Source organism: Lagenorhynchus albirostris, chromosome 8 (assembly GCF_949774975.1).
Source record: "Lagenorhynchus albirostris chromosome 8, mLagAlb1.1, whole genome shotgun sequence".
Taxonomy (NCBI): domain Eukaryota; kingdom Metazoa; phylum Chordata; class Mammalia; order Artiodactyla; family Delphinidae; genus Lagenorhynchus; species Lagenorhynchus albirostris.
In genome coordinates this window covers 44,231,495-44,808,210 of record NC_083102.1, presented here as the reverse complement: position 1 = coordinate 44,808,210, position 576,716 = coordinate 44,231,495, and the positions used below count along the sequence as shown (strand labels likewise).

At 40.2% G+C, this 576,716-nt stretch overlaps 3 protein-coding genes across 6 annotated transcripts; 2 read left to right on the top strand and 1 right to left on the bottom strand.

Moving 5' to 3' along the window:
• The first annotated feature begins 74,990 nt into the window (after positions 1–74,990).
• On the top strand, positions 74,991–142,726 carry ITPRID1 (ITPR interacting domain containing 1). The gene is given in 16 exon segments (XM_060156172.1): positions 74,991–75,102; positions 76,402–76,450; positions 77,002–77,045; positions 89,140–89,191; positions 91,335–91,421; positions 92,836–93,038; positions 96,212–96,384; positions 96,386–96,497; positions 96,500–96,780; positions 101,361–101,418; positions 133,875–133,977; positions 136,764–136,905; positions 140,954–141,102; positions 141,848–141,959; positions 142,428–142,461; positions 142,464–142,726. Coding segments are annotated over 16 exon segments (1,869 nt in total). The 5' UTR covers positions 74,991–75,095.
• Positions 142,727–183,738: 41,012 nt separating this feature from the next.
• Positions 183,739–200,903, top strand: PPP1R17 (protein phosphatase 1 regulatory subunit 17). The gene is made up of 5 exons (XM_060156034.1): positions 183,739–183,817; positions 189,042–189,148; positions 193,049–193,201; positions 194,507–194,659; positions 200,833–200,903. The coding sequence occupies exons 2-5, from the start codon at positions 189,067–189,069 to the stop codon at positions 200,901–200,903; spliced, it is 459 nt and encodes a 152-aa protein (XP_060012017.1). The 5' UTR covers positions 183,739–183,817; positions 189,042–189,066.
• A 20,661-nt stretch (positions 200,904–221,564) lies between these two features.
• On the bottom strand, positions 221,565–573,151 carry PDE1C (phosphodiesterase 1C). Of its 4 annotated transcripts, none has more exons than XM_060156872.1 (18): positions 489,849–490,241; positions 471,425–471,451; positions 331,555–331,668; positions 329,565–329,747; positions 328,566–328,632; positions 323,521–323,637; positions 321,439–321,579; positions 311,182–311,282; positions 308,545–308,673; positions 300,877–300,978; positions 299,053–299,173; positions 289,982–290,063; positions 286,385–286,505; positions 284,150–284,325; positions 275,914–276,144; positions 269,067–269,144; positions 241,049–241,117; positions 221,565–221,826 (listed from the first exon to the last, which is right to left on the bottom strand). In XM_060156872.1, exons 1-18 carry the CDS (start codon positions 489,947–489,949, stop codon positions 221,657–221,659), a joined length of 2,130 nt encoding a protein of 709 aa, XP_060012855.1. In that variant the 5' UTR covers positions 489,950–490,241; the 3' UTR covers positions 221,565–221,656. The 4 variants fall into 4 exon arrangements, with proteins under 4 accessions (XP_060012855.1, XP_060012858.1, XP_060012856.1 ...); XM_060156873.1 differs by lacking the exon at positions 221,565–221,826 and adding an exon at positions 229,610–231,750; XM_060156875.1 differs by lacking the exons at positions 471,425–471,451; positions 489,849–490,241 and adding an exon at positions 573,109–573,151.
• Between the last annotated feature and the right edge of the window lie 3,565 nt (positions 573,152–576,716).

The window sequence follows — 576,716 nt, the reverse complement described above, 5'->3', positions numbered from 1 at the left end:
GGTGTGGTTGAAAGGGGCTTGTTATGAATAATGAGATGCTCCTTTTACCTTCACAACTCTGGAGGTATTTCAGGAGCAAAGGACAAAAGACCGAATATAGCAAAAGATTCTCTCATTGCTCTTAATGGTTAGGAAATGCCCAGTGTTTTAGGAGTTGTGCCAGAAAGCGGGAGACTAAGACCAAATATATATATTTCTTATTATAAGTCACATTACAGACATTTATCCCCTTTGCTTATCCCAGTGAGTATCCCCAGAACTGTGACTTTATAAAATGTCCTCACTTCTATTTCTACCTTACTCTTCTAGTGATGGGGTAGAAAGGGGGCAGAATGGAGCCAAGAGGAGCCTTGAACCTCTATAGTTGATAACATTTCTCCACTTTTTATTCTTTCCTCACTCTCAATGATCTTATTGTTCAGACCTATGGCCAAACAGGGATGCAGCCATCCTCCTAAGGAGAGGAAATCCATCAAGCATCCTTAGAAAATCTGCTTCCCTTCTTCCAAATCCTCACCTTTATTCCCAGTATCCACTGGGGCCTATAGGGTACACAGTTCAACTCCCAAAGCCTTTACCAATATTTTTTAAATGCTTCTTCCAGCATTGAAATTGATTTGTACTGGAAGTTAATAAAATTTACCCCGAATCAGAAGATTTACAATTAATCAGATCTTCTTAAAATTCAACTGCATTTTTCCCAATTTTGAATTATAATCAGTTACATTTTTCTTTTGAATTCAATACAAAATATATTATGCATCAAAGAGCAATGTGGTCCAACAAAGCAATATCAGCACTGTTGAGCCCCATCCTCTCTGTCCATGACACAGCCTCTAATTCTAATGGGTGAGCAGAGCACAGAGGAAGAAGACATTATGTCCTTTGTCATTTGCCCCATCCCCAAACATCTCTTGAGCCATGTTTAAGTTCCTTTGCCTGTATAACCCGCATTATTCTAATTGCAACAGAAGCATCCCTTTTTAACCTACAGAGGCACATCAGCCTCAACAATGGCTGAGGGACAGAAGAAAGGAAAAATAGCCTATTCTAGCTAGCACCAGGCCACCCACTCTGTCTGACTCTTTCAACCCAAAAGGTCCAAACCTGCATGTCAGAACTCTGGTGGTAGGAGGGTAGCCTGCTCTGATGCTAGAAATAAGCCCCCACACTAGCTGTGTTCCCTGCTGTGGGAAGTTACCCACCAAGAATGCAACTGTAGAGCTGCTCAAGGTTCCTGGGCAAGCTCTTCTCAGCGTCCCTACAAATTCCTATTCTTGCTAACACCAGATTCTGCTTACAATACATGGGATGTTGCTTGCAAGATCTGGAGCTGTATTTTGTGTTTTAAGGGTAGCTGGGATTTATTTCAGTCAAGTATGATAAGACATGTAGGCACAGAAATGACTGTCATGAAGTTAAGAAGTTTATACAGTTCCCTAGAAACAGGAAGCTTGGTGTGCCATGCAGGGCCGCATGGAGAAGCACAGGGCTGGACAGGAAGTGAGAGGTGGGGAAATGTGGGCAAGAGCTTTTCTTGTGGTTTCTGTGGGAAGGAAGAGGCAAGGCAGGGTAAGCAAGTTTGGGATTGGCTTGTTTGAATAATTTCAGTAGGCTCTGAGACATAGGGGCTGTACCTAGTGGTTTGGTACCTGTCCCTGAGGTGATTAGGGCAGGGGAATGGTAGTAGCCTGGAATGTGAAAACCTAGTAAAGACTCCAATTGGAGGTATTGGTTGGCTTGCATATGAAAGGCATGCCACTGGCTCACTTGTTTCCTGTCTCTGTCTCTAGGAATTGGCTAACCCTGTGTGGTACAGTCTATCCAGGGTCAACAAGGCCTTAGATGGCAAAGCATCAGAATACAGAAAATAAAAAGATATGGTTGATGCAGTTTGCCATTGCGGGTATAAAAATTAAAGTGGTGGTTTGCAGACCTTTTGTTTGTTTTATGCCCCTGAATCGTTTTTTCAAATGAAATCTTATTTACGTGGACAACAGTGTATAAAGTTGTTAATGGAGAGCTATTCTGGTTGGAATAAGGATCATCAGCCCACAGCCTTGAATACACAGCTTCCCTGCCCTCTTCCTGAGTGGTTCTTGAGGGGATTCTAGAGATCTAGGGATGATGGCTTAGAAACAGGGCACTGGAGGTCTCTCCTAATGCCAGTTGTACCTGCCACAACGTGGGAGCCTGCTGCCCACATTCTAGTCTCCTGTACATATACTGCCTTGGTCTGTTGGAGGTTCATAAGAGGTCCCATGAACCCATCACCCAGGTCTGTTCTGCCAGAGCACTGCTCCCAAGTATACCATCTGCACCAAGGACAAGGCCAGGAAAGGAGACACCCCAATGCAAGCTGGGATTTGTATTGGGTATTAATTATATTGTTTAGAGACTTATTAGGAACTGAAATCACAATGTATTCCTCTGGGGAGTTAGACTGGGCCATGCAGAAGACTCTGGCCTAGAATAAAGAGACCTGCACGATTTCCTTTGCCCCCTTTCTCCTAAGCTTCTGAATCTCAAGTCCTGTATATCTTTCCCTTCAAATGGCTAGGAAAGCCCAGTCTGAAGATAAGCCAGTTAGCCATGGAAGAATAAGAGCAAGGATTTGTCCTGTTGTCTCGGCCAGATTAATTGTGATGATCTTCCCTAGACCTTCTCCCTCAGGCCTGTCTTAGTTCACTAACTGCAAGTAAGCAAAACAAAGAAAGTAAATCAGCATTTCACTGTCATTGGTGTCATCATCATCATCACCATTTATATTGTTAATTTTATTATAATGATCATTTTTTTCTTAATGTCCCTTTCTTGCTTCAAGGCAATTATCATTAATGTAAGTTTAGTGTCCGTCTTTGCCCTGAGATGGTGGGAGAAGTTATAGCTCTCTATCTCATTAAACTGAATTTTCTAAGTCCATGTTCCCTCAAATGACTGTGGCAATGAGATGACATTGTTGTTGTTATTTCTCTGTTGACTTATTGTATCACATATTTGTGGGTATGCTGAAAGCCTGGGCTCCTCACTAATAGGCTCACCCCACAACCCTTGGTGAACCTCATTTCATCCTGTTCCTTGTGCTCATCGAGGACCATTTGTTGTCCTTGATTGCACTTCTGTGCCCTGTTCCTTCCCATGTTTTTGTGGGTTTTTTGGTTTTTTCGTTTGTTTTTCTTGTGGGAAAAGCATCCATTGGGAGGAAGGAGCGACCTTCTTATTTGGAATCTGAGTTAGAAAATGATTCCCTGTTTTGCACGATGGAAATTTCAAGTAACATCTCCTTGGAAACAGTGGCAACTGACAACCCAATTAATCACCTATTACTCAGTATCAAGTAATGGAATAATTTTGGTTTATTTATTCTTGATTTTGAATTCAGAACTGTGTTCTAGAGAGTTGGAGAAACTTGCTAGAAGCCTGACATCTGAAAAAGCAGAATAATATCCTACTTTTCTATGAGGCTGCTCTGTGAATGGTAGAACATCCTGAACACCTAAGAAAAGTGCCTAAGTTGGAGGTTTATTATATGTACTGAGTGCAATTAGTGTCATGTTAGCTCCAGCAGAAACCTGATATGGGAGATTCAAAATGATGTGTTAGAAGAGCACTCGACTAAGACTTAGAACACTATTTTTGTAATACAGGTGTTTCTATGTATTGGCTGCATGATTTTAAATTCCTCTTTTCCTTTCATTCATATTGACATGCATGTTGACTGTTCAAGTGAGCTTATTTATATAAAAATTTTTGAAATCTATAGAGTATGATCCATATGTAGAATGTTATTGCCTGCAGTTATCTAAAATGAAGGAAGCGCACACGCAGTTCTCAACTTACTTCCTTGGCTTCCTAGATAATATAGAAAATTAGAAGTTAACTTTAACTCATATGGACAGGTAGGTGAAGTAGAAAACAAGCTCATGTGGAGATGGAAAGGAATCATCCTTGAGCAGATGAATAATGATAGAGGGAAGCAGTTGGCGGTGGGTTGTGTTATGTTCCCAGGCCTTACTGCGTCTGGCACGGCCACCCTGAAGACTTCCAAAAATTTAGGAGCAAACACTTAAATATATAACAAAAAAAGCAAAGGCATTTGAAGAATATGATAGTATAGCTTCAAGGTTAATTTAGCAAATTAAAAAAAAATTGTGGGGTCTATTCACTTACAATTAGCATACTAAGGTTTGAAATACCCTCAGAAATGTCTAAAACTCCTAGATGTGGAAATCAGCCCAGAAATTGTTCAAGGATGTGAAGTGAAGATTCTGAGGTGCTCCGTAATTCTGTTTTTTATTTCATTTTGAATTACTAAGTGATAGAACCCCAAGTGACATAAGAAATAAACTAGTCCAATCATTTCATGATCCACATGGCAAATCTGATTTTCAAGGTGGTAGCTGGCTTCTCTAAGGTTACACTCCAAATCTGTGCTGTCCTATCTGGTCAACATTAGCCACACATCGCTATTGGGCACTTGAAATGTGACTAGAGAAACTAAAGTAATCGAATACTAAATCTTGTTTTATTTTAATTAATTTAAATTTAAAAACTGCTGTTTGGTTCAGTTATTGGAACATTTTCATTATGTCAAAGCAACTTGGCTATGTTAATCTACTTTTTAACTGTGAACTTCATGGAATCTAAATACAGATCAATTATTTCTGAGGAAAATTTAACATCTAAATCAAGAGGTGCTGTAAGTGTAACATACACATCAGATTTCAGAGACTTTGTTATTAAAAAATACAAATATTTCTTCAATATATTTTATATTGATTTTATGTTAAATAATGTTTTGGATATATTGAATTAAGTAAAATCTATTAAAATTAATTTTACCTGTCTCTTTGTACTTTGTTTTAATGTGGCTGCTAAAAATGTAATTACATACGTGGCTCACATTATATTTCTGTTGGATAGTGCTGCTTTAGAGGATAAAACAAGCAAGACTACAAATCTAGTTTTTTATTCTTGGTCTCTTGTTCTTTCCACTGAACTTTGATGCCTCTTTAGCACATTTGCTTATCTCCTCCACTATTTTTTCAAAAGCTGGTATGTGGGCTTTCATCAAAAGTTAAAAAAAATTAAAAAAGGTATCTGGCTGGAGAGAGCATTCTGGGAAGATGGCAGAGTAGGAAGTACTGGGAATCTGTCTCTCCACCTAAACAACAATTTCACTGGCAGAATCCATCAGATATAACTCTTTCAGAACTCTGGAGTCTATTGAAGGTTTGCAACTTCCAGGGGAAGCCTTGGTAGGTAAATTGCAGTTAATTCCAGTCAACTTCAGCTCTTAGTACAGTAGCAGCTATGCACCCCCCACCCTCACCCCCATGGCAGGCTGCTGTGCATATGTTCCTGAAGCAGCCTACACACAGTTTGCAGGAGCCAGGGTGGGGAAAAAGGACCATGTTCTCCAAGTATCAGGGATCTGTATTCTGATCACTGATTGCTGCTTCTGATCACACGGGCTTAGGCTGAGAGATAGGCAGCCTCTTTTGTTGCAGTAACATGACTGTCCTCATTGTTGTGAGCCCCTCCTCCTCTGACTGAAGTGATTTTTTTAGGGGGTTTAAAGGGCTAGTGCCCTTTCCTCCCTCCCCTTTATTTTTCCTCATTTCCCCTTCTAGAAGTCAGACATTAAAGACTAGGATATTTAAAACAAATACACATATGTGGAAAATTAGAAAGTGACCACACATGTCCAGGGAGAGCCTAAGCCTCAGAAAAAACCTGAGACGACATTAAGTTTACAGCTCAGGCTAATCCTTGATCCTTGGTACAGAGACAGCCTACAACAATTTACAAAAACAATAAACAAATACAGTTACAAGAAACAGCAAACTCTGGAGAAGGGGAAGAATCTAATTTCCAGAGTTACCACATTATTAGATTCAAATGTCCATTTCTCAACTAAAACAACAGATCTCAAGGCCTAGGAAGAAAGGGGAAAGTATGGCTTATTCAAAGGAAGAAAAAAATCAGCAGAAATTGTCCCTGAAAAAGACCTGATGGTTGATCTAACAGACAAAGACTTTAAAGCAGCTGTCTTAAAGATGCTCAAAGAACCAAGAAAGACGTGGATAAAGCAAGAAAATTATGAATGAACAGAATGGAAATATCAATAAAGAGATAGAAAACTTAAGAGCAAATAAAATTGAAATTCTGAATTGAATTGAAAAAGTACAATAACTAAAATGATAAGTTCACTAGAGGGATTCAAAGACAGACAAGAGGGCAGAATAAAGAATCAGTGAGCTTGAAGAGGGGAAAATGGAAATTATCAAGTCTAAGGAACAAAAAATTAAAAAGATTGGAAAAAGTGAACAAAGCCCAAGGTGCCTGTGGGACACCATTAAGCAGACAAACATATGCATTGTGGGAGTCTAAGAAGTAAGAACAAGAGAAAGAAGAAGAGAGCATGTTTGAAGAAATAATGGATCAAAACTCCCCAAATTTGATAAAATACATGAATATAAACATCCAAATAGCTCAATGAACTCCAAATAAGGTGAACTCAAAGAGACTCACACTAAGACACAGTACAATCAAATTTTCAAAAGTCAAAGAGAGAGAATCTTGAAAGCAGCAAGAGAGAAAAAACTCATCACACACGGGATCCTTAATAAGGATATCAGCAGATTTCTCATCATTAACTTTGGAAGCAAAAAGGCAATGGGCATATATATTCAAAGTACTAAAAGTAAAAAGAAACCCAAACCAAACCAAAACAAAACAAAAATCCCCACCGTATCACCTAGAATCCTACATCCAGCAAAACTGTCCTACAGAAGTGTGGGAGAAATTAAGACTCCCCATAAAAACAAAAGCTGAGGAAGTCTGTTACTGAAAGAATGCTCAAGAGACTCCTGCAGGGTAAAATGAAAGGACATTAGACAATATCTCAAAGCTGTATGAAGAAATAGAGATATCAATAAAGGTAAAAATATGGACAATTATAGAAGCTAGTATTATTGTAACAATGGTTTGTAACTCCACTTTTTGTTTCCTATGTGATTTAAGAGATCAATGAACTTAAAATAATTATCAGTTTATGTTTTAGGGCACACAGTGTATAAAGGTATAATTTTGTGATATCAGAAATTAAAAAAGATGGAGATAGGGCTGTAAAAGAGAAGAGTTTTTATATGTTATTGAAATTAGGTTGGTATAAATTCAAATTAGAATGTTATAACTTTAGGATGTTAAATATAATACCCACGGTAACAGCAAAGAAAATAGATATAGAATATACAAAAAGCAAATGAAGAAGAAATGTAAACATTTCACTACAGAAAGTCAACTATACACAAAAGAAGATGACATGCAGGAAATGCGGGACGGAAAACTAAAAGGCACATAGAAAACAAACAGCAAAATGACAGAAGTCTCTTCTTATCAGTAATTACTTTAAATGTAAATGGATTAAACTGTTCAGTCAAAAGACAATGATCCGGGCTTCCATGGTGGTGCAGTGGTTGAGAGTCCGCCTGCCGATGCAGGGGACACAGGTTCGTGCCCCGGTCCAGGAAGATCCTACATGCTGCGGAGCAGCTAGGCCCGTGAGCCATGGCTGCTGAGCCTGCACGTCCGGAGCCTGTGCTCCGCAACGGGAGAGGCCACAACAGTGAGAGGCCCGCGTACTGCAAAAAAAAAAAAAAAGACAATGATCCAACTAAATATATTTATAAGAGACACAAATAGATTGAACGTGAGCACATGGAAAAAGATATTCTATGCAAGTAGTAATCAAAAGAGAGCTTAGGTGGCTATACTAATATTGGATAAAGTAGACTTTAAAAAGTTTACAAGAAACAAAGAAGGACATTATATACTAATAAAAGGGTCAATACAGCAAGAAGATATACCAATTATGAACATTTATGTACCTAATAAAAGACCATCAAAATAGATGAAGCAAAAAATGACAGAATTGAAGGGAAAAATACAGGCCTACAATAATAGCTGTAGACTTCAATATACATTCTGAATAATAGCTAGAATAACCAAACAGAAGATAAATAAGGAAATAGTGGACATATACAACATAATAAATCAGCTAGATCTAACAGACACATACAGAACATTGTACCCAATGACATAATACACATTCTTCTCAAGTGATGGGTGTATGACCTATGCCCCATGCCTGGAAGGGCCCCAAACTTCATTTAATGCATGGCTTTCATCATCTTGAAATTCTTAAGTTTTTAACAAAGGACTCTGCATTTTCCTTTTGCAGTGGGCCTCACAAATTACGTAGCTGGTCCTGGGTACAGGTGGTGGAAGTAGACGGGATATAATATTTTTAAAATATTTGGAAAGATGAAGTTGCACTTGAGGCTTACATCTGGATGAAAGTGAGAAGTGGAGCCTTTGGAGACACTTTATCACATGCTTATCCCTAAACTGAAATAAACCAGTATATACAGTTCCTTCCAATCTTTGTTTTTAGATTAAGAAATAGACCAATAGCTGACCTGTGGCAGCAGTGAAATTATGGGTATGATTCCACCAGAAAAACATCAATGTAAATAGCTGTCCACTGAGTGGGGAAACAAGAAATAGAAAAAAAGACTCAACCAGTCGTTTGCAACTGCAGATTACAATTTAGGCTGTAATTACAATAACTACAATGGAAAGAATTGTAATGTGCGCTGAGTTAAATATTTTACTTGTGCAGAATTTAACACCAAGTTTATTCTTTTTCTGATAAGTGATTTTTACTTCCTTCAGTACATAAATGAAAATGGTCAAGACTGAAATTTAGCAAGTGATAAAATGGTTCATTTTTACATATTTGCCAGTTTGTGTACATGCATACATGTGTTTATGCATGCGTCAATATGTATCTATATAATATACGTTCATGTGGAAGAGGGAGAATCATGTGCCAAGCACCTTGAAAAAGGAAGGAACATGGTAAATTCTGGACATTCACTGACCAAGAAAACACTGAAAAAGGACTAGATTCATGGTGGGAAGATCATAAGTTTGATTTCAAAAGCACATGAAAAGTTTAATCCAAAGTGCCTCTGAGATATTTAAAGGAGCTTAATAAGTAATTGTTTTGGATACATGCATTTGGAAATCAAAGGAAATACCTGATCTGGAGAGGTGAATTTGAAAGTCACCTGTTTATAGCTAGTGATTGAAGTCTTGGGCATTAATTAAGCAAAGAAAAATAGGAGAAGGAAGAAGAGGCCAGTGGCTAATCCTTGCAGAATGGATAAGCCCGCTTGTGTGACTGAGAATGAGGGGGCCGCAGAGGTGGGAGGAAAACCTGCACTGAATTGAGACGAAGAGACTCCAAGAGAAGAGATGATCTTATGAAGATGAAATGGTCAGCAGTGCCAAAAAGTACTAGCAGGTGTAATAAAGAAGAGAACAGAACAGTACCTGTTAGATTAAGTAAGATAGAGGCCACCAGTACCACTGAAAGAGCTGCCCAGGGGACAGAAGACAGACTAGGGTGGATTGGGAAGTGGATGGGATAATGATAGTGAAAATGCACACTTTGCTGATGCCCTGTCTCTCACTCTCTCACTCCTTCTCTTCTTCAAAGACATAAAGAATCAAGCCATCTGAGCCTCCATCTGCTCATTCACTCTGCTGAGAATGCTTGAGATGTAGTGGAGGTATCCAGGAAGAGCCCATTCTCTCCAGGGGCTGAGAACAAAGCCAGGGCAGCAAAGGTGATGGCCCTGCACTTCTGGCCCTGCTCCAAGTCTCAGTCTGGGAGTGATACATGAAACTAGGGAAATCGCTGAGCCAGTGGGCTTCATTCCTCCTTTAAGAAGACAAGAGATTCGGGGAGTATTCATTGCCTTCCAGAGGAAGACTAACCCTGGGTCTAAGCTGAGACTCAGCCAGAAGGAAGTGTTTAGTCAGAGTACGACCCCTGTGAGGCCATGCCTGGTGAGCGCTTGCCGAGGTCCCGCAGTTAGTGCGACATGTCCTCCTGATTACTGCAAGTGACTAGAGGTCTCACATTCACAAAGTTCTCAAATTTAGACTTCCATCCCTGAGTCTAACTGAGGCAACACACACAATCTCAGAAGTACGTTAGCAGGATTGGAAAGAAGATATCCAAAAACTGTAAATGTCTCTATTCCCTTTCACCTCGGGCAAGCTACTGAACATTCCTGTGCCCCAATTTCTTTGTCTTTGAAATAACCATAATGGAACATACCTCATAAGGTTGTTGGAAAATTAAATGATGTAAGATATGAAAAGTGCTTTGAGCAGCATATAGTAAGCACTCAATAAATGTAAGCTGTTATTATTTTTCTTACTACCAGGCGCTTGTGAACAGCATGATTGCATTACATTGTAAATATTTCTTGTATAAAACATTAATTTGTTAAAAGTAAATATTTTAAAAATAGCATCATTTTGGTGACCCTGTTTTGACATTTCTTTATCTTTTTTTTGTATACTAGAGCCTTAAAACAATCTAAGTGTTTTGGGTTATTCTCCACTTCTGAGTGGACTTGACAATGATTGCGAAAGAGGAATTACCTATAGAAACTGAATGTGGGAGAAAGTGGTGATGGGGAGTCTAACTCTGTCTTCATAATAGCAAGAGATTTCTTGAATGCTCAGCCTCTATTGTTCTTGTTGTATTGGGTTGGACAAAAAGTGCTTTCATCTTTTAAGTAAAAATAAAAGACACATTTTTCATTTTCACCAAGAACTTTATTGAACAACGTATTCATTCTTTTGTTCCACTACTTTCTGCCATTTTTCAGGCAACTTCATAATTCCATCTTCCCAAAACTTTTTGAGCAAAGAACTGTTCCAAGTGCCTTTTACAGTCTTTCAAGGAATTGAAATTTTTTCCATTAAGAGAATTTTGTAAAGACCGAAATAAATGGAAATCCAAAGGTGCAATTTCTGGTGAATACGGCAGATGAATCAGAGCTTCCCAGCCAAGCTGTAACAGTTTTTGCCTGGTCACCAAGGAAACATGCAGTCTTGCGTTATCCTGATGGAAGATTATGCATTTTCTGTTGACTGATTCTGGACGCTTTTCATCGGATGCTGCTTTCAGTTGGTCTAACTGGGAGCGGTACTTGTTGGAATTAATCGTTTGGTTTTCCAGAAGGAGCTCATAATTGAGGCCTCCCTTCCATTCCCACCATATACACAACATCACCTCCTTTGGATGAAGACCTGACTTTGGTGTGGTTGGTGGTAGTTTATTTCACTTGCCCCCACGATCTCTTCTATTCCACATTATTGTACAGTATCCACTTTTCATCCCCCATCACAATTTGTTGAAAAAACAGAACGTTTTCATTACATTTATGTAGAGAATTGCATGTGGAAATACGGTCAAGGTTTTTTTCGCTTAACTTATGTGGAACGCAAACATCAAAGTGATTAACATAACCAAAGTGGTGCAAATGATTTTCAACGCTTGATTTGGATATTTTGAGTATGTCGGCTATCTCCCACGTGGTATAACATTGATTGTTCTCAATTAATGTCTCGATTTGATCGCTATCAACTTCAACTGGTCTACCCAACTGTGTAGCATCGTCCAGTGAGAAATCTCCAGCACGAAACTTTGCAAACCACTTTTGACATGTTCTGTCATTCACAGCACCTTCTCCGTACACTGCACAAATCTTTTTTTTGTGTTTCAGTTGCATTTTTACCTTTCTTGAAATAATATAGCATAATAGGCTGAAAATGTTGCTTTTTTTCCTTCCATCTTCAATATTAAAATGGCTACACAAAAATTCACCAACTTTGATGTCTTTTGTTAAATGCACGCTGATATGACAGCAGTCACATACAATCTAACAAAATTATTTTAAATGAAGTTAAAGACAACTAGGTGCTACTAGAGCCGTCTTACGGAAACGAATGAACGTTTTGGCCAACCCAATATTTGATCTGGTGATAAAATGCCTGTTGCTGCACTGCTGTTATCAATGTCATCGTTATTAAAATGGCCAGTTCTAGTTGGAAAACTGTCTTCACAGGTTGTGACCAGTAGGTAAGGCCAGCTCTTAGCATGTCTGTAGGCAAATGGAACTGCCAAGGGTTGCTTTGTGAATTGTTATACCAAACATTAATTTAGAGAACTGTAGCTCATAGGGACATTAAAGTTTCAGGTGCTTATCAAATAGATTTAGAACATTCTAGAGGCTGAAGGTTCTGGGGAAAAAAGGGAATTGAAAAAGCTTGTCTGATCTAGCTTGATGCTTAGGCAGAAAATTCTCATTTTTCATAGAAAAAAAAGTTGCTAAAAGACTAGTTATTGGGCATTGTTATTCAAACCAGACAAATTAATCTTTGGAAATTCAGAGTTCATGGAACATATATATTTAAGAGAAACAGTAGCTTCACTACTTTTTACTATTGTCAAATACAGAAAATATTCACATTAAGTCATGGTATTTCTGAGCTCCAATTAATTTCTTCTAAAATGCACTCCAAATTTCTGAAAGATATGCCTGTCTTGGCATCCACCCTGGGCTAATAAAGGAACAGATATGATACTTACCAAAGCTAAAACTTCAGGCTGGGAACGGGGAGACTAATTCACAGTGAATTCCATGGAGAAAAATCTAGACTTAGGAGCAGGTAGAGGCCATGAAGGAGGGCAAGAATGGCTCACATTTCAAGCCTCTGCGCTAGGGATCTCCACTTGGACAGAGAGCATCTTCTTAGGAATAATCTTAACTGGTTTGGGGGTTGAGAAGATATGGTGGGTAGCGGGGGCAGAAAATGGCAGCCCTCTTCTTGATGCTGGGTCCTCTAGCACTTGTTTTGTATAAATTTTACTAACCTGGTGGATAGGTATTACATTGCCATTTAACAGATGAGAAAACTGAGGCTCAGAGAGTGTACATGACTTACCCCAGGTCACATAGCTGACAATTTGGCAAGGATGGTTGGGTGCTAGGACCAAACCCCATATCATTCATTCCTCATCATACGTGATCTTTACTGCTCCATCCTAGCTGCCTCTCATCACACAGTTGGGTGCCCCCAGTTTCAATATCTCTTTCTAATGATATTTGGAGGTGTTTTTAAACTAGTGAATTACAAACACAGGTTACATGAACATGGCTGAATCTGTATCATGGCATAAGAACTATTCACAGTTTACTTTTCAATTAACCTAAGTATAATCATTATATTCCTGCTGGCATTTTTTGCTATACCTGTCTCATTGTAATCAACTAGTTGACTGACAGCTACCTTGCTTATGAAAGGGCACAGACAGTTGAACAAGTTAAAAATATAGAAGAAAGCAGATGAAGCAAAAATAGGAAATGAGGGAAAGCTGCATTTTGGCTAAGGATGCGACTTTGCTTCGCACGGTGCCCTCTTCTTTCATTTCCTGAATCCCACTAACACTTCTGCCTGGGCTCTACCTGGTTCTTATCACAGGCTGGAGGGTAGTAGAGGAATGGCTGCTTCTTGCTTTCTTAAACTGGAGACTTATAATCAATGACAGAGAACGACCAATATAAGCTGATAAAGTAGATTGAAGTCCAACATTTCCCCCATATTGTCAAAATATTGCTTTATTTCATTCTAACACCTTTTCTGTGTAAATGTATAAACATTTTTGCTGCATTGAAATTATACCATAGACAATTTTATTTTCTGCTTTCTTTTTACTTTATATTGTTACAGCATGCAAAATTCTTCGAAAAGAATTTGGAAAACAGATTTAATTAGTTTTTCTTTTAATCATGAAACAAATATATTCGTATGGTAGACAAGTCAGGAGTATACAACAGTATGGTCTCTCCCTACCCACACCCAGCCCTATCTCATCCCTGGCACACAGGCCTCTTGCTATTAGGGCAAACCTCTGACTCTCTGTGGTCATCCTGCAGCCAGTTGTAGAGTAGCTGAGCTGCAGAAATGGGATGGAGGTGTTTGCACACAGCTCCTCTGCATCCCTAGCCAGGGACACTTCTTCCTTAATAGTTTTTGCCTAAATCTGTGAAATACTCACCCCCTCCACCCTGGCTGCCAAAGCTCAGTTCTGCTGCTTGGCCATTTAATAATGACCATAAACATTGTGCACTTGGAAGATCTGGCTGTATCTGCCAGGTTGTTCTGCCCTTGGACCTCAGGGCAGAGGGCTTGTGAGTTTGTATGCATGGAGGCTGCATGTTATCCATCCAAGCGCCATGACCATGTGGGGTGGTAAAAACAAACTGGAAGCAGCAAGACACCCAAGACTGTGCCCAGGCCCTCCAACCACCTGTCCTTGCTCCTGGCCTTGTGGCTTTAGGTTCTGGACTCTGTATCCAACTTGGATTGCTGTATCCTTTGGCAACTTTCCTACCTCTTTTTACTTCTTGGTCTTTGGCTAATTCACACCTATGACTTTCGATGTTAAGTGTTATCATGTGGGTTTCTTCCATCCTAACTTCATGGCCGCATAGAATTTTAACTCTGGCCATGGCAAGGCTATTCACCCTCTCACTCCTTCTGGGATGGAGCAGATTCCAATATTTTGCCTGTGGATGTTGTTGGGTCACCTACCCTGGGGCAAAGCATGAAGTCCCAGCCATTCTCCCACTCCCCATATCCGGGAAACTCAGTGTGATAGGAAGAAAAGACAGCCACTATTATTGTCCAAAAGAACGAGAGAAGATTAGTGGAACTGACACTGAATTTACGTTAGCCACTCCATGCAGTGTCACCACCACCTTGCCCGTATTTCTTCTCTTGCACTAATTCTAAGGTAGTTTCAGTAAATTTCCGGCTCCCAAGCCCAAGAGGTAAGGGTGGAGAGGATGAGCAGGCTTCCCATCCGGACTGCTCTGTTGGAATGAGGCAGAATGAACAGCCTGTCTGTGAAGGTGTTCTACAGCCCCATTCTCTGCCTCCCAGGAATAAAGGGCTGGTAAGCTAATTTATCACCAAATTCTGCCAAACTAACAGCAGGACAAATTGTCAAAGACTTTAGAGTATCCCTTCAGAAGTCCCTCTGCTCCCTTTCATTCACTGGCGGTGTGAGTAAAATGGGTACTTTTCCAGAAAGCAGCCAGAAGTGCAAACTGTAATTATGTATCCTTTGTCCCAGATATTCTATTTCGGAATTTATACTTTAGGAAATTATTGGACAAGCATCTGAAGAGGCAACTGGGTAACTGTAAAATTCTGATGGCAGAGTTGGTCATAAAAGCCAGAAAAGGGAAAGTGGAAGGGAAGGATGGAATAAGGAAAGAGAGAGAGAGAAGCTTTATTGTCTCACAGTATGGAATTGGTTAAATAAACCATGGTCCATCTATAAATGAAATACTATAATACTGGGCAACTTTTAAAAATAGTTTAAATGTAGTTACTAGCCTGGAAAATGTTCTTCTTATATGTTAAGTTAGAAAAAGCAGGTTACCAAACAGTATCCTTTTAAGGATATGAACTAAACGTTAACAGTGGTTATTTGTGGGTGCTGTGATTTCAGGTGACTTTTAAAAATTATTTTTGTTTACACGCTTTTTTTGAAGTCATCTACAAAAACATGCATTACCTCTGTAATTAAAACTCACAGTGAAGGAGAAAAGTATCTGGTGAAGTAACTGAAGCCCCCAGCCATTCTGAGCTCATTGCTTTTTGTGAGAAGTGACAAGCACCACCGGGACCCAAAGACATCTTCCTGTCTTGGAAACAATGCTCTCTCCCCAAGTCAGGATGAGCAGAGAAATCTGGATGAGAACCTCATACTTGCCCGACATCACCGCATATAAATTCCTGGCGTTGGCAATCCTGAGCCAACAAGCAGAAGCCCCACTTGGGGGCCAGCCCTGAAGAATGAGTTTTCAAGAGCTTCATCTCGCTGAAGCTTCTGCACAGCGCCACCCAGAGGACAATCAAGGAAATACAGTGGTTCCTCAGCTCTTCAGACCTGTTTCTGATCTCAGGAAAAGAGGCTGCAGTTATCTCTCAGTCCACTAATGTCCGGTCCCCAGCTACCCTGACGAACCAAGCCTCGCTGGACCGCCCGGCTGCACTACTTTCAGGTACTCCATCCCAAATGGGCTCGGAATATTTGCGGGCGGTGCCTAGAAATCTGTATTTTAAATAAGCCACTCTTTGGACACTGAAAGCTGGAAGGCAGTTAGGTTGTCTACACACCCTACCGTCTATGCCCTTGGAAACTCAGGCCAGCAGAGCTAATTTCTCCTTTCTCTCTATGCAAGGAGGTGGAGTGTGTGGGAGTTCAAACAAGCTGAATCTCACAACAACTTTATGAATTCCTTACTTCATTCCCACTGCCTGACACTGGTGGTAAATGAATAGCAGGGCTACCCCTCCCCAGGATGATGCAGACAGAGGGGATGCTGGCATGTAAGTAGGTAGTTATTGTACAGTGTGATAGGAGAATGGCTGGAGGTCAGAAGTACAGAAACCAAGATGTGACAAGGTGTGGAGTATTCAGAACTGGTAGAAAATCTGTGTGCCTGGAGCAGCAGAGGCAGGGACAAGAAGAGGCTATGGAGTCAGTGAGAGATTCATTGAGTCCATTGTACAGCTGAGAAAACAGAAGAATTTGGAGCTAAAGTAATTTGCTTGTGGTAATGTAGGTAATTTGGATTAGAAATAACTCTTTTCTCCACAGGTAGAACACTGGCTATGTGTGGCCCTGTAACCCCAGGCAAAGGGGTATTTTACTGCATTAGGTCTTAATTATTTTGATGTCATGGATTCCTTTGAGAATCTGATGGAATGTACATATATATACACACTTTTGAAAAATTGCAAGGGGTTTATTGACATGCTGAAGCACTTCTACAGTTTATAAGATAAAAACTCCTAACCCCCAATAAAGGACAGAAAGAGGTGGGAAGGGTAAGAGTGCATGGAACTGAAATCTAAGAAAACAATTTTCGTCATTACTGGGAGAAAATGTCTTTGCAAAGGGCAGGAGGAAAACAAGAAGATGAGTAGTCCACGTGACATGCTGCCCGCAAAACATCCAAAGTGATGACAGCTGACGTGCTAGCAGTATTTTAGGATCCCTCCGCCACTTGCACATTTGTTACTTCGATACACTGACAAAGGCCCACATTACGGATTATCGACTCTCTTTCCATTGAGGCTTTCCCACTGAGGCATAACAATATCAAAGCTATGGGCCTGGAAGAAGCATCACGCTACTGGTGTGAAGAAAACTAGGCAATGTGTATTAATGAAATCATTCATTGCCTTTCCCACAGGATGCCAGAACATTCTCACTTGCCTCTTGGTGGCCGGGTTTCCTCTGCAATGTCTCTCCCAGGCATTGCCTCAATGCTACCAACAGTGTTTGCCCAGCCTGGCCTCTGCTGTTAGGGCCTTGTTCTGTTAAAATAAATATGATAAACTCACTCTCTATAAGTTGGCTGTTCATAATGTAATGAGTAGCCCTATTGAAATGACTACCGAACTGAAGCATCAGTTTCAAGGCCTCAGCTAGGAATACAATTCTTGTATTTGCAAGAATACAAAGGAAGAAGATAATTTGGTTCCATGGCCCTAAGATCACTTAGCTTCTCCCTGACAGTGCCATCCTTAATGTCTAATCTGAAGTCAAGTTAAAAAACACTTAGACCAGCACGAAGAATGCTTGCTCAGTGGAACTTGTCCTTTTAAAACCTTCCACAGATGGAACCTCAATTGACACTTTTCCTCATCCCCATTATAGGAGCCCTGGAAGAGATCTTTAGAGAATCTATTCATCAACTTCTGTTTCATATCTTACAAGGTATAGATTATTATCATTCCTGCTTAATAGATAAAGAAAGTGAGTCATCTGTAGTGAAAAGAGTGGGGTTTGGTACCATGGAGTTCTGGATTCACTGGATCTGAGCATCAACATCCTTGTCTATAAAATGGGGCTAAAACCTATACTATCCAACATTATTATAGAAATTAATCAGCTACTTTATCAAAAGTGCCTATCATCAAGTCAGGTAGACAGTAGGTGCTCAAAAAACAGTTTGTTCTTTTAACCAGTTGGACCAAAGTCACTCTTGTGGAAAACGGCAGAGCCAGGTGTTCTGACAGCAAATCCAAGAATCAGTCCATGCATGCTTTCCTGCCCTGCCTACTTCTTCTGTCTTCTCAAAGCCGGTGTGGAAAGAGCTTCACATTCCCATCTGGAGACTTGGAGATTCACCTTTCATGACAAAGATTCCTGCAGAATTAATTCACAGCATTGGTAAGGTGGGGTGGTGGTGGATGTGAGTGATTTTTTTTTATAGCGTTACAATAATTTATCATCTTCTCTCCAGCAGCCGTACTCTGGCTGGCAGCTCTAAAAACCCTGCAGTCCACGAGAGAGCAGTGAGCAGAAATATTTTCAAGAGCAGATGGGACGTACCTTCAAAATGCAGGATTGTCCCACTGAAACTGGGACATCTGGCAACCCTAAAAAAGCCCAAACTAGATGAAATAAAAATTATGAGATGGAGAAGCAGAAAATATGTCTTTGCATTGATTAGCAGGGAATGTAATTAATCTCCTTCAACTCCCTTTTCAGTCCTGTGGTGTAAAACAAGAAGAAATCGCAGTCTTACTGCGTTCCCCTGTGACAATTCTTACGCGATAATTTCAAAGTAGTATGAGTTTTAAAACTTTGTAGTAATGCCTCCCCTTCTATTGTTCAGAACTGTTCAGGGAGTGATAAAATTCATGCCCAAACTTCCTCAATACAGTGCTTGTCTTATTAGCCTGGCCAACATGGGGTAAGGGAGAGGGTGGAAAATGTTCAGCTGACTAGAATCAGGCTAAACTTTTAGTTTTAATAGAAAATTATACAAACAAATATTTCTTTGCCTGTTAAGAGGTTTTATTCTGGATTTTTCTTTTTGTGGGTGCAGAAGCAAGAAGGGGAGAGCTGACCAGCCCCAAGGAAAGCGGGAAGATTTTCAGCTTTTCTTCTCAACTATACTTCCTTCCTCCTCATTCTGTTTTGTCTCCTAGCATCCTATGCTATTTTGGCCACATATTTCTTATCAAACCTGTGTTCCATTTAAACAAAACACCATTGGACTAGACAGCAGTCTTAGTGTGTGGCTGTGCACCTCTGTCTCCTTTTCCTGCCCTGCTTGGGTCCAGCCCAGTACCCAAAATACTGTAGGTACTGAAATGTAAAACGTGTGTGGGTTTGAACAGACTGGACCCCTTGTATTGACCGATGATTCTGCATTTGATCTGGAAGAGGACCAGATGAGGAGTCAGTACCAGAGTTCAGTTACCTGCTAAGCCACAGAAACAGGAACAAAGACAAAATCTAAGCATCTAAACCTTTTAAAGCCAAATATCCTGTCTTTATGAAGGTAGCATATATATATATATATATATATATATATAATTTCTTATTGAATTGTAGTTTATTCTCCCAAGTATTCTATTATGCCCACTTCTTGGATTAGAAAAACATTATGGACTGAATCGTGTCCCCTCAAAATTCATATGTTGAAACCCTACCCCTCCAATGTGAGGGTATTTGAAGATGGGACATTTGGGAGATAATTAGGATTAGATGAGGTCATGATAGCAGAGCCTTCATGATGGATTAGTGGCCTTATAAGAAGAGGAAGAGGTAAACCTCTCGCTCTGTGTGCAGTGCTCAGAGAAAGACCGTGTGAATGCGCTTCAAGATGGCAGCCATCTGCAAGCTAGAAAGAGAGCTCTCATCAGGAACTAAATTGGTTGATACCTTGATACAGGACTTCCAGCCTCCAGAACTATGAGAAATTAATTTCTGTTGTTTAAGCCATCCAGTCTGTGGTGTCTTGATATGGCAGCCTGAGCTGACTAATACAAGAATTGATTCTCAGAGTGATTAAATACCATGCCCAAGGGCACATGATTAGGAAATGGTGAAGCCGAGACAAGAACCCATATGTCTAACTCCAAGCCCAGGACAATTTCTACTATACCATGTGGCCAGCTCCAAGTTCATGACCTATCGTACATAACTATTTAAGCCATACATGGATATAAGCCTCTCTTTTACCCCGGGGGTTATTTCCTGGAACACACCACTAATGTGAGCAGTGCATGGGAGTTAGAAGACTTAGGTTTGCCTCACCCTCCACCATGTATGAGCTGTGAAGCCAGGCAGCCTGCTGCCCTCAGCCTCAGTTTCCTTATATGAATTTGTGGAATCAAATTGGATGATAAACTTGAAGTATACTTCTGGGCTGTTAAACACCTCAAAACAACAGATAGCACATTAATTTTTAGTCAGAAGGGCCCTCAGAGATGATAGAGACTATTTGTCTCACTTTGCAAATAAGGAAATTGATAATAAACAATGATCTTTGAGAACTAACCCTGTCAGAGTCATCCTCCATTCATCGCTGAGAGAACATTTGAGGGTTGTTGATTTAAACAATTAAGAGAGAAGTCAGGGCCAATTTACTCATTAGGCACAGAAGGTATGGTATGTAAAGTACATAGGACTTCAGGGCCTAATTTTTATTTTTAACATCTTTATTGGAGTATAATTGCTGTACAGTGTTGTGTTAGTTTCTGCTGAAACAAAGTGAATCAGCTATATGTATACATATATCCCCATATCCCCTCCCTTTTGTGTCTCCCTCCCACCATCCCTATCCCACCCCTCTAGGTGGTCACAAAGCACCCAGCTGATCTCCCTGTGCTATGCAGCTGCTTCCTACTAGCTATCTATTTTACGTTTGGTACTGTATATATGTCCATTCCACTCTCTCACTTTGTCCCAGCTTCCCCTTCCCCCTCCCCGTGTCCTCAAGTCCATTCTCTACGTCTGCGTCTTTATTCCTGTCCTGCCCCTAGGTTCTTCAGAACCATTTTTTATTTTTTTTTTTAGATTCCGTATATATGTGTTAGCATACAGTATTTGTTTTCCTCTTTCTGACTTACTTCACTCTGTATGACAGACTCTAGGTCCATCCACCTCACTACAAATAACTCAATTTCGTTTCTTTTTATGGCTGAGTACCATTCCATTGCATATATGTGCCACATCTTCTTTACCCATTCATCTGTCAGTGGACACTTAGGTTTCTTTCATGTCCTGGCTATTGTAAATAGAGCTGCAATGAACATTGTGGTACGTGTCTCTTTTTGAATTACGGTTTTCTCAGGGTATATGCCCAGTAGTGGCATTGCGGGTCATATGGTAGTTCTATTTTTAGTTTTTTAAGGAACCTCCATACTGTTCTCCATAGTGGCTGTATCAATTCACATTCCCACCAACAGTGCAAGAGGGTTCCCTTTTCTCCACACCCTCTCCAGCATTTATTGTTTCTAGATGTTTTGATGATGGCCATTCTCAGTGGTGTGAGGTGATACCTCATTGTAGTTTTGATTTGCATTTGTCTAATGATTAGTGATGTTGAGCATCCTTTCATGTGTTTGTTGGCAATCTGTATATCTTCTTTGGAGAAATGTCTATTTAGGTCTTCTGCCCATTTTTGGATTAGGTTGTTTGTTTTTTTGATATTGAGCTGCATGAGCTGCTTGTAAATTTTGGAGATTAATCCTTTTTCAGTTGCTTCATTTGCAAATATTTTCTCCCATTCTGAGGGTTGTCTTTTCATCTTGTTTATGTTTTCCTTTGCTGTGCAAAAGCTTCTGAGTTTCATTAGGGCCCATTTGTTTATTTTTGTTTTTATTTCCATTTCTCTAGGAGGTGGGTCAAAAAGGATCTTGCTGTGATTTATGTCATAGACTGTTCTGCCTATGTTTTCCTCTAACAGTTTGATAGTGTCTGGCCTTACATTTAGGTCTTTAATCCATTTGGAGTTTATTTTCATGTATGGTGTTAGGGAGTGCTCTAATTTCATTCTTTTACATGCAACTGTCTAGTTTTCCCAGCACCACTTATTGAAGAGGCTGTCTTTTCTCCACTGTATATTCTTGCCTCCTTTATCAAAAATAAGGTGACCATATGTGCTTGGGTTTATCTCTGGGCTTTCTAGCCTGTTCCATTGATCTATATTTCTGTTTTTGTGCCAGTACCATACTGTCTTGATTACTGTAGCTTTGTAGTATAGTCTGAAGTCAGGAAGCCTGATTCCTCCAGCTCTGTTTTTCTTTCTCAAGATTGCTTTGGCTATTCGGGGTCTTTTGTGTTTCCATACAAAATGTGAAATTTTTTGTTCTAGTTCTTTGAAAAATGCCATTGGTAGTTTGATAGGGATTGCACTGAATCTGTAGATTGCTTCAGGGAGTATAGTCATTTTCACAATGTTGATTCTTCCAATCCAAGAACATGGTATATCTCTCCATCTGTTTGTATCATCTTTAATTTCTTTCATCAGTGTCTTACAGTTTTCTGTATACAGGTTTTTTGTCTCCTTAGGTAGGTTTATTCCTAAGTATTTTATTCTTTTTGTTGCAATGGTAAATGGGAGTGTTTCCTTAATTTCTCTTTCAGATTTTTCATAGGGCCTATTTTTAATTTATTTTAACATCCAAAGATAAAAGTAAACTTTTAGATCAAATGAAATATTTTAATATATAATATTAACAAGTTCATCTTTACACCAATGTAGTTGTAAATTACAATTTTTAATACAGTTTATGAAGGAGGGGGCCCACAAAGGCAAAAGTGCCTCAGGCCCAGAACATCCTGTGCAGGCCTGAGAAAAGTACCACATAATGAAAATACTTTTATTTCCCAGGGAAACATTTCATTTACTTGGTTTCAATATTGCTCTGGAGTTCTGCAGCCACTCTTGGCTCTGCACTGTTCTCCTAAAAGCACTGCAATCTTTCCAGAGTCTTGTCTGCTTATGCTGTTCCCTCTGTCTACAGCATGCCCTCTGTCCTCACCATCGTCCCCACAAGGCAAACACTGTAGTGTCACCTGCCTCCGTGCCTTTGTTAGATTGCATCATAGGTCTTGGTCTCTTGGTTTTAACCATTCTTATCATTCTCACCACCTTTTGCCTCGTGTTTTAATCATTCATTCAGTCAGCCAGCCCTATCCAAAATGTGCAGAATGCCCTGTGAGAGGCAGTAAAGCTTAGTGGTAATGACCAAGGACTCTGGTCCTGAGTTCGAACTCAGTTTTGCCACATACTAGCTGTGTGATATTTGCCTAGTCAGTTAACACACTTGCCTCAGTCTCTTCATCTGTAAAATGGAACTAATGATAGCATTAGTTCAAAGTTTCTTTTGAAGGTTATTTGAATATACATGCATAGGTGTGCATATATCCACATACACAGATTTGCTGCTGGGAACACAGTAAGCACTATGTAATGATAGATATTATCATTATTTATTGTTATTTTATTAATATAATTATTATAATATTATTATGTATCAATTTCTAGGCCCTAAGAATACAAAGAGCTCTTTAAGGGGTTCACTTTCTAGTGGAAAATTAGGCATATAAAGAAGACATATTAAGATAAATCTTTCTAAGTGTTTTGAGAGCCCAGACTGTCTCTAGCTAGGGGAAGTTGGGAAGAGGCCTGAGGCTGGGTCTCGGTAGAGGGTTGGGGTTCTGCAGGTTGATGAGAGGAACGGCATTCTAGGAAGGGTTTGCAGATTTAAATAGTCTCAAGATGGCAAGTTATGTTTGGAAATTGGTGAGAAATTTAGTGTGGCCAGAGCATAGGCCATTTCCAGGGAAAGAAGTCAAAGGGGGTGGGGTGGGGGGGAGGTGGGAGAGAAAGAGCCAAGCCGACTTGGAATTTTGGTCCTTTCCCTACAAGCTTTCGGAAATTGGAGAGTAATCTGCTTAAATGTCTACTCTAGGAAGATCACAGTGGTGCAGGGTTGACAGAGTTCTAGGCGGAAGGGTAATTGCAGGAGAGAACCAGTCAACAGACTGTTGTGAGCATGAGCTCAGACTTTAGAGTGGAACCTAAGTCAGAGAGGGTGTGAGGAGAGAGATTAAGAGGCCAGAAATGCAAGACTTGACAGGGCATGGTGACAGATTGGTTGTAGGAAGAAAGGGTGAGGGAAAGATTGAGACTGATTGATTCTTAGCCTGGGCGGCAGGATCAGTGAAGACTGAAAATGGAGAAGGAGGAGGTGTGCAGCACCTCTGGCGTGCATGTGGAGACGTCAGGGAAGCAGCTGAAAGGAAGAGTCTGGTACTCAGAAGAGAGACCTAAGCTGGGGATAAAGGTCTAGGGGATGACAGTTGAAGCCACAAGAGTAGTTGTGGATGATGGTCGAAGCCACAAGAGTAGCTGAGAGCACCCAGGGGAGTGTATCAGCCGTAGTTGGCTGAGAGCCATAGATCGCCTGCAGGGATTCAAACCTGAGCAGTTATGGTAAAGTTGGATGGAGCCAATGACAGAGTATTATCTTATTTAATTGTTCATTGTCTGTCTTGTCCACAGGAATGTTAGCTTCTTGAGAATAGAATTTTTGTGTTCTGCAAAAAAGGCTTTGGCACACATGCCACTATTATCGTGTGATATAAATATAGACTGGAGCATTTGGGGAAAATATTACCAGCAGATGGGGAGTAGAGTGTACATGATCTTCCAAAGTTTATTATTCCAGAGAAGGGTATCCAGGTCAGGCACACCATCAAAACAGCTCTGGTAGAGAGAAATCTTCCACTCCTCTGAAATTCTACATATTTATAACGGTGGGAAGGGGGCGACCATGTAACAGTAGAAACTTCCTGGTAGATGTGTCCTCATTAGAAAGGCGGAACCTCAGAGCTCCATGAATGTCTGCTTTGGTCCCTGTCCCAGGGAGCTAACTCTCTTTGCTGGACCACTAGAGGAGAGGAGGTAAGCCTCTAGGACCATGCAATCTGTCTGTGAGCACCTATAACAGTGCTCAGCTCATAGTAAGTGGTCAAAACCAGTCATTGAATAAATGATATACTCCAAAGTGTCTAGCAGTGCTTGGCACACAGCAGGTACTCAAGGAGTGAGCTTTCTTCTGTCTTCCAGATGCTTACAGGACTCGTGCTAATTTCTAATTTATTTCTGTATGTCCTCTTCTCCACTCGTATGTCCTTGCCGGGTCTGCTTCTCCTTATGGACCCTAAATACCCTGGGGTTCTTCCTCCTTTTTTCCTCCAATCTCATTTGCTCGACCTGTGTGCCAACCCTTTACCACTCTCTTTTCTACTGGACATAACGCTTTACAACAATCTAGTAAAATAGGGACTACGGCAGCCATTTTTCAGCTAAGGAAACTGAGACTTTCAGGGCTTAATGTCTTGCCCAAGGTCATAGGGGTGGTAAGTTGCAGTGTGGGAGTGTCTAAACCTTTTGACTCCAGGCCCAAGTCTCTGCAGTTGCCTCCTTTAGGAAGTATGTGATCCTCTTTCACAATTGTCCTTCAGTAGATCTTTGGGAGAAGATGATGGAATGATCATCATGTTGCACTTCCAGAAAAGCCACACAACATAGGCTGTTTAAAGTGGAATGATAGAAATGAGTAGAGAGAGTTCTGTTAGTCAAGAGAGCTGGGTTACAGGGTCAGCTCTAACACCTGGCATATGTGTGACGTTGGGCAAATCTCTGCACCACTCTGGGCCTCAGTCTTCACTTCTGCAAAATAGGAATAATAATTTCTGCCCTTTATACTTTATAGAATTGTTGAAAGAATCAACAATTGCATAATGAATGTGCAAAGCAAATGCAAATGCAAAAATGAATGCATAATTTGAGTGAAAAAGCATAGAGGATTGTAAAGTTGTCCACAGTATCAAGGGTCTCTCTTTTTCATTATAAAAATGGTCAATAATGAAAAGAGTGCTCTTTAGAGTCTCTAAAGATTAAATCACAGTATCAATTGTGTATTAATTTAAATGTTAAATTAATTTTTCCTAAAAGGCATCGTGCATGTTTGAACTATGCTTTATAAACTTTCTTTTAATCAGCCAGACTAAATTTCTTATAGTTCATTCTGGCAGAAATAATTCATTGTCATTGCCATCACTTCGATAAACAGTGCTTTGAGGGCTTAAAACATCCCCAAGGATAGAACCAATATTTGCCAAGGGATCTTTTGGTCCATGAATCTCACTAATTTGCTCCTTGTGTTATATGAATGAGGAAAAGGCCCTGGCTCTTGGATCTGGGACATCTGAACTGACTCCTGCCAAGTGGCAGGGACAATTTTAGTGCTGCTGAGAATCTGACTGCTGTTTCCGCCTACTCCCGCCTTCCCCCTTCCTCCTGTCCTTGAGCACGCAGATGCTGCCTGCCTTCTGCTCTCTCCTTTACCAGTTTCTTGTATTTCCATGTCTCCTTGCACCCGTTTGCCTCTCTCCAGATTCTCACTTATCCCTGTGTTTTCTTCCTTATCCCTCCCCATCCCCCATGCACAGTTTTATATTGGTTGGTTTCTCCAATAGACCTATGTTATGTCTTTCCTTACCCCAGGGAGCATGATAGAGCATAGCCTGGTGGTAGCAGGGGTGATTTTGTTTTTTCCTTGAACCCTCAAAATGCCAATGGTAAGAGTCTTTCCAAATGTGACCAGCATCTTTACCTTCTTTTTCTTCTTTTCCCTGGATTGTTGTATCCTTCCATTAACTGGATACCTCTCTCCAGTTCTGCTCACTCCTGTCTACCAAGTCACCCCACTGCATTCAGAGTGAACCTTCTAAATATTTAATCTGACCATGTCACTTCTAGAATGTCCCAGTAACTCCAGATAAAATCCATACTTCACATTCAAGGTCATGTATTACCTGGCCTCTGCTTACTGCTGGGAACTTACTCATTTCCAGCTACACATGTAGCACACACTTAATCTCTGTTGGCATTGCTATTGAATAAATGAATGAGTGAATGAATTAGTGAATGGTAGATGCTCAGCATGGGCAGTAGTGTAGTGCAATGGAAAGGTTAGACCTGTGTTCAGGTCTCAGCCACTTATTCACATAGATTAATTCATAGTAATTAATCTATGATAGTAAATTAATAGCAAATATTATGCCCTTCCTCAGGGCCAGGACTAGGGAGAGGTGAATGAGGGCATTCACTTTGGATGCAAAATTTAAGGGGACACCAAAAAACTCAGGAATCAAGAAAATATTATTTTAATATAATATTTTTAAAAATCAAAATTAATGCAAAAAATCCATGATGAATGCAATTTCAGAATCTAATAAAAATGGTATCTTCCCTGCACTTACACAACTCACCTCACTCTCTTCATCCTGCCCTTCTTACAGGATAGCTGTGAGGACTCAATGCAGGGTGTTAACAGCCACCTAGCCTGGTGGCTGGTCTTTCACTCTGACTTGAGTTTTCTCTAAAGCAGCGATGCCCTGAGTGTGGCTCACAGACCAGTGTTGATCTGTAAACCATTGTTTTGTCTACAGTGAGATAAGTACAGAAGTTAAAAGCGTTTATATATTTTTATGGTAATTGGACCATGATTTTATGCTCAATCTGTTTACAAATTTGGGCTTTTATTTTGCATGTCTTCTAGGTTTTTTAATTTTCTTTTTTAGCAATTCATTTTTATTGTAGTTTACAAAAGTTTCGAAATAATTTTACAAAACTGGTCCTTCATCACAGATAATTTAAGAATCACAGACCTCAAGTCTGAGACAGCTGAAAAGGTCTGTGGTTTTCTAGAATTGGTTTATTTGTTCCTAACAAGGAGATGTACCAAACTGGGTAGATGTGGTCTAGAAACCACTAACTCCGGGGGGCGGGGGTGGGGGGTGGGGGTGGGGAGTCCAGCATCATTGTAGTCTATGCAAATGGCGCCCCCTAGTGTTCTGAGAATAGCACCCCTGTGTGGGTCCTGCACAGCCGACCAGGATCCATGCTTTGTATCCCTTCCTACCTTTCAGATTGTATTTCATTTTCCCTTTTTATTCCTCACTTGCTGCTGCATTCATCTGGGCAGTGTATCCATCCATCTATCCATTCATTCAACAAGTACTTATGAGCCCCTACTATGGGTGGAGCACATTTACAGATGTGGGAATATAGTGATGATAGAATCAGACATGGTACCTACCTTTACCTAGCTTACAGTCTAGAACAGAGACCAGATGAACGATTACACAGACAAATAAATATATCAGTTACAAGCAGGTGACGTACCATAAAAGCTAAACAAAGTGCTCTGATGAATTAGAGAGCAAAGCTTCCTTAAACAGGGTGTTCAGTGAAGCCCTCTCTGAGGACAGGAGCTCTGAAGTATGATGAAATCTTAACCGTGCAAATAGCAAGGGAAAAACATTTATAGGAAGAAGGAATAAAATGCACTAAATCCAAAGGAGGGAAAGAGCCCTCTTTCCCTGAAAGTAGAGCAGGACCTGAAAGTAGAGCAGTGTGATTAGACAGAGGGACATGAGGTGAGGTTGAGAGGTGGCATGCCACATCATATAGCATCTGTCAGCCATGGTGAACTGTTTGCACTCCGCTCTAAATGCAATAAGTCTGTCCCCAATTTTAAAACTTGTACCCCATCTTTGAATTGTATATTATTTGGGATATTAAGTGTGAGTAACACAAGCCTGGTAACCTGGTAAGCTTCCGTTCGCTGCTGTGGGGGACATTGTTTTCCAACTGTGTAGGGCACTTCCACCATCATCTTCCCTGACTGCTCCTCCCTGCACTGTTGCTTATTTTTGTACAGACTCTGATCCTGGGGAATCAGGCTGGGCAGGCATAACCTGCTTGGACTCAGTGATTGGTCAAGAGAAGAATGTGTGACAAAAGCCGAACTCATCAGGTTACCTTTCTGAGGTTTACTCTATCTAGAACCAAGAGGAAACAGTATGTGTCTTTTGTGACTGGACTCCAACTGCCTGTGACTACATTCTCCACCTCAAGGAGAAAACTTGTGTGCATTGGAGTGAATAGGGTCAGAAAGAGGCAGTCTGACATGATAGATGGACAGAAAGTTGGAATAGTATCAGTCACAGGTCCCAGTCTCTGACCCTTTACGCTGCCCTGGTTCCTTCATTACCCGAGAAACCTTCTAATAAATCCTTTTTATTTATTGTTTTGCCTAAGCTTGTTTGAGTACAGTCTCTGTGACCTGTAACTAAAAAGACGTTACAACTGCAGCCTCCCAGACTCTTGACCTCCTCCAGGGCCCGTCCCTTTCCACACTCCCTCCTTGCGCAGGACTTCATCTCCCTTCACGTATGTTAAATACAGTGAGGGAAAGTCCATGTTTCCCAAAGTGGGTTTGTCAGAAACTTCCTACCATTGGGAAACTGAATTTGACCATTTCTCAATTTTTTGGAGATGTCCTTTATCATAGCAGCTGTTAGAGAATTGGAAGTTCATAAGTGAATATTCCCCATAGCTTCTATGAGTCTCTAGTTTGGACATATACATACCGTATCCTCATAGATATGCACACAGATGCACACACAGACACACAAAGGCGCACATGCTGGAGTGCATTCCTGTGGATGCTCAGGGCATGTTCAGTTGTTGCTTTTATGACCAAATAAAAGGAATATCATTTTCCTCAATGTTCTATAAATGAAAGGCCTTTTCTTGGGCTCTGGGTCAGTTTAGAGCTCTTCAAAACCATCTGGAGCATGATTTCCTTTCTTCTTAACAATTTCTTTGTGCTGTTTTTCTTTAAGCTCAACTGTAGTAAGAGGAAAAAAAGCCTCTAAAACCAAGCCAAAAATCGGTGTGAATCCTGACAGCAGGCTCCAAAATGCCAAGCGGGAGAGAAAGAAATGGAAACACTGACTTTTTCCAAAGCCATGTAACAATTCATCCTTCAGCAGATATCCATGTGGTCTTAGTGTGTCTAAGCTTTCCGAGCTGGCCTGGGCCAGCAGGAGCAGTTTGTCGTGGTGGCTGCCTACTGTCATGTGCCCATCTATCCATCTCCTTCTACCACACTGAATCTGGTGATCTTTAGGATTCGCTGCAAATCCAGATGTTCAATCTGACTTAGAAACCCCCAGAGGACTAACTATGGGTGTGTCACAGAGGTGCATGTAGATATTTTCAACTGCAAATGATAAGTTAATGAGGAAGGTGGCTTGTAGGAGTCTTGGAACAAATGATCTACTGCTGGAAATTGGATTTTTCTGTGGCTTGCTCTACTTTTAAGAATAAATTCTACCGTTACTCCTAGATCTATACTATATTGCTCATACAGGGGGTGTTATGACTATGAATGTGCCCATTTTGAGAACCATGTATACAAAATTCTCAACTTCAAGACACATTAGGTATACACTAGTTATTATTGATCTTCAAAATAATTCTATTAATATTTTTCCGTCGAATGATTCTAATAAACCATCTTCTTCAGTTCCTTCTGTTCCTAAATATACTTACATATATTTAGGGGAAAGTAATGTTTTGAGTAAGGTGGAGAATATATATTCTCTGAAACAAAAGTATCAACTTGTAAGATTTAATCACATGGCTTTCCCTTTAATAAGATTTGATGGTTATCTTTGTCACTTTTTATCTTGGGGGGATTTTTGCACTTCATGGGACTCTATGGCTGAATTAAAGATTCTAGTTGGCTATTTGCTGAGTGTGACGGATTTTGTGAGCTGCTACTGAAACTGGTAAGCTGGTCCCTGGGAAATGTCCCTGGATTCTCTTTTCCACCTGCCTGCTAGGTGACAGGGGTGGAAGTGGAGAAGCCTAGACTTGGAGCCAGAAACCTCGTTTGAGGTTAGACTCTAGTAATGACCATTCGTGTCGCCCTTTGGCAAGTCATTTACTTCTTACCGTTCCTTGTTTGTAAAATGGGAGTAATAGCTGCCCAAACTGTCTACGTCATCATGGGATTTAAATGAGATTATACATGGGAAAACACTTCCTAATCTGTAAAACAAATCACAGAAAGGTTTATTATTGATAACATCCTCTTCATTCTGTCCATAAAATAATGGCGTTCCCTCTGCCTGGAATGCTCTGTCCTTGCATCTTCGCAAGGTGTGTTGTTTCAGATTCCAGCAAGAAACAGAGTCCATCCCAAATTTTTTGGTTGAGGGACTGTACTGTGGGTTGAGTTAAGGAGACAGCCAGGAAAGGTGGGAAACCTAGACAGTACCAGTACTGAGAAGCCATTGCTACCTCTAAGGCCAGAAGAACTGGGGCTGGGGTAGGAGGAACCATGTTACTGGGGCCCTGCTGGAACTGGAACCAGGGAGGGGGGCACCCCAGGAGAGCTGCCATTGTAGAGGACCACAGTCTCCACCTGTCTGATAAGGCTCAGGTTCTAAGCAAGGAAAGATTTACTTACTCTCCCTCCTCCTGCCCTCTGGTGTCTCATTGGCTAAATCCCATTGGAAATAAGCTGGAAAGGGAGTCAGAATAGAGAAAAGCAGAGCATGGATGGGGGCAAATGGAGAACCACCAGTTCACCTGGCTTCTTGTTATGTCATTTCCATCCCCTCAGAATGGCTTTCCTTACCCCCCAGTCTAAAGGAACTTTCACCAATCCTTTTCAACTCCATCACCTTGCATTTTCTTTATAACACTTATCACCACCTAGAATTATCTTACCATTTATTTGCTTGGTTATTTATTGTTCCTCTTCCCCCTACTGGAAGGTCCGTTCCATGAGGTGAGGTTCCTTGTTGGTTTTGTCCACTGCTCTATCTCGAGGGCTTAGAGCATAATAAATCATTGTTTAATACCTGCAGAATGGATAATGATGGTAGAGTAATTGAGGAAGAGGTGATATGATTAAAGATGCCATCAAAAGAATGCCTGAGCTTTAACTCTATTGGCAGAAATATCTTTGCTCCTGACCTCTGGCTGAATTGCTAGTCAAATTTTCCCCTTCTGAAGAACTCAGGCTGCCCACTCCTGCCAGGGGTTGGGGAATGTTCATTAATGACATTGCCTCAAAGATTCTTTGCCCCCTCACTGTTCTTTGCACACTGCAACAGAAATAGCTTTTATATGACAAAGTGTCAGGAAGAACCAAGACCACTCATTTTCTGTTCACATCTGGAAGTGGGGACTCTACCATTTCCTCTACGCATTCCTTATCATTTTGGCGAAAGGGGAGCACACGTGGACGCACAGAAACCCCTGCCCTCAGAGTCCTGGATGCGTCACGGCAATGACGACAATGCTAGAAATCCCTTACACTTACATAAAGTGCTTTAGGGATTGAAAAGTACTTTCATAGTCATCACCTTTTAATCGTGACACTAACACATAAGACAGGTACTACTTTCTTGTTTCTTTAATAAGAAAGTTGAGGCTCAAAGAGTTTATCTGAGTTGAGGCAAAATGGAGGTTTGTCTCGAACTCAGTCCCCTTGGGAGCTGTTTCCTCTATCAGCATCACTGAAAAGAGCAAACAACTCTACAGGCAAAACCTGTCCCTGTCAAGGGAAATCCATGAATGCGAAATCTGGCATAGTCTTTATCTAGCAACTGGCATGGATGCGTTCAGCATCTTTTAGTGGATCAGGGAGCTCGAGCAAGTAACAAGGACATGGATCTTGGACTCAGCCTTAAGTTTAAGACATTGCCTTAGAACACATTTATCTTTTGATTTTAGATTAAGTCACTTCACTCTGAGTCACAGTTTCCTCTTCTCCTAAATAATTTATTTAACACGTCTTCTAGAGTCGTTTGAGAACTAACTTGCCCCAAATCGCACCATTAGCAAAGGGCAAAACCAGAATTTGAGCCCAGTCACTAACGCTAGAGTTTGCCCTGTGAGATAATAACATTGAAAATGAGACCGGAAATTCTCCAATCCTCCTAAATCTCATTTGCTCACTCAGCCAACCCCAGTGGTTTGCCCTCTCATTGTTAGAAAAAATGAAGAGGAATGCGGGGGGGAAAAGGGACTTGATGAAGTGAGTCCTTGACTTTCAGCAGGCGTTGAGTCTGAGAGTAGAGAAGCAGAAGATAGGGGCTGGGTGACTTCCTTGGTGGCTCAGTGGTTGGGAGTCCGCCTGCCAACGCAGGGGACACGGGTTCGGGCCCTGGTCCGGGAGGATCCCACATGCCGCGGAGCAGCTAAGCCCGTGCGCCACAGCTACTGAGCCTGCGCTCTAGAGCCTGCGAGCCACAACTACCGAGCCCACGTGCCTAAAGCCCGTGCATCGCAACAAAGACCCAACGCAGCCAAAAATAAAAAATAAATAAAAATAAATTTTAAAAAGAAGATAGGAGCTGAAGCAGAGCATTGACTCACATTTGTCTTGACATAAAATTTATCTTGAATAAGTGAGGACTTGAATCTGTCCCTTCCAAGTATAAAAAAAGAATAATCCAATATCTTTAGCATGGGATCATCTCCCCTACCTTCACTTTCCAGGGCTCTCACTAAGCGGGAAATAGAAATTCTGTGGCTCCTTCAGATGTAGGCCATGGGGACCCAGATGAAGCCAAGGACAAACAGCTCTCCTTCTGCTCCACAGCAATAAACAGCCACCTGTCCCCAGGGGAGGTGGACCTCACCGCTGATGTGAGCATAAACTGCCCGGTCTGCCAGGGCTGCATCCCGTGGCGACAATGGAAAGGGAGTCCTTGCTGCTCAGGAGGGCAAGTGGACTTTGCAGTTAATCAAGCCTTCGAGGAGACATCGTAGTTAATCATGTCAGATATTGTAGCATCAGCTCTATTTGAAACAAAAGAAGGGCAGGGGTCACTAGCAGTACCAGGTAAAACGAATGGCAGGTAAAGAGGAATGTTTTAGCTATGACTTACTGTTTCTAAAAGAAAGGGGGAAAAGATGCTGGCTATGATTTTAATGTGGGTCAAGGTTATTTGAAATGTGCATGGAAGTTATTCTTGTGAAGTAAAATGGGCAGTGTGGGAGACCTGGATTCACTGAGAGAGGTGATCCACTACCAGAGACTCTGAAATTGGAATCAGCTGCCTTGGAAAACAGAGAGCTCCCCATTTCCATTCACGTGTCCAGCAGAACCCAGGTGACTGTTAGGTGAATATTTGGAGTGGATTTAACTACTGGATGGTAGGGAGTGGATTAAAGTGGCTTGGATGATTTAATGTTATTTAAACTGTGCATGGTCTTCTCAGTGAACACATCCATATAATGAGAGCAAGAATTGTATCCCCAGTGCCTGGCACAGAGAAACTCAATTAATGAGTGAGGTAATAATAATACATACATACATGCATGCTTTTCCAATCAAGTTCCCGCAATGTACTAGGTATTATGCTAAGAGATTCACACATCATTCAGTCTTATCCCCACCCAGTGAGTTGTAGATCAGGTATTCAAAACCTGTCCCCCTAATGTTGGTCCTTGCACATAGTATCTCTCAGCCACTGCTCTTTTTAGGGGCCTAGTTGGTTAGTAAATGTTAATCTGAGAAGCTGACTCACACAGTAGTTCTAAATGCTGTTATTGGCTTCCCAGGGGCGGCTATATTTTAGCAGTGTCTTCAGTGCTTTAACACAAACGTATAGTATGTGAAGTGTTTGGGCACCTTGGCAACCTCATAGAGGTTTGAGGGAGCATGGGAGATTTTCCTCAGTGACTAGCCACTTGTTGGAGATCTATGCATTTTGGGTGGGGTCTAACCATGTTCATTACCATACTTGAAAATGTTTTATGAGCAATGCATCTTCAGGAAAAAGGAGACAGACCCTCTGCTAGGCATTTGAGTGGAATTATTATTTAATCCTCTAAATGATGCAGTGAAACACATATTATTATTTAAATTCCTATAGAAGATGAAACCAAAGCTCAGAATGGTTTACCAACTTAACAGAGGCCACATAGCAAGTAGCAGAATATGTTTGGGGTTTTTTTGTTTGTTTGTTTTATAAATTTACTTTATTTATTTTTGGCTGCGTTAGGTCTTCCTTGCTGCACACAGGCTTTCTCTAGTTGTGGTGAGAGGGGGCTACTCTTCGTTGCAGTGCTCAGGCTTCTCATTGCGGTGGCTTCTCTTGTTGCGGAGCATGGGCTCTAAGTGCGTGGGCTTCGGTAGTTGTGGCTCGCAGGCTCAGTAGTTGTGGCACAGGGGCTTAGTTGCCCTGCGTCATATGGGATCTTCCCGGACCAGGGCTCGAACCCGTGTCCCCTGTACTGGCAGGCAGATTCTTAACCACTGCACCACCAGGGAAGTCCTAGAATCTGGTTTTAAATACAGGTCTTTGTAATTCCAGAGCCCCCATATCTGGAAGGTTTGGGGAAGACTGGGGAAGGTATTTAGCTTATTACTCCTAAAACTTTCTCTGGGTAAAAGCTTTGATCCCCGTGAGATAATCATGATTCAGTAAGGTGGGAAACACTGCTTATTCCACACTGAATTTGGATATTCTCAGCGAGCACATGAACTCAGTAGAGATCCTAAGAATTCCTGCTACGAGGACTGTTTGTGCCTAATCAGCATTTCCCAAAGGTATTTGACCACCAAGCCGCTCTCTACCACCATTCATTGTTGTTGTTGCTGTTCAGGTGGTTTTCTTTGTTTCCATGTAATATATGTTAACATTCCATGGACCTTGGATTATGATTTGTGAAACCCTGGTTTATTCTGCTCTTAGGATGAAATCAAAGTCATGGCAGGGACAGACAATCATTAATACTCTCTTTGTGTGTATATGTGTGTGTATGTGTGTTGCACACATGTGTGTGTTGTATGTGTGTGTGTGTGCATAAGAGAACCAGAGAGAGAGAGCCTGAGTCCTATCACCATGCCTAATTGGGAAGAGGGAGCAGGTGAATACAGATAAGTTCTGTCACTTCACTTGCTTTTCCCTACAAGTAGGCTCAACAATTGCCCCAAATTTTCTTCTTACCCATTGTCATATGAATATTGCAAATGGGAATTTAATGGGAAGTAATTTTGTCAGGGATTAGCATGTTTTGCTGGGAGTGGTGGGAATAGGCAAGGGTGGGAGGAAGAAAGGAAGGTAAAGATGAATCCATTTCCTGGTGTGGACAGATGATGCTAAAGTCTGGGAAATGACAGAATGTACCAGCTTCTCTTAGGAAAGTTGGCAGGGCAATTAGGGCCCAGCTTTTCTGAGCCACTGCATATATACCCCTGACCTACAGGTAGAGAGAGAGGCTGATAGGAAAATTTTAGGATCTCCTCTGATGGAATTGCAGACTTTGAAGAGTCTGCTTGGGTGTAAGTTCTTCTACCACGGTTCCATATCTCAGATAGATAAGACTATACTGGATGATATTTAAGGTTGCTAACAGAATAATGCCCCATGACTTGATGATTTTAACCATCTTTACATAAGTGTTACTAAAGATTGATCATTATGGCATTCTTGCTCAGAATGCTGCTTGGCAAGTAGCCCCCAGTATAGGCTCTCCAAGAGTCTTCTAAAATACTCATGAAGAAGTAGAATAAGAGGAAATCCAAAGCATTAGAAACTGAAATTTATAGACAACATATCAGGATTTGGAATGCCTTGTCAATAAAACACAAATGCAATTATTTTAGGAAAAAAACTATCAGTTTGTGTCATGACCTGGTTCAATGTCATGAAACAGTATCATTAAAGAAATAATAGATGTTGTCTTCCTTCTATATAATCTCCTGTAGACTTAAGAACCAGGACCTGTACCCACCAGATTGGGAATGTGTTTATCCCCCAGTCCTTCCCTCCCACTTTTTAAAACCTCAAGCAGAGACTATAAATCTTAGAACTCAACTAGGAGATGTAGAGGGCAGGGTTGGGTAGAGTGCATTCTGGAAAATTCCATCCTATGAAGAAAACAGTGAAGCCCAAGGCTGAGAAGGACGAACTTACAGAGCACAGCAAGCTTGGCATGGTCAATTTTCACCTATTGTTCGGGTTCATAGCATGAGAGACCCAAGGCAGGAAAATTAGACACTAGTTAAAAGCTTCCTAGAGACTGGTCATGGATCTGGAAGATGTGCCCATTAACCTGCCCTCACATTTTAGATTTGAGAAGGGAAATCTGAACAAGAAAAAGCCTATCCTTTCATCCTGTCTGAAAATAAATATGGGGAATTACTAGATCTCACCTTACTTTAAGGGTAGACAATAATAGTAAGGAAACAACATGGGGACTATGATAGAAAATAACCTCCAAATAGGACATTTGGTGTACTGCTGGAGAAAACAAGAAAAGGAAGGTATTTCTACAAATCATCTATTCATGATCCCAAAGAAAATTGGGAGAAGAGATTTGGAATATTCAGTACAGAACAAAAAGACATATACTGTGTGAAACACAAGCAGACGCAGCCATTAAGAGAGCAGATTGAGATTAAAAGTCTGGAGTGTGGGATGAAAATAGACTTAAATGAAATAATATAGAATTTCAAGGAATCTTAAAAGACAATAGCAGCATTAAAGCTTACATTGGAAGAGAGTAGAACTGATGTGTAAAAGAATTATCAGTGGTATGAATGACAAGTTTGTAAAATTCTTCCAGAATGAAGAGACAATATACAAAAAGAAGAGTACAGTGCTGGGGAAAAAAGATTATAACTGCTAAGGGCAAACGTAGGTGGCCAACTTGCAAATAAGTATTATTTCTGAATGAAACCTTGGACAAAGTAGAAAAGACATAAATTTATAATAATAGAACATTTTCTGCAAATTCCATGTGAAGTCAAAGAAATGACACATACATCTAGACATTTGGATAAAGACAAACAACTAGGATAAAGATAAAAATCAATTGTGATCCAAATAAGAAAAACAGATTTTCTGCAAAGAAACAAACATTAATTTAGCTCAGTTCCTCATTTATAACCTTAAATGTCAGTATACAATAAAGCAATGTTTTTTCTCTCTCAATGAAGAGTTTTTAGACCCAAGAATTTTAGACTCAGACAATTGTGAGAAGGCAATGTAAATGTATTTTCTGATAAACAGAAGCTCATAAAATATACCAATGATGTACCTACCCTACCTAATAAAATTATTTGCAGATCCACTCCAATTAGCCAGGAAGTAAAGCAAACTTCAGAGCTCAAGGGCTCAAGAATGAAGAAGTCATAATATAAAAGGAGTGATTCTGAGTACTTGCTGGCCTGTTTACACAATTCTTCGTCAGAACAAATGCACAATATACATATATGTATATATATTATATATATTTATATACTTAACTGAGATACTATAGCATTCCAAGGAATCTTAAAAGACAATAGGGGCTTCCCTGGTGGCGCAGTGGTTTAGAGTCCGCCTGCCAATGCAGGGGACACGGGTTCGTGCCCCGGTCCAGGAAGATCCCACATGCCGCGGAGCGGCTGGGCCCCTGAGCCATGGCCGCTGAGCCTGCGCGTCCGGAGCCTGTGCTCCGCAATGGGAGACGCCACAACAGTGAGAGGCCCGCGTACCGCAAAAAAATAAATAAATAAAAATAAAAAAAGGCAATAGTACCATTAAACTTTACACTGGAAGAGAGTAGAACTGACATGCAAAATATTTTATATATTGTAGATATATAATTTAATATTTTATATATATAAAATGATTAGCAAGGTTATATATGAAGTGAATAATATAATTAATGGATGATTTTATATGTATATATAATCTCACACTTACATTCTTACAAAACTGAGGATCTAAAATATCAGTGCCCATAAAACATGTACACAAATCAATCTATATGAGCTAATTCGTATAGACAGCATCAAAAATTCCAAAAAAGCAGTAGTACAGGCCGTAATGTCTTGATCTCTGGCCTAATGCAATACTAGAATTTAATAACAAATGGTTAATCTATGAAAGCATTAGCAAATTAAGAGCAAAATTTCCAAATAAACCAGGTTGAGTTTTTGGATTTTAGCTTCCAGCTAAAGTGCTAAATGTTGGAAGTCTTTGGAAGATGACCATTTTTGTTTGTTCTAGTGTCAGATATGGGTAGGTATTAAAGAGGATGTCATATTACCAGCTTAAGGAAAGGTCAGTTATGAAATTTAAAGAAGATTGAATTTTTTTCTTAGGAGCTTTTATTACCAAGTGGTACCTCACCCTTCAGATCAAATTGCTTTTGTAAGAAATGTAAACTATTTCACAAACCTGAGAGGAAATTTGACTCCAAACAAGCCTAAAGTGTCCTATAGAGAATGAGAGAAACAGAAAATATTTGCCAGGTTGTATATGTGCTCCGTCACCTACCATCGCTCTTATGAACATTCCGCCTGCCCCCAGAGGGTGAGCCTTCACTAATAAGGGATATACATATTACCAGTCTCCTTTGTTCCCCCTCCTTGGCCTACCTGTAACAAGCTTATCTGAATTATTTATTGTTCTTTGCTTTATTTGAAAAACCAGTCCTATGAAGACTGTAGAATTTCCCCAGAAGTTCAGGCCCTGATTCCTGACTTTTCTCCAAGCCCTGCACAGTGAAGATGCCAGCCATGTGGGTCACAGGCCTGTGGGACCTGACAGTGCCACTGAGGACCACTTTGCTGTGCTCAGGCCCACTGGTTTGGGATGACTTTGCTTCCTTCCATGGCTCAGGTGTCCATCAGCTTTGTGCTGTGGTCTTGGTGTGTTGCTCCATAGCTTTAGAAGCCTAAAGGGAATAATTCCACTGAGTTTTTCAAAACAAAAATGTATTTGATTCTTAAACTTCTCTTGAACACAATGCTGATACATCCCTGCTCTTGAAAGTTCTAGAGATTTGGCTTTGTTGAACCGTAATACTTAGTGACTCATAGAGTGAAAAAGAATACCTTAAGTTGGGTTTGAATTATAGTGCAGGTCCTGTTTCTGGGCCCCTATGCTAGGACTTGGTAAGATGGGTGCTGGAACTCCTAAAGCAGGAAGTGAAAACCACAATTTTGGCCTATGGCTGGCTCTAATTGCTCATGTTTTGAACTTACTTATCTTCTAACAGAGACTAAGGAAGAGAGCAGACATTTAGTAAATATTTACAGAAAATGTCGGAGCCCAAGAGCAAGGAGTGTGGTGACCATGCTTACTAGATTTTTCCAGAACCTTCTTTGTTTTAAACGTTCTATCTCATTATGCATAGAGGTGTAATTTTGCCTTGATTATTGATTGAAGAATTATGGTCCCTTTAGTCTGGGCTTCAGATAGTTAAAGGAAGATAAGCTGTGGGCCTGGTGTGGACCTGTGTGAAGCAACACATGTTAAACACCTAACACATCATGGAAAGTCTCTCAGCTTTGGAGTAATAAAGACCTAGGTTTGCACTCCACCTTCACCACGTATCACTTGTTTGGTCATGGGAAACATTGTCATAAAATTAGGTTACGTATTGTGCTAGGGAGAGTTGATGTTCCCATAGCCATAGTCATGGGAAAAAAATTTGCAGAGTGGAGAGGGAGAGTACTATGAGGTCGTATTTCCTGGGACTGAAGGTCAGAAAGCCTTCATTTCCCTAATCCTGCATACATGATCTTCATAGTCAGCTCTGTGCCTCCAGCCCTACTTCCATGAAAGGGTCAGGTTGCCAAAAGTTTTGTTCCTAAAACAATTAGAAGGGGGAAGGGAATCCAGAAATGTCTTAATACGTTTTAGCTAGGAGGTTTACTGCCACTCCTGCTAGGTCAACAGACCCAGGAGGATATTTGCAGAGTGGTTTACATTTCTTAAGTTGTAAAGAAATATTTTACTCAACACCACTGTTCTGTGCAAAGGTTGCAAATTCATTCCAGTTTGGTAGGAGCAGGAAAGGAGAGAAAGAAAGCCTGTTGCGTACGGGAAAACCTTTCACAAGTAAAATTCTGTGATAATGAAAGCCCTGGAACAGCCTCTTTTTACAGCGCTCTTCCCAAAATATCACAATGTGTTATCCTCAGGCCCAACATCAGTGAAACTTTGAGTGTCCATCGGGCTCTCTGGCCCTGCATTTCCTTGAGACTGATGTCCATGACTGTGTCTCTGCCAAACATAGTAAGAGCTATTGGAAAACTCACAGGGATTTTATAAGTTCTTTCCTTTCTGAGGCTCTATGAACACCCTCTCTCTCCCATGTGGACAAGGGCCCCCCTTGCTGTGCACATTGAAAATACTCAGTAGTTTGTGTCACCTACAGAGCAAGGTCTGTGTGGAATACATTTTATAGCTTTTCATCCAGAATGGAGTCTAAGGTGTAGAAGAGGCTTAATATATACTTATGAGAATATTTATTATGATGAGAAATGAAAAAGTTATAATTAATGATAGCAAAATAATCATATAATAATCCTAGTGTGGTGACATTTACCGGTGACATACTGTCCTCCTGATGCTTTTGTATAGTTATTTCATTTAATCCTCATAAAAACACTAGACAAGATGAAAAGCTAACATGGCCTGTGGCCCCCTTTCTGAGGTCCAACCCTGGAGCTACCACAGATGATAAAGGAAAACAAAGATAGCCCCAACCAACCTACATAAAACACAAGACATTCCTAGACAGCAGAAGGACAAGCACCACAGATGAGTGACTGGGTAGGGAAGGGATTTTACATGTGCTCTTTTTTTCTCCCCACATTACCCTGAGCAGACTGCTACCCACCCTATTATTTCTGAAAGTCAAGATTAGCAGCCAGCCCAGGGAGGCTAGGGGATACCTAGTCAGGGCAGGGCTAGAGGAGACCACAGTCAGAGCCAGTACCAACAGATACATGACAGCTGGATCATTCCGTAATTGGACTTTTATTCCTTAATAACCAAGCTCCCCCACCCCAAGAGGTTGGTTAGGTGATGACAAATGAGTGAAAGAGCTATTGTAAAAGAGTCTGTTTCTGTTTTGTAAATAAGTTCATTTGTATCATTTTTTTTTTAGATTCTGCATATAAGCAATATCATGTGATATTTGTCTTTCTCAGCCTGACTTACTTCACTTAGTATGATAATCTCCATGTCCATCCATTTTGCTGCAAGTGGCATTATTTCATTCTTTTTAGTGGCTGAGTAATATTCCATTGTATATATGTACCACATCTTCTTTATCCATTCCTCTGTCAATGGACATTTAGGTTGCTTCCATGTCTTGGCCATTGTAAACAGTGCTGCAGTGAACATTAGGGTGCCTGTATACTTTCAAACCAAGTTTTTCTCTGGATATATGCCCAGGAGTGGGATTGCTGGATCATATGGTAGCTCTATTTTCAGTTTTTTAAGGAACCTCCCTGTTCTCCACAGTGGCTGTACCAATTTACATTCCCACCAACAGTATAAGAGAATTCCCTTTTTTCCATACCCTCTCCAGCTTTTATTGTTTGTAAAGTTTTTTGATGATGGCCATTCTGACTGGTATGAGTTGATATCTCATTATAGTTTTGATTTTCAATTCTCTAATAATTAGCGATGTTGAACATCTTTTCATGTGCCTCTTGACCACGTGTATGTCTTCTTTGGAGAAATGTCTATTTAGGTTTTCTGCCCATTTTTTTATGTTTTTTTGTTTTTATGGTATTGAGCCACATGAGCTCTTTGTAAATTTTGGACACTAATCCTTTGTCAGTTGCATCACTTGCAAATATTTTCTCCCATTCTGTGGGCTGTCTTTTCATTTTGTTTATGGTTTCCTTTGCTGTGCAAAAGCTTTTGAGTTTAATTAGGTCCCATTTGCTTATTTTTGTTTTCCATAAGAAAGCACATAATTTAATTGTAGGTGATTAGGTAGCATTGGAGCTCAATTGAGGTTCTATCAATGGTGGAATGGATAAGTAAAATAAATTGATTGTATTGTGTCTTATATGATGAGTTGGAACTGTATAGGCAAAGAAGTAGGGGAAGTTTATGCCAAAAGAGGAAGCAGCTTCTACTTGGGTCTGAGCTATTTGTAGTGAGGTGGATGGACCTAAAGTCTGTCATATAGAGTGAAGTAAGTCATAAAGAGGAAATACCATATGCTAACACATATATATGGAATCAAAAAAAAAATGGTACTGATGAGCCTAGTTGCAGGGCAGGAATTAAGAGGTAGACATAGATAATGGACTTGAGGACATGGGGTGGGGGGGCTAAGCTGGAGCGAAGTGAGAATAGCATCAGCATATATACACTACCAAATGTAAAATAGCTGGCTGGTGGGAAGCAGCTGCATAGCACAGGGAGATCAGCTCCAGCTTGGTGCTTTGCGATGACCTAGAGGGGTGGGCTAGGGAGGATGGGAGGGAGGCTCAAGAGGGAGGGGATATGGGGACACGTGTGTGCATATGGCTGATTCGCTTTGTTGTGCAGCAGAAACTAACACAGTATTGTGAAGCAATTATGCTCCAATAAAGATCTATCTTTTTAAAAAAAGAAATACAGAGGAATATTTTCTGGAGTTAACAAGTGCGAGGCTATGAACAAAGATAAGTCATTGGCTCAGCTGTACAGAATCTTCAAGTTTAGTGGGTAAGAAAGCCACATAGACAAGGATATTATAGTAATATATTCAAGGTACAGTAATGGCATCAGAAAGGGGAGATTAGCAGCCTTGGAGAGGCGTATCAATAGTAGTTAACAGTACAGACTCTGGAACCCACTACCACCAGGGTTTGACTCCTAATTCTTCCTTTGAGATAATGTGTTCCTTAACCTTTTCATGTCAGGTTTCTCATCTGCAAAATGGGAATAACATTAGCATCTATGCCATAGGGTTAATTGTGAGGTTTTCATTAGAACAATGTTGGGAACACAAACAGTGCTTAAATAAATTGGTGAGTAAGGCATCAGGGAGAGGTTTATAAAGGAGGTCATCTGTAAGTCAAGCCCTGATAAGTGCTTAGGTGTTTTTCAAGTGGACTAACCAGGAGGATGTCAGGGAGAAGGGAAAGCATATGCAAAGTCATGGAGGCAAGATAAAGTTGAGGGTCTGGGGAGATTTGACTAGCTCCATGTAGTTTCTATTTATGTCTCGTATTAGAGGTAGACAGTGCTGGAAAGGGACTGGAGCCCTATGAAGCTCTGGTTTATTAAATCAGACTCTGTTACTCTTCGTCATCCTTCTTTCCACTGCCTATCACCTTTTCTCTCTTGCAAGTCCTTTCCTTTTTCTGCTTGCTGTCTTTATCTTGCTGATGGCTATTCATGGATCTGTGTATTTTGTTAAGACTTTGCCCCTCTGTATTCATGCCTGCATCCTGTAACTAATCCCAAAGGCAAAATCAAGTTAATCCTTGTTGCTTAAACATCTCCTATCCAACATACCTTGTAGTAGCAAATCTCACCTCTACCATAGGACTCCCTCATTCCTCAGAATCTTAGTCTTGAAAACTCATTGATCCTCAGACTTGAACTTCTGCATTATATTTCTAGACATGGCCTTGGTTTCCTCTTGACCAAATTTATATTCTTACGCCATCCACCCAATCTATCTTGAGTAAGTAACCCTTTTGGACTGACCTGTCCCAGAACGCCTATTTTGGTTCCGCTGAGGAATGGAGGAGGCTTTCACCCGCCCTTGTTCTCTGGGGGCAGTTAATTTCGTGCCTATACCCCTCAGTGACTCATCCTCCCTGACAGGTAATTGGAAGTCTGAGATGCTGAGCATGGAACTGGGACAGACATAAAATTGAGACAGTACTTGTTTTATCATCTGCAGCCCTGCATCCTCATAGAAACAATAAAAGAGCAGTATTGATAAAAGAAATAAATTGAGGACAGTCAGGCATTCAAAAGAGATGTGAAACTCTAAGATGCTAGACAGAGAGAGAGAGTCCAAGTAGAGGCAGGAGACAGAACCTGGGAAAACCATGTGAGTACAAGAGTGGTCAAAGACAAGGTGGAAGGAAACAAGTGAATTTTTATGAGGCGATGTCCTGGTCAGGACATTGAAGGCGGCTAGGGAAGATGGACACTGTGCCATGTAAAATCACTTGGGAGCTCTGGAAAATGGTCGGGAGTCCTGGCGACCATCCAAGCAGTAGAAGTTACTAACCGTGCGCAACTCCCTTTTAAGGAAATGTCCTCGAGGCAGTATGATTGCAAAAGGGTATTCAGACTTGGAGACAGAAGCAAGCATTGTGGTTCAGGTCATGTGACCTTGAACAAAGCAGGTCACCTTTCTGAGTCTTAGCTTCTTACATGTTAAATGTAGGAGGGGAAAAAAAAAACAATAAAAAACAACAACTTTCCTGCCCTGGGTATCCAACAAATCTTTAGAAACAAAGTAAAATAATGCATGTGAAAGCACTTAATGAAGCTGTAAAGCCAATATTAATGGAGCAAATTATAATCATTAATTCGATTTCACAGAGGAAGAAATGTTAACAATAGAATGTGCTTGCTATTTCAGGGGTTTGCCGTTCTGTGGGAACAGGGAAATATCAAGAACGGAGGTCTGACCTAGGGATAAAATTGCCAATTCATTCCACCTTCCTTTCAGGGTTCTTATGACAATTAACTTGCCAAGTTTCAACCACAAGACTATATGTTTGTTAGATCATGTGGGTAAATGTGGTTTATTCTGATTATTTGTTTGTATTAACATTATTAGTGCAGTGCTTCATTTATTATGCTGACCCAAATTCAATCTGTCAGGAGGCTTCACAGAACACAAAAGTGTAAAAATACTCTAAATGCAAGTGATTTTTAGAATAGGAGAACACTAAGCTCACCTCCTCCCCAGCAGATCTTGGGGGCGATCACCTTGGCCCTCGCACAGAGTGGTACTCATCCTGATCACAGGCCCGGCCCTTTCTAAAGCCTTGAAGAACCTTCTGAAATGTCAAAGGAATATTCCTATGAACTAATGACAGCTTTAATATTTAATGTACTTTAATTATTCTAATTAATTGGAAGTTGGTATTCAGTGCCCTAATTCAAACTACATCATTTGCCCAAACAAATCACTCATTTTCTGAGTATACTGAGTAACTAAATATATATTGAACTCTTGCCTTCAATGCTTCTCTCTCACAATTACAAATCATATGCTAAGTTCAGACACTAAAGTGTAGAATCATTATAATTAGCTACATTCACAGTTTTCTAAGTCATAAGTCAGCCCACCAGGTGAGGCTTCCTTCTTCTTCAGCCTCATTTCTCCCCTTTGCCACCACATACTCTGTGCTTCAGCCATGCAGACGATTTGCAGTTCCCCAAAGGTATCATCCGTTCAATAATTTTGTGCCTTTGTATATGCATCCTCCCCACAGCTTCAAGCCTAGTTCAATCTTTGTTCATCAGGGAAGCTCCTACTCATGCTTCAAAACTCATGGCATGCATTATGTCCTTGGTGAAGCCTTCCCAAATTTCCATTAGATAGTACATGCCCTCTCCCTCTCTGCCCTCACTGTTCCTCCCTGGGAGTTACTGGCTGTGGCCCTCAAATGGCTACAAGCTTCTGGGGGGAGAGAAGAATGATTTGTTCACGTTCACATTTCCTTCTCCTAGCCCGTGGTCTGGCACAAAGTAGACCTCGAAAAACCTTGTGGGACCAAGGAATGCAAGAAGTCTCCTCTAGTCTGGTTCATTTGCGTGAAGGAGCCTCACTGTCTCAGTCCCCTGTTTCAAATGCTTCCTGATATAAAATATCAGGAAAACAGGTTTTTTCTTAAGACAAATGGGCATGGATTATGAAAATGTTATGCAATATTAGGCAAATGCTACGCTGTTTCCTGCAGGAACTGTCCACGTATACAACTTTCAGACAGTTCAGCAGTGAAGCTTTTGTTGCAGGTGGATGGGGCTGGTGGATGGGACTATGACAGTCAGCTTCTTTAGGGGATGAACTTTGCTCGTCCCTGAGCTTCACTCCAACTGGAGGAGGTAAGACTGTTTATCAGGACCTTTTCTTTGTGCCATAGCAACCTAATTGCTCTCCCTGATCCTTAAAAGGAGAGACACAGGAAATCAGCTTCCTTTCTCCTTCCTATTTGTAAGAATCTTTTGATTGAAACTAAGCTAACAGACTTGAGTTGAATGCAGGTGAAATTGAGGGGACTTCAGCTGTTAGAAACAAATAGAATGATGTTAAATGCCATTGATGATGAGGGGATTGAAGAGTTCACTGGGAAAGAGACAGAAGGAGAAGTAATTCTCTGTGGATGGGTGTAAATCAAAATGATAATCTAGAGTTGCAGCTGAGAATTGACACATAAATGTGTGGTCATGAGAGATAGCTAATTCCAGGGAAGGAGAGGGGTGTGTGTGGCGGGGGGGGGAGAGAGAGAGAGAGAGAGAGAGAGAGAGGGAGAGAGAGCGAGAGAGCGAAAATCCAGGAGGTGAGAACTGCTTATAAGCATGATGTTCCATTTGTGGTTTCCAGATAGTGATATTTCTGTGTGAGGATGTCATTCAGAAGAATGTTCAAAATGCCATAATCAGAATGGTATTTTAGTACCTCATCTTTAATATAAGTTGTTAATTAATGAAACATACTAAATACTGATGAAATTGAATGTTCCAGTCAGACAGTAGAACATATTTAAAGATATATATTTGTATATCAACATATATAAATATAATTGCTATATCTGTGTTTATATATACACACACATATATGTGTCTGTCTGTCTGCCCCCCTGTAGAATAAAAACAATTGTATTTTCGGCAGATACGTTTATTAAGTCAGCACAGGACTCCCTCTCACTTCTGGTTCTGACATGAGAATGGCCCATTTCAATCACTATCACTAAGGAACTGGCAAGAGAGGGGGAATTGGGCTCTAGTAATTGTCTATTCATGTTTAATAATGTGCAGCTAAATAATAACTTTACCAGACCACTCCCCAAACTCCTCCAAGGCCAAAGATCCAGAAGTGAGAAATTTCAGGGGGAAAGATATTTTTAAGGATGGCTTTTTTCATTATTTTTTGGTATTTCTCCACTGAAAATTACATGCAGTGATAAATGCAACAAGGGACACATCCTGCTTTCTGCAGCAGCAATAAAGAGAGCATTAGAGAGAAACAAATCATGGTATGTCCATTCAATGACTGCTATGTGGCCACCAAAAATAAGTCAGATCTATGCACTTGGACGTGGTGTGATGTCCAGCAGGTGTTCATAAGTGAAAAATTATGGAGGACAATGATTGGCAACACTTTTTATAATAATTACCTCACAAGATTGAGAAGGTGGGAAACATTTCTTACTTCATTTTATACACATTATATTGTTTAATATGTATTGTTTAAAATGTTTGCAATGAGCCAGACTGATACATTTTTAAAGAAAGAATGACTGAAGGTGGGAATGTAAATGAGAGAATGAGAAAAGAGAATGAAGGAAGCAGGACACAGATCCCAAGAATATGATCAAGGTGTGACACCCTTTACAGGTAGGACTAATGATTTTCTCTGTCATGTTTGAAGATGCCATTGATATTGTGCTAGGGAAATAAATAGTCTATATATTTTGAGTCATCCTGAATAAGTTATGTTGCTAATAATATACTAGGTTTCTAGTTAAACATTGAACTTTTAGCAGGTTTAATATAATTTTATTAAAGAGGGGCACTGGGGAAGGAAGGAGGGTACATTTGGGAACTTAGTTTAATTTTTTAAAAAGGAAAAAAGAGCTGGACTCGCAGAACCATAGGGCATGCAGAGAAACTTGGACAAGTTTCAGAGAATCACAGAGACACAAGGGTTGGGCTAGGAGAGGAAGGGACCAGGAGATTAAAAATAAAACTCTTTTTATAAACATCATATCTTATAATCTGCATAATACTTCATCACCTGGGTGTCTTGTTAGACACTTAGGTGGTTTTTCTAAGATTTTTTGGCATGTGTTTATAGGTTCTAGAGTATAGATATTGAAAACATTTTCAGAGAAGAGAATGAATATATCAAACCTTAGATGTTTCAAGTAAAAAGCCCACCCAAATTATAAGATCTTACTTATTTTCTACTCATTTATTTCTAATAAGTCTATGAAGCTCAATTATGACTGTTACTGTATAATTTAAGACACCCTGAATATCCTTCAAATCTCACATCAAAGAAAAAATCTCAGGGATGGTGGGGTCTTTAATTGGGTGGTAGAAAATGTGGCTGAATTAGAGATGGCAAACTCAGAAAAAGAAAGCAGTTTATTCTTAGTGACACAGATAATTGATGATATAGCCCAGATTTAAATCTGAGTCTATCTCACCAAAGCTATACTCTTAAGAAAAAACAAATTTTATCTGAATAGAAAAGTATTGCATGCTTTAATTAGAGCCTCACATATCCATTTACACTTTCTAAAAGGGTCACCTTATAGAACTGACAAAGTAGTGACTTCTCTGTGACAAGATGTGACTGGTACCAAAAAGTGCCTAACTCAGAGATTGCCACGAAAATAGAGGTGTCCACTCTGTTGGATATTGAGAGAAAGACAGATACATGGTAGACAGAAACATGGCCCCCATACCAAAGATGTCGATATGCTACCTTACATATCAAAAGGGACTTTGTAGATATGAATAAATTAAGGATCTTGAGATGGGGAGACTATCCTGGATTATCTGGGTGGGCCCAACGTGACTGTAAGTGTCCTTATTGGAGGGAAGGAGGAGAATCAGAGTCGGAAAAGGAGATGTGATAGCAGGAGTAGAATATCAATGTCCAAGAGATTGGACTATGCTGTACTGCTGGTATTGAAGCTGGAGGAGGGGCCAGGATCTGAAGAATGTGGGCAGCCTCTAGAAGCTGGAAAAGGCAGGAAATGGATTCTTCCCAAGAGCCCTCAGAAAGGAGTGCAGACTTGCTAACTCCTTAATTTAGTCCAGTGAGACGAATTTTGGATTTCTGACCTCTAGAACTATAATATAGTTTGTGTTGTCTTAAGCTACTAAATTTGTAGCAACTTTGTTGCAGCTTGATAGAAAACTAAAACAAATTGTAATAGGCTCTTCTAGGTGAACTTGATGTTTCAAGGGATCAGTGTCAGTGGAGAATAGGAGTAGGAAAACTGGAAAATGTTGCTGATTAAGAGATGGCAGAACCACTGATGGTGGAAGGGTCTCAGAGTTTGACTTCAAGATGTATGGATGGTGACTTGTCCTTTTTCATCATTCTTCCTTAATCTCAGGCCCAAGGAAAAAGCAGTGTAATCAGAATGACACACATGTAGCAATATGTTCACTTTATCACACAGAGTATTTTCTGCATATTGCAGAAATTTTTTAAAGAATAATTTCAGTAAGGCCTTAATGAAATTATTATCCTTGTATTTAATCCTTCCGTATTTTAAGCACTCTGATTTGCTCAAACCTTTGTAAATTTTCAAGGACAGATTTAACTGCAAATAATAAATTATTTAAAACCTACAGAAAAAGGCTTTCTGAACAAATTCCCACGGAGCAGACATTTCCTGAATCTCAATCTTCCATCATCTTCCAGAAGATGCAAAAGAAGAAGTTGGGCAAGTCACATAATTTCCCTGGAGTTCTTATTTTGTGAAATTATGCCTAATTCATTGAGACAGGCAGAGAATGTTGAATCTTAAATCTGGAAGGAACCCCAGAGATGGAAGTAGCCCAGATTTCTCATTTTATGTATGAGAAAACTGGATTAGTTACTTCAGTTGCTTGCCCAAGATTTCACATTGCATTGCCCTCTGCCTGTGCCCCTAAATGCACAACATACTGGGCTCTGGACTAGACAGTAGTGGTGCAGAAGTGACAGATTTTTTTGTCCTTAAGAATTTTATAATCTAGGAAGAAAGACAGACAAATAACGTACATATATAATTTATTTTGTAAATACAATGATAGAAGTAAGCATGAAGAATTGGTTAGGCTTGGAGGAGGGGCACATAGTCCAGACGGGCAACACCCATCATGGATACTCATCGATTTGTAAAACAAAACCTTTTACTGACTTGTTTTTATTTTACAAAAGTAATTGTGTCCTTAGTCAGTTGTTTTTAAAATACTGTCAATAAAATGAAGAAAGTAAAAATTGTCCATAATCATATCATCCAGAGATAACTATTCTTAACATTGTCTTATGTATCCTAATATAGTAATATTACATCTACATAGATATATACACACAATCATACATATATGTATATATTTCTAGTCTCTCTCAATACGTGTATAATTTTAATGTATATATATATGCATGCTGCTGCTATTTGTCACTTAGCAAATCACAAATATCTTATTTTAAAATCATTGAATATCAGAGTTAGAATAGATATACTAAATACCATCTTGTCCAACTGCCAAATAAATAATTTTTAGAAATTTTTGAATAGTTTAAGATTTACAGAAAAATTGCAAAGATAGTACAGAGTTCCCCATATCCACTTTCCTCTATTATTAACATCTTACATTAGTATGGTAATTTATTACAATTAATAAATCAATATTGATACATCATTATTAACTACAGTCTGTACCTTTGTTTCCTTAGTTTTTACTTACTGTTCTTTTTCTGTTCCATGATCCCATCCAAGATACCACACTGCATTTAGTTTTCACATCTTCTTAGGGTTCCTCTTAACTGTTATAGTTTCTGAGACTTTCCTTGTTTTTGGTAACCTTGACATTTTTGAAGAATATTGATCAAATATTTTGTAGAGTGTCCTTCAGCTGGGATTTGTCTGGTATTTTTCTTATAATCAGACTGGAGTTATGGGCGTGAGGGAGGAAGGTCACAGAGGTAAAATAGCATTCTCATCGCATTGTATCAAGGGTGCAAACTATCAACATGACATGACTGTTGATGTTAGCCTCGATCACCTGGTTCAGGTATTGTTTGTCAGGTTTCTTATCTGTAAAGTTACTCCCTCCCACCTTTCCATACTTTATTATTTGGAAGAGAGTCACTATGCTAAGCCCACACTCAAGGAGTAAGAAGTTAGAAAGTGTAGTATCTAAATAAATTATTTGGAATTCTTCTGCACAGGAGATTTGTCTATTCTCCCACAGTTATTTATTTATATAAATCACTTATTTATATGAGTATGGACTCGTGGATATTTATTTTAAATTTTGGGTTATAATCCAATACTGCTTTGTGTATTGTGTGCTCAAATTGTACCAGCTTGGGCCGTTAGGAGCTTTTTCAGCTGGCTTTTGTATCTCTTTGACATACCACATCATTGTGTGTGTGTGTGTGTGTGTGCGCGTGCGTGCGTGTGTGTGTGTGTGTGTGTGTGCATGTTTAGCACTTCATTACTTTAAGATGTTACGAGATTATCATTTATAGTTCAACAATCTCTCAAGGTGCATTGGTTCCTTTTACAGGAGAATGATATATTAGAAACCAAGATCTGGGAACTATACATGCTTATTACTACTGGGTGTTTTGCTTCTAGGCCCTCTCAGCTGACAGAGGGAGGAAATATATATGTGTATGCTAACTCATCTATATAAACATATGTATAAATATTTCCATATGTAACTATCTGTATGTATATTAAGCTAACCATGAGTTAATACTGTTGTCCTCAACTCTAATCCATTACCACCTGGGTTGTTCTAGCCTCTTCCCCTTGTTTATTTGTAAATTTCCACTCCAACTGTGAGAAACCTGGCTCTCACATTGTTTGTTTCTTTTCCCTTTTATTTTCACTTAGCCTGGCTAAAAAGTTATCCCTTTTATTGATCTTTTCAAATAACCAGTTTTTGGTTTCATTGATTTTTCTCTATTGTTTTCCTGTTTTTCAATTTCATTGATTTTTGCTCTTATTTTTATTATTTCTTTTCTTCTGCTTGCTTTAAGCTTACGTTGCTTAGATTATAGATCTTTATTATTTTCTAAAATATGTATTTAATACTATAAATTTCCTTCTAAGCACTGCTTTTGCTACGTCTTACAAATTTTGATAATTGTGGTAAGTTGTATTTTCATTTTCATTTAGTTCAAAATATTTTTAAATCTAAGATTTCTTCTTTAACCCAGGTGTTATTTAGAATTATGTTGTTTAATCTTCAAATATTTTGAGATTTTATAGTTATGTTTCTGTTACTGATTTCTAGTTTGATTCTATTGTGGCGTGAAAACACACTTCATGTGATTTCTAGTCTTATAAATTTATTAAGGTACATTTTATGACCCGGAATGTGGTCAACTTTGTTGAATGTTCTATGTGAGCTTGAGAAGAATATGTATTCTCCTATAGTTGAATGAAATTTTCTGTACATTTCAACAGGATCAAGTTGGTTAATAGTGCTGTTCAGGTCATCAGTACCCTCACTGATTTTCTGCCTGCTTTGTGTATCAATTACTGAAAGAGGGGTGGTGAAATCTCCAACTATAATAGTGGATTTGCCTATTTCTCCTTTGAGTTATATCAGTTTTCACCTCGTGTATGTTTATGCTCTTGTGTTAAGGGCATATGTTACCTGGTCCAAGCTCTACTGCTCACTGCATGACAGGCCAATAAATCAAGAGACAAGTTGTTGGGGCAAAGGATAGCGATTTTATTTAGGACGGCAGCAGACCAAGAAAGTGGTGGACTAGTGAACCATCTCACCTGAGTTAGAAGTGAGGCTTCTTTTATACTAAAAGAGGAGAGGGTGTGGCTGGTTGTTTCAGATATCTTGGTGCCAGCCAGACTCTGGAGGGGATGTGATAATTCTTTGTTCTTACAGCTGCCCACATAGGTCTGATCACAATGTTCCTAAAAACCTTCAAAAAGACAAATGTTATTTTCTGTTCTGCAACTTTTTATCTCTATATGAATGAAAAGTGTTACGCCTTTAAAGGTCAAGCCTGGGAGGCAGAGCCTTGAGAAAGGGTTATTATGTATATTCCAGGCTATAGGCAACATTTTTTTACTGTTTGAAGAGAGAAAGGTGCAGAGCCATCATGACTAAGCACAGGCAACAGAGCACAAAGGTTAGAACTAAAGGAATTGAGCCAATATGGAGTCAGATTTGTTCTCTGTTACACATACACATTTAGAATTGTTATGTCTTCTGGAGAATTTATACCTTTATCATTACATGATGCCGGTATTTACCCCTGATAATCTTCCTTGTTCTAAAGTCTGCTTTGTTTGAAGTGAATACAGCTAATCCAGCTTTCTTTTGATTAGTGTGGTGTATCTTTCTCCATCCCTTTTACTTTTAATCTATCTGAGTGTTTATATTTAAAATGGATTTCTTGTAGATAACATCAAATTGGGGGTTGTTGTTTTTTAACCCACTCTGACAATCTCTATCTTTTTTTTTTTTTTTTTTGCGGTACGCGGGCCTCTCACTGTTGTGGCCTCTCCCGTTGCGGAGCACAGGCTCCGGATACACAGCCTCAGTGGCCATGGCTCACGGGCCCAGCCGCTCCGTGGCATGTGGGAACTTCCCGAACAGGGGCACGAACCCGTGTCCCCTGCATCGGCAGGCGGACTCTCAACCACTGCGCCACCAGGGAAGCCCAATCTCTGTCTTTTAATTGCTGTATTTTGAACATTCACATTTAAAGTGATTATTGATATAATTGGCATAATGTGTCTATGTTATGCCTACTATGTAATTGTTTTCTATTTGTTGCATTTGTTCTTTGTTAATTTTTTCCCCTCTTTTTTTCTGCTTCCTCTGGTTTTATTGAGCATTTTATATGACTATTCTATTTTCTCTTTTAGCGTGTTGTATACTTATTTTAAAACATACTTAGTGGTTTCCTTAGAGTTTACACTACTCATGTTTAACTAATCTAAAGTCACCTTTAAATAACATTATGCCACCTCTCATGCAATGCAGGTAACTTATAATGGGGTATTCCCACTTCCTCTCTCCCATCCTTTGATATTATATTTTATTTCACTTATTCATATACTTGAATCATCCAATACATTGCTACTGCTATTACTGCAAGCAGTTATAGTTTACATAAATTACAAATAGGGAAAATAAAAAATTTTATTTTACATGTATATATTCCTTCTTCAATGTTTCTCCTTTCTTTTGTAGATCTAAATTTCTGACCTGTTGCATTTTCCTTCTACCTGAAGAAAAATTTTTAACATATCTTGTAGGGTGGTCCTGCTAGTGATTCTCTTAATTTTTGTGTTTCTGAGAATACGTTTATTTCTTCTTCACATTTGAAGGATAATTTCATTGGTTATAAAATTCTAATTTGATGGGAGGTTTTCATTCAATATTTGAAATATTTTACTTCACTCTCTTCTTGCTTTTATGGCTGGTGAGAAGTCCACTGTAATTCTTATCCTTGTTTCTTTATAAGTACATCTCCCCAAGCCCCCCAGCTTCTTGCAAACTTTTCTCTTTGTTTTTGGTTTTCTATAATTTGAAAATAATATGCCTAGTTATGGTTTTCTAGTATTTATCCTACTTAGTGCTTTCTAAATGTCGTAAATCTGTGGAGTCTGTCATTATTTCATTTGATTTTCAGTTTGGGAAGTTTCTACTGACCTTTTTTTTTTTTTGCGGTACACGGGCGTCTCACTGTTGTGGCCTCTCCCATTGCGGAGCACAGGCTCGAGACACGCAGGCCCAGTGGCCATGGCTCACAGGCCCAGCCACTCCACGGCATGTGGGATCTTCCCAGACCGGGGCACGAACCCGTGTCCCCTGCATCAGCAGGCGGACTCTCAACCACTGAGCCACCAGGGAAGCCCCACTACTGACCTATTTTTAAGGTCACTGATTCTTTTCATGGCTGTGTGAGTCTTCTTCATTTTTGTTATAGCATTTTTGATTTCTAGACTTTCCTTTAGATTTTTTTCTTAGAGTTTCCATCTCTCTGCTTATATTACCCATCTTTCCTTGCATGCTATATACTTTTTCCATTAGACCCTTAACATATTAATCATAGTTATTTTACATTTCTTGTCTGATAATTCCAACATTTGTATCATTGATTTTGGTTCTGATAATTGTTTTACCTCTTTAGACCGTGTTTTTTCTTCCCTTGTAATTTTTTGTTGAAAGTAATACATGTTGTATCAGGTAATAAGAACTGAAGTAAATAGCCTTTAGTGTAAGAATTTATGTTATTTGACCAGAGATTGGGCTGTATTTAATGTTAGCTATGGCTATAGATGCCAGAGACTTTCAAATTCCTCTAGTGTCTTGGTTTTTTGTCTCCCATCTTGACTTTGATTTTCCCCAAGTACTCCTCAGAGAGAGAGAAAGAGAGGAGAGGGAGAAAGAGAGAGAGAGATTGTAGATTTTTAAGTTGTAATCCACTATGATTATATCAGAACTCTGTTGGTATGTTAGTAGAATGTGGGGGAGAGGATGCATTCTGCAATCTTCTGATTAGATCTCAGTGTTTTAGTGGGTCTCTGTGTTGGGGCTGAGACTTTCACAAGTGTTTCTCCAATAGTATAGCTTCTTCCTTCCTGCTCCTATTGCCATACCTGGCAGCAGCATTCCCAATCTATTTCCTTGAAGCCCTGACCCCTATTGACTATGTTTTTTCTTAGGTGAGACAAGAAATCTAAAGTGGTCTAGAGTAGGAGGAATGCTTTTCCACAACTGGGGTGAGGTTCTGGCAAAATATTTTCTCTTGGAGAACAGGCCTTTGTTATGGAGAAGGATCTGAGCATATTTCACAATGATTACTCTTCCCCTACTGCTCCCAGAGCCATGAGAGTCTCTTTCTTGCATCCTCACTGTGAGAACCTGTTGGGTTTCCTGAAGGTAAAGTTCACAAAAATGGGAGAGATTCTCTTGGACCGCATCCCTTAGAGATCTTAGGTGCTGTCCAACTGTGCCATATTCACTGTGCTCATGGTGTGGAATAGTAGGGTTTTTTACTTACTAACTCTATAAGGTTTGTTGATGTAAATGGTAGTTGTAAGGGTGTTGGTTCTTCTTGAGCCACTGAGTAGCCCTTTGGATTAAAATGGCTTGGAGCTATTAGCCTAGGCAATACTGAGTACATTCTAGGTTAGGAGATCCACGAAGGGAATATGACAATGGACAGTGTAGGAAGTACATGTTAGTAATATATCAACTATTCAGTTATGCTGAAATTGTTGAGTACCCAAGACAGTGTAGAGACAAGATGAGTCCACTCACTCTTTTCAATGAGATATCCCTGGGTATTTGGTACTCTCCCTTACAACCAAACATTGTGGGGCTTTGTAGAGAAAGGAGCAAAATCAGTGCCCACTTCCTCTATTACTGTCAAGTAATCCTGTTCAGTTTTTTGGACATTTACTGAGCAGTTATTTATTTCCTGTGAGCAAGATAACTGGGAATAGTGTCCAGCTGCCTGGTGTGTTCTCGAAAACTTCAAGTATACCATTAGTTTGCATTCCCCAAATACCATTAGTTTGCATTCTGAGGGCATTTCATGCCTCAGTTAGAGCAATGAGCAATGCACAGCATACACCACTGTTTTGAGTCATGACTAGTGGTCCCATTTTAGGATTAAAGACTAGAGAGCTGCCTCCATTTTGTTACTTTTCTATATGGTCAGATTTAACATATTCATTGTTAAAAAGCAATTTCAGTTCCTCACTGACTTTCATCTACTCTGAAGAGTGGGTAATCTAAGTCATTAGAATGTATATTTTTCCCCGTGGGGATCAGTAAAGAGAGGTAGTAAAGAAAGTTTTTTTTTGCCAGTAATAATGCAACCCATAAACTTTTAAAATATATCTTGAATTGCTATTTTTCTAAAAAAACTTCATTCATCTATTCTCTGTTATCTTAGGCTATTTTACATGATATTTTAATTTTTGTTTATATCTCTATCTCCATCCTAAAAAAGAGCCCTTAATTCAAGGGGAATGTCTCATTTTTATATCTATAGTACCTAGAAGAATGCCAGCCCAGAGAGCCTGCTCAATAAACACTCACTGAGATGAAATTAAAATGAGTAAGATTCTAGTTTAATTTGAAATCCGGCCTAGATTTCATTACTGAGTTCTAGACCTATATATCCAAACTCCCTGCATAATTATTATCATTATAGTCATCATTATACATACAATCTCAAAGCATCCAATGATGATTGTATTACGTTTACAGGCCACTTTTATGCATTATTGCCATGAACCCTACAATATTTCTGTGAAAGGAGCATCTGTAAAATAAGTATCTACATTTTACTGATGAGAATTCTCAGATTCAGAAATTGAGACCTGCCCATTGTCTCACAGGTAGTAAACATTGGAGCCAGAGCTGGAACTAAGCACCTGTGGCTCTAAGTCCTAAGCAATTTATGTCTTTCCTTTGTCTAATACAGAGTTCTTTTTCAATCTCAATGCTCTTGATATTTGGGACTGAAAAGTTCTTTGTGACGGGGGGAGTGCTCTGTGTATTATAGCATGCTTAACACTATCCTTGGCCTCTACCCATAAGACACTAGTAACATCATGCATCCCACTGTGACAACCAAAAATGTCTTCGGACATTGGCAAAGGTCCCCTTGGGGGCAAAATAAATTCCATTTAAGAATCAGTGGTCTAATAGCAGGCACAATGTGGTAAGTGCTCCGTGACAAGCATAAGGAAAATGAGAGTAAAATAGGGGAGTCCCATTCCCGGTGGAGACAGCATTTGATTTGGATCTTTACTGTAGAAAGATTAAATTGACCTAGCAGGACTTATTGTGATAAGAATGAATACCCAATAGCATGCATGATATGACAAATCTAACTCAAAGGGGTAAAAAACAGTAATAAGCATCATTAAAGGTTTTACTAAAGTGAAACACCATCTTAATGTCCATCTATTGGACATTAAGAGCTATTTGGAAAACACTTCAATTGATCTTACTAAAGAATGTGGGTCTGATGAGATTCTAGGGAGGCTGAAGGTCTGTCTCCCTCCCCCAGGCTCTGCCTCTGATCATTAAAAACCACCACCACCATCATCATTCACATGTTCTCTGTAAGTGAAGTTTTCACAGGGTAAAAGTGAGAAGAGTAAAAGTGGGAACATTCCCAATGAGCTGGAAATGTACTAGAAACCACAAGCTCCATGTATAGCTCAACAATCAATATATCTTTTAAATGCTTAAGAGTAGAAGGTGAGTATTTGTGTGTAGAAGAACAATGTCAAGAAGCAAAACTGGCCAATCAGGAGAAAGGATGCACTAACCAGAAACAATGATTCTGAAATTCTTCCCTTGGGACACGCTACATCAGAGTTGCTTTGGAGAACTTATCAATAACAATGCATATTTTCTCATCCCACCCCAGACCTACTGACTAAAATCTCTAGCACTAGGGACTTCCATGCACATTTAGGTTTGAGAAACTTTGAATCAAAAGTTTCAACTGTCTGTTGTGTCTCCTTCTGATAGTTTGAACCCATTAGACATTTCAGCAATACAATTGACTCTATTGTAGATTCATCAAGCTGCCTGATGATTGTAACTTGGCTTCTCATGTAGATCAAAGGTTTCAGTTCTCCCGAGCTTACAAGCCCGCTTCTGATTTTGGCACTCTTAATTCTTCCCTTCATCTTGTTCTCCATGTTGGTCTAGGACCTACTTTTACTCCACAGTCCTTCCTGTAGTGAACTCACCTGTCACCTTGGCTTCAATTAGAAGCTATTTTGTTACTGGACATGCATGTAAACCCAGACTTCATTACTGAACACACTCATGTATCCAAACTGCATACTGATACTTCCCCTTGGTGTTTCCATGGGAACCCCAAACTCTATATTTGTAAACAAAACACACTAGATCCCTTTATAAACCTATACTTGAGAAGAATCTTTGACCACTGTCTTTCCCCACAGAGTGGATCAGTTAATAAGACCTGCTGATTTTTTCTCACACAGGTTCTAAAGTAACTCATGTCTTTAACCGTGGGGCTATGGCTGCAGCCAGTATTGCATCTCACCTGGTCCCCAGCCTCCTGTCTTTAGTCATGTTCCTTCCACTCATTGAATTCTCCATATTAAAGCAAGAGGATCTTTTTTAGCATATAAATCTGATAATGTCACTTCTCACTACCCTCAGAATAAAGTTCAAATCTCTTAATGGAATGCAAAGCCTTTATGATCTGCTTACTCCTTTTCTCACCAGCTATATCACTTGACATTGACTCTTCATATATTATGCAGTAGCCATACTTAGACTCTTGCAATTCTTCAAGTGCACCATTCTCTCTCTGGCCCCCAGACCTTTGCACATGCTGTTCCCTCTGCCTGGATCGCCCTCCTTCTCCCCACCCCATGCAGAGGATAGGAACTTATGTTTACTTACTGGCATTCTTAAGAAGGCTGCCCCAGACAAATGGAACCACAAGTAAACTCAGTTAATTGGAAAGACATTAAACTTGTGCCTCTTCTTTTAGCCTGTTTTCCCAGGACGACCCATTAATGGTAGAAGCATTAGGAAAGGGATTCCTGAGACCTTAATTCCAGGGCGTAATATACCAAAAATTCATTTTGTGATATTCTCAAATCACTTAGCTTTTCTGGGTCTCACTTTCCTTATCCCTGCCATTGTATTACAGAATTTCCAAAGAGATCAAGGTTATGAGAATGATACACTTATTGAAAATATGGAAAATATATGGGTTTTCCAGTCGCATGTTTGCCCTACCCTCATCTCCCTACTAATTGGAGCACCCCCTTTAGCTTATTTCCCTTCTTCTTCACCTCCTTGACTAACTTCTGATCTCCCTTAGGATCAAGCTTAGACTCCATGTTTTCCAGGATGCTTTTTCCAAACCCTCAAACCTGGGCTGAGGACTCTAACTATGAGATTCCATAGAACCCTCTCCTTTTACCCCCCAAAATTTAGCAACTCTATTGTCACTTTGATTTACTTTATTACCTCTCCCATAGGGAGTGAACTCATTCAACTTTAAGTATTTCTTTATTACTAAGGAAGAAATTATTCTGCATGCTAGGGCACAGAACTAGAAGGAAGGTGTTTTATTTGGAAGACTGTTCATAGAATAACAATGTATTGGCTATCAATTTCCCTTGTTTCACAGACTTTGATACAATATGATATCTTTAATTTTCATGCAGAGAGCTTTTTTAAAAATTCAGCAATGTACACATTATTTTTCCAAATTAGCTATGTCTCTGAAGAGGAATTTATTTTCCCAAGACCATTCTAGTAGGAACTGAGTTAAGATAGGGTCCTATTCTCCTAATTTCTAATGCAGATTTCAATCCATCGTGTACTGCAACTTCCCAATAAGTGATCTACATAAATAATACATGTATAACTAATAGGCAACTAAAATATGGCTAGTTGAGGATTTCTTTGTGGGTGCAATTGAATGTCTATTTGCATTAAAAAAATCACTTTTATTAAAATGAAAACTGTTAAACTATGGACTCCATTTTCCAAGTGTAGTTCTGCACGTGATACTTCAGTTAAAGTATGCTTTGCCAGTTAGTCTTTGTCCAAGACAAAAGTTCTGCTCTTCCTAGGGCTGAGTGGGTTGTGGATGCCACAGGAGGATAAGGTGGCTGTGGTCTTATCTCAGGCCTCGAGAGACTCCTGGGCTTCCGAGAGTAAGGGTCTTAGAACCTGGTGGTGAAGAGGTGAGAGAAGCCTAAAAGACAAGAGTTTCTCCCAGGATAGGTTTCAGGCCAGTTTATAGGGCCATTAGCATTCTACCCACTAATATTAGGAGCTCTGAAGAGGAACCTCACTAGCTGTCATAGAGGGAGAGGGAAGATTTGATGAGGCCCTTTCCACTCATTCCTCTTGAAGACAACCTCAGCACTCTCCTTTTATATATTGGGGTTCCTGTTTGTTTGAAGTTAAATATAAGTTGAAATGCACACGATCTTTTCCATCATTTCAAACTCTGCTAATGAAGCTTTTCAAAATGAAGGCTATTTGTTGGCATGAATGACTCAGGATAGAATAATTTTTAGGGAGTGCTTTAGCATTATGTCTTTCACGAGAATGCATGCTGAATGTGACTGTGAAATTTAATTTTTTTTAATGAGTCCAATAATGTGCTTATTTACCTTTCTAAAATGAAATTGTCTGATCTTTCAACTAAAATACTTCATAGATACTGAAATTCCATGGAGGATAAGACTGACTGTTAGCCCTTACAGTTTGGTCCTCTTCTTTTTTTTTTTTTTTTTTTTTTTTTTTTTGCGGTACGCGGGCCTTTCACTGCTGTGGCCTCTCCCGCTGCGGAGCACAGGCTCCGGATGCGCAGGCCCAGCAGCCATGGCTCACGGACCCAGCCGCTCCGCGGCACGTGGGATCTTCCCGGAACCGGGCACGAACCCGTGTCCCCTGCATCGGCAGGCGGACTCTCAACCACTGCGCCACCAGGGAAGCCCTGGTCCTCTTCTTCATGGGTTTGGGAGTATGTGTGTATATTTATGTTCTCTTTGCTCTGAACTTTCCAGTAGAAGTTCCTGTGAATTGAACCTCTCCACCTGGAATATCAAGTTCCACTGTCCTCATTTCCAGTGATGGTTTGCAATGCAAATCATCAGGTTGGTAACACACAGTACCATAACCATGGTAACCAAATGAAGACAGGTTTGCTTTACTTCCTCAGTGAAGTGCTTCCCAGTCTTGCATTCAGACCTGTTGCTACTGCCAACAGGTCAGAGGGCATTAAAGGGACAGCAAGAGGATTCATAGAAATAAAAACACAACTGGGACCATTGTATCCATTCTCTACGCATTCCTCTGAGTCCAGGACTTCGTACTAATAACTTCTGCTATTTCTAACTAGTACTTTCTTGCTGCTTTCTTTCCTTAAAAGGGAGGGTAAAGGGAATCACTACATATCTTTATCCCCAACTTGACCACGGATCTTTGCAAGCAGACTGTCCTGGCTTTCTATGACTAACTTTTAAATAGGCACAAATAAAAACCTAGATCACAGTTCTGTCACAAAGGCTTTTTAATGTTAGCAGCTGTGATGCTCAAGGAGACAGGAAAGCATCCAAGACCACTACAAACACTTTTTGAGAACAACTACAGCAAACTAACTACAAGGGCCACTTCTCTGCTGAGATTCCTTTCTTCTGGTAGAGTAACTTTTATCATTTGTTTGTTTGTTTGTTGTGGGGGAGGGGATATTAGTTCTCTGTTCTCATTTTCTCTCAGTTGGAATGAAAGGGCAGCTGTGGCATGTTCTGAAACTTTTTTTTTTACCTGCAGCTGTGTGACGGAGTGATTCCTAGGAAGAGAGACTATTAGCAGTAAGGTAAGAAATCTAATCGTCATGGGTTCTGGCCTGGATGATTTCAGCATCCCTGTGACTGCCTGGGTGGCTGCCATTAACACAGAGAGGTCTAAAACACAGGGAATGGGAATGCTCTAGGCTCCAAATGGTTAGCTTATTTCTTCTATGTTGTGAATATTATTTCAAGCAATGTTTCTGAGATGCAGAAATTATATTTCCATCCTTTTGTATCTATTGTTTGTATCTTGGATCATTTGTGTCACTTTTCCCTTACTATCTGAAGGAAGTCTAATTTATTAAGATGAAGTAAAAGAGTTACACTCTTTGGCTTTTAACTAATCAGTTAATTCACTAAATATGAAAACTGAGCTTGATGTGCTCAGGCCATGTGGGCTTTCCGGTACAAGTGGAAACTGCTGTAGAAGTGAAAACTTCTTTTGCAAGAGTAGAGAAAGCTGATTCAAGGATAGGCTTGCCAGATAAATACAAGACACCCAGTTACATTTGAATTTTAAACAGACAGCAAAATTTTTTGGTATGAATAGGTCCCAAATAATGTATGACCCATACTTATGCTAAACTCTTTATTTTTTACCTGAAATTTAAATGTAACAGAACACCCTGTATTTTTTAGTTGACAAGCCAGGCAATTTGATCCAGGGATGAAAAGTGAAGAATTGTAAGGGAAAAAAAAAAGAGTATGCATTTTTCTCACTATAAACCTTTCACGGGGCTTCCCTGGTGACGCAGTGGTTGAGAATCTGCCTGCCAATGCAGGGCACACGGGTTCGAGCCCTGGTCTGGGAAGATCCCACATGCTGTGGAGCAGCTGGGCCCGTGAGCCATGGCCGCTGAGGCTGTGCATCCGGAGCCTGTGCTCCGCAACAACAGAGGCCGCGATAGTGAGAGGCCCGCGCACCACGATGAAGAGTGGCCCCCGCTTGCCACAACTAGAGAAAGCCCACGCACAGAAACAAAGACCCAACACAGCCATAAGTAAATAAATTAATTAATTGAAATAAAAAACAACCTTTCATTATAAAGTTCCGTCAAAAGATCACCTACTTATCAGTCTTATTATGTTAGGAAATGATTTAATAGTGGGACTCAAACCTTAAAAGGAGGAAGCAATGGTCAAAAATAATCATAATGAGTCAGCTGTTCTCACGCTAATGAATTTCTATCTGAAAATCTAATATGATAACTCATTCTCTTTTCAGTTTTCCTGTTCTTAAATAATAATGACATTACATTTACATTTTTTAGTCATTCATAGATTTTCTATTTTTGGATTGCCTGATCATTACACTGCTTCTACTTCCATGTATCTTTTTCTTTTTGATTTGTAATTGCATGTCATACATTAAGGATATGAAAACTTTTAATGTCACATATACTGCAAATATTTTTACTTTTTTTAAAACATTTTGACATGTTTACTATTTTTGCCACAGTAAATTTAAAAATTTTATCTGGTGAAATCCATCGTGATTTCCCTTCATTGCCTTTGGTGTCATTTCTCTGCAGGCTTTTACAACCTCAAGATTAGAAAAAATACTCACAATATTTTATTCTAGGACTATTTGTATTTCATTTTTTCACATTAAATCATTAACACTATTGAAATTTATTCTGATGAATTGTTTAGGACTCTTTTTCTTTTGTTTTATTTTTTGTTTTTTAATTAACATTTAATTTAGAAATAATTGTAAATTCACATACTGTTGGTTGTAAGAAATAGTACAAAGTCTTCCTGCCTTAATGCAGGAATCTTTTTCACAATGCATACATAACTTATTTCTGCATATGCAGATTTTATCCGGGAAGAGTTTGTCTTCCCAACACAGTCAGTGGGTACGAAGCTGTAATATCATGACAGTTTCTTAAGATCATTTATAATGAATAAGATCTGTTCCCTTTGCTACATTCCCTGAGATTTTATGGTTATGATCACAGTGGGAAGGGAACAATGATGGCATCTCTGATACCAAAGGAGTAAAGAATACTGCTAGAATTTGCCTCTGTAAGAAGTCTAGGAGGAAAGCGTGTTTAGGGACAAGAGTTGGCTTAAATCTTGATCTCTTCTCTTCACTATCAGCTATTTCTTTGTGAATACTTTCTCATTTATATAATTAAGATCTTTACCGTCGTGTTAGTTTCCTATTGAACTGAAATATGATGCAGTTTTTATTGTGTAACAGTATACTTTTAAACTTGAGGTGTATGCACCTAAAGATCTTAAAGCAAATTGCTGGGCCAGTCATTTGCAAAGGTTATTAGGAAAGGTAGATGGAAGGAAAGTGTGATAGAGCCCAACTATATGGCTGATTCACTTTGTTGTACAATAGAAACTAACACAGTATTGTGAAGCAATTATACTCCAATAAAGATCTATTAAAAAATCTTTTTTAATAAATAAAAGATGTTTTTAAAAAGAGAGAGAAATAAACATCTGCATTGGTCAGCTTTCTCCAGAGAAATGAAACAGAACATAGATACATAGGTATGTAGATAGATACAGACATAGATATATGCAGAGAAAAAATATCTCTACCTACCTATCTATGTGTCTGTCTATTTGTCGAGAGATTTATTATAAGGAATTGCCTCACACAATAACGGAACTTGAGAAGTTCCATGATATGTCATCTGCCAGCTGGAGACCCAGGAAAGCTGGTGGTGAGGTTCCCATCTGAGTCCAAAACTCGAGAACCAGGAGCGTCAATAGTATAAATCCGACTTCCAAGCAGGAGGAGACTCATGTCCCAACTCAATCAATCAGGCAGAGAAAAAGAACTTTCCTTCACGTTTTTCTTCTATTCAGGCCCTCAGCAGATTGAATGATACTCATCCACAGTGGGGAGAACAATCTGCATTACTCAATCTACTGAGTCAAATGCTAATCTCTTCCGGAAACACCCTCACAGACACGCCCAGAAATAATAATTAGCCAGCTGTTTGGGCACCCTGTGGCCCAGTGAAGTGAACACATAAAATTAATCATCACACCATCATATAAGATGACGCAAGATTTCAGTAAGTTAACACTGAAGAACATCTGTTTAATTGTTGCAAAGTCACCGGTTAATAGCCCTTTGGTAAAATTTATGCTATCACTGCTTACATGTATTTTGAACCCCTTGTCTCGAATGCTTGCCTACCCATTATCCCATCTTCAGGAGCCAGAATGAATACTTTCGCTTCCAAGAAGCCTTTTCTTATGCCCCTAAAAGAACGTTTTCCTCTCTTAATTTTTGAGAACAGTTGTACTTCTTTTAAAATGCATATTCTGCTTCACAATATGTAGTTAATAAATGCTATTTCTTATACTGTAAGCTCCTCAAAGTTTCTCTGTACACAGTAGACAGTAAAATACTGAACTGAATTGAATTAGTAGATATCATTATTGAATTTATTTAACTTATAGTTCATTTATACCATGTGCTTTTATGAGCAACTACAGGTATACAGTACCTTGCCTAAAATGATGAAGACTACAAAGATGAGTAACTCACAATTCCCACAATTTTAAGCAAAGACAGAGTCCAGGGTCAGAAGTAATTATACATTCATTAAGCAGTTATTGCTAATCACCTATCATTATCCATGTCCTAGACTAAGTATCATGGATACAAAAATGAGAAGTCATGGTCCTTGTCCCCAACAAGTCCATTTAGATGAGTGAGAAAGGCAGAAGTGTAAAAAAACTACTTAACTTGAGTGTGAAGAGTGCTACAATAAGGGGTCACACAGTTTGCTGTGAGTTCCAGAAGGAGGCTGGGGCAGGAGTGGAGAGTGATAAGGAGAAAAAGTTCTACAGAGTAAGTTCTGTTTGAACTCAGTGAGATGGTATCCAGTGAGGAGAAGGGGCAGCACTATAGAAGGATCTGTACCCAGTGGGCTCAGAGAGGAGGGCACATTTGGGAACAAGTAGTTCTGTGTATCCAGAATATGATGTACATGAAGGAACCTAGGCTGCAATTATGTTGAAATGGGAGACCAGAAGTAGTGCGTAGATGCCCCCACATCCTTTCATCCTCCCCCCCCAGCATGAAGCAAAGCAAATGTTTAGAAGACAAGAGTAGAAATGATGACAAAGGAGGGGATCATTGAGAAATAAAAATCTTTTTAAAGCTGGAAAGGGATTGGAACAGAGCTAGCAGTAGATGGATCATTCGATCCAACTTTACCAGCCTCAGAGTCATTTCAAGTTTCCAGGAAGCTGTATATAAGGTTCTTGAAATAATAATCTTTTGCATATTTTCCCCAGCAAAAGAGGAAAACTCCAAGTCCAAGAGAACTGACTTTGGGTTCCAACTTGGGCACAACTGCCTTGTCTTTAGATCCAGCTTGCTCCTAAATGGCAGGAGTGAGCACCCTTCACATATTTCCTGGTGGGAGGAAACCACCCACAGAACAAGTCATCACAGACTGCTTGTTCCTCCCAGCAGAGTGATGACAGAACACTCTATTCCCTCTACTTCACTGAATCATTTGGGAACATTTACAAGTATTTGTGGGACTTTGATACTTGGATAGGTAGGAAGAGCAGAAGGGCATTCCTGGCTTGGGTTTGTTGCTTGAGTTTTTGAGTGGTCTTCCAAACTTGTGAGTAATAGGAACAATGTTTTATTCTTCTCACTTTTATAGTTTTGATGAATATAGCTTTAAAATATTTTTTAAATATGAGCTCCATTGGTCAAATATTAAACAGTTTGTGTGGAGGCTAGAAATTGAATAATCAACTGATGGAATTATCTCATCTCATCCAATTCTCTCATATCATGCAAGAAGAAATTACATCCCAAGACAACTTGAAACTACATGCCCAATGTCATATACCAATTAACTATTTGTTGATTAATTTCCCTGGTGATGAATTAATATCTTTCATCTGCTTGTTAGCTGTTGGAAGGCTCATAAGAGAAGAGTAGAAAAAGTTATCTACTTAGATAGTTTTGGTCAAAATGGCAGAAGTGGGCATCAAGTGATGACAGAAAATTCTGCTTCAAAATGGTGATGTTATATATATATATATGCATGTGTGTGTGTATATATGAATATATATATAAAATCTTATCACTTTTAAAATTCAGATCCACAGTGCACTATTCCCTGATTCTGTATACCTATTCCTGGCAAGTTGCACCTTCTGATAAGTTGTTTAACTGCTAAATACCAAACCATTCTTAATCATTTCATAACCAGATTTTCTTTGATATTCTCAATCCCTTGTTGGCATTCATTCATTCAGTCAACAAACATACATTATCTTTTCCACATAATTATGATATGAGAGCTAAGATCTCTGTCCTGAAAAACAGAGATAGTTAAGCAGAGTTGTTAAACAGACATTAAGCAGACTTATAAAACAATGTAAAAATACTTTAATAGTGATTTACACTGAACTATGGAATTAGAGAGCAGTTAAAGCCGCACTCATGTAGGGAGAGCAAGTAGATAGAGAGGATAAGAGACGGCTGAGGACTGTGGTATAGACCATTCATAATTTAGAGGTTGGAAAGGAGAAAAGCAGCAAAAGAGCTTGAAACAAAAAACAGCTTTGAGTGAGATAGGAGGAAACCTGGGAAATTGTGGTATTAAGAAACAAATGAAAAGACTGTTTCCATTAAGAGGAAGGGGTCAGCTATATCAAATGCTGCTGAAAATTCTAAAATGATAAGAACTGATAGTTGACCATTATTATGCTGATTTGAGTGGGTTATAAAGAGAATGGGAGGTGTGGATGGGAATCTTTGCTATGATCCACGTGAAACTACAAGTTCTGATTCACATCAGGTTGATACCAGTGAAGGTGGTTGGTCTAAGATATACTGCAAGGGCTCCTTTGTCTGTCTGTCTGTCTGCCTCTCTCTCTCAATTTAATGGCTTGATGTGCGATGTGAAAGGAACAGAGGAATCAAGGAAGACTCACAAGTTCTTGGCCTGAGCAACTACTTGAGTAGCGGTGCTATTTATTGAGACAGACACTGTAATAGATGCAGGTACGTGGGAGGGTCATGTAGAAGTCAAGGAAAGAATGAAGAATTCAGTGCGGTACATATTAAATTAAAGCTGTCTATAAGTATCTAAGTGGAGATGTCACGTAACTGGGAATACCCCATTCTGAGTCTCAGGGACCTTATTCTGAAGCTGTGGACCAGATTTGGAAATGTGAATTTGGGAATCATAATCGGTTGAATTGAAAGGGTCAATGGAGGATTATTTTAAGATGGGAAACATTATACCATATTGTAAGCTGAAGGGAATGACCCGGTGATTGTGCCCAGGCAAAGATGTGAGCAGAATAGTGGTGACAGGGGATGCTTGAAACTGGGATTTAAAAGGATGTTCATTTACAATGTTGAAGTATGAGAATCAAGTAGAGTGAAGGATTGTTGAGATTGGGCAGATTTTTTTTAATTGGAGTATAGTTGATTTACAATATTGTTAGTCAGGTGTACTGCAAAGTGATTGTTATACATGCATATATATATAATATATATATGTATTTTTTTCAGATTCTTTTCCCTTATAGTTTATTATAAAATAGTGAATATAGTTCCCTATGCTATACAGTAGGTCCTTGTTGGTTATCTATTCTATATATAGTAGTGTATATGTTTAATCCCAAACTCCTAATTTATCCCTCCCCTCCTTTCCCCTTTGGTAACCATAAGTTTGTTTTCTGTGTCTGTGGGTCTGTTTCTGTGTTGCATATAAGTTTACTTCTATCTTTTTTTTTTTTTGGATTCCACATATAAGTGATATCATATGATGTTTGTCTTTGTCTGGCTTACTTCACTTAGTATGATAATCCCTAGGTCCATCCATGTTGCTGCAAATGGCATTATTTCATTCTTTTTTATGGCTGAGTAGTATTCCATTGTATGTATATACACCACATCTTCTTTAGCCATTCATCTGTCAATGAACATTTAGGTTGCTTCCATGTCTTGGCTATTGTAAATAGTGCTGCAGTGAACATTGGGGTGCATTCTCTTTTCAAATTGTGGTTTTCTCCAGATATGAAAAGTGGACAGATTATTAAACTGAGTGCTCAGTTGTTGATAAGTCATCTAGATTGATAATGAAATCTTCCAGAAAGATGACAGAAATACCATCTTAAAAGTTTCAGTAAATGGGGCAAATGTCCTAGATGTTGATGTCCTACATAGTCTGATAGCATGCTCTTCAGAGGACAGAGGAAACAAGAACTGAAAGCAGCAATGAAGAACATGAAGGAAATTTACACCATCTTCAAGACTATGTTCCTAATTCAATGGGCAAAAAAGAAAAAGCCACAACTTGAGACAGTGAGAAAGGAAGCTGTGTCCAGGTTTCAATTAGAGAAAGAATTGAAGGGACATTCATTGAAGAGCTTCAGATAAAGGGGATTTGGTGGGTTCTAATCCATGAATTCCAGAGGGCACAAGGGTTAGGAGAGTCCTGAAAGGGTGGGAGATTGGACCAGATGAGGCAACATTCACTGCCATATGAACATGGCTCTAGGGCATGATGGGATTAATCCTGTGGTCTCCTAGGGCAAGAAGTGTAAATCAGTTCTCTTTGAGTGTCAGCCTCTGAGTACTGATCTCTTAGTTTGTGAAGAGAGGTGAGTGGTACTGAGGCTCATGGTAATTATCTTTTTGAGAATATAAGGAGCTCTGGGGGCTTCCTTTTCAAATGTCTGTGAATGGCATCACAGCTGGAAAAGGGACAGGTCTTCCTGGAGCCCATGGCTCTATGTAGACTTCTCTTAAATCCTGCTACTAGGGAAGGCATTACACATGGAAGATGGAGGGGAGAAAGGCAAGCCTGGATACTATGTGAGATCTTACGAAGGCTTGAACAAAGGCTGTGATAACAAGAATCCAGAGGGAGACATAGAGATCGTGAGATCCCTTGTGGACCCAGAATGCCTTGGAGCTGTTCTTTCATTATGAAGTTCTCTTCTTGACCACAGGGCTCATTCAGAAGTGGTAGCCAAGGCTAGAGCTACAGCCTGTAGTTATAACCTTGAAATTAAGTCCATAGTTAAGGGAATTTCCAAACTCTGATATGAACCTCTAACTAGTCTCAGGGAAACCTGCATTCTCATGGTCACAGAATTATTTTATTCTCATACTCCCCAAATATATCTACTTCTCAATTACCCAGACTAAGTAATCTCAAGATGACATGGGTTATCTACAAAATAAGTGTCAAATTTATCTCCTATGAGAAAAACTATTGCATTGGTTGTTGATTCATCTTCTTTACTTGACAGTTCTTGCCAGAACAATCAGAGGCAACATAAAGAAGAGAAGAAAAAAGAAAAAAAAAAACTGACCAATATGGGTATTGATTGTTCTATATACATTTTTCATTAAATTTTCCCAACAACCCTATGAAGTTACTATTTCATACTCGTTACAGAGATGAGGAGACAGATTATCAGAGGAATTTGAAATTTTCCCCAAGGAGATGTCAGAAAAGCAGCAGAGCTGATTAAAACCTGGAGTTATCTGATCTGAAAACACTTGCTCTTTTAACCACATACCAACCAAGAATACTAGCTAAGCCAACTGCACGTTCCTTTCCCAAATAACCAAGCAAGCAACTAATAGTTAAAGATTATTTACTCTGGGTAAAATGCTGTGCTGGGATCTATGAGAAATACAGAGGTAAATAAAGCACAATCTCTATTCCGCAGTACGAACTACCAATTTGGCAAGACAACCTGTTTGCGTAGAGGTGCAAAAAGTTAAATAATTCCAGAGGACAAAGGTGGAATCATTACCATTGCTCTGAGTATCATGTATGGTTGAATTTGCTCAAGTGAAAGAAAATGTGATGTAATATTAATGTAACAAAGCCAATTTTTTCTCGTTTTGACTATTTAAAAAATTTTGAAACTCTGGTAACATTTCAGTACGTTACTTTTTGTCTCTTCAATACATTGGTTTCAGTCTCGTTTTGTTTTGTTCTTGCAAAATTGAGTTCTTGATGCGTATATAGTTTCACATCCTCTTGTTTTTTTCAGTTAAACTAGATAATATAAGAAATTTCCCGTGTTAATGGCAGTTCTTTATACACATAACGATTAATGACATAGTAATCATAATACAAGGGAACTGAAGAGAGAGGAGGGCCTCTCAGGCACAGGAGGCAACGCAATCCAGAATGAGGATTCACTTTGGGCCAAGTCAGAGCTGGCAAGACTTAGGTTCCAAGCGGTCCTGGGGAGGGGTTAACTAGATGAGTCAGCAGAGGCCACTTGACATAACTTCTGCCCTGTCAGTCCACTGGACTATTTGGGCCTGCCACCTGATTTGTGTCCCTTTCCAAAGGACTCTCTGTGGGTCAAGCCAGTGGATGCCAAAGCAAGGTCATTCAAGCATCAGAGAATACATTTCCAGAAGCAGATTTGTTTACTAACTGGGAAGGCATCCACTATAACAGAGGGAACAAATGAGTTTTTCTTTACAAACCTGTCCCTGACCCTTGCTTTTAGCAAGGGTTCCCACTTTCCTTGGCAAGCTTTTTCCTGCTCTAAAGCCAAGTACAGCTGAGCAGGCAGGGAGCGTATCCTCACTGGCTGTGCAAGGCTGGTGGCTGAGGTCACACATGCCATTGTAGAATGGAAGTTTGGGGATATATGAATAAAGCAGCACCATTATCTAAAATCTGGATGACTTTTACAGTGTTGTGTTTGAGAAAGTGGTAGCTAGGTGAAAATTCAACATTATAGTACAGAAGCAGCAATTTGAGGACTGAACTGCTTGACAGTCCTTGCTGCCACTACAAAGCAAAATCTTCGTGCTAAACAGAAACTGACTTTCAGCTGAGGTCAGTGGAGGAGCAAGATTACTGGGGGAATCTTATTTTTTTGTAATACATTATTCTTTCCTTCAAGCCCTGATCCTTTATGGAGTCTGATATTTCATGAATGTTGTTGAGCATTTTGGAGGTTTCCTCCTTGTGAGATTTTGTACTGTCAGAGTTGATGCTTTTATTATAATTCACACATAAAGATACAAGGCATTACCAAAGAGACTATTTTTTTACTCAAAAATTAAACAACTAAAAATTAAATGTAGTTTCTAAACTTTATTTTGCCATGTTATGAATTCTAGCATATGAAATAATTCTGTAAATTTTAGAAATATAATCATCTCTGTATGATTTTTGTCTTATGTTATCATAGAAATTTTTATAAACATTTATTTGCTCCCAGAAGATATTCCTAAAGTTAACTTTCTAAAGTTAGCTGGCTAAAAGACCTACCATTAGTATAGATATTAACTATCCACCCTTTGCCTTAAATTTTAATTAATTGAGATTTCTTAATAATTGCTGTTTTAAACATAAAATTAACAGTCATTACAATTAATTTTTGCAGTAATTTATTATTGCAACAGTAATTGTATATTTATAGTTCAACTGAATGACAGAATTTTAATATATAAATCATATAGGAAGACCCTTATTGACAATTGCACCTGGAATGCTCATCTGTAATTAAATGAAAATATTCAAATGTTTATAATAAATCTGAACAACTTGACTTGTTAAAATGCTGATTAGAAATGAGTGTCTACATGTCATGTGATCAGTGATTATGCATAAGTTTAGGGATGCAAGACATGCTGCTGAAGTAGGTATTTGACTATTTGGTCATTTCTCTAAACTTGAAGAATAAACTAATGCAATTTCAAGTAGATGCCATGGAAGGAATTCAGTCACGGTTTAGTGGTTTTGAACTCTAGCTTTGCTACTTTAGTTTTGTACATATTTATTTAGCACCTACTCTATGCTGAGAATTCAATCAAATACTGACACATCAACCAGTAAGAAAGAGGCCTTTGTTCTCTATGTGCTGATAGTCTGGGGAGTTTACACAATTTACACAGCTTCTCTAAACTTCTGTCTCCTTTCCTACTCTGTGAGCCTCACAACTATATTAATAAATGTCAAATGAGATGATGGGGACAGCCTGTATTTCTTGTGCCATGTAAATAACGTATTTATTAACATCCCAATTGTCCCAACCATCATACAGGGCAGGTAGTGCAGCTTAATTGTCATGGGAACATGCTTAGAGTCCAGAGCCTGGGTTTGAATCCTGGTTGTTGTGTGACTTTGGGTAAGCAATTTAACCCCACTGCTCTTAGATTTACTACAAAATTGTGACAATTAGATTACTTCCGGACTTCCCTGGTGGTGCAGTGGTTAAGAATCCGCCTGCCAATGCAGGGGACACGGGTTTGAGCCCTGGTCCGGGAAGATCCCACATGCTGCAGCACAACTAACCCCGTGCGCCACAACTACTGAGCCTGTGCTCTAGGGTCCGTGAGCCACAACTACTGAGCCCACGCGCCGCAACTACTGAAGTCTGCACACCTAGAGCCCATGCTCCACAACAAGAGAAGCCACCACAATGAGAAGCCCACGCACTGCAACGAAGAGTAGCCCCTGCTCGCGGCAATTAGAGAAAGCCCGCGCGCAGCAACAAAGACCCAATGCAGCCAAAAATAAATAAATAAATTCATTAAAAAAAGCAATTAGATTACTTCCTTCATTGACAATTAAATTAAATAACGGATTATAGAATTCAGCATAGAATCTAGCACATAATAAGTATTCTGCTGAGGTTAACAGTTATTAAAATTCAGTGCAATTGATCCCCAATTAAAAATAAGGGAGTGCAGAGAGGTTATATAATTTATTCAGGGCCACACAATAAATTGCAGAGATGAGACTCAGCCAAAGCCCTTATTTTTTACATTTTGGGTCTCTAAACATATTGTCATAGATGTAACTGTTGGATGAATTTGAAAGATACTTATATTATGTTAATCAATGCTTTTAAACTTTCTCCTTGGCTGGGTAGGTCCTCCAGTCCAGTTTCTTTGCTTGCCATCCACATCCCAGACCACCAGATTGAATCCTCCAGAGTGTGGATGTGGCCTGGTGAAGGGTGAGACCACGTTAGTCCTTAGTCTCCAGCTGCCTCTCCATTGAGAAAGAAACAGTTATCTCATTGAGACAGGGACCTTGCTTGGGTAGGTGAGCCAGGCTCCCAAAAATTGTAAAGCTGGGTCCACTCATTGAATTGTGAATCCTGTCGTCCTCTCCCTCTCACTGAGCTAAACCTGAAAGCTGAGCTCTTTGTGTCTAATCTGTTTGTGTGTGTGTTTTTAATTAGCTTGTTGAATTACTCTCTTAAAGATGGCGGAGAAGTCTCAAGGAGACCAGGAAAAGAGCAGGAGAGACATCCTGAGGTCCACCAAGAGGACATGGGCTCCCCTGGATGAGCAGCCGCCCCCTGGCTCTGAGGAGGAGAGCCGCAGTCTCACCTCCCCCATGCTGGGTGAGAACGGGCCCCCAGGGATATTTGAATCCAACCTACTGTGAGTGGTGAGGGATATGGGGGTTTTGGGCTGGGGGCAAATGATTTTGGAACAAAGATTTGACTTTGAAGATACCAGTATTCCTGGCATGATACCAGAAACTTCTATGAAATGGGCACATCTGACTTCCCCTACAGACACCTAAGACACAGACCTTCTTGATGGAAACAGACCAACTAACGAATGAACTCTGCTTCCTTTCCACTCCAAGATCCCCTCATCCTAAGTCCCCAGGATCATAAAGCTATGTGGAGTCCATGCCAGAGACATGAAGCTTCATAGGACATCAAACATTTTATTGAAAGGCTTTTATTTGCTGGGTCTTGCACAAGGTGTTGATAATAATTTTAATTGTTTAAAGAGTAATAAGTAAGAAAACACTTCTCCCTTCACTGTGATTTTTTTGTTTGTTTGATTTTTTATGATGTAACTGATGGCTTTTCTTCTTTGCCCACCACCAATTTATTCTATCCCTTCACAGTATCTCAGTTGAAAACTAAGCACCTCCCATGTCCACTTGGCCTTTTTGGTTCACCAGACACCTTGTGAGGGGGTAATTCAGGTACCTCACTGCTTCGTAGGATAAAGTCAAAGAAAATAAGCCCAGAGGAACCTGTAACCAACTAGAATGGAAACAAATATTTACAGGAAAACTGCTTTTTTATCCTTTCCTTTTTGCCTGTTGACTATTTGTTGAGCTAGTGGTAAAGATCCACCTTTAAAGACTGGATGCCTTTTTAACACAGGGTGCCTGTGGCAATTCTGGGACTGTAGTGCAATTTGCCCCTGGAATGAATGCAAATTTGGTTCCTAACCTGGCAGAGAACTCCTTGCAAATGAACATCACTGGCTAGCTGCCTTATGGAAATGTGATTCAGTAAGGAGAGGCTCCATGTGATTTATGTCCAACTAGAGAAAGGCAAAAGTCTCCTATGCTTTTTCACCCTTTGTATTCACACCAGGTAATTTAATAATTATTCTAACATCTCTTGCTCTTTGGTGATTTTTTTTTTTTCCTTTTCACATTTTTTTCTTTCTCTCTTTTTTTTAAGTTAGTCCTTTGGCAAGTTTACACTTCATTTTCAGGAAAAGCTGATTAGGGAAAACCGGAAGTTTTGCCTTGGGGAAAAAATGAATATGCTTATAGAAACATGTGACTAAATACTAGGAACCAGACCTATTAGGTGGTGGCTGAATAACAGGGTGGGATCACTTTAGCTGGTTATGCTTTGACTAACTGGTCTGTTTCTCATTAGTAGAAGATTCCAAACAAGAAAGTATTCAGCACTGGCTGGACTCTGGATTCTTGTAAGTGTTTCTTTATGCCCTTACACATCCTTCTTGCAAAGATCCATGAAAACAGTATGGGTAATCCTTCTGGGACAGGTGTGACATGTAGGGATTTTCATTTTAACTGGGTGTTTGAAGGATAACTCTGTTATTGCAAAAGTTATATATCGGTTTAAAACTACAAAATAGAGGGGCTTCCCTGGTGGCACAGTGGTTGGGAGTCCACCTGCCGATGCAGGGGACACGGGTTGGTGCACCGGTCTGAGAGAATCCCACATGCCACGGGGCGGCTGGGCACGTGAGCCATGGCCGCTGGGCCTGCGCGTCCGGAGCCTGTGCTCCGCAGCAGGAGGGGCCGCAGCGGTGAGAGACCTGCGTACCGCAAAAAAAAAAAAAAAAAAAAAAAATACAAAATAGAATAATATTATTTCAGCCCCCAGCTGTTCATTGGTTTCCAAAAGTCCTCTTATAATAAAGCCTAACTGCATAACTCTGTTTAATTAAGGAGCAATTTAGCATAATTTATTTATACACATTGTTTGACTCACAATACTTTCGTTTCTTTATAGTGTCTCTGTAAATGAAAACCTTCAGCCAGCCATCGACCACATTGGTAAGACCAGAGAACCCAGAGCAGTTATGCTTGTGGACCTGAGTAGGAGATGTATTAAAATGTTTGTGTGAATAAATCTAAAAATGAGAATTATCAGAGGTTCCTAGAAATGGAAAAAAAATCTCAGAAACCATTCAGCTCAGTCACTTTCTTTAATACTTAAGGCAAGCTCAGAACAGATAGGTGTTATCCAGCAGCAGGTTGGGGGCTAGAAACAAGGACTCTTGCCATATCATTAGCTCAGACTCTAACAGAAAACTCACTGGGTCTGTGAAGACATTTTGCAAGGATGTAATGATGGAAATGAAAATGAAATTGTTTAATTTTTCCTGACACTGTATTGTACTTTTATTTCTAAATCTAGTTTCTTTCTATTCTTCAGTCTTAAAATTATATCCTCTCTTTCTAATGATGCACTTGTTCTCAAAAACAACAAATGACTGAATTCTATAGCAAACAGTACAAATATGTATTTCCGAGGCAGAAAATGTATCACACTTGTTACACTGAGATTTGATAAGAACATTACAAGAAGAAAAAGAAATTTAACTACAGGTCTCACAGTTTACATCTTCATTAAGTCAAATACGGTATTTCATAGAATGTAAGACTCCTCAATCATAAAATGCACCCACATTTTAAGTACCACTCCAATAGGAAAATAAAACAACCATCCTTGTCATCCCTGTCAATTATAACTAGGCATTATAGTAGGCAACTGACTACTAGACACATCCTGATTTCATAGATGTTAAAATGTGAAAACAGTGTGTTTTAAAATTGATGTAATGCCCTAAATAATGCATGTAAAAAATGACATAAATAGGAGTTTAATGATTAGAGGGAAAATTATTAGTCTAATTGCTACTTACTTGGCTGGTTTTAATTATTTCACTTCCTTCACTGCCACTTAAATTAAGATTGACCATTGGCTACAAACCAGTTTAAATTTAGGAATTTTTACTTTAAAAATTTAGGTATATTGTTCAAATTTCCTCCTTTGCCAAGCTTCTTTATTTTTTTTAAATATAAAAGTTCCATGATGCCAAAAATCTCTGAAGATGTTTGCCAATAAATTGAATTTAAGTACCTTTGTTCCTGACAGTTTATTCTCATGAAAAGGCAGGAAGTTAAGAAATATAGCCAGCATTTCATATCCCTCTGATACTTCATCTTGCCCAGATTATAGTAGGAGGCCTGGCACCAGTTCTGGGGTTGTCAGTAACTATATTAAAAGCTTCACTTCCCAGAAATTAAGACAAATCATGGCCCTTCCTCCTTTGAATCAAGCCAATGAAGTAAAAGCATGAGGTGAAGAGTTGGAGGAAAGAAGGGTAACAAGATGACTCTGAGATCAGACATGCGCAGTTTCTATTTGCCAGGTCCTTTGTCTTTACTGAAGTTTTTAATAGTAATGGAATAGCTTCTTACAAGTTCAATTGAGCCTTCACTTTTACAAGGCCCTTCCTCATCTATCATATTTTAAACTCAGTAACCTGTATGGTAGCAAGGCTGGTGTTCATCTGTGTTTGCAGGTGGAGAATCTGGGTGGTCAAGTGCCACGATTTTTAGTTACAGCTGGTTGGAGGTGGGTGGAGGGACCTGTGGCTGGGCATGCTCTCAGCCCCTCTGTGTGCTGGTTTTGCTGCAATGAGCTCAAGGCACCCTGAATTTAGGGAAGCCCGCACCAGGAAGTGGAAACTATAACAGTAGTAGCAGAAACCGGAGACCTGAAGGTCATGAGGGGTGTGTCAGAGAGAAAATTGTGGTGAAACAAAAAGGAACTGAAGGAGAGAAAGAAAAGTATTCTCTGCTGGAGGGAAAATCCTGTGAAAGCTCCCACAATCTCAGTATGATGTAGAGTGGTGCATTCGTTCCTAGGTAAGCCATAGCCAATTACCACAAACTTGGTGGCTTAAAACGGAAATTTGTTGTCTCACAGTTGTGAAAGCTGAAAGTCTGAAATCAAAGTGTCAGCAAGGTTCTCTTTTAGGGAAACATTTTAAAGTTCTTTAAATCCTGCAACCTTTTGGGGGCACTATATAGTTCAATCATTGTATCTTCTAAGGGAAGAAAAATAATACAGTGTCAGGTGGGAAATTATTATATATAAGTACGTTTCACTGTAGTGATTTTTCTTTTATTTCAAGTATATTTTCTTAGAGTTTCAGGTTTGATTCTCTTGTATGTGCTTTAATATCAGTAACTATGGCAACAAGATTTTAAATGCTGTCTGTAGTATAAGTAAAGGGGAAAATGGAGAGAATAAAACCTTAAAAGAACAACAACAAAAAAAAGTGACAGCAAGGTTATTCTCTCTCTGAAAGTTCTAAGGGAAGAATCTTTCCTGGCCTCTTTCTTGTGGTTCCCTTCAAACCCTAGCATTCCTTGACTGGTAGCTACATCATTGCATGCTCTGCTTCTGTTTTCACATGGCTGTCTTTTCCCTGTGAGTCTTCTCTATTCTCTTAAGGACCCCAGTCATTGGCTTTAGGATTTATGGCTCACCCTTATCCAGTATGACCTCACCTTTACTAATTATATCTGCAGAGACCCTATTTCCAGATAAAGGATACATTCTGATATGAAATTTCAGATACTGAAATGAAATTGGAGGGGGATACTATTCAACTGACGACAAGTAGAAACCACTCTGAGGCTGGTTTCCCTCAGTGATCATTCTGAGGCTTTATACATTAAAGTGTAACAATATCCAAGTGCCTGCTCATCTTCCAGGGGACCCAGTACCTCCCATGGAAAGCATTCTAGTGGACCTCAACTAAAATGAAGAGGTGGAATAAGGCTTCAGTGGCCCTATTGCTGATTTCCTCCTATGTCTTGAGATGGCCAAGGTCAGGTCTTGGCTTCTAATGGCGATTTTTTGGCTTTCATGCTGCTCTGCAGCTACCTAAAGTCTAATTTTTTTTTAAGTCTAATTTTTATTAAACTGGAATCTGGTTGGCCTATCTTGTTCACCACCATTATGCCAGGTAGAGCTCCCAGAGGGGAATGAAATTAGTACATGTGGAGGGCACACAGTCTAGGTACTTTTTGTGTATATTATCTCATTTACCAGAACCATCTTCTGTGGTGGATATTATCATTAGTAACTTTTGCAAAGAGGAAAATGAGACTCAGAAACGTTAAGTAACTTGCCCAAAGTAACCCAGTTAGTAGATAAGTGAGTTGAGATTTGAACACGGGTCTGTCTGACTCTGCAGCCACGTTTCCTCTCTAGAGGACTATAGTATAATTTACCATCCGTGTTATGCATGGACACTCCTGGAAGTATCCTGGGAGGAAAGCTCTGCATCAGTGTCCCTGCTAGAAAAGTCAAAGCATGAACAATGTGGGTCAGTTCACTGGCATCTACTTCTCCCTCCAGGTCTTCTGACTCTTGTGTACCAGCTTTTACAGCCACAACTCAGTCCTCATGAATTTAAATGTTTTGAAGTAGGACAATGCTAATTTTTTAAATGTCAGTCAAGTATGCGTAGAAATGAAAAATGGCCACATCTGGATCTTAAAATAAAAAAGATGCATCAAATTAGTTTTCTAGAAAGTCATAAGAAGCCCATTCCACCTTAACTCCAGAAATTTTAAATTATAAGAAACTAAACTCTTGGAAAATCGACATGAGTGAGGTACTAGCCCTTAAGAGTTGGAAAATTCCATGGTTATTGTTTTTTTTTCCTGAGGTTCACTCAGGTTTTTCCTGAGGTTTCTGATCCCTATACATTTCAGTCTCAAACTTATAATTAGTAATAATTCGTAATTATCATATATTGAGTGCCTGTTGCATATTTTAAAAATATCGTGAAGTATTTCTCAAACAAGGTGATTGATTAACCTCATTAAATATTGAAGAAACAGAGACTCGGTAAAGTTAAGAGATGTACCTAAAACCACATAAAGCCAAAGAGGTGGACACATGATTTGAATTCTGTTTGATTTCAAAGTTCATGCTCTTTTTACCAGAAACCAGTATACTGCATACTGGTGTAAATCCATGGCCATTAATTTTATCCCTAGCTTTTCCTTATTTCTGTGAGCCAAGCTTGGATGGCAAAAAGGGACACTTCCATTTAAGGGCGTTCTTGTATTGATAAAACCTTATTTCATTTACACTTGAGGTACATAATGAAGATTTAAATATTATTAATTAAAAATAATTGTAGAGAGGGAAGAAAGCAGAAGCAAGAAGTACTACAATCCTGCAGCCTGTGGAACAAAAACCACATTCACAGAAAGACAGACAAGATGAAAAAGCAAAGGGCTACGTACCAGATGAAAGAACAAGATAAATCCCCCGAAAAACAACTAAATGAAATGGAGATGAGCAATCTTCCAGAAAGAGAATTCAGAACAACGATAGGGAAGATTCTCCAGGACCTCAGAAAAAGAATGGAGGCAAAGATCGAGACGATGCAAGAAATGTTTAACAAAGATCTACAAGAATTAAAGAACAAACAAACAGAGATGAACAATACAATAACTGAAATGAAAAATACACTAGAAGGAATCAATAGCAGAATAACTGAGGCAGAAGAACGGATAAGTGAACTGAAAGACAGAATGATGGAATTTACTGCTGCGGAACAGGATAAAGAAAAAAGAACGAAAAGAAAGGAAGACAGCCTAAGAGACCTCTGGGACAACATTAAACGCAACAACATTCATGTTATAGGGGTCCCAGAACAAGAAGAGAGAGAGAAAGGACCCAAGAAAATGTTTGAAGAAATTGTAGTCTTACAATTTCTTAACTAACATGGAAAAGGAAATAGCCACCCAAGTCCAGGAAGCGCAGAGAGTCCCATACAGGATAAACCCAAGGAGAAACATGCCGAGACACATAGTAATCAAATTGGCAAAAATTAAAGACAAAGAAAAATTATTCAAAGCAGCAAGGGAAAAACGACAAATAACATACAAGGGAACACCCATAAGGTTAACAGCTGATTTCTCAGCAGAAACTCTACAATCCAGAAGGGAGTGGCATGATAAAGTGATGAAAGGGAAGAACCTACAACCAAGATTACTCTACCCAGCAAGGATCTCATTCAGATTCGATGGAGAAATCAAAAGCTTTACGGACAAGCAAAAGCTAAGAGAATTCAGCACCACCAAACCAGCTCTACAACAAATGCTAAAGGAACTTCTCTAGGCAGGAAACACAAGAGAGGAAAAGAACCTACAATAATAAACCCAAAACAATTAATAAAATGATCATAGGAACATACATATCAATAATTACCTTAAACGTGAATGGATTAAATGCTCCAAACAAAAGACACAGGCTTGCTGAATGGATACTAAAACAAGACCCATATATATGCTGTCTACAAGAGACCCACTTCAGACCTAGGGACACATACAGACTGAAAGTGCCTGCCAATGCAGGGGACATAGGTTCAAGTCCTGGTCCGGGAAGATCCCACATGCCACGGAGCAACTAAGCCAGTGCGTCACAACTACTGAGCCTGTGCTCTAGAGCCCGTGAGCCACAACTACTTAGCCCACATGCCACAACTACTGAAGCCCACGCATCTAGAGCCCGTGCTCCACAACAAGAGAAGCCACCGCAACGAGAAGCCCGAGTACCACAACCAAGAGTAGTCCCCGCTCGCCACAATTAGAGAATGCCCACGCACAACAACAAAGACCCAACGCAGCCAAAAATCAATCAATCAATAAATTAATTTTTAAAAAAACTATTAAATAATAAGAACTTACAAGATCAATTTCTAAATTTGTTGTCTATATTATAAGAATGTGTATAATATGAAAGCGTAATGTTTATCAAATGAAAACATTCAAAGCAGAGAACTATGCAAGGTGGAGGATGCAAAGATGTAGAATATATGACTCCTGCCCTCAAGTGTGTCACTCTGACTTTCCAGGACCATTACAATGTGAATATAACCTGTTCCAGTTTTCTACAAGACTGTCTAGTCTCATCTCCTCTCATTATACCTAGTTCTTTCTCTTTCTTCATCCAGTTCCTCCTGTCTTAAAGTCTTTCCTGTTCCGTTTACCTCTTGCCCTTCTTTTGAGACTTTACCCAAGTCCCATATTCTCTGTAAGGCCCTTCCTGACATCTGCACTAAGAGACTCAGTCTCTCTTCTGAACATCAGTGACATCCATCATGGGTTCTACCCATATGACACTTGGTCTGTGCTGCCTCAAATTATTAGTATATGATCAGCCTCATTAACAAAATTGTAAAGGCCACTGAGGCAAGAATTCTCTCTCACACATCTGGTTTCCCTAAAACTAGTCAACAAAAAGATCTTAGTAAAACTGGTCCATAATAAACATGATTTAGTCAGATTGGGCAATCTTCAAAAAAAGGTGAGACCTGAGCTAGTCAATCAAAGAGAGACATGGTTTTGAAAAAACAAAGAGACAAAGCAAGTCGATGTCATTTCCTGGAAGCAATAGGAGCTTGAATAAAGGCACAGAGTGAGAAGCAAACTGAATGTGTGCAGGAAAGCATATAGGGTGATAAGACTAGAGAAAAGGTTTCACGCTAAGGAGCAAAGGGAGACATGTTTCTGTTAAATAGGGTGTGGTCAGGTTATAAATGCCTTAAAATTCAGAAAGAGGGAATCACGCTTGACGTCTTAGGACAGGGATGGCAAAGAAGTGTCATCTCAAGTACCAGCCAAAGGATGGGTAGTTACAGCTGGGGTCTGTGTTGAGTAGAACTGTGAAGCCATATCTTTGTTCACCTGGATAGAGGGTCATGAATAATAAGTAATAACTCCACAGGTGCAGCGTTGGGGAATTGAAGCAGGTGTGTTTCACATTTGCCATCTCTATTGTAATGAGTTATGAATGGTTTCTAAGAAGAGAGATGACAGATTCCAGTGTTTATCCTGGCAATGGGAAGAAGGTGCACCCTTTGGGAAGAAGCTATTATGACCTCAGGCTTGGGGTGATGAGAGCTTGGGCTGGGTGTCAGCAGAGGAATAGAGAAGAGTCCACAGCATCTGGAAAATAAACAGCTATCTGGGTTAAGAAGAGCAAAGCATCACAACTGGCTTTAAAGTTCTGAGCATGAGGGTCAGGGAGAATGTCAGAGTCTCTTTTTCTTGTAAGAATATAGTTTAATAAGTTGCCAACTGAGACAAACAAACCCTGATGACTGCCTCTACTAAGTGTCTTGGTCATGCAGGAGTTAAATATACAGAAAGCTGCAGAATGCTATTATTTTAGAGGCCTGTGAAAATGCAATTTGATTAGTCTATTGGACGATATTCCAAAGAACCAAATGTCTTCCATGAATCAGTCAGAAATGCTTAGGAAAACCAAAATAAAAAATGCTTTCCAAGCCAATAAAGGTGCTAATTAGTGCCTTCTGCATATCTCACTACATCTTCTCCAGTAATACATTTTGCAGGGTTAAGTGCAGTGTCTGCTGCTTCAGATGGCAGAAGTCCACCTAACAGTAGGGAGGGTGGCTGGAGACTCAAGTATCTAAAAGGGAATCAGAGCTGGCGTTTTAACCCATGCAATGGGATGTATTGAGTAGAGCAGGGAATTTTTTTTTTCTCACTTTAATTTTCCTTCAGACCAACCCTTAGGAATCTTGAGGATAGGAGAACTTGAATTTTTTCTTTCTTCCTTTGTTCTCTCAATGCTTTTAGAGAGTAAAATCTGGCTCTAAAAACCTAATAAGAGTGCTATCTTGGGAGGACAAAGAAATGGAGAAAATATCAGAGTCAAGCACCCAGAGAAGCCAGTGTGGATTTGAGCAGGCTTAGCAGGCAGGCTTATGTGGTGAACACAGGTGCATCTGTAAGGGTCCCACCTTCTACCTGAAGAAGCTTGGGGAAATCTGGGGTAACAGGAGCAGCTTGTTTGTCCCATGATGGCATTCCCTAGGTGTCAAATTTGTGCTCTGATCAGAGGTCACAGACTTAAATGCTTCTGTGAGCCAGGCAGGTGAATGCTAATGAACCAGGCAGGCGGGGAGACTGCAGAGAATTGCAGGGCGCATCACCTCCAGCAGATGTTGCCCTGAAGAGACCTGAGCCAGGGCTGCTGGATCTTCTGGGTTTTAACAAAAGCCTAGGAATACCAATGCTGAGAACTGGGCTACCAGCTTCAGGTTCATTATTGAAAGCAGGCAAAGAAGCAAGGGCCTGACCCTGACTAGGTTGTCCTCAGGTTCCAGGAAGTTTACCTTACAAATTAACAAAGTGGAAAAAAAAAAAAGCTAAAGTAAAACCAAAGAAAACTCAAACAGGCAAGGAATAATAGTTTCACACTGTCCTGTGCAAGACTGAACTGTCAGCGTCCAACACTGGGAAGGCCAGTTCCTGTTTCCACAGTCATCAGGAAGTAAACACGTAGTAATGCTAAAAATGCCCCTTGGTCTCCCAGGACTCAGGGTGTCCAGGGAGTGAAAAATGGAAATGAAGCAGTGAAGCTAATTGATTTTTGATAATTATGTTACAATTTTAAAAATCAGGCTTGTCTTGTGAGTTTCAAAAATTATATCGATTTTCCCTGGCTTCATTTTCTCCAGAATCTAAGCTTGGCAGCAGAGAAGGCTATGTGTCTGAATATATTGGATAGAGATAGACATTTGTGTCATTTTAAACAAGATCAAAAAGAAAGAGTATAGAGTCTAACAAAAGATGTAAAAGCTATATCTGTATATCAGTAAGTGCGAGATTCAGGTGAGGGGGGTCAAACATCCTGCCCAGCCCCTAGCTGTCAGCGACGGCTGGGCCTTACAGGGCCCGCTGATGCTAAAACTGTGTAAGGCTTTCATGTGTGTCATCAGACCAGAAAACAACACTTCGGTGAACTAGCCAGGTCCACTTTGCACGTTCCTTAGAAAATATGTTTCTTTCAGGGGCTTCCTTCCCCTTTGGGGCTGCCCTTGGTTTCTTGGCGACCAGATTGCTCCTGAACCTGGACTGCAGAGCTGCAGTGTGTGTGATCCGTGGAATATGGCTCCTAGATCTGTGTGGGCACTAGAATCTCATGAAGAAGCCCTGACTGAAGGGATGTGGAATTTTATGGATGACTTGGATGTTCTGTGGGGCTAGGGTTTTTGAAAACTCAACAAGGCTGAGCTAACTCTTTTCATCAGTATCTGAAAATGGTTCATTTCCTGTCTGACAGTTTGAGCAATTCACTGTGGCCACAATGCCAGACCCCTGGCCTGGACGTACACATCCGTTCACATGTTCTAGGAAATCCAGAGCAATAGCAGACAACCAGAAAAGACTGAGGCAGTGGCAAGAGTGGCGGTACTGGCAGAATATGAAGCCAAATGTCCTAGAACCCCAGAGTATTTTATGCAAGAGCTGCTCAGAAATTCCAGAATTCTCTGGATGAGCTAACTAGGCACAAATGGAGCCCGCCTTTGTGAGATACATGCAGAGCAATAGATGGAGATGGTGGGGGCAGGGAGAAATAGACAAAAGGTTGCTGAAAATGATAAATATTTATTTTAACCTTCCATTTTGGGCAACCTATTATTTAATTCATCAAGTCATTACAACGTGACTGCCAAAATATTATACCGTGCTGGCATCTATAACATGATTAATAAGGTGGCAAATAGGCTTTCTCCCATGTGACAACTTTAATCAGTTGGCATTGGCTTTATGATTTGAGAAGGTTTGAGACTGAGTTCAGTGAGCAAGAGTGCTGCAGTGGATTAGCAATGCCTGCCTAAGTGAGCGATTTGGTGTTGAATAGATGAGTTTTTCAAACTCTGGATTGTGGAGGTGACTGACAGAGTGAAGGAAGAGCTAAATGGGAGACCACTCTGCCCAGAACAGCACTCCTTTTATCTATTTAAATTACTAGAAATTTGCAAAAGAATTCCACACTAAAACCCATAGTTTTAAAACTACTGAGGTAATGGGCAAAAGACTGGAGTTTGGATTCTAAGCTAACTTCTAAATTGGTGCGTAAGTTTGAGTCAGATATTTTAACTTACATGAATGACTGTCACCAGATATCACATAGCACATTTAGTAAATGTCACATTTGTATCATAATAATGATCATTCACCTTGATACTCCATCCTTGGTAGTGGCTCCTATAATGTTCTATGAAGCAGTTTATTCTAAACTCATAGTTTATTCTAAACAAAGGGTGAAGTTTGTTTATTCAAAAAAAAAAAAAAACCACTCATGAAGTTTACTCTACACAAAGAATGGCATAAAAGCTTCATCTCATTCAATTCCTGACAATTTTGAGAGCCTACCTAGGCTCTATGAGAAAGTGGTGTCATTGATTAATGATGTCTGCTATGAGAGTGAGATTGAGAGTGGTAGCATGGAGATATATATACTTTATTTTTAAACCTTTATCATAGATTAATATTTTTCACCCTATATAGCTCTTGTGGTGACAGAATTCCATTTGTTTTCTAGGGCAGAACTTACTGTATCTGTTTTCTCATTACCTTTTAAAATTGTAGTTATGTATTTCGGACTTAATTAAGAATCCACTATTTGCTCACACCTCAGTAATATATCTCTAGTCTTTATCTTTCTAGACCAGTTGCCCTTTTCCATTCGGCAGGGTCACTGAACCTTAAAAAAAAATGGCTGAAAACTATGAGTATTCTTATCTTCACCCTCAAAATTTGGTATTCAGAGACAAGTTCCCAGATACCTTGAGATCTATTCGGAGACCCCCTACCCAGAGAGGAACTCTGGCTCCAGACTGAAGAGCCTTTTATTATTTTCCTTTTTTATGTAGGTTTCAATCATTTAAGCTTGTTTTTCCAAAATCTCTCCCAACCTGTGTTATATTTCTTATGGTGAAGAACTTTACATTCTCATAGAAGTGCTGGGTGGTAATACTTCCAGTTTGATACATGTCACACATTTGCGCCCAGGAGAGCCACAGTGAGAGGAAATTGGAAGCCCTGGGGATGGAGTGGGGGACTTCTGAGGAACTGCCTGTCTTCTGAACACTTCCTTCTGCAGATGTCTACCGCAGTGTTACCTCACAACACAGGTTCTGAGTACCGCTTCGGTCCCTGAATAGGCCTCTCTGACATCCAATATGTAGCTCTTCTATTCTGTCCTCAGCACCACTAACCAGGCAAATGGACTTTCAGCATCGTCCTTCTCACATTTACTTGTTTGCTCAAAAACTTTTTATTGTTTTCCATGTCCTAACACGTACATAATAAACTCTCCTTTCCAGCTTTCGAATAAGCAACAAGACAATCTGTTGACAGCGTAGTGTCTTGAAAAGAAACAACAGCAACAAATAAAAATAAGCTGTGGCACCCTACTGGCCATGGGAAATTTATTTACTCTGAGCCTCAATTTATTTCTCTTAAGTGGGCATGAATGATACCTATTTCACGGATAAACAGATTGTGCATGTAACATGCTTAGCACATTGCCTCACACAAACTTAATGTTAAATAAATAGTAACTATTATTGTTATAATCAATAATAAATGTAATGATAAATTCCTGGATCTGCTACTTCTGACTGTGTGGTCATGGGCTCATTACTCAACTTCTGTGAGCCTCAGTTTCCTTATCTGAAAAATAAGAATAGGTCCTAAATTATAAGACTGTTGTAAGGATTAGGTGATACAAATTAATGGAAACTGCTCCGTGAATGCTGGGTTCTTCATGTATTCTTTTGCCTGTCCCCATCCTTGCTCCTCAACCTTTTGTACCAGGAGAGAGTATTCCAAAATGCCTTGTGATCTAATCAGCCTATAGCCCTATCACTGTGCTTGGCACTTGCTTTAGACACTCTTCTTTCATAATGACACCTCTTTTCCATTTATCAAATTCTCCCCATTCTTAAAAATCCAAGACAAGTACTATTTCCTCCATGAAATCTTTGCTGACTACGTCATTTGCCACTGACTTCCCCCTTCACTGAGCAAGCACCACATTTCTTCAAGTGCTTGTCACACAATTTAGCCATTAATTACATTCTGTCTTGTTCACTACAGAGATGCCTTTTATCTCAGGCTGATACAGTCTTGGATATGGAAATCAATGCCATGTTGGTTTGTTGGAAGGTGAGAAAACCTTCCTTTAGAAAAAAAGGAAATTAAGCTCATCTCCTCTTTTTTGTTGCAGTTCCTTTTCATGAACAAGGAATGGTTCAAATGCCTATGAAAGACTACAGGAGGTGGGTGACAGAGTCACTGTTATGTCACTGCAGGATGTTACAGCCACGTCTTTCATAAATGAAGTGGAAGTGAGGAGGTCTCTTTATAATGCCATGGATCTTGGGATCTTGTCCCTGTTTTAGCCACAGTGCCTAAACCATTTGTACCAGCCTCGAGAGAGATAGAGGTTCTTTAATTGTCATAAAGGAGTGTGCAGATTAACTCAGCAAATGCTGGCTTGGGGGGAGTTTAATTAAAGCATCCACGTAAATGGTATTCTACTAAAATTCAGCTATTCATGAGGACCTGTGCATGAAGTAGTTACATTCATTATTTTCATATTGTCCGTTATTATCACGCTGTTTGCTGGACAAGAATGCCTACAGTTTCCAATGTTAGGAGTTTAATTAAAGCATCTGTGTAAATGGTATTCTACTAAAATTCAGCTATTCATGAGGACCTGTTCATAAAGTAGTTACATCTGTGTTTCCATATTGTCCATTATTATCACCATATTTGCTGGACAAGAATGCCTACGGTTTCCACTGTTAGGTAGAAAGCATTTTGAGTGTCCCTAATATGAGGAGAGAGACTAGGTCCCAAAGGGGTCTCAACAGCAGCAGGAACATCACCTGGCAACTTAGTAGAACTGCAAGTTTCCAAGCCTCACCCCAGTTACATCACATCAGAAAATCTGGACGTAGGGATCAGAAATCTATGTTTTTGCAAGCCCTCCAAATATTCTGAGGCCCACTCTAGTATAAGAACCACCGGAACAGACAGTGTGCTTTTGGGGCTTGGGAACTCTGCTTCCCATGCTCTAGTCACTCTTGCCTTCTCCGGATAATTCGAACTTGTCGAAAACCAAACGTTCAACACTGTATCCCTCTACCTCCTACCGATTCACACCTAAAATGCTACTTTGGCATAGTTTTTCCCTCTTAGAAGATTAGATGTTTTTGCTACTCACAGAATCATAGAGGCGTGGGGACCACAGAAATCTCTCAGGCAACTCGTTTTGTTGAAGAGGAAAATGACAAGTTAAGGTCAGTGACTCACCCATGCTCCTACAGCTTGATTGGAATTGTGACTGTACGTGGACTCTCCTGGATCCAAGGTCAGGGCAGTTTCTGGGTAGCTCTGCTGAACATTATAAAATAAAGTGTGAATCTCAAACACAGAGTGAAACAAAAATTATGGCAAACCTAATGCAAACGGAGGGGAGGCAGTAAGTGAAAGGTATCTTCTTCCTGCCTTCCAAGGCTCTCAGCCAGCTCAGTCATCTGCTAAAACAGAATCTTTATTATTGAGAAACATGCATTTTCTTAGCCTTAATACAGAGAAGCAATTAAACAAAGAAGAGGCGGGGCCCAGCTCTTCTTACCAAATGTGGACCAGGCTAAGGCAAATTCAGGAGCCCATGTAAAATAACTTGGTCTCCTTGGGAGAATTGATATCAACATTGTATTCTTTGATAAATTCCAATTTTGTGCCCACTTGCTGTTATATTTGACGAGGCTAGATATGTTATGGTATATCTGAGCCATATAAAACTGAACTATATTATAACAGGGTTCCATTCTGTTTGGAAACCCTTTCAGATGACTTGCATTGCAGGCCTATTTGCAGGGAGAGATGCTCGTGTTTTTTTTTGCCTTTGCCATAAGAAAGGAGTTTGTTAGTGTTGCATATGGATGACCACAGGAGACAGCACTTAGAGAGTGGTAACCATGCAGTATGAAACCCTCCAGCACTACGAGAATTCATGCAGAGTTGCTTCAGTGGTTGCTTGCTCTACCTCTTTCATCACATAATTTTAACTTGTTCCTGAAAGTTGGTGCCTAGCAAAGCTGTATTCCTGAAAGGTTCCCCAATGATTTGCCATCTGTCCAAAGTGAGACATTCTGTCACCTTTATAATGAGTACTTGTGGGCACCTAACACTTAAATTCCTACACCTTCTGTAACACAACGCTCTTGAAGAGAGGAGCAGTTCTTCTGCTGCACACTCTCTCTTCTTCAAAGGTGCGGCCATTACGAGATTATTAGAAATAAAGAGGAAATGCAAATGTTTGCTCTGGAAGGGAGTCACAGTGACCTCCCAGGGCACTATCTAAATCAACACATCTCATCGTTGGTATTTCCCCCCCTCCCCCGACTGCAGATCTCTGCATCAGTGTTTAGAAACTCCCACTCTCTCCAGAGGGACCAGTTTCAACTCTGGCCATTCTGCTGCAAGTATACCACAAAGGTACGTGATTTCCGGGCACTTTTCATCCAGAAAAATCATTCTCTTCAATGATGGATTTCATGAAATTACAAATAGGCACTTGAGAAATACTTGTTGAATGGATGGATGAGAGAATGAATAAAGGATTTCAGAACCCCAACTTGCAAGAACGATGTAAAAGATTCAGTGAAGGTGGACTAAATATCTGTCAATGGGGAAATGGCCAGTTAAACTATTGGCCCACCCACTTTATGGAATTCTATACAGTGATAAAAGGAATAGGCAGAGATAACTATACTAACTTGCAATGATCTTTAAGTCATATTTTAAGAGGAAAAAAATCAAGATGCAGAAAGATACATAGAATGTGTTACTGCTTATAAAGCCAACAAGTGAAAACTATAAAGCATATATGTAACTACATAAAAAAAAAATGTCTGGAAGGATACACATAAATTCAGTAGGAAGGCAGTCAGGATTTGCAGGGGTAATGGCCAAGGGGAGAGAGACCCTTATGTAGGACATTACAATTTTTAACAAAGTGAGTGTATTTTGTCTTTCTTACCTGATTAAATATAGATTTAAAAAAGTAAATAATATTGAAAGTATTTTTAATGACAAATCAATCAGTAATTATATTCTTGGCCGTGAGAATGTGAGCCATTAGAAAGCAGGACTATATTATTTTTGTTCTTTTTTGTGCCTTAGGTGCCTACCAGAGAGCCTAGAACATGACAGACGTTCAATAAATATTTGTGTAAATGGGTCGTCAGTGAGGGGAAGTGAGCTGGTATATATAAATATAATTTCCACATAACTGCAGGGTATCATTTTAAGTGCCAGCACTGAATAAAACAAGTTGAAAAAAGTACTTCTTGTTTCTCAGCCAAGTCCAAAAAAATACAGAACATATTTTAACCTCACCTAGGGGCTTAAAGTCATTATTTGTGAACATTAGTCCTGTAGTCTCCATTTAGTGATATCCTCAACAAATCTGCGTGACCGGGGATGCCCCAGACTGATACTCTTTTTAAATATTCTTTTTTTTAGTCTACTGTTTTCAGGGTTGATTTTTTTTTTCTTCTGTTTCATATTGCCATCAACTACCATTTTTTGTGGTTATCACTTCACTGCCTCTGGTTTTTGTCCCACAATCTCCCTGCCATATCTAATTTAACACCTGCTTGTTGTGAAATGGAAAACCTGTTAAGTAAACTCATTTTAAAGTACAGACAAGCGGTCCCTGAGCGGGGGTGAAGGACTGTCCTTTTAGGAAGTATATATGAGCTCTAGGAAATGCACCATCTGTTTGTCTATTCAGATTCCTCCTTTACTCAATTTCTGGAAGATTGGGTGGGTGAGGTGACTAGGAAAAAAAATGGCTTTTGGTTAAGTGAACTGTTACTGGATAAAGATATTCATATTTTTACTGCAGCATTCCTGAATGGCTGGAATTTTGGGAAAAAGATCCAGTGGAGATTCTCTTGGATCTGGGGTTTGGTGCTGACGAGCCAGACATCTACACACGAATCCCAGCCAGATTCCTGGGTTGTGACTCAGCAGCCAGAGGAATCAACATCCGTGTTTTCCTCGAAGCTCAAAAGCAGCGAATGGACATTGAGAACCCTGACTCGTACAGTAAGTGAGGACCACGTGGCGTCAGAACCTCAGCAATGGCAATGAACAGTCAGATGAGCCACAGTATTAGGAGGGATGGGCCAGGAGATCTGTACAATAGCAGTCAACCCCAATATCTCAGTGGCTTCAAACAGAAACAAGTTTATGTCATGATCACTCTCCATGCCCACTGCAGATTGGTGTATATTTTGGGAGGAAGAAAGATCTGTTCCATGATGTTTTCCTTATCCATGGACTTGGCTCAACTATCTGGAACATCACTGGTTGTAATGACAGGGAAAAGGTGGAAATAGAGAACGATACTTGGGTCTTAAAGCCTCCTGCTCAGAACTTACACATATCGAGTGTGCTCATTTCATTGTCCAAAATAAATCATGTGGCCACATTTAACTCCAAAGGGGTGACAATGTGCAATCGTACCGCATGCCCAGAAGGAAGACAATACTGGTGAACAGCACTGATACATACCATAGCCACAGACCCAGAGGTCAGAGCAACCAGGATCTGGCTCATGAGTCACTAAGTGACACCTTAACTTTCTCATCTGTGAGGCTTAGAACACTGCTTATTTCCACCCCAAGCTGTAATTGGTAGTTATAAATCTGTCATATCTTCAGATTTGTGGATTAACTGTGCTTAAATCTTATAGTTATCATGCATGCTGCAATTTTTCTCCAACTGATGGTCAATGGAATACTTTTCTCTAGGACACTACTGAGGATATTCTTCGAGTATGTGTACTGTGCTCAAATAATTTGAGAGAAAGATGGCTTACAGTTAAACAGGTTTATTTACTGCAGGATTTGTTTAATATGCTGAGGTGCACTCTCAGTCTTCTAGAGGGGATGCAGTGCAGCGTTTTCAAAATCATTTCAGTACAGAACCTCTCTTAGAGGAGCATTAAAGAACATCTCCTCCGTGGAATAGAGTTTGCAGAATTCTGGACTGCGGAACATGCCAAAATTCTGTTAAATAAATTCTTCTAAATAAATAAATTCCCTGAAAGGAAGGTCAAGTGAGATGAAGTGTTTCTCTCAAACAAATATCAGGAACAGAGGTTTTACTTAGATTTTTCATTTCAGTTTCTGTTTCCCCTGCTTTCATATGGGTGAAATGGGTCTCAGAAATCTCAGCAATGACATTTTTTAAAAAGAGTATGCAAAACGGAAGGTGTTGCAATGTAATGTTTCTTTACCTTTAGAAGAAATTAATACCGTTCTTTGTGGTCTCCTCCTCCAGGCCCCACAGAGATGCAAAATCTTTGATCAGTTATTTATTTGGGGAGAATAATAACACTTACCAATATTTGAGGAGTGATTGAGCAGATCTGTGAAGTAAACATTTCACAGATGAAATTGACACATGGATTATAGGGAAACCAGGAGTTGGCCCCTGATCCAGTGACTGCTGGCTCCCTCTAATTTCCACCACTTAGACCTGTGCTAATAGAGCACGGTAACTATTCTGACTCAACACTTACAGTACACCTTCAACTCGAGAAAACTGAGAAAGTCAAATGTAAAAGAAGCAATAGTAAAATTAGTTGGTTGTCCCATAGACAGAATGGAAAAGTATGTCTCCTTCAAAGTCAGTACAAAACGTTCCAACTTGAAGGGATGAGAATCAGTTGGTTCATTGTTCAGTGTACCTCAAAGCAAAACAAACAGACAAAACCCCCCATCCAACACTTCACACTATTATATTCTCTGAATTGCCTGAACCAATTAAATTGATAGGTTTTATGTTAGTCTAAGTATAAAAATCTGCTATAGAAAGGATACTAAGACAATCGTAAAAGTGGAATTACGATTCAATCATGCTCTTGAGCTTACAACTAAATTTAAGGGAGAAGCGTAATCAGAATATTTCTGAAAACATCTGGAACCCAAGAGTTCCTCTAGGTCTTGACAGAATATCACAGTCCTCCATAAGACACCCATCACATTTTTTTGGAGTAGAATTATGAATGGTTAATATCTTCCACTTTCAGGTGAAGAAAACAGGTAGGCATAATGATTTGCTCATGGAGGAGTCTGTAGCATTGCTATGATGGTGCAAACAACAGAACAGAGGACAGCATCCTTCCTTCCACACCAATGGGCCTTTGGCCGTTGATGAGCTATGCAACCCTTCATGCTATCACTGGGGTTGAAAGAAGGCTGTGTAATAAAAACAAAATGTTCTGTTTCCATTACTGTGGTTATACTGTCTGGAGATACCAAAAATATTTTTTACAATTTTTTCAAAGTGGCAATGCATCCCCAAAATAGCCCTTACTACATTAGATCTCTCCCACATACTAATTAAGCCAATTCTTGCATATTGCCCGAATGAGTGAGGCCAGGTGGTTCAGAAAGACTTACTTACAAGTTGAGGAGCTGGTTTGTTTGGAAAGGTAAATGGGTTTTCACATTAATGACTATCACCTCTTGGAAGACTGAAGACAATACCTTCCCTTCCTGAGCTGTGCACATTTATTTTAACTGATATGTATGTAGCATTGTGTTTTTCACAACAGATGTGAGAGATATGTAAGACTGGTATTATTATCTTATTCTCCAGATGAAGAAACGGGCCATTTACTATGTGCCAGGCACAAGATTAAGCACCATGAATCTATCAATTCATTTACTTTGTGGTCACACTTTCAGTGACTGGTTGACCTGGGATTTGGATCCAGGCCTTCTGATTCCATATGTCATGATCTTTCCACACTCTCAGGTGAAGGGTATAGATGGATATGATGGAGGTGATGATGAGGACGATGACTGCCTCAAGCTATGGAAGAATGGAAGAATCTCCAAGCTCACTTCATATGAAAGAGCTGGGTTCACTCTTTGACATTTACTTTAACACATGACATTAATCTCAAGATTCAGCCTTGCCTATAGTTTTTATAGATTAACACATAAAGACTATATGAATCTATATAGTCATGCATATTCAACTAAATATAAAAGGCATTCTCTTTCCCTATGATACAGTGATACCTTGTTATGTAGGGGAATCTCCTCCTTGATAATCAATGGCACACACTAAGGAAAACTTGAGTTTCAGAAACTTAAAGTCCTTCCCATCTTGAAAATCACATGAGTTAACAAATCTCTTCAGTTTTTACCACATGCATGCAGTTTCGTTGAAACTAAAAATTGTGTGTTGCTTGTATTGTTCAGGCTGTTTCTAACAGCTGGAAATATTGGATCATGTGGCCAGTGCTTTCTCATCTTTGCTGAATGATGTCAACATCCTGCAGAACAAAGCTAAAGAGGAAGATGAAGGGAAAAGCATGCAAAGAACCTCAGTGAGTGAAGCCAAAGAGCATCGAAGAAGAATGGGTGAACTTCTTTCGGATAGGTTCAGAGCAGAACACTAGAAGGGATTGTAGCCTGGGAGTACCACAGTCATTGAAGATGAGAAACAAATTTTCCATCGTCTCTGCAGAAGCAGGGTGTGGAGCAGAGTTGCCGTGACAAACAAACATGACCAAAGTCATTTGTCTCTTTCAGCAGAGCACTGGTCTCTTCAGGCCTGTGATGACTTGACAGCTTGTGATCCTCCCCAAGCTCTTCTGAGCAAGCAGTGTCCTCACTCATCCATGCGGGCCAAGCAGGCTCCTCCTTCCTGTGTGTCTGAGGGGTTAGTCAAGGACAGAACTCAAAAGGAGAACTCACTTCAGACTAACAAACTCAAGAGCTTGTCTTGTCTTGCAGGCAAAGCACCAGACTCCTTCGAAATGGAAGAGGTCAGTGTACTCAACTTCTAAGGGAAGTATCTCCCACCAAGGCGTCTTTTGCCTTCCACCCCTCATTTAACCCCTTCATGTTTCAGCCCTTCAGCATTACATCTTATTCCAAACTTCTGTTTAATCTAGGACATTTAAGGTCATTCTAGTTACTTCAGTCAGAACTAAACTAGTATGAAGCCAGCCTTTGCTTTCTCCCTTTTCTTTTCCTTTTTTTGCTCACAACTGAATCCACAGGTTATTTTTCTTTGCTTTTCCTCAATGTTTTATTATGCATCTCAGTATACTTTCATCTACTCTCTAACTTTTCATGTTTCACCTTCTTTGAGGGTCAGTTCAGCTACTTCCCACTAAGTGAAGCTAGCGCACCACTCTTCCTCTGTATTCTCATAGCCTTGGCATGGAGAGCTTGTTACAGTAAAGATTGTGTGTGTGTGTTGATTACACCTCCCCCGCTGGACTCTCAGCTCCTTGAGGATTAGATTTTATCCTCAAGGGAATATGTCTTGGGAATATTTCCCTTGCAACACCTAATGCAGGGCCTTGGACAAAAAAAGTAGGGACTTGGGTTTGATAGCATTTTATTTGCCTGCTTGCTTTGGGATTTAGTGATACTCACATAGCTTGACCTCCATTTCACACATACTCTTTGCCTCTTCATCCCACCTTCATTCACACGTGCTAATTTTCATTGTCATTTAGATGGCATACCCAACTGTACTTCAAAGTCTTTAAAAATATATACACATTTCCACTCATCTCTTTATTCTTTAATTACAGAGAAAGTATAGAAGAGCAAGGCTTTTTCCCCCTTTTCATGTAAATTGTTTAGAAGTCGGGTAGGATATTTATATGCCAGTCCCAAGGTCAGGCCACTCTTTCGAGCCCTCTACAGGTGAGACACTCTACATGTGAGCCCACTACATGTGAGACACTCTACACGTGAGCCCACTACATGTGAGGCTCTGGGACACAGACTCTGCCCTCAAGGTAACCACAGTGTAGTGGCAGGGATAAGCACAAAAACCAATAACATGGTAGGGAGAGTGACAGCTATGCTGATAAACTTTCATGTCACTAAAGAGACAAGTTTGGATATCTGGGGAGTAAGAAAAGGGGCTCTTAATCAGCCAGGGGGCTGAGACAATCAAGGAAATCGTAGGATGTTAAAGCTTAACAATAACTTGAAAAGAAGTCTAAGAATGCCTATTGGTAGGTCTCCCCATCCCACAAAGAGATAAAAATTGCCTCAAAATATATAGCTGTTAATGATCCTAATAGCTATGTGTATATGTTTTTGTATGCATATGTATTATGTCAAAAATTATTTTAAGAACCTTAAAATATTAATCTGACTTTAAAACAGTAGCATAAAAATGAATAAGAATTATAAATGGAGAAAAAACAGAGCTTTGGTCAAGTGCCGTGATTTGAATACAATCGCAGGTGGCACTAAAAAAGAGTATTTTCTTTTATTCAATCTTGTAAAAATTATTTAATTACCAAACTAATAGTTAAATTACTGTAAAGACTATAAAGACAATCTGCAAGTCATTCTTCAGTCTGTGTCTATTTCCTAGGATCCAAACAGGAAATTCACCCAACTCCAGCCTGTTGACAAGCCTCATTAGACTCCACGGTCCCCTTGCTAAGCTTCTTCTGCATCAAACTATACTGACTTAGAGGAGAGCAAAGTTCCTTGTATGTCATCTATATGTAAGAGTACAGGGAGAGATAAATATCATCATATTCAACATAAAGAGCTAAGAAAAGAATGTTAGTCCTTGCATGGCAAACTTTCAAATATTCTTATATGACAATTATTCAAGGAAAAGCAATACGTATTAGTATATATAGGTGTGGTAAGGGAGAACACACTCAGACACCAAAAATAAAATAAAAATAAAAATAAAAACCTCACGTTTTGTGGCATATAGTGGGAACTTGGTAAATATTCATAAACGAGTAAATTAATATTAGAAGTATTTGATAATTTAATCTGTGAGTGGCTTCCATATAAAAACAAAATATTCTGTTGAACTTTGAAGCCAACTTTCTTTGTGGTGTTTCTTTAATATTTGCCCAGATTTGTGTAAGAGGCTATATGTATATATAAGGCAGAGAGAGCCTTCAAAATGATATTTAAAAACTCACTATTTGAATTTTGTTTTCTTTTTTTTTAAATGAATTTATTTACTTATGTATTTATTTTTGGCTGCATTGGGTCTTTGTTGCTGCACGTGGGCTTTCTCTAATTGTAGCGAGCGGGGGCTGCTCTTCATTGTGGGCGCGGGCTTCTCATTGTGGTGGCTTCTCTTGTTGCAGAGCACGGGCTCTAGGCGCGGGGGCCTCAGTAGTTGTGGCGCACGGGCTTAGTTGCTCCGCGGCATGTGGGATCTTCCCAGACGAGATCTCGTTAAATTCTTAACCACTGTACCACCAGGGAAGTCCCGAACTTTGTTTTCTTAAAAATGTATATTTAAAATATTAAATCTTCATCACACAGACTGGGAGAAAAATATTTCTTTCACTCAATACCAATGTATGAGTAAATGAAACTTGGGTAGGTTGTAGCTTAAACAGGAGCTAATGCCAGATTTAATAGTCATTTTTTAATGGCAAATTTAAAAATATAAGAAATGAAAACTATGTGTGAAATTGGCAGATTTTCATGGCAGTTAAAACATAAACCAATGTACTTAAATATCTACCTATCAGAATTTCAACTCTGATTGGCCAAATTCTGCCTCCAGATCACTCTATGATGTTTTCCCTAAAGTCCTACTAAAGGCTGAATATGGTAATATTTGGCTCACTTCTCAAAATTATGATTCCAACCAAGTTGTACATAGATTTTTAATGCAAAAATCAACATTTTTGTGTTTAATTTTACTGAGTTAAACTGAGTCTGTTCCTTTCTTTTTTTAATTCCCAAATATATTATGAGAATTTAATACTTATGAAACTTCTGTAACTGTAGACTCTCTTAGGATGCTTCTTTGTATCTACAATATAACATCTTTAACCTTCCCTCTGGCTTACATACAAGGACCCTGCTCTCTGGAACTCCTATGTAAGAATGTTACCCATAGTATTAAACAATGCCAGTCAGCATCTTGTTTAGGTGAGAAATGTTTCAAACATTATAATTATTTTTTTTTTTTTAATAACTTGGGCCCAGGTAGAATAACCCAGGAATACACCTGGTTTCCATTTTACATTATTGGGAATTTTTTGTTTTTCTTTTTTTTAATAGATGAATAGGTACTTCACATTGCACTAAGTGGATTTTTCTCCAGGATAACAGTCACAGAGAAAAAATTTACTTATTATACTGAAAAATTTATATGGTGCACACTGGTTTGAGTTACAAAACCAGTAAAAATAATGTTAAGAAGTATGTCTAATCAATTACAAGTATAACGTACCTTCTGTGAAAAAAGAGATGAAGGATTAAAAAGAGGGAATAAATATTTCTTCTTACATTGCTGAGCTATATCCTCATAGTCCTCTGTTTATTCCTGGGTTAAAGGTAATTTTTGGCCGTATGTACCACAATGCTTAAAATGTTTTCATCCTTTGATTCAGCCTTCAATATTCAGACATGAATCCCAAATAAATAATATGACATGTAGAAATAGATTTATGTACAAAGATACTCATCTCAGCATCATTTCTATTTGCAAAATTTAGAAAACTTCCCAACATTAGGAGAATCATTAAGTAAATTAATGTACCTTCAAAATATAGCCTATTGTGCACTCATTGAAGATGGTGTTTTCAAAGAAATTTTATGATATGGGGAAAAAAGGTCCCTCCAAATTTTGAGATGAAAATTTGACTACGTTACTATATCCAGAATTAATGTATTAAAAGAAAACCTGCAAAGACATGCTCCAAAATAATAACAGTAACCATTTTCCTACCTTCTTTAACTTTTTATATTTATCAAGTTTCTATAGAAAGCTGTTATCATTTTTAAAGAAATAATCATTATTTTGTTTTAACAATTTTATTCTCATTAATAGGGTAATATTAATTCCTTAAAAGAATTTTTTAAATAAATTCTACTCTCTCAATTTGAAAATCAAATTTTCTTTGAGCTTTCTAAACTTTATATAGCAACTGAGTTATGAAATTTCCTGAATTGCTCTCCACAAATTTACCAAGTTGTAAATAAATCCCTTAGAGAGCTAAAATTAAATATGGGAAATAACTTGCTTGCTCCAAATATAGTTAAAGCTCTTTAGGAACAAAAGAAATATTTCTAGGTTAATAGTAATAATATTATTTAAGTTTAGTTCAAATGCCACATTTTCCAGGCAGGGCCTCTATTCCTTCCACCCAGAAGTGATATTTCCCTTTCCCTCTTCTTAACTCCCTTAGTTCTTTGAATCTTTGTTATGAGTGCCTTGTACATACCACCTGCCTGCCACAGACTGTTAGCTCTCTGAGTTCAGAAATCATGTTTAATCCTCTTGGCAGTAGCCAGTAGGTATTCATTATATGTTGATTAAATAAATGAAGTGAATTTATTATGAAAGCGTTTCTAATGAGACTGATGCACTTTGGTGTCTCAGGTCCAGAGCTTTGAAGAAGAGGCTGGTAATCCTCTCGACATGACCTCAGGAACTGTAGGTAAGAATTCATCAAGGTGTACAATTTCATCAATGGTCTTTCACAAAGAAAATGTCAATAACTAGTGCTCAATTTTCTTAATATGTAGAACTTAAATTATCTTCAAGAGATGCTATACCTACTATTACTATTACTTCGACCTACTATTATTAAACACCTGCTAGCAATGCATATGTACATGTAAATTTCAAAATACTTACTACAGAAATGTCCAGTATCCCTGGGGCTAATGTAGTATGTGTTATTGTCTAACAAAAACTCTATATGGGGCTTCCCTGGTGGCGCAGTGGTTGACAGTCTGCCTGCCGGTGCAGGGGACACAGGTTTGTGCCCCGGTCCGGGAAGATCCCACATGCCGCGGAGCGGCTGGGCCCGTGAGCCACGGCCGCTGAGCCTGCGCGTCCGGAGCCTGTGCTCCGCAACGGGAGAGGCCACAACGGTGAGAGGCCCGCGTACCGCAAAAAAAAAAAAAAAACTCTATATGGCCCAAATAGGCTAATGAAATGGATTTTACACAGACCTGGGACTAACTGAGTGAATACTTTCTTACTCCTACTGCCAACTGCTTGCTGTTTCACAAGTCATATTTTACTGGACCTCAGTTTTTCCGTCTGTAATAAAGAGATAAGTACAGATAATTTTTAAGTTCTCTGCTGGCACTTATAGTCTACATTAAGTGATTCTATGACCATCATATTAATCTCACAGTGGAAACAAGTTGCTTAGATGTAACATTCCAAATCATCTCTTAGACTGGTGTTATATTACCCTAGAAAACAGAGAAGGAAGTCTTTCTCCACTACTGGTTCTTAGGCTGCCATTCAGCCATCATTGTGATTCAGCATTTCCATGATGCTATAAAAGAGCTAGAAGTAGACAGGGGTTAGTGAAGCAAAATAAAGCAGATGAAGCTCGCGTGCTTCCTAGAAGAAAATATGCAAATTTAAAATTTAATTTAGTGTGGTGTCAAACACATTTTTTTCATTACAAAGTGTATGTACGGGCCTCATTTTGCTAAACGCTGTTTAAAAATTATGCATTAGTAATTATAGGGTCCTGCTGATTACATAAATTGTTATCCTGCTCTTCGAAGTAATTACCACTAACCTGCACTGAGGTTTATAAGACAAAAATAAGCATCTGTTTTCCATCTAATTGAACGCTTCTCAGTGAAGCTGGAGGTCCCCTTGCCAATAGGAATTGCCTTCCTTGACATTCAATTAAGAGGTCTGCTGATACCATGTAAGTCTCCCCAGTCATTCCAAAAATGATTTGGGAAGTTAGGCAAAAGCACTAATTTACATTTAATCTCAAATTCATAGAACAAATTAAGATGGGTGAAGGTTGGCCTAATGGAGAAAATCTGAATTATAGTAAAGCAAATGCGATTTTATTACTTTCAAAAACAGTGTTGTTAACCCAAGAAAAAATAGGACTGAGAAAAAATAAGTAAAACTAGTTTGACTAATAGGGAAAGGGAAAATTATTACTTTGATTGATATATATGAATGGATTATATATGAATTATATATGTACATATTAAATATATACACATATGAATGAATGTTTACACAAAGTTCAAAAGATGACTTTACTCAAAAGATGAAAGCACATGGACTGTTTGACCAATAGGATATGGCAGAAATGATGTTGTGCCACTTTCAAACTTATCCTTTAACCCACCTGGCTGCTTCCTGTTTCTTGAGATACCTGCTCTTGGAACATTCCTTCTGGGAACCTAGCCCTAGCTCATTCTGTGTGAAAAGTGCACCATGTGGGTATGCCACATGTGATCACTCTGGTGGGACAGCCTTGAATGAGCTCACCTGTGAATCTTAGTTACCCAGTTCGGTCAAACTTTCAAATGACTCCAGCCCAGATGCCATCAGACTGCAACTGCCTGAGAGAATCCAAGCGACAACCACATAGCTGAGCTGAATCAATCCACAGAACCATGGAAGTAATAATGAATTGTAGTTTTAAGCCACATATATACATACAAATAGATGAAGGCATGTGATGAACACTTCAAATACCTCTAAAACTTGAAGATATTCTAAAGACTATTTCATCTACTCAAGCACAATACTCTGAATATTAGCAGAAAAAGTGTATTTAAGCATTTCCCTAAGTGAATTTGAGCAAAATATCTTCTTATGAAAGATGGGGACCCAAGGCCACAAATGTACCATCCTCCCTTTATCACTGAAAAATTATCACTGGAATGACGAGGGAATATAAATATAAGAAGGAAACATATAACAATTCTCATCTCACTGAAAATATTCATTTCTGAGGATTCCAAATGATTCTTTGTAGTCATTCTTTTATTGGTGGGCATTTTTGGAATAGCCTCTAATTGTGAACTGCTAGATACTGTGGTAATTTTTCTGTGTTTGCTGATATTACAGTGACAGGAAAGGTATGCCTTGACTAATCTGAGAGTTAACTTAGATTCATTTGGAAATTATGACCATAACTCATTAGTATAGTTCTACAGTGCGCTGACAATGCTAAAGGAAGCTCTTCAGACTAATGATAGACAGTGAACTGTGATGTTTATACCATACATAAATGTAATACATATGACATTTTCAGCATGGAGGAAGGGGAGGTTGGTAAATGGATCAATATAGCTCAAAGTTTTTACATCTTATGTGAAATGGTACAATATTAAAGTACACCACGAGGGACTTCCCTGGTGGCACAGTGGTTAAAAATCCACCTGCCAATGCAGGGGACACAGGTTCGATCCCTGGTCCAGGAAGATCCCACATGCGTGGAGCAACTAAGCCCGTGAGCCACAACTACTGAGCTTGCACTCTAGAGCCCGCGAGCCACAACTACTAGCATGCGTGCCACAACTACTGAAACCCACGCACCTAGAGCCTGTGCTCCACAACAAGAGAAGCCCCCGCTCGCCGCAACTAGAGAAAGCCCATGTGCAGCAACGAAGACCCAATGCAGCCAAAAAATAAAAATAAAAATAAATAAATAAAATTTAATAAAAGAAAATAAAGTACACTGTGAAATTTTGAGGATTTAAAGCAACCATTAACAAATCAATAGATAGCTAGTAGGAAGCAGCCGCATAGCACAGGGAGATCAGCTCAGTGCTTTGTGATCACCTAGAGAGGTGGGATAGGGAGGGTGGGAGGGACATGCAAGAGGGAGGAGATATGGGGATATATGTATATGTATAGCTGATTCACTTTGTTATAAAGCAGAAACTAACACACAATTGTAAAGCAATTATACTCCAATAAAGATGTTAAAAAAAAAATGGGCAGAAGACCTAAATAGACATTTCTCCAAAGAAGACATACAGATGGCCAAGAGGCACATGAAAAGCTGCTCAACATCATTAATTAGTAGAGAAATGCAAATCAAAACTACAATGAGGTATCACCTCACACCAATTAGGATGGGCATCATTAGAAAATCTACAAACAACAAATGCTGGAGAGGAAGTGGAGAAAAGGGAACCCTCTTGCACTGTTCGTGGGAATGTAAATTGATACAGCCACTATGGAGAACAGTATGGAGGTTCCTTAAAAAACTGAAAATAGAATTACATATGATCCAATAATCCCACTACTGGGCATATATCCAGAGAAAACCATAATTCAAAAAGACACATGCGCCCCAATGTTCACTGTAGCGCTGTTTACAATAGCCAGGTCATGGAAACAACCTCAATGCCCATCAACAGACAAATGGATAAAGAAGATGTGGTACATATATACAATGGAATATTACTCAGCCATAAAAAGGAATGAAACTGGGTCATTTGTAGAGATGTGGATGGATCTAGAGACTGTCATACTGAGTGAAGTAAGTCAGAAAGAGAAAAATAAAAATCAGATATTAATGCATATATGTGGAATCTAGAAAAATAGTACAGATGAACCAGTTTGCAAGGTAGGAATAGATACATAGATGTAGAGAACAAACGTATGGACACCAAGGGGGGAAAGCGGGGTGGGGGGGTGGGATGACTTGGGAGATAGGGATTGACATGTATACACTGATGTGTATAAAATAGATAACTAATAAGAACCTGCTGTATAAAAAAAAAGTTTAAAAAAATCACAGAGGTATAGCAAAAAGCTGATAGAAAAATTAAATTATAATTTAAAAAAGTACAATGAAGGCAGTAAGTGACAGATTGAATACTGCAGAAAAATAACTGAATTTAAAAAGTAGGAGACATGTGTGAGAAATTATTTAAGAATCAAGTAGAAAAATGAAATGGATATAATAAAATGTCAAGGAAGACAGATCCAAGGAGTATATTACATAGTCCTAACAGGTGGTTAGAGTTGGACTCTTCCCGTCTTAGTTTTGACTGAGGTTCTAAAAAAGATATCAGATACAAAGTCAACATGTGACAAATCCGTATATGCAACTTTTCTAAGGAAATTGTAGGACTCAGTTCCACAACTCTTGAGCTCATTGTGGATTTAAAGAGGGGACAAGTTGCAGAGAGAAAGAAAAGACTGGTGAAGATATTTAATTGGGGAAAAGTAATGCCCTGTTGTGTGCCTTTCTACCATTTGGAGGAGGACTGGGGTTGCTACTTTGGGGCCCAAGCAGTAAGGGGCATTTAAAGGAGACCACTCACAGAGCAATTTCATTATATTTAACAAGGACAGTCACAGTGTAACCGGTACTTCACATGTTCTGGGTACTTCACATGCATTACACCTTTTAATCCTCAAAATAAACCATTAAGTTAGGCACTATTATTATTTCTCATTATTAGATGAAGAAACTGAAGCACAGAGAGGTTAAGTAACTTTCCATGGCCTCACAGATAGTAGAAAGTGGTTCCAGGTTTCAAATTCAGGTCATCTAGCACCAGAGTCTGTACTCTTAAATACTACACCATACAACTTTGAAATGACTCCTCTGCAGTTGGAAGACATGTGGTTGGTGAATGAGAAAAATAATGCAGGCTGTGAAATCGATTGTGACTCCAGGCTGAGAACTGCTCAAGGACAAGTCAAGAGGGCAAGGGAAGAGTTGACCACTGTATTTCATCAATTATAAGATGAACCGTTTTTCCTTGAAATCAAGATACATCTTACAATTGATGGCAGGTCATAATTTAATTGGCAGAGGGTTTTTTCCTTTTTTAGTGGTACATAAATAATAGAAATCTTTAAATTAATGGTATCTAATACCAATTGATGGCAATGGGCATAAAGAAAAGGGAATGCCACCTGACCAAACTACAGACTCTGCATTGAATCATATTTACACAGCTATAACAATGTGAACGCTGTTGATTGGTTTTCAGCTTCGAGAATCAACAAATAGGCAAACACAGAGACTTAATTCTGGTCACATAAACATTTTGAAGGTAGAATTATAGCTGTTGGGAAGTGGTAGATGAAACGTTGGAAGAAAGGTGGAGGAAAGAACAGGGACTTTCATCCAAGAAGAAAACAGATAGCACCCAACCTGGGCGACTGAGAAGTAGTCTCCATAAACGTATGAACAAGCTTAAACCCAGCAATGAATGGTGCCAAATCCTAGGTTTGGAAATATTAGGGAGAAATTACCACTCTTAGGACTGCAGGCGCAGGGGAAGGAGTAGTGGCTGAAACCGGGGGGTAAACAGCTGTACGGAAAGCTGTGGCTTTTTGTAGAGTGAGGCAGCCAAGCTGTGGATGACCCAGCAAGGAGGCAGGTGGGAAAATAAATACTCCAAACTCCCTCTCTCGCTATCCTCCAATCTCCAATGGCCAAACCCAAGATGATGCCAGAGATCAAGGAAGCTCATTGACATGGTCAATAAGGGACACATAGAGTAGAGAAGAAAGGAGATCTGGAGGAGCAAACAGAAAACATTCAGTACAGTACACTAATGTCTTTACCTTAGATAGAAGGTTGGCAAGATAATGATTAAAGCTGATAGACTGCGAAAGTAAGAAATGTTCAGATAGATGATAGATAATGATAGATAGATGATAGAAATACAAGGACAAAGGGAGTACAGTAGCAGTGTAAATTAGCTAAATCTTACCTTTGATAAATAAATATTGCAACAAAAATAGTTTTTATTAAGTCTAGGTACCTGAAGGAAATGAGAACACCTAAATATCACAGTAAAATGTATGAGATACAATGATAAGGTGGGGAAAGGGGTAATCCACAAATTTCCAGACAGAAAAGTACAGATTACTTACAAGTGAAAACGTTCCAACATGTCATTAGGAACACTAAATGGCAGATGGGAGTAAACTGATGTACACATAATTTAGAAGTGGGAAAATGTGAACCAATGATTTTATACCCATTCATATTTTTTCTATATGCAAGGGCAGCTTAAAGTCATTCTCAAAGGAAGATTCATGAAGTATTCCCTTCACTACCCTTCTAGGACAATGTCCTGACTGATTAAGATGTTACTCAAAATAACATAGTCCTGGGAATTCCCTGGCAGTCCAGTGGTAGGACTCCAAGCTGTCACTGCCTAGGTTCAATCCCTGGTCAGGGAACTAAGATCCTGCAAGAAAAAAAAAAAAAAAAAAAAAGTACTCTAGGGGCTTCCCTGGTGGCGCAGTGGTTGAGAGTCTGCCTGCCGATGCAGGGTACACGGGTTCGTGCCCCGGTCCGGGAAGATCCCACATGCCGCGGAGAGGCTGGGCCCGTGAGCCATGGCCGCTGAGCCTGCGCGTCCGGAGCCTGTGCTCCGCAACGGGAGAGGCCACAACAGTGAGAGGCCCGCGTACCGCAAAAAAAAAAAAAAAAAAAAAAGTACTCTAGAATAATTCAAATAGGGTATGGAAAAAGTGAATTCAAGTAAAAACCAACTAAACATACAAAGTTAATTATTGTCAAATTTTTTGAAACAAAATATTACAAAGTAACTTGGGATAAAAATAAAATTTACAATAATAATTTGTTTAAATTCTATTTTATTATAACAAACTACTGTGAAAGATTGGAAATAGGATAAAAGAGAAATAAAGACAAAAACTAATTAGGGTTTATCATATTAAAATCTAATAAAATATACTTCAAAGTAAAAAAACTTAAAAAGAAGACTTTAAAAATTTAATCAAAATTATAAACCACATTTAAGATTTAAAAATTATGAATCATTACATACCAAATAATTAACATCTAATATATAAAGACTGATTTTATGAATTTGTAAAAAGCCTCTAGAAATCAATTAGAACAACAACAAAACCTTATTAGATTAATGAGGAAAGGAAATAGATACAAAGTCCAGGGAAGAAATATACAAGCTCCATAAAAATGGTAAAACATGATCAATGTCTCCTGTAACTAAAGAAATACAAACTTAAACAATAATGATAACATGTGTTTCACCTACCATATTAGCAAATATTTAAAGATTTATATAATACCCAGTGATAATAAAAATTTAAAACAAACACCCAATGTTGGTTGGAAGCTAAATTGTCATAATTATTTGGAGTATAATCTGTTGATGTTGCACAATTTTAAATGTATGTAACTTTAGTGCAACTATTATAGTTCTGAAACTTGACCTACCAATAGACTCAAATGTACACGCAAGGAGTTTTTACTATAAAAATGTTTGTAATAACAAGCAACTAGAGGCAGCCTAAGTGCCAAAAATATGTTTGCTTCAAATAATTATTGTACATTCTGACATTAAAATCTATTTTTTTAAATGAGGCAGATATTTATATGTTGATACGGAAAGGTCTCTAAGATATACACCTGCTAAAGGAGGGGGAAAAAGATACGTGCAAAAGAGTCTATATACATACCTCTTTGTGTTGAAAGAGTATATTGAGAGAGGAAAGTATGTGCAGGATGCTTCTGAAAGAATGTATAAGGGACTGTTAATGGCAGTACCTTAACAGAAGGGAAACTCACATGTTTTAAATTAATTGGCATCTTTTTATTATGTAACCATGTGTATATGTTATTTTCATAACACTACTTAGCAAAATAAACTCTGTGATACTATAGGAAATTGACACAATGAAAACGGGAGATTTTGTTTTAATAAAAATTATGTATGTTAAGGTGTACAATGTGATAATTTGATGTACATATACACAGTGAAATAATTACTATGATGATGACTACTCAAGCTAATTAACATGCCGTCTCTTCACATAGTTAACTTTTTGTGTGTGTGTAACGAATGAACCCGAAATCTCTCAGCAAATTTCTAATATTCAATACAGTATTACCAACTATAGTCATCATGCAGTACCTTAGATCTCTAGACTTACTCATCCTGAATAACTGCAACTTTGTACCCTTTGACCAACATCTCCACTCAAATTGAGAGATTTTATTATTCCTCTCATCTTTTACAGGTCAAACATGAAATAATAAAATATGATAGAAAAGATATTAATATTATAATTGATAATATGTCTTTAATAGAAGAATATTGAAATAAGTATTCCTTGCTGGTGTTCTTGGAATATTTATTAAAATATCTAACAAACTGTAATGCAAAGATTATTTCATTTATATCTTATACACATACACACACTCACACATAATGTATAGGCTACTTTGCCATAGATATAAATGCAGTAATGTTTGAATTCAATAAAAAAGTATAAGTATAAGTGACACTTTCCTCCTCCAAACAAAGCAAAATACCAAATCCAAGACCTGGGGACTGAGTCCTCCACCTTATAGAAAAGTGCAGAAAATGCAAAGTTAACACTATAAATTCAAAATAATGTAAATGAAGCAAATTTCAACCTCAGTAGTAATCTAAGAAATATAAATTTAAATTACACTAAAATAGACAAATGAGTTACCAAAGTGATGGAGGGTTAAGAAATCATATAATCTAATGTTGTCAAGTATACACATTGTTTTCCAAAGGCAATATAACAACATGTATCAGAAATATTGCAAATGGTTTACCTTCTGAGCTGTGCGCACCCTCTAGAAAGTTATCCTAAAACAGTTATAAAAGAGGTGTGAAAACTAAAAATAATCCAAAAAAATTAAATTAAAAAAAAATCAGAACTAGCCTAGATATCCAACGTAAAAGGTTGTTTAAATAAATAATGCTGCATATCACTCAGTGATTAATGAGAACACAACTGGTATTTTACACCACAGTGGTTAAAGACTTAGAGTTAGGAGATAAAAACAAGTCAAAATAAAACTCATGTTCCTACAGAAAAACATCTCAATTTGCTTATATAAAATTACATATTTAATCTATATAATACACATAAAAATTACATATGAGATAAACTACAGATAATAGTTTGGTGACCATCTCATGGTGATGAGTTTCAGGTAATATTTTGTCTTTCCCCTTCTTACATTTTATACAGTACAAATGAAAATGTTTGAAACAAGTTTCAAACATTTTCAACAACAACAACAAAAATCAATCCTTTGATCAATCAATCAAGAGAGAGAAAGAGGGAGAGGTCACAGTATTAACAATGGCAATCTCCAGATGATAGGATTACATCTGGTTTTTCCTCCTTTTGCTTATCTGTATTTTCTAATTTGTCTACACAGAATAATCATTCAATGAAGATAATCCTAAATGTTAATTTTTACAATTTGAGTATATTTGGGGACCTAGAGAACTTTGAAGAGATAACTTTTATATCCTGTCTCCTGGTTGGTCTTCTTCCTCATCAGTTACCACTAAACTAGAATTGTTTATTCTCTCTCAATTTTTCCCTTCCCTTCCTTTCTCTTCCCTCCCCTCCCCTCCCCTCCTCTTTCTCTCCCTCTCCCTCTCCCTCTTCCTCTCTCTTCTTCTTTCTTTGTTATTTCAGAGAGGCTGGTATTCGAATTTAGAAAACACCAAAAATGGCCTATTTCCTTTGTTAGGCAGACAAATTCCGTAGTCCCTGCTATTCTTCCTCCTTTATTTTCTCTACCTATACCCGCTTCCTTTTGCTATTATTGCCCTTGGTGAATGACATCTCCACAGGACTTACTGGAGAAACTGTAACCTGGCTCTCTTGTGCCAAACAGTGCTCCTTTTAGGGGTAGGAATCTTGTCCTATTTACCCAGTAAGCCTAGCACAGTGCCTGACCCATCAGGCAATCCCATACATACATGTTGCCTCCCCACATTGGTCATGTCGCCTTCTGGGCTTCTCTTGTCTTAACCAAAAGAGTTCCCAATTCTAATTCATCAGTAGTGATTTCATGTTGCAACAGTGCATTATGGGCAGAGTATAATGACTAGCTTAAGATGTAGTACATGTTTTTTTTTAATGGTTTTACTGTCATAGATTTCAATATATGTAAATTAGGAATTTATCCAATTTGTACATACCTTTCAAATCTGTGAATTGCTCCTTCATTTTATTCATGTTGCATTTAGTACTAAGTAATGTAGACAATTTACTTCACTTTTATACACATTTCAGCAACATCTCTCAGAAAGCTGGCTTATCAGAATATATGTGAAATCTGTTGCTGAACTTTATACTCCAATCAATTACAATTATTATGAAGGAGCATTTCCTTGTCAATTAACAATTTACATCAATACACAGATCTGTAGTGTCCCAAGCAATTTTAATTATATTACTTAATGTAATGATCACACTATTCTTTCCTCTTTAGAGATAAGACATCAATAAATTAACTTGACTAAGTTTACACAGCTGGCCAAGGGAAGGACCAAAATTCAAGCCAGGATCTTGTCCTCCTTCCATACTGAATTAATTCATTCAACAAATATTCAGTGAGCACTTATACATACAAGAACCTGTTCTAGGTGCTGGGGTTACAGATGGAAGCCAAACAGAGCCTAGTCTCATGGAGCTTACAAGATTTAGGAGAAACTAATTAATTATTAATGTACAATTGTGATAAGGCTCAAGAGGAAAAAGCAAAAGATGAATTGAAAGCTGCTAACATCCCGGAAAGAGCCAAGTACAGAATTAAGTGCCTTGATAAAGCATCATTTTAACTTCCTGGCAACATCTGAGTGCTCACTCTGTGTCAGGCACACTTCCAGACACTTTCCATCTATTAATTCATTGAATCCTCCCTTGGAGGTGGATTCTATCATTATCATTCCCAGTGCACAGATGAGGAAACTGATGTACAGAGATTGTGTGGTTGCCCATGGCCACACATCTCAGAGCCCCTCACTGTCTTTTGTTTCTGGTTGCCTTCTAAATTGGCATTGACAGAATCCCTGTGGTGACGAGCTCTTAGCGCTTGCCTTAAACCCTAGTGCAGAAAGTCTATTGAAACAACAACATTGCTCAAATATAAAACAAACATAGATCATGAGACTCAGAAGATACTGATTTCTATAATAACCTCCTACACATGAATCTACTTTGGTGTTTATGGCTTCATACCTGGATTATTACCACCGACCTCCCCGATGGTGTGATTTGCTAACTTGAAGGTAAAAATGGACTCCATTGGCAATGAGAAGAGGGGCAGAAGTGCCCACCTCTTCGGTTGTTTGCTCGGCCTAGGTAGTGTTACTTGTTTGGGGGGAATTAGTGCACAGGGAAAAGGATAGCCAGAATGAGGGGAACTGATCACTTGAGACTGCCTGTTCACAAGACAGATTAGGACCAGTACACTGGTGGAGCACAAGTCTCAGTGGCTCTGTCCCTTGTCTAAGTCGCCTGGCCTCAATTTGAGTCCAATTGCTTAATTTTCTGCACACCCCACGAAAGCCAATTCCCATGCTGCTCTGCGTCTTCTTTATATTTCTCCATAATACCATCTCTGGCTGTTTAACTGCAGCGGGCTTTATGATAAGGGTTACTGTTTGTTGTTTTCTTCGTTGGCAGTAGGCAAAGACTTCATTATAAAAGACACACTCCAACTCAAACAGCCCTGAACGACTTACAGAAAGCAGGGTGTTTTCTAGGCTTGTTTTTGAAATATTACAATTTTTATTAGGCAATTTTATCATTGTTATAAATAAGTAATTGTACTGGGGAGAAGGGATAATCCTTATTTAATTAAATTCATCTATACTCCCAGGTTGGCAGCAACAAGACATATGTGAGACTAATACCCACAGCCTGCCTCTTTGCATGTGCAATTAAAAATTCACTCTACAGTAGCACTGCCAGTTTCATGTTGCTTTTGGCATTTACAAATTCTTTTATTTTGTGACTTTTTTTTTTACCATACACATATGCTGGAGCAGATGTTGCTTATTTGTTGTTTATTCAAATCTGTAGGCCCTGGCAGCTAACTCCATTGTTCTGTAATGAAGCTTTATTCACTGTCCTGTATTAGGACCCAGCGCCTGCACGAGAGGCTGCGTTAGCTCCCAGTAGGATGCCACAGTTATTGCCCTTGTAGTTGGCTGTTTATAGTCGGAAGCTTGCGTTGGGGAGAAAACTCAACAACAACAAAGGTCTGGGTGGTTATAGTTGGGGTGAATGGAAAGGAACGGAACAGGCGGGAAGGTCACCCAGCATTACTCTGCTCTGTAGTTCTGCCTGGTGGCCTCAGCCTGGCATCTGGGTTCATCTGCTGTGGGGATTTGGTGTCTGGGGCTGGGAAGCATTTCCTCCCCGTTCTTTCTCTTCTTTTTCTTTCCTTTCCTCTCTCTAGTTATTTAATTCGTTCACGGGCGGGGTGTCTAGTGCATCTCCTCACCCCCACGCCACCCCCTTATTTCCAGTGCATACATAGATTCACTAACAGCCACGCTTAGTCCAGCGCAAAACTTTCTTCCATATATCACACCCTCATCACATCTTTCCTCATCCACGTACTGTTTCTGGCTGCCTGTGTCCTGGGGAAGCCACACTTCATAAAGTCAAGAATGTCAGGTCCACGTTGACCAAAATAAAGACCTGCTGATCCCTAGAGCTCCAACACCAATTTGGAGACGTTCGCCTTCTGGAAAACCCCTGTCTTGGCCAGGAGGCAATCAATCAGAGATGTAACCACCTCCATCTGGCACATTATGACATGGAACCTCACTATTAACACATTTGTGATTCATCTTGTCCCAAGGAGTGGTGCCAGGGATCAAACCACATCCTCCCTCCCCGTGGCAGCTGGGAGCAGTCTAGCTTCCAGCATGCAGAGTTAACACATTGGCTCCTGTGACATTGCAAGTAACAATTCTTTTAATTATCACACCTTCCCTCCCCCTCCCCACCCACTCCACAGACATTTTGGCACCATGGGGATGTTTTGCAGCCGGCAATCAGTACTTTTCTTAATTGACTGAGTATGTTCCATTAGCATGAAGGCTGGTATTATCCACTATCGAATAAAAGGGGCAGTTGCTTGATGCTAAGTTCTATAGCTACAACCCTACACTTGTTTGGGAGCTTTTGCTTCCATAAGAATGCTCTACTGTTCGTTCATGATTGTTTTTTGAATTTCATTTCTCCTAATTGTCTATACTTGGATATATCCTTAGGATTGAATTCAAGGTCTTTCCCATTCTGGCCTCAGTACATCCTGACGGTCTCACTTCCTTTCCCACAGCCCAAACTGCATGTATTTGGGTTGCTTTGCATCCCTCAGCACTTCCCACTTTTACATCTTTGTAGTTGCCTTGCTGCCTTTTCATGGAATCCACTTCCAATTTCTTTCTCTACATGCCAAAAGTCATCCATCCTCAAGGTCTCAGTTCAGCTATTGCCTCTTCTATCATCTCCTCCAAGAACCCTCTTCCCTGGAGTACCCCTTCTTCAGTGCTCCCATAAATTTTGATATGCCTTTACTATAGGCCTGAACACAGTTTGCCTTGAATTATAATTAGCTGGTGCAAAACATATGTCTCTAACTAAATTGGTATTTCTTTTACGGATTCTTTGCATACGTCTTTGTAGCCATGTCTTGATTAGGGGTTGGCATCACATCCGTGGAGCACTTAGCATGGAAAATGGGCTTAAAGAATGGGGATAAACCTGTACTGAGTATTCTATAGGCCAGGCATCACACACAGCACTTTACATTCTTAACTCATCCTTAAAACAACCACAGGAATTAGTGAATTTTACCCCCATTTTACAGAAGAGGACACTGAGGCTGAGAGAGGATAAATAATTGGATCCAGGTAACCCAGCTATTGAGTGACTGAGCTAGGATTCACAGATCTGTCTGATGCAAAAACTTCTATTCTTGCCAAAACATTCCTCTATTTCCCTAACAAAAATGTTAATGTTATGTTAGAATAGTCAAGATACCACCCTAATGTTAAAATGTAGGTAGAATTAGATTTATAATTCAACAGAGAAAACACTGTTGTACTTCTAAGGGAATATTAAAATCAAAGTATATTAATATGGTTGAAATAAACCACACCAAAAAAGGGGGAGCAAACCAAAGTTTATGATTTAACTAGGGGTTCAGTTTATTTAAATTCAGGCTTAATAATAACAGTTATTATTATTATTATATAAATCCCCACAGAACTATGCTAGATGGAAATGAACAAGAGCATGCTCTTCTATGCCCCTTAGAAAAATTAACTTTTTGTTTAACGAGATGTGTTTCAGGGTTTGTTCAGAGGATAGCTTATATCAGATATGAAACCAGGAATCCCTTATTTTGTTTTAGCCTAACAGGTTGTTTTGGAAGAGGATTAGAAAATCGGTCTCTCACAGGCCCTTTTTTGAGCCTGGAGAGGTGATTATGGAAGGAATGAAGGGTGTGGCCAAGGGTGGTTGATAGAAGCCACCAAAGAAGAAGAAAGGGGGGCTTCCCTGGTGGCGCAGTGGTTGAGAGTTCGCCTGCCGATGCAGGGGACACGGGTTCGTGCTCTGGTCCGGGAAGATCCCACATGCTGCGGAGCGGCTGGGCCCGTGAGCCATGGCCGCTGAGTCTGCGCGTCCGGAGCCTGTGCTCCGCAACGGGAGAGGCCACAACAGTGAGAGGCCAGCGTACGGCAAGAAAAGAGGAAGAAAGGGAAGGTAAAGAGGACAGGAGGTGTTTCAGATGTTTTTAATCATACAGTTTATCCCCTATTCTTGCCCCAGCTCAGCCCCACCACTTTTCCCCCACTGCTTTCTAGGTTCCTTTAATTACTGGCCAAGTGCTAGTATAAAACCATTCAAGGTGAATATTGCATCAAGAAACTAGGCCATTCATAAGGGAGTTTGTGTTTTGCCAAAAGTCCCAGGCAGTATGAAATCGATGTGAAGATCGATGGCTTAGGGGAGTGCAAGGGGAAAATCATAGCTTCCCACCTTCTTTTCAGGAATCTGTTGGAAGAAAGATCCCAGTACTTGTCTTGTGTAGCAAACATTATCCTGTATGGTAAGCACAAGGCTCTAGAAAAGTTTGAGCAAATGAGAAGGAAACTGGTACTAGAAGAGGCTTTGAATATTAGGGCTTTTCCTTCCATATCTGATCTTATTCTGGCTGTTCTCCTCACTTTGGAAAGAGAGTTGGCATTTCCCCCTCTTAGGCTTCCCTGGGAAAGTTGAAACCAGAGGTGAGGCTGGTTCTTCTCCCTGGGAAGAGAGGTTAGAGAGTGGCTCAGAGCTAGAGCAGCTGAGAATTTGATTGGTTTCTTCTGCTGCCAACTGTAGTCTGCTTCTGGTGCCCACACAGACTTCAAGGATGATATCTGACATGGTCTGTTTCCTTCAGCAGGTGCAGTTTGCCCACCTGCATGGCAATTGCACAGGTTTCACCTTGGTCATGGTCTGATGCACTAACCAATAGGATATAAAATTTATTTAATAAAATATAACATGATATGAACTTGTAAATATTCTATTTTCATTAAATGACCTTCTTTTAAAAATATGCAGTCTACAGGGAAATTCAAAGTTCTGTTTCTATCATTATTGTTCCTATTGTATTAATAGGCAATATTATTAGTATAAATTCTTGCCTCCTGAGAAATATGACTATTTCAAAAACCAGTATTTGCTCTTTGTTAATGATAACGTGAATAAATTGTGATTTCCTAGCAGTCCAAAGACACTGACATGCATACCTTGGTAATCTAGTGGGAGATCTGACACCTATTCAAAGCTCAGAAAGTATTCTTCAATGGATGAATGAGACAACAAAGATTTCTCAGGAGCTGTATCCCTGCCTTTGATAAAAAGGCAAAATCAAGCCCCTATCTAAATGTTTTCATAGAGCAATGATATGAGAGAGAAAGAGAGAGCTAGAGAAAGAGAGAGATGGAGAAACTTATGATGGCCAGGCTCTAAAGGCTTAAATAAAATCAATGTCACTTAAATGAATTTTTGCAAAGATAATGTAGTGCAGTAGTATGGACTTCTGTTGACTTGATAATGATAAAAAAGCTTTGAATTTAGAAGAATAAAAAAATTTTATGCCCATCAGACTATTATTTTCAAGCATTAATATCAAATAATATATCAACTGGGATTTTATCAGAGAAATTGAAAGTTTACATGGAGATATTGAATAGAAGAATGGACCAAGATATTTTGGGCAAGGTATTTTTGTTTATTTTCTTTTATGTACCTTACCAGCTCTTCCTACACTTTCCAATACCTTCTCAATATATTTTTTCATAAAATAAATTTTTACGCCAGGTAAACTAACAAATCTAATCATTTAAATTTACTCTTGGCATATACTCTTATGGTAATTTCCATCCTTTTTTTTTTTCTCTAGATAGAATGATTTCTAAGCCTGCTATGAAACTGTCATCCTCAGGGATTTTCCTTCACCTTCTTTTTCCTACATCTTTTTGGGTTGGATTATCCTTTTCCTAGAACTCATTTATTTCTTTGGGTACCCCTTTTTTTTTTTCAGAAAACATCCTCCAGTGATTTCATTAGATTAAAAAGATATATAATCAGAAAACAAAACTCTGTTCTTAGTGTGCCTTTCTAATCAACAAGATGGTGGTGCTTAATGCCTGATGCACAGTTGTCACTTTAGGATATCTTAGCATCACCAACCCTCTAGTGTTTTTTCACTTCAACTTGAAGGACTTCCATTAGTTTTTTTCATTGGGCAGGTCTGCTAGTGATAAATTCTCTCAATTTTGTTTATCTGGGAATGTCTTAAACTGTCTTTTATTTTTGAAGGACAGTTTTGCTGAATATAGAATTTCTCGGTTGGCATTCTTTTCTCTTTCAGTGCTTTGCAATGTCATCCCACAGCCTCTGGTCTTCATGGTCTCTGATGGGAAGTTAACTGTTAATCTTATTGAGTTTCCCTATGGTTTATTGTTATGATAGTTTGTTGTTGTTTCTGGTTGCTTGGTTTGTTTTAAAGTGACTTCCCTGGATTAATTCTGTGACGTCTGTCTTCTTTGTCATGTGCAGTCACTGAAGTCTCTACTCAGCTTAGTGGTCAGTTAATGATTGGGCAGATTTTTTTTTTAAGTGCCTTGAACAAATAAATCTCCCACGCACTGCTGATGGTTTCTGTGCATATGTTGGAGCACAGCTTCAATGCTCCAACTATATACAACTCAGCCTAGTCTTCACTTCCTCCTTGTTCAGAGTCTCAAGGTCAGCCCGAGGTGAAAGATTGGGGTCTCCTCAGATCTTTCCTGTCATGCACACAACCTTGCACATGTGTACAACCTTCTAGATCCATAGGAATATATTGGAGCTTTTCAGAGTCTTCTGTGGGCATTAGTCCGCTTCATGTTTGCCCCAAGTGGTATCGCCATCTCAGGTAGCTGCAATGTTAAACAATTATCTTTGGTTGCTTTTGACAAATGCCCTGAAGATGTGGCTTTCCTCACTTAAGGACCTGTGAGTCAAATCAAATAAAGACAAGCTTAGTGAATGGGGTTTTGTCAGAGAGCTGCCAGCCAGGTCAACTAGTGACAGTTCTCCAGGGATGGGCTTTTCTGGGAGGTTCACCCTTTTTCTGCTTCTACCACTCACTGCTAAGTCTTCTGATTTTCACAGCTATTGTTGTTCCAAGGTTGCTGGTTTTCAAGGCTCATGCAGAGCTGGGGAAAGGATGATGGGATTAGGGTAAGTTAAAATGCCACAGAGTTCACTGTTCTTATTTATATCCAGCTTTTTTTTTTTCCTTGAATAAATGCTCCTTAGGTTGTTGCAAGCCTTGAGTTAATTTCTAGAGTTCTGAAAAAGTTAATATTGACCATTTTTGCCAGTGTTCTTGTTGCTTTTATGTAGAAATGGGGTTTGGCAGGCTATTTTTCCATTATTCCAGAAGTACTTCTCTCCTTTTATGTCTTTGTAATAAAACAAATTTCTTTTTTTTTTAAAGAGGATTCATTATCTGATCTAAACTATTAAAGTATTAGCAAGGAGGTATGTTTCCCTTGAATTACTTAACAATATATTCCTATAGTACAGCTAAGAGATGCACACACATCAATGGTTATCATCAAAATATAAATAGGGGGCTTCCCTGGTGGCGCAGTGGTTGAGAATCTGCCTGCTAATGCGGGGGACATGGGTTCGAGCCCTGGTCTGGGAGGATCCCACATGGCGCAGAGCAACTAGGCCCGTGAGCCACAACTACTGAACCTGCGCGTCTGGAGCCTGTGCTCAGCAACAAGAGAGACCGCGACAGTGAGAGGCCCGCGCATCGCGATGAAGAGTGGCCCCTACTTGCCACAACTAGAGACAACCCTCGCACAGAAACGAAGAACCAACACAGCCAAAAATAAAAATAAATAAATTAAAAGAAGGCTCAACATTTAAATATATATATATTTATAAATAGGAACACATCCACATACTTCCCTCCCCTTTATACTTCCTTCTGCCCCTCTGCTGCCAACCTAATGAACAAGTCCTGGTGTACATTTCTCAAAGATGGTTTAACAATTCCATGTCCGAGATGCTACTATATGAACAAATTTCTTCACTACAGTTTTAGCAAGATATTTGCAAAGAAAAAAATTATATGTGTTCATTCTACCATTTTAGTCCAGAGTCTACATTTGTTTTATTATTCAGTAACAATGGATTGAAACATTTCTACTAGTAGAATATCAGGTAGTAAGACACACCAGAAGCAAAGATATTCTTGGTTAAGGCCATCCTTCTTTTAAATCCCCATATGATCAGCAGTCTGTTTTGTTTCCATGTAAAGCTAGATTCAGTGGTTATGTTTATATTTATGTTGTATGCCAGACAGCATTCTCAACCTTCCTGAATTTGAGAGTTGGCTTCTTATGACATTAAGTTACATTTGTGTTACTCTTGCCATTAATAAGAGCTTCATATTTTTCTAGCTCATAAGTTTTTTCCTTACAGTCACCAGTATAGTAGTTTAAGCAGTCAGGCTTATCCCCATTTTTCAGATGCTAAACTTTGGCTCAGAGGAGTTAAGTGATTTGCCACAAAACAACCAATTAGTATGCACCAAGGTTGGAAGTTGAATTCAGGTCATCTGTATTAAAATTTAGAGACCTCTTCGTTATAACCATCCAGTGTCCTCGACTCCAGGTACCATGGACTTTCAGATTGTTATTTAGTCCAAACCATCAAATGCTTAAAATACCTACATAACCTCCAATATTTTCTTAAGCATCTAAAGTAAGGGGGATGGAGAGGTCAGTTCATAAATATTTCCAATAAAATTATGCTTTATAAGAGAAGAGCAGGGCTAGTTGTTTTTGGTGGGGAGCAGGGTATGGAAGGGAAGAGAGACTCAACTTTAGCTCAATAGCTTATTTTAAAAAATAACTGCATGCAAGTTTGCAGATTTATACTTTTTCTAGTAATTTAACAAATATTTATTGAGTACCTATTATGTGTCCAGAGCTATAAATAACAAAGTCTCCACAAAAGGAAGAGATGACATACAATTAATAGGTGTACACATCTCATGCATAGAGTTATTTTCTCTGTTTTGCACAATACTGTATGCCCAGTTCCTTAGGACATACCCAGATCCTGATACATAATGGGTGTTCAATAAATATACATTTATGTAATTAATTAATTAACTAATAAGGTAATCTTAGATGTTTTTAAAGGTTATGAAAAAATAAAATGGAGCAATGGAGTATAGAATGTCCTGGCACAGGGAGTTATATTTGGTTAGATGGGTAGGAAAGATTCTCTGAGGAGAAGGGATTGGACACCCTTGTCATCTGATTTTAGAATATTCATTGCTCGTTTTTTTTGAAACCTATTTCAGAAACAACCACTGAGAAAACTCCTGACTCAGAAATTCCATTTATACTTTCAAATCACAAGGAACCCTGGAATGTCGTTTCTTATTCCCTGAAGTAGAATGGCAGGAATAAACACTGGACCTCACTTCAGGTCCACTGCTGACGTTTTGTATCACCATCAGCCAAGTGACTAAACAGCTATTTCTTTTTAAACTCTAAGCTGTAAGCTTGAGAATGTTACTTAGTTCAGCTTGATTTTATATTAATTTCCTTAAGGAGCATAAGAGTGGCTTCTGGAAAGTATATATTGATTAGCAAAACTCTAGAAATCACCATAATCCAGAATTTAGCCCTTAGAAAATAAATGCCAATATTTTCTCCTTCCTTCTTTGGACATGGATACAGGACTGACTGGTGAAATACCAAAGATTTGATATGTGTGCTTTAATGGAAAAAGCACGAACATAAGGGCAGGTCACATTGTTTGTGTGACCTATGGTAAGTTATTTGAGGCCTGCAAACCCCAATGTTTCCATTTTTATGATGGGCCTGATGAAACCTACCCAACTGGGCAGTTGTAAGGATCAGAAACAATGTGTACAGAATATCACAAACAGTAGTGGTGAGCAATAAATAGTGGCTATTAGTACTGTAGTTATTACTGTGGATTCATCTTGAAAATCATTTGTAAATCCTCTTCTGTCATCTCTATGGAAAGATATGAAGACATGATAAGTGATTATCAATAGATAGTCCTTAGTACTCTCTTAAGAAAAATGAGACATTAACTGATTAAAAAAATGGAAGTCTTTTCTTTGATTCTTAAAAGGAAAGTATGTGTAATTACACAGACTTTCATTTTCAGATATGATCCAGACTGTTACTAGTAACATACTAAGTGACTAATTAGGGGCTCATACAAGTGGTACATTCGAGTTTACTGAGAATTCTAATTCAGTTTTCTGTAAAGAGGCCTGGATGCTACACAATGCTTTGACAACGTTATAAGATGCCTACTGTACATACAAACATGTAAATTTTTGGAATTTTTACAATTTTCAAGAATTATGGTTTGTTATCAACATATTAGTAACATTACCTTTAATCGATCATGGTTTTCAATTGTGGCTCTTTCTTGGTTTCTTTAATGTAAATTATTGTTAATTTACTTCTTTTTCATTTATTCTATTTACGATAAGCCCTTCAGGGCCTGTGATGAATATTTACATATACTGGACTTTCAATAATTAGATTTTTTTAACATTATGTTCGAGAGTTCACTTATGAATCATCCCTACCATTTATCTTAGACTGTGTTCCCCAGAAACAGTCCTTGGTAAAAGGTTCATGTTAAAGTGATTTATTAGGAAGTGTTCCAAGGAAAAACAGCAGGGGAATGTGGAGTGGGTCTAGGAACTGAAGGAGGTAATACACTTTTTAACATACCCCTTCCACACACTGACAAAGGTCCAATTTTTCATCTTCTCTGATTCCACAGGCACTATCTGTTATTTTAGCTTTGAAAATAGCTAGTGCCTTAAATCACATAGTAGATTCCCTAGATAGCTGGGAGAGTAGTTTTCAATGGGCTTTTTTCTGATTTCCTCTGTGCCCAAAGCAAGAAACAGCGTGAGGATTAGTACAAGTGAATAAGACAAAAAACACAAGACCAAAAAGGTTTCTAAAATGCATACGTTGGCAGTGTAAAAACACTAGCTTGTCTTTCAAACAACTGTCGGACTCCCAGACCTCTCCTGCCTACTTTTTGCCTTTCCAAATCTGATTACTCCATCAATAAAAGGAATTATTTTAAGCTTAGTAGTTTGCATATATGGTGTGGTTGTCCTGGTCACATTCCAATCTAGATAATTATATTTCCTCTCCCTCAAACCCCCTGTTGCTTATATTCCAAGTGGCATTCTTCTTTCCTTTTTAATCAACTGCTCCTAGGCACCACTGTGAGGTAGTAAACAGCTACAGGGAGCTACCCTGGAGATGGTTGCACATCCTTGGTAGGTGTGCTCATCCCAGTATAATTTGTCTATCAACTTATTCAATTTTTAAAGCACTTGGCATCCTTCAGGAAGAAAAACCTAGAGAAGGGAAAATCCTATTATTACTCCTATAACCACAGTAGATTTGAAGCACTGCTCTAATTAGAATGGAGACAACACCAACAATTAAAAAGTGATAGACCCGTGCAGAGAGGATGATTTACGTAAAGGAGTTTCTCAATAGCAAGTATTTCATTGATAACCTATAATAAAATTAGCCTTAAGTTTCAGAGTGCCAAGGTATCATACCTCCATGCAATATTAAGCATTTCTAAGTTACACAAGAGGGGGCATTGAGATATAACCAAATATCTCCAACAGTTTACTTAAAAGAAAATGTGTATCAGTATAAAATCTAAATCGTCTTGCTTTTTGTGAAGAAAACTTCACTGTAAGTGGAAAGAACAGAGTTTAGACAAACTTATTTCAGAGGAAACATATTCTGATTGGACTCCATTAACAGTCACTCTTTAGACAAGTCCCTTACCTTACAAATAATTCAATGTCCCATCTTCTAAGGAAAACAATCACCATATTCTCTTGTAATTTTCTGGTTTATGTTTGTGCCCTATTCCTGCTCCCACAGTACTTTAGGGACCTAAAATAAATTCAGTAAACTTGGTTGACAGAGCGAAGATAAAATATTTGAATTTCAGAAAAGAATATTTAACTTCAGAAGAAAGGTGCTTAAATTTATTTCTAGCACAAATCACTGTAGGGAAAGAAAATAAAGTTCCTTTTCTATTTGTAGCAAGGGAAATGGTAGGGAAATAATTTCAGAAACACCATATTTACTGTTGCTAGAGAAATTGTACACGCTCTTCTGACAGTTGCTGTACTTGTGGCCTCCCTGGGATCCTAAGGAAGCCTGGAGAAGACAGAAGACATCTGGCTCGCAGACCCTTAGGACTCATATGCCTTTTTGGTACCCATTAGTGTTATGGAAGCAAGGACGCTGAAGTCTGTATCCAGACCAAAGGTGTAACCATTTCCTCAAACGTAAGAACTTTTCTGTTTTATGTGTATCTCTCCAATCACCACCCAATTTGCCCCTCTCCCCAGTATGACCAGTATCCCATAACAAATAATAGGGCCGTTTATGGGGAAATGGAAAGAAGGCAAGTTTACATTATTCTTTGGGGGATCCCTCTCGTGCCTTTTGCTTCTGATACACAACACTGCTAGAGGCATCTGGGTCTTGCCAACTCTTTGTACCCAAGTTTCACAAATATTTGTTTCTTCGCTGTTCCATAGCCTAATTCCGAGACAAAATGCTTCTAAGTGGGGTCCTCCTTTTTCCTTGGAGAAGGTAGAGATGATGTTAGAAAAGGCTTTGAGGCAAGAAAGTAAAAGGGAGTCAAGAAAGGCCAAAGGCAGATTTCAGAAACTTCCCTTCCTTAATTTGGTTACAACGTAGTACCCCATAATTATAGTTGAGTATAAAGACTTATCTACAATTATTTCTAATTTGTGAATGAGGAAACCAAGACTCATAAAAGTTAAGTCACTTGCTCAAGTTCACCCAACTGGCAAGTGTTGGCCTCAGGACGAAACCCAGATTTCTCTGACTCCGGTTGGAATGTCCTGTCCAAATTCTGTGCTGCAAATAACCTATTGGGATGTAACTTTATTACAAAATGAGTTTTGCTAGTGCAGATTGCATTTCATTAGAAGCCAAAGCAGATAAAATGTTTTATCACACGTGTCATAAGGGAGTGGGTAACACAAAGCCTTTCAGGATTCACTCTGTGAAACCTGATTGCTCACCACCTTGTAGTATGTCTGAGAGAGGAAATCCTCTCTGCTCTCCTCTCTGACTCCCTGTTCACCTTCATCTTCTTATCATTTCTAAAATATGCCCATGTTACCTGTAATCTGTATATATTAACCATAATAACCTATTTATTTTTAAAAATAGATTTAGTCTTCCCTCCTTTTCTTTGTCTATAAATACATGCAAGTTACCCTCTCCATGTCTTGGTAGGCTTTGGTGGACCGTGTTGAGCCAATATGCATGCTCAGACATTCAGGGGTGGGCGTGAGGTTATGGTTATTTCAGGCAATCAAATTGTTGTCATTATAAAATGGAAGGCTTAATAACTCCATTTCTAGGCCAATCCTCATACTTTACATATGAGGAAAGAAAGGCCCACGAGGTTAGTGACTTGTTCCAATGCCAGTGATGATTAGTGACAAATCCAGACCCAAGACTCTCAGTTCTGAATCTTCAATTCTGATTATTTTATGATTAACCAGTTCTCTGTGTAACATGTTCCCAAATTATTCTTTGTTTAAACGATATGTGTAAATGTAAATTTAAGCAGGTAATAGCATTTTGATGGCATGAATAATGTCTGATTTCTTTTCAATCCCCAGAATTTACCTCAGTGCCTAGCACAGAGCAAACACTCATGTTTGCTGGGGAAACAAATGATCAAGTAGTTTTTTAAATAAAGCAAGCTCTTCTTCAAACCGTTAAAAATTAGAGTAAGCTTTTCTTAGAATATCTTTTAAAAAATATTTCCTTTACAAAGTTATTTTATGAATGCTTAATTGAAAATAAAATGGTTTCACCTTAAATTAAGACACTATATTTCAGATTCAGCTACAATGATTGTATTAAGAAGGTTCTTTACGTACAGATACTTGGTGATGATAAAAATCTTGAGTAAACTTTGTTAGACTTCTTTATCTATGGCAAAATCTGTAATTTTCCCAATGTTAAAAGGAACCCAAGTTTATTCTAAAATCAAAGAACAAACAGAAGTTCAAGTGGGTTGCAAACTTGGCAAAAACATGTCCTTCTAAGAAAAAAAGAATTCAGCCTCAAAATCTGTTACTGCTGTGCATCTTCTGGTTTTCCTTTTGTAAGAGCAAAGACCAGAAAAAAGAATGATAACATCACATAAAGCAATGGAATATACTTTGTGTGACAAAAGATATTAAAATTGCTTGCTTGAAATTAAGCCAGATATATAATTCCTTTAGAAAAGTCAATTTGAAATAGGCCACCTTGTGACCACAATCATGCTTTAAGTTTGGGTGTGTAACCTCGTTCTGAGCACCACCATTAATCATACTTCAGTTGCCGTCACTAATCTGGTGATACTAGGTAGAAATAAGTTTTGCTAATATACTTGTGTTTGCATTTCACTATTTATAGATCCATGATTATATTTCTCATTTGTTATCATGCTTCCCTTTGCTATCATGAATATCACAAAACTGCATACAGCATCTTCACTTGATTTTTCCCCCTGTAGTAGGTATTCAGGATTTCTCTTCTGAATAGTTTTTAGCATTTGAATCCAAATAGTTTACACGTGTCAGTGAAACCATGCTTTAAAGAGGAGCCAGTGCTGCTGGAGCCGCAGATAAAAGGACTTAGTCTTTAAAGTGCACAAAGACTGTTATAAGGCCATTTTACTCTCTGTAAGCGCTACCAACGTCCTCAGAGTTCATTCTCAGAACATTTGACTGAACTTCTGCCGAGGAGAGACACAATCTTATTCACCACTGTATCCCCTGAATCTAGAACACTGCCTAACTCACAGTAAGCACTCAACAGATAAATATTTCTGGAAATGAATAAATAAATATAGCAAGCTATTTTCTAGATGGTGGCTAGTCATCAGCTTTCAAATTATTTTATTTCATTGCTTAGGAGGCACGTCTTATAAATTATGTGTTTCTAAAACATATGTTGAAAAAGATCTTCTGGGGGTATTTTTTATTGCTATCAAATTAAATTAAAAGGCACTTTTAGCATTTTTTTTTACCATCTATTTTACCCATAATCTGTGCCTTGTCGACTAGACAAGTTCCTCAAAGCCTGGTCTGTGTCTTTCAGGTCTCTCCATTATTCATCCAATGCCTGGCACAGAGTAGCCAACTAGTAATATAGTTGTCAAGTAAATGAATGAGAATATATAAAATAATTTTTACCAGAATTTAAAATGATTTTGAAGTAGTAAAAAATACATTGGTAGTGCAAAAAACAAAGAGTGACATGAAAGACATTCTTTAGAGAAAAATCAAAATGAGCAAGGCAAAGAGGTGAAAGGGATTAAATATGACAGATACGGAGGGCAGGGTCTCAATCCTCTGTCCATCTTTCCAACAAGCTTCAGTGGGTTAAGGTCCCTAAAAACACAAACCTCCTTTTTTTAAAAAAAATAAATAAATAAAGATTAATTAGGATTAAAATTTAAAGATACTGGGAATTCCCTGGTGGCCCAGTGGTTAGGGCTCTGTGCTCTCACTGCCGAGGGCCCAGGTTTGATATCTGGTCAGGGAACTAAGATTGCACACACAGTATGGCCAGATAAATATATAAATAATTTTTTTAATTTTAAATAAAATAAAAAGATTCAATGCTATGAGAATACTAGATTAGCCATGGCAAAGCATTTTTAGTTATCTGGGTGATTGTCCTGGATGTTTCACTCAGAAAAGCAATACCATATTCAAAAATGTTTAACTGAAGAGAGGTTTGAAAAGGAACTATTTACTGAGGTGGGCTGAATTCAAGGAACAAATAAGAGGTGGGGAAGCACCCCTAGGCTAGGAAGAGAAGAAAGCCATTACCACTCCTAAGTCTGAAAAAACAGTGGGAAAGAATCATGTTACTGGAGCCTGGTAAAAGTGGAAGCTTTAGAAGGAAAACACTTTACCTGGAGATCTCACCATAAAGGAGTGCAGCTATTTTCAAATAGTACCCCGAAGGAAGTGGTGGTAAGTAAGTACTCAGTGTTCTTTCTCCTGCCCTTCAATCTCTACCAGTTCCTCCCATTGACTGAACACAAGTGAAAACGTGGAGGAAAGACAGGGCAAAAAATGACTGGAGTAGCAGCAGTGAAAGTAAGGAAGGGCAAATGGAGACTAACCAACACACAAGTGGCTTCCCAGAGAGCTTCCCCTTTGCCCCCGATGTAGCCACCACTCCTACATCTGTCCCCTAGAATGTACGTAGATGAAAATCATAAGCCTGATTCTTGATGAAAATTTTAGTTCTCCAGCTTGGTGTCTCCAAACTTTTTTTCCTTTTTCATCCTGGATTATTACATTTTTAAGAATTGTATTTTTAAGAAACAGTTTTTACTTATAATTGTAAGAAAAATAGATGCAGTTTGGATACTTAAATTGTTACTTTTGATGAAGTAGGCTACCGTGTAAACGGACTGTTGCCTCTTGCTGTCTGAGCAGTTGGGATAATCAGCCGCCCATCAGCTGGTTAAGTCAAGCAAGGATAATGTTGCTCCCAGACAGCTTCGCAAGAGAAAAAACATTTGGACCAGTGGTCTTCACAACTATGGTAGTTGAATCAGTACAGAAATTAAAAGCTTCATATAAATTGGTATCACAAAATTTGTAATCCACCTATTGTCTCAAATGGTCATGGCAACGTTGTTCATTTAGCCCTGGAAACTTCTATTCTCCTATTTTCAAATATGAGACAAGCACCGGTTCCGAATGAAAAATTTTCATTACATTCTTCCCGAATGATGAATGCAGGTTTACAATTCAAAACTGCCTCTGTGCCCCTTCCTTTTTTCTCAAGAATATCTAATAAACAAGTATCTATGTAGACAAAGAAGATATGTGTATTGAAACAATATAATCTTTATAGATTCATATAAATGTTCTGTTTCAGAAATAATTTAATTGATTAAAATTACTTTGTTTCATTCCAAGATTCTTCATGATCAATCCCCTGATTACTTTATGCCACTTAGCTCCAGGCACACTGGCCTCTTCTCCTTATGGGTAGAAACATAGCTTGTAGGGGGAGGAGGGAGCGCAGAAACATAAGTCACTCCCTCTGATTATTCACTCTAAAATGTCCTTTTCAACTATTGTTTAGGTGGTGTGTTACATGACAGCTTCTAAAAAAATGGTATGAAAAGATGCCAGAGGAAGCAATGTATATTTTAAAATATGGTCAGACCATGAGACCAACAGAGGTTTTTCACACTCACCTCTCAGCAGAAACCAGAGGATAAGAGCACATCATTTTCATTTTAAAGTAGATATTTTGCAACTCAAGAATTTTATACCTTTTTAAGTTGTCATATAATTGTGAAGCAACATTTCAGATAAGCAAACTCTCAGGAAGTAGAGCACTCACATTTTCTTTCTCAAAGATGTACACCAGCCTACCGAATGAGGAAATCCTGTTTAAGAGGACGAGCAAGGCAAAGTAGAAGGAAGTGTAAATTATACAGACGGAATCCAAATGTCATGAAAATTCTTAAAAAGAAGGCACATGAAAAAAATAATTTAACAACAACATTCTAGATCTAAAATCCTAGATCATATCAAAGAAAGCTGAATGCAGAAGAAAATAAAATTATCAACAAATACTGATTAATTGGGCAGTCAATAGACATGTATAATTCTTGATGTTGAAAATCGCAGTGTGAAATATGTTTGAACTTTTTAAGTTACCACTAATTAAATTTAAAAACACACTATATGCCTTATGAATTACCAGAGTAAAAAAGCAACCTAAGAAAATATAGTCCACCTGGCAAAAGAATAATCATTGGAAATTAATCATACTAATGATACTAACAAATATTGAGTGCCAGGCACTAGGCTAAGTGTTTTACATTATCTCTTTTAATCCTCGATTAAGTCTCTGAGATAGCTATTTATGATGCAGTTTGAAATCAGGTCAGCTTAAATGTGAAGTTATGGTCTTTATTAATACAATAAGAATAGCAAATAGATTATAACTTATGTCCCAATTCTCATTGATTAGTATTAACCTTTAGTAATGTTGAACTGATAAATATTCTGAGGCTGAATCCCAGCTCAGCAGAAAAGACCAGCATGGACTATTAGTGAGCCTATTTTTAAAAAAAGAGAGAGGGCTTCCCTGGTGGCGCAGTGGTTGGGAGTCTGCCTGCCGATGCAGGGGACACGGGTTCGTGCCCCAGTCCGGGAAGATCCCACATGCCGCAGAGCGGCTGGGCCCGTGAGCCATGGCCACTGAGCCTGCGCGTCCAGAGCCTGTGCTCCGCAACGGGAGAGGCCACATCAGGGAGAGGCCCGCATACCGTGAAAAAAAAAAAAAAAGAGAGAGAAGATTTGCATCAAGTATGCCATATGCTTACTACATCAATCACAATTATAAAAGTAGATAACATAAAATTACGAACAATAAGACCAAGATCATATTTTATGAAAATGGTTATAGATATAATAAATGGATCTAACAAAGGAAAAGACTCAAACGTTTTAAATAAAATAAAACCTTTTAAAATATTTTAAAATATTTAAAATAAAGAATCACAGAAAAGTTAAAAGAAAAATGAATGGGCAAAATATACCAAAAAGTATGCTAAAGTAAACAAAAAGAAAACAAGAATTCCAACATTATTATTATTAGATAGAGTAGAATTCAAGAAAAGAAAGTACATACAAAAATTTATGAAATAAAGCCAAAGCTATGACAAGAGGCAGAAACTTAGTCTTTGTTCTTTTTAGAGACTGTAGGATGAAAACAAATGATTTATTTGACTGACAACGTTAGAAAATAAGTAAGAAAAGAAAGTATTTCCATTAATTCAAGAAGTAGGAATCCAAAAATGTCAATAACTATTGTAGAAATTAAAAGTTGTCAAAGAATTTCATCTTTTAAGATGCACCACAATCAGTGGTTTTATGGCTGAGCACTTTAAAAAGTTCAAGGACAGGCTTCCCTGGTGGCGCAGTGGTTGAGAGTCTGCCTGCTAATGCAGGGGACACGGGTTCGATCCCTGGTCTGGGAGGATCCCACATGGCACGGAACAACTGGGCCCGTGAGCCACAGCTGCTGAGCCTGCGCGTCTGGAGCCTGTGCTCCGCAACAAGAGAGGCCGCGATAGTGAGAGGCCCGCGCACTGCGATGAAGAGTGGCCCCCACTTGCCACAACTAGAGAAAGCCCTCGCACAGAAACGAAGACCCAACACAGCAAAAATAATTAATTAATTAATAAACTCCTACCCCCAACATCTTCTTAAAAAAAAAAAAAAGTTTAAGGACGTGATACTACCTAAGCTTTCTACATTGCTTGAGAGCATAGGGAAAAAAAAAGAGAAACCTATCTACTTATTTTTTTATACAAGTAGCACAATCATTATATCAAAATCTGAAAAAGAAATTCATGTGCTTACAAATACACACATATGAACACACACACAAATTATAAGGAATTTTTGATAGAGAAAAATTCACAATATATTATGTGAAAAGAAGCAGAATATACACTATGTATGTTAGGATGATTATTTTATAAAACATACATATACATGTGCACAAAGAAAATGTACTGGATTGAAGTAGATATATATTATAGTAACTTTCCTGTATGGTTAGATTATACGTATTTTTTCTTTTCTTTTTTATGTTTTTTCACTTTCCAAATTTTTTTCACTGCTATATATTACTTCTATAATGCTAAAAAATAACTAATGGTATTAAGCCAAAAAGAAGCTGATTTTAGAGATGCAGCTATTTTATTTTTGGAATGATGAAGGAAGATTATTCTGACTAAAGAACAAAGGAGAAATTGCTAAACCTGGACTAATAAACAAAAAACAAAAGAGGGAGGAGGTGAGGGAGAGGGAGGGGAGTAGGAGGAAAAAGGAAAAAGGAAAAGTAAGGATTCCCAGGCTGTAAGAAAGAGATTGAAACAAAAATGTCAGCAGGGTGCTAATGGAAGTTATCAAACCCTTATGTAGAAATCTTTATGGGATAGAAACTCCTCTGCTTCCAGCCTGCTGGCATAGAAGGAAAAATTAAATCTCTTCAGGTGTACCTGCCACAGTCACAAATATTGTCAGCCTTTCTTGAGTTATAGAATTCAGTCAAGATAAAATATAAGCTGCACCACCCTGGTGGTGCAGTGGTTGAGAGTCCGCCTGCCTTTGCAGGGGACACGGGTTCGTGCCCCGGTCCGGGAAGATCCCACATGCCGCGGAGAGGCTGGGCCCGTGAGCCATGGCCCCTGAGCCTGCGCGTCCCGAGCCTGTGCTCCGCAACGGGAGAGGCCACAACAGTGAGAGGCCCGCGTACTGCAAAAAAAAAAAAAATATATATATATATATAAGCTGTGTGAGGCCAGGTACTTTTGTTGCTGTGTCCATGGAGTTTCTGGAGCAGCACAGGGCCCTGCAGGGCCAGTGAACATGCATTCAATGGAAGAAGGGGGCTTTGCAGTAGAGCACCCTGCCTGGCTCTGTCTCATGGCCTGTTCTCTTCAGAATATTAACTGTGACTTGGCCCACAGCAAGAATGTGTTTCAAAGCCATAGATAACACAAATAGCTTTCAGAATGAAGGTCAGAATCATCCTTGACTGGATGAAAACATGATCCCAAGCTAGCTAGGTCAATCTGTGAGAATACAAAATAGAGACTGATCTCAGTACAACCCAACACTGCAAACACAGCCTCTGACTAGACTAACCTTAGGCTGTGTGTACAGAAGAGAAATATCGAGAAGAAGGAAGAAGGCAGTCCTGCTCCACTCCATGCTGGTCAGACCATGTCTCAATCACGGAATCGAATTCTGGGCGCCCAGTTTTACAGCAAACATTATTAAGTGCTTATTCCAAAATACAAAACAGAAATGGCCTGGAGACCCTGCCCTCTGAGGGCTGATTTAAGGGGATCTGGGGAGATTTAAGGTGAGGAGAAAGGGCCTGGAGAGTACAAGAGAGCTGTCTGGGGGAAAATGGGTTAGACATGTCCAGTATTACTCCACGGAGTGAAGTATGAGCAACAGATGGAAAGTGCTAAAGTAGATTTGGCTCAATACGAAAAGGCATTTTCTACAAGGTATGATACCCTCTGAGTACACAAGAGTAGGTCTGTGTCACCACAAGTGGGCAAACACCAGCTAGATGACCATCTATAAGGAATGTTCTGGAAGGTACTCCTGCACTGGATGGTAGGATGCACCATGCAGGCTTCCAACATGAGGGACTGACTGGCCCATAGAGAGGTTTTGTTTGTTCTACAAATTAATTTTTTTTTTTTTTTTTGCCTTACGCGGGCTTCTCACTGTTGTGGCCTCTCCCATTGCGGAGCACAGGATCCGGACGCGCAGGCTCAGGGGCCATGGCTCACAGGCCCAGCCACTCCGTGGCATGTGGGATCTTCCCGGACCGGGGCACGAACCCACGTCCCCTGCATCGGCAGGCGGACTCCCAACCACTGTGCCACCAGGGAAGCCCTACAAATGAATTTTTTTTAAATGCCTTTAGGGGAACACACACTCTGGAGTCCAAACTATTCACACGGCTCCCTATCGTCTTGAATCTTGCTGCTTCACATAACTATGTGACCTGCCCAGCTCCTAAAGGCATTCGAGTTGGCATAATCTGTAATGTCCAGTCCAATTCGAAGATAATTTGCCCCTGAGATGTAACTTCACCACGGAGCTGTCACAGAATTTTCTGCCATTGGAGGATGGAAGAGAGAAGAACTTGGCAAAGAGGTAGAGTAGAATAGCTCAGGGAAGATGGGAACCCCAAACAGCCTAAGGTTGAACCATTTCTTTTGTTCTGCACAACTCCAGCATACATCACACCCTTAAAGATTCCTTTTCTTTTTCTCCCTCCCCTCATTTATGTTTCAATTCCACAGGCTTTTTTTTTTTCCTGAGCCTCTAGGAACTCAGACTACATTAAGTAAAAACTTTCCACTTAGGATTCAGAGCTTTTATCACTAACTCAGCTTAGAAGAGCAACCCTTCAGGTTGACTTCTCTTACTGCTTTCAGCCATTCCAGAGACTCTTGTCAGGGCCCTGACTCCTCTGTGCTGTGGTTGGTGTAATGCTGCCACCTGGTGACTGTTTGGACAAAGTGCCCGCAGCATCACTCTCCTCCCAGGCAGAAATGTTTCACACCCGTGAGACGGTGAAGCAAACCTCCCCGGGGCAGGGTCTACCTAATTGGGAGGGTAAAATCTTAACTCTGTGAGGACAGTCCTGTGCTAGGAAAGGTAATTTCTAGTAAATATTAATATTAATAATGATACTCATTAATGATATTTAATAACATTAGTAATGATTGAATTCTGAAAGATAATATAATATTAAGATGATGTTCTGCAGTAAAAATGTATATATAATTACATCATCTTTTCCATGTACATAAATTCTTCACGTATGTATTATTGGATATTATCCTCTTCGCAACCCCACAAACAATATCATCAGCATATTTATTCTTTTCCCCATGAGGAAACAGACACAGAGAGTGTAAGTGGCATGCCCAAGACCACACAACTAGTAAGTAGGAGAGTCAGAATCTTAACCCAGTAGTCTTGGCTCCAGATTTTCTAGATGACTCAGCTATGGGAGCAAACTGGATCTTAGTAGCATACATTCTAGAGAGATTAACCCCCCACCCCGAGCTACAGGATTGGCAAAATGAGGGAATCAGCAGTCTAAGGGGCATGACAAACTCACGAGGGGATTCATGGTGGTTTGGTACAGGAGCCACCCAGTAGGCAAGGGTTTGAATAATAAGATATAGCTAGGGGAAAGGGACTGGTAGGGGTAAGGGGTAAGGTAGGGGTAAGCCAAGGCCCCAATCTAGTGGAGTAAGGAAGAGCTATGGCTCCTTGTGCATATTAAGTGCATAGGGAAGATCCTATTGGAGGTGATGAGGCTTCTGAAGTTCTACCTGTCTTGGCCTCGATAGTTTCAGGAACTGGGTTGGGTTGGCCTGGGGGTGCAGGTACTAAGTCCATTACTCTTGCCAGAGGCCATATTGTCTTCCCCTAAGTCATGCCAACCTTCATATTACATATTAGGTGTGAGGGTGTGGGAGTGCTAAACGATGCACCTTTGTATTTGTCTATTTGCTTAATCATCTATCATAGCCATCCTGGACTAGGCAATGTCTCATCCTTTGTATCATGTAATTCCTACAACCCTAAGAGAATGGTTAGAATGTGCAAACCCGGGACTTCCCTGGTGGCGCAGTGATTAAGAATCTGCCTGCCAATGCAGGGGCCACGGATTCGAGCCCTGGTCTGGGAAGATCCCACATACCATGGAGCAACTAAGCCCGTGTGCCACAACTGCTGAGCCTGAGCTCTAGAGCCCGTGCTCTGAAACAAGAGAAGCCACCGCAATAAGTCTGTGCACCACAAAGAAAACTAGCCCCTGCTCACCGCAACTAGAGAAAGCCTGCGCACAGCAACGAAGACCCAACGCAGCCCAAAATTAATTAATTAATTAATTATTTTAAAAAGAGAATTTGCAAACTCAATTTTGAGAGTCTATTATCGAGTTGTCAAAAAGGTGGTTTATAGGCAGGAAAGATTTTTAGCCTCCTGAAGAAACGAAACCATCTGTAAATTGGACCACATTTTCTTGGCGACTCGCTCAAAATGATTCAGATGCATGTATTTGGCTTTTAAAACACTAGATAAATAAGGCTCTACTCCTGAGAGAAATATGCCCAATTCCACCATTTGATCTCACCATCAAAGAGAAGTTTTCATAATCTGGTTTCTTCACAAATTCATTTAAATGAGTTTCAGAGGTTATTTTTGTTTATTTTTGGTTTTTTTGTACTTTACAAAGTACAGTTAACTAAAGGTAACAGTTATAATACAACTATATCCCTTTTAGAGGAAATCACTCTCTCTACTTTTTAGGGACCCTTTATGTTGGTGGTTGTTTATTTTCATTTGAACCTACCAGCATACGAATAAATGGGCTTTAACCGATAATTTTGTTCTAGTGCTCTAACGTATAATTTCATTCCAGAGTTATAAGAAAGGGAATAGCAACCATTTTATATGAAGCTTACATTCCAGAATAGTAATTGCTTAGACATTATCTGGAAATTGTAAAGAATAATGATGTACTGGGAGTCCTTCACAGCTTGTGGCACAAATCTTGCACCAAAACAAATATAGAAAAAGTGAGAGGTTGCAAAGTCTGTTTTGTCCATCTTCAGCGAGTTTCAACCCTTCTGTTGAATCTTTGGGTCTCCTAATGTTTACATAGCATGGTGGAAGGGGAATGTAACATTCTGTCCATTGCAGTACATATACACAGATGTATAAATTGTGGTGTTTATTGTTTTCTTAGTGTGGCATTTAAGGCATATGCATTCCCTTCTGGATTTTCTTCCCCTTAGTGAAGATGCATCTCACAATCAGATTGTTATTTCGTTTTAAGAGATGTTCATTCCTCTTCCTTTGTTTCATGTTTTACTCCTTGTAACAGGAAACCAGTGACTCAATTTTACTCCTTGTAACAGGAAACCAGTGACTCAATTTTACACTGATTGCCCTCTGGGTCTTATGGTGATGCACATCACAGAAGTGAAGGATGGGTTCCTGAGGCCTGAGCGAGCTGGGGCAGTATATGTACAAAGCCACCACTGTGAGTCTCAGCTCCTGGTAAATCAACAAGCATTTAGTGAGTCCTTCCAATGAACGCTCTTCAGCAGTTCTCAAGGTCAGAAATAATCTAGGCTATCAAGGCTAGCCATTGCTTTAAAAAATTAAAGAGTATCAAACATGAAACTACGTGTATAGACAGGGTGGAAAAACAAGGTAGCACATATAACGTAGGACTATAGCTGTTCAAAGGAGAATGAAAGGCAACTACGATTTCCTGGGTGCCTACTATATGGTGCCTTCTGTGTTACCTTCCCATTCTGTTAATTCCACAAATATTTACTGAGTGCTATACCAAGCGCTTTATTTATGCTGTGTCAAATACCCCCCATTTTCATCCATGCCATAAATGTGCCAAGTCCTCCCTCTTTCACAGATGAGGAAACAAGAACTGAGAGAGTTTAATTTTCCAACTTCCCACAACTCCTAAGTCCAGAGTCACATTCAAGCTTAGCTGACACCAAATCCTTGGACAATCCACCCCAAAGATGTGTCCACCTTTAAAATATCTACATCTATGTAAGTGTAATAGTAACATGAGAAAGTGATTCCTTGAAAGATAAGGCAAATTACTACATGGTCCTTCAAGATATAGAAATCTATACAAATGTAATATGAATATAGAAAGTGATTATATGAAAGATAAAATAAGGGTTGAACTAGTAAAAGAAGGTGTTGAGATCAATTCTAGGTATAATATTATGCTAAGTTTCAGTGAGAGAAAAGAACAAAAGCTAATGTATAGCTGGGGTCCTTTGGAGTAAAAAGACCGAGGTTCAAATCCTGGAGAATGGTAGGAGTCATCATCATCATTGATGTTAGTAGAGAGATTGTAAATGCAGTGGTTTTCAATTGGGGGTAATTCTACCCCAGCCATGGCGACATTCGGCAATGTTTGGAGACATGTTCGGCTGTCATAACTGGGGTAGGTGCTGTTGGCATTTAGCGGGTGGAGGTCAGGGATGGTGCTAAACATCCTACAATACATAGGACATCCCTCACAACAAAGGATTCTCGGACCTAAAATGTCAACAATGTCAAAGTTGAAAAACTCAGCTCTAAGGGAATAAACATCTACTTGACCATATCGTTCATGTAGGCAGATGTTAGGGATGAAAGACAGCTGGAGAAGGTGACATTTTAAGAGGCTATAAGGGGAAAAATATTAAATCCTACAGTTAGGTACTCCAGTTTCCATGAAGAAAACCAGATTATTGATCTAACATATCCTGAAAAAATATTATTTTTCTAATTTACATTTTTAAGATAAATTTCATACGGAAATATAAATTAAACCATAGTTGGTTTTATATTTTGTTTAAAATAATAAAGTATAAAAAACCAAAACTGTGTTTAAAACTTCAGAAGAAAGTCACACAGAGGGTGTGCTCTCGTGGGTTATCTATGATAATGGTTTGCTGATATGATTAATTTCTTATAAATAAGTGATTTCTTCACAATAATTTGTTAATTCGAAATAAAATCTTTCCAGAAAAGAAAATGAGTTGTATATGAAATAAGAGTTTTGGATATTAGAAGATCCATCTATAATGTTTATTATTTAGATTTAAAGAAAAAGAAAATCATACAAATTTTAAAAAGTAATATGAGCCGGGCTTCCCTGGTGGTGCAGTGGTTGAGAGTCCGCCTGCCGATGCAGGGGACACGGGTTCGTGCCCTGGTCCAGGAAGATCCCACATGCCGCGGAGCGGCTGGGCCCGTGAGCTATGGCCACTGAAAAGTAATATGAACCAATTCAAAAGTGAAGGGTCAATATTGTTGCTCTCACTATTGAAGATAAAGTTTGTTTTAAGGCCCAGGTTGGGTCAGTAGAGTAGACCTTGCATTGTATTTGAGTTATAACCTAGCCCTTATATTGGAAAAAAAAGAGTTCAAAACAGCCTCTTTTTTTGTTTGCTTGACTAAGGTTTCCTTTTTTCTGAAACTTCTGTATCTGTTCTAAAGCAGAAATGTATTGATAGTTTCAGTGTTTCCAAGTGACCGGGAGATGGCAGCATTTCAGAATCTTCCACATCGCTCCCTTCACAGGGAGCTATACACCGTCAGTTATTCCTAAATCCCAGCCCTCATGCCTTCCAATCACAAAGGGTTATCCCAAAATATCTAGATGAAGCATAAATTTCAACGTTTGTAACGTTCAGCCTACTTGAGCACCATATTTCCATGGCCCTGGCCTCACAGTCCCTAGAACTTGGTCACCTTGTAAGAACCTACTAAGACCAATCGGCTCATTCCTTAGGGACAAATAACTTCTCCGTATGACTAGCTACACTGTAGTCCCTGCTGTGACTCAGCTAGATCTTGAGAAGAAAAGAAATGAATCAGGAGAATTGGGTCTGAAATCTACCATGTTTTGACCTGGGACAAGTTAGTTAACTCTTTGTGTCAGAACACTTATCTATAAAAAGAAGTCCTCCATGGTCTGTATGATCTTTTCTAGTTTTAAGAACCGTAACTGTAGTCACCTTTCAAGCACTCTTGCCGACATCAATAACCTTCAAATACTCCTCTAACTGGTTCAAATGGACTCACACCGAAGCAACAATAATTGGAGAGTTTTGCTCTGTAAAATGTTGTTCATGTATAAAAATGAGGATAGAATCAAAACCGAACTCTCAAAGCAAAATGATGGAGAGTTTCAATATCAGAATATCACTCAGGACAGTATTTCCATTATGACAATACCAGTAAAAATAGCCATCTGGTTGCTAAGAGCATGGCCATGTGGTTTGGGGGTGAAAGGTAAGAAATCTGGGACTTCCTAGAAAAAGGGGTGGGAGGAATTAACATAGCTGAAAGGCTGGTCTCCACTGAAGGAGGAAGAAGAAGAAAAGGTTAAAAGCATCCTGCCATTGAAATTTTTCCTTTAAAGAGTTTCCCAAAAAAAAAAAAAAAAGAGTTTCCCAGAAGCCCCACTCCACCATCTCCACTTCCATCTCATTGCCATCCTATCTGCAAGGGATACTGGGAAATGTAGGTTTTTAGTTAAATGCTCAGTGCCCCTAAGATATTAGAATTCTGTAATTATGAATACAGGAGGGAGAGATGGTGAGTAGGCAACGACCAGACACTACACACTAATCAGGGAGGAGTTTAAAATGGAGGACCTGGTAGATCTAGCATTAGGGTCCAGCTAGCATTAATATTACTCAAAGTCAGATGGGTAGAGATTCTGGGGTTCTGGATCATGGATCTATTCAAAGCATGATCCAACCAGGGCTAGAAAACAAAGAGGATAGCTGGTAAGAACTCAGCAAATCAGCAGAGTGCCTGACAAATAGACCAGGCTTGGTGGCTGCAAGAAGATATTTAAATAAGGAAACCAAGGCAACAGCATCGTCGTACAGAGAAAGTAAGATTTAAAGATTGATTCACATCAGGAACAATGGGAAGCAGGATTGGAAGGACAGAGTTCAATTTTCAATTCCAGTCCATGGAGGATGGGATGCCTAATCTATGCCTACCTCACTCTGAATGGGCTTGTCAGCTGGGTGGGGCTGATCCTACAGATTTCAACCACCAGAGACTGTGGTTAAGCAAAGCTAAGGCTAATAAAAATTATTCTAAGCAGACTTTCTCTAATCAAATACGTACCATCCGAACAAACATGTTCAGTGTTACTGAGATTCAGAGTGAGGCAGTACTCAGCACCAAAGTGAAACAAGATTAAACAAAACTCAACAATTCTAAGCACAGGCTCGCACTATTCTGGCCCTTCCCTCCTCCTCTCCTGTCTACATCCTCGCACCCTACCTCCCCCTAGTCTTCCAGAGCGCCTTCTTGTCTCTGGGACATAATGTCTCCAAGGGCCATCCAACAATGGCTGCCCTCCTGTCCCAGCCACATACTGCCTCTACTTGCTTGACGAAGCCAAAGGCTGGGCCTTCTCTATTCTCTTTCTGACACATTAGCAGCAGGGCTTCGTCGCGAACAGGTAAGCCCAGGTGGGAAGGCAGGTGCCACTGTGGTGAACTCTTGCAGTGATTCAGAAAGACCTTCCTTCTCAGCTCTTTCTAATTGTTCTCAGTGCACAGTCCCTGAGATGGAAACAATGAGGACGGTCTGCCAGAGTTTCCGGAAGCATTTAGAAGAAATTGAGCAGCACCTTAGAAAACAACAGGCACTCTTTTCCAGGGGCATGTCAGAGGAGAAAAGATAATTAAGGGAGCCATAAAAGTAAGTACCAGCCCACACATCTGGAGCAAGAAAAGGTATTCAGGGAGGGACAGATGAGCACCACGGAGTAGGGCTAACGAGAAATTGACCAGCTTTCCCTTTGCTTTCCAGTTCCCATTCTTACTTTCTCAGTGGGAGTCTGTGAGAGCCATTTGCCGGATAGCAACACTTTAACTCTTCAAGGCCAGGGCTATTTGAGGTCAGGAAATAGGCAGCAGCAGGGAAGAGGGGGCTACCCAGCAGGATATCTTTAATCAATGTGAACGGGGCTCAGCAAATGCGAATATTGGCGGTTGTTAGAGTTTTGGAAATCTGCACTATTTTCACATAGATTAAAAGTATTTGTCCCAAAAGTGGATTAGTCATTGCCTGGAGCTGGGAGTAGGAATAGGGATTAATTTATAAAGGAGTACAAGGTTTCATACTGGTGAGATGGAAGTGTTCCAAAATTGAATGGTGGTGGTAGTTACACACTTGGCAGATTTACTAACAATCATTGAATTGTACTCTTAGAATAGGTAAACTTTATGGTATGTAAATTATTCTGCCACAGAGTTGTTTAAAAAAAAGAAAAAAGGAAACCTGCCCTCCTAATAAACCTATGCCTGCAACTGATACAAATAAAGATGGTGACTGTCTCTTTTAAGACCTGTCAAAGGAGTGACCTACATTTTGAGAGGGACAATGGAAGATTGCACCTGGAGGTGCTTGTGAAATTTGGTTGTTTTCTATTATTTACCTGCAGGGAGGAGACTGAACAACTGCAAACTTTACTGGAAGCCCTGCAGCAGTAGTTGGAGGAGCTAGAGTTTCAACTGGGAGACCAGGCTCAGCAAATTCAAGAAGGGATGCTGTCGGTACTGGCGATGGGGTGTGGGGTTTCACTAGATCCTGCCCATCGTAGCAGGGGTGCGTTAAGTGAGAAACCTGATTGTACAGTCATTCCAGATTCTAAGATTAGGTGCCAACACGTTCATTTTAAGTATAAAGAAATTGAAGCCCAGAAAAGCACATTGGTTTGCTAAGGCCACACAGCTAGCTGATAGTGATTCAGGACTAGAACTTGGGTCACCTCACCCTCATGCCAATCTTTTCCTCTGCCCTGTAAACAAGAGATAAGTATTAGTAGCCGATTTTCCAAATGAGAACAAGAAACACGGCTTTTGACCTAATATGGGCTAAGTCACTGCCAGGATCTGTTGCCATCGCACAGAGCCCAGTCTAGAGAATTCACACCCATCAGTGCCTTTCCCACCAGTCTGAGTTTGCTGCTTGGTGTAAATACGGGAAGTTGTCCACACTTTTTGTTCCTGTTTTCCTTTTAGTAGCTTGAGCTTCTCACAGGGAAACCACCTGAACACCACTGCATCAGTATAAGTGGACCGAAGAAAAGAATAGCCAGACTTCATGTGCTAAGATCCACCCCTCCATGGCCCCTGGGGCTGCCTTTCCTCCCAGTGATGGCCAGCGGGCTCCATGCTGCAGTGTGACCCATTTAGCTGCCTTTCCTCCATCCACCTTCGGGAGAAGCACCAGGATGTCTCCTCCAGCTTGGGCAGAATCAGATCCAGCCTCTCTGTCAAATTGTCCAGTTGGAGAAAAGGATACAGATGTCTTCCTCTAGATCAGGGCAGGTTTGTTGACCTTTCTACAAGATGTAAAAGCACATTCTAGCCAGAGCAAGAATATCTAGGGCTTCCCTGGTGGCGCAGTGGTTGAGAGTCCGCCTGCCGATGCAGGGGACACGGGTTCGTGCCCCGGCCTGGGAAGATCCCACGTGCCACGGAGCGGCTGGGCCCGTGAGCCATGGCCACTGAGCCTGCACGTCCGGAGCCTGTGCACCGCAACAGGAGAGGCCACAACAGTGAGAGGCCCGCGTACCGCAAAAAAAAAAAAAAAAAGAATATCTAAATTTTCCCCAAGGAGAAGTATGTATCAATCCTTCCTCAGCTATTTTTTAATATTCTACTCTATGGTTAAACCTGGGAGGAATATTTTAATACTCAGTCGATACAGAATAAGTGAGCACCTACTATGTGCCAGGCATAGGGTGCAGTGGCCAAGATGTATATAATATATATCTCTCAAGGTATATATGGTGTACAGTCTTTGCCCTGCTGAAACTTACAGTCTGTTGGGGGAGACAGAATGTAAACACATAAATAGGTATGAATTTGAAAACTGTGAAAGGGCTTCGAAGGAAATAACAGGGTTTTATGAAAGAGAGAATAACAGGGAGGCTGATTTAGGTCAGGGTATCAGAAGGGCCTGGTTGAAGGAGTGACAACAGAAGGAGGAAGGAAGATCCAGGCTTGAGAGGTAGCAGACTGTCCAAAAGCCTTGAGTGGGTCGGCAAGCCAGACTTATTGAAGAAGCACCCACTAGGTGTCAGCAGCTCCTCTTGTGCTGGAGACAGAGCTGTGAACGAGACAGAGCTCCTACTCAACAAAGCATCGGACGAAGAGTGAGAAACAACCACCGCACCAACAAACAAGTATATAAGATCACGTCAGTTCCTCACCATGGCGAAGACCGTGTGATAATACTGTAGAGAGTGACGTGGGGTGAAAAGCTCACCACATTCATCAGAGTGGTTGGCCTTGCGAAAGGGAAGCTATTTGGGCAAGACACGAATGGTGAGGAAGAGGGAGCCATGTGAAATTCTGGGGAAAGAACATTTAAAGCAGAAGGGGGCTTCCCTGGTGGCACAGTGGTTAAGAACCCGCCTGCCAATGCAAGGGACACGGGTTCGAGCCCTGGCCTGGGAAGATGCCACATGCCGCAGAGCAACCAAGCCCGAGCGCCACAACTACCGAACCTGCGCTCTAGAGCCCTCAAGCCACAACTACTGAGTCCACGTGCCACAACTACTGAAGCCTGCATGCCTAGAGCCCGTGCTCCACAACAAGAGAAGCCATGACAATGAGGAGCCTGCGCACTGCAACGAAGAGCAGCCCCTGCTCACCGTAGCTAAAGAAAGCCCGCACACAGCAACGAAGACCCAACACAGCCAAAAATTAATTAATTAATTAATTATTTAAAAAAAAAGAGCCCGTCTCTAAAAAAATAATAAAATAAAATAAAAATAAAGCAGAAGGAATGAGAAGTTTAAAGGCTCTGAGACAGAAACAGCCAGCATTGCTGAGTGGGTGAGTGATAGGGGAGTGGAGGGAGTGGAAGTCTGAGAGGTGGGGCTTTGAGATAACTGTAGGCTGGAGTCCGAGAGCCTGAGTTTTTCCCAAGTGTGATGGAAAGTCATTGTAGGTTTTAAGCAGGGTTGTCCTGTGATCTGCTTTACATTTAAAAGTCACGCTGACTGCCTTGTGGAAAAGGTACCACTGGGGACTGACAGCTGTGCAGGAGCTCAGAAGGCAGTTGGTGTAATCCCTGAAGGGAGAAGCAAAACTGTCAAGTTGCTTCCACCCAGCTGGGGAGGCTTGTGAGCCCTCCACCCGCCTTTGCCAGTGAAATGCGGGGTCGTGTACACCAGGGCTGAGTGCACTGGCGGTCTCTAAGTGCTACAGGAATTCTCAGGAGCGGGGGATGCATGAAGAATGGAACAGTCAGAAAAACTTCATGGAAAAGTAACTCCTTGAGGGAAGTGCATAATTTATGTAAGATGGGCCAGTGGTGGTTACTTTCCAGCAAGGAAACTAAGAAGCTATTTCTTTTGAAGCTACCCATTACTAGAACCCATCTCATAGCCTATTTCCGTTCTTCATCCTCCTTGCTTTGCGGAAACCCTTTGACTTCATGGGAGCCCTCCTACCTTTCAGACCACCCTGCAGTTCCCTCTGTTGACTATACTTCCTTAGAGTGTGGACATCCCTCTTCTGTCCTCAATTCTCTTCTTTTTCTCTCCCCACACCATCTTTCTCAATATACACACTCACTCTAGAAGCCCAGTTCCCAGCTCTCTCCAGAATTCCCATCCAGCATTTTCTACTCTCCACAAGATAGTTTCAGCTGGAAGACTTGCTTCCAAATCTCACTCAGTATCTATCTTTTTATTTCTGTGTGATACACAGTGCCCCATGCCAAGTACTTATATGACAATCTCTTATTCTCAAAAGCAGCCCACAGCAAAACTGTTCATTAGACATGGAAAACTTTTTTCTTTCTGAGAACCTAGCTTAAAGCTAAATAAGTTCCATTTTGGAGTTTGGAGTGTGGATAAAGTTCAAACCTGTTTTTGACCTGAGTTGCTTCCACACAAAACAGATGCAAATGAAGATTTGATGGTTGTTATTTCATATAATCAAACTGCATAAAAAGAACTGACCATGTAAGTTGCCATATAAAAATAGAAGTCTTTTGCATGTGACACGACAGACTTTCCCTCATTTGAGCCTCTCAGTGCTAAGGGAAGTAATTCCCCATTTGAATAGGAGGAAGCTAAGATGGAGAGAATGATCTCCACAGGTAGACACTGAGTCCTGTGCTGTATTATTAATGAGAAGCAACTGTACAGTGGGGTTAAGGACTCAAGCTCTAGAGTTAAATCCAGAAGCTTAAATCCAACTGCACCATCTGTGTCGGATAAACTACTTAACCTTTCTAAGCCTCGGTGTCATCATCTGTACATTACAAGGGTTAATGCGTATATAGCCCTTTAGAGCAAGCCTGGAACATGGTTCCTGTATGATTTCATATGGAGTACAGCTCATTATGATTATGATGATGATGATAATAAGAGTATGGGCCTTTTTGAATATCTACTTACATGCAAGGTACTGGGCTAAGCACTTTATATGCATTATCACATCTTCACAACAATCCTGAGAGGCAAAAATCAATACACACACACATGCATGCATGTGCACACACATGCTCAAAAAGACTATAAATTGTCTAAGTTCCAACAACTAGTCAGGGATTGAGTTGACTCTCTGATTCCATGTTTTGCCAGTGGTTCACCATTATGGCTCTGCCAAGCCTTGGGGCTTATGTGCGGCCCACTGATAGGTCCAAATCAACCAAAGTAACCCTGCTTCTGTCTGCATTATCTAGTTAGCTTTAGCAGAGATTTTCCTTTAAAAAAATCTCACTCTATATAAAAGTTTGAAAAGCACTGTACTATGTTAATGACAAATGACTCTTGCAGTCAAAGGCAGGTTCTGCGTTGCTTTCATGTAAAGAGATGACTTCTCCCGCAAAGACTCCTCAGGAACCTACCATCCTAGCAACTCTTAGCTTACTACTGCTTGTCCCATTGCCCAAGAATAATGGCAAGAGTTCCTTTGCAGTCCCTGAATGATTTTCTGGGGAATCTCTTTGTTCTATCTTCAGGTTCCAAGATCCTGCATTCTCTTTTTTTCAAAGTTAACTTATCCAAGTTGACTTTATTCAGGAAAATCCAGACTACATATCTGAAATCAGAGATCATTGCAATAAATATTTGTACAAAGTTAATAACATAGAAAACCTTTTAATTGTGAAACCCAGCTCGGGGTTAGAGTCATTCCATTTCAATGAAAAAGAAGAAAAAAAATAAAAATCACACCACCTGATCATTTTCAAATTTACAAGTTGGCAAGGGAACAATTTAACCTCTTTTACATCGAAGGACAGGGGTCCCTTCCTGTATTAATTTTATTCCATCCAGATTTCATTTCAATATTCAAAGCCAAAGGTGTGAATAGAGAAAACTGAGTTGAGAAACAACACTTGGAAACTCGGGTTATATATTTTCCTTGGTTTCATTATGCATGAGTGAAGACCCAGGTTTCACTCACGATGGAGACAAAAGGATAAAACCTTGAAGGTTGCTCTGAACCACAGCATATGCATAGGCTATGTAGATTTATATAAGGATATCCATCTTTCAGTCCACAGGAAAACATTTCCACAGAATCCCATTAGATTTTGTTTAACAGATATTCCCTTATATATGCATTTTTGTCTGCAGGTCCAGAATCATCTTTTCTTCAAAAGAAAATAATTTTGCTAAAGTAGAAAAAATAAAGTCACAATATGTTCTAATGACTTGAAAATCTGGTCTAATATAACTGTTTCTTCTTGTTGAGAAATAATTTCTGTGGTATAACAGAGGTCATAAAATAGGACATTTGTGCAGAGATTAAAGGTTAAAGGTTTTTTGAGAAGAAAAGTTTCAAAATGTTTAATTGTGTGATAGTGGGTTGCATATCTAATTTCAAATTTTAATTTGAACAACAAAGAACAGCCATAATTTGTAGGGACTGTAGATTATTTGAAATGATGTCAAATTGTCTTTCTTGAAAATGAGAGAATGTGAACAGAAGCCAAAATATTGGTAGCACCTTTCTCTAACCCAAGACGCAGGTTCTAATAGTCTAATTTTCAAACATTAGTAGACCCCAAGTTTAGTATGAGATGCTCCCTCTCTGAGTCAACCTAATTATGTAAAGAAAGAGACTTCCATGTCACGAATGATTTCTAATCATTAGAATCAAATTGAAGACTTTTCCCATTTGGGTACTTCAAGAGTCCAGTGCTATCCAATGTTGGTAATCCACTCTAACAGTCAGAGCCAGTCCTTCTCTGAATTCATTCACCAGGAAAATAGAAGTGAAAGAAATCACCTACTTCCTAAATGCACCTACATTTTCTTCATTCCCATTATCACTCAATAATTGCTTATTTGCTAATGACAGTGTACCAGAGTCATAGAACATCTATATTTTTCTTTTTTAAAATAAATATTTTGGGATATTTTATAAGTATATAATTTCTAAGACTTAAGGAATATAATAGGTGTCCAGCATTTTCTTTCCCAAAAGCCAAGTATTTACCCATTCAAAAAAAGTTACACATTTCTGCTTTGGACCATCTATATTCTTCTATGGAAATGGGTAGGCATTTGTCAACTGCATTGCTCTGTTGGCAATTCCTATGAATAAAATAAAACTTACTTTTATTTTTTATTATCCACTGACACAGTTTTCTTGAACTGTTGAAAACTGTTGAATCTTGTGAACTTCCCATTGCTTTAATGAGGCATAACATTGATGCGTTACAGGGGGAGGTTCCCTGCCCTGTTCAACTCTCATTCCTGCCCAGTCTTACCACTTATCTGTTCTCTACAGCCTCAACCTCCAGAAACCCCTCTGCTTCTTCTTCAGTCCACAGTGGAGGCTCCAAAGCTGGGTATACAAGTGGTAGAGTAGGATATCTGTCTGGCACTTGGTCACTTTATGTGTATGTATTTTGTTTCAGAAAACAACTCTCTACTATTCATTTAATCTGAATAACTGTAGAGCAATGAATGATACATTTGCTTCCCCTGAAAACTCTTTATTTAAATAGGGATGCTCTTTGAAATTTAGAAAAGTAATAGGTTCCCTTTCTTCTGGTTGAGTGGTCTGCTTTCTGAAAAGCTTTAGTTTGCAAGAATATTTTGTGTGTCCTTTTGTAAAATATCCAAGACATTTAAAATTACAGTAAGAACTTCTAACATAATCTTATTCACTTTTGTATCTTTCACATCTGATAACAGTGTCTTGCTCATAGTCACTTCTCTATAAATGCTTACCGAAATAAATTAAGGAGCACTGCCTTGCTTTGTATAAAACAAGGTTTAGGGATTTCTCTTCACTTATGCTCAAGGTGAGGCATACTTATACATATGTCTATGTAAAGTCACAGTCCACTACATCATATAACACTCTCTTCATAAAGACACACATTATAAGATGAATTGTATCCCCCAAAATTCATATCTTGAAGCCCTAACCTGCAGTGTGACTGTATTTGGAGATAGGATGTTACAGGAGGTAATTAAGGTTAAACGTGCATCTAATGACTGGTTGAAATGAAGGAATGTAAGCCAAGCCCCCTCACCTCAACTTGGGACAACTCTCAAGAGTCACTCCATGGGCTTCCCTGGTGGCGCAGTGGTTGCGAGTCCGCCTGCCGATGCAGGGGACACAGGTTCGTGCCCCGGTCCGGGAAGATCCCACATGCCGCGGAGCGGCTGGGCCCGTGAGCCATGGCCGCTGAGCCTGCGCGTCCGGAGCCTGTGCTCCGCAACGGGAGAGGCCACAACAGTGAGAGGCCCGCGTACCGCAAAAAAAAAAAAAAAAAAAGAGTCACTCCAGCTTCAGAGCTCTCCATGGGGTTACTTGAGACTTTTGTTGTAACTACAGCCCAACTCCTCCCTCTGTCCAATCCTGCTTTCTTATCTCACAGATGTTAATTACAAGAGTACCTCTTAATAAATTCTAAATCTCCATTTCAGAATCTGCTTCCTTGGAAACCTAATCTGTGAAACTCTTTTAGTTTGAGTTATCTCAGAGTTAGATCCTGAAACAAGGATACAAGTTCAAAGAGTTTCTTTGAGAAGTTATCCCTAAAAACACTACTAAGGCAAGTGGGGAAGTAGGAGAGGGAATGGATGAAAATCAATAATGTATGCATTGTCAAGCAAGTTAACAAGAGTGGGCAAACAGGACTAAATTCCACTGGGAAATCTGAGACCCCCCAGTGCTTCAGAATTATCCTGTCCAAGGGATATGGGAGCTGGGGTATTTATTCATCAACTCCCATCAGTCATCGGTTGAAAGCTGCCCCTGGAGCATTAATTCCCCAGTATAGTCAGATTGCTCTGTGTGCAAGAAGAATTGGATCCAGCCCTCAATCAACGTGCTGTAGGAACTGGAAGTTGGAAATTTGGTGAAAGTGAAAAATAAGTGTTCAGAGATATATGTGCTATAACAACTAAAAAACTTAAAGTTGCCCAAATATACCAACAAACCACTGCAGGGTGTATTCATGTTTCTCCCTGTTACAGAGTACCTACTATACTGCACTAATTTCTCTACCCATTGGGATATACCTTTGAATATTCAAGTCAAATATAATCTCCTCTTGAAACTATGCCTGGTTCCTTTTTTTATTATTATTATTTTTTTATTATTATTTTGTGTGTGTGTGTGTGGTACACGGGCCTCTCACTGTTATGGACTCTCCCGTTGCGGAGCACAGGCTTCGGACGCGCAGGCTCAGCGGCCATGGCTCACGGGCCCAGCCTCTCCGCGGCATGTGGGATCTTCCCGGACCGGGGCACGAACCCGTGTCCCCTGCATCGGCAGGCGGACTCTCAACCACTGCGCCACCAGGGAAGCCCCTGGTTCCTTCTTTTTACCTGAATAGAAACAACTACCTCCTCCTTTGTGTCACCAGAGTAAATTATATGGACTTCATCCTTAACTCCAGTGTTTACACAGCACTTAACTGCTCACATTTCCACCTTATCTTGGACTTCAGAGTAAGTTTCTTGATGGCGTAGCTGAGTGTTGATCTTTCTGAAATCACTTGTACTGAGCACTATACCTAGAACATAGTAGGAATATTTGGTGAAAAAAAATTATTTTAAGTACCAGACCTGTTCTCAGACCTAAATTACTGAGTGCTATTTGCACTGGGCATGAAAATCTGCATTGACAGTATTTTTCTTTCAGCACTTAAAAAATGTTATTCCACTGGTGTTTTGTTATTGTTTTTTGTTTTGCCTCCATGGTTTCTGATGAGAAATCTGCCATCATTTGAGTCACTGATCCCTTTTTAATGTATTGTTTTTCTATGGTCTTTTTAAGATTTCTTGCTTTGTTTTGGTTTTTTGCCCTTTGATTATGATGAGTAAGAGCAGGTTTTCTTTGAGTTTATTCTTTTTGAAGTTTGCTGAACTTGCATCTGCAAATATATGGCCTTTACCAAATTTGGAAATTTTTTAGCCATTATTTCTTCACATATGTTTCTGCACCAATTTATTTCTCCTCTCCTTCCAGGACTGTAATCACAGTATATAAGAACTTATGATATTGCACCACAGTTCTTTGAGGATCCGTTCATTTTTTATCAAACATTTTTTTTTCTTCTGTGTTTTCCAGATTGGATAATTCTTATTGATCGAACTTCAAGCTCATTGGTTCTTTTTTTTTCTCATCTCTATTCTGCTTTTGAGGTGCTCCAGTGGACTTTCTAGTTCTGTTATTGTATCTATCAGTTCAAAAGTTTCCATTTGGTTCTTTGGCATACCTTCTATTTCTTTTTGTTCATTTTGAGAATGTTCACCCTTACTGCATGAATCTTCGCTATAAGAGGTGTTTTGAAATATTTGATAATTCCTACATCTGGGTCATTTTGGAGTTTGCATTTGTTGATCACTTTTTCCCTTGAAGATTGTTAACATTTTCCTGGTGTTTTGTGTGTCAAATAATTTTGGACTGTATCCTGGACATTTTAATATTATGCTATGAGAATATAGGATATGTTAAAAAATTTCTGAGGAGTGTTATTTTTTTGTTTGTTTTCTTTAGTAGGCAATTAACCTAGTTAGATTCAGACCACAGTCCTGACCCACCTGCAGGCTGTAGCTCTATTGTGAATTCGGTTTTCATAGCCTTTCTGTACTATCCGGTCTACCTGTGCATGCACCATCCAGGTTCAGTCTGAGACCAGGGTGGTGGTCTACACTGTAGTTCAGTTCTCAAAGACTTTGCTATGTTGCTTATGATCAAGTTCTATACATGCACAACTCATGATGAGCCCAAACGTTATACACAGATTTAAAGGATCCCTTTCTCCTGCTACCTCCTCCTTATGAATCCCCCCCACATTCTCTGACTCCTATGGACTCCTTTTCATGGCTCTGCCTAGAAAACCATGGTTTTAGCATCCATGTACTATAATGAACTTCCTGAAACTGGATCTACCTCAGGGCAAAGGACCCTGCAGAAATCCTGCTGCTGTAGCTGCTACCCATGATGCCACCTCCACTGCGGCTGCAATTCCCACTCCCATGGGAATGCCACCTCATTACTGAAGTAGGGCTTAGAGAGGTAAAAAATCTTTCTTTCCCATGGGCCCCATTCCCAGCCCTCTGGCCCAAGAGAGACGAATTTTCATGCAACTTTTTCTGTTAGTACCTGTTGTACAGTCTCAAGATTCAAGCAGTCCTTGAATCTATGCCTGGAAGTATGGGAGGAAAGAAGAAGCAGGAACTCATCTTAATAGCTGTTGTTCTTCGTGGCTTTTTTCTCCTCCCCAGTTAACTTGCTGTTGTATACTTTTCAGAGTCCTCAGATAGTTGCTTCATATATTCTGTCCAGGACTTTTAGTTGTAATCAGTGGAAAAGAGAAGGTGGCATGCATTTACCCTATCTTAACCAGAACTGAAAATTTTCAACCTAATTTCTTTTAATATTATCTTATTATAGTAAAAAATGCTAACACTTGCTTTCTATGTGCTAAATACTGTGCTAAACCTTTTACTTGCATGACTTACGTATAGAAAAACGACAAACATTTGTGATAAACGTCATTAACCCCATTTTAAAGATGAGGAAATAGAGACTTAACAGGGGTTAACTGAATCGCTCAGTGTCACACAACTGGAAAACCAGGTATGATCCTAGGCTGGTCTGATTCCAGAATCACTCCGCAAAGTAGTTATGAGTGGGGCCAGAGCTGCAGATGCTCTGATTACATGTGAGGATCAGGCAGCAGTCTTCTCTGAGACCCATGTTTTCCTAGCTTTCAGCATTGATTAGGTCAAGTTGAAAGATGTACTTATGCACAAGGCAGGTTGAGATTTAATATTGCTTTGTGTTGGTTATTGGACAGGTGTTTGTTTAAAGGAAGTGGAAACAGGTGTGTGGGCCCTGATTCAATTACATGATGGAGGGGAACACGCTGATCCATGGCCCTTTTCAAGGAGAGATGCTGATTGTGCTAATTAATCATTTGTCTGTCAGAACAAAATAGAACATAATAGAAAATGATGTTCCAGTTACCATAGGTATGGAACACAGACTCATGTGTCTGCCTCTGCAGCAACCAGATGCAACTGTTTATGATGACATCAATTAAGATGCAGTACCTGAATCCTCCTGGATTACCATGTCTGAGATGGTTTGAAGGAAAGATGTTTTATAAACTCTTGCCAATAACATGGGACATCATCCAACAGGAATTGTCTCTCAAAGGAACCTTTCCTTTCAAAGAGACTAATTGAGTCCTTTTAGATCATGATGGTATCCCAGAGCTACAGTTGAATGGAATATTTTTCCATTCTGGGTCTTGGAACACTCAATTTACCTCACCTAACCAAGACATTTATTCTCATAATGGAACATCATAATAATATCTAATTCCTTCTTGAAGTTATCCACTTACCACCCAATAACCAGAGTCGTCTTTTAAAAACATAAATCAGATGGATTGCTTCTCTGCATAAGAATCCCCAATGGCTTTCAGTATATTTATAATTAAATCCCTAACTCCTTACCAATATATACAAAGCTCTACACGACCCAGCCCTGCATACCTTTATGACCTCATTTCATACCACTCTCTGCCTCTCTCACTATGATCCAACTTCATGGATCTTTTTGCTAATTCCTGAACACATTAAGGTCATTCTCACTTCAAGGGCATTTCCCTTGCTGTTCCCCCTTTGCATTTTCTAGTCCACTTTCCCCAGATATTCATATGGCTGGTGCCTTCCCATTTAAATCTCTGTTCAAATGCAAACTCTACAGAAAGGTTTCCCATGACAACCCTATCCAAAATAGAGCTTCTTCCTACACACATCTCTGTATATTCTCTATCCACTTATCCTCTTTGTTTTCTTCATGGCATTTATTACCTGGATTTTTATTACTTTATTTGTTTAGTGGCTATCTCCCTTATTAGAATGTAAGCTTCATAAGGAAGAGACTTGTCTGTCACCTTTCCATATCCTATCTCCAGGTCTAAAACACTGCCTGGTGTGATATCAGTTCATAAAAGAAGTTGATGAGTGAATAGACAAGAAAGTTGATTAGCTAATTAACTAATCAATATATCAACACTAATAAACATTGGATAAACAAAGACGAGACACAGTCTAATCCGTCAAGGAATTTTTGGTTTGGGGAGGAAAAAACATATAGCTAACAACCTGTCTATGTTATTTATTTATACTTTTCAAAAATTCCCTATTAACAGCAGGGTTTCTGGGCCTGGGATCATCATTTGTACCAGACAGTGGGGAAATTGAGAAAAAAATATTAGGACAACAAGGCAAGTCTTTAATGCAACCCAAGTAACAGTGTTCTTCCTCTTACTTCAGTGTTACATCTCCTTTTAAATTAGAGGAGTTGCCTCTTGGTTGGAGAATCACAAACCTGGATCCAAATTATATAATCCGCCTCAAAGATTTCTCCTCGGGCTCCCTTGGTGGCGCAGTGGTTGAGAGTCCGCCTGCTGATGCAGGGGACACAGGTTTGTGCCCCGGTCCGGGAAGATCCCACATGCCGCGGAGCAGCTGGGCCCGTGAGCCATGGCCGCTGAGCCTTCACGGCCTGAGCCTGTGCTCCGCAACGGGAGAGGCCACAACAGTGAGAGGCCCGCGTACCGCAAAAAAAAAAAAAAAAAAAAAGATTTCTCCTCCACCCCAAGCCCCTGCTTGCTTCACCAGCACATGGAATTCATTACCTTATTGTAAAGCTACTTCCTCCCAAGGGCCTCCTTTGAATCAGGATTTCGTATGGACAGGTTTCCTTTACTTTTGAATCCCATGCCTGTATGAGATTTTCAGATTATAGTAAATCATCTAGTTCAGTGATTCTCAAATCTGGAGGCCCATTAAAATAACCTAAGAATTTTCGAAAAGTTGCCATTGCCTAGGAAAAAACACAGAATTTTTTTTTTTTTTTGGCCACACCACTCAGCATGTGGGATCTTAGTTCCCTGACCAGGGATCGAACACGCATCCCCTACAGTGGAAGTGCAGAGTCTTAACCACTGGACTGCCAGAGAAGTCCCCACCAAAATTTTTATATAATTGGTATAGGATGGGGCCTGGGCACTGACATTTTATAAAAGTGCTTCAAGTAATTTTAATAGGCACACAGGGTTGGGAACTACTAGTATAAGTAATCTATAGAGAATTATATTTGTAGGAAAATAATTATAACATGCATGCTGAATTTAACTTTTCTTCTAGCCCAGAGGAGAAGCACCTCATAAGTTAGGCACTTCTTAGAAGGTCCCTTCATCGGATGCCTTCCAGGTGGTATCCTTGCCCACCTGCCCATAGGCTTTGATTTTTTTCTCACGTAGAGCCTCATTCAAACCTTCTTCATGAGAATTTGCAGTACCTTTTTCCAAGAAATCACATATCTTACTTACAGATGTTGATATCACCTAAGGATCCTCTCTCCCCTCCAAGTCTGCATTATTCAGTCTTGACCTGTACCCTGGTGTTCCCCCAAATCCTGCAGACCTCTGCTCTAGTCTTGTGGATGCAGTAGAGAATGGGATGTGGAGGAATTTATTCCCTGGCTTGTAACTCATTTTCCTATGAAATGTCTGAATTCAAAAATAACTAACTACATTATAGATTAACTTTTGAGAGATCCCTTTCTTCTTAGACTGTATAAAGTTGGACCACTCTTAATGAACAATGAGGAAAGCTAGATAAAAATCATAATTTTTGTAAATCTATCATACAGCTGAGATCACAGGGCAACCAGGTAACTTGAAATTTGAGGAGAGAGAACCTCTCACCTCACCCCAAGGAGAGACAGGAATGTCTCCCTGTGACAGAGCTTGGGAGAAAAATTATTTTTGTTTATATATATTGAAGGCTATTAATGTTTATGTATTGACTTTATAACCTGATATCAAAATTTTTAAAAGATATTCCAAGAGAAAAACTACCAATTAATATACCTTACAAATGTACATGAAAATATACATATTTTCTTTCCCTATCAGCTGAACAGACTTAGAAGTAAGGACACTGCAGTAGCATCAATCACACCTAGCACTTAGACCTTAGTTTCTAACATCACCCTCAAATAAAAGAAAATAGGACTGCTTGGAAAAATGGCTGATTCTAGGACTGGGGTAGGAAATATACAAGCTTAGCCTGGCTTAACTTGTAATGCCAGAAAGGAAGTTCAAAAACAATCCAGTAGGGATTATGACAAAGGGACACAGGAGCCAAGTGTAAGAGCTCTCAATGGCAAAAGATGGAACGATTTAAGCAACAAAATAAAGTCATCTTGGATTATTATTCAAGGTATGAACTAAATTTCCATGAGTCCTCATTGATATAAGTGGATGATTAAAACGTAAGTACATGGGGAGAAGAGACAAATCTCCCATGTAGAAGAGTTTCAAATAATGTCTGTAGATACTCCATCCTCAGAGAAGTGGACTGTAATTCCCCCATGCTCAAGTATGGACTGTGCATAATAAAATCTTTCCAAATAGCACAGTACAGAAAGGAGGGAAAATACATAACTCTACAGTGGAAAAATCAGACAAACTCTGCCCCAGCCAAGTGATCAAGATCAACTTCAACAGTGATAAGGCAAGTTGGTATTGTATAGCCTTAAATGATGTGATGGAAATGACAGTTTACTTCTGTGGTCTTCCTTCCACCTATAAACCCAATCTAATCATGAGGAAAACATCAGAAAAATGCTAGTTTAAGGAGATTCTACAAAATGTATGATCAGTGTTTCTCAAAACTGTCAAGAATATCAAAACAAAGTCTCAGAAACTATCACAGCCAAAAGGAGCCTATGGAAATATGATGACTGTGTAAACATGGTATACTGGATGAGATGCTGGAACAGAAAAGGAACATCAGGTAAACATTAAGGAAATTTGAATAAAGTATGGACTTCAGTTAATAATCATGTATCAACTTTGGTTCATTAATTTTAAGAAGTATACCATGTTAACGTAAGCTGTTAATAATAGGGGAAACTGGGTTCTGGCATATAGGAACTTTCTGTACTATCTTCACAATTTTTCTATAAATCTAAAATGTTTCTTAAAAATAAAGTTTATTTTTTTTAAAAAAAGAATAATACTAGCACCCAACCAGAATAAAATTTTAAAATAAACAAATAAAAATAAGAGGAATAAGAAGAAAAAGAAAGAAAATGAAAAGACATGCCATAGACTGGGAGAAAATACTTAGAAAACACATATCTGATAAAGAACCGGCATCCAGAATATATAAAGCACTGTCATCACTCAATAATAAGAAAACAAACAGCCTAATTTTTCAAAAAGATGTAATATTTAGACAGATACCTCAGTGAAATAACATATGAATGCAAATAAGCACATGAAAAAAAAGTATTGAGAAAGACAAATTCAAACTGCAATGAAAAAATTAAAACCACATGACATACTATAACACACCTATTAGGATGGTGTTAATAATAATAACAATGATACTAATAATAAACTGACTCTACCAAGTACTGGAAAGGATGCAGAGCGACTGAAAATCTCATGCATTCCTGATGGGAATGCAAACTAGTACAGCCACTTTGAAAACAGTGTAGCAGTTTTTTGAACATTAAACATACACTTATGATACAACCCAGAAATTACTACTTTTAGGTATTTACCCAAGAGAAATGAAAACAAATATACAAACAAAAGCCTACACATTAATGTTTATAGCAGCTTTATTAATAATCTCTCAAAACCAGAAAAAAAAAGCCACATGTCCATCAGTCGGTAAATGGAAAAGCAAATTACTATAAATATATACAATGGAATATCACTCAGTGATAAAAAGGAACAGGAGTGAATCTCAAACACATTATGCTTCTGAAAGAAGCCAGACTGAAAAAGTTATATACTCTTATGACTCCAGTCATATAACATTATAGAAAAGGCAAAACTATAGGGAGAGAAAACTGACCAGTGGTTATCAGGGGCTAGATTGAAAGCTGGGCATTGACTACCAAAAAGGCTAAGTGGGGAATTTGGGGGTGATGGAAATGTTCTATTATCTTGACTTGTAGTGATGGAATATGACGATGTATTTTTCAAAATTTATAGAATTGCACACCACACTATGGTGAATTTACTGTATGTAAATTATACCTTAATAACCGTACTTTAAAAAGCAGTTAGTGTCCTTCCAAAGAACAAAATCAGGTCTGTATGCCAAACTGGATTTTCTCTTAGTGCAATCAAACGTATCCATACAAACTACAGTCTTAAGTTAATTGTGTCATTTTCCAAAAGATTATAGAAAAAAGACATTACATTCAAATACATAATGAAAATTTGTGGAAGTTTTGTTGAACTCATTAAGGAGGGAACTAGGAAGATGACAGAGTTTATTTAAAGGACGACACGAGGATTTCCCTGGTGGTCCAGTGGTTAAGAATCCGTGCTTCCACTGCAGGGGGTGTGGGTGTGATACCTGGTCCGGGAACTAAGATCCCGCATGCCACCCAGTGCCGCCAAAAAAAACAAAAAACAATAAATAGTAACACGAGAAAGGTTTGTTTATATAATGAGTGTAAGACAAATAAATACTTGATAAAATTTCTACTTTAAGTAAAAGACTGGTAATGTCTTACAGAGCAATAAATCATATTTTGGGGGGTTATTTTCTCTACTGGATAATTTTTTTTTTTTTGATGTGGACCATTTTTAAAGTGTTTATTGAATTTCTTACAATATTGCTCCTGCTTTATGTTTTGGTTTTTTGGCCCCGAGGCATGTGGGATCTTAGCTCCCTGACCAGGGATTGAACCTCCACCCGCTGCATTGGAAGGCGAAGTCTTAACCACTGGACCACCAGGGAAGTCCCTCTACTGGATAAGTATTATTTGAATTTGTTATCGGATATAAAATAATTTGTATTTTATCAGATTCTGATAAACTTACATCTAACTGAGAGAGTTGTTAAATCCCATGGCCCTAATCGATATAAGTCCAACAAGCATACTTTCTATGTACTTTCTACCAAAGAGTCAAATGACCCTCACCTGGGTTGGGTGAGCAACCCCCCCCCCCACAGCATGACAAAGAAGGTCCTAACAACTACAAACAAGGGGCACCCTATCCAAGTGTTTGTTTTTCCCTAACCTTCAGGTTTTTTCCCTAGATATAATAGTGGAGGAGGTGGGGAAGGCTTCTCATCTGAGTTTGCTCACATATGCCTGAGTCCTCCACAGAGATAAATTATTTGTCAAATTTTCACTTCTCCACCTACTCACCCCCCTGGGATTGCTGAGTATGTTTATCTATATACATCAAATGAAAGGGTTTCTTGAGTGGGAGTATGTGCCCTTTAAATAGACAGTGGACTAGTAAACAAATATGTAGAAACAATGAAATTTCAAATAAGTGCATTTATGTAATCAATCAATAAAACAATATGAGAATGAAGTACTGATACCTGCTGCAACAAGGATAAACCTCCAAAACATCGCACTAAGGGAAAGAGGCCAGTCACAAGAGACCATATATTTTACAATATGATCTTGTATATATAAAATGCCCAGAATTGTCAAATCTATAGAGACAGAACGTAGATTAGTGGTCGTCTAGAGCTGGAGAATGAGGTGGCAGGGGAGGGGAATGAAAGTGACTGCCAATGCGAACGAAATTTCTTTTGGGGTGACGAAACTATTCTGAAATTATGGTGATGGTTGCACAATTCTGTAAATATACTAACAACCATTAAATTGTTCACTTTAACTGTATGTAAATTATTACTCAATGAAGTGTTAAAAAGGTAGCAAAGCAAAATAAATAAATAAAAACAAAGTAATCATGAACACCTGAGGCAGTGTTTCCAGGGAGGCAACAGCAAGTACACCACGGTGGCTGGGAATGAATTTGCGCTGTTTAGGGGACAGAGAGAAAGTAAGGTTGGAGCCAGTCCAGGAGGGAGAAGCAGGGATCAGGTCAGAAGGGTCTCAAGCCATGGTAGGATCTTTCTAAATTTTGTTTTGAATGTAATGAAAAGCCATCAAAGGGTTTAAAGTAGGATAGTGACAGGATGCAAAACATACTAAGAAGATTAGTCTGGCTATCTTGTGGGTTATTGACTCAGGGGGAGCGAAAGGAAGCAGGTAGACCTGCCAGGACCTATCATAGCAGTTTGAGCAACACTCAGAAACGTCAGATTCCTTCCCTTCCCTTCCCTTCCCCACCTTCCCTTCCCTTCCCCCTCCCTTCCCTTCCTTTCCCTTCCCTTCCCTTCCCCCCCTTCCCTTCCCTTCCCTTCCCTTCCTTTCTTTTCTCTTTATCATAAACAGCAAGGTCGCTTTATATTTAGCAGAACAATTTTCATGAGTTGCCCCAGAAAATGACTACTATCCAGAATATTTGACCCACTGTTAACCTTTAGTACCTCAAACAAGCTATACGGTCACTGCTCACAAGAGAGCAATCTATTAATAATGAAAAATTTAAACTCTTATATAATTAATCCTTATAAAGAAGGCATTATCCCAATTTAGTATGGAAACCTGCTTTTCACTCCAAATAGCACTGTCAAAGTAAAACATAGGCCACTTAATTTGTCCATGACAACTCTTTCCACACCAATTTTCTAGCTCACAGCAGCCAAATGATTTTCCTACATCACAAACAAACTAGTCTTCAGTGATATATTTGGCAAAGGAACAATAAGGCATCTGTAGAAAAACAGCATTTGTATTAGACTCCTCTTCTTGCCTTAGGGGTTGTTTCCCTCGTGCAAGCTCAAGTGGGTGGTAAAGAATAGGCAGGCTTTGTTAGACCATTACTCACAAAATGAGATTTGAGGTCTGCTATTCAACACAATTTTCAATGGGCACTTTCCTCGGGGCTAAATTGCAGCCTACAGATTAGCAAATATAATTTTGATTAGCAAATATAATTTAAAAATAAAAGCCTAAAAACGCCCCTTCTTTTCTCCAGCCCCCATCCTTTCAAATTCATCAGTTTTTCTCAAAGAAGAGATTTGCTCAGCAGAGAACTGTGCTCAACCTTGGAATGTGTAACTCTCATCTGGGACTCCTCCAGCCCTCCTCCCATCCCGTGACAGGTCCCAAGGTATCTCTTTCGCTTGACCCAGATATTTCTATGTCAGGAGCCAATCAACCTTGAAAGTGATTTGACACCTTGTCTTTCAGGCAGCTCCAAACATTCATATACCACATGCCCACTTCTCCGTAAAATTGAGCCATACCCATGCACTGGTGACTGTAACGATCATTTCAGAGGCTGTTTATCAATTCTAAACCTGCCCCCGCTTCAGTGCAATTTTCTTCCATGTTCTCTCCTTTACGATCCTGCATATCTCCCTGTGATATTTTGCTCCTAATCTCTCTAACTGGTAACTGTTGTCCCATTACAGCTTAGATTCTAGAAAATTCAAGTTATGCTTTAAAGTAGACTCACAGGTAACTTTAGAAGTTCAGGCTCAAGCCCTGTCTATAAACTGCTATGAAACTATCCAACTACCTCTGTTACAAAATCTTATTGTACCTCACTGGTCACTCATTGCCTTGTGCCATGGTGATAGCCTCACAGGTCCACTGGCTCTCAACAGTCAGCTATCTGCTGTGCATTCCCCACTCCACACCACCACCCTCATCGCCAGACTGGGGCCCACTGGAATATCTAGCTCTCCTCAACATCGTGCCCAGGCTGTGGGGAATCATGGGACCCTGTCTCAGACCCTCTCTCCACCTAAGTCCACCATGCTGGCATTTCTATTATGCCCACCCCATAGAGCCATGGGACAGACACAGAGATGCTCAACCAGAAGCTCGGGTGGGAAGCATGCTATGACTCCCCTTCGCTCTGGGATTCCCATACCTCTGTCAGGGAATCCCAGAGATCTAACAAGGATCTAGCAGCACGCAGAACTAGGCCACAAAACCCACACTAAAACTAAAATATTTCCCTCCTTCTATCTCTTTCTTAGCTTCTCCTACCCCTGACTCCACAAGGGCTTTTGTGCTCGTGTGATAAGAATGTTCCTTTTATCATAACCTCCATTTTTTCATGTTCCGAGGATTGATCCTTGATTTGTGAAAAATTTTGGAATTTTCTAGAAAATTATTATTTTTCTTTCCTAAAGCCCTGCTTTTATGTTTTTTCTCTTGATAGGGACTTTAAAATGCTCAAAGCTGAGCTATGACTTCTATGTTCTAAGCTTTATCAGTCCTCCCCTCTCCTGGGGCCAGAAGCCTCAGACTCAGGACCAAGTGTTCATGTCAAAAAAACTGCTTGGCAAGGGGGCAGGAGGTATACTTTACCAAGAAGGGAAATACATTGTATGATCTTTCAAAAAATTACACAATTGCAAACATGAACATTGTTTCATGACTGCATCACAGCCTATTATAATTGTTTTCCAATACTGCTAATTCCCCATGTTGATACATCGATAGCTTCTCCTGTTTCCTTTTTATTAACAATGAAAAGATATCTTTGTCAGGTATCTACACAGGTCAGACAGTTTTGGTAGATTAAATTAATAAAAGTGGGATTTCAGGGTCAAAATGTGAACATTTTTAAAGATTTAGATACATATTGCCAAACTATCCCAGTTTCAACATAAAGGTAAACTCATCAACAATGACCCTTATTCCATACTCTTCACAAATCATTATCATTCATTTAACTCTACCAACCTGATAAATGAATTTGGTTTGCATGTATTTGAATATTAGTGAGATCAAACGTATTTACATATACTTCTGACTTTTTTTCTTTTATTCTTTTTTCTTTCTTGGTTTTTAATTGCCTATCCATATTCTTTGCACATGTTTGGGAGTGCGGAAGTAAGTGAGGAGCACTCAACTGAGAACAAGCAGAGACTATTCATTTCAGAGCTTGCTGTAACAGTGGAGTCAGCTAGCAGTGCTTGTGTTTGGCCGACTCTAGGGCAAGCAGGGGAGTGGGAAAGCTTTATAGTGAAATGAATGGAAGGCTTCAAGAATGCCGTGATTGCAAGTTGCTGCCATGGGGAAGCTGGAAATGAACTAACTGGAAGGGAGCTAGTTCATATGATTGGTTTGGGGAGAATAGTTAACTTTCTCTGGTTGGTCCTGAGTTGGGACGGGGGTAAAAATTAGGAAAGCTGACAGTAATTATCAACTTACAGCCATTTTGTGCTGAGTGCTGCAGAGACTGTGGGTCAGAGTTCTTTTTTCATTTCTAATGTATGTTGTTTGTTTGTATATTCAGTGTTTGGGGAGGGGAAAATATCTCTTTCTCTTTAATATGTAAGAACTCTTTATAGGGTTAAGGAGATTCAATCTTTGACATAAATGTTGCAAATTGATTGTGAGTTTTTATGTTACATCAGTTTTTAAATTTTATATAAACCTTTATTTTCATAGCCTCTGCTTTAGTTAGCTTGGAAGGATTTTTCACATTCAAATATTACAAAATATTCACCAGCATTTTCTTCTAATGTTTGTACTTTTTAAACATTTAATGTACTTGGAATTTATGTTGGTGTAAGTACATTCAGTACATCAGTACATTCCCACCAGTAGTTTTGGTTTTGATTAAATAATAATATCAGGCTCTGAAGTTTTAATTACACTCTCAGCTTGTGAAGTGCCTCACCGAGCTTTAAAAGGTAAGAGTCTGATGTGCCGAAGGGCAGGGAGTAAACACCATTGTGGGCAGTTAGAAGAAAATCCAGAACGAATTGTAGGAGTATGCATCTCATTCACAAGAGCTGTGTTCAGTCTTTTTCCTTTAAACATATCATGAAATGTATCAATCTTAAATATACCATTCAACAACTTTTGACAAATGGGTACACCTGTGCAACTCAAGATATTTTCAAGATAATCTCAAGATAATGAATATCACAATCATTTCAGAAGTTCCCTCATGTTCCTTCCCAGTCAACCCTGCCCCAGCCTGCACAGAAGCAATCACTGTTTTGATTTTTTTCCATCATTCATCAGTTTTGGCTGTTATCGTCTACAACATACTTTGAAATACATCAAAAATAAAAGTTAGAGGGATGAGTAGATGGATAGGTATACACTAAGCAAGTATAGTAAAATGTTAATGATAAAACCTGGGTTGTAGTTATATGTTTATTCCCTGTAAAATGCTTTCAAATTTTTATGTTTGGAAATTTACATAACAAAATGTTAGAATGAAAAAAAAAAAGCAAAAACCCAAAGAAGATCTAAAACACTTCTGCAGAAGATCAAGATCAGGGGAATATTGCTAGATATCAAGAAAAATATAAAGATATACTAATCAATACAACGTGGTGTTACAGAGATGGAAAAACTGACCCAAAAAACAGAATAAAGAACTCCAAAACAAACCCATAAGTATGCAGAAACTGCACTTATGATGGAAACAGCATCTCATATCAGTGGAGGAGCAACAACCTTTTCAAGAAATAGTACTTGGACAATCAGTTATCCGTGTGGAAAAAATAAAATAAAATAAGATTCCTTCCTGACAACATAAAACCAGATGAATTAAGGACTTAAATGGGAAGGCAGAGCTGGGAAAGTTTTAGAGGAGGTGTGAGATGCAGTCGACCAATGCTCAGAATCCATTTCTACTTTCTTCTGATGTGTATCCCTACACTGCAGAAATCTTAAAAAAAAAAAAAAAAAAAGACATTTCTCAAACTCCCAGTAGCTAAGGCCCAGGATACAAATTAGGTTTCATCAAATAGGTGTGCTCACATGGGATTTAGAAGGTGGCAATGAGGCCAAGGCCACCCACCTGCTGCTTTAGGCTGTTTTCTGCTTCAAGCAAGACGATGGAAAATGCAGCAAGCATCCTGCCCATCTGACGTGAAGGGCAGTTGCGATGGTAGCAGTAGCTGGGCTCTGTTGCAGCCTTCAGTCACCAGCTTCAGAGCAGACAAGCTGTGCTTGACTTGTGACCATGGCAGCTTTCTCATTATGGCTTTTTCACCCTAGATCATAGATTTTATTTTGATCCTGCCTCCAGATTTTGTTAGAACTCCCTCTTTTGAACTCCTTTCCATTAAAATACCTAGATTATGTTGCCTACGTTCAACCCTAGCATATTAGAAAATATATTTTCTAATATTAGAAAATATATTTTCTAATATTAGAAAATATATTTTCTAATATTAGAAAATATATTTTCTAATATTAGAAAATATATTTTCTAATATTAGAAAATATCCTTATGGTCTTTTTTGTGGGAAAGCATTTCTTAAACAGAACACATATTGAACATCCATAAACCAAAGTAATTCACATTGAATTTCTGTTCAACAAAAGACACGAGAAGTAGAGGAAAAAATTCACAAAATAGTTGATGATATTTGGTACACATATACTTAGTACATATTAGGATCGGAAATAGATTTTTTTTAACTAAGATGAATCAATAATAGAAAGGAGGAGGATTTAAAATATGGCAAAGTATACAAACAAGAGGAAGGGCTAATATCCCATATACACATGAAAGTGTATTTTACCTCACTGGCAATCAATAAAATCCAAATTAAAACAACAAGATAAAATTCTATACCCATCAGATTGGTAAATATTTTTAAAAAGCAGATAATACAAAATTATATTAGGATATGGAAAAAACACAATTCTGAAACACCCCTAATGAGAATATATTCTGCTACAGCCACTTTGGAAAAGAGTCTGGTATTACCTAGAATAATTCAACATGGACATACTCTACCACAGATATTCAGCTGCCAGGAGTAAATCTTTGGGAGAATCTTATACATATGCATCAGGAGATAAGAATAAAGAATGTTTCTGGGAGCATTACTTCTATAGGAAAAAATCAGAAATAATTCAATGTTTATCAGTAGTAGAATAGAAAAATGAACCCTGGGGTACTCATTCAATGGAATACTCTACAGCAGTGAAAAATGAACGAACTACAGCTAATCCTCGTTTGTTTGCGCTCAGATCTATTCAGATCTATTCCTTATCCTTCTCATGCAAACTACATTTTCTGGGTTCCCTTGACAACTGACTTCTGGCTAGATATGCATCCTGGACAATCAGACACACAGCCTGAAGACTGAGGAGTTGGAGGAAGGGAGAATCCAGGGTATTTCTCCCTTTTTTTCTCTGCTTTCGTGGACTTCTCCCAGTGTAGGCCACATCTCTGCCATTCTCCACCAGACAATTCCTTCTCTATGAATCCAGTTCCTGCTGTGGTTCTAGGTCACATCAGATGGCCCGGCTAGGTCTCTGGTTAGACTACCTCCTATGTCCTTTCAGCCCTAATGGTAGCAGTGCCTTGTGCTGTTGCTAATGGCTAGCTTGCTTCATCCTCCTCTACCTGACTTCTCCGATCTTTCATTCTCCATGGAAGCACTGCCTTGTATTAAATTTCTTTTGTATGTACCCAGAGTGGTGTTTGTTTTCCTGACTGGTCCTTAATTGATACCCACAACTACATACCTCACAAGTGGATCTCAAAAAAAATTTTTTTTGAAGGCAAATTGCAGCATTATAATCACACGTATGTAAGTCTCACAAATACACAAAAACAATATACTGGTTAAGGATACAAACATGCTAAATTTATAAAGAAAAACTGTGGGAAAATGTCAGCAGTGGAAGTGTAATCTCACTAAATGACCAATTAAAAAAAAAAAAAGAAGACCAGACAGGGCAACAGGATAACAAAACCAAAACCCACTGATAACATCTACATCAAAACAAAACAGGTATGAGGTATCCATCTGAAGAGCCATGTTCAATATATCTCAGAATCTACTACCTGAGACATGGAAGAGAGTATTGAACCGCTGGTTACCGTCTCCCAGAGTTGCCTCAGAAGATATTAATGCCTTGTTAATACCATAACGCTTTCAGGTCAGCATGTGCACCGGAGCAGCTGAGGAGGCCCCTGTGATGCTCCACAGGGCAGTGGCAGAGAAGCGAAGGGCAGAGCACCAGAGACAACCAGTGCACAGAGCCAAGGGCTGTCAGAAATGGTCAGAGAAAAAGGGTGGAAATAGGGACTGTGAACCAGAGTCCGAGACACACCCAGCGCAAACTCTGAAAACTGACAACAGGAAGTATGTTTTCTTTTCAAGTGCACGTGGAACATTCAGGAAAATTGGCCACAGTTTTTTAGGACACAAAGAAAACCTCAATAAATTCCCAAGGATAGAAATAGTGCAAAGAGCATTCCCTGACTCCAATGGAATAAAACTAGGTAAATTTTAAATCATAATAGTTTTAAGAAATGTACTCACACGATACTATTAAACAACTCCTAGGTCAAGAGGGAAATACAAAACAAAATTACAGAATTTCTTAAAAATAGCAAAAATGAAAATATTACACATCAGAAGCTGTGATAAGGTACTAATGAGAGGGAAATTATATATATATATATAAATATATATATGACATAAGTAAATATGCACATATGTATACAAATGTGTGTGTATACTAAGTGCCAACTCCAAAAACTAGAATAAAGAATAAAGTAAACCAAAATAAAGCCAAAGGAAGGAACTAATAAGACAAAAGCAGAATTTAATGAGTTAAAAAACAGAAAAATACTAGAATTAGATCAATACAAAAGCTGTTTCTTTCAATAAAATAAATGAAATAGACAAACCATAAGCCAACTAATTAAAGGGAATAAAAGGACAAGATAGGGAAATAATGAAGGAGAAATAACCTCAGTCAGGGACTTTTAACAAATCATAAGAAACAACTTTGCAGAGGGTGATCGACCATTAGTCCCACCTTATCCAGGCCAGTTTATGCCTGTGGTCCCAGCATCCCATCCAGTTAACACATGCTCCAGCTCTCAACTGGAAAATGATTTTTAATGTTACCCTAATTTTGCACAAGTCTGTATATAAATTTGGAAACAAATTAAAATGAATAATTTTGTAGAAAAATGTAGAAGCAAAATTAACCACAGCAGAGACAGAAAGTCTAAACAGGACAATTACCATAGAAGATAAAAAGAAAATAGTTTTATGGATTCCCGACAAAATAAGCACCAGGACCAGGAAGTTTCAGGGAAATTCTACCAAACTTTTTACAAATCAAATAATACTAATATTACTTAAACTACTCCAGAGCACAGCAAAAAAAAAACCTTCCAAATTCAGTTTGCAAACAGAGTAGATTGACACCAAAATTTGAAATAGATAACACCAAAAAGAAAACTATACAACTATTCTCACTTATGAACATCAATACAAAGATCTTAAATTATTAGCAAATAGAATGCAATGGCACAATGAAAAATAATATACACTAAGTGCCCCCCCAGGAATGTAACATTTGTTAAATATTAGAAAGGCTTTAAAATTAATTCAGCATACTAATAAAAATAAGGAGAAAGATTATATTTTTACCTCCATAGATGCAGAAGTGGTATTTGATAAAATTCAGAAGCCATCCTATATAAAAAACTAGATAATAAAAGAATTAATGGATACCTTCTTAATAACTCAACCCAATAGCCAGTATAGTACCCTACATACTGGAAAACTTCTAGACTTTCCCTCTAGTCAGGAGCAAGAATGCCCAGTGTCTCCTCAACTCTTAAGCATTATCATATTGTATCAGCCGACGCTATTAATAAAGAGAAAACAGAGATACATGAAAGGAAAGAGGTAGAACTAGCTCTACTTATAGATGAGATAATTATATATATATATATATGAGAAATGCAAAGAATCATGAAAAACTGCTAAAAACCACAAGAGTTTAATAAAATAGCAGATTATAAAATCAATGTGTAAAAATCATAGCTCTCATCGTATAAACAAAAACTAGCTAGAAAACATAACGAAAGAAAAGGTCTCATTTACAATAGGAAAAATAAGATAATGTCACAAACCTAGGCACAAACTTAACAAGGAATATTCAAAAGCTGAGTGAGAAAAACTATAAGGCAGTCCTGAAGGACAAAAAAAATAAGCAGATTTGAAGCAAAGATAGCCAGAAAATCCCTGAAAAATAAAAACAATGAGAGAAGGGAATAGTCTTACCATATATTGTAGCATATTATAAGTCCTCTATTATTAAATCAGTGTGGTATTAGTGCCTGAATAGACAGAACAGACCAATGGAACAGAATAGAAAGTGCAGAAATAGACCCAAAAGCAAATAGAAATTTGGAATAGGATAAAAGTGACATCTCAAAATACAGAGTGAAGGGAAGGAGTGGACTTTTAAATAAGTGAAATAACTAGATAGTCGTATGGAAAAAGATGAAATTCAATCTGTTTCTTTTAGGATATACCAGTTTCTAAATGAATCGGATGCTTAAATGTCAGAAAATGCAACCATAAAAATAGTAGAAAACATGGTCGAATTCCCCTGTAATGTGGCAGTGGAGGAATCTTTTCTATGATATAAATTCCAGACGCGATAGGGAAAAATGATATATTTGACTATATAACTTTTAAAAAATTTCTGCATAGCAAAATATGAAGGAAATTTTAAAATAAATAGCAAGCTTGGGAAAAGTATGTGTAACTTCTATCATAGACAAAGAAATAACTCTAACATATAAGAGCTATTGAGAAAAGGATCAGATATATGAATGTTGTTCACAGAAAAGAAACGCAGTTGGCTCTTAACCATATGAAAGAATCTTCAACCTCACTTAAACGAAAGAAATTAGAAATATATTGAGATACCATTTTGGCAATATCTGTTAAGTTTGTCAACTATTCTGTTATTGGCTATTAGAAAACAGTCTTTTAACACTACCAGTGTGAATATAAAAGTGCACAATGACATATGTTTTCTCCCTTTAATTTAATTATGCCACTTCTGAGAATCTCTTCCCAAATATGATGTAGGAATATTTACATCACTCCAAGAAAGTTCCCTTGTGCCTATTTTTAGTTAACTATCTAGCACAAGCAACTACTCTTCTGATTTCTTTCACATTAAATTATATTTTTCTGTTCTTGAATTTCATGTAAATATAATCATGCAATAATTATCTGGATTTTTTTCACTCAACAAAATGTTTTGAGATTCATTTACATTGTTGGTGTTATAGTTGTTTATTCCTTTTCATTGTAGTATATAGCATTCCACTGTGTAAGGATGCCACAATTTTTTTCATCCATTTTCCTGTTGATGGACATTTGGGTTGTTTCTAGTTTGAAATTTTTTCTTCTGCTTGAAATTTCTTGTTTTAGTTTTGCTTTTAAGGTAAATATTTAGAAATGGAATTCTACAGTCAAAGGATAGATGAGTATTTAACTTAATAAGAAACTAACAAATATTCTTCAAGATGGATGTTTTATTTTCTACTCCCACCAATAGGATATGAGCATTCCATTGGCCCCCGCTCATTGCCATCTCTGTCATTCATCTTTTTTTAAATTTTAGCCATTCTAATATGTGTAGTGATATTTCATTGTTGAGTATGTACATTTTTATATACTCATTAGCCATTTGCCTACCTTTTTGGGTAAAGGTTCTACTCAAGTCCTTTGCCCAATTTATTGAGTTGTCATTTTATTGATTTATAGAAGATCTTTTTATTATCTGGATATGAGTCCTTTGTCATAGGTAAATCTTGTGAATATATTTTCCAAGTTAGTGGTCTGCCTGTTCATTTTCTTGATGTTATCTTTTTTATATATAAATTTATTTATTTTTGGCTGCATTGGGTCTTTCTTGCTGTGTGCAGGCTTTCTCTAGTTGCAGCGAGCGGGGGCTACTCTTTGTTGCAGTGCGCAGTCTTCTCACTGAAGTGGCTTCTCTTGTTGCGGAGCATGGACTCTAGGCATGTGGGCTTCAGTAGTTGTGGCACATGGGCTCAGTAGTTGTGGCTCACAGGCTCCAGAGCACAGGCTCAGTAGTTGTGGCGCACGGGCTTAGTTGCCCCGCAGCATGTGGGATCTTCCCGGACCAGGCATTGAACCTATGCCCCCTGCATTGGCAGGCGGATTCTTAACCACTGTGCCACCAGGGAAGTCCCATCTTGATGTTATCTTTTGATGAGCAAAAGATTTTACTTTGGATGAAGTATGGTTTATCAAATACCGATTTTATGGCTAATACTTTTTGGATCTTTTCTAGAAAATATTTCTCTGCCTCAAGTTTCTGGAAGGAACTATTTTGTTTTCTTCTAGGATCTTTATTGATTAAGCATTTTTTGTTTAGGTCTATGATACATCATAAATTAATGCTTTTGTGTGGTGTGAGGTAGAGATCAAAGTTTGCTTTTTTTCTGTGTAAATAGCCAGTTGTTCCAGCATTATTTGCTGAAAAGACTTTTCTTTCCCGATTGAATTGCTTTGGCAGCTTTGTCAAAAATCAACCAGTGATATAAGTGTAGGTCTCTCCGGTCTGTTTCCTTGTTCAGTTTATCTATCTCTACTATCTCTATACCAGTGGTCCTCAACCAAGGTGATTTTGCCCCATCCCTGAGGGGGTGTATTTGGCAATGGTTGGAGACATGTTTGGTTTGTTACAACTCCTAGAGGGGGCTGCTGTTGGCATCTAACGGATAGTGACCAGGGGTACTGCTTAACACTCTACAGTGTACAGGACAACCTTCACAACAAAGAATCATCTAGCTCAAAATATCAGTAGTGCCAAGGTGTGAAACCCCACTTTACGTCAATATAACTCTGCCTTGATTATGGTAGCTTTATAGTAAGTCTTGAAATCAGGTAGTGTAAGTCCTCCAACTTTGTTCTTCTTTTTCAAGATTGCTTTTGCTATTCAAATTTTGAAATTTTGAATGAGACTTGCCTTCAGGTAAATCTTTAAATAAATAGTGAAAATGGACTTCTTAACAATACTGTCATCCAATCCATGAACATGCTAGAACCATCCACTTATTTAGGACTTCTTTAATTTCTCTCAGCAATGCTTTGCAGATTTCAGGGTAGAAGTCTCACACATATTTTGTTAAATTTACCTCAAATTATTTCACATTATTTGATTCTATGTAAATGGTATTTTTAATTTTATTTCCCAAATGTGCATTCCTATTACAGAAATATAACTCAGTTGTACTGGCCTTGTACCCTGTACCTTCTTTTGAACCATGAATGGATTTTTTTTTTTTTTTTTTTTTTGCTGTACGCGGGCCTCTCACTGTTGTGGCCTTTCCCGTTGCGGAGCACAGGCTCCGGACGCGCAGGCTCAGCGGCCATGGCTCACGGGCCCAGCCACTCCGCGGCATGTGGGATCCTCCCAGACTGGGGCACGAACCCGTGTCCCCTGCATAGGCAGGCGGACTCTCAACCACTGCGCCACCAGGGAAGCCCTCCTTGATTCTCACTTCTTGATTAACGGAAAATTTTGAAGTATGTCTTAACTATCAACTACTTGAGGAGTTTCCAAACATTCTGTTTTTTTATGTCTAATTTTATTCCACTGAGGCCAGAAAATATACTCTGTATTATTTCAGTCCTTAAAAATTGAGTGTGTGTGTGTGTGTGTGTGTGTGTGTGTGTGGTCCAGCATATGGTCTATATTGGTAACTTTCCATATGCCCTCGAAAACTCTGTGCTGTTGAGTTGAATGTTCTACAATATCAGTTAATTCAATTTGGTTGATATTGTTTTTCAAATCTTCTATATTGCTACTGATTGTTTCTCTACATGTACTATCAATTACGGAGAGGAGTGTTAAAATCTTTAACTATAATGGTGAACTTCTCTATTTCTTCCTTTAGTTCTGTCAGTTATTGTTTTATTAAACTCTGTTATTACGTACCTATACACTAATGATTTATGCATTCTTGATTAACTGACCCTTTTGTTATTATGAAATGTCCCTCTTTATCTCTGGTAATGTTTCTTATACTGAAGTCTACTTTGTCTGATATTAATATTGTAACTTGAGCCTTCTTAAACTATTTGCCTGACATATTTTTCCCATTTTCTTGCTTTTATCCTATTTGTGTCTTTATACTTAAAGTGTGTATCTTATAAATAGTATATAGTCTGGCTTTTCTTTCTTATGCAATTGGACAATCTCTGTCTTTTAATTTTAATATTCATTCCATCACATTTACTGTAATCACAGATATTGTTTGTTTTACTTCTACAATCTTAATATTTTCTATGCCATATGTTCTTTGCTCCATTTTCCCTCAATTCCTGTCTTCTTTTGAATTAATCAAGTATTTCTTAGGATTCCATCTCATCACCACTCTTGATTTATTAGACATACTAATGTGTTTTCTTTTTTAAGTTGTTGCTCTATGTATGGCTTATGGTATGCAACTTTAACATATTACAGTCTAGCTTCAAGTGATATTATGTCACTTTACATATAACTTAAGAACCTTTCAACAGTTTGCTTCCCTTTACCTCCCTTCCAACTTTTGTTGTCTTATATTGTCTATAATCTCCGCAATAAATTGTTAATATTTTTTTGTTTTCAGCATCCAATTATCATTTAAAAATTAAGAAATGAGAAAAATAAAAGTATTTTATGTGTATTCACAGTTACCATTTCCACAGATCATATTTTCTTGCTTTTTTGCGTGTCTCAGAATGTTTTATTGTATGCAGACATGGGCAAAAGAACGGTAGAGACTGAGGAGAATAATATTTACCCCCAGAAAAGGGCACTTTGATTCTTCTGTCAGGCACTAGCATGAGAGACTGAATAAGTCTAATCTGAAGTTAAGCTGGGTTGGGGTTTTGTTATAGCTTTCATTAGATTCACTTCACCACTGGCTCCAAATATTTTCAGGGTGGGATAAGGACTTCCCCTTCAGCAGGGCTTAGACTCCATATATTAGGGATTTCAAGATCTCTTTAAGATTCACTCTCCAGCAGCTGTTTTCAGCACCATAGGGTATCTTTCTCTGCTTGACAGCCCTGCTTTCAGTTTTTTGATCATTGAGGTGTTCCCTTTGCTCTTTAGTCCCTCTTCTGTGCATTTCTGGGAGATCTTTCTCCATCCTTTTGCCCAGATTCTAGCCTTTGACCATCTCTAAAGTGTACTTAGTGATGGCCCAGAGTGCCTTGGAGTGATTTCCCTTGGCTTTCTTCTCTAATCCTTGCATTCAATGGGTTCCCACCCTGCATTCAGTGAAGACCTGAAATGCCTCAAGGGGATTCTCCTTTAGTTCTCCTGCCCTGCGCGCAGTTTTCAGTGAAATGCACCACTACGCTTAACTCGGAGAAGGCATTAAGAGTCTTGAGGAGGATATCTCTGCTTTCCTTCAGCCCTCCTGCTTTGTCCCAGCCTCAGCATACTACCTAACTTCTTGCACTCAACGAAAACCCTTAGGAAAGTAATAGCAAGTAGGTGTAGATTCACTCTGGCCAGGGTTCTTGAGGATTTTAATCCATATTCCAGCTCATACCCAGCCATTAAGATTATTTTTTATCTTTATCTACAGTGAATTCTTTTTCTTCCTTTACCTCACCAGCTATAAAGGCAGCCATAAGCCTATTTTATCCTGGAAAAAATAGTCACTCTCTCTGACTTTTAGCTCATTTAGCTTTCTATGAATCCTCAACTCTCCGATTGGTTTTTTTTAAAAAACTCTGATTTTTGTGGTTTATCTTGCTTGTATAAGATATCTTGCTTATCTTGCTTAAGATCTTGTGAGGATCTTCCAATTTTCTGTATTCTAACTGGTAGCAGAAGTCTCTATATTCTAACTGGTAGCAGAAGTCTCTCCCCAGATTTGATTTTAATGAACATAGTTTTGAATGGTCATGGAGGTATTACCTCTTACTAGTTGTTCTCATACATGATTTTCCAAGTTCTACTGACCCTCCGAATAGAGATTTTGTCTAAGTTGATCCAGGAGGTTCTTATTGGACAAAATTAAATTTGATTTTATCATTTTGGGGGTTGGGAGAATTTAAAAAATGAAGCAAAGGACAATGGAAGAGGATGAGTATTTCTTAGGCGACAGCTCTGAGCCAAGGCACTGCCTCAGATACTTTTATGGTATTATCGCTCTTAATACTTATCCGAACTGTATAAGACAAGTATTACTATCACCATTTATAGGTGGGAAAATGAGGTCTCAGAGATTAAATTGTCTGTGATCACCCAGAGTGTAACTAGACATGATACAGATTTAACCCCAGTTCTCTATGATTTCAAACCTTGTGCTTTCTTTTCCAGTATATTATATGCTTGAGACAAGAATGTTGGAGAACAGGGAGGAAATCATTTAGGCAGTCGTGGATGACCAGGTTGGAGAGGTAAGAAAAGATCAAATCAAGTGAGCCTTGATTCTAGGTATAGATGTTTAAAATTGATCTTAAAGGCAATTGGTATCATTTCAACTTCCTGGATTGTGATGGGAATGTAAGAAAAACTCTCTGGAAGCACTGGCAGAGACAAGGGCTGGTAGACTTAGCCTCCCCATAGTGTGTACCACCAATCCAAACACAAATGAATATACAATCTAGTAATAACCATGTGCTTGCTTTGCAAATGCAGCTTTGGTGCAGACCCTCTAACCTCCCCTTCCAACCAGAGTGCACCCCGGGGCTGCTCCTATGTAGGCATTCTAGAGCTGCCACTTCCAGGCCAGGGTGTACCAGACAGAAGGAGAAGCCAAAATTCTGCATGGAGGCTCTGCCAGAAACTGGGGAGCTGACCTTCTCACTGGCAAACGGCAAGAGAGTTTCCCTCCGGGCTTTATGCGTGTAGTAATATGAGGCATGTAATTTCCTTGAAATCAAGTGCAGAAGTTACAGCCGCTCTTTTAAACACATGCTGAGTTTAAAATTTGCTTTCACATATTCCTAAATTGTGTGTCATTTTTCATGCAGTTGAAACCAAAGAGGCAAAGTCCTAAAACTTTATAAGATTTTTTTCCATAGCATAAAAACCTTAGTCAACACTTTTTATGTTAATGAACTTACTTAATATTTTCGTAGCACGATTCAAATGTGACAACCCCTCATTTAACTACTTCTCTCTGAGCAACAAAAGCTTTAAACTGCATTGCATATACCTTAAAAGTCTGTGTGCCTTTTGGGAAAATATATGTGCTTGCTCCCTCTGTGTTTAGAAGCCCCCATAAACAATGTGTCGTGTCTGCCACTATTACCATCTGGTAGCTCACATCAATTCCCTCGCTGGTTTCCTCCAACAAGGCAGCCTTATATGAACGCTTACAGTAACATTTGATAGGCTTTGGTGACGCCGTGGGGGTTAGGCTCAGTTCCCTTATTGTGTTGCCTCTGGTGGAGATCTCTCAGAATCCAGGCAAGTCTCAGATTTGGAAAATTCTAATAGCTTAGCTAGAAGGCAGCATGCATGGGAAAGGGCAATGAATTCATTCTCCACAGGTGTATTCAAACTCGCATGCTGGAGAGGTAACCAGTGACCAGAGAGCATTTGGGTGTCCTTAATGACTTAGAGCTGCATTAGTCAGCATATTTTCAGCATGTTTCTCATCTTTAGGACACTTACTTAATAGGGCATCAGAGAAGCCATGATAGAATTAATATTGAAGCAAAGCTTTGGATTAGTAACCGAAGAAAAGCCACAAGGCTCCCTTGCTATTCTGCTGAGTGGTGATCACCATTTTATACAGTAGCCAGATGTCCAGCTTTGAGAGCACGTTACTCAAAAAGAATAAAGTCAGCTTGGCTTCCATGAGGGAGCAAAGATGGGTCGGATCTGTCTGCTTCACTGATGCAAGAGAATAGAAGAGCATGAAGCCTGGGAAGACCACCAATGCAGAGACAACTGGGAAAGTGTCACATGCATCACAGAGCAAGATAAAGGGAAGAACATTGACTCTGGAGAAGATAGATTGTGGGTTCAAACCACTCCCTTGCTCTTTAGCAGCTATTCAACATTGACAAGTGATCTAGGTTTCTGAAAATCAAGTTTTAAACCTGTAACACAAAATAACATATACCTGATAGGTTATGATGAGAATTCACCAGAACATACTTAGACTGAAGTGGGAACTTAACAAAAGGTAGTTAGGTCAGGGTGACTATGGCTGTTTGGGTCAGAATGGTGCTCAAGGTCAGTCAGTGTGATTGGGACTCTCTGGGTCAAAAATGCACTTGAGGCCAGTGGGACTATGGCCCCTTTGGTGAGAATGATGCTCAAAGACCTCATGGTTCTAGATCTCTACTGGATAAGACAAACCATTATAGGCCAGGACCTGGAAACTAGATAGAAATGCATGTAGGTGGGGCAAGCCTTGGAATTGAATCAGCTGTAGGAAATGAGAGAAAATCAAGGTAGAGATGAAGGTGAGATAAAAGGTGAGGTATGTGTGGAAAACAAGGATGTATCACAGATCAAATATCCAGTCAAGAGCCGTAGGAAAGCTGCAATGTCAGGTCCTGACAGGCAAGTGGCGCATCCCCTGAGACATTCAGGCGGGTCAGCTGACATCACAAAGTAGGGACACCCATGCCGTTTAAAGCCAAGTCACCCCCATTCCTGGGTAGATGTTATCATTGAGACCAAAATATCAGGAATAATCCAAAGTTTCATTTAAAATTTGACAGTTCTCGAAATGATATAACACTGTCCCTCCAGAAAGATTGTAATGTTTTGTTCTTTTTCAGAAGGGTAGGTAAATAGTTGCTGCAATCTTCCAACTTTCAAAATGTGACTGTCCTTGGCCATCTGCCCGTGGCATATTCCATGCAAAGGACTTTGACACTGTATGTTATTCACTATTGTATCTGCTGTACCTAACACGTGTCAAAAGGAAGTCTCAAAGGAAATTTGAAAATACCTAAAATTAAATGAAAATGAAAATATAACACATCAAAATATGTGGAAAGCAGTTCTGAGAGGGGAACTTATGTCATTAATGCTTACCTTAGAAATGAAGAGAGGTCTCAAATGAATAACCGAATTTCCTACCTCAAGAAACTAATAAAAGAAGGACAAAATAAATCCAAAGCAAGCAGAAGAAAGGAAATAATACAGATAAGAGCAGAAATCAAGGAAACTGAAAATAGGAAAACTGTAGAGCAAAATCAATGAAACAAAAAGCTGGTTGTTTGGGAAAAAAATCAGTAAAATTGATAAACCACTAGCAAGACTTACAAAAATAGAGAGAAGATACAAATCACCAATATCAAGAATGAAGTAAGAGATATTACTATGTATCCTGCAGCCACTTAAAAGATAATAAGGAAACAACTTTATGCTCATAACTTAATAACTTAGAAGAAATGGACCAATCCTTGAAAACCAGCAACTACCAAAATTTAACCCACAGGAAATAAGTCATCTGTGTAGACCTAGAACCAGTAAAGAAATTGAATGTGTAATTTGAAAGCTCTCAAAAGAAATGTCTATGCCCAGATGGTTTCAATGGAGAATCTCTATTAAATAAGACTCATGAAATTTAAAAATTTTCTTCTGTAAAACCCATGTGAAGGAGATGAAAAGGTAAGTTACATACTATGAGAATATCTTTTCAAACCACATATCCAACAAAAGACTAATATCTAGGATATATAAATAACTCTCAAAACTTAACAGTAAAAATTGGACAATCTAATTAGACAATGAGCAAAAGACATGGAGAGGCGCTTCACTGAAGAGGATATAAAGATAGCAAACTAAGTACATGAAAAGATGTTCAACATCATTAGCCTTCAGCAAAATGCAAACTAAGACTTCAGTGAGATATCACTGCAAACCTGTTAGGACAGCTAAAATAAAAAATAGTGACAACATCAAATGCTGGTGAGGATGCAGAGAAACTAGGTCACTCACACGTTGCTAGCAGGAATGTAAGCTGATATAACCACTCTAGAAACTAGGTTGGTAATTTTTTATAAAATTAAACAACCCACTGCCTCATTCCCGTGTATGTGTTCTCTTAGTTGTCACCATATTGAAACCTGTTTTGAGAGGTGATTGGAATAAAAGGTGTTGCATATTAAAAAATTAGACATTCAAATGCCATACAGAACAGCAATTGTACCCCTTGGCATTTATCCCAGAGAAATGAAAACTTATGCTCACACAAAAGCCTGTACATAAATGTACATAGCAGCTTTATTTGTAATAAATGACAACTGAAAGTAGCCCAAATATCTTTCAACAGGTGAATGGTTAGGCGAGCTGGGGTATATCTGTACCATAGAAAACTTCTTGGCAAGAAAAAAGAACATACAGGCAACAATCTCCAGAGAATTATGCTGAGTGGAAAAAGCCAATACCAAAGGTTACATGCTGTATGACCCCATTCACATAACATTCTGGAAATGACAAAATTATAGAAATGGAGAATAGATTAGTGACTGCCAGAGGGCCAGAGGTTATGATGGGGCAAAGAATACAGGAGTGGGAGGTGGGGAGGTGGCTGTGATTAAAAAAGAACAACATGGGGCTTCCCTGGTGATGCAGTGGTTGAGAGTTCCCCTGCTGATGCAGGGGACGCGGGTTCATGCCCCGGTCTGGGATGATCCCACATGCCACTGAGCGGCTGGGCCCATGAGCCATGGCCACTGAGCCTCCTCGTCTGGAACCTGTGCTCTGCAACGGGAGAGGCCACAACAGTGAGAGGCCCGCGTACCACAAAAAAAAAAAAAAAAAAAGAACAACGTGGGGGCTTCTCTGGTGGCACAGTGCTTAAGAATCCAACTGCCAATGCAGGGGACACAGGTTCAAGCCCTGGTCCAGGAAGATCTCACATGCCACGGAGCAACTAAGCTCGTGCACCACAACTACTGAGCCCACATGCCACAACTACTGAAGCCTGCGAGCCTAGAGCCCATGCTCTGCAACAAGAGAAGCCACCGCAATGAGAAGCCCGTGCACCACAACGAAGAGTAGCCCCTGCTTGCTGCAACTAGAGAAAACCTGCGCACAGCAACAAAGACCCAACACAGCCATAAATAAATAAATAAACAAATAAATAAATAAGAGAACAACATGAGGGATCCTTCTGGTGGTGGAAATGTTCAGTACCTTGACAGTGGTGGTAGATACACTAACCTACACAGGTGATAAAATTGTATGAAACAATACACACACACACAGCAGGAGAAATCAGAATAAGATAGGTGAATTGTATGGATATCAATAACCGGTTGTGATATCGTGCTATAGTCTTAAAAAATGTCACCACTGGGGGAAACTGAGCACAATACAGAAAAGGTTCTATCTCACTATATTATTTCTTATAATTACATGTGAATCTACAATTATCTGAAGTGAATTAATATTACTTCCTATTTCCATAAGCACTTTTTAAGTATTTGACAATTTCTGGAAGGTTAAATGTATTCTATATTTTATTTCAATTAGATGTGAATAAATGATATCAGAATTTCCTATAGATAAAGTCAAACAGTCCTCTGTTATAAAGAGCTAAAATTGTTTTCAAAGCTTCCCAAAGCAAAACAGAGACACTTATTTACCAGAAGATATTGATCTGAAACCGTAATTCTCCTCTCTGAGTGTTGAAGCAAGTAACCAAAGTGATCCAGCAAGATGTCTGGGATAAGAACCAGCCTACAAATATTCAGTGCTCTCTCTCTCTCTCTCTCTCTTTCTTAATTGAAAAGCTGGAGCCCCATCACCCATCAACACAGAAACTGCCTTAGATTGATTTTGGAAGGCAAATATTTCAAGTGCACATTTTATCGATTACTGACTGAAATAAATTGTCTGAAAATGTCTATCACTGTGATCATTCTTATTCATAAAGATTGAATATTTGTGATTAAAATGAAAATACGTTCATTTAAAGCTAGTTACCATTAGGCATCCATCAGGAATGAAGCCGGAAGCCAATTCAGCCACTCATCAGAGGGCTCTTGGACCTACAAATCATGTCACGTACACAATGGCTCCTTGCTCTTACACTGGGAACACTGTAGGCCAAGGGTCCATGACTTCAACTCTGCACATATGTGGCTGTTACTTAGAACTCTCTGAGGTATAGGTTTACATTACCATCTGCCATCACAGTTGCTGTTTACATCTGTCTTAAAAGGGGGGTTGGGCATAATCAATTAAAGTGCGCATAGAAAGCCCTGGAAAAAACACCACCACAACAACCTGAACTTCGGAGAAGTACATGTCTATCCAAAGGGGAAATAAAGAATTCATACTCTCTTCTCTCTTTGAAAATGTTCCCTTTGAACTTGGGAAATTGTGACGAAGAGTGTTTTAAAATTCCTAACACTGTTCAGCTTCTCTGAAGGGCCCCAGAAATAATCTCAACATTCTATGCTTTAAAGTTAATTTAATGATACATGAGACGATAAAAATTTTAAACTTTTGCTCTACAAAAGACTCTGCTAAAAGTTTGAAAAGATAAGCTATAGACTGGGAGAAAACGTTTGCAAAAATGTATTTCTGGTAAAGAAGGATTAGTATCTAGAATATACAAAGAATTTTCAAAACTCGACAGTAAAAACAAAAAGCAAACAACCTAATTAGAAAACACATCTCACCAAAGAAACATACAGGTGGCAAACAAGCACATGGAAAGACGTTCAACATTGTTACTCAACGGGGGAATGCAAGCAAAACCATAATGAGATAATGCTACACACCTATGAGAATGACTTTAAAAAAATTAAACACCGAATGCTGACAAGTATGTGGAGAAACTGAATCACTCATAAATGGCTGGTGGAGATATGAAACGGTGTAGCCACTTTGGAAGACAGTTTGGCTGTTCCTTATAAAATTAAACTTGCAATTGCCATAGGAGCCAGGAATTTCACTCCTGGGCTTTATTCCAGATAAATGAACACTTATGTTCACACAAAAGCCTGAACATCAATTTTCATAACAGATTTATTTGTAATAGCCAAACACCAGGTACAATCCCGATGTCCTACAACAGATGAATGGTTAAGCTTTGCTGCATACCGTGGAACGGCTACTCAGTGATGAAAAGGAACAAATTATTGATACATGAAAAAACTTGGATGAATCACCAGGAACAATGCCGAGTTAAAAACAAACAAACAAACAAAAATAAAACTCAAAAAGTTACATACTGTACAGTTCCAGCTACATAACATTTTTGGAATGACAAAACTATAGAAATAGAGAGCAGGCTAGTGGTTGCTGTGGTTAAGGAGTGGGTAAGGGCAGGAAGAGTTGGGTAGGGGGGAGGGCTAACGTGAGGCAGGCTCGCGATGACGGGACTGCTCTGTATCTTGACTGTATCCATATCAGTACACTGGTTGAGATATTTTACTATAGTTTTGCAAGATGGTAACACTGAAGGAATTACTTAAAGGCTACAGGTGATTTCTCTGTATTATTTTTTATAACTGCAAGTGAGTCTACAGTTATACAAAAAAAATAAGGTTTAATTTTAAAAAAGAATTGAGAAGTCTAGGAAGAAAGTATATTCTTTCCACCTAAGTTTGGAGATGAAGATGCTGCTAACCTGTTGGCCAACAAGGCTGCTGGTAAGAGGATAAAGCAGGCAGTTTGGAACTGAGAGCCGCTTTTAGGGACTTTGCCTCAGCATGCAGGCGTTTCCCTTCCTAGCCAGGAGCATTACCATTTGGCAGCCTTCATCTCTGTCCTAGAGCTTCCAATAAGGACCAAGACAAGGTGGATCAAACAGGGAAGCCTACTCTCTACTGATTCACTACCACGGCATTTGAAGAAATTCTAACCCTTGGGGTCAACCTCAGGATGAGCTTGTTATTATGAGTTCTTGCTCTATTACTGAGATGCTGGCAAATGTCAAGGAGGCATCGACCAACTCAATACCGGGAACTAACTGGTAGTTGAGGTCAATGAGGAGCTTCTTAGGACTGCACAGCCTGCATCTTCAGGGAAGAAAGAAAACAACATGCATGGAAAGCGCTCAGACCTCTTCTGGGAGAACCCATTTCTTGGGCAGGATTGGTGGGTAGCCTCCTGATTACCCTCAGGGATCTCAAGTCCTTCCAGCCTATACTGATCCCTACCTGATCTCCCAGACTGACCTCCCTGCTCTTGATGCCCAAACCAGTGACTACAAACGTCTGTTCCTCCAATCAACACAGGACATTTCCTCCAGTGAGCAAACGGGAAACATGGACCCTTCCTCTCCATCTGACAGCATGTCACCTCCGGCACAACTTGTTTAAATACCCTTTGACACTAAGCGTTTCTTGGAGTGCACGTGCATTCCTAATAGTAGAACATCTGGTTTAGTTCCTTTGAAGGAGCAAATTTTTCCTGCCCTCCATACCCCACCTATACGGTGAGGGCTGCATTCTTTGTTATGCTTTATTTCTTTCTAAAATGCTCTCACTGGTGAACAGGACTGTAAAGTGGTTAAGAGCATGGACTCTAACATTCAATGCCCAGTTCAAACCCTGCCCTCACCATTTACTAGCAGTGAGAACTTGGGCCCCAAATTTCACATCAGTGGGATGGGCATGATGACAGCAGCTTATCCTGCAAAGCTGTTATGAGGGTTGAAGAGTTGATATGTGTAAAGAGGAGCGCCTGGCATGTGGGAAACCTTATGTAAATGTCAGCGATTGCTACTATAATTCGTCTTCTCATCAGCATACTACTCCAAGAGGGAACAGTGGTGAGTGAGAGTACTCTGAATTTAAATTCAAATGGATTTGAGGGTCAGAATTAGCTGTGGCACCTTTGGGGCAAGTCACTTAATCTCTCTGTGCCTAAACTTCCATATTTGCAAAGCCAGGCCAAAAAAATCCTACTGCATAAGGTTGTTATGGGGATTAAAGGACCTAGCTTGTTTGTCTGGACTACTCCAGCCTTGCACACCAGGCCCTCAAAGCACTACTCTGTGCATTGTTTTTGTAATGGACAATTATTACGGTAGGGAGCAGTGGCCGCGAGATGAGTCCTCTTTCCCTCTCCATCCCCCTTGCCCTGGCGCCTGAGAAACAGAGCATCCCCATGGCAACAGCGGCAGCTGGTCCCTTGATAAGAGGAGCTGAAGCCGGGCAGCAGCAGCCACTGCCACTGAGGAGCCGGCCCAGCTTCAGAGAGGAAACACTTCCTCCCCATCACTTGCCTTCTCATCTCAGCACCTGCACTGACTGGTAAGTGCTTCGGATTTTTACTCTGAGAACTTTTATGGTGAGAAAAGCAAGCTTCCAATAAGTTACAGCTCTTTTGTGGTTGCTGGGACAAAGAAGGTTGCAGCTGGTGGTACAGGGGGCGTGGGAGATGGCGATGCTTTCTGGAGTGAGACTAAGCCGGAATTAGATGCGGAGCTGGGAAAGTCACCACTTGCAAGTCATTTTTTCCAAGGGAGGCGGACTCCTGAGTTCTGTAAGAACCAGAGTCCCCGCAAATTAAATTGCAAAGTTTCATGATGAACACAGGAATATCTGCGTATTCACACAGCAGCGTAGGGAGGCTTCTCTTCCAAGGTTGAGGAGAGTGTCCTAATCAAAAAAATCCCCTCTCTGTCCTACTTCGAGGAAGAGTCATTCCTCGAGGAATACTGCAAATTTAGGCCTTCTAAATGAATAAATTTGATTTAAAAACGCGGTACTTTTAACCTGAATTCAGTCCTCAGGTTAAAAAAAGATTTGACAAAAGATGTGAATTTTTACATAAGCAGAGGCTACTTTAACCAGACACCGCCTTGGGCTGTGGACATAACCTTCTAACTTTTTATTCCATCAAGTAAATCCAGGTCTGACTAATTTGGGGAAATTCTTTAGAATACCACGTGACTCGGCTAAGTGTCAGCTGGCTCCTGAGAATCGGTATTAGCATGTTCCCAAGGCCTGGAAATGGGTGTTCTGCAGCTGGTTTGTACGTTGGATTGTTCTTATCTCATCATTAGCTTCAGAAAAGGCCAGAGATGGGACAAGGAAATGGTTCCAATGGTTCAATTTAGATGTACATGTTGTAATTCCAAGCAGAGGACTAAAAGAGCCAAGAAAGCAACTGACATTCTTAAAATGGTAGCATGTGCTGGGATCTGGGCTGGGAGCTTGACACACATGGTACTGTTAATACTCTCAACAACCCTGGAGAAGAGCCACTATCGTGCCCATTTCACAGATGTGGAAACTAAGTTTCCAAGAGGACATATAACTTTCCCAAGTTCACCCAGCTGGAGAGTGGGACAAGCAACCAAGCATTTGTTTCTACCTTATATCACCTCACAGCACCAAATGCTTACAGTCAGTGAGGAATTTTCTATGAATTAAACTACATATGCTAACACCCAACTGAGAAATCTACTCAGTGTTAAGAGAAAGGACCACATGCCCAGAGCAGTTTCTGACCTTAAAGTGAACTGACCAATCTTTTTTAGCAGCAGAAATAGCATTACTATCCTCCTGAAATAGGAACCAGCTCTGAGCTAGTGGAGACAGGCTCCCTCAAAGGTGTCCTCGGCTTCAGCAGGCTGCTCTGGCCTTCCTGCCCTGCAACCTAGCCAGCTTCCTTCCCCGGCACCCAGCTCCCTGGACCTTTCCTCTCCTGTTCTCAAAAGAGAAAGAGACCTTTATCATTAATAACCCCTGTGTGTTGTGACATCAGTTAATGTATCTCCTCTCTCAGTGGTACTTGTGTCTACAAGTGTCTCTCTGAGAAAAGGAATGTAAGAATTACCGAGAGGAATTACGAGAGTTTAGCGTCACAATCCTGAAAACCTCCTCAAACCCCTGATATGCCATCACCTGGTCTCTTGTACGTGCTACAGCAAAACACCCACATTCTTTCAAACAACAATGAGAAAAGTAATGCAGACCCACAGCTCTTTCTTCTCTAATGGAAAAATCTGAAAACCAAAAGTTTTTGTTGTTGTTAGGTTCAACATAAATTCATTTGGTAGCTAAACCTGACGTGAAAGATGTGAATCATTTTGTAGGCTTTATTTATGTGATTTAGTGTGAATATTCATATTTTTGCTACAGAAGTAATGCCTGTGATTGTGGAGCTTCCTGAGACTCTTCTGGAGGCGTTACATAATAAAAATATCCTGATTTCCACCATACATGTGGCCCCAGGCTTTTCAGGAGAGGTTGGGAGGGCCAATACTGACAGTCACAGTGGTGGTCCCAGCCGTCACTGTGTGAGTATTCAAATTCAGAGACCACACTGAACCAATAAACGGCAAGAGAATGCTAAAGGATCACAAATCTTTGACTAGAAAATAGTTTATAAAATACCCGCAAAGCATCTCTTCAGTCCCTAGCCCTTTGGTTGGAATCTGAAGACCCAGGGTACCAGGTGTTGAGGTACGAAAGAAAGAGCTGATTCTTCAGAAATTTCCCTGATTACAGCGAGCTGCTGAGGGAGATGATGAAACACTCCCTGGCAGCATGACAAAAGCAACACCCATATGCTGTGCTTGGGGTGGAGACTGAATTAAAGAGAGAAACGCATGGGCAGAGTCAGGAATACGAAGTAGAAATATTCCATTTCCTAGTTCAAGAATTAGACTAGCTGCTGACTTACAGTGGCTCAATTATCCTGAGCAACCCTTCTCACTGAGGGTAGAAATGCAGAGGGGGTAGGGAGACGGGGTCATCTTGTACTAAGATTCAACAGGCAGATAAAATGACGGTCATTAATAAGGTGATGCTAAACTCCAAATACCTCTCTCCTCCGTGTACCCGTTCCTTTCTTTGTGTGAAGGTTTTTTTTTTTTTTTACAGCCAAGAATACTGTAGTGACATCATCCATAGTAAACGTAGCTTCTAATCCCATGGGCAAAATGCATCCCTGCCCAGCATGGAGTATTTTTGTAAAGTAAAATCCCAAATGTGAAAATCATCTCTCAGCCTCCTAGTAAACAGAGGCTTACCATCATTTTTTCCCTCACACTGATTTAAAATAGTGATGTGTCCCCCATAGACACTAGGTGCTACCTTGGGGAGGAGGCATGTGTCAGTTTTGTGACTAGTCACCAGGTACCCTTACCTTGTCCGTGGACTTCTGACACTTGCACAGCTCGTCTCTCAAGGGCAGCCTCCTTTCTCTCAAGTCCAATACTGTGAAAGCCAATTTGCTCGGATGGTGGCTGGCTGTCCCATGGGTCAGCATCTAGATGAAAATGAAAGAGTCAATGATTTTTAGAATTGTTCAGTTCGTTAGCTGGTCTTCATTAGCTAGCTAGCTAGTAAGGTATAGACAATGTTACATGACTGACATTTACTCGATACCTACAATGTGCAAAGCACATAGCTACTATTTAATCGTCATAGTAACTCTGGGATAGTTATTATTAAGTCCATTTTACAGATAAGAAAACTGAGGCTAAGAATGGGGGCAGAGAAGACCCTATGTCCCCGGGTACCAGTCTGTGGGTGCACCAGGAAGATGCTCGCCTGGGCAAATTTTACCACAGCAGCAATAGACTGTAGGCAGAAAGAGCAAAAACGATTATATTGCACTTGGGTTCCATCTATCCTCACTACCTCATGACGATGTAGCCACTTCATCAAAGTCTTACTGCTTTTAGGTAAAGGGCTGAAATTTAACCTAGATCTCTTTGACTTGAAAGCTCAGATTCAAATTAAATAAACCAGCTATGGAGCACATAGGAGCAGCCATATAATCCAACTACAAAAACCAGCTTACATTAGGTTGGAGAGAAGGAGAGGGGTACTCCTGCCAGAGAGGACCTAGAGGAGAAGGTAAGAGGCCTGAGTTCAAACGCTGACTGACTCTAAATATGTAACTAATTGTAGGTCACGTTAAGCTCTTTGAGTCTCAGCCTCTTCTTCTAGAGAAGGAATATTTTAACTAGTTCCTGCATGGGGTGGTGTTCAGCACAAAGTCTATGACAGGGCCCATGACTTTCTGCCCAAAGAGATGAAAGATTGAGTAGGTACACAGGCCATATCTGAATGACTCTGCCTCCAGACCCCAACACTGAGCCCACTCATCCTGAATGATGGTCCCATAGCTTTCCTCTTCACGCAAGCAGGTAGGGGCCGGCCACCCAAGTTAACAGCATACTTCCTATGGTCCCAGGGAGTTGGCAGTCTCTATACAAACACTAAAAGCAATGGTCTGAATTGATCTCTGCCGAAGTCACTCAGTGAAGTCAGTCTGCTCAGAATGACACTAAAAGCTGGCTCAAGTAATCCGTTAATGTCTCCATCTGCTACACAATGATCTCAGCTTGGAGGAGGAGAGGCCCTCTAGCCTTCCCAGAGAACATTGGCTTATTCCTCAGAAGACAACTGAGTTGAACTAATTCTGTGAGCTTGAAATGTTAACACAATTGGTCTGTGTGTTCCTCTGCATGCCAGTATCCAAGAATCTCAAGAAGAAACGACCAGTTGGGTCATTTTAATCTTACTGCTCTCCAACCATTCTTGCTATGGTAGGACACGAGTAATAAATTATCTAAAAGAAACAGAATATAGGCAGACTCTAATGAAGATTTCCTATAAATCTCAACGAATGCATTTCTCATTCAGACCTGACACATGTCCATTCTGAATCTCTACTCCTTCTGGACCATGGCTACAACTAATAGCTCTGAAAAATTCAATGGATTTGCGGTTTAGGAAAAATGGGCTATGGTGGGAGGAGGAAGAGGAAACAGATTTGCTATAATGTCAGAAATCTCTAGGGAGAAAATAATAAAGATCCATTTCAAGACCTAGATTTTTTCCTACCACGTCTCTACGACTGTTGTAATATGGATAGGGAAGAAGTCTCACTACTTCATAGTTATAAGCATGTAATGGTAGAAACCAGAAGCCTGTTTCAATTTCGATTCAAAGGAGCCGCTGTTTTAAGAGTCTTGGGTCTCTAGTGAGAGTCTTCAGACATGGAGATGGATCCAAGCTTGGCTATTTAATAGATGTGTGACTAAATAACTTAATTAGATGTTCTGATCCTCAGTTTCCTCACCTGTGAAATAGGCATAATCTTACTTTGCAGAACTCAACAGAAAAAAATACAGGCAAGGTTTAATCAAGATTTTCTGTAACTCCCAGCTAACTCTTTTCTAATTCTCAGACTTTACAAGTGTTCATTCTTGAAACTCCCACAGTGCTTCTGAAAGACAGCAAATACTGAACATTTGATACGTGACAATTACTGATAATCTGTGTGTGTGTGTGTGTGTGTGTGTGTGTGTGTGTGTGTGTGATTCATTTATTTTGGCTTAAATCTTAAGTTTGGAGCTTCTAGTAGCTAAGTAGAAGAAGCAGACTTTAAAAATAGGATTGAATGGAGAACATAGTAGTAAGTGCTCAGTAGATATACTTATTTAACAAGTGAGTAAATAAACAAAAGAGGTACTAATGGACTTGTTTCTATACTTTGGTGGTGCTGGAGAAGAAATCCACACACGGGCCCTCCTTTGATGATGTCCACTGAGCAAATGCAGCCGCTGGAGCTCTCAGAAGACAGACTGGACAAGCTTGACCCTCGTTGTGGCCACTTAGGTAAATGCTTCAGTGTGAATGTCAATGGTGAAAGTCAGAAAGGGGGCATCCCTGCCATTCAGTTTGCAAGCAAGTCAGAGGGAGGCCCCCTGAAACCTGATAGTTTGTGACTTTTGATGACAGCCAACACCAGATGGATGGGCAAATAGCCGTGGGTCTGTGGGGTCTGCCACGTAAATATTAGCTGAAGCACTGTAGAGAAGTTCATTAGAATTAAAAAAAGAGGGGAAAGGCATTGTCCTCTTCTTTGGGTCTGACAGAGTCCCAGGCAGAGCATTTTTGAGGCAATAAATGGAATGTGACACTATAGCTTGTTTCCAGTCCTTCCCGGCACACTTACACCCCACGTGCAGTGCCAATAAAATATTTCAAATATCTCTCTTTGCCTATCAAGACAGAATTTTAAATAGCCTTTTTCTGCTTTATTGTCAATCTGTTTCCTTTCCAGAACTGACTTTTTGCATAACATTTGTAATGAAAATACCAGAAACATTTCTGCCTCTACCCATTTCTAAAAATGAGACACTCAGACTTTTGATGGGTGGGCCTTTTGCATATTCATAGCCTTTGTTTATGCCTCACTTGGTTATGACTCCCTTTGCCTCTCCCCTCTCCCCATTTACCATCAAGATATTTTATATTCAGGATTTCTCCAAACATGGGAGAAAAGGCAATTGAAGTAAAAGTCAAAATTGAAGGAAATGTCTTGCTCTTTGTACGGTGCCCTGAATCGCTTCTTGGGGTTGAACGGTGACGCATGGCTGGTCCATAGCCAGCCTGTACTTCCCCCCACAGCTGGGCAGCACTCATTCTGAGCCACTTTAATTCATTCAACAAATGTCTATGGTATGGATAATATGGGGGGAAATGAACTGTGCTCTGTGGTAATACATTTTTAAAATTACATTTTCCGCCCGGCATTAAGATACATAGACTCAAGAGCCTGGGTTTAATCCTGATGCCATAACCTGACAGCAGTGGAATCTTCAGCCTTTTAAACCTCAGTCCCCTCATCTGCAAGTTAGGGATAACTGTACCTTTCCTCGTGGGTGTGGTGTGAGAACTAAATGAGATAATATATTCAGGATGGTGTGAATATTTAACGTCTGGTAGAACACAGGCATTGACGAATCAGAAAAGATGTTGGTCCATCCCACACACTAAAATGAGGTGAAATCACCTAGCACATAAGTAGTACTCAATAAAGTCCCCTTCTCATCTCCTTTTTTGCATGCATGTAAACATAAACTCATATAGTCCAATGCCTTACACATAGTACAATTTCAATCAATGCTTATTAAATTGAAATGATTGGATGAAATTATTAAAATCTCCCAGATAAAAGGAAATATTTATTACTATTAAATATGGCTGAAGAATGATGCTGTTTGATTTTTTGGTTATGATCTTCTGATGAGGCAGGCATAATGATAGTTACTAAATATTTCTGATAGTTGGTTCCTCACATGTATTGGGTTTTCTAAAACAAAGGATCATCCAGATATAACGTCCAATAGGCCATAAGTAACTTGGAAGCAAGGTCCATTTCTTACTTTTCTTTTTAGTCCTAGCTCAATGCTGGCATATACAGTAGAGGTTTAATCAATGTTTGTTGAATAAATAAATGAATGAATGACGCAGGTTATGTCTAGACCCACAAAAGTGAAGTGAAAAGGTCTGGCACATTTAATCCACTATATTTTTAAAAAAGTGACCTGAATATTTTCATAAACAAAAGAAAGAGAAAGAGAGGAAAAACAAAAGGGAGGAAGGAAGGAATGGAGGGAGGGAGGGAGGGAGGGAGGGATTAAAAAAATCCAATTACTCTCTGAATTTCCCCAACATCATTCATAGTTGTAAATCTAGCTGGACAGTATCCAGGCCATAGTGAGTTTCCAGAGAGACAAATAGCTTCCCTGCCTTGCACCTTCTTTGAATCCTAACGGGATAGCTCCTTATCCATAATCTGTTTGAGTTCATCCATTCAAGCATACATTCAACAAATATTTATTCATTGTTGCTAAGGAGATAAAATACAAGACACCTGTCATAAAAGAGGGCCAAGAAGATATGCATAAGTAATCATCAGATCACCCTTTAAAGGTGTTAACATGAGTAAAAATGCTGTGGATACTTAGAAAATGAGAAAGGACACCCAGGACTCGGGTTAGTAAGAAAAGACAATGATGGGGTGGGAGTGGGAGGGTTTGACTTTCCTCTGAGCCTTGGGGAAAGTATTGGGGGTAAGCAATGGCTAGAGTGAACATTTTTTGAGGGTATGAAATATATCAAATGTATCAAATGCTTTACCATCCTTAACAAATTTAGTTCTCTCTCTCTCTCCCTTTCTCTCTCTTCTCTCTCTCTCACACACACACACACATATTTAATATTATCCTCACCTTAACATTTGAGAGAATATTAAAGTTCCTAGAAATTAAGCCCTCCCCAAAAAAAAGGGAAAAAAAAGAAACTATGGCCCAAGTTCTCAGAACTAACAAGAAACTGAGTCAGGATTTGAACTTAGATCAGTCTACCTCTACTTATTTATCCATTCAGCAAGCATTTATTGGTGGGAGAGGCAATTAAGAATAAAATTATCAAAAGGATATATAATCTTTAATCTCCAAGAAGGCTCTATCTAGAGCAGGAGATAAATCATTACGGAATGAACAAATGCTAGAACAGTGGCAGAGGAGCTCAAAGGACAGCAACGTAAACCAAAGCACAGAGGAGTAAAATGGAACAGAGAGAATACTTTAATGGGCAAGGGGTGATCGGATCGAATTAATTACATACAATGACATCTGACGGACATGATGTAGAATCGAGGCTTCAAAAGCTCTGGTGAGGGCTTCCCTGGTGGCGCAGTGGTTGAGAGTCCGCCTGCCGATGCAGGGGACACGGGTTCGTGCCCCGGTCCGGGAAGATCCCACATGCCGCGGAGCGGCTGGGCCCCTGAGCCATGGCCGCTGAGCCTGCGCGTCCGGAGCCTGTGCTCCGCAACGTGGGAGGCCACAACAGTGAGAGGCCCGCGTACCGCAAAAAAAAAAAAAAAAAAGCTCTGGTGAGGTAATGCAGGGGACTGAGGAAAATAAAGAGATGAATAAGAAGACGCGAGGACCTGGGGTTAGGATAGGCAAATAGGAGAATTGCAAAGCCAGGGGGCAGGGTAAAGACCAATGCTGATATACACACTACTATGTATAAAATAGATAATCAACAAGGACCTACTGTATAGCACAGGGAACTCTACTCACTACTCTGTAATAACCTATATGGGGAAAGAATCTGAAAAAGAATAGATATATGTATATGTATAACTGAATCACTTTGCTGGACACCTGAAACTAACACAACATTGTAAATCAACTATACTTGAATATAAAATAAATTTTTTTTAAAAGAGCAGTGCTGAAGTGTAAGTGTGAATCACTGGTGTGACTTGGCCAGTCATAGAAATGAAGGCAGTGAGGAACAGACAGAACCCAACTACAAGACCAAAGAGAGCATAAGGCGCCGTACCAGCCCTTGGGCTCTCCAAAGAGAATAAGGCTTGAGCAAAGGAAATTGGGAAGGAGCATTTGACACCTGTTCTCCCATCAGAAATGTAACTTAAACCCACTCTGTGCCTTGCTTAACTATATTTTAAAATTCCTCTTTGCCTTGATTATCCATCCCATTTAAGCTCTCTCCATTTGGAATTTTACAGAATTCTAGTTTTATTACATGATTTATGCATGTAAAGTCCGCTGTAGAAGAGGCCACAATAAATAAATACTTTTCTTTTTCAGACCAAACGACTTCTACTCCTATCATCAGGTATAATTGGAATCCAACCAGTCCATGACTGGACACTTATGTAATATTCTTTTTTTCTTTGCGTCTTGTCAAAATCAGATGACCTTTCAGACCAGTTTATTAAGGACTGTGAGCTCAAAAAGAAGCCAAGAAAAGGGAAAAATGTACAAGTCACCCTGAATGTTGAGTCAGACCAGAAAAAACCAAGGAGAAAAGATACACCGGCCCTGCACATCCCACCTTTCATACCAGGTAACGGACGGTGAGGTCAGTTTGCACATCTGTAAAAGGGAACTGCTCGCCTCTAGATCACATTGGTCTTACAATTTTTTCCTTAAATATTTGGATGTTTTTAAATCATTGTTGCAATCTCTACATTTGTCTTAGTTACGATAAGGCCAGCCATTATAACATATATATATATATATATACCATATATATGTATGGTCCAAAATATTAGTGGATAACACAATACAGGTTTACTTTTCCCTCATCAGTGGAAGTTGGGGACGGGGGAGGCAGGCTGTGCTTCAAACAGTCCCGCAGGGACTTGAGTCAATGGACATCAACACTACACGGCTTCTAAAGTCACTGTAGGCATCCAGCAGGCCCAGGGCAGACAGAGTGGAGGACTGGCAAGCCTGCAAGTGGCACACACACTTCCTTCCGTCACAACCCTCACCCGACTGCAAGGGAGGCAGAGAAATGCAGCCCAGCTGTGTGCCCAGAAGAGCGAAACAGTCTGGTGAACAGCTAACGCGTCTCTATAACAACCCTGCGTGTGGCATGTGACACTCTCTTGTTTCCAAACGTTTTGTTTTGTCTTATTTCCTTTACCCCTTCCCTCCAGGCCATTTATTTAGTGTCCTCTCTATTCACAACCCACTCAGGGGAATACAAAACAAATAGAACACAGAGCATTCTGAAAAGGAACTTTCTTTCAGTTTTATAAGAAATAAGAGAAACACATAAACAGCTGAAATATACAGCAAGAAGTAACATCATAACGGAGGTCCTCAGATAAGGACCCTGGGAGCTCAGTGTGGGCAGTGAATTGTGGACAGTTTTATAGAGGAGGCTGTTTTTAGAGAGTTTTCTCCATTCTACAGATGGAGAGAACTTTCACGCGTAGAAGAGAGAAGAGTAGGCAGGTAGGTGGAAGTAGAGGACTAATTAAGCCAGTGAAGAGTGTAGCCCGTGGCTTACTGAACAGCAAAGGCCCCATCGCTCTAATGCGGGTGGACTTTGACAGCAGACAGACCTGGACTCCATTCCTCAGGCACATGCCTTTGCCTCACTTTGCTCAGCGAGTGGACGGTGGTAGTAATATTAAATTGCTCAGGGTTTTGTGAGGCTAAAATGAAAGCAGACATGTAAAATCCTTTGCACAAATGATGTTCTCTAGTGTAGCCTCAGTAAATACTAATTCTTATTTTAAAGAAACTGCTTTTATTAAGATGTTTGAAAAGATCTGCTGACTACCATCACCAGGTGTATGTGCAAATATAGATGCATGTATTTGACCCTGTTTCTCCCTCTGTTCCCCTAATTATGCAGGTGTGCTTTCAGAACATTTAATTAAAAGATACGATGTCCAAGAGAGACATCCAAAAGGCAAAATGAGTCCAGCTCTTCATAACACTGACCTGGATCAGAAAAAGCCACGGAGAAAAGACACACCTGCCCTGCACGTGTCCCCCTTTGCAGCAGGTAAAAGAGCTGGTGCACGGCATTTTCAGGGGGTGATGGAAACAGGTCAACAGGCTTAACATCTGGACATGCCAGAGGCACGGCCTTTGTCCTGGCCCAGCAATCTGTGTCTCAAAGAAGGGCCCAGGGGAAGAACAGCATTTACTGCTGCCTTTCAGGCTTACCTTCATTGGCCGCTCCCCTGGGGCTGACTTGGAGCTGGGTGATGATCAGAGCATAACTCATGCTTCAGCAGAACTGGTCGAATTCACTGAGCCAATGAACTAGAAATGTCAGTGGGTCCTTGAAAAGAGTTTAAATACCCTCCTCCCCAGTCTTCCAGGAATCTTGCATTCTATGGCTGACAGCTGAGTCTCCCAAGACACCTGTATATATTTACCAAATCCTCAAAAGAAGAGAAAGAGAGAGCGAAAGGGAGAGAAAGAGAGCTGCAGAAATAATGATAGCTCTCTTAATATGTGTCAAATCAAACCAAAAAATCTTGCTGAACTATGTGCACAACCCCACGTTACAGGGCAGGGCAGTCAGCGTGTGAGGTATAGCCTTGTCCCTGAGAATTTTATGTACAAGGTGGGGAGAAAGACATACACAATCACGGTTAGAGTATAAGACGGAGTGCGTGTTTGTTTTATATAGTAGTTGGGGGTGGGAGAATGGCAGAAGAGAAAATATGCTAATGTTTATTGAAACCCTACTTAACGTTAGCTCCTGAGTTTACATGTCTTGTGGATTTTCAAAAATCAACTGAATAACACAGTAACTATTATCTCCCTTTACAGATAAAGAAATTGAGAGAGAATTTAAGTAACTTAGCTACTCTAAAGTCTTCTGTTGATGAAACTGATGGATGGATGGCTGATTGGCTAATTGATGGTGGGATGATTAGAACGATTGATGAATGGGTCAAATTATGCTCACGTTCAAACACTGTTACATGACAGAGCTGGGGCTGCTGTCCAGGTCTGTCTCATCTGTGAGCAGTTTTTCATTGCACCATGCTATGGTTTGGACTGGTAGCATTTTAGCAATCCAGAAGGGACACTTGGGAGGAGATGAGATTTAGTCATTATTATAAAACTGTATTTTCCCATGATTGCATCTAATAACAAAATTGAAAGACGGCTCAGAATACATCATGGAAAGACAGTCAGGGGAGCAGACAGGGTTACTGACCTCTGAGAAGAGCCAGGCAAGGAGGAATGGAGCATGAGGAAGCACTTGTCTGGAGAAATGGACCAAGGACCAGTTGGGAGGGTCTGAACCTGCCTCGGCCATGTTTCTCATAGGTTACATGCATCCCTACCTATACTGATCCTTCAACCCATCACACATTTCCTCCAAGCTCTGCCTCTGTCCAAATTCTAGTCACCTTTTAAGACTCAGCCAGCTTAAAGTCTCTGCCAACAGACCCCTCCAAGGCCAAATGCATATTTTTTATTCTGAACTAACTCTGTATTAGAGCTGGGCATGCAAATACCAAGACTTTGCCCTCTCTTTTAGTATTATCCTTATTGTTTTTGTTGCTGTTGTTGTAGTTGTTATTTAAATTGACTTACATCAAAGACTTTTTCGATGAGAATTGGCCTGGGATTGCCCTGCGTTGCTGGTATTCACCTTGATATCTGGTCCAGTCCCTCCTCTATAGCCGTGCTCAATAAGTATCTGTTCATTAGATATTCCATTCGGCAATCATGATTTAGCAGTTTCAAGTTCTCCGTTAGGAGACTGATTATTTTCTGCTCATTCTTGTATTTGTTTTTATTGAAGTCCTTCTAGGGGAAGACTTAGTAGAGGAACAAAAATACTGACGGTCAGAGAGTTACCTTAGTACACAGCACTGAACATGGGCTTTGGAATCAGACAGGTGTAGGTTTGATCTCTGGTTCTGCTCCATTCTAGATTTGTGACCTTGGGAAACAGACCATAAGGGCCTCCTTCATTTCATCCATCTCTGAAAGGAGAACCATAAAATCTGTCTCTCAAGGTTGTTAACACAATTAAATAAAGTATATAAAGCACCTGGCACAGTTCCTGGCTTGTTGAAAGTCCTCAATAAATGTTAGTTCACCTGTATCTCTTTTCAAACTTATATTCTTTTCTTTTTTTTAACATCTTTATTGGAGTATAATTGCTTTACAGTAGTGTATTAGTTTCTGCTTTATAACAAAGTGAATCAGCTATACATATACATATATCCCCATAACTCCTCCCTCTTGCATCTCGCTCCCACCCTCCCTATCCCACCCCTCTAGGTGGTCACAAAGCACCGAGCTGATCTCCCTGTGCTATGCGGCTGCTTCCCACTAGCTATCTATTTTACGCTTGGTAGTGTATATATGTCCATGCCGCTCTCTCACTTTGTCCCAGCTTACCCTTCCCCCTCCCCGTGTCCTCAAGAACCTTATATTCTTTGAGATAAGTTAAATCATTTCTAAAGGTAAGAATTTTTCTAGTCACAGTGTTTTACCTCTCCATAGAACCCTGCTGATTCAAGGAACTTCCTAAACTGTTAAGCTCTATTTCTCTGGGAATGGAGGCTGCTTACGTCTCAATATCGACATCCTAAGAGAGCAGCTTCCCGGACAAATAAAAAATGTTTATCAAACAGTGCAAAGTACACAAGAGTTGGAGCAGTGGCCTGTATACATTATGGAATTCATTGAATCAGCAAATCTTTGGGTTGCAAGTATTTGCAATTATAGATAGTGTTCTATGATTCTAGCTTTCATTAGCATATTAGCTGAAGTACTTTATTTTTGAAGAGCCTTTTAGTATCTAAAGATTTGGCAGTAATCGAAATGCTAGTTAGGCTGATAAGAATGGAGCCTTCAGCAGAGGTTCAGAGAGACACACTGATTCTAATAAGGGTCTTGAGAGGAACTCACGGGAAAATGCACTCTGGAGACATCTCCTCTCATTAGCCCTTGGCAAGTGAAGGCTGGACAGGGATTCACTCTCTTCTTTAAATCTCTAGCTAGCTACCTTCATTCCCTGAGGTTAATGAGCTTCTCTGACAGCTTCCAACCATCAGACAACTCCTCTGAGCAGTGAGGAGTCATCTCAGGCTTCCTTGCCAGCCCAAGCTTTGCTCTCAATGTGACCCACAGTTGCCAGGGCCAAGGAACTGCAGGGCAGGGAGAACTGGTTTGGGATTGGTCAGATTTGCGTAGCCGAGACCTGCTTAAGAGGAAGCGAAGTCTTCAGTTGAGGTCTGTGGCAAAAGGAACTGGAGAAAGTAATGAATAATGAGGCTGCAAGCGTTGAAGAGAAACTTCCTGAAAAATTGGCCTATGAGCTGTGAACACTTGGAGGTCAAAGCTCTATATGGTACTTGTAGAAAGGAGCCTGATGTGTCCTTTGAAAGTGACACCTCTTCTGTCCTGCCGGGAATAGAGCGCGCTCTCTGGTGTGGTTTACCAGGAGGGGTGGTGTCTTAGCTCTGGCTGCCTTAGATCTGCACACATCTGTAATGCAGGTGACTGGCTTTAGATGGTGCTCTGGCGGGGATCATGGCCTAAAACAGCTTGCTGCAAGGCTAATTGACCCTTTAGAGACCTTGGACTAACAGCTTCGGCCTTAAAAACACATCAAGCTCTAAGAAGCAACCGAGTGCCCTAAACTCTTCTACATAGAGAGGGAAAGGGAACGAAGTGACATTTTTCTAAATCCCTACTACATTCCAAGTCCTGGGCTAGACGTTAGGATATCCTTTGAGAATCTCATAGTTTGGTAAGGAGACGATGTCTTGTCCAATGATTCCTACAACGTGTCAAGTACTTTAACAGAGGTTCATGTAAGGTGTGATTGAAGCATAAAAGAATGTTGGGCTAAATCTATCTTGGCGGGATCACCCCCTGTGGGAGATACAAATTATGTTTCCTCCCGTTTTACAGACGAATAAACTGAGGCTCAGACAGGTTAAGTGACCTGCTCCAAGTTCAGTGGCCAATGAAGGGAAAGCTTTCTGGCTCTAGAGCACATTTCTCCAATAATACACCTCCGCTTATACAGGAAAATGTGAGGATCAAGACTGGGTTAAATCAGATAGACGAGTGTTTGTTAAATCTCGTTCATCTTCGAATAACCAAAGGCAATGATATGAAGCGTCAAGGATAAGCACACAGTGACGACATAGAGATGCTGCTGATATCATCCTAAGCAATGATATCCATGAAATCAGGATTTTGATAAACTACCATGTATTTTTAAATTATAAGACATTAAAATGAATGCTTGATTATACTAATGCTTAATTATACTAATATAATAGTATACTATTATTATATATTATATATAATATATATTATTATTATATATATTATATTATATACTATTATATAATAGTATAATAGTATACTAATATACTAGCTCACCTCCACTTGAAAGTATCTCCTGTGTCGCTGTGGAAACCTAGCCCACTTTGGGAAGGGCTGACCTTGATGATTTAACAGCCTCCTCCCTTCCCTGAAATCCCAGGATTTTTTTTTTTTTTCTTGGCCCAGATACTTGTACAACTAGGTGTCAAGGATACTTAAAATAACCAGAAAGTTGACTAGGATCTGGGAATTTAAAGGCTCCTGTCCACATTGAATCCACCCAAATTTGGTGTAATGTGAAGAAATATCAAGGAAGGAAGGATGGTATGCTTGGGGGCTCAGCATAGCTAACTCTGTGTTCTTCTATCAAGATAGCCTTAATTCTAAATTAAAATCCAAACCTCTGTGCAACTGGTATAAGAGAAAATATCTCCCACTCTGCTTCATAAGTGATTTATGCAAAAGCCTTATTTTCAGCCAGACTCTTGAAATTGTTTTTCTCCTCCAATAAATATCAGCTAATTGGTAAAGAACCCATATGAACCAACGAGGGACTGAATCAAAGGAATAGTCATTAAGCTCAACACATAGTATTCGTCAATTTGCCACTGTTGAATGGACTCCAGCGTTGTAGAAAGGCCTCTTGGGGTGCACAGCTTTCCTCCCTCAAGTTTAGATCTTTATGAAATGCTTCATGAACAGAAAGGTCTCTGATTCTGAGAAGGGTGGGGAGTGATTCAAGGCAGAGGTGGGTAAACAAGGCTGACTGACTGGAGTGGGATGACAGAAACCATGGAGGACTGGCCCTGAATCACAGCTCCCTTTCCTTTTATTAAAACGACCGATTTCACAATTCACAGGATAAGCAGAACCGTCCAGACCTCCTTGGATAGTTTTTTCTGGGCTGATCAGTCCAGAAAATGGTGCTCAGGCTTCTGAATTCCACCGACTAGTAAACTTTTAAAAACAAGATATTGTGAGCCTAACATAGGGATAGCAACTTCGAATTTTTCCTAGTAAGGATACTGACAAAACAACCATCTAACACCCCTAAAATTTCATAGAAGAAAGGATATTTTAATCCCCAAGATAAGCAAAAGAATCATCTCAAAATAAAGGACAGAATTGTAGCCATATAGCTGTATGAAAAAAATTCACTGCATTTTCCTTATTTTCTCGTTTTGTTCTAAACCACATAAAATTTATCATCTACCAGCACTGACATTCAGAAGCAGCATGTTCAGAGTCTCAGCTCAATATTTTCCCAGATGTTAGTAAAATATGTTTAGTTTGACTTCATGAGGCTTACCAGTTCTTTTCAAAGGGAAAATAAACTAGCAAATTGTGAAAGGAAAGGAAGAACTAAGTTGCTCATGGCTGTAGCACTGTGCTAAGAATTATTACATACTTCTCATTTAGTTGTCACAATAACCCTTTATATAAATATTAATGCCCTCATTTTACATACAAGAAAACTTAGGTCTGAAGGTGCTATCTGGCCCAACACAGATTAAGTGAGTGGCAGACTGGGTCCAAAGCAGTTAGACTCCAAAATCCATATGCTTCCATCCTACTGCTGTAAGCTTAAATGTAGAATGTAGAGAAGGGGGTGAGAGTTGCCTCTGACACCTAGGTTGAGCATCTCTTATAACCATAACGGTGTTCTCACTGAGCCACAGCTCCTCTGGGAAGGCCAAATAAGGCCCCTCAGTTCCCTCTCTCTCTGTTGGCACCTTTAGCTTTGCAGACATTAAAACGTTTCTGCGTTGCCATGCTCCTGTGTACTGTCTATGCTGTAAGGTCGTCTAATATTTTACTTAGAGGCACTTAATTGCAGATCTGTGCTTTGTTTTGCAGGTGTGACACTGCTCAGGGACGAGAGACCCAAAGTGATCATGGAAGATGATGAAAAAGATGGTGACAAATAGCTATTTAAAGATATTTCCCCTAAGACCACCTGTAAATAGGTTAGATTGGTTCCCTATGGCGACCTAGAAAACATAGACTTGTTTCTGCTCTCATTTTGTCATAGTCCGCCTTTAAGATCCAGACACGTTTTCCCCAGGAGGCATACTATATCAGATTGCCAGTCACCTCTCTGTCTTCCTCTTCTTTTTTGAATCGGGTTTCTATTCCCACTTCTTGAATTTTCATTTTCTGATGCAGTGGAAAGGAAGCAGATCATCCTAACTTGGGAGATAACAGGGAAAGCTTTAGTGCTCAGCTTCTGGATCAATTCGTGGAGCAAAGAGCATGGATAACGTGGGGCTCCCTGTTGCCAGTTAGGGAAATGAGAATGTTTGGGTTCTAACTCACTGATTGCTTTGGACAACATGGTCTTTTATCTCTTTTATCCTTTCTTAAGAGTCCAAGTGTCTCTTGTGACATACCTAAGTAAGACCCTTGTAACTGATACCCTAAAAGCGAATATGTGAGCTGGGGGAGTCAACCCAACCAACCATGCCTTGACTGAAAACACCACAGGTGGAGGGTGCTCGTCTATCTGGGAAGCTTAGCAAATACCCTATTTATTTTTTTAAATGTTTCTTAACTATGTTGTCCTGAAATTTTGTGAGTTGTGTCACAAATGACCATTACTAATGATAGGTATAATACCGATGTTTGTGATTAATTTACTTTTAAAAAACTTAATTAAGATCAATGGATGGCCATTCCTCTACTTTTAGCAATCTCACTTATTTAGACCCCAATATGCTTTCCTGGATGCGAGGGAAAGATGTGACATTAGCTAGTGAGCAGGAGTCTGCGTATGACCCCTGCCCCAGCCTGCCGTCTGTGAGTGCCATGAGAAGGTTTTGCACGAAGGCCTCATCTATCAGGTGATGGACATGGGGAAAAACGAAAGCTGTCGTTCAAAGGTATAAAGGTGGATATTCAAACAGATCCTGCCTAAGTGATAATTTGGAAGCTCTGTATACACCCTGACTCCAATAGTTTGTTAATCCCTTCTGTCTTTCTGTCCTTCTCACAAATGTGGAAAAGATACAGGACCCTGCTAGTAATAAAGATGCTTCTGGTAATAAGACGCATCGCTATGTCTGGGTGCATTTCTCCTAAAAATACCCTATTTTACACTTATAAATACCCTATATTACACTTATAAAGAGAAGAGGTTGCAAAAGAGACTCAAGGACTGTTTTGTTTGTTTTTGACCCACAGAGGTTTAAAAATGTTTGAATCAACATTAATATTTAATAATCTAATCAGGAGAATTTACATAAAATCCTAGATTTCCAGATTCTCTTGAGAAACCATCTCAAGGTCTGGCAACCTGAGCCTGATTTAGAAGCGTGGCGACCATGAGCGGGCACTGAGTACCAGATGCCCTTTTAGGAGAAATATACATTCTCCAGCGCTCCATCTGCCCCCCCTGGCGTATTTCACCCACTGACTTCACCATCCAGCCTTCACGTTGGAGTCTGGAACCTCTGTTGAAGACCCATACTTTGCGTCCCTAATGATCTCTCCCTCCTTGATCCCACTCCACTTTTACTAGCGGTGGCCCCAATCACAGCTTTGGGAAGAGGGGAGAAAGATTGTGGCCAGGCTGCTGGTTGAAGCCTAAGTGGTGAAATTGGCCACCAGAAAGTCTTTAAGAAGCCAAATGCAATTACACGTATGTGGAAAATAGGATTACCTCACCACCAAGGGATTCTCAGTAAGAAAACACAGATGAACTCTCGTTCTATCAGCTTTGCCGTACAAGCGTGGTGTACCTGCAGCCATGCCCACCGGTTGTTCTCAATAAACTCGCAGGTGCTCAGAAAAGCTCTCCTCATTTCTGATTCCTGGGGTGGGGTGGAAAGTAGACAGGCTGTTGAAGAGACAAAGGTCTCGGGTTCTTGCCCCAACTGTGCAACACTGAGCAAGTCCCTGGATTCCTCTGAGTCTGTTTCTTTATCTTGAAAATGAGGTTAGTAATCCCCACCTTGCCTTCACAGTCTGAGAATTAAATGAGATAATATAAAGCAAAGGGTGTAGTAAGCTTAAAAGCCTTGTTCGTCTGTAACAGGATTATTTTAAGACATTTTCAGAGTGAGGACTGTGCCTTTTCTATTGCCAAATCCCCATTGCCTGGGTATTAAATCAGTAGCAATTATGTGGAATTGAATCAGAGCCTCTGAAGAAATACTTCAAGTAGGGAGTCACTTGCATAGCCTTAACTGAAAGACCAGCCCTCCTCTTTCCAGGAAGACGGTCTTTGTAATTCTCCCAGCCTCAAAGAAGCACTCACAGAAATGGTGAGGGACTAAGCCAGTCAGAATATCTAACCAACGCTGGATGTCACTGGGCGATTTGGATTGAAGCCAAGTCTCCCTCACCTCCCTTGACGCATGTAGCCCTTTTCTAGGCAGGTAAATTAGACATTTAATGATTAGGATTACATTCGGATTAAAGCAGTTTTCAATACATTGTGAATAACTTCCCTCCAACTAAATAATCATCATATTAAGAAACTAAAGAGCATTACATGGTAGTCCATTCAGAAAGAAGGCCCCAACTAAAGGCATCCCAACAGAACTGGCAAATCGGTTGGCCATCTGTTCATTCTGATGGCATCTACCCCAAGCCCAGGCTGCCTGAGAAGAGGAGGCGCTAGACATGAGACTCTTAGCTGCACGTAGCACTGGTGGCTTCATTTAAATCCAGATCCTCCTTAAAAGCTGCTGCCTGAGATCACACCGCCAGCTTCTAATGCTTAATTATCACCTGGAGAGGCCGGAGCCAGTGCTGGGAAAGGACTCAAGCAGCGTTTCCTTTTAAATGCAATTAAATGAATTGCAGGCTTCCCAAGCCTGTGTTGTCCACATTGTTTTCTTAAAACAAGGATAGACTTAGATGACATGTGGTTGTGAAAATAGGTTGATCGAGCACTTACGTTTCCTAGTTACATGATGGATTGTGTAGACTCTGTGTCATCTTGTGTAAATGAGACTCCCTTGTCACTTGTAATTTCTAAGTGTGGAAGACTCAGAAAACTCCCCAAGGCAGTGAATGAATGCAGAGAAAATAGATGGACTGAAAATCTCCTCCTCCTGGTCTCCTGGACACAGGATTGCCTTTGAACTGGCCTTAAGGTATCATCTTCACAGAAGTTCAGAACACAATAATGCCCGTAATTCCTGACCCCCAAAAATCAGGGCAGGAGACTCTCCCCAGATAAGTGTATTTACAGGGAAAACAATGCAGTATTTGAAATGTGGTCTGCCCTGGAAAAATCCAAGATATCAGTTTATTTTTCTCAAGAAGAAAGGATAGGTATTTCTTAACCTACAGTAGCAGGTCCTTCCAACAACGCAAGACTCCTCGTCTTCAGGAGACTTGCTGAGAAGAAGCAGCAGAAAATGGAAGATAACTGAGCTCCTCTGAACCAACGTCACTCTTCCCGTCTGGCGCCAAATGGGAATTTTGAGAGTTGCATAAAAACAGCGAACCACAGATCCTCACATCCTTACGATTATGTGTTAGTGCTCCAGAAAAACAATATTTATCCATCAAATCATGTATAATCTATATTTAAAATGTATTGTTTAATCACTACTTAAATAATGCCCTTCATGAAAAGAACAGCGTGCTCTCAGTCCTTGCATTTGTTCAATCCTTTTCCTCTATCGCCTCGTTTGATCCTCGAAAGCAATTGTAAGACAACTAAATAGCCAAGGAAACTGACTTGGAGGAGAAGCCAGGATGGAAACTCAGGCCTCCGAATTCATGAGTGCTGTGATCCTGGCAGCTGGGTGTGGAGGAATGACCGCTGTGTACAACCTTCTGCAGCTCCTAGCTGCTGGGCACCCAGGGTAGTTCCTACCCGCTTGTCACGGGTCCTGGGATCGCCTTAGGGGGAAAGTGTCTGAAACATCCTCTGGTAGAGTCAAGGTTGTGCCCCTCCTGGGGTTATATAACTAGAGCCTTTATACCAAACTGACCCTCAGTTACCAGCACGGGGCCGCCAAACAGCAGCAGCGATACAGACAAAGTCAGGTTAAGAGATAGGAGTTTGAAAGGTGTGTGAAACCTGGAGACGGGGTGGGGAGGATGTGGGATTGGGGAGAGGTTGAGCCCAGTGGTAGATCCAGGTTCTGGAATCTTGAATATCTGGGTGCTTTTCTTCTGCAATTTCTTTAGCAACTTACCAGAAATATTTTCTGATGGCTCCCTGGCTTTCCCTCCTCCCTGAACACTCTGTGGTTCCCAGCTACCCCCAGAACTCAGGAGGGCACATGCTAGTGAGGGGCCCTGGAGTTTAAGCTTTATTAACTCCTTGATAAATCTGCCCCTAGCAGGAAAGAGACAGCTGTCTGCCCGTACTATGAGTCTCAGCAAGTCTGGCCACCTGTTTCCTTCACCCTTTTTTGCAGTGTTTCTCAAACAGTATATATTCACCACACAATTTCATTAACCAGATTTTTTAGCAGGATGATTGCTGGAATTAAAAGGTGAATATTAATAACATAAGAGTACCCGTTTCAGGAAATTCAAAAAAGAAGACTTCCCAGAGTTCTTGTAGGGTTGACGAGGTTGTCCTTCAATGCTGAGTGACCGATACAGCTCTTTACTGCCCTGGTCAATGCTATTATAATTTCTTGGTATTGAGTTCTCACTTGTCCCGGGAAACATAGCTCTTTCCTTGATCCCTCCATCCTTTCCCCAGCCGCACATTACCTTCCCTCCCCATCCCACTGCATGACCACATGGCTCTGTGTTCCATCTGAAAGGCAGTAGCTGGAACAAGAATGAATCCCACACATTCATTGAAATAAGCCATCACACATAGGAAAGTTTGAGGCATACCAGCCAATACCCATTGCTCTAAGGCTTCTACCCAGAAAGAAAACAAGTACCATGGCCAATCCCGCTCCTCCCTAAGCCCCTTAATCCCATAGGAAAGCTCCTTGCTTCCATTACCCAGTGTTTGGGGGATCCTTTTGTTGAAGGGAAATCATACTGAAAAGGCTAGTATGTAGAACACATCGAATCTGAAGAACTGAGTGGGAGTACAGTAGGAAGCCCCATGGTCACCCCTTCCTTCCCTCTTCCTCCCATCACCTCCTTTGGTGGCCTTTAAGGAAACACTAGGACTTTGCCAGGCAGGGTCAGAAGCCCTGTAACTAGATAATTAAGGAGGCCAAGCATTCCTTCAGCTGCCTCCAGCATGAGAGGCCTCCGTTCACACTCAGCCCCAAGATTCCCGTGTCCAGTGGGATGAGGGTTTTCATTGTGTGGGTAATGTATGGGTTTTAATATGTACGTTTGCAAGCTCCGTCTTTGATATACCCTGTGCATTTCTGAATAGGACCAACATCCTTGGCGATTCCTCAGTCTGAGCAGAAGCCAAATTTGCAGTCGCTGTCCTACAGAGCAAAGCAAAAAGCCAGCAATAAGAAAACTAAATAGCAAATCAACAGGGTGTAGTTCTTGAACAAATGCACATTCATAATTTGTAATTGTGTAGTTATAAATCCCCTCCTAGGGCTTTGCTCTAATGACCCAGAACAGAAAGGAAGCCTTTATTTTCTTCTGCATTTGGGTATGTGGTGACAGAGCAATGTACATTTGCCAACAGTACAAATATTTATATATTTTTTAGTACTTTAAAAGCATTATTTCAGGTGTAGTGGAGTTCCAGAGAATCAATACCTGATTTGACCAAACCCTGCCTCTGAAAAAAATTCCTATCCGTCTATGAGATATTAATCTTAGCGAGAAAAGAGTATTCTTAGTTTCTCCCAAGAGGTTTAAAGACACAGGCTCCATCACCAAATCCCCAGTAGAATGCTTGTATGTGTATCTGAGTGTACACATATAAGTCTCAACCCCAAATGTTCTTTCCAACCAAAGCCAAGCACACGATGGCTTGTCAAGAGGCAGAACATTCTGGGGTCCATTTCATTTCAATCTCAACCCTGACTGAGAGGAGTAGAGGAAGAAGTCAACAGAAAGAGAATTCTAGAGCAAAGATTATGTTTGTCATTCAGAGATGATAGAATCCCAACTACAGGGCTCATTTATGACGGTGCTGAAATTAGGAAACAACACCAAATTATTTGGAACGGCGCTGACCATAGAACTCCCTGTAATGATGGAAATGTTCTAGGTCTGTGCTGTCCAATATGGTAGGCACCTTGTGCCAACTGAATACTTGAAATGTGGCTAATGAACTATGGAACTCAATGTTTAATTTTACTTAATTTTGAAGAATTTAAACAGTCACATGTGGGTAGTGGCTACTGTATTGGGCAATGCAGGTTTGGAATGTTAACCTCTCTACTTCAGGAGGCTGTGGTTGGCAATAGAATCAACCATCCAAGCAGTCTGATGGAGGACATGGGGCCCAGGGGAGCCTGGAGCTGCCACCTGTCCTCTAGGAAAGAAAATAAGCCAGCACTTCTCTCTGGGGTGAAGACAATCAGATCTCCCAAGGCACAACCCACCAGCCCACAGGCCACCAGCCTGTTTCTCCCATTTGCTAATAAGGGTCATTCTAGGCCAACAAAATCCCCAAAGTATGAGAGATGCAGCATTTGTTTTAGCTGTTTTTGACTGTCTTGTTTTGGAAGTTATTTCACAGTCCTTGTAGTCAATTTTCTGTTCTGAAGTTCTGGAATTTATGTTAATTCATTCATGTATGTGTCCTCTCATTCCTCAAGTGTTTATGGATCATCCACTGTCTTCTGAGCACTGAGGTTCAGAGATAAAATCAGACACAGTCCCAGACTTCCCTGAGCTCACACCATCCTGGAGGGAGCCAGCAAATATCGATGACCCACTATGTTCAGTGCTGAACAAATGTCAGTCCGGGAGCCCGGAAGAGCTGTGGGGCAGGGGATGCTCAGTGCTGTCAGGCAGGTCTTAGGAGAATTCACAGAGGAGGTGAAATTTGGGCTTGCTTTGAAAAAGAATGGAAAGGAGGGAGTATTTCAGACCTAAGGACACCTGAATGAAAGCAAAGCAGGGCGGAAGCAAAAGAATCTATTCCACCTCCTGTGGGGATAAATCTGCCTAGAACCTGAGTTTTGTACCTTGTGATCAGGTGGACTTGGTTTGGTTTCAGGCTTCACACCACTGACTTGGGACTTGACCTTAGACCTGCATCTTTACCTCCTTAGAGTCTTGCTTTCTCATTGGCAAAAACAAATGATACATGTAGATTTTGTTAGGTTTTTGTGAGGATTAAATGTAAAAACGCTTGTGAAATGTTCTAGTCCTCATCCTGGCAAGAAGGAGGGACAAAAGTTAATTTTCTGTCTTCATTCCACTGGACAGCTCATCTTCCATGTGGGCCTTTCTTGGAAACAGCTGCCCCGGCCCAGAGAACCACTTGACAGGCCTTGTCTGGGGTTACCTTGGGTTGAATGAATTCCATTTGTTCCTTCTCGAAGGATTTGCTCTGGCAGGAATGAAAAATTTCGTAAAAACTCAACTCCTGATACACCGCAAGTCTTCACAGGGTAGACACTTGGTGAGGAACCAGTGGGAGAAAAGAGTGTGATATGTTTTGCATTTTTGAAGATTTTCTCTGTTGCATGATACTTTTAAAATTGAACAATAGCAGTAAATTTAATCTCAGCAATACCTGCGGATTTTGAATCTAAAGCACCCAGCAGGTGACACACCTGTTACCACTGGGGAAGAATGGCTCACACCAAGCGTATTAGAGAAAGGGAGGGTGACCACCCAGTTAATTCCCACCCAGATTGTTGACGAGAGGCCACGTCCAAATCTTAAGCTCAGTCCAGTAAGGAAAACAGGGTCTGGCAAGCGAAGGATGCCTGGGCTCAAAAAAGGATCTCGAAAGCTCTTCTCCCTATAATCCGGGATCCATATAGCTACGTAAGACACGTTTTTCTGATTGAGCCACCTTTGGGATGCAAACAATTTTAAACTGTCCTCAGGACAATTCTGTATAGAGAGCATGCAAACATAATTTGAGAACACAAATACACACTGAGAAGGATATGTGGTACGACGAGGAGCTTTGGAGCCAGACCCGTGGGGTACCACTAACAGCTCAGTCGTTTGCTAGCTATGCCTCTGTGGCAAGTTACTGAACCTCTCTTAGCTTCGATGTCTTCATCTGTAAAACCCGTTTGGTTATACCGCCTTTCCAGGTTCATGTGACAAATAATTGAGATCATGCATTGAAAGCCTCTGGTTCCCTAGACATTAATTCAATCTTAGTTCACCTCTCTTTCCCATCACTTTCCTCTTGGTGTCTGAGACCTTGTTTACATCATTTAGGTGGTTCACCAACAGATACTGTGCTGCACAAAGTGCACATTCAACACATACATGCACGCACACACACACACTGATGTCATCCTTTCAGCTCAATCAAAACAATTCAGGATCACTGATCTCCAATCTCAGTTCTGCTCCCTTCACTCTACTTCCTCCTCAGCCCCTTCACCGGGCAAAAAAGAATATGAAGGATGGACAAGAAAAGAAAATGACACTGCAGAGGGAAGAAGGAAGCAACAAGTAAAGGAGACCCAAAATCTCCTGGTAGGTCAGAAAATCTAATGACTAGATCAGAAAATGCAAGGAGATTAGGGAAAATAAGATGAGAAAATTACAGGGAGGCAGACCACGGAGGGCCTTGCAGGACATGCACAGGATGTGGACCTTCATCGTCCCATCAACAGTCAGCCATGGAGTGGGCATTACAGGAAGGGGTGACACTGTGGTTTGTGTTTCGCTGCATGGGGGTTGGGGGTGGGTGTGGATTGGGAGTTGGTCCCTGAGGGAGGCAGGTAAGGGAATCAGGAACCATAGCTCAGCAAGCCAAGATCACGGACACCTGCAGGACCCTAAGTATGGAAAGGGAGCCTGAGGATCAATGGGTGAGTGAGTTTAGCTCTTTTCGGAAGCTCCAGCCAATCACTGGCTAGAAATCACCTCCTAATACAACTAAACACAACATCATTTGGGGGGTGGGAGGGAGGGAATTACACTTTTTAATAAGTAGACAAAATATTTCTAGGAATACATTTTTCACAATACTCCAGGCATGGGCCAACCTTCCAACACGTTAACCTCTTGCCACCAGGCTGATCTGACTCACGTTCTGGCCGAGGGAGAGGGAGGAGATGGGTAGGAGGACATTACTTTCCCTGAGTGACGATTTTGCATTGTTTATTTTCCCAGAGCTCCACCCCTCCTCTGGATCTGATAAAGCGGAGAGTTACTCAGAAAGGACTCGCCCCAGTGGAGGAGAAATTATTGATGAAAAGGGTACATCAACCCAAAGATTGATTGCCTTGCAGTGAACACACCTGTGCAGGTGTTTCCACACCCACCCAGATGTTCCCTTTCACTGTGTAGAGCCAGGAAGCCCAGACACAGGCTGTTGGAGGAGGGACTTTGGTGTTTCATTTTCCTAAGACATTTACCTGGGAAAGTTTCTCCATCCTGAGTCTCTACTCCCGCGTGGTTTTATTCACCTTATGGTGGTACCAGTTGAATTACAATAGCAGCCGATTTTAGGCTGCTTTGGATGGACTCAGTCATTTTTTAGGCACCAACTCTGAGGCTTCATTTTATGTGTCAACTCGGGTAGGCTAACATAGTCAGTGGTTTTGTCAGGCACCAGTCTAGATATTGCTGTGAGGTCATTTTTAGATGTGATTAATTGAAATCAGTAGACTTTTGAGTAAAGCATTGGGCCTCATCTAGTAGTTGATGGCCTTGAGAACAAAGACAGAGATTTCCCAAAGAGCAAGAAATTTGGGCTCGAGACTGCAAAACAGAAACCCTGTCTGTGTTTCCAGGCTTCCAGCCTGCCCTACAGGTTTCAGACTTGCCGAACCCCACAACTGCATGAGCTAACTCCTCAAAACCTCTCTCTCTCTCTCTCTTTCTCTCTTTCTCATTGTGTGTGTGTGTGTGTGTGTGTTATTGGTTCTGTTTCTCTGAATAACTCTGATGAATAAACCCACACACATAGAGTTCTTCATTCCCACAAAATATGTTTGGTCTATTTTAGGTTTAATAGCTAATGTGGCTAAAATCAATAATGATGAACTGTAAACCCAAGGGACACCTTTTGGATTAATTGGTGGGTGTTCTTGGATCTGATTCTCAAAAGAAAGGGTTAGTAGAACCCTGAGGTCTCATCAGTTAGGGGACAGGAGGACGGCTTAGGTGGGTGGAAAAAGTGATTCATCTTGATACTGAGGTGAGATTGGAAGATGGTTCTATCGTTTTAGGGAGAAGTATCGGGTTCTGAGCTTGGAATTTCCATTTTTAAGGGAAAGCTATTCCATAGCTTGATTTGTCCCAAGGAAAGAATAAGAATGATTGGCATTCTGCTGATGTCCATTTTCTTTTATTCCTTAGATGAAGATGAAAGTGTCTGTCTCAAAGGACACATAAATATTTATGAAATAAATTGACTTACGATGCCTCATTTGTCACCTCTCACAAGGATAGAGATTGAGTGCCTCTTTGTCTTCTCCTTTCGGCTCTTCTCCGATTACCTGGATCACATCTGAGCCCCATAATTCAAGTAGTGATGCTGGGCAGGGATCTCTACTCCTGGTTATGGTTTTTGGAAGTTGCTGTCATTTGCTGGACATAGTGGACAGTTGTAGTCACCCCTCTGTGGCAGGGATGGTGAGAGGGGTGGGATCCCACTGTGGTGGGATGACAAGGATGCCTAACTCACCAAGCACACTCACTCGCGGCACCTTTTAAAATAGTCTTAATTACCCTATAGGCAGAGATGTTATGATTCAGATTAAACAGATAAAGAGACTGAGGTACAGGGAATCAAGTCACTTGCCTAAATCCTCACAGGTAGTAAGCAGGTGTTCTAGAACTGGAGTCCAGGCTTTTGAATTGAGTTCTCCTCAATTGCTATTTCTGTTCCTGCCCTTCTGGAATTCCATGGTATAAATGTCTCCCCTATGCATGTATCCTTTTAAAATTACTGCTAAAACACTGGCCGCTAAAATGCTTCTATTGTACATAAAAATGTTTTGGATATTAAAGAATTGATAAAATCTCCCTCCACCCCACGCCACCCCGTAGCCCTGGAAACTGATTAAGATGTTTTCGAAAGGCATTTATCGCACAAGTCTTTTTATTTTTTTAATAGAATATGCAACTTTTTTTTTTTTTTTGAAGATGTTGGGGGTAGGAGTTTATTAATTAATTAATTTATTTTTGCTGTGTTGGGTCTCAGTTTCTGTGCGAGGGCTTTCTCTAGTTGTGGCAAGCGGGGGCCACTCTTCATCGCGGTGCTCAGGCCTCTCACTATCGCGGCCTCTCTTGTTGCGGAGCACGGGCTCCAGACGCACAGGCTCAGTAGTTGTGGCTCACGGGCCTAGTTGCTCCGCGGCATGTGGAATCTTCCCAGACCAGGGCTCGAACCTGTGTCCCCTGCATTAGCAGGCAGATTCTCAACCACTGCGCCACCAGGGAAGCCCCCTATCGCACAAGTCTTTACTGAACAGCTACTATGAGGAAGATGCTGTGGGATTTGATGCTGAATGAGACTTAGCCCCCACCCTCTAAGAGCTTAATCTTATGGGGGAGTTGAGACATGTGTACAGATCATTAGAATCACAGATATTATATCTGAATGTTAAAGGTCAGTTCACATGGTCCCCTCTCGAGTCAGAAAAGGGCCTCAAGACCTTGGCAACCTGCTGAAGTCCCAGAGTGATTTAGTGAAAGGGTCTCTTGGCTCCTAGTCTGCGTCTGCACACAGCTGTTCTCTAACACAAGCCAGAGTGCTTCAAAGCCACGGTTCCCAAACTGTGCACCGAGGAGCTCTGGGGTGCCTCAGGATGTTTTAAGTTTCAGAGGGAAATCCAGCAATTCTTGATATCTGTGAGCCTCTGTGTGAAAGGTGAGTTCCAGGTAGTTCACAGTTTCAGTACGCACTGAATTTCTTTTGAGGATGTCATAGCTTTTGGAAGCTGGATTTTTGACAATTTCTGTCCTAAGCAGCAAGTATCATAAAAGATCAATATGGAACAGGAGAGGAGGGTGGTGGCGTCCAAGCTGATTCCAAGGTTTGAGAAACTGTGCAGGGGCGGGGTATGCATATATCTTACTGATCTCGGGTGGCCTCAGCCGGCAGAGGCTTGAAGCAGGATTTTGGTTCCCCAGCCAGAAATGGAAGTCAGGCTGTGGCCATGAGAGCGCTGAATCCTAGCCCCCAGACCACCAGGGACCAGTGGCCAGTGACGAGGACCTGGCCCATCAACTGTGTAGAAATGAATTTCCACATAGAGACAGAAAGTAGTGAAACAAGGAAAATGTTTATTAGGGGGAGAAAGGGTACAATGTGGATAGATGCACAGGCGGGCTCAGAGAGTCGCGCCTTCGTGGTAGTTTGAATCACTTTTATGGCGCATTTCCTTAGGGTTTCCTTTGGCAAATCATCTTGCTTTGCCTGGTTCTGAGTCCATATTTGGTATATCTCAGTGTCCTCCCATGTGTACGTGTGTATCTCTTAGCCAAGATGGATTCTAGCAAAGAAGCCTATGGGTAGGTTGACATCTTCTACTATGCGGTGGTGCCTCCTCTCTTTTTGACCTTCAAGGAACCTTTCTGCATGTGTGTAGCTGGGAAGGTCTCCTGGACTTTGAGAATGAGGAATACGTGGTCTTCTATCTCTTATCTAGGCAGGGCACGGCTTCTCCCCCCTCCTGCTATTTTGTAGTTTCCGTCCACAGAGGACAAACTCCAGCTGCTCAGCCTGGGGCCCATCTAGCTCCAGCCTCACTACTAGCAAGTAATTGTGCTTATCCAAGAATAAAATCAAAACATTACAGTTTTCTTCAATTTACATATACATAATTGTTTAATGGCTACTAAGCTGTTAGAACATAATACTTAGTAAGTTGTTTGGAACTAACAACTTAAAAAACAGAATAGGAATTTCTTTTGAACCAAAGTCCTGAGCAAAAGCTGCTGAGACGATGAGAAAGTTTGGGAACGTCTGCAAATTAACGTCTTGCTACTCAAAGTGATACCAGCGCCTTTGGTATCCCCTAAGAGCTCATTAGAAGTGCAGAGTCCCCTGCCGAAGCCAAATCAGAATTTCATTTTTTACAAGGGACACCGGTGATCCCTAACACTTGATTCACATTTGGAAAGCACCGCATTTTAGCATCATAAGGGCAGTATAAGCAAACGGCCCACACCTGTCATCTCCTCATCAGACCACACAGAGAGCCTCCATTTGAGCAGTCAGAACTCAGATCCTGCCCCCCTGACGCTCACTAGCTATGGAGCTTGGGCAACATTGTGAACTTTGAGCCACAATTTCCTTACTTGCCAAGGGAGAAGGATGGCTGATCCTGTCTCTTTGAGGTGATTAAATAAAGGTTAAGCGAGATAATGCTTACAAAGTAGAATGCCTGGCCCAGAGTAGAACAATAAACTATGGTTTCTTTTTGCTTCCTGGGTCTGCAGCTCTAGGACAGGTGACCATCTTCTTTTTCTACACCTTTGAAAGGTCACAACTGCGGGAGGGAGACATCAAATTTCATATTCAGTCGTTGGATTGATGACCACACCTACTATGATAGCCAAGCAAACGTAAACACACCCTCTCTTTCCAGGTCTTGAACCAAGGAGTGCAGCCTGGAAATGTGTGTAGGTTTGCCTTAGGGATTTCCCTGTGTCCCTACAATATGGGGAAACACTGCAGACAGGCTAACAGGCAGAGAAGAATTTGCTTCGGGGGTGGTGGTGCATATGTGGTAAAGTACACATAACATAGCATCTACCATCTTAACCATGTTTAAGTGTACAGTTCAATGGCGCTAAATATATTCATATTGTATAACCATCTATCCCCGGGACCCTTTTCATCTTGTAAAACTGAAACTCTGTAACTAAACACTAACTCCCCTCCCTCCAGCCCCTGGCAACCACCATTCTACTTTCTGTCTCTATGGATTCAACTACTCCAAGTACTTCATAAAAGTGCAATCACACAGTATTTGTCTTTTGTGAATGGCTTATTTCACTCAGCATAATGCCCTCAAGCTTCATCCATGTTGTAGCATGTATCAGAATTCTCCTCCTTTTTAAGGCTAAATAATAAGTAGTCCATTGTATAATATACCACATTTTGTTTATCCATTCATCCATCTATAGACACTTCGGCTGTTTCCACATTTTAGCTATTGTGATTAGTGGTACTATGAACACGGTGTACAGATATCTCTTCCAGACCCTGCTTTTGATTATTTTAGGTATATACCCAGAAGTGGAATTGCTGGATAATACGGTAATTCTGTTTATAATTTTTTGAGGAACCACCTTACTGTTTTTCACCACTTCACATTCCTACCAACAATGCACAAGGTGTGGGGTTTGTTTTTAAGTTCTTTTCCGAGCAGCATGAATGAATGACCTTGCCTGACAGACACATTCTCCCCTAAGACTGTGAGCTCCCAAAGCTGAGGGACACTGCCTCACTCCCACTGGATTCACTGCACACCTAGGGCAGTGCCTGGAAACTAGAAATGTTCAATTAGTGTTGGCTGACGGTTGTCCCCAGCCAGCCTCCATTCTCCTCTAGCCTGAGGGTAGCTTTTCTTCCTGCACAGCATCGCCACCTGCTGGAAAAATTGTCACATTGCAGTTTCCTGTCTATTGTTAGTGCCTTTAATACTCAGCAAACGTCGATTTGCAATACTCAGATTTTTGTGATCCTTTAGACAAGACTGAGGTTTATTTTTTGCTCTGTGAAGTTTTTTTTTTTTATCAGAGATAAAAATGTAATAGAGTTGGGCTTTCCTGGTGGCGCAGTGGTTGAGAGTCCGCCTGCCCATGCAGGGAACAGGGTTCGTGCCCTGGTCCGGGAAGATCCCACATGGCGCGGAGCGGCTGGGCCCGTGAGCCATGGCCGCTGAGCCTGCGCGTCCGGAGCCTGTGCTCCGCAACGGGAGAGGCCATAACAGTGAGAGGCCCGCGTACTGCAAATAAAAAAAAAAAAAATGCATTTCCATCATAATTGTACATTAAAAGGTCAATAATTTGTTTACTAATATAATCATGTTGTTTTGATCTATTCTAGTCCCAGTTTTATAAAATCCTTGTAATTAAGGACAGTCTCTACTAGATTCTGTGATTAAATATCTTTTAGTCTCGGATTGTGTGGTGCTGTGACTTTTTATCTTTTGGGTTTTTTTTAGAAATTTTATTTATTTTATTTATTTATTTTTGGCTGCGTTGGGTCTTCGCTGCTACGTGCGGGCTTTCTCTAATTGCAGTGAGTGGGAGCTGCTCTTCGTTGCAGTGCGCTGACTCCTCTTTGCGGTGGCTTCTCTTGTTGCGGAGCACAGGCTCTAGGTGTGCGGGTTTCAGTAGTTGTGGCTCGCGGGCTATAGAGCACAGGCTCAGTAGTTGTGGCGCAAGGGCTTAGTTGCTCCGTGGCATGTGGGATCTTCCTGGACCAGGGATCGAACCCGTGTCCCCTGCAATGGCAGGCGGATTCCTAACCACTGCACCACCAGGGAAGTCCCTATCTCTTGTTTTTATATTTCTTTATGTTTTATCTTTCCTGGGCATTAATTATGAGAAATTCGGAGAGTTTACATGAGGTGATAGTAACTAGATTAACTGGTTTTATCTTAATTTTACATCTCTTTTAAGTTTATAATATATATCTTACCTTATAAGTTATTTAGTTTTAGTTATTTTCAATATTGAAATTAACTTTAGTTATTTTCAATATTAGTTATTGAAACTTTAGTTATTTTCAATATTATTAGCTTCTTTATTCCTTTATTAATAAGGTCTCTCGAGTTCTTATTTTTCTCTAAATTGTATTCTACTCTGTTTTTAACTACTTCATATCTTATTCTTAATTAGTAGCTTCAAGTGTATCTTCAGTTATTTTCACCCATTTTCATCTTCTTTAAGATTCTTCTCACCAGGTGGCTGGTTTTATACCAGTTTACATTCTACCTGACTGTAACCAGAATTGTTTATCTTCCTTCTCGGAGGTCATGCATATATTCGCCTGGCATGTGGCTCATCGTAGGGCCAAGGAGGAATGAGCTGAGCTAGGGATGACAGGAAACTTGTTAGGACCGGAATGGAAGGGATCTGGGGTGGGAAATGGCTGCAGGCGATATTGGAGAGATAGAGGGGCCAGATCATATACGCTCTGATTCTCTGCCTAAAGCATCCCCAGATTTAACAACACTTTCTGCCTTTTCTCTTTCTACTTACAGCTCAGGCACAGCCCTCATCATGTTGTTTGTTCATAAAGTTACCTCCCCACTGGATGAGAGCTCCTGGAGACCAAAGGTTGCATCTTAATCACTGTTGCATGTTCCCAGCACACAGCACAGTGAAGTGATTCAACCACCAGTGGTCAATAAAACAGTGAATGAATGGTACTCAAAGCCAGGAACGAGGCATAAGCAAAGAAAATGAAAATGGCATAGCATGTATGTAACTTCATGGACAATAACACACGTCCTACATATTCAACTAAGAAAACAAAGAACAGTCTTGTCACAGGACTTCTGTTTGCTCAAAAAATCCCGAGGCCCTGTTCTCTCCTGCTATTAATCGGTTCTTAACATAAACTAATAAGACAACACCTTCCTAAGGTCTTATTTGATGAGAGTACTCTAGACTCTACAGTTTCTGTTCTTTTAATAACTACAAGTTTCCTATGCATTGGGGCTTTAGGGTTACTACTGAATTGGATTCAAGACTCACTCCCCAGTCTCCTTTCACTGAAACACGGCATTGGTCCCCTCTGAGATCTTGGCTTTCCAGATTCTCAAAGCTTCTTTTCACTGAATCCACCCAGACCACCAAAAGTAATGCAAAGTGCAGTTGGGGATAAGGGCAGGTAGCCTCTGAACATGTGGAAATTTTGGGGTGTGGTCCTCTTGAAATGTCTAACTCAAATTGGAACCTTCTTCTGAGTTCCTGACCAGCAAATCAAAGGGCTAATTGTGTGTCTTACAAACTCTACACGTGTGGAGCAGAATAATTGGTTTCCATTCTGTCCCCAGTACCCTCCCTCTCCACCTGCTCCATCCTGCACCACCCCCTGCCCCTGTGCTCTCCATCTCTGGACCCGCTGCCTTAATCTACCCTCACTCATGCACACACTCCTCCCTCAGCCCCCTCCAAGTTCTGCTGATTGTACTTTCCAAGTTCTTATCAACTCCACATCCCTCGCTATTTCTAGTGCCACTCCTAATCAGCCTCGACTCCTCCCAACCGCTGTGGTCTCCTTGTTGGCTTCTTAGTTTTCTCTGTTTACCCCTTCTAATCCATTCTCCTTTGGGCAGCCATGATGATTTTTGTAAAAATACAAATTTTATCCCACTGGAAACTTGCTAAATTTTTCTGGAACCTTCCCCTTACACTTAAAATCAAGTCCAGGATCCTCAATGTGCCTCTACAAGCGTTCCAGGATTTAGCTCTTGCTTGTCCAGAGAGGTTCACCTCACGCCAGCCTCCCGATTGGTCACAATGCTCCTATAATATGGGCCTTTCTTCAGATTGTGTATGCTTTTTGTTCATGCTCTTTCTCCTCGTTAGAATGTTCTTCTACCCACTTTTTAGTTTCTTAATTTCTACCTGTCCTTCAGATGCCTGAGAACTGCCCCCCTACAGCAATTAAGATAAAGGGAAGCAAACAGGAACATAAGAAAAAACAGTAGCTTGTAGTTTCAATGGTGTCAACAAACTGAAATCATAAGATCACATCAGCGCTGGATAATTGCCCAGAGAACGCAGTGTGCGCACACGCACGCACGCGCGCGCGCGCACACACACACACACACACAAATTCTGTTTGTTTTTTTTTAAAAACTAAAATGTAAGCATCTTAATGGAACTTTAGGGAAACAAGGTCTTTTACTTAGGAATAGGCTTCAGAGGTAGCAAGAGAAATAATAACAGTTACTCAAAGAAATATAAGTTTATTCTTCTCACACAACACTAAGTCTCAAGGAGTCAGTCTAGGAATGGTATAGTAGTTCGGTGATATAATCAGAGTCATGGGCTCTTTCTAGCTTTCTGCTCCATTTACATTCAGTATGTTGGACTTTATTTCCATGCTCATCAACACCTCACAGACCCAAGATGGCTGCTGCACATCCAGGCTACAGTCTCTATTCCAAGAAGAATAGAGGCAAGAAGGCAAGAAGGAGAACTGGAAAAGGCAGCTTATAGCTCATTAGCTGAAACTGTGTCACATGGCTGCCCCTACATGTAAGGAAACTGGGCAATTGAATGTTAACTTTTACAGCTTCTCCAGGAGAGACAGGTGAAAAGAAAAGGGTTTAGAAATGGAGATTGTGTGAGCCTATGAGCATACTAGGGCTAGTAAAGTAATGGTACTGTAATTAAATGGTAATTAATTAATTAAATGGTGTTGTAAATAGTTTATTTCCATATTTTAAATGTCACAGGTATTGTCTTTTATTTAGCATTCTGTCACTATTACATTTACCAGGACTTCTGCAATTTGTCTCCCAATATGTCCCCCGATTTTATTTTATTTTCTCCATAGATTAAGATTTCTTAGTGTGTTCATGTGTGTATTATTACTTTTTTTAAACAATAGGACTCTTCAAGGACCTGGGTTTGCAAGCAGAGTAAACCTATTCAGAAATGGAGCAACACTGTTATGAGAATGAGAATGGTTTTCTCCACAGCCACCTGCCCTTTTACATTCCAAGATTCATCCAGCTAAAAACTATCATCATTAACAATAAAACTTCCTTTTATAAAGGGAAAAAAAAAAAAAAGATCCCGGGGAACTCAGCAAACATTTCATGCCTCTAAGAGACAGCAGGTGGCAGTGCAGCGTAAGAAGTGAGTGGATCTAGTTGTATCCATACCTTGATTCCATCAAATTGAATAAATAAATATAATTTTTAAGTGTGTGCCTTATCCAGATCCTTGTGCCACCAGTTCGTCATGGTTTCAACCTCCTTTCCAGAAATGAGCTATGCATGATGCCCTTTGGGTGACACACATTTCATTTGGCTTATTAACATAAAAATTCTCTTCAGATGGGAGATTGTTTACTGGAAACACAACTGCGTTGTCTAATGCAACATCACCCAAGGCATTTTAGGAAATGATGAGTTCACACCTTGATACTTGTGTCCACAACTCTGGGTCATATGGGCCCTCCACGGGTAAATGTTTGTGGGGCAGAATGGCTTAGGCAAACTACCTACTTTTAAGGGTGAGGCTCTAAGGGCTAAAGCTGTATTCTTTTCTCCTCTAGGAATTTTGAATCCAAAGATAAAACAGAGACACATATGAAGAGCAAAGTCGCTTTTTCTTTTTTTAAAGAAAAGTATAGTGGCACTTTCATCTTCAAACATATATTCCTTTTTCTGAATCCACTGAGATTTCAGACTAAGCTATACACCTTCGTCTGAAATGATATAAACTGAGTTGCTAACACAGATGTTTACCTATGGACTAGCTGCTATTATTACTCAACAAATTAACTTATTGGGTTTGTGGTGTAGGGAGGAGGAGGTTTTTTTTTTTTAAAAAAAAATCTTTCGCCTATACTATCAGGAAGCAAGCTGAAAAGGGTAAGTTAGCCTATTCATCTTGACAAGATATTCAGGATGGAACAGTGCCAAGCATAAGGGAAATCTAACTCTTTTCCTATGAATCCCAGAATTTTGCAGAAGATAAAGATGACTCACATACAAGAAAGTTCCTTAAAAGCATCACTTTATTTGCTATAAGAATATAATCTGGCCCGTCCATACAACCCATCATGCAAAAAATCATGGTAGGCATTTTACAAGCAATGCAGAATTTCAATACTTGTACATGTGCTCAATTAAAAATTAGCAAAGGCTGAAGAGTAACAGCTTGGGATAAAAGAATACAGAAGGAGTCAACTTTCTTCCTCAGGATCATGGCTTCCAATACCAAGGAGCACAGTCAAGAAAGCACAGCTGGGCTTCCCTCGTGGCGCAGTGGTTGAGAGTCCGCCTGCCGATGCAGGGGACACGGGTTCGTGCCCCGGTCCGGGAAGATCCCACATGCCGCGGAGCGGCTGGGCCCGTGAGCCATGGCCGCTGAGCCTGCGCGTCCGGAGCCTGTGCTCCGCAACGGGAGAGGCCACAACAGTGAGAGGCCCGCGTACCGCAAAAAAAAAAAAAAAAAGAAGTACAACTTTTGTTGGGAATGCAATGACTTTGAAAGTTCCATGTTTACTTCAATTGTAAATATTTGTATTAAAAATTGGAAAAGATGTTTTTAGAAGTGCATTTCTTAAATATAATGATTATTATTAAACCGATATTCTCATCGGGGCAAGTCAATTTCCAGGGATGAAAAAAGTGTCAATGGGAAGAATTTCATTTTTTTCTGAACGAGTAGCATCATTTTAACTTGGGTCCAATGTAGACTCTGAAAGATCTATACCAATAAAAGCCGCATGAGACAACCCTCTTACTGGTTTGCTGCTAGAGGCTGCATGGACTTCCAAATCCTGTGACTGATGGCTCTATAACAGAACAGCAAAGGGGAAACTCACGTATAGGCTTCACCGTGCCTTGGTGGAGTCAACAATGATAGCACCAGCCCTGAAGGCTTCATTCTGGAGACATATCCCACTGTGGCTGGTTAGTGCCCAGAGGCAGAGGGGTGGGCCTCTCCCTCACTCCCTCTTCCCCTTGATTTATTTTCTGTTCCAGTTATGTGAGATGTTCTGAATCTTTTGCATTTTGATCCTCTGATCCAGCATCTTGTACCTTGCAGGATGCTCATCAGTTTTCTTTGGGACCGCAGGTGCATAGGGGCTAGATGCATAAGCAGGATGTTTAAAATGACGCAGAGGAGGCTTGGTGACTGCAGGCCATGCAAAGGAAGACAGACAACGGTTAGCCTCACCAACTACACAGTGCTCCTAAATCCTGGGGGTGACTTCCTGGCCCCCAGACCTGTTTGTTTTCTTTAAAACCAGGAAACAAACAGGGTTGAACTCTCACTAGAAATCTTATTGCAAATAGATGAATAAGCACATCATCACTTTGGTCATTCACTTAAAATAAATAAAGATAGGGCTTCCCTGGTGGCGCAGTGGTTGAGAGTCTGCCTGCCGATACAGGGGACGCGGGTTTGTGCCCTGGTCCGGGAAGATCCCACATGCTGTGGAGCGGCTGGGCCCGTGAGCCATGGCCGCTGAGCCTGCGCATCTGGAGCCTGTGCTCTGCAGCGGGAGAGGCCACAACAGTGAGAAGCCCGTGTACCGCAAAAAAAACCAAACAAAAATAAATAAAGACAAATGCCTAGGAAAAAAAAATTCCTACAGATAGACAATGATGACCCCAGAATACAAAGTTTCTTTGACAATGAATGGATGGGGTTAAGGAAGTGAGAGGGAGCAGTGACGTCACTTTGGGAAAAAATAACAAAGCAAACACAGGTGAGCACAGCCATCTCATTAATCAGCACTTAGCACTGTATGTAAGCTTTTAGGGTTGCAAAGTGGCACACAATCCCGGAGTGCTAATAAGAAGCACATCATTGAGAAAATATTTGCAAACCACATGTATAAAGGTCTTGTACCCAAAATATGGAAAGAACTCTTAAAATCTAACAAAAGGAAACAAACAACCCAATTTAAATATATGCAAAGATCTGAACAGACTCCTTGCCAAAGAAGATATACATATGGCCAAAAAGCATAGGCAAAGATGCTCAACAATTTTTGTCACTCAGGAACTGAAAATTAAAACAACAGTGATATATACTACACACCTATTAGGATGTAGTACTGCTGAATGAAAAAAAGCATATATACATCTAATCTTAATATTATAAAAACATATAACTGTGTGCATAGGAAAATCTGGAAGAACATACATTTAAACCATGGCCGTGATTATCTCTGAGTAGTATAAACATGGCAATTTAATTTCTTTTTAATTGTTTACACTTTCTATTTTTTCTATGATGATCAAGTTTTAGTGATGTAACTTTTTAAAAAGAAACATACTACTAAAAATTTCTTCCATAGAATCAAGTATCAAAGCTATTCTACAAAACTATACATAATGGAAAGTCAGGAAAACTGAGTTTACTCTGCACTTTAGTCCGAGACCTTTCAGAGCACTCACAGCTGAGTATACTTTTCGCAGCCTAGAGATCAATATTCATTCACCGACTTGTTAAAGCACTTAACTGTGTGTCCTGCTGATACAACAATGAACAAAACAGGCAGAAACCTCTACCCTCATGGGGCTTCCATTCCAGTAACCCCCTCTGAAACCTGTGACTTGCTTACAGAAGAAAAAGTGTTCAATCATAATAAGTAATGCTATTACTACAAGCTCTACACTATCCACACCTACTTTGTCCTTGGAGTTAGGCTAACACATAAGTTAATATTTTCAGCAAATGGTCCTATAGTGCCATGATAATGTATATGCAGATTTAAAAAAATATCTCAGAATGTTTAATTCTGTTTCTTGGGGTAAACAAGGGATTGCAGCACAAAACACTCTAGGAACAAATATAAAAACAGTCCGTTACCCTGGAGAATGGAGTAGAAACAGGCCAGGGCTTCGAATTAAAAGCTGATGGTCCCCACACTCCTGGGCTAGCTGATTTACTGCTCTTTAAGTCACAGTCCCTCTCCATATTCATTCTATTTTCACGACTCAGCATGAATCCAGCCAAAGTATTATTGAATTTCCCACTTCTCAGCATGAAGAAACATTTACCGTTTGCTAGAATTCTGATCGTCAGAACGAAAGCTCTCCTTGCCACTGGAGTCGCTGCAAATAGAGTTGAATCCGCTGATAGAGATCGGCTCCCCACCGAGATTGTGGAAATACTTATATGCCTGCTGTCACCCTCACTCAAAATGTGGGAAAAAATAAAAATTCACACAGTGCTGTTTGTACGCATTGACTGCCTTTCCCCTCTACAGGGGAACATGAAATGATGACAGGGCAAAAGAGCGGCACCTGGGATGAGGGCACGGTTTTGAATTTAATGAGGACCTTTCTTCCGGGGTGGTGCTGTGGCCGCTTAAGGACCCTTTCCTTTGTCTTTTGGCGATTCCTGAGATATTTCTGGAAGGAGATCTGGCCCTTTCCCTTTCGATGACTGGGTACCTCCCACAGCTGAACCCAGGCAGTAGTGTTACAATCCTCTTCTGCTCCCTCAACCCAAGCCCCTCCCCGCCCCAAGCAGAGAAGAACCAAATTGGGAACAGAATCCCCTCCCCTTCATATGCTTATCAACAAGTTGGACCCTTTTCCTCTTGGAGACACGTTCACAAAGTCTGCTCTTGTCTCCTAGAGCAATTTACTTGGAGAAAACGATCTCATTGGCTAATGAAGATTTGACAAAGACACGTTTCTCTGCACAGAGCCTGAACTTGGGAAAGTCATTCTCTATATTACTTTCAAATGTGCTTAGGAAAAGAAAAGTTCAAGACAAAAGCTGACACATCATCATCCTTTATTATACAATTACAATGTTTGTTTTTCATAGACGTTAACGCTCTTTTAGGAGTTTTAATCCTCATTTGTTTCGATCTTATCTTTTTCATAAACGCAATTTCTCCCAAAGGTGTCTCTGACTTTCGCCCTTTCGTCTGCCATCACCAACCTTTAATTCTCTCTCTCTGAGGCACTTTGCTTGGTGGCGACTTTTTTTTCCCCATAGGAAAATAATGCATAGACTTATTCTTCTTCAGAAAATAGACTGCGATTTATTCATATATCAAATGTAACTGTGTTAAAGTTAAACTAGTATGTCCATGGCAGGACTTCTCAGAGACCTAAAGGATGGCGACATGTATCATGAATCCCTAAGAACAGCCAACAGCATGTGTTTTTCTCATTTTGATTAGGCCAAGGCGCCCCCTTTATCAGGAGCATGTCACACTTTCGGAAAGACTGGTTAATTCATTATCACTGTCGTTCTCATGTCATAACATGTTGTATCTTATTAATTCGGTATGCCCTGTTGTTTGCACTGACAGCAGGCAGAAGGAATGGTCACTAGTGCTCGTCTAATCTACGTGCACCCTAATTCCCGTGCGGTAAACCATGATCTGCATTAGAACCCAAATCTGTGTCTTCAATCCCCCACGGCTTCAGTGTGATCTTGCAGGGCCACTGCACAGCAGCAGCAACTGGGGAAATTTCTGAATCTCTGCTGTAGAGGACTGCCTCCAAAGGCAGAAACTTAATTTACTCGTAGCTTCTGAATAAATTCTAATATTGGCACCTTTAAAAAAAAAACAAAAGTGTTCTGCATGTGTTTTCTTCTCTTTCAAAGATAATGCCATAACATGACCTTTGGAAAAAACATTTCCACATGTAGACATTTTCTAACTGCATTTACACACACACACACACACACACACACAAAACACAGACACTAATAAGATAAAAAACAATCATTTATTGCCTCATAAATGTTGCTTTCCATGAAGAACAAAATCCCACTGCCATACATTCTATTTCTAAAATAGTGTCTATTGATATCTGTCTGAAATTTGATGCAAAGTCCTTATAAAAATGCTCAAAAATCATCCATGAGTTTTGAATTGCAAGGGATTGATGTGTCAACATCCGTTCCACGAGGATAAAATGATACAAGAACTCAGCCTGTGATTTTCATTTCAGGATCCGTGATGGTAAAATAATGATAATATCTGACATACATCGTGTACTAGGCACAATGCTAAGAATTTAATGTGAACCAGCCTTTAATCTTCACTACAATTCAACAGGCAAGCACTGTTATCACCCCCCCCCTTTTTTTTTTTTTTTTGCGGTACGCGGGCCTCTCACTGTTGTGGCCTCTCCCGTTGCGGAGCACAGGCTCCGGACGCGCAGGCTCAGCGGCCATGGCTCACGGGCCCAGCCACTCCGCGGCATGTGGGATCTTCCCGGATCGGGGCACAAACCTGTGTCCCCTGCATCGGCAGGCGGACTCTCAACCACTGCGCCACCAGGGAAGCCCCGATCACCCCCTTTCTGAGTGAGGAAACTGAGGCTTTTAAGTAACTTGCCAAAGTTTGAGTGAGGAAACTGAGCTTAAGTAACTTGCCAAAGTTTACACAGCCAGCATTGCAGGAAGTCTGGATTCTGGGTTCACATCCAAGTGGTCTAGCCTCAGACCTCACATATTTAAAATAACCCGGGACCAAAGTTCAGAGTACGTTTTAATAACTACCATAATAAGTTAAAATAGTAATTCATTTATACTATCAATAATTTGAGTATATATCTGTGATATATGGGATTCTTGAATACCATTGTTCGTAGCCATAATCATACTTCCCCCAAAGCAAAAGCAAATCATTCCTCCTTAATACAATCTGTGTGGTAATGGCTCAGGAAGGAATTGCATAAAAATCGTGGCTAACAGGTCTCTTAAATAACTGCTTTTGTCTCTTCCCTCACCTACGTGGGTTTGGGATGGAACAGGTGTTCCAGAGGTCTAAGCACCAGAGACAAGCAAACAAGTCAGGGGAGCCCCAGGGTCTTGGGTGAAATTTTTAACTTGGTGGTTCTCACCCCTCACTGCATATGAGAACCACCTGGGGAGCTTTTAAAAATCCTGGGTACCCCAGACCCATGAAAGCAGAATCTGTGTGGGGTTAGGCTGAGGCCTCAGAAGTTTCTAAAGCCCTTCAGATAATTCCACTGTGCCGAGTTTGCAAACTACCATTTCAGTCTCGCCAATCTTCCCCCTCCTTATCTTCACAAAGGGAACGACAGTGATAATATTTTGCACACACTGCAAGTGTTCTATAAATTGTAAAGAGCTAGCCAGGGCTCTTGCTATAGTTTGATCACAACGAACTGCCTGGCTGGTGAGGAGACCTTTATGCATCAATTAAAGTTACCTGTGGTCTTCAAAATTAGGCTTTTTTTTTTTTCTCTCCTACCCGCATAGTTTGTTCTTCCTGTTGGGTCTAACATGAAGACAAAAGCTCTGAGAAATGAAGAAACAAATGTTCTTTTTGTTGGAAAAAACAACTTTGATGCTATTACCTGAGGATTGTGAGGAAATCTGCAACACTCAGAGTCAGCGATCCTTCCTAAATATATTGAGCAGTTGGAAAAGCAAAGAGTAAGACCAAGAGGATGTTCCTGGTGTCTGACTAAGGCGTGAGAGCAAGAGTGGGTGCTTTGAAGTCGGAGAGACCTGGTTTTAAAGCCTCCTTCACCTCCCCCAGCTGTTTAGTCTTAGGCAAACACCCCCCCTCTCTAAGTGTCACTTTTCCCCTCTGAATAACAATGTTACACACTTAACAGGGCTTCTTGGGAGGACTCAGCGAGATGGGGCTTGTGAACCATGTGAACCACAGTGACTGGCATAAAGAAGGCCTTCAGTTAAGGGCAACTTTTATTATTATTGTAGTGACAGTGACCATGTCCAGGGGAACTGCTGGTGGGTAAGGGGAGCTCTGGAAAGACTCTGGGACAGGCACCACCATCCCTGGCAGCGCCGATCTTGGGCTGGTGGAAAGGGTGTTGCTCACTCCTTCTGCCCTTTTCAGAGAATCGGCCTGACATCAGTTTCGCCCTCTGGATTTGTCTTCTCTCTGGACTCTTTCTAGCTTCTTTCTGGGACAACTTCTCAGAGCATCTGGAACTCCAAACCCGACTTATACCTGTTTCTGATTGAGGCAGCCACACTAGCACATTTGGTATGAATTAACTGCGTTCTGAAGATAAGCTCGTGGGAAGACACGCAATCAGCCAAAAGACTCCTCTCACTAACATCAGCTCCACAGAGAGTGGAATCAAGACGGGTTCATCCCAGTCCCAAAGGAAGAAACACACCCTTTAAAATTAGCAGTTTGGCTGAATTGGTTTTCATAGCTGGTCTTTTCCTTAAAGGGCAAGTGGAAGATGTTAATTTGTCTCACCAGAACAGGAGACTTGGTCCTTGTTCAATATCTAGGCTTCCCAGCAAACAGTTTTAAAAATGAAAGTGAAGTATAACAACTTTTTGTGAACCCGGGGTTTTGCTGTTTAAGGAGCCCAGTAGCATGGCCTGTCTTCTGTGCAGTTCAGTGTCTTTATATCCATTATCTCATTTGTAGTCGCCCCTCACCCATCCTTGGAAGGGAGTCAGATTCAGTTCTTTCTCTGTCCCCATATGACTGGGACACATAATTTCAGTTTCCCATAAAAAGGAAAAAACAGATAGTAACACTCACTGCAGAGGCCTGAGAATGACAAGAAAGCAACGTATTAGAAACAGCCAGCACAGCGCAGACACGTAGTAGGCGTTCACCCAGTATCAGTTTCCATCCCTCTCCTCAGAGGCAGATCCTACATTTCAGGAATTATCTGGAAGATTTGCAATTGCCAGGAAAACTCAGCAGCAGAATACTTTCCCAGCTAGGGAATTGCTTTGTCTCCTCAAGACATGAAAGCATTACATGAAGGCCACAATGATAGGTCTTCCTTCCTTTTGCAGAAATACAATCTAGCGACATGAACCCAGCCAGAAAATTACTCTTAAACCATGCACATTAGATGTAGTGCTGTCTAAGGTGAGGGTCTATTCTTAAACTCTTCAAGGTGTAGTTTATATTAAAACTAGAATACTTAAACCCAGCATCTACATTGGAAAACACTCTGGTTCTCCAAGGAGTCTTCCTCAAGAAAATGGGAATACTAACTAATCTACTGGTTCCATATCTGAAGCTTACAGAGCAAAGAGCACAGGAGACAGGAAGCTTGCTGTCTGAGAAGCTATCCAGAAAAAGGCCAGTTGACACTGCCTGAACCAAACCACTCCCTAGTGTGGAAAGATCACCTGACCAGCATTTCCAGGTCCCCAGAGGAATACACGGCCACAGGGAAAAAAATAAACCACATAGTTTTATTGCCCTTCATCCAACCTGAAGCTGTTTGCTTCCACCTGCATTTCTCAACCCTGGATGCCCATCAGATCACCTGGAAAGCTTCAAATTTACTGATTCCTAAGCCCCACCTCCAAGAGTCTTGAAAGTAATCTGTTATTTTAAGGTGAAGCCCAAGCAAGTATGTTTGTAACGCCCAGTGGTTCTAACTCGTAGCCAGGTTGAGAAGCACTGGCTTAGGTGCCGAGTTTGTTTTGAGAATATGTCGGCTTATCCTTACGTTTCGAGGGATGCTTGGGGCAGCTGACAGGGTCTGGTCATTGCACACAGGAGTGGCCAACCCTTGGCCACATGCTAAGATCTGTGACAAGAATCAAATCCATGAAGATCTACTTTTGGGAGAGGTGGTGTGGTATTGTGAGAGAAGCGTGGGTTTGGGGTGTCACAGAACTGGATTAAACTATTACCAGCTGTGAGATCCTAAGGAGATAATCTGTTTTGGGATTCAGGGTTTTGGGTTTGTTTTTGTTTTTTTCTGTAAAATGGGGAAAATGGTAACTTCTTTGCATGGTGGTTGTGAGGATTTTAAAGGGGCTATAACTGAGATAATGTAGGTATGGTACCTTGCAACCTCGCAGAGCGCCAGTATGTCGTAGGTGCTTGGTATGTGGCTACCATCATTACACAGCGCAGGAGATGAAAGGTCATCACAAGGAGCCTTTTAATGGTGGCCCCCCGGTGGATTTCTTATTATAGTATAGAAAAGTCATGTCATTCCCCATACAAATGGATTTTACCACATGAAAGACCTCAGCACACAACGAAGAGATGAACTTAATGAATTTATTTGTGACTATTTGGCAGAGAACACACCACTGTGATTCACAAAAGGCTAACTATCCAAAATGGGCATTTGTGGGGAAAAATTACATATATATATATATATATATATATATGTTTGTTTTTCCATTCAGCTACCTACACTTTGCTGAAACCCAGTGCCATTTTAAGCAAAGCAGAATCATCTACCCCACATTCTAAACTATTTATACCATGTACAAATACTGAGCCTCATTCCATCACTTTGGGCTATTCCTGACCATGAGCTGGAACCCCCAGATGGGAAGGGTGGCTTAGATACCCAACCAGGATGGAAGGCGTTTCAGTCCCTGAACTCTAATCTTGACGTAATTAGGAAAATGACAAACAAATGACTTTTGATTCTTAAGACTCTTTGCATTTACTATGCTGAGCCATAATAATTCTTTGAGTCACCTTCATTGGAAGCCATTCTCGAACCACTGATTCCCTGGCCTTTGAGATACCTCTTCCTTATGCTTCACCCTACAGACCACTGATCCTGGCTATAAACTTCATTAGGACGGGACAGGGTGTTATACACATTTGCATCCCCAGAATTTAATCCCAGTACTGATAACAGTTGGTGCTGAAAAATATTTAATGAATGAGTAAACTACTCGGCATCATACTCAGTAACCTTCATAAATCTCTCATTTACTAAAGAAGAGGGGAATCACTTAGAATACACACCAGCTGACACAGTTGACTAGAATCTACAAAACCTAATACTTCTCCTTTGCATCAGCAATGCCTTGATACCTAGATTTGTTGCCTGTGTTTGCTCAAAGAAGAATGTCGGCAAGCTCCTTTCCTTTGAAGTTTCAAATTTGGGGCCTGAGCACTTTTGTTTTACACCAAAGCTATAACCTCAACTCAGGTCTTACTATCGTCTGGAGAGGCTGAGGCACAGTTTTCAAGTCTCTCTGACAAACAGGTGAAAGAGCAGGAGCAATTAGGTAAGGCTGGAAAATAAGCTCTTTTCTTATTCAAACAACTGCTAGCCATTAAATGCCCTGCGACCTTATGATTTAATGATTAATCGTTTAACTTAATAAAAATATTATTTTAATTAATAAAAAAGAATAAGAAAGCCCTCCCTCAAGGAGATGATCATCTTCAATTGAGTTCTTTGTTTTCATTTTGTTTCTCCTGGCAAGCACAAAGAACATGAGGCATGCTCTTTCAAAGGAGAAAAATATTTGGGAGATTACGCAAGCTAAGTCTTTTGTTCGATTGTTTTTCATCAGTGTGTGCCTTTTTCCGCATGTGCATCTGAAGATGGGGAGTGTAAGGCCAAATCAGTAGCTCTGTCCTTTGCTCACACCAACTATGACCTCTGCCAGAAGAAGCCTGTAAAGTTAAATTTCTTTAGGGTTCTAGAGCTCTGAAGTGCTAAATCACGTATAACAAATGTGTTTTGCTCTAGTCCATAGTAAGAATGACAACTGGCATCCCTTAAACTGAACTCAAGATAGAAGGCAATTGCAAAGAGACCACTCGTGGGAATCTTTACTTAAAATTAAGACAATGCAGGATCCCTCCACACCCCACAGTTGTGCCTGAAATCGGTACCTGCATAATTGTATTCTACCCCAGGCAGAGTACAACTGTGAAAGAAAGGCTGTTCCAGTGTGGACTGTTTGACATCAGTCTTTACCCCTGACAATGAAACTCGAGCAAAGAGTACAGGATTGTCACCTGCTAACTTTGGGCAAGCTATTTATCTGAGTATGCCTCAGTTTCCTAATTTGTGAAATGGAGATAACAGTACCTTCCTTAGAGGGTTGTTGTGAAGATTAAATGAGATAATACGTGTGAAGAAGCTAGCATTGTCCCTGATATTTGATAGATGTGCAATACATACCAAAGTATTTACTGTTAAAAACCTGTATTAGGAAGATCAGAAGTTACCATTTTTGAAGTTAATCACTCAGTAACTTACAATACACATAATATTTTGTTTTTGTAAAAGCAACATAAGCTTCCTAAAATGTCTTCAGACCTCAGGGCTGGTCAGTTCTCTTCTGAGGAATCCTCTGAATGGATGTTTTATCCGTAGTCCCCTAGAACAGGACACACAAAAAATGTCATTGCAAGCCAGCTGGCATCTCAACGCACCAACTCTTTCTACATCAGGCAACGGAGATTAGAAGCAGAGCTGCATCTATTGCCAACACTACCGTGCAAGCCAGAAGCTGCACACACAGGAGCAATCAGCTATCTGCATCAGCAAATGACTATGGTACTGTACCTTTCCATCTATTGATCACTTCGGAAAAGTGATGTGACCGAGGCGCTGGGGGCATCTGCTCAGAAGCCACTGACTAGTCTCCAGCGTTAGCAGTCATGATTGGAAGTGAAGCTCTGGGCCACTCCTCCAGCGAGAGCCAACATTGGCTCAGCTCTCCATCATTTACGGCCCGCCCATGAGCTTGACTGCGTTCACAAACCTCATGGGGCACACTTGAAGTTGGCACTAGAAAAAAATTGTCTGCAGGTGCTATTACTTTACCATCTAAGAGTCACTTTGCTACGGGCATGCAAGGAATCAAGGTGATGTCCTCAGAGCAGTTTCCTGGTGCTGGCGTGTCAGGAGAAAGCTTTGATAATTTTGGAAACCACACAAGCAGTTCTTTAATGAAGTGGTCTCTGGTGGCTTCAGGACTGACACATGTGACAAACAAAACTGTCTTGGAAGACAGTCACAGATTTTTCACTAGGAAATTCTTTAATATATAATATTTGAGCATACAGAAACTATAATTAATAATATAACAAATACCCAGGTACTCTCTCAATACAGTTTAAGTAGATCTTAACATTTTGCATATTTGTTCAAAAATTTGTTTAAAGAGATTAAATATCAAGGTAGAATTTAAGTACCTAATATACCCTTCCCTTCCCCCCACAAAAAAACATCCAGAATTTGATGTTTATTATTCCTGTGCATATAGTCGTTCAATTATTGCATCTCTATGCAACCATAAAATATCTACTTTTATTTTTGCTTGTTTTTAAAAGATAATACAAATTGTGTTAGATGGTATAAATCTTATTGAAACTTGCTTTTCTTGCCCAACATTATGTTGAGCATTGTTTGCAATAGCAAAAAAGAGGAAAACCACCATCAACAGAAAAATGATTAAACATCCTGTGGCACATTTATATAATAGGATATTGTACAGATGTTAAAACGGATGATGCTTTTCAAAGAACTAGCTTTATACTTTGCATGGAATTTCTTCTGCCACACATTAGCAGATTTTCTGGGAGTTTTTCTTAAAAGTGTTTCTTTTAAAAGAAGGACAGGGCTGGATTTTGTTTTTTTTAATCCAAATTTCTGTATTTTAAGAGCAGAGTTTGAGCCATTTGCAATTATTCTTATTACTGATAGTTTTGGACTTGATTCTGCTCTCTAATTTTATAATCATTCTTTATTCCTTGCTTCTTTTTTTTCCTTTCTGCCTTCTATCAAGTAGATACATTTTCTGTATTCCCTTTCTTTGTTGTTGTTCATTTGCTGACTTAGATGCTATAGGTTATATTTCTATTATTTTTACTGATGATCCTTTGTGTTGCAAAAAAAGTTACAAAATTACAAAGCTCTGCCCGAAGACAGAATAGATCTTAGCATTCCTTAACTCGCTCTTAAATATCGCCTCTTCCATCTATAGCTTCTGTTTCCTATTTTAACGCAAAAAATATGGACATCATTTTTATGGTGACTAGTTACTCACATTTACCAACATGCTTTATTTACTTGTGTGCTCACCATTAATTCCTGTCTCTCACACTTTGCTTTTGGGTTCACTTTTCTTCCTCTTGAGGTATGTCCCTTATACTTCTGTTAGTGAAGTCTGGAGTGCTAAATTATGTCATGGTAAACCTAAAATGTTTTTACTTTGCCTTCATTCATAACTAATAATTTAGCTATTTTAGCTATTATATAATGCTTTATTTTCCCTCAGCCTATGAAAGATATATCTTCATTGTCTTTTGGCATCTGCTGTCGCTAACGCAAATTTTGCTGTCAGTTGGTTGTCATTTTATTACAGGCAACCTGCTCGCAGCTCCCTTGAACATAACCAGCTTCTTATAGCATTTAATATTTTCTCACCCTTGACATAATTTGGAACAATCTCACACAATGCATTTAGGTATGTGTTTGGTATTACTTAGGTATGGCAAGTGAGGTGCATTTACTGTCTAGGAATTTGAGCCTTTAGAGCTGGTTATCTATCTTCCATGCTCTTTCATTTTAAAAATTGAGATATAATTCACATACCATATAATTCACCATTTGAAGTGTACAGTTCAGTGCTTTTTATTTTATTCACAAGGTTGTGCAATCATCACCAATTTTTTTTTTTTTTTTTTGCGGTACGCGGGCCTCTCACTGTTGTGGCCTCTTGCGTTGTGGAGCACAGGCTCCGGACGCGCAGGCTCAGCGGCCATGGCTCACGGGCCCAGCCGCTCCACGGCATGTGGGATCTTCCCGGACCGGGGCACCAACCCGTGTCCCCTGCATCGGCAGGCAGACTCTCAACCACTGCGCCACCAGGGAAGCCCCATCACCAATATTTAATTACAAAACATTTTATTTTTTTTTCCACATCTTTATTGGAGTATAATTGCTTCACAATGTTGTGTCAGTTTCTGCTGTACAACAAAGTGAATCAGCTGTATGTATACATATATCCCCACATCCCCTCCCTCTTGAGCCTCCCTCCCACCCCACCCCCCCCATACCATCCCTCTAGGTCATCACACAGCACTGAGCTGATCTCCCTGTGCTATGTAGCAGCTTCCCACTAGCCATCCATTTTACATTAGGTAGTGTATATATGTCCATGCTACTCTCTCACTTCATCCCAGCTTTCCCTTCAACCCCTGTGTCCTCAAGTCCATCTCTACGTCTGTGTCTTTATTCCTGCCCTGCCACTAGGTTCATCAGTACAGCTTTTTTAGTTTCCATATATATGCGTTAGCATACAGTATTTGTTTTTCTCTTTCTGACTTACTTCACTCTGTATGACAGACTCTAGGTCCATCCACTTCACTACAAATAACTCAGTTTCGTTTCTTTTTATGGTTGAGTAATAGTCTATTTTATATATGTGCCACATCTTCTTTATCCATTCATCTGTTGATAGACATTTAGGTTGCTTCCATGTCCTGGCTGTTGTATATAGTGCTGCAATGAACAGTGTGGTACATGTATCTTTTTTTTTTTAAGTTGACCATTTTTTTGATATAAATTTATTTATTTATATTTTATTTTTGGCTGCGTTGGGTCTTCATTGCTGTGCACAGGCTTTCTCTAGTTGTGGTGAGTGGGCTACTCTTTGTTGTGGTGCACAGGCTTCTCATTGCGGTGGCTTTTCTTGTTGCAGAGCACAAGCTCTAGGCATGCGGGCTTCAGTGGTTGTGGTGTGTGGACTCAGTAGTTGTGGCTCACAGGCTTAGTTGCTCCACGGCATGTGGGATCTTCCTGGACTAGGGCTCGAACCCGTGTCCCCTGCATTGGCAGGTGGATTCTTAACCACTGCACCACCAGGGAAGTCCACATGTATCTTTTTGAATTATGGTTTTCTCAGGGTATATGCCCAGTAGTGGGATTACTGGGTCGTATGGTAGTTCTATTTTTAGTTTTTTAAGGAAACTCCATACTGTTCTCCATAGTGGGGTATCAATTTACATTCCCACCAACAGTGCAAGAGGGTTCCCTTTTCTCCATGTCCTCTCCAGCATTTATTGTTTCTAGATTTTTTGATGATGGCCATTCTGACTGGTGTGAGGTGATACCTCATTGTGGTTTTGATTTGCATTTCTCTAATGATTAGTGATGTTGAGCATCTTTTCATGTGTTTCTTGGCCATCTGTATGTCTACTTGGGAGAAATGTCTATTTAGGTCTTCTGCCTATTTTTGGACTAGGTTGTTGGTTTTTTTGATATTGTGCTGCATGAGCTGCTTGTATATTTTGGAGATTAATCCTTTGTTAGTTGCTTTGTTTGTAAATATTTTCTCACATTCTGAGGGTTGTCTTTTTGTCTTATTTATGGTTTCCTTTGCTGTGGGAAAGCTTTTGACTTTCATTAGGTCCCATTTGTTTATTTTTGTTTTTATTTCCATTTCTCTAGGAGGTGGGTCAAAAAAGATCTTGCTGTGATTTATGTCACAGAGTGTTCTGCCTATGTTTTCCTCTAAGAGTTTTACAGTGTCTGGCCTTACATTTAGGTCTTTAATCCATTTTGAATTTATTTTTGTGTATGGTGTTAGGAAGTGTTCTAATTTCATTCTTTTACATGTACCTGTCCAGTTTTCCCAGCACCACTTATTGAAGAGGCTGTCTTTTCTCCATTGGATATTCTTGCCTCCTTTGTCAAAGATAAGGTGACCATAGGTGTCACCTATATTTTGTGCCAGTACCATACTGTCTTGACTACTGTAGCTTTGTAGTATAGTCTGAAGTCAGGGAGCCTGATTCCTCCAGCTCTGTTTTTCTTTCTCAAGATTGCTTTGGCTATTCAGGATCTTTTGTGTTTCCATACAAATTGTAAAAATTTTTGTTCTAGTTCTGTGAAAAATGCCCTTGGTAATTTGATAGGGATTGCATTGAACCTGTAAATTGCTTTGGGTAGTATAGTCATTTTCACAATGTTGATTCTTCTAATCCAGGAGCATGGTATATCTCTCCATCTGTATATGTCATCTTTGATTTCTCCCATCAGTGTTTTATAGTTTTCTGCATACAGGTCTTTTGTCTCCTTAGGTAGGTTTATTCCTAGGTATTTTATTCTTTTTGTTGCAATGGTAAATGGGATTGTTTCCTTAATTTCTCTTTCTGATCTTTCGTTGTTAGTGTGCAGGAATGCAAGAGATTTCTGTGCATTAATTTTGTATCCTGCAACCTTACCAAATTCATTGATTAGTTCTAGTAGTTTTCTGGTGGCATCTTTAGGATTTTCTATGTATAGTATCATGTCATCGGCAAACAGTGACAGTTTACAAAACATTTTCTTCACCAATAAAAAAAATCCCATACCCATGAGAACTCACTCTCCATTCTTCTCCCTCCCCAGGCTCTAGTAACCACTAGTCTACATTCTGTCTCTATAGATTTGTCTATTCTGCATATTTCACATAAATGGAATCATACAATATGTGGCCATTTGTGTCTGGCTCCTTTCACTTGGCAAAATGTTTTCAAGGTTCTTTCATGTTGTAGACCATATCAGTACTTTCTTCCTTTAGTACGGTCAAATAATAAGCTATTGTATGGATATACCACATTTTGTTTATATATTCATCAGTTGATGGGCATTTAGGTTGTCTCCAGTTTTTTGGCTATTATGAGTAATGTTGCTATGAATATTTGTAGACAAGGTTTTGTGTGAACCTATGTTTTCAGTTCTCTTGAGAACATACCTAGGAGCAGAACTGCTGGGTGTTATGGTCACTCTATGATTAACATTTTAAGGAACTGCCAAACTGTTTTCCAAAGTAGTTGCACCATTTACATTCCCATCAGCAATGTATGGTGGTACTAATGTTTCCACATCATTGTCAACACTTGTTATTATCCATCTTTTTTATTCTTGCCTTTCTAGTGCATATGAAGTGGTATCTCACTCTGGTTTTGATTTGCATTTCCCTAATGACTAATGATGTTGAGCATCTTTTCACGTTCCATTTGCCTATCTTCTTTGGAGAAATGTTTCTTCAAATCTTTTGCCCACTTTTTAATTGTCTTGTTTGTCTTTTTATTGTTGAGTTATAAGAATTCTTTACATATTCTGGATACTAAATCCTTATCAGATTTATGGTTTGCAAATATTTTCTTTCATTCATGAATTTTCTTTTAGTTTTCTTGATAATGGAACATTTTTAATTTTGATGAAGTTGTATTATTAATTTTTCTTTGGCAGCTTGGGCTTTCAGTATCATATCTAAGAAACCGTTGTCTAATTCAAGGTCATAAGGATATTTTCTTCTAAGAGTTTTATGGTTCAAGCTCTTTCTTTTCTTTTTTTATATGGTTCCATCTGTACAATATGTTTGGTATAAAGTCCTAAGGACTATCTTCCAACATTAATTCTCTTTTCAGCTGTGTTCTACCTTGAGTTTATACCACCAACTGTGTTTTTCTTTGTTTTTAAAAAATCCCAATGACTATATGTTTGTTTCCTTTTTTAAAATTATTATTAATTAATTTATTATTTATTTTTGGCTGCATTGGGTCTTTGTTGCGGTGCACGGGCTTCTCATTGCGGTGGCTTCTCTTGTTGTGGAGCACGGGCTCTAGGCGCACAGGCTTCAGTAGTTGTGGCTTGCATGCTTAGTTGCTCTGCAGCATGTGGGATCTTCCCGGACCAGGGCTCGAACCCATGTCCCCTGCATTGGCAGGCGAGTTCTTAACCACTGCGCCACCAGGGAAGCCCTGTTTTTTTGCTTTTTAACATTTCAGATTTTGGATTGCTTCTTTTGCATATCTCTGTTCTTGTTTGGCTTCAGCATAATTTTCCTTTATTGGTTTTAAAGGATTTTTATTCCTCCGTTTGGCTCTTTGAGTATCCTAAAACATATTTTAAGTTGCCTGACAGCCTGCACCAAGAGCTTGTGGTAGAGGCATGTGCACTGTGGGAGGTAACGTGTGGCATTCGTGAGGTCACAAGGAGAAACAGCCGGCTGGCTGTCATTAAGAATGACGTGGAGGGCGTCTGCTAAACAAAGCATGGTTTATTATGTCAAGTGTTTTGAGAACGACCCACTCCACCTCCACAGGCTTTCCAGTGGTTGGAACTCAGATCCTGACACCCAATTTGGGACCACTTTAGACTGCAAAACTAAGGCCAAAGACAGGGTGGCTGAGACTCTGACTCAGAGGTCTTAGAATCCCAGTAGGCCAGCAATAGGTCCCTGGCATAGCAGGTGGGAACCAGGTTAGGTCTGCATGTTCGTGCAGATGTCCAGTATGTCAGAGGTCCCACCTGACCCAGGAATGTTATGACTTTACAAAGAAGAGCAAACACCATCACTACACACTGAAGTTGTTGGGTTTAGAAATGTTTTCCTCATAATGACTATAATCCTAAGATTGTTAACCACAAACAAGGACAAGATGAAATGGGCTTCCAGAGACTACAGAGCAAGGTCTACTCAGTACTAAAAAACAGTCAGTATAGTTGTATAGTTATAGTTGTATAGCTGTAAGTTAGTATAGTTGATACAAATCCAATTTCCAAGATGAGCCTTCTTCTGAGGATGGCTGCTTTCTATCTAGTCATAAATTAAATTGGATAATGCTCACTCACACACCAGGGCACCCGGCCTCATAAACATTTATGAGCACAAAATATGTGCTCGTCACCTAAGCAGGCACTGGGACAAAAAAGAATAAGACAGTCCCTACCCTTGAAAAAGCCACCGATCAATGGTTAAAGGACTTATAAGCAAATAATTATACGTCAGCATTAATTCTACCTAGATAGTTTGGAGAGACTGCAAAGAGAAATTAACCAGGGGAGAAAAGGGTAAAGACTGTTCTAGGCAGAGTGAGAGGCAAGTAAGTTCAGGGGCTACTCAGTGGACACTGAGTCCAGCTGTTGGACTGGGGTAGGGACACTGCATTAAGTTGAGGCTGAAAAGGCAGATGGACATAGATTATATTTCAGCTAATCTAAGATGCCACTGATTATAAAGTGAACTATTATTTCATGTACAACCAAGAAAAAAATGCTGTTAATTCAATTATAACACCCCATTGCTTGCAAAACATTCCTATTTCAGAGTAGCTACAATGCAAGTCACTGTCCCTCTTTGAATGGATGAAACATGGAAATTCCCCAAAGAAACAATGTAAAAGATAAATTAACATTAGAAAACATAGTCTTTTAAAGATAAACTAAATGCAAACAAAATATGAATATAATTTTTCTTATCAAATTAGTGAAGTATCAATGTTAGCAGTACAAGAGCAAAGTGAAATGGCAAACTCATTGCTAAAAGTATAAAATAATACTACTTTTCTGGAAATCACTTTGACAATAATGGGTCAAGAACCTAAGTATGTACATACTCTTTGAGTCAGTAATTGTACCTGCAGGAATCTGTCCTAAATCCATACTTACGGACTCAGAAGAAGACTTATGTACAAGAACATAAAGTTATTAATGATAAAAAGGCAAGCTATATAAATGTCAGATTATTAATGAATACAGTCGGCCCCTTGTATCTACAGATGTGGAACCTGCAGTGATGGAGGGTTAACTGTGGGTGACTTGAGCATGGATTCTGGTATTTGTGGGTAGTCCTGAAACCAATTCCATGGATGCTGTATATAAATAAATTGTGGCATAATCATATGAAATGTTAGTCAATAGCTGAAATATTTTTAAAATATTTAACATGGGGGAAGCTCATAATGTAATAGTAAATTTTAAAAGGGAGGAAACAAAACTCCATGTAGAGTATAATCTCAATCTAGGAAAAAAAAGGTATTTAAGAAACACTGGAAGGAGAGGTAATCTTGATTAGCTCTGAGTGGTAGCATTTTGGCAACATCTTTCCTTCTTTTAATTTGTATTATTTTTCGATTTTTCTACAATGTCCATATTTACCTGTTATAATCTCTCCTTCCCTCCAAATAAATGTGTTTTTCCAAGTTTTACTTGGAACCTAATTTGCATAGAGAATGTAAGCCTATGCATGGAGACAGTGACCAATAGGTACCTCTCATATTAAATAGTGATTACACAGGATTGTCATGAATGCTTAAAATTTTCTAGTAAATGTTAGATAGGATCCAGTACAGATCGTCCATGACCTCCTTATTTCTCAATAGTAGATACTCGCCATGAGCACCCTGTATGAGTCAGTACTATGTCAAATTGATGAGTATTGTTTCTGATTCTTATTATCATGCAGACAGATGAGAAAACAGAAGCTCCAAGAAGCTGAATAAGTGTAGTGAGCCTGCACAGTGTGAACACGGCAAAGCTGAGATTTGAACCCAAGTCTCTCTCTCTCACCAAAAATTCATTCTTCCCCTGTGCCACCTGCCTCTCAAAGAAATACTTGCACAGCATGTCCCGATGAACCTTAAGGAAGATCAAGATTCTACTCCTTCCATCAGTGAGCAGGAGAGATTGTGAACCAACTATGAATATATTATGTCCATTCTTGGGAGAACCTTACAAATGTGGATGACAGAGACAAAGCCCTCTGATAACATGGGGTCAACAGGATACACAAGGGGCCAGATTCCCCACTTATCAACTGCTAAACTCAACTCCTGAGTAACGGGTCCTCTCTGCTGTCTGTGATCAACTAAGATTACGAAGCAACGATATTTACCCACCTGGCAAGGTAAGGCGACTAGTGGAGCTAGTGCTTGGGGCTGGTGAGCCATGAGAATGCTTCTTTGTGCCTGTAAAGAGGAAAGAGAGGATGAGAAAGAATAGGATTGTGGACAGACTTTTCAGACCAGTAAATGCTCACGTGCAATGTTATCAAATGATCCAAAAGTTTGGGTCTGAAGACAACATTGAGAAGAAGGTTGGGTGAGGGTGTGGGAGCAAAGCAGGGCATAGTCCATGGTCCAGAAAAGCCAGGAGCACAGCCTTCACCTCTGTGCGTGTGATGGTTCTCGGTCTCCAGACTGGTCTGAGCAGGCGTGCACTTTAGGATCACCAGGGAAGCGTTCTAAATATGCAGTTACCTGAGCGCCACACCCAGAGATTCTGTGTTTATTGTACCGGGCTGGAGCTCTGGCATCCGGATTTTCAAAGCCCACCCCAGGTGATGCTAATGTGCATTCAGAGTGGAGAACTGCTGCTGTGAAAGGGAAAGTTCTGGATTTAGAAGGGAGAAGTCAGGGGTTTGTCTCTGCTTTGTCCCTATAGCCTTTACTCCCTATTGGACCTCAAGCAACAAACTTGGTTTCTCTGGAACCTCTGAAGAGCTGTGAAGATGAAGTCTTCATCTGCAAAACGAGGGAAATGACAACAACTACATCCAAGTGTTCTGGCGAGAAATAAAGGAAGCGAGGTGAATTGTTCTGCAAAAGAACATTTACACATATGTGTGTGTGTTTATGTTTGTATATATATAATATATGCCTATACACACATACACGTATATATTATTTTATACATCAATATATGTATACACATAAAATGCACATACACATATATACATATATATTTTATCTATAAATGCAAATATTATTTGTTTATTCATTCGTTTCTTTGTTTATTTGGCCATACAGGGTGGGGCAAAAGAGGCCTGAAGGCCAGAATCCAGCAACATGACAAATGCCTGGAGTCTGAGCTGGCAGAAAAGCAGACAGAATTCTCAGGCAGAGGGTAGGCATGATTTAACGTCAAGTTATTTGTCACAAGTCCCCTGAACCTACGCAAACTTTTTGTAAAGTCTACTTTCCATGCAGAGGCCTGGCGTGAGTGGAGGTTGTGCTAGTCTGAGTGAACACAGTCATGGGTAAAGATAACAAGAGGACACACTGACTGATCTCGGCATCAGATGAAGCAGGAACTTGGGGTCCAGGCGAGCGATAAGCTTTCCCAACCCCGGAATACCTGGTGAGATGTGAAGATATACACTAGGGATGGTGTTTGAGACTGTTCCATTTTAGTCTTAAAGAACAGGGTACTACCCTTGACATTCTGTGTTACTGTTAATTATTATTATTATTATCATTATTATTAGCAGTGGAAGTACCGTTAATAGTGTTAGTCATAGTAGTAATAATAGTAAAAATAGAGAACACGAAATTAATCCAAACACCTCAGACCCACAAAAACTGTTAATTTGCACGAGGTGAGAGAAGTGATATCTGGCAGAACTTTTAGGTCTTCATTTTCCAGATCTTGTAGATGCCCTGAATGTAAGAGTTGGGTGATTTTTATAAATATGGCTTCCAGGGTCCTTTGCTGACCCACTGAAGGGGAACCTCCAGGGAATGGAGCCACAAGTTTGCAGGTCAACACGTACCCCAGGTGAGTCTAATGATCATCCATCAGACGGGGTGCTCAGACACTAGAGGTAAAGAGATTTACCCAGGGCTTCCCTGGTGGCGCAGTGGTTGGGAGTCCGCCTGCCGATGCAGGGGACGTGGGTTCGTGCCCCGGTCCGGGAAGATCCCACATGCCGCGGAGCGGCTGGGCCCGTGAGCCATGGCCGCTGAGCCTGCGCGTCCGGAGCCTGTGCTCCGCAACGGGAGAGGCCACAACAGTGAGAGGCCCACATACTGCAAAAAAAAAAAAAAAAGATTTACCCAAAGTGATAAGTGGGGTCTGGGCCAGGGCTGCCTCACTGCCCAGCTCCAGGGGGTGCCACTCACACTGTATCCTACAGGAAGAATGGTGGACCTGAGTATGTACCAAGCCAGCCCCGATCAAGGGCACTACCAGGGTGCAGATCCATAGCCGTTCCTGACCCACCAGAAACAACCTGTGTCCCACTGGATCCACCTCCACGGTGGGGAAGCCAATGATTCAAAGTGTTTATCCCTCCACTCACGGGATGTTTCACTTGTCTCACTGTCCCTTTCGGATAGGGTTTCTCTCGACAGATGCACACTGATATTTTGTCACATCGTTCTTTGCTGTCCTGTGCATGGTAGGATGTTGTGCAGCATCCCCGGCCTCTACCGCTAGGTGTCAGCAGCAAACCCTCTCCTCACCCCCCCACCAAGCCCCCCACTGTCGTGATAATCAAAAATGTCCTCCAGACACTGACAAATGTCCCCTAGGAACAAAATTGCCCTCCGTTAAGAACCACTGCTTTAGGAAGGAGGCAGAGTTTAGGGTTTTTTATTCAGAGGTGTGACTCACAATTTGGCCACTTGGTCATTAGCATCAGTCGCTGTCACGTATCAGGCAGCTACCATGTTCTAGGCACCATATTAGTAACGGACAATTAAACGTACGTTAGTTATCTTTTCTGATACTAACTCTCTGAAGATAGAATGATTCCTAATTTATGGAATTTGGAGACAAAGTGTAAGTAATTTTCACAAAGTTACTGAATGTTGGGAGGCAAAATTTAAGCCAAGATCCTTCAGAGTTTAAACCTAGAGAAACTTTTCCCAATGACTCTTGCTATTTCTTGACCAATCCGTTATCCAGGTTTCCTTCAGGTGCCGTCTTCCTAAATTTGCCTACACATAAGAACTACCTGGGATTATTAACAAAAAGGAAGAAAACCCCAGATTCCCCAGCCCAGCCAAGCACTAGTGAGCCAGCATTTCTGGAGGGGCGTGGATCTTTCACAAGTGTCCCAGGTGATTCTGATCTTCAGGGAGGCTTGGAAAACCTTATGTGATAGAAATTTCCTTCTTTAACTGCTGGAAAATAGGGCACTCTGCTTTCCACAGATACCCTCATGAAGCTGAGAGATCAAATGTAATGTGACCTAAATGAGCACTTAAAAAACTGCAAAGCACTGAATGACGACAAGCTTTTAATGGTGTTACCTGTAGAAATATTCACTAATGCCAGGTTATTTCATAGAAATGCTTGGCGCAATTAAAGTCACCTATCAAGGGACTTCCCTTGTAGCGCACTGCTTAAGAATCCACCTTCCAATGCAAGGGACACGGGTTCGATCTCTGGGCCGGGAAGATCCCATATGCCGTGGAGCAACTAAGCCCATGCGCCACCACTACTGAGCCTGCGCTCTAGAGCCCGTGCTCTGCAACAAGAGAAGCCACCGCAATGAGAAGCCCGTGCACAGCAACGAAGAGTAGCCCCGCTCACCGCAGCTAAAGAAAAGCCCGCATGCAGCAATGAAGACCTACCTAACGCAGCCAAAAATAAATAAAAGTAAAATAAATAATTTTTTTTTTAATGACCTATCATGAGCTTCCCAAAGCCTGAAGCTTGATGGATTTTTCCTGGGGCAGCTTTTCATTCCCTTGGTGTCTCCTTTGCAGATAGTGAATGAGACAGAAAAGTCTGGGGGCCGTGGGTCAGTGGAAAAGCAGAGCTGCAAGCCCTCTACCAATGCGGTTACTTTCTCTGTATGCTTGACGAAATGCCCAATATATCAGGAAAAGGGAGAAACCACGTGCGCCTCTCCTAATCGTGAGTCACAAACAGGTAGCAGGCAGAGACGCATAAAATAAACCTGTTGGCAATTTCTCCAGACCATCAGGTGGCTCCATGGACCACTGGGGGTGGTTAGGCTCTGAGTCAGCCTCCCATGGGCTCCCTGTTAAGTCAGCTTGTGTCCCTGAAATCATCTTCCACTCCATAGCCACCAAATAACCTATCACTTTACTCAAAGTTCCGTTCGTGGGAATAACACTCAGCTTATCTAAGTTTCATTTTCTAAAACCCTTCACCCTCCCTTCCTCCCATTCCCAGGGAACACATCAGAAATTGAGCTGGAAGATCCATGTTCACATCAGCTTTCAAACTGACCCCTACTGTTCCAGGCTGGTGGACACATAAACCTCACTCTGGGATTTATTATAGAAATCTACCTGGGATGCTGCTCTGTGAGTGACTCAGAATTCACTCTGTAAGTGCTTTTCAATCCTGGTTCCACATTAGGACGGTCTGGGGAGTTCTAAAGAAAATATGCTGATACCTGGGCCTCCCCCTAGACATGCTGTTTCACTGATCTGGGATGGGGCCCGGGTGAGCCTGTCTGCAGCCGGGAGTGAGAAGCAGTGTACCCAGTGAATACCTGTGGAAGACATTTCTTTCAGCTGTAAGGGAAGTGTTCTTTCTTCTGAGGAACTGGCGTGCTTTATCCTCATGAATGATGTGAATCTTGTAAATGGTTTCTTTTCATTGTTATTTAGGTTTCCCGGAAACTCAGACCCAATTTATGATCTAATGCTGGGAACGGGGAGGCCTATTCAGCCTGCATGACCGTACACTAACGTTTGCCCTGTTTGACTCAATCTACACTAGCTTGACTTCCTGCCTCTGGTTTTATTCTGCAGCCTTCATTTTTTAAAAGCAAATTGGTTATATTTATGTGATTTTAGACTTCTGAAATATTTTGTAAATGAGGTAAGGAAAATAAAAACATGAATAAACAACTACATCAGTGCTGACATTGTGCTAAGTTCCATTTTCCTCATCTATAAAAATTGAAAAACATCAATTTCAGGATGTCATTGTGAGGACAAAGTGAGAGAACTTAGCAAACTGAAGTGCGCTAGAGTGTGTGAGAAAGGTGTGTGTGTGTGTGTGTGTGTGTGTGTGTGTGTACAGTAGCTAATATGTCATCTTTGGGAGAGAAGCACTTTAAGGTCACGCATTACATTGTCCTTGACCCAGAGCATGTGAATGTTCAAGGAGTAAACAACCCAATCAGTCAGCTCGGGGCAGAGATGTCAACACAGCAGCTTGTGTGACTGGAAGTATCTTTTGACAAATGAATAGCTTTCAGATATTTCAAATTAATGTCCTTGGTTGGTTCAGCTAAAGGGCAACAAATCCAATTCATCAGGAGTCTGGAGAAGAGGATGAAAGTGACAACCAAGGCTGCCTGCCTTGGGGCAAATACACACACCTAAGACTCAGGACGTGAGGGTAGCACTAAACCCAACGATCGGCAACTTGACCTCAATTAATTTCCCTCTGCAACGTAAGATTAGCACGGCCAGGCCCAAGCCTGCCGGAAAAGGTGATTTAAAAGCCCTTGAGACCTAGCGTCATCCTTAGTAACGGTCCAACAATAGCAATGTTGTTACAACACAAGCAGGTCCCAAGGCAGAAGTGGGTGCTGAAGGACTAAAGTAGGAAAAGTGTCTGTCAGTCTACTGTGCATTTTCACTTTCTTTCTTTTAGCCTATTGCAGTGTCTGCCTTTAGACACCCACAACATTTGATAACCGTTGCTGAGCACATCCACCAACATTTTCTCTGTGTTCCGTTTAGGGGGTGGCAGAGATCAACGAGCTAAATGAATCGTTATCTTTGCCCCTTTGCAGCCTTGACAAAAGGGCATCAAGAGAAGTCCACGTTCTGCTTAGGGCTGTGGAATCTCTGAAAGTTTGGAGGGCTTCAAGCCCACCTCCTGTACTTTCCTAAGAGTTGTTTTCCAACAGTGTATAAGCTAGAGCAGCATAGGCAGAGTGTTTGATAACATTTCTCCTCCACAATACATGAATACCATGCTTTCTTTTGTGTGACCTGATCTCTATTCATCACAAAGAACAATGATCAAAAACATAAGAGCTATTCAGACATGCAACGTTATATGCTATTTAAATATGGCCGTTTAAATATCTGAATATGCCTTGGGATTGGGTATATGAATGAGGAGTCTGAAAAAAGGTCCACGACCTTTGACCCAGTATTCTAAGAATTCTTCCAATGGAGATATTCAGAAATGCGACAAACCCTTATGTACAAAGAGTCCCGCTGCTGTTATTTACAACTTCAGAAAATAAAAGCATATAACTTAATTGTCCAACAGCAGATAGGCAGTTAAGTAAACTTCACTAGAGCCACAAAATGAAAAATTATGTTGCAATTGAAATTATATTAGTAAAGAGTTTTTTTAAATGGGTAATGCTTACAATCCAATGTTATGAGAACAAACCATAATACAAAATTAAATATATTGTACTGTATGGCCTCAACTGTGTAAAAACACATAGCAAAAGACCATTGGGAAGTAAAGAACTGACACTGAATGGGGTATTACAAGTGATTTTAATTTTATTATACTTCTCTATATTTTTCAACATAAGTTCTGTTTTTGGCTCTCAGGAAAAAAAAAAAGGAATTGAAAAAAAAGTGTTTCAATGCATGGCCGCTTGGGAGGAACATCCCAGGCTCTTTAGTCAGTAATAACCCAGTGGAGTTACTGCAGAGGAACAACATACAGAGGTGGTCCAGATAAGGGGGTGGTACTTGTGTAATATGCACCATCACCACTAGGGGTGCCTCTTAGTGGCTGGTTTGAAGGCTGGACGCCATTCACTATATTAAACCATGTATGTATGCTCACAAATAGGGGTAATGACTAGTCCCTCGTCAGACTCCCTATGTTTGTAGCTGGAGAGAAAGAAAATATTGCCAGGTAGCCCTTTCTACCTGAGGGAGAAGGAAAAGGAAAAAATGTTTGGAATTCAAAAACTAGCATCGTAGGAATGTAAAACCGTATCGTGGTACCCAGAAGAAAACTGAACATATGGAAGCCAGCCTAATTCCTGGAACACTGACATTTCTTATGCCTCCAAGGAGCTTCTGATAGCCCATCCACTCATCCCTCAAAAAAGATTATATGAGACGCGATACACTGTGTATATCTTCAGTGTGCAGGCAAAAGCACTTGGTACCTGGATATTGCTTGGCATTTGGAAGAGTACAAAAGAGACAGATGGCTGAGTGAGTCTGGACAGCCTCCCATCTGGGACAGAACATTGACAACAATGAAAAACATTAAAGTGAAGAAAAACAGCCTTTTCATTTTTCAAATTTCAACAGAGAGGTTAACTCATTGTTTTTATTTGGTAATCAGAAGAACATACAAGTACTTATTCATTACTAGATGCTGGCGGAAAATTATACATTGAGGGACTGTCTGCCTCATCTGTGCAAAAAAGATTTACAATAAACACATAATTTATTGAGAGCAGTTTAGCATATTCTGTTTTACATGAATCCCTATGATTTATTTTTGCATTTAGAGATGTGAGGCTATGGCATTTGAATAGTTTCTTTTAGTACAGACCAGCATCACAGGGAACAAAACACTTTTCTTAAAATGGATGGTCATTCTCTTGCAAATTGCAACCTGCATTTTATCTGCTAAAAACATATTTCACATCATGGAAGTACATTCTATCACTGCCATAAAATACAAAGTCCCTTTTATCATCTTCCCTTTTGGAAGAGCTTTCTCAGAACATATCTAGAAATACCTTCCTTATTCCTGAAAAGAACTATTTATTCGGCATGATTTGGATTGAGGTTTGGGGTTTTAATTCTGCTTGCCTCCCTCTTTTGAGTCCTGTTAAACATTCTTGATTTTAATCCAGACATCTCCCCGAAATCCAGCTGAACAGCAGCAAGATCTCAGGCTGAGGAGATGAGCTGAGTTGGTGGCCAGTGCCCTAGTAAGGAAAGGTCTAGAGGCCCACGGTGAGGGCTTAACATCCTAAGGAGAAAAACCCTGTACAAAAATTGTGCCGTAGACTGAGAAGAGATAATAAGAGCATTATGTTAGGCTCAAAGTGAGTCACCTTACTTTGGGTAATGGATATCCCATGAGGATTTCCTTTTTCCTGCTTCCTTTCCCCAAACTATTTCCTCCTCCCCATCTATTCATACCCCATCCCTGGCCCACAACCTTTCCTCATGTGGATCACACTGGAACAAGATAATTTTGTTCTTTCCATTATTTTGTGTTTCCATGTGCTAAAAAGATGCTGCAAGCAGAATGGCTTGCCTGGACAGAGGCAAAAGAAGGAATTTGCAAAAGGTATAAAAATGAGCGAAGAAAATAAGGAGAGAGAAAAAGTATGAAAAAGCGAGAGAATGCTGAGATTAGGTGGAGGGAGGAATCTGGCTGTACAGCGGGCACCAGAGTTGATAAAAACCTAACCGAGCTCTACAAATGAAAATAGCAAATATTTAAAAAATTTTTTACAGCATATAAAATTTTATAAAAATATCATCAAAGCAAGAAAAAAGGAAAATTTATACAGTTCTATCTCTAGAATCAGTTACTGGACAATACCTATGGCTGTAGATTTTTACTATAAATCTATGCTTATTGGTGTGCGACTATATTCTGTGCCATCACACATATATCCACTCAAAGCAAGGACACTAGTACACAAATACCTACCCCAAGACAGATCACCACAGAGAAGCAAAAACTGTACAAGGGTATGCCTCCAGGGCAATCTATTGAAAAGCCATTTCACAGCCATTGGGTTTTAATGGGCTTTATTTTAAATGAGTTCTCCTGCACTGTAACCTCACAGAGAAATGCTTCTGTTGTCCAAAAGCCAGCTTCCATGAAGATACGTGGGTGAGGTTCAGCAAACATGACTGAAGCTGACCAAAGCTGACAGCCTCCAAGATGGCAATGACTGGCCTACTACAGCAAGCATTAAGCCCCAGAAATGGTGAGATCTCCCCAATGGAGGCTAAGTGTGCTCTGAGTGAGGTGAAGGGCCCACACACCACCCCTTGGTTCAGTGGATGGCTATCTAGGCTGGGTTCAAGTTCATTTAGTGAAGCCAGCCATTGTCAGTGTCAATCCATTTCTGCTTGAGAACAGAAGCCAGAATAAATGTCAATTCATTTCAAATATGTCTGCCAATATTTTAAAGAAAAAAATGGATGAGGTGGAGGGGCATTAGTTAAAATAATCAGGACTTAATAACGTTGAAATCGACTTTCCTGAACTTTTCAGTCCAGGTCTCCCACTGCACCCCACTCTTGTTCAATGTAAAAACAAGATATTCTTTTGATGAAACAATTGTTGTTTATTGCAGATTTCCTGGAGGAGCATCCAGGCTTTTGCAAATGTCCAATGAAAACATCCAGAGGACTTCTTCCCATTTTCTAAACTTCCCTGGACCCAAATTCACTTATCAGATGAACCCTGTCTAATGTCCTACAGGCTGTTACCATTCTAATTCTGCCATCATCTCTGTGCCCACCAGTGTGTTTGATGAGAGGAAACCTTAACAACGGACATCTGGTCTTGGCAGATAATGTGTCTCTTGGTTCTCAGAGGGATATTTTATACAAATATTGTGCTGTTCATTACAATTTTTTCAAGTTCATTTTCTAAATGATAACGAGGCCTTTAATCATGGATCACTATCAATGAATTACAAATACTACTTTCCACTTATTCACAAAGAGCCAATATAACATCATTATTGCAACGCTATCTCTTTAATATCCAACTTTGCTGTGGTTCAGTACTATACCGACCATAATGTTGGCAGAGCACTGATTCCCCAGGCTGCACATATAGATGCTTTTACTCGCTTCAAGAAAGTCTATTTTGGATTTTAAATGTTACAACTTGGATTATAAATCAATCCACTGGTAATCGTGTCATCATTCCTTTTGGAAGTGAATTTTCATATAAATCCTGTTTTGGTTTGTTTCTGTTTTTTTTCATTTGTTTGTTTTTCTTAAACCCAAAAACCATAGAGAAGTTTTATTTTCATAAACTTGGCACTGCTAATTTCCCCCATACTACTTGCAATTTCCTGTCCCTTATAATAAGCTATCTGTGTCACTAGGGTATGTCTGCACATACTTAGAAGATAAGCCTTTAGCAATACACTTGACATACAGAAGACGTTGAGTGCGTTTTCAGGTAAACTTGAACTTTGCACTCACAGGTGGCTAGTGGAATTCAGCTGGACGGTTCTGCATGTGTTTCCTGAACGCTGACTGTATGCCAGGCCCTGTGGTGGGCCAGTGGTGCAAATCCTGTTGGGATGTGTGGGAATCTTGCAATAAGAATGAAGTTTATTTCCTAAAATCCCCTTTATGGGGGACATAATGCTACATACATAGGTTTTAATCTCAGAATCTTCTCTATCTCGTTATGAGAAAAAGATTTTGTGCCTTTTTTCTTTTGTTTTCCTCCTTATTCCATTGGGAATGTTATGAAGTCATTTCTACCATGTAAGTCTCTGCTGAAAGGTTAAGAATAGAAGAAAACATATTACATATTCTTCCTATCTATCTAAAGACAATTGATCCATGACAGAAGTGACATTAAAAGACCAGCAACCTTACTCCTAAAATATGGATTACAAAATTGGTCTCCATCTTTTTATTTGCTGTCTCACATCTTGTGATAATAATGCTCTTTACTTTCTATTTTTCATATTTACTAGAGGCATCACTTCAGGTGGAAAATATAATATAATGGCTTTAATTCTGCAAATGAAATGAACAGATGCACTAGATTGTTCTTTGGCTCTCAGATGTCTAGATATCATTTTATTGTTTAAGTATATCAGGTCCTAAATGGGATACTGTCAGATGTCTTCGATGCTTTTTAAAAGCTCCAGGAATGAAATGGACATAGGAAGAAAATCCATTTGAATTTAATGGGTTAGAAATGAGTCTCTTGCCTGCTGCCATAAACAACTAGGGCTCATAACCTAAGAAAGGTGGGCGTGAATAAAAGCTGGAACAAAGACCCGCCTATGGTTCGGTCATTATGGCAGCAAAACATACTGCATCAACAAAACTTGGCTGTAGAGCTAGTTGGTGACATGGGGGCCCAAACTCAAGGGCTAACTCCATTTGTCACTTTCTACTCAGGGACATGTAGAACTGGTGGTTTGTCAATGGTGGGAATATCCCTAGTACTTTCCCCACATACCAGTTAATTCTTAACTCAGGTGTGTAAGCCTTTGCTTTTTAAGTGACAGTGGAACACAGAGTAAGGTGTCACAATCCGTGCAATGGAAGAATGTGTCTTCCACTTCACTGCTCAACTTGGAGGAAGCTGTTTCAAGAGAATGGAAAGACCACAGCAAGTGAGCTAGAGCTCTGGAAATACTGTTCTTCCAGTCAATACTGTTGTCTTACCAGCTCCAGTATCAATTTATAGCACAGTAATACATTGTTTTTTATTTAAAAAAATAGATAATTTTGCTTTTTTACTCAGTGTCCCTTCAAAACACTTTCTAAGGATTTAAAAATAAGAGTTACATGATGCTTTTGTTTTTCCACGCTGAGAGTTCCAAGCAGAGTGCTATCCTGAATAAAATTCTCTTCCCATCTTTTTCCAGCTAAATTAATGACTTAAAGCAAATGTAAAACATTTCCATCTTTATTGGTGCTAGAAAAAACGGCTATATTCCTATTTCTTTTTCAAATATTGTTTAGTCTTGATTGAGTATAAAAGGGAAGCTGCACCTTTCTAGTTTGATTGGTTGCAAAGCTCTACATAGAAAAATACAGAATTGAAGTGAGGTCAAAAGTTCAGGTTCCAAGGTCAAGAACTGACATGCACTGGTTGTATTTCACTTCTATTTAAAACCACCTCAAAGAGCATAGTTTGCAAATCGATGGCCCATGCATTGAATGCAGTTAGTTCATAGGGATGTTTTCTTTGGCCAGCACTGTGTTTGTAAGTTTCTGAATTAGTTGCCAATATTAAAAAATTTGGAGCGGGTTTACATAAAATCTTAGGTATCTAGGACCCTCATTCCCACATAGCACTGATCCCGTAGCTGCCAGCCACTGCCCCCTTGGGGCAGTGCATGCCCTCCCCACTTCCCCCCTACTGCTCCTCACTGGCTCTCTGATACCCAGGCCCACGATGAATTACCATTTATCGCAATCATTCTGATATTACAGCTTGCTGTACTCATTTACTTGAGCTGCTGAGCTCCTGTTTTGAATTTGTGACCACATGACTTACTGTGGTCACTGTTAGGAAAACAGGAGAAGCAACAGAAAAATCTGTTATTACCAAGCAAAATGGAAATCTGATCTAAGAACCCTGCTCAAATATCAGTACACGACTGTGCATTCCACACCACAGAGTTCTCCAGATCTTTCTGTTGGGGAATATTTCAGTGAGACAAAAGGCCTGGTAGACGACATACACAGTCTCCTTTCTGTCTAAAGAAATACCAACATGTTGCCTTAGTACTGAGAGGAGTTTTTAAATGTTTGCTTTTGTGTTTTCCACGTGGAAATTAAATCTGCAACGAGGAATACAGTTAAGCCTACCGTCCAGCTCTCTCTCTCTTCCTATTTGTATTCCTCTTCCATCACCAGCCTATTCATGTGATTTACCCTTAGGAAGGACTCAAAGATTCCTCTGTGAACCACAATTCCATTTTAAGAATCAGTTTCATTCAAATCACACCACTTAGATCCACAAAATTCCTTGACTTGCACTCCGCTGGATCCCATTCTTGACTTGGTTTTAGGGGGCTGTATTTTTTGTCTCTTTCCCTGTGACATCCACTATTCTTATTTTTGATTCGTGCCTGGCATTTCTAAAGGCTCATTAAAATGAAAAAGAAATTATTGGACATATCTTCCTGATACTAATTCCCTTAGCACTTCCCTGAATAGAAAGAAGAACAATTAGGTCAAACCATAAATATTCAAAAGAAGAGGACCAGCCAGTGGTAAAAATTTCAGTAACCATTTAGTCATGGATGCTACTCAGTGAAAACACTGGGTATCCCACCTGAACGATATGGTCACGAGCTGAAACATTCAGGTTTGTATTAATGAATGCACAGGTAAATTAAGCATCAAATAAAGAAGAGGAAAATCTCCTTTCTTATAAAACAGAAAGTATTTCATATTATATAAATGGAAAGAAAAGCATGGGAACAATTTCTAAGTCTGAAAGAAAACTGGAGAGAAAGAACATTCCTGACTCAGGAAAGGAACAACCAGAGACTGAAATCATCATCTTAGCTGCGATGAAGGCCAGCTTGGCTGCATCCACCATCAGCAACCAGTGCAAAAATAACAACACATAAAGAAATACAGTGGCAATTCCTGTGTGTGTGTGGCTTTCTCAGGCCTCTCTCGGCGTTTCCAGGATGTCCGTTCCCATCAGGCCAGACAGGTGCCTTGAAAGCCAGGGCATTAGCAAAGGATTTTGAGGAAGTCCCTTCATGTGTTGTTTCTGTTTGTGCAAAAATCGGAAGTTGTGTTGTTTGCTTGGGCTGGGGGGATTCCCCCAGAGTTCTAAGACCTCAAACCAGCTCCAAGAAAGTCATCTCCTGGGAGGAGATGGCATGAGAGAAGGCCAAGTGCAGGGGTGGGGCTTGTTTCTGAAAGTTGTACACCTTCCCCAGATACAGGTCTTTGTGGAAGGAGAAGAGAATGAAGAAGCTCAGCTAAAATGATGCAAGACATTGGCAGCCTCTCTTATTGTCTATGAGGTGTGTTTTACTCTTCTGAATCTGAAAAAAAGAAAAAGAAAAAGAAAAGTGTCAATGCTGCCTTTCCCCCCCCGCTTCTCAACCCTCCAGGTCTGAGAAGAAAATCTGAGGGACAAAAAAAAGAGGGATCAATTACACATTTCAATGCTAGTCACTGCTGTCTCCTTTGTAACACAATCCTTCTATTCATAAAGGGGAAATCTCAGTGGAGAATTTTAAACACTGGTTACATTGGAAGCCTTAATAGTTGCTTTAAACTAAAGCATCAAATATTTGGTTCATGCAGTATGGGTTTTACGACGTCTTATTTTGCAATCAGGATGACAGTGACTGCCAGATCTGATCTGGTCAATTTGCCTCTGGGGTCAGTGGGATTGGATTCATCTAATCCCAATCATTTCCATACCAAAGCAACGTTCCTCTATCAGGATTCATAGCTATCTGCAGGAAGATGTTCTGCCCCAGACTATAGACTCCTCGAAGGCAGGGAAAATATCTTATCTTTATAACTCTTTTTGCATGTAGTGCAATGCCTGACACACAGCATATGCTTAACAAATGCTTCCCCAAAAGATTCAAGGCAAGATGCGCCCCAGCTGAAATCACTGTGCGAATGGATAAGTCACCTGAAGTCTCTACGGGGCCTGGAGTGAGGTGGTGGAGGACCAAGATTGAAACAGGACTCATGAATGGAAATAAACCACCTTGGATTTTCTTTTCACCTGGCTTATTCGATAACATGTAACCTCAACAGACTTGCACAGGATTTTTAAAAAGCAAACAAACATAAATTATTATGATTACGGTTGCTTCCCCTAAGTGCTGTGTGCTCTCCAAGTCAGCATGCCTCAGAGTGAGAGAGGATTCCCTCCTACGCAAGGTTCCAGAGGGACAGGAGACTTTAAAAAGAATAACATCATCATCTCCAGAAATGTTAGGAGTCATTAGAGGACAAGGAAAATTTCCATTCAACTTTAAAGACTAACACTCTCCTAAATAAGACTTGGTCGAAATTAGGTACAAACCAGTTGGGAGACAGGAGAGCCCTTTCCGATCTATTGTAATTACGGTCAATTCTCAAATTTTCAGGGGCCACTGACCCAGACCTCCTGCGGTTCCTCTTTCTTCATTCTGGTCTTGTGAGTGTTTACTCTCCATTAGCACCTTCACCCATTTGGGAGAAATAACAGAAAAAAGAAAAACTTCTGGCCAATCACTTTACTCTGATTCTAGTAGGATCGGTGAGGGAAGTTGCCAGTTGCCTCATTGGAACTTGCCAGGGAGGGAAAGAGGTGAAACAAAAGCTGAAATCATGGATTAGAAATTTTCCATTGTTTCTGATTGTCTCTATGTAGTTTGGGCCACAAGGGAATTGCAAGACAGGGCCTCTTAGTGCTCTGGCCCTGTCATTATCAATTTGGGGTCATAGGTAATGAGACTCCTCTTAGATGGTCATTATAGTATTAATCACTTTAAGAGATGTCCCCAGGTCCTCACATATAAAACCCAATATATTGTTATGATGATATAAGGTTAATCTTTTATTAAATGATAGATTGGTCGGAAGGATGTGAGGACGGATAGCTGGAGATGGCTGACAAGGACCACTGTTACACCCAATGAGCTCCAATTTGCCAAGAAGGAAAGTGACACACCTCCTGTGTCATACAGCCTGGGTTAGCAGAGGCCCGCTGTCCAGACTGTTGTGTCCCAGAGGTGGAAGAGGTACATCCAGGGTGTGTGAATGGAACCCAAAGGCCTCTGAGAGGAGATCTTCCTCCCTTGCTAGTCATTGCTTATGGGTGAGACGGTGGAGTGGCCGGCTATGGGTCTCTACCCGCCCCTCCTCTGCCTTCTGGTCAAGGGACAGAGGAAAGGAGTTGGTCAAGGAGTGGCAAAAAGGGGTAAATAAAGGCAGCCTGTATGTTTAAGCTGTGCCTGTGTTCACTGTCATTAAATACGACCACCATAAAAGAACAAGAGGCAGATACTCTGCAGCTGGGTCTGTGACCTGAGTGACTGTTCCCAGCCTTCCCAAACACATGCTTTCTCTAAAAAACTTCCTCTTAGGGCACTCACCCCTATGGTGGCTAGTATCATATCTATCTGCAGGAAGATATTCTACCTCAGACCGCAGACTCCTTGAGGGCAGGGAAAATATCTTATTTATCTTGATAACTCCTCTTGAATGTAGTACAATACCTGACACACAGCATATGCGCAACAAATCATTAGTTTTTCATTGAAAGGAAGTGAATTGAATAAGCATGAAGTGGATGGGACAGATAAAGGTGTAATGATGAATAGGAAGTCTCTCTCCAACCTTTTTCTAATCCTGACTTTCATAGTGTGACGTAAAAAGGAAATCATAATTACATTGATTTTATAATTTATTCAACAGCAAATTATGATATGTCCAAAATGTATACTCCTTATGAAGAAATAGCCCCACTGTGCATGGCTCTTTGTGGGACTAAGCTCCCAGAGAAAAGAGCACCTGCCACCCAGGTGGCTTTGACATGGTTTGTAAATCTCCTCACTCCACACTTCCTCTCCTCAACTTCAAATGGCATAGACTTGCTCTGCTGTGTTTTGGTTTTGTGTATATGTTTTCAATGTAAACTAAAATTGCATAAGCATTTAAAACAAAAATTGGGTAAGACTACGAAGTATATAAAAATGAGGATCTAAAAACAAAATGTGAGAAGTCACTCTGTATTGATCCGATTTACGCGACTATTTTTGTTACAGCGGCTTTGAATTCCACTGATTGTAAGTCTATGTTGGCTTGGCCACAAAAAGTGGTTAAACTCCCTCATCTTTTTAAGAGTGACTGATGAACTGAAATGGAAACTATCTTCACCCAACTTGAGAAAATTCAAGAAAATATCTAAATAAGCGCCACCTCCTCACCCACCCCTGGAAGAAAGACTTCTCACATCTCATAGAGGGGTAGCCATGGGGGCTCTGAAGCCTGAAGTGTGTGGTGTATGAATTCACAGAAATGTATTTACTCTAAGGGAATGAATAGCCAAGAATGTTCCAGCAACTTAATTTAGAAAATAGGAGATGGAGACTTACAACAATGTGGCCTTACTCCTCCCTTCTCAGGCTACTCCTGAAGGTAAGTGGAGATGCTACAGAAAACCATTCGGTTTAAAGATAGTTGTTTTAAAAAGAGGCTTAAAGTTCGAGTTTGATTTGACTCTAAAAATGTGTTTAGCAATCATAATGTTTATTACTACATCACAAGCTGACCATCTGTGAGGCAGGCCTCATAGAGTCTGGCACTGGGTTTTAAAAACATCTGTAAACACTTTTAATTTTTCATTGTCTTGGGTTTGATATTTTTACAGTCTGATTCAACTATCACCCAAGCTCAAAAGTAAGCTGACTTGGCTGAGCACAGAGCTGGGATTTAAATCAGATTTTCAAGTCCCAGAAACCCTTCCAGAGCTGCCTCTCTATGGAGTCAACTTTCGACGAAAACAACAAAGTGAATACTGTAAGCAACAGAAAGAGTTGTAAAAGGCTAAAGAGGAAAAAAACAAAACAAAAAAAACCCAGGGAAGAATAAATGTGGTAAAACCAAACCCAATTTTAAATGTTGAGTAGTAGGATTTCTGTGGGGCTTATCAGCAGGTCTTGGTTTGGTTTTGTTTCTTAATAATGAGGAAATACTAAAAACAAAAAAACAAACATTGTCTGAGAGATAGCTGTTAAGATTTACCCAGGCATTGTTTTCACTCTTCTAGGTCATAAGTGCAAGACAGGTATTTTAAATGGTTACCACCAAATAGCCCAACATATGCATCCATGCTTTCTCCTTGCCCCAAATGACAGAGGATATGATTATATTAGGATTATTCTCTATTAATTTTACTGCATATAATACTGACGCTATAGCCCTGCTAAGATGGGTGGACTGTTGGATGGATGAATGGATGGATGATGGATGGATAGAATAAATAGATGATAGATAAATTTGCAGGAATATAACTTCCTGAAACCTTGCCTATGCCATCATTTCCTAAAATTTGCCCACTGGATCCAAATATAAAGAATAAGTACTGTACAAAGGGTAGTAGTTCTTAGGTTCAACCTTTGTGATTTTTCTTCATCTTTTCTTTTGATCCTTGGAATCTGTGCTATCACTGAGAATAATGATCCTCTTAACTTTTATTCTTTAACTTTGCTGGCTCCTCTCTTCCTTTATGTAGCATGGCTTTTCTTTCCAAACTTAAAATATGTGAATGTTTCCATTCTTCTGTCCTACATTGTCCAAAGGTATTTTACTGCCATTCCTCTCTGTATTAAGAACCTAGTACTTTTTTTTTTTTTTTTTTTTGCGGTACTTGGGCCTCTCACTGTTGTGGTCTCTCCCGTTGTGGAGCACAGGCTCCGGATGCGCAGGCTCAGCAGCCATGGCTCACGGGCCCAGCCGCTCCGCAGCATGTGGGATCTTCCCAGACCGGGGCACGAACCTGTGTCCCCTGCATCGGCAGGCAGACTCGCAACCACTGCGCCACCAGGGAAGCCCTGAATCTGCTATTTTTGAAGCTAACAAGAAACCAGAGATTAAGGAAGTCCTTCTGAGAAAGTTAAGTGAGGCTGGGATTTTAGGTCTGAAACATTCTGACTGCTCTTCGTGTTCTTCTCTATTTTATTAGTTCAGGAAAAACAATAAAAGATTCAAAATGAATGAAAGAAAAAAACAAACATTTATTCTCATGTTTTCACTGCAGCTCCAGGGTATAGAATAAAAATGGCATATATTGTAGAGGGCTAATACTTATGAAATACAGATATCATCACGTGGAGATCAGGCTGTCCTTTGGTGGAAAAGGCTAAGAATAAACACAAAGAAGAAGCTTCAATACTTGCTTGACCTTGCATTTTTAACAGCTCTCCTAGCTTGTGGGCGACTGAAAAAAAATGGCTTTAACAATGGAGACATCTCTAGCTCCTGGTTTTGGCACATATTTCAAAGGCGGCTGTTATTTTAAAGAATTTTTTTATAGTGTTAATAGAGTTTCTTCTGACAAGTGTATCGTTACTTGTGTTTCTCCAATCACTTGCAAAGAATCTGACAAAATACAATTTTTCTAGGGGGAGAACAGATAACTATTTCATGAATACTAAAAAGTTAATTTTAATCCTGAACATCAGTATTAAGAAAAAAAAGACAAATCACATTTCCCCAGTAGTTCAAAAATTGTAATCCTCTCTGTCAAACCAGGTTCCTTTAAAAATACAATGGGGGGCTTCCCTGGTGGCGCAGTGGATGAGAGTCCGCCTGCCGATGCAGGGGACACGGGTTCTTTCCCCGGTCCGGGAGGATCCCACATGCCGCGGAGCGGCTGGGCCCGTGAGCCATGGCCGCTGAGCCTGCGCGTCCGGAGCCTGTGCTCCACAACAGGAGAGGCCGCAACAGTGAGAGGCCCGTGTACCGCAAAAAAAAAAAAAAAAAAAAAATACAATGGTACATTAAGAGTGTAACGAAATGTCTAGAAGATAGACTGAAACAATGAAAGCTTATACACCAATAATTGCAAGGGAAAAGTTGTTTAAAAATATTAATTTCGTCATTAACAAAGAGTACACAATATAGTTTTATGTGACATTTCTACTATGTAGTTATTTGGTAAGAGACTGGAATCTAAACAGCTACGTGAAAAGCATGAATTGACTTTAGAAGTTTTCTTTAGTAGAACACAATTTAATTATTTTAAACCCCCCAATCTTACATTGTATTATATATATGTATATATACATAGATACACACACAATACATATATATATATACACAATATACATACATACATATATATGTATATACACACACACAATTTCAGTTGCTGTTTGATACTACAAATGTGAATTTCAATAACACAAAACCTACAGGAAGATAATAATTGTTGCATGTCACCTTGTTCCTTTATAATCCACCATGAGGCTATGTATTATATACCCTCCTTAAAAAACGCAAGGATATTCACTGAACCTAAAACTATACTAAAAACACATTGGTTTGAAATGGATGATCGTAACCAAAAGAGCTAACTGTTCTGATTCACTGTGACTCATCAATGCTAGAACCATGTGGATGTCAATGGCTTCTGTACCTCCATGCTCTCAAGTGTATCATCCGCAGCAAAAAGGAACAAAGAGATTTTCTGAGTTCACTCCATTTGACCACTTCCAACCCACGTATAATGGATTGGCTAATAGTTTTCCCCAAAATCCATCCAAAAAAATTATATTGGGTTTCAGTATTGCTGCACTCACAACAACCCTTGTTGGGTCAACCTACAGCATGGCTTCAAAAATCAATTAGAAAATGGCACTGAAGTATATAAATCAACAACTTTAAGCAACAAAACCTTTTAGAATCTAATTAGGGGATCTTATCTAGATGCATAAGAATAACAGGCATCTAAAAACAATATTGCAATTCTCTCATACATTTATCAACTTTTTGTTGTTTTCCTTTGACAGGGACATTGCAGTGGAGGGTTAAGACACTTGGGTTATCACACTACTTGAGAAAATAAGGCATAAAATATTTTTAAAAGCAAATATTTCATGCCTCTTTCTTGCTAAACCACAGCATGTACTCACTGTTGATGCTCCATGTGTTGATACATATAAATATGTTAAGTAAATGGGTCACAAGAGTTTCCATGGACAAATGGCTAAGGGAAATGGGATATTAATCAGAACATGTGTTGTTATGATGACTTATCTTAACTGGGACCCAGGGCACTCCAGATGTTTGGTCCCTGTACACTCATGAAAAATAACCCATAAGGATCCTAGATTCTCATGTGGAAGGCAATTCCTTCATTAAAGAAATAGACCTACTTTTGTCAATACATAGAAGGCTACAGTGAGATATCTTCCCAGAACTAAGAAATAATGTTATCCTCTGAGAAGGAAGCGAGTAAAAAATCCAAAGGACGGGATTAACTATTTGTAGAAACTACCTCAAGACAGTAGTGTTGACATCAGTGGCATAATCAATGGTGAAGTGTGTTGCAAATCAATCATTGCTAAAAACAGTTAAGCCCTACAGTCTTACAGGTTTAATTTTTAAAGTAAACTAGAAAGGACTCAAGGTTATTGTTATAGTGTAGCACCATCTTGGGTATGAGAGAAAAGGGCAGGGTACCAGCTAGTATCCCCAGAACTGTTCACCATCTTTGGCCTATTTTACCCACCAGAGTTCATGATCTGGGCATAATTTTGGGAGGTATGCAAAGCTTATGATAATATGTTAGGAAAAGAAAATAAGAGAGAAAAAGTTTGAGGACTGTTGCCTTAAAAACAAAGAAGTTTCATCAAGATCAAGGTCCAGACATGCCATCAAGGATGACTGAAAATGAACAAGAATGAGAATCTACCCCAAGATATCAACATATCTGATACTGAATGTGAGATCCAAAAGGAGACTAGACGTAAAAGGGGTGCCATGGAAGGCCACCTCTTGCACTGTCTGTATCTAGTGTACACAAGATGGTCCCTATTCACTCTTCTTGGCAGATCCATCCCAAGGGTAGAGACAGACATTTCAGGATATTCTACCTTGAAGTCACAATTCATCAACTAACTTCCCCTACATTATCAGCTTAGTAGGCAACTTTCTGATGTGATTTGACTTCCCCAGTAGGTTTTCCTTTGGGAGAAAGAAACCGCTGACTGGCCAGTAGATGTGAGCATTCCAGTGTACATGAAGGATATATTTCACAGTAAACTAGCAATCAAAACCACACATTGGTCACAAGTATTCATTTTAGTGTCAACAAGTCTTCTACAGCATAATCCACCCTTCATTTACTGTCAATGTGGAATTCCTTCATCTGAGGATGTCAAAAATAAGAAGTCCATATACATGTGGATCTATTTCTAGACCCTCTATTCCACTCCACTGACCCATTTGTCTATCTCAATGCCAATACTATACTGCCTTGATTATTATAGCTTTATAAGTCTTGAAATCAGGCCTACCTGTTTAGTCCTCCAATTTTTTCCTTCTTTTCCCAAGTTGCTTTGTCTATTCTGAGTGATTTGCATTTCCATATACATTTTAAAACCAGCATGTCAGTTTCTACCCAAAAAGCCCGCTAGGATTTTAACTGGGATTGCATGGAATCTATAGATCAATTTAGAAAGAACTTAAATTTCAACTACCTCTGGAAAATTCCCAAATATTTGGAAACTAAGAATATATTTCTAAATAATCCTTAGATCAATGTAGAAATTAAAATAAAATTAGAAAATATTTTGAAATGAATGTGAATAAAAAGGCAACAAATCAGTTTGTGGCATGTTACTAAAATAGTATTTAGAGGGAAATATACAGCATTAAAGGCCTATATTAGAAAAGGAAAAATATCTCAAATCAATGACATTAACTTCCACTTTAAGAAACTAGAAAAATAAGGCAAACCAAACCCAAAAGCAAGCAGAAGAGAGGAAATAATACAGATCAGGTCAGAATCAATGAAATAGAAACAGAAAAACAATGGAAAATATTAATGACAATGATTAATAAAATTTATTAACCTCTAGCCAGACTGGTCAGGAAAAAAAGAGAGAATACACAAATCACCAATATAAAAAATGATAAAGACAACATCACTATAAATTCTATAGCTATTAAAAAGAAAATAAAACAATGTGAACATCCTATGACAATGTAATTCCATTGTGACCTGTGAACATTCTTTGTATGACTTGAATCATTTTACATTTATTGGGACTTGCTTTACATCCCAAAATGTAATCTATATTTATAAATGTCCTATGTGCACTTGAAAAGAATATGTATTCTCATACTGTGGGTGTTCTGGGAAGGCCAATTAAGTCAAGTTGGTTGATAATGTCATTCAAGTCTTCTTTTCCTCACTGATTTTATACATACTTAGCCTGTCGATGATTGAGAGAGGGATGTTAATGCTTCCAAATAGAATTGTGTATTAAAATTTTTTTACACTTCATTTCATGCATTTTGGTACATAAATGTAAAGGATTATTATATCCTCTTGATAAATAGACTTTATCATGAAATGAACCTCCTTTCTCCGGTGATAGTGTTTGCTATGAAATCTACTTTATCAGGTATTAATATAATCATGCAAGCTTTCTTTTGATTACTGTTAGCTTGGCACACCAATTTCCATCCTTTTATTTTTGGGTTTTTGTGTCTTTTAATATAAAGGCAGAATATACTTGGGTCTTACAATCTGAAAATTTCTGCCTTTTATTTGGGCTGTTTAGGCTATTTACATTTAATGTGATAACTGATATGCTTAGTGTTAAGTCTATATTCTTGCTATTTGTTTCCTATTTGTCTCATCTATTCTTTGTTCTCTTCTTATTTTTTTTCTACCTTTTTTGGATTAATTATTCTTATGATTCCATTTTATCTCTTTTGGCTTATTAGCTATATGTCATTATCTTGTTATTTTAGTAATTGCTTTAGAGTTTACAGTATATGCTCTTAATTTATCTCAATCTATTGGGTTGGCCAAAAACCTGAATGAACTTTTTGGCCAATGCAATACCTTCAATTGATATTATATCACTTCATGTACGATAGTAGAACTTTACAATAGCATATTTACATTTCTCCCCTTCTCACTTTTATGCTATTGCTGTCATACATTTTAGTTTTATATATGCTATAAACTCAGTAATATATTATTATTCTGTTCAAATAGTCAATTATTTAAATAGTCAAGATATTTAAATGATAAGAAAAAATATTGTATATTTATCCATCTAGTTACCATTTTTAGTGCTCCTCATTTCTTTGTGTGGATCCATATTTCCATCTGGCATATCCATCCTTCTGCTGTTCTTTAACATTTTTTTGTAGTGTAGGTCTACCAGTAATGAATTCTTTCAGTTTTTAATATCTGAAAGATATTGCTGCTGGGTATAAAATTCTTGGTTGAATTTTTCCCCTTAGCACTTTAAAGATGTTGCTCCACTGTTTTCTCACTTGCATTGTATCCAGTGTTATCCTTATCTTTGTTCATCTCTCCATATGTATCTTTTTTTTTTCTCTAGCTGTTTTTTAAATTTTTCTCTTCATTAATGGTTTGGAGTAATTTGATTATAATATGTTTTTGGTGTAATTTTCTTTATATTCCTTGTGCTTGTGTTTTATTGAGCTTCTTAAGTCTATGGACTTATAGTTTTCATCATTTGGCAAAATATTAGCCATCATTTCATCAAATATTCTTTCCTCCTTTCCCTCTTCTTTACTTTAGGGACTCCAATTACACATACATTAGGCTGTCTGAAGGTGTCTTACAACTCATTGATGCTCTTTACAATTTCTATTCTTGTTTTCTGTGCTTCATTTCAGATAGTTTCTATTGCTAATTCTCACTACTCTTTTCTTCCAAAATATCTAATCATATCCAGTGTGTTTATCATTAATCCCATACAATATTATTTAGTTAATACCATCCAGTATATTTTTCATATCAGACACTGTAGTTTTCATCTCTAGACATTTGATCTTTTTTATATCTTTCATGTCTCTACTTAAACATATGGGCTACAGTTGTAAGAATTGTAAGAACTACTTTAATGCTCTTGTCTGCTAATTCTAACATCTGTTTCAGTTCTGGGTTGATTTCAATTGGTTGTTATTTTCCTCTTATTATTGGTAGTGTTTTCTTCCTTCTTTGCATGTCCAGTAAATTTTGATTGGATGTTAGATATTGTGAATTTTAGCTTGCTGGGAGTGTGTATACACACACACACACACACACACACACACACGCATGCTTTATCCTGGGATGCAGTTACTTGGAAACACTTTGATCCTCTTATATCTTGATTTTAAGATTTGTTAGGTGAGCCTAAAGCAACATTTAGCCTACAACTAATTATTCCCCTGCTAAGGCAAGACAGTTATGAGTATTCTACCCAATTCCCTTTAAATTCCAATTCCCTTTAAATTATGAGGTATTCTAGTCTGGCTAGTAGGAATAGGCACTTTTATTGCTCTGTGTGAAGTGTGAACATCAGGACTGTTCTTTCTAAACCTCTTGAATGGTTCTTTCCTGGTCTCAGGTGGTTTCCTCATTGAGAGTCAATTAGTACTCTGATGAATACTCTTCAGATTTCTAGAGTTCTATCTCTCTTCAGTTCTATCCTCTCTTGTGTTTTATCCCATTAATTATAGCTGCCTTGGTATCCTTGGATCCTTAGTCAACTCCTCAACACAAGGAATCCAACAGGTCTGCCTGGAAACCCTCTCAATGCAGTAAGCTGAGGCAATCGTCGGGCTTACTTCATTTGTTTCTTAGAGAGCACTGTCTTCATTTCTTGATGCCCAATATTTCTTGATGTCTTCATTTCTTGAAAAACCATTCTTCCACATATGTTGTCTTTTTTAAAAAACTGTTTCAGGTGGAAGGGTAAACCTAATTCTTGGTAGCGCTCTTTGCAGAAGCAGATGTCCATGGATTGTATTTTGTCCACTCCACTCTCCACAACTGACTTACATTTCATGAACTGACATCTTTAACATCCCAATTCCCAGAACATTCAATAAAGGAAAAATTCCTGCTGAACTCCCTCCCTGGGACTTGGTAAATAACCTTGCAGGGCCTAATTATAGAGAATCATTTGAGAGACACAAACAGTGGCTATCTCTTATATCTCTGTTAATGCAGTCACATAAAGTTAAGGGCAAATTCATATTTCTGGGCAACTATAAAAATTATAGCTATGCTGTTTCAAACATGACTAAAAACACACTGAAAATAATTCATTCATGTGGCACCCCACAAGTCTCCCAATGACAGTGTAAAAAACAGCCTCTGAGAGAATCTTGGCTCAGAAACCTAGATCTTTTTATGTTAGTACATTTCTCCCTAAGAAACAAGGTATTTTCAAAGAGCATTCATTCTTTGAAGTCAGTTAGAAAATTAGTGCTGCAGGGTACTAAACAGTACTTTAGTAGCCTGACAGAGATAATGTACAACTGCAATGTGTTCATTTTGCCAGGATGTAATTTACCCTTTCAGCACATGTTCCTTCCTTCTGTGTGTGCCTCAGCTTATTGGAGTTTGGGAATAGCCAACTGTAGTCTAGTTTCCATTGAGTTTCTTTCTGAATGCATAGAATATTAAACTTCATAACATAGTGGGTTTGATCACACTGGGCACCAAATTGTGCTTGGATACTCCCTTTCAAAAATTAGAGCTGGTTCCCAGGGGTTGGATTAAGGGTAGGAGCATTAAAAATAGTTAAATTGACTCCCTCTGGTCATCAGATGTAATAAGATCCGTTAAAAAGAAATGTTCAAAAAGTATCTGTTTGTTACTAGATAGTTTCTAAAAATCAATATATCTACTGATATGCATATCATTTAAAATTTTTTCTAAAGTAGAGAGTTTTAATGCAATGGAGAAGGGGTATATGAAGCTGATCAAATTCTTTTCCACTTCATGCCACTAAGAAATAACTTTAGTCCTGATAGGATTTTGGGCTAAGATAACACAAGTAACTAAAGCCCAATGATCTAAGTCCTGATGACACCAAAGCAATGATAATGACTGATGTCATGTTAGCCCATCAATGAAATTAAAATACAAAGTTTTTCATGCCCAGACTTACAAGTATATGGACACACCAGACTTAGTTTGAATCAGTGGAAGGTTGGAGTTATGGAGGGAAAAAGGATAGACATCAGAAAATGTCCCTTCTTTATTTACTGCATCCTGTTCACTGCCCTATGGGATCAAGAATCCTATTTATTAAATAATCAAGCTTTATGCTTATTTGTACAATAGAACAAATTATCTATTTCATCACTTCACCCCACCAAAAAAAAAAAAACAGTTTAATTATTTAAAATACTGGTGATAATTCAGTTAAAAAAGACACAGGTAAAATAAAAGGGCGTAATGAAGGTGATAAAATTTAACCTACAATGCTCACATGAATACATTACAACAGTTATTTATAGCACAATACAAACATACAACAAGATTCAAGACCCCATGTTAAAGATCTGGGAATTGGTTTATTCTGGGCTTTTATGCTGTAGGAATTCAGACGGGTCAGTCACTGGATATAGGATGGGTCAGGTGTCCAGGTGCTGGGTTTATAACTAACAGCATTCTCCTCTACTGTACATATTCTGGCTTGTGTTACCTTAACTTGGGTCTAATGATGTCTGGGACTTGAACAAACCTTACCCATAACAGAGTCTGGCTAAGAGACTGTCATTCTGAATCCTATTTTATCTCCATGTAATTCATGTCTTAGTCACAATTATTCAAGGAGGGTATGTATTAAGCAAGTGGTTTCCATTTGCATAAACAATTTGGTAAAAAAATTGGACATGTGTGTTCCCCAGATATTATGTGATAAGACACCTGGGGTGAGTTATTTGAATGATCTTCAAAGAAAGAACTGATTTCATGCATATGGGTAAAGAGAGCATATCACAATGGCTTAGAGATGAAAACTAAAGGCAATTCTCTCTTTTTAACAGATGTATGAGTTGTATTCAAATTTCTTCTTACTCCTCGACCTGATTACCCTGCATTTGTTCTTCTCTGACTAACCAAACTTCTCAAAGAATAGCTTAGCATCTAATACAATGTCTGCAGGGAGGTATGGTTCAAAGAGTCTCAGACCCTAACAAAAACCACTTCCTAAAACTTTCATTTTTAGTTTAATATCACTTATATGTATGGGGGGATAACTAGGAATAAGCCCATGTTATAATTGAAACAGGAGGATTATATAAAAGGTGAGAGTAGTTTTCTCAATCTGATGGTCCAAAGTTTGGAGGGCAATATAATCTGAACTTTCAGATTTTACAAAGAATGGAATGCTATTTATGCAAAGTAAAAGCAGTGCTCATGAAGCCCATCACAATGTAGGTTCATTCTAACTGGTCTGGGATTGTCATCCAAAGCTTGCCTTTAAGATGTACTCTTGCTGACCAAACTGTATTCTACAGCTATGCACATTCTGCAGTATGTGGGCCTCCCAACATACTGATAACACTGAACAGATTTCTGTTTTTGTTCTTCCCCAAAATAATAACTCATTAAAGGTATAAAAAATTGAAAACTGAAAACATGGAACATTTCCCATTTACGCTGCATAATTCACAGAGACTTATATTCCATTCCATTATAATCAGCAAGCCCAGAATCACCTTTTCATAAAGTTTAAAATGAAAAATGGCAAGTGGGAAAAGAAAGAGTATAGAACTCATTTGTGATGGAGAAAGTATGGTGGAAGGGAAAAGATACAACAATAATTTGTAAATTATTGAAAAGGGGATAATAGTACTCTTTAAATGCAGTGAATGTTTTTTTTCAGGGTATAAGACTATATTAACAATTCCACACAATTGCAACTTTATGTGTAAATCTAACAAGCTTGCATTAAATTGCACAATTTATGGAAAAATATAATGGGAATTATGCTCTTACCATTTGTTTTCTTTGAATCATTTCTGACATTGGATTGATCCTTCTTGTCTGTCTTATTTTTATCATCTTTCAAGTCACCTGAAAGTAATAAACGTGACAAACAGTACATGTATAAAGCTAACGGGGAAGTTATAAATATCTTTAAACCTGTCAAGGTAAAAAAAGAAAAAAACCACATAATTTTAGTCGTGAGGGGTTACATGTCTGAGTGTAAATATCAGGAAACTGGATTAGGCCCTGGAAATTGGATTATGATCTGGAAATTAAGACTGACAGTTCATGTTAAACAGGATTGTACTTAAGTCAATGGTGTTATTTTCCAAGGAAGGCAGTTCAGCTTTACTATTAGGCTGTGGAGTGAGGAAAAACCTGCGTTCCTGTAAATTATATCAATTAATAGCTACTATTTAACTTCTATGTGCTTTTCCTTATCTGCAAAATGGTGATAATAATACCTACTTTATAGGCATAATATAAGGATAAATGCATTTAAGGTATTGAATGTGCTATCTGGCACGTCACTCAATGACAGCTGTTATTCTAAAACTGAGCTGTAAATGGTACTTTAATTAATGAGCTTGTTGAAATGTAATATGTAAAAGTTAAAAAACACTATGCACACCAGTGTAGAGTGAACATGTGTCAAAAATTTATTTAATTCATTTATGAAGGAACCAGGAAGACAGTAAGGATGGTTCCAAGAGCATTTAAGGAAATGGATAGGGGCTTCCCTGGCGGCGCAGTGGTTGAGAGTCCACCTGCCGATGCAGGGGACGCGGGTTCGTGCCCTGGTCCGGGAAGATCCCACGTGCCGCGGAGCGGCTGGGCCCGTGAGCCATGGCCGCTGAGCCTGCACTTCCGGAGCCTGTGCTCCGCAACGGGAGAGGCCACAGCAGTGAGAGGCCCGCGTACCGCAAAAAAAAAAAAAAAAAAAAAAAAGGAAATGGATATTTCTAAGTATTTTAGAAATATATTAAAATAAGATTGCTAGGTTAGAGACGAAACTGGTTATGTCCTACAGGGCAATAAAACTATAACTGTTGGGGTTATCTCCTCTAGTAGTCAAAAATCTACACGTTAGTACATAACCTCACAGTACCTAGGCTTGAGCAAATAGTAAATGACAAAGTTAAACATAGTCATGTTCTTCTAAAACAAGGGGTCAGCAAATTATTGTCCGTGGGCCAATCTGGCTTGTTATCATTTTTGGAAATAAAGTTTTACTGGAACATAGCCATATCCATTCATTTATATAATGTCTGTAGTTGCTTTCCTGCTGCAATGGTAGAGTTGAATAGTTGCAGTAGAGACATGCAAAGCCAGGAATATTTATTATCTGGGCCTACACAGAAAAAGTTTGCTGACCCCTGCCTAAGACAGTTAAATAATCCTTGGGCAGGTCTTTTTTGACAATATGCCAGTGTGACATTGAAAGGACATGGTATTTCTTCTCTCAGATTTCTTCTCAAGTTTCGGATATTTTTCTTACACATCTTACTGATGGCGGCTTTCTTTTTAGCCTGCATAAAACCAAGAACAGATTACTACTAAATTACTGGCATTAATAAAGCAAAAAGACCCTAATAATTATTGCAGCCAGGAAGCGGGCAGCAGGGCCCAAGGCGGGAAGGGTACATTTATCTTTTCTACTTTCTTTGTGCCAGGCAGTGTGCTAAATGCTTTACATGCATCATTTCATTAAATTCTCATAGCAACCCCATTATGAAGGTACTATTATTGAAAGTAGACAAATTCGTCAAAGATTAATTCACTAAGTGATCAATTTGCTGAATCACCAAATGATTGAGGATGTTTTCCAAGTTTGAGTTTTTCCTTGACTTCACTGCGGACACTCTGTCACACGCTGGTCGGGCCAGCTGTGTTGAGTGCAGTGGACTGCTCTCCTGAATGTGTTTCACACACTCTCAGGCTGCATCTCTGCCCCAAACTTTGCAAGAGTGTCTGCTGCTATAGCAAAACTGCTCCTGTTGGCTACTTTAGATCTGGTTTAAGCCATTGATCTGACAAATGACCAACTGATCTTTCTACAAAGTGATTTTGCTTAAATATTAAATAGTCTTAAGCAAAAACCCACAGAATCATCTCTATCTTATAGCTCTGGAACCTAAAGCACAGATAAAGTAATTTACCATAACATACACAGATAGGTCTGATTCTAGAGGCCAAGCTCTCAAGTACTGTATTTTGCAACTTCCCTATGAAGCTTAAGTTCTAGATTTCAGACTTTCATTTACTGTTGCCATTTTTAAATGCCTTTGGCCTATAGATTTATATAGAAATGGTTACCCAAGGATAATTCAAGACCATTTTAGGTTACATTCTACAAAATAAGTAGTTTTAATGGAATTTGACTAATTTTAAGCTTGAGGGAAGGGGAGTCAACTCTGGCCACAGTGCCAGCAGGAGGAGTGTGAGTGAAGCACATGGTCATTGCACGTTACCACCACCAATGGCCAAAATAGATGGATTCCTTTGGAAACCTCATGGAACAGTTCAAGCACTGGCTCTTCCCTATTTTAAGGATGCCAGAAATGAACTCAAGGATGATCCTGAGTCTTGTAGTCAAACTAATTCCCTACAGAAAAATGGTCTTTCTTTCCTCAATGAGACTTCACACCTCTAATGCACAATACTTTAAGGCTTCAGGGTTGCCCTGGACTGGAGCTTTACCCACAGCTGCAGCAGGGCCAGGGTGTCTTCCAGAGGTCAGGAGGAGTCGTCTGATGTCCAGCAGCCTGTGGAAGCCTGCCTTCTCCTCAGTCAGGGTTGGGGAGGCTAAAGGGGAAAGTACCTTGACGGAGACCAAAGCTTAGGGGTTCCCATGACTGCTGATAGGGGACCAAATGTCTAGAACCACAATTAGCCAATATCCTTCAGCTCCATCCTGGAAGTTATCTTGAGCGACCACAAAGAAGGGTGCCGGGAAAGTGACACATGTTTGTTTGATGATGTTCCTTGAACAGAATCCATTAGGTAATTTCCCATGGGTTGAATATGGACTAACGGCTGATGTGAGCTGTTATTCAATAAACAGGGGGAAACAAAAGAGCCTTTCTGTGCAGTTATAAATCATTTTAATTAGGCTGCTGCAACCAAGTCCCGAACCACCATTAGCCTTTATTATTATTGCTCAAAATTGATTTCTTTTCCCACCTCTCATTTAATGCTTAATTTTTAAGGGAAATGGTAAACTACTGCTTACTTTGGGAAATGAATGCAGTTGTGAGTCAATCCAGCCTAGCTGGAGGTTCAGGCTCCTGTTTTCTTTCAGGCACTCCCCTAACCATCTTCAAAATAAATTATTGCCACCTCTGCCCTCTCTGGGTATTTGTTTATACCTGTCTCGTAGAATGTATAACCTCCTTTGTGACCAGCATGTTTGTATTCATTGGCTTCTCTCCCTGACCAGACCAGGGGTTGGCAAACTATGGCCCATGAGCCAAACGTGGCCCCAATGCCTGGTCATATAGGTCCCACAACCTGAAAACAGTTTTTAATATTATTAAATGGTTGAAAAAAGAGAAGGATATTTAACGACATGTGAAAATTTAAATTTTCATAAATAAAATTTTATTGCAACATAGCCATGCTCACTTGTTTACATGTTATCTGTGGCTGTTTTTGTACTAAAACAGGCGTGTTAAGTAGTTGCAACAGAAACTGTAGGGCTGCAAAGCATAAAATTTACTGTCTGGTCCTTTATAGAAAGAGTGTGCCAACCCCTGGAATAAACAGATTATAAGCTTCTTGTGGACAGTAGCTGGGTCTCAATATTCCTCCTACTTCCTACTCTCACCAACAGCACTGAACTGCGCAAATAAGGGCATGCTGGTTAAGGAATACAGAATTTGGACTCACATATTCCTATTTGACCTGAAATCTCTACTTAATGTTTGCTTGGCCTTAAGCAAGTGATTTAATCTTTCTGAGTCTCGGTTTCCTCATCTGCAAAATGGAAATGAGTCTATCTACCTCATACAGTTGCTAGGATTTTTAAATGATTTAGTGTATGTAAAATCCCACGTATGGTGTCCAGCACATATTAAACATTCCATAACTGTTACTGACATAATAATGGCTGTTTTTATTAAGAGAAAGACATTTTAAACCCACTTCCCTAACAGAAAAAAAAGTAGGGAAGAAACACATCTTGCCTTTCTCACCAGTCCTTACATATTCCCTCTCTGGGAAGGAGAGACTCATCTAGAAGGAAGAGTTGAGTATGCACAGCTCAGCTCAGCCACCCATTTCTCCAGCCCCCAGCCCCCTCTGAGATGCATTTTCCATGAGACACACACCTTTTCTGTTACTGCAGAAGCAGCCTGCTTAGGTGCAGAGTGGGGGGTGAGGGACGAGGCCTGATCCCACCTGCTCTGCCAGTGTCCCGTGGGCCATGCCCAGTTCAGGGCAGATGTGTGCAGAAGCCCATGTGCTCAGCAGATCAAGTCTGTGTTTTCCAGTTCAGCTCCAGTTGCAGTGGAGCTAACATTGTGATCACTTTCTGATTCTGGTATCTCCCTCTCAGTTGGTTCCACCCTCAGTAGGGGAAAACAGGGGTGTTTTGCATTGCTCTCTAAAACTCCAACAGTTGTATTAGAAATTCTTATTGAATTGAACATATTTTCTGACCTATGATGCGCTTGAATACAAAGCAGACTAGTTACGAGCTGTCTCCAGAACCTGGCTGCTGAGAGGCTGGGCAAGTCGGATGATGGCCTTCCCTGCCTCCTGGGGTGTTCGTGGGGCTTACCTGAAGGAATTTAGGCAAAGCTCTTGGAACACGACATGAGCTTTTTTTTTTTTTTAAACACCTTTTCATTTTATTTATTTATTTATTTAATTTATCTATTTGGCTGCGTCGGGTCTTCGTTGCTGCGCGCGGGCTTTCTCTAGCTGCGGCGAGCGGGGGCTACTCTTCGTTGCGGTGCGCGGGCTTCTCACTGCGGTGGCTTCTCTTGTTGCGGAGCATGAGCTCCAGGCGCGAGGACTTCAGGATCTGTGGCACGTGGGCTCAGTAATTGTGCTTCACGGGCTCTAGAGTGTAGGTTCAGTAGTTGCGGCACACAGGACTAGTTGCTCCGCGGCACGTGGGATCTTCCGGGAGCAGGGATCGAACTCGTGTCCCCTGCATTGGCAGGCAGATTCTTAACCAGTGCACCACCAGGGAAGTCCTAACATGAGCTCTTATCATTATTACATGTATTAAAACATTGTTTTCTGTTCTACATGTTATATATGTCAATTGCAAAAATAATTGGAGAGTGTCGTGCTAAGCACTTTCTACGTATTTCTCATTTACTTGGGCTGTGTAGCATAATAGCTAGACCATGGTTCAGAGGAGATCACCTGGACCTACCAGGCAGGTGAGAGAGTGAATATGTAAAGAGAGAATTTATTTATTTATTTATCTATTTATTTATTTATTTTTATTCTTTTTTTAATTTATTTTTTGGCTACACCACGTGGCTTGCCGTATCTTAGTTCCCCAACCAGGGATCGAACCCGGGCCCTCTGCAGTGGAAGTGCCAAGTCCTAAACACTGAACCACCAGGAAATTCCCAAGAGGGAATTTTAAACAGCATCTGGTGTATAATCAATAAATGCTAGTTGTTTTATTGTCATTGCTGCTTTTGCTACCATTATTATTATTGGAAGCTCACAAGTGGCCCAAGCTGTGAGCAGTTATTATTATGCACATTTTACAGAGACAATGAAGGTTAAGTAACCTGGCCAAGGCCAGCAAGAAGTGAGAGGCACAGCTGTGACTTGAATCCAGGTCTGTCTGACTGCCAGATGACCATGCCACAACCTGGCACTTGAAAGCTCCAGTGACTCTGAACTTCCTGCTCTTCCATAACAAGGTAAGCAATTCCATGCCCCTATGCATTAGCTCATCGTATTCTCTCTCTGGCTGAGAAGTCCCTGTGTACCCCCAAATTTCAGCATTTGAAACGCAGCTTAGACATCACCTCTTCTTGAAGCTTTCTTTGACATTTACTACATCTTGCAATCCCCAGACCCAACAAAGCTACTCTTTTCTGCATATGGCCCTTGGGTATTTTATCTGCCATACCACTACTGTTACTGGCTCAGAATTAATTCTGAGGGTGTCCATATCCCCTAGGAGATTGTGGACTTCTTGTGGCCTTTTCATTTCTAAATTCTCAGTGCCAAGAGCAGTGCTTGGCATGGAGTTGTTAACCAATAAATATTTGCTGCATTAAATATAAGAAATCATCAACTGTATGCATACGACAGTGACCAGCTCATCCTGGCTTCTCTGGAACTTTTCTGGTTTTACTACTGAAAGCCCTGAATCCCAGGAAACCGTTCATTCCCAGGCTAACTGGGATGACTGGTCATCCTAATGTATATACTTGTTCACCTACAGATATATAGACAATACTATGGAAATAGACCTTAGGCAGACATGAGTGCCGGCCCTGCCAGGGGGATGGTACCTACAGAAGACTGCCTTTCTATTCATTCATTCCTGCGTTAAGCACTCAGGAATGTGCTGGGATTGCTAATAGGAATTTCCCCTGCTGATAGGCAGGTGCTGGCCAGAGTCTCCAAAACGACCCAGCTGGAAAAGGCCCAAAAGATATAAATCTCCCCAGAGAGCATGGCCTAAGCAAGCTTCTGGCTGCTTTTGATGGGATCCTAATAGAATCCACAGCCTAGGGAGGTATGATCAGCAGCAGCTGGATGGCCAGGGCAGCCCTGCTCTGTGACCTGTCCTCACAGGGGCAGTTCTTTGCCAGCGTCCATTCATCACATCATTAGCACCCTGAAAAGAGCCTTTCACTGGCGCAATCCTACTCACCATTCTGTTGCTTTTCTCCTGATGACTTCTCAGCTTTGGAATTTTTCCCACGAGGGCTGTCACTTTGGTTTGTTCCTGTTCCATTGACTTGATTCTTAGCTTCCCCAGATGCCTTTTTCTCGGCTTTACCAGATGCACCTTCTTCAGCCTGGCTTTTGGCTTCCATTTCCTTTTGCTTCTCCTCTGCGGCCAGGCGAGCCTTTTCTTCTGCTTCCTTCTTGGCCTTCTCCTCTGCATCCAGAACAAACCAGGAAAGGTGGAGAAAATATAAAAAGAGGTCATGCCATTAGGAGAATTGCCTCTTTGAACAAAAGCAAGAGTTTGCATTGGGAATTAATGCATTAAAATGACCTAAGGTGTTTACTGTGTGTTTGGGGTATAATTTTGGTTAATTCAAGTCAGATTGGTATGTATATTCGGGAAACCAATAAAATCTGTTCATGGTGATGTCATTTCTGAAAACAGTGGGTTAGAAGAAGGGGATGGGGAGAAAGTAATAATAAGGATAATAATAATTAATAAACCGATACTGTAATTGGCATTATTAATATTACCATCAATAAGTTCTCTTGAGTGTGTCCTCTATGCCAGGTATTACACTAAGTGCTTTCCAAGGATTACCTCCTCTCATTCTCAACCTCGTACGGCAGCTACTAATATTGTAACCCTATTTTACAAACGTGGAATTGAGGCTCAAAGACATTACAAAGCTCCCCCACAGCCCAGTAAAAACTGAAGTTTCATGTAGATTTGCTTAGGAACTGGAGTTCAAACATAAAAAAACGGATTACAAAACCAAAATACAGGGAAAATAACCACCACTAGAATAATACTGTTGCAGGCCACTGTCTGTGAATTTAAAAGTAGGAGGAGTGTAATTGGGCCTCACAAAAAACATGGTCTTCAAACTGTCCACAGGGTGAGAGGTGGCCTTTAGTTTGGCCAGGGATGCTGGTCTGTGTCTTCCTCTTTAATGAGAGGATGTCAGACTTATTTCCAATTTGGTTGACTGTGAAAGGGTCTGGCTCTGTGTTTAATCAAAAACATAGTGTAATTGCCTATGGTCAAGGATTCATGAAAAAATGGATACATTCATTCAACTAATATTTATTGAGCAGCTACAGTGTCAAGTACTGTTTTAGGCACTGGGAATACAGCAGCAAGCAAGAAGACTTATAGAGTAGAAAATACCATAATTAAGCAAACAAATCACTAGGATAATTTCAGATGGTGAAAGGAGTTTTACAAAAAAGTAAAGCAAAGTAATATGATGGAACGCGATGGGCATAAGGGAAGGAGGTGGCATTAGGTAAGGAGGTGAAGTAGGTGACATTTGACCAAATCTTGAATGATGAATTGCTGATCATGCAATAATCAAGAAAAAAGAGCATTCCAGGCAGAGGAAATAAAAAGTGTAAGGCCGTAAGACTGGAATAAGCTTGGTATGTTCTAGGGACAATGAGTCAGCCAGTATGGCTAAAGCAAATTTAGTAAGGGGTTAGTGACAGATGATGTGGTCAAATGACCAAGGACATGCAAGGTTGAGATCATGCAGAGCCTTGGAGGCAATGAAGTGGAGCTGGATTGTAGGAAGTAACCTACAGAGACCAACAGAAGGCACCTAACAGAAACCAATCCTCCCTTAAGGTCTACAGACTCACTGTCTAGCATTCACTTCACTCAAAAGGGCTTCCAACCTCCACTATGAAAAGCATTATTGCATTTTTTTCTCTAGATGTGTTACAAATGCCCCACACCTCATTACCAGGGGTCTTCTTTACTTCCCTTGGTTAGCCCTGGTCCTGAAAACAGATGGCTTTCATAGATGACAGGTGAAATGTTAATCTAATGGGCACCAGAGTGGTTATGCATGTGATCACGTTTCCCTTTGTTTCAGCTGCTAAAGAGCACAAAGCCCAGATTTGGTTCCAGGTTCACACGTTCGCCGGGCTTTATGGCGTTGTATTTTGTGCATGTCTATGACCCCTGGCTTCATTTTACTCTTCCTGCCCTTACATTTGCCTGGCTCAGATGTCCTCCTTAATATTTTATGAAGTTTTCATTCATCCTTTCATCGATTCATCCAACCACCTATCCAAACCAATACCCTGGCCTCACCCCTGACAAATTAAATCAGACTCTGGAGGGAGAGAGGCAAAAATAGGATATTTTTAATGCTCTCCAGATGAGTCTAACATGCAATAAGGATTGATAAGCACTGATTTAAATTTTAAATGTTTGCCATTCAATATTTCATGATATTCTACTTCCCAACAGGATGTATTTATAATTTACAGTGAAGAGGTAAGGAAAAATTTCTTAACAAAACTGCATAATTATGTGCATATATAGTATAATATGTCTTCTGACTCCTACAGAAAGGTACAACTAAAGAGTAAAAGAATGCCCTTGCAGAAGATAGGGAGATGGCATTCTCAGGTAGGCTGCAGGCCCACAGAAGGCTCCCTAGAATGTTTGTCCAGACTTCCTCTTATCCTTCTGTAATGCCCCGAGGACAAATGTCATCTCCATCACTGAATTCCCAGTGCTTGGTATAACGCCTAGCACCTAGCAGATGCTCATGGAGTATTTGTTGACTAAATGAAATGTACACAGAGGGTGTGATTCACCCTATCTGCCAATGAACCTGACCCATATTCCATCATCAGCAATCCAGACCAGTATAAAATACAGGAACTATACACACCCTAAAGTCCTATCCTGAAAAAAATCAGCCATTTGACTGTATTTGACTATAGGTAAGTAAAAAGATGACTGTACTTACTACACAGAGAGGGGAAGAGGGCCAAGGGGGAAGAGAATTCATTTATACTCAGATATCAGGTAAAATAATGTATAATCCTCTCACAGAATCCCCACTGAATCTACTGCAAACTTTCAACATTCAAAATATCCCCGTTAAAAGTAATTTTGATGAAAGCTGAAGGTATTAAATTCTGCTTTGCTACAAGAGTGCAACATATTATCTAAGCAAGAAAAATTCATTTGACAACTGAGTCAGACCAATTTTCTATGGAAAATCTAGCAACTCCCCCCCAAAAACCGGGGGGTACATTTCAGAAACAAGTCTGTTTGGGCTCAACTACAGTTGACAGTAGGCAATTAGTGTTTAAATTAGTGAATGGTAGCTCTTATGACATCATAATCAGATCCGACATGATTCCTTTCTCTGCAGCAGTCATGTTCCAATGGATGGCTCTGAAATGTTCTACAACTTCTCTACTCTACTCCTATCTCTTCTTTGTATCTCTGAAATATCTGATATTAGTGTGATCAGCCATCAGCATCCAGTGCTACTACTCAAAATAAGTAGACAAAAACAAGCAAACACATAAATAAGAAAAGAGAAATAAATTGACAGAAGGAACATCTGTTCCACTGTAATCCAATCCTCTTACATTTTCAAGGTGAAATATTAATATACATAAAATCTTTCCTACTATGAGACAAAGTAGGTGATAGAACAATTAATTTGTATATGGTAACAGTTCCATATATACAAAGAATGAACTTTTCAGGTTTTAGATTTAACATCCATGGAACTCCTAGGCTCCTAGACTAGTAGAAAGCAAACACTGTAGTTCAATCTCATTTCCTTCTGCTTTCCATTTCATACCATCTGTAGTGATGTGATCATTATGAAAATGGCCAAAAGCAAGGAGCTAAAGACTTAAGGTAGAGCACAGCCCTCATGATCTATAAATTACATTCCTCCTGAGAGCTGGTTCTATCCCACACTGAATGTCTGTGCAGTCTTGGAGAAACACATTGATTTCTTCATTTCATTTGCCTTTCTGAATAATGATACTATAGGCTCTTGGTTAAAAATGATATTGGGCTAAGTATTCCTTAATATAATTCTCTGAAATGCCTACCTAAACCACCTACAAACAGAGAGAGAAAGAAAGAAAAGGAGAGAAACTAACTTAATAAAGACAACCAAGCACTATGTGAATTCTGAGTAGTCAAGTTTTGATTATATACAAGAACAACAGAAAGGTACTCCTAGCTAATTCAGGACTCAGAAGATGTTCCCATTGGACCTTTCTAAAAATTTTAGCAAAAGTGCTTCAGCTGACAAAAAAATTCAATCAACATTAAAAACTCAGAATGAGGGAATTCCCTGGCAGTCCAGTGGTTAGGACTCTGCACTTTCACTGCCGAGGGAGCAGGCAGGTTCAATCGCTGGTTGGGGAACTAAGACTCTGCAAGCCACGCAGCGTGGCCAAAAAAAAAAAAGAAAAAAAACCTCAGAATGAGGAAAATATGTTATTGATGCACAGTAAAACCAGTACATCATAGTGTTAAATAAAAATAATTGTTAAGCTAGATATAAAACTTGATGCAAATATTTAAAATAATATTAAAGAATAAGTTAATTGTAAAATAGCAATTTACTTACAATCACCTAGGTTGAAAATCTTTTATTGTTTCAATAAAAACTGAGTGACAATGGAGGAAATTTTTAAAAACTCAATAAACTTCTCAGCACTTGCAAAGGAGTATCATTATATACTATTTCATATTTACCTTGATAGAGACATAATTCAATAAAAAATATGAAGATAATCTGTAGTAAAATAAAAATAGGATATATTTTAAAAAAACAAACAAAGTTAAAAGGTATAATATATGACAAACTAACTGGACAGAGGCAGGGCAGAAACTGCAAGACAGTTTGTCAACTGAAGAGTTACTATTCTTAACATATAAAAAGTTATTATTAATCAGCAATAAAAATATAAACATCCCAATGAGAAAAATAAAGGGGGAAAATATAGGGAAATGGCACTCTCACTACACTTCCACTGAAAGAGAACACGGTTTAAAAAAAAAACTTTCCTGAAAGAAATTTGATGATATACATCAAGAGCTTTAGAATTTTTCATCTACTTTGACAGAGGAATTCCATATCTAGAAATTTACCCTAAATAATCAGATGTAGGCTCAAAGACTGCTGAACTTGTATGTTCATAACCATGTTATATACAATAATGAAGAACTAGAAACCAAAATGCTCAGTAACAGAGAAATGGTTCAACTATGGTATTCCAAACAATGTAGCCATTTACATCATATTTTCTAAGAATATTCAGTATCAGAATAAAATCTTCAAAATAGAAACAGAGAAGGAAAATACTATATTACATACACTATAATCTCAACTCAAGGGGAAATTTTTACTTATAAATATGCATTGAAAATCGAATTAAAAAGAATTACATCAGAATTTCAACAGTAGTTATATTTGGCTGGAGAGGTTATGAGTGATTTTTATTTTCTTCTTTATATATTTTGTTTATATTTCAGCATGGTAACCTAAACACCTACTATTCTTACACCAGAAAAAAATGTTTAAAAAGTATTAAATCCTGAATGGAAACTGATCAATATTTATCAGACTTGCAAACTGTTATACCTACACATCTTTGTTTGGGAATAATGATTTTCAGCCCTAAGAGCTGTAAAAAAAATACTGATTCAATTTTTCCTAACAACTATGCGTTCTGGCCTAGCTAGCTTTGTAAATCAGTTTGATTAATAAAACTAAAACTTTAGATCCAATTCCATTTCTGATCAATTTAATAACAACATATATTTAAGTGCCCCATGCAGGGCAGCCTTTGCTGAAATCAGGGTTTTCTGGTAAAAAAGAATCATGAGCAAAACAGCCTGGAATAGTATAGCATAAACCAACCACCAATGGAAAAACAGATGCAAACTGAATTTCTTAATACCAGCCAACCAGCCAACGGCATTATTGGGAAGCTGAAAATGTTATAAAATATTCATTATAGGTGGGCATTTTGACCACCACCTTCTTAACTTTGCATTCAAACTTCTAACTTTCTTTTCCAGTTTTTCAAAATAACAGCTACTACTTATCAGGCACTAACCGTGTGCAGGCTCTGTTCTCAGTGCTTTACATATGTAATTTCTGTTCTTTTCATCAACTCTGCGATGTCTATTATCATCCCCCAAAGGGAATTTTTCTCAAAGACTCTGTCTGAATTGCCAAAGAGCACAGGGCAAGTAGGGATTCAACTCTCTCTTTTCCCAACTTTTGCTTTGATACCCAAACTATCCTCCCACGAAATATATGTGTGCCTTTGTCTACCCCTTTTTCCTTGTTCTCCCTTTCCAAATTCATGGCTCAACCCCAGGCATCCTTCAAATCCTAGCTACAAGATGCCTTCTCAAGCACCCCAACCAAGGTTAGGGACAAGTTAGCTTAAGACTATCTCTATCAGCACACCTCACATATTTAAAAACTATTAGTGCTTATTTATCTGTTCTTTTTAAAGGGCCAATTTTCTCCTAGAAAAGAAACTGTCTAATGCTCCCCCAGGTGGTTAGTTTCAGAAGGTAATTTTAGTAAGCCACACAATTGCAGACAAATTATTTTGAAGTACCACTTTCAATTGCGTGCTGTCAGGAACTGAATTTTCAAGTGTAACGAGTGTAATTGATTATAAGAGAGTGCTTCTTTGGGGGGCTTCCTTGGTGGCGCAGCGGTTGGGAGTCCGCCTGCCGATGCAGGGGACACGGGTTCATGCCCCCGTCCGGGAAGATCCCACGTGCCACGGAGCGGCTGGGCCCGTGAGCCATGGCCGCTGAGCCCGTGCGTCCAGAGCCTGTGCTCCGCAACGGGAGAGGCCACAGCAGTGAGAGGCCAGCGTACCGCAAAAAACACAAAACAAAACAAAAAAGACGAGTGCTTCTTTGAAATGATGCAGTAGCTACCATTGCTGCTTGCAGTGCCTGCCAACAGGGAGGATTTCAATGTTTAAAGCATCTGAATAGACTGTGAGAGGCCACACCTAAAATATGGAAGAGGCGTTGGCTCCCTCCAGAGCTCAGGATGCAACCTCTGTCCCCAAATGATAAGGGCTCAATTATGCCTTAAAAGAGTCGTAAAGATAAACCCTTTGCCCCACCTGAACTGAACAGCCACTTGGACAGGACACAGTGCTGGCCTTTGAATAATTCCAGCAGTGAGGTCTTATCTCTTCCACACTAGAAGCAGCCCCCTGCCCCCAATGTTTGAGGACCAAGACTGCCAGAACGTGCTGTGCCTGTCTACTCCTACTCTTCTTCTCACTTGTGCAGACACTGGGTGGATACAAGTGTGGGATGCTGTGATCGGAGATAAAACTTTCCTTGCCTATAATGAGTGTCTGGGGCTCGGGGCCAGTAGGTGCTGGCGATGAGTGCAAAGCTTCAACTGAACTCCCATTCTTACTTTGAAAGAAACTCTGTACAAATGCCTCCCCACCCCACCCAGGAGACCGTGAGCTTTGAGGACAAGGATGTCTGTTATTCACCTCTGTGAATAACACAGAGTACAGAGCCTGGCATACGGTAGGCATTCAATAGACGTTGGCGAAAACTGACTGTTATTGAAGGCTCACTTCCACAAACCCCATTGAGATCAGTCTCCTTGCTGGGCTCTAGAGCCATCCACGTCTGTGCCCTCTCTGGAATCAGGCATCACAGCTTCCTAAGACTTACCTCAGGGATGTGTTCCTACCTAGACTATAGCATGAGCATGCAGTATGTACGAATCATGTAGCACATGCTCAATAAACACAAACATGCATATGAGCAAATGAATTTCAGAAAAACAGATTTCAGGGTTTTTTTGTTTGTTTGTTTCTAGTATCAAGAGTGATGACTTCTCTGTCTTCAAATTTCTGTTAACCTGCACATTACCTTCATCTTAGAAGGTTAGCCTGAGTAATGGCTGAAGGGAAATTGAGAACATGAAAGATAAAAATGCATGTAAGGAGATTAAAGCCCCTTCTATCCCAACATAATGGCCGAAGTGGCTACTGGCTAGGCTTCATTTAGATAAAAGAAGGAATAAAGGCCTCATAAATGTGCCGCATGACATGAAATAAGAATGACAAAATGGCCTAGCAGAAACCAAGAAATAGCAACACCCATTCTCTGTAGAATCTTTATTTCGAGAAGAGTCTGGTCATATAGCACAAAGGTCACGCTGTCAGGAAGCTTGGTGGCCAGCCTCATTCTCTCGTGCACTGAGTGTTCGATATAATGACGATCAAAAGATGGTCGATCCTAACATTCAGCAATTTGAATTTATATCCTGAGTTTGTGCTTCATGTGCAACACCTATAAATCAGGGGCGGCAGTGCCTTGCTTTGTAAGCGGGTCTGAGTGGTCTGGATAATATTCCCCAGCAGCACGTTACCTTTGGGCACCTTGGCCCTCCATCTCTCCCGATTGACGTGCACCACCTCAGTCCAAGTGGCTTTAAAACTCTTACAGTCAACAGGGATGACCGAATTGTTGATTGGGGCACTTCCTTCTGAGCCAGAGCTCTTGACACCTGATCGTTTTGCATCTGCCGAACTGATGTTGTTCAAACTGGAGGACAAAAAAAAACCATACGGAAGAATTGGGAGATTGGGATTGACATACATACACTAATATGTATAAAATAGATAACTAATAAGAACCTCTGTATGAAAAATAAAATAAAAAATTCAAAAAACCCCCACAACATATGGAAGAGGAGGGTTAGTGTTTGGAAAATGTGTGCCGATAAAGAAGCCTAAGAGAAGAGTGGTTAACACTCAGTTAACACTCAATTTCGCTGTGTGAAATTCCTGGGGCCTGAGCTTTGTAATTCCTATTTTCCATATTCAACAGCTGGGAAAGTCTCCATATTCAGCAGGAAAACAAAACCCCAAGATTTCAGCCTCATGACTGTTGATCGTCCCCACAGTCCCCATAGTTCAGATGTTCTTTTTCCATATGACTAGGTTCCCCCACACAAGAATTCTCTGCCTTTGACTTTCGGAAATCAATGCATTTAAACTTGACTTCTACTTGGTTCCACAGTTCACCCACCTGCCTCCACACTGACCACTTTTCCAAGTTACCCAGTCACTTGGTCCTCTTTCTTTCCAGCTCTCCCTCCCCCTGAAGTCAAGATCCTCTGATCTCAGGATCCCCAAGGCCCGAGTAAGGTGATTTCCTTATGTTCCTGGGGAAGGTGGAGAGGCACAGACAGCATGGAGATTGTGGGAGATCGGTCATGCAGGAGACCTTTTTAAAGATGGTATCATTTTAAGCTTTGAACATAGGGAATACAGTAATATATATAACGTTATAATATAGAAAGTACCATCCTTCTGGGAAACTTTAAAGTATCACACACTCCCAAGGAGCTACAGTAGTGACTGACGCAAATGCAAATCCACTGAATGACAACCAAGACTGACTAGATAAGTAGGGCAGGTCTCAGCCCAGCGCTGGCAGAGCTGTGGAGCTGTGGGACTCTGGCAGGGGGCTTCTGTCCTCCTTGTTAGCAGCCTTGACTGGGTCCCTCCATCTTAAGCATCCCTGGGGTCCCACTGTCCTAATATTCTTCTTGCCTTTCTTCCTCTTATTTACTCCTCCTCTTGCTCTTTTCTTCTTTTTCTTCATTACATTTCTCTCCTTTATGACAAAGCCCAAGGTTTTGCATGGACGAGGAGGAGGGGAGAGTTGTACTACTGGTAATACGACTAGTAAAGACCGAGCGTTAGCTTTATTGTAGCTGACACTTCCCTTGTGCTGGACCCTGTTATAAGGGCTTTACAGAGATTAAATAATTCATTTAATCCTCCCAGTAACCTATGAGTAGAATCCATGCTTTCTCAGATGGGGAAACTGAGGCAACTTGCCTGAGATGTGGCACAGCTAATAAGTAATGGAATCAGGATGTTTAAGCCAGGATTGCGACTCCAGAGGCTGTGCTCTTTGACTACTAAACTACCCTCAATATAGTGAAGTTGTGGCAGAAGGTGATTTAAAATTTCAGTTTCTTTCTATTTTCTTCCTGAACCTAGAAATGAAAGTCAGTTTCATTTCTTGTGATAACTCTGATCAGTGGTACTTTCCTTTTGGAGTATGGGGAGCAAGGACCCTCTGGGCCCAGCAGGTAAAGTGCAGTGACTGATGCTGTTGAGAGCAAAGCTGCCAAAAGAGAGAATGCGGGGTGGGGGGTTGGTACTGGGAACCTGCTGGTCATCACCTAGATCCTGGTCATCCCCTTACAGGCCAGCCTGGAGAGTACAGAGAGTACAACTTTGAGTCTTCCTTTTATCTTTTTTTTTGCGGTACGCGGGCCTCTCACTGTTGTGGCCTCTCCCGTTGCAGAGCCCAGGCTCCAGACGCGCAGGCCCAGCGGCCACGGCTCACGGGCCGAGCCGCTCCGTGGTATGTGGGATCCTCCCGGACCGGGGCATGAACCCGCGTCCCCTGCATCGGCAGGCGGACTCTCAACCACTGCGCCACCAGGGAAGCCCCTCCTTTTATCTTTTATAAGGAGGAGGTAGGATGAACATAATTATGAAGTACCACCCCCATCCCTTCCAGAAGAAGTCTATCCCCATGGACAGGCCACCCTGACCCCCAGCTTTCAAGATTCAGCACTGACCTTGAACGCCTCTGTCCTGTCCCACCAGTTTGAGAGGTTTCATCAATTAGTGGACTCAAGATCTTTTCTGTCATGTCCGTGAGCACAGTGAAGGTGGGTTCCACAATGAAATCAATGAAGCCTGAAGAGAAACAGCAAAACTTCAGAGGAACTGCATATTAACTTGGGCCTTTCCATATGTTCCCATGCCAACTGATGGGTTGTATCTTTCTTTTAAAATTCATCTTCATAGGAGTGCCAGATCAGATTAGGAGAGACTAGGTTGGTCTTAATCATTTAATATATTCCTTGCTTTGAATATCAGGAGTCAGTTCCATTTCTCCTACATAACCTTCCTATAACTTTTTAGGAGACAGTTCAATAAAATGCTTAAAAATGCAAGTTCAACATCTACTATGTAAAAAAACGATGTAATAGGTGCTGCATAAAAGACTAAGCTGTGTAACACAACCTGCCTGCCCTAGGAAGGTTATAGGAGGAATTAAATGAGCACAAAAATGGAAAGGGCTAAAGGAGAAGGCCAAATAAAGGCTCCTGAGAAGGTAAGGGAGGGAGGATATTTTCCCTTGCACTGAGAAGGCTGCAAACAGCATCATGGAGGTTGTGATGTTTGAGCTGAGCCCTTAAGGGTATTCATTCTAGATGCAGGGGGTGAAATAAGCAAAGTGACAAGGATAGGGAAAAGTGCAGGATGTGTCTGGAGAATGACTGGGGCTTAGGGATTCTTTTGAAGTCAGAAAGGGAAAGCCTGGGGAGGCAGGTCATTATCAGCTCAGGAGGGAGGTTCTTACGTATCAGGCTAAAGGTTAGGATTTAGATAGGCACTAGGAGCCCCTTGAGATGTCTGGGCAGCATTGTAATAAGATTTTTTTCTGATGTTATTTGGGAGAGTTAATCTGGCAAGATGGATGGGAAGGGAGAGAGCCATAGGGGCTGAGGCTCATTTTAGAGCCTCATTTTAGAAGTTGTTGCAATAGCTCAAAGGCAAGGTAAGGAAGGCAGGATCCAGTGCCATTTTAAGGTGAGAGTGTGGTGGAGGCACAGATACATGCACAGTGGGAGGCGGTCCTGCCTCTAGGTGGGATCTGTCAGAGACTTCCAACAGGAAGGCAGAGAGAACAGGGACAACGGGGGAGAATGTGACTGGGGAGGAAGATGGTGGGCTTGGTCTTAGATTTGCTGACTTGAGGTACCAGGGACCTATCCAGATGGAAGAGGGTCAGAAGAATTGGAAGAAACAGGGTTGGAAACTAGGAGAAGGGTCAGATCTGGAACTATACCTTTGAGAGATCACCATGCTGGGGAGATAATTGATGCTGGGCTAGACTGACTGTCTCAACAGTTCAAAAATACCCCAGTGTTCTGTGACACATCAGGAGAAAATACAGAATCTGGAACTAAGGGTGATAACTCATTACACAGCCACATGAAACTAGACACCAGTCAAAGGAAATATAGTGTTTGGAAACATACAAATGCTTATTTGGTTTTTAAAGTGACCAAGGTGGAAGTGATACTGGCATTCAATGCCCAGCAGTGAAGGATGCTAAAAATCCTGTAACGTAATTGGCAAGACAAGAATTGTCCCAAGCAAATACCAAGAGTGTCCTGATAAAGAAACACTGATAGCCAAATTTGAATTGCAGTTAATTGCAGTATAATTTTAAGCAGAAAGTGAAGTGTTTGATGACAGTATTTTCACCTTTTTTTTTCTCACAAGTTAAATTCATTCAACATGTCCAAACCCAAACAAACTCATCAGCTTTCCCTCCAGTCCTTGTAAATAGGACATGGCTCAACCACTCAACCTAGATTGCTGCCTTTATCTTAGCCTTGCATCCAGCTGAATCCTTAATGTTTTATATGCTACCTCTCTCCTGTATTGCCTTAGTTCTGATACTCAACATCTCCTCCCTGTAACATTGCAGAAAGCACCAGCTGGAGCCCTTGCCTCTAGTCTTACTCAAAACCCTCCAATTAACCCTCCATACTACTGAGAGAGAAATCTTTCTAAAGCAGGGACTGGCAAACCTTTTCTGTAAAGGGCCAGATAGTAATATTTTAGGTTTTGTGGGCCACATACAAAACCTAAACCAAGGAGTTTGTCATACAACTGCTTAACTCTGCCACTGTAGTGCAAAAGCGGCCATAGACAATATGCAAATGAATGAGCTTAACTGTGTTGTAATAAATCTTTATTCACAAGACCAAGCAGTTGGACAGATTTGGCCCACAGGCTATAGTTTGCTGATTCTTACTCTAAAACATCAATTTATATATAGTTTTAACCTTACTTAAAATTCTTTAGCTGTGCCCTCATTTCCTACAGGAAAGTATAAGCACACGCTATTCCTAACCTGGACCTGATTTTCTCTCCAAACATGTCCCTCACCATATCCTACTCCCTACCTACTGCTCCAGCCAAATGGAACTATTTGTAATTAATTCCCTGACAATACTATACTGTTTTAAATTTCCTCTTTTAGTATATGCTGATTCTTGTCTGCAATTTCCTTCCACCCACCCCTATCCACCTCTAACACATATCACCATTTGCCTAGACACTGCCTACTTATCTCCTAGGACTCAACTCAAACATTACCTTTAAACAAGTCTTTCTGGGTCTAATGTTCACACACTCTGTTCTGTATCTCATTGTACCATGTACAATCTCTACCTTAGCATTGTAACAATCTAATAGATTTTGTTTTCTCAATCTCTTGCCTACCACCCAATACTGGTTCAATGTCTTTGGGAGCAGACACCATGTACAATTTGTCTTTGTTTTTTTTTTTATAACATCTGTTACAGTGCCTAGCAGTGCCCTACACCTAACAGGAACTCAGTATATTAATATGAAAAAAATTAATAAGTCCCCAAAACACAAGTAGAAAAAAATCAATAAATCTTTGTTGAATTTATTTTTGAATGATTTCAGACTCTTCCAAGGTGGAGATCACTGATGACATTTAATTTATGTTTGGCACTGGTACCCTCCCTCACACCTGAAGAATTCTGTAATGCCCATATATTATGGTTATTAGCAGTGTAAAAGTTATCTTTACCAAAAAAAAAAAAAGTGCTAAATTTTTTTTTTAAGGAAGGAAGGAAGGGAGGGAGCAGGGAGGGAGGGAGAGAGGAAGAAGGAAGGGAGGAAAGAGGAAGGGGAAGGAAACATTTTAAAAGAGCCATTCCTGGAAGTAGGGTCATCCAGGAAATGGTGCTGTCCTGGAAACAGGGCTAGAGGAAGCATCACTGAGGAAACTTCTGGTATTGCATGCAGAATGGAGAGACTGAAATAGCATGGGCTTCCCACCACTAATTCTTGTCATTGCCTTAGTGTTAAGGTCCATTTTTCTCTTGGCAGGGAATGATGGAGACAGCAGAGTGTCACTGTCTAATCTTCCTGGGAACCAGCTACACTCCGGGAGAAGGATGGGGAGAGCTGCTCCATCAGCTCAACCAGCCAAAGCCATGAGCACAGCAAGCAGAATGGAGCCAGGTTCCCAGCTGAAGAATCACTGGGAGCATCTGTGCTTACTTCCAGACACTCCTTTCTGGTTTCTCGTTCCATCCAATGGATTGGCAAACACGTACCTACTTGTGACTGGGCAACCATGGTGGACTTTCGGTCACACAGAGGAGAAAAAGGTAGCCCCAGCTCGGCTTCTCTATCACCCTAGAAAAACAGGAAGTCAAAGTAAATTAACAACAACAGGCTGAGCTGCCCAGATTTTATTTCACAACTCCAGCTGCCACAAAGGCCACTGGTCTTTATTTTAATTATTCCCGTTACATTATGTAATATGTCCTTTTGGGACCTGCTCCTCTGCATAAAAGACACCCAGAGGCTGAAGCCCTCCGGGATCCAATCATTCCATCCAACTGCAAAGGTGCATGCTGTCGTATAGAAAGCCTCACCAGACAGCAACAGGTCCCCCAAGGAAAATAAGAACAGCAATGTGTCCTGTGGCCTAGAGCCAGCACAGCAGTCAGAATTCTTGTGTGCTCTCCAGTTGCCCTGTGCTGACCTGCCCTGTGCTGGCCTTTCTTGAGCCAGCAAGCCCCTCCCAGTTGTGGGGAGTGTCTAAGACACCAATTCTAATTGGACTGATTTGGACTCATTCTCCAAGTGCTACCTAAAGCCATAAACAGCTGGAGTAAGTGCTTCTGGGGTCTTCACTGCAGGGCTCAGTGATGATGAAAAGTAGAATGAAAAATAAGCAAAGTAAGTAATTGTTTGTGTTTATCAAGTTAGACAATAATAAAACATGATTCTCTGGCCAATATGTTCTCAATCTCACCAAAAAACAAGACTATAATAAGCAAGTGCTATGGAAAGTCTAAATAGTGATGGAGATGATTTTTAAAAACCATTCTGAACCAGAGCGCAATACTTCAGTCACACGCCCAGAGGAAAGGGAAAATGTGTCACCCTTCTGAGAGCCGCAAAGTTGTGCTGATTCAATTTAACAGAAAAGAATCTGCCCAGGTTAATGGCTACTGACTTGGGCTTGAATCTGGCCTTGCTCTCGCCACATGTGTGATCACAGGAAATTTATATTCCCTCTCCACATTTCAATTTTTTTAAAAATAAATTTATTTATTTATTTATTTGGCTGTGTTGGGTCTTCGTTGCTGCACACAGGCTTTCTCTAGTTGTGGCAAGCGGGGCTACTTCGATGCGATGCGGTGCGGTGCAGTGCGCGGGGTTCTCATTGCGGTGGCTTCTTTTGTTGTGGAGTACGGGCTCTAGGTGCACGGGCTCAGCAGTTATGGCTCGCGGGCTCTGGAGTTCAGGCTCAGTAGTTGTGGTGCACGGGCTTTGCTGCTCCGCGGTATGTGGGACCTTCCTGGACCAGGGCTCGAACCCGTGTCCCCTGCATTGGCAGGCAGATTCTTAACCACTGCACCACCAGGGAAGCCCCACACATTCAATTCAAATGTGGGATAATAATCCCTATGTCATCAAGTAACGATGAAGATTAAGTGACAAAATGTATATAAATAAATTAAAAGAACAATTATTGTTTCCCAGTAGATATTTCTACCATCTAAGTGAAGATCTGAGAAACTTTTAGTGAACTTGTTACATCTAATTGTTACACTCTGATTATAATAAATATCGCCAATGAACCTATAGTAAATAAAGAGTAATAACCTAATTCGACAATCAAAGTTCAAAAACGGAATGCTTTTTCTTTCTAAGGCATGTTACCAAAGAGAAAGGATGCTAGTTCACATGCACATTTAAGATCTATTGAAAAGAAGGAAAAGGAATGGGCGTCTGAGGAAGCTGAACAGTGGGGGTCACAATGGGCGCTGGGGACATCCAAGGGTCTCAGGAACAGTCCTGAAGTGGCTTAGTTCCTTCTGTACTCTTTTCTGTATGAACAGCCCATGGGACACAATCGTCCCTCTGTTTCTGAGTATGCCTTGCTGAGGGCTGCTCTATCTCTCAAGTGGCATGATGAAAATAACTTACTCCAAAGCTATTTCTACTTGGGCAGTATGACGAGAAGGAAGAGTATTTATAACATAAATTGTTGTTGTGTAGCTGGTTTAGTGGGCTAGCTCAGCTAACACAAATAAAACCCACTCTTATTCCTTATGAAGCAGGAATGTAAGTTGTTTTGTTGGTGCATTTTAATGGGTGTGGCTTAGAAGAACACTAACCACTTGACTATTAAGATGTATGCATTAATTTGGATTTTATTACTGAAAAAGTACATGATATTAAGCAACTTCTTATCCCATGGACTTGTCCATACCCACATTCACACATCACATACATCTTTTGGGTTTAATTAACTATTACTACCAACTACTAAAAACCTATTTTAAGATAGTGGTCCCTGAATTCCCTCTGGAGGACAGATACATTTATAAATTGGAAAAAATATGCGGCAAGTAATACAGAAGAATGTACTTCTACAGGCAAATCCAGCTTGACTGATAAAATACTGTACAACTCTTTAACTACTGGCCCTTGTGGAATTATTCATACACCTTCCTCTTTGTCAAAGAGGTCAATATTTTCAAAAAAGGGGGAAAGTCTCAGTCAGCACAAAGGATTTTTTTTAAAGGAACTCATTTTTTTTTCTTCCAGGACAGTGCCAGAAAATAAATAACTATCATTCTTGTGGTAGGGGTTAAGATAACTGACGGATAAGGTCACAGAATCAATCTACAAAAGGAACACAAGGAATGTTAGTTGAACGAATGAAAAGATGAATTTGGTTAGAAACACTCAAGTTCCTTTGGTCACTTGGACATTTATCACAAGCAAGCTGGGAGAGCAATTAGGTAGTTAGTTGTTCACAAACCCCCCCCCTCCCCCCGCCTCCATTTCCGGTCCACATGTAGCTAGACTACGATTCCCAGAATCTGTGCCACTTCGTGCTAGATAATAAAACAGGAGGAGAGGGGATGTATTTCCACCACAGTTCTGGCCTATAAAATCACCTATGCCTATGTTTTTATGTCCTCCCTTCTTCTGCTTGCTTGATGTAGATAAGCACCATGGAAGCCATGTAGATGGTAGAGTCTGGATCTAAAATCACTGTTTATTGTAAACCACCTGCCAATCCAGAAACACTTGTGGGTACTTCACATGAGTGGGTGATAAAATTCCATTTTATGTGTACTGTTATACATGTGGGTGTTTGTTTGTTACAGCAGCTATCTGTAAGCAGCAAGCCAATTAAGAGAAACAAAGGTTCTTTCTGTATTGGAAGTTCACAGGGCAGAGGGCATCTCTCAATGCAAGAGCTTCAAAAGACTGTTAGGTGATATCTCAAGCGAGTGTTTCCAGGTAGACTGAAGAAAAGGTATTTGATTGGGGAGGCAACAAAAGCATCAAGTTGAACAAAATGCAGCAATGTACATTCTTCTTTCCCAGAGGAAGAAGTTACAAATATGAGGTATGAGAAAATTATTATGATTTTGGATTTAAGATAAGTATAGTAAAGACATCTTTGCCCTTCCCTCTCAGAAATTATCTTCTCAAAACAGGAGAATGACGAACAACAGAAACACAAATGAATATTAGGAGAAATCTGTAATCTCAAATCAAAACTACGTGAGGAACGGCTGCAAAATGCTGTGAATATCCGGGAGGGGTGAGGTAAGATGCCCAGATAAGAGGCCTATGGCTGCAGATCTCAGATAAAGCTTGAAGAATAGAGGTTTCCAAAGTTCACTCAGACAGGAAAAGTACCCCACATCCATTACATGGGAAAACCAGAGAGACAGTAAGCACTGGTGTGAGGAGCTACTCTGCACCCTATTTAGCTCCAAGGAATAGTAGAGAAGAAAATGTTGAATGAGAAAACACACAAGCATGGCAAGAAAGTGGGTGGATGACAGAGACTGAACTGTGAGCCGTCCTACAACTGTTGACTACTGTTTGACCAGGAAGAAGTAAAGGCTAACACACACACACGCACACACCCCATGTCATAGAAGCCTTATAATAAACCATGGAACTTAGAATATTGCTGTTCCAGTTTCTCCCTGGCACATATCTCCTGCAAATAGTTGGTCAAAAAATAATGCATTTCACTCAAAGATGGTAAATAATAATAAAATGAAGAAGAAGAAGAAGGAAGAAGGGAGGAGAATGAGAAGAGGGGGAGGAGAAAGAGGGGGGTAGAAAGAGCAGGGGGAGAAAAAGGGGTAGGAGAAAGAGGGGGGATAGAAAGAGGGGGGGGAGAAAGAGAGGGGAGAGAAAGAGGAGGCAGCACTATCACCACTACCAGGAAAAAAAACTTATGAAAAGTTACTTCACATGAAAAGAAAAAAAATAAATAAAGGAACAGAAAAATAAAAATAACAGATAGCGAACATTCACCAGAAAAAACAGTGCCACCAAGTGATGACCAAACATACTGCCATGATCCGAAAGAAACTCCTGAAATTATCAAGAACCAGGGCTTAGGGAACCAGGAGCTAGCAGAGCTCAGGGAAGCTATGGAAAAGAAAAACAGAACCATCATATAAATGAAGATTGTGTTGGAAGCCAAACAAAGGAGAGTTATTCTGGATAAAAACACAGTAAGGGACATGGAGTTCAGGACTGAACAAAATACCACTGATCAGAGAGTTAAAGATTTAAAGGAAAATAACAGACATGGAAGAAAAACAAGAGAGGCCACATATGAATAACTGTTCTTCCTAAAGAAGGAAACAAAAACAAATGGAAAAGGAAATCATTAAAAATTTAATGAATGTAACTTGAATCTATACAGAAAAAGAGCACGCCAGGTCCCAAGAAAAGCTATTATAGAACACTCGTTATTGAAATATATCCTAGTAATGTCACCGGGCTTCACAGGTAAAGAAATTATCCTTAGGGCACATAAGCAAAAAGACATATCACCTAGACGTGGAAATAATTCTAGGATGGCCTCCAACCTCCCCATAACAACATTCATAGGTGGAAGACATTTGAACAAAATCTAAAAAAGACCTCAGGGAAAGAAGGTTTGATTCAAAAAAATGTCTTACCCGGACAAACTGTGACCCAACTATAACAGCAGTAGAAAAACTTGCAAACACACAAAAATGTGGTTTTTAGCACTTCTAGAAGAAACCACTCAAGGAACAACTTTGACCAACCAATAGGTGAATGGATCAACCATGGCCGAAGTGGCAGCACTGAGTAGAGCCAGGACAAGAACAACTGGAGAATTATGCCTTTGCCAAATTTGTTTATTTTCCACTTTTCTGGGTCACACTGTTTTGGGTGTGTGTTTTGTAAACAGCATATAGTACATGAGACAGAATGCTCACTTAGAAAATATTAAGAATTTAGAAATAATATAGCCAACAAACAGTAACAAGGAATTAGTTATATTACGAAAGGAAAATGGGAAAGGTGTTGGGAGTTATGAATAAGTGCTGTCCTTCTTATGCGTTAAAAATGGGGGTGCAAATATACCATTTAAACCTGATATATAAAGGAACAGAGCTCTATTTAAATAACAAAGGAACAGACTACAAGAGTTAAGCAAGTTAGAATGATGTGTTGGGGAAGCAGCAAGAGGACGTAGAAGTTTACTATTGCAGGGAGGCAATAGATACTATCTAAATAAATAGAGGATGTAAAGTTCTCATTATCACGTTAGCCACTAGAACATAATATAAAACTTTCAAGTCATCAGAAGAAATAAAAACATAACAAAGCAGAAGGTACCACCAATATAGTGAAAGATTTAAAAAGAAGCCACAAAAACAGAAATCATAATATAAAATATGACAGCACCTAAGAGCAAAGATGCCTGTCATTTCAATAGATGTTAATATGGCTGGTTTCAAATAATAAAAGAATCTTAGATTGACTCATAGAAAAACCTCAATTATATACAGTGTTTAAAAGACACACCCAAATCAAAGCGTCTCTGAAAAGGTTAGTGTAGAAAGTTGTGCAAAGACAAGAGTCTCTTCTTAAAATGAGCCGAATTTGAATTCTAGGTAAAAGCATTAGATAAGACAAAGAAGCGGGCTTTATAATGATAAAGGTACAGTAAACTATGAAAATCTAAGAGTTATGAATATCCAAGAACACAAATAACACAGAATCAACATGCATGAAGCAAAAACTATACCACATAGAATATGAAAATAATAGAAACACCTGTCAGCCCATGACAGATCAAAAATTTTAAAATAATATATAAAATACCTAAATGACATAATTAATAAGGTGGATGTGCTTGGTGTTCTTTGAATTTTATACCCTGTAAGTAGAAAATAAACCTACTTTTCAAGAGCCATGAACATTCACAAAAATTGATTATAAAGTAGGTGTCAAACGAGTTTCACAGTAAGATCCAAACAATGAAAACAATCCTTTGATCAAATTTCAATAAGCCACAAATTAACTGCAAAAGTAGAAAGCAAAGGAAACTACCACTGGAAAATTACATAAACAAACATCTCCATCTGAAGCAACTTTTGGGCAAAAGAGAAATCAAAACCCAAATTACAGAATATTTAGAAAAGAAGGATTGTGAACATCTGCATATTAGAACCTACGAGATTCATGATAACACAAACTCCTAGCCTTATATTTTCTAATATCAAACAGGCAGAACGAAAATAATTGAATTGAGCATCCAACTCAGGGAATTAGCAAAAGAACAAAATAAACTCAAGCAGAAGAAATGAATTAATAAAAATGAAAACAGTAACTGACATCATAAAATAAAAAAGATTAGCTAAAGATTAGCAAATAATCAAATGATTAGCTAATTTCATACAGAAGAAAGGAAAAAGACACTGATATAGGAAATAAAAGCGGGGAAACAACCACAAACACAGAGGAAATTAAAAGAATTATAGGAGATGTTTGAAAAATATACAGCAATACTAAGGAAATGAATCTCAAAATGTATTCACCAAAGAGGCAAACTTATACTTCCTTAAAGTCAATATTTCATTGTAAAAGACTTTAGGCAGTGGCTTGGATTTTGTAAAAAATGGTTGTAAAACTGAAGATGTAACTTACTCTTTTAGCAAAGCATAGAAGGTCTGGTCTATCAGCACTGAGGCTATATGCCCTTATTCTGAAATATAACCCAATTTCTAAATGTAATTTTTTCAACGATTCTACAGTCCCATTGAAATTTCCCATTTGAACTGTCCAATTTAAAATCTATAGTTAAGAACTCAGGCAACATTTCTCCTACTTGGGTTACTTACCATGGCTTATGGCATCTGGGTTAAAACATTAAGTCAATAAAAATAATTTACTGAATCATAATTGCTAAAAAATAGTTCCAGTCCAGTGAGATAACATTCCATTCCCAATTGGCAAGAAATTCAATATGCTTATTTTCACATTGCCTCTGGTACATTTTCTTTCAGTTCACGCTTATGTTTGTGCAAACAAGCTTTCCTTTAATGGGAAAAAAAGTTCACATATTTAAGTAATTTCTCATATTCACTCTCTCACAATTAAAAAAAGGAATCACTTCAATACCTCAAACTTATATGAGTTAGTGATGATTTACCTCTGGCTATAGATTAAATATTCCTAGTTATAGGCAATATTATTACAAAAGCAATAATCAAAAAAAGCATATGATAAGGGAAGTGGAGATTTGGAGAAAATTCTTTCATTAATATTAGAAAAGTAACCTCTGGAAAAATGGCTCAAAATTAGCCCTCGATTAAGGATGATTTTGCAGTCATTCTTGTATATACAGCATGGCCACACGTGTACAGCTCTAGTTCCTCTCACGCCCTTCGGTTCCCCTTGAGAACTACTCTGTGAGGCCAAGCAATGACCATGTAAGGGAAACAGCCATATGCTGAATAAGGTACCTGCTGGCGTATTCATAGAACAGCTTAAGGGGGCACACGTGTGTGCCCGTGTTGATGTGCACTCTTGGACAGAATGAAGGAATTGTAGAACATTTAATGTGGGAAGGACACTAAGGAAAAAATCTGGTTCAACCTTCCTTTAAATCCTCCCATCTTCCAAAAGACAAATCACAGATGAGACCACTGGGAACCAGAGGAGTGATTTCATTAGTTCCAGACCACAAACCGTTGGAATAAAAATTCCAATAAAGGGCCTTCTGAACTTTGCCTAATATGCTGTTAACTCTAGTCCCACATTGTTACTGGATATTGTGTGCAGCTTCAGAAGGAAAAAAACAAACACAGAAATGCCTTCTATAATTTCTCCATTCAAACTAGAATCATAAGAATAAGAGTAATCATAAGAGTAATTTGCTTCCAAAAATCTGAGTAACCAGTGAAAGAGTACATGTCTTGTCAGTTTAGAGGACAAAGTTGAGACTGGTGTTAATATGTAGTGTTTTATGGAATCTCAGAGGTCTCTGAATCCATACTGTAACCGCCCTCAGTAAATTAACAAGAATTAATGAATTAACTGTATTAATATGAATTAACTGTAATTCAGGTCCCATAATCTACATGTCATCTTGCCTTCAACCTCAGAACCTCACATCTCAAAGCAGATATTTAATGGCAGCTCTTCTTGAGATGAGCTTAGCACACATGTCTGGGTTTGAGAAGACAGCAGTCTTGGGCTATGCATTTATTTACCTTTTTATTTCTCTACTTCTATGCACCTTTTTTTTAAAAAAATTCAAAGCAATGTATCCTCATTAAAGACTCTCACTATTCTTGTAGAAAACACAACCCTGTGTCTTAGGATGTACTAAGTTTAAATATAATTGGAACAGTAGCTTCTAGTGATTTCTTGACCTCAAATTGCCCCACCCAGCTTTGGAACTTGACAACATGGGTTTGTCTGCTAGAAAGGAACAATCCAGCCAATTATAACAGAGAAGCGAGTTAAAGCGACTGCCATTTGGTCATTCACCCCCTCAAAAAGTAAAAGCATTCATTAGCTGACATTTTGACAAAAGACTGCCACAAGGAAATGCATTTTTTTTTTTTTTTTTTTTTTTGCATAGGATAGAAATACCATAACAGTCCGAGAATCAGAATTTAGGTGAGATTCAAATATCACATGACCAGAAGACCAAAAAAAAAAAGCTGTGAACCCTCCCTCCACAAAGAAGATGACTGTAATCACAATAGTCTTTATCACAATGTTGCTGAAATATAAAATTCAGGATATGTCCATGGATGACAGCAGTGGGGGCGTGGTTAGCAGAGCAACAAGGTACCTGTCTGAAGAACTCCTCCAGGAGTGACATCGTCCAGCGATGGTGGAGCTCCCAGGCTTTTGCTGGATGGCTAATGTCTGCCGTGTGCAACATCAGGGATAATGCTTTCGGCTTTTCAACTCTGTAAACCCAAAGGATCCAAACACATGATGACCAACTTACAGAACCTCAATAAGAGTTTTTAACAAATCACCATTTTTTAAAATCCCTTCCAGAACACTCTTTGACATAAATCATAGCAAGATCTTTTTTGATCCACCTCCTTGAGTTATGGAAATAAAAACAAAAATAAACAAATGGGACCTAATGAAACTTAAAAGCTTTTGCACAGCAAAGGAAACCATAAACAAGACGAAAAGACAACTCTCAGAATGGGAGAAAATATTTGTGAATGAATCAATGGACAAAGGATTAATCTCCAAAATATATAAACAGCTCATGCAGCTCAATATTAAAACAACAAACAACCCAGTCCAAAAATGGGCAGAAGACCTAAATAGACATTTTTCCAAAGAAGACATACAGATGGCCAAGAGGCACATGAAAAGCTGCTCAACATCACTAATTGTTAGAGAAATGCAAATCAAAACTATAATGAGGTATCATCTCACATCAGTTAGAATGGGCATTATCAGAAAATCTACAAACAACAAATGCTGGAGAGGGTGTGGAGAAAAGGGAACCCTCTTGCACTGTTGGTGGGAATGTAAATTGATACAGCCACTATGGAGAACAGTATGGAGGTTCCTTAAAAAACTAAAAATAGAACTACCATACTGGGTATATATATCCCACTACTGGGCATATACCCAGAGAAAACCATAATTCAAAAAGACACATGCACCCCAATGTTCACTGCAGCACTATTTACAATAGCCAGGTCATGGAAGCAACCTAAATGCCCATCGACAGACGAATGGATAAAGAAGATGTGGCACATATATACCATGGAATATTACTCAGCCATAAAATGGAATGAAATTGGGTCATTTGTAGAGACGTGGATGGATCTAGAGATTGTCATACAGAGTGAAGTAAGTCAGAAAGAGAAAAACAAATATCATATATTAACGCATGTATGTGGAACCTAGAAAAATGGTACAGATGAACCAGTTTGCAGGGCAGAAATAGAGACACAGATGTAGAGAACAAACGTATGGACACCAAAGGGGGGAAAGCCGCAGGTGGTGGTGGTGGTGGTGGTGGGATGAACTGGGCGATTGGGATTGACATGTATACACTGATGTGTGTAAAATCAATGACTAATAAGAGCCTGCTGTATAAAAAGTAAATAAAATAAAATTCAAAATTAAAAAAAATAAAATAAAAACATAAAATCCCTTCCATTCTCCCATCTCAAACCCCACTGCAGCTGAACTAGGGGAAAACCATCAATTCATCCTACAACTGGGATTTTCATCAGCAAGGTCTCCATGTTTATTGAACTGGACACCTCAGAAACTGACTCAAAACCGTTTCTGGAATGACTGCCACCATTAAACAGACAACAAGAATCCAAGAGTCACTCACTGACCTTTATTTGTTGCCTCTGCATTGAGTGGACCTTCCAAAATTTCGTTTCTGACGGAAATATTTTAAATTCTAATTGGGGCAAATTGTTACTGGGGCAAATTGTTATTTCAACCGTAATGAGAAGATATCTTTGATAGGTACAATTCTCATGCTTTCTCCTCCAAGCATCATTATTTTATGAGATCACTCAATAAAGTCATATTGAAGGAGATAAAATTTAAAGGTACAGTGACATGGACAAAGACAAGGTCAAACACCTATGAAAACACATGATGTCATAGGCCCACTCACGCTTCTGGCTGCTGCAGAGCAGTCTTCATCGCTTTGATTTGCTGGAAATGACAGGACATATCCGTAGCCATCACCATCTCAATTACCAAGGTCCGAAACTCCCTTTCAGGGACACCCCATGGAGAAAAAAGGATAGAAGTGAAAAATGGGAAGAAAAATTAGTTTATTCTTTGCCATTTCTAACCAAAATTAGTTAATTGGTTGTGACATTTCGAATCTATCTTGAGTCTTTTAGGCGGACTTTTTTATGAGGAATAAAGGAAGCTTAAAGATTAAGGATATCATTTATTAGGAATATAATATGTGGAATGCATATATCATTTGGAAAATTAACTCACAGGAAAAATTCCAAAGAAACTGAAAGTGTAGTAAAGCATTCCTTTCTCTAAGAATTCAAGTTTTATGAAAAAATTAATTTGAAATTAATCCTAGGAGGGGGACTGATAATCCAAAGTACATGTTGGATATAGGTATTTCACTTTTTTTAATAGACTTTTTTAGAGCAGTTTTAGGTTTACAGAAAAACTGAGAAGATAGTATAAGAGAGCTCCCATATACGCTCTCCCCTACTGCAGTTTCCCTCAATATTAACCTCTTACATTAATGCGGTACATGTGTTACAAATGATAACCAGTATCGATACCTTACATTCACTCCAGTCCATAGTTTACCTGAGGGTCCACTCTCATGTTGCACAGTTCTATGAGGTTTGGCAAATGCATACTCGCCTGTTCCCACCATTAACAGTATCAGACAGAATAGTTTCAACACCCTAAAATCCCCTGTGCTCCACCTATTCATTCCTCTTGCTCCTGAACCCCTGCCAAACACGATCTTTTTATTCTCTCTAAGAACTTTATTAAAGTAGAATTCGCATAGAATAAACTGCTTCCCTAAAAGTTGCACATTTCAATTAGTTTTAACAGTTGAGTAAAACTTTTGGAAGGACCACCACAGTCGTGGTTCTGAACATTTCCATGGCCCTCAAACCTCTTTGCAGCTCACCTCTTCCTCTACCCACAGGCCCCAGGCAACGTTTGATCTGCTTTATGTCTAGATAGTTTGCTTTATGTCTTTCTGGTTTTATTATATATGTGTGTGTGTATGTACTCATACATATATATAACTAGAAAATGCAAACTAGAGAGGCATAAAGCAGATATATATGTGCATGTGTATATACACATATATGTAGAGTACATAGGTACATGCACATATATATTAAACTAGACAGTAGGTATACACACTTATATGTATCTGCCTACGCGCACACACACACACACACACACATATAAAATACAACATGTACTCTTATTTTTCTAGCCTTCTTTACTCAGCATAATGATTTGCAATTCATCCACATAGTTGTTCATCAACAGTTCATTTGTTTTTACTACTGAATGGTATTCCATCATACGAGGACACCACAATTAATTTATCCATTCACCAGCTGATGGACATTTGGGTTATTCGATTCTAGTTTGGAGCCCTTATGAATAAAACTATGAGTGTTTATGTACTAGTCACTGTGTAGATACGTTTTCATTTCTTTTGAGTAAATACCTAGGAGTAGAATGGCTTGTTTATAAGATAGATGAGTGTTTAACTTTATTTAAAAAACTACCGAAATTTTTCAAAGTGGTTTGTATCACTTTATGTTTTGACAATCAGTGTATGAAAGTTCCAGATTTTCTGTATCTCAGCCATTCTAAGAGATATGTAGTGGTATCTCAGTGTGTTTTTCATTTGTATTTCTTTGATGACTAATGATGTCAGACACTTTTTCATGTACTTATAGGCCATTTGTATATCTTTATTTAGGGAAATGCCTCTTTCAGACCCTTCCCCCCCTTTTTTTTAATTGAGCTATGATTGATTTACAATATTACATTAGTTTTAGGTGTAAAACATAAGGATTCAAAATTTTTATTCCATTTAAAGCTATTATAAAATATTGGCTATATTCCCTATGTTGTACAATATAGTCTTGTAACTTATTTATTTTATACATAGTAGCTTGTACTTCTTAATCTCCTACCTCTATCATATAAGTGATATCATACAGTATTTGTCTTTCTCTGTCTGACTTATTTCACTACACATAAGACCCTCCAGGTCCATCCATGTTGTCGCAAATGGCAAGATTTCATTCTTTTTCATGTCTGAGTAGTATTATATACATATACCACATCTTCTTTATCCATTTGTCTGTTGATACACACTTAAGTTGCTTCCATATTTTGGCTATTATAAATAATGTTGCTATGAACATTGGGAAGAATGTATCTTTTCTAATTAGTGTTTTCATTTTCTTTGGATATATACACAGGAGTGGAATTGCTAGGTCATATAGTAATTCTACTTTTAGTTTTTTGAGGAACCTCCATACAGCGTTCCACAGTGGCAGCGCCGATTTACATTCCCACAAACAGTGTACAAAGATTCCCTTTCTCCACATCCTCCCCAAGATTTGTTATTTGTGGTCTTTTTGATGATAGCCATTCTGACAGGTGTGAGGTGATATCTCATTGTGGTTTTGACTTGCATCTCTGATGATTAGCGATGTTGAGCATCTTTCCATATGCTTGCTGGCCATCTGTATGTCTTCTTTGCAAAAATGTCTATTCACGGACCTTACCCTTTTTAAACTTGAGTTGTTTGTGTTCTTCTTATTGAGTGGTAGAAGTACACTATACATTCTGGATACAAATCATATGTAAGATATATGAGTTGTGAATAACTTCTACTTCCTACCTTGCTTTTTTTTTTTAACAGTGTCTTTCAAAGAGCAAAAGTTTTAAATTTTAATATAATTTTTAAAAATTTCATTGGAGTATATTGATTTACAATGTTGTGTTAGTTTCAGGTGTACAGCAAAGTGATTCAGTTATACTTATTCATATATTCATTTTTTTCAGATTCTTTACCCATGTAGGTTACTGCAGAATATTGAGTAGAGTTCCCTGTGCTATACAGCAGGTCCTTGTTGGTTATCTATTTTATATATAATAGTGTCTGTATGTTAATCTAAATTTTAATACAATTTTTTTAATGCTTCATGCTCTTTGGGGTCCTATCTGAGAAACCTCCAACTACCCCAAGGACTTTGTTTTCCTCTGGAAGTCTTACCATTTTAATCTTTTATATTTGGTCTATGATCAATTTCAAGGTAAATTTTTAGTATGGCGTGAGGTAATACTCAAACTTTTTTTCATATTGATATCCATTTGTTCCAACACCACTTGTTGAAAAGCTTTTCCTTTCCCCACTGAATGCCTTGGATGGAGATACAGATATATAGATATATATCTATACATATACACACACACACACACACACACACACACAGACTAGCAGCAAACCATTGGAAAATAAATAAAATAAATATAAAACACTTAATAGTAACTTTAAAAAGTAAGTGTAACTCCTGTTCACTGAAAACTACAGAACACTGCTGATTAAAGAGGACCTAAATAAATTAAGCGAAATACTGTCATCATGTAGCTCTTTAGCATTTCTTAAAATGCAGCTCTGTTGGTGACAAATTTCTGTAGTTTTCCATCATCTCAAAATAATGTTATGTCATCTTCACTTTTTTAAATGAAGCAGAGCTTTTTTTTTTTTTTTTAATTTGCAGTACGCGGGCCTCTCACTGTTGTGGCCTCTCCCGTTGCGGAGCACAGGCTCCGGATGCGCAGGCGCAGCAGCCATGGCTCACGGGCCCAGCCGCTCTGTGGCATGCGGGATCCTCCCAGACCAGGGCACAAACCCGTGTCCCCTGCATCGGCAGGCGGACTCTCAACCACTGCACCATCAGGGAAGCCCCATCTTCAATTTTAAAGGATATTTTCATGGGACATAGCATTCTGTGTCAACTTTTTTGTTGTTGTGTCTTTTAACACTTTAAGGACCTTATTCCATTGCCTTCTGGCCTCCATGGTTTCTGATGAAAAGTCCAAAGTCAATCAAATTGTTCCCTTGAATGTAATGTGTCCTTTTTCTCTAATTTTATCTTTGACTCTTAGCAGTTTGACTATAATATGCATGCAGGTATGTTTTTCTTTGAATTTATCCTGTTTAAGTTTGCTGAGTTTCTTGAATCTATAAATTTATCTCATTCACCATGTTTGGAAAGTTTTCAGCCATTATTTCTTCAAACATTTTTTGTGTCTCATTCTCTCTCTCTCTCTCTCCTGTCTTTCTGAGACTGTAGTTGTCCCTATGTTTGACCACCTGAAAGTGTCCCATAGGTCCCTAAAACTGCTCATTTTTTAAAATCTTTTTTTTCTCCTCCTTCTTCAATATGGATAATTTGGATTGATCTTTTCAAGCTCACTGAATTCTTTCTTCTGTCCTCTCCAACTTGCTACTAAGCCAATACAGTGAATTTTCAATATAGATATTTTACTTTTTCAGTTCTAAGATTTCTGTGTGCTCTTGCTTATATTGTCAGTTCACTGGTTAAATTTTACTGTATTTTATTTATTACAAGCATATTTTCCTTTACCTCACTGAGCATAAATATAATAACTGCTTTAAAAGTTCTTGTCTGATAATTCCAACAATAGTTCATCTTGGAGATTGCATCTGTTGATTGTCTTTTCCCTTGCAGACAAGTCACATTTTCCTGCTCTTTGTATTGTCATTGAGACTGTCGCAGAATTTAAGTTTTCCCTTATTTGGCAATCTCTTTTATGGAGTTCTAATTCACTTGCTAGCAGCTCTGGTAGTTCCTACACTGGTTTCTCTAGCCAGAAACATAGTGGAGGTTTTTGTATAAATATAGCTTTATCCATCTAGTGTTGCCTTGACTGAGACTGCCTTCAGAGTAAAGACACAAAACGTCTCACTCACCTCATCCTGTCAGATTCTCCAAATTTTAACACATCTCCAAAGTTTGTGTGATTTTGTTTACTCTCTACAGCTCTCACGTCATTGGAGGTTGTGCTTATTTGTGTCTTTGTATTTTGTCCATAGTTTATAGCTTTATTTGAAGGAGAATTGCTTTATCAGTAGCTGATTTGGCCTGCCCAAAGTGGAATTCCATATTTTTCCACTTTGAAATGCAGTAAATACCTGGTAATACATTCATTTATAAAGGTCCTAAAAGTCTAATGCACTTATGTATCCAAATAGAATCTATCAGATATTAAATTGCTTTCCTAGAAAGACATAGGATACTAAACATATGTTGTCTTTGGGTTGATGGGCTTAACTGAGAGCCCTTAATAATAAGTTAATATTTTATTTGTGAGATAATACCACTGTCTTAGAGCAATGTATCTCAACATTAATAAAATATGATAAAATAATAAAACAATATTTTAAAAACTGTCCTTAAATGAAAATATAATAGAACACTAAATCTATGTAACTTAACCTACATCAACTACAATCTTTTCTTTAACCTACAGAATCCTCAAAAACAGGAGTAGCAAAAAAGCATGGCACTATGGGCTATAATTATAAAGTTTCCACTGAATCAGAATGTTCCTGTACCTGAGATGTTCCATGATTCTAAATCAATTACATTTCACTCTCTCTTTGAGATAGTAAAGATAGTGCTGAATAAAAAACACAAATATATAAGGCTAGTACATAAACAGATTTCATTAAACTATATTTTTCAAGTAACTAGTTTGACTTTTTTAACATTAAATTCACTTAAGTTTTGCTGGATCACTCAGTTTTACAACTTGCTTTGGTCAGAGGTAGTATTCAAATTATTCAAACTAGTACTTCACAAATACCCACCAATAAGAATGCAGAGCTAATGAGACATAATTAGGATGGTTGCACTGGTGAATATCAGTGTATTCCAGTGTGAACTGATATACTCTGGTCTGTTGCAATGATTCTGGGTTTAGATATTGCCGAAACCAGCCTCACTAACACAGTAGCAGACTGAACAAGGCTTATGATCATAGCAGAGTGGAAACACAAGTCATCTAAGCTAAATTTTGACAAATGTATACTTAAGCAGAAATAGAAAACCCTTAACAAAAATATAGATAACAGAGGTTGCATATCTATGCTTTCAAAATAGATTAAGAGGCAATTATGCCCATCCAGCCATAAATCCCATGTGCTCACAAATCCCACAGGCCAGCAATATTAGTGCATTACCTGAAAGCAATTTGACAAAGTTCAACAAGAGCCTTAAAACAACAAAATTTCTTTGATCCATTAATTCTACACATAAAAATACATTAAAGAGATGTTCATTACAGGATTCTTTATAATAACCAAAACACACGAACACACCCATACTCACACACTCAAAAGTAATTATGGGACTTCCATAGATGGAGAATTATACAGCCATTTAATATCATATTTTAATTGGAATTTAATTGGCTATGGGCCTCAGCTACTATATTCTGAAAACTATTGCCATTTTTGCCCAAAGCCATGCTTCCCATGGGCTGCTCCAAGCCAATGACTGAGGGCATCCCTTCCTGGGAGACATGGGACTCCTCTGATGGCCGACTTTGTCTCAAGAATTTCCTGACAGCCTTGCTGAACATTTTTTAGGATACACGGAGATCTAGGATGCTTCTACCCAATTTTCCCTCTCTCTCTCCTTCCTCTGGGATCAAAGGGATATATCTGAATATGTGTAAAGCTGTTCTCTGCCATATTCAAATCTTTTATTATACTTTTACAAACATTTAAATTGGATAGAGGGCTCCTTTTTCTACAAGATTTGCATTGATTAACTGAAATGCTCTCATTTTTTAGATGCTGCTTAAATCTAACATTTTCCAACAAAATTCAAGCCAAATAGTCCTCTCTGTTTTAATGAACTAGAGTTGCATGGAAACTAATAGCCAACTCTTACTGAAAATCAGTTTCAGATTTGTTGTTCAGAATGGCTTATTTCTCTGAATCCTTGCATAATGGTACAGAGATACTCAATAAACAGCTGATCATTTAATTAAAATATAAGTATTATTTGCATCACAGTAGATTCAGAAGTTTTTAAGCATTTAAGTGATTTTGCCTACAAGTTTTGAAACACCTTCACCTATATTACGGATCTGCAGGCTACAAGGATCTGTGTCACAAACTGTGCTAAGCATTTTAAATGGATTATATCATGTATTATTACCCTATATATCCTATATTATATCATGTATTATTACCCTAACCAAATTACAAGCTAAATGTTATCTATTTTCTAGAAATTAAATTTTAAAAAGGTGTAAAGGGGTTGAGTAACTTCCTAAATATCATACAGCTAGTAAATGATTGTGTTCACATTCAAACTCAGGTCTGCCCAAATTCAAAGACACATAGTGCCACTTAGGCGACAGAATTAAGTGCCTATGATTATTTTAAAGTGTCAATTTCCTTAGCAAATTTTGAAAGATTTTTTTAAGAAGTCCAATCCAATATAAGGTGAAAAAAAAGTTAATTGATGAAATTTACGTTTAAGAAGGTAAGATAAAAAGAACACAAGTTTCCTAAGGTAACCAACAGCAAATATTCCCAAGGTGCCTACAATATATTTGAGTATCTGTGTCAAGCAAGAGAAGAGAGATAGAGAAAGAAAGAAACAGCAATAACAATTTCAAACAGAGTATTATTTCTTCAAAAGATGCATGCTCCGTCCATCCTCACGGCTCCTTTCCTAGCCTCCTAATCTCTCTCTTAGCTCCTCCTTACCTCCAGTCATCCTTTGAGAGGTTAATCAAAATATTCATTTCCTCATCCTCCTGTAGAAGGCGATAGGCTGCACTTAAATGGTGATTTTCCAAAACAGACCTATCGTTGTACAGAATCGCTGGGTCAGACCTGAGAGGAAAGCCAAACAAAATAATTTAGGATGTTGAACAGCTGAGATTTTTCAGGTAACTCTCCTAAAGGTAGAATACATCATCTCTTTATCCTATTTTAGCAATTAACTTTGCCCCCATGCCATTTATATCGACCAAAAAGCTAACATCAACACTACAAATTATCAATAGATGTACGTAGAGTATTTTAATGTCAATATGTGGATGTTATTTCACATGTGATATCCAACTTGAGAACTCTCTAAAAACTATTCTGCAAGCAGATCTCAACTACCTGCAGTAGTAGCAAAGGTGATTATTTAAAAAATGTGGGTCATGTCAAACGTCCTTATATTTTCTGGAATGACTTTTTATTTTATTCAATGAGGGAATGTGTTTATAGTTGTTTTAGTTGTAATTCTCTGAACACATACCACCTGGCAGGTACAGTTTTCAAGTTCTTCCGTTAGTGGCTTGACCTTAAAATTTTGCCATGCAGAAGCCATACATGGGAAATTGAGGAAGGGTTATATGATAATTGTTAGTCGCTTTCTCAAACAGCTGAATGACACCAAACATAGGGAAGTATACTATTTTAATATATTTAATTTAATGAAACCTTAGATTGTTAGAGCTTATTCATTTCTCATCAAGAAGGCTAAATCCCAGAGATATAAAGTGAGAGTTCACAGAGCCCCACAGTGGCTAAGTGGCAGCGTTGGGATGAAGGTAATGTCTTCTGACAGTTGAGCCATTTCTCCCCAAGATAACTTCCACCTGTCATCGGCCAAACTTTGGGATATATTTAGCATACCTTTAAAGTGTTAGGCTTAACAGTCTGTCCATCAAAGGGCAAAGAACTAGGTCACAGATTTAGTTTCCTAAACAGGGATCTCACAGGCTGAGATGCTTTGGATAAAATTCAGTTTAAAGAAGGCGAATGTTTAAATTTCATTCCAAAGCAAGCTCAACTGAACCCTCTGGCATTTTTCCATTCCAATGGACGTAACACAAAACAAGCAAATCCCGAGGTGAAGGATCTAATCTTATATCCGCTGAGTAAGTAAGGCACCAACTGATGTGTATTTTGTGACATTAAGCTATTTTCCAACTCCTGTAATTAAGCCATTTTCCCCTGAGTTGTGACTACTTTTGACACTGGTCTCCAGCCAAGATCCATGTACAACTCTGTTCCAGCCACCTCTCTTCCTTCAGCAGGTGCTATTCACGGCTGTCTCTTCCTCAGAGCAAAGGTTCCACTGGCAGATATCCATTAAACAGAGATGCTCTGTGGAATCCCTGTATTCAAAGACCTTGCAACAGAACTACAGAAGGCTGCTTCACAGCAGCCAAAACTACTCTGTGAGGAAGGAGGAGGCAGAAGATGAAGTATGTGGCTTAGGTCCTTTTGTCTGCTTCCATTCTGCTGAAATCCCCTTCTGAGCAGAGATCAGACGATGTTGTCGATATCGTCTTGTTTCGTGTACCCCATAATTAAGTGCTGGCTTCCTTAAATAATGTACGGAATGACTTAACGAACACAAATCTATCTGGAGTGCGCACCTGCTTTTTTCAAGTGAAATCAGCAAGTATTTATTTAGCCTCTCAACCCTCCCCATTATATTCTTTCTCTGTGTCTCACCACCTTTTTCCAATTCTAGCTTCTTTTGATTCCTACCTCAAGACCCAATTAATCCTACTGTCAGAGTCTCTCCAGTTCCACATCATTGTCTTAAGAGAAGCTAAGTTCTTAGACCCGGAGAAGACATATAAGGTTTCATCCTGAATGGAAATGACAGCTGACTGTACTGCTTGCCTGGAATTCTGTGCTGAGAGGAATACTAAGGATAAATCTGCAGTTTGTTAAGAAAAAAAATACCAAAATCAATTAGTGATGCCTGTTACAGTCAAGAGGTTCAGAGGCAGGCAACTGGACCTGTATTTAATACCCCCACAGAGGTTTGTGTCTACCTGTGAAGTTCCTTACGGAGGGTGCAAAGTGGCCTACATGAGACAACCTAGCTCCCCAAGCCCTGTGCAAGGGAATAACAAATGCACTGAACAGAGCAGAGATGAAATCAGGGAGGATGAGAAGAGCATCACCAGAATTCCAGAGGTAAGATGGTAAGATGGTTCTGCCATTGTTAATGTCAACAGACTCACTCCAATCCTTGCCTGTCCTCAGTGATTTAGTCTACATGGTATCTGCACCTTTATGGAAACTGCTCCACCTCCTATTAGAAATGGGTAGAGTATGCATAGTACGTACATACATAAATAGCTAGCATTATAATAGAGAAGAAAAGGATATCCATATTTAATGTGAATAACATAGGAGAATTAGGAGCAAATGGCTTCTTTAAGTTGTGATTGAAGCTGACTGGGCTAATCTCTTATTTATAATTTCAGTTTTTCAGAAACTCAAAATAGAGCCACCATGCAAAAGAAAGGTGACTGCACCCCTCTGACTTCAACACTCTATCCCTGCCCCCTCTCGCCTCTTCTCCAAAGGTTTCAACATCCTCACCGGGTCTGAATGTGGAAATTGTTGGTGGTTCCGGTGTGCTCATAGTCATGGATGGCAGCTGAGAAGATTATAGCAAAGATCTCCAGCTCTGTCAGCCAGTTCTGAAAGGGAGATTACAGAGCAATCAGATAATCTGTCTCCTTCTCAAAGTCTTCAGCTTGCTGACAACACACCCACATTGCTGCCTTTCCTCTCTGCAGCTGGCAAGCTATTGCCAAACACACATTTTCTGACAGACAGAAATGGGTTTTTTTCCTTCTGTAGGGAGACCGGAGGATGTGTGATTTGAAAACAGCATGCCCAGCACAGTTGAAAGAGCTAACTAGTAGTTTTTATTTTATTTTTTCAAAGAAGCAAAAAACAATGAACATGAAAACTTTAACAGCCCTCATTGCATCCTCTCCCAAATTCCAAATGAAGTTCCTGAGTAGACAGAGAAAAAAAAAGAATTTGCTTCAACACAATACCAAAAACTAAGAGTAACAGAAAACCTAATGCCTATCCACTAGAAGGAGGATAGGTAGAGACAGATGGAAAGATAACATCTGGTCTTCTGCCTTGTGCAAGCTGACGTTTGAAGAGACCTGTCCCCATCCACATCACCAAAACTGGCTGTAGCTCAGTGGTCCTCAAATTGTGTTCCCTGGAACCGCAGTGTTAGTTATCACCTGGAAAGTTGTTAGAAATGCAAAACCCCACTCCAGTCCCACTGGATCAGAAACTGTGGGTTGCAGCACACAAATCTGTTTTACCAAGCCATCCAGATAATTCTGATACCGCTGGAGTTTGAGAACCACGGCTGTGTTTGAAGCTCCCTCAACCGACTTCCATTTCAGAGACTATGGATTCATTGATGCCTCCCCTCCCTTCTGTAAACCACACTGCTCAATGCCCACAGGATGGAGCTTCCACACTCTCACCTCACCCTTTGGTATCCCTGCTTACTTTTGTACTAGTTGAGTTAATGATTCCAAGTTTCAGTGTGGTTTATCCCAAACCCAATTTTAACAAATTGCAGTTATTATTATAATTATGTAATAAAATATAACCTAAACCAATAAAATGTGAATACAAAAAGTTATGTCCATAGAAGTTCAATGCTTTGCACAGTCACTAAAAGAACTGGTATCATAACAGGTGTGACAACTGGGAAACAGTAGAAAACAATTATAAAAATTTAGGGAGATTCTGCACACAGTTTTCTTCATGAGAATCTTTAAGTTCCCATTTCCTTTTAAAGAAATGAAACTAGAAGTCTTAGACAGGAGCAGGGGTAATGCAAGACAAACATGGGTACCTAAATTGGAAGAATTCAGGAAGCAGCCTGGGTACTGAATTAAAGATTAGTGAATAAAATATATTTATTTGATTTAAGTTAACAAAATGATTTAAAAATGAACAGGTCCATTTTTAATAATTCTCACTTTAACTTTTTTCCAATTATTACTAAACTTCATCTTCATCTAAGAAACTTACTGAAATTATTACCTTCTTTGAAGATGGCTAAGGGAAAAATAAATAAACTACATACAACCTATGAAAAAAAGACTTCAGAGTTAAGGAAAGAATGAGCACAGAAATAACTCAGGAAGAAAACTACATTTAAAGAAGTGATTTCCATTCTGAGAACGCCTCTGTGCCATTGCCTCAAAGTGGAGTGGCTACTGCAGATGGGAAGCCAGAACCCACTTCTGTCAGTTGATAGCTTGTTTTGGCAGCCAGTTGACTTTGGAGGATTTGTATTTCAAATTCTATAAACAAGTATTTCTGACCGTCTCTCACTAAAGGACAACCCAGACTACCTTGTTTTTCTTCTGGGTTATCAAGTGCTACAGTCAAAACTAAATGTTGGGGGAAGGGACCAATAGTGTCTAAAAGTTGTAGATGTCTTCCCACTCTAGGCAAGGAAGAGAGATAGGTGATTCCTGTCAGAGCTGCTGGGATTGAGAGTATTTGGCACTGTGCTTACTTAAGGGGAGAGAGATTTGTGTAACGCTATTTCCCAAGTCTTGGGATATTGATGGACCCAATGGCTGGATAACTCTGTCTAGCAGCCTGTGTTTTAGCCTTTCCTCACCTCTCACCTAATTGGGTAATCTGAAGCCCCTCCCCTCAATGAACTCTGACCTATAGCCTCTGAGAAAATAGCTCACAGGACTGGGTCCTCCCTAACCATCCATCTTACTTCTTACCTATGTAAATTTCTGTAGTGGCTATCTTATGTAAGATACAATAAAAAAAATTATTGTACATAGCTTCTATTAAGTGTTAAAATGTTATGAAAATGTAAAACAAAAACAAACAAACAAACAAAAAAGATTTCTAGCAGAGTCTAGCATGAAATGTCAGGAAACGTTTTGGAATCCTTGATAATATGTCACAAAATACAAATTGATGTATTACTAGGAGCAGAAAGACACAAGGAGAAAACAGAATAAGATGAAAAAAATCAACAGAATTAAATTAAAAAGAGATGGGTAAATAAGTGCAGATTGCAAGAAAACTGAAAAACTCTTCTGAAAGCAGCAAAGGGCATCATCCTCATCAGGGATAACACTTATGGGAGCTCACTTATTTATACATAGAAACTCATACAATATATACAACTCCATAAAGGTAGGTACTCTGTCATCCACATTTCATAGATGAGAAAACTGAGGCTGGGAGACGTTCAGTAACTTACCCAAGGTCTCAGAGCTAGTCCTGAGACAAGCCACACCTTCTGACTCCAGAATTCTTACTTAAAATTTTTAAGTCACGTTTCCTTTGGGTCATTGTTCATGCGTTTACTCAATTCTTCATAAAATTACATAGGTATGATTTTATATTACAAGTTTTCTTGATATTTTCCATTCATATGTACTTTTCTCATTTTGGCAATGTTTTGCTTTTCTTCCCCAACACCCTGTCCCCACCCAGCTGCCCCAACTCCCTCTACCCACTCCCAAGTACCAATGTATCTCTTTTTCCAAGTTCATGCCAAGTTAATTTAACATGTTAAAATAAGATCATGAATGGGGGACAGTGTACCATCTAAATAAATCTGAATCACAGAGCATCAGCCCAGCCCGCAGAAAGTGTCTAAGTAACTACATAATCACAGTTCTCACAAACAGCACTGTCACTCCTGTCCTTATCCAAATATACTGACAAAGTCCTATCTTAAGTAACTTACTTCTAACAAACCAAAGCCAACAGATGATTAAATGAACATACAACAAACAATAAAACCATAATGAAGATTGGACTGAGCAAGAATGGAATTGGGCATTTTCAGAATGAACAATGAAGCAAGTCCCAGTGGCAAAAGCTGATTCATCACCAGTAAGGAAATGATTCCCTTTAGTGGAGCAGGAATGAGGGTTGATTAGGGCCCTATGATGACAGGCATTAAAAGCCAAAGGAACACAAACCAGGTTCATTAGGCAGTGAAGTTTACATGCAAGAGAGTAATATGGTCAGCATGCCACTGAAAGGGAGAAAGAAGAGCAGAGAGCACAAAGGAAAGAAATAAGAGCTGAACTTTTGGACTGGAAAGTCCTTATAGAATGTACAGACGGTACGGAGGTAGAATCCTTACAGCTGAGCAGTTCACTGAATGCAGAGGGGCAGGAAGAGGTTGCAGTCAAAGAAAACAATGCATTCAAGATGACTGTGACATTCCTAGCCTAAGCGGAAAGAAAAAATGGTGGGTGGCATTAGATGGCAGGATTAATAGAAACAGAGAAAGTGGGAGAAGCTATTTTGAGGGAAATGGGATTTAATATTTTAATATAGCTCAGATTTCCTTGCCTTTTCCAAATTCATTATTACTATGAACCCCGAAGGTTTTATGACCATCCATAAAATGTCAGAAATCTAAGTCCTGTGAGAATTTTATTCAAGATTTATCAAACTGTGACAAGTACAAGTCACAGATCCTATCCAGAATTTCCCTACCTACAAAATATGAGTGTCACAACTAATTCAATGACAGGGATACCTTGACAACTGGTAAAGGTAGACTTTGAATTCTGCTGTGTATGACTCAGGAGAGCAAGCTGTGCATGTATGTGGGTTGTGGGGGGACACGTGGTGGGCAGTGAAAACCTGAAGGAAAAGACACGGATAATTCCCCATTGCTAGTGGAGACATTATTAGCAAGTTCTGACTTCGATGGGTAAATGATAGAGTTTCTTTAGTAATCTGTTTCCAACTCTTATTGGTTTTCTATTGCTCTCTTAACAGATTACCATAAACGTAAGGCACACACTCCCATTTACTGGCACACGGTTTATAGGTCAGAAGCCAGCACCATGAGGCTGGATTTTCTGGTGAAGACCTCACAAGGCTGAAACCAAGGTGTTGGCAGGCTGTGTTCCTCCCGGAAGCGCTGTGGAAAATCCGCTTCCAGGTGCATTCAGGGTACTGGCAGAATTCATTTCCTTCTCATGCTTTCCACTTGGGTCCTCCATCTTCAAGCAACAGCTGATTGAGTCCTGCTCACCCTTCTTCTGTCACATCTCTTGACTTTTAAGGACTCACGTGATTATCCTGGGCCCACCTGAAGAATCCAGCATAATCTCCCTAGTTTAAGGCCCTCTGATTAGCAACCTTCTGTATCTGCAGAATCCCTTTTGCCATCTAATGTAACCTATTCACAAGTGTGACATCAGAGGGCAAAGGTCATGGGGGCCAAAATTCTACTGACCACAACCTTTATAAAATTACTTAGCACCAGGATGCCATTTAGATAAATGTCCTTAGTGTTTCCCTTGTAAATACAATGATGTCATATATGATCAAAAGAATAAGATACATAGCTTCTCCCTTCTAAAAAGAAATAAGCAAAGGGAAAATTAACAGCACCTTGCCTGATGAAAGCAATGAAAGGGCCAGAGGACAGGTTTGGAGTCTGGAATCTTTTGACCTAACTCAAAAGCAGACTGGAGCTCAGAGTCTGATTCATATCTATTCAATCAACAACTCTTCAATCTAATTCTGTTCAAGGATTTTCTCTTAGATGTGAGCAAAATCATTATGAAAAGATTCAAGCATCTCCTAGGCATCTTAGCTAAGCAATAATGAGTAATATAAACAGATTACAATGAGTAATACTGTTGATGTTGAAGCCCAGGCATCACTTTATCAATGGGATATTTTCATTCCCTACGTGTCTTACAGTTTATAAAGCTGAAATGGTTTCGAGCATTTTCCCCCGCTTGGTTTGTAATGAAAGGTTAGCGTAACAATATGTTCTCCATTCATCAGAATGCTTCCTACTGTTTTCGTAAGCTTGCAATGAAAGAAGCTTGTTTTGAGCTGCGTTTCCAAGAGAGAGTGGGCGGGAAGTAGTTTCTATATTTAAGAATTATTCTGAATACAGCCTGAATTGATAATGAAAATTCAATGGCAAATGGCAAATGAGCTCATTTAAGAATAGTATGCAGTACATCATGATCATTGGCTGTTATGATATAACATCTATGTAATGATAACTTGCATTAGTATAAAGACTTGAGAGTTTTTCTAGGGGGTAAAAAGGCTGTGTATGATTCACCTTTATATCTCCATAGTACACTGTACACAGTAGGTGTTAACTAAAGATATGTCAAACAGATGATTTCAAAGTACATTTTCACATCCATTTTGATCCTCACCACAGTACTTTGAAGTACCACATGAGGATACTGAGGTGTAAGAATACAAGGGGTTCTTTTTTGCCACCAGCATTGCAGAAGCATGGCTAAATATTTAAATTTTTATATTTTGTATTTAAATATTAGACTGAAACCAAATCCTGGCTCTGCTACTGTATTAGTTTGCTAGAACTGCCATAACAAAATGACACAGACTAGGCAGCTTAAACAACAGAAATTTATTTTCTCAGAGTTCTGGAGGCTAGTAGTCCAAGATCAAGGTTTTAGGAGGGTTGGTTTGTGGTGACAGCTCACTTCCCAGCATGCAGAGGGCCACCTTTTCTCTGTATCCTCACAAGGTCTTTCCTCAGTACACATGCATGTCTGTGTCCTAATCCCTTCTTCTTAGAAGGACACCAATCATATTGGTTTAGGGCCCACCCATATGACCTGATTTTACCTGAATTATCTCTTTAAAAGCTCTATCTCCAAATACAGTCACATTCTGAGGCACTGGAGATTAGGACTTCACCACATAAACTTGAGGGAGGGGGAACAAAATTCAGCCCATGCCAGAGACTTTACGATAGGAGAATCTCAACTCTATCAATGTGTTTCCTCCTATTTTTCCACGGAATTTGTGCCATTTTCTTTTTGATTTATTTATATAATCTGGATCTTAATCCTTGCTCTCTATGTATTTTCTTCAAGTACTTACTTCATTATGGTGATTTTTTTTATTCTACAGAAGGTTTTAATTTCCATGTACTCAAAATAATCAATATTTTGTTATATAACTCATGTTTTGAGGCTTATTTAAGGATTTCCTTTTTCAAGGCTATACACATATCCTCATAATTTCTTCTAATATAATCAAATTTTTATGCTCACATCTTTAATTCATTTGTCTGATACTTGGTGAATGATTTCAAGTAGGACAAAAACAGTATGTTTTTTCCAAATGAACTGTCCCCCAAACATTTTTTGAACTGAGTAAATTTTCCCTCTAATATTGTTTTCTATAGACATGTCCTCACCTTCTCACCTGCGATTCTGTCCTTATACTCCAGTCCATGTTCCATCCCCACCAAACCACTGGGACTGGTCATGACAAGGGCACCAATGACTTCCATGTTACCAAAGGCAGTGGTCACTTCTCTGTCCTCATCCCATTAGACCTTTCAGCATGTTGCACATAAGTCACAGTTGTTTTTGGAGCACTTTCTTTCCTTGGTGTCCACAACCCCACACTCTCTTGGGTTTTGTACAATGTTACTGGCCATACTTTTTTAGTTATTATTGTTGGCTCTAATTCTTTACCCTCATTTTAAACTTTAGAACTGCTCCAAGACTCACTTCAGAGCCCCTCTACTTTTCTATTTATGCCCTCTCTTTATATCACGTCATCTGGTTCCATGTTCTTAAATTAATATTGATATGCCCCGAATGCTTAATCTCCATGTCCATCCCTGACCCTCCTCCAGAACTCTAGACTCCTTAGTTTTCTTCCTGCTTGACATCTCCACAATGATATCTAATAAGGATCTTAAACTCAACATGTCTGAATCAAAACTCTTGACTTCCCTTCCCCTAAAGCTTGCTTTGCTACCAGGTTCTCTCATCAACCCTGTTTATCAAACCCAAAATCTAAGATGTCCTCTTGATTCCTCTCCTTAGTGTTCCAAATCCTATTCACCACCCAATTCTTTTAACTCTACCTCAGAAACAGAACTTTTGGTCTCTATATCCCAGCAATGTCCTTCCTATTCCAAACTACCATTATCTCACCAGTATCTCTTCTAACAAGCCACCTCAAGATCCATTCTCCACAGTAATCCTTGTCTAGTCTTTATCAGATCATCTCATTCCATTGTCAAAACCCTTTAGTTGCCTCACACTGTACTTAGAATAACACTGGAACTCATTACCCAGGCCTACAAAGCTGACTTGGTCTGACTCCCGTTTTCTCCTCCAACTTTATTACTGCTCCTTGAATGTAGAAAAGCTGTTCTCTCACGAGGGACTTTTTTTTTTTTTAAGTTGCGGTATAACTGACGTACAACATTACATTAGTTTCAGGTGTACAACACAGTGATTCAATATTTGTACATATTGCAAGATGATCACCACAGTAAGTCTCCACACCACACATAGTTATAGAATTTTTTTTCTTGTGATGAGAACTTTTAAGATCTACTCTCTACGCAACTTTCAAATCCACAATACAGTATTATTAACTATAGTCACTATACTATACATTACATCCCCATGGCTTGTCTATTTTATAAATGAAAGTGTATACATTTTGACTCCCTCTAGTCATGAGGGACGTTGTATTAATCCTGCACTAATTCTGCTGGCATACCTTCTTTGGTTCTTAGCATGGCTCAAGCCTAAAATCACAACTGTCTCAGATTAAACATTACTTCTGGAAAGATGCCTTTCCTGACTACCTAATAAAACTCCCAGTTTTCCCTATGCGGGTGCCCTATTTTAATACTCTGCAGAACACTAGTGATATTTTCTTGTTTACTTTTTCGTTTGTCTTCTATCTGTAACCTCTCACTAAAATGCACGTTCTGTAAGAGCACCAATGTATCTTCATCCTGTAAGGAAGTACCTGGCACATAAAAAGTGTTCAATAAATATTTGGGTTCAGTTTTTAAAATTCCAATCAATTCCACTGATATATTTGTCTATTTTTGCACAAATGCCACACTGTTTTTATTACTATAGCTTCAGCAGATATTTTAACATCTAGTAGAGTAAGAACTACTCCACCACACACATTGTCTTTTTCAAAACTGTTTTTCCTAAGGTTGTTAAATATCTATTTTACATAAATTTTAGACTCAGCTTATCATGTTTCATGTTAAACCTTACTGGAATTTTTATTGGTATTGCTTTGAATCTATAAACATTAGTTTGAGGAAAATCGACTTCTATTTAATACTGAGGCTTTCCATTAAAAACATGGTGTATTTCTTCACTTATTTAAACATTATTTTTGTACCCTTAATTTAGTTTTACAGTCTCCTTTTCATTAATTTTGAAGTTCTTCATGGGTAATTTATAGGTTTTTTAATAACTGTTGGGAATGTATGTTTTTCTACTATACTTGTTAATTTCCAGTGTATAAGACAGCTATTTTATCCATATCTTATTGAGGCCTTTTATATGATCTAATAATTTATAGTTGGCTTTTTTTGTTGTTTTTTTAAAAGAGATGATCAAATTATTTTCATAGGATGCTTCTTCAACTTTTGTAGATACCATATTGCACTGACTGAGATCTCCAGAAAAATGCTCACTAGCAATATTAATATCAGCATCCCTGTTTTGCTCCGTGCTTTTATTGAACCACCATTAACTATGACGTTTGCTCTAAATTTTGGGCAAAAACTATCATATTAAACAGGTTTCCTATGTAGTGTTTATAAAATTTAAAAAACAGCTCTTTAAGCAATATTTTTAAGAAATCAGCTTTACAATAAGGAAAAAATGAAAACTGCTGAGAGGTTTGGGGGAAATCTTTAATAACAACAATTCCTAACTGTTGAGCTTCCTTTATGAGACAGAGCACTTCACACTTTTGATACTTTATTCCTAACCATCACAGTACTTTTACAGACAGAATATTTTTCACTATCTTAGAAATGAGGAAATCCTGACTCAGAGATTCAAGCAATTTATCATAGGTCACAAAATCTAATAAGTAATTATGCAAGGATTTATATGCAACTATATCTAGCTCTAGAGCCCACACACCTCCCACTTTATTCCATATTTAATATGAGATATTAGACCAAGCCTCTCAACACGCCCTAGCAGAAAGAGATAACAAATGTGTGCTGGGTTTATGGGTTAATTAATAACCACACCCCCGAAAAATGTCTATCTCCATGTCAATTCAGAAGATTTCAAAGTAAAAAGTCACAGTCTCTATTTACTATAGAGACCCAGCTGTTTGTCACTAACAGTTATACGTTTAAAATGAATGGCTTAAATTAAGGTAAAGAGGGCAAAGGCACAGATAACCAAGTTGAGTAGGTCTGTTAATGCAATGAATTACAGAACAGAGATTCAAAAATATCTAAAGAGCTAAAACATTCAAAACAAGCATGAAAATTCCAAATGGTTAGAGGTAAAGACTAATCCTTAGGTTCAAAAAAATCAAATGCACATAAATGAGAATAAACAGAGTCCTTGTGAAAAAGATCTACTGGTTTAAACCAAAAGCTAACTGTGTACAGCGTGGTTCCCAAGTATACGCAATACGATTTCAATATGCATGGATATCATTGTAACTGACCATAGCAAGAGATTAATAGTACCACTCTCCATATCTGGAAATACATGTTTAGTTATAGAAATTACATTTAGTTTGGCCATAGCCTAGTAAGGATACAAGGCACTACCAGATATTTCTTTCATCAAGTCCAAGATGGAGAAAAATTCAAAGTTAATAAGGAACCCCAAGACTTTCCACGATTGGTTAGATAATTATTGGGGAACAGGAAGTCCATGAAACAATGCACTTCTTGTGGGTTCAACCTCATCAGAATAGAAACAGCCTCCAATTCAAAATAAATCATTATCACATCTTTTGTGTAATCCAAGAGTTTCTATCTGTACTTACTGCTACTCCTGTCTTATAGAGGAGGTAATGCACAGTCTGTGTAACGTCGGCAGCGTGCATCAAATTGTGGTAAGGGTTTTTGTGCTTGCTGTATCCTACTTCCAGGGCCTCCACAAATGAGACAAGTGCAGAAATGGGGATCTGAAAGAGAGCGGCAAGGTTAATTAGCTAGTGATTTAGCAGCTTTGAGTGACGGTGCAAAAGTCTAAGGTACTCTAGCTGCCTCTTTCTGAAGGCGTAAGATATCATATGAGGACATTAGAACTTTTCTAAGTTAATAAAAGTCACTGAACAAAGTATTGGATAATCTGAAAATCTAACAGGACGTCCCTGGTCCACCCTGCAAATTGTTCTTTGTTCTCCAGTTCAGAGGCCCAGGGTAATGACACAGGATCATCTCAAGGACATTGAGGGCAAAAAGGTAGGTGCTCATTTATTCCTCAGGCAAAGGCTCAAGTCTTTATTTCCTGAGAAATAAATGAACACATACTATGCAGCATCTCATTTACTTGTGGGAAAACAGAAGTACACAAAGATCTTAAGCTATAAAATGATTGCAAACAAACACAAGCTGCCGCCTTCTGAAAACTGCACACTTTAGAAGGAGTGATGAGTACGCTGGACAGGTGAGAAAAAAACCCATAACACAAGTGATAGTCTGTTCTACAACAGAAACAAGCTGTGTTCTTGTGTTTATTACTTGGCAATTTATTATTGGTGCCTTGCAATTTGGAAAAATACTTCCAGTTATCCTAGCCGCTTTCTGTCTCAAATATGTATAACACACACCTTCGTTTCCTATTTGGCAGAAAGTGAGCAAGTGCAGAATGCCTGTACAAAATAAGGAGACTCGGAAAACATTCATTGTATAGTTTCCTGGATTAATTCCTTGGTTTGGGGTAAATTATCAATTACAAGACTGGGGGAAAAGGAGAGAGTGTATGTTCCAGGAGACTAGAAATCACATTCATAAGAAAAAAATGAGGAAAATACTATTAGAGTGCTTCATGAGAATCCATACCATGTTCTCCCTTGGGCACACTGTTCCATATTTACTATTTGTGGATTTTTTAAATTTAAATATAGCCTTTTAGATGTGAGAGATTAATTCTTTATCATTTTAAAAAATGAAGATCCAATGAACCTCGGTTCTTTGGGCTGTTCTTTGGAGCTCTATGAGCCACTGAAATGCTACGTAAAGGTGTGTGCATGTGCACGGGAACTTTCTTCTGAGGTCTTGAGGAGCCATCAGCTCTTCAAGCAGGTTTCTGATGCAAAAGAAATTAAGGACCATTGCCATAAAATGCTTATGGCTATGTAAGAAAGATATCCTGAAATGTGCAGTCCTCAGAAAAGTGATAAAGAATCATGCTGCCCAGAGAAATCAATATGTTATACAGAAAAAGACCTGCCTTTTACGGAGACTCATCCACATGATGAGAGAAATGTAATTGGCGTGATATGACAGACGCCAGCAGATGATGCTCAAGTTCCCTGGAGAGCCGGACGCCACCTCCAGAGTCTGTGGAATTAGAAGGCCGAGGAGGTGCAACACTGGAATCGATTCATGCTCTTTACTTAAAGGTGAAGAATTAATTTGAAGCATGAATGGCTGGGAAATACCAATGATCTGTCACAGATGATAACTGAGAATATCTGTGTGAATTTGAGCCAAGTGGCCGAAAGAGAAGTTTTTGGAGATAACAGACGTGCACTCTGTCTCCATTCCTGTCTCCTTGCTGGTGGTGGTCATTAGCACACGAAGCCTCGCTGAAATGAGATCTGTGGGCAGAGCTGGCAGGGGAGCTCTGCTGGTTCAGGCTTCCAGCCATACTTCTAGGACGACTGGGATCTAAATGGGCAGCTCCAGCCTCTCCCCTGCTGATGAGCCCACCAGACAAGGGAGTAATGAAAAGTTCCCACCACAGAGGAGTTCATGGCAGTGGCTGTCCAGATGATGCTTCCCAAGTCACCCCAGAGAGTTTTCAGTCTACATTAAAAGGATCCTCTTGGTCTTAGCCCCCAAATCATGCAAGTATGGACAAATGTGTGCAGTTCTTTTTTTTTTAATTAGACACTGACCTTGAAACGGCTGATCAGATCATAGCGTGTGAGTAATTCATAGAAAATGAATTTCAGGGCATGATCCCCGCTCGCTTCATTGAGGGAAAAGACATCGAAGGACCACTTGTCCACATCCTACAGGAGAGGATGGAGAGAAATAATTCATTAGTTGGTAGCCACTTACACAGCTACTAATCTCCCTACTTTGGAGTTAGCCCACAGCACTCACCTGGGTATTCACAGCCTAAGACTCTAATACCCTTTCCACTCTCAAACTGTTTCCAATATGGCAGTCCTAAATAGCATTTACTGATAAAATATTCAATAGTTTTATTAGTAATAACAATAGCTATAAGTTATTGGGTACCTACCATTCTGATCAGTGATAAACATGTAATCTTTCCTGAAGACAACTCTAAGTGGTAGGTATGATCAGTCACATCTTACAGATGAGAAAACTGAGAAGTTACCTAATTTCCCTAAGACCCATGGCAAGCAAGTGCTAAGGACAAAACATGAACACATGTTCAACTGATGCCTAAACTCAGGCTCTTTCCATTAACCTTCTACTATCTCTGCCGAATTCCAAAATTTTAATTGATTTCACAATAACCCAGGGTGTTCCCTACTCTAAACTTCTCCCAAGCCCCATGATACTATCTACTGACTTCCTCTTAGTCTACCATTGAGAATGCTAACCCACTTAAAAGTGTTCAGAAACATGCATATAGATCACAAAATAATGTGTCACCTCAACAATCCAAACTGCTGAGCTGAAACCGAGGAGAGAGCCCTCATTTCACGGGATGGAAAAACGCTACCACTTCCGGAGTCACTAATCTGGGGACTGAGCCCTCAAATCTGTAAGTCACTTTACTGAAAAAGTAAAACTAAGAGCTAAGCTGAACACACTCCTCACACACTGCTCCTGAAGTTCAAAGCCTTATTTGTCCATAAATAGCGACTCCAAAACACTGTCTGATGTGTCTTTGACTTATAACTAGCTACTTGTGGGTGTTATGAACAAAGATGTGTTTAAGCAATAGTCATTTGGTTTCTCAGTGTACCAAGAGTCTCCCTTTCAGTGGTTAAGAAAAGTGTGCTGCCATGAGTGTGACAATAAGGACCCATATGAGACCACATTGAGTTCAGGCTACGTGTCAGATGGTCCCCAGGAAGAGACCTTGGCTCTCAGGAACTGCTGGATCCAGTGACTCCCACCTCAGCCCTCACTGCATTCCAACATCATCTATCCATCCCAATCCTGTCCCTCTCCAAATATCCCAACCATCAAGATCACCCCAAGACCATGAACAGTCTCTCTCATGGATGCCAGGGTATATAGGTGAAACCAAACATTTCCAAAAGGGTTTCAAATAGATTGTTTCAATTCACACTTGGTGGTAACCTCACCTCAGCCTTCAATAATTTCTCCTCCATTATAATAACTAAAGAAATAGCTACAATACTAAGGACATTTTCTGTGCCAGGCACAGTGGGAAGTGTTGATACACATTTGCAAATCCTCACAACTCTAGAAACGGGTATCACTTTCGCCAGTTTCACAGATGGCAACCTCAGAGAGATGAAGTGTCTAATGCCAACTGGTAGCAGAACCGCGTAATAACCCCACTGACACCCCTTGGTGATACCATTACTGACAAATGACATTGTAAACTCAATGAATACATGCTGTGACCCAAGCCTCATGCCCTAAATACCCCAATAGGGCCTAGGCCATAGACAGTGGGGTCATTTAAGATTAATCCAAGACCTAAAGCTTCATCTTGGCTACTGTAATTGGCATTGTCATGACAGCCACTGTCTAGCCAATAGTCCTAAAGAAAAGTCCACTGACAGCTCAGTAGATAGGAAAACGCTTTGTCATATCTGACAATTTTTAATCCTCTTCACTGGAATGAATGAAAAAGAGAAAAGCTCTCTAACACTGGAAATCAAGAGATTATCATAGTAAAAAGTCAAGACTTATCTGAATATTAAGTCTTAGAGAAACAGAAGGATGAGTAACTACAGACAATGAGATAGACATTCACTCCAGCCCCTCATTTTTGAAAAGGCCTAGCTGTGATTCTCAAATTTCAGTGTTCTTTAGAACCACCTGGGGTACTCAGAAAAAAATGCCGATAATCTGGTGGAGGGCTCTGCAGAATCCTGGCTTGTGGCCTGGAATCTGCATTTTAACAAGCACCTTAAACCATTCTTCCTTTCTTAGCAAATTTGGCCCAAGCACCATTCCTGTGGAAACACTGCATGAATTTCCTATTAGTCTAAAGTGAAGAAAGCCTGAACCTCCTCATTTCCTCTTTAAACCTGGAGTCTGTCCAGAGTGTCTCTTCCTGAGTCACACAACAGATGCCCTTCTAAAGAACAGCACAATTCTACATTTCCAATAACCCCACCTTAGAAGGTGAGAGATAAAACACCCCAAATTAGAAGTGAGTATTCATTGCATGGAAACAAATAAAAAGAACAAAACTGCAACATATTTAAAATTTAGGAATTGGTGGTGGTAAAGTATTCTCTTTACTTAAATGTTATTTTATGCCATGTTCTTACATTAATCACAAAGGTTAACATGACAGTAGCATGATGATTATTTTATTGACTTGTATTCTCTCAGGCTTTAGGGAAATTTTCTGTAATAGAAGAAAACGATAGTGATTCCATATAAATTGCTGGCACTGGAGTGAAAATAACCTTTTTCTAACAGGCACTACATAAAAAAAGAATCTACGTCATATCTCCAATTCACCTCCAATCCACTGAAAATAAAACTGGAGTCTAGGGATGCAGAAAAATATTACATTGTAAAAAGGTCTTGAACTTCTGCAGTAAACAGAGCATACAACCAAGAGAAACGACAGCTTTAGCCTTCTGTACATATCAGCAATAGTGTGGAGAAGGATAGCAATTCAGAGAGTTAGTATTTACTTTTTGTCTGAATCATCAAGGTAACATTCCCCTCAGAAAGACAACATGCGTGCCTCTGAGAATTACTTTTCCCTAAACATAAAACAACAATTCATGCACATCACAGGTTGTTCCACATTTCTTCAATTATTCTGCATAGAAAAGATGCTCCAATTTGGAAGAAATATTTTCATAAATTTCTTAGTACTGGTATAACCACCTGTATTTATGTTCATGATAAAGGAAGAAATTAAGGATAAAAGATGCTTTTAGGGCTTCCCTGGTGGCTCAGTGGTTGAGAGTCCACCTGCCGATGCAGGGGACACGGGTTCGTGCCCCGGTCCAGGAAGACCCCACATGCTGCGGAGCAGCTAGGCCCGTGAGCCATGGCTGCTGAGCCTGCACGTCTGGAGCCTGTGCTCCGCAACGGGAGAGGCCACAGCAGTGAGAGGCCCGCGTACCGGAAAAAAAAAAAAAAAAAGATGCTTTTAATGTTCCCAAGACTTTCATTGAATGTTTCCGGTTCAATTATGAAAATCAATGCAACTTCATAGTGGGTGTTATGAAACATCAAATCTCATGAAGTGATTTCACAGATTAAATGGGAAACATTGCTGTAAATTACACAATAATTTATTCGGCATTAGAGTGGGGGTCAAAGAAGGGGAGGAAAACATGTGTCTTCTTGCTGTTTCCTTCCTGAGCATCCTACCTGTCCTAGATCAGGGGTCTCCAACCCCCAGCCTCTGACTGGTACCAGTCTGCGTCTTGTTAGGAACCAGGCCGCACAGCAGGAGTTGAGCAGCAGGAGAGTGAGCGAAGCTTCATCTGCCGCTCCCCGTCGCTCGCATTACCACCCTCCCCACCCTACCCCCCCGTCCATGTAAAAATGTCTTCCATGAAACTGGTCCCTGGTGCCAAAAAGTTTGGGGACTGCTGTGCTAGATGACTTAAGAAGAAACATAAAATGGAGAACTGAGGATCTGAATATATAGGGTCTCCCAAATTCAGCTAGTGAATGTCTCTGAGTCAAGAGAAAGGGACTATGAAATATAAAAGCAAAAAGACCCTCAAGGGCCCTCACTTGACATTAAATTGATCATGAAGCACTCCCACCTCTGATTCTGTAAAAAGGGAATTTAAATTATCTTCTGAAAATTTCATCAGGAATACACTTTTCAGGTTTCAGAGAAAGACTAAAATAGCTTTAAGAAGAGTCGGAATGCTGGGATGCCCCTGAGCAAGTTGACACAACTCCCTGTGTAGGCACCAGGCAATGTCAACCAGTTCTGTGGTCCTGAACCTTAGCACGGCCCCTCCTTCAAATCCAGAAGTCAAATCAGCTTCAGCACAGCTGGGATATCCTCAGACCAGTGGGTCTGAATGAACACACTTCTACAGGAATACATCTACTTGGGGGCTCTTAGAGATACTCTATACAATTCCAAGAGCTTGTCTGATTGGGAGTCATCTTGCAGTATTTAGCCCCTTTAAACTCAAGCATCTGTGTGACTTCCCATGGAACTTCTGGGCTCAGTGAGGGGCTTGGGAAAACAGTAGGATATATGAAGAGGACAAGGGCTCTGGAGGACATACTTTCATACAGTAATATGTTACTGAGAGCTTAGCTTACTACGTGCCTGGAACTCTGGTATCAAACCTCAGTTCTGTCTCTGTGTCTTTTTTTTTTTTTAGTCTCACTGAGTCTTAGTTTCTTCATCTATAAAATGGATATAGAGCAGGTAAGCAGATAATGGTAGAATTATAATCACCAAAGATCCTCTTAATGTTGAATATTTATAACCAGGACAAATTTGATCTCCTACGGCCAAAGTCAGACTGAGTCTCATAATGCCAGATCGCTATACAGATCACTAAACCACTCCAAGAGAGCAGAAAGAAATGAAACCAAACAGAGTTCAATTTTTTAAAAATTTGGCAGTACAAAGGCTGAAAAGAGAGTGATACTGTTAGAATGAATAGCAAAAAGATAATGAAGGAAAAAAATCAGGAATGACTAGGAAAACTGTAAATAGAATTGTAAATGAAAATTTCTTATTTTCTAACAAGAAATTTAACTGTACTTTTTATAAGGTACCTTGAACATTGTAAGACCTTTTCCTTGGTATTACCTTTAATGCTTCAATAACAGCTGGTGGGTAGCTCAGTCCAACCATGTTTGATGTTCGTCTATACATTCTGGCAAAGTCAGAAGGGAAAAATGCAATATTATGTCTTACAAAGAAGAATTAGCAGGCCACAGACTTATACCAGTATTGACAATTAACAAGAAGTCATGTCATCTGATGGACCCACGGAACCTAAAATTTCTTTTATAACCTTTTTCATAGTCATTCAAGTGGCCTATGAAATGAAATGAAAGCAATCCCAAACATGTACAGCATTGGAAATAAAAAAAATTAAGTCTATGTGCCCCAAATTGGAAATTAAATTATTAAAATGGGTCTCCTGTTCTGCTGGAAGTGAATTGTAGTATAGCACGGACAGTATGTAGTGTAGTACTTTAACCTGAAAAAGAACTCCTATGGGCAACCTATTTCGAAGAGCTTGTTCTTTAGAACTGTCAAAAACTAGAGAGAACTTCGAGCTGACCATGGCATTTCTAAAATGTGTAATTGTGTGATAAGGGTTGTAGGAAGAATAAATCGATTTCTGGAATCCATTTCTGGGGAAGGGGGGCAATTTAATTTCAGAGAGCAAAGTGACTTACAAAATTGGAAAGTGTCATGGGGAACTCAAACACCTTGAATGAACTCCTCCCTGGCTCAATACCCTCAACAAAGCATCCCTGACCTGTTCCAAATGTAGACATCACCCATATGTGTCAAATGATGACGGATGAGACGTCCTTCTTTAAACATTAGAGACTCAACTCAAACTAAATCTTCTCTAGTTAACATTAACAAAAAGAATTCAAAGCGAAGGCAAAAGCTTGTCCTAACGATGCTGCGGAGATATGTTTTTGCCATCTCTCATTCAAGACTGTCTGTTTCCACCCAGAATTTTCAGCATTTATAAAGATACCAAAACTACATCAAAGCAAAGCCTTTGGTTGTTAGAAACTGGTGTCCCTTTTGCTGCTTTGGTCACTGAATGACAGCCATCTTTACCTCTCCACAAATATCCCAGCTTGCACTGCGTGGACGATGCTCTTGAACCGCGGCTTCTCCTCGCTCCTTCTGAGTATCATCCCCATCTGCCGTGTAAAGGTGGAGGCCAGCCAGTCTCGGACCTCAGAAGGCACCGCATCTGACTGAATGTCACTGAGCTCATCCTCCGTATCCAGGAGTCTCCTGAACCCAAGAAACAGAACCAGGACACAGATTAAATCTGAATTTAGAGCTCTCTGTTCAAAGCAGCTGTTCCTACTCTCCACCCCACCTGCATACACAGGTGCAAAGAAACCAAAATAAATTGGCCACAAAAAAATCCAGCACCTTTTAGACAAGGCTTGTGAAAGCCCACCCTTTGTTTGTTTCAGGCTGGACAAAGGAACAAAGGAATCAGAGAAAGTCAAAGATACTTTATCTCAGGCTTCGTAGGTCTGAGACACATTGCACTCAGGAGCACCCAGTATCTTTATTCCTAGATGATTTGTGGAATTTGAAGGGAATCTAAACCTTCCATTTTAAAATGCATTCACCAGGAGGTTTATTTCATAGATGGCCATGTGGCATTATTTTGTCTTAAAAATAATGGCACTTAAAAACTATAGACAACAATACTGTATTATAAACTTCACACTTGCTAAGAGCCTAGATCTTAATAGTTCCCATCACAAAAAATAATAATTAGGTGTCAGTTAACGCTACAGTAGTAATCATATTGTAATATATAAATATATCAAGTCAACACACTGTACACCTTAAACTTATACAGTGTTACATGTCAATTACATCTCAATAAAAATAAATTTTAAAAAAGAAAAAGAAAGATTTTGCAAAGTATTATCCAAATCACATCAACCCAGTCCTCTGAAGTAATGAACCCAAATAATATCAACTGCTATTCTCTCTAGTTTGTTAGGACATTACAGAAACTTAAATGTCTAAATTTAAGCAAAATTTCCAAAACAATGCAGTTCTTTATTTGAGCACAGTGATTTAAGTCATCTGTCAGGTGTGCTCAGCAGATTTTTCAAATGTGTTCATAGGTCAGGCTAGAACAGAAGTAGTAATAAATTACAATAAAACTTTGAATATTGTATTTTATACTTATACTAAGCACTACTAAAAATAAGCAGTAAAAACAGGTGTCAATGGAAAATTTTGTTTTGTTTTTTTTCTCTTTAGACCCATCAATTGAGAGGTAGGGGAGAAAAATGTAACATCTGGGAAAAAACTACGGTATCAAATTTCCTTAAATTAGGAACCAAGCATATCACCGAAAACCAAGCCACACGATTCTTAGATTACTGGGAAATCCTTTTGGATTGGAATTTGGCATAGCAAAGTAATACAACACAAATACTAACAGAGAAGCTTGTCTGAAGTAGAAAAAAGAAGAAAAGCCTTTCATGTTTACCATTTCCACATTTTTCTAAAGAAAAGCAATTTTGTTACTTTCAAATTCATTTTACAATAGTAACCGGAAGTGCTTTAGTATTTACGGATAATTCAAGTGGAGAGGGTCTGCTAAGTAAATCAATAACAAACCTAAGGATTAAGGGAGGAATACTGGGTGTTTAAGAGAACAAATGCTTCTCCATCCCTTCAGGAGCTTCCATGTACAGATAGATAACGTGAATTAAAACATGAACATAATTTTTAGGCTGAGATGAATAATATTCAATAATTCCAGTTGAACTTTACATTTGATTAAAAATCTGGTAAGATTTTTTAAAATCACTTTTTTTCCTCTTACATTTTCTTACTTCACTGTCATAATGGGCATGTGAGAGGTAAGTTCTATTAGCTCCTTTTTATAAATGAGCATGTACAGAGGATGTGTGATATCCAAATCTACCCCATTTGTTTGTGAAAACTAAAGCTCCAAGACCAATCATTTGAATGCTACCTCCTACATGCCATGGTGGACATTTCAGAAAAGCCATATAACAGAAAATTTATATTACCACATCAACTTGTCATTTTAGCTTACCTGGTTTCATCAATGTATACAGATTCAAGCACTGTGGCTGCATATTCCAAATTCTTCTTAAGATCTACCACTGAAGCCTCCCCTCTTTCTAATTGTTTGACCAAAGACCGTAACCTGGGGGGAAAAGACATGATTCAATTAGAATAGAGGAAAAACAATTAGAGGAAGCCAAAGATAATCCTACAATTAGAGGGACACAGTTTACAGCCATTAAATATTTTTATTTATCCCAATATATCTGAAAGGAAAATATAATTCTAATGATGGAACTGACCAGTATTTCTCAAAGAAGCAAGTTATAAAATAAATACACACATTTTTTCCACTCTAAATCAAGAACAAAAATATTCTCATCTACCAGGCACTGACAGCCCCCAACACTTTCTAACTACCTTTTATCTTGCTAAGAGTTTCCTAAATTATCAGTGATTTTGCTTCTCTTCTGATTTTCGTATTTTTTGGTCCTAACTGTATGTAGTAAAGCATGACCAGCAACAACATCACCAAACACTGCTTGAGATCCTGCTATGTTGCAGGTACTTCGTTCAGCTGTGACCATAGAGAATAGCAGTCCCATGGCCCACACATGTTCCAAGACAGATGAGGAGACTTAGACCACCAAAATAACCACAGAGGGCTCCATAAGGAATACATGAAGGCAAACTTTTACTGGACAGGAAGAATTCCTCTAGGAGCAGATAAATACCCTAGTTTTGTTTTTTGTTTTTTTTAAGGAGGATGGATGACAAACCAAGGTACTGAGGACAAGACCTTTCCCACTGCTAGTCAAGAGTTCCAGACAGTAAAAGAGAAACAATAAAACATGCTCTCTTCTTATGTATATGAACACTATCCCCACAGAGAAGGACTCAGTACATATGAGAGCAATAAAATGCCAACAGATTATCAAAGACCAGCAACTGGGAACACTGTAAATACCACAGAGATATGGAGATTGGACAACTCTTCAGGCTCTTTGACAGCCAGCAAAGAACAGAAACTTTGAGGACAACCTTCAGTTTGAATTGTACATCACATAGTATTAGCTCTGCAATCCCAGGCAATAGCTGAATGTCAGCTATAAAATGAAGAAGCAACCACCAAATTTCCTAGGTTGATATAAAGATTCAATCAAATTGATATTGATGTAGTCACATCAACCATGTGACCTACGATTGGTAATTTTTTTCAGCTTTACTGAATATAATTGATATATAACATTGTGTCCTTATACAACATGATGATTTGATACACATATATGTTGCAAAATGACTACCACATAAGGCTAGTTAATACAGCCAAAACCTCATAAATTTAATTTCTTTTCCTGGTGAGAACATTTAGGATTTACTATTCTAGCAACTTTCGTATACAATACTTAAAACCAGTACTTGCTAACTATAACCACCAGGTTGTACATTAGATCCCCAGAATTCATTTATCTTACAACTGTAAGTCTGTACTCTGAACAACTTCCCCCATTTCCCCGTTGTTTTTTAAAAAGGCATTTGTTATCATTATTGTCATTGTTGTTATTCAGTGACCTTGGTCATCAGAGGTAACCAGAGAGAAACATGCTATCAGGATACTTAAGATTATTATCAAGTCTCCATTTCCCAAGGGTGCTCCCACTTTCCTGACTTCAAAATATCCTCAGATTTGCATTTATAAGAGAGCACAGGTCAACATCTCTGCAAGGCATAAACTATTCCCCTCCAGATCTACATGAAAATGATCAACAATAAGGAAAGAGGAAAAACTCAGGATCACCCTTAAAAAGTAGGCAAGAGGGTCAGCCATACAAAATAAATTCCCAGGAATTTCAGTGATGTAAAATACAGAGGAAATTAGACTGAGGGTAGTGGCTACCTGACTTGTGAATCTCCAACATGCAAAAGGGAAATATGCAAAGGAAATCAGCAGAGGCCTCTGCAGGCTTGGAGGTGAGGGTTAGCCTGTGGATCCCAGTAGCAGCACTAGGAAGTGTTCTGGTTTCAAAGGCAGTGCGAGACAGGGAGTTGGCATGGAAGGGTTTATCAAGTCCCTCACACACAGTGGACAGCCAGCCTGCCAAACAATGGGGAGACTGCAGAAGCAAGCCCTGAGAGCTGTTCCAAATAAGAAATGGAAGCTCTTTAGCAAAACACATTCCTGGCTAAGTCTGCCTCCAATTCTGACTCTCACCTCCAGAAGCCCAACTACCCCCAGCCTGTTTTGACTCTCCACTGGCAAGGAAAAATGAGGGTAAGTTTAAACTTCCTAAAAATGTTCTCCCTTGATTTGGGGCTTAAAGATTCTACCAGGAATTGACATGAATCCCTAATAGGACCCATCTCAGCTCTCAAAACCTGAGAGGAGAAGACAAAACATAAAAAATGATGACGGAAACTACAAGACTAACAGAAGTAAGAACCAGATGATTCTATCTTCCTACAAAAGGGAAATAAGAAATAAACAAACAGAAGCAGCTTTAATCAAATAAGTTTTCCTAGACTGAAGAAAAACCTTTATAAGCAGATGAAAAGGGATCAAATAAAACCAGAAAAAGAAATCCAACATATGCAGTTGTAATTTTTTATCTCCAAGAATTTTAAAAAAAGGCGAAAACTGTTGAGAAAAAAATATATTACTCACAAAGTAACAAAAATTCAAGCTGGCCATAAGACTTCAACCATGCCAAATATCAAAAAGCAATTTAATAACAACACCAATTTTTGAAAATAATATGGTATAATTCAAGATATCTATATCTACCTATGTATACTAGGGCTGCCATGTATATGTGAAGCCAACAAATACACTCTCAGTTGTGGACAAGCTCAAGATTTCATCATTAATATGCTTTTCCAGAAAATAAAAACAAAAACAAAAAAACTTTAAGGCCAACTGTGGGACAGTGATCTTTCAAGGAGGATAGATTCATGAATCTCCAATTAAAGTGACTCATGACCGGAGGAGCTTCAAGATGGCAGAAGAGTAAAAGGCGGAGATCACCTTCCTCCCCACAAATACATCAGAAATACATCTACATGTGGAACAGCTCCTACAGAACACCTACTGAACGCTGGCAGAAGACCTCTGACCTCCCAAAAGGCAAGAAACTCCCCACGTACCTGGGTACGGCAAAAGAAAAAAGAATAAACAGAGACCAAAGAATAGGCACGGGACCTGCACCAGTGGGAGGGAACCGTGAAGGAGGAAAGGTTTGCACACACTAGGAAGGCCCTTCGTGGGCGGAGACTGCGGGTGGCGGAGGGGGGAAGCTTCGGAGCCGCGCCGCAGAGGAGAGCTCAGCCACAGGGGTGCAGAGGGGAAAGCGGAGAGATTCCCACACAGAGGATCAGGGCCGACCAGCACTCACCAGCCTGAGAGGCTTGTCTGCTCACCCGCCGGGGCGGGCGGGGCTGGGAGCTGAGGCTCGGGCTCCGGTCGGCAGGGAGAGGACTGGGGTTGGCTGTGTGAACATAGCCTGAAGGGGCTAGTGCGCCACGGCTGGCCGGGAGGGATTCCGGGGAAAAGTCTGGAGCTGCCAAAGAGGCAAGAGACTTTTTCTTCCCTCTTTGTTTCCTGGTGCGCAAGGAGAGAGGGATTAAGAGCACCGCTTAAAGGAGCTCCAGAGACAGGCGCAAGCCGCGGCTACCAGCGCGGATCCCAGAGACGGGCGTGAGATGCTAAGGCTGCTCCTGCCGCCACCAAGAAGCCTGTGTGCGAGCACAGGTCACTCTCCACACCTCCCTTCTGGGGAGCCTGTGCAGCCCGCCACTGCCAGGGTTCCGGGATCCAGGGACAACTTCCCCGGGAGAACGCACAGCGTGCCTTAGGCTGGTGCAAAGTCACGCCGGCCTCTGCCGCGCAGGCTCGCCTCGCATACGTACCCCTCCCTTCCCCTGGCCTGAGTGAGCCAGAGCCCCCAAGTCAGCGGCTCCTTTAACCCCGTCCTGTCTGAGCGAAGAACAGACGCCCTCAGGCGACCTACACGCAGAAATAGGGCCAAATCCAAAGCTGAACCCCGGGAGCTGTGCAAACAAAGAAGAGAAAGGGAAATCTCTCCCAGCAGCCTCAGGAGCAGTGGATTAAATCTCCACAGTCAACTTGATGTACCCTGCATCAGTGGAATACCTGAATAGACAACGAATTATCCCAAATTGAGGAGGTGGACTTTGGGAGCAACAATATATATATATATTTCCCTACTTCTCTTTTTGTGAGTGTGTATGTGTATGCTTCTGTGTGTGATTTTGTCTGTATAGCTTTGCTTTTACCATTTGTCCTAGGGTTCTGTCTGTCCATTTTTTTTTATTACTTAAAAAAATTTTTTTCTTAATAATTATTTTTTATTTTAATAACTTTATTTAACTTTATTTTATTTTACCTTCTTCTTTCCTTCCTTCCTTCCTTCCTTCCTCTTTCTCTCTCTCTCTCTTTCTTTCTTTCTTTTCTTTCTTCTCTCCCTTTCATTCTGAGCCATATGGAGGACACGTTCTTAGTGCTCCAGCCAGGCATCAGGGCTGTGGCACTGAGGTGGGAGAGCCAAGTTCAGGATACTGGTCCACAAGAGACCTCCCAGCTCCACGTAATATCAAACGGTGAAAATCTCCCAGAGGTCTCCATCTCAACGCCAAGACCCAGCTCCACTCAACGACCAGCAAGCTATAGTGCAGGACACCCTGTGCCAAACAACTAGCAAGACAGGAACACAACCCCATCCATGAGCACAGAGGCTGCGTAAAATCATAATAAGGCCACAGACACCGAAAAAACACCACCAGACGTAGACCTGCCCACCAGAAAGACAAGACCCAGCCTCATCCACCAGAACACAGGCACTAGTCCCCTCCACCAGTAAGCCTACACAACCCACTGAACCAACCTTGGCCACTGGGGACAGACACCAAAAACAACGGGAACTACGAACCTGCAGCCTGCAAAAAGGAGACCCCAAACACAGTAAGATAAGCAAAATGAGAAGACAGAAAAACACACAGCAGATGAAGGAGCAAGATAAAAACCCACCAGACCTAACAAATGAAGAGGAAATAGGCAGTCTACCTGAAAAAGAATTCAGAATAATGATAATAAAGATGATCCAAAATCTTGGAAATAGAGTAGACAAAATGCAAGACACATTTAACAAGGACCTAGAAGAACTAAAGATGAAACAAACAACGATGAAGAACACAATAAATGAAATTAAAAATACTCTAGATGGGATCAATAGCAGAATAACTGAGGTAGAAGAACGAATAAGTGACCTGGAAGATAAAATAGTGGAAATAACTACTGCAGAGCAGAATAAAGAAAAAAGAATGAAAAGAATTGAGGACAGCCTCAGAGACCTCTGGGACAACATCAGATACACCAACATTCGAATTATAGGGGTCCCAGAAGAAGAACAGAAAAAGAAAGGGACTGAGAAAATATTTGAAGAGATTGTAGTTGAAAACTTCCCTAATATGGGAAAGGAAATAGTTAATCAAGTCCAGGAAGCACAGAGAGTCCCATACAGGATAAAACCAAGGAGAAACACACCGAGACACATATTAATCAAACTATCAAAAATTAAATACAAAGGAAAGAATTAAAAGCAGCAAGGGAAAAACAACAAATAATGTACAAGGGAATCCACATAAGGTTAACAGCTGATCTTTCAGCAGAAACTCTGCAAGCAAGAAGGGAGTGGCAGGACATATTTAAAGTGATGAAAGAGAAAAACCTACAACCAAGAATACTCCACCCAGCAAGGGTCTCATTCACATTCGACAGAGAAATTAAAACCTTTACAGACAAGCAAAAGTTAAGAGAATTCAGCACCACCAAACCAGCTTTACAACAAATGCTAAAGGAACTCCTCTAAGCAGGAAACATGAGAGAAGGAAAAGACCTACAATAATAAAGCCAAAACAATTAAGAAAACGGTAATAGGAACATACATATTGATAACCTTAAACATAAATGGATTAAATGCTCCAACCAAAAGACATAGACTGGCTGAATGGATACAAAAACAAGACCCATATATATGCTGTCTACAAGAGACCCACTTCAGACACAGGGACACATAGAGACTGAAACTGAGGGGATGGAATAAGATATTCCATGCAAATGGAAATCAAAAGAAAGCTGGAGTAGCAATTCTCATAACAGATAAAATAGACTTTGAAACAAAGACTATTATAAGAGACAAATAAGGACACTACATAATGATCAAGGGATCAATCCAAAAAGAAGATATAACAACTGTAAATATTTATGCACCCAACATAGGAGCACCTCAATATATAAGGCAAATACTAACAGCCATAAAAGGGGAAATCGACAGTAACACAATCATAGTAGGGGACTGTAATGCCCCACTTTCACCAATGGACAGATCATCCAACATGAAAATAAATAAGGAAACACAAGCTTTAAATGATACATTAAACAAGATGGACTTAATTGATATTTATAGGACATTCCATCCAAAAACAACAGAATACACATTCTTCTCAAGTGCTCATGGAACATTCTCCAGGATAGATCATATCTTGGGTCACAAATCAAGCCTTAGTAAATTTAAGAAAATTGAAATCGTATCAAGGATCTTTTCTGACCACAATGCTATGAGACTAGATATCAGTTACAGAAAAAAATCTGTAAGAAATACAAACACATGGAGGCTAAACAACACACTACTTAATAACCAAGAGATCACTGAAGAAATCAAAGAGGAAATCAAAAAATACCTACAACAAATGACAATGAAAACACAATGACCCAAAACCTATGGAATGCAGCAAAAGCAGTTTTAAAAGGGAAGTTTATAGCTATACAAGCCTACCTTAAGAAACAAGAAACATCTCAAATAAATAACCTAACCTTACACCTAAAGCAATTAGAGAAAGAAGAACAAAAAAAACCCAAAGTTAGCAGAAGGAAAGAAATCAAAAAGATCAGAGCAGAAATAAATGAAAAAGAAATGAAGGGAACAATAGCAAAGATTAATAAAACTAAAAGCTGGTTCTTTGAGAACATAAACAAAATTGATAAACCATTAGCCAGACTTATCAAGAAAAAAAGGGAGAAGACTCAAATCAATAGAATTAGAAATGAGAAAGGAGAAGTAACAACTGACACTGCAGAAATACAAAGGATCATGAGAGATTACTCCAAGCAACTCTATGCCAATAAAATGGACAACCTGGAAGAAATGGACAAATTCTTAGAAATGCACAACCTTCTGACACTGAACCAGGAAAAAATAGAAAATATGAACAGACCAATCACAAGCACTGAAATTGAAACTGTGATTAAAAATCTTCCAACAAACAAAAGCCCAGGACCAGATGGCTTCACAGGCGAATTCTATCAAACATTTAGAGAAGAGCTAACACCTATCCTTCTCAAACTCTTCCAAAATATACCAGAGGGAGGAACACTCCCATACTCATTCTATGAGGCCACCATCACCCTGAAACCAAAACCAGACAAAGATGTCACAAAGAAAGAAAACTACAGGCCAATATCACTGATGAACATAGATGCAAAAATCCTCAACAAAATACTAGCAAACAGAATCCAACAGCACATTAAAAGGATCATACACTATGATCAAGTGGGGTTTATCCCAGGAATGCAAGGATTCTTCAATATATGTAAATCAATCAACGTGATACACCATATTAACAAACTGAAGGAGAAAAAACATATGATCATCTCAATAGATGCAGAAAAAGCTTTTGATAAAATTCAACACCCATTTATGATAAAAACCCTCCAGAAAGTAGGCATAGAGTGAACTTTCCTCAACATAATAAAGGCCATTATGACAAACCCACAGCCAACATCGTCCTCAATGGTGAAAAACTGAAACCATTTCCACTAAGATCAGGAACAAGACAAGGTTGCCCACTCTCACCACTCTTATTCAACATAGTTTTGGAAATTTTAGACACAGCAATCAGAGAAGAGAAAGAAATAAAAGGAATCCAAATCAGAAAAGAAGAAGTAAAGCTGTTACTGTTTGCAGATGACATGATACTATACATAGAGAATCCTAAAGATGCTACCAGAAAACTACTAGAGCTAATCAATGAATTTGGTAAAGTAGCAGGATACAAAATTTATGCACAGAAATCTCTTGCACTCCTATACATTAATGATGAAAAATCTGAAAGTGAAATTAAGAAAACACTCCCATTTACCACTGCAACCAAAAGAATAAGATATCTAGGAATAAACCTACCTAAGGAGACAAAAGACCTGTATGCAGAAAATTATAAGACACTGATGAAAGACACTAAAGATGATACAAATAGATGGAGAGATATACCATGTTCTTGGATTTGAAGTATCAACATTGTGAAAATGCCTCTACTACCCAAAGCAATCTGCAGATTCAGTGCAATCCCTATCAAACTACCACTGGCATTTTTCATAGAACTAGAACAAAAAAGTTCACAATTTGTATAGAAACACAAAAAGACCCCGAATAGCCAAAGCAATCTTGAGAATGAAAAATGGAGCTGGAGGAATCAGGCTCCCTGACTTCAGACTATACTAGAAAGCTACAGTAATCAGGACAGTATGGTACTGGCACAAAAACAGAAATATAGATCAATGGGACAGGATAGATAGCCCAGAGATAAACCCACGCACATGGGGTCACCTTATCTTTGATAAAGGAGGCAAGAATATACAGTGGAGAAAAGACAGCCTCTTCAATAAGTGGTGCTGGGAAAACTGGACAGCTACATGTAGAAAAATGAAATTAGAACGCTCCCTAACACCATATACAAAAATAAACTCAAAATGTATTAAAGACCTAAATGTAAGGCCAGATGCTATCAAACTCTTAGAGGAAACATAGGCAGAACACTCTATGACATAAATCACAGCAAGATCCTTTTTGACCCACCTCCTAGAGAAATGGAAATAAAAACAAAAATAAACAAATGGGAGCTAATGAAACTTAAATCTTTTGCACAGCAAAGGAAACCATAAACAAGACGAAAAGACAACCATCAGAATGGGAGAAAATATTTGCAAATGAAGCAACTGACAAAGGATTAATCGCCAAAACATACAAGCAACTCATGCAGCTCAATATCCAAAAAACAAACAACCCAATCCAAAAGTGGGCAGAAGACCTAAATAGACATTTCTCCAAAGAAGATATACAGATTGCCAACAAACACATGAAAAAATGCTCAACATCATTAATCATTAGAGAAATGCAAATCAAAAGTACAATGAGATATCATCTCACACCAGTTAGAATGGCCATCATGAAAAAATCTACAAACAATAAATACTGGAGAGGGTGTGGAGAAAAGGGAAGCCTCTTGCATTGTTGGTGGGAATGTAAATTGATACAGCCTCTATGGAGAACAGTGTGGATTTTCCTTAAAAACTAAAAATAGAACTACCATACGACCCAGCAATCCCACTACTGGGCATATACCCTGAGAAAACCGTAATTCAAAAAGAGTCATGTACCACAATGTTCATTGCAGCTCTATTTACAATAGCCAGGACATGGAAGCAACCTAAGTTTCCATCAACAGATGAATGGATAGAGAAGATGTGGCACATATATACAATGGAATGTTACTCAGCCATAAAAAGGAACGAAACTGAGTTATTTGTAGTGAGGTGGATGGACCTAGAGACTGTCAGACCGAGTGAAGTAAGTCAGAAAGAGAAAAACAAATACCGTATGTTAACACATATGTATGGAATCTAAAAAAAAAAAAAGAAAAGAAAAGGAAAAAAAGATCAGAAGAACCTAGGGGCAAGACGGAATAAAGATGCAGAACTACTAGAGAATGGACTTGAGGATACAGGGAGGGGGAAGGGTAATCTGGGACAAAGTGAGAGAGTGGCATGGACATATATACACTACCAAACGTAAAATAGATAGCTAGTGGGAAGCAGCCACATAGCACAGGGAGATCAGCTCGGTGCTTTGTGACCACCTAGAGGGGTGGGATAGGGAGGGTGGGAGGGAGATGCAAGAGGGAAGAGATATGGGCACATATGTATATGTATAACTGATTCACTCTGTTATAAAGCACAAACTAACACACCATTGTAAAGTAATTATACTCCAATAAAGATGTTAAAAATAAATAAATTGACTCATGACCAAGATTTAACAAAGCCAACCTTAACAACATGGAAAAGTAGCTTAAAAAGATTAAAAATGAGTGGTAGATGAAATATAATGCTAACTATACAAGGACAACTACACATGAAAATGGCTGATACATCTTCTTTTCCTAAGAAAAGCTCCTATTCCTAGTGTAAATGCTTCCTATGTCACTTTTATGGACTAAAAACTAATTATAATCATTCAGAAAACAACTGAAATTATTAAGAACATTATATGGAATATCACTTTATAGCCATTACTATGAACAAGTCCCACTCCAGGGAAAGCACAATATTGGGGGAACTGAGTTGTGAAGAGCCTCATATCATTCTGCAATATGTCATCCAGGACCTTAGGCCAGAGCAGGAGTAGTGCTCTCGGGGAAAGCATCATTTGGATTCCCACTCAGCAGTTCAGATCAGCAGCTGAAAATCATCTCCCCCGGAAAGTCCCAGACTTTATGCCATAATTAGCAGAAAAATCAGCAGTGTGGGGCTTTCCCGAGATGTAGTCACCAGTAGTGCCTGACAGACATTAGGCACAGCCACATTTATTTATCCAGTGCAAAAGTCTGACCTAACAGAAAGCTATAAACAGAAGCAAACCCCTAGCCCAGTGGCTTCGACAAAGCCAGAGATGAAATGACACAGAATAAAGTACTTTCGGGATGCATAAGACATACTAGAAATTCACTTCTACTCCCATCTCTCTAGTTAATGAGATGAGCAGAAGATCCACGAACACCCTGGCAGACATGAAGGTAGCCTAGGACAACACATCCACAGAGTTTATGGAAAACACCCAGCAACATTCACCTCTCTTTATTCAAGGACAACTAAACAGGAAAAAAATATATCTGCAGAAAGATGCAGCAATAAAGAAAGTGGAGAATAGTCTTCAAAATGCAGAGGAAGGACTCACTTTTCAAAAGAAGATTCACTAAAGGAAACACAAGTAAATTTTAGGGAGCGTCTGCTTTGTGTTCAATAAAATTCAGAAAAACAGATCTTTGAAACGAAGGTGAAAGCTGAAATCATAATGTAATAAAAGTGAACATATTGAGAGAGAAGAAATGAAAAAGGAACAAAACATGACAATAAAAAGACTATAGGAACGTTTTTTTTAAAAAGTGACCAACTTCTTATATACCCAGCTCCTATTTGGACTGGCACCTATCACAGGTATAAGCTACAGCTGTCCCTGTCCACACAGCTGCCAGCTTTCTGCTCTATGTAGCTGCCACACAAACCCTAGGAAATTCCAGATGTCCCTATTTTCAAACATTGTTGAGCTCTAGGGCATCACTCAGATGGGTGCTGCTCCAATGGCCCCTCAGTCTCTCCTCTCCTCCAATCCTTTATCCTCCTTGGAACATCCTGCCTTGACCCTCACCCCACTCTGCCACCTACCATCTACCTCTTGGTAAAATTGCTGCTTTGTGGGCAGAAGACTTTCAAATTAGCCTTTCACCACTAGTCACCAACTAGTCTCAAAAACTGAAAAATGTCCTAAAGTTTTGGGAATAAGGAGGCACCCTTCCCTAGTACAGGTTTGCCCTGGATCTCAAGCCATCAGACTGCAGGTTTGCCCTAGATCTCAATCCATCTTAAGAAGGGTTGTATAAAAATAGCCAAGATCCTTCATACCCATACTACAAAGTATTTTTGTTAAATTTGAAGAAGATTAGCTAAGCAGGAAGGCTCAGATGCCTTCCTTTGTTTTCCTAGTAAAGATTGGATGTTTTTCTATGTGAATTCATTTACCTAAAAGGCCAATGTCCCCAAGGACAGGTCCCACAGTAAGTTGCAGTCTGTACATCTAGCTTTTTAATACTATTCAAAAGGATTTTTGGTCTGGGCACCTAAAGGAAGGGAGGGAGGGAGGGAGGGAGGGAGAAGGGAAACATATAATACAACAAAAATAATAATAGAGTTTCTTTTCTGAGTGAACGTTCATAGTTTCCAGCACTCCATCCATTTCTGTCACTGTGGTTGCCAGATAAGAGTTCCAGTATAGAAGCACAACACCATTTTAGGAATAGCTTACACTTTCAAACTTTGGCAAGATGTCTTTCTCTGAAGAGAGTGTATAATTTCATTGTGGATGAGCCGTTGCATCTTTACACGAAACTTTCATTTCTCCACATAAACTCTTTGCTTTCTCTAGGCTTCTTTGCTACAAGGCATATGATAAAACGCTGCATCACTTCGGTTCCTAGTGCCCTCAGGTCTGGAGCAAGTCCTGGATGGACGCTGAGGTGCTTGGAAACTATGTCATTATTTGGGATGTAGAAAAGTGTTGGAAGAGAGAAACTAAGTGAGGCAAGACCCACACACTGTATTTTGGAACTTGGAAGGTTGTTGGAGTGGAAGAGACAAAGTCTTCTTTTTTTCCCACAAAGATAATTTCTAGGACCAACGGGGTTGACTTTATTAGGAAGCAACCTTTGGACTCAACTTCTTAACTTAGGAAACTGCCCTACAATGGACTCGGCATTATTCCCTACCCAAGTGAGGTCCCCAAAACCCTTCAACACCATGCCTTGAGAGCCCATACATTTGCTGAGCTGGAATGAAATCAGAAAAGAACAAGCAAAAATAAACTGGAATAAAGAGTCATGAAACAAACTTTCTTATATCTGTCCATTCTGCCCAAGGTTATTCCTCCTGAGAATGGATAAGCAGCTCCTAAAATGCCAGTGTGGCCACCAACAGCTGTTGTCTCAGACAGGCTTTGTTAGTTTGAAAGAATGTCAAAGGGAACTGGATCCTTTACAGAACTTCCCGTACATGTCCCAATGAATCATGTGTCCTAAAAACTCATTTGAATAAAAAAAATCACCATCTCAGTACATCACGTCTGTGTATTTGTAAGGCAAAGGTGTCTTTGTGTATTTATACACACCTGTTTCCTCTGTCACTCCCATCCCTGCCACTTACCTAAATGCCATAGAAAGTAAATTGAAACAACTCCTCCAAATGGGATTTCAGGCTTACGTTTTAATGTCACCCAATGATGCCATCTGAATATTTTTCTGGAGATCTGTTTGTTTCTATAATTAACATTGTGGTACCTGAAACATGCCTTCAACATTGAGTGCTCTCTGAATGCAGATACTGTGATAGGCTCCAGGAATACAAAGGGGGACAATGCAGTGCCTTCCCTTAATTATGGTTTTCAGGGTATATGCCCACTACTGGGCATATACCCTGAAAACCATAATTCAAAAAGAGTCATGTACCACAATGTTCACTGCAGCTCTATTTACAATAGCCAGGACATGGAATCAACCTAAGTGTCCATCAACAGATGAATGGATAAAGAAGATGTGGCACATATATACAATGGGATATTACTCAGCCATAATAAAAACGAAATTGAGTTATTTGTAGTGAGGTGGATGGACCTAGAGTTTGTCATACAGAGTGAAGTAAGTCAGAAAGAGAAAAACAAATACCATATGCTAACACATATATATGGAATCTAAAAAAAAAAAAATGGTCATGAAGAACCTAGGGGCAATACGGGAATAAAGACGCAGACCTACTAGAGAATGGACTTGAGAACACGGGTAGGGGGAAGGGTAAGCTGGGACAAAGTGAGACAGTGCCATGGACATATATACACTACCAAATGTAAAATAGCTAGCTAGTGGGAAGCAGCCGCATAGCACAGGGAGATCAGCTCAGTGCTTTGTGACCACCTAGAGGGGCGGGATAGGGAGGGTGGGAGGGAGATGCAAGAGGGAGGAGATATGGGGATATATATATATGTATAGCTGATTCACTTTGTTATAAAGCAGAAACTAACACACCATTGTAAAGCAATTATACTCCAATAAAGATGTTTAAAAAAAATGTCTATTGAAAAGGTTATGCCTTTTCTTGCAAAATTATGCTATGCAAGGATCTGTAAAATAACTTCCGTCTACACTTTAGAGCCAGGAAACATTTTGCCACGTCAACGGACAGTTGCAACCATATAACTTAATGTGTACAAATTTTTATCTTCTTTTAAAGCCTTTGTGGTTGATCACAGTGGACATTAAGTAAATTATGTTGGATGAATAATAAATGTGAAACCAAACATTTTACTTTAAGTACATTTTTCTCTTGGGTGTAAATTGAATACAAAATGGATCAGTTTCTTTTTAAATCTTCTTATATTTGAAGTCATTATGTAACCATAACCTTCTTTAATGTTTATGTTAAATATTCTCAAGTCATTTCTTCACAAATACCACATTTAACAGCCTTAATCATCTCACTCATTCTTATACAAATCTTCTAGTTTCTTCAGGCTCTTTTCAAAGTGTTAGTATCAAGAGTTTCTAATTAGTTATTATCTCTCAAATGTCAACTTCTCTTAATAATTCCTAAGAGCATGTTAACTTTTTATATTACAGTATATAAGTTTTTACTCGGATGGCAATCAATCTGTGAATGCTGTCTTTGCCTTTGCTTTAAATCTATTAGCTGTACAGTGAAATGCACTTTCTTTTGGTTGGCCCTGATATAGGAAGATGTGTAGATCAGAAATCGCCATGCCCTTGGCCAAGTGTACTGTTGGGTCAACAGTATTTGTTGTTGCCAAGTCCATGGCAGGCACCATATAGGCTATAGAGAGAAAAGATGCTAGAAGCTTCCAGTTGAGTGTTGGAGACAAGCGTTGACTCATGCACCAGTGAGTGAACAAGAGAAAGGATAGTCCAGCAGTCCAGCATGTGGTGTTCGGAGTATAAAGCCTTCTGATCCAAAGCCTAGCTTTTCCATTTACTAGTTGTATAACCCTGAACAAAGTTTTTCAAATTCCCAATAGTTCCATTTCTTCTTTGGTAAAATAGGGATGACAAGAGTATCTGTGTCATAGGTTAGGTGATAATTACATAAAATAACTTATGTAGAGAGTTTAGCACAGTGCTTTTAAACCCTCAGTAGCTGCTGTGTGTGCATGTGTGTGTATACTTTGTGCTAGGTACTCTGCTAGGTATATAAATAACTATGCTGCAAGGCAGAATTTTAAAAGAATGAGAGAGGGCTAAACTGAAGAGCAAGAATAGATTTTGAGAGTGAGCCAACCACCTCCTAATAGATACGTCACGAATGTCATGAGTGTGTGTGTGTGTGTGTGTGTGTGTGTGTGTGTGTGTGTGTGTAGTCAAAAATAACCTCAGAGAGTGAGAAGTTCTGAGCCTACAGGTAAAAAAAGCAAGATAAATATCTTTTTCCAAGGAAGTAAAGAGCAAGTAATATTATATGGGAATCTAGCCTCATCTGCATTCCTGTGCACAATTCTTCCCTTCCCAAACCATACAGGCCTCCATAGATAGGGTTGACTGTGACTCACAACTCCTTCTATACAGAGACTAGCACCGAGAAAAGTCGGCAAGCATAAAAGGTATTTAATAAATTTGAACCTGTAAAACTTTATGGGAAGCAGGTGTTTGAGTCCCATTTTATGGAACACAAGCCTAATGAAAAGGGTTATATGAACTATTGTGAGGCTGTTCAGCCTGTGAATGACGATGGGAATGTAATCACATGTCCCACAAACTAGACTATGTTAAGCCTCCTGTCGTTAGAATAATGCCATTTATACATCTATTTATAATTTTATATTCCTCCCTTTCATTTCATTCTTCATTGAAAATTAATGTATTGCAACTCATTGGCAGGCAATTTATTTTAGGGTAAAAATTAATCTAATAAAAAACAATAAAAACTATGAATGTGAAAAAACATCCCAAAGATATAAGCAGATTTATTATACATAGCTGGAAAATATCTCTTATACAAAGGCATTCATAAAGTGAGTTAACATCTCTGTGCACAAGTTCTTTGAAAATATACTTGACAGAGTCATTTACTACTTTCAATATCAGAAATCACCGGGGAACAGGTGAAAATTATTCCTACAAGTAAGAAGTATTTATATACAGCCAAATAACTAGAGCAAAATAAAACCTTATGAAAAAAATAGATGAGTGCAAGGGGAAAAGCGGGGTAGGGAAGAGAGAAAGATGTAAAACAATAATTTAAAGACAAAGTTAAAATAAAGCCAGTAACCACACAGTGATTTAATTACAGGACACCTATTGTATAATCTTGATGTCATTTGACAACTCTCAGTAGGTAAATCCCTAAGAAAGTGATATTCAGTTATTTCATAATATTGCTCTATAACCTAGAAATTTCTTTAGGATCTTTAAATTTAGTTCTTGAGGTAATGGACCTGACTTTCCATGCAAAGATTCAATACCGTTTTCTTTAACTGTTGCTTCTTGATGAAACAGTTCCTCTTTTATCATGTCATTAATCTCAATGCCAAGTTTTGAAGGTGGTGCTAAGGTTCACTCTCTGTGTGGCAAGTGGAGGGCCAAAACGTCCCTGTGCATAAGGGTACGCAGGGATTCTCATTCCAATGTGTTTCCACCACACTCTGGACATCCACCACTAATGGGCACATCACAGTGTGTTGCAATGGTCAGTTTGTATGACTTTGTCAGTCTCTGTGCCGTGCCAAGACATACAAAGACTGAAAGTCAGTTCCATGACCTGAAGAAGTAACTACTCTGACTTTGCAGGATAACCTCATTTAGTTCTCAAAACAAATCTATGAAGTAGCTAATATTATTATTCCTATTTCACAATGGAAAAAAAAGGTTTAGTTTAACTCTTCCGAGGTCATACCCCTAGAAAGTGATGGCATCTGACTCCAGAGCCTGTGTTTTAAATCAATATTCAACAAATAATATAGATTGGATGATTTAACAAATGACTAAACAAATGAATAAGACATACTAAAATAAACTAAACACCACGATCATATTCTTATTTAGCTTCTCGAGTTTGAGATAGAATATTCTTAAATTTTGATTTGTAAATTTCCCAAGTTAAAATTAGATCCCAAAGACCATGCCCAGTATTATGAACACTGCCATCCAATGAATGAACTGACGCGAAGAAGAGATATATTGGCAGCCAGAGACTGTGTCCTCAAAATGCTGACACAACGAGTTATACATTTTAAAACTTAATTTATAAACTGACCAAACTGATGCAAAAAGGCATCTTCTTTTTTCATTTCATTGACTCTATCAATTAACTTATGCTTTATAAATACAGCTCAAATAATGTAATAATGTCAAAGTACTATTAGAAAATTAATAGTGGATGGATATACTCTGGCTATTGCTTATTCATTTAAATATACAATTTAAAACAAATTTCTTTCAAACATTACCATGAAGGTCTCTTTGATGTGTCAACTTGGCTAGGCTAGTCCCTAATTTTTTAATCAAACACTGATCTAGGTAGTTTGTAAATGTGATTAAAGTCTATAATCAGTTGACTTAATAAAGTAAATTACATTAGATAGTTTGAAAACCTTAAAAGCAGAACTGAGGCTTCCCAGAATAAAAATAAATTCTGCCTGTGGACACCAGCTTCAGCTGTGTCTGAGAGTTCCAGGCTGCCCTCCTTGTAGGTTTTGGACTTACCTAGCCAGCCCCCAGAACTGAGTAATCCTGTTCCTTGCAATAACTTTCTTAATATACATCTCCTACTGCCTCCATTTTCCTGTGATACAATTACTCTTTTGCACTCTTACATAGCAGAGTTGTAGTGATTATAGTTAATTTATCAGATTTTACTCAAGAAGCAAACAGGGTTTGGAAGCAATTTAAAACTTAGCAACAGCAGGAGTTCCTATCACCATTTTAAAGCAAAATAAAATTTAAAAAAGAACAAGATACGGCTATGTGGATTTTTAAATAAAGACCCTGAACTCTTACTCATCTTTATAACTCCAGTGATGAACACATGGTAGGTGCTTAACAAATGTCCTATAAGTGAATAAACAACCGAATGAGTAACTGAGTGAATGAATGAGTTGATTCGGCTGGCAGTTCTCTTGTGCTAAATTTCTCTCTCAGATTCTTCACTGCAATATTTGGGGTAGAAAGGATGCAAAAGTTTAGCACAGAAACTATAGCTCCTGATAAAACAGTTGCTTGAGAGCTTTTCATTCTTCAGAAGTTCCACATGAATTTTCTATTTGAAGACAGTATTTTGCACCCACAAATTGTATAACTCTCTCACCCAGAATCCTAATGGAATAACCACTAAAATATAAAAATGTGGTTATCGTCACTGAGAAATAGGAAAACGAGCCAAACACAGAAAACTTCTTAAAAATGTAACCTAAATTCTCTTAGATGGTTACTCAGATGTCAGTATCCAATTATAACTAGGTAAATAAATGGCTTCAGCCACCATGGCTATTTCTACACATTGGTTATCAGTGACTTAGTCAAATCATTGTCAGAGGAAAACACAGCTCCTTGGAAATCCTCTAGTACCATAAACATGCCACCAGACTCTCTAAATAAGGCTCCATGCCCTCTCATCTGAGGAATGACTGCAGCCACCCTTCCTATCACACCTGGGACCATCAACTGCCTGGACTCTCTTAAGGCTTCAATATTTGGCTCTTTTATTTTGTTGCGCTTGGAGCTGTTAACCAGGATCCAGAATATATGCTCTGTTATAGATAAAGTCCCGGGGCACTGGCTCTCCTAGGTTCATTAACACCAAACAGGGAACTGAGGGGGAAGAAGGAAAAGGAAACCTCCCTTCTTCATTCCCATTGCCCCTAAAACTCATACAGCACCGTGTGCGCCAAGAACTAAGAAAACACATCCATTTAATCTTTCCAAAAACCTATTAAACAGGTCATACCATATGTTATCAATTCTAAGACATTTATTTATTTATTTTCACATTTATTATCTCTGAAGTAGAGAAGCATTGTACAATCCATAGAATATCATGACTTATGTGGCAATTCTTTGTGTGTGTGTGTGTGATTTTAAAACATCTTTATTGGAGTATAATTGCTTTACAATGGTGTGTTAGTTTCTGCTTTATAACAAAGTGAATCAGTTATACATATACATATATCCCCGTATCTCCTCCCTCTTGCATCTCCCTCCCTCCCACTCTCCCTATCCCACCCCTCTCGGTGGGCACAAAGCACCAAGCTGATCTCCCTGTTGGCACTGCTTTGTCTTCCATAAAATGAAGGTGTACCTTTATTTATTTTATATGAAATAGGGTCTTACCATCATCCCATTTTACAGATGAGGAAACTGAGGCACAGAGGCAGACTCTTTTCCCCAGTCACACAAATAGTAAGTGGCAAAGCCAGTACTTGAAGGAAGTCTAGCTCTAGAGTAGGGTTTCTCAAAATTGGCACCATTAACGTTGTAGGCTAGATAATTCTTTGTTATAGAGGGCTGCCTATACATTGTCGGATGTTTAACAGTATCTCTGGCCTCTACCCACTAGATGACAGTAGCACCTGTCTCCAAGTGTCCCCTGAGGGACAAAAACTGCTTCTGATTAAAAATCACTGTTCTAGGGCTTCCCTGGTGGCGCAGTGGTTGAGAATCTGCCTGCTAATGCAGGGGACACGGGTTCGAGCCTTGGTCGGGGAGGATCCCACATGCCACAGAGCAACTAGGCCCATGAGCCATAACTACTGAGCCTGCGCGTCTGGAGCCTGTGCTCCGCAACAAGAGAGGCCGCGATAGTGAGAGGCCCGCACACCGCGATGAAGAGTGGCCCCCGCTTGCCAGAACTAGAGAAAGCCCTCGCACAGAAACGAAGACCCAACACAGCAAAAATAAATTAATTAATTAATAAAAAACTCCTACCCCCAACATCTTCTTAAAAAAAAAAAATCACTGCTCTAGAGTATGCTTAATCCCTATGCAATATATATTCTTCCCTAAAAATGAAGACATGCCCAGGTTGACTTGCACTGCAGCCAGAAATAAGTTGGGTCCTCTGCAGAAATCAGGAACACCCCTTAGCTTAACATTTCCCCCTTAAGATGGTCCTTTTCCCTGATTTCTTCTTTAATTTTTACCCTTACTGTCCTCCCCCTTTTTAGCTTTGCACAATCCTCCAGGTAGATTTCTTTCCATGTGGCATTTCTGTTCACTTAGTTTCCACTTTCAGTTTGGAAGAGCCACTCTGGAAGCGCTGACAGCACTCGCTCCCCTGTCCCTCTACCTGCCTTTTGTGGGCACGAACAATCTTGGTGGCGCCTCCCCTGCTCCCTTGTACCAGCTCTACCCCACACCCCAGAAGATGAGGAAACCATGCAAAGGCTTTTCAAAAGTTGGTAGGATGATGAAACCCTGGCAAATAAATATGATTTGATCATAATATGATCTGATGAGAGAACCCATCTTGTCTCAGGAGCCTGTAAGCTGAGAGGCATTACATGGGTGGCTGAGTGCATGGCTTCTAGAGCCTGGGTTTCAATCCCAGCTCCACCGCTTAGAAACTGGGTGAGCTTGAGCTAATTGATCTTATTTGCCTCAGTTTACTCCTCTGTCAAAGGGGGAAATACAGCCCTTGTTTCATGCAGTTGTTGTGAAAAATAAGTGAGTAAAACACTTGGAAGAGTAAAGTGCCTGGCCCATGCAAACACCAGAGAATTATCTGTGATTATCAGTGACCCAACAATTGAGGTGCTAAAAACAGTTGAGGTGCACTTTCTGCTTAGCTTGACAGTCTGGTTTCCAATTTGTCAGCCTAATTTTTACTTATTTATTTATTTATTTATGGCTGTGTTGGGTTCATCGCTGCACGCGGTCTTTCTCTAGTTGCAGCGAGTAGGGGCTGCTCTTCGTTGCGGTGCGTGGGCTTCTCATTGTGGTGGCTTCTCTTGTTGCGGAGCACGGGCTCTAGGGTGTGGGCTTCAGAAGTTGTGGCTCGCGGGCTCTAGAGCGCAGGCTCAGTAGTTGTGATGCAGGGGCTTAGTTGCTCCGTGGCACGTGGGATCCTCCCGGACCAGGGTTCGAACCCTTGTTCCTTGAATTGGCAGGCTGATTCTTAACCGCTGCGCCACCAGGGAAGCCCAATCAGCCTAATTTTTGAATAGAATACTCACATCAAAATGCTAAATCTAAAATCATATATTATGTAAAATATATTAAAAATATGTATTAAAAATACATATAAAATAATACATATAAAAATACATATTTTATTATACATATAAATGTATAATTTATATGTATATATTTTTATATGTATATTTATTTTTAATTTACATTTAAATAGATATAAATAAATTTTTTATAAAATATATTAGAAATATATTAAATATATGTAAAATATATTACATATATTCAGAGAAGGATAACAGACTTTGGCTATCATTTGAGATTTAGTTTATACACATATATATACGAACTCATAAAATGCTAGTAATGGTAAAAATTACCAGTTTTCTATGAACCATCACTTCTGAATATCTGATATAATACACTATGGCATGTGCCTGGTATTATAATAGATATATATAGAGAGATATAAAACAATGAATTTAAATCATAAAGTGCCTTCTGAATCACAAAAATTAAATAATGGTTGGGATGTTTCAATATTAATATCTATATACGTTACAGAAACTTAATCCTTGAAAATAGAGAGTGGCCCCTATGGTATTTATGGTGCTACCTGGGCCCTTCTGCCTGGTGGGTAACCCCAGAAACAGGACAATCTCAAGGCGCCGAGTAACCATATAACCTCTCAGCTGGCCCTCAGAGCCATCCACATTGACTACAGTATTTTATATGAGTTGTCTTAACTAAGGAAGCAAACCTCATCCTGCGAGCTCATCTCCAAAGAGGTAGCACCTGCCGCTAATCTCCCTAACACCATTCCTGCATCAGCTTACCTGATGCACCCTGGAACTTCCTCCCACCCATGAGGTGTGTAGCCAGCGACGCCGCCCCTTGGTTCCCTCTAAAATAGTAAATAATAAATCACTTTCACCTCCTACGAGCCATATGTGCTCATGTCACGGAAAACTTTCACAACCATCTATGCATTTGTAACCATCTACACTTTTATTATGCTCCTTTTACAGATGGGAAAACTGAAGCTAAGAAAAGAGAAATAACTTTCCCTCAAATCAACTAAGTAATACAAGTGAAAACCCTTGTGCCTGTATCTCATTCCAGCCACTGAGATTCCTTCTTCTTTTAAAGATAAAGGCCTGTTATCTATGCCGCCTGAGGAAGCAAATTGGTTTCATTCCTTTGTTCTCCTCCACCACTCCATGTCCTTCTACCCAAGGTGTCACAGGAGCTTTTATCTTCTCTGCTTTCCCTGTGAAGGCAGGTGGTATTAAATTCAACGGGTTAGTTTTCTTTGAATCAAATGTTAAATCCATTAATTTCCAGGGAGCAAAGTGTTACTCTACAGAGATAGAAGTAATGTTAACAGACCAAAAGTTATCTATACAAAGTCACCATGATAAAAAGGAGGATAAAAATCAATAAAACCTATTAATTCTCAAACAATAGATAAGGACAAAGAACTCTACCTCAAATCTAGTTAATCTTATGGTTTTATAGCCACACTGTTATTACCAGAAATATTCAGTATATTTTGACTTGGCATACAGATATCTTTCTATTTGGGTAAACATGTATTTCTAAAATGAAATTTATTGGGGGAGAGGAAGTACTATTTTCATATCATGGTATATTAAAACACAGATAATAAAAAAATATTTTGGCCTTTGAGACAAGGAGTTAGTTCCCTTTAAAACAGCAGGATGCATCCAATGGGGCTGTTTTTAAGAAGGACAGCAGTTAGTGGGCTAGAAATTATATGCAAAATACATTTTATTTTTTGCACACACAAACATGTTTAACAGGTAATCGCTGAGGATGATTTGTTTCATAGATTAGTACTCCACTGTTTGCTGACATAGTTGGACTTATTTTTATCTTCATGACCCCAAGTAGTTGGCTAGACCAAGTGTTCCATACTTCAACTTGTAGTTTTGGTGATCAAGAGACATTAGGGCCCAGGACCCAGGATGTCTTCCCAGCTCTATTGATTTACCACATAAATTCGAGGACACAAACATCCTGGACCTCAGATTTCTCCCCTGAAAAGGGGTGGTGGTAAGGGTTCAATATCATCATCGTCATTAAAGGATTCATACACTTGGGGCTATACTTTATCCCACACTCTTTAAAATTCATAAACCTTATTTTCACTTTCACTTTACCTCTCTATGTTGTACACAGTCAATCACATGAATGTTCAATGAAAATCTTTCAGTGAAATTGCAATGCTGCTTAAAAGAAAAGCAATCCCCAAGGTACAAGCCAACGCTGTGCAGCAGCTGTGTCCAGCGCCATTTTATAAGGCAGTGGACTGGGGAAAAAAGCACCCTGAATAATAAGTGGTGGCCACTTGGGGTCATGTAGAAGGAGGGAGGCTAAAGGTAACAATTAACATTGGGCCAGAAAGACAAAGCCAAAGTCTGGAGTCAGAAGGGCGGGAGTGATGCAGCAGGTGTCAGATTAAAGATGCGACTGTGGATGAACAGAGAAATAGCAGACAAAAGACACCAGAATGACTAGGGCAAGCAGGGGGCTGATCTGAGGTTTAAAGGCAGCCCAAATGATCAAATCAAGTCTGGGGTTTGTGGTCTGGGGCCAAAACAAGAATAGTCTGGAGTAATTTCAAAAGGGATGCTGGCATCAGCACCCCTTTTGAAGGACCAAGCGCTAACCAGGATTCATCCTTACACGGAGTTCTCCAATCCTAGCCTCATAAGACCAGTTCAGCTGTGGCTATCGAGCAGCATTTGCATGCTGGTTTGCCATCTCTGTTCATGAGCACAAAGAGGAGAGTTTTTCAAAAAGAACCTGCACAGTCCACTTCATTAATATCCCTTCAGCTTACTACCTTCCGCCTACGTCTCAGGGTTGTATGCCAGTTCAATCTACAACAGCCATATATATATTTTTAACATCTTTATTGGAGTATAATTTTTTGATAATGTGTTAGCTTCTGCTGTATAACAAAGTGAATCAGCTATACATATACATATATCCCCATATCTCCTCCCTCTTGTATCTCCCTCCCACCCTCCTTATCCCACCCCTCTAGGTGGTCACAAAGCACCCAGCTGATCTCCTTGTGCTATGTGGCTGCTTCCCACTAGCTATTTTACATTTGGTAGTGTTTATATGTCACTGCCACTCTCTCACTTCGTCCCAGCTTACCCTTCCCCCTCCCTGTGTCCTCAAGTCCATTCTCTACGTCCAACAGCTATATTTTTAAACCAGCAATTATCTTCATTCCTTCTCACTGACACTCCATACAGTGAGTCTGAATTCGGTCCAAGGCCAAGAAAAGCATATACTAGCTAAAATAAATTCACATAAACATAACACAGATTGTCTCAGAATCACTCAGATGATTTTTAAGCAGCTCCAATCTGATTTACAGGTCAGGTTCAAAGTTGGTTCTGTACCAAGTATAAATCAATTACACAAATTCTCCAAAACAGCTATAAAAGAAATCAAAGGCCAAGAACTTAATTAAAATACAGTCTACTTTAGAGAATGTAGAGATTATCACTGGGAAAAACCTATCACATCAAAACAAATGTAATCGTTCTGATTACATGTGTGAGAATAAGCATGGGCTGGAAGGGAAAACTGTATGACAAGGAGTTCAGGGAAGAATTTAGCAATTCTATATCCAACTTGATCCATCTACATCCAAATGTCAATACACGCCTTGCTTTTTCTTTGTGTATTAAATAGGGATGCTTACACTGGCTTGATAATAAGAGGAATCTAGTGAAAGAAAATAGTAGACCTAACATAATACCTCTCACTTTACCTATAGTCAACCCACTCTAAACACATGTTTTCGGGGCAAGGATACATGGATAAAGCAAACTGATTCCTTTCTTTCCCCCATTACAAGATGTCTTATTCAATCATCACAAAGGTTGAATATTAAGCTATCAAATAAATAAAAAGACATTACCTCAATAAGAACTTTGGTAATAGATGTTCATGCTACATAGACAAATATAAATTCATGGTTACTTCAAGTTTTTCTTCTATTATAAATGCTGCCTTTTAGCATCTATAATAGCAAAGATTCCTGTCCATTTGAAAACAGTTTGGAAGACAAGACTCAAGTTACGAAATACAGTCACTATTCCTCTGAAGCTACGAGAGGGTTTGCTCAAGAATAAATCCATTATCACAGAAAAACCACTTACGTGACAACGATGCATCTGTCTGTCTGTCCCTAAATATGTCTAATTCATTTAGTTCTATTTACTTAGCCTCACCAAGACGATGTCCATTCATTCATTCATTCATTCAAATATTCACTCATTCTATTAGCCCTCTAGAACCAATCCATTTGCTAGCCGAGATGGGACTTAAGGTTCCCAAAGAATCTAATTGAAAGTCAGCCGTATTCCTGTGTATACACTGACCTGTAGGTTCTGAGCCTGTGTCCTTCAATAAGACCCTACCTTACCCAATGAGAGTTGTGCTTTCATGTCCCAATCTCTGTCACAATAGCTCAACCCAGATGCTCCCCAGCAGCCCCAGATGCAGGCTTGGCCTTGCTCTCCAGTGTTTCCAATATTCAAGGTTCAGCTGCTGAGTTACAGTCCTTCCATCTAGGTCTTGGATGGATATTGCTATATCTTCCTAAAAATCCCTGCCTGCCTGCTATGCCTGCTGCCTGCAGCTGAGTTACGTCACCATGAAAACCTACCCTACCTCCAGTTTTTTTTTTTTTTTTTGCGGTACGCGGGCCTCTCACTGCTGTGGCCTCTTCCATCGCAGAGCACAGGCTCTGGACGCGCAGGCTCAGCGGCCATGGCTCACGGGCCCAGCCGCTCCGCGGCACGCGGGATCTTCCCGGACCGGGGCACGAACCCGTGTCCCCTGCATCGGCAGGCAGACTCTCAACCACTGCGCCACCAGGGAAGCCCGTACCTCCAGTTTTGATATTAACAAAGTTGGCCTAGACTGATGCTACTTATGCATTATGGGGGATTAATGGTATCCACTTATCTTTCATATTTCATTGAATCCATGGAATTATTCTCCAGGAATGCTTAGCGTTAAATGTCTATACTAAATTCTCTATGCCTTGGTTTCCTTATCTGTAAAAGAGAAATAATGCTAGTATCCACCACAGAGGATACCATGAAGATTAAATTTATATATTTTATAAGTATATTAAATGTATATACTTTATAAGTTTTATAAATATATAAAACATAGAAACTTACAGTAGAGCCTGGAAGATAATACATGCTCTATAAGTGTATTATTACAGTTATGATTGACTTCTTTATTATTACAGTTATGATTGACTTCCTCCAGTGAGCTGTAGGATCTCTGAAGATAGGGACTGTCTTTTTCATTCTTAAAACTCCTCAGACTTAAAGGGTGATTTGCATATCTCAGGCAATACGTGGTTTCAAGTAAAACTGAATTACTGAGTACTTTACAAAGCTATCTAGAAATACTTTATCTATCATATAGCTGTAGAAAGTATGACCATAGAAATCCAAGAACCTACTTAAGGACATAAAGTCACCAAAATAGCCAAGAATGCAAGATACTCATAAGCCCACACTGCTAGTTCCACACACCATCTTCACACCATGCTGTTCTCGTGATATGAGACCTAATGCATTTACTCCAACCGTGTCTTATGTAAATTTACTTCTGCATAGGCAAGGACATGGCAGAGGGTGGTTTAGGCATTGTTCATTCATTCATATATTTATTGTGCAGTCCTGTGTCAGACTCTATATTAGGTATAAGGAGACTACAGTAAACCAAGCAGACAAAAAGCATTGCCTCATGGAGCTAACATTTTGGGGGAGGAGGGAGAGGGAGTTTATACAAACGAAACATTCCTTCATATCAAACTGTGATAAGTGTGGAACATGATATTGAGGGACTGTTCCATTGCATCACCTGTAATGATAATATCAGCTTATGTCCCATTTATTCATATCCCTTTCTAGAAGCCACTGGACCAGTTTTCCCCAACACTCAGTCGGTGAAGGGAAATGTATTGATCTGATGCTGAGAGAGGTGCAATATTATCTTGCTGCCAATCCCTGCGCTGAAAGTATATACTTTACAACCTACCTAGAGAAGAATCCCAACTACCAGTTATGAACAGAAATGTTAAGTGGCCCCTAGGAAGGCCCAGCAGCTCCAAGTAAGGCAGTTCTCCTGCATGGGAAAGGCATCACTTCTACTCAGCCACAGGTGGAGAAGTAACTGGCCCCAATCCTGACCCAGGTTCCATCTCAAATACCACAAGATTAACAGAGAATTTATTTTCGTGGGGATAATTCTCTTTTTACAAATAGAAGATATGCTATGTTAGATTATCTGATCTAAGATTCCAGGGACTGTTTTAAAGAAAAAGAAGATTTTTACAGTCATCAATTTCATTTTAAGGTTTTTGAGGCACATTCAAGATTTCATGACCTTTTACCAACACAACAGTCACAGATGGGCATTGCTTTTTAAAGCGAATTAACGTCAACCTAAATATAAGTGAGTCAGACCTATGAGTCTCTGAGCATTTTGGTTCATCACACTGCCAAAACCAAGCCTTTGTAGAATAGTTCTAATTTTTCAGCTCTACGAATAAGCCTGCCAAATAAATATTTTGCTTAATGACATTAATTGCCTTGATCCTGGGTTTGGGTAAGTTGCTTTTTCATATAGCAACTGAGTGAAAAAACCAAACCTAACAAGAAACACACGAAAAACCATAAGGGACAATCAATAATATTATTTTTACCTGAATTAGTATACTAAACCTACATGAAGGACCTGGCAAGCTATTGATCTACTCGTCATAACTCTCTGTGTTTCTTCCAAGTAACCATACTCTTCAGTACGACACTAATCTTCAATCATGATGTCTGATAATCAACTTGCCTTGCTAAAAGACCTGTTAAAAATATCTATACCTCTGCACTAGGAAAGCCTCTCCTAGAAATGCTGTATTGAATAGTTTAGACTCAAATCACTGCCCTGATTTAAACCCTGTGGAAATAATAATACGATAGTAAATAATATTGAGTGCTACCCACACCCCATATATCAAAGACCGTCAAAGATATTTAGTACTGAAGGCCTTTCCAATACCAGCCCCAGGAGATTTACAAGAGGTCAAGATGATTAGACCTCCTTAATTAGAATGTAAATTCATTTATTGAGTTACTGTATCAAACAGATCCATGAATAGCTACTGATTTTTTTTAATGTGTTCATTTTCGATTTCAATGAGCAGCATTAGTAAAATATGAATCAGACTCCCCCACCTCACCTGTAGTTCCAGTGTCCTAGTCTCAAGTTAAGCACAACGGGGACATTTTGTGTCACAATTTTCTCCCCTTCTGGCTTCAGAGTTTTGAAAATGGAATATCCCATGACAAACAAAATTTGCATCAAACTGCCAACTCTGAGGCAAAGCGTTATTCATTTTTGTATATATACATATCATGCATGTATGCCCAGGCCAGCTCTGTAGGCTCATGAAAACCCAAGTGACTTCTTTTCATCCCAGAGTAAAAAGAAGAGAGTTGCTTAGCTGGGCATGTTGCAGAGGGGACTTGGGGGTCCAACTGTCCCTGTGAAGACTGTGAACCATCATTTGAGCTTCCTCAGCCCCCAGGTCCTGAGTCTTTCTGTTGTTATGCAGCAAAAAGGGACTTGCTTCTTGTCACCTTCTCTTTCTGAAGGCTTTTCTGCTGTGTCCAGTCTGCTAAGACAGTGACCAGTAGCTTTCAAATTTTTCAGGCAATTCCCAGCTTTCAATTTTTTATTGATATCTCTTTTCTTCTGTCATTTCCTCTCCCCTTCTGTTCTTGTACACTTATGCCTTCTTCATTGCTTTACTGTCACATGGAAGAGTTTTATAAAGGAGCAGAGGTAAACCCAAGTGTTTAATCTACCATATTTTGCCAGAAGTCTCCACTGTACTATACACAGTATACCACTCCAATCTAGATCTATTTGGCTCAAGATGACCAACTTCTAATGTGGAACAGACTAAGATAAAATAAAGTGAATGGCATTCCTTTTCTTCTTTCCTGATCCTCTGTTTCCATGGATCAGGTTATATGCAAATAATAATCAGCAGCTGCACTGCTATGAATAAATTATATTAGGCTGGGACTTACAGATAAATACCAAAGTTCAAATTTGAGTATCTGGATAATTATTAGTATCTTATTAAAATATTTAAAATAGGAACGAATGCTCAGGACAACAGAAGTAGCTGAGTCATGGTGTCAGGGGATAACTCATACAGCCCTAAATACAGTATGGTCATATTGGAAGTAAAAAGAGTGTGTAGTCTTGTGTAGGAGATAAACCTCATCAACCAGCACAGCCTATTTGCCTCTCAAACCTTTGTGAGTGTCCAAGTGGCTTGCAGTAGTTGAGGGTGTGCTAAGACTCATCAGTACCCCAAAGGGGAGGATTACAGTCAGCACCTAGATGCAGGCTGATCAGGAGGCAGACCCTCAGGCAGCAGCTGGGAAATTATGCAGTCAAACCCCTTCCAGGGAGAATCTGGGAGATGGGCATTTTTGTCTCCTCCCTCTGCACTGAGCCCAGGTGTATAGCCACTGTGTTATATGTCCATTTAACAACTGCTTCTTTGTTTGCTACAGTCCTGTGGGACTCATGAATGCAAGCCCCACTGACTTTCAGAGCTATGTGATTTGAGGTCCTGTCCTTCTGGTAGTAGCCTTAAAAGTTGGGGTGCTAGACGTGTGGTCCAAATGCTTTGGGAGTTGGGGATTCCCTCTCAATTTCATGTGCTATGCCATTAGTGGGGTTTATGGCGAGAGCATGTCTCAGCCTTTACTACCCGATTTAATGTGGGTATTCTCTGTTTCCTAATGGGTAGGAATCACACGACTAGTTTCTGGATTTCTCTTAGAGGGACTTGATCCATGTGTAGCTGTATATTTGGTGAGTCCACGGGAGGAGGGAACTCCAGGAGCCTCCTGTGTCACCATCTTGCTCTCGAGTCTGATTTTTATTTTTTTCTTTGTGAAAATGGAATCAACAGACTCAATACTGCTTCTATTATTAATAATTATAATATTTAACAATTTAAATAACTCCTTTGAACATGTGTTTTGTTTCAGCCATTATGCCAAGTGTTTGATGTACGTTAACTCATTTAATCCTTACAACCATATGAGATACGTATTATTAATTACCAATTGTATAGGTGAGAAAATTGGAATTAAGAAAAGTCAATAAATAATTTGCCAAAGTTGTACAGATAAGTGGTAGAACTACAGTTTGGATCCTGTCAGCCTACAAAGTTCACCTCTTAACTTCATTATTATACTACCTTAGTATGCTGTGAAATTCCATAACATGAAGAATGAAAAGAGAAGCTACACTGATAATATTTGTTTTCTTTAAATACTTTATTGTACAATGTCCTTGGCCCCTCTTATAAATACTTCAGATTATTTTGGATAGACTTGTTAACAATCTTAGGGAAATGCTCTGGAAACGCCAATGGAATTGAGCTTTTAAAATATAAAATCTCATTGCCCCAAGCAAGAATGCTTTCTGAAATTAGAGCCAGATTTTCTTATAATTTAATAGTCTTTTTTCTCCATCATTTGCATAGTGATACAGATTTTATAGAGTTTCAATTCTGAATTTATATTCTGAAAGTGTCAATCTGGAGGCTGTAATCCTACTAACTTTTCTGTATGCCTATTTTTCTGAATGAGTATAAATGTTTACTTTCTTTAAGCAGAATATTCCAGAGGTAAAATGTATTCCAAAGCCTTTAATCTAAGCACAGGCTGTCGTAAAACTTCCCTGGCATATCTTTCTCTTACAGTTAACCAAATTACATTTGGGTATTTGAAGCAAATGAGGATATAACAAAGTGATTTGGGTGGACAAAATGTATGAACTGCATCCTGTTATGGAACATTTTTACAATTGTATAGCTGACAGCTTTGCTCAGAGAAACAGTTGAAGAAGCAAATACAATTATTCACTCAGTGGTTTATAAGCAAAAGGGGAAAAAGGATATTAATCTTCAGGATAAAAGTGTGGAGTCAAAAATGAGTTTTATTTTTAAAAAATTCATTACAAAAGTCGTTGAAAGGATGTCAAAGACAATGTAATTGGGAAAGTGGGTCCACTATTCCGGAATTGAAAGCCTCTGTCCTTTTTTTTTTCTTCCTATCTCTCTCTACATAAAGACGTTTCTGTCAGCTTGGGTGCATTTTCATCATATCTGGAGTGTACATTTGGGAAGCTATAACTAAACATAGACCAATGGCATATGCTGAATCGACTTGGGCAGAGAAATGCGGGGGGCAGTACTCAGAGCAGCTGATGCTCAAGCACAGTAGGGAGATCAAAGCCACATGCATTAATAAGATCTTCTAAACAGAGAAAGCTACAGGGATTTTAAATGTGAGCCCCCCAATCAATAATTCCAGTGGCAGATGCTCTAAAATGTCCTGATTTTGGATTGAGCTGCTTCTCGCCTGAGCCACACAGTAGGATTCAGGCACAGTGGCTGCGTGTTAGCATCGCTTGGAGGACTTTTTTTTTTTTTTTTTAATTTTGATTGGAGTATGGTAGCTTCACACTGTTGTGTTAGCCTCCACGGCACAAAAGAATGAATCAGCCACACACAGGCAGGTAGGCCCTCCCTTTTGGACTTCCCTCCCATTTAGGTTACCACAGTGCATTAGGTAGAGTAGAGGACTTTTTAAAATCATGAGTGCCCAGGTCCCAGCCACACTGGTTAAATTGGAATCTATTGGGGGATGAGGGGAGGTGGATGAAGCGTCCCAAGGCATCGGCATTTTTAAAAGCTCTCCAGGTGATTCTAAGGAGCAGCCAGAGTTGAGAACCACTGGTTCAGGGTCAGTAGAAGGCAAAATTTATTTGATGATTAATGATTGAGTAAAATGGAAGTAATATGGAAGAGGCCAGCTGGCACTCAATAAAAACTTTTTTAGTTAAAAAATTTTTTTTATTGACGTATAGTTGATGTACAATATATGTTTCAGATGTACAACATAATGATTCACAATTTTTAGGGTTATACTCCATTTATAGTTATTATAAACTATTGGCTATATTCCCTGTGTTACATAATATATCCTTGTAGCTTATTTATTTTATACATAGTAATTTCTGCCTCTTAATCCCCTACCCCTATCTTGCCCCTCTCCCCACTGGTAACCAATAGTTTGTCCTCTGTATCTGTGAGTCTGTTTCTTTTTTGTTAAATTCACTAATTTGTTGTATTTTTTAGATTCCACATGAGTGATATCATACAGTATTTGGCTTTCTCTGTTTGACTTATTTCACTTAACATTATATACTCCAAGCCCATCCATGTTGTTGCAAATGTCAAAATCTCATTCTTTTTACGGTTGAGTAGTATTCCATTGTGTGTGTGTGTGTGTGTGTGTGTGTGTGTATATATATATATATATATATATATATATATACACCACATCTTCTTTATCCATTCATATCTTGATGGGCACTTAGGTTGATTCCATATCTTAGCAATTGTAAATAATGTTGCTATGAACATTGGGGCACATGTGTCTTTTCAAATTAGTGTTTTCAGTTTTTTCAGATATATACCAAGGAGTAGAATTGCTGGATCATATGGTAGTTCTACTTTTAGCTTTTTGAGAAGCCGCCATACTGTTTCCCACAGTGACTGCACCAAGTTACATTCCCACCAATAGTGTATTAGGGCTCCCTTTTCTCCACATCTTCGCCAACATTTGTTATTTGTGGTCTTTTTGATGACAGCTATTCTAACAGGTGTGAGGTGATATCTCATTGTGATTTTAATTTTCATTCCTCTGATGATTAAAAATGTTGAGCACCTTTTCATGTGCCTGTTGGCCAACTGTATGTCTTCTTTGGAAAAATGTCTATTCAGGCCTTCTGCCCATTTTTAAATTGGGTTGTTAATTTTCTTGATGGTGAGTTGTATGAACTGTTTATATATGTTGGATATTAACCCCTTATTGCAAATATTTGCAAATATTTTCTCCCATATATTAGGTTGTGTTTTCATTTTGTCGATGGATTCCTTTGCTACACAAAAGATTTTACATTTAATTAGGCCTCATTTGTTTATTTTTGCTTTTATTTACTTTGCTTCAAAAGACGGATCCAAAAATATATCGCTACAATTTATGTCAAAGAGTATTCCGCCTATGTTCTCTTCTAGGAGTTTTATAGTTTCCAGTCTTACATTTAGGTCTTTAATCCATTTGGGGTTTATTTTTGTATATGGTGTTAGAGAATGTTGTAATTTCATTCTTTTACATGTAGCTGTACAGTTTTCCCAGCATCACTTATTCCCCGCCCCCAGCTTTATTGAGGTAAAACTGACAAATAAAATTATATACATTTAAAGTGTACAATGTGATGATACACATACATTGTGAAACAGTTACTATAGTCAACCTAATTAACATATCCATCACCATTACCTCACGTAATTATCTATTTTGGGGGGAGTGCAAACACTTAAGATCTACTTTCTTAGCAAATTTCAAGTATACAATACAGTACAATATTATTAACTACAGTCAGCATGCCATACGTTAGATTCCCAGAACTTATTCATCTTGTAACTGAAAGATTTTATCCTTTGACCAACATCTCCCCATTTCACCCACTGCCTAACACTTGGTAGCCCCCATTCTACTCTGTTTTTACGAGTTTGACTTTTTTTTAGATTCTACATGTAAGTTAGATCATACAGAATTTTTCTTTCTTTGTCTGGCTCATTTCCTTTAGCATAGTGTCCTTTGGGTTCATCCGTATCATTGCACAGGGCATGATTTCCTTCTTTTTATGGCTGAATACTATTCTATTCTGTATATATCTATATCTATACATCTTCTTTATCCATTCATTCATTGATGGACACTTAGGTTGTGTCCATGTCTTGGCTATTGTGAATAATGCTGCAATGAACGTTCCCAGCACCACTTAATGAAGAGACTGTCTTTTCCCCGTTGTATATTCTTGCCTCCTTTGTCATAGATTAATTGATCAAAAGTGCATGGGTTTATTTCTGGACTCTCTGCTCTGTTCCATTGATCTACGTGTCTGTTTTTGTGCTGGTACCATACCGTTTTAATTACCATAGCATTGTAGTATAGTCTGAAGTCAGGGAGCATGATTCCTCTAGCTCTGTTCTTCTTTCTTGAGATTGTTTTGGCTATTCAGGGTCTTCTGTGTTTGCATACAAATTTTAAAATTATTTGCTCTAGTTCTGTGACAAATACCCTTGGTATTTTGATAGGGATTGCACTGAATCTGTATATTGCCTTGAGTAGTATGGTCATTTCAACAATATTAATTCTTCCAATCCATGAACACAGTATATCTTTCCATCTGTTTGTGTCGTCTTCAATTTCATATTCTATAAAATTTAAATGACACACTGCCTATGAATAAATGAAAATATTCTACGTCAACTGTATTTGTCTGTGTCTCACAGTATACTTGCAAGAAGCTTAAACACTGAAAAGTTAGAAACTTGCGTGAGATTAGAAGTGGGATTCGGTCACAGCAAAGCTAGGGTGAGGTCCACCCAAGTCCAGTGCTTACACCAAGGTTTTCTCCAGTAGCGAGTGTAATAGTCCCAACTTCCTAAGGTGAATTTTTTTTCTATTGCACAGGGTCCCAAGGAACCTGAGTTTTAAAATCCAAGTGTGAGGGTTCCTATAATCTTGGCTAGCACTATTTGTTTTGGGTACTTTCAATAGAAAAGGGTAATACAGGGTATCTGCCCAAGTAAGTAAAAGCACCCATTTTAATTTGCAGCAAAGCTGAATAGAAGACTCCTCTGAGCTGACAAGCATTCCCCATTCCTCCCATGGGATCAGCTTTGGAGTCCAACCTAAGGAACCTAAAGGACTCGCTTGTGGCCTGCAGGCACATGACTGGCACTGATAAATCCCTGCCTTGCAGCGTTTCAGACAGCTTTGATCAACAAATCAATGAGAGCCACAGGCACCTGGTTTATGTAAAGAGCCTTTCATTTCCTCCACTGATCCAGCGGCTGCTCCTTCCTTTTGGGGACCCTGCTTTTATATACAGGCAGAGTTCAGAAGGAGGACACTGCAGCAGTGTTTACTCTGACGCCTTCCCCATTCAAGGAAATGGGCAGCGGTCCATGCTCTGCTCTGCTGCTAGAACTAACTGGAAAGTATAAGCATTGCACTTTCCTCAGGGGGAAAATGTTGATGCCTATGGAGACAATATGTTCCTGTTATTAAAATAATTTTAGGATCCAAAAGAGTGAAGTTCAAACACAGGACCATCAGCAAAGAATGAGAAGAGTATTAGACTACTGTAACTCTTACATGCCAACAGTACACTTTTTTTTTCTCACGTCTTTATTGGAGTATAATTGCTTTACAATGTTGTGTTAGTTTCTGCTGTATAACAAAGTGAATCAGCTATACATATACATATATCCCCATATCTCCTCCCTCTTGCATCTCCCTTCCACCCTCCCTATCCCACCCCTCTAGGTGGTCACAAAGCACTGAGCTGATCTCCCTGTGCTATGTGGCTGCTTCCCACTAGCTATCTGTTTTACATCTGGTAGTATTTATAAGTCCATGCCACTCTCTCACTTTGTCCCAGTTTACCCTTCCCCCCTCCATGTCCTCAAGTCCATTCTTTCTGAAGTATAATTTATTCAGATTACATCTACCAAGTCAGCTGATGTACATTCCACCTAATGCCAAAATATATTAAAGATGGGAGACAAATGAATGAGTGAAAGGTGATACATCATGGATCTAAGTTAAGAACTATACCTTTCTGAGATGTGAAAAGAAGATAGAACTTCAGTGTTCAATCAAACACAACCTAACTACAGTAATCAAGGAGGTTTTACAGCAGAGCAGAAAGAGCAGTCAATTCAGACATCAATGTAAAATTCCCAAATACATGGCTCAGTCGGTCAGATTTATAGAAATTATCTGGTGGAAAATCTATTCCAGGGCTTCCCTGGTGGCACAGTGGTTAAGAATCCACCCGCCAATGCAGGGGACACAGGTTCGAGCCCTGGTCCGGGAAGATCCCACATGCCGCAGAGCAACGAAGCCCGTGCACCACAACTACTGAGCCTGTGCTCTAGAGCCCACGGGCCACAACTACTGAGCCCACATGCCACAACTACTGAAGCCCGTGCACCTAGAGACCGTGCTCTGCAACAAGAGAAGCCACCGCAATGAGAAGCCCTCGCACCACAACGAAGAGTAGCCCCCGCTTACCGCAACTAGCGAAAGCCCGTGTGCAGCAATGAAGACCAACACAGCCAAGAATAAATAAATAAAATAAATAAATTTATTAAAAAAAATCTATTCCATATACTTGAAGCAGCTCTTTATGCACAGACATGTCTTTATATGTGTGTGTGAAATTCATTACTACCAAGATCAGAGCTGAAGAATTTCTTTAAGCAGTGGCAACACTGAGTAGACTCCAAGAGATAAAGGTTTGTAATGCTGACTTGAACCTAATTATTAGTTTTTATTTTTCCCTTGAATATGTCTCTTATCAGTCAGATACCCCTCTCCATCAGTGGGAGGGGTAGTAAAATAAATTACTAAAGTTATTAAGTCAACAAATATTTACCAAGTGTATATCATATGTGAGGTACTAGTTAGACACTGGGTCATCCATACAATAAAATTCCACAGTCTAAAAAGAATGAGGAAAATCTGTACAAGATGCTTGGGGAAGAAGAAGGAGAAGGAGAAAGAGGAGGAGGGGGACAAGAAGGAGGAAAAAGAACGAGGAGGAGGGGGGAGAGGGGGAGGAGGGGGAGGGGAGGAGGGGGAGGAAAGAAAGAAAAGATGATCATGTAAACAGTCTTTCATTTACATTTTTTAATTATTTATAATTGTATTTGTATGTGCACTTAATTACATGGTTGACTTTTGGTACAAAAGACAAGAAACCACTGACAATCTCTGGGGAATGGGGTGCCTTTGGGTGGAAGGGAAACTCAATTTCCATCACCGTGACTACATTTTTTTTTTTTACCATGTACAGATGTATTAAATATTTCATAATTAAAAAGTAAATGTTTAAGTCACAGCACCACTTTCTAAAGTAGACATCATTTTCACTGAAAATGAAAAAAGCGATTTCAAAGAACCATGTGTTTGCATAATTTTGCCTAGTGTTCAAAAATTTTATACCTAAGGGATGTATATTTTGAAGAAAAAATAGTATTCAATAAATGATTAGAGGTTTGGCAAAGGTGCAAGTTGTGTCTGTCAGCACCATGAACACTGATATCCATGTGTGCATATGTGTACATTCTGTGCCCTATGTCTCAAATCTCTCTCTTCCTGTCCACTCCAGCCCACCCCCATACAAGGCTGCCATTCTTCTCAAACTGGCTATAATGTAAGACACAAGTATTCCTGTTATTACATGTTACAGCTTGTAAACAGAATATTATGTTTTACTGTCATGGTGGATGACTAGAAAACACTGTATCTACCCTACGCACATGCCTGTATGTGCATGTACACACACAGGATTATACACACACATATACAGCCTGACGTTCGTGTATTTTTCAACTGTGGGTCCTCAAATGGTTTTTCTTTCTCAGTGAGTCATTCACTGGGCTGTGATATAAAATATTTTCCTGCTGGAAGATTTACAATGCTAATGGTCAAGCCTACATATGGCACTGTCATGAGAGTTAGATAAACTGCAGCATGTGAGAGCTCTTAACTCAGATCCTAGAACCAAGCAGTCACTCAATAAATATTTGTGGAATATGAGTACGCTGGATACATATGTTGAAAGTGAATGCCAACATATGAACATTTTAGAAACTAACCTCTCAAAGAAATAGCCATGTTAGAAAATGGAAACCCTGAGTAGTTCACTAGATGTTTTTCTCCTTCATTGGATAAAACAGTAAATCTACCAATAAAGCATTTTCAATTTATTAAAACAATTAAAACATGGATAGGGATAAATGCCCAAGTATTTATTTCTGAATGTGATGCTACAGTGAATGCTGTCATTGAAGAATAGTTTCTAATTCCTTTTCCAGAACTGAGGAGGCTTTTGCCTTCTAACAACAATTATCATAGTAGAAGAAACTTACCATCTAAATAACAGGTTTTTATGCCAAGCGCAGCCAATAGAGCCCATTATGTTAAAAAAGCATGTAGCAGTTTGAGGATGACACAAATGAATAGCATTTATTAGAATGAATTTTACTTTTTCAAGGCAATTAAACATGTGCTGTACCATTTTATGGTTTTCCATGGTATGGGAAAAAAGAGTTGTTTCAAGAAGGCTAAGCACTAACTCCCAGGTCTCTACCAGGAGTCTCCATAACCTTATGTCTTCTGGTTGCCACAACACTAAGACACCATCAAATGTAGGACGCCCCTGATTTAAGAGCAGCTTTTCAGAGCATGAAAAATGATGCTATATTTGATGCACATCTCTGCTGTAAGAATTATACCAATTTCAAAAATGATTCAATTTTTCACAATGCACCTACTATAATCAAATGTTTTTGGTATAGATCTCTAAGACTCTCAGCCTTAGTTCATTAACAACATTTTTATTGGTAGGTATAATTCAGATAACAACAAAATAGTTAATGTCATCTCTGTCATTTATTCCAGTGGCACCTTTTTCTTTGTAACGTGCTTTGCATTGTAACTAGTTTAGGTTCACAGCACAACCTCTTTGAAGTATTGCAGACAATCTGTGATGTAATCATCTCCAGCAAGTTCAATTAGCACAACCAATATAAAAATTCACATTAGCTTATATGAGCTGATGCCAGTTGGTTTCATACAGTAAAACTGTTTGACTCATACTCAAAAGTTACCTAATTTTGTAATACTGATGAGGAAGAGTAATTTTTTCTTATGCCACCATTCTCTTAAGGGCCCATGTGTGACCAGAACTTTTGCTATAAGTCATTTTTAGCCCTTGTTGTTCTTAGGTGACTGATGGACAGGCTTGACTTCCATTCTCTGTAGGATCACTGTGGGCCAGAAGACCATGAAGGTCTGATTCTACAAGAAACAAGGTCCTCAAATACTGAATTCTCTTTCCAATAATACAAACACTTGATTTCAGGAAAAAAAATGGAAGAGAGTGAGTGATTATGTCCAATTTCATTTTCAAAATACAATGATAATACTGTATTTTTAAACTAAAAATCTCATTTCTGGAACACACATGTAAGGATTAAAGGGTCAAGTTAATGGATTTGTCTTATCATATAACCCTCCCTTACGACAAAGGCAACAAAAACTCAAGTGCCTTCTTTAATAAGAGCCAGCAGATAAAGCTACCCTCAATACATGGATCTATAAATTCTAAAATGTCAAGACATTGAATAGTGAAGAGAAAGCATCCTTGGTAGATGGAAAGAAAGTTTCATATACTGACACAAACTCCTTCATTTAATTGAAATCACTACTTTTAAAAAAAGTTTTGGCTGACAACCCTGGGCCCTGGTTGTTCTCCAATTCCTTAACAAATCAAGTCAGTTATTTCAAATCTGTCCCATGCCCCAGGCCCACACTTCACTCTATTACAGAACTTCCCTCTCACTGATTTCAGGGCACAAGTTCATTCTCCTCTGGCTCTTGCTTTTCACACTGAAGTTCACATCCCCGAAAGGAAAACCTATAAATCAGCTCTTGGGACAAATAAAAAAACAGTAGTGTCAAGGTCAGAGAAAGATTCCAATGATACAAGGGCACATTCATTTATTTATTCACAAGCATCTACTCTGTGGCAGGCCCAGTACTAGGCCTTGGACACAAATATAATGACAAATACGACTTAGTCTCTTGTCTCAAGGTGTTTAAAATCTGGTCAGGAACAAATAAAATAAATTAAAGTTAAGACACATGTGCTAAGAGCAGTGTAAATAAAATGCTATGGTAGTCCCAAGAATAGAGTTCTGGGATCCTTTGCACTAAAGCCTAATTGGCTCTGGGGTATCCTATTTATAAGTGCAAACACCTGCATGGGACAACTAGTAGGGAAGAAAGACAATTCTAGCAGTATCAGCACTTCTGAAATGCTCACTACATTTTCATGAGTTGGGGAGAGGTAGGGCCAATAATTATTCCCACTTCTCACAGTTTGATAGAGGGAGAAGGATTCACCACATTTCCTATGAGGCAACACAGGAGAGAATACCTCCCATTTGATATAAGCAGCAACCTCTATCCAGGTTTCAATTATTTCCAATTATCTACTTCTACAGTGACCATGTACTGCAGACCAAAAATTGAGACATGGGGTCTGAAAAAGATCCATTTTTTTCAAATTAAAAACTAAGTATATTTGCATAAACAGCTTTAAAGACCTAAAGACTAAATCACATATAGCTATATACTTGACAAATAGCTTTTATTAGTTAGAAATGGCCCATAAAAACTCATTGCATGTGTTGGGATAGACACTAACAAGTTTCACCACATCCAAATTATGTTAACGCTAATGCTCCAAAAAACTAACTAGAAGGATTGTTTCTGCTAATTCCGACAAAAATTTAAGATTTATTTCCTAGAAATTTTGAAGAAAAAGTACTCAGAAAGGAAACTCAACACTACGATCTAACAAACCATACCCATGGTGCTATAATTCCATTCCACACAAGACAGAACCACTTTACACAAAACTAGCTTTACAAGAAATGTTAAAGGGACTACTTTAACTGAAAAAGTAAAGGCTGCAATTAGAAACATGAAAATTATGAAAGGAAAAAGCTCATTGGTAAAGGCAAATATATATATAAGTTAAAAGACAAAAATAGTAAAAATCATCTATATCTGCAATAAGTAGTTAAGACATACACAAAACAAAAAGATGTAAAATATGATGTCAAAATTAGTGAACGTTGGGGAGAGAGGATTAAAAATGCAGGGTTGTTAAAATACGTTTGAACTAAGAGATCAGCATCTTAAAATAATCACCTATATATATAGAGAGATTACTATATATAAACCCCATGGTAACCACAAACCAAAAATCTATAATAGACACATATACACAGAAAAAAGAAAGGAATCCAAACATAACACTAAAGATTGTCATCAAATCTTAAGGGAAGAGAACAAAAGAAGAAGAAATGAACAAAAGAGAACTACAAAAACTCCAATACAATTAACATAAAGGCAATAAGTAGATAACTATCAATAATTATTTTAAACGTATATGGACTAAATGTTCCAATCAAAAGACAAAGAGTGGCTGCATGCATATAAAAACAAGACCCATATATATACTGTCTACGAGAGACTTACTTCACATCTAAAGACATACACAGACTGAAAGTGAGGGTATGGGAAAAGGTATTCCATGAAAATGGAAATAAAAAGAAAGCTCAGGTAGCAATACTTATATCAGACAAAACAGACTTTAAAAAAACAAAAAAAGTATCAAGAGACAAAGAAGGACATTATATAATAATCAGGGGATCAATCCAAGATGAAGATACAACAATTATAAATACATATGCACCCAACATAGGAGCACCTAAATATATTAAGCATATATTAACAGACATAAAGGGAGAAACTGACAGTAACATAATAATAGTAGGGGATTTTAACACCCCACTTACATCAATGGACAGATTATCCAGACAGAAAATCAATAAGGAAACACTGGCCTTAAATGACACATTAGACCAATTGAACTTCTTTTTTTTTAACATCTTTTTTGGAGTACAATTGCTTTACAATGGTGTGAACTTTATTGATATATATAGAACATTCCATCTAAAAACAGCAGAATACACATTCTTTTCAAGTGCACATGGAACATTCTCTAGGAGAGATCACATGCTAGGGCACAAAACAAGTCTGAGTAAATTTAAGAAAACTGATATCATAACAAGCCAATTTTCTGACCACAATGCTATAAGACTAGAAATCAACTATAAGAAAAAAATGCAAAAAACACAAACACGTGGAGGCTAAACAATAGGCTACTAAACAACCAATCAATCACGAAGAAATTTTAAAAAAATACCTGGAGAAAAATGAAAATGAAAACACAACAATCCAAAATCTATGGGATGCAGCAAAAGCAGTTCTAAGAGGGAAGTCTATAGTGATACAAATCTACCTCAGGAAACAAGAAAAATCTCCAATAAACAACCTAAGTTACATCTAAAGGAACCAAAAAAAGAAAAACAAACAAAACCCAACATTAGTAGAAGGAAATTAATCATAAAGATAGGAGTAGAAATAAATAAAACAGAGACTAAAAAATAGAAAAGATCAAACTAAGAGCTGGATCTTTGAAAAGATAAACAAAATTGATAAAACTTTAGCCAGACTCATAGAGAAAAAAAGAGAAGGGGGCTCAAATCAATAAAATCAGAAATGAAAAAGCAGGAATTATAATCAACATCACAGAAATACAAAGGATCATAAGAGGTTACTACAATTACACACCAATAAGATTAACAACCTAGAAGAAACAGACAGATTCCTATAGATGTACAATCTCCCAAAACTGAACCAGGAAGAAATAGAAAATATGAACAGACCAGTTACCAGTAACGAAATTGAATCAATAATAAGACAACATCCCCCCAAAACAAAAGTCCAAGACCAGATGCCTTTACAGGTGAATTCTAACAAACATTTAGAGAATAGTTAACACCTATCCTTCTCAAACTATTCCAAAAAATTGTGGAGGAAAGAATGCTTCTAAATTCATTCTGTGAGGCCAGCATCACCCTGACACCAAAACCAGATAAAGATATCACAAAAAAAGAAAATCACAGGTCAATATCACTAATGAACATAGATGCAAAAATCTTCAACAAAATATCAGCAAACCTAATTCAACAATACATTAAAAAGATCACACACTATGGTCAAGTGGGATGTATCCCATGTAAGCAAAGATTGTTCACTATTCACAAATCAAACAATGTGATACACCACATCAACAAACTGAAGAATAAAGATCATATGATTATCTCAATAAATGCAGAAAAAGCTTTTGACAAAATTCAACATCCATTTATGATAAAAATTCTCCATAAAGTGGGATTAGAGGGAATATACATCAACATAATAAAGGCCATATATGATAAGCCCATAGCTAACATCATACTCAATGGTGAAAAGCTGAAAGCATTTCCTCTAAGATCAGGAACAAGACAAGGGTGCTCACTCTCACCACTTTTATTCAACATGGTTTTGAAAGTCCTAGTCACAGCAATCAGAGAACAAAAAGAAATTAAAGAATCTAAATTGAAAAGGGAGAATCAAAACTGTCACTGTTTGCAAATGACATGGTATATACATAGAAAATCCTCAAGACACTACCAAAAAACTACTAGAGGTCATCAATGAATTTGGTAAAGTTTCAGGAGACAAAATTGATATACAGAAATCTGTTGCATTTCAATACACCAACAATGAACTATCAGAAAGAGAAATTAAGGAAACAATCCCATTTACCATTTTATCAAAAAGAATAAAATATCTAGGAATAAAATATCTAGGAATAAATCTAAGTAGGTAAAAGACTTGTACTCTAAAAACTATAAGGCACTTATGAAAGAAACTGAAAACAACACAAACAGATGAAAAGATACAGCACGTTCATGAATCAGAAGAATCAATATTGTCAAAATGACCGTAATACGCAAGGCAATCTACAGATTTGATGCAATCCCTATCAAAATACCAAGGGCATTTTTCACAGAACTAGAACAAAGAATCCTAAAATTTGTATGGAAACACAAAAGACCAAACAATAGCCAAAACAATCTTGAGAAAGAAGAACAAAGCTGGAGGTATCATGCTCCTTGATTTCAAATTATACTACAAAGTTACAGTCATCACAACAGTATGGTACTGGCACAAAAACAAACACACAGACCAATGGAACAGAATAGAGAGCCCAGAAATAAACCAACACTTACATGGGTAATTAATCCATGACAATCTTCAATAAATAGTGTTGGGAAAACTGGACAGCTAAATGCAAAAGAAGCAAACTGGACTACTCTCTCACACCACACACAAAAATAAATACAAAATGAATTAAAAACTTAAATGTAAGACCTAAAACCATAAAACTTTGGAAGAAAATACAGGCAGTACTCTCCTTGACATTGGTCTTAATAAACAAATGAAAGTATATCAAATTTTAGCTTCTGCACAGTGAGGAAAACTACAAACAAAATGAAAAGGCCACCTCCTGAATGGGAGAAGACCTTTGCAAATGATATATCTGATAAGGGGTTAATACCTAAAATATACAAAGAACTCATACAATTCAACTTAAAAAAACCCCCGAACAACCTGATTTTTTTAAATGGACAGAGGATCTAAACAGACATTTTCCCAAAGAAGACATACAGATGGCCAACAAGCACATGAAAAGATGCTCAACATCACTAATCATCAAGGAAATGCAAATCAAAACCACAATGAGATATCACCTCACACTTGTCAGAATGGCTATTATCAAAAAGACAACAAATAAGAAGTGCTGGCAAGGATGTGGAGAAAAGGGAACCCGTGTGAACTGTTGGTGAGAATGTAAATTGATGCAGCTACTGTGGAAAACAGTATGAAACTTATCAAAAAATTAAAACTAGAACTACCATATGATCCAGCAATTCCACTCCTGGCTATTTAACCAAAGAAAACAAAAACACTAGTTAGAAAAGATATATACACCCCTACGTCACTGCACCATTATTTACAGTAGCCAAGGTACAGAAGCAACCCAAGTGCCCATCAATAGATGAAGGGATACAGAAAACGTGGTATATGTAAATATATAATGGAATATTACTCAGCCATAAAAATGAAATCTTGCCATTTGCAACAACATGGATAGACTCAGAGGGTATTACACTAAGTGAAATAAGTCACAAAGAGAAAGACAAATACTGTATAATTTTTAAGAAAACAAAACAAATGAACAAACATAACTAATCAGAAATAGTTATAGATATGGAGAACAAACACGTAGTTGACAGATGGGAAGGGGATGGGGGAAAAAAGAAGGAGGTGATGGAGATTAAGAGGTACAAACTCCCAACTGCAAAATAAATGATTCATGGGTATGAAATGTACAGTGTGGGGAATATAGTCAATAACTATGTAATATTTTTGGTGACATATTATAACTAGACTTACTGTGGTGATCATTTTGAAATGTATAGAAATACCAAATCACTATGTTATGTAATAGGAACTAACGCAGTGTTGTAGGTCAATTATACTTCAAAAACAAACTCATTGAAAAAGAGATCAGATTTGTGGTTACAAGAGTCAGGAGGTAGGTGGAGGGGGAATTAGATGAAGTGGGTCAAAAGGTACAAACTTCCAGTTATAAGATAAATAAGTACTATGGATATAATGTACAACATGATAAATATAATTAACACTGCTATGTGTTATATATATATAAGTTGTTAAGAAAGTAAATCCTAAGAGTTCTCATCACAGGAAAAATTTTTCTATTTCTTTTTTTTGTATCTATATGAGATGATGAATGTTCACTAAACTTATTGTGATAATCATTTCATGATGTATGTACACCTTGAACTTATATAGTGCTGTATATCAATTATATCTCAATAAAACTGGAAAAAAAAACTGCTTTACTTAGGTGTTTTGTACTCATTTTTAAAAAGCCCCTCATGATGAAGAAAAAGCCCTTTTTTATCCTTAATCATCCAGATTAGAAATCTATATTGATTGAGCCCTCTGGCTAATTACTCCCACACATTTATATTGTGTAGATACAATCTAACGCCTATTATAGGTTTTGCAAGCGACTTTGAAATTCTTGCAAGAATGCCATTTTGGAAGATGGATCCATTTCTGATTCAATAATGATTATTAATCTAGTGTCCTGAAAAAAATCAATAGGCATCTAACACATTTTAAATTGGTTTGTAGAGGTCTAGAATTTGCAATTTCCAAAACTATTCACAAATTTTGGTAATCCCAAATAGTTTCTTTGTGGCTTTTGTTTTGCAAAATATCTCAAAAAAGAGCAGCCAATTGGATAAAGTGGGGATCAACAGACCAAACAGCTTAAAGCCAGTATCAATTTTAGTGATAAAAAGCCCTTTATACCTAATATAATATTTACTCTTAGAATACCTCCCTTTTAATCATGTGTTCAGTGCTATAATTATCTGCCTCTCCCTCACCAATGCCAAAAACACTGACAAAAGTTTACTGTAAAATTTTATTAAAATCTTCATACATCATGATTAGTTCCTAGCACATATAAGTATTTAATAATTTAAATTTTTGGTAGAATGAAAAATTGAATTAGTGGTTTATCTTACAGGTCCCAGTGACACAAAGGCAAATGGTATATTTCTAATCTTAATTGTGGTTATAGTGCACTGAGGATACAGCATCATTGTGTCGAGCCCTCAGCAACACCACTACCAACACCAAAGTATTTTTAGCTCCTAGTGGCATGTTCTAAGTATCGCACAGAAAAATTCAGACACATTATCCAAGTCCTTTAAGAGAGTCCAAATTAAACAAACCCAAGCACCAGCAAAATATTTAATTTAAAATTATTGCTCTAGCAATATTATTGCTCTAGCATTATGGGGACAAAACTATTTAGGTAGCTAGACTTTTTTATTTTTTCAAGACATACACAGAGAGTAAAGAAAGGAGCTAAATCATTTACATGGTTATTAACCTATGTGTAACACACTTGGGTGGACAAGACTCACTGAGTTTTCAAGGTTGATATTCATAAAGTTGACAGAGTTTGACAAGAGTTAAAAGGAAAAATTAGGGCTTCCCTGGTGGCTCAGTGGTTAAGAATCTGCCTGCCAATGCAGGGGACACGGGTTCAAGCCCTGGTCCAGGAAGATCCCACATGCCCCAGAGCAACTAAACCTGTGCGCCACAACGACTGAGCCTGTGCTCTAGAGCCTGTGAGCTACAACTACTGAAGCCTGCACGCCTAGAGCCCGTGCTCTGCAACAAGAGAAGCCACCACAATGAGAAGCCCGCGCACCGCAACCAAGAGTAGCCCCCGCTCGTCACAACTAAAGAAAGCCTGCGCGCAGCAACGAAGACCCATTGCAGCCAAAAATAAACAAATAAAAAAAGAGGAAAAATTAGTGCTTTGTTTTTAATATTGAGTTATATGATCTTCTTTAATATTTAATGATATGATTACTATTTTGCCATAATGCCAGAAAACAGAGAAGAGACATTGACAAGCATCTTACATGAGACAAATAAGAAATACATCTGAGAGTTGAGAAAAGCAAGGGATTTTTAAGGGGGAAAGAATTGGTGTTGGGGGAGGGGATGAGGAATGGAAAAAAAAAAAGAGCAGCTTCAGGACATGCAAGAACAGTTCTCACTCTGCTTAACTCATCAGGCCATGCTCAGGAAAGAAAATCATTTTATCTCTTCTATACCGAATGGACTAATAAAATAAGACAGAAACTGATCAAAATAATAGAAAGGAAAGACGAGGGAAGACACAAGACAGTATATGACAAAGGTCAATGCAGAATGAAACAAAGTCATCTAGACAGATAAAAAGTATCAGCAATGCCCAAAGAAGACTCCAATTAGGACCAACTGAAATTCATAAAGAGGAAACATGTTTGGCCGTCCACAGCCTGGAGAAAGGATGAGTCACCCGTCATCACAAAGAGATGTGCAAAACAGAAACTGAAACTAGGATATTCCCCCTAAACTGGGGGATGTACATGGGAGAAATGTCAGACCAATGGTATCCAGCTCTGGCTGTACATTAGAATTGCCTGGGGAACTTAAAAAATACCGATGCCCAGACCCACCTGGAGAGACTGATTCATTTGATTCACGTTAAATCTGTGTACAGAAATTATTTTTAAAATGTCCAGGTGGTTCTGATACAAAGTCAGGGCTGAGAACCATGATTTTCATTCCTATCGTTTGATAGAAAAGAAACCACAGCCAAAGGGGGTTTGGAATTCATCTCCTCGAACAATTTTTTGACTTTTTTCTCTAAAGCTATCTCTTGGCATCTATTGATATTACATGTCATGAAACAGACAACAAACTGGGGAACCAGAGCCCTCACTCCAAGTCCTGATTCACCTACATCACCTCAGGCATGGCTTTCCATTCTGTAATAATAAAGTGAAGAGCCCGGAAGTTACACAAACTCCTCTGCAGTATAGGGAAGCTATTTTCTTGCTCAGGTAGCTTCCTCCAAAGTAGCTTCTCATCTTCACTGGTCCTATCAAAGTCTTTTGAGTTATCAGCAGATTTACATCACCACCATTTCTACATCACCATCAGCTGATACCCACTCATCTCCCTACACTAAGGTTATTCATGGGACATGAAGGAGGCTCTTCCTTCTTCATTTCAAAAACTCATAATTGAGTATTTATGAGAGGGCTTTCTCTAACATCTATAAATTCTGCATCAGAATATTTTCAGACATGACCCAGACCACAAGCTTTTTTAAGCTCTCCAATAATAATAAGTGTTCTTTGACTTTGAAGATAATTCAAGGCAAAACCAGAATGATGAATGACATTTTAAAAATTATGTTGATATTGAAATTCTATACATGGGATCTACCTGATGGATCAACTTTCTCCTAAAATTCTGGTCTGAGAAATACCTTATATTCTAAATAATACTCTAGACCCCAAATTGAATCAGCAGGAGCTGACAAACGATGGCTTGAGTCAAATCTAGCCCACAGGACTGTTTTTGAAAATTAAGTTTTATTTGAACACAGCTACACTAACTCATTTGTATACTGTCTATGGCTGCTTTCACACCACAACAACAGAGTTGAGTAGCTGCAACAAAGACTATATGGCTCATAAAGTTTAAAATATTTGCTATATGGCCCTTTACAGAAAACGTTTGCCGACCTCTGTACTAGAGGGTGAGACTGAGAAACACTGCTGTCAGACACTTATCCTGCTACCTCAGAGGACCCTCTACCACTTCCCACCTCAAAAAGAGTTTGCTCTGCTACACTCTGATAAGCCTCTAGCTCTAATGAGATTTCTCACTGATGTTACAACGTGTGATGTAACCAATCAAAGAGAAATTTTTTAAAGTCTGTTTCTCTCATGCGTGAGAAAAATGGGAGGGGGAGGTTGATGACCGACTGAGCACATAAATCTTCCCTATCTCCCACCTAAAACCCCGCAAAATAACTAAAAATGTATTTTTAAACGTGTGAAACATCCTTGCAAACAAAGAAAGGGTTCCATGATGAAACAAAGAGTTTAAGGAAAGATCAGAAACAGGCAGGATCAGCTCGACTCAGAAGCAAAACCAGAAAGAAACCACACCCCAAAACCCAGAGAGGCAAAAACTGCTTATAAAGTAGAAATGTTCGGGGAAAGCCACACTCAAGGTCAACTGAGGCAGGATATAGAAGAAGCCCCTGGGGTATTCATCAGAGTGATCTATTAGGAAACTAGATTTATACTTTCTTGCCACTTAACCCCTCGCTACTGTCTCTCTTGTGCTAAGCAACAGACAGCAGGGACACTGACCACTAGCTAAAGCAGTGGATGTGGAGCTAGGGTCATAGAGGCAGAGTAGTTACAGAAAACTAGGAAAGACAGCAATTTGCTGACACCCAAAAGACAAGTTACCAGCAAACATCTCCCAGAGAATGTCCTAATCCTCTGCACATTAACTGGAAATACAGTATGGTAGGGAAAACAGGGATTTTCAAGTACAAAGACAAAGAGATAAATAAGAATCATCAAATGTTTTAGGAAACTCATGCCAAACTCAACAGAACTAACACCTGAGGAAATAGAGCAAAGAGAAGATAAACTTAGAATAAATATAGTTACTTATTTCAAGAGATGGGAGTTGATATTATAACCATAAATAAATTAACTAGAGATCTTTTAAATTAAAACTTTAATCACTGGAAGAAAACCGAAAGAGGGACTAAAAAGTAGATGGTACTCAACTGAATAGAAACTTGGGAAACTGAAAGAACAAGTCAAGGAACTCTCCCAGAATGCAGAACAAAAAAATATAGAGTTCCTAAATATGAAAGAAAAGTTAAAAGACATGGAGGATCAAGCAAGATATTTCAATATATGTACAATAGGTGTTCAGAAGGAGGAAAAACAAAGGAAGAAGTGAAAGAATTTTAAAGGAAAAAAAAATCCCAGAGGTAAAAACTCAAGACTCAACTTGAAAGGGCTCATCAAGTGCCAAGCAGGATGAATTAAACCACACATTGTATACTGTGGTGAAATTTTAGAACATCAAAGTTAGCGAGGAAGAGAACAATACGAGCTTAAAAAGAGAAGAAACAGATTGCCTGCAAAGGTACAAACTGACATCAAATTTCTTCTTGCCAACATCGGGTGCTAAGAGAGAAAGGACCACTCCTTTTGAATATAAACAAGATATTATTTTGAATTGGAACCCCATCAAAATAACATTCAAATAGAAAGGCAAAAGAAGATATTTTTCAGACATTCCAGAATTCAGAGAATGTATCTCCACAGACCATCTCTCAAAGAATTAAAGATTAGTAAAAGGAATGAATCTAGGAAAGAGGAAGATGTGGAATACAACAAGCAGAGTGGGGGAAGAGAAAAAAACCCTGGACAAGGGGCACTAGCTCTTACAGGAAGGGAAGAAGAACAGAGCCCTGATGGTATGACTGTGGTCCTGTAAGTGGGATGCCCAGTTTTTCAAAGCAATGTCTTTACTCTGGGGAAGTGCTCATCCTAGAATGCACCAAGCAGACCCACCAGCCTGGGCAGGATGTAGCTACTCCCAGGGGTATGTTTGTCTGGGACACTGGACATTGGATTCTAGAAAGAGAGTTTAGAAATAAAAGTCTGCAAACCACTGTCCTTCTCCCAGGTCTGTATCTGTGCTCTCTGGTCCTTGAGCTTTTCATCTGTCAAGTAGTGAAAAGTAAGCCTACCCTTTCTCAAAGAACTGATCATTAGTCTCTCCAAACGGTGTGCTTTTAGAAACAACACACTCTCTAATGGAAGGGCTGTTAAAGATGAACACAGTGGTCCCCCCCACCATTTATTCACCGTTTCACTTTCCACAGTTTCAGTTACCCTCAGTCAAATGTGATCTGAAAATATTAAATGGAAAATTCCAGATAAACAATTCATAAGTTTTAAATTATGCACCATTCTGAGTAGCATGATGAAATCTCACCCCATCCTGCTTCGTCCAGCCCAGGACATGAATCATCACTTCATCTAGCATATACCACCTATTAGTCACTTAGTAGCCATCTGGGTTATCAGATCAACAATCATGGTATCAAAGTGTTTGTGTTCAAGTAACCTTTATTTTCCTTAATAACGGCCCCACTCCTTGCTCCCAGAATTGAATCAAAGGGTATATCTGCTCCTGAGATCTTGACAGATCCAGGGAGGAGGTACCAAATAATGTTGGTACTCTAAATTAATATGTAAATATCAAGGATTTTGTTGCCCTCCCAACATCCTCCTTCCATTAGTCAACCCTAATCGAAATCTTTCAGACATTTTGAGAAAACAGCATTGGACTAAAGTTGTCAGGGAACCTGACAGGGAATCTAATTTTATCTCTACTGCTCTTTAACCCGGTGACCTGGACACATCCCTTACCTTCTTACATCAAGGACTTTGTCATTTGTAATCTTACGATGATGTGAGCCTCTCAGGGTTCCAATGTTGGCCAAATAAGATGATGTATGAAAGTGCCTTGAAAACCGTTAATCACAATTTAGTGGTATTTTGAGTGGTCTTATCTGATAGAAATGATGTTGATACTTAAAATTAAAAATGCAAAGATGCATGAAACAAGGAATATTCTTCCAGCTGAGAATCAGGTATATATCTGTGAAACAGATATCTACTCATGTGAATACATAGAGGGGAGGTAGAGAACCTTTCTGGGTTTTCTTTTTACATTCACCTCTAAAGACAATAACTAAACATATTCCTAATAATAAAGAAAAAAGCCCATTTTTTTCCTTCAAGAGCAGCCTGAGGAAACCACACTAAGAGCCTGGTGTGATACAGACTCAAGTGGAAGAGTCCATGGATACCTCATTTCCAAGCTCAGGAGGGAAATCATAAGCTGTATCAAGCATTGTGTTTTGTGTCAATCTGAATCATGACCCCCTCCAAACTTTTCCAGGAACAGTTATCAGTTTAAGGGTTGCTGGCTCCCAACTTATGCCCTTAAACTAGCCTTTTATCATAACCCAATTCCCTCATGCTGCCAGTGTTGCCCCAGAAAAGGGTACATTTTTTAAGTTATGACCCTCAATAATTTATAAACCTGGCAAAATGATGTCAAAGCCACTTGAATTCCCAGAAGAAATACACCCTAGAAATGGCATGGATTGAAACTGATCCAAGGGGTATTAAAATGGATGTGTGCTACCCTTTGTCTCATAGGTAATAAATGATGCTGTACAAGTAAGCAGCAATGCAAAATATTAGAAGGATCTGAGATAGTAACTTGAGATCATTCTTCTTGGAAGCCACTTATTTCTAGAGGCAAGTGATAGTTACTGTCTAGAGGCAGTAATAAGAAAGCATAGGGCTTCCCTGGTGGCGCAGTGGTTGAGAGTCCGCCTGCCGATGCAGGGGACACGGGTTCGTGCCCCGGTCCGGGAAGATCCCACATGCCGCGGAGCGGCTGGGCCTGTGAGCCATGGCCGCTGAGCCTGCGCGTCCGGAGCCTATGCTCCGCAACGGGAGAGGCCACAACAGTGAGAGGCCCGCGTACCGCAAAAAACAAACAAAAAAAACATTCCAATTCCCTTAGATATGTCACTTTTAGGGACTCATTTGAGAGTGTCTCCCTTATCAATACAGTTATGTGTACTTTGGACCTGACTAATAGGAACTCTCTTACTCGGTAAACATAGATATCTTAGCTGATTGGCAACCAGGAAAAGGAGCTGTAAATGATAAGCTCTGCACAAGTATAGTTCAGTTTACCTTTAATACAGCGGTCTAGATACTAGCTGAAAAAATATCATCTCAAGGTTAAAAACAATTATTTAAAGTGATAGTTGAATTTTATTTTATTAATATCATTTGGAAATGATTCATTCCTTTACATTCACTTAGCTCCATGAAGGTTGTGAATCATATTCTTGTGATTTTAAGCATAAAATAAAGTGATGTTCAAAATTACCACTTCTTGACATCTTCTCTAGACTTTTTTCCTTCTCCTAACTTTCTTTCCTTACTTTTCCATGTCCTGGATGTTTTAGTATTACTTATACCTTTGCGGGGTTTGTTGTTTTTTTTGGGTTTGTTGTTTTTTTTTTTAATTATCATCCTAACACCTAGTACTCTTTCCTGATCATCTAGGTGAGAGATATTTTGTTAAAGCTACAGATCACAGTTTAATAGCAGTCACAAATCTGGCAGCTAAGATCCATGACAAGCCCCAAGCTGGAGCACAGCAAAAAGAGAGCCCCCAAATTTGTGCAGTTTTCTGGAAGGCCCCTAATCTTACAGATAGCCCTAACTGTGTAACAACTGGTTCACCACTCCCAAGCATATTAGAAATTGCAAACCTAAGGGGTGGGCAAAGGCAGTAGGCTGACATGCTGTCTCAGTGGGAGGTTTTACCGGGCATGAGAAAACCTACAATGAGCAAACAAAATTGCTCAAACAAGGAAGACTGGGGTCTTTCACACTGATGAACTATTTTCAATGGCCCTATCCAGTTTGGTCTTAATTACTATCATTTTCCTCTACGTTTTCACTTTTTAATGTTTCTGAAATTGAAATCAGTCTTGGAACTGATGTGTTCCTTTAACATAGTAGTGTTTCTTTCCTTTAATGAAATTCAGTAATGATATATCTTACAATCTACAATAGAAGAAATGAAGCCATTAATATGCATTAAAAGGTTGAACTGGGTTCACTGTCCTCTGGATTGAGAACTTTCAATACTTTACAGGAATTTTCACCTCAGATAAAGCATTTTTATCTCTTAATTTGACGTAAAGGGGTAACCTAGAAAATTATGTTACATGGAGCACTTTGTTCTCCAAAGATGCCTGATCATAAATGAACTATATACTTAGGCATACGGAGCGCCCAAAAGAGCAGCCAACTGTTATCACAAACGGTTTCTAGTTTAGTTTCTTTTTTCCTGATTAACTGGTATTTGACTTTCCTGTGTCTTCAAAGACCTGCTCTAGTGAGGTCTGAAGGCTTCATAAGCTTGAAAGTATAAGTTTTCAGCTTCCACATTAAAAAAATGTACATGTCTTTCTATTCTCACTTAATAAAGAAAAGTTCTATACTAGAGCAGACAGTTTTCCTTGCCCATTTCTCTTGCTTTATTTTGGTAACAGTTAACTAACCTAGTCCTTAAGTTATCCTTCTGCAAGTTAAAAAATTGAAATTCCCATTTAAATATTTATAAATCTCTCTGGCACTGCAATCAATCAGCACTGCATGCAAAGTTCTCCCAAGGGGTCCGAGAGAGTGTGACATAAAAACAGAGGTCTTTTTAAGGGCTGACCATTAATCAATATAAAACATGTGAAACACACTCTCATAGCCCATCCCAATTTAGATAAAGTGAAACACACTTGTATAGCCCACCCCAATGTCAATACTAAATTGAAGCATACTCTCATAGCTCACCCCAATTTCCCTAACACCCTAAAAATATGCAGAGCAGAATAGAACTAATAAATTGTTATTGCCATAATTGCTAACCACATGTCAGATAAGGGATCTCTTTGGCAGAGACTTTCAGTACACGTGAGTGTGAGTTTAAGCATGCACACACATATGTTCTTGTATGTTCTAAGTATGTTCCTGTTATCACTCCACTCCCTTTCTCTCTCACTCATGAAAAGTATATTTGAAGGAAAGTAAGGGTTACAGGAATAGCCTCGAGTCCACTTATTAATTTAAGTGAATCATTCACAAACTTTACTGTTTTCCTATTAGTAACAAATTACTTGTGACACCCCACAAGATCAATCCACAGTGGACATTACCCAGAGACTCTAATCTCATGTAAATGCTACATATCAAAAAAGAATAAAGACCTCAACTTGAAATAGAATTAAAGAAGATTAGAAATTTCAGTATCTTCACCAAGGTACAGAGTATCCTGACTGCATGATAACCTCCCAGGAGTTTAGCTATTATTCCTATGAATGTAAGAGCCATCTGACCCAGAAGTTATCCAAGAATACATTCAGAGAAAAGTAGGTTCCAAACCTATTAAGTGATTTGGAACCTACCAACTACATGTGGTAGTTCAGCCACTAGCTCCTAAACTTTTCAGCTCTCAGTTAAGCTGTCTTTCCCTCCCCAAGTTTGCTCTGTCTCACTGGAGGTTCAACATTTATTGGTAGCCAGTAAGTCTGAGCAATGAGGCAAAGGAGAAATGGTGAAACTAACAGTTATTTCACTTGCTACTGCACAGTTCTCAGTTTTTCTTCCCAACTGTGGGCATCCCTCAGTAGGCTGAGACTTCCCGCTCATAGCTAACCACAAGTTGGCAGGGCCTTTTTTTATCCAGCATACCCTCATGGGTCTTCTCCGTGGAGAACAGTTCTGTTTTACTTGGCCTAATATCTGATCCCAATGGCAGCTAAGCCTAAACCACGTGTGTGAGAGAGCTAGTCTGGCCTCTCTCTCTCTCTCTCTCTCTCTCTCTCTGTGCCTTCCATGGAAAGGTTGGTGCACTAACCTTTCCCACCCTCCTTTTGATCTTCCACAAGGAGACACCAACTTACAGTTCCACTTGCCCTACCACTGTTATGACATCCATACGCTATTTGGAATAGAATGAACTTCGTGATTTCAAGCTATATATACTACTGTATTTTCTCACTTATATGTGGAATCTTTAAAAAAAGCAACCAGCTCACAGGAAAAGAGATCAGATTTGTGGTTATCCAAGGGCAGGGGTGGGAGGGAGGAAATTGGAGGAAGGTGGTCAAAAGGTACAAACTTCCAGTTATAAATAAGTACTGCAGATGTAATGCACAACAAGACAAATATAATGAACACTGCTGTATGTTATATACGAAAGTTGTTTAGACAGTAAATCCTAAGAGTTGTCACCACAAGGAAAAACATTTTTTGCTCTTTTTGCCTTTTCTTTTACTATACCTATATGAGATGATGAATCGACCTAAACTTATTACAGTAATCATGTCACACTATGTGTAAGTCGACCCATTAGGCTATATACCATATACAGAGATGTATGTCAATTATATCTCAATAAAACTGGAAAAAATACTTTAAAAATAAAATAAGAAGTACTAGCTAGTGAGTGCTTACTGCTTGCTAGGCACTGTGCTATTTCCCTTATATTGTTTTGCAAATCCTCTCAACAAACCCAAGTATTTACAGAAGTGAGATTCCGAGAGGTTAAGTAACTCCCCCAGGATCATATATCTAGTAAATGGCAAAGTGAATATTCTAATCCCTTTATTTCCAACACTCAAGCTTTATCTACTATCTTTCCCTGCTTACTCAAGCATAAATTTTCTACCAACTTAGGTATAAGAATGTACCTCTATTAGGGAACTATTTATTTTTAGCAAAAGTTTATTATATAGGGAGGTACAAAGGTCTCATAGAAAAGATACTACTTCTGGTTTAGTCCTGGATTTCACACACTCTGGATCTCTGGTGGGGCTCCTGCTATGACTTTCTGTGCTTCAAGTTCCACATCTGGAAAACAGACCAATAATACCTGCTCTTCACATTTACAAACAGCTGAAACAATACAAATGAGATGCTGCATGTGAATGCGTTTTGAGGAAAATAAATAAACAGTCAATCAAAAAGTTAAATAAACTTAAGTCATTTATATTAATCAAAATCCAAGGAAGAATACCATTACCCATGGTATCTCCCTTGACATAACAATCCTAGCCGTCCAAGTTCCCTCCCTCCTCCAAAGTCGTCTAAGAATTCAGCTTGTTTCACTCTCTTGGCCCTAAGACAAATGCCACAGCTGGTATTATTAACATGCATCTATCTAGAAACATGGATGAACCATAAATACCTCAATTTTGGAGATTATGTTTGCTCATTATTCTTTTTTTTTTTTTTTTTTTTTTGCGGTACGCGGGCCTCTCACTGTTGTGGCCTCTCCCGTTGCGGAGCACAGGCTCCGGATGCGCAGGCTCAGCGGCCATGGCCCATGGGCCCAGCCGCTCTGCGGCATGTGGGATCCTCCCGGACCGGGGCACGAACCCGTGTCCCCTGTATCAGCTGGCGGACTCTCAACCACTGCGCCACCAGGGAAGACCTCATTATTCTTAATATTTCCAATAGTGTGCCCTGCATGCCTTCCATATGATAGATATTCAAAAAATATCATGTGGTTGAATTGATAATAAATATGTATATTTACTGTCACAGCCAGAAAGCTGGTATTGACTGGCAGCCATTTAAAACAGCAGATTAAAAGGTATTTCAAAATTAACTGCATGTTTACTAATTGCATCTTCGACCAACATGCCTAAAGCTGTTCGGGCCTACAAGAACACAGATTTGCAACTGCGCTGATTCAATTAGTAACCGAAGGAGGTTCTACCCATAACTCGGCTTAATGGACTCCACCATTTATATCCCATTTCCATAGCTAAGGGACCCCACACTCCATTCTGAAGGCAGAGGGGTTGAACCTTGTGAGTGAAGAGAAAGGTTCTGACTATTTAGTCTCCAAGTAAATGCAAAATAATTTGCCCCACTGTGTAAGTTTGATATCGACAGATTCTCAGCAAAATTACTGAAAGTATAAGAGCCAAAACTGGAAATTGGTAACAATCAGGGTACCTCACAGCTCTATATAAGAACACCTTCACTAGGAAGAGTCTTTGCTAGATTTCTCAATAAGCTCAGATTTTGCTTTCATTTCAAACCAGTCTCTCCAGAGAAAATATCTATTCATCCTGCCAGCTACTCTGACACAGGAGTTCCATGCTAAGAGAAATGCATTTTGACACATCAGAATAGCTGTAGAAAATGTCACAGATGATGCCATTAAAAACACTCTTGGCAAGCCTCTGAGTTTAGAGAGCTACAACTCAGAAACCATTTCATGATCTCTTGCATGAAAAAAATAGAAAAAAGAAAGGAAAAAAAAAAGGCAGTAAGTCCTGTTCTTTTGAGTTTGTAAAATGTTAAGAAAATAACAACAACAAAACAGAAGTAGAGCTACAGAAATAGGGTATCTTAGGACCTTGTGCACAATATTTTGATGGGAATATTTTAAACTGTGATGACTGGAAACGTCGCCATTTGAAGTTAAGCACCACGCTGCCCCTTTCCCAAATATATTCTCCAATTCAATCCTCTGCTGTGACAAGTAAGTGAAACTCATTTAGGTGAGGTCTAGAAGGCCCATTTGTGTAGCCAAGTGGCTGATGATCTCCCAAAGACTCATGCTGCCTCTTCCATAGTGTAGAGTTGTTTCTGGGAAGTGGCTGCACAGTCAGGGACTACATTTCCCAGCCCCCCTTGCACCGAGGTGAGGAGGCCACGGGACTAGTTCTTGAGTGATAGTGATGTATGTCACTCTAGGACCAGGAATATTAAGGAGCAACTGCCCTACCTTCACTCTTTTTCCCCACTCTCTGCCGAATGCAGAGGTTTCACAGACTGTACAAGGAACAGAAAGAGCCCGCGTACCCTAATCACTGATTAGATGGGTGGTCACCCACTTGACCAGGAACGTGAGAGCAAGAAGTAAAGTTCAGTAACACTGAGGCACCGACAGTCTGGTGTTCGTTATGCAGCTAGCTTTACCCTAACTGGTCCAATTTGCTATCTTAGTTTTCTATCTATTAAACAACTTTTCATTTTGACGTGTCTTTTAATGAGTCTATTGCTCTATAACTAACAGTTTGATTCTCTGATCTATTCCTGGCTTTTATGTAGCGTGGATTGCCAAGAATTTGTCCCTCTGGCTTACTGAAATAGTTATATATCTGTTATTTTCTCCATTCATCCGTAGCAGCTTGGCTTACCATACCACACTACTACTATGTGATGGAAGTGATTAAAATAGAGTTGTAGTGTAGTGTATAGATGTAAGTTTAACAGCTGATTCTGGGTAACCAGGGCAAATTATTTACTTTCGCCAAGCCTCAGTTTCTTCCTCTGTAAAAGGACAATAACACATTTTATCTCTCTTTTGACATTTCATTCTCTCATCTCAAAATGTGAAGAGATAACTTTTCACTTAGTCCCCAAACGGTCTCATACATATCTTTCTTTAACTCTGAATCATCACCCAACAGACCTGGCAATAGTTCTGGTACTAAGGAATCTTGTTTGACGTAACAGATGAGAAGCACATCTGGAAGCAGCCGCATGTGATCTGATGCAGGTTTATCCTGACAATCTTCCCCACCCCCAGTTTGGATTACATTATGTACAATTTGATGTGGCTGCTCATTTATTTGTCAAGCTGATATCGACCAGGCCCATTTCATTAAATCCTTCTCGCTGAAACAGGACACATTCATGGATACCCATTTCAGATGTTTTCCTCCTCCTTATTCTGGCAGTTAAGGAAATAGGGCTAAAGTTTCACCCTCACTGGTAAAACTACTCACCCTCACATCAAAACCACATGCTGAAACCATCAGTTAAGTGTGAGCTAGTGCAACAAAGAAGTCAAAAAGCGTGGCCTTCAGAAGGCAATTTCTAGAGAGTAGGTTCAAAAACAAATTTCCTTGTGCCCAAAATGGAGTGGGGCAGTATGAAGTTTATACTGATTAGCTGTCTTAAAATGGAAAAATCCCCCACTCTCAATAAGTAATTGAAGTATTCCAGACCGGACATTTAACCTATGGAAGTACATACTTGGACACTTAAAGAATATTATCAAGCCCAGATGGCATTCTGTCCAACTGTCTCATTTTAAAAGTAAGGAAACTGAGCTCCCAGGAGATTAAGTGACTTGCCCATGGTCACTGAAGGAACATACTGATTTAACAGCCAAGCGACTCCCGCTCACCTGGCTGCATGTCACTCTGGTGTCAGAAGCTCACTGTAGACAGAGTTCCTCTTCTGTCTGAACCATCTTCCTTTAGAGGCAATACAGACAATGCTGAGAGCTCTGGGGAAATAATGACCTGATTCAAGCTGAGTAACCGTGACCCAGTCACATCCTTACTGAGTTTCAGTTTCCCCAGCAGTAAAATGGGATTAATAAGAGGACCTAAATTGGGGGATGTGATGGGGACCCATGGAGCATTCTGTCCTGGCACTGAATGTGGCTTCAGCAAGTCTCTGCCTTTTTTTTCTTTTTGAACATAGATTGTCTGACTGAACATCCAGTCAGACAATCTATTACAGTAGGGAAAGCCCCTTCTGACTGATCTATTTCTTTGATCATTACTGAGAGGATTCTGGTTAAAAAAAAAAAAGAAAAAAAAAGAAGGCTGCAACTCATATATATGGAAGTGCCCATACGCAAACAAGCAGAAGGGCCCTGCTCAAGGAGGGAGAAAACCCTTCTTCCTACTTTAGATGTGAATTTGAAGGCTTAAGGAACTGTCCCCACGTGAATTAGTTCAAAAGTCTGTCTTTGCTTATACTTTCCCAAGTTAAAGGTGAAGATGATCAATTTGACTTGGACGGCAAGTCATGAAAGATGAAACATTTTTAAACTTTTAATATTTACACTTTTAATGTTTTAATATTTAAAACACAGAGTTAAATGTATGGTCATACTGTGATCAATAACAGATTTACAAATAAAATGAACTTCCACATGTGTGCACAAACCTTCTTGTCAGGGAGAATGTGCTGTCTAAATCTCTCAGTAGGCAGAGATAAGTTAAGCTAGGTAAAAATTTCTTAAATGGGGTTTGAATGGAAGTGACTTGTAATTAATAAGTTTCTCTCTTTCTCACCACAGGGTCAATGTGTGAGTCACCTCAAACTTGCCCTTTCAGGAATCTTGCCTTGGAATTTGCTTCTATTTAACCTACTGATCCACGTCACCTGCGGCCACTCAGGGACAAAAACATTCAGAATGAGTTAATCAAGAAAAAATGCAAACTAAAATCAAACTCACTTGTTTTCCAAGAATCAAAGACTCAACAACCAAATCAAACTTCCTAACCTTTATCACAACTATAAGAGTTTTTCAAAATATCCACAAACAGAAAATTGAAAATCTATCAGTCAAAATCATGGGCAGATAAACAATGAAACCAATTTATATTTGTACAGGTTTCTGCTACCCTTTTATAAACTGACATGTCCAATTATGCAGAAGAGATTTTTCTTCTGGAGTACAAATATTCTTCCTAAGCCCACCTATTTCTCTACAAAGAGGTCATAATCTAAACGTATGCCAGTGCCAGAGGCAAAATTGGCTGATATGTGCACGATAAGGAATAAAAATTGGAAAACTCAGTAATAATCCTGTTTAAGGAGGCAAAAGAAATGCTCTGTATTAAAGCCACAGTGCCATTAACATAGAAGTTTTGTTTCTTTTTTTAAAGCTTCTTTTTTTAAAATTTATTTTTGGCTGCTTTGGGTCTTCGTTGCTGCACGCAGGCTTTCTTTAGTTGTGGTGAGCAGGGGCTGCTCTTCGTTGCGGTGCACGGGCTTCTCACTGCGGTGGCTTCTCTTGTTGTGGAGCACAGGCTCTAGGCGTGCGGGCTCAGTAGTTGTGACACGTGGGCTCTAGAACACAGGCTCAGTAGTTGTGGCGCACGGGCCTATTTGCTCCACAGGATGTGGGATCTTCCGGGACTACGGATTGAACCTGTGTCCCCTGCACTGGCAGGCAGACTCTTAACCACTGCACCATCAGGGAAGTCCCTAAAATAGAAGTTTTAAAATGTATATGATTTTCCCGAGTCTTACATTTCATTTCATTAACAGCCAAGTCAGTTAACTCCTCTGACGCTGACATAAAGAAGTTTTATGCAACCAAATATTTGGCATTTCAAGCATAAGGTGACATGTCAGTTTTTCATTTGTTCTTCTACTGTGGACATTAGCTAACCTGTGGCTCAGGCACAAATATAAACCTCTTCCTGTAACCCTGGCATCACCCAACTCTGTCATTCAAAAGTGTCTTTCTATGTGGTCCTCGAAAACAGCTACAGACGGTAGAATCTAGGTAGTCCATTTCTTGTACGGACAGAACAAACCACCTAACCCTCACTGATACACTGGGTTCTAACAGTCAAGGTGCAGAGCAAGAGGACAGTAGGAAATGACTCAGTATCTGGGAGCTGTGCCATCACTGGCACATTTAGATTGGTCCTCTGTAAGATATAAGAAAAGAATTCTTCCTTTTGCTATTAGCACTGTCATTTTCTTAAAGTGGGAAACACTGGCCACATTAGTTTTCATGCAGCATTACCTACACTGGTGTTCCCTTCCTGAGTAGCTTAGCAAACATGCATTTTCTCAGCAGTTCACTTCCCAGGTGTGGCTTTGGTTACCGGTGGCAGTGCCGGAGGCTGAGGACAGGGCAAGTAGAAAACATCATCTCTATCAAGTCACTGCACAGCAACCAGGACATGAAGTGCTTTATATTTTTCAACAAGTTTCCATGCATATGACAAATGACTAAAAATCAACTGGGTTTTATTAAAAGCACAGTTTCTAGCCAAGGCTCTCCAGTTGGCCCCACATGGGATGCTGGATATGCCAGTGAGTTGGCTTTCCACTCGCTGAGGAGTTCTAAACCTTGAATATACTGCAGTGATTAAATAAAAAGCCTCTTCTCGTTTACAAACTGTTCTAAAGTTAATGTTGTACAATGTTTTCTTATGCAAACATCTGCAGGGTAAATTACCTTGTATCCATGCTAAAGCCAAGCCATGTGACACAGACAAGAAGGGCCTTTGATCCATCTTGAGTTCATTTTTGTGTATGGTGTTAGGAAGTGTTCTAGTTTCATTCTTTCACATGCAGCTGTCCAGTTTTCCCAGCACCACTCATTGAAGAGGCTGTCTTTTCTCCACCGTATATTCCTGCCTCTTTATCAAAGATAAGATGACCATATGTGTGTGGGTTTATCTCTGGGCTTTCTATCCTGTTCCATTGATCTATATTTCTGTTTTTGTGCCAGTACCATACTGTCTTGATTACTGTAGCTTTGTAGTATAGTCTGAAGTCAGGGAGCCTGATTCCTCCAGCTCCATTTATCTTTCTCAAGATTGCTTTGACTATTCGGCGTCTTTGTGTTTCCAAACGAATTGTGAATTTTTTTGTTCTAGTTCTGTGAAAAATGCCATTGGTAGTTTGATAGGGATTGCACTGAATCTGTAGATTGCTTTGGGGAGTATAGTCATTTTCACAGTGTTGATTCTTCCAATCCAAGAACATGGTATATCTCTCCATCTGTTTGTATCGTCTTTAATTTCTTTCATCAGTGTCTTATAGTTTTCTGCATATAGGTCTTTTATCTCCTAAATGTAAGGCCAGACACTATAAAACTCTTAGAGGAAAACATAGGCAGAACACTCTATGACATAAATCACAGCAAGATCCTTTTTGACCTACCTCCTAGAGAAATGGAAATAAAAACAAAAATAAACAAATGGGACCTAATGAAACTTAAAAGCTTTTGCACAGCAAAGGAAACCATAAACAAGATGAAAAGACAACTCTCAGAATGGGAGAAAATATTTGTAAACAAAGCAACTGACAAAGGATTAATCTCCAAAATTTACAAGCAGCTCAATATCAAAAAAACAAACAAAACAACCCAATCCAAAAACGGGCAGAAGACCTAAATAGACATTTCTCCAAAGAAGATATACAGATTGCCAACAAACACATGAAAGAATGCTCAACATCACTAATCATTAGAGAAATGCAAATCAAAACTACAGTGAGGTATCACCTCACACCAATCAACATCAAGAATGGTCAACATCAAAAAATCTACAAACAGGGCTTCCCTGGTGGCGCAGTGGTTGAGAGTCCGCCCGCCGATGCGGGGGACACGGGTTCGTGCCCTGGTCCGGGAGGATCCCACATGCCGCGGAGCGGCTGGGCCCGTGAGCCATGGCCGCTGAGCCTGCGCGTCCGGAGCCTGTGCTCTGCAACGGGAGAGGCCACGACAGTGAGAGGCCCACATACCACAAAAAAAAAAAAAAAAAAAAAATCTACAAACAATAAATGCTGGAGAGAGTGTGGAGAAAAGGGAACCCTCTTGCACTGTTGGTGGGAATGTAAATTAATATAGCCACTATGGAGAACAGTCTGGAGGTTCCTTAAAAAACTAAAACTAGAACTACCATATGACCTAGCAATCCCACTACTGGGCATATACCCTGAGAAAACCATAATTCAAGAAGAGTCATGTACCACAATGTTCACTGCAGCACTATTTACAATAGCCAGGACATGGAAGCAACCTAAGTGTCCATTGACAGACGAATGGATAAAGAAGATGTGGCACATATATACAATGGAATATTACTCAGCCATAAAAAGAAATGAAATTGAGTTATTTGTAGTGAGGTGGATGGACCTAGAGTCTGTCATACAGAGTGAAGTAAATCACAAAGAGAAAAACAAATACCATATGCTAACACATATATATGGAATCTAAAAAAATGGTTATGAAGAACCTAGGGGCAGGACAGAAATAAAGCCACAGACATAGAGAATGCACTTGAGGACATGGTGGGGTGGGGGGCGGGGAAGGGTAAGCTGGGACGAAGTGAGAGAGTGGCATGGACATATATACACTACCAAATGTAAACTAGATAGCTAGTGGGAAGCAGCTGCATAGCACAGGGAGATCAGCTCAGTGCTTTGTGACCACCTAGAGGGGTGGGATAGGGAGGGTGGGAGGGAGACGCAAGAGGGAGGAGACATGGGGCTATATGTATATGTATAGCTGATTCACTTTGTGAAAACTAACACACCATTGTAAAGCAATTATACTCCAATAAAGATGTTAAAAAAGTATAACTGCCTATATTTATTGATCAATTGATCAATTACTATATGCCAGACACCCTATTAAGCATAGAAATACTATCTTATTTAATCCTTGTGGTAAAACTTGTTTTAAAAAAAGAAAGAAAGAAAAGGAAAGGAAAAAAGTTGTGAAGCCTATTTTACAGATATTTGAGACCAAATGCCATGCTGCGTCGCACGGTTATATTGTGCAGCATATATTTGCTGGTTTGTTTGTTTGTTGTTATGCACTTAGACACTTATTGAGTGATGAAATGATTTATATCTTAAAATTTGAAGTCTTCCCATTCAGAAACATGGAATATTTGCCAATTTATTCAGAGCTTCTCTCAGTAAAGAACTACGGTGTTTTGTTCTTCATATACGTTCTTATTAGCTGTGTGATCTTGAGAGAGTTATTTAATCACACTGAGGCTTAGTTTCTTCATTAATAAAAAGGGGGGAAACTTTTTTTTGGCTAGTAAACAGCAGAGCTGATATTCAAACCCTAGTTTTATGTTCCCAAGCCTGTGTGTATATGCCTCACTTATGCTATAACTAGTCTGAGCCTCACTATGAGAATTATGTATATAGAGTACTATGAGGGTCTACAGTCACTGAGAATTATGGATACAGAGTACTATGAGGGTCTGGGACCACTTTGACGATTGTGGGTATAAAGCAGTTTGCACAGTGCCTGGCATATAGCAAGAACACAACAGATGGCAGCCAGTATTACTAGGATCTGCATGGATTCTTCTGTTTGCTTTCACCTCCACTCTGGATCATCCTCCTGCCTTCTCTGCCCTGTTCTATGACCTGAGACTTCCTCCTAAAGACACATTACCCAGAGCCCCCTTACTGGCAGGCTTCTGGTTGGACAAGACCAATGGGAGCCACTAACTAGAGGTCAGGTCAGGAGGAGGGAAGTTGAGGAATCTCCTCCCACCGTCTTCTTCCAGTGAGCTACACTTTCTGGCACTGTCTGTGGCCCTCTGAGACTCCAGCTCCTGTCTCTCACTGGCTTCCTGTAATGCTAATTCTTCTCCTTGTGCCTTCAGAACTAAGGGTAGTAACAGCTTCCCGTTGTTACTAGTCTCTGGGAACACAAATACCCTTACCCTGTGCCCATGCTTGCAAGTAGCCGCTTCCTTAAAAATCTGTTGAACCATCTGAGTTGGAGTCTGCTCCCTGCCAAACCCTTTGTAATACCCAAACTCAAAATTCATATGTTAGTAAGTGAGGGACCCAGCTACCACTAAGATTCATTGCCAATGGTCATTTACAGTACAGCAGAAGTTTATAAGACCAAATATTATTAAATAACCATTCTTAGAAGGGAGAGGAGCATTGTTAAACTAGCAATTACAGAAAAACCCATTTGGTGATTTGATGATATTGGAAACATTCTCTATCTCATTCCTAAAGCCCTACCACAATTACACAGGTTGGTCCAAACCCAGTCCCACACACGGCACCAACTACAATCCAGCTTTCTTTCTGTGAAATGTCGATATGACTTTACTCTGAGAAAAAGGAAGACCAAGACTCTTGATAGAATCTTGAGAAAGACTCCCCAGCTGTAGCCAACACAGTTTTTCTCAGGTCCTGAAAACTGTTTATCACAAACTTCAAGTTCTGGAAACCATCATTATCGAAATAACCACCAGAGTCATTTTGCAAACAATCATTTTCAACCATGTTCAGTTACCACTTGACAGAAACCACTTCAGCAGGTCTCATTTTTTTCCCCTAGCAATTCCATGTGTAATTGCTAATCAATCCACAGGGCATGAAGAAGCATGTAATTACACAGTTAAAGAGTCATTATATGGGCATTTATTTGTACACTCCAAGCTCAAGGGATACTGGATGCAATATCCAAAAGAGGCGTAGTGTATGTTTCCAAAGACTCAAATTTGTGTTTGCTTCAGTGTTTCCTTTTTGCTGTTTCGGCAGATCTTTTTATAGCTTTTGTTTTGGTGCAGTTTTGCTGCATGAAGCTTAGGCACATTAGATGAAACATTCAAAGTAATGTGCCACAGTGTTTCACATGACTGTAATCAGTTTTGATGACTTGAGGCAATTTTGCAAGTGACCTCACATTATTAGTGAATCATTGAAAATTTCCCATTTTGGAATGGAGCTATAAAAGAGTGGTCTTGACAATTGCTGGTCGTCAACAAGCCGGCGAGGCAGGCACAGAGTATGAGCTCTGAGAACCTGGCGGCTTGCCACTTTCAGTAAGTACATTCTGCCAATCTTAACTCCCAGCTGCAATGTCAGCTGGAGGCATAACTTTTACCAACTCCCTGCCCTGCACACTGCACCACACGGCCACACAGCTGCTGGGTTTTGTCCCAGATGCTAGGGCATTCCACTGTGGATAAAGTTATGCTTATAAAATTCCTTCCTATTAGAGAGATATGCCATCAGAAGATTTTGGAGTCAGATGGGCCCATGAAGAATGAGGCCACCTAAGCCACACTTCCTCGTCATCTGGGCCTCCTTCCATGCACACTCTATTCATCCTTTTTGTCAGGATGCTTCTCTCTTTACATTCATCCTTCCGGTTGCCAACCCCTATTTAGCTCTTGGGTTATTGCCTAGCACATAGCAGGAAAAAATAAATACTTGATAAATGGGTAAGTGAACAACCGAATGGACGAATGAATGAATGAGTCCACCTGGATGTGTCAAAACTTAGCTCACAGGCTTCCCTGGTGGCGCAGTGGTTGAGAGTCCGCCTGCTGATACAGGGGACACGGGTTTGTGCCCCGGTCTGGGAAGATCCCAACATGCCACGGAGCGGCTGGGGCCGTGAGCCATGGCCGCTGAGCCTGCGCGTCCGGAGCCTGTGCTCCGCAACGGGAGAGGCCACAGCAGTGAGAGGCCCGCGTACCGCAAAAAAAAAAAACGTAGCTCACTTTGCCATCTAATTAATGTGTTCCACATCAAAGCATTGCTCATTGTTCCACACCAAATGTCATGGGAATCCTATACCCATCAGACCCTACCTGGTTTGCACACACTCAGAGAACCCAGCATGTGCTTGACACCTCTGCTATCAGAGCTCCACCTCCCGTCTATCTCTGCACTCCCCGTGCCAGACCCACGGCAATCAGCCACTACAGGAGGAACCATGCCTGGCAGAGAGCAATTATTCAACAAATGTTCACTATCGTCAGTATGAACATTTTAACAAATGCTGTACCCTCATCCGAGTGCTATATGAGTGACTTAAGATGCACCTGTCAACTTTTCCCACATCTTTTTCACAGAAGTCATTTACATATTGGAAATAACAGCAGATAAAGATAAACAAAGGTACCAAGCCAAAACATGAGGAGAAAACAGCAAATTTGGCATGGAGATGTCAACAAAACCATGGAATTGTTTCCATTTGGAAGGAAAGTATAGAGCACGGAGTTCATTCAGCCCCTTCCTTTCTAAAGCTAAAGAAACTCAGGTCCACAAAGGTGATGCTCCCAAGCCAATGTCACAGAGCTAATTAACAGCAGAGTCATACGTTGAGCTTCCAGCTCCCTAAACTGGCAAAGAGGGAAGGGGAGGAAGAACAGATGATGAGCAAGACCAAAGTGAAGTTAGGTTGAATCACTTCATGGCAAGAGCAGGAAATGAGAAAGTAACACTTTTAAAGCTGATGTTCCCCTCCTACCAGTCCTTATGCAGAGCATCTCCTCACTGATGAGGATGTAGTGTACGTAGTCCAGGGTTTGTCAAAGTGTGCATGAGGGCTTCCCTGGTGGCGCAGTGGTTTAGAGTCTGCCTGCCGATGCAGGGGACACGGGTTCGTGCCCCGGTCTGGGAAGATCCCACATGCCCCGGAGCGGCTGGGCCCATGAGCCATGGCCGCTGAGCCTGCGCGTCCGGAGCCTGTGCTCCGCAACGGGAGAGGCCACAACAGTGAGAGGCCCGCATACCGCAAAAAAAAAAAAAAGTGGCAAAGAAGAGGAGTAGGCGAAAGAGGTATGGTGGATTGAATAGGGTCCGGCAAATTCATGCTGACCTGGAAACCCAGAGCGTGATTGTTAGTTTCCTAGGACCACATAACAAATAACCACAAACTCGGTGGTTTAAAACAGCAGAAATTTATTCTCTCACAATTCCGGTCTCCAGAATGCCAAAATCAAGGTTTTGGCAGGGCCACGCTCTCTCTGCAGACTTGAGAAGAATCCTTCCTTTTCCCTTCCTAGCTTCTAGTGGCCCCCAACAATCCTTCATGTTCCTTGGCTTGTGGCTTGTGTGCATTATTCCAATCTCTTCCTCCTACTTCACATGCCTTCTTCTCTCTGGGTCCTCTGCCCTTCTTATAAAGACACCAGTCATTGGATTTAGGTCCACACTAATCCAGTATGACCTCATGTTAATTTAACTAATTACACGTGCAAAGACTCTATTTCCAAATAAAGGCACATCCTGAGGTTCCAGGTGGACATGAATTTTGGGGGGACGTTATTCAACCCATTACAGTGATCTTATTTGGAAACAGGTCCTTGCAGATGTAATTAGTTAAGGATTAAGGTGAGAGCATACTGGAATAGGGTTTCCCCTAAATCTGATGACTGCTGTCCCTTTAAGAAGATGACAGAACACAGAGTGAAGATTGAGGCAGAGATTGGGGCCATGCAGCCCCCAAACCAAGAGACGTGGAGTCACCAGAAGCTGGAAGAGTCAAGGAAAGATTCTTCCCTAGAGTCTTCAGAGGGAGCATGGCCCACCAACACCTTGATTCTGGACTTCCAGCCAACAGAACTGTGAGGGAATAAATTCCTATTGTTTGAAACCACCAAGTTCGTGGCAATTTATTGCAGCTGCCCTAGGAACTAACTGGGAGGATGAAAGCTTGATGAAGATTAATTATTGCAACACTTACTCGAGCTTCCATCTTCCAAAAGAAAAATGGAAGGAAGGGAGGAAGGAAGGGAGGGAGGGAGGGAGGGAGGAAGGAAGGAAAGAGAGAAGGGGAAATACATCTGTTTCAAGACAGAAATCCAAACTTATATAATTTAATATCAACACTGATTAAATCAGAGGAATATAAGAGAGCGATTTAAATTTCATTGAATCTGTGCCTTAAACAGCTGAGTGGAAAAAAGCATTCTTGGATGGACTAGAATTAAGCTACTATTTTTTTTATTTATTCATTTATGTATTTATTTATTTAGTGGAGTGTTTTTTTAAAAAGGGAACTTTAAACTGTTTATCCGGAAATCCCTGCTAAAGAAACAACCAGCTCTTAATGCACTAAGGATTCTTGAGGAGACTAAGAAAAGTAAACAAAGAGATGTGCAATTGAAAGCATTTATTCCCAGTGGCGCTGAGGAACCAGGACAGGGTGGGTCCACCCAGCTCATCTTGCATCCATCTCACTCTTTCAAAATGTCTCTAAATTAAATCCTTCCTCAATCCCTTCTCAGGAGCACTGGAAGATACTACAGAGATCTGGAACTTCTTATATTGCCTAAAGAGAAAACCACACCCGGCCTAAAGGGAAAAAAATGAGCTTTGAAACCAGGAAAATGTCTCCAGCTACAGTCTCCTTGCAGGGCTTTGTTCTCTCAGTCTCATCTCTACAAAGTACCAGGATGAAATGAAGGGGCAGGGTCTTGGATAATAAAATATCCCCTTCCCTAATAAAACTAACTTATTGAAGCATAATTACAATTTTTCCCCTGGAGAACCATGTTATAGCTTCATTAGCATACAAAGTAGACTTAAAAGAGGTTATTTCTGGTAGCTTCAGTAATAAAATCTCTTTGAAAGATACCCAATACGGAGCTATTTTTCTGAGTTCTCTGATGCAAACAGTTCTATAATGAACTTTCAGTTTAAAGCTGGAATCTGTAGAAAATACTATGTATCTGTGCTGGTTATCCTCTGCCAGCTCCTATGGGGGAGACTCCCATGGCCTGTGCATCACTCTGGCCCTCCACTCCCTGTTGAGTTTCTGTTGGAGGCGCCAGTAGAAGATCAGAGAGTGGAAAGAGAAGGAAGCTGCGGTACTTATGACATGACCTATCCCGAGATCACTATTGTTCCAACAGTGCCAGGTGGAACTGTCACTGTTCACACAGCTCTGAGCTGTCTCCAGCCCTCCCCCTGCCCCATCAGGCCCAGGCAGTGACAGCTTCCTGCTATTGCCAGTCCCTGGGTGCCTTACCATTCCTTTTGGTTCTGTTAACTCTGCCCACATGTCTGTAAAAAGTACCTTCATTAAATGGCCCTGAGTTAAACCCTTAGATGTGCCATTGGTTTCCAGCCAGAACCAGGACTGATAAGTAACAATGCCAACATCTGTACGTCTATTTTGAATATGTCCATGTAATTCAAATAAACAATCGCAACAACTCCTAAGATGACTGACTTCACCTTACCTGCCTTCTCTCCATTCCACCTCCACCTGTTGATATTTTGCCCATGCTTCAAGAACCATCTTTTAACACATTTTCTAACTGCATACAGTTTCTTCCACATTTGGGCCTCTATGTTTTTTAAAATTGTATTATTTTGGACTCTACTTATGGTATTTTCCTCATTCTGCTTTACTTTCATTTGTATTCAGGTCAAATCCCCTTTCTCTGGCTAATAACTCCTTAAGATCAATGACAAAATAGTCCTAATTTTTATATCTCCTCCCACGCCAGTACCTAGTTCAGTGCCAGACACATACTCAATAAATGTGTGCTGTTGCTATAAGCTCTAGCCAGGTGGGTACTGTCAATCATAAATCACCATGAAACCAAGAATATTTCCATAAACATGCATAGCAGGTTTTTATATATTACATACATTATATCTTCTATATCCACATACACACTGTACACTGAAATTTTCTTGTTAAATCAACTTTTCCTCTTCTATTTTGACATATATACATGTAGATAGATGATACAGATACAAATATAGATATAGGGATAGAGATAGATATAAAAAAGTTTCCACCTTTGGTCAAGTAGTTTTCCAAACACTTTATCCATTCTTATACTTCAGTGTCTCTTCAGTGTCGCTTCAGTGTTTCCATTCTCCCTTTTTGCTTTAACGAGACCCCATCAATGTTGCTCATTACAGCCGTAGTTAGCCCCTGATGGGTGAACTGTCTTTGGTCTCTCTGGCTATGATAACTCCAGAGACCAGCTGTGTCTTTGTCTTTAGCCTTCTTCTGGGCAGGCACTTTCTCCATCACTTAGTTATACAATCACAGTCAATTATCCTGTCTGAGCTTTGCTTTCCCCAACCAGAAAAAAATGGGAATCATTTAGTCATTCACTGATTTGATTATTCAGTAACCGCTTATTGAGGGTTAGACACTGTGCGGGGCACAGGGAAGGGGTGGATCTGAAGCAGCTCCTCCAACAAGGAGCCTGCAGTCTGGTGGGGGCCCAGAGGAACAGAAAGACCACTACAGTGCGTGTGGTCTGGGAACAAGACGGGTGTTAGTGCAGGGCCGTGTGGGAGCACACAGGAGGGTGTCTTCCAGTTGGCTGGTGGGCAGGGATGAGAGAGGACTTCCCAGAAGAAGGGGCCACTAAACCAAGTCCCTAATGCTAAGTAGAATTAGACAGATTAAAAAACACCCTCAGGGCTTCCCTGGTGGCGCAGTGGTTGAGAGTCCGCCTGCCGATGCAGGGGACACGGGTTCGTGCCCCGGTCCGGGAAGACCCCACATGCCACGGAACGGCTGGGCCCATGAGCCGTGGTCGCTGAGCCTGAGCGTCCGGAGCCTGTGCTCCGCAACAGGAGAGGCCACAACAGTGAGAGGCCTGCGTACCGCAAAACAAACAAACAAACAAACAAAAAAACACCCTCAACATCTGGTTGATTTTGAGAATTATGGAAACAATACCAGTCACCGTGGCAATAGCCAAAAGATGCCTTCCTCAATTGAAATTAATACAACTTCACTTGAATTCTGTGTGTGTAAAGAGAAATTTTCTGCTTTTCTGAGGCTGACTACTGAACTTAATTCAGCTTCAAAATTAAATTGTTCCTCTACTGGAGATTCCCTTAGAGCAGCAAGATGTAGGGGAAAAATTCATTTAAATGAAAAGTACACTTAAAAGTTCAATACATCATTGTGATCTTACTATTTATTTCATGTTTAAACCACAAGAATTTTCTTCTCATATCAGGGAGTCTCCTACATGACTTTTACCAGCAACTCTCAGCTGTCCCCATCCTGGCTCCTAGAGTTCTCACACATGACCACGAAAGAGGGTGATGGACACTGAAGAAGATTGTTCTCTTTTTTTCTAATAAATTTAACTCCATTAATGCTGTGTATAGCCAACTAACAAATTTTCAAAGTTTATTTATTACATATATATGTTTGAATATCCATTACATATTCAAAGCTTATTTGTAAGTTGTTTAATTGGAATGTGACATGCATTTTCTTATAGAAATGATATTTAATAGTGCTGAGGTTTCCAGGCTAGCCCTCAAACGTCTATTACGCTAATCTGCAAAAATACTGAAACACTATGCTGTACATCTGAAAATAATATAATAGTGTAAATCAACTATACTTCAATTTTTTTAAAAAAAGTCTGTTATACTATAGGATCTGGTCACCAAATCAAACACCTCCATGGAGAAAATACGGGCAATGGTCAAATTCAGAGGCTTTGAGCCCTGGTTCTGACGAAGTAAATAACGTTAGGGTGTCGGAGGCAAAAATTGGAAATGGGTAGTGGGTACAGAGTTAAATGAGGTCTCCACGGCTCTTGTCTTGATTGTGATCAGGGTCGGAATCTCAGATTTATCAGTTACTAACTCTGTGGCCACTGACAAATTACATTCTCTGTGTCTTTATATCTGTACCGGCAAAATGGGAATAGCTATGAGGACTAAGTAAGGTAACACATGCACTACACCTCCACGAGGCCTGGCGCAGGGCAGCACTCAGTACATACTGGCTCCCTTCCTTTCCTTCCTCTGCTTTCTGAACCTGTCACCTGTCCTAGTTATGCCAGTTGCTCTGGGAACATTTCTTACAAGGGATGGAGGTTCCTTAAAAAACTAAAACTAAAACTACCATATGATCCAGCATATACCCTGAGAAAACCATAATTCAAAAAGAGTCATGTACCACAATGTTCATTGCAGCACTATTTACAGTAGCCAGGATACGGAAGCAACCTAAGTGTCCATTCACAGATGAATGGATAAAGAAGATGTGGCACATATATACAATGGAATATTACTCAGATATAAAAAGAAACGAAACTGAGTTATTTGTAGTGAGGTGGATGGACCTAGAGTCTGTCATACAGAGTGAAGTAAGTCAGAAAGAGAAATACTGTATGCTAACACATATATATGGAATCTAAAAAAAAAAGAAAATGGTCAGAAGAACCTAGGGGCAAGACGAGAATAAAGATGCAGACCTACTAGAGAATGGACTTGAGGATACGGGGAGAGGGAAGGGTAAGCTGGGACAAAGTGAGAGAGTGGCATGGACATATATACAATACCAAACATAAACTAGATAGCTAGTGGGAAGCAGCCGCATAGCACAGGGAGATCAGCTCAGTGCTTTGTGACCACCTAGAGGGGTGGGATAGGGAGGGTGGGAGGGAGGGAGATGCAAGAGGGAAGAGATATAGGGACATATGTATATGTATAACTGATTCACTTTGTTATAAAGCAGAAACTGACACACCATTGTAAAGCAATTATACTCTAATAAAGATGTTAAAAAAACAAAACAAAAAACTACCATATGACCCAGCAATCCCACTACTGGGCATATACCCTGAGAAAACCATAATTCAAAAAGAGTCATGTACCACAATGTTCATTGCAGCACTATTAACAATAGCCAGGACATGGAAGCAACCTAAGTGTCCATTCACAGATGAATGGATAAAGAAGATGTGGCACATATATACAATGGAATATTACTCAGATATAAAAAGAAATGAAACTGAGTTATTTGTAGTGAGGTAGATGGACCTAGAGTCTGTCATACAGAGTGAAGTAAGTCAGAAAGAGAAAAACAAATACCGTATGCTAACACATATATATGGAATCTAAAAAAAAATAATTATGCTTTTGGTGTCTTCCAATACTTGCCAATACATACTGGTTAATATTTAAGTGGTTTCACACTGAGATACTATAAAACGATGTTGTGAATATGCCTCAGCTATGTCTGACATATAGAGAAGAGCTGTGACCTTACTCTCTGTCTGAACTAGAACATGATCATTCGTGATCATTCAATATGAATGTTTAACCCAATAAATAATTGCTGTTTTCCAGGCTAATACTTGAGTTGGCTGATATAAGGGTATTCTGGGGTATGCAAAGCATTCTAACATACACAAAGGATCACAGTTTGAGCTAGAAATGAGGGGAGGAGGGCAAATGCAGAGTGCTGGAGGGCCTGGTTGGCAAGCATTCAGAACTGGAACTTGGGAAGAACAAGAAAGAGAAACATAGGGATGTGGGGCATATATTTTCAAATCTTCTAAGTGATCGACTAGAAATCAGGAGGATGAATGGATACCCTTTATAAGTCTATTTTTTTCCTATTACACAACATAATCGTTTAGAGATATAAAAGCTTTGGATATGGGAAATTGAAGGAAGAAATTTTGGAGGGAGAAGTCTCATAATATCTTACAAAACAGTAGGAAATATTATTAAATAACAAATAGTTTGCATGCCAACATATGCACAAGATGTAATAGAGTAAAAAGTGAATAGAACAGAAAATGAGAAGTCTTGGGTCCTGGTGCTAAAGTCTGTAAGCTTAACAAGTCTTTTCACCTCTCTTAGTCTCTTTCCTTATCAGTAAAAAAAAAATGATGGACAAAAGGGATCTCCTAAAAACAAACAAAACTAAAAAACTCTTTTGTTGCTGGCCAAATGTAACAGTCCTGCATTTTCCCTTTTTGGACAATATTTATGTAAAAAAGCATACAACCCACTTCTCAATCGCCCTATGTAGAAGACAGAATAAATCATTAACCTCCAAGGCAGAGAAACTAGAAAGTGGAAATTCCATGATGTTGCTGAATCACAGTCCGTGTCAGATACCCAAGTCCCCTTTTCCTGTATTTCTTCAATATCTCAAGTAGCAGCAAGTGCTTCAAGCCAGAGGAAGCAGGACACAAAGGCAAACAACAATCGCAATGTGCGGTAGAAAAGGCCAAATTCTCTGAGGCTCCGCCTCTAATTTCCTTTTATGACCTTGAGTAAGCCCCCAAATTTCCTTATGCCTTAGTTTTCTCATCTGGATATGTAATTAATATTATCTAAAGTACCTTTGTCATCAAAAGAATAAATATTTTTAAAATATTCAAAATCAAAGCATTAAAGAATAGAAAGCACGACTCGTTTTGAGAGCTAATGTGCTTAATGGAAACAGCACTGAACTTGGAATAAAAAACTGATTTATAGCAGGTTTACTATCAATGAGCTGGATGACCTCCTGACCTCTCTCTCTCAGTTTTCTCATCTAATAAGGGCAAACTGTAAAATCTTCCCTGTCCACCCCAAGGTTGCCAAATTCAAATGAGATTATGAAATGCACGGCATTCTCTGAACTATAGCAGGCGATAAAAAGTGAGCTCTTGATAGCTCATCACAATCGGAAGGAACCTAATGACCATTTTCCCACTCTCCTTTAGCCATTCGGTTTCACAGGTCCAACAACTGGGCAACAGGGAACTTCAGGATCCTCAGAAACTGAAAGAACATCTACGAAGGAAGTAAATTCAACCTAAGGTTCATAGCTTTATGCGAATCTAGGAAGAGTAACTGATTCTTGTCAGAATCTGTTTAGCCATCATTCTTTACTGGTTTGTAAAACAACAGCAGTAGAGGGGTTAGCAAATGCTTATTTACCAACGATTACAGCAAAATCCCTGGTCCCACTCAACATGTAGCAAGAGCTAGTCTGTAATGATATGGGTCTTCACCCATGGAACAAAAACCCACGTTGTCAGGACTGACTGACTGGACCATGATAACGCTTTCTAGAAATGTTTTCCATCCTGTATCCTAAACAGGACCATCCCGGAGAGAAGCCCAAATAATCCTAGATGATCTTTGCTCATTTCATGGTTATTCTTGTTTCTAGATACTATTTTGGATATTTTTCCTTATTCAAAAAAGCAGCTTTTTCTTTCCCCTGAGTACCCCCTGTAATGCCTGTAATTACAGGTATACTTACTGAGCAAGGTCCTCCTAAAATTAGAGTGAAAAGATAAGGGGAAGGAAGAGAGCCAGCGAGGCCCCTCTTGGTCGGAGGTCTATTTTGTAAAATACTTAACGGACAAGATAGTCCATTCTGCAACTTTTGAGGACCTGAAATACAAACTTACACACCCATCTGAAGCGACTCATTCTCCACCACACCTCCAATGCCCAGAAGCCCTGTTCTATAGTAGAGAATATTTCTTCAGCATTTTTCCATTTTTCCAACTCTGCAACTAAATCTATTTAATAGTAAAACATTTTTAAAATTACAATGTAATTATCATATTGCATGTCTAATTTTGCACCAAAGCGTTTTTGTTTTTTTTTTTTTTCCCTAACTCCCTTAGATTTTGGCATTGGAAAAATTGTTTGGCTCACAACCTTCTTGGGAGCAAGAATTGATTATCTACTCAACTTTTAAATTCCCCAAAGAATCTCATAGAGTTGATATCTCTACAGAGGGAGTGCTGCTTAGAGCTGAAAGGCCAACTGGTCTCCTAGCAGAAAGCACTAAATTCAAGGACCAAAACAAACAAATAAAAAGCACCAATTCTAAATTGTCATCAGCATTCAGGCCAAACAAAGGCCTTTGTGCTTGTTCATGTTACTTGAGGTGCAGGTTGCCTCTGCAGAGGAAGGATCCTTGACAATGGGTTTAGGTGCCAGAAAACATAGGTTTATTGGGCAGCCGGCATTACCCCAAGAGGGAGAGCTGTTCAGCAGGAAGTTCCCACTTTGTGCCAGCCTTCAGAACCATCTGCCGCTTTATGCTTCGGGACACACACACACACACACACACACACACACACACACTCCTCTATGCATTGACTGGGTATGAAACCCAAGCTGGAGAGAGAAGCTGCAATATTAAATGTTGAACAATGAAGAACCACCATGATTACTATACAGACTTGTCCTTGCCTGGGAGGACAAGGGCCTCACCTGCTCATGCTCCACTCCAGCCGCAGCCCCCAGGCTAGGGTAGTAATTTATAGCCTGAAAGACTTAAAGATCATCCAAGGTAATGTCCAAAACTAAATTTCAAGGTCACAGATCTATGTAAAGTCTTCAAATACTCAGAAATTGCCTCTTTTAAACAGCTTTAATAAGAGGGAGTTAGGGCTTCCCTGGTGGCGCAGTGGTTGAGAGTCCGCCTGCCGATGGAGGGGACACGGGTTCGTGCCGTTCGGCGTGTGGTCCGGGAAGATCCCACATGCCGCGGAGCGGCTGGGCCCGTGAGCCATGGCTGCTGAGCCTGCGCGTCCGGAGCCTGTGCTCCGCAACGGGAGAGGCCACAACAGTGAGAGGCCCGCGTACCGCAAAAAATAAATAAATAAATAAATAAAAATAAGAGGGAGTTAGAGGAGTGAGAGGGAGTGTCCTCTGGATGGATGACCTTTAGCTACACTGTGTGGTTGGTCAGATCAGGTGACCAGAGAATAGGGTCAGTGAAACCAATGCCACACAAGACAGATAGATGCAAGCCATGGGCAGGAGACTCAAAGGGCATGTCCCACTAATGGTGTGTGTGCATCCACATGGATATACTCGTGCACACGTTTGTGCGTGAAAGGACAAGATATAAAGCTATTGCTTAAATGGATCCAGTATCTCCCTATTTGTTGAACGTTTTTAAGCTGATTTCCAAGATGAGTAAAGCTGTTTAAATGTTTGAAAAATACTATGATGATTTTATAATTTATACTTTAAGAAATAATTTGGAAGCTTAAGAGGCAAGTTAAAATAAGAGAAAAAGATCGATAGAAAATTCTAGATAGAAAGGGGGGGATAATAGTACCAGAAATCAGAGATGAGAATTGTTACAACTGAGCACTCAACTTGGCTCTCCAGTCAAGAAAAAAGAAACTATGAGAAGTGAAATAACCCTCATGATCTAATAAAAAGGAGCATCATCAGCTTATAGGAAGATCAGTCTTTCTGGCACAGAATTTAGGAAAAATTTACTGCATGAAAATGTAGAGAATGAATTGATAGGTTGACAAGTATTAACAAAACATTAAATAACAACAAACAGTGTTACATGAGGCAAGTCAGCATAGAACTTTCGAGTATGGGTTTTGCAGTAGACAAACCTGAGTTCAAATTAGTAACGAGAACGTTGGTCAAGCTACATAAGCACATGAGACCTCTGATTCCTCATCTCTAAAATGGAAGTGATGGTACCTCCCTCTTAAGGTTGTCATGAGGATTAAATGAGCTAACACAGGCAAAGGATCTTACATAGTACCTGAATAGCAGGTGCACAAAATATTGGTTCCATCTCCCATCCCTTGCCCCCACTCACAATGGTTAGATTCAGGTCTTTGTATGAATGGAACAAAAGTCAGAGACCTAATGCCCCTGAAGACATTCCACTCAAAGTGTAGATATTACAATGGCTAAATAAATTGTTAGACAGACTCGACAACAGAGAACCTGAAGAAATGGTGGCTGGTCTGTCTCTTAGATTGACAACGGTCTCAACCACAATCAGGGAGTTGTTGCAGGACTCACTGCCAAGTGGTGGGATTAACATCTTTTGGACTGTCTCACCCAGATAGTGGGCCATCCTACCTCCACATAGAGGGCCGACTATAGGCATGATTACAGACAAAGCTAATTCTTTGTCTCAGAGAAAATATATATCATAAACCAGTCAAATGCTTAGACAGTAATGAATTGGGATTCTAGAACTCTGTATCATAGATCTCTGCAGCAATAATTTGAACTTGGAATATCTAAGAATAAATGTGACCTACTTTAAAAAAACAACAAAAAATAAAATGCCCCTATGTGGCTGCTAAAAAATATTTTAATAGCACTACCACTAGATGGGAAAATGGATGTATGCATATTAAATAGATGACTAAATACTTAGCGATCCTCTACCATATGTCTCACTCTGTGCTAGGCCTTTGCATGTATATTATTTCAATTAATTCCAGCAACAGGAAAACAAACGTAATACACTGGATTATCATCATTAATCACGCTTGTACACATCTAGGTACAACTATAAGATTATATCAGTGATTCATAAAAGAACTGTTAAACTAAATTAAAGAATGCTACCTGATTGTGTATATGGTCCATAATACAACTGAAGGGACGGAAGCAGAAAATGACCATTAGTAGCAAAATTATGGTAATTTAGTCATCATATACACTGCTTTGAGCATAATTAACAATTTGATTAACACATGGCTAAAAGTTCTTTAGTTAAAGGTGGGATTAACTGAAATTCATTTCCATAGGCAAATTCTGGGCCCTGGCAAATTTTCTAATATATGCACTTTTTCTCAAATGATGAAGACAGGTCAACAGCACTAAAGCCAAAGCAACAGTTTAATTTTAGCAACTCTGTCCGAAAGCCAATGCACCAAGAAGGTTCCAGCCAAGGTTGCTGTGCCACCTCCTAATGGCTGTGGTCAGAAACATCACGAATCATTTGCAAGTAAAGAAACATGAAGGAAATGTCAGGTTCAGAAACAGAGGAACTGATATACTTGCAGCGTTTTCAGAAACTCTTTCCCACCCAGAACCATTCTCACCTCCCTAAAGACACAACCATTAATTCACTCAATATTTACGTTATGGTAGCTCACTGTGTGCCAGGTACTCTGCCAGGGGACAGAGTTACATTAGACACAGGCTTGGCTCTGCTAGAACTTACAGATATTCTCAGACTTAAGCACAAACTTCAGTGGCACAGTCCTAAGGAAGTAAAGGGCCTAGAATCAAAATGCAGGCACATTAATATGCAAATATGCTCTTCATAAGGGCACATCACCTGTTCAACATGCTCAGGCTGCACTTGGGAAACTGACCCAACATAACTGATATACACTCTATGACAACTCCATCCAAACGCCCATCTCAGGGTCTGCACAGGCAGGTGTATGTGGGTTTGGCCAGGGGATCTGTGTAAAACACCCTCAGTAGAGCAAAGCAGAACCCGGAAGAAGGAATCCCTGTGGTTCCCCAGCTCTTGGACCCTGAAGCCACTTCACAGGACAAGCCCCATGTGACACTGATAAATTATTAAACCTGTTGATTTCATGCAACGTCAGGAATGTGGAAGGAAAGGCACTCCCACATGGATATAAAAATGCCTTTGGGCAAGAACACAGATGAGGGCTTCCCTGGTGGCGCAGTGGTTAAGAATCCGCCTGCCAATGCAGGGGACACGGGTTTGAACCCTGGTCCGGGAGGATCCCACATGCCACGGAGCAACTAAGCCCGTGCACCACAACTACTGAGCCTGCGCTCTAGAGCCCGCGAGTCACAACTACTGAGCCCATCTGCCACAACTACTGAAGCCTACGTGCCTAGAGCGTGTGCTCTGCAACAAGAGAAGCCACCTTAATGAGAGGCCTGCGCACCGCAATGAAGAGTGGCCCCCGCTCGCTGCAACTATAAAGAAAGCCTGCGTGCAGCAACGAAGACCCAACGCAGCCAAAAATAAACAGATAAATAAATCTATTAAAAAAGAATACAGATGAACTCCATGTGACATGACAACATTAAGCCATCACAGGTTTTGACACTTTTCCATCTATAATTTCAAAATGATTGCAGTGAGACATGCCTTTCAGTTTAGGTAAGGTAAGAACCCTCACACAGCCAACAGAAAGACTGGTCATGAAACAATTACTTACTGAGCATCGGCTATATGCCAGGAGCAGTGCCAAGCATGGCTGTTGCTGGGGGAGAGAAGACTACAGTAGCAGTGAGTACGTCAGGCACAAGGGCCTCTAGTACCCTAGGTGTATATGCAGAGACAGCAAGTTAGAGGGGAAAGGAGATGAGAACCAGATGGAAAAAACCCAGTTCTGCCTGTTACTACTGCATGCCTTTGCCAAGTTGCTTTGCTCCCATTTCCTCATCTGTAAAAATGGAGATAACCACACCTACATCAAGGTCATTGTGAGGGCCAAATGGTAGCAATTACGGCTGTTACATCAGACAGTTCATTGGACTGCCATAATTTGAGACTGGGCTTCACCACTGATTAAATGTGTGAACTTCCTGTGTCTCAGCCTTCCTCATCTATAAAAATGAGGATGATAAGAGTCTCTCATAGGGTGGTAGTGAGGATTCAATGAGTAAATTCATGTAAAGAACTTAGTGTCTGGAATGTAGTGAGAACTTGGAACAATTCAGCTCTTACCACTGCTACACTCTCAGTGTTTTTTTTTGTTTGTTTGTTTGTTTTTTGCAGTACACGGGCCTCTCACTGTTGTGGCCTCTCCCATTGCAGAGCACAGGCTCCGGACGCGCAGGCTTAGCGGCTATGGCTCACGGGCCCAGCCACTCCGTGGCATGTGGGATCTTCCCAGACCAGGGAACGAACCCGTGTCCCCTGCATTGGCAGGCGAACTCTCAACCACTGCGCCACCAGGGAAACCCACACTCCCAGTGTTTTAAAAGGGAGCTATGAAGGTGCAGGGGAATGTTTTGAAGGAAGAGTAGGATTTCACCAGGGAAGGTTGGTGAGAGACTGGGTGGGGGGAGGAGTAGAAATGCAGAAAGGGGTCGGGGCGAACAGACCAGGAAAGTGGTCTGGGAGGCCTGGGGCCCAAGATGGCAGCCCTTTCCCTCTCAGGACAGCTGCACTGTCCCACCCAGTTCCCAAGCCAACCCTGACCAGCACAGCACCCTCCCACCAGCCTCAGCCACCAGCCAGAGGGGTGGGAATCAGTGCTTTCCCCACAGAGCAGGTGCCTGAGATGAGCCCTGGACACACACTGCCCAGCAACACTCTCTCCACATCCACCCACTTGCCCACAGAGCCACATTCCACCTCCTTAGGTAAGCCGCCCCAGAACCAGAGTCCTTTCATGATGCCACTTAGCTCGAGCTCCAAGACCCCAGCCAGTTCTTAGGGGTTATGTTTACTCTTTTATATTTTTACAGTTACAGAATACCTTCACATGATATGACTTTTTTAACCTACTGACTCCCCGAGAAAGAGAACTAATCACTATCAAAAGTAATGAGGTGGAGATTGACCTCTCTCTGTGTACATGTGTGTGTGACTGTGTGTGTGTGTGTGTGTGTGTGTGTGTGTGTGTGTGTGTAGTGAGACAGACAGAGGGAGAGACAGAGACAGAGGCAGAGACAGAAAGAAAGTGCATGGAGTATAAAAAGAAGATGTAGAATTGTACACAATATGGTCGCATCTGTGTGAAAGAATGGATATGAGTATATTGCCAGTACCTGAATGAGAGTTCTTGAAGGATACAAAAAAAGTTTACATTGAGTTTACTTTGGAGAGTAGGACTGAGAAATCCACAGTGAAAGAGACGAACCTTTCATTTAATGCACTTTTGTATCTTAATTTTATACCACGCACGTGTCCTATTTTAAATTTTTAAGTGATTTTAAGAAACAAGCAAGAAATCTCACATCAGAAGTCGATTCTAATGCCTAAATAAAAGTACATTTTCCTGATACATAGTTAACTGCTGTTGGTAAATGGCAGCTGCCTGTTGCGCTACCATTATTATTTGTATAGAACTATTGCATATTTAATAAGTAAGGAATAATTATTTGGATGATAAGTATGTGTACAGTAATAACTGTGCTCAAGCTCAGTTATGTGCATCAGATTCCCCCAGTGAGGCTGTGAGCTCCATGGGGACAGCTCCTGTCGGGACTTGCCTGTACTCGCACAGGATACACAGTGTCTCCCACACATGAGATCATCATCACAGACTAGCTGAGTGAACCAACACACAGGCATAAATGTCCTGCCCACAGCCCCTGGGTGAGGGAGCAAATTCATCCTTATGCCCATTATGCAGATGTGGAAACTGAGGTCCAGTGGAGTCATGTGAATGGCCAAAAGTTTCTGGAGAGGAGCTCCAGAAAAATCTAGGTCCCCAAGACTTCCAGGCAGAACTTTCTATCAGCAGTAGTGGGCACATTCAAACACAATAGATTGGACTCAGTGCTGGAGACTAATACTGAGAACCCAGTGAGAACCACAGCTCGGACTACTAGGAAGTGAGCTTTCTAAAACAGACCAACAATGTCATTTCATTGCATTAAGATATTCCCCTGACATGAGCTGTATTAGTCAGGATTCTCCAGAGAAAAAGAACCAGGGGAATGTATACATACACACACACATAAAAGGAGATTTATCACGAGGAATTGGCTCACGCAATTACTGATGATCTGCTCTTCTCAAGCTGGAGACCCTGGAAGGCCAGTGGTGTAATTCAGTCCAAGTGTGAAGGTCTGAGAACCAGGGAAGCTGATGGCATAAATTTCAGTCCAAAGGCAGGAGAGGATAAGGCGAGATGTTCCAGCTCAAGTAGTGGGAAAGAAAAAAGAGGCAAATTCCTCCTTCCTCCACCCTTTGTTCCATTCAGGTCCTCAATGGATTGGATGATGCCCACACACAATGGGGAAGGCGAGCTACTTTACTGAGTTTACCATGTCAAATGCTCATCTCATTTGGAAGCATCCTCACAGACACATCCCGAAACAATGTTTAATCTAGGCACTCCGTAGCCAGTCAGGCTGATGCACAAAATGAACCATCACATTAGTAAAGTCACCTTAGCGGCACACACATATGATGGATTCCACACAGGAAGAGAGTAACCCGTACGTACGGGAAGGAAACAACCCCTTAGGATCCACAGAGAGCACTTCCAGGAGACTCCTATCAACTAGCATGGAAGCAAGGGGTCCAGTGGTGCTGGGAGGCCACAGGTAACAAGAGTCACCTAGATGAATACAGGCTCTGCCTCATGAACCTGAACAAGTTACTGATCCTCTGTGAACCTCAGTTTCCTCTTTTGCAAAATGAGGAAGATCCGGATACCTTCTCCATAGAAGCTACTACAAGGATTAAACGAGATCATAGGTATAAAGTAATTAGAACAGCACCTGACATAAAAAGCACTCAATGAATGGTAATTGTGTATTTATTGCTTCCATTATTATTAGAGATAAAAAGCCATAGGCAGGGCATAAATACCACACGCATATATACACACACACCCCACTCCAGGAAGAATTACTTGCCACCTCCTATGGTATTTTGCACGGACTTCTCTCACACTACTTACCATAGATTTTCAAATTAGGTGTGTGCAGATCTGTCTCTCCTTTCTAGACTGAGTGTTTTTCTGAAACCAAAACAGATTTATCTTATTCAAATTTATATCCTCAGTGCTTAGTACTTGGAAAGTGCTCATATATGTTCGTTAAAAATGTCAAAATGGAGTGAAAATTTTTGAAACATTTAGACTCACAGAGTGATGACTACAAGCAATATTCTGAGAACTGAAATTCAGTTTCTTTTCATTTTGTTGATGTCTTTTTAGCTAGTTCACCATAAAAGCAGTACCTATAAATAAAGCTAACTTGTACTCTGAGGTCCACTAATGTGCTACACCATCAGCCCTGTAGCTTCTCTTGACGTCCATTCAACTTCACTTCTGCAAAGTTTAAGCCAACACATTTGACCAAATGAATCCAATCTGTCAAGGAGCCCAGCCTGCCACGAACCTACACAGAGATCCAATCTCTAGGTTCTCTCTAGAATGGGGAAGTGCAGACCCCCTTTACCAAGTGCAGGCACTGGAATCAGTTCTCTTTCTCACGGCTTGCTGGGAGGAGGGAGGCACGTGTGGAGGAATTAACAATGGAAACTCTAACTCACTTCCAGGCACTACGGTAAAATTCTGTGGGTAACGACTTAGAAATCTCTGCCAAGTAGATTGTGAGACCGTGAGCTCCAAGACTGCATTAATAACAAATCTTATTCCATTTCTACATAGTCAATCATGCTTGTCCTCAGATGCAATTGTGTCGTTCAAGATAAAAAAAGTCCCAAGTACAACGCTTATTGTCTTGAAGTGTAAGCCCCATCTATCATGGAGGCCAGACTCATTCCTTGCCTAAAGCCAGTAATATGTCTTTTGGATAAAGTACAAACTTTGGGAGTTAATAACTTCACTATATTACATGGCCCATCCATTATAACAACATAGTTATAGCTGGATTCAGCTACTGTATTTACTCCAGCCAACCTCATTTACAGAGGACACTTTGCGCCTAGTGAGGCAGTGGAAGAGTGGTTTGTAGGAGCCACTCATTCATGCCCTAGTGTTTGCTGAGTGCCTACTATGTGTCATACACTGTTCCAGGTGCTATGGCTACTGAAGAAAACAAAATAGAAAAAATTTTTTTGCTCTTATGGAGTTTAACATTAGTGAGAAAAAATAAATAAAATGAAACAAAAGCTATTTTCAGATAATGATGTATTGTTAAGAATCAGGAAGGCCTTTCTGATGAAGTGAAATATGGATGACAAGAAAGGGCCATCCATGCAAAGAACTGCCCTTTGCTCAGAATTTAACATGGCTATTCTGTTCATACTTCCGTGGAGCTTTCGCGGAGCTACTGCTCAGTTTGCCAGAAAGTCACAGCTAAGATGGATTGTGAACACTTGAACTCCATTCCAAGCACCAAAATCTCTGGATCCCTAGAGAGATCATGTCAGACCCTTAAGTGTAGTTTAGACATTTGGGGAAAGGCTCTGTTCTTTAAATGACCCCCAAGATACCTGAAAACAGATAGGAATCATAAAACAAAATAGACTATTTGAATTGTCACTACCTCGTTAAGGTATCCCTTCTCTAAACTTTACTTGAGCAGGAATGGGTTACAAAGGCCTGAAGAGGACAACCAAGGGGTCCACAGATGGAGTGAACACTGGCTGTATATTGGCCACCTGGTGTCCCCTCTCCCTGTCTTCTGGCAGTAGCTCACTCTTTCATCCCCCATTCTCAGATCACCTGCTTTCAGAGGAACCCACTCCCAGCTCCAGGCAGGCATGCCTCACCCAGATCTGCCAGTGGGAGGTATTCCTGAGTCCCCTCCCTCCCACAGGAACTGGCAAGCAACAGGCATGTGGCCCAAGCTTCTCCAGGCCACGTAAGTCCTGGGATTTGTGTAAGAGTTCCTACAGACAACTTTTTTTTCTGCTGGACTGAACCTGGAGGTATGTGAGGCCTCGTTGCAACAGGTAAGCCTGGCAGAGAACAGAGCCTCTGTGGAACAGGATGTGGGAAGATAGAGTGAGACACTGGGCCTAGATGCCTTCATCTGAGCACCTGATCGAGCCACACTTAAATCCAATAGGTTCTCAGACTCTCAAAATCATTGTTTAATTAAGTATCTCTTTTTTTTTCCTATTCTAGTTGAAGATGGGTTTTTTTTTAATCGCATGCCACAGAAAGAGTCCAAACACATATCATAGGTAAATTCTCCTTAATACCAAATTATTGAGAACTGAACACACCTCTCAATATATCCAAGGAGCCATTTGTTATAAGAGAAAAATGAGGTCTCTTCTGATTTCTATTAATTCTTTATTTGGCACATATTATATGTCCCTGTTGCTGCCAGCTTCTGCAGAGGCTGAAAATGTATACAATACTGCTTCCCTGGCCTTAAAGTGTATACCCTATAATCTACCACAATCACTAACACTTTACTAATTCATAGAGCTTTTTGGATATAGAGCACTTCTAAAACATTGAAGTGCAGGTGCAGAGAACCAGACTAGATTCATCCAAATCCTTAGTTTATGAACTCTACCACTGCCCCACACGTGGGCCTTTTTCTTTTCTTTTTTTAAATTGTATTTATTTTTTTAGTATGTTAATCAACTGTTTAACTTTTATTTATTTTATTTTATTTATTTATTTTTTTGCGACACGCAGGCCTCTCACTGTTGTGGCCTCTCCCGTTGCGGAGCACAGGCTCCGGATGTGCAGGCTCAGCGGCCATGGCTCACGGGCCCAGCCGCTCCGCGGCATGTGGGATCTTCCTGGACCGGGGCACGAACCCGTGTCCCCTCCATCGGCAGGCGGACTCTCAACCACTGCGCCACCAGGGAAGCCCTGTGGGCCTTTTTATTGAGTCCCCACCAACGCCTTACCCTCCTCATCACACAGCACCTGCACACTGAGCAAGGAAGTGGAGATTCTGAGAAATCACCCAAACCTCACAACTAGCGAGTTCCAGATCCAAAATTTTAACTGTGTTCTCCCCACGCCCCTCACCGGCCTGTCCCTAAATGTATACAAGGAGTTCCTCCAATCACACCAGCAAGGAACCACACCAGACTGGCTGGTATATTTGAAAGGTGTATAGTTCAGAACGGACACTTTACCACTAAGCATGGAGCCAGAGTTTATGGCATTGCTTCTAGCCAATTGCTGATTTGGCATCTTTGAATGTGGTCATTTTAAAGAGATCTGCAGACACACTGAAATACTCAAGCCAGACTTAAATCAGATTTTTCCAGGGCAACAAGAGGAGATAGCTTAAAGTATTCATGAAGGAAAATTTTTTTTCAAAAGTCACTTCTTTAAAATGTCATTACTGCCTTTCTTTGGTGGCATTTTCTTTTTGCAGATCAATATCACTATTATCACTTTCTTGGTTCCACTGGTTCTGACTGAAACCAATCAGGCAGGAAAAGGTAAGGAGTTTCATTTATTTAATCTATAAATAAATTCACCGAAAAAAGGCATTTTAAAATTTTTACAGGCAATTGATTTCTAGTTCTTTGCCTGAAACGACTCTTCTCTTGTTCTCCTGGCATGCTACATTGGCGAAGCAGTTTCACTTTATAGGAAAGATGCTCTCAGAAGAATTAACGTTCTCTGCCTTGCCTGATCAATGTAGAAAAATTGTCTTCTTCACCTTAAAATACAAAATCCTCTCCCACACTATACAAGTCAAGGGGGTGGAGGATACGAGTAAAAGAAAAGAAATGCCTCTACAGGAACGGATGTTTACAGGGGAAATAAACCATGGCCTGGGTCCCAGATCTTTCAGACACCAGTAGATGGGTGTCCTAGATCAGAAGCCCTGTGCTCCACTGCCAGGCCCATCACTTACAGTTGGTGCTGGCCGTACAGGAGACTGGTGACATTTTCCATGGGAGGATAAGCGCTCAATGTTGGAATGCTTTCATTCTACCCAGAGGCACAGCAGGAAACAAAAACATGGTGAAATTCCATATATGGGTAGGTTGGATGTGGAAAAGATACATGACTGACACTGGCAATGAGGTGCACTTAGGGCCAATAGACATAAGAAAGAAGATGATGCTGTGGGGCCTGGAGCCACCAAATATAATCAGAAAAAAGGGGCAGCCATGACACAAAGTGCTCTATCCACGGAGTCAGCCAGGGTAGGTCTAAGTCCCAGCTCTGCTACACTCCAGCTTCACTGTCAAATAGCAAGACAAGAATATGAAGCGTCCAATGCCTGGCACATCAACACTTCGGTGGTACTGGTCTCCCTTTCTCTCTGCCCCACTCAGTTTCTTCTTTTTTTTTTAATTGAAGTATAGTTGATTTACCATATTGTGTTAATTTCAGGTATACAGCACAACGATTCTTTTTTTTTTTTTTGCAGATTATATTCCATTATAGGTTATCACAAGATATTGGGTATAATTCCCTGTGCTATAGAGTAAATCCTGGTTGCTTAGCTATTTTAAATATAGTAGTTCGTATCTGTCAATCCCACACTCTTAAACTATCCCTCCCAGACCTCCCCTTTGGTAAACATAAGTTTGTTTTCCATGTCTGTGAGTCTGTTTCTGTTGTATATGTTTGTATTATTTTTTAGATTCTACATATAAGTGATATCATACAGTATTTTTCTTTCTCTATTTGACATTTCACTAAGCATAATATTCTTTAGATCCATCCACATTGCTGCAAATGGCAGTAGTCCATTCTTTGTCATGACTGAGTAGTATACCGCTGTGTGTGTGCGTGTATGTATATATATACACACACACATTTATATATCTCACATCTTCTTAAGCCAATCCTCTGTTGATGGGCACTTGGACTGCTACTATGTCTTGGCTACTGTAAACAGTACTGCTATGAACTCTGGGCTGCATATATCTTTTTGAATTTGAGTTTTTGTTTTTTCCAGATATACCCAAGAGTGGAATTGCTGAATCATATGGTAGATCAAAATGACTTTGCAAATGATGTGACCAACAGTAGGTTAGTATCCAAAATATAGAAACAGCTCATAAAACTCAATATCAAAAAAACCCCAAACAACCCACTCAAAAAATGGGCAGAAGACCTGAATAGACATTTTTACAAATTAGACATACAGATGGCCCACGGACACATGAAATGATGCTCAACACTGTTAATTATTAGAGAAATGCAAGTCAGAACCACAATGAGGTGTCACTTCACACTTGTCAGAACGGCCATCATCAAAAAGTCTGCAGGGCTTCCCTGGTGGCGCAGTGGTTGAGAGTCCGCCTGCCGATGCAGGGGACACGGGTTCATGCCCCGGTCCAGGAAGATCCCACATGCCGCGGAGTGGCTAGGCCCGTGAGCCATGGCCACTGAGCCTGTGCGTCTGGAGCCTGTGCTCCGCAACAGGAGAGGCCACAACAGTGAGAGGCCCGCATACCGCAAAAAAAAAAAAAAGTCTGCAAATAATAAATGCTGGAGGGGGTATGTAGAAAGGAAACCCTCCTACACTGTTGGTGGGAATGTAAACTGGTGTACCCACTATGGAGAACAGTATGAAGATTAATTAAAAAACCCACCCAATTTCTATGATGGTCCTTTGTACAATCAAAGTCCCATGTCTTCCAAGGTTTATCTTATTGTTGATGATATTCAAGCGCAGGTACCACGACTAAATTAATGAGTACAGAATTTGAAAGCCCATAGCAACATATTTTTCATTAAATTAGCCTGATTAACTCTATCAGGACCCAGAGAGGTTTTAAAACTAGAACTTACCTGTGTCAAAGTTAACTGTATGCCACTGTCTATTCAATACTTCTGTCTGTACCTAAGCCTTGTGGCCTCAGAAACAAGCTTTACCCTCACATATGCCCCGTTAATTCTCTTCCCCCGAACAGTCACCTCAGCACACCTACCGTATTGGCCTGCCACACATGCTTTTCTGTTTTTTTGTTTTTCTGGGTTTTTCTTGGGCTGCGCCATGCGGTTTACAGGATCTTAGTTCCCCAACCAGGGATTAAACCTGGGCCCTTGGCAGTGAGAGCGCTGAGTCCTAAACACTGGACTGCCAAGGAACTCCACGCCCCCCCCCACTTTTTTCTTTTCCTAACAAAGCCCCCGCCCAGTGGCTTTTAGAATACTGTAAATCAGATCTGCCGTATTCCTAATGCCCTTGGCTAGGATCAGGATTATGAATAAAGGAGGCTACTGAAAAGAACTGAGCTTGAAAAATGATTTTAGTTGTTATTTTGAATATATCATGGAGGTTTACCACAAGATAAATAATCAAAATAGCTAATGATATAAATAATGACCCCCCCACTTCAGGTCTTTGCCTTACACCGCCTCACTATTTTTATTTGCACCCCAATACCACTAACACCACCACCATCATCACCAGTCCCAACTAGCCTTATTTTTCTCCATAGTACTGGTGGTCCCACATATTTTACTTATTTACTTTCTTCATTTTATGTGTCATGCTATTCAAATGGAAGCTTGAAAAAAATCAATTTGGTTATTTTCACCTCTATACCCTCCATCCCTAAAACACTACCTGGCACAGAGCAGGTGCTCAAAAATATTTGTTGAATGAATGGTCAGATCTAATACTTCTTTGAGATCTTCTCTCTAAAAAGAAGGTCATAAAAAGTAAAAGCTCATATAATATGAAAATTACTAAATAATAGGTTTCAGGGAAACTTCCAAGATAAGTGGTAGAAGAATGTTTTCTACAAACAAAATCTTCTGATAGCAATTCATGTATGGTTTTTAGACATAAAAAATGGTAAACATGGATATTCCTAGTGCCATCGGGATCAATGGGCCCAATCCGCTACTCCACTGGACATCAAGGCAACAAAGAATAGGTAAGGAAGAGTGGTATTTAAGACTCAGGAAACAAACAAGGGGAGCTCTATGACTGCCACAGCTTACAGCCTTGAGAAAGTTGACAGGGCTCAGTGCAAGGAGGGGTAACCCAGCAGAAGGCCCAGGGACTCTCTGAGTTAGGAGAGGGATTTGAGATTCCAGAGAGACCAAGGCAGCTAGAACGTGCAGGAAACACCACCTGAGAAAGAAGAACTGCGCAAAGAGAAAACACCAGAGATCTGCAGAGAATCCTACCTGAGTATGCAGCAAAGTAATGTCAGTGCATATATGTGAGGAAGATACGGCTGCTTCTGTACTACCATGTCAGAGCCGAGTAGTTACAACGGAGACCATGTGGTCCTCAAAGCCAAAAATGTACTATTTGGCTCTTTACAGGGAAAAAAAGTGGTGACTCCTGACTAACATCATACTTAACAGTAAAAGACTGAACACTTTCCGCTTAAGATCAGGAACAAGACAAGGATGTCCCCTCTCACTACCTCCATTCAACATTATTCTGGAGGTTGTACCCAGTGCATTAAGGCAAGAGAAAGAAATAAAAGGTATACAGATTGGAAGGGAAGAAGTAAAACTGTATTTACAGACAACATGATCTTTTATATTGAAAACTGGATGGACTCTACCAAAAAGCTACTAGAACTAATCAATCAGTTTTCCAGCTTTCAGGATATAAGATCATCATACAAAAATCAATTGTATTTATATATACTATAAATGAACAATCAGAAGTTGAAATTTTAAAGTAATACCATTTATATAGATGATCTTACTTGCAAAGCAGAAATAGAGACACAGAAGTAGAGAACAAATGTATGGGTACCAAGGGGGAAAGGGGTGGGGTGAGAGGAATTGGGAGATGGGGATTGACACATATACATTACTGATACTATGTATAAAATAGACAACTGATGGGAACATACTGTATAGTACAGGGAACTCTACCTAATGCACTGTGGTAACCTAAATGGAAGGGAAGTCCAAAAGGGAGGGGATATCTGCATGTGTATGGCTGATTCATTTTGTTGTGCAATGAAGGCTAACACAACATTGTAAAGCAACCATACTCCAATAAAAATTAATTTTAAAAAAAGTACTACCATTTATAATAATATCAAAAATATGAAATACTAATAAATCTGATAAAAGGTTGTCAAGACCTGAATACAGAAAATTACAAAATGTTGCTGAGAAAAATTAAAGAAAACCTAAAATAATGATGAGATGGACCATGCTTATGGGTCAAAAGACTCAATGTTGTTAAGATGTCAAGCCTCTGCAAATTTATCTATACATTCAGCACAATTGAAATCAAAATCACAGAGTGACTTTTTGTAGAAATAGATAAACTGATTCTAAAAATCATATGGAAACATAAAGGTCCTAAAATAGCCAAAGCAACTATGAAAAAGAAGAAAGATAGAAGACTAATGCAACCTGTTTTCAAGTCTTATCATAATGTTAGTTTGGTATTAACATAAAGATAGACAAAGCAACAGAACAGAATGTCCTAAAACAGACATACAAATGCATGAAAACTGATTTTAATCAAAGATGTAATAGCAATTCAGTGGAGAAAGGATAGTCTTTTCAACAAATGGGGCTGGAACTACTGGATATTCATGTGCAAAAAATTAAGCTTCAATACTATTTACAATAGCCAGGACATGGAAGCAACCTAAGTGTCCATCGACAGATGAATGGATAAAGAAGATGTGGCACATATATATGATGGAATATTACTCAGCCATAAAAAGAAACGAAATTGAGTTATTTGTAGTGAGGTGGATGGACCTAGAGTCTGTCATACAGAGTGAAGTATGTCAGAAAGAGAAAAACAAATACCGTATGCTAACACATATATATGGAATCTTAAAAAAACGGTTCTGAAGAACCTAGGGGCAGGACAGGAATAAAGACACAGACACAGAGGGCTTCCCTGATGGCGCAGTGGTTGAGAGTCCGCCTGCCGATGCAGGGGACATGGGTTTGAGCCCTTGTCCATGAAGATCCCACATGCCGCGGAGCAACTAAGCCCGTGCGCCACAACTACTGAGCCTGCGCTCTAGAGCCCACAAGCCACAACTACTGAAGCCCACGTGCCTAGAGCCTGTGCTCCACAACAAGAGAAGCCACTGCAATGAGAAGCCCGCGAAGTCCATGCACCACAACAAAGAGTGGCCGCAACTAGAGAAAGCATGGGCTCAGCAACAAAGACCCAATACAGCCAAATAAATTAATTAATTGAATAAATTTAGTAAAAAAAAAAAAAGACACAGACGTAGAGAATGGACTTGAGGACACGGGGAGGGGGAAGGGTAAGCTGGGACGATGTAAGAGAGTAGCATTGACATATATACACTACCAAATGTAAAATAAATAGCTAGTGGGAAGCAGCTGCATAGCACAGGGAGATCAGCTCGGTGCTTTGTGACCACCTAGAAGGGTGGGATAAGGAGGGTGGGAGGGAGACACAAGAGGGAGGGGATATGGGGATATACGTATGCATATAGCTGATTCACTTTGTTATGCAGCAGAAACTAACACAACACTGTAATGCAATTATACTCCAATAAAGATGTTAAAAAAAATTAAGCTTCAATCCATACCTCCCACCACATATAAAAATCAACTCAAAATGTATATATAGACCTACATATAAGTCCTAAGGCTATAAAACTTCTAAAATAAAATACAGGTGAACATCTTTGCAACACCGTATTAGTTTGCTATGGCATAACAAAACTGGGTGACTTAAACAACAGAAATTTATCGTCTCATAGTTTTGGAGGTTAGAAGTCTGAGGTCAAGATGTTGACAGGTTGGTTCCTTCTGGGGGCTGTGAGGAAAAGATCTGTACCAGGCCTCTCTCCTTGGCTTGAAAATGGCCATTTTTACCCTGTGTCTCTTTACATCGTCTTCCCTATGTGCGTATCTGTCTCTGTATCCAAACTTCCCCATTTTATAAGGATACCAGTCAGACTGGATTAGCACCCATCCTAATGACTCATCTTAACTTGATTACCTCTGTAAAGACCCTATCTTCAGTAGGTATAAATAAGGTCATATTCTGAGGTACAAGGGCTAGGATTCCAACATATCTTTTTGGGGCGAGACATAATTCTGCCTATAATAAACACCAAAAGCACAATCCATAAAAAGAACAAATTGATAAACTGGCCTTCATCAAAAGTAAGACCATCTACTCTTTAAAAAACAGTGTTAAGAATATGACAAGCAAGCCACAGACTGCAAGAAAATATTTTCAAATCACATATCTGATAAAAAAATTAGGTCTAAAATATACAAAGACTCTCAAAAAGCAATAATAATTAACAATTTTTAAAACAAGCAAAAGAGTGGAACAGGTATTTTACCAAAGAAGATATTCAGGTGGCAAATAAGCACATGAAAAAAGCTTCAACATCATAAGATGTTACAGAAATACAAATTAAAATGACAATGAGATACCACTGCTCATCTATTAGGACAGCTAAAATTGAAAAGACTGGCCAAAATAAATGGTTATAAAGAACCTAAGGGCAGGACGGGAAATAAAGACGCAGACCTCCTAGACAATGGACTTGAGGACATGGGGAGGGGGAAGGGTAAGCTGGGACAAAGTGAGAGAGTGGCATGGACACATATACACTCCCAAACGTAAAATAGCAAGTGGGAAGCAGCCGCAGAGCACAGGGAGATCAGCTCCGTGCTTTGTGACCACCTGGAGGGGTGGGATAGGGAGGGTGGGAGGGAGACGCAAGAGGGAGGGGATATGGGGCTATATGTATATGTATAGCTGATTCACTTTGTTATAGAGCAGAAACTAACAACAACAAGAAGACTGGCCACACCAAGTGCTTCAAGGATACGGGCCAGTGGAGCTCTCATACTCTGCCGGTGGGAACATAAACTGGCACAAGTTTGGAAAACACGTTGGCAGTTTCTTAAAACTTTGAACATGTGGCTACGATATGATTTCGCCATTCTACTTTTACGTGTTTACTCTAGAGAAATAAAAGTCTATGCCCATACAAAAACTTGCCTATGAATATTCCTAACAACTTCATAACGGCCCCAAGCTTCAAACAACTCAAATGCCCATCAACAGTGAATGAATAAAATACTGTGGCATATAACCCATATGATGGAATAATATTTCACAATAGAAGGACTGAACCACTGATGCCTGCAACGACATGGATGACTCTCAAAACGGTTACAGTAAGTAAAAGAAGCCAGTTTTTTAAAAGCACACACTGTGTAAATCCATATATGTAAAATTCTAGAAAATGCAAATAATCTACAGAGCTAGAAAGTAGATAATTGGCTGCCTGGAAATGGGCTTATGGGGAGAGAAGGGCAGGGTGGAGCTGGAGGGAGGCATTAAAAAGCGTCCTGAGCAACGTTCTGGAGGTGATAGATATGTTCTTTCTTGAGCATGGTAATGGTTTCACGGGTGTATGCATATGTGAAAATTTATATTGTGTACTTTAAGTACAGTGCATTACATGTGAGTTATGCTCAATAAAGCTGATTTTTAAATGTGTATTTCACATTCAGATGGCCTCCTGTTTCAAGTCCTGGCTCTATCTCTTTCCAGCTTTGTCACCTCAAACAAGTTATCTCTGAACCTCACACTGTCCAAGTGTAAAAATGGTAAATCATAATGCTTATTTTCCACAGTTATTGCAGATGTCAGCTGATAACTAACTCAGTGAAACATGAGTTACTCAATAACTTGCAGCTATTATTAATAACAATAATAACATTACCCATTCTTACTTAATCTCCTATAAAAGCTAACGTGAAAGATTAGACATACAGCCCGTATTTTTAGAACCTAGAAAGCTGAGTCTTCTCCACTTTCTTCAGTGTTTCAGAGAGTGCTAATGTGAATTTTGCTAAATCAAAGGTGCACTGGCAGAAAGTCAAAAGTGTGTTTTTTGGATTGTGAGTTGTAACCTACCTTGGTATAAATGGTTATACAGTCTCAGCAAAATAACACTCTTTCATACATATGTAATCCTTCTTCAATTGCAGTTGGCAAAACCACATTTCAAGTTTTAAACACACACACACACAAATACACACACACGCACACAGACACATATCAAAATGTTCAACTTTAAAGGTCTTTTTACACATGTGCGGTTTAGACCATCTAGAAAAAAAGCATGCATGATGGCTGTTCTCTCCCATAGACTGGTGGGTAGGCCTGTGGGATTGTGCAAAGAGAAAAAACGGGTCTGATTAATGTCCTCATAATATGTGGATGGAAGACCAAGCCTAGAAAGATGCCCTTAGCACTGCAATAATTCAGTAAAAATGCAAGATACACACTTTGCTGAGACTTTGGAAAATAAAATAAGGAAAATTTATATGCAAAAGGCATAAAATGTCAAGCCAGTAAGAAGATAGTTTGAAAACATTTAAAACCTATACAGTCAACAAACCAAACCAAAACAAAAACCTCTGGTGTAATCTGACTGAAAAGATCACACCTTCACAGCCATGGATAATGAAAAAGCAATGACATTTTAATGCCTACAGATCTGGTTTGTTGAGGAACAAACACCTTCAAGAACTTTTATCTACTGAATCTCTAAGAAATATATTAACGTCTTTTTTGTAACTCTGAGATTATAAAGTACTCATTTATTCCTAGCACATATTTTCCAAGCTCATAGAAAAAGACAGGGTCTACAGTCCTGCACAGAAATCTCAATTATATGTATGCTGCTGAAAGCCTAGCTTTCTAGGTGTGTATATTTATAACTTTCAGAGGCAAAACAAACATTAGTGAACAAATGACCAAAAAATGAGGAATCAAATGCTTAGATGACAATATAAATGGTGGCCCTTTTGCACCTTTAACTTTCATATTGTACATCAACTATATACTTCAATTGTAAAAAACTGAAAAAAAATTTATAAATGGTAGCCCTCTGGTCTGTAGGTTTTTACAGATATAATAACACCTATAATAATAATGGGTTTCTATTGTAAAGCAATTATACTCCAATAAAGATGTTAAAAAGATAAAAAAATAAAAAGGGTGCATTAAAAAAAGAATTTAAGATAAAATAATAATAATGGGTTTCTAGTATATACAGGCACTAAAGTTTATCTCCATATGTGTAAGGTTTCAACTATACTTAAAGTCAAAATTGTTATCTAACTCCTTTCCCCTACGTGCTACTGCACAGCCCTACTCTGGAGACCTGGATTTGAATCTGTAGAACTTTTTCCTAGATCTTTGATCTTGGGCAGCTTAACTTGACCTCACTCAGTTTCCTCCTATGCAAAACCGGCATAAAAATAGCATATTTTTATTGTGAGGATTAAATGAGATAAAGCTGATAAAGTGTTCAACAGTGCTTTGCAAAAGAAAGTACTTAGTATTAGCTTCTATTTAAGGCAGGCACATTTCCAGTCCTCTGTCTAAACCCTTTGAAAGAGATTAAATCTGAAATGGAGCTGGGAGAAAATTAGCAGTGTATTTCATCCATGTGCGAAAACCAGACTAAAGTGAAAAAAAATGCATTTTCTAAATCAATCGTGTGAAATCAATCTGCTTGCCATCATCGTCTTAACCACAAATCAGATTAGGAGACCAGAAAATTGTTCCACTGCCTGAAGAATAACCAGTTGACTCAGGCGGAAGATCCCAAATCTCCACGTTATGCTAACTGAGATGGCACATGAGTGAAGCTCACAGTTGGATAGTAGGCGATTCTTCTAACCTATGTTGCTAAGAAAGTCCACATTCTCTCATACAAATTAAGTTGTTTGAGTTTTAAGATATCATGTCTAAATGCTAGGAGCAAACTTAAATGAGTACACACCATGGAGCGGGCAGTTAAAATACTGCCGAAAACCATACACCATGCAATGTACAGGAGACCCGAGTTCTCCATCCCAGCCTGTCTCACTGCTAACATTTTAATGCCAAATGGTTAAATCGATGGTTTATTTTCTCTATAAGCTAAAGGAATATAGATAACCAATGTTTAAAATAAAACAAGCTGGGGAAATATAAGGGAAAATTTCTCATATCCTGCCCCAGCTCATGGAAGCCAGACACTGAAAACAGTATTTTGACCCTTTACTTTTAAATACAAAGATGCCATAAAGGAAAGGCTTAGTATATTTTTGCTACCATGTTTTGCTACTAAGAAATTTAATTTTCTATACATCAAAAAAGTCATGAGAAAAATTTTAAAAACAATGATAAACTAGAGGGGAATGCAAAAAAAGGACACAGGGTTAATATTTTTTAATATATAAAGAGCTCTTAGATGAAAATAGGAATAAAATATGAATAGGTAATTCACAAAAGAAAAATTACAGTCGTTGATACATGTTCAATCTCACTAATAATAGAAAAGATGTACACTAAAGCAATGTAGGATCAGAGTCACCTGATAGGTGACTTTTATATTTTTTTATATTTGATAAATATAAAATATCAATGGTAAGCATGTGGAAACTTCTTGGAGAACAAGTTTTCAATATGTATTAAAAGCCCTACAGATCTCTCATACTCCTTAAATTCCCACTAAAGGAATTTTTCCCCTATCCTAAGAAAAAAAAAGTGGAAAAGTACATAAATGAATACATGCATCAGAACACTTTATGAAGTGAAAAACTGAAAGCAACCTCAATGTCCAACAACAGTGGATTGGTTAAATCAATGATGGTGCAGACATGTGGTAGAATAGTTTGCAGCCATTAAGAATGATGCTTTAGATGCAGATTTATGGACAAGGAAAGTCAGTAATAATATATCAATAAACTGAATAAAACCACCTCAATAATGTATATGTAGTCTAATCCCATTGTTATAACATTTTTTACATTGAACAAAGTTTGGAAGGATGTATATGAAAATGTCAACATTAGTACTCTGGAGATTGAATTTTGGCTGTTTTAAATTTTTATTTTTCCTGAGAACAAGACATAGTCAGACAAAGCGTAATGGTTAAGAACACAGGCTGTAGAGTCAGTCTGCCTATGTCCAAATCCTGGCTCCAACATTTACCAGTTGTGTGTCCTTTTTCAAGTTATTTAACCTTCCCATGCTTCCTTATCTGTAAAATGGGGATAACAGTGCCTATCTCACAGAGTTATCATGAGGACTAAATGGTAGATCTCCTAGAACAGTGCCTGATACCTAGTAAAACCTTAATAATGCTAATTATTATTACTGCTTTCTGCCATGTATTACTTACATAAATAATAATAATAATAACATTGAGAACAAGTAAGACGAAAATACCTGGACACTGAGAAGAATGCCAAGAGAATTCAATGAGAAAATCAACGTCTTTTCAGCAAGTGATTCTGGAACAACTGAATACCTGCACACAAAAGAATGAAGTTGGACTGCTACCTTTCATTATACACAAAAATCAACTCAAAATGGATTATAGGCCTAAATGTAAGAGCTAAAACTGCAAAACTCTTAGTAAAAAACATAGGAGTAAATCTCAAGTTGGATTAGACATTTTCTGAAATATGACACCAAAAACATAAGTGACAAAACAAAAAAACTGAAAAACAGGACTAATTGAAAGCCTTTGTGCTTCAGAGAATACCATCAAGAAAATACAAAGACAACAAACAGAATGGAAGAAAATATTTCCAAATCATATATTTGATAAGGAACTTGTATACAGACTATATAAAGAACACTTAAAACTTAATAATTAAAAAGACAAATAGCCCAATTAAAAATGGGCAAAGGATCTGAATAGATATTTCTCCAAAGAAAATATACAAATGGGCAGTAAGCACACAAAAAACTGCTCAATATAATTATCCATTAAGGAAATGCAAATCAAAACCACGAGATACCACTTCACAACCACTAGGATGGCAACAATCCAAAAAAACAGATAATAGGTGTTGTTGATAATGTGAAGAAATTGAAATCCACATTCCTTGTTGATAGGAATGTAATATTATACAGCTGCTTTGGAAAACTATTTGGAAATTTCTCAAAATGTTAAACGTAGAGTTACCACATGACCCAGCAAATACACACCTACTTATATACTCAGTAGAAATGAAAACATTAAAAACAGTCCACACAAAAACTTACAGAGGAATGTTCACAGCAGCATTATTCATAATAGCCAACATGTGGAAACAACCCAAATGTCTATCAACTGATGAATGGATAAAGTCTTCATTATCAACTGATGAATGGATAATGATATATCCATTAGATGGAATATTATTTGGCAATAACAAGGAATAAAACACTGATACATGCTACAACATGGATGAATCTTGAAGACATTATGCTAACTGAAAGAAGCCAAACACGAAAGACCACAGTGGTGAGCTTGGTCAGCCTGGGCACTTATGGCCTGACCACTGAAGGATTTGCTCTTCCTTCCTTAGCCCACAGACATCCTAGCCCTTTGTGCTCCTTCGATGAGCTTTCATCCCAAGAATATTAAGCGAGGCTATGTGCCAAGGACTGTCCTGGGTGCTGGGATATAAAGAAACCAACAGATCCCCTGCCATAAAAACACCTAGTTGGGCAGGGAGACAAAAAGAATGCAAGTGACATCAGGCCCACGTGGCAAGTGCCTCTAGTGAGGGCCACACCCACAGGAAGAGCACACTTCTACTCAGGAAGTACAGGCAGGTCCCAGCAAAGAGTGCTTCCAGCCTGTGCATTTTAGAGGAAGGGGAGAAATCAAACACACCTAAGTAAAACACACCCAGAAACGTTTAGGGGATGCAAGTATTTCAGAATGGCTGTAGCTCAAAGCACAAGTGAAGAAATCCTTTTATCTCAAGAAGGGGGAAATCACTGAAGGATGTTGAGTCAGATAGTGCTTTGATGAGGTTTGTGTTTTTAAAAAGCAAGCACTAAAAAAGGAAAATCCTAATCCATGAGCCAGACCCAGGTCCCACTCACTAGGGCGCCTTTCAAAAGTGCAATACAAATGTTAGTCTATACTCATTTTGCTATATGTGAATACACTCATAGAAATTCTAATAACTCAAGGAGCAGCTGTGCTAGCCAAAAGGGGACCAACATCTCCTAGGTAGCTTATCCACCAACGCATTTACAATTTCTGCACCTTTTCATTACACCTAAAACAAAAACCAAAAATAAACATACAGAAATTCCCCATATTTTTTCTGTGGACAAAAACCAAAAGAAGGTAATTTAATTTTATAAATTCTGGATTTGTTTTTCTGAAATAGTAAGCACATACAGTGATACAAGGACTTCCAAAATACCAAAATTTTAATAGATCCTTTTCTCAAAATTGGACACTTAGGACAAATCCCATAGATCTAAAAGCACAGAAATTTGGAGATATTTTAAAATAAAGACAGAAAAAAAACACAGATTCTTGGTTTTACAGAGTAAAAACATTTAGAGTAAAACTGCAGTTACATTTTCTGAAAAGCACTCCAGAGCCTCAAATCCAGGCAATTTGTACAAGGATAGACTGTATTCAAACAAGGCCCAAAAGAGTTCAGTCTGTGTCGTACGAATTTTACACAAATCTAAAATTTGACTCTCGGGAGCAAATCAAAATCTTCCTGACAAAGTACAGATCCTATAGTGTTTGTTTTCCTCGTGACTGCCAGGAACATAAAATTCAAAGTCATGTTTTGCATTGCAGTAATTTCTGTACCCTCGATCTGGTAAAACTCTTATGACCAGCGACAGGGGGGGCAGCTATATTTCTCTGCTGCCAAATGCTTTGCTCTGGACAGAGGCCAATTACCCACAGAAGAAAAACTCCACAAAACTAACATCGGAGGAGGACATATAAGTGAATTTTAGAAAGAGCTCCTCAATCCATCCCTCTACATTCCTTCCTATCTTGCACTATGATCCAGTTATACTGGTAGCCTCACTGTCCATTTTATCCTATGTGAATGAAGCCAGTCATCAAAGGCTGCCCTGAATCTGCACTTTCTCAGCCCATCTCCTTGAGATTCCCACATTCATCGTTCCATAGGCCTTCCTCAAGCTTCACTGAAAGGAACATTTCCCCGAGACTCTGTTTTTTAGAAATGGACTTATTCAGTCTCTTTACAATTTTTTTCTTGAAATCCAGGGCACTCAACTTCTGACAGCTTTGTAGACATTTCCCTAGAAATCCCTACCTTGCTGACTTCTCTTTAAACAAATTATACTCAGTGAAAGTTCTCAGTTTGGGGTATGTTTTTTCCACAGTAACTTTTTTAGAGAAGAGTTAGAGGATGCCACAGTGAAAGTTCTCAATTTGGGGTATGTTTTTTCCACAGTAACTTTTTTAGAGAAGAGTTAGAGGATGCCACGAGGAAAACACATCTACCTGTTATAGACACAATTCCTGTTTACCATTTATCAAGCACCTCCATCAGGGGACAAGATACAACATCAGATACCATACAGGTACGTGATAAGCAAAACAAATGCTTATTCTCTACTTCCTCTTATCTTTTTTACATTTTCAGAGCTTCCAAAATGCTTGGCTGAAGCATTTTATGCACCAATAAAAGTTATTTTAACACACAATTTGAATTCCAGTCATGTTTTATTTGACATTTTCAATTTTTATCATCAGCTGACACTCTCCTGATGTCTGTCAACAAAACTTAGGAACACAATAATTTTTCTTAAACTCACAGAATCCTGAATCTAGGAGTGAAATTGGTCCTATTTCAGGAAGACTACATTTACATGCCCTTCTCTCAGGAAAAAAACAATTTACCTTTGTGTAAAATTTCTGAAGAGGAATATTCCATACTCTCTCTTTTAATATGTCCCTGATCTCTCAATATACCAATCAGATTTTTTTTATTCCTAATGTGTAACTTAAATATATAATCAAGTTAACCCAGGGACCTAGTATTTGTTTTTATTCTCTCCACCCAAAACCCCTGTTATAGTCTCTGGCACATAGCAGGTGGTAAGCAAATATTTAATGAATACCCATAAGAGAGAAAAAAATGAACAGAGGGAGACATGGAAGAAACAGCAGAAGAAAGAGCAAGAAGGAGGAAGGAAGAAAGGAAAGGGAGAGAAGGAAAGAACAAATAAATACTAAGAAGAATCAAATATGAATTCAGCATTCAAGCAATTAACAGTAGGTAGCAAAGATGTGAAATGTACATAAATAATCATAATACAAAGTAGAAAATATTAAAGGGCTACAGATAAAATGTTGGGGAAAATCAAAAGAAAGTTATGTAATTTCTAGATAAGAGAGATTGGGAGCAAGTCAATAGAGAAAACATTTGAGGTGCCTTGAAGAACAGGTAGAATTCAGACAAGTGATCATAAGGGGAAAATGTAATCCAAGCAGAAGTCATGAATGTGAGAAATCACAGGATGAGAAATAAAGTATTTTCAGGGAGTATAGAATACGGAAAGGAGTTCCTTTAGTATCCAGGCTTATAATGATATAGCAGAAGTATTACTAATGATTTGGGAGATCATTTGAATGAGTAAGGAAATGAATGAGTGAACAAATGAATAAACAAATGAATTAGGTTAGGCCTGGCACTTTAACAATAAACGAGGAATATGAATATGGCTTCTACTATAAATCTGCTGATGTCAATTGCAAATTACACTTTTATCTCTCTGTAAGGGATCTTTTGGGAAAGGCTTCTTCCATCAAATTGGGTCTACTTGAATTTAAAAAATGAATGCCAAAGCAATCTTGAGAAAAAAGAACAAAGCTGGACGTATCACACTCCCTGACTTTAGACTATACTACAAAGCTACAATCAAAACAGCACAGTACTGGCAAATAAACATACACACAGATCAATGGAACAGAATAGAGGGTCCAGAAATAAACCCACACACTCATGGTCAATTGATCTACAACATAGGAGGCAGGAATATAAAATGGAGAAAAGAAACTCTCTTCATATATATTGAATATAAAAATATTCAATCACTATGTTGTACACCTGAAACTAGCATAACATTGTAAATCAACCGTACTACAATAAAAAAGAATGACAATTTTAATCATTTCACATTTGTATGCCATTTTATTTGAATCCCAAGGATATGGGAAATCAATATGAAATAGATTGTTATTTTCCTGTTACCAATACAGAAATCCAGTGTGAGTTTGCTTTCCGTGCCTTTCTTTTTATTTCTGATATTTTCTAACATTTAAAAGTCAACAAAAAAGGCTCTGTTCCTATTCTTCCACTTGCCTGTTTGTTCCCCACCATTTATTACACGTACACGTTAAAGACTGGCCAACCAATGGGTCAACTAAGTACTTCTCCTGTTGGCTTTTATGGCTGAGTTATTTCTATTAAAGAACTAAGAAATAGGACACGCCACTGCACAACTGGTCCTGGCAGAAATATTGACTCTAGAGTAAGATGGATAAAGCAAAATCATATAAAAGCCGGTGAGATTAGTGAAAGCTTTAACATACAGCTTACAATGGGGGAAATCTCTTCTGACAGTGATGTTTGTTAAAGATTATATTTGCTGGGCTTCCCTGGTGGCACAGTGGTTGGGGGTCTGCCTGCCGATGCAGGGGACATGGGTTCGTGCCCTGGTCCGGGAAGATCCCACATGCCGCGGAGCGGCTGGGCCCGTGATCCATGGCCGCTGAGCCTGCGTGTCCGTTGCCTGTGCTCCGCAACGGGAGAGGCCACGACAGTGAGAGGCCCGCATATCGCGCAAAAAAAAAAAAAAAAAAAAGATTATATTTGCTGAAAAACAACCTCAGCCACTACCAAGTTCTAACGGAGTTTTCACTCTACGTCAAACTTCCTATACAACATGATGATTTATTTTCATGCCTCAGTTCAAATAAAATTTTAAACATACATCAGAAGAACTTAATCTCTTTTTTATGTACACAAATGTTCATAGCTGATTTATTTGTAATAGTCCCAAACTGGAAGCTACCAAGACATCTTACAATGAGTGAATGATTAAACAAACTGTGGTCCATCCGTACCATGAACTACTACTCAGCAATAAAAAGGAAGTATTCTCATGCACAACAACTTAAACGAACCTCAAGGAAACTGTGCTGAGTGGAGAAAAAGCCAGTCATAAAATGATACATGCTGTATGATTCCATTTATGGAACCCTCATTAAATAAAACTATAAAGATGAAGAACAGATTAGTAGTTGCCAGGGATGAGAGATGGAGGAGAGGAGATGAATATAGCTATAAAGGAATAACATGAAGGAGTCTCATAGTAATGGTACAACAGCCTTTTGGTTGTGGGGGTCATTACACAAGGTTATACACGTGACAAAATTGCATAGAGCTACACACACACACACGTGAATGAGCGCACGCATAAAATCTGAATAAGCTCTATGGATTGCACCAAGGTTAATTTCTTACTTTTGATATCATGCTATAGTCATGTAAGATGTTAACTCTGGGGGAGGCTAGAAGATGGATGCACAGGACTTCCCTGTACATTTCTTCATAACCTCCTAAGAATCTATTATTATTTAAAAATTTTAAAAATATATGGTCAATTCATATCAGAATGTGTCAGAGGATCACTTCTACTGAACTCCAACAGTACCAAATCCAGTACTGAGCGCAGATTAAGGTACAAAATACAGCAGCCCTCTGTATCCAGGGGAGATTGATTGCAGGACCCCCCCCCCACAGATACCAAACCTGCAGATGCTCACGTCCCTTATGTAACATGATGTGGTACAGTTGGCCCTCTGTATCCTCGGGTTCTGCATCTGTGGGATGAATCCATGGTTGGTTGAATCCATGGATGCAGAACCCACGGAAATGCAGGGCTGACTGTAAATGCTTTTTGAAGAAAGGAAGGGAGAGAGGGAAAAGGGAGGAAGATGTACAACATCCCTAGCAGATCTAAAATTGATGAAAACCTGATTTGGAGAACATTACAAAGTTGTCTTAAGTTTTCAGTATACCTTTATACAATGGGGACACTACCATCAACTTTGTAAGGTAGTTGTGCGAATTAAAGAAACATCCATGGCATTTACTAAGAGCTTGGGAATCAGTAAGTATTCACTCTCTTCCAGTAAGCATAAAAAAAGAAAAAGAAAATTCTCCATCATTTTATTCTTCTTTCCTTATTCTCTTATTGCATGACCTTATTTCTTGATAGAATTATTTCTTCTTCCTTCAACAACCATCAGAGACAGCAAAGATTAAACATAAAATCAGAGCTCATTTCATCCAGGCACATCTGTTATAAGTATGCCTAAGTTTAATCACTGAACTACAGAGTCACAGTTCTATAAGCTCTCAGAAGCACAGAATCCCATACACAATTCAGCCACGGGGCTGAAACGTTATAGCACTTTAACAAGAGCCATGCTTTTAACATTTAACACCTAAGCTCTCTACCTCTGTCTTCTTCCCAAGGTAACCGCAATTCCCCTTCTCTCAGTGAATATAATCTCCCCTCACCTTTTTTTTTCCTTTCAGTGAATTATTATAACCTGCGCAGATGGCAAACAGAACACTAGAAAAGCAATGCCTTCAAGTACCCGCCCAACGAGGGAATCCATCCAGGGGGCTTAAAATGTCACAGTCGAGCAGGTCAAGGACCAGCAAAGCAGGAAATGGTCCCAGGATCAGCTGACGGAGAGGCAAATATCCCAAGGTCACTGGGTCCTTGCTGACCTCAAGGGTCAAAGCAGACACAGCAGAAAATGGGCAGCACACTGAGAGTCATCTTCGTATCACGTTGCCATCTTTTCAGAAAACACTTTCCTATCTCTAAATGTGCCTACTTCTTTACATTAATTTTATGTTAGACACCAAAAAGACAGTATAAGAGAGAGGTCAGACACAAGCACAGACTGAAACCCAAGGCCAGGGGCCAGAGGGGTGGAGAGGAGGTGGAGGTGGAGTACAACACGAGGGAGTGCGGAGGGACACTCAGTAGAAACCGAGGAGCATGAAGTCAGGAAGCAGGGGCGTGTATGTATTCACGGCGTGAAGACATCACTGAGACGGCCACCTGCTACCACTCAGAGCACGAGCAGCTGATGCCAGCAGGGCTGGCTGAGGCTTCCAAGATGGGACAGACAACCAGAGGAGCCTGGCAGAAGTGGGAGGTGCCTGGGAGAGTGGGAACAGCAGCTCCAGGTGAGCCAATTCTAATCGCGTCAGAACTGAGGCAGAGCCATAAGGTAGGTTCGCCATGGGTGAGATTTCACCACAGTGGGGAAAGGAGGGTTAAGGTCAATTATTGGCTGACTCAGACTGGCTTGCCTGTAATTACTCATTCAGCACCCATGTTACGGATGCAGTTCCCAATCCACTCTTACATGCAAAGGTCACACAGTCAGGGTGGAGGCCCCCCTCCACCGATCTGTTCACAGGGGAGCACGTTCTCTTTCAGTCTCTTTTTGATCAGAAGGGGTAGGATCAGAACACCTACATAGCTGTGTCTTTTCAGGCCAACCAAGCCCTGGCAGTGCGTTTCCTTGTAATAACTTCCTGGGAATTTGCTCCACTAATGAGACCCCTCCAACTGACAGCTGGTTACACAAGCTGCTCTCAGAAAACAAAAGCTGCATGCTGAAGTAACCAGTATTCCCCTACATGCACACACATGCGCACACACAACGGTACAATCCAGAAACTGTGGTCAGAATGAACCCAGCACCAAATAGAACAAAGGCTGCCTCCAGCTTAGACTCAGAATTCCCACTTTTTCCTTTGCCAGGTCCACAGCCTGTGCTATACGTATGTTCACCCATAGAGCAGAGGTGGCCACAACCTGCAATTCTGGGTGAAATGTGGGAGCCCCGTCTTCTGGTCTGCCACCTTCTCTTCTCTCTCAACAGCCACCACAGAAGGGACTCACTGTCCAACTCAGAACATCAAGAACATACCTCATCCCTCTAAGAACAGCATGCTGCTGGGACAACAGAATTCCAACCGAATCACTCACTGATCTGGTCATATTAAAGCAACTGTCACCACTACCCACCTATTAGAATGGCCAAAATCCAGAACGCTGATAACATCAAATGCTGGAGAGGATGTGGAGAAACAGGAACACTCATTCATTGCTAGTGGGAATGCAAAATGGTTCAACAACTTTGGAAGACAGTTTGGTAATTTCTTACCAAACTAAATACACTCATCTTACAATTATGCTCCTTGGTATTTACCCAAATGAATGGAAAACTCGTCCACACAAAAACCTGCCAACAGATGTTTACAGCAGCTTTATTTATAATTGCCCAAACTTGGAAGCAGCAAAATGTCCTTCAGTAGATGAATGGATAAACTGTGGTACATCCAGACGATGAAACATCATTCATTGCTAAAAAGAAATGAGCTATCAAGTCATGAAAGGACACGGAGGAAACTTAAGTGCATATTAGTAAATGAAAGAATCCAATCCGAAAAGGCTAAATACTGTCTGACTCCAACTATATGACATTATGGAAAAGACAAAATTATGAAGACGGTAAAAAGATCAGTGGCTGCCAGAGGTTGGGGGAGGAATGGATGAATAGATGGAGCACAGAGGATTTGGGGGGCAGTGAAATTACTCTATATGATACCGTAATGCATGGATACATGTCATTATGCATTTGTCCACATCCATAGAAAAAACAACTCCAAGAGTGAACCCCAATGTAAACTGCGGACTTTGGATGATAGCGACGTGTCAGTGTAGTTTCCTTGATTGAGAGTGGGGAGGCTGTATGTGCGTAGGAGTAGGGGTATGTGGGAACTCCCTGTGTGTTCCATTATTCAGTTTTGCTGTGAACCTAAAACTCACTTAAAACAATAAAGCTTATTGATTAAAAAAAAAACACTTCAGAGACTGACAAAGCCAAACCGAAACAAAAATACTGACATACAAAATTAGTGGTGTGTTGTCTGTTTATGTGTGTGTTCGAACAGATACTAAGTTATAGAACTCTAAAGGAATGCTGGTTTTACCAGATGTGGCAAACTATAAGACTTCAAGTAGGTCAGAAATGAATGCAACTGCTTCAGTTTTCTTTGCAAAGGCAAAGGAGCCCATAAAAAAATGGTAAAGAGGCTAAAGGAGGGAGTTTTTATCAATCAAAAACCACAACTCTGATTCTCTATCAAAATGAGCCTCACTGCTATGAGCTGCATTACAAACTACTGCAGGAAAACTTGGAAAAGGAATTGTTTTTTATCTGTTAGGCTAATGTAGTGATTACCATTTCCTCAAATTCTTCACTTTACATTTTCAGAGCAGCAAAAATATGATATAATAAGTCTTACACTGAAACCACATTAATTAAATCTTCAAAAACTAATCGGAAAGAAAGAATAAGCAAGTCTTCTTGGGATTTTGACTTAATCACCTTTAGGGACTAAAGGTAGGATTAGAATTAAAGTATGTCCTTAACAAAGAGGTGATGCAAAAGCAGTCCTGGTCAGTTAACAGCTAGAGCAGTGCTGTCCAATAGACAGATACTGCCAGTCACATACAGCATTTTAAACTTCCTAGTACCTACATTTTAAAAAATAAACAAATGAAATTAATACTAATGGTATATTTTATTTAACTCAATGTAGCCAAATGTTTACCATTTTAATATGTGGCAGCAGCAGCCGTATTTCAAGGGATCAACAGCCACATGTGGCTAGTGGTTACCATACTGAACGGCACATATTTTGACTTTCAGTGGAAACCTAAACGGTCCCAAGCTTCCCCTTCTCAAATATTTATTTATTCATTCAAATACACTCATTGAATCTCTTCATACATGTCATTATTCTTGCTACAAGGACTTCACCAGAGGAAGCAGTAATAGACTTAAGTCACTGCTTCAATCTATGCAAACCTTAAAAAAAGGTTAAGATCTATTTTAGTGTGAAAACCAGTTCAACTTCAATTTTTATTATTATTAATTTTATTTCCAGTTCATATTCTTCCCATGTTGTTTGAAAAAGCAAAGAATTTCTCATCTCAAGTTTATCTTTGTGATTCATAGTGTTGTTGTACATAGTTCTGTCTTAACAATAATCTACAGATTTTCAAGATGCAGAATAAATCAAGAAATATCATGTGCAGGGGGCTTCCCTGGTGGCGCAGTGGTTGAGAGTCCGCCTGCTGATGCAGGGGACACGGGTTCGTGCCCCGGTCCGGGAGGATCCCACGTGCCGCGGAGCGGCTGGGCCCGTGAGCCATGGCCGCTGAGCCTGCGCGTCCAGAGCCTTTGCTCTGCAACGGGAGAGGCCACAACAGTGAGAGGCCCGCATACCGTGAAAAAGAAATATCATGTGCAATGCTGTTTGGGGCCTGCATAAAAAGTGGATGTAAAGTGCAGTGAGAGGCGAGAGGAAAGGAAAGGAGCAGAGGAGGGAAAGCTGAGGTGGAGGGCAGATATAACATCATTTCATACAAATAAATTCAAGGAATCAAGAGTTTAAGAGCAGGATATTCATACTGAATGACTTTCACCCAAACAGGTAATGTGACCTGGGTTTTAAAAAACTGTGTAAATGTTATAAAAGGGGTTTTCAGAGCAATGAACCTTAATTACATGCACCAATACATCTGCAAGAACAAGAAAGCAGAGTTTACCCATTGCATTTGTGCATTTTAAAGACTGTCGCTTAATAAACACATAATGGGCCTTCCTATTTCATTGCAGCATAACTTATCCCAGCAAAGAACCAGAAACAACCTAAATGCCTATCGTTAGGAGAACACCCCAATTAATTATGATTACCCATATTATGAATTTTTTTAAAGAGGTAAATTGTTATGAACTGATATATAGAACTTTCCAAGATATCACTGAGTAGAAAAAGCAAGTTGCAGAAAAATACCTATTATATAAAATATGTATACATCCCACGCTGATGAAAGTTATACTGAGGAGGAATCTGAGAGAAGGATGGTTGAAGGGACAGACAGGGAGTCAAAGGAGATTGGCCACTTCAGCCTTCTCAGCAATATTTTAATTTCTTTATAGAGAATGTATTCATATTTTACTTGCAGAGAAAAAAAAGAATTTAAAACAACAAGGCACACCCTCAAATGTGCTTATCCAAAATCAAAATTTAATACATTAGAACCCACCATACTCATGCTTAGCTGTTTGTACTCACCTAAGAATAAAGCTTCTCCCACTATATCTGTGTGTGTATTTGAACATGTGGATGGATTCTGAATACAGAGAAGTAGTTCCTCTGAATTGTTATTTTAAAAAATTCAGATCTCTGCAAGTCTTCTCACGTAAAACTGAACACATCAGTATGCTTCTACATATCTGTGTATGAATCAGGGTCTTGGTGATACTATGAAATAAAAATAAAATGGAGAAATAAACCAAATGAGCTTGATGCAAGATTGCAACTGTGATTCACAGCTCGTCATCATCTTTGATCAACTTTATAATAAACCCGATTTAGAATTTATAATAAATCTGATTAAGAATTTATAAAATAAATGCTAACTGCTGAAGATGCTATTGTCATTTGCTAATATGGACCTCTTCTCCCTCCATGGGAGGACTACACTCCTCCATCCACTGATGTTGGATTTGGCCATAAGATTTGTTTTATCCAAAGGAATGTGAGTCATGACATACACTGCAACGAAGCAAAAGCTTTAAAGGTGACCAAGTGGTTTGTCTTTCTCTTGCTTCTGTCCTCACCACAAGAGGCACATCCCACATAGCCTTTGAGCTACTTTACAACTTTGTAAACTGTGGATAACTGATAATAATACAAAATAATCCTTGTCTGTAGACATGCAATTACATTCTGTCTGGTGGAGAATCAGTCGACTTCCCTCTTCCATGGTGGGAGAAGTTTTGCCCGGCCATTTGCACATTTCTAATCTATAAATGTGTCTATTCTTTGGATTGTCATCTGAACTGCTTGTAACTTCTTACCAGTTCCCTCATTAATAACGAGTTAATGAGAAAATCTTTAACACACGTTTATTTTACTTATGAATGAGTTATAATTTTACTTTTTAAAAAAATTATCTTAACAGTGTTAATATGCGTTAGATAATTTTACTATGCATTTAATCCTCCTAACAGCCCCATCTTTTACTAATGATGAAATGGAGACCCAGAGATTAAACAACTTGCATAACGCCACACAGTGATAAATAGTAGAGCTGGAAATCTAAACTCGAGTCTAGTTGAGAGAAGCGCCACTATTCTGAGAAAGGAGTGATTAGTGTGGAACTGGAGTATCGCGAAATCAGAGAAATATCAAGGGCCAGTTCCTTTGTCATAGGAGGGAACTGGGGCACAAAGGTCTAAAGATTTTGTGCATGCCACATAGCTTATTTTGGGTAGAGACTAGAACTCAGGGCTCCTGACACCCAGCCCAGTGATCTTGGGCTCAAGGAAGAAGTTGAATATGACCAGGGTCTTGATGGATAAGCAGAATCAATACAGTTGGCAGGACACAGGAAACAGACGTAAGGGCACAGTGTGGATATGTGGTATGGCAAAAAAAGGGAAACCCCACCACCATCACCACAAGGTCCAAGGGCAGGTACAGAGCAGGGGGTGTGAAAGTGGGAGGAGGTGGGCAAGGAGGCTCTGTATCCAGACATTGTCAGAGGCACCAAAGAGCAGAAGCCACAGGTATGTATTGGAGGAGCAGCTCTGCTTGGTGGAAAAACACCAAGAGGCTGTGAAGTGAGCTCTCTACTTTCCTAGAAGTCAGGAGATGAGATGCAAGGCTGTATGACCTTGGGCACAACCCTTCACCATATGAGCTTTGTGCCTCACCTGAGGCTGAACAAGATGATATCTAAGATTCCTTCTAGGACCAAAGCTACAGCAAGGTCAAAAGAACAGAGAAGATTTAAGATTCCTCCTAAATTGATGGTGGTGGTGTGTTGCATTATAACTGCATGCATTACAGAAATCCAGGATGCCGTAACTAGTTAGAAAAGGCATGTTCTGTCCTGGAGAAAACAGGCTGCATTGAGGGGTTTTTTGAAGAGGAGTGGAAACCCCAGGGCTTAAAGAGGAAAACAAAGCTACTTGCTGTCACTCCACTGAGTGTTAGGCTCTGTCTCAGATCAGCAGGAACTTCACAACAAGGCTAGGCTGCTTTTTTCTGGCTTAATGTGTCACTATCAAGAATTTCTCACACCCTGAGAGTTTTCCCATCTCTCTGCCACCTGGGCATATCATGTTCCTCACAACTGCAAGGCAAGAATCGGGGTCACAGTGAATCCATTCACTGCCAAGGGTGTGTGGAGACAGCCACTGCCAGGAAACAGGACCTTTATTCCCAAAAGGCACATGTGAAATACAAGATGAATGCATAAAGAGAAGTGATCAGACTGGAGGGTACAGAGCAACTCCACCTAGAAGGAATGATCAGTCCTGATTCTCTTCTCATAGATTAAAAGCTACCACCCCATAGTCACATATATATCGTTATGAAAACGATAAACACACACACAGACAGCATCCTCTCAGCCATCTACACACCAACCTGTTGAGTCTCGCTATTCACAGGAACGGCCAAGGACCAGGGGCACCAGCATCATCCATTAGAAATTCAGAGTCTCAGGCCCTACCCCAGACCTACTAGATCAAAATTTGCATTTTAGCAACCTTGCCAGATGATCACATTAAAGTTTGAGAAGTGCTGCTTGCAGAGTGTCTAGGAGTGATGAGGCAGCAAAGCATGGGTATACAAAGGACTAACAAGCAAACAGATGGAGATGGGGAAGACCAGGCCATGGACTGGAAAACAGCAGCTCTATTACCAGCACAATCCATTCAGAAGGTGACTTCTCAAAACTCATCCTCAACTGAGACCAGCTGACAACTCTAAGACCTTCCCACGGTGAACTGAGGACAGAACCCACAGACAGGGAGAAGCAAGAGGGGAGGGGCTGTATCTCTCCTGATTGCATCCCAGCAGAAGCAAATGTCAGTTCCCAAAGCTGTCTTAGGATGCGGGATGCACTGTGGTGAATTTGCTGTCTCTTTGTGACTCAGCCACAGCTGAATGAGCTTAAAGAAGAGGGAGAAGCGAGCCATGAAATATAGTAAATTACAGCTTAATCTTCCCTACCCCGGAATTCATTCAGCAGTTTTAACGAACTTACAGTCTGGAAGGCAGGGTGAAGAACACATATGGAATATGTTAGCAGCAAGCATGTCATGCCACCCTGTGCATCAGAGAAGCCCAATTCCCTTTGTCATTGAAGGGATAAATGTCCTTCCCCCGTCAGTACTTTGGCAAAGGAAAAAAAACAAAAATTGCTTTCCATTATTGCTGTTATCTACTCTGAAGTCCCAAAGAATGCAGATTGTCAAGGGCTTATTACAGTAAGAAGTGGTTCCCAAGACACAGTCAACTCCCATAACTTATGCCCTCACCTTGCACCATGTAGGCAGGCGAAGGCCAAGGGCCCTGGGCCTTCACTGTGCAACTCCAACTGGTTCGTTCTCTGTGGGTTACTTCCTTTGGCTTGACCCACAGACCTTAGAGAGGTGTTCAAATGACTTGCATCTAATTCAGGTTAGAGGAAAATCTAGAGACTCCAGGAAGGATACTGAGTTAGCCACAGAAAAAAAATATGGCACCTGGGTTTATTAATGCACTCAGGCTGGACATGGACATTCAAATAAATCCACAAAAGGATACAGTTTATGCTCTTATACTCAGTTCCCACCAATCGCTATCAGTAATTTTCAAATTATGGGGTGCCACCCATCAGTGAATAAGAACATCAGTTTGCTGGGCCACAGTCAACATTTTGTATGTTAATAAAACAGAATAGAGGAGATAGGTTCAAGATGCCAGAGTAGAAGAAGGTGCACTCAACTCCCTCTTGCAAGAGCACCAGAATCACAACTAACTGCTGAACAATCATCGACAGGAAGACACTGGAACTCACCAAAAAAGGTACCCCACATCCAAAGACAAAGGAGAAGTACAATGAGACAGTAGGAAGGGTGCAATCACAATAAAATTAAGTCCCACAACCGCTGGATGGGCGACTCACAAACTGGAGACCAATTATACCGCAGAAGTCCACTGACTGGCATGAAGGTTCTGAGCTCCACATCAGGCTTCCCAACCTGGGGGTCTGGCAACGGGAGGAGGTATTCCCAGAGAATCAGACTTTGAAGGCTAGCAGGATTTGACTGCAGGACTTTAACAGGACTGGGGGAAACAGAGACTCCACTCTTGGAGGGCACACACAAAGTAGTGTGCACACCAGAACCCAGGGGGGAAGGAGCAGTGACCCCATAGGAGACTGAACCAGACCTACCTGCTAGTGTTGGAGGGTCTCCTGCAGAGGCAGGGGGTGGCTGTGGCTCACCGCAGGGACAAGGACACTGGCATCAGAAGTTCTGGGAAGTACCCCTTGGCATGAGCCCTCCCAGAGTCCGCCATTAGCCCCACCAAACAGCCTGTACACCCCAGTGCTGGGTGGCTTCAGCCAAACAACCAACAGGGAGGGAACTCAGCCCCACCCATCATTAGACAAGCAGATTAAAGTTTTACTTAGCACTGCCCACCAGAGCAACACCCAGGTCTGCCCACCATCGGTCCCTCTCATCAGGAAACTTGCACAAGCCTTTTAGATAGCCTCATCCACCAGAGAGCAGAGAGCAGAAGGAGGAAGAACTACAATCCTGCAGCCTGTGGAACAAAAACCACATTCCCAGAAAGATAGACAAGATGAAAAGGCAGAGGACTATATACCAGATGAAGCAAAAAGATAAAATCCCAGAAAAACAATGACATGAAGTGGAGATAGGCAACCTTCCAGAAAAAGAATTCAGAATAATGATAGTGAAGATGATCCAGGACCTTGGGAAAAGCACAGAGGCAAAGATCGAGAAGATGCAAGAAATGTCTAACAAAGACCTAGAAGAATTAAAGAACAAATAAACACAGATGAACAATACAATAACTGAAATGAAAAATACACTAGAAGGGATCAATAGCAGAATAACTGAGGCAGAAGAATGGATAAGTGACCTGGAAGACAGAATGGTGGAATTCACTGCTGCCATAAAGTATAGACTAAAGAAAAAAGAATGAAAGAAATGAAGACAGCCTAAGAGACCTCTGGGACAACATTAAACACAAAAACATTCGCATTATAGGGGTCCCAGAAGGAGAAGAGAGACAGAAAGGACCCAAGAAAATATTTGAAGAGATTGTAGTCAAAAACTTCCCTAACATGGGAAAGGAAATAGCCACCCAAGTCCTGCAGAGAGTCCCAAGCAGGATAAACTGAGGGAGAAGCACACCAAGAGACACAGTAATCAAACTGACAAAAATTAAAGACAAAGAAAAATTATTTAAAGCAACAAAGGAGAAACAAAAAATAACATACAAGGGAACTCCCATAAGGTTAACAGTTGATTTCTCAGCAGACATCCTACAAGCCAGAAGGGAGTAGCACAATATATTTAAAGTGATAAAAGGGAAAAATCTACAACCAAGATTACTCTACCCAGCAAGGATCTCATTCAGATTCAACAGAGAAACCAAAAGCTTTACAGACAAGCAAAAGCTAAGAGAATTCATCACCACCAAACCAGTTCTACCGCAAATGCTAAAGGAACTTCTCTAAGTGGGAAACACAAGACAAGAAAAGGACCTACAAACACAAACCCAAAACAATTAAGAAAAACAATTAAGAAAACAGTTAAGAAAACAAATCAAGCCAAAACAATTAAGAAAATGGTAATAGGAACATATGTATCGATAATTACCTTAAATGTGAATGGATTAAATGCTCCAACCAAAAGACACAGGTTCACTGAATGGATGCAAAAACAAGACCCATATATATGCTGTCTACAAAAGACCCACTTCAGACCTATGGACACATACAGACTGAAAATGAGGGGATGGAAAAAGATATTCCATGCAAATGGAAATCAAGAGAGAGCTGGAGTAGCAATACTCATATCAGATAAAATAGACTTTAAAATAAAGAATGTTACAAGAGACAAGGAAAGACACTACATAATGATCAAGGAATCACTCCAAGAAGAAGATATAACAATTATAAATACATACACACCCAACATAGGAGCACCTCAAAACATAAGGAAAATACTAACAGCTATAAAAGGGGAAATCGACAGTAATACAAAAATAGTGGGGGATTTTAACACCTCACTTACACCAATGGACAGATCATCCATACAGAAAATTAATAAGGAAAACCAAGCTTTAACTGATACATTAAACAAGTTGGACTTAATTGATATTTATAGGACATTCCATCCAAAAACAAAAGAATACACTCTCTTCTCAAGGGCACATGGAACATTCTCCAGGATAGATCACATCTTGGGTCACAAATCAAGCCTCAGTATATTTAAGAAAATTGAAATCATATCAAGCATCCTTTCTGACCACAACGCTATGAGATTAGAAATCAATTACAGGGAAAAAATGTAAAAAACACAAACACACGGAGGCTAAACAATACATTACTAAATAACCAAGTGATCACTGAAGAAATCAAAGAGGAAATCAAAAAATACCTAGAGACAAATGACAACAAAAACACAATGATCCAAAACCTACAGGATGCAGCAAAAGCAGTTCTAAAAAGGAAGTTTATAAGCAATGCAATCCTACTTCAAGAAACAAGAAAAATCTCAAATAAATAATCTAACCTTACACCTAAAGGAACTAGAGAAAGAAGAACAAACAAAACCCAAAGTTAGGAGAAGGAACGAAATCATAAAGATCAGAGCAGAAATAAATGAAATAGAAACAAAGAAAACAAGAGCAAAGATCAATAAAACTAAAAGCTGGTCCTTTGAGAAGATAAAATCGATAAACCATTAGCCAGACTCATTAAGAAAAAGAGGGAGAGGACTCAAATCATTAAAATTAGAAATGAAAAAGGAGAAGTTACAACAGACACCACAGAAATACAGAGCATCCTAAGAGACTACTACAAGCAATTCTATGACAATAAAATGGACAACCTGGAAGAAATGGACAAATTCTTAGAAAGGTATAAGCTTCCAAGACTGAACCGGGAAGAAACAGAAAATATGAACAGACCAATCACAAATAATGAAATTGAAACTGTGATTAAAAATCTTCCAACAAACAAAAGTCCAGGACCAAATGGCTTCACAGGTGAATTCTATCAAGCATTTAGAGAAGAGCTAACACCCATCCTTCTCAAACTCTTCCAAAACATTGCAGAGGAAGGAACACTCCCAAACTCATTCTATGAGGTCACCATCAGCCTGATACCAAAACCAGACAAAGAAACTACAAAAAAGTAAGATTACAGACCAATATCACTGATGAATATAGATGCAAAACTACTAGCAAACAGAATCCAACAACACATTAAAAGGGTCATACACCATGATCAAGTGGGATTTATCCCAGGGATGCAAGGATTCTTCAATATACGCAAATCAATCAATGTGATAGACCATATTAACAAAGTAAAGGATAAAAAACATGTGATCATCTAAATAGATGCAGAAAAAACTTTTGACAAAATTCAACACCAATTTATGGTAAAATCTCTCCAGAAAGTGGGCATAGAGGGAATCTACCTCAACATAATAAAGGCCATATATGACAAACCCATGGCAAATATCATTCTCAATGGTGAAAAACTGAAAGCATTTCCTCTAAGATCAGGAACAAGACAAGGATGTCCACTCTCACCACTATTATTCAACATAGCTCTGGAAGTCCTAGCCACGGCAATCAGAGAAGAAAAAGAAATAAGTGGAATACAAACTGGAAAGGAAGAAGTAAAACTGTCACTGTTTGCAGATGACATGATATTATACATAGAAAATCCTAAAGATGCCACCAGGAAACTACTAGAGCTAATCAATTAATTTGGAAAAGTTTCAGGATACAAAATTAATGCACATAAATATCTTGCATTCCTATACACTAACAATGAAAGATCAGAAAGAGAAATTAAGGAAACAATCCCATTCATCATTGCAACAAAAAGAATAAAATACATAGGAATAAAACTACCTAACGAGGTAAAAGAACTGTACTCAGAAAACTATAAGACACTGATGAAAGAAATCAAAGATGACACAAACAGATGGAGAGATATACCATGTTCTTGGATTGGAAGAATCAATATTGTGAAAATGACTATACTACCCCAAAGCCATCTACAGATTCAACGCAATCCCTATCAAATTACCAATGACATTTTTTACAGAACTAGGACAAAAAGTCTTAAAATATGTATGGAGAGGGCTTCCCTGGTGGCGCAGTGGTTGAGAGTCCGCCTGCCGATGCAGGGGACACGGGTTTGTGCCCTGGTCCGGGAGGATCCCACGTGCCGCGGAGCGGCTGGGCCCGTGGGCCATGGCCGCTGGGCCTGAGCATCTGGAGCCTGTGCTCCGCAACGGGAGAGGCCACAACAGTGAGAGGCCCGCGTATGGCAGAAAAAAAAAAAAAAAAGAAGATGCGGCACATATATACAATGGATATTACTCAGCCATAAAAAGAAACGAAATTGAGTTATTTGTAGTGAGGTGGATGGACCTAGAGTCTGTCATACGGAATGAAGTAAGTCAGAAAGAGAAAAACAAATACCGTATGCTAACACATATATATGGAATCTAAGAAAAAAAGAAAAAAGGTCATGAAGAACCTAGGGGAAAGATGGGAATAAAGACACAGACATCCTAGAGAATGGACTTGAGGATATGGGGAGGGGGAAGGGTAAGCTTTGACAAAGTGAGAAAGTGGCATGGACATATATACACTACCAAATGTAAAACAGATATCTAGTGGGAAGCAGCCGCATAGCACAGGGAGATCAGCTTGGTGCTTTGTGACCACCTAGAGGGTGGGATAGGGAGGGTGGGAGGGAGTGAGATGCAAGAGGGAAGAGATATGGGAAAATATGTATATGTATAACTGATTCACTTTGTTATAAAGCAGAAATTAACACACCATTGCAAAGCAATTATTCCAATAAAGATGTTAACAAAAAAAAGAACCTGCTGTATCGCACATGGAACTCTACTTCACTTTGCTGTACAGTGGAAACTAAAACAACTTTCTAAAACAACTATACCTCAACAACATAATTAATTAATTAATTTTTTAAAAAAGAAAATGAATTGAGTTCCATCTCAGTGCCAGGCACTGTGCTAAAAGCTGTGAAATGATGGTGTATTATTTTTCACCTTCTACAAAAATAAATAAATAAATAAAAATAAAACAGAATAGAATAGGAAATATCAGATGTAGTCACTGGTAGTAAGATAAAACCTTTATTTCCGCATGAGTGTGAGGGCGTGTGTGTGTGTGACAGCATGTGTGTGTGTATGAGTATGAACACACACTGAGCCACAGTGTGTGTTCATGTGTTTTTCACTGTGGGTCACAGTAAGCAAGAAAGGTACTTGCTGCCTTACAGCACCTGCAGATTGGCCCCTTGCTGAAAAGAGAAGGGAAGAATAATGGGAAGAGAACAGGAAAAACCAGTTTCCTCATATAATAAGCTTCTATAAGCAGACAGAGGAAGAAATCAAGTCCTCCTGTAGCCAGACAGATGGGACTGGAGCTTCTAGGTACTCCCCTCTTTCCTCCGTCCCCTCCTCCAATTACAGCTCAATCAGAAGCCACATCTCATAAACCTCACTAAAAGGAAGAAAAGCTGATTTGTGCTTTTCTTCACAGATTTGTGCCTCGCACAGAGGTGCCAATCTGGCGTGTGGACTTCCCTTAGCAGTAGAAGAAAAAAGAAAGCCTCAACAACGCGGAGATCCTTTTCTTCAACAGAGTTTTCATTAAGGTCCTCGTTCTGTACAAAGATTATTTTCCTTTTCTGCCCTGGGTATGTTCATGGTAGCCCCCACTCACAAGGGCACAAGAAAACTAAACAGAGGAATTAAGAAGATGTCTGAATCATCTACATCAGAATGACTGTAATCAGCACTTATGATGAATTTTAATGCAAACACCAAGTCATAACCCCACTTTTGTCACCATATCCCAATGTCCCCAAAGTCAAACACAGAGGCAGGATAGCACAGGGCTTAAAGGTTTGGGGTCAAGAGCCAAACCAACATCATTTGGAACCAAGTCCAATTATTTTCTACCTTGAGAAAGTTATATTCTCTAAGACTCTGTTTTCTCACCCATAAAATAGGGACAATAATAGCCCCTACCTTGGAGGCTATAGCAAAAACTAAATGAGATACACGTGGAAAGCACATAACCCAGTGCCAGGAACATAACAACTATCATGTATTATTATGGCTATTATTATTATTATTACCATCACAGTCATTAGCATTTCAAATCAAAGTTTGACTTCTCCTCAGCCTAGCTTGTTTGTTTTGAGATCTATACCACTGGTGTAGATTTTGAAGTGTGAGAATAAAAAAGAATATTTTGTTATAATTGTTTATTGTAAATGATTTGCACAATGATGGGCCCCAAAACTCAATCCCCCAGAGAAGTTCCCATTTTCCCCTGGGAAACAAACACCCTAATTCTTCTGCCTTTAAAGGAGTTGCCAAAAGTCAGAAAATCCACGCACTTGAGAGTTTTTATCTCTGAAGAGCCAGGAGCTAGAAATTCCAACAGGATGGCTCCACATCTGCCCTAGGATGGGAGTACATTAGCAGAGGGCTGTTCGTGCCTCTCACAGCCACAGATACCAGCTGCTGCTGAGGAAATGGGAAAAGCAACCCCACTTTTCAGCTACAATGCACCTGGTCAATTGTGAAATCCGACTTGAATGGAGAGAAATCTCATCTTGACTCCATTTGGTATTGAGCACAAAGGGTAGCCTGGCCTCTAAGGAAATGCCAGAGGTGGGGAAACTCAGAGAAAATTCAACCAACAACCAACTCAGGCAGTGGAACCGTGTTCTCTGAGTGCCAGGCCGGCCTTACTGACACCTACTGTAACAGTTTTTCAAAACAAGGACAGCTCTACTCTCACATAGCTTGCTTCAGAAATGACTTTTCCTCCTATAAGTGGTGTTCCTTTGTCTGACAACCACACATGCAAGAAACAAGAACAAAGGAGGAAACATTTAAGCCACCAGATCGAACACATTCACACATCCACCTGCTGCAACATACTCATCCTATGAGTTTATCAGGGAGACAAGAATTAGTAGGAGGGTCTTTTCTATGAAGGAATTTATCGGACTGTTATGAAGAGAAACAAGAATCCAGTTGACAATTGTAACACTACAAGTATGGATGAGGTACCAGGGAGGTACAGAGGAGAAATAGAACTCAGAGGGAACTCTATACCTTAGATGCTTGTATTAGAAAAGATGAAAGTTTAAAATCAATGCTCTAAGTTTCATCTTAAGAACTTAGAAAATTAAATCCAAAGTAAACAGAAGAAATAATCAAAATAAGAACATAAGGCAATGAAATATAAAACAGATAATCAATAGAAAAAGTTAGGTTTTTAAAAACATTAACAAAAGTAATAAACAAGCCGCGAGACTGATCAAGAAATAATGAGAAAAAAGAACAAATTACCAATACCAGGAATGAAATCCACTGCGGATTTTGCAAACATTAAAAAGATGGTAAGTAACATTATACCAGTGAATATCACAACACAGATGAAATGAACAAATTTCTTGACAAATACAACTCATCAAGAATGACATAGAAGAAATAGAAAATCCAAATAGCCCTATTCCTATTAAGGCAGTGGTTATCCAAGCGTGGTTTCCAGAATGGCACCATCAGGTACACCTGGGAACTTTTTGAAAGGTAAATCCTCAGGCCCCACTCCAGAACTATGGAATCAGAATCTGGGGGTGCAGTCTCAGCAAGCTGTGTTTTAACAGGCTCTCCTGGTGATCCTGGTATCATTTGAGAATTGCTTGAATACCATCTTCCCACAAGAAATGCAGGCCCAGATGGTTTTGGCTAATAAATTTTACCAGACACAGAAAAAAGAAAAATACCAGCCTTACAAAAACTCTTTGAGAAAATAGAGGAGAGAACACTTCTCATCATTACTTTTAAGTTCTACTCCCTTATGGAAGATGTAGGAGATTTTTTAAATCCGCCCTTTGATTCTTGTTTTGAAGTGACTCTTAGTTTCTTTGGGATGAGCCATTCTGAGAGACAATAGGTCCACAGTGCCCAGGTGTGCCTTCAAGTAGAGAAGTCTTTATGAACTGTCTTCTTTCCTTTTCTTGCAGCCCTGAGAGGAGTGATTATCTACTTCTCTGTGCAGCAGCTAAGGCTCGAGGCTCACCCACAAGGATACCCACAGCACAGTGACCCTGCCTTAAGCTGTCATACCAAACCTCACTCAAGCCAGAGCAGACACTGGAGCTCAGATAACAAAACTGATTAAAATCGACTATCTGTTCATGTTATTCCCTCTAAATAAATACCCATACGACCTTTCCACATCTGCCTATTTTCGCTTATTCATCCTGGAGTCTCAGCTCAGGCATCACCTCCAGCAAAAGCCTTAACTGAACCCAAACTAAGCAGGGTTTGGGTTCAGTAAAGGGTAGGGTAGAAAGGGTAGAAACCACATCTTACTCTTTTTATTTATTTTTGAATGTCTCACAGTACCTGACCATCACATACCTGACACTCAGTAAACATGAAGTGAAATAAAGAGTCCGCAAGTGGAGTCAGGCCAAAGTCGACATCCATAAATAAAATATGCTTAACTTGATTTTACTCAATACTTGTGGTAGAACTCATTTTTAAAACTAAACACCTCTCATGTACTCTTCATTCAACCTCTCGATAACACTGTCGATGCAAACCACGTGGACTGGCTTTCATTTTGCATACTTGACCTCCCTTTCTAAAAACTCTGGTGGGTGTGTTAGGTGTCTGCCCATTGACCTGTGCATTGCAGGACCTCTTTGAGAATGAATACAGGGACCAAGAGAGCAGCAGTGAACAGAAGACACCTAGAATCTCTGGCTAAAATGGCTGGATTCCTTCTTTTAGGTTCTTTCTACAGACCTGTACTTTATCTTCACGCTTTGTGGATCAGCCGGAAGCAAAAGGCGGCAACTTCTCCCACCCCCTGCCCATAATTTGCTGGCGCCATTCCAACTACTCCTCTGCCACATGCGATCATGAAGAATTAATCTCCTGTGCAAGTAGAATAAGTCCTTGAGGGAGGTCAAGTTTTGCAGAGAACATGCAAGGTCTCATTCTTAATTATGATGAAGAATGGCATTCTGTGGCCGTTAATTTTTATTGGAAGGCAGGGCATTATATTAACAGCTAATATTTATTAGGCACTTACTATATACCCAGAACTGGGTCACATACGATACATACGTTGTCTCATTTAATCCTTATCAACAACCTTATGAGTTAGGTACTATCAGTAGCCCATACCCTGAGAATATTTATGTTTAACCAGCTGAAAAATCACAAAGTTAAGGAGGGGTGAAAATGAGATTTAAATTTAGGCCTCTCAGACCCCCAAATCTATGCTCTGAGTGCCAATGCTGTATTGTCTTGCTTAGAGACTTTTGGTGTAATTATGCCCCTACAAGGTCCCATGCAAACCAATGGCAGAAGTAAGTCACTGATATCAAGGAGGAGGAACCTTCCACCCCACCAATTTAAAGATCAAAAGTACCCTCTAAACGTGATTCATTTTCCACATAAGAGACTAATTTAAGGAAATTTTCTTTCTATTCAAAATAATGGTGCTAAATGAAAAGCAATTTAGCTTTACAATGGCTTCATCAGAACCTCATCTGTCAAATCCCTAAATCATGCTCTCGGAACACATTTCTCAATGCAGAGAAATCAGCAGGGGAAAGGAGCAAATGTAAAGCAAACAGGCAAAAGTATGAAGTTAGTGTGATCTAACGAGCATAAGCTACAGTCTTAATGAATAGCTGTGCTCGTGGGCCACCACCAACACCATCACCACCACCATCGTCATCACCATCACCACCAGCATCACCATCATTGGTATTGTTATTATAAAGTAACTTCATTCCCAAGGGGGAGCACTATGACCTCTAATGAATGAGGCTTCTGTTTACCCATCAAACAGGCACTGTTTGCATTACCAAAAGGGTTAATTTTCGATCTTTCTTAATAATGGGTCATGAGTGAGCAGTGGTAGCTAGCAAATATATTACTCTTACTAACAACATAGTACACTAGAATTAGTAAAATTATCACAAAATCATGACAACGTTATTTGGAATTATGGACTTGGCATACCAGCAGAGGTGATCACACACCTCACGGTCCACGTTGCACACACCACATTCTTTTCTTAAGCTATTTAATTGTTGTGCTAACTCTAAGAAACTCTTGATTATGATGTAAATGATAAAACGTACCTTAAAGATTAAGAAGCTGATTATTAAAAAGTCAACCATTTGTATTTCTATCAGAGGGCAACAAGACAACAAGGGCAACCCTATCCCCTAGCGGCTAAGCGCTGCAATTCACAAACTCACAGCGGAGAGGAGCTTGCCCTGTGACTCCAGATAGAGCCAAGCTTTCAGAGGTGTTGCACTGGCTCTGGACTTGTATGAATATCAGTTTTTGTTGTCTTGTGTACTAAGTAGGAATCCATCCCAATTTATATTGAGGCTCACTTTGTAGTTACCAGCTTTCACTCAGATTACTATGATAATTAACTTTCGCTAGCCCCGCATGTAAGAGATGGGACTTGATTTCTCAGTAAATTTGTTCTGTTTTATTGCCTATGTAACAATATGCAATAATATCAAATTATTTCTTTTAAGATCTGCGATTTTAGGTCTAACAGACTATAACAGCATGTAGAACTTATGACTTCTGATTTGTTTCAGCACAGAGTACACATAAGCCAAACAATATTATCCCTTCAAGACAACTTCAAAATGTCTTTTAATGCATGATTTAAAGTATTTCAAAATTTTTTCCTTATAAAATTTAAGTGCATCTAAACACCTGTAAAGTTGTATATGTCAGCTCCATAAACTATGAAACAGAATTCATAAATCTGCTACATAAACAATGAATCATAGGTCAAAATAGTAATGTTAATAATAATGGCAAAAATACTCTACACTTACTAAAAGCCAGCAAGTGCACTTGAATGTGTTTAATCTTTATCTCATTTAACCCTTACAACAACCCTATGAGGTAAGTACTATTATTATTCCCTCTGTACAGATGAAGAAAGTAAGGCTTAGAGCAAGGTTTCTCAACCTCGGCACTGTGGACATTTTGGACCAGATAATTCTTTGTTATGGTGGGGATGTTCTGTGTATTGTAGGATGTTTAGCGGCATCCTTGGCCTCTATCTACCAGGTGCCAGTAGTATATCCCACTCCCAGATGTGACAACCAAAAATATCTTCGAAACTGCCAAATGTCCCCTGGGGGAAAAATCGCCTCCACTTGAGAACCACTGGCTTAGAGAAATTAAGGAATTTACTAAAGGTCATATACTTAAAATAGTAGAGCAGGGATTAGAAGCCAGGCATGCTGAGTCCAGAAGGCATGCCATCAACCAATATAACATAGTGCTATTCACTCTGTGATAGTTTAAAGGACATATATTTTCCCTCAAAAAAGAAAACTAAATATGAAGATGAACTATGAGTGTCTTCCTGTGGAAAGATTTTCTATGACTGCACCCAACTGGGCCCTTCCAAGTTTTTTTTCCTAATTAAGGCCCATGTCCCAGTGGCTGCTGACCTGGCACAGGACTCCCCTACCCCACCTACTCCAACCTTCTTTCCAAAAGATGGTCACCAATCACTTGGTTAAGGCTGATTCCATTCTTCAGTAAGAAAGACACAATCCCTGCCCCTAAAAAGCAGGGCCATCTGCTTCCTACCAGTTCCCTTACTTTACCGTGCTCTGTCTCATAGTGCAAGCCATTTGCACAGTGGCCACTGAATGCTGGTTTCTCTCTGAGGGATCCCCCGAGCCTTCAGTGACTAAGCACTTTCCAAGTACCAAAGCCTTCCTATGTGCTTCACATATACTATATCATTCTGGGCTCCCAAGAACCCTAGGAAGTATCATTATTTTCACCTGACCTACAGGAAACAAAGGTTCTGGTAAGTACTCATATTTCAATCTAGAAATGGGTGACTCCAAACTCCTGCTCTTGACCCAACTTTCTGCCCTTCTTTCATGGATGAGCAAAGACTTCAGACATGCCTCTTCCAAAGCACATTCTCGGCTCAGTCTACTCCCTCCAGCTTGCTTAGGAATTTTCATGCAGGTTCCCTCTCCTCAAAGTTATGGGAATAAACAATACAGTGCAGAGAGTCATTCTACTTGTGCAGAGACAAAGGGAAAAATTCAAGCAGTGATCTCATGAATTTTGAAAAGGCATTATCATATTAAATCAGAGTAAATATTATCATATTAAATCAGGAAAATACAGGACAGATTTTCCTTTATCTGATTCTATTTTGCTGTTTACTTTTTATGCATAAAGAGTTATGTATTCATGTATGACTGATTACATTGCTCCAAAGCCCTTTAAGCAGTTAAGTACTAAAACAGATGATTTTGAAAAAAAACCTGGTGGTAGAGGTGAAGGATTTTTCCCCTTTCAATCGCATTATTTAAATATCACTGTTGCTTGTTGGGTTTTTTTTTAAGTCTTCATTGAATTTTCCTGAGAACTTCAACTTGTGGGTTGAGGCCAAATATGAAAAATTTCAGATGTAAAATGTCTTGATGAGAAAATTAAAATTGGCAGAGTAGGGAAATGAACTCCAAAAGGCATATTTCTCTGACCCTTTGATTTTATTCAGCTTTAAGCTGCTTCATTTGGGGGCGGGGAGGTTCCACAGCTGTAAAAAATTATAAAACCACCGGAATGGAAAAAAAACAAAGACATTTTTAGCATCTCAAATACCTGCCTTTAAACCCTAGCCCAACCATTTCTCTGCTTTGTGACATCAGTCAAGTTACTTATTTTCCCTGGGTTCTTCATCTGTAAAAGGATCACTGTGAAGATTAAATAAGACAATGCATGTGAAGCCCTGCCACATGGTAAACACACAATAAATTTAATCAATAAAATGCCTTTTAGACATATCTATGTTTTTGCCAAAGTTTATGTTTCGGCATTTGTCCTTTTAATGTCCTTCTCATGATTAGTTCACACTATTTAGGTGAAATTAGAAGTATCTAAATCATGGGTAATCTGGCTGGTGGCCAAAGGACCATCACTATGAGGCCAGACCATGTTACCTGTCCAACAATCTCCATGCTAATCAGCAATGTTGCTCCTCCCCAATGATTCAGTTATAAGTCACAGAGTGCTTGTCATCACTGGAAATGTTGTTTGGTGGTCTCCGTTTTCCTGTAGAAAACCTTAGTAATTAGAATCAGAGAGTATCATTCTTGAGCCAAAAGGAACCACAGAAATTCTTGTGTTCAACCTCATCCCTTTATACATGAGGACACTGAGATCAGAGAGGAGTAAACTGAAAAGCTAAACTAGCGACAGAATACAAGTCTGATTCTTAACCTTTCATCTATACCAGTGGTTTTCAACCAGAGATGACTTTGCCCCCCAAGAGACATTTCTGGTTGTCACAACTAGGTATAGGGGATTTGCTATTGGAATCTAGTGAGTAGAGGCCAGGGATGTTACAAAACACCCTACAATGCACAGGACAGTCCCTACAATGAAAACACCAATAGTACCAAGGTTAAGAAACTGATCTACACTAGTGGACCCAGTGTCTCCCGATACTCCAAAAGCTGCCTCTTAAGCTGCTGTTGGGATTGGACTTGGTCCCAATTTGGAAGCTCTCACCAATGATTGAATCAATCAAGTTAATGCTGCCTCTTTAGTATTGAAGGCTACTGGGATTAGGAGGGATTTACAGACTTGCCTATTTGGGCAACTGAAAGTCTGGGCTTAACTTCTGAAGCACAGTGACATGCCCAGCATGAATGCTGCTGAAGTCTTAAAGAAGCACTTAGGTCTTATTAGGCACTCTAAGAAAATGATTCTCAAAACACCACAGAACAGTCAAATGATGCACACCACACAGTTATCAAATATTCAGAATAATGCACCACAAACAAATACATCGACACTGCACTAAACATCTCCAGGACTAATGGTTCGAATGGAGGAAAGGTAGAGACTGAAGTACTGATGTAGAGCAAAAACACTCTTGAGTTTCCACCCAAAGCTAGAGACCCATATTGAAAGAACTTAAACAGAAAAGCAGAGTCAATGATCCAAGCAACTGCATATGTTTTGATTCCTGTCCATGCATGCCATCTGGCTTGCTGACCTCATAGGTCCCCACCCTGGCCCGTGTGAGGGCCAAATAGAGCCTGAGTGTGGGAGTATGTGGCGATCTACAAGTATGAATCATTTATCAATCTGAGCTTATTTACCCGCAGTTCCACCTGGTAATTCTGGCTTTACTTCTGACCCATGGTCGAAATACATGAAGGATCCCAATCTGATACACTCATAAATTCAATCCACACTAATAAATACTAATCAGGTCCAAGGCATCATGCTTTGGGGGAGCATAGTCCCTACTCAAAAAAAAATCACAATGATGCCAAGAAGAATGACATGCACCCAACTAATTCTTGTACATAGTTCACAGGCCAACAGCCGCGGCTTCAGAGCCGGGAAAGGGTGGAGAGCATAGCAAGCGGCGGCGTCCCTAGCCCCCGACCCGCAATGCTCCGCGGAGGCGCCGGAACCTCGCCGCACCCTTCTCCAACACAAGCGACCTCTGAGCCCGCCTGTCCCGCGGACCCGGGCACAGCTCCGGCCACCGGGACCCAGGACGGAGGCGCGGGGCGCGGGGCTCGGCCGGCGGCGGGCGCTGGGGCGGGCGGGGATTCCGGATCCAGCCCTGAGGCCGCGCTGACCCGCCACACCCACCTCCGTCCCCGCCGCCAGGAAAGCCATATGTTTGTTTTTTACGTCCCTGAGTCTGTTTATGTTTTCTCAATGATTTCAGTGGTGTGTATTTTTTGGTTCCACCTATAAGTGATAGCATATAATACTTGTCTTTCTGACTGACTTACTTTACTTAGTATGATTACCTATGTTTATGTTTTACCTATGTTTATCTATATTCCTGTAAATGACATGATTTCATTCTCTCACACAGCGGAGTCATATACCACTATGTACATATATCACTTGGTTTTTATCTGTTCATCTGTCCATGGACATTTTGTATCTCTCCACATCTTGGGTATTGTAAATGGTGCTGCCGGGCACACTTGGGTGCATGTGACTTTTCTTTGGAATTCTGGTTTTCTAAACATATACTCTTAGGGGAGGGGATATGGGGTTATATGTATACATACAGCTGATTCACTTTGTTATATAGCAGAAACTAACACAACATTGTAAAGCAATTATACTCCAGTAAAGATGTTGGGAAAAAAAAAAAATTACAATGAGGTATCACCTCACACCAGTCAGAATGGCCATCATCAAAAAATCTACAAACAACAAATGCTGGAGAGGGTGTGGAGAAAAGGGAACCCTCTTGCACTGTTGCTGGGAATGTAAATTGATACAGCCACTATGGAGAACAGTATGGAGGTTCCTTAAAAAACTAAAAATAGAACTACCATATGACCCAGCAATCCCACTCCTGGGCATATACCCAGAGAAAACCATAATTCAAAAAGAATCATGTACCAAAATGTTCATTGCAGCTGTATTTACAATAGCCAGGACATGGAAGCAACCTAAGTGTCTATCAACAGATGAATGGTTAAAGAAGATGTGGCACATATATACAATGGAATATTACTCAGCCATAAAAAGAAATGAAACTGAGTTATTTGTAGTGAGGTGGATGGACCTAGAGTCTGTCATACAGAGTGAAGTAAGTCAGAAAGAGAAAAACAAATACCATATGCTAACACATATATATGGAATCTAAGAAAGAAAAAAAAAAGGTCATGAAGAACCTAGGGGCAAGATGGGAATAAAGACACAGACCTACTAGAGAATGGACTTGAGGATATGGGGAGGGGGAAGGGTAAGCTGTGACAAAGTGAGAGAGTGGCATGGACATATATACACTGCCATACGTAAAACAGATAGCTAGTGGGAAGCAGCCGCATAGCACAGGGAGATCAGCTTGGTGCTCTGTGACCACCTAGAGGGGTGGGATAGGGAGGGTGGGAGGGAGTGAGATGCAAGAGGGAAGAGATATGGGAACATATGTATATGTATAACTGATTCACCTTGTTATAAAGCAGAAACTAACACACCATTGTAAAGCAATTATACTCCAATAAAGATGTTAAAAAACAACAACAACAAAAAGGCACATGCACCCCAATGTTCACTGCAGCACTATTTACAATAGCCAGGACGTGGAAGCAACCTAAATGCTCATTGACAGATGAATTGATAAAGAAGATGTGGTACATATATACAATGGAATATTACTCAGCCATAAAAAGGAACAAAATTGGGTCATTTATAGAGACGTGAATGGACCTAGAGACTGTCATACAGAGTGAAGTAAGCCAGAAAGAGAAAAACAAATATTGTACATTAACACATATATGTGGAATCTAGAAAAATGGTACAGATGAACCAGTTTGCAAGGCAGAAATAGAGACACAGATGTAGAGAACAAACGTATGGACAGGGCTTCCCTGGTGGTGCAGTGGTTGAGAGTCCACCTACCGATGCAGGGGACACGGGTTCGTGCCCCGGTCCGGGAAGATCCCACGTGCCTCGGAGCGGCTGGGCCCGTGGGCCATGGCCGCTGGGCCTGGGCGTCCGGAGCCTGTGCTCTGCAACGGGAGGGGCCGCGGCGGTGGGAGGCCCGCGTACCGCACAAAAACAAACAAACAAACAAACAAAAAACGTATGGACACCAAGGGGGGAAAGCGGGGAGTGGGTGGTGGTGGTGGGATGAATTGGGAGATTGGGACTGACATATATAACTAATATGTATAAAATAGATAACTAATAAGAACCTGCTATATTAAAAATAAAATAAAATTCAAAAAAAAAAAGAAGACAGGCTCTTCAATAAGTGGTGCTGGGAAAACCCGACAGCTACATGTAAAAGAATGAAATTAGAACACTTCCTAACACCATACACAAAAATAAACTCAAAATGGATTAAAGACCTAAATGTAAGGAAAGATTGTTAATGAAGAAGGGATGATAGAAAACACAAGGCAAATATGACCGTCAGCAAGGAGTTGAGCTTGACTGGAACTCAGGGTGAATGAAAGAGCATAACAGAGACAAACAGGAAAATTGAGATGAAGGTAGATGAAGAAACTCTTAAAATCCCAGACAAGAAGATAGTCTTTACTAGCTGAAAGGAAGCCAGTGGAGGTTTGTTGCTGTTGAGTTACTGTTGCTTTTTTCTAAACAGATGTGACACCATCAGAGACACTGTGGAAAAAGGAATCAGACATGGGTAAGCAGAACGGAGATGAAGAAACCAGAAGACCAAGAGTGGTTAGGAGGCTATTCAAGACCCTAAGAGATGGATAATGAGACTGGACCGAGATGATGAGAATGAAAATAGTGCAGAGGAAAAGCCCACCACCTGTTAGAGACCCATGTATCACAGGTGAAAGGGGAGAACAAAAAGGAAAAGTTGAAGAAACACACACAACAGAAGCTCATATAAAAGGACTCAAAAGTGTTGATCCTGGGTGAGTGGGAGAATCGTAGTAATCATCAGACCTGAAGATGGAAGAGAAAAGAAGATTGAATTGTGCCTAGACAATCTGCCTGATTCAGAAAATGACAGCTCGATGCCAAGGTCATTCCTGTTACTAGTGTCTAAATATACTACCCAGACTCAGTGCCGGAGCTACTCACTCCACCTCTGAGGGAGAGAGCACCCTTACCTCGTTCCCAACCCCTGCTACACAGACTCTGAGTCTAGATCCCTGCACCTGTGCTGCCCAGACTCCTGCTGATCTATTAAGAAGGCGAATGAGTGAGTGAGGGATGATGAGTGGCAGTTGCCTGATACTTTGAAATCTGACCAAACTATCTATGTGGACCCTCCATCACCCTCCTTTCTCCCCTGGCTGTTTCACCTGAAATCACAGTACTTGTAGGCTATTTCCCATGTTAACTCCCTTGGGCATTAGCCTTTGTGACTAATTCTCAGTGTCCATCTGTGATTTGTGCCCTAACCAGACCACTTTGCTCCTTTCTCTGGCATTCTGTCTGCCACCATTCATTGTAAAGTCACCCTGGCTCAGCTGGCAAACTTGGAATGTAAATTGGACGTATTCTCATAGCTGATGCACACATTCCTACTACTTTGAGAATTTTACATATAGGAAATATTTTTTTCTTTTTTGCGTTATGCGGGCCTCTCACTGTTGTGGCCTCTCCCGTTGGGGAGCACAGGCTCCGACGCGCAGGCTCAGCGGCCATGGCTCACGGGCCCAGCCACTCCGCAGCACGTGGGATCCTCCCAGACCAGGGCACAAACCTGCGTCCCCTGCATCGGCAGGCAGACTCTCAACCACTGCGCCACCAGGGAAGCCCTGGAAAATATTTTTTAAAGGACTTTATTTCTTAGAAGATCCTCTTGTCCCTGATTTCACCACTAATACTTGGGCTCTAAATGTCAATACTGCTGAGTAAGTAGTAGTGTGTAAGACTGGTTATCCATAAGCATGCACAAATATGTGCGTTGATATACCCTATCACCCCTTCAACTTCCCCCACAAGTTATCTGGCTGTCTTTTTTTTACCACAAAGGTAGGGGACAACATCCACTGAGTCTATGTCAGTGACGCCAAAAGAGCTTCAGGATTCACCAATGAGTCTTAATATGTCCGGAATGAAACGGGACACAGTTCAGCAAAAGATGCACCTGCTAACACAAGAATACGAGTGCTTGGAAGGCAGCTTTGCCAAAGGGTGATATCCACTCACCTTCCTACCCATCCCCGCCCACACAAGACAATCTATTATTAACAGCAAAGGTGGAGGTTCTGCTGATGACTCATTAAGTATGCTGATTCATGAAGGACGACATGGGCAGACCTGACTAAAGAAATCATTTGCTGGATTTAATCAATTATTGGGCTTATCAAGTGTGATTACTGAGCCACATAAAAATCCAAGTAAAAGAAGGCATTAGACACTTGAGGGAAAAAAATAACTCCTTGTTATGCCTTGCAACAGATAGAGGCCATTCTGTTATCTACATGTGCAAGACGCACTTTGTCAATTACTTCCACACGTTTGTATCCTGGACTGTCTTCCTCCTAATGTCCAGAATATTTTTGAGCCATTTGCCCCTTTGAGAAAAAGCCTAAAGAATCAGCAAAACATACATGTTTAAAATAACTGAAAACATGAAGAAAAAAAATTCTCAACTATCCCATTAGACTTTAATACGCCCATACGTTCAAGCACCATGAAAAATAAAAAATACTGTCAGCTCTCTTTTGTGATCTAGTGAAAGAAGAGCATGCGATAATGTAAGAATCCTCCCCAAAGATCTAATTGTTCCCAGTGACATTCAGTATTTACACCTATTATAGTACTTACCAAATTTTATTATAATTTTTTCACAGTCACACCTACAAGCCTGTGTACCTCCTCACAGAGGCTATTTTTTAATGTATCTTTTTATTTCCGGTATTTATTTCAGTGTATGGCAACAGTAAGTATTCAGTAAACTTTTGTTAAAATAGGAGATTTTTGTAAAGTGCTATGCATGTGACTATCAATCTAATATGATTATCAACAAAAAGAGAGACAACTTTGGCTAAAGTTAACTGTTCACAGAAATGTCTAGATTTATAAAATGAGTAAATCAGATAGAGTCAGAACCAGAAATTCTACTTAAATGATCTTAACAAAGCTAGAGTCAGTAACAAACAAATCAACAAAAACCTTCATGCCACTGAGAGTTTTGCTATCTGGTGGCCTTAAAACTCCAACCCCTGGCCATCCTGACCAAAGTATTTCCACCGCCCACACATATGAAAACAGAACAATTGTCTGTGGAGGTCCCTCAGGTTTGTGGATATGTCTTTATTGGTACATCTGCCTCTAATTGTGCTGACCATTCACAGATTCCCTAGCACATTGAAACAGGGAGTGTGTGTGTGCATGTGTGTGTGTTGGAAGCTCTTCTAATATAGATTCAGGGGCAGCCCCGAAATATTAGATTATTTATAGGTATTTGTGATTATTTTGTACATGGTCTGGCATGCTTTCTCAAAGATACAAACTTCTCAGAGCCAGACCTGATAACTTGAAGCTGCAGCTGTATTGAAAACAACCTGATGAGAATTTTATGGGGAAGCAGGTTTCCGGGGTAATCCCCTCTAGCTTTCAAATTACCATTTCACCACTTCAGCAAATCTCTTGAAATGATTGGCCTTCGTGGACAAGCCCCATTCAGAAAGCAAAAGGATGGTTCCCCTTAATTGTGTTTATTTAAAGCCCAATCTAATAAAGTTGTTCAGGGAGAAGCTTACCTCCTACCTACAGGTGCCCTTGCTAACCCAGTAAAGAGTACTTATAACATCACTCTTTCTGTTGAAATTCTGGTCTTGAAAGACATGAGTACATTTCCCTTAACACTAAAAGTGAGACTCAGTAGAATCACTATCATCAAAATATTCTTGTGGATGGGAATAAAGACACAGACCTACTAGAGAATGGACTTGAGGATACAGGGAGGGGGAAGGGTAAGCTGGGACAAAGTGAGAGAGTGGCATGGACATATATACACTACCAAATGTAAAAAAGATAGCTAGTGGCAAGCAGCCGCATAGCACAGGGAGATCAGCTCCGTGCTTTGTGACCACCTAGAGGGGTGGGATAGGGAGGGTGGGAGGGAGGGAGACGCAAGAGGGAAGAGATATGGGGATATATGTATATGTATAACTGATTCGCTTTGTTATACAGCAGAAACTAACACACCATTGTAAAGCAATTATACTCTAATAAAGATGTTAAAAAAATATTCTTGTGGGTTACTAAAATCTGCCTAGTACTTTATGAAATATTTAAAGAAATATATCTACCTCAGTTGAGTTGTAGTGGGATAATGATGACTTTGAAAGCTAGTCAATTTTTTTTTCTTTAACATGGCTTTAGAAGGTAAATAAATACATGAGTAAAACGAAATGAAACTTAGCAAGAAAAGTTTAAACAAAGGTAGATTATTTTTGTATCCTGGGCTGTTTTTCCCCTTATGTCCAAAGCAAACCTACAAGACCTAAAGCTTTTTAATGTAGCATTTGTGTCATTTAGTTTTCCTACATGAAGCCACCAGCTTTACCTGACTAATTATTGACTGAATCCAAATAACCACACTTAGAATTCAACTAACCAGTTGAGTCCACACTAGTACACCTGTCCTTAACATGAAAAAGGAACCACAGCTATTCCCAGTCCAAATGAATCATCCAATAGACAAGCATATATTCAAACAGGCCAGCATCTGATGGGGTATCAAGATATATTTAAAAGTGTCTACCATTCATCAAATGAGGTATCCACACACTCCAGATTTACAGATCCCTGGAAAAGGTCTCAAGCAAGATCATTCTGATAAAGGTTGAAGGTTTGATAAATAAAACAGAGTAAATAAATAAATATCACATATGCTACACATATGTGCTACACATATGCTACACATAGCATAAATATGCTACACATAGCATAAATAAATAAATATAAATAAGTAAATAAATAAATATCTTCTCAATAAAACAGAGTAATGGAGGGTGAAGACAGATGATATTCTACTTTAAATTACCCATTCCATGGTTAAATCAAAAGACGTCCCTTAAATGCCCTGAAAATGGCCTCAAATTCTTTAATACCCTTCCATCAAGAAATGTAATCTATATCCCCTTCTCTTGACTCTGGGTGGATTCTGCAATAGCTTGACCAATAAGATACAGACGAAGTAACATTAGGCCAGTTTCAGGGAGACTAGCACCTTCCACTCCTTTTCTCTTGGAACACGTGGCCTAGGAAGCCAGCTAAGAGTGCAACACCCCTGAGACCACCATGCAGTGGAAGCCCAAACTCCTGGAGACATTCTGGAGGATGAAAGCCATGTGGAGAGAGAGAAAGAAAGAAGGAGCACCGAAGCTCCCCACACGCGAGTGAAGAATCGATCTTGGAAGTGGATCCTCCATCCACATCAGCCCCAGCTGACACCAGGTGGGTCAGATCCAAACCACCCAGACAAGTCCTTCCTGAATTCCTGACCTATAAAATCATGAGCAAAGTAAAACCCTTGTTCTAAGACGTAAGTGTGGGGATGGTTTGTTACTCAATGATAAACTAGTAGACATGGAATATTTCACATGAGAATATGCGTGTGATTAAAAGCAGAAGAGCTCACACCAAGCCTCTATTAATTTGCACTTTTAAGCCTTCAATAAAGCCGATACAAACCAGTTTTTTTTTACATCGACATAAAAATGCAACAGCGTTCACATCAGATATGCAAAAATATGCTTTCCCAAAAAATTGACACAGTAATTTGAAACCTGACAGGTTTGAGCAGTTCTCTTGAGAAGCTCCCTCTTACCTGTCTATTTATCTCCCCTTAAAATAAGATTGAGGCAACTTTGAAACATGTCATATCCCAAGTTAACTACACGTGAAAATGATAAATTACCTTTTACTACTAAAGACTACTATGCCCTCTAATCTGAGTGATTAATTTACGCCCTGCTCAGTGGTTCACATGCAATTACTACCATGAGCCTGATGAACCTGAACAAGACAGAATTATTCAGCCATCTGTATAAGCTCACTATATTTAGAAAAGTATAGCAACGTCTAGGAAGCTTTTAAAGTTTTAGTTCATTTTCTCTCAATGATTTGTGCACCTCCACACTGCACATCAAATGATGACACCACTACTTTGGATTACTGACTTTATTTGGAAACCATAGGACGTAGGAGCCTCTACGATGAGATGAGACCCACTAGGAGAGGTCAGATTAAAGTCGTCACTGAAAGTACCATTGTTGAAACCTACTGGAAGATTTTAATTGCAACAGCAATTTTTGATCTCATATAATCTGTTTAAAGCCATAATACCAAAGTCAATCCATGAAAAGCAGACACTAGGCTTTTAGACTGAGCCGTAGTCTTCTGCTGCTTGGCGAACAGAAGGTCTAAGCAACTCTATTTCTTTGGAATGTGCTTTCCAAACTCTTCTCCATAAAACAGAGTAATGGAGGGTGAAGACAGATGATATTCTACTTTAAATTACCCATTCCATGGTTAAATCAAAAGACTTCCCTTAAAGGAATTTGTATCTATGTTTTGAGCTCAATAGCATTTTGTCAGCAAATCAGGCAAAGGAGAATCCAAACACCAAACGTGCATTTGCAAACCTTTTCTGCTCCACCTATAATCCTTTACACATGCCCTCAGCCCAGCCCCACTCTGGTTAAAGGTTTTGATAAAATCACTAGATAACTTAGCAGTAACAAGCTTTTTAAGCCACGGGATCCACTCTCATGTGAAGGTGTACACTTACTGTGCCACACTAAATGCGTGCAATCAATTTTTAATTACAGAAACAGTAGTGACTCGAAGATAAAGCAGGCAACTCGCTGAGAAGGAACTGAGAGACTGTTTATTACAATGAACGTCCACCATGAGCCAGACTTGCGAAGAGTTGTGACACAAAGGAGTCAACCAACCAGTTCCCCTTTCTCAGAGGGACGCTCTTACCTCTGGGACGTTTTCTTATATTTCCTCCTGTGGGAAAAGAAGCATAAACACACATCAGAAAAGAGTCTGCGGCAGGTGGTAGGTTAGAAAAAGATAGCTTCAGCGGGGATGGACGCAGAGGTGAACACTTTGTAGAAAGTTCTCTCTGTGAGGCTTGTGGGTCTCAAAACCCACTTAAAAGTTTTGGATTATTGTGTTACATTGCGGTTGGATGCAGAGAATCATAGTCTTATCAGCTACACATAGCATCCCAAGAGCTCAATGGCTCTGCCCCCAATATTCTGCTCTTTCCCCTCTGAGAGGACTGTAGCATCTTGGTTGAGATCAGACCTTAAAGATAGCAAGATCCAGGTTCAAATATCAGCCCTTCATTCACCAGGTTCATGGAGTTGTTGAGGAGTAAGTGGGCAGAGGCTGTGAAGCGTGTCTTGTATCTGGCACATATTAAATCGCCCACAACTCTTAGCTATTTGTACTGTCATTACTGTTACTATTATCCCCATCAGCTAGCACCGAAGTCCCTTTAAAGACCTGCCTTTTAAAATGTAAATGTGTAATCATGCAACTAAACCATAAGACCAGACATAAGGTCTTCAGAGAAGGAAGATGTGAGAAAAGGGACAATGAGAAAGTCTAGAAGCAAAATAGTGAGAGCAAAATCAGGAACTTGCTACTGGCTAAGCTGTGGGCTCAGGCCCCTGGAAGAACACGTCCCCAGGAAGCACAAGTAGCTGGAGTCCTACCCCACCTCTGCTATTTAGAGTCCTCACTTAGCCTTGGGCAAATCTACTGGGTGCAGGGCTTCCTAATCTATCAAATGGAGGTCACATCGGCCCTGGTAATCTCACCTGGGTCACAGTGGCATTCGAGGAGGAAATGGCCATAAAAGTTTATTTTCCAGTGTATCCCAACGTTTTTCACATTTGTGTCAGCTTTTGTAGGCTCTGAAGACCCTCAAAAGAGTTTTAAAAGACTCTTCAATGGAGGGGATTAAAGGAAAGGAAGTGCTGGGAGAGGAAAACGCATCTCCCGGTAGCATCTCCGGGAAGGGCAATGCAGCTGTCCTTGGTTCCACACCGACGTTCCCATTACAGTCACTGCACCAGGAAGCCAAGCTACTGATTTGCTAATAGAGCTACATGTCACACATGCTTTACAGAAAGGCACAGATGTTTCAAATTCAGAATCCCTATGACCTGTGACATCTCTGTTTAAATGAAAACATACATGGCAGTGTGACATGTTAAGTGAAGTAAGGAGCATGCGGCACTGAACCTGCAATGTGATCGTGACCTGAGAGGTACTGATACCTATTTATCTATAAGGAAAAACACCAGAGTGATAATCATGAGCCCAGGGTAGTAGGTTAATGAATCATTACTTTTATTTGTACTTGTATGAATTTTCTATATTTTCTATTTTAAATGAGCCTTATGATTATAATTAGAATAATTATAAAAATTTATAAAATATTCATATACAGTCACATATACAGATATATACATCTATAGGAAGACTATACAGAGATCTTTACATGTTTGAATTATATCATATATGTAGGGAGGAAGGTCAACTAACAGATGGGTTAGGGCTTGGGCTTGAGAGCAAACTACCTGTGTTCCGATTTGGCTGTGGCACTCAGCTCTACAGTGTTGGACCAGAGATTCAACCCCTCTGAGCCTCACTTTCTTTATCTGTAAAGTGGGAATAATCAGAGCACCTCTTTCAAGACCTTGTGGTGAGAAATAAATGAGATAACCCACCTGAATGTCAGCTCCCCAAAGGCAGATTCTTTGTATGCTGCCCCACTGTATCCCACTGCTTAAAACAGTGTTTTGCACTCCCTCCAAAAGCTGTGATGGGTGTGCACTGACCATCCTGGACCACCCCCCCACCCCAGCAGTGACAGCTCACACGCTCTAGGCAGTAGCAAAGGCAGAGGTTTCATCCACAGGCACAGACCACAGTGAGCTGTGGGTGTGACCCATGCCCTTGGCCCTCGTTAGAACTGCTGTCTACTGAACCGGGCTCGGGAGTCTCTGGCAAGACTGGAAAATAACCCAGTGAGAGTGTGCAAGGGCCAAAGGTAAGGGGGCAGTTGGGGCAGATGGATGCCCCTGGTTCCCACCCAGAAACTCAACTAGTTCTGTCAACAGAGTGTGTCTTCAGAGGCCAGAAGAAGACAACCTTTGCTATTGGCTTCCACAGAATTCTGCCAACATTTGCCAAGGATCATAAAAAGGCACTGCTGGGGGCTTCCCTGGTGGCGCAGTGGTTGAGAGTCTGCCTGCCGATGCAGGGGACACGGGTTTGTGCCCCGGTCCGGGAGGATCCCACATGCCGCGGAGTGGCTGGGCCCGTGAGCCATGGCCGCTGAGCCTGCGCGTCCGGAGCCTGTGCTCTGCAACGGGAGAGGCCACAACAGTGAAAGGCCCGCGTACCAAAAAAAAAAAAAAAAAAAAAAAAAAGGCACTGCTGGGAACGCTGAGTGCATCAAAATGAACAAAAATAAGAATAGCTTCCAATTTCAGCACCTACTAGTAACAAGCACTTAACATACATCACTAATACTCATAATAACTCTACTAAGATCTACTCTCTGAAAGAATCTGAATCCTAAAAAAGGAAATTAATACATGTTACCAAAAGTGTTATAGTATAACAACCAAGACAAGGGGTGGCTCAGGAAGCTTTGTAGCTTTGATTCATGGGCAGGAGTTCAACAAGGAGGAATACGTTAAGTACGTGGGCAAGCAGGTAAGAAGGGCGTGCCTAATGACCTCAAACCAGCCCAGCTCAGCCCAGACAGATTCAGAGGCAGACAGCAGGTTCTAAGGCTAAAAAGTACTGAGCTAGTCAAGAAATGTAATAAAATGTATACATTTTTTTAAAAGATGACACCTGAGAGAAGGGGTCACCTGTTGAATTGCCTTGTGGAAAGACAATAGGGTTCTGGAATGTGATAAACCTGGTTCAAAATCCAACTTCTCCCTCTCTAGCTGCGAGACTCAGACAAGCTCTACACTAAAGCAAGCTTTAGCTTCCACATCTATAAAATGGGAGGAATGATCTCAGAGAACACAATGCACTGAATTTGCCAGGTACCATGCATGCCATGTAAGGGGAATTCTAAAAGGTTTAGGACCCTTTCGCCTTGTTTCGAGTTTCTTGAGCTCAGGGGTCCTGTCATATGGGTCTCTGTATCTATCCCAAGGGCATGCACATCGACGGGCACATGGTTCGTACACAACAAATGTCTGTTGACAAAGTAAATACATCATTTGTAGCTGCCACCCACACATATCAAAACATGGGTTGTGCATTTGGTAGACCCAAAAAAGAGAGACCAAAAAATGTTATTTTCAGCCCAACTCACCTTCCCAACATTCACTCCCCACCTTCACAGATGCATTCCTGAGTTCACAGATTCTGAAGTTCTCCCTTCCCATCTTGTCCCATTTAGACAGACAGCCCCCATGTCCAAAGACACCCAACCCAAAGTGTCATCTTACACTGGAGCTGGAAGGTCAGCACTTAAAGCACAAGAGAAAATACAGATCCATAGAAACTACTCTACTGAAGATCCTACTCACAGATCATCTTGACTGGGCAAGATGGTGAGGCTTGAGTCCTACTTATCCTTCAGCTTTCAGCTTTCAGCTGAATCATCACTTTCTCCCAAAAACCTTCTAGGGCCTCCCAAACTGGATCATCTCTTTTGTGTGTTCCATGGTGGCCAGAGCTTATCTGTTATGCTGATGGCAAGATCGATAGCTTGTCCACTATCTGCTAGTATTTCTCCCTTGCCTAACATGGTGCTTGACAAATGACAGCTGTTCAATATACTGCTGTTGCGTGAATGAGTGAATTTATCAAGACACTGATCAAAATGCTTTCTTTCTACTCATTTTTTTTCTGTTTAGTGATGAGTTACTACAAGCAGTGAGGCCATCTACCACAGTCATGGTTTTCTACACACAGGAGGAATGCAATGAGAGAAGGCTGGCGGGGGGAAGCTGGAGAGGAGGCTCACAATTGTTGAGCATCTCCTCTGTTCCATGTCTGTTACATAAATTAACTCATTTTGACCTCCTACAGACCCTAGGAGGTTTACCTCACTTTAGACTTGATGGCAATGAGGCTCAGAGAGGTTAAGTAACTTTTCTAAGGATACAGAACCTTGAACTGGTTGAGACAGAAAGCAAACTCTGAAGCCCTCAAAGAAAATTGAGGAAATTAGTCAAAGAAGTCAAAGGATGCCTGGAGGAAATTTAGACACTCGACAAAAACAAACAAAACCAACCACAGAACATACTGGGCTCTTTCCGTCCAAACGCAGGAAATGAGCTAGAAAAGAACCTAGTTTATTCTTGGCCTTTTGTTTTTAAGAACTTCAACAGAATTTGCCCCTGATTCATAACCTTAAAGACAAAGGGAATGTTTTTAAATCTTCTGTTTTGGTTTCTCAAACTTACTTTAAATTTATAATTTTTTGAAACTTATAACAATACATCACAAGTCTCAAGATTCATGTAGCTAGACTGAGCTAATTCAGACCACAGAGAATGACCAGGAGCTGCTGTGCTCTGGTATCTCGGCAGTGTGGGAGATGGAGAGAGCACACCTGCACACTGAGGCAGAAGGCAGGCCATATTCACAAGGCCAGGCTGAGGAAACCGCATGGATGAAGGCCTAGAGCACTTTGCAAACTCTGCTCCCCGGAATGCCCTCTACCCTTCACTCACAGACACACACACACACACACACACACACACACACACACACACACACACATACATGGCATTGTTTGTCTATTCATTTGTTTTTTAAAGAGAGGCATTACAGTATAGTGTTTAGGATCACTTACCTAAGCTAAATCCCTTCTTCAACTTACTGTGTCCAATAAGCTATGTGACCTTTGGCAACTTACATCACTTTCCCAGCCACCAGTTTCCTTATCTGTAAAATTTGGGTAACAATAATACGCACTTCACAGGTTGATGTGAGAGTTGAATGTAATAATGAATGTAAAGTTTTAGCACAGTGTTGGGCATCCAGTAAACGTTCAAGAACGAGTCAGCTACTGTATTTATAACAATAGTACTGCCTAAGTAATAATGGTATTATAATTCCATAGGTTTCCAAATTTTGTTTGGAAAAAAAAGGCTTTCATTGATTAAAAAAGTTTTAAAAAGAAGTTTAAGATTGTTTTCTAAAGTAGAAAAATTGAATACTCTCAGTTCTCCTCATCTTAGAACACTTGAGCCACAAAGAAAGCAGGTGCTAATCTCAGTCCTACTAAGCAGAGGAGGAACTGAAACTCTGCCCAGCTCTCCTCACTCCCCACACGCCCCAGGGAGCCTGCAGGCTGTATACACTCTGACACCCACCCAGCAATGGTCCCTGTTAGCCTAGCAGACCCACATACTTTCCTCTAATGTCGTTGCTCAGAAAGCAGGAAAAAAAGAAAGTAAAATTAGATATTTAGGAACTGGACACCATGATAATCCTTAGAAATATCTCAAATTATCTTTAAGAAAAAACCTTTTTATCGATATTCCCTAAAAACTGAAGCCCAGTGAGTTGCTTACACAGAATCCCTAAGCATCCTCTAGAAGTTATAACTCAGCACAGAGATACCATGCTATAACTAGAATTATTGCTTGACCACATCCGCTTACCTGTTAGGCAAATTAAAATACTCCTGGTCTTCACTGAAAATCCATGTCTGTTTAACTCTGGAATGTGTCTATGAAATCGTGGATTGCCCAAGAAGTATCAAATAGTGTGTACGTGTTATGTGTGCATGCATGTGTACAGAATAGGGGAAGTGATAAGCTGGAAAAATCTCCCCTGGAAGGCTTCAGTCCATTTACGTCCAGCTGATCACATTCTGACAAGTGGCTACTGAGACGGGAGTATCATCAAAGAGCAAAGAGCATTGACCCCCAATATCTAAAAAGGTTCCCCAAAGCTGTCCATGGCTGCGTCATCTACACCTTGAACTTCAAGACCCTGCACTTCATTTTACCTCTCTTGGCCCCAGTTTGGGAGAGAAGGGAGGAAACTAAGCAAGCATAAGGAGTGATTCTGGCCACAGTACACCTGGACCTAAGGGCAGAGTAGAGACAGCAAGGAAATAGCAAAAAAGAAACAACAGTGTGGCAGATGCAGGATGCTTTTAAAGAGCTTTGTTTGCTTTTTGATGGCTAGCAGTTTGCAAAGTACTGGGCATACCCACAATCACATATAAGTTTCACGGACTCCAAAGTCAAACAGATGACTTGGGAATCATTCCTGATAGCCTGGGTGAGTGAGAGTCAATTAAGCATTGAGGCTAAATCATGAAGCACCTGGCAGTCTTTCACTTTTTTAAAGTGAGTATCTTTGAGTAAGAGCCATATGGTTGCTGCAATAATGAGGTTTATAAATAGGCTTAATATTCAAACAAGCGGGCTTAGAAAAACCAAAACTTGTGCTTAGTCTCTAAGTTGACAGCAAGATACCTCCCAGTTGAGCACAAGAAGATTTTCTGGTCTGGGAAGTTGAATATGCAACAACTCCACACACACAGTGAGAAGTCCAGTTCTGTCTGCAATGTTCTCCAGGGTTTCTGGGCAATAATGACTCACTCTGCTCCAGATCCCATCAGATCCCGTCTCCATCCTTCCTTACTGAGGTCACTGTTGCTGCCGAGGCACAGATAGCTTTGGAAATGTTGGTTCTCAGGCTTCAGTTCCCTCAAAGGAGAGGAGATTGGGGGACAGGCTCAGAAAAAAAAAAGTGCACAGCAAAACTCAGGGAGTTAAGTACATGTTCTCACGAGTTCAGGTCACATGCGGCTCACTCGTGGGCAAGTGGACTGAGATAAAATGCCACAAATATCTGTGAAATGATCGAGGATCTGAATGATCCTCTGGTTTTGTTTTTTACTGGCATATGGGGTGCCGAATGAACAAAACTGGATATCGCTAGGAACTTCCACTGAATCTGTCTTAAATCATTTGTATGAACTACTTTAGATGCTGCTGAGAATGGAACACCCTTGTACATTTCTTCTCATTTCTCCCAGTGATTTCATTTCCAATGATACCCATGTTAAAACCTAGATTTGCAAAGCTATACATACTGATTGCTTTATGGCCTTTCCCATATTTTTAACAAGTAAATGCCAATGAGAAAATATATATAAATTGCAGTTTCCTGGCACCTTCCAGCAGACAATTTGGGGAAGGGGTGGGGAGAAGAAAGATATTAGAGAAAGTGAGAAACTTCTCTTACTAGCTCAAATATTTCTTAACTGATGAGCTACAGAATGAAAATCCATATGGGCAACAATTCTATTTTCCTGGTTGGCCAAAGATCCAAGGCAGGACAAAAAATACAAAATAATGAAATAATATAAACTCACTTTTACTTGGAATAACCCAATAATTAGGAAGGAGTTGTTTTTGCTTAAATTTTCTAGAGAATTTTTCTGCCAGGTTGTCTATTGGGGAAAATTGTCCTACAGATTCCCACCCTTTCATTTAGGGCTCTTAGAAAAGGAAGATCATGTTTGGGGACAGCAACTCCCAAAGTACAAAATTCCAATATGTTTAACCCAAAGTGATGAGATCAAATTCAAATGAAGGAAGCCTTCGAGAGTGTGGTTTGGGGTTGAGCATTGGTAAATCAGAAAAATGAGAGAATGCTAATCCGAAACACAGCTGTAAATAAGATGATCAATGTTTAACTCACTTCTGGAAGCAAATGTGTTTCTATCTAATGCCGGCTGGGCAGTGGAAACAGGAGAAATCCTTGAGGAGAAGGTTTAGTTCAAACTAAACAACCCCACAGGAAGCCCCACCTGGACCGGCACCAACTCACAGTCAATCCACCCCGCGCCGGTTGCGCCCACATTCCCAACAGGGCTGCGTCTTCATTGCTCCCCCTCCCCAGACCCCTCTTCTAGCTGCAGACAGCTGGCCAGTCACAAAAATCCAAATCTCCTGTTCATGCTTCTTTCTCTCCTGGGCCTGGGTTAAAAATTCCAGCACTCAGATTACTGTCTAACAGGCCCCAAAATAGGACCCCTCCCCCAAAAAGCTGAAATCTTCCTCTGAAAAGCATTATTTTTGAGCAAACCAAGGACCATTTCCCTCTAGCTTAAAATCTACTGCTTAAAGCTGGGCAGTGAGCTAATCAGTGGCACCAGTGAAAATATACTGGAAAGGTCGTTAAAGAAAACAAAGTAAATGTCATGCTTGTAGAAGTCTAAGTAGTACCTTTTTTGCATAAATGATCTACCCCTCCATTCACATATTTACAACCACTTGCAGTGTTCTAAGTACAATAAAACTGTGTGGATGGGAATGGAAGAGATCTTTGTGACCTACTTCCTGGGAGCCTATCTCCGGTTTCGATAAACATCAATGAGAAAGGCTGAAAACAAAAATATTTCTTAATATCTGTGACAACACTGCCAGAGTGGAGATAAATCCAAAGGACTGAGACAAAACCTCACTCTTCACAGATATCCCTGTAATTAGGGGAGGGGCAGGTTTTTAATTGAATTATCCAGAGAGATGCTTGAATTCTCTACTCTGTTTTCCCCATGTAGATTTAGCCAGAACAAAAACTGTATCTTCTGCCAAGTTTAACTTCAGTAACCAGTCTAATGTTTTTAAGGCTTTCCTATCTCCCCAAGTAGTAACTCCTTCCTTCTCTCCTCCACCTTTCCTCCCAACTTGTTATCAAAACCTACTCCCGGCAGAAAGCAGCTATTGGCCATTTACAATTCCAGGTGAATGTAAGTCAATACAACAGCTCCTTGAAAGCAGATGTCCTTCCTATTTCCTCTCAAATCTTCTCTCACAATAGAATCATCTATAGAAGGCTCTTCTCTGGACATAGGCTCTGTAAATTTCAACAATTTAAATATGGCAAAAGTAAGGCCGATCCCCAAAATACAGAAAAAAAGACCAACCCACTCAGCTAGCAGATGCACTCCTAGGGACCATTTTGAGCGCCACTGTCAACTGAATCAGTTGAGCATTTGAACCAGATTCTCCTCAGCTACAGTTATCCTCACTGAAAGTATCCAAGACTCCCACAAATGGGTGCTTTGAACCATTCTTTCATTTGTTTAACCATGACTAATTTCAGTTAGTAGTTTGATAGACAGAATGGCAGTTCTAAACATTTTTGAAGCTTGATTTACAATAATTCATCCTTATCTTTCACAAATGAGCTATGCAGGACCCTGTTCATGAAAGTGTTTATAGTTTCTCATAGTTAGGAGACAGGGTTCCAAGTAACAACCTAGAGTAGTATACGAAATATAAAATACTTTGGGGGGTTAATTTAAAGATATTGTAAGACCCCTTAGAGTCATCCTCAGACAAGACTCAGAGACGTAGAGAAAAAAAAAGGGGTGGGATATTAATCTGAATTTGAACTACTCCTAAAAACACACCTGGAAGTAGCTTTCAAAGACTAATCTTTCACTACCAGATTTACTTCATGTCTCTAGAGTGTAGGAAAAGTCTTGCTTATTTAAGAATTTTGGTTGTTTAGAATCTAGATAAACAGAATTTAATGGTCTTTGGATGTGTAATAGTGACTTACAGTCAAAATACATCCTCACGTTGCTTCTCACTCTTCTACTGGCCTTAAGGGAAAGGAAAGCTATATTTTGGCAGAATATTGAATATTGGGTCCCTGCAACAGGTCTTTGGAAGGGAGTGGAAAAGATGGGAGGAAGGTCCATTTTTGGAAGGCCTTAAAGAGCTTCCGGGGAAAAGGCCATGAATGAGGCAGAGCTGATGTGGAGGGTGGGCACTATGGCAGAACTGTGGATGCCCCGAGAGACAGAGGCCCGGTGTGTGCACGTAGGACACCTTGGGAGCAGCAGCATGAGGCGGCGCCCACTGGACGAGCCTAGACAACAGGACAGCCTCCTGCAGGGTCTAGGGAGCCTCCACCCAGCCAAGCTGCACCAGACCCTTCTGCAGGGGGCTGGGCTCCAAGCTCCGAGTCTCACTGCCTGGCTCACGCCTGACAGTCCCCACAAGGTCCGTGATGAGGGCCTCATTCCATTTAGCTTCTTGGGTCATGGTCTCTTTCTGCATCTGGAATACTGGAAATGACCCTGCCTAGCCCTCAGGTTTCTGTCTTTGCTCCAAACCCATGTTGTGGTGGACTTGACACCAAGCAGTCAGTACAAGTGTTCCAAGCAAAGCCATGTAGATTGACTACTAGTTGGTCTTTCCCAAATGTTGAACAAGTAAATGCCAATGAGAAAGTATATATAAACTCATCGTCTTCTGGCAACTTCTGTCAGACTATTTAGAGAGGTCACACTAAACTATGTTCTCTCTACTTGTAAACTTTATAGGAATATTAATTTAGCATCATTCAGACACAGACATGAATATACATATTCACATATACATATTTATATACATTATGTATATATTATTTACAATATGTATTATATCATTATTTTATATATATATATATAAAATTTTTTCTTCTTACTTTGTTGGGCTGTACCTTACATCTCCAACACAGACCTTTCCTTAAATCTCCTGGCCTTCTTATCCAACTGCTCATGTCTCCTCAGGGGCGTCTTATAGGCCTCTCATATTCAGTATGTCCAAAACTGAGCTCACGATTTCTACTCCGCATTCATTCTGCTGCCGCACACAACCAAACTTGCAAACTTGATCCCCCCTCAGTGATCCCGATCTAAGTAAATAGTACCTGTGGATTCAAGCTAAAAACCTGGGAGTTATTCTAAATTCCACAATTCTCCCTCACATGCCAAGTCCAAATCCTGTTGAGTCTATCTCCTAAAAATCTCTCAAATCCATCCCCGCAGACCTACAGTGGTTTCCCATTGCTAAGCCTCCCTGGTCTAAAAGAAAAGGCAAGATCTGCCCCTTTCTCCAGCTGTGCCTTGAGCCTCCTGTCTCCACACTGCTTTTGCTGCCGCCACTTGGCCTTCTTTTGTCTTCTCGGAGGCGTCATGTCCCTTTGGCTCTTTGCACCTGCTATTTTCCCAGGCCTTGGATACCTCAGAACACTCTTCCTCAACTCTTCACTAACACCTACTTATTCTTCGTATCTCAGCTTAAATCTCACTTCTTCAGAGAAGGCTTCCCTGATTCTTAGACCTGGTGTGGGCCCCCTCTTATATGTTTCCACAGCACCCTGTACTTCTTTGCGGCACTCATCACAGTAAATATCTATTTGGGGAATTAGATGTTTAACATTTGCCTCTACCTGTAGACTGAATGCTCCCTAAAGGAGGGGACATTTGTCTTGTTTCCCACTGTATCCCTGGTGCCTAGCATAGTGCCTGCCACGTGGTAAGTGCTAAAGAAATGTTTGCTGAGTGAATGAGTGATAGATGAGATTCCTGCATATAGATGAGTGTGTATTCATTCAAATTTATAAATAAAACTCATCACCTATAGTTATGAATGATGTCTTCTTGACTGAGTTATTCTCTTAAGATTTTTCATAATTTCACAACCTAGGAACATCTAGATTTTTCTTATACTCGTTTATTTTATTTAATAAGAGCTGTCAAAAGGTCTTTAAATAAAGAGTACATTCCAATAAGCCTGAAGAATATAGCACTTTGCATGGATTCAGTATATGTTCTCCAGAAATAGAGTATTTTATTTGTTGTAGAATTCATTTGTATTACTAATGGGAAATTGTGATGGTCAAAGCTGTTACAGACTACATTATGTGTCTCACATTTAATCATTACTTTTCTTGTCATCTCTCAAAAAGCTATGAGGTGGGTCATGTGAGCACTGTCCCTCCATATGGGGAAACTGGAACCAAGGAAAGTAGTTTTCTATGAACCAAAGAAAATTAAAGACGGAAAATGGAGCTAGAAATGAAGAAATCTCTTTGCTTAGGGCTGCTTACCGACAGAGGCTGTAAACCTTAGCCAAAATAATAAACGGCTGCAAAATACTGAGTTGTAATTAGCTAATAAATTAGCACAACCAAATTCTGATAAGCAAGTGATGATGTACTAATATATGACATTAGTATTCAAGTAAAGAAAATTTCATTCTAAATATAAGAATCTACTTAACCCTTTTTGATATTCACCTCTTTCTCCCCTTCAATATACATTAAGAACATAATTCAGGGAGACTTAACTGGCCTTTGTTAGGAAAAGAAAGACTCAAAAACAATCCCTCAAACACAAACGTCTTCCTTCTCTAAATCCTAGGGCATTGTGTCAATGTCATTTACCTAGCAATTAATTATTGCCCATACTTTTATTGTTGTTTTATAACTTTTCACTTCTATGAAGAATTATCTTGTCTCCCTAACTAGACTCTAAGTTTCCTGATAGCAGGGCTTTTCTCCTGATACTTTCATTTCTCTTCTGAAGCTCCTAATATCCGGTATATAATAAGAGCCCAATAAAATTACGCTGAACCATCTGACATTTGCAATTAAACGGGAGAGTGGAAGGCCCAATTAACACCCTAAAATATGTAATCTGGGGGAAATAAACATCAATTTTTAAAAATTGTTCTTTTGGAATTGCTTTATTAGTGAGATTCAGGTGAAGCCCCTCTTCCCTGGGTCATCTGTTCACAAGGCTTTAACTCAGAACCATGACTCTCAGACCCGAGGCTCTTAGGCCAAAGGTCTCTCCATAGTTCCAGGCTGCTATCACCACCAGCTACTTGAACCTTCCAGAGGCTGCTCCAGTCCAGCAAGTATAAACCCAAATTTATCATTCTGCTGTATCCAAGCCTGCACGTCTCTCCGTGGTCTCTAACAAGGCAAATGGCACCAAACTCACTAATACATCCGAGACAAAACAAGCTTGGAAGACAACTTCTCCTTCTCTCTTTCTGTCTGCTCCATTCTAATGTCAACTGTGCCCCTTATTTTTTCCTCCTCAGTGGTACTACCATAACTGAAGAATCTTCTCCAACTGATCTCCAGGCCTCAAGTCTCATCTCCAATCTGTCCTCCATACTTCTTCCAGAATAGCCATCCTAAAATTCAAATCTCATTGTGTTACTCTCTAGCTTAAAGTCTTTTAACAATTCCTTAGAACTCAAGGGATAAAGTGTAAACTCCTTAAAATTACATGCATTCAAAAAAAGATTCCCTGAAGGATGAATGGAGAGTGTCTGGAACACATTTGTATGTGTGTGTGTAACGTGGTCGAAGACCTGCCTCCTTAAACTATGAGCATGTATAGTTTTCAATAAAACAAAAAGTAAATTTTTTAAAATTCCATGTATCACTACCTGGCCCATGCCTTTTTTTCCAACTTTATCTCGCATTCCTCCTTGATGTGTCAATGTCTCCCATACCTCTGTACCTTTGTACACTGTTACCTCCATTCACTAGCTTTATCTATCCCTCAATATTGCACTAGATGAGCTGCAAGAGGATACCTCACAACTACCTTTTAAGGAGAATATCTAAGACCTCTGGGGATGGGTTTGTCAGGGAAGGTAACCCTGTTACCTGTACAGCTGATGGACCAGGGACCAATGTAGGGGCCAACTGCTTCTGAGGTGACCTGGGAGATTTCTGTTCAACAGCTCCATGTTGAATGACAGCAGCTAGACCCAACCACACCCTCTCTTTTGGGATTACCGGTAAGAGGTGAGCATAGGGAAGGGCACTGAGACTCAGGCTATATTCCTAGTTAAGTAGACACAGCTTTTCCAGTTGTCCATAAAAACAGCTCAGAATTCTGAGCTGATGTACTCTGTGCTGACTGGATGACTCCTTGTTTTCCTCACATCTCTGCAGAAGGCTGATATGAATGAAAGAAATCTGTGCAAGTTTCTTCCTTGTGACTCTAAGGACTCTGCTCCGAGTAAGTCTGCAGCTCACTGTTCACACCTTCTCTGGCCCTCCCAGGCAGAGGTAGCTCCCCGTGTATCCTCTGTAACTACAGTCAACACTTCTGGGTGTTCATCTCTTTAGCTACAGCCTTATATCTTACAGCCTTATGGATTATCTACTTCTGCACAGAGTTTATCAAAGTGCCCGGCACATAACAGACACTCAGCAAATGTTAACTGACTAAACTTCTGTTGCCTAAACACTGATGGCCCTATTAAAAATTTCAGATGAGTAGAAAGAAAGTACAGAGTGAGAAGTCTTTATTAAATAAGAAATACAAAACCAAAGATCCAGGCTTCTTGGCCTCTGGATTTCCCCCCCGCCTTTGATGTATACTTTGGAAAAGTCACTTAAGTTCTCTGTACTTGAGTGGGGGTATTAGTGAAGACTTTCAGAGACACCAGACTCTAAGTAGCCTATGCAGGAACACAGCCTGACGGATTCGCGTAGCTGGGACAGCAGACAGAATCAGAGAAACAACTGCAGGGACTGGGGCTTGTGGGAGCAGACCCAGGGACTTCCACTCCATCTTCTCCCCTCTGCTTCTCTGTAAGTTCTGGCCTGTCTCCTGTCACTGAAAGCTCTGCTCCACGCAGTAAGAAATGGAGCCAGCAGCAGCTACCAGGAAAACCCAGAAGAGAAAGCAGCACTCTCCCCCAGCCAACAGAAAATCTCAGTGGAGGACTCTACTGCTTCTGCTTGGGTTCTGTGCCACACTTGAGACCAACCACTGTTGCCAGAATGGTGAAATTCTATGATTGGCCAATCCTGGATCTTGAGCCCATGGAGGGCTGGGGGGCAGGGGGGAGGGTCTATTGCCATAATAAGGGGGATGGGAAAGCTTGGTGAATAGACAGAAACAATAATCCCAGTCTGTGACCCTAAAAACCATACACCTGGGGATACTCCAGTAACCAAAACAGATCAAAAAAAAAAAAAAAAAAAACTATGTCCTCATGGAACTTATATTTTAGTTGGAGGAAACAGACAATAAACATAATAAACCATATCTCCGTTTATGTTCATAATACTATTTTAGTTCATGTAAAAAAAAGCATCTTCATAGAGTGTTATAAAAGCATAAAGCTTATTGTACTGATTACCTCATAGTTGGGCAAAACAGATATACAAAAGCTCAATTACAATTGTGACAATAAATGCCAAGAAATAAGTGGAACCTGTTCTCTTGCTCTCAATTAAAAAAAAAAAGTATAGAAGCACCCTTTTGCCATCATATAACAGGAAAAACTCTTGGTCAGGACCCAGGTTACAAATTATGACTCAAAACCATACAGCCGTGAGGCTCCCCCTCAACATCAGAGGAAGCAAGTGCAGTCGTCATGTTTTCCCTGCTGGAAGATTCCCTAACAAAACAGGCATTGGGAGGGGCTCTTAACAATTCCACCCACTCCTACAGAGGATAGAGTAAGGACAACAGCACTTGGGGGACAACTGAGGAAATGGAAACACAAAAAAAGAGGCTCCTTCCTCAAGGAACTTCTATTTTAATTGGAGGAAACAGACAATAAGCATAATAAATAAATTAAATATATAGTATTAAGACAGTGAAATGTGCTAGAGAAAAAAGGAAAGCGTGGAAAGGGGGATGTGTGGGGCTTGTAATATAGAGAGGACCATCCCCTATATTCTCCACACTGTAGATTCTTGGCAACGATCCTCTTGCTGCTGGTAAAGACCACTCCAGGCAAGTGCAGAAAAGGGGAGGAAAAGAGAGAACCTGGGTAAACCTAAGAGTGGGATCCTGCCCTGGGTCGTGGCTTTGCCACATCTTGCCCAGTTTCCACCTCAGTTTAGATTCCTGTGCCAACCTGGGTAATGATGTTAATTAAATCCACCTCCCATCTAGTTCATGGAATATTGTGTTGATAGTACCACGTGGCCTGTAAGCTGACCCAGATACACATTTACCTTCATTTTGAATATTGAAAAGTTCATCTTTGGGTCTTTATGCTTCCTTCATCACCTATTCATTGAGCATCTACTATGTGCCAAACCCTGTTCTAGGCACTGGAGGTACAGCAGTGAGCAAGACACACAAAGTGCCTGTCCTAAGGAACTGACATTCTACTGGAGGAGATGAAAAATTCAAGGATAGATTAAGTAGGTGAGATACTGACAATACCACTAAATAGTCCAGGCATGAGATGACCAAGTCCTGAAACTTAGATGGCTCTCAAACAAGGTGAACCAAATTCCTGGCTATCTGTGGTCACCTATAAAGCCCCTTCTATACAGGTGTCATGGTAATAAATTGGTATGAAAATTCAATTTTGGCTATTGAGTTTTTCTAAAATGTTGAAAGAACGGCTTCCTTTCTCTTACTGTTAATCCACTGTGGGAGCAAAGAGACACACACCCTTCCATCTCCTAAGGTTTCTATTTTGTTAACTGCAAAAGTGTTACTCCAAGTTGTATAAAAAAGCATGCGCTTTGGTTTCCGGAATCTTTAGCTACTTATTATAGCACTACTGTTTTGTTAAAAAAAAAAAAAAAAAGTGGTAGTAAGAACCATAATAGTAGTAAAAAAAAAAAATGTCGTAACAATAGTAACATGTCCTTTTTCAAATCAGAAAGTGAAGCTACAGATCTCCTGGGACTGCTGTTGGGCAGGGTGTTTCAGTAGGAAGGGTAAAAAGAGAAGGATTCAAAAACACCTTTGGAAAAGAATCAACCCACACCTTTTATGTTCAAAGGTACAGGGTGCTAGGTAAACACGAGAGACTTGAAAACAAAAATGCAGACAACAATTTGGGGAGAGAAGCCTAACAGATGAAACAGAGGAAGCTACAAGACAGTACGTTGTAAGCTCTGAATGCTTTTTCACACAAGTTTCCCACCTCACCTGATTTGCCCAAACACTCTTCCCCAGCCTGAGTTGCTCTGTGGAGTTGGTTGGAATTGTAAAGCAGCCTGAGAGAAGCTGTTCCTGAGTGTGTGCACATGAGTTCCTCCAGCCGGGATGTCAAGGAGATCAGCTTGACAACACTTTGACATTGTATATTTTGGACCCAGATTTTGTGGACGCAACAAACTTTCTGTGTGCACCACAATATGATCACATGGAGTGTTCATCACATATAACATGAGCTTATTGTAAACACCTCTCTGAAAGAGGTGCTGCATTGCGTGCATCTCAACTGTTGGAAGAGCCTGCCACCAGAAAGACAAGATTTCCAAATAAGTTTACAGCCTCTGCTTGCAGCAGCCAGACAACCCCAAAATCATGTTACTTGGCATGGTTTCCCATTTAGATCAATGGCAATGAAACTCACTTTGATTATTGATGGAAGGGCTTTTATAAATTGCACTTTAAATGGGGATACCTTGAAGAAACACCTACCTTATTGCTTCCCTTTAGAAACTGTGAATATCCTGGTTGGAATGTGGTCTCCCCCAAGATAAAGATAACTTAGATCAGTGCCCTTCTGACTTGTTTTGGGGTGTGTGTGTGTGTGTGTGTGTGTGTGTGCTTTCAAAAACAATAACTGCAGCAAAACAAACTGCCAAGGAGCTGGTTTTCCCATCACTGCCCTTGGTAGGAACAGAAGGTCTGGAGAATATACTTGGAGATAACCTATTTTTTTTTTATCTGCACTAGATATTTGATGCCAAATATCTGGGAAATGAGTATCTGGTGGTTATGGAAGGTATCTTTGGGACCTGCCTGGTCAACTGAGGAGCAAGCTGTAACCATACAGCTGTCACTACAGCTTCCTGACTGGGATAACCAGCAGTTCATTGTTTATGAAATCTTTTCACAGAAAATAACACATATTTTCAGGTCACCTCTCCTCAGTACCCAAAAACAGACAGCACCCAATGAAGTGGATGAAATTCAGAGATCTCTGTTCACCAGTCCAACTAGAATTCTGGTCACTGTATTGAAAGCAAACGCCCTATTTCACTGTTCAAGTATTACTAGGAAACTCCAATATTGGTTCTGAACCCTACTTTCTCCAAAAATAGTCCTTCCTTTCAGTAACTCTTTTCCTGCTAGAAAGAATCCTAAGAAAATATCAGAAGTTGAAGTAGGCTAGGGAGAGGGAGAGGAAAATCTAACAGGCAGAATGCATGCTGAATTTGAACTGTTGGTAAGTTCTTGGACCACCTGCCAAGGTGTCTGCAAGCATTCTACAGAGACTAACTCTTCCTTTGATTAAAAGTCTGTGACCTGAGTCCCCAAACTTTTCTCCCCTGACAACAAACAAACAAACAGAAATATCTCCATGAATACTGAGCTACTATAACTGAAATCTAAGGACATCTCCTCTTCCCCAAAGAAAGCATGACTTGGAAACAGCAAGGCATTCCGAAGCACTCAGAAAGACAAGTCTCGCTATTGAAAGGAAGGTAGCAGTGACTGTAATTAACAGAGAAGCGGTTGTGGAACTTCTAGCGTTGTATTTTGAAGGGTCATGCAGGAATTGGGGTGAGCAGTCGTGACTGTGGCTGTGTAGTAAAATACTGATGAGAGGGAAATAGGGCGAAAGAAGTAAACAGATCTACTTACAGCCCTCGGAGCCGAAGCCAGATTTTCTCGATCTGTTCTGGTTGCAGGTATTTCAGAGAGTTGCTCTCAAATTCTTCAATCTCCTTGGTTGGCGACTCCATAGCTGCAGGTTATCACTGGGAGTGAGGCTGAGAGACTTTGGGCTCTCCTCTCCCGCCTCTTTGCCCAGCCCTGCCCTCGAGCCCCAGTCAGGTGGCGAGCGCGTCTGCCTGTCACTTTCTGCGTGCGCTCCCCCTTCTGCGACCCCCAAATCATGGCTTAAGGCGGGCCCGGAGGGCCGGCGACCCCGGACCCAGGTGCTCCCCGGAGGCAGCTGCGGGAACCAGCCATGCTCCTGGGCTAATGCCAAGGGTAGGAATTGTGCTCCTGATTTAGGAGAAAACACCTCAGACCTGTTCGGGTTCTTTTTTTTTTTTCTCAAACAAAGCCAAGGAAGCGAACAGTTTGGCAGCTGAAGGACTGCAGGGGGGAAAAGGGAGGACCGAGTGGGGAGGAGAGGCGGCGAGGAGGGAGAAAGTGAGAAGGGGAGACCGAGGAGGGGGGTGAGCCTAGGGGGAGCCAACGCGGGGCTGGGCGGTCCGGGGCTGGGCGGTCCGACCCGGAGGCCGTGCACCCAGGCTCCACCCGCGCCCCCTGCCCTGGGGCGCCCCGCGGCTCCCCCTCCCGGTCGCTCTCTCCCCAGCCACGCTGCCGTCCCGCCCCCTCTCTGTTTTCTGTCACTTACCAGCAGCTCTGCTGACAACCGAGAAAACTGACAACTGAGAAGAGTCGTCTGCGAGCGCGCCGGGACCGGCGTCTGGTCTGGCACCCACGGGCGCAGAGAGAGGGGCGCGCCGGGCACCGCCGGCGGCAGGGCACACGCTTGCCGGGCTCCAGCCCCGCACCCGGAGACCCGCGCGCGCCAGGGCGGCCCGCCGTAGCGCAGGGCCCCCAGCCCCGGCGCGCCGATGGCTCCCGAAGCCCGCACAAAATGAATAGCACGGCACCGCTCGCGGAAATCCCAGGGAACCGAGGTCCGTGTCCTCCCAGGGGGCCGGTGGGGCAAACAGCCACGGCGAGGTTCCGCGGAGTTTGTGCTTGGAGCTTTCATTCACAGCGCTCACTTCCACGCCCGCCAGAGAGGCGGCTCCATTTTGAAATATTAAAGCAATTGACAGGGACTAAAGTAACCACACATCACACTTGGAAAGTCCCGATATGTTCTTGCTAATGGGAGTCACCTCTCTCTCTCTCTCTCTCTCTCTCTGTCCTCTCTCTCTCTCTCTCTCTCTCTGTCCTCTCTCTCTCTCTCCCTCTCTCTCTCTCTCCCTCCCTCTCTCTGTCCTCTCTCTCTCTCTGTCTGTCTCTCTCCCCCCAAAATGGTGTGAAAAAAGGAAAATATAAACAAAAGTAAGGAAGTTGGAGTTTCCACTGATTCATGACAGACTCCTCAAAGGGTCCCTGGGCAGATGTTGACACTGGAGAGGAGTTTCAGCTCCAAGAAGCTACAACTCAGTATCCGCGTCCCCCTAGGTCATTCACAATGTCAATAAAGTGTAATGCTTAGGCAGAGTGGGACCAGGTAATGCAGTTAAGAGGGGAGGAGAGAGGTGGGATTAAAAGAAAGACCAAAGACAGAAAAAGAAAAGAAAGAAAAGATCCTGGCTCAAGCTGACTGAGGCCCAGACATCACAGGAACTGGTGGTCAAGCTCCCTTCCAGATGCAGCCAACCACCACTTCCCACTTCCCAGCGGCCATTTCAAACCTGGGACTCAGGGCTCCTGAGATTCAGGACGCAGCTTGCCCTATAATGGTATTGTCCCTCATTGGTAGTTAATGATTCAGTCACACTCCCAGCATTCTTATTCTATCCATCAGATACTTGCCTGCTTCTCAAAATTCAGATAAACTTAAAGGTGAGAACTAGTTTTTCTCCATTGCTCAAGTAAAGTTCCATTCAAGTGGCCTTGATAAAGAAATTTTTAAAGCAGTGTTTAAATCCTAAATGCTCATCCATTTGGAAGTGGGCATTTACTTTCCAGAAATTAGAGATGAGAGTGATGAGGATGGCATGGCTAGCCCCATTCATTGCAGTGGAGAAGGTACCTGCCTCAAGGTGAGATGACAGACCTTTTTGATTGAAAAGAACTTACACACTCACCTACCACACAAGCTGAAGTCATCTCATTAAAGTCAGTCCTTAAGGATTTTCTGGAAGCACATACAGTTCCAGTGAGTTAAAGCATTACTCTCAAGCAAAGACAGCATTAAGCAGTCAACATCTTACGATAAAATTTGTTTACCTGAGGAAACCAATTTACCAACCCAATGTCACCCAATGCAAAACTGTGACTTCATGGAATTGGACTTTAAGAGATTATTTTATGTTATTTTATTTTTTAACATCTTTATTGGAGTATAATTGCTTTACAATGGTGTGTTAGTTTCTGCTTTATAACAAAGTGAATCAGCTATACATATACATATATCCCCATATCTCCTCCCTCTTGCATCTCCCTCCCAGCCTCCCTATCCCACCCCTCTAGGTGGTCACAAAGCACCAAGCTGATCTCCCTGTGCTATGTGGCTGCTTCCCACTAGCTATCTATTTTACATCTGGTAGTATTTATATGTCCATGCCACTCTCTCACTTCGTCCCAGCTTACCCTTCCCCCTCCCTGTGTCCTCAAGTCCATTCTCTACGTCTGCGTCTTTATTCCTGTCCTGCCCCTAGGTTCTTCAGAACCTTTTTTTTTTTTGATTCCATACATATGTGTTAGCATATAGTATTTGTTTTTCTCTTTCTGACTTACTTCACTCTGTATGACAGTTTCTAGGTCCATCCACCACTACAAATAACTCAATTTCTTTTTCTTTTTATGGCTGGGTAATATTCCATTGTATATATGTGCCACATCTTCTTTATCCATTCATCTGTCGATGGACACTTAGGTTGCTTCCATGTCCTGGCAATTGTAAACAGAGCTGCAGTGAACATTGTGGTACATCATTCTTTTTGAATTATGGTTTTCTCAGGGTATATGCCCAGTAGTGGGATTGCTGGGTCATATAGTAGTTCTATTTTTAGTTTTTTAAGGAACCTCCATACTGTTCTCCATAGTGGCTGTATCAATTTACATTCCCACCAACAGTGCAGGAGGGTTCCTTTTCTCCACACTCTTTCCAGCATTTGTTGTTTGTAGATTCTCTGATGATGCCCATTCTAAACCATGTGAGATGATACCTCATGGTCGTTTTGATTTGCATTTCTCTAATGATTAGTGATATTGAGCAGCTTTTCATGTGCCTCTTGGCCATCTGTTTGTCTTCTTTGGAGAAATGTCTATTTAGGGTCTTCTGCCCATTTTTTGATTGGGTTGTTTGTTTTCTTGATATTGAGCTACATGAGCTGCTTGTATATTTTGGAGAGTAATCCTTTGTCCATTGATTTGTTTGCAAATATTTTCTCCCATTCTGAAGGTTGTCTTTTCCTCTTGTTTATGGTTTCCTTTGCTGTGCAAAAGCTTTGAAGTTTCATTAGGTCCCATTTGTTTATTTTTGTTTTTATTTCCATTTCTCTAGGAGGTGGGTCAAAAAGGATCTTGCTGTGATTTATGTCATAGAGTGTTCTGCCTATGTTTTCCTCTAAGAGTTTGATAGTTTCTGGCCTTACATTTAGGTCTTTAATCCATTTTGAGCTTATTTTTGTGTGTGGTGTTAGGGAGCGTTCTAATTTCATTCTTTTACATGCAGCTGTCCAGTTTTCCTAGCACCACTTATTGAAGAGGCTGTCTTTTCTTCATTGGATATTCTTGCCTCCTTTATCAAAAATAAGCTGACCATATGACATAATAACATGGTGTATCTAAAAGTAGTAATATTTTGTTGGTGGAGAGAAGGCAAACTCTTCCTAATGTAGTTTAGAAAGAACCCTGAATGAGAAGCAAGGAATCCCATGGTGTTTTGTGGTACTTTGGCCTCAGTGTTCTCATCTGTGAAGTGGGAGCACTGGTCACTCAGAGATGGGATATGGAGAAGGCAGAGGTGGACTCTGACCCTGAGAACTAAGTACTCCACTTCCTCATTCAACCAGAGCGTCTCTTTCTTTACTTTTAAAATCTGAGGTAGGCATTAGAATCCCTTATAAGATGTTAATTTGAAGTAAAATATTCTGTTGCTTAAGAAATTCGAAGATGTCTAAATTAGATTATCTTTAAGGTTCCTCCAGCTCCAAAAACTACTATGGCTCTAAAATAAAGAAAAGTTATATCCTTATTAACTTTCTCATACATGTTTACTTTTTAAGTTTTCTAAAATGAAACAAAATCATGTTTTACAAACATTTTAAAAGACTATTTTTGGTTCTCTTTCTCTGATTAGCTTACTTAAAGTGAAAGGCTATTCTTTTCCTTTTTCTTTCAAAATTTGCTTTTCTCTGACTTGATCAAAATCCCACTAATGGGCTTCCCTGGTGGTGCAGTGGTTGAGAGTCTGCCTGCCGATGCAGGGGACACGGGTTCGTGCCCCGGTCCGGGAAGATCCCACATGCCAAACTCCATTTGGGGATCATACTTCTGTCTTGTATCCCCAAAACAAGTCGTTAAAATAATCTCTTGGATTGGAAGAATCAACATTGTGAAAATGACTACACTACCCAAAGCAATCTACAGATTCAATGCAATCCCTATCAAACTACCAATGGCATTTTTCACAGAACAAAAAATTTCACAATTTGTATGGAAACACAAAAGACCCTGAATAGCCAAAATCTTGAGAAAGAAGAACAGAGCTAGAGGAATCATGCTCCCTGACTTCACACAGTACTACAAAGCCACAGTAATCAAAACAGTATGGTACTGGCACAAAAATAGACACAGAAATCGATGGAACAGGATAAAGAGCCCAGAAATAACCCCACGAACTAACGGTCAATTAATCTAAACAAAAGAGGCAAGAATATACAATGGAGAAAAGACAGTCTCATCAATAAGTGGTGCTGGGAAAACTGGACAGCTACATGTTAAAAAATGAAATTAGAACATTCTCTAACACTGTATACAAAAATAAACTCAAAATGGATTAAAGACCTAAATTTAAGATTGGATACTATAAAACTCTAGAGGAAAGCACAGGCAGAACACTCGTTGACATAAATCATAGAAATATTTTTTGGATCCGTCTCCTAAAATAAAGGGAAAAAAAGCAAAATAAACAAACAGGACCTAATCAAACTTAAAAGCTTTTGCACAGCAAAGGAAACCATTGACAAAATGAAAAGACAACCTACTGAATGGGAGAAAATATTTGCAAATGATATGACTAATAAGAGATTAATATCCAACATATATAAACAGTTCATATAACTCAACATCAAAAAAACAAACAACCCAATTAAAACTTGGGCAGAAAAACTGAATTGACATTTTTTCAAAGAGGAAATGCAGATGGCCAACAGGCACATGAAAAGATGCTCAACATCACTAGTCACGAAGGAAATTCAAATCAAAACCACAATGAGATATCACCTCACACCTGTCAGAATGGCTATCATCAAAAAGAACACAAATAACAAATGTTGGCAAGGATGTGGAGAAAAGGGAATCTTTGTACACTGTTTGTGGGTATGTAAATTGGTGCAGCCACTGTGGAAAACATTATGGAAATTTCTCGAAAAACTAAAAATAGAACTACCATATGACCCAGCAATTCTACTCCTCGCTATGTATCAGAAAAAAAATAAAAACACTAATTCGAAAAGATACGTGCATGGGGACTTCCCTGGTGGTCCAGTGGTTAGGACTGGGCACTTCCACTGCAGGAGGTATGGGTTTGATCCCTGGTTAGGGAACTCAGACCCCACAAACTGCACAGCACGGCCAAAAAAAAAGAAAGAGAAGATATGGGCACCCAATGTTCATAACAGCATTATTTACAATTACCAAGGTATGAAGCAACCTAAGTGTCCATCAACAGATGAATGTCTAAAGAAGATGTGTATATTCCATATACACAATGGAATACTACTCAGCCATAAAAAAGAATGAAATTTTGCCATTTGCAGCAATATGGATGGACTTGGAGGGCACTATGCTACGTGAAATAAGTCACACGAGAAAGACAAATACTGTATGATCTCTCTTATATGTGGAACCTAAAAAAATACAAGAAACTAGTGAATAAAACAAAAAAGAAGCAGACTCACAGATATAGAGAAAAAACTAGTGGTTACTAGTGGGGAGAGGTGGGGCGAGGCAATATAGGGATGGCGGAGGGGGAATGCAAACTATTGAGTGTAAGATAGGCTACAGAGATGCATTGTACAACACAGGGAATATAGCCAATACTTTGTAATAACTGTGAAGTGGAGTATAACCTTTAAAATTGTATAAAAACTAAAAACAAAAATAAATAAATAAAACCTTTGGTTCAAGAAAAAAAATAAAGTAAAATAGTGCCCCAAACAGACAAAGAGTAACTTAGCCTAAGTACTATCAAACCTCTGCATAATCAGCATTAACTATCAGAAGATCAGAAGGAAAGTGAACTCCCTGTGCATGGCAGAGTTCAAGGAGAAGCTGCATGACTATCAGACAAGGGAGCAGAAATCAGGCTTCACAGGCATGAGAATGACCCCTCAGTTCCCTTTCATCACTACAATGTCACAATTCAATAATAACTGCAATAAAAACAACCACTACCCTTACTGGCTATTGAGAACTACCATGTGCCAAGCACCATGCTAAAAGCACATCACAGGTTGGTTCATTTTCACCCTCAACAAAACACTTCAGAAGAATTCATTATGTCCATTTACAAGTAAAGACAGAAGAGGCACCCAAAAGTCAGATCAATTTTGCAAAGACGTACTGCTAAAATGGCAAAGCCAGGTTTTAAACCAAGACCATAGTGCAAAGTTCTTTTCCCTTTGTTATTATCTCTTCCCTACAGACAAATAAAAAGACAAATTAAAAGGTATATAACAGAGAGGGTGGAGCTGCAGGAGCACATATGAGGGGTCCCGAAAACTGCGGGGGAATTACAGTAGCTACGTAGTGGAGATAATATCTGAACTGGATCTTGAAGGTGGAAGGTGGGTGGAGGCAGGTGATTCTAGAAAGATGGAACTGTATGGGAAGATACACAGAAGCCTGAGAAGGGGTGGAGTGGCCAGTGACCCACAAACAATTTTGTGGCTTGACTATAAGTGCATGACTAAGAAGAACAGGAGAAAAATGCTGGCAGTGCCAGCCAGACCTGTGTGGTCATGGAAGAAGTTTGGGCTCTCTTCTGCAGACGATAGGGAGCTATGGGTGGCTCTAGGCAGAGGGAAGCATGGTCACATGTGGAGGGTACCTGCTGCCTGAATATGCATCATATACTGAGGTCAGCTCAGGGAACCTGCCTCAGGACCATGCAACAACCATGGGGCAAATGATAACCAGGGCTCCATAAGAGGAATCCAACTACCAAATGAAAACAAGCTCCTCAGCTTACCAAGGAAGAGCTAGACAAAGAAAACAGACAAAATCAGAAAAAGCACAGCATTATCTCCCATGAACACCCATCTTCTAGCTACAAGATTATGATTGTTTGCTTTGACCTCCATGAAGCAAGCCAGTGTCCTTGATACATTTTTCATAATTTGGCAATGGCGTCATCTAGAGTCTTTTGACGGGAAAATTCTGGAGAAGCATTTAGGACATTGGAAGTAGCACCATCAAGCAGAGCAGCCCCTCCTTCCTGCCCACACCAAGTGTGAGCCAGCCCCCAGGACACACTGTCATCACAGGCTCTTCTCTCCCATGGGCGTTTCTTTCCAGCAAGGGGCCTCTTTGGTGACAGTCACACTGCTTTTCCCTTTGATGTCTTCTCTTTTTGGTTTCATAGTTTGGGGCAGATTCTATACTAGGAACTACCTCCACCAGGAAAAAAAAAAAAGATGCAAAAAGAGACAGTGGACTGACGAAGCCCTGAGGACCTATTCTCAGCCCCATGTGAAATGGGGCTCAACTATCCAGAGTGTAGCCCAGCGAGGCAGGGAGAGGAGATGGGAGGAGAGACAGGATGGAGTCCCAGCTCAGGGGTGGTCTGATGTAACCTGCATGTGATCCAGTTTTTGCCCTACCTCTGGAAGGATCCTTCAGTTACTCTGACAGGAGAAGTTCATGTAACCCTTCCAGTGGAGGTAAATACAGGAAAAGGAAAGGACTAGGAGTAGCACTGAATCGCCTGTGACCCAGAACAAGATGCTTCTCTTCTCTTCTCTGGCCATGGCTGGGTTGGGCTCAGTGACCTCTGGATCTTTTCCCAGCTCTCATATACCCTGATTCAAAACCTTCAGCCTGATCTGAGCTAACCAAGCTTTTCATTGACCCAAAAAAGCTGTAGGAAAACCTGGAGTCTAGCCCCTGGCTAGATTTGACTATAACAAACATGGCCTAGGTTGGCCAATCAGAGCCATCCACCTCCTATCTCTGAACAAAGTGATTGGTCTGAAGGTGACATGTAACTAAAGCAGATCCAACACCAGTTCCTTATGGGAGATTCGATGTGGTCCCTGGGAAAGAGAGAGGAGGTCTATTTGTCTTTTCTCTGGGATAACAGAGAAAAGCAGACAGAAGAACTAAAAAGACAAAGAAAAAACTGTGAAAGGGTCTTTCGAGCCCCTTGATACTGCTATTCCTGAAGCCAGAACTACCCATGGATTTTTAAGTTATATGAACAAAATAAATATCTCCTCCACCCCCTCTCATTTTTTTTTCACTTAAACTAGCGTGAATCAGAATTCTGTCACTGACGACTAAGAGAATCCTAACTAATACAACTCCTCCCTTAGAGGACTACTGTAAGGAATTTTTTTTTTTTTTTTTTTTTTTTTTTTTTTTTTTTGCGGTACGCGGGCCTGTCACTGTTGTGGCCTCTCCCGTTGCGGAGCACAGGCTCCGGACGCGCAGGCTCAGCGGCCATGGCCCACGGGCCCAGCCGCTCCGCGGCATGTGGGATCTTCCCGGACCGGGGCACGAACCCGCGTCCCCTGCATTGGCAGGCGGACTCCCAACCACTGCGCCACCAGGGAAGCCCTGTAAGGAATTTTTTGAAAAAACATGTATGACCAGTGCCTTAAACCCTGAAGGCTCTCGTGAGACAGTAGTTCCTCCCCCATCTTACCCGTCCAACAGCACATGAAGGAAGGGAATATGGAAAATGGTACAGGAACCTTGTCATGCAGAGCACCCAAGATAAATATAGAGACTTTATTATCCTGATAAAGAGATAAGTCAAAAATTGTGTTTCAGCATTGAAGGGATTACTTTTGAAGATGGCGGAGTAGAAGGATGTGCTCTCATTCCCTCTTGCGAAAACACCAGAATTACAACTAGCTTCTGGACAATCATCGACAGGAAGACACTGGAACTCACGAAAAAAGATACCCCACATCCAAAGACAAAGGAGAAGCCACGATGAGACGGCAGGAGGGGCGCAATCACAGTAAGATCAAATCCCATAACTGGTGGGTGGGTGACTCACAGACTGGCAAACACTTATACCACAGAAGTCCACCCACTGGAGTGAAGGTTCTAAGCCCCACGTCAGGCTTCCCAACCTGGGGGTCAGGCAACTGGAGGAGAAATTCCTAGAGAATCAGACTTTGAAGCCTAGTGGGAACTGATTGCAGGACTTCGACAGGACTTGGGGGGAACAGAGACTCCACTCTTGGAGGCACACACAAAGTAGTGTGCACATCGGGACCCAGTGGAAGGAGCAGTGACCCCGGGGGAGACTGAACCAGACCTACTTGCTAGTGTTGGAGGGTCTCCTACAGAGGCAGGGGGTGGCTCCGTTTCACCATGGGGACAAGGACACTGGCAGCAGAAGTTCTGAGAAGTACTCCTTGGCGTGAGCCCTCCCAGAGTCTGTCATTAGCTCCACCAAAGAACCCAGGAAGACTCCTGTGTTGGGTCGCCTCAGGTCAAACAACAAACAGGGAGAGAACCCAGCCCCAACCATCAACAGTCAAGTGGATTAAAGTTTTACTGAGCTCTGCCCACCAACAACAGTCAGCTCTACCCACCACCAGTCTCTCCCATCAAGTCTCTTAGATAACCTCATCCACCAGAGGGCAGACAGCAGAAGCAAGAAGAACTACAATCCTGCAGCCTGTCGAACAAAAACCACATTCACAGAAAGACAGACAAGATGAAAAGGCAGAGGGCTATATACTAGATGAAGGAACAAGATAAAACCTCAGAAAGACAACTACATGAAGTAGAGACAGGCAACCTTCCAGAAAAAGAATTCAGAATAATGATAGTGAAGATGATCCAGGACCTCGGAAAAACAATGGAGGCAAAGATCGAGAAGATGCAAGAAATGTTTAACAAAGACCTAGAAGAATTAAAGAACAAACAAACAGAGATGAACAATACAATAACTGAAATGGAAACTACACTAGAAGGAATCAATAGCAGAATAATTGAGGCAGAAGAACGGATAAGTGACCTGGAAGACAGAATGGTGGAATTCACTGCTGTGGAACAGAAGAAAGAAAAAAGAATGAAAAGAAATGAAGACAGCCTAAGAGGCCTCTGGGACAACATAAACGCAACAACATTCGAATTATAGGGGTCCCAGAAGGAGAAGAGAGAGAGAAAGAACCAGAGAAAATATTTGAAGAGATTATAGTCAAAAACTTCCCTAACATGGGAAAGGAAATAGCCACCCAAGTCCAGGAAGCGCAGCGAGTCCCATACAGGAGAAACACGCCGAGACACATAGTAATCAAATTGGCAAAAATTAAAGACAAAGAAAAATTATTGAAAGCAGCAAGGGAAAAACGACAAATAGCACACAAGGGAACTCCCATAAGGTTAACAGCTGATTTCTCAGCAGAAACTCTACAAGCCAGAAGGGAGTGGCATGATATACATAAAGTTATGAAAGGGAAGAACGTACAACCAAGATTACTCGACCCTTCAAGGATCTCATTCAGATTCGGTGAAGAATTCAAAAGCTTTACAGACAAGCAAAAGCTAAGAGAATTCAGCACCACCAAACCAGCTCTACAACAAACGCTAAAGGAACTTCTCTAAGTGGGAAACACAAGAGAAGAAAAGGACCTACAAAAACAAACCCAAAACAATTAAGAAAATGGTCATAGGAACATACATATTGATAATTACCTTAAACGTGAATGGATTAAATGCTCCAACCAAAAGACACAGGCTTGCTGAATGGATGCAAAAACAAGACCCATATATATGCTGTCTACAAGAGACCCACTTCAGACCTAGGGACACATACAGACTGAAAGTGAGGGGATGGAAAAAGATATTCCATGCAAATGGAAATCAAAAGAAAGCTGGAGTAGCTATACTCATATCAGATAAAATAGACTTTAAAATAAAGAATGTTACAAGAGACAAGGAAAGACACTACATAATGCAAGGGATCAATCCAAAAAGAAGATATAACAATTATAAATATATATGCACCCAACATAGGAGTACCTCAATACATAAGGCAACTGCTAACAGCTATAAAAGAGGAAATCAACAGTAACACAATAGTAGTGGGGGACTTTAACACCTCACTTACACCAATGGACAGATCATACAAAATGAAAATACAAAAGGAAACAGAAGCTTTAAATGACACAATAGGCCAGATAGATTTAATTGATATTTATAGGACATTCCATTCAAAAGCAGCAGATTGAACTTTCTTCTCAAGTGCGGACAAAACATTCTCCAGAATAGATGACATCCTGGGTCACAAATCAAGCCTCGGTAAATTTAAGAAAATTGAAATCATATCAAGCATCTTTTCTGACCACAACACTATGAGATTAGAAATGAATTACAGGAAAAAAAATGGGAAGAACACAAACACATGGAGGCTAAACAATATGTTACTAAATAACCAACAGATCACTGAAGAAATAAAAGAGGAAATCAAAAAATACCTAGAGACAAATGACAATGAAAACACAACAATCCAAAACCTATGGGATGCAGCAAAAGCAGTTCTAAGAGGGAAGTTTATAGCTATAAAAGCCTACCACAAGAAACAAGAAAAATCTCAAATAAACAATCTAAACTTACATCTAAAGGAACTAGAGAAAGAAGAACAAACAAAACCCAAAGTTAGCAGAAGGAAAGAAATCAAAAAGATCAGAGCAGAAATAAATGAAATAGGAACAAAGAAAACAATAGCAAAGATCAATAGAACTAAAAGCTGGTTCTTTGAGAAGATAAACAAAATTGATAAACCATTAGCCAGACTCATCAGGAAAAAGAGGGACAGGACTCAAATCAATAAAATTAGAAATGAAAAAGGAGAAGTTACAACAGACACCGCAGAAATACAAAGCATCCTAAGAGACTACTACAAGCAATTCTATGACAATAAAATGGACAACCTGGAAGAAATGGACAAATTCTTAGAAAGGTATAAGCTTCCAAGACTGAACCAGGAAAAAACAGAAAATATGAACAGACCAATCACAAAAAATGAAATTGAAACTGTGATTAAAAATCTTCCAACAAACAAAAGTCCAGGACCAGATGGCTTCACAGGTGAATTCTATCAAACATTTAGAGAAGAGCTAACACCCATCCTTCTCGAACTCTTCCAAAAAATTTCAGGGGAAGGAACACTCCCAAACTCATTCTATGAGGCCACCATCACCCTGATACCAAAACAAGACAAAGATACTACAAAAAAAGAAAATTACAGACCAATATCACTGATGAAAATAGATGCAAAAATCCTCAACAAAATACTAGCAAACAGAATCCAACAACACATTAAAAGGATCATACACCACGATCAAGTGGAATTTATCCCAGGGATGCAAGGATTCTTCAATATATGCAAATCAATCAATTGATACACCATATTAACAAATTGAAGAAGAAAAACTATATGATCATCTCAATAGATGCAGAAAAAGCTTCTGACAAAATTCAACACCGATTTATGATAAAAACTCTCCAGAAAGTGGGGATAGAGGGAACCTACCTCAACATAATAAAGGCCATATACGACAAACCCATGGCAAACCTCATTCTCAATGGTGAAAAACTGAAAGCATTTCCTCTAAGATCAGGAACGAGACAAGGATATCCACTCTCACCACTATTATTCAACATAGTTTTGGAAGTCCTAGCCACGGCAAACAGAGAAGAAAAAGAAATAAAAGTAATACAAATTGGAAAAGAAGAAGTAAAACTGTCACTGCAGATGACATGATACTATACATAGAGAATCCTAAAAATGCCACCAGAAAACTACTAGAGCTAATCAATGAATTTGGTAAAGTTGCAGGATACAAAATTAATGCACAGAAATCTCTTCCATTACTATACACTAATGATGAAAAATCTGAAAGAGAAATTATGGAAACACTGTCATTTACCATTGCAACTAAAAGAATAAAACACCTAGGAATAAACCTACCTAGGGAGACAAAAGACCTGTATGCAGAAAACTATAAGACACTGATGAAAGAAATTAAAGATGATACAAACAGATGGAGAGATATACCATGTTCTTGGATTGGAAGAATAAGCATTGTGAAAATGACTCTATTACCCAAAGCAATCTACAGATTCAATGCAATTCCTATCAAATTACCAATGGCATTTTTTACGGAACTAGAACAAGTCATCTTAAAATTTGTATGGAAACATAAAAGACCCCAAATAGCCAAAGCAGTCTTGAGGGACAAAAATGGAGCTGGAAGAATCAGACTCCCTGACTTCAGACTATACTACAAAGCTACAGTAATCAAGACAATATGGTACTGGCACAAAAACAGAAATATAGATCAATGGAACAAGATAGAAAGCCCAGAGATAAACCCACGCACCTATGGTCCACTAATCTATGACAAAGGAGGCAAAGATATACAATGGAGGAAAGACAGTCTCTTCAATAAGTGGTGCTGGGAAAACTGGACAGCTACATGTAAAAGAATGAAATTAGAATACTCCCTAACACCATACACAAAAATAAACTCAAAATGGATTTGAGACCTAAATGTAAGACTGGACACTATAAAACTCTTAGAGGAAAACAGGAAGAACACTCTTTGACATAAATCACAGCAAAATCTTTTTTGATACACCTCCTAGAGTAATGGAAATAAAAACAAAAATAAACAAATGGGACCTAATGAAACTTCAAAGCTTTTGCACAGCAAAGGAAACCATGAACAAGACGAAAAGACAGCCCTCAGAATGGGAGAAAATATTTGCAAATGAATAAACAGACAAAGGATTAATCTCCAAATTATATAAACAGCTCGTGCATCTCAATATTAAAGAAACAAACAACCCAATCCCAAAATGGGCAGAAGACCTAAATAGACATTTCTCCAAAGAAGAGATACAGATGGCCAAGAAGCACCTGAAAAGCTGCTCAACATCACTAATTATTAGAGAAATGCAAATCAAAACTACAATGAGGTACCACCTCACACCAGTTAGAATGGGCATCATCAGAAAATCTACAAACAACAAATGCTGGTGAGGGTGTGGAGAAAAGGGAACCCTCTTGCACTGTTGGTGGGAATGTAAATTGATACAGCCACTATGGAGAACAGTATGGAGGTTCCTTAAAAAACTAAAAATAGAATTACCATATGATCCAGCAATCCTACTACTGGGCATATACCCTGAGAAAGCCATAATTCAAAAAGACACATGCACCTCAATATTCACTGCAGCACTATTTACAATAGCCAGGACATGGAAGCAACCTAAATGTCCATCGACAGACGAATGGATAAAGTTGTGGTACATATATACAATGGAATATTACTCATCCATAAAAACGGAACGAAATTGAGTCATTTGTTGAGACATGGATGGATCTAGAGACTGTCATACAGAGTGAAGGAAGTCAGAAAGAGAAAAAGAAATATCATATATTAACGCATGTATGTGGAAACTAGAAAAATGGTACAGATGAACTGGTTTGCAGGGCAGAAGTTGAGACACAGATGTAGAGAACAAACGTATGGACACCAAGGGGGGAAAACCACGGTGGGGTGGGGATTGTGGTGTACTGTATTGGGCGATTGGTATTGACATGTATACACTGATGTGTATAAAATTGATGACTAATAAGAACCTGCAGTATAAAAAGACAAACAAAAACAACGAATACTAAACTTTCTTTAGGTTACTTGTATGGAAATATGTTAATATAAATGTTTCAGACATTACATGAAATTTCTAAAAATCTTGTATGTTCAGGTATAATGTTATAAGTCATAATTCTAGTTATTACTTTAAAATGTATATCTCAGGGCTTCCCTGGTGGCGCAGTGGTTGAGAGTCCGCCTGCCGATGCAGGGGACGCGGGTTCGTGCCCCGGTCCGGGAAGATCCCACATGCCGCGGAGCGGCTGGGCCCGTGAGCCATGGCCGCTGAGCCTGCGCGTCCGGAGCCTGTGCTCCGCAACGGGAGAGGCCACAACAGTGAGAGGCCCGCGTACCGCAAAAAAAAAAAAAAAAAAAAAAAAAAGTATATCTCAGAAATAACTAAATTTCCTTGTCAATTGCATTATTATGAACTTACATCAAATCTTTAAAAAAATTTGTTTCAATAATTTTTTGATAATGGCCTCTCAAAGCATTGCCATATTACACACATTAGCCCCTCCGAACAACCCTAGAGTGAATGAAACACATATTATTTTTATCCCCAGTTTAGAAAGGAAGTGGATGAGATCCAAGAGGACTCTCGGTGCCCTCTGGATGGCTTACACTCCAGCTAGTGGCTGGGAAACACGACAGCGCAAGGCTTTCCTGACTCCTGGCCCCAGTGGTCACTCTGCCTCTCAGAAAAATTGACAACCCAGCAAAATTAACTTGGCTGTACTAATGAAATTGAAAATTTTGTTCACATAAAACTGCTGATGCTGCAGTCAGCCAAATTCTGACCCAAATGCACATAAATCAGCGGGTTGTTCTTCTGTCACTATAAAGCAAATTTGAATGTGGAAAACCTCAGTGCTGAAGGGAACTTAGCGATCCCTTTACCTAAGCTCCGAATTCTACTGAGAGAAAAGGGCAGCCCCAGCAGGTTAGATAACTGCACATGGCCCAGCGCTTGATGTTGGCAAAGCCAGGACCAGAATCCATGTCCCCATACCCCCAGCCCAAGGCTCCTTTATCTCTGAACTGCCTTCCCGGGTCTCAGGAACAGCTCCTGCTTCCACCTGAGGATTTCATTCAAGGGTTTGTTCACAGATATGAAGAAGAAATGCCCACTAAAACCACAGGCCACTGGCAAAGGTTTCCTGAAGGAAAAAACTAGAGGAAGAGAGACTCCAGGAAAGTGGAAATGTGTGTGGTGGCTCAGGTCATAACCAGGAGTGATGGGTGTAAGGGGGCGAAGAAAGGGACAGTGGAGAAAGGCTGGATCTGCAGACTGAGGTGGGCCTGAACTGCCATAGGAAAGCGTAGTCTTTTTATGCTATTGCCAATAGGGAATCAATAAAATCTGCTGAGCAGGTGTGTAGCAGATACAAAGTAGAATTGTGATTTAACAAGTATGATTTATAAAGAAAGATAAAAAGAAATTTTAAAAATTGTTTTTGAACCGCCCCCAGAAAAGATTTACAGATGCTTGTCTCTGTATTTGGGGGGTGGGGGGTGGAGGGAGACAATCTCACAAATAAATGCTGGAAACTTTTAAATTCATTCATTCATTCATTCAACAAACCTTTTCTTAGAGCTTACTATGTGCCAGGCACTCTGTGATAGTAGGTATGCAGTGGTCAATAAAAAATCCAGTGCCTGCACCATGGAGCATCAGTCTAATTAGGGTAACAGATGCTAAACAGATTATAAAACAATAAATACATCAATATCAATTGTGAAAAGTGCTGAAAAGAAAATAAACAGAAACTGTTTTCTCCAGTACAGAAAACAATGGGGGTGGGACCTATTTATAAATAAGTTGGGCATTTCAGCCAACTATTGCTATGTAACAAACGACCCTCTAAGATTTAGTGGCTAAAATTTAGAACAACAGCAAAACCATCTTTTATCTCCCATGATTCTGTGGGTTGACCAGGCAAGTTCTTCTGCTGGTCTTGTTTGGTATCTCTCATGCAGTTGCAGTCAGATGTCTGTTGGGGCTAGAATAACCAATATGGTTTCACTCACATGTCTGGGGCCTTGGCAGGGACATCTCACTCTCTCTCCCCCCTTCCCCCTCCCTCCCCTCTCCTCTGTCCACATTGTCTCCGTGTGGTTTGTTGAGACTTATTTTTTTTTAATTTTTTTAACATGTTTACTGGAGTATAATTGCTTTACAATGGCGTGTTAGTTTCTGCTTTATAACAAAGTGAATCAGCTATACATATACATATATCCCCATATCTCCTCCCTCTTGCATCTCCCTCCCACCCTCCCTATCCCACCCCTCTGGATGGTCACAAAGCACCAAGGTGATCTCCCTGTGCTATGCGGCTGCTTCCCACTAGCTATCTATTTTATATTTGGTAGTATTTATAAGTCCATGCTACTCTCTCACTTTGTCCCGGCCTACCCTTTCCCCTCCCCGTGTCCTCAAGTCCATTCTCTACGTCTGCGTCTTTATTCCTGTCCTGCCCCTAGGCTCTTCAGAACCTTTTTTTTTTCTTAAATTCCATATATATGTGTTAGCATACGGTATTTGTTTTTCTCTTTCTGACTTACTTCACTCTATATGACAGACTCTAAGTCCATCCACCTCACTACAAATAACTCAATTTCATTTCTTTTTATGGCTGAGTAATATTCCATTGTATATATGTGCCATGTCTTCTTTATCCATTCATCTATCAAATGGACACTTAGATTGTTTCCATCTCCAGGCTATTGTAAATAGAGCTGCAGTGAACATTGTAGTACATGACTCTTCTTGAATTATGGTTTTCTCAGGGTATATGCCCAGTAGTGGCATTGCTGGGTCATATGGTAGTTCTAGTTTTAGTTTTCTAAGGAACCTCCATACTGTTCTCCATAGTGGCTGTATCAATTTACATTCCCACCAACAGTGCAAGAGGGTTCCCTTTTCTCCACACCCTCACCAGCATTTGTTGTCTGTAGATTTTTTGATGATGGCCACGCTGAGACTTCTTTAGATGGCAAGTTCATTGCCAGAGCAAGCGTTCTAAGTGGGAGGAGGTAGAAGCGGCCATTATCTTAAAAGCCAGGCCCAGAACTGGCACAGCATCATTTCTGCTGCATTTGGCTGATTAAAGCAACCACATGGCCTAGCTCTGATTCAAGGGCAGGAGAAATCAACTCCACCTCTCAAGGCAGAGGGGAGGGTGGAAGTGACACAGATTTTACAGCCATCTTTACTCCACCTAGGTGGTCAGGGATGGCCTCCGTGAGCAGGTGACATCTGAGCCAAGACCTGAAGGAGGTAATGGAGTCATCCAGGTGATAAGCAGAAGAAAAGCATTTCCGACAAAAGGGAACAGCAAATGCAAAGATTCTGGGGCAGGAAGCAGCATTTGATGGGGTCAAGGAACTGGAAGGAGGCAAGTTGTGACTGGAGGGATGCGGCAAAGGGAAGACTGGTCTGGGATTAGGTGGAGGACGCAGGTGGCTAGGGCCACAGCAGAGACTTGAGGGCAGATTTACAGACCAGCTTCCACTTGAAGTGCGATGGGAAATCATTAGGGATTACAAGAGCTGTGTGTTCATAAAGGATCACTCTGGTTGCTATGTGAAGAATGGCCGGAAAGGAGCAAGAATGTCCCCTGGCTTAATCAAAGATGCTGAATGATCTCAAGAAGTGACCTGAACTGAGGACAGACTCTAGACACATGAGCTCCAGCATCCAAAATCCACAATACAGAACTAATTCGTCATTGATGATAAACTAATTTCCCTGTTGGTAGGGTTACTACAGGATTCACTAGACTACTCTCCTGGAGGACAGAGATCCCAACTGTCTTGTTCATCACTGTCCCTCGAGTGCATAACAGACCAAATGACAAATGACCAAATGGGCTTCTCCGAGAAGGACTGTAAAATTTATTTCATTATGGTCCAAGATGATTCCTGCCATATAAACTATATTCAAAGAACAAACCCGAGACATGGAAACAAATGAACCTTCAACATGACCAGAAGCCAATGTGGGATTATCCAGGGAAAGGCAATAAAGCATTGCCCAGGTTACATTTTGGTGCATAAAATGTTAACTTTCAATAATCTGGCAGCTGTACCTCCAGAGAAGTGAAATGTTACTTTCTGTGTGATTCAGCACGCAAGGGGAATGAGGGATATTAACTACTCCAGACAGCATTTTCAAAATTATCCTTGGGTACATCTAAATGGTCCATTCTAGTCCCTGTGATTCTCAGAAGTGAAAGGATTTTTAAGAGCCAGGAGAGTTAAGAACAACAGCTCCATGAATGCCTTCCACCCACACACTTTTGACAGATTCAGGCTAATAAAAAAGACCCTGAAGGCACCTTGATTTGGCCCATAATCCTTCACACTTACAGATTGTCAGACCCATCAGAAGTTGATATATGCTTACATTTCTACTTCTAAGATATAAACAGACTCCTATAAGTAGGGAGTGGGACTTGGTTTATGGAGAGGAATGGAAACTTATGGACACAGTTTAAAAGTAGTTAGCATGCAAAGCAAATTAGCAAAAGACTCTAAAAGTGCTAGATGCCTCCATTACCACCATGGGACCAGGTGGACCCTCACACATATGGTTATGTGACTTCTCCACAGCCTGGGCTAATGTAAATGAAGACATGAAAATTACTCTCCTCAATGGGATTGAGGAGGCACGTGAGAATTTTAACTAAAGCGTTGAAAGGGAAGAGTGCTGAGTCCTTGAAAATACCTCCAATCAAGTCAATTAAGATCAATTGTAAGTCAATTAGAAGCCATTCTGCTTTCACTATGGGCAAACCAAACAGAGCCTTCTGAATCAATTAGTCTCTAAATAAGAAAGACTTCATTTAATACTTCCCTTTCCCCACCCAAGCACAGAGAGCATTGGTGAAAATCAGTCCCCACCTCACTCACCCATACAACATAACAGAAGTGCCCTCTGCATCCTGTGCAGAGATCAGTCTCATCTGCCGTGGAGGTTGGAATTTTAATGATCAGAATTTTAATGTTCGTAATAATTTCCCATATATGTACTCCAATTCTGTAGTATATGATTCAATCCACCAGAAACCAACCATTTCTGCCAGATCAGTTCCACGCAATTCCTCGAGATGCTACCATTGCCTGAGACTTGGGACCACTTTTCCTATTAATTTATTGCAGGATTTATCTGCCTGTGTGTGCCAGAGCCAGCTGGTCAGAGAGCAGATTTTAATGCATGACCTTTTCAAAACCCCTCCACCTCCCATAGCAAAGCTAAACTTGCTTAAGGGTTTATTGACAGAGGGCTGGTCATTTACTACTGGTAACCTTGGGAGTTTTATTTGATAACTTTGGCTTTTAGAAACAACGTTCCCATCAAAATGAAACTGTGTTTATGTTAGAATATTGGCAGGGAGACTTACACCATTCAATTCGATTATAAATTTTGATTAGGATTTCAGTGACAGCCTACCTTCCACGGTCACTATCTAGCCCTGGAGGCCACGACTAACAAATGCATCATCATAAACCATTTATAACACAAAAGAAAGAAAAACAAAAAGGAAAGAAGGAACAAAAACCACTCCTAAAAAAGCTACGGAATATTTCAAGGCAAAAGGACTTCTGAAAATGTAGTGACTGGACTTTCTCTCTTTTTCTAAACCAATTAAGCAGGTGCTTACATTTGAGAGCTTATCTGAGTTTGCTCTGCAAAAGTACACGTGAACGCATTAATCTGGGCATCCTGGCTGTAGCCTGGCTCGCGTCATTTCGTGCCGCTGGCTGAGCCCATCCCGCCTGGCATTTGCAAACACTCGGCCACGCTTTTCTTGTCTTTGGGTCGCAAAGGCGGCCGGAACCCCGCAGCGGCGAGGAGGCCCCATTTGTCCCAGCTGCTGCGAACCCTCGCACCGAATCAATATTCCGTCAGCCTGCGCTTTCACCGCCGCAACTGACAGCGCCCCCGAGGCTCCGTGACGTCGCCCGGTGTTTGCAAAGGGGAGGAAAATCCCTCTTCGCATCGTCGAAGTCGGGCTCTGACCTCACTCCAGCGGAGCGGGGTGCGCTGGCCTGCCTTTAATCACCCGTGAAATGGTGCAGGAGAGAAGCTGCGCGGAGGAGAGGCTGCGCGGAAATCACCCACCGGGACGACCAGATGTGACTCACGCTTTTCACCTTTGGAGGGAAGTAACATTTTGGAGCAGGATTCCACCCTGGCCTGCCTCCAAGGGACACAGGAGAGAGAGAATACCCTTCCTGTTCTCGGCCGACAAGGAGCGTGCAACGCAGCTGGAAGAAAAAGGGCCAACATCAATAATGCATTGGGACCCACAGCTGACATTTTTCAGCTATCTGGGTAATTAAGCAGTGGTCAAAATACAGCTCTAAAAGGCCACGTGTGGACAAAGCCATCACTGTTACTGAAAGGGCAGGTTTAACCCTGGATGATATCTAGAGGACCTATCCAATCCCTCTTCTTTCCCCAGACATAAATATTGCTCCGAACATGCGTAGTAACAGTAACAGTAGTAGTACAGTTAATAATAGTAATAATAATGGCTACTCTCTATTGTATGTATGTGTGTACTTCCCTCTTTGCAAGTATGATATCCCATGAAACCCTCACACTGACACTTAACTTGCCCAAGGTCACACTGTAAGGGGCAGAACTGGATTTTAACTGAAGGCTGTCACTGACCTGCCCCACTATGGGTTCTCTCAGACGTCGGGGTTTTTGTATAAGTTGGGAGGCTAACTCTCTGTGTCTGAACAACTAACAGCCCTCTGACCCAAAGCCTTCTGATGACGGTACCAGAACTTTGCAGTTACCAATCACTTCAAGCCATGTTTAAGCAGCTGTACAAACAAGAATGAGTACAGTAGAGATCGCTAGCCCAAGGCCACACTTGCAGACAGTGGCGGTGCTGGAATAAAAAGAAGCCTGCAGTGAGAACACTTGAGGGCAAATTTCAGGTACACAATACAGTGTTATTAACTACAGTTGTCATGCTGTGCATTAGATCTCCAGAGCTTATTCATCCTGCATAGCTGAAACTTTGTACCCTTTGACCAGCATCTCCCCATTTCCCCTTCCCCCCCACCCCTGGCAACCACTATCCTACTCTCTGCTACTCTCTGTTGGACTGCTAAGAGAGTAAATCTCTTTTTTGGCATTTTTTTCAATTTTTATTAAAATATAGTTGATTTACAATGTTCTGTTAGTTTCAGGTGTACAACAAAGTGATATATACATATGTGTGTATATATATAGATATTCTTTTTTAGATTCTTTTCCATTATAGGTTATTATAAGATATTGAGTATAGTTGCCTGTGCTATACAGTAGGTCCTTCTTGGTTATCTATTTTATATATAGTAGTGTGTATATTTTAATACCAAACTCCTAATTTATCCCTCCCCCGCCCTTTCCCCTTTAATAACCATAAGTTTTTTTCTATGCCTGTGAGTCTATTTCTGTTTTGTAAATAAGTTCATTTGTATAATTTTTTAGATTCTACATATAAGCCATATCATATGATATTTGTCTTTCTCTGTCTGACTTGCTTCACTTATTAATATGATAATCTCTAGGTCCATCCATGTTGCTGCAATTGGCATTATTTCATTCTTCTTTACAGCTGAGTAATGTTCCATGGTGAATTTATCCCACATTTTTTTTAAACATCTTTATTGGAGTATAATTGCTTTACAATGGTGTGTTAGTTTCTGCTTTATATCAAAGTGAATCAGCTATACATATACATATATCCCCATATCTCCCAGGAAACTCCTCCATCACCCACTCCGGTTTTTGCTTTTGCCTGGCAGCATTTTTCCTACCCTCCATGCAGAGAGAAGACCACAGTAAAAATTTTACTTGCTTGCTTCATTAAGGCAAGGCAAAGCAGTTTCTTGGTATCATTTTCTTGCCTTTAAACTCCTCTCATTCCTTTCATCTAATTTTTCTCTTGCAAGAAGCAAGAAATCACACAAAATGTTTTCCTGGAATGATACATGTAAATGAAGACAGAATGATGGGAACTGGGATTAAATGCTACAGAGCTGAAAATAATGCATGGGGCTAAGTGAGCCGGCAGCCCTACTGTTAGTAACATAAATAACAGTCATAATAAAGCAATAACGCTTCTGCATTTAACTCTCTTTGGGATGGTCCTTTTCTCAGACTTCCCAAAATCACAGCCCAGAATTACGCTGAGGGCTGGAGGGGTTCTGCCCTCTGTGACCTGTACTCAACCTAGATTAATGAAGCATTCATAACACCTGTGCCTACACTTCTTGCACTGTCATCCCAGTCATCTCAGGGGTGGTTTCATCTGCGTGGCAGCAAGCCTCTAAATTCCAGTGGTACCAGGGATTCAAAAGGCAATGACCTTGACATACACAGGCTCTCCTCTCACCACCCATGAAGCTTAGCACCAAGACTAGACAAAAGCTATCTTCCACCCTGGAATTAATCATCATTTTGGAGTTTCCATTACAAATCTTTGTTTAGAGAAGCCCAGAAAAGCAGACCAATCATTGGGCATTGGAAATGTTTTCAACTTTTAAGGATCAAGGGCACCCTTTGAGAATCTGATAAAAGTTACAGACTTTGTTTCTATCTATTTAAATAAAATGTGTATACCATGATTTGCGTATATTTTTAGGAGGCTCTTTGACCCTCCCAGAGCTCATCCAGCCCCCTTTCCCAAAAATCCTGCTGTAGGGCTTCCCTGGTGGCGCAGTGGTTGAGAGTCCGCCTGCCGACGCAGGGGACACGGGTTCGTGCCCCAGTCCGGGAAGATCCCACATGCCGCGGAGTGGCTGGGCCCATGAGCCATGGCCGCTGGGCCTGCGTGTCCGGAGCCTGTGCTCTGCAACGGAAGAGGCCACAACAGTGAAAGGCCCGTGTACCGCAAAAAATAAAAATCAAAAAAAATCCTGCTGTAGCTTAATGACAACATGGGGTGTGCTGTGTGTGTGTGTGTGTGTGTGTGTGTGTGTGTGTGTTTGCTCTTCATAGCACCAAAAGAAAATGGTATGAACTAAAAAGGGAAGAAAATTAAAAGTATATTCAAGGTCTTCAAAAAAACAAAGGAACTGTGCTTAATGAGCAACAAATATATGTTCAGTTCTCTACCAGGCATATGACATGCATTTTTGCATTTAATCCGCTTCACAACTGTATAACAACAAGGACGGTGTCTTTCATATTCACCTCTCTGTCCCCAGTGCCTTTCACAGTGTTGGTGCTTACTGAGTATTTGAGTGAATTAATTATTACTAATTTGTAGATGAGGCAGCGGAGCCTCTGAGAGGTTAACTTACACAAATCACACAGGGAATGAGTGGTAGAGGTGGAATTTGAACTCAGATCTGTCTGCCCCCTTCCCCCTGCACTTTGACGAACATTTGATGTGATCTTCTCTGAGACTAAAGCAAAGACATGAACACAAATAAATTATATACAGTGTTGGAGGCCAGTGCTGTGGGAAACAGGAAAAGCCAAGGAGGAGGGACTGAGAGTATGTGGGAGGGGCAGGTTATAGCTCTGACCAGGGTGGTGAGTGTCAGCCTCTCCAGAGGTGAGATTTGAGCAAAACCTTGAAGGAGATGAAGGGGTGAGCTGTGCAGAGGCATAGAGGAACAGCTCGACGCTCGAGCGAAGAGCTCGAGCCAGGCCCCCACGCGGTAGCATGCCTGGTGGCTCAAGGAACAAGGAGCTACAGCGTGGCAGAATCAGGCGAGGGAGCGCGGAGAGGTAACAGGGGGCTGTGAAAGACCATGTGTCAGTCACTGCAAGGACTCTGGCCTTTACTCCGAGTGAAATGGGAACTCACTGCAAGACTCAGAGCAGGGTGGGAGCATAATCTGACTTCCAGCCTACAAAGACGTCTTTGGCTGCTGGCACAAGGCCAGAGCATAGCAGGGGCCAGGGCAAGAGTGGGGAGACCAGGCGCGAGGCCACATCAGTTATTCAGGCAAAAGATGACGGTGGCTTGGCCAGGTGGTAGCAGTGGAGATGGAGAGAAGCATATCCCTGATATGCAAGAGGGAGTTAAGGATGACTCTAAGGTTTTTGGCCCAAGCAACAAAACTGACATCTGTTTAGGCTCATCCCTATATTCTAAGAAGGCAAGCCTTAAAAGCCTGCTGTCTTATTCTCAAAGCCTCAAAATCAACCTGGGAGAAATAATATGATGTTTAAAGTTTCCAAAGATGTTTCCCTTTTTCTTTTCATAAGAGAGATGTCACTCCATGTAGCCCCGTGACAAGAGGCAGGAAGGAATTCTTTTAAAAGTGTATGTTATTCACCTGATTTAAGTTTTGGAAAGCAAGCTTTGGAAAGTGTTTCCTTTGTCTTACCCCCTCCCTTCATGTCTAAGCCTGCACAATGCTCTCTCCTGTGGAAGGCTGCAAAATCTTCTCTCCTGCTCTGCTAGACCCCAGGTCAGTACCTGGACACACACACCCCTGCTGGCCACAAAACGCTGGTGCTTTCAAACAGCTTTCTGAAACTGGGAGCTCTAGACAGACGCTGACTTCCGGGTGACCTGAATCTGACACCAAGAGTGGGAAGTCAGGGCTGTCTCTCCCCCACCAGCATTCCTGGTTAGCCTAGGCTAGGCTGCCAGGCAAACGTTGAGCCACCAGCTCTGGACACAATCAAGAGTGAAACTGGAGCTCGCTTCCAGACCACGCTGCCCAGCCAAGGAGATACTCCACAGGAAGTTAAAGCAGAAGGTGCTGAACACTTTGCAGAGGGTAAGTGTCCCACTTTTTCCTTTGAGGGTTTGCTTTTCAAAATGCTAAAACAGAAAAGCCAAGATGATAGACAAACTATATTTTTGGAAGGAAAAATTTATTGCACGCCTACTAGGTGCCTGGCACTGTGCTGAGTGTTTCTTAAAAGCACTGTGTTGCTGGATCTACACAACATCTGAGAAGTCAGCATAATTTTCTCCATTTTTCTGAGAAGGAAAGTTTAAGAGAGGTTAAGCAACTTGCCCAAAGTGATCCAGCTAGTCAATACAGATGTCCGACTTCAAAGCAGAGCTTTCACCACAACTGCCTCTAGGGTGATTGACAGTCTCCATGTGCCTGGGACTGAGCGGGTTCCTGGGATGCTGGACTTTCAGTTTTAAATGCAGGAAAGTGTAGGGCAAACCATGCCCAGAGAGTCACCCTAGCACCCTAGCTGCCTCGTTAACTGAAAATATGCACATGTAAAATGCAGTCATTTCACAAATACCTAGACAATTCAGTAGAATAACTGAAGTCTTTAAAAACATCATTGAGAGAGTTATAAATAACACCTTTAGTCAAGGTAAGTATGGGCTCCTACGGGGTTCACCTTTAAGGAAAGCTGGTTTCTTTCCCACCCAGTTAAAAGCCAGTCTTCTGCAATTATAAGAGTGGAGTCCTTGGTGAGAATTTGCTGCAGAACATTAATCCCCAATTTCCTACACATTTTACCAGGATCGATTCCACCAGCTGACTCCCAAAGCAAGCTTGCCAGTGTGTGTTCCCCAAATCCAGTTCCCTTTTGCATCTGTTTGCTGCAAAATGTCAACTAGATCTCTTGCTCTGGTCATTGTAATTTATATCCTTGACTAATTTACCGGAGGACTCTGGCCCAATATCTTGCTAAGGGGACATCAATGAATTCAGCTGCTTGGGATAAGTGTCAGCTGCTTAGAACCTAGAACTTGGAGAATTCTCCAGAGCCTGGCTTGCACGATTTGCTAGTACTGCTCACTCAGCATTACGCATCTTTCCACTCATTTATTGTCCTTACTTCTTTAAAAGACAGTCTAGCCCTCTATACTAAATAAACTCTTTGAAGGCAAGGACTAATTTTTCCTCCAGAACATATACGAAAAATTTAATAAATGTTTGCTGAATCATCTTGTTGTTTCTTTAAGAAGAACAGTTTTTGTGCTCAGATTGCCTAAAGACTGAAAATCTCCTTAGGAAAGAAACCAGCCAAGGTATTTCTGATGAGGCTGAAGTCAGACAACAACCAAAGACTGTGTTCCCAGGATGGGCGGATCTGGTGCCCCTCTATGGGTGCACAGGAAATCCCACCTTATCTTCAGTTTCTTCCCTCCAGACAATGGCATCTGAGATGTGTCACTCCCAGCAGACTTCCTCAGCTGGACTGGCCTGCCCTTTGCTGCTGTGTATGCAGCTTGGCCACAATCACACTGGCCTTGACCTGGGTCAGGTATCCCAAGCAGGACATGAGTGTCTATTCTCACAGTTGTACAGCCACTTTGGCTCTCAAATGTATGTGCAGCTTTGCTACATACTTCTAGTATACCCAATATGCTGCTTCTAGCATGGATGTTCCTCATCAACTCAGTTTGCAGAATTAGAACACTGCTTCTAGGGAAGCTTTTCTTTCTGCTTTTTGAACTTTAGAAACTGGACGCATCAGACTATCCTTATGCAAATGTGGGTGTATCCTCCAGGTCTTCACCCCAAATAAGACCTAAACAAACCAGGCCCTAAGTAAAGTGCTTACAGAATAGCACAAGCCAATGTCCCTCACACCTGGCCCCTCCCCAGTCTCAACAGGTGCCACTGCAAACACCCACCCCATGCTTAGGTCAATATTTCCCATAATATTATGTTGCAAAGAATTATAAACTGGCATCATAAAAATGGCCTTTGGTCAAATAAGTTATGGAAATGCTGGGTTACAAAATAGGAAGAGGGTGTCTTTACCGGAGGACACTTGAGAGCTTCACCACGCTAAGGTGTATTATGAACCTCCAAAATGGGGTACAGTATGCAGTGCTTCCCATGGGAACCCTCACCACCTCCTCCTTTGGTGCATCATCTTAAGGCATTGCTGCTCTCCCAGCATAACTTTGGGAATTCAGCTCTAGCCTCATGAACTCATTCAATCACTAAGCAGGTGAGGGACGTCACCCAAAGCCAGAGGAAGAAAGCATTAATGGTTTTGGAAGATGTTCTTTAAAGCCCTCATCAGAGGTATACAGGGTAAATTTAGACAATAGAATGTTAAACAGAAAACGTTAAAGGATCTCCAAAACAAAAATTTTTTAATCCTCAGTTTAGAGCCATAGTGAGCATCAAATATTGTCAAGAGAATAAACTGTTCATTTCCCCTGACATCTTATCAATTCTCATCATGGTGGAATGAGCACAGGTTTGGGAATTAGATACATCTATTTTCAAATCTTGACTTGTAGGGCTGTTGTGAGAATTCAGTAAGATAATGAACACCATTTCGTAATAAAAAAAGAATTAGGGGCTTCCCTGGTGGTGCAGTGGTTGAGAGTCTGCCTGCCGAAGCAGGGGACACGGGTTCGTGCCCTGGTCCGGGAAGATCCCACATGCCGCGGAGCAGCTGGGCCCGTGAGCCATGGCCGCTGAGCCTGTGCGTCTGGAGCCTGTGCTCCACGACGGGAGAGGCCACAACAGTGAGAGGCCCGCGTACCGCAAAAAAAAAAAAAAAAAAGAATTAATACATGATTTAAAATTATTTTTCTGTGATATGGAAAACATCCCATAATGTCTTAATGCAAGTAACATATGCTCTATCTATAAAGAAGTGATGGTTCTATTCCAAGCTCTGGTATATGTCCTGGTACAGGACAAATCTGTGGTAGTAAACGTTCTCCATAGAAACAGAACAAATAGGAGATATGTATATATAGACAGACAGAGATAGAGAGATAGAGATAGAGAGGTTTATTACAAGGCATTGGCTCATGCAAACTGGAAGCTGAGAAGTCCCAAGATCTGCAGCTGGTAAGCTGGAGATCAGTGGTATAAGTTCTAGTCTGAAAGCCAGCAGCCTTGAGAACCCAAAAAAGCAGATGTTTCAGCCTCAGTCTAAAGGCCGAAAAAGAACAATGTCTCCCATCATGCAGTCAGACAAGAGAAGTTCCCTCTTACTCAGCCTTTTTATTCTATTCAGGTTTTCCATTGATTGGATGAGGCCCACCCACATTGCAGAGGGCAATCTGCTTTACTCCGGCTACCAGTTCAAATGCTAATCTCACCTAGAAACGCTCTCACAGGCACACCTAGAATAATATTTGGTCAAAAGTCTTGACTCCTCGTAGCCCAATCAAGTTGACACATAAAATTAACCATCACAAAATCTAAATACAGCTACAAATTAACCAGGTTGAGTAAATCTTGGATTTGGGGCTGTCAGAAGACCACAGTGCCAAGCAGCAAGTTGGAATGCCAAATGACAACCCAACTCCAGGGCTGAGATGCCTAAATAACTGAAAGAATCCTTTAAAAAAATAGCTAGAATGAACTATTTAACAATCTTACATGCTGTCCCCTGACTGACCCCAAAGATCGCTGATTGTGGCTCCAACTTCAATGCCAACACTTAGAGAACCATAAACGAAAGAGAAAATGCTCTAAGCCATCAAACAAAGAATGCTGCACTGAGAGCAATGAGTCTTTTTTTTTTTTAAATCATATAGCCCTACCCTGTTGGTGTGTATTAAAAGAAAAAAACAATGAAGCATCCCAGAAAACTTCCGCCACCCCTGAAAAAATGAGACTGCCACTGGGAAATGGGCGGGTAAAGAGGAAGAACAGTTGCTGCAAGCACTAAAGCCTCAATTAGTGAGACTCCAACTAAGACCCCATTCTGCTAGGCTCTTTACACTTCACTTTTTCTTTTTTTTTTTTAACATCTTTATTGGAGTATAATTGCTTTACAATGGTGCGTTAGTTTTTGCTTTATAACAAAGTGAATCAGCTATACATATACATATATCCCCATATCTCCTCCCTCTTGCGTCTCCCTCCCACCCTTCCTATCCCTCCCCTCCAGGTGGTCACAAAGCACCGAGCTGATCTCCCTGTGCTATGCGGCTGCTTCCCACTAGCTATCTATTTTACATTTGGTAGTGTATATATGTCCATGCCACTCTCTCACTTCGTCCCAGCTTACCCTTCCCCTTCCCTGTGTCCTCAAGTCCATTCTCTACATCTGCATCTTTATTCCCATCCTGCCCCAAGGTTCTTCAGAACCATTTTTTTTTTTTTTAGATTCCATATATATGTGTTAGTATATGGTATTTGTTTTTCTCTTTCTGACTTACTTCACACTGTATGATGACAGTCTCAAGGTCCATCCACCTGACTACAAATAACTCAGTTTCGTTTCTTCTTATGGCTGAGTAATATTCCATTGTAATATGTGCCATCTTCTTTATCCATTCATCTGTCGATGGACACTTAGGTTGCTTCCATGTCCTGGCTATTGTAAATAGGGCTGCAATGAACATTGTTTACACTTCACTTTTATAGTAGGAACACAAGTCACAAGGTAACATGACATGAAAGGAAACAGGAACTAACAATTGCTGAGCACTGATGTGCCAGGCAATGTGCCAAGCCCTTTAAAGACAATGACCCACATAATTCTCAACACCACCCTGAGGCAGGTAAGCATTTGTTTCCCCCATTTTATAGATGAGAGAACTGGGGTTCACAGAAGTTAGGTGACTTGCCCAAGGTTATACGACCTTGGAGAGCCTTTCTCCTTATGGACAATGAGAATCATATAAATGATTGTATTTACCCCTTGGTTAAAGATGCCATGAAACTCAAATTCAAATGATCTTAATATAATCCCTGCTTATGGATTTTATTTAATTTCAATTTTTTTTCTTGTGTTCTTATAAGCCACAATCAAATCCTTTATGAATCAAAGTAGAAGGATGAGTAGAAAAATGAATGTATAGGACATCTGGGACGATAATCCAGATTTATCTGATTCTAAAGCTTTTCCTCCTTTTACTTAATTAAGTTAGAGAGAATTGCTCAATTAGGTTTTTGTTTTGTTGTTTTGTTCTGCTTTCGCATCCTTCAGGCCTTTCTAGGGCGATAGACCTTAATTCCCTTCTTATCTCTTCTATTGAATGGGCTCAGAGCACTTTTTCTGAACAAGTCAGTCCCCTATTGTTGAAATGAAAAACATCTATTTACTGCCATAAACAAATGTGGAACTCAAAAGATGTTCATTGCCGCAGCGTTAGGGGAGAGGATACTGATGTCTGCAACTTACTTTGAAATGCATCAACAAATAATGTGTGTGTGGAGCGGGGAGAATAACATGGATTGATGAATGACAGAGAGATGGATAGATGCAGAGATTTGTGGGAAAGCAAATATAGCAATTGTTAATTGTACAGTCGAGGTGGTAGATATATGATGTTCTCTGCACAATTCTATTACCTAAACTATATATTTGAAGATTTTCACTAAAAATATTGGCGATTCATAGAGGGCGCCAGAGGTTGGGGGAGAGTTTCAGTTTGAGATGATGAAAAATCAGATCCAGGTGAAAATCTATCTGGAGATGGACAGCAGTGATGGTTGCACAAAAATGCGAATGTACTTAATGCCACTGAACTGAATACTCTTTTTTTTTTTTTTTTTTTTTTTTTTTTTTTTGCGGTATGCCGCCCTCTCACTGTTGTGGCCTCTCCCCTTGCGGAGCACAGGCTCCAGACGCACAGGCTCAGCGGCCATGGCTCATGGGCCCAGCTGCTCCGCGGCATGTGGGATCTTCCCGGACCGGGACACGAACCCACGTCCCCTGCTTCGTCAGGCGGACTCTCAACCACTGCGCCACCAGGGAAGCCCTGAACTGTACACTCTTAAAGAGTTTAAATGGTAAAATGTATATTATGTGTACCTTATCACAGTATAATTAAGTAAATGCCGTGGGGGTGAATTATTCTGAAAAACTGCTGTAGCAACAATAATGGCTCTTAACAATATACAAAAAGGATAGAACGATTAAAGAGAGTCACTAATATTTCTACATAAACATGAAAAAAACGAAGTAAAATACATTAAATAGCACCACCCCCCGGAAAAAACAGGCATAGGTCCTTACAAAAGAAAGTTGTTCACAGATTCCTTGGTTTCAATAGAAGAAAGAACCTAAAGGGAGAAAATGTTATCTTCGGCCTTATAAAGAGCCCTAGACTGAATCAGGAAATCTGATTTTGCTTCTAAAAATTTATACTCAGTATCTGTGTGCTATTCTGCAGAACACTGTGTTCATGTGTGTTTCACCTCCACTGTGTTCTGTTGTCATCTGGAAGAAAAATGGCAGATTGAGTGATACTTCAGGTCCTTCTCAACTCTAACATTTTCATAAGTTGTGGAATACTTTGTGTATTTTGTACAAGTCCTTATACATTACGTGGTTAAATAAATACGAAATTAATTGACTAAAAAAAAAAACAAACCCCAAAATGTCTGCTGGATCCCTCTTGTCTGCAAAATCCATCCTGAGCTCCTGGGCGTGGCAAGTAAGGCCCTGCAAGCCTGCTGTTCCAGCTCCTCCTCTCCCATGACTCTTACACTTTATAGGCTACAGTCATGGCCTCTTCAAGCGTACCACCCACCTGCCGTCGAGTGCTCTTTTCCACTGGTTAGAAGTCCACGTTCTGCCTCCTCTCCCCTCACAACTTGGGTGCACTTCCCCCAGTTTACCCTGACTCTTCCTTTAACCCAACTCAACTGTCACCTCTTCGGTGACGTCTTCTGGGACCTTCACCTTCTCAGGCCCCCACCCTTCATCATTCTCACCACCAACATAAAAGCAGTTTGTTCTACCTTCTGCATCTCTACTTTATTTTTTGTTTGTTTGGGTTTTTGTTGTTTGTTTTGTTTTTTTAATTAAGATATAATTGATATACAACACTGCATTTGTTTTAGGTATAAAAAATAATGATTTGATATATGTATATATTGTGAGATGATAACTACAGTAAGTTTAGTAAACATCATGCATCCCCATTTTCTACATCCCACTATCAGTCGTACTCATGAGGCACTTTTTTTTAAATATGCCTATTTCCTCGGTGACGAGTCTGTGCCCGGGAACCGCCCCTCAGACCCCACTCCACTCCCAGGTGCCTAGCACAGCAGGTGGCATGTGGCCACCTCTGAGTTTCTGTGGACAGAATAAAAAGAAGAAAGGGAAGGAGAGAGGGAGGGAGGCAGGCAACATTTCTGGATGTCCCATCAAACTTCAGGCTGTTTCACTATGACATTCCTAAAGAAGAATTTCTTATTTGAGGAAATAAGTGGTATAAATTCTGCTATGTTTGATAGGAAAATAAGTACATAGTTCTGGTTGTTCCCATTAGTCATCCAACGCCATAAACTCCTGCCTGGTGGCACATTAATTTACTTTCTCTTAAATTACACACTCATGCCATATGCTTTGAGCTGCCAATCTCTACTAAATTAAGGAGAAGCAAAGATGACGTTTTACTTGAATTTTTCAGAAAGCCACGTAAATACTGCAGTTTTGGTTAAAGCAATATACAATGCCTTTTCTAGTTAGACATTGACCTTCCCCTTTAATCTAGACTGACCCATTCATGACCCACCTACTTGCCAGAATAAGAAAGGTGAGCCCCAAACTCCAAACAGTATGTGAAGCAATGCCTGAGATGACCACACACACATGCACAAGCATGTACAAATACATGCACGTGCACGCACACACACACACACACACACACACACACTTGTTTTCCTGCTTCTGATTTTCTCTTTGCTGAGCAACTTAGTCCCAACGTCCCCACCTGGGACTAGACCTGGTGTTCCTATGTTCTCCCCAGCACTTGAACAAATATGCTGGATAAAAAGAAAGAATTGGACAAACATGCCCTTAAGAACTGACTGACTTGCTTCACCATCACCCTGTTCTAACTAATGGAATTTCCACATGGCACAATAGACAGGATCAACCGAATGTTTTGGTCACACTTGATGTCACTTCTCACACTGGGATCCCTGGCTAAACATAGGACCATAGTGCTGGAAATTAAGAAACATGACCCAAATCCAAATCCTCTTGCCCCCCCAAATATGTTTTTTTCCTTGTTACTTGTTTAAATGTTCTTGCAAAAACTATCACAAAAAAGAGATCAACCTGCTTCTCAAACATAGGGATGGGACATCAACCAACAAAATTATTCTTATAATGAATTCTCCACAGAGGGAATTACTTGAAAGTAATGATAAAAATTTGATTTGAGTATTCTCAGATATCCAATATACATTTCTTTGGTCAAGGACAATTGAAAGCTGGTTGGGCACTTAAACTTCTGGATTCTTCTAAACAATAATGTATCACTTCAGGTATTCTTAAAGCTCTAAAAGTAATTAGAAAAAGAAAGCCCTCCTATCACATTTGTTCACTTGGACCACATTTACTTAGCACCTCCTGGGTACACACCTAACGGAATATGGTTCCTCTGAGGTCTCCTAGGAATGCAGGCCCCCTTTGTCACCATCATCCACAGTGATCTATGGAGGGTCTACTAGTTTTGAGCTTGACAAACTGGGGTTCAAATCCCCATTCTGCCACTTAATGACCATGCCCTTGGGCAAGCTATTTAACTTCCCTGAATCTCAGCTTCCTCCTCTATAATGTGAGGGTAGCAATCCTATTCTCAAAGGATTGTTACAAAAATGAGGTAAGCAAGGCTATATAAAGCACCTGGCATGGTGCCAACCTCAGTCAATGTCAATTCCTTTCCCTCCTTCCTTTGCTATCTGGCAGGAGGCAACTGTCCAGGAAAATCTGCACTCATTCCTGAAGGGTCTAGAGTGACAACTGCTTGCACAGCATGGCACGCTGCCAAAAGGAAGACGGGGGGCAAAGGGTGACTTTTGAGGTGACTGCTATTGAGCCACTGTGTTTCTGGTGTGGCCTCCTGGAGACCACTGCCAGAGACACTGGCCACTCACCTGCTGCCAAGGGCAGGCCATGGAGGAGAGGGTTCATCACAGGCATCTTGCTCTCTGCAATGTATACCTGGAGACCTCTCAGCCTTCCCTGGGCCTCAGTGGGACTGCTTCTCATAGAGAAGTCAGGACTGAGGGGTTTCTCCAGGTGACTGAGGAGCATGTGACAAGCCACATAAAACCACATCCTATTCCATAAAGAAAGAGGTTTCTGCCTAGGCCAGCTGAAACTCAGAGGTCACTTACAAGTAACAGAGAGTTGCTTGGGCTAAAAGCACAGGTCCAGGGAATGCTGATTAAATATAATCAATTAAGTTCAGGGTTTTATCATCTCACCTCTCCCCCTCCATACCCCACAAGAGTAAAAATGGGCAAAAGGGGGCTTCCCTGGTGGCACAGTGGTTGAGAGTCCGCCTGCCGATGCAGGGGACACGGGTTCATGTCCCGGACCGGGAAGATCCCACATGCCACGGAGCGGCTGGGCCCGTGAGCCATGGCCGCTGAGCCTGCGCGTCCGGAGCCTGTGCTCCGCAACGGGAGGGGCCGCGGTGGTGAGAGGCCCGCGTACCACAAAAAAAAAAAAAGGGGGGGCAAAAAGAATATGGAGGAGGTACCAGAGGGTGAAAGATTCCAACAAATCACTGGAGGGCTAAAGATAAAGTTTGGCTACGCTACCAGAGCAGAGAACACTACAATCTAAAAGAGGAGTGAGTTGATTCATCCTGCAGAACACTGGGAAAATCTGAGAAGTCGAGTTCAGTAGAAGGTAGGGATGAGGATGGGGCTGAGGACACAAGTCTTAGCCCACTTCTTATCCCCAGGATGCTGGCAGCCAGACAGATATCTCCCACCCACTCCTGCCCAGCTGGGAGACTGGAAAATTCTTTCTTGAGAATTGGAAGAGCGTCAGAGAAAATACCACTAAGTAGTAAGATGCGATTCCCCAAAAAGAGATGATGAGCCAGAAACCTACGCAGTTACCCTACAATAAAGCCCAACAGTTGACAAGCCTAAGCATGTAGACAGGGCTTGCCATCAGCTTTTAGTGCTCTTAAATATGAACGGAGAGACAAGGACTGTCATATATTCAAGAAAATCCTTCAACATGATAAGAATTAAAAACAAAAAGAAACTTGAGGGGGTGTAATCAATACAACGAGGGAAAGAGAAGAAACTTCTGAAGGTAAACAATAACTAATATCGGCAGAGATATAAGGAAACATAGCAGGCAAGACACAAGAATAGGATGCTACTCAAATAAAAAGAAAGAGAACAAGAAAGCTATAAAATATTTAAAGTATGTTAGAAAAAATAAAAAGATTCAACACAAAGGATAGAAGATAAGGTTGGAAAAATCTAATATAAAGTTAAGCAAAAGACATGGAAAATCCTAGAAAAGATCTTTTAAAATGAGAGGACAATGCAGAATATCCAACACCTCACAGAGGAGAGTTCTGGATAAAGAGAAAACGGAAGGGAAAAATTATCAGAGGAATGATACCACACATTTCCCCGAACTGGGCACAATTAAAGTGCAATCAAAGCTCATAATATATGTTGAGGAATCCTTCCACAGAATAGAGCAAAAAAGAAAAAATGCATAAGCAGAAATAGAAAATCTGAGAAAATTAGAGGATCAATTCAGAAGAAAGTGAAAGCTCAAAGGATTTGCCTAGGCCATGATGCCAGAAGAAAATTATAGAGATGCAAGACACACAACCCCAATCCTTCCCTAAGTGTTTACTGAGCATTTACTATGTTCCCAGTACCATGACAAAGATCAACATTTGGCTCCAAACCTGTATCAATTTGCTCCCTCCTTGTTCTAATAAGCATATAGGATGCACAGCATAAATGATCAGGATTTAGAAAATCTGGCCATGTCTTTTTCCTGTATTCCACGTTGTCAAATATCAACCGAGGTCCTCCCTGGCCTGATCTAGGCCCACAGAACCAGGCCTATGGGTTGTGCCAGAGCTTGGAGATTTGAAATGGAATCTGAGTCACTCAGTGCAGAACTCCAGCTACCACATGCTACTGTTCCAATGTTCGTGCCTTCTCTTCAGTTCAACCTTACCCCTGGCACACACATACTCTGATTCATCTGGTCCTCGCTCCAGGACTTTACATAAAATAAGAACCCTGGGCCAAAGGAACACGCAGGGAATTGGACACAAATACTGTAGAAGCAGAGGACTGAGAGAGATGGAAGTTCAGCCTTGGGATACATTTATCAAGTTCCCACCCTTCTCTGGGCACAGTGTGAGTCACTGGGGTACGAAATTTAACAAAATGCAGAAATATTTATGTACAAGAATTCTCCTCATACTGTTGTTTATGATCAGAAAAATCAAAAACAAAAAGCTGGAAATAACCCAAATAGCTGAAAATTTAGAAGTGGTTATTTAAGTCACAGCACATCCATACGAAGGAAAGGATAACACAGACTCTAATAATAACAGAGAGATGGGTTTATATACAAGGATAGATGTTTATCACTATGTGAGGGAAAAGATTACAAAATAATATATACCTTTGATTCCATTTTTGTTTTTTAATAAAAGTACAGAGAGCACATCTAATAGGTCTAAATGAGGGTTTCTCAGCTTCACAACTATTGATGTTTTGTACCAGACAATTTGTTGTGGGGCTGTCCTGTGCGTTGCAGGATTTTTAGCAGCATCCCTGGACTCCACCCACTAGGTGCCAATAGCTACTCCCAAGCTGTGACAACCCAAAATGGTTCCGTACATTGCCAAATGTACCTCAGTAGCAAAACTGTCCCCAGTTGAGAATCGCTGCCCTAAATGAAGAAGCCTAGAGGGCACACAGTGTAGATTTTGGTATTTACTAGTCAGCAAGTCTTCACCATGGCCGTCTCTGCTTGGTGAGATAACAGGTGATTCGTCTTTTCTTCATTTTAGAGTGAGGTTGTCCTCTGAGGTATCTTCAGATTTTTATAGCTTAAACATGTATTTCTTAAGGAGTTATTAATATTTTAAAAATACTGCATATTCAAGTTGAAACAAAGAACTCGCCTTGGTCAGTGGAGTTTGTTGATAAACCCAAAATGAAACGTACTATTTCTGTGCTTGGACCTTGAATGTCCATGCTTAGATATTCCTGAAATAGAGATGATTTTTCATTCAGTGAATAGCAGAATTTCAGAGATGCAAGGGAACTCTAGTGACCCTCTAGTCCCCCCACGTCCCCCTCACGTCCTCCACCTCCACGCTCCCCACTCTGCTCCAGCCCACACACGCCATCTTCCTCACTGTTCCTCAACCAACTCCCTCCTCCAGGCCTTTGCACTGGCCCTTTCTCTGGCCTGACGTTCTCTCTCACAGGTCTACCTGACTCACTCCCTCACCTCTCTCAGGTCCCTGCTCAAATTCACCTTCTCAGGGAGGCCGGAATTGACATTGTAACCCCTCTCCCCACTCCAGCACTCTCCACCCACTCCTTTCCCTGTTGGGTTTTGTTTTTGACTTTTTGCCCATAGCCCTTATCCAGGTGACACACTCGGTGTTTTAGTTATTTACTACTAGCTATAGAATGTGAGCTAAAAATGACCAGGGACTTGTGTCTGTTGTGTTCACTGAGGTACGCCCAGTGCCTAGAACAGTGCCTGGCACGTGCCAACATTCTAAATAAATACCTGAGTATCAAGCATGCAAATTCACCAGCAGGGGCACACATGTTCCTCCCAATACCCTCATACGTGCGCATCAATTAGCTCTCTTGAGGCCGCAGAGAGTGGGTTCTGGCTGGGCCAGTGTGTAGGCATTCTCACCCACTACCTTCATGAATCCCTGAGAGAGCTGTCACGGCACTTTCATGATCTATTTAGCTGTGGCTGGCCCCAGCCTGGCCCAGCAGGGAGAGAGCAGCAGAGAGCTGACCACTGCCCTCTGCAGGGCTTCACTTTCAAGACAGACATGTGAATGTGCACAGGACAGAGGGATAGACGGCCAAACAAAATCACTAGACCATCACATGGATGGGGAGTAACAGATCTAGGTGATGCACAAAGGGAGGGAAGGATATTTCACAGCAGCAAGATGAGGACATGTTTGGGGCTGAGATGAGGTGTACCACACCCAGGTCAAGAAGAATCAATGAAGGATCGTGAAACAAAACTGCCATGGAGGGCCTGCCACTGGCCAGTGTTACAGCACCTTCTCTTACTACCCTTCAGAGTAAGGCTATAGATGAGGAAACTGAGGCTTAGAAAAGTCACTCTCCCAGAATTACCACACACAAGTGATAGATCCAGGTGTGTCTGTCTTCAAAGCCCGTGAACTTTCTCCAAAATGATATCTATCAACAAGAGCTTAGAGCAGTGCCCAGCACATAGTAAGATACATAATTCAGCATCACTTTCATTACAAAGTCCTGATGCCTCTCCTGAAGAAACCATGGCAACTAAGGAAGAATGGGTCTTTCCCTTGACTGACCAAAAGAAGGCGGTAGCTACACAGTGGTCTCACCAATCCCACTTCCCTGGTCCTTTCTGTCATCATCCCTTTCCCTCCCTGCCCTTTCCCTCTCTCTCTGCCTAATTTAAAGTGAAAGACTGACCTCACTCCATACACACTGTAATGATGATGCCGCTGAGTCATCATCCCTCACGATGGTACCGCGGCCACCAACCCAGCAGCCTTTCAGAGCCTGCCATCTGACTAAATCCCAGAGATGGGCAGTATTTTCCAAACAACTGCATTTAAAATCTCGGAACCAGGTGGGGACGTAACAACTCCGCTTATGAGAAGACAACTTTAACTGCCTGAGAAGAAACTAGAAATCTCCTTCAACTCCCCAGAGAAATCTCAAAACCTCCAGAGCGCCTCCAAGCATTGCTACATATTTGCTAGAAATAAGACATCTTACGTCGAACATACTCTCATTAAGTGAACAAAGCTGGAAGCTGCTGTTGGCAGAGGTAAGGGAGGGAGTGAACTGACACGAATTAAACTCGTGTTGTGAGGCCTTTCACACACACGGCAGCAAGAAAAGGGGGCTGTAGCCAGATGGCAAAACAAGGCTGCTGTCCCATCTTCTCTGTCCCGCAGCCAACTCAAGAGTCCTCTCAAAGTCAGGCTCAAAAGGATGAAACCTCTTAAAAGTTCGAAAAAATGTAAGCAAATGTAATCAGAAGCTTCAAAAACTACATATGACCAGTTCCAAGTCTCTAGATTTTCAAGCTTGGAGCAGAGAAGGCAGGTGTGAAGTGACAATAAGGATGTTTCTGCGACACCAAAGATGGTACATTTGATTATAGACCCTGAAATCTTCTAACGATTACCACACTCATAGCATTTTAAAGACACAAAAGTGTATGAGTGTGGGGTGTTGGTCATATTTAACTTGCTGGAATGCCTCTCTCATCATGGGAAGTGGTGCAGGGACTAGTGGTGGAATGAGGTAGCAGGCAAGGATGGCTTTGTCACAACCAATTAGCCTGAGACTGTAGAACCAGAGTTGGGGGGTGGGTTCTTCTGCCACAGAAGTGGTAGGAGCCATGAGCCCCCGCAAATCAAAGTCTGTTTGGGAGACTGAGGTTCAGGCCAGGAGACCTTCGGGCCACAATCAGGCAGCAATCAGAACTGCAGGGGAACAAGTCAGAGCTAAGGAGACAGGATGAGAACAAGACCAGCCTGGGAATGAGGGAGGTGTACCACCACTCTTTAAAGGCTGGGACCTCACCTTTACGGGTCAGGACATGAATGGCATAGGGGCAGAAGGGTAGACAGAACAAGATTCAGTAATAAACCCCTATAAGTTACTTGCCTGCCTACTTTACAAGAAAATATCAATGGAAAAGAAATAAAGCTGATTTTCCTTGATGTGCTCCCAACCTCATCTTGGTATCTTCTACCAACACTGCTTGAACTCCCTCATGGCTGTAATATTACCCTTCAATCATGAAACCAGATTCTCTGTTTCCCAAAAGATGAGTCATCAGAAACCTAAACTTTCTAAACACCCTGGGAATCATAAGGGAATCTCTGTTTTAAAAGAGAATGTGTCTCCCTCAAGGTGGCTATGAGGCCTCTCATGGATCTTCCCACAATTTCAGGTCTTCACCCCAGGCTGCTGAAGAGCCCCCCATTCAGTCTTCCTCACCTCGGAACCGATGTTTTCTACGCTTTCTCCCACTTCCTTAGGTTATTTTCCTCGTCTTCCTCTTCTTCCTCCTCCTCCTCATGCTTCTTCATCCTCTCCCTCCTCTTCCTCTTCTTCTTTTTATATTTTTTTTCTTTCTAAAGCTTATTGTATGAATGGCAAGTGCTCCAACTTCATTCTTAACAAATGTTTTGCCAGTAATCCCAATATATTTTATTGACCTTGCTATCCTTCACCCACCAATTAAAAAACCTTCTTTATTACACACAAAACTCATATATACTTGGGTCCATTTCTGGACTTCTTACTCTGTTGTCATCATCTCTGTTTGTCTACACTTGAATCTGTACACAGCACTTTAATCATTATAGCTTTATAATACATATTTCTAACAGTGAAAATCTTCCTCCATTACTATTTTTTGTGTTCTAAAAAAAAACTATCCTTCTATTCTACTTTTGTAAGAGATAACTTAGAAATGGATACTGCCAACATTACACTTAAAAATCTGTTAAGAGGGTAGATCTCTTGTTAAGTGTTCTTACCACAATTTTTTAAAATAACAGAAAAAAAGAAAAGAAATGGATATTGCCTTTTAAAGTCAATTTATCAGGCTTCCCTGGTGGCGCAGTGGTTGAGAATCTGCCTGCTAATGCAGGGGACACGGGTTCGAGCCCTGGTCTGGGAGGATCCCACATGCCATGGAGCAACTAGGTCCGTGAGCCACAACTACTGAGCCTGCACGTCTGGAGCCTGTGCTCCGCAACAAGAGAGGCCACCATAGTGAGAGGCCTGTGCGCCGCGATGAAGAGTGCCCCCGCTTGCCAAAACTAGAGAAAGCCCTCGCACAGAAATGAAGACCCAACACAGCCAAAAATAAATTAATTAATTAATAAACTCCTACCCCCAACATCTTCTTAAAAAAAAAAAGAATCTGCCTGCCATTGCAGGGGACACAGGTTCGAGCCCTGGTCCGGGAAGATCCCACATGCCACAGAGCAACTAAGCCCATGCACCACAACTACTGAGCCTGTGCTCTAGAGCCGGTGAGCCACAACTACTGAGCCCATATGCCACAACTACTGAAGCCCATGAGAAGCCACCGCAATGAGAAGCCTGCACACCACAATGAAGAGTAATAGTAGTAATCCCCGCGCACCACAACTAGAGAAAGCCCGCAAGCAGCAACGAAGACTCAACACAGCCAAAAATAAATAAATAAATTTTAAAAAATAAAGTCAATTTATCTTGTAATATAATGCATTTCTAGTACTGAACTATCCTTGCATTTCTGGCCAACACTTCACTTGGTCATTATACTACTAGACTTAATTTGATAATGTTCTTAGAATTTTTCACGTCTGTATTCAGAAATGAGATTGGCCAGTAGTTGCCTCTGAGGTACAATTTCTAAGAAAAATTATAACCAAGATCTGCAAAGTGGAGCTCACTGTAAATCTCCCAGTTTCTAAACTCTGGGAGGCTAAAGAGTCCTAATGAGGAAAAATAAGCCAAAAAAGCCAATGAGTCTAGGCAATCCGCCAAATAGTTGGTCAACAAGTGTGATAACTTAATCTTTATAAGATACAGTTATAAATGTGGGGTATTTTACCATATTTCCTCAATTTCTTTGCTCTCTTACCTTCCCCCTTGCCCCCAGATCTCTGAGGACAGAAAGGATGACAGCTGCACAGGCAGATTCTGAAGAGAACAGCCATCAGAGGGAAGAACTACACCTCCCGAATGCTCTGCACAGTGGAAAGATGCGACTTCTCAGAAGTCCATCACGCAAAGGGACCAAGCTGGTGCGGACAAAATGGCATGGATGAAAGAGGTCTGCTCAAGGAAAAGTGTAAGGAAATCCCAGGAGGTCGGGGTTATAAAAAGAGAGAATGAAATGGTGAATAATCTATAAAAATATTGAATCACTCTATTGTATACCTGAAACTAATATAATATGGTAAATCAAATATACTTCAATAAAAAATAAAGACAGAATGAGGGGTTTTTAATTGAGTTTCCTTAGACCAAGCCTTTAAAATCCCTGAAACATTACAAAAGTGTAAGTCAAGAAAGTTTTGTCCTTAAATGTGACATTTCCCTGGGATGGAACTATAGGGTGCTTTGAAACTTGAGGGGATGTTTTAGAAGCATCATCTTAGTCCATCCATCCCCCTTTTTATTCCTGCATCTACGTCTGCTATGGGGTGCTCATATGCTACTCAGTTTGTAGGAGATTTGGCATACTTCTCTTCTTCCTAGCACAGAGCTGTATCTACCTCATTGCCAAAGGACACTCCTAATAGGCTCAGCAAACCCCAGAAGATAATACACCTGCTATTCTCAGGGGATGCGAGGATCGTGTCCTTGCTGCGTCTGATTAAAGCTGATGCATCCTAATAACGAAGAAGCAGGCGGGGTTTGTGAGATTTATTCCACGTAAACACCTGGACGATCTCCCCAAATGGCAGGGGGGCTGCTCATAATAGGCACATACGTAGGTAAAACGCAAAAGAGAAGGTGCCAGAATTTTTCTGCCACCTGTACTTTCTTCTCCTGATTCCACCACCTAGGGTGAGAAGGATGATGAGCTATTGGAAACATAGAAGGTGCAGTAACCTTGGAAACCTGGGAGCTGAGGGAGCTGGAGAGGGAGAGGAAGCCAGAACAAGAGAGGTGGATCTGACCTTTCAGTCCACATTCCCTGTTAGGTGATTTGGGTCCTCTTTTGCTATTGTTTTGGACCATAAAACTACAGAATTATAAAACTTGTGCCCCTTACAGCTACATAGTTATTTCCGTCCAGAGCTTCAGTCACATCTCTGGACAAGTTCATCAACAGCACCCTATAGCCCATTTCATGGCAATAAACTAAACATTAAAATGGAGTGCTAGCACTCCTCATCTCACTTGACTTCCTGGACCATATGGGAAAGAGCATTCCTATTTGCAAGTTATTACTCAGCAATGCAAGTGAAAATCTCTGCTTCTCTGCTCTTGGGAGCAGGCAGATGCAAAATGCAGAAATCAAAACTGTTACTTGGTATGCATCTGGAAGCCCATCAGAGGGAAAACAGCCTTGAAATTTCTCACCCCCTTGACATGATCAACTTTTCTTTCTATTCAACCCCTCAAAGAGATTGTGTTTTAAAGGTCAAGAGAAAACTATTCATCTCAAGCTGTTTGTCTGGCTCAGCTTTCCAAACTATTTGACCAAGAGTTATTTGACCAAACTCTGCTAATAATAATAACAACTATAAGAAAACTATCTCATGTGTAGATGGAACTTTACAGTTTGTACGGTGATTTCCTGTATGTGATTCCTTTTGGGTCTCAGAGTCTGTGAGTACAGGTTTATTACACTCTTTTATAGATAATAAAACAGAGACCCATAGCAGTTGAGAGACTTGCTAAAAATTATTATCAGAGACAATAACAGGAACATAAGACTTCTAACTCCAGCATAGTAAGTACTCTTTCACCTCTTTGTGTCTTAAGTCTTTCAAGTTTATTATAACAGTTAGTTCACCACATAACTGGGCACACACGTGGCACTAATACATGTATGTGTACCAGGATCTATAGTGCTGTCCCATCCTTCATTCCTGATATTGGCCACTTGTCTTCTCTCTTATTTTCTTGATCAGTCTGGCTAGGTCTATTTGTTATCATAGGTGGTGGCCAGGAATGTTCAAAATGCACTGCTCACCTTTTCTCCCCTAAATGTCTAAAAAAATTCTGGAATTGGGTAAGTTATTGAAAAATTAAATTGGTACCATGCTTTTAATTTGCGGGGGGGCAGGGCCAGGATGTTGTTGTGAATTCATTAGCTGCAAGAACAAAAGCTATTCTTGCATTCTCCACTCAAGAGGGAGCTGGGGTCTGTGTCCTTAAAGGCTGGTTTCTGTTGCCCTCAGGGAAAAGTTAACAAGACAATACTTTAGGAAAGACTGTCCAAAGGAGGACAGGATAGACACTGGTGCAACAAGAGGAAGACAGACTTGTCCTTTCCCTAAGGGTTGGATTCCCAGAGCCTGGGAAGTCATGTGAGTATGTTTTAGGAAGTGAGGGGTAGGGAGAAGGAAGTGAGGGGGTTGTACAGCGTCCCATGGTCAAGTAGGAAGGGATCCTGTGAGCATCCTCACATGCAAGTCTAGAAGCAGAGCCTGACAGAATGAAGGACCAGGTGTCAAGTGGAGCACGTAGGAGCAGATGGGAGGATACTGATAATGCCAACCACTGTGGACGTCAGGCCATTTCCTTCCTCCATTTCACGAGGCACATATAACTTCTGAGGTCCCTGCATGATTCAGTAGAGAAGAAAGAGAGCCCCAATAAAAAGGAACATTAGATTCTTCCCCCACCAAAGCTAGCAGCGCTTAAAGCCAGGTTTGATTTTATTTTAAAAATAAGAATAAAACATGACAGTACTTGTACCTCGAGGTCATAAAGCATTTTGCAGTTGCTCTGTGTTCTTTGTGATACTGTGATGATATGGCTGACTTCTGACCTGACCCAGAATTTCTTCTATAATGACTCCTCCAGGAAGGCGGGAGTAGCACCAATGCCAAGCCAAATAATGTGTGAGAGGGTAACCAAGGCATGGGGACTGAGAAGCCGAAAAATACCAGCCTCAATGGCAAACTGAAGGTCAGTTTTTATTTTCTCTTTCTCCCTCCCTCACTGAATCCCTGCCTTTCACAATGACCATGGATATGTTTGGACATCCTTTGTTTACACTAAAATTCTAAGTCTACAAAAAGCTCAAGAAGGTTCTCAGGAAACTGGAAGAAATGAAGGGAGACTGCAAACACTCAAGCCAGTAAGCCAAAACCGTCAACTGGAAACATACAGGATGACACTGAAAAGCCCCAGGTTAAGCCAAAGCCTTAAATGCAAGTCTAACCTTGCCTCACTTAAGGCTCCTACTGAGAGCTGACAGAGGAGTCTCAGAAAAGCAACAGCTTAACAGGAAAGGTTCCAGTTTTCGCAACAGCCTGACACTGACCCTCTGGTGAGTAAGAGGGAATAGCCCCTGCCTGACTTTCTTCAGCGAGGACATTGGTTCTTTTCTGCCTTCGGACTCAAATTACCCTTCCTGTCAGCATTTGTACTAGAACCATAACATTGACTCTCCAGGGTCACTGGCATGGCAAATGCAGGTCCTGGGCCTAAAATCAAGGTACTGCTAGTGCAGGAAAGGCTCTTTGATAGCGTAATTCTATGCCTAGAAATTTATTGTAAGGAAATAATCAGATGGGGGTGGGGAGGAGTGTTTATCACAATATTACACATTACGTTTCAAAATTAGAAACAACCTAAATGGCCAACAATTGGAAATTTGTTTTTAAAACATTATAATTTATACAATCATTAAAAGTGATGTTACAGATAGGTATTTGTCACGTGGAGCTTTTTCGACATAAACTGACCATTTTTCCTCCCTCCTCTCCACCCCATCTCCTCACCCCTTAAAAAAAGAGTTCCACGTAAAATAGATAGCTAGTGGGAAACAGCCGCATAGCACAAGGAGATCAGCTCGGTGCTTTGTGACCACCTAGAGGGTGGGATAGGGAGGGTGGGAGGGAGGGAGACGCAAGAGGGAAGAGATATGGGAACATATGCATATGTATAACTGATTCACTTTGTTATAAAGCAGAAACTAACACACCATTGTAAAGCAATTATACTCCAATAAAGATGTTAAAAAAAAAAAAAGAGTTGACAGAATACCGCTATGGATACTGTGTTTAATTCCTCAGTTATGCCGGAGTAAAACAAAATGGTTGAGACCACTGTATTGAAGATGCACATCTACTGATATGGAAAGATGCCCCTGATATAGTGTTCATGCAAAGAACACATTATAATTTGCTTTATAATTATAATTTATAATAAAATGTAATTATAAATTTAAATTATAAAGTTGGTCTTGAGAAACACATATGAAAACAGTAAAAGACAGTGCAATGGTTATATCTGGGTATTGGAATTACATTTTAAATTTTTTCTTATTATTTTTATACTAATTTCAATATACTAATGTATACTCTTTTTTTTTAACATCTTTATTGGAGTATAATTGCTTTACAATGGTGTGTTAGTTTCTGCTGTATACCAAAGTGAATCAGCTACACATATACATATATCCCCATATCCCCTCCCTCTTGCGTCTCCCTCCCACCCTCCCTATCCCACCCCTCAAGGTGTCACAAAGCACCGAGCTGATCTCCCTGTGCTATGCAGCTGCTTCCCACTAGCTATCTATTTTACATTTGGTAGTGTATATATGTCCATGCCACTCTCTCACTTCGTCCCAGCTTACCCTTCCCCCTCCCCATGTCCTCAAGTCCATTCTCTATGTCTGCGTCTTTATTCCTGTCCCACCCCTAGGTTCTTTGGAACCATTCCTTTTTTTTAGATTCCATATATATGTGTTAGCATACAGTATTTCTTTTTCTCTTTCTGACTTACTCCACTGTATGACAGACTCTAGGTCCATCTACCTCACTACAAATAACTCAATTTCGTTTCTTTTTATGGCTGAGTAATATTCCATTGTATATACGTGCCACATCTTCTTTATCCATCCATCTGTCGATGGACACTTAGGTTGCTTCCATGTCCTGGCTATTGTAAATAGTGCTGCAGTGAACATTGTGGTACATGACTCTTTTTGAATTATGGTTTTCTCAGGGCATATGCCCAGTAGTGTGATTGCTGGGTCGTCTAATGTATACTTACTTGCTTACCAAATTCAGTATATTAGTGAAAATGTGACATAATACTTTAGTAACAGGTAAACAAATTATTTTTAATTTGTTAAAATATAATAGTCGCTCTCAAGTTTCTTTTTATCAAGGCATTACATTAGTAGCGATTTATCAAAAGAAAAAAACAATGCTAATAAACTCACTCTTGCTTTTTCAATTGCCTTGCTGTTAAATAGTTTTCCTCAGATTCAAAGCTTTTTGCATTTAATCTCTTCAAGTCACTCCACATTAACTTGAAATCACACAAAACCAGTCTTGTAATAGTATAACTTCTTTACTGCTTTCATTCAAAGACCCTGAGTTGTTTTAATGGGCTTATATTTTTTTTCTTCATCTCCAAAGTTAAGACAGAAATAATCTTCCCAAGGACTCTGTTATCTCAGTTCAGGACTAAAATAAGCACACATTGTTCCAATATAATTAAACCTAAAGTTCTCTTATATGGTACTTTACAAAGTTAGAGAATTATAAAATTGTGATTCTGAGCTTCCAAGCTTTTTCTTCCCTGTTACCTGGAAACGACATACCTCATACAATAATAATGAAAGAATATTTCCAATACACAAGTCCAAAAACGAAGCTGACCACTTACTTAGATTAAATAGTTTTAATATAGATTTCTCTTTCTGGTTGTTGTTTGTTCTTATTTTCAGAAAATAGTGCTAGTATGCTCAAATAGGAAAGGCAGAGTCTACAGGAACAGTTTTTCACTCACGTTCAAAACAACTCTTTCTCTCTCTCATTACAGAAGCTACGTATCTATCTATCTTCCAAAGGAAAAATACCACAGTTTTTTCCTGAAATAAATACGAACTAACAGTTCTCTATTACAAAGTACAGAAGCTAAGTAACTAAGACCAGGAAAGTACATTGCAAACTTGGTCAAAATATGAATATTAATTAAGGATTTCTTCCTCTCCTCCCTTTTTCTCCTCTCCTCTCTTCCTTTCTTTCTCTCTTCCTCCCTTCCCTGTGGTATTCTGAGGAAAAGTACCTGAGTAGGAGTTAGAATACCTGGGTATTACTGTCCTAGTATGGCCATTGTTCATATCTGTAATCTCAGCATAATGGATTTCCCTCATTAGACCCCCTGTTCCTGAGCTGCAAAATGATCACAGTCCTTTACTTCCCCAACTACTTATGACCAAACTCCTCTGGCCCTGCAGCATTCACCAGCAACCTAACCAGTAGAAAGCAGATTCCCTTGTGCCTCTCTCTCCTCCTTGATCAACTCTGGTGCAAGAGATAATGAAGTACTTAGATGGCATCACCATGAATATTATCGATATATTGAGGAAAAGGAGAGAAGTAAGACCCTGAAAAATGACAGCCTCTCTGCCCTTACTACCTCCCAACTGGGCAAGTGATGACAAGAAGTACAGGAGAACCTCCTGAGCTCATCTCTGCCCAGCCCCCATTATACTAATAATGCTAATAAGTGCCATGATTACTGCAAACTGTTTTGGGGCATTTTGGATCCTAATCCCTGCTTCATGTTCTTAGTTTCTTCAAGTTGAGGGGGGTCAGGATAAAGCTATGTGAATCAAGACTGCCACATTCCACCAGAGGGCGCTGGAATTTTCCCACTGGTTATGGACCTCTTCATGGTTTCTCTGCATGGATCTGCATACAAGCTTTTCCCTTGGTGTCTGAGGAGTTTTACTTGTCCTTCAAACGGCACAACTCAAGCACCTCCTTTCAAAATGCTCCCTGAACCCTTCATACTCATTCTCAAAGTGACAGGCCCTGGCACATACCCTGTATAGAGCATTTTATCATGCTGGATGACACTGACTGTTTTGAACTTCTGACTCTACTAGTCTTATAAGGTACATACATAATCACTCCTGTATACTCAGGATCTGGCCCAGGATCCAACTCTCAGTAAGGGTAATAATTTGTTGGTTAGATGATTGGTTCCTTGGATGGATGAACTGAAAATTTTAAATCCTTAAATGTTTAGAAAGAAGCAAATGCTCTGTCATTTGTACATCACAGCCAAGCCTTGGGCCCCCACGAATGAATTAGTGACCCTTAGGAGCCCTAATGAAGCCACCTCATTAGAGTTAATGAGATCTATTTAAACCTAATTCACTCAATCTCTGCCTTAGGATAATTTGCTTGAATTGAATTTCAAACTGATCTGATAATATTACTGATGATAAGATACCTCTCTGGGTCTATCTTCTCTTCCTCCTGATTGCCAGTGTCCTAGTTCAGCTTCTCCTTGTATCACTCTAGACCACAGACATTACCTTCTTTCCTTGCCAGACATTGTTCTAGATAGTGAAGACACAGCAGTGACCAAGATAGACAAGGACCCTAACTTCATTAAGTTTATAGTAGGGGCAGACAGACAAAGAAGATTCGGTGAATTTGAAGATAGATGTCATAGAAATCACCTAATCTGAAGAACAAGGAAAAAAATTGAAAAAAATTAAAAGAGCCTAGGGACTTGTGGGAAATTTCAAAAGGTCCACCATAAAGGTAGTTGGAATCCCAGGAGAAGAGAAAGAAATTGGGCTAGAAAAAAAATAATATAAAAAATGGCCCAAACTTCCCAAATTTAGTAAAAAACAAAAATGTACAGACTCAAGAGCACATTCAAGAAAACCGCACCTAGGCACATAATAGTCTAAGTGTTGAAACAAAAGATAAAGACTTGGGACAGATAAAATCAGCAAAGGTAAGCCTAGAGAAGCTGAAGAGGAAGCCCTCAGATCATCTGAGATGGAGAGGTCAAATAGAGGATGAAGAGCTCGTAAAGAAGACTGAGAAAAAAAATGGCCAATGAGGTATTTTTTAAAAACCAGGAGAATAGGGTGGTCACATTAGCCAAGAGCAAAAGTGTTTTAAGAAGAAGGAATTGGTTGATTCCTTTGGCATGGACCAATGAGATGGAGGCAAACAAGCTGCACTCAGATTTGGTAACGTGGGAATCAGTAGGAACCTAGACAAGAGCAGTCCCAACGAAGGGATAGAGAGAAAAGTGCAACAGGAAGACGTTGAAGAAAGAAAGCAAGGCAAAGAAGAGAGGCAAGGACTTCCACCCTTCACTCTGATGATAGAGAACTCCTTCTAAATGCAAACCTCACTATGCCTTGCTCCTAAGCAAAACCATTCAGTGAACTGCATACGGAGATCTAAAGTCGTCCCCAAAAAGAGTTCACAGCAGATTAAGAGTCTTAGGTGTTGCTTCCCAACATGCCAATCTAGAAGGAAGACTAAAGCATCATGGGAAATGTGACACGATAGAGAAAATTACATTGCCAGAACTCCTCTCATAGCGAATCCTGTAGGTTGTTGGAAATACTTTGAAAAAGACCTTTTGGGGCAGTGATGGTGAGAAATGAGACCTCTCAAAGTAAATTTTGAAGGAAGCACAGATAGCCCTCTATGGTCAACTCTGCTAACTTAACCTTAATTCATTCATCCGTTTTTGCTTCCTCTGTGCCCAGAAGTGTCTAACACATAGTAAACGCCCAATAAATATTTGTTGAAAGAATGAATTGATTCAAAGTGCTCAATGTTACTTCTCTCTTGGTTTTATCTCTCATCAAAGGACTCTTTCTGATAAAAATGATTATTTAGTTACAAAGAGAGAGGGGCCAAAACAAGCATGTATCAAGAACAGCAGGCCAAAGTTGCTGAAATGATGATCCGTGTTGAGGAGGCTTTAGCTCAGTTCTTTGTTCCCGGGATAAATCTATACTGCATCATTCACAATATATACAAATATCAAAGCATTATGCTGTACACCTGAAACACGCATAAAATTACGTCAGTTATATTTCAGTTTAAATAATCTCTACTGCATCATAATTAAACAGAGGAAGTGTCTGAGCCTCAGAGAATCTAAAATGTCTGCCTCCTTTTCCAAAGCCTTCATGTGAAAAGGCATGCAGAGTTCACTTGTTTAATTGGAAGTAGTTTGGTGTTGTTTATTTAGCAGTCCTTAGTAGAAAAAGAAGGAAGCAATTACACCCAAGAGGCTTTTTTTAAACTCAGTAGTTATAAAGCATTGCAATTTCTTTATGTAGTTCACCCCTACTCACAGAGTCATGTATTCATTCATCCATTCATCCATTTTATTCCTGTTTATAGCAATCTATGATGGGGCATGAGAATATCACAGTGTTTTTACAGAGTAAGGGTCTGGTTCAATAAAGACCCTGCAAGATACAAAACACAATATGTATTATGAAGAGAAGTTTGCTTCCAGAAATCAGCTTTCCTGCTGCAAGCAAAGACGCACAGCAAGTAATCCACAGCGATCTAAAAGTAAACCAAGATCTACCTCCAGCCCCAGCACTTCCCATCTTCACTCCCCATTAGGAAACATGTCAGCATCACCTGGTTCTTCAAGGGCTGTACAACTGCAGCATCCTTAGAGCCCATGCTCCATTTTCTGGACAACACAATTAAATTAATCCCTGTCACATGCTTTGCTTGGGTGCCACCATTATTAAAAAGCAATGTGGAGACTGCCTGGGAAAAAAGCTGACTAGCAACCACAGTTAAATAAAGGTCCTAAAACTGAATAATCAACCAGGTGAGGGATGGATTCATTGCCAGCTGTTGTATCTCCTCTGTCCACTGGATAAGAAACAGAAGGGGAGGTGACAAAGGATGTTCATCATCAGATTAAATCATGAAAAGATCCAATAACCATTTTCCACTTCAATATTTGTTATCCAGTTCACTCGACCTATTATTCAAGTTTTGTCTACATCAGTTGAAACAGTGTTTCCTCTCTGGAAACAATATTAACAGAGAACACATGAGGGAAGAAAGACATGTCAGTCCATTCAATTCACCATCTCCTACTCCTACCCTCCATTCTCTTTGACATTATCCCAGCATGTACATAGAAATGGCTACTTATGGTGAATAAGAGGCTTGCAACAACCCGTAAGTGTTTACATCTCTGACTGAAGAAGGAAATTCTATTATAATCTATGTACCTCTATATAATTATAATTCAGCATACCTTTCATGTCAAGATCCCCAAGTTCTTTCATGATTATTTATGAAGTGAGTCCCTTTATTTTGTATTTCACAACTTCCTATGAGAGTTTAGCATGGCCATGTGTCAATTATCTCTGGCAAAGGGGAAAGGTACAAAGTATAGAAAAGAACAAAGAAAGCAGCCACAGATATGAATAGCACCAAATTTTGAATCAGAAGTTCTGTGTTCAAATTCTAGTTTTATAACCTTTTGAAACACATGCTCTGTGTGTGTGTGTGTGTGTGTGTGTGTGTGTGTATTCAGTGTGTGTTTTATTAAGCCAAATTCAAATAAAATTAAATTAAAAAACATTAACCCCAACTAATATACCACATTACACAATAGTAATTTAGTCTCTTTTCTTGTATGAAGATGAGGATAATACAATAACTTACAGGAAGATTAAACGAAATAAAAAATGTGAAAGGGAGATGCCTATATAAGGTACTATTAGTAATAATACCAGTATATAGTTAATTCAACAGATGGTCCAAACTCCTTATTTGAACCAATGTTCTCTCACCAAACCTCCACCCAAGACACTGACAAGCTGTAATTTTTCACTATTTGAATTCAATACACTCTCCTTTCCCCATCTTCTGGTTGATGAAGATGTTAACAGCTGGGAAATGCAGAGTACTGGGCAGACCAAGACAAGAGAGAAAATAATAAGGTCAGAAATTATCACTCCCAGAATATGCAAGAATTGAGGTTTGTAGGAATAAATGAGTAAGCACAAAAGAAATTAAATACTAATTAATTAAAACTCATATTGCAGATTTAGGCACATTGAAAATCATTAATTCTACTTCACATGGGTCAGTTGACAAATAATTTATGGTAAGAATTTCTAAACGTTGACCCATAAATTATTTTTGGTTTTTTTCCAACCGATCAATACACCCATCAAATTATTAAATCTGTACATAGACATTGGTAATCCTGAGTCTGTTCTTCAGAATTTTAAAACTGGAACGGGGGCTTCCCTGGTGGTGCAGTGGTTGAGAGTCCGCCCGCCGATGCAGGGGACACGGGTTCGTGCCCCGGTCCGGGAAGATCCCACATGCCGCGGAGCGGCTGGGCCCGTGAGCCATGGCTGCTGAGCCTGCGCGTCCGGAGTGGGTGCTCCGCAACGGGAGAGGCCACGACAGTGAGAGGCCCACGTACCGAAAAAAAAAAAAAAACTGGAAGGGTCTGGAGGAGAACCTATAGCAGTGGTGTCCAGAAGAACTTTCTGCAATGATGGAAATGTTATACAATTGCCATTGTTTAATACAGTACCTACTAGCCACATGTGGCTAGTGAGCACTTGAAATGTGCCTAGCACAACTGAGGAACTGAACTTGTAACTTTATTTAACTTCAATTAATTCTGATGTAAATAATCACCTCAAGATATAACCCCAGGGTTGGTTCACCAGAAGCCATTCATCCATGCTTCAGGGACAGACTCCTGTATACTGGTGGGAGTTCAAGAAAAGGAAGTTATCATTCTTTAGACATGTTTTAAAGAGATTCCTTCAAACTCTGACATTCTACCATATTAAAGAGTGAACCAATTTAAAGAGGAGGAAGAGATATCTACATTTGAATCAATCAGGTCAATGTCCATCCTCATGAATTACCGCAATAACCTTGTTTGCTGAACCTGCAAAAGTTTTGACATATTCAGATGCTCCTCCTTCTTAACAGTATTCATATTTTTCTTCAGGTATCAGGGAGGCTGGACCAGCGTTTGCCTCAGGATGGATCCTGATTGGTCTAACCAATTACAGTGTCCCAGGAGTGGATCCTGATTGGTCTAAACCAATTATGGTGACCCATGATTCAGACACAAATCTGTGGTGTAATTCTCATCAATGAGATGTGAAGAGCAGTCAACTAGGAAAGGAAGAATGGGGATGGGTTGCTTTTGAAAATGGTTTCCTCACCCTTAAGAAAGACACTGGGAGAGATACCTCATCTTCCTCTGGGGTGTCATCTATGAACGGGATGCCTGGAAGTCAGCAGCCATATTATGATTGTGAGGAGAGCTACTCTCAAGACGAACCCATCCTGCTGAGGACAACAGAGCAGAAAAATGGAAAGAATCTGGACTTTTGTTAACAATGTTGAGCCTCTGAAACAACCAATCTTGGAGTAATCCTACTACTATTCTTCTATTTATGTGAAATAACGTAAATATTCTTTTGATTCTTTTGCCCATTTTCAGTCGGATTTTCTGTTATTTGCACCAAAAGCATTCTGATGCAGCTGCCCTCTATTAAATACCAGGTAGGTACATAACAGGTATTTCCTCATTTAATCCTTGCAACAACTATCCTAAGAAAATTTCAGTAACTCCACTTGGCAGCTGAGAAATCTGAGGCTCAAGAGAGATAAAGTTGCAAAGGTGACTTGACTAATATAAATGGCAGTGTCGAGACTGAAACTCAGTTGCCATACAATCCTGCAATCCCACTCCTGGGCATATATCCGAAGGAAACTCTCATTCGAAAAGATACATGCACCCCAATGTTCATTGCAGCACTATTTACAATAGCCAAGACATGGAAGCAACCTAAATGCCCAATGACAGATGAATGGATAAAGATGGTGTGGTACATATATATACAACGGAATACTACTCAGCCATAACAAAGAATGAAATAATGCCACCTGCAGCAATATGGATGGACCTAGAGATTATCATACTAAGTGGAGTGAGTCAGAAAGAGAAAGACAAATACCATATGATATCACTTGTACGTGGAATCTAAAATATGACACAAATGAACTTATCTACTAAATAGAAACAGATGCACAGACATAGAGAACAGACTTGTGGTTGTCAAGGGGGAGGAGGGGGAGGGAGAGATGGATTGGGAGCTTGGGATTAGCAGATGCAAACTATTATATAGAGGATGGATAAACAACAAGGTCCTAGTGTATAGCACAGGGAACTATATTCAACATCCTGTGATAAACCATAATGGAAAAGAATATGAGAAAGAATGTATATATATGTATAACTGAATCACTTTGCTGTACAGCAGAAATTAACACAACATTGTAAATCAACTATACTTCAGTAAAATAAATTTTTTAGAAAAGATTGAAACTCGGGTGTGCCTGATGCCAAAACCCACATTCTTCTTTCTCTTCCAGCTCCTGCCTCTCAGAACTGTATGTCCCAATGAGCAGTGAATTAGCAGGTACGTCTTAAGGTGGCCTGGTTCCTGCACTCAGCTGCATTACTTTTCACATCATCTGTAGATTCTCACATGTAGAATAAAGTGATCCATCTAGATGATCTCACCCAACTATGATTATAAATGGAAAACAATTAGAGCTGTGATTCATTTCAATTTTTATTTCAAAAGCATTCTCTTCACACTTTTCCTGACAGCTGAGAAAGGGGGCTTTGAAGCGAGAAACCCCACCTCCCATCAAACATTCTAAGGTTCCTCTCTGACATCCCTGATGCTCTTAGCTAGCTAGGGAGGGCATGATTGTGGCTGTTACAGCAGCAAAATGCACCCTCTTGCCCACTTCCCTTGCCCACCAACAGAACACCTCAGCACCTTAGCCTGCCACAAAGAATGGGAGCAGTTTTGGAAAGCTTAGGCACCTCACCGCTTCACCCAAGAGTAAGCGTGTGCATTCATGAGTAATGGAGGCGGTGATGAGTCAAGCAGCGTTTTGCAGTCATTAGCTGACTCCAAGGTGTGCTACTTCACAGAAGGGTTAGATGCTAATAGGTTCATTTGCTCGCTTTGTTTTGATTCCTCAGGATGGACTCTTCCTCTTACCTATGGGATAAGAATTTGCAAGGCTCTTCATTTAGTTGTCAGAGAGATAGTTTTTGAGGCCGTGATTTATGTCTGCCATTGAGGCACAAATCTATTTATAGGGGCTTTGAAAGCATTTAAGTGGGGAAGCATAAAGAATTGGATGCTCCAAATAATATTAAGTAGATATTCTCCCTTTCAGGAAGCAGAGCTTAATCCCATTCCCCCTTGAGCTGGACTTAGTGAGTAGTAGCCAGTGAATAAATGTATGGAAAGAAGAAAACAGTAACATTACAGTAGAGAAATTTAGCAAACACTACCTTAAACAAGTGATCAAGTTTATTATAATGAGTGATATCATGTGGATATCATTTATCCCTGGATATGATGTGATGGGGACAGAACTTCACCTCTGTGGTCTTCCTCCCAAGAACCCAGACTTATCATATGAAAAACATCAAATAAACCCACATGGAGGGACATTCTACACAATATCTGACCAGTTCACCTCAAAAGTGTTAAAGTCATACAAAACAAAGAAAGACTGAGAAACTATTACTGACTAGATGAGACTTAAGGAGGCACGAAAACCAAATGCAACGTGGTACCCGGAATGGGATCCTGCAACAGGAAAAGGACATGGGTGGAAAACCTGGCACAATCCAAATAAAGTTTGGAATTCAGTTAATAGCACTGTACTAACGTTAGTTTCTTAGTTTTGACAAAAGGACCCCATAAATATAAGATGTTAACGTTAGGGGAAACTGGGTGAGGGTATATGGAGATGCTCTGTCATCCTCGGAACTTTTCTGAAAATCTAAAACTATTCCCAAATAAAAGGTTTATTTAACACCTCCCCCCACACACAAAAAAAAAGAACAGAAGGAATTGGAGTGGTTAGCATCTTTTCTACCTGCCCAAGAACACAAACATATCCATTCCTGACTCTGTGTACACTTACGCCTTTTGCAATTGGCTTTTGGGTGATAATTAACGTAGGTTAAGAGAAGGCAAAGAGAATAGGAAAAAATTAGATAATAAGGAGGAAAAATGTAGACAGAAGAAGGAGGAGGAGAAGGGGGAGGAGAAGGGGGGGAGAAGGTATAAAGTGAAAGCACTAAAGGTTTTATCCCTGCTCAGGAGCAAGAAAGCAAAATAAAGTAGCAAAAGATAATGTGTGCAGTGCTGCCCATACACAGGTCCTCATGGGTCTCAATTTCACTGTCACCTTATATGTTTAGGGCCCTTTGTTCAGAAATGCCAAAGGGTGCAGAAATGATGAGACAAATTTCTCCAGTAGGAAGCTGGAAGTGACTCGCCGATTCCATTTCCTCTTCCAGGGTTCACACGGAAACTGCATTCCCCAGCCACACTTGCTTTTAGACTGGTACCATAAGACTCAGTTCTGGCCAGCGGCATGTAGATGGAAATAACATGTGCCACTTCCCAGTCTGGCCTCTAAAACACCTCACACCATCCACCACCCTCTCTCTCTTTCCCTCCTGCTCTCTAGACAGACCGTTGGAAGCTAAGGTCTCTGAGATGGTAAAGCCACATTATGGAAGATGCCCAGATTCCTGAGTTTCTGAGTTGGAGGTGGCCAGAGAGAAGAGATGTTCAAGCTGCATAGGATGGTGGCCAAGTGAGAAATACAGTTTTATTGTGTTAAGCCTCTGAGATTTGAGGCTTGTCTTGTTTATTACAGTGGCAAGCCTATCCTAATACAGAATGTATATACAAATGACCCTAATGACTAAAACATTCTAGGGCAGTTCCAAATGCAGAAAAGGGAGGGGGTGGCATTCATCTGTGGCATCAAAGGATGACAGCTATAGGTCTTGCAGAGTTGGGAATTGAATATTCCAGGTGGAGAGGTCTCCCTAAGAGAACTACCAAAACAGAAAACGGCAGGGCATGGTCAACAGTCAGGACCGGCATATGGTTCACTTTAGCTGGAACACTACAGGGAAGAATGGGAGTCCTGGAAAATGAGCCTGTAAAAGAAAGTTCAGGCCCTACCACAGCAAGTCCTAAGTGATGCTTTAAAGAGACATCTTAGGGACTTAAAGCTTGCAAGCAACCATGTGACAGGGGCAGATTTACAGGATCACTCTGACCCCACATACAGGATGAACTATGTGTGAAAGAAGGTGGGCAAGGAGCCCAGTGAGAAGACTTCTGCAGTAGTCCAGTGTTCAGGGACGGCCTGAACTAGGGAATATGAAAAGGAAAGAGTCCTGAGAGACATTCCAGAGTTGACATCCCATCAGCTGGTAGGAGTTATTCAGCTATGCAGGACACACTATCACTGACGGTGACTTTATGTAACTTAGAATCATCTCTTCAGCCTCTCTTTTTACCATCCCCGTATGCTAGGCTAAATTCCTCCCATCTTCGGGCTACCAAATATTTTGCAGCTGTCAAGTACAAACAGTTTTCACAAAAAGAGATTAAATAGGTTTAACTTGTTATTCAACAAGTTGTTCCCATCTTCCTTTATCCACAGTCCAAGACCAAGACTCACATTTTAAAGGGCAAAATGCACTTTTTCTTTCTTTTTCTTTCTTTCTTTCTTACTTTTATTATTTCTCTTTTTCTACTAAATTCAGATCAACATATATTTATTGTTTATTCACAGAAGCTATGCAAAGTGTTCGGGACATACATTTAAATAAGAAAGTGTCTGAAATTAATAAGTATCTCATAAGTAAGGGGTCAGAAATTCCAATGCACGTGTAGCAACTATAAGACAAAATGTAACGACTTGTGTGACCCCAGGCTATAGGAACTCACAGAGAAGACTCATTCTGCCCAGGCAGGATGCGAAGGCAGTGGGGATACCTGACCTGGGCGGAGAAAGGGGGAGGAGCATTCCAGGCCATGAGCAAAAACATGTCATGGTAATGAGCTTGTCAAGATTGCAGATGGTAAGGAGTCTAGTATATTGGTCAGGACTCAGTTTGAGATGACAGAAACTAAACTCAAACAGACTTAAGCAAGACAGACAGACACTAAATCGGCTCATAAAACCAAGCTTTATCTAGCTTCAAGTGGATCCAGGAGCTCAAGGGATGCCGCCAAGAGTCTGTGTCCACTTCTCTCTCAGTGTTCCTATCTTCTGTGTCAGCTTCATACCCAGACAGCCTTTTCCCCAGGCAGCAACATAGCCCCTGGAAGGACCTGACACATCCTACCAGCTTCGCACCACACTCCCAATACTTCCTACAAAACCACGGGTTGGTTCTGATTGGCCCAGCAAGAGGCACCTGCCCATCTCCAGCCAATCCCCACGGTTGGAGGAATCCTGTACTTCTGCCAGTCAGGCTTGAGATACAGGGCCAATCCAGGAGGCTGAAGGTGGGGTCAGCCCCACCCAAGCCATGCTGGTGGAAGGTAGAGGAACAGAGCTTCCCTAAATGGAATGAGGCTGCTGTTCCCACAGAAGAGAGAACACATGCTGGCTAGGAAGCAAAGGTCACCGCAACCGGTATGGCTGGGGAATAACACAGCGGGTAAGGATGGCAGGAGTGGTGAGGTGGGGGAATGGCAGAGGATCAAGGCGAAATAAGGACTTACCATGGATCATTTTCATGATACGCAAAGGAACACGGATTTTATTCTTCAGGCTACCATTTCTCAACTATTTTCTCCCATAACATAATGATGGATGGCAGCATCTTGCAGGCATATCTGGGGTTTATTCGCGATTTTTTCATGCATTGGCTCCAATTCCACCCTTATTCTCTCACGCTAGACAGAATGATACAGTGAACCCTGCTCTAGTGGGTTTTTAAAGAGTAAAACAAAAAGAGAATGAATTATTCACAGACTTTTGATTCAACAATGTTTCCCAATGCCTCAGATGAGCACAGATGCTATAGGCAATGGGGAGCCACTGAAGGTTTTTAAATGTAGGATGGGTCAGATGAGGAGATGCTCAAGGTAAAGAGGCCAGTTGGGAGGCTATTAGAGTAGAAAGGTGAGGGGTGTCAAGGACTTGAGCCAAACTAATAGCTGGAGAGAATGGAAAAGGAGAAACTAATTACAGAGCTATTGCACAGGATGTAACTACTTACTAAATGGAGAGCAGCAACAGAGGATGCTTCAGGTTTAGCTGACAGCTTCCAAACCATCCACTCTCATCCCTCCTCCCCTTCACTCTTCACTTGCCTCCCAACTATAACATTCACATGGGAAAAAAAAGCAAATGATGGGAAGCAGATATGGAGATTCCTATCTAAACAAAGTTCTTCCTCTCAGGTTCAAAAGAGTGCTTCTTCATAACTGCTTATTAATTGTACTTTAAAATATAGTCAAATTATAATCTGTAACAATAATTGTTGGTGATTTTATGTGATTATTAACGATTGTGTGGGCATTGCTAATAATACCTATAATTGCAATTGCCAATTATCACAGAATTATTATTACTGACAACTCAAAACAGTGCCTTATGTTTTATAGCACTTTACCAACTTTACAATTTTATTTATCTCCATTTATTTCATTTTCACAATAATTCTGAAACAAGTATTATTGATCCCATTACACAAACTTTATCAGAATGAGTGACTTGCCCAAAATCATACAACAGATAAGTGGCAGAGGCAGGGTTGAAACTCCAGATTTCTGATTCCTAGGACCATGATTTTTCCACTTGGTTTTGGTCCTCATTATTTGCAGTAAAAATTAATAAATAAAAACTGTATTCCCAGTCTGAGAACTGGATCAACATTTAGCTTTTAGATTTTTAGCTACTCACATTTGCCCAAAAAGAACATTTAAATCAGGAGGAATGAGGTATAGGTAGTTTGGGGAAAGTAGAAGCTAATACTCAGCCCTAAGGGCAGATGGCAGGTGGCTGCCAAGTGGTTTGGTCTTAAAGATCCCACAAGAATCCTGTCTCCAAGTCACTCTGGCACTAGAGCACCACAAGACTGTCCCAAAGTCACTATGGCCCCAGAAACCACCTGTCTGTATTTCTGTTACAGACCTATGTCCAGAATGCCCCAGCTAATGTGCTTTTGGGAAGAGTATATATTTTCTATCACCCCCTGGGGGATCAGGATGACATTGCAGGATACCTGGGCAGAGCTCAGCATAAGAGAACTTTAAAACCCTGAGGCTTCCAAATAAGGCAGAGTAGAAGCTGATAACATTAAAAAAAAAAAAAAATCCATTATACTTCCTAATAACAGGCCCCAAACCCTCTGACCACTATACTTCTGTGAAAGCTGCTTCCTGTTACTGGAATTTGCTCTTCCTTAATAAAACCTAACCTTAAAAATAGTCATATAGGGCTTCCCTGGTGGTGCAGTGGTTGAGAGTCCACCTGCCAATGCAGGGGACACGGGTTCGTGCCCTGGTCTGGGAGGATCCCACATGCTGCGGAGCAGCTGGGCCCGTGAGCCATGGCCCCTGGGCCTGCGCGTCCGGAGCCTGTGCTCCACAATGGGAGAGGCCACAACAGTGAGAGGCCCGCGTACCGCAAAAAAAAAAAAGTCATATAGTTTGCCTTCAAGGCTCAGTCAAATGACATTGTTCCAAGAAGCTTTGCTGAAGCCCCCCGCAGGTGAAATGCTTCTCTTCTCCACCTCCAAAATTCCCAGAGCATTTTGCACCTCAGTGCAGCCTGCACTAGAGCTCACACTGTGGCTCACTCATCTCTACTTACATTGGTGCTGCCAGTAGAAACATAATGCAACCTGCATGCCTAATTTTCCAGTAGCCACATTTAAGAAAGTAAAACGAAGTAGGTGAATTAATAATATATTTTATTTAACCTAATACATCCAAAATATTATTTGAACATATAAACAATATTGAAATTATTAATTAAATATTTCACTTTTTTGTATATGTTAAGTCTTAGAAATCAGTGTAGATTTTACTCTTACAGCATATCTCAATTAGGAGGCTAAATTTTCACTGGAAATCCTTGATTGTATTTAGATTTTATACAATGTACAGCTTAAAATGTAGATTCACATACTCGAGTTGTTCCAGACATAATTCTCAATGGAAAACATTAGTTTTCCAATAACAGTTACTGAATGATGTCTTTTTTCAAGCTTATATTTAAATAGCTTAAAATTAAATAAAATTAAAAATTAAGTTCCTCACTGGCACTAGCCACATGTAGGAAATGGCCATCATACTGGACTGGACAGCTATCTATACTACTAGATTATAAACTCCTCAATGGTTTACAGGGCCTTATTCATCACTGTATGCCCAGCATTCAGGTCATTGCACTGCACACAGTAGTTACTCAATAAATGTTTGTTGAATAAATGAATGCATGAATGGTTCCTCTTAGTATCGCCCACAGTATTGAGCAGAACACTTTCCATGTATGACAATAATTGTGCCTCTTACTTATATAACACTACACAGTTTACTAAGGTCATCATCTTTTCATCTTCATGAATACCCACCGAGAGAGATATTATTTCCACATCTTAGGCAGAAAACAAAACTAGAACAAGCTTAGTCTCTGTGTGTAAGGTCACTTAATAAAGGGCAGAGCCAAATTCTGAACCTACATTTTCTGACTCCCAATTAACACTCCTTCAAATTCACTGGCAGCTGCTCTTTAGTGATCAACAAACGTATGTAGAATTGAATTAAACACTTCAGAGTGCACAAAGAATGCTCAGTACAGCTGCAAAAGGATTCTCCCCAATGTCCTATATCAATAGATAATATGAATATCAAAATTACATAGATCTTGTGCATCCATTAGTGGAAGATATGGTTGCTTGACAAAAAGTCAAGAGATTACAGTTAATACCTGTTTGATAAGAAAATGCCAAGTGAAGGAGAGTTAGAACAGTAACTAAAGAAGAACACCAAAGGCATTAACAGCTGGAGCACCTCTTATCTCTGACCACACTGTGCTTCTGGGGAGTTCCACAAATCTGCCTGAGGTATGAGAATCTAACCCAGGTAAATGATCCTAAATCTACAACAATCTATTTACACAAAGATGTCCCTCACAGCATTGTTTATATTACATTTGCAAAACACTGGAAAATTTTCAAATATCAGAAAATGGTTTACTAAACTATAGTACATCCACTAAGTGACTAAATTTAAGAGTTTTTGATGCTCATAAAAGTTTAAACATGGAGAAATGTTGGGCGGGTCATAATGTTAAATTTTAGAACATGATACTGTGAGATTAAAGAGGAGTTAAACATATTCATAGAGGAAATCAAATTTTAGCAATCTGCAAAGAAAGAATCATGGGTAACATTTTCCCTTTTCCTTTTTCTATGAGCACTATCACATTTATAATAGAAACATATTTTTTTAAAAAAAGCTTTAAACAAACAGGTAAATACATCTCAATACCCCCTTGTCCATCCCTCACCATGGATAATGAAGCTCAAGTAAAGGAAAAGTTTCTTCTACTTTTTGTTTAGAAAATGGGCTTCCACTTGTAATCAAGGAGATAATCCTTTTCTCTGAATTGTTGGTCTAAGCTACTGAGTCAAGAACTATCATCACCCTTTGGAAGGATGTGACAACTGCAGGGCCACAGTCTAACTTGATGCCCAAGGTCACACAGCTCTGCAGAACGGAGTCCAGCCCACAGACGCACTCAACTTTCACAGCAGAGCTGCTCATATTCCCGAAGTACTCTGGCTGGCTTCCAGCAGATCCACTTCCCACTGGGCCACAACAGTGTGGGGCTGCCTTACACACTTGGCTGATCACCTCCCAGCTCTGGGAGATGTTGTTCACACTATTTTAAGAGAATCGGCCACATTGAGTTCTCAGTGATAAAGAGACTGGGATACGAAATGCCCTTGCAGCAAGCCAAAAGCTGGCAAAGACCACTCCCAAACCTCCTAGGCTTCCCTCTGGCCTTGACTATGAAGTAGACCATCCTTCTTCCGAGTTTGGTAGGATATCCCAAGGATGAGCAAGGGCTAGTATGCAGAAGGACCCCTGCCAAGAAAACAAAGTCTCACATCTTGCTGATGGGCTTCCAGAGGGACAGGCAGAACCATTCAAACTCAGCTGAGGGGTTAAGCATAGTTCAGTGATTAATCACTTGGATTCTGGAGACAGACAGAACAGAGGTTCAAAGCCCAACTCCAATACTTGAGAGCTAAGTGATCTTGGGCAAGTTATTTAACTACATTTCAGTATTCCCATCTGTCAAGTGAGCATGCTAGTAGTACCTATCCCAAAAGATTATTATAAGGATTAAAGGAACATTTAGAATAGGGCCAGGCCCTTAGTAAGAACCATGAAAGGGTCCTTCATTTGCAATATTGGTTGAGCACCTCCAAGTACCAGGACCATTTGCAGTTCGCCAAGCACTGTGCTGAGCTTTACATACTGTAATGTTTTTAATCCTCACAATAGCCCCCAAAGCATAAGTATGATTATTTCTGTTCTACACATGAGGAAACTAGTGCTGGGGGGGTGGGTTGGGATTAAGCAGCTTGGCCCGGTCACGTATGACAGAGGCCCCATTCAAACCCAGGTCTCTTGGGATCCAAAAACAAAAGGTCTTCCCAGGTGAGGCCCAGACTCAGAGTAAACGTACTTAGGAGAAATAAGTACATTTCTCTGTCATACTTACTTGTTAAGGTTTGTTTACTCTGTTAAGTGTTCTCTCTTTGGTGTGGGGTTCTGCTCCTTCCTGCGTACGTCATCCACACAAGATTTTCTCTTCCTTCTCCTGACTCCTGTTTCTCACCCCAGGATGAATTGGAGCTCACAGCAAAGGCCCCAGGGCTTGGGTGAATTAAGGACACTGAGGCACTAGGAAAGATTGCTAATCCTCTCCCTGATGATGGGGAAAGACGCCTTGCCCAGATTCAACTCCTCTCCCTGTCCTGCATCCCCTGCCCCAGCTACTAACCCCACCATGATCTGCCATGGTAACAGCAGCAACAGTGTACTCGATTTTCCATGGTACTGGGCATTTTCTAAGCACTTTCATGTAAAATCATCTCCTTTGATCTCACAATGATCCCGATGGGTAGAAAGGGAAAATATTTATCCCTGTTGTACAGATGATAAAACTGAGGTACCGGGAGTTAACAACTTGCCTGATATATGGCTAGAGAAGGGCCCAGGTTTCTTGCCACCTACAGTGCTCTTTCCAAAGCACTGAAGGTTCTGAAGCTTTTCTTGAATCACAAACTCTCATGACAATCTGTTGAAAGGTTCAGAATCCCTGAAAAATAAATATGGAACCCTAGGCCCTCTTTGAGGCATTCCCAGACCCCCTGAAGTCATCCACTAGTGCCTGACCCCAGGTTAAGAGCCTGCACTACACTTAACGCCCATCCGTACTAACCCGAGGGAGAAAAACTGAACATCAGGAGCCACAGGGAGGTGCCAAGGCCTTGGTCAGGATAGAATCCTCAAGAAAAAAATCCTCCACATTGTTTTGCTTTAGTCAGTGTGGGCCAGGGAAGTGAGGGATTCTCTTGTACCTTCAAAGAATGCCCGGTAACTCTAAGTTCCAGAAATGCCTTTCTGGGGTAAACACCCAGTGACCACAGGACCTAAGTTTTTCAGGGCAGAAAAGCTAGGTTTTAGTCCAACGGTTTCTTTGATGTTTGATTAGAATAAAAACGGTCACTTTGGAGGGCCTCTTTGAGTCCAGACTTGAGGAAGTCCTTAGCTCCCTGCCATGTACTAGAGCTATAAACTCTACGAGGACAGGGACCACGCCTATTTTGTTTCCATGTTAAACCTAATGCCTACTACAGTGCCTGGCTCATGGTAGGAGTTCAACAATGGTTATCATGAATGGATGAACCCTAAGAAGTTCCCACATCCATGCCTGACCTGATTCCCTGACTTTTCAAAACTTTCTCTTTTCTAAGCCACCTCCTCTACATGGCACGTCTGACCACATTCCCTGATTGTACTTCCTCTGTGCCGTGGACATGGTTCAGTGGTGTTTCTGCCAGGTAACTGCTGCTATTTAGTGATGAATGCAGAGATCAGAGAGGAACATTTTGGGATCATGTGGAATAAAAAGCAATCCTATAAATGTAAACTGTTACCCTATAAACATGGATTATTATTCACAGAGAGGAAGATGTATAAAATACTGAAGGACAAAGTAGAGCAGTTCAGGGTTTTTTTCTATATTTTTTCTATTGACTTTGAAAATTAGCTCTTTTGCATTCCACATGATATCTAAAATGAAGTTAAAACAACAATATGTCCAGGCAGGGAATGTATAATAAAGCAAGCCTCTCCCCAAAAAAGATTCATATATTTATTTTCATTCTTAAAAATCATTATAAATGTATAAAATCCTTAAAACAGTTCTCAGTCCTACCCATAATCAATAGTTATTTCCTAAGCAATACATCTTCCTTCAAACCAAATAGTCTCTGTAAACACAATAGTGTTTCTCAGTAATCACATTTGGGCAAAGTCCCAAACCACCTATTTGTAAGTGGGAACAAGCCCTATCCTCACCAGTAGCATGATAGAGAACTCCCCAAGATGAAGGTGTTCCATTCATGAGACATTCCAGTTCCCTCCACTCCATGCCTATTTACTGCCCAGGACAAATTTCCTAGAATATATGGAGCAGATGGTTTCTTGCATCTCTTCCCAACTCCACATTCTGTGACTTCACACTGGTAACTTGAAATTGGCCATGGTGGGAATATTTCCACTACAGAAATTGGCAAAAGCCAATGTCCATCAACAGCTGAATGGATAAACAAATCATGGTATAGCCACACAACAGAATACTACTCAGCAATTAATGGAAAGGATCTACTGATAAATGCAAAAACATGTAGGACTCTTAAAATAGTTAGACTAAGTGAAAAACGCCAGCTTTTTTTGAAAAGGATACACACTGTATGATTCCAGTTATGCAAAAATTTAGAAAATGCAAAGTAATTAATATAATCTATAGCAACAGAAAACAAATCAGCGGTTGCCCGGGGATCCACTGGGGACAGTATGGAGGGGCTGGAAGGAGGAGTTGCAAGGAAATTTTGAGAGTGATGGATGTGTTCATTACCTTGATTATGGTGACAGTTTCACACATGTATACAAATGCCAAATGTATTTGAATATGTGCAGTTTCTTTCTATGTCAATTAAATCTTAATAAAACTTTGTAAAAATGCTCTTCTCTGTTTATTCCTATAACAGCATTTGTTTTTGTTGTATTTAATATTAACTACATAAAGCAACTAATATTTTAATAAATAAAACAAAGGCTACTGCACAGGACAGTAATTTTTTAAAGACTCAATTTCTTTTTTAATTAATCAGTTTATTAATTTATTTATTTATGGCTGCGTTGGGTCTTCATTGCTGCGCACAGGCTTTCTCTAGTTGCGGCGAGCAGGGGCTACTCTTCACTGTGGTGCGCGGGCCTCTCATTGCGGTGGCTTCTCTTGTTGCGGAGCACGGGCTTTAGGTGCGTGGGCTTCAGTAGTTGTGGCACACAGACTCAGTAGTTGCGGCTCCCGGGCTCTAGAGTGCAGGCTCAGTAGTTGTGGCGCACGGGCTTAGTTGCTCCGCGGCGTGTGGGATCTTCCCGGACCAGGGCTCGAACCCGTGTCCTCTGCATTGGCAGGCGGACTCTTAACCACTGCACAACCAGGGAAGTCCCAATTATTGATTTACTTATATTTCTTCCACTAAACTCTAGGTTCATTGTGGGCAAGAACCTTTCTGAAGTCTATCCTAGGCAGATATTTTCTCCTCTCCTTTGCCTCCAACTCCTCCCCCCAGGAACAATTTACGACTCTATTTCTGTGCCCTGTTTCCAGATTGGGGGGTGGGGTGGAGTGGGGTGGAAAACACACAGGCTTTGGGGCCAAAATGGTGCAGGTTTAACTCCTGGTTCTGCTCTTTCTCAGTTGTGTGCCCTTGGCAAGTCACTTAATTCTTCTGAACCTTACTTTGCTCATACATAAAAGAGGGATGATATTGACATCTACCAGTAGCAGATCAAAAAGTGACTATACTATTCCCGTGAGCAGTATGTCAGCAAAATACACAAAAATCATCAGCACTGGCACTACACAGCTTTAGGAAAGGACAAGCTATCTTGAAAAAAAATACTAATAATAGTCAATTCAAAGTTGTGAGGTATGAGCACCATCCCACTCAACCTAAGGGGTTCAGCACTGATTGGAACTGCTGGAAGAAGCCCCACTGAAAAGAGCACCCAGGGCTCCTCTTCTGGTGCAGTTTATTAAGGGTCAAGATGTCCTTTGAGCCAGTGTTTCCACTTCTAGCTACCTACTCTTAGGGATACAGCTTAAAATATGGGAATATCTAGATGCATGAGGATTTTTATCACAGCATTCCTGTAAAGAATGAAAAACTGGAGACAACCTAAATGTCCAACATATATTCTCACACACACACATACACACGCACATTATGTGGCAACTTGGAAAAATGCTTAAGATAAAACATTCAGGGCTTCCCTGGTGACACAGTGGTTGAGAATCTGCCTGCCAATGCAGGGGACACGGGTTCAAGCCCTGGTCTGGGAAGATCCCACATGCCGCGGAGCAACTAGGCCCGTGAGCCACAACTACTGAGCCTGCGTGTCTGGAGCCTGTGCTCCGCAACAAGAGAGGCCACGATAGTGAGAGGCCCGCGCACCGCAATGAAGAGTGGCCCCCGCTTGCCACAACTAGAGAAAGCCCTCGCACAGAAACGAAGACCCAACACAGCCAAAAATTTAAAATTAATTAATTTTTTTAAAAAGATAAAACATTCAGTAAAAAAAATTAGAATACAAAACTGTATCCACACTGTAATTATGACTGTAAGAATAAGTCATAGATATAAAGACTTCAGGAAGGATGCCAAAATGACAGCAGGGATTATATTCAGGATTTTTTTCTTTTACCCTTTATCAAATGTTCTACAAGATAAGTATATTATTTTTATGACAAAATCTCATTTTGTAAAAGATGAATAAAGGAGGACTGGTGACTAAGAAACTGAGGCAATGTCGCAAAGTGAGTTTATCCAGAAGGTGGTGAAAATACGTCAGCCACTGAAACTGTAAGCAAAAGTAGTCAGTGCCTTCTGGAAACTTCCACCTATCACATTCTCAAAAGAAAACATGTACGTCGCCTGAATTCTGCTGAATTGGCTTTTGGAGAAAGATGACATAAAGGACATTTGGTGACACTTCGGTTATCTAAAATGGCATGGACATATGGCATCTCGAGGGGTGCGAGAGCTCATTCTGTGATGATTCCAAAACTCCAGACATCCGCTCCAGATAAATGCTGCAAAGAAAAGGGAGCAACGTCTGTATCCGGGAACCACGGTCAGGAAAGGCCTTGATGGTCATTAGAAAAATGGTGCCCTGTGGAAGCAGCACACACCAAGGCAATGTGGATGTGGGAGAAGGAGGGAAGGCAGAAAGGGCCGAAGGGGAGCCTGTAATGCAGGTGGAACCTGGTTCTCAGGCCTGCTGCACTCCACAAACCAAAGAAGCTTTCAAATCATACAGCTCTCTGGGCGCTACCCCAGGGATGCTGTTTTAATCACGCGTGAGTATACTGTGAAGCCCGGATTAAGAACCACTGAAATATAAGGTAAATAATAAATCTGAAGAGAATAGAGATTACTAAGTAAAAGACAAGGTTTTCAACTGGGAGAAGATGAAACTACAGCACGGAGGGAATTTGCCTGCGGTTGCTGCTGATGCCACTGGTATTATTCATTACAAAAGGGAAACAATTTTAGAAATTGTCTGGTCTACTTCATCTTAGGTCTCTCTCTCTCTCTCTCTCTCTCTCTCTCACACACACACACACACACACACACACACACACACACAAATACACACACCTCAAAAAGTTGAACTTGAGCCAAGTAACTGAATTCTTGGTGATATTTTATAATTTAAAAAAGTACAATTAATTGAGATTTGGGACTATGCTAAAGGTTTTTTAAATCTTTTTTTGAAATGATTGTAGACACACAGTAAGTTACAAAACTAGTACAGAGAGCTTCGACATACCCATTACCCAGTTTCTGCCAATGATAACGTCTTACACAACTACAGTATGTTACCAAAGCCAGGAAGGTGACATTGACACAGTATAAGTACCTAGCCTATGACCTTACTCAGATTTCAGGAGTTTTTATGCTAAGTGTTTTGACATACACTTTCTCATCTTATCCTCCCATCATTACTATTTCGATTTTGCAGAAAAGAAAACTGAAGCCAGGAGAAGCTGAGTAACTTTCCCAAGGTGGTAAGTGACAGACAGGATTAGGATAGAAACTCAGCTTTGCCTGATTCCAAGCTCCAGTTCTAAACCACCTTCCTCTACCAGGTCCCTGTATTGCACACACACACCTCCATGGTTCATGGCCGTTGGGGACAAAGGGCTCTGGCAAGACTGCAGGGTGATGCTGGTGACAAGCTCGTAGGAGAGGCCTGTGGGTAGCAAGTGTGTGAGGTCACAGCCAGGAGAGCAGTAAGTCTTAAGAAGGGCCATCTAGTTCTCCAGCCCAGCAGCTAAAGTGGCATTTGTAGGCTGAGCTATGTTCTGCAGGAGGAAGGGGCAGGCAGGGGATGAAGCCCAAGAGAGCAGGCCAGCAGGCGATGAAGTAAGAGTCCATCCTGGGCACGAGGAAATGGCAGGAAAGGAAGAGAGTAGGCTGCTGTGGGTACTTCACTGGGAAGCAGGCAGGAAGCAGGAGCCTAGCTAGAAAGCAAATGCACACCAACAACCAAACCAGAAGACACAGACCCCCTCGTCCATGCCAGGGAGGAAGTGTGTTCTAGAGCTTATATGTGGGTTCTGGAGCCAGAATGTGTGGCTCTGAATCCCACCCACACCTACCAACTGGTGGTCTGACTTTTGGTAAGTTAACTTCACACCTCAGTTTCTCCATCTGTAAATTTCAAGTAATAAAAATTTTAAAATCTCCCAGGATTGCTGTGCAGATTGAATAGACAGCATGTAAAGCATGTAGAAAAGTGCTTGACACATCACCTTCAGTCGGGTTAGCTACTGTTATTACACACAACGTGACTGGACAAGGATTAAGAGGAAAACGCTAGAAACTAAAGAGAGGGAGAGGGTGCCTCAAAGGTCCCTGGTGTCAGAGTGGCTTTTCAGTACTAAGGGACACACCTGAGGGACAGCCAGATAAAGTGAATTCCTTCACACAACACCGGGCCTACAGCTAACTGTACATCTACCAGCAGCACTCAGCAGGATGCTGATGCGGGATCGCATTACCTACGACTACAAGGCACTTGCTGGTACCAGACACTGTGCTCACTGCTCCACATGCAGAGCCCCCTTGACTCCTCACACATATCCCTCGAGGGAAAGAAGATTTCATCCCATTAAACGGTTGAGGAAACTGAGGCTCAGCTTCAACTGCCTGCTCAAGGTCACACAGCAGGCGAGGAGTGGAGCTGGGATTAAAATCAGAGCTCAGGCATTCTCGCTATACCCGTCAGTGATAAGATGTAGGCAAGTCTTCAGACCATGGGGCTGGGCACAGACATCAGACACTGGCCGGCAGGAGTGGAAGCAGGGAGCAGTGCTACATGGCAGAAAGAGGAGAGGAGAAAAGACTTGGAGACCCAGTTAAAAGTCCAGACAGGGCTTCCCTGGTGGCGCAGTCATTGAGAGTCCGCCTGCCAATGCAGGGGATGCGGGTTCGTGCCCCAGTTCGGGAAGATCCCACATGCCGCAGAGTGGCTGGGCCCGTGAGCCATGGCCGCTGAGCCTGCGCGTCCAGAGCCTGTGCTCCGCAACGGGAGAGGCCACAACATTGAGAGGCCCGCATACTGCAAAAAAAAAAAGTCCAGACAATACATTCACACTCCTTTTTCTGGCTAAGTAATGCCTCCCCCAACCCACTCCATGTCACTCTTGCCACTCTGCAATTTCCCATCATTACAGTGGCACCACCAGGTTCAGGTCAAGATACTGCCTTCCACCAGATTACAGCAGCCCACGGAGCCCCTACCCGCAGGACAGGGGATTATTTAGAGCCTGGATTTGCTGATACACTTCTTCATATTCCAAGTCAAACTTATTTCTGCCCATTAGGGTTGATGCATTTTAGACTAAAGGACTGCCCATACCACCCTTCTTTGTGTCCTTTCTCTCACAAACACCCTCCCTGGGCTCCAGGTAGGATGAAGATATAACAGCTTATAAAACAATGGATGAAAGAAAAATCCAGAGTGCATGCTGACACTACAATCTAGAAAGGGAGCAAGAGAGGAAGGAAAGGGAAAGCTCTTATTTACCATCAAATGTCATTTAATAAATGGAGAAAGAATAATAGAGTTAGAAATTGCCATTGATTCAGGCAAGAATCATCAAGTGACGCTAAAACCATTGCATAAAAGTTTGTTAAGAAAGAGATTATCAGCAGCTGCATAGCACAGGGAGATCAGCTGGGTGCTTTGTGACCGCCTGGAGGGGTGGGATAGGGAGGGTGGGAGGGAGACACAAGAGGGAGGAGATATGGGGATATATGTATATGTATAGCTGATTCACTTTGTTATACAGCAGAAACTAACACACCATTGTAAAGCAATTATACTCCAATAAAGATGTTAAAAAAATAAAGAAAGAAAGAAGAGATTATCTTCATCGTCTCAAAGTTATCTCCCCGCAGATAACTTATTACCTACAAAGGGCAGAACGGCACCTTTACAGGGGACACATTAGGGGAAACAACCTTAATGAAATAATCAAAGCTAACATCACCAGTAATGGGACAATCAACAGCCCTCTTCCAGTGCTGCATGGAGGACGCAACATCTACATCACTTACATAGTATTCCTGTCAACATGAATAACCTGAATCACATCGCAAGGCAACGATCAGACAATCCCAAACTGAGGAACATTCTGCAGCACAAAACATGTGACCCGTTTGCTTCAAAATGTTAATGCCATGCAAGACAAAGAAAGACTAAAAACCTGCTTCAAATTAAAGGAGACTGACAAGTAAATGTAATGTGTGCTTCAGGAACGGGTTCTGGATCAGATAAAAAGATTGTCATAAAAGACATTATTGGAACATTTGGTGAAATCTGAATGTGGGCTGTATATTAGATAATAGTTTTATATCAAAGTTAAGCTTCCTGAATTTGGTAATTATACTGTGTGTGTAAGAAGGTGGTCTCACTCTTAAGCGATACAAGCTGAAGCTGAAAGGTCATGATGTCTACAACTTAAGGTCAAAAGATTCGGAAAAAAAAAAGATAAATAGATGATAGATTTGATAGCAAGCAAGCAAAAGTGACTCTAGGTGGAAGATAGACAGTTGTTCATTTTACTAGTCTTACAACTTCTCTGAAGGTTTAAAAATTGTCAAAATAGTTTTTTGAAAAACAATGTAGGTACCTACCAGTTGGCTTAGAGCTAGACACAAAAGCCTGATTCAGTGCTACCCATGGAAACCTAATGACCAACGAAACTCAGCCCCGACAGGGCCAGACAGGGTCGAAGATAGAATAATTATCAAAACAACAGAGAAACACAAAATTTAATAAATATAATTCAGCCCTCTGCATACATCCCCTTTCTCATTCTCAATCTGGACCATTTTCAAAGAATGAAACTGATGTACAGATCAAGGTTTGGATCCCGGAATCCAAGTTTGCTATTTGATTCACATCCTCCTGTTTCTGGCTTTGCAGAGTGTGCACAAGTTATACTCTCAGGCAGTTTGCAATGTGTCTGCCTCCGAGTACTTGACCCCATCACCTGAGCCAGAATCATCATCCCTTCCAAAGGAGGACAAGCATGTCTAGCATGTCTACAGCTCTTGTTCAAATAACCATCCTTCCCCAACCGAGCTGGCCTCTGGGGTCTAGAGGTAATTCATCTTAGCAAATTCAACTCCTGCTGCACTTACCAGTAATCAATAAATGGGGAGCAGCCAGACTACAGTCATGGGGCTGTCTGTTCAATAACCATTAGCTGCTACTACATTTAGAAGTAATAGAAAAAACAATGGTCCCTGTTCCAATCCATGTGGGAAGACATATTCTCACAAGTGTCTTCCCCTGATTGTCCATGCTCTTCCTCCATAGATTTTTAAATTCCATGCTGTTCTCCACCTCCATTATTCCATCTCTGCTGCCGGGCAGAAAACCTTAGTCTTGATGTTCTGTGTATAGAGGGCAGAGGCATGAAAATATAAATCCTAATTCTGTAATTTAATTAGAAAAAAATATGCAGTCTTCTTTCTGCTTCCCCAAAGATTTCCCAACGCTCCAAAGATCTCTGCCTATGGAATAAAAGTGAACCTTCTTCTCGTGGCAAACAACGCCCTGCCGTATTTGGTCTCAACGTTACTTTTCCAAGACTGCCCCACTTTCCCATGCCTTAGACACAAATCCAACAGTTCCTTCAACATACGCCGTGTCTTCCTGCCTCCTGACCCTGGCTAACGCCATTCCTTTTGCTTCCCTTTTATGTCCACCATGATCCAGTCTGGCCTGTTTCAATGGTTACACCAAGTGTCATTCAACATATTCACTGATCCGTGTGAGGTCCAGGGGCAAGGGTATGTGCTGGTCCAGTTCACCTCAAGTGGCTCCGGAGCCGGGCATGGGATGTGACTGCAGAACAAGGACCGAGCACTCGAATGGGAAGAGAGCACCTGTTATTAGAAAGATTCAATAAGAAGGAAATCTCTCCTTTCCTGCTAGCAAGGGCAGAAGCCCCGCCTTAAGGCTGCAAGTGGGGACAAAAATTTCTACAGAGTAAAACACAAGGTAACATTATCGTGAGGTTCATAACATAACCCGGGATCCCCCACTGCTGAGGACAGGGACCAATCATCAAGGGATATCCAGACTTGCATGACCGTAGGGCACAGTTTCAAAGGGTTTTGCTCTATTTGTATTTAGGGAACCTGAATTTTACTGCAGAAAAACCAATGAGGTAAAGTCATTTATCACTGAAAGTTTCTAAGGCATAACATATATGGTGCTTCTGAGGTATTTCCCAGTGTAGGGTCCCATATCAGTTAGGCCAATCTGTCTCTTTACCTCATCCACCATTAAGACTTAGCCCAAGGTCTGGTCCTGGGGAAGAGGAGGATATAATGTAGGAGAAGCAGGAAGCCAGAGACCCAGCTTTTCGGACTTGGGGGATTATGGGGAGACGAGGCAGACGGGGCAGGAGTGAGACTTCCTCTTCTCTTTCTAGAGGGACGTCTACCCATAAACCAGAAGGTCCACATCTGAGTAAACTCTGTGGCCAGTAGAGTCAGGTAGAAGGAGGCTGGGTTTTAGCTTCCCCGAGTTATCTCTTGGGTTCTGTGTGGTTTGGACAGGCCCCAGAGGTTCCCACAAGCTCCTGAGGTTGAACCTCAGAAGTTACCAAGGATTGTGCTTGGGGAGTTGGCCCATGAGGTTGACATGGGGACAAAGTACCCAAGGGCTAAAGGCCAGACCATCTGATCCAGAAGCACATGAGAATCATGACCAGACCTCGAAAGGATGCAAAGCACTGCCATAGAGAGATGGGAGGCCTGCCTTCATTTAGAGAGAACTTCAGAGACTCCTAGCACACTTCAGGTCTCTGTGTGACCAAGGACAGAAGTTCCTGTCGCTCATCAGGAGGCACGGGAGGTTGACCCACGCTGCACACTGGCAGAGAGATGGAGATGAAGCCTCCAGGAGTATCCGAGCCTCTCCCCCACCTGACAGTACTGAAGCTCCCCACTCCTCCCTGTGGGATTCTCCTAGGATGACTCACTCACACTTTGTAAAATGTGCTGCTAGGAGTTATTCTGATTTAGGCATATACCAAGTTGTTGAGGACACCTCCGATGAGTGCCATTCCTATGGGTAGAACCCTGGCTTCCCCAATAGCCTGATGAGAATGTGTCTGGTTTGACAAAGGATACGCTCTTAAGGGGAAGTTAGCCTTGGAGACAGGTCCACTGGCTGGCAACCAAAGTGTCCAAACCAGCTGTACAATGTCCAACATTCTTTGGCATTTCCTTTGTACAAAAGATACAATTATATTTGGGGTACGATTTTAAATGCTCCCTTCTCATGTTGTAGTTTCTTTAGTTAATCTCAATGTTTCAGCAAAGTCTCCAGTGGGCAATAAAAGTACAAAAGACTAAAAAAAATTGTGGCCTGCCCCATGTTCACCCCACCACTAGAGCCCACGGGGAAGATGCAGCATGAAATATAAAATCAAGCACAGAAAACTGGCCCAGGATTTCTAGGCCAGTAGCCTTGAAGCTGAAGCTGTGCCCACAGCACAGAGCTGGCAGTGGTGGGCCAGCAGAGGATCGCAGCATGGTGTGAGACTGAGTTAGCCGGGGCCTTCTGAGAAGCAGGTGCCAAGGAAGGATTAGACATGCAAGAAATTTATCAGGGGGAACATCTGAAAGAGAAAATGGGGAAGGAGCCAGAGGAGGCAGGGAGAGGCGAGATGCAGGTCTGACTTCCAGTGAAGGAGAGAAGGACGGCAGGTTGGGTGGGAGCGTCTTAGATCACAGTGCAGTTATAAAGAAAGTTCACCAAGGAACTTGGAGTCCTCGAGCTGAAGTCACCATCAGAGGAGTCCTGTGTCTCCCAGGAATGGCCACCCTTAGGATCCCTGGCACTCTTAGTCATTGGCTGAAAGTACCCTTGAGAAACACAGCCAGAGCCATCCCAGGGACAAATATCCTCGCACAGAAGCTGGGGCCATGGGTCAAGTACATTCCGTGTGGTCAGAGATGTGAGAGGTGCATTCACATGGCCACCACAGAGACAAACTCCCTCTTTCCCAAAATACTAGTGGAAGGACCAGGAAGAATGCAAACGGAACAGTGTCTGCATGATATATGCTTTGTCAATTTCCAACATTGGAAAATCTGTCTATAAAAACTTGCTTTGCAAAGAGAAGCCTAAGTATTTCCCTTGTGGGAAGCCAAAGTTGCAACAGAAACTCTTCTGAGTTTTAAAAAAAATCAGAATTCATTCTTTCATTTTTCCCCTTCACAGACCTGAGCAAAACTCTACTGCTTTGGATTAGCGAAGACTAGAAAAGAAAAATGTCAACTCCAGGGAGACAGCACTAAGTCACAGAAGTAGGGGCCCCCCGAAGTTCCCGGTGGGTGACCAACATATGGTGATAGAGAAAGACATGTGACCAGACTTCCCATGAGCTAATTGGGAATTTTAACCCATGACTCATTCCGGGGTGGGGTCTGAAGCTGCAGGGGACGCTACCCCACACCAAGCCCTATCATCAGCCAGATTGCACATTTCCTGAAAGTAATCAAGTCAGAAACTGGCTTCTTGGCTATAGCTGTTGGTCGAAAAATGAATGCCAAAAGCCAAAATGAGGATGAGTTCAACGATTTAATTCTGCGTGGAAAACGCAATCCATTAAGTGGGATCTGACAAGGACTTAATCTCATGTGCAGCCGAGGTGTTGGCTCAATGCAGTTCTGCTCTCTGGAACATATTCTTAGTAAGTTATGTATAGAATCAGGAACGCTTTTGCCAAAGCCCAAATAAGTCCATTCTGTGTGGGAAGAGAAGTCCATCAATCCCCCAGTGACTCTCCAGGGAGTGAGCATACTCTTCTTCCAAATGCAAAACGATCAAAACCTATGCTGAGTCACACAATTCAAGGTAAGTAACTGAGATGGCCAACGTGCTGGATGGCTTCAGAATTTCCACTACTGCCCAAGGAGGTCAGGCCAGAGGCCAGCCTTGCTCACAAAGTACCTACTGGGCTCATATTCCCAGCCTGGGGCACATGGCACAGCCCAGTCACAGAAGAAGGGGATCAAGGTGCAGAGGATCAATCCACTCCTAAACAGGATTTTGAAAAACTGGGAGAGAAGGAATTAGGGGCTGCCATATTCATCGCCCACTGAATCCTAGCAACAGGGCCCAAGGCCACTGCTGTTATTTCACTGTTTCCATTTGTTAAATGAGGCAACTGAGAATCAAAACCATGACTCAAAATCACACAGTTAAGAAGAGCATTTGCAAATTCATGCCTGTGGTATTCCAAAGCCCACGCCTCACTCCTCAGAGGGTGGTCCTTGGACCATCACATCACTTGGGAGCTTGTTAGAAACACAGATTCACAGGCTGCTACCCAGACCTACTGAATGTGGGTCTGCATTTAACAGGATTCCTCAACGAATTTATTGGACATCAAGTTTACCTTAATGGGCTCCTACCAGAAAGGGGTAGGTGGATCAAAAACGTAAGTTTAGACTAGAAAAAAGATTTAGTACAATAGAACAGGGTCAGTCTCATAGGATAAGCCTCAAACTATATATCCAAATTGCACACCCAGATTAGTAGAATCAATCACGCTACCTTATTTCACCAACAGCAAACCCAGAAGCAGGAAAGCCAAGGTGATGTGGTGGTAGAACATGGTGGACAGGTAAGGCTTTGGAGCCAGGTGGACTGGGTTGAAATTTCCAGCTCTGCCACTTGCTGGGTGGCTCTGGGTAAGTTACTTGATCTCTCTGAGACTCAGTTTCCTGACCTGCACAACTGGGATAGCAATACACACCTTGCCAGGGTTTGGGGAGATTGAGTAAATGAATGTACAGTCCTAGACATAGCAGATGCTCAGTAAACATTGGTTTCCTTGACTTTCAGTACAATCTGGGCTGGGTCTCACCTTTGCAAATGTGCACACTAGAAGCTGGGGAGATAAAGGGTTCTCAGCAGCCAGCTCTTTCCTGTTCTCTTGGGTCACTAATCAGACTGGCTGGACTGGTCTATCTTCCTTAAGCTTCAGGCTCAGCATATTCTCTCATCTCTTTTAAGAAAAACCTGAGCAGAACAAGGTTCAAAGGGACAGGTCGTGAGGAACAAAGAAAACAGGCACCTGGATACAGTTCCCAGAAGTGTCTACTTTCGAGACACTCAAGCCTTTTTATTTAGCTATGGTCCCCACTTTCCTCTTTTCAAAAGTCTCGGGTTTTGAAAGCAGACTTTTTCATGTCAGAGGCTTCGTGAGCGTTCAGAGCCCACAGTGTCTGCACCTGGACCCACAAAACCCAAGTCTGATCTTATTCACTCTGTGTGTATCTGCTCAAAGGCGTGGAGGAGTGGGAGGTGGCTGCCAAGCGCTACCTGCACGTGCGTCCCCAGCTGCTGCCCGGAAGGACATCCCCACCTACCACGCCCACTTCTGCATCAGTTACAGAAGCTGATACAATAGGTGTCCTTGGGACAGAGTATCTCCCACAGATGGAAGTAGCTGAGGGCAAGGGTCCCAATGAGGGTCCCATGGTCTGACTGCCTCAGGAACAGCTCCAGCACCAATAAAGAGGCATTTCCTTGCCCAATCAAAAAAAAAAAATGATGACCATATTTTGTGGCCCCAAATTCCAAATGCCCTCCAAGTGTGAACAAGGAGAAAGAGAAGGGAGTAGGCAAAGCTATCACTTCTACTCTGTTGCTCGGTGGTAACGATCCTGCAGAGGAGCTATGAGGACAGAGGATGCCAATTCACGAGAACCATGTGTTCCTCCGCAGCAAACAAGACTCTGCAGAACCGCAAAGGGCAGGATGTTCACAGTCACATGCCTGGATCCCTTAATTGTGTGTGGGGTTGTGTATAAGTGTGTCCACACACACACACACACACACACACACACACGGCACGGTGGCTGAGAGACTGAATTTCAGAGTCAGAAAAAAGAACCCAACACCTCAATCTCAGCAAAGGGATGACTGTACTGCTTGGTTAAAGAAGTCATAGTAGGGATTGAGAGCGCTGATCATGGAGGCACCCCTGGAGTTTGAAACTGTAGGAGCATAATGCACGGGTCATCCTAGATTTTCCAGAGTCACTAATATTGGAGTCAGCAATTACCAGGTTTTTTCACTCCTGGAGTAAAAAGGGAGGTAGGGGAGAACACATTGTGATATATTCCTATCACATTATTTAATATCCAGCTATAACTCATTCCTTCTCTGCAATCCAAAAGGCATCTAGAAAACAAGTGGTATTACAAGGGCAACCTTTTTTTTCATTCTGAATTTTATTTTATTTATTTTTTATACAGCAGGTTCTTATTAGTTATCTATTTTATACATATTAGTGTATACATGTCAATCCCAATTTCCCTATTCATCCCACCACCCCCACCCCTGCTTTCCCCCCTTGGTATCCATACGTTCGTTCTCTACATCTGTGTCTCTATTTCTGCCTTGCAAACCGGTTCATCTGCACCATTTTTCTAGATTCCACATATATGCGTTAATATACGATGTTTTTCTCTTTCTGACTTACTTCACTCTGTATGACAGTCTCTACAAATGACGCAATTTCGTTCCTTTTTATGGCCGAGTAATATTTCATTGTATATATGTACCACATCGTCTTATCCATTTGTCTGTTGATGGACATTTAGGTTGCTTCCATGACCTGGCTATTGTAAACAGTGCTGCAATGAACATTGGGGTGCATGTGACTTTTTGAATTATGGCTTTCTCTGGGTATATGCCCAGGAGTGGGATTGCTGCGTCATATGGTAGTTCTATTTTTAGTTTTTTAAGGAACCTCCATACTGTTCTCCATAGTGGCTATATCAATTTACATTCCCAGCAACAGTGCAAGAGGGTTCCCTTTTCTCCACACCCTCTCCAGCATTTGTTGTTTGTAGATTATCTGATGATGCCCATTCTAACTGGTGTGAGGTGATACCTCATTGTAGTTTTGATTTGCATTTCTCTAATGATTAGTGATGTTGAGCAGCTTTTCATGTACTTCTTGGCCATCTGTATGTCTTCTTTGAAGAAATGTCTATTTAGGTCTTCCGCTACAAAAGCAACCTTGATTCTGCTCTAAATTATTTCTTGATAAGTAAGCTATTCCCACATTTTGCTTATAATAATTTATCTGCAACAAATCTCACAACTGATGTTACTACCACAATTAAGGACAACTGCATTAGAGAATATTTACCCTCTAACATTGCTATTGAAATCAACTATCTTCTTTGGAAGAAAGGATGGTTCCAGGATAGCACAGAATTGTATTAAGGAGAGCAGTAAATGAACAACAAATGCCAATACATTTCTGGGTTCCACTGCTATAGGACTGGCATATTTACACCTACTGTGTTTCTCCCACTACACACCAAGTGCTACAAGGAATCAGAAATAAATCCTGACCTTAACAAACTTATAAATTAATCTCTTTCTGGAACCAAGACATTGGCACATAATACAACTAGCAGAGCAAAAGAAGTTCATGGCCATCAGTACCTTATCTCTATTAAAGAGCACAGAGGGAATGCAAAGAGAAGGGATGATGGTAATGGAGTTGGGCTAGCAAATACGATGTTCTTTTCATGGGAGCAGCTCTTTAGCTATTCACTGAAGAAGATGATGAACCTGGTTTGAGGTGGAAGGTGTAATTACCAGAAGACAGTATATGAAGGGGTTGACTCCACCAGAGACACTTGCAGATGAGAACACACAGACCACGAGACCCATTCACCCTCCCGTCTTCCCCCCACAGTCACTTGCAGAGAATCACAGGTTCATAGCATGTACTTCTCTCTACTTGAGTGGTTTTTATTTTACTTAAACCTCACAATGCAGTAGACCCTTACTAGGAATAAGAAAAGCATTTGCCTTGCAATTCTGGTCCCGCCACTGCGTCAGTCACGTTATATAAAGAAATCCAAACCCCTATTCATCACTCCTTTTCAGAACTCATCTATAATTCAGTCCACACTAAGAACCTTCACACAATGAAATGGCTTTTACTGGGCGATTACACATATCACCTGGATGCAGAAGAGAACACATTTTTCAAGTATATTTCCTGGACTCCAAATCCTGTCTGATTTGTTTATGAGGGAAGAAAAGGGAAGCTTACATGTACTACTGGCCATGTGGAGAGTATGAAAGCCTTATATAATGGAAAGAAAAATGAAAGAAGTAAAATTAGAATAACAGGGGGAAAGGAGGGGAGGAAGGCAGGCTGGCAAAATCATTAAACCTTAATTTCTGATACCAGTACGACTGCGTATTTCAAAAGTGAGTTTGAAAGACCCATTCAGAAAAAAGAATCACTTTTCTATACCGCATCCATACCCAGGCTGATTTTTATTTAATACAGGTGAGAAGGTAAGGAGACGCCTCATGATGAAAGTGGAGTGCAATACAAAAAGAAAACACCAGAGAACTTTGCGGGAAAACGCAGGACTAAACGATGAACAAGAACAGAGTCAACAGCCACCTGGGAAACCACAGAAGAAGATCCACACTTCATTTCAGGAGGCAGCAGCTCTCACTTCTCTTACAACTAGAAGCAAGGAACTCTAAAGGCACGGGGCTGAGTTAATTCCCACCACGTGCTTTTTCCCTGTGCACTTATCTCCCTGCGTCATCCTCCTTTGAAGCAAAAGACTCATTAATCCAATTCAAATTGCCAATGTCAGTAAATCCTTTGCCTCAGCGTTTAAATGCCAATACCAATTAAATACCAACAGCAACTTAACTACTGATATGGTCTTCACTACATTCAGGAAATCCAGCCAGAAGTTTAGCGGCATTACTTCCGACACTACTTCATCAATTCTAATTTACTTCGTGCAGAGAAATGAGGTAATTTGCTGGCCACGCTGACGTGGCATCCAACTGGACTGAAATAACTCCACAAGCAAAAAGAAGGAACAAACTGAGTTGCAATCCACCAAACCTGAAGGACGTTTTCACCAAGGCTTCCGGGCTATCAAGCTGAGGCAATTCATCAGCTAGGATTTCCTCCGGTGGCCGGGGGTCATGGACAATCGTCGGCCGTGGCTTCTCCTGGACATTCCCTGTGAGATTGTCGATGAGGGAGTTCCACAGACAGTTCTGCGACTTAGACCCTGAGGCATGAGGGGGAAAAAGGGGTGCAGGTGAGTTACCAACCAGCTCCATGGCCTGCCTTGCCCAACTCGGGATTTTCAAAAGCAGAGCAGGAACACTGACATATCTTTCATGATCTCCACCAACATGAGAGGGCTCAGGTTTTGGTCAGGCAACTTACGGAGTAACCAGGATTTTTAAAATTTATATACAAAAATAGGTTAGTACTCTGAGCATTTTAACTCACAGCTAAGTACTGTGAATATATATCCTGTCTCATTTCAGTGATAATCAACTCCAACTCCTGACAGAGTTGTCGGTATTTACTGAAGTATTCATTCAGCAACTGGAAGTATACAAAGGACGACCATTTTAGAGAACAGCAGGATATTCAGACACAAGTCTCCCCTGTGAACTCATCTTGCCTAAGGCCCAAGTTTCAAGACTGTATTCCGTGGAGACACCCACCCCAAAGAGGGCCCCCCGTCTAAGAACTAGAACCCACTACAGGCGGGTTCATTCTTCTGGAAGATTAAGATTCAAGGAAAACTACACTGGGTGTTTACCAAGACCCTACCCTACAAACACTTCAAACATATGAGATGAACATTAAAGGCAGATGTGAAGTAGATATGGTGCCACAAAATAGGGCCTGATCAGCCAGGTATTCAAGGTCAGTATCAACAGTGATAAGTTACATCCTTGATACGATGTGATGAAAATGGCACTTTACCTCCACGGTCTTTCTCCCCAAAATCTATAACCCCAGAGTACTAAGCATGTTTCCATCTTCTGTAAACTTAATACTTTAACATCTGCCCTACATGCGTATCCCAGACATGCCCTGTTTGGACAACCAGAAAATACCCCTGAGTCATCTTGCCTTGGCCTCCTGCCTCCGTCACCTCCCCCTTCCTCCCTCCCCTCCATTCCTCAGGAAGAGTCCCCCCTCCAAGAGGCATGCTTTTCAGATACCAGCCAACCAAACCAGCAACCACACCCCAACACCTCCCTCACCAAGCTTTCACATCCTGAGCCACTCTCCACCTGCCCCGATAACCCCAGACAGGTACCAGACATCTAGGGACAGCCCCTATGCCCCAGAGTGCACTAAAATTATTCAAACTAGCCAATCCTAAGCCTGCTTACCTGGCAGAACCCATTCCTTCCTGCAGAAACCACAGTAAAGACTCTTGCCCACAGTTCCTCCCTCCCTCCGCCTAACAACCCCAATGCTTCTCAGCATGGCCTCCGTGGTATGATGTGTACCCCCTCTTTTGGGATCTGTGAATACTAACAAACTATCTTTTCAATGGCAGTCATCCCCTGATCTGTTGGCCTTACCACACCTAAAAATAATAAAACCCATTAAAACACTCAGTCTAGTCATAGGGAAAAGACAAATCCCAACTGACAGACACTCTGCAAAACATCTGACCAGTACTCCTCAAAACCATCAAGGCAATCAAAAAACAAGGAAAGTCTGAAAACCTGTCACAGCCTAGAGGAGCCTAAGAAGACATGATAACTAAATGTGGTATCCTGATGGGGTCCTGAAACTAAGAAAGGACATTACGAAAAACTAAGGAAATTTCAATAATGTACATTAGTTAATAATAATGTATATCGATATTGGTTCAGTAATTGTGACAAATGTACCATAATAATATAAAAGCTTAATAATTGGGGAAACTGGGAATGGGGTATTTGGGAGCTCTTTGAACTATCTTTGCAAATTTTCTGTAAATCTAAAAATGTTCTAAAATTAAGAGTTATTATAAAAATACAAATAAGTATTAAAAATAAGTAATAAAAATAGTTATTATTTTAAATGTCTATGAGCAAGTTATATTTTTAAGGTAGAGACTGAGGGTATGACCACTATCATTACCCAGTTACCATTGGCCGGTGCTGGTTATCTTCTTCCCAGAGGAAAGAAAGCCTTTATCTTCGCTCAGATATACTGTCAGGTCTCTGAGTCATGCACCCATGGAGCTCTGCCCATCCAGAGGGGGTTGGCTTTTTCTATCCCCTCTGTGCAGAAGGAGGACCTTTTTCTAATTCACACAAAGACTCTTTATGGGGCATGAGGAGGTGGGCATGGAGGGGTAAGGAGCAGTGCCAGCTAATGCACATGCATGGGATCGGTGGGTAGAGAACATATTCGTATGCTCGTGGGGATGCCTCCCTGATCAACCATCCACAGCCCACCACAGAAGAAATCACTGTAGTTTGTTGTGCCTGAAGGTTGTCTCTGCAGCTAAGATCAAAAGTACTTCACACACAAAAGGGAGCACCTCATGAGGACCCCTGAACCTTCACCAAGGACACCCATGGCTCCGAAAACAACTCTTTTAATGACCACAGTCACGAATGATCCTTGGGAGTGTACCACATCCAAACTGCTTTTGTGTCAATCCAGAGAAAATTAAGGCACATTAAGAGCAGAAAACAGAGCCCTCCAACTCCTGAAATGCAAGACAGCTTTTTCAAAGTCCTAAACACATATCTTAATAAGATCTGGTCCTATTAATGAAAGTCTGGTTTTGTGTTAACGAAGGTCTGGTTCTAGGAGGAAGACAAAAGCAGCAGCCTGTTTTCTTAGATTTGATCTAAGCGAAGACCTTACAATAAACTCCCTGCCTATTTCCCTTCATTCTTTCATTTACTCATTCAATATACAAATTTTGAATTCCCTCAATATGCCAGATTCCATTCTGGGCTCTCGAAACAGACAGATGAATGAGACTGGTTCCCTTGGGATGAGTCAGCCTATAAACAATCACAATAAATGGGCAATGCACCATAACTAAGGGACAAAGAAGCGCTAGAAGGGGCAGAGGAGAGCTCCCCCACTCTGCCTCAGGGCCCTGGGGAAAGCCACACAGCAAACGTAACGTCTGATATGGGTCTAAGGCAGGAACAGATCTTCAGCAGATGGGGAAGAGAGAGAAGAGCATTCAGTGCAAATAGCATGTGCAAAGCCTCCGCAGCAGAACAAAGCAGCTCGAGAGAGAGGACAGTGACCAGAGATAAGGCCAAAGATTGGTTGTAGAGGGCCTTGAATAAAATGCTAATTATTTTAGAATTTCTTCTGTAGGCAAAAAAGAATTAAAGATTTTTAACCAAGGTTATGGTGACATGACCATTTCCGTGTTTCTGAAAGGAAATGAGGGTGCTGTAGAGTAGTGAAAGTGAACCCGTGGGGACTAGCAAGGCTATATGAAGAGGTCTGTGAATCCATTGTATCTGTAGATGGAATAACAAAGTCTATATATACGACTAATTTTTAAGTATATATAGATATGATTAATAAACTAGAAATTTATGTAAAAGCACTGATGAATGCATAATAGGTTTTTCATTTTCTCAGTCAGTGAATCAGAAGGGTCATGTGATCCAAGCTATCTGTCCATCAGGGGTCCCAGATGGACATGCAATAACACCTTCAGAAGT

Bases quoted from the DNA above. Each gene is read 5' to 3' on its own strand.
- PDE1C (XM_060156872.1), bottom strand. From the start codon at position 489,949: ATGGAGTCGCCAACCAAGGAGATTGAAGAATTTGAGAGCAACTCTCTG. The intron at 311,283-321,438 runs GTAAGTACAGAT...TCTCCCTTTCAG, and splicing joins TCTATAAGACAGGAGTAGCA to AACTGGCTGACAGAGCTGGA. The intron at 269,145-275,913 runs GTGAGTAGGATT...TATTACTTTCAG, and splicing joins AGGAGAAAAGCAACAGAATG to GTGACTTGAAAGATGATAAA.
- PPP1R17 (XM_060156034.1), top strand. From the start codon at position 189,067: ATGATGTCCACTGAGCAAATGCAGCCGCTGGAGCTCTCAGAAGACAGA. The intron at 193,202-194,506 runs GTAACGGACGGT...CTAATTATGCAG, and splicing joins CATCCCACCTTTCATACCAG to GTGTGCTTTCAGAACATTTA. The intron at 194,660-200,832 runs GTAAAAGAGCTG...TTTGTTTTGCAG, and splicing joins CGTGTCCCCCTTTGCAGCAG to GTGTGACACTGCTCAGGGAC.